The sequence below is a fragment of the Trichosurus vulpecula genome, chromosome 1, assembly GCF_011100635.1.
Source record: "Trichosurus vulpecula isolate mTriVul1 chromosome 1, mTriVul1.pri, whole genome shotgun sequence".
In the NCBI taxonomy this organism is placed as follows: domain Eukaryota; kingdom Metazoa; phylum Chordata; class Mammalia; order Diprotodontia; family Phalangeridae; genus Trichosurus; species Trichosurus vulpecula.
The window spans coordinates 499,199,625-499,776,340 of NC_050573.1; the positions used below are offsets into that span (position 1 = coordinate 499,199,625).

At 43.8% G+C, this 576,716-nt stretch overlaps 3 protein-coding genes across 5 annotated transcripts in view; 1 reads left to right on the plus strand and 2 right to left on the minus strand.

Annotated features, from left to right (window-relative positions):
- Positions 1 to 204,032: 204,032 nt before the first annotated feature.
- On the plus strand, positions 204,033 to 374,990 carry RAI1 (retinoic acid induced 1). The gene is made up of 6 exons (XM_036741377.1): positions 204,033 to 204,124; positions 280,793 to 280,983; positions 354,399 to 360,192; positions 365,492 to 365,585; positions 372,410 to 372,459; positions 373,611 to 374,990. The coding sequence occupies exons 3-6, from the start codon at positions 354,415 to 354,417 to the stop codon at positions 373,623 to 373,625; spliced, it is 5,937 nt and encodes a 1,978-aa protein (XP_036597272.1). The 5' UTR covers positions 204,033 to 204,124; positions 280,793 to 280,983; positions 354,399 to 354,414; the 3' UTR covers positions 373,626 to 374,990.
- A 2,729-nt stretch (positions 374,991 to 377,719) lies between these two features.
- On the minus strand, positions 377,720 to 434,520 carry SREBF1 (sterol regulatory element binding transcription factor 1). Its single transcript, XM_036747992.1, is given in 21 exon segments — positions 377,720 to 379,761; positions 380,689 to 380,800; positions 382,700 to 382,885; positions 383,407 to 383,584; positions 384,109 to 384,241; positions 384,480 to 384,589; positions 385,178 to 385,286; positions 386,921 to 387,089; positions 387,357 to 387,523; positions 387,812 to 388,073; positions 391,340 to 391,521; positions 394,071 to 394,272; positions 395,764 to 395,975; positions 396,652 to 396,766; positions 397,386 to 397,604; positions 398,143 to 398,286; positions 401,602 to 401,747; positions 401,813 to 401,904; positions 402,216 to 402,272; positions 402,274 to 402,826; positions 434,126 to 434,520. Coding segments are annotated over 21 exon segments (3,669 nt in total). The 5' UTR covers positions 434,223 to 434,520; the 3' UTR covers positions 377,720 to 379,537.
- Positions 434,521 to 450,655: 16,135 nt separating this feature from the next.
- TOM1L2 (target of myb1 like 2 membrane trafficking protein) overlaps positions 450,656 to 576,716 on the minus strand; it is a 142,684-nt gene continuing 16,623 nt past the window's right edge. Inside the window, exons 2-16 of one of the 3 annotated variants that reach the window (XM_036739685.1) lie at positions 548,384 to 548,468; positions 541,439 to 541,517; positions 535,593 to 535,742; positions 517,610 to 517,744; positions 515,458 to 515,616; positions 510,481 to 510,597; positions 479,679 to 479,812; positions 476,016 to 476,064; positions 475,270 to 475,393; positions 473,787 to 473,904; positions 472,212 to 472,287; positions 470,159 to 470,224; positions 462,175 to 462,234; positions 460,619 to 460,655; positions 450,656 to 457,208 (exon numbers count right to left, since the gene is read on the minus strand). In XM_036739685.1, coding sequence (XP_036595580.1) covers positions 457,060 to 457,208; positions 460,619 to 460,655; positions 462,175 to 462,234; positions 470,159 to 470,224; positions 472,212 to 472,287; positions 473,787 to 473,904; positions 475,270 to 475,393; positions 476,016 to 476,064; positions 479,679 to 479,812; positions 510,481 to 510,597; positions 515,458 to 515,616; positions 517,610 to 517,744; positions 535,593 to 535,742; positions 541,439 to 541,517; positions 548,384 to 548,468 — 1,538 coding nt within the window. In that variant the 3' untranslated portion in view covers positions 450,656 to 457,059. The remainder of the gene's footprint in view (positions 457,209 to 460,618; positions 460,656 to 462,174; positions 462,235 to 470,158; positions 470,225 to 472,211; positions 472,288 to 473,786; positions 473,905 to 475,269; positions 475,394 to 476,015; positions 476,065 to 479,678; positions 479,813 to 510,480; positions 510,598 to 515,457; positions 515,617 to 517,609; positions 517,745 to 535,592; positions 535,743 to 541,438; positions 541,518 to 548,383; positions 548,469 to 576,716) is intronic. The other 2 variants (XM_036739690.1, XM_036739696.1) reach the window with 2 other exon arrangements.

The following is a 576,716-nucleotide window of genomic DNA, read 5'->3' on the forward strand; positions in this document are numbered from 1 at the left end:
TAGTCCATGAAGGACAGCCCTCCATGCATTTAATCTTTCTGTGTATCAAAGGGGGGAATGAGAAAGTTAATTCACTGAGGACTCCTACTGTATTCCAATCAGTATTAATCAGTTTGGTAGGATTCCATAGAGGTAGTGATTAGAAGTTCTGTGTCTCAGGTCCCAGAGCTGTGAGCTACAGATGGTAGGAAACCACTGGAATGGGGTAGGGGTGGTATACTTTAGGAAGACCCGTCTGACAGCTGAGTAAAGGAGAGACTGAAGTGGAGAGAAATGGGAGAAGAGGAGACCAGCCAGAAGGCTATTGCAATAGTCTAGGTGTGAGATGTTCACGTTGTACCCATTCATATAAATCTTCCCATCCTGGGCCATCATCAATTGTCTTAACTGTTATTTTGCCATTGGACTCCAATGACTCTGGAGGAGAGAGTGAGGCTGACAACTTTGCCCAGCTCTACCTCACTTAAGTTCAATTCACTCAAAGTCAAGATGTCACTCCCATGATGTCATTGGTCCTCTTTGAGAACAAAGGAGGAACAACAAGAGAAGCTAAGGGTCCACATCAGGGTGGTAACAGTATTAAAGGAGAAAAGGGTATGCATGAAAGAGAGATGTTATGAAGGGAGAATTGACAATACTTGGCAACAGATTGGCAATGAGAGAGAGGAAGAGTCTAGGATGTCATCTAGGCTATGAGCCTGGGTAACCAGGAGGATGATGGTACCTTTAGCAGTAATAGGAAAGTTAGGAAGGGGAAGGACTTGGGAAGAAAGATAAAGAGTTCCGTTTTACACATGTTGAGTTTAAGATGGCCAATGGGCAGTTGGAGATGGAAACGTGGAGGTCAGGAGAGAGGTTAGAGCTAAAGTAACTTACCTGTGGCCAGGTAGCCTGTAAATGGCAGAACTGGGGATTTCAAATAAGGTCTCTTTATTCTAAGCCCAGTGTTCTTTACAATATGGAGCATTGCCTTCCAGGATGTTAAAACAGGAAAGGTCTTTATAGATCTACTAGAAACTAACCCAAGGGGGAATAAATATATCAAATCAATTTCCCCTCTCACAAGAGGATGGTTCATTAAAAATAAAATATCCTCTGTCTTTAACCTCTCTCATTGAGCTCCTCTCTGCATTGTGGTCTAGGTTCCCATTCTTTCAAGGAAGTAGACCTGTCTGGGAAATCATCTCCTACATTCATCTTTTCACCTTCAACCTCTTCCCACAAATAGAAAGAGCTCTAGATCTCCGTGTGTTATTCAGTTATTTCAGTCATGTCCAACTCTTCATGACCCCATTCAGGGTTTTCTTGGCAAAGATACTAGACTGGCTTGCCATTTCCTTCCCCAGATCATTTTACAGATGAGGAAACTGAGGCAAACAGGGATAAGTGACTTGCCCAGGGTCACATAGCTAGTAAGTGTTGGAGGCCAGATTTGAACCCAGGAAGATGAGTCTTCCTGACTCCAGGCAGGACACTCTATCCACTTTACCCACAGATCCTTAGCCCAAACCAACATTATCAAATAATCTGCCAAGCAGGGCCTGAGGCACTACTGTTCCCAGGGACTGGCCTGGTCCTTCTTAACTTCCTGTGTTTTCTGCTAGAAACCAACCAACCTTAGGTAGGGAACGGCGGTGCCATTTCTGCTGTGGACTGAGGCAGGTGGGATACAAGATGGAACTGGTAATGGGGAGTGAGTAGTTTGACCAGAGGGAAATGAGTCCTTGCCTACAGGGTCAGAGACAGACAAGAAGAGCAGTGATTATCAGGTCTGGATTGAGGCCCATCCAGCACCTGTCTCAGGTCCCATACACGCCTCAAGCTGATCTTCCAAGAAGAAGCATGGTATTGTGGAAAGACCATTGTATTTGGAATGATAGTGTTTGAATCCCACTTCTGCCCACTCACCTCTGCTACTCACACTGCACATGTGGTTTTGGTCAAATCATTTCACTTCTCTGGACCTCGGTTTCCTCATCCGTAAAATGAGGAGAATCAGACTAAATGATCTCTAAGGGTCTTTCCAGTTCTGAATCCTAGGAACTCAGCTGAGAAACAAACTCCAGCAGAGGGTCATGTTAATAAAAGGCAGGGTGTGAGTGTAGGGTGGGTGGGGGGGTGATGTTTCAGGCTTAGTTTCCTTATCTTCAAAAAGAGGGTTGGACCAATGGCCTCTGAGCTTGGTCCCTTTCATCCATTATCATTATTATTAATCCAAAGAAACAGCTCCTGAGCTCAAGTGGCTGAAGCCCTTGCCCTCTCACTTTCCCATAAGAGGTTCCTCTGCTTTGGACTCAAACATGCATTCAAAAACTTGATCTCCAATGAGAGAGATTAGACTGCCTTTTCTCATACTCTTAAGCTTGTTAAATCCCTGTTTCAGCTCCCCAGAAAAGTTGCTTAAGACTAAAATTGTGGTTTAGGTGTTTAGGTCTCCCTAAAAGATGTGGGATGGGGGAGTAAAAAGGCATGGGAATACAATGTGAATCAGGCATGAGAAGGGAATTTATTTCCTCCGTGCAAAAGAAACAGGAAAAGACACAAAAGACTCATTGGACACATGATACACTTAAAGCAGCATTCAGTAAATTCATTTATAACTGTTATTCCCACTCTCATAGGAAGTTGAAGATTACTCCTCATTAGGACATAAAATAATCTGAAAAACTGGAATTGGGCACTTTACATTCCCCTTGGCTATATAGTCTTCCTCAAAGTTCATGGCTTCTGGAAAGCCAGAGCTCCGTTGGACCCATCCTCTTATTGGTGGTTACCTTCTCCAAGAGCATTAGAGTACTTCCAAGAGTGCTAGTCTCCTCCCTGGGCTATAATCAGCTCCAAACAAAAAGATCCAGAGACTCTGGACCTCCTAAACTCACAAAATCACTTCCAAGGCACTTCCAAAGTGAACAACACTTGTTCACCAAACATCTGGAAAGTACAAACACAAAATGGTCAACCCCAAACCCAGTCTCAAGCCCACCTAGGTAGGACCTATATTTTATCTGTTAAGTGCTCATGGGTTCATGGTGACTGGGATGGGGCACAGAGCAATCCACCTCTTCTCCACCTCTCCAGAAAATAGTACTGATGGGATCCAAAGCCAGAAGGAAAGAGAGTACTGTGTGGGGTCATTCTCTTTTAAATATCTCCTGAGTCATCAGCTCTTCCTACTTAGCAGCCAATAAGGGGGCTCTGAATTAGGGCCTCATCATCTCAAAGGAGATTCCCTTTCCATTCTGAGTCAGACACCCGTGGTCAGCAGGAACAAGAAATGTTAAAATTTCCCCTGTCCTGTTCAACTCCTTTTACCCTGTGGTCTAATTATATTAGCCAGGATTTATTTCTGTCCTTCACTGTGTACCAAATCTTGTGGATGTGATTAAGTTGTTAATATTCTGGAGTGAGTTCAATAGACTGTAACCTCCTCGAGGGCAGAAACCTCTTCATTCTGGTCTTTGACTTCCCAGCGTCCTGTTTATATCTTGCTTGTACATGGTAGTTTGAATGCTATTAGACTGTAAGCTCCTTGGAGGCAGGAACTGTTTTTGCCTTTCTTTGTAACCCCGGTGCTTGGTACAATGCCAGGCACAGAGCAGGTGCTTGTTCATTTGGCCTGGTTTGATTCAGTGCCTTGCACATAGACATCGCTACATATCTGAAGGTTTATTCGAGAGGTGGGGGCAGCTGTTTCTGCCCTGGAGCCAACTGCCTCTGGATTTGAATCCAGCACCTTGGAATAGGGTTCAGCCAGTATAATCCTCTGTGGTACACACAGTGAATGCCCTAAAAAGGTCAAAGAGAGAAGATCTTGGTCATCGAAGGGGAGTACAGCGAGTGAATGACAAGCAATGCTGTCTTTTCTAAGCCCAGCTTGTCAAGGAGGCAAACCATGTGGAATCCTTGCCCTGACTTGATCTTTGCCAGGGTAAGTATCCTCCGAGCTTGAAGGCATGCTGCACTACTGCCCTCTGGTGGGCAGGTATCTGAAATGTTCAGGGCAAAAGAAGAGTCCTTCATTGATGAATCCCCTGGGAGTGTGCTCCTTAGCATGACCAGAGGCCTGATCCCTTATTAATAGAGGAGCATAGAGTTGGAAAGGAATTCTAGTGCTCATCTGGTCCTAATCCCTCATTTTACCTGGGAGGAAATCCAGGTCCAAAGACTCAAGAGCTTACACATCCAAATCCAGGTGTTCCTGTTCCAAAACCAGAGCCTTTTCCACTATGCCACCCCATCTCGGATCAAGATAGCCCAGCAACTCCTCTTTCTCCTCATCGGTGAGCTAGAAATTCTTGGATCCCAATTCTGTACCCTAACACACAGACTCTTTGGCTCTGGACTAGTCCCCTAAGCTGTCAGTCTACTGGGTAACTCTTTAAAATGATCATTTATAGGTCACAGAGCAGGTTCTGATCTGAATTTGTAGGAGTTCTCTCACTGGGAGCTCCAAACAATAATGAAATCAAAAATCCAGATCAAAAACAAACATTGAAAAGCCCGATATATAGGCAGCATGAAATGAACATGGTAGAAAGAGCATTTGATAGGGAGTTAGGAGACCTGGGTTCTAGCCAGGGGTATTTTGAGGCTCAAATGGGATAATGGACATAAAGCACATTTCAAATGTTAAAGCACTATATAGATATTAGTTGTTGTTCTCCTCCTCGTCCTTCTTCTGCCTCTGCCTCTGCCTCTGCTTCTTCTTCTTCTTCTTCTTCTTCTTCTTCTTCTTCTTCTTCTTCTTCTTCTTCTTCTTCTTCTTCTTCTTCCCCTCCTTCTTCTCCTTCTTGTCCTCCTCCTTCTTCTTCTCCTTTTTCTTTTCTTTCTTTCTTTCTGTCTCTCTCTCTCTCTTTCTTCTCATCCTCCTCCTCCTCCTCCTCCTTCTTCTTCTTCTCCTACTCCTCCTCCTCCTTCTCCTTGTTATCATCATCATCATCATTATTATTCATTCTATAGTCCCCAGGCCTCCAGTCTGATGATAACTTCATTCCTTGAGCCTTCTACTGAACTCCTGCTCAACTCAAGCAGTTTTTATAGAGCAATACAGAGGTCCGTATGCTGGTAAATGTTTAACAGAGAAAATGTGTGCATACACACTTTAAAGTTCAATCCCCATAATTAACACTTTCTTAAGTCTAGACAATCAACAAAACATAGGGCAAGCTCCAAATACTAGATAGCGATTTCTAAGGTATAAATGCTCACAGCAAAAATTTAATCATCTGCTCTCCCAGAATACTCCAAGTTCTAGGCCAAACTTTGCTTCTAATTTGCTGTATGTCTTTGGGCCTTCTCCCAGCCTGTTTTCTGTACTTAAAGTGAAGTGGTTAGATACCAGTATATCACTGGATCATGGGTTTAGAATTAAATGGGGCTATAGAGGTCACCCCATCTAACCCCTTTGTTTTACAGATGAGAAAACTGAGCCCCAGTAATACCAATAGTAGTAATATCTAATATTTATTTAGCACTTTATGTTTTATTTATATTTATTTTATTTTTTCCCCAGTTACGTGTTTATATAGTGCTTTAAGGCTACATAAAACACTTTATCTATATTAACTCATTTGATCCCAACTAAAATTCTACCTTCCGCAGGAAGTCTTCCCTCACCCCTCTTAATTCCAGTGACTTTCCTCTTTTAATTATCTCCTATCTATCCTATACTGCATATAGCTTGCTTTGTATATATTTGTTTATATGTTGGCTCCCCCATTAGACTGTAAGCCCCTCGAGGGCAGGGTTTGTCTTTTGCCTCCATCCTCAGCACTTAACACAGTGCCTGGCATACAGTAGGAGCTTACTAAATGTCTGTTGATTGATTGATCCTCACAATGACCCTGTAACATAGGTGTTGCTATTATCCCCATCTTACAACTGAGGAAACCAAAGCCGAAAAAGGCAAAATGACTTGCCCAGAGTCACACTCCTATTAATTGAATGAGGCAGAATTTGAGCTTGTATCTGAAGTCCAGGACTCCACCTCCACCTACTGGTCCCTGGGTTGTGTTTGATCTTAAATTTTTAGCAACAACAAAAAAATTCATAACTAATGATTTAGCACGTATAATCTAGTAAGCCAATAACTGTCCAGTGTCTGTCCATTACAAATGACTGCAGCCAGGATGCATGAAAGCACACTTAGATCAATGAGTAAGTCTAACCGAGATGAAATCTAATTAGTGAAGGGCTAGACCTATAATTTAATTGAAGTGGGGAACTTCCAATATGGAAATTCCCTCTATTGACGCAGATCAGAAACTCCTTTGTAATTTTTCTTCTTAGAGAATTGGAGTCACTGGGAGTTTGGGATCCGCTTATGGACACGCAGCTAGCATGTGTCAGAGACAAAAGTTGATCCCGGGTCATCCTGACTCCAAGGTAGCCCGTCTTTCTAATTACGTTTATATGACTCACACAATAAAGATTTCTGGTCATGTGGCCAGACAAAAAAATGAAAGCTCCTTGACTAAGTGTTCCCCAAGGCCCTTTCCAGCTCTAACCAGCACAGAGGACATCTCTTTTCTGAGATGTTACATTTTTATTCATGTAGTCTGGCTCCCAATCCTTGCGTTAAGGGAAGGAGATTTACAGGTGCCAATCATTAAAGACCATCACCAGGGCCCAAGGGAAGAGCCCTCCCTGGGAAAGTGGCACATTGCTCAAGTCATGAGTTAATAAGAAAGTAAATTGGATGGTAAGTTTTTGGGAAAGGCCAAGTCCAACTAAGGAGTCGGGAGGCAGGATTGGAGTAAAAAGTCCACAGTCTGGGAGAGCGCACTAATGAAGGGAAGAAGTAAGTGTTAGGGAAAGGATGGCTTATCATACGCAATTCTGTTTTTTGTTTTGTTTTGTTTTTTAATGGCAGTGCCTTGTCATTAGTGGGCTCAGGGTGGCCTATACCTGATTACTTCGATTTTTAGAGCAGGAATGTCAGACCTTAATTCAACTCGTATTCTTTGCCTTCCCCAAGCAGTAGCAAATATCCTATCCTTTTCTGTCACATGGGCTTATCAAAATCTCTCCTGGATCTGTAAGGGTGTTAGAGAAAGGTCATCTCAACCCCTGGCTAGAGACGTAACCAGCAATTTTTGTACTTAGGGCAGGCGGTATGAAATATTTCCTTCCGATGCTGCTCGGTTAGCTGCCATGGTGAGGGGGTTGGCATGCAGGAGAAGATTTACTCTGGGTACTCTGGGCCTACCTGGTGACTTCCTAATTTAACAAATGATCCTTATTAACTAGACGCTAAGCTAAGTCATTTCTAAGATGGATGAAAGGACCGCCAGCACCTTCTAAATGACAACAATAATGATAGCTATAATTTATATAGCACTTTATATACGTTATCCCATTTGATTCTAGCAACCACCCTGTGAGACAGGTGTGATTATCACCCCCATTTTCCAGATGAAGAAACTGAGGCAGAGACAGGTTAAGTGACTTGCCCTGGGTCATACAACCAGTAAGGCAAGATCTGAACTTATGTTTTTTGGACTCCAAGTCTATTCCATTGCCTAAATTGTTCTGCCCTGGTAACCCCAGCCTAGTTATGGCTCTGACCCCAGGCAATACTAGGCCAGTAAAGATAATGTTTTGAAGAAAATAGTTGCAAATTATAAGATCACTCCCTCAGGAAACAGATCCTCATTTCCTGCCATTTTCATTAGCAACAGACTTCTACCCTCAGCCTCACTACTCCACCCCATGGAGTCTGGCCTAAGAGCTGCTTGTTGCCATGGTGACCAACCCTCTCATCGACTATACTTCGCTCCCTTTTCCCTATCCGTATGTGACCCACTTTCCCTGAGGAGGAGGAGGAGGAAGAGTCATAATTTTGAAGCTTGAGATACAGGAAGAGGCAGCTGGTCAGGGAAGGGACCACAGTGGGAAACTTTGGGCAGTCATGGAGTGCTGGGTGAGTTTTAGGTATTTGGGTATACTCACAGGTAAGAGATAGTTCACAAAGGAAGATGAAGAGACACCGACCTAGATCTCAATTAGTGGTTCTAATACCCTAAACAATTTTCCAGGTCCTTATGTGCTTTAATGGTCTCTTCAAGGGTAGTGTGATACTTCCACAGAGTAACTTAAACTCTCAAAGAGCCCATAACCTAGATGGGCTAGATCAGTCTCCTGTAGCCAGTGGTGTCAAATAATCAGAGAATCTGAGTGTAAGAATAGGCCCAGTGGTCATCTGGAATAAGTCAGTGGTCAGCCAGAATAAGCTTGGTGGCCACCCAGAACAGGCTCTGTAATCATCTAGAACAGACCCATGACCATCTAGAATAGGCTCTGTGGTCATCTAGACGGAGCTCGGTGGTCATCTAGAATGAGCTTGGTGGTGTCTAGAATAGGCTTGGTGGTCATCTAGAAAAGGCTCTGTGACCATCTAGAGTAGGCTCCGTGATCATCTAGAATGAGCTCAGCGGTGTCTAGAATAGGCTTGGAGGTCATCTAGAATAGCTCTGTGGTCATCTAGGTTAGCCTATACCAGAAATAGGATTCCGCTCCACAACACCTCTAACAAGTAAGGATCTAACCTCTGTTCGAAGCCCTCCGAGGATGGAAAACGCATTACCTCCTGACGTAACTTAGTCCGCTTGTGGAATTCTCAAATTATTAGGAAACTTATCCTTATTTCAAGCTAAATGGAATGCCTCTCTGTGGCTTCCATTGGATTTTTCTATTCTACTCTCTGGGACCAAGCAGGATAATATCAGTCTCTAGTAACAGTGGTAGCAGTAGCAGCAGCAGCAGTTAACATCTTTTAAGATTTGCCCAATGCTTTACAAACGTCTCATTTTAGAGGCAGCCGGGTGGCAAAGTGTGTAGAGCACTGGGCCTGGAGTCAGGACAGAACTGAGTTCAAATTTAGCCTCATGCACTTATTAGCTGTGTGACCTTTCGTCTGCCTGTAAAATGGGGGTGATGATCACACCTGTCTCGCAGGGCGGATGTGAGGATTTAATGAGATATTTGTACAAGCGCTTGGCACAGCGCACGGCACGTTGTTGTTTGTGGTTGTTCAGTCGTTTTCAGCCGTGTCCAACTCCTCGTGCCCTCCTTTGGGGTTATCTTGGCAAAGATACTGGAGCAGTTTGCCGTTTTCTTCTCCAGCCCTCTTTACAGATGAGGGAACTGAGGCAAACAGGGTGAAGTGACTTGCCCAGGGTCACGCAGTAAGTAAGTGTCTGAGGCCAGGTTAGAACGCATGAAGATGAGTCTTCCCGAGTCAAGGCCTGGCTCTCTGTTGGCTGTGTCACTTAGCTGTCTGTATGGGTGTAATAATACGTACTAAATGCTTTTCTTCCTTATCCTTATGACAAACCTGGGAGACGGGTGCTACTATTGGCCCCATTTTAGGTGTGGGGACTAGGCCTGTGACTCCGCCGGTACAGGATGGTAGATTTAGCATTAGAAAGGACATTAGAATTCAACAGCCCAATCTCCTTTTTAGGGGAAGCCGAGGTCCAGCGAGATTAAATGGCTTGTTGTAGTGTCCGAGGCAGGACTGGAGCTCCCATCCACCTGACTCCAAGCTCTGCTCTTTCTGTGCCAAGGACCTTCCTTCTGCCAGTGCTGGTCGTCACTGTCTTGACGTCTATAGCTTTTGAGAGTTGTTTAGAGCCCTGAGAGGCCGTGACTTGCTCAGGGTCACAGAGGTCGGATTTGAACTTAGGTTTTCCCAGCTCCAGTCCCCACTATCCATCTCATTTCTGTGTTAAGTGTGTTAAGTGTTATGCTGCTTTTCATAAGACAAACCTTGAAGAGGGCTATTGTGGCCCCTCTAGATTTTCTCCAACCTTTTCATCATTCACAGAATCATAGTTTCAGTATTAGGAGGAATCGTTTTACAGGTGAAGAAACTGAGGATCAGAGGATTAAATGGCCTATCTAATATGTCCGAGGTAATAAGCAGAAGAGGTGGAATTTGAAGTCCGGTCCTCTGACTTCCATCTCCAGCGTTCTTTCTGTTACCGACACGAAGTTGTATATTCCTAATACCTTCAATCTTGCATGATATTATTTTCAAGCTCCCAGATAGGAAGGACAAATGAAAGTCTAGGATAGAAGCCGGGGTTCCTGGGAGACACGTAGTACAGGGCAGAGAATCTCCTAGACAAATAGACAGACCCAGCTGAGTCGACTAAACCTCTGGGCCCCTTGTTGATGGGAAAAGCAGTTCAGGGGCTTTGGGGGGTTTTCCTCCAGCCCCTCTTGCTGACTTTCTAGCCACATTAGAACAGCAAAGCTGGGAGCTGTGTGGGGCTCAGCTGGTTTCCAGTGACCCGAGAAGAAACTAAACTACCTAGGAGCAGGCCAGGCCATTCTCTCTGCTCAGAACAACTTGTGCTCAGCTCTCTGTGAGCCAGGGCTCCGATGATAGAGGCATGCAATGCTATGTCATGGCCAGCTTCTGAGAAATGAGCAAACCTCTATCTCTCCATCAGGGTTTTTTTTTTAATCCTCTTGTTCAACCAAGGGCAGCTTGTCCCCCAGGCTGTGCTTGCACCCAGCCTTTCAGGTACACAAGTCACAGCTGTTGACCGCTGCTTGGGCTCATAGCAGGGGTCCTTAACCTTTTTGTGGGTCGTGGTCCCCCTCTGGCAGCCTGGTGAAGCCTATGGGCCCCTTCTCAGAAAAATATTTTTAAACACACAAAATGAATTACACAAGATTACAAAGAAATTAAAAAAAAAAAAACCCAAATCAACAACAACCCAAGTTCATGAGCCCCAGGTTAAGAACACCTAGTTATAGCATCATAGACTGAATAAAAAAACAAACACATGGATTGTGAGTGTATATCTATATCTGTGTATATGCATATGTATTGTGTGTGAGAAATAGTACCCTCTACACCCACCCACACATATTCTCCATATTATCTCTCTCTCTCTCTCTCTCTCTCCCCCTTCCTCCCTTCCCTCCTTCCCTCTCTCTCTCTCTTCCTCCCTCCCTCTCTCTCTCTCTCTCCCTCCCTCCCTCCCTTTCCCCTCCTCCTTCCCTCCTTCCTTCCCTCCCTCCCTCTCTCTCTCTCTCTGTCTCTCTCTCTCTCTCACACACACACACACACACACACACACACACACTATGATAGTGGTACAGGCAGCGTGTACTTGGTGGGTGTCTAAGTGATACCGGACATGCTGTCATAGCAAGAGTTCTCCTGTATCTGAGTCTCCCATGGCCATTAATTTCTCAGTTCTCCGCAAGGCTACAATAAAGCCGGCTATTACCCAGCAAGGCAGTGCAATACAGGATTTGTCCATAAGGTGGCTCTCTTCTCCAGTCACTGGGGCCAGAAGGGATCTCATTAGGGTCTCTCCAGCGCTGGCTTCTACAAATCATTTATTCCCTTCTCCCACCCGTGTGGTTGGATGGATTTAATTACCCTCACTAGCCAGATTTAAAATTCAGTATAAAGGGAAAGAAGTGGAATGTCGCACTGAAAGATGAAAGTTCTAGAAATCTCAACTGGCCCTTACCCCCCTACCTTACGTCTGGGAAATTTCCTTCTCTTTCTCAGCCAGATTCGTTCATGAGATTCCCACAAGTGGCTTTTCAGTGGCCACACAGTTTAGATAGGATGTCTAGGAAATAGCCCATGGTCCCCTTTCACCTGAGTGGTCAGTCCCCTCCACCCCAAGCTTCCTTCCACACCAGTATATGATGAGCAAGATTGAGGAAAGGGACTTTTTGTTTGTTGGACTTTTTCTTTTTTAATAAATAATGGAGAACAGCAGGGAAGTCCTGGAGTTTGGGGTCAGTCTCCTGGCCGGTTCTCTCCAGCTGCTGAGATTTCACACCAGCTGCCAGTCTTGGGTCTTCGCCTTGCCTTGTGCTGCTCTGTGTCCCAGGGTCTTGACTTCTGCCATCACAGCTCTCCCGGATCTGCCCTATCTCATCCTTCATAACCCCTATCTCAGCCTGCTGCAGCAACACGGGCAACACCTCAGAAATCAACAACTGATACAAATCGGGGTTTGATTTCTTGTTTTGTTGATTGTCTAGACTTAAGTGATGGAGGCACTATGCCTAGCATATAGTAGATGCTTAATAAATGTTTATTGACCGACCAGGTGTGGTATGTGTATATGTGGGTAGGAAGAAAGGCCTCCAGCCCTTTCCAGGAGCAACAAGGGGCATGTGGCTGCCCACAGCTGGTTGGCCCACTGGCAATGTTCCATCTTCTCTGCTCCTGAGCACATGGAATTCAGCACAACAGCAGGTGCCCCTGTCCTTCTGACAAGGGCAAAATCAGCATAAGGCAAAAAAAGAAAGGGCCAGCTCAAGCTCATAGACACAAATCTGTCCTCATCTCCTGAATTCTCCCACAGCTTCTTCATTCCTGACCCAGTAGGCACCCGGGCACTTTCAGCATCCTGCTGATTCAATTTCCTGTGGAAGCCATCAGGGTTCCTCTGGCACTCACAGAGATGAAACGTTTTGCAGACCTCTCTTTCTACACACATGTACATGCACCACACCAGATCAGTCAATAGACATTTATTAAGCACCTACTATATGCCAGGCATTGTGTCTCCATCACTTAGGTCTAGAGTCTAGAGGACAATTAACAAAACCATACATCAAGCCCTGATTTGTAGCATTTGTTGATGTCAGAAGTACAAATGTTCATGGGGCAGATAGGTTGAGCAGGGGATAGAGCACCAGGCCTGTAGTCAAGAAGACTCATCTTTCTGAGTTCAAATCTGGCTTCAGACACTTAATAGCTGTGTGACCCTGGGCAAGTCACTTAACCATGCTTGTCTCAGATCCCTATCTGTAAAATGAGCTGGAGAAGGAAATGGCAAACCACTCCATCTTTGCCCAGAAAACCCAAATGGGTCACAGAGAGTTGGATACGACTGCAAGGTGACTGAACAACAACAAACAATGTTCATGCCAAAAATTTAACAGTCGGCCCTCAAGAGCTGTTTTGAACTGGCTCCCTCCAGCACACCCCTGATTCTAGGCATAGGGAACAGGGCAGGAGATAGAAAGGCACTGAAATTGGTCAAAGGACAGAAAGGAGTCCACTTTGGTTGGAGTCTGTGGCAGAAAGGAGTAGGAGATAAGGTTGGAAAGAGAGTGGAATACCAGATTCTGAAAGCAGAACCCAACAATAACGGTTTGCAGGCTGGAGGTCAATGAGGAGGGTCCTTCAAGCCTTAGCAACCCAGAGAGTGGTCATGAGGTGGGGCTGCCTCTCACCTGGACCGTGCACCACACGTCGGTGTAGAAATTGTTGCTAACTCATTTATACACAGGCTGCTTTAAGATGAGTGTTTTGAACAGAGTAGAGCAGCTACTTCATTTTGATCTATTGAAAGTCAGCCCTCGACACAGTCGTCACCATGGTGATCTGGCTCAAAAGGAGCAGATCCATAGGTTCAGGCTTTCAGTGGGTGTGCTTGACAGAGGAGCCAATGGGGTGATGCTGCCATCTCTGAGACTGTGACCAATCTGGTTCTAAATGACAATCTCCTCTAATTATAGCAGTGGAAGCTTTGGCTGGGGCACTGTGCTCTTTTCCTCTCCACAAACAGGTCCTTCTACCCTGGACCCACACAAGCAGTGACTGGGTACAAAACAAAGGGAGGGATACTCCAAAAAAAGGAGTTAGGCTCGCTTGTCTCATAGGTTTTTTATACCTTCATTCCAAAGCCCTTAAAAAAATTAACAGGGAAGAGGAGGAAAGAGGGAACACCCATGTACAGCACCTACTGTGTGCCAGGCATCAAGCACTTTACAAATATTATGTCATCTAATCCTGAATAGGTCTTATTATTATCCCAATTTTACAGTTGTGGAAATTGAGGCAAACAGGTTAGACAGGAAAAATTTAACCTGGGGAAAATTACTTAAAGCCTAAGTATGGGCTCACGTCTAGGGTCTCCCCAAAAGGAGGAGTAGAAAGGTACTCGATGTACCTTTAGGTATATTACACATAGGACAACTATTTCTTCTACACAAAAAGAAATATTTAACACACATAAGACCCATAAGTGCACATTGTCAAACTTGAAACAGGATATAGTAATTTGCATCTGCTGTCATATTTTACTCTGTTAGGTTGAGACTCAAAATGTCAAGACTTGACGTAGTCTGCAGGACTGCTAAATGGGTGTTTTACATTTCAACCTTGGCTCTGCATTGTCCAAGCAATTCCTTCCAGACTTCAGTCATCTAGCAGGGGTGGCCAGAGGTTTGGCTCCTCTCTCTGTTAGTGGTCATCCTCTCCAATGTAGAAATTCTTTCTGTTACTAGTCAGTTCCAACCAGGAGAACCAGGATCTCCATAATTCTTTTTTAATAGCATTTTATTTTTTCCCAATTTTATGTTAAGACAGTTTTTTAGCATTCATTTTTTACAAAACTTTGAGTTCCAAATTTTTCTCCCTCCCTTTCTCCTCTCCCCTCTTCCTAAAATGGTAAGCATTTGATATAGGTTATATGTGTGTAATCATGTAAAATATATTTCCATATTAGTCACAGTTGTGAAAGAAGAAACAGACCAAAAGGAAAAAAAAACAAATAAAAAACAAAGTAAGTGAAAAAAGCGTGTTATTATGTGCATTCAGACTCCACCAGTTCTTTGGACGTGGGGAGCATTTTCCATTGGGAGTCCTTTGTAATTGTCTCAGATCATGGTGTGGCTGAAAAGAGCTAAGTCATTATAGTTGATCCTCACACAATGCTTTTGTGGTTGTTGGTTTTTTTTTGTGGGGGGGGGCAGGCAAGGCAATTGAGGTTACACAACTATACAAGGTCACACAACTAGTGTCAAGTGTCTGAGGCCAAATTTGAACTCAGGTCTTCCTGACTCCAGGGCGGTGCTCTATTCATTGTGTCACCTAGCTGCCCCAATGTTGTTGTTACTGTATACAATGTTTTCCTGGTTCTGCTCATTTCACTTTGTATCAGTTCATACAAGTCTTTCCAGGTTTTTCTGAAATCTGCCCGCTCATCGTTTCTTATTGTACAATAATATTCCATTACATTCATATACCACAACTTGTTCAACCATTCCCCAACTGATGGGCATCTCCTCAATTTCCAATATTTTGCCACCTTGAAAAGAGGTGCTATAAATATTTTTGCACATGTAGGTCTTTTCCCCCTTTTTATGATCTCTTTAGGATACAGACTTAGTAGTGGTATTGCTGGATCAAAGGGTATGCACAGTTTGGTTGCCCTTTGGGCATAGTTCCAAATTGGTTCCAAAATGGTTGGATCAGTTCGCAACTCCACCAACAGTGTATTAGTGTCCCACTCTGATCTCCATAATTCTTATGAGGTTGTCTATGAGGCTTGATATGCTCATCTTGGGATTGCTATTCAGTAAAGTATACTCAGGAAAAAACATAAACAAAAGCAACAACCAGAGGACTATTGCCCTTTTAAATATCCACTGAATCAAGTTCATTTATTACCCCCATGATAAAACTAGAGTTTTTACAAAGAGGAATATTTATTTCAGAAGAATACTCACAAGTATACAACCCATTCTCCCCACAACACAAGGGAGACATTATCACCTTTTCCCCTTGTGCCCCCTTAGTCTCTGGTGAAAGGAAGGGGATTAGCTCTTTAGCTTAGCTTGGTGCCCATATAGCCCAGTCCTAGTTCCAAGTCCAAAACTCCCCCTGAGTGTGGAGTACCAGGAGCCCTGGCTTCTCAGGGTTTCCATACTGAGATGGTTGACCACATCACCCAACCTGCCATCCTGGCTTCAGGGTTTCCATGGTTCTTCCTCCAGGTCCAGTGGGGAATCACCTCTGTCATCTGAAAGTAAGGACAAATAACACAAAGCAGAAACAAACATCCCCAGGCCCATTTCTCAGAGCTGGGGTAAAAGGGGGAGAACAGGGAAAGGGATGTCACTAGTTCATGGCTTCCATGATGGGCGCAGCAGCTAGGAGCACAGCTGAAGGGAGAAGGTGAGAGCATGGTGGTACTACTTTTGAAGACACCAACAGCCAATCAAGGAGGCTACTCCCTACCAGGTGGGATTCTCCCTTCCCTCTCCCTTCCACCATAATTTAGGCTAGTATTTTCCCTGAAAGGTGATGAAGCTGTGAAGGGACTTGATTAACAAAGAGGAATAAGGCTCAAGCTGGGCCTTCCTGGTGGAATCACTTCCTGGTTGCCCAAAAAAGGACAACCCACATGAAGTGAGGACCTTTAGATTGGCATATGTCCCCAGACCTCACAGGTGCCCACATCCTGTCCTTATGGAGTCAAGGGGGGCCCTAAGGGCTACAATAGCCTCATTGAATATCTTGTCTATGCTATGGCTAAGTAAACCTCCTTTTGTTAATTGTTAAATGACCTGTGAGGGTCTCACTTCATCCCACCTTAGAGCCTGAATCAGGCCCACCCATTAGACCTCCCCATGTGCTAGAGCTGCCTGCCACAGTTTTCCATTTCTTCTGAGGGAGGGAAGGGAAGGGCACCAGTCCTACATCCACCCATCAAAGGAGATCCTTAAAGACTCAGCAGATTAGAAGAGGAGAGTGAGACCCAGGACAGGCAATCCCTTTTAAATACTTACTGGATCAATTCCTTCCTCATCAATAGCTAATAAAGGAGCCATTTCATTATCCCAAAGGGCCCAAGTCCTTTATTTCTCAGCTATTTCCCCCCAAAGAAACCAACTGGAATGGGCAGATGAGAAACAGTTTGTGCCAATGGCTATGAAGAAAGCTGAAGCAGGTGCCATGGGGCGCTTAGAGCTTGGCCACACGATCAAGATGCCAAGGTCATCCACTGCATCTGGGGCCATCGCCAGTCATCTTCACTTTCATCTTGCCACTGGACCTCAAGTGAGGCTGGGGATTTCGCTCTACTCTGTCTCACTTAAATCCAATTCGTGTGCAGATCAAAATGCTGAGTTGCTACCCTTGATGTCATTGGTCCTCTTCCAAAGAGAAGGCTGAACAGCAGCAACAATTATAACCAGGACAGAGATTCAGCATCCCACAGGGTATGATCCAATGTACTTAAAACATTAAGGTTCCTACAAAGTTAAGAAATGGGCCTGGGGTAAATTCTATTATGACTCAGGTGAATAAAAAACTTCAGAAGTAGCAAGCAGTAGCTCAAACAAGATGAGACAATGGTAAAGATAGATATGGTTAAAAGAAATAAGCAGGGTAACAACATCGTGCTTTAAGAGACCATATATAATGAAATAATATCAATTCTAGGTATGTACTCTGAATGATTTGGCATCTAAATAACCTAAAGGAAAAGCTAATCTGACTGCAGAGAGAAATAGATGGCAGAATAATCATTTCTGGGGTCCTTAATGTGTCCCTTTTTTGACTTGGACAAATCTAACAAACCATACAAACAAGAAAGAAATGAAAAGATCTGAATTGAATTTTGGAAAAGTTAGAGATGATGGGCATATTTGGTTGATAATTGGAGAACTCTGGGGATTGCTGGGGAATGGGGATCATAAAGCATAAACGTATTCCTCAGCTTTGCACGACAGCCTTACAAAGATGACATACGGGGGTGGGGGTGGATCTCATAAATGAATGACTAAAAGCAATGATTCTTGGACTTACTTGTCTAGCTCAAAGCTCTCTGCTGACTTCCACTTTTACATTTCCAATGGCCTATTGGATATTTCTAACAGGATGCCCCCTTAGACATCTCAAACTCATCATATCCAGAACTGAACTTTTTATATCTTCCCCACCTCCCCTCTTTCTAAGTTCCCTATCAATGTCCATTTTATCTGTATGATCTCTATCTTCCAATCACTACCTCCCCAGCCCTACCCCATCAGCCATGTTTTCTAGCAGTGGAGATCGTCACTCAGAAAAAAATACCCTGCCCAGCAATTCTGAAATTCTTCAATGCAAGACAGTCCAGTAGGAGCCATCAGTCAAGCAGAAACACATACCACATACTACAGACTGACAGGGACATAGGGAGGCAGTCACTTGAAGCCAGAAGCAGCTTTGAGAAGTGGGTCCTCTGGTAGAAGAAAAAAAAATGGCTGTGGACTTGGAAGAGAGCAGGACCCGACCTTAGAAAGTCATTCTGCAAAGAGAGGCAGAACCTAAGAGCCCAGATGAACATCTTGTCCAGAGCACAGACACTCTGCCCAGGTGAAACTTACTACCTAGGGATTCATGAGGACTCCCCAAGAGAGAAAGGACCTTGAGGGTAGGCATTGCTGGAATGACAAGGAGCTTTAGCTGGTGTGTTCCCATAAGTTATGTCCACTCTCTCCACATAGTCCAAGTATGTTTGCGGGAGCATATGCCCCAGGTTTCTGGGGAGGGAAGATGTTTTGAAGTTACTGTTCTTACTATGCCATCTCAGTAAATATCTTTGCTAAGAGCTAATTGTGTCTGTTCTTAATGATAGTTTCAGGAGCTCATGAGTCAAAGTTTTAGAAGTTAACCTCTTAAATTTGGTCATTTTCCTCCTTGTGATCCAACCTATGAGTGAGAGTTCACATTAGAGAATAATCTTTTTTTTAACGAATGTTTATTGAACCTATTTAGATCAACATATTTTGTCCAATTAATACTGGCATTGCATGTGTACTCTCAAGATGAAAATACACCACATACATCTGAAATTTTCCCTTTGGAAATATCAAGCTTACATGCTTGATTCTTTGGGAATCGGCTTTCTCGCCGACAAGCGTTATAAATTAATAAATATAACCTCATGGTCTTGCTTAATTTGGGGGAGTAATCTGGATGAGGCGCTACAAATATAAAGGGATTTTTATTATATCATAAGTAATGATGGATATGATTGATGCAAAGAAATATGGAAGGACTTCTATGAACTTATGCAGAGTCAGGTTACCAGAACAACTTAGACAATGACCACAGTAATAACATGATATCTTATTCTAGTTAATTTCCCCTGGGCTCTTATTGAAGCAAGACAGTTCTAGTACTCCCCTCAACTGACTACAGCAACCGTTACAAACTTTTTCTTCTATCTTCAAGCCTTTTATGCCATTTACTCTCCCTATCATCTCTGCTAATGGCTTCAACTCATACTTCATCAAACAAAAAAGTTGAGGCTATTTACCAAGAACTCCCTTCTCCCCTCTTCTTCACCTCACAGCATTCATTCATATGTCTCCCCCCACTATGTACTTCATTCCAATCTCTGATGATGATGATGAAGGGGCCCTTCTGCTTCCCAGGGCCAACCTAGATTCCTTGTATCCATGATCCCATCCCCTCTTTTCTTCTCCAACAGATTGCGCCCACCATCATCCCTACACTCTCTAATCTTCAGTCTCTTTTTGTAATACTCGTATTTTCGTTTTATTTGCCATACGTCACTGTGATCTTATTGTCATTGAAATTAATTGCAGGATTATTTGGTCTTAACTCCACAAAGACAATAATGCTGCTGTGGAAAACCAAAGGAGGAAAAGGTGATATTTATTTACAGTTCCTTATATTGTAAACATTTAATCCATATACTGTTATTAACTTCGAACAAGTATTAAGAGATTTACATAAACAATTAAGGAAATGACGTCCTTTGTTTAAATTAATATCCAGCAATCATATATTGTGCTATTGGTTCCTTCCTTTCTGCCTACAAACAAACTCAAGACTCTCCAATCCTTAAAACCCCCCTGGAGAGTCTACCCTACCCCACAGATATTGTCTTAGATCTGCTGTTGCTGCTGTTCAGTGGTTTCAATAGTGTCTGACTCTCCATGACCCCATTTGGGGATTTCTTGGCAAAGATACCAGTTTTCCATTTCCTTCTCCAGCTCATTTTACAGATGAGGAAACTGAGGTAAATAGGGTTAAGTGACTTGCCCAGGGTGACAAGCTAGTAAGCGCCTGAGGACAGATTTGAACTCAGGAAGAAGAGTCTTCCTGATTCCAAGCCGAATGTGCTATCCATTGTACCCCCTGGCTGCCCTTATATCAGCTAAACTCCTTGAAAAACTATCTATAACCCCATTTCCATTCCCCTCTTCTCATTCTCCTCCAGAAATCTGGGTTCTGATTTCATTTTTTAAATTGAAACTGCTTCCCCTAAAGTTACCAATGATCTCTTAACTGTCAGATCTAATGGTCCCTTCTCAATCCTCATTTGTCTTCACCTGTCTTCAGAATTGACCCCCTTCTCCTCCTGAATACTCTCTCCTTCTGCATTTTCATGAATTTGATCTCTTATTTGCCCTTCTACCTATCCGATTGCTTCTTTCAGTCTTCTTCTGATAGATCTTCATCCTTGTCATGACTATTAACTGGGAGTGTGCCTCAGAGTTCTATTCTCTTTTTTCTATGTACTCTCCCACTTGGTGATCTCCTTAGCTCCTGTAGATTCAATGATCATCTCTATGGAGATCATTCCCTAGTCTATTTCTCCAGCCTTAATCTCTCTCCGGAGCTGTAATCCTGCATTACTAATTAATTGCCTTTTGGATATTTCAAACTGGATGTCCCATTGGTGTCTCAAATTTAACATAACAGAAGTTCACTATTTTTTATACAATCCTCTTTTCTATTTTTAATTGAAATAGTGGTATTTGTAGATTACTGTTATGTTAACAATAAAAAGCAACTTTTAAAGAAAAAGATAGGGGGGCGGAGCCAAGATGGCACCTGGAAAGCAGGAACTAGCATGAGCCCCCCAACAAGTCCCTCCAAAAACCTATAAAAATGGCTCTGAACCAATTCTAGAACTGCAGAACCCACAAAATAGCAGAGGGAAGCAAGGCTCCAGCCCAGGACAGCCTGGATGGTTGCTGGGTGAGGTCTTTTGTGCACAGAGCTGTGAGCAGAGTAGAGCGGAGCAGAGCCCAGCGTGGGCCACGTGGACCAACCAGACCAGGAGCCAGGTGGAGCCGGCCCTAGTGCCCTGAATCAGTGAGCTGTGGCAGTTGCCAGACTTCTCAACCCACAAACACCAAAGACAACAGAGAAGAACTGCAGAACCCACAAAAAAAGCGGAGGGAAGCAGGGCTCCAGCCCAGGACAGCCTGGATGATCTCTGGGTAAGGTCTATTCCGCATGGAGCTGGGAGCGGAGCAGAGCCCAGCGTGGGCAGCGCAGACCAACCAGACCAGGAGCCGGGTGGAGCGTGCCCTAGCACCCTAAATCAGTGAGCTGCAGCAGTTACCAGACTTTTCAACCCACAAACACCAAAGACAACAGAGAAGGTTAGTGGGAAAAGCTGCTGGGGACAGGGGGATAGAGTTCCTGGTTCAGCCACCACCCCCGGGGCAGCAGAGGTGGAGCAGCTACAGAACTACAGCTGCAGTTGCTTCTGGCCCCAGGCCCACCTGGTGGGAGGAATTAAGTGGCAGATCAGAGCAGGAGTGCAGAGCCTGCTGAAGATCTAAGTCCAGTCCGGGTTGGGGGTTCTTGGGGAAGGAGGAGTGCTGGTGTGCCAGAGCTGGCTGTAATAGCTCTGAAATCAACAGCACATCCGCTCAAGCTTGGAACATAGTACTCTTTACTCTACAAGCAGTCACACCCTGCTGAAAAACTCAAGGGTCAAGTAAGTTGGCTGGGAATATGGCCAGGCAGCGAAAACGCACCCAGATTCAGTCTCAGACTTTGGAATCTTTCTTTGGTGACAAAGAAGACCAAAACATACAGCCAGAAGAAGCCAACAAAGTCAAAGAGCCTACAACAAAAGCCTCCAAGAAAAACATGAACTGGTCTCAGGCCATGGAAGAGCTCAAAAAGGATTTGGAAAAGCAAGTTAGAGAAGTAGAGGAAAAATTGGGAAGAGAAACGAGAAGGATGTGAGAAAACCATGAAAAACAAGTCAATGACTTGCTAAAGGAGACCCAAAAAAATACTGAAAAATATACTGAAGAAAACAATACCTTAAAAAATAGACTAACTCAAATGGCAAAAGAACTCCAAAAAGCCAATGAGGAGAAGAATGCCTTGAAAGGCAGAATTAGCCAAATGGAAAAGGAGGTCCAAAAGACCACTGAAGAAAATACTACCTTAAAAATGAGATTGGAGCAAGTGGAAGCCAGTGACTTTATGAGAAATCAAGATATTATAAAGCAGAACCAAAGGAATGAAAAAGTGGAAGACAATGCGAAATATCTCATTGGAAAAACCACTGACCTGGAAAATAGATCTAGGAGAGGTAATTTAAAAATTATTGGACTACCTAAAAGCCATGATCAAAAAAAGAGCCTAGATATCATCTTTCAAGAAATTATCAAGGAGAACTGCCCTGATATTCTAGAGCCAGAGGGCAAAATAGAAATTGAAAGAATCCATCGATCGCCTCCTCAAATAGATCCCAAAAAGAAATCTCCTAGGAATATTGTCGCCAAATTCCAGAGCTCCCAGATCAAGGAGAAAATACTGCAAGCAGCAAGAAAGAAACAATTTGAGTATCATGGAAACATAATCAGAATAATCCAAGATCTAGCAGCTTCTACATGAAGAGATCGAAGGGCTTGGAATACGATATTCCGGAGGTCAATGGAGCTAGGATTAAAACCAAGAATCACCTACCCAGCAAAACTGAGTATCATGCTCCAAGGCAAAATATGGATTTTCAATAAAATAGAGGACTTTCAAGCTTTCTCAGTGAAAAGACCAGAGCTGAATAGAAAATTTGACTTTCAAACACAAGAATCAAGAGAAGCATGAAAAGGTAATCAAGAAAAAGAACAAGAAAAAGAAATTGCAAGGGACTTACTAAAGTTGAACTGTTTTGTTTACATTCCTACATGGAAAGATGATGTGTGTGATTCATGAGACCTCAGTATTAGGGTAGCTGAAGGGAATATGCATATATATGTGTATGTATATATATGTATATGTGTGTATGTATGTATATATGTATGTGTGTGTATAAATATATATATATATATATATATATATATATATATATATATAGAGAGAGAGAGAGAGAGAGAGAGAGAGAGAGAGAGAGAGGGCACAGGGTGAGTTGAAGATGAAGGGATGATATCTACAATAAAATCAAATTAAGGGATGAGAGGGGAATATATTGAGAGAGGGAGAAAGGGAGAGATAGAATGGGGTAAATTATCTCACATAAAAGTGGCAAGAAAAAGCAGTTCTGTAGGAAGAGAAGAGAAGGCAGGTGAGGGGGAATGAGTGAATCTTGCTCTCATCAGATTTGACCTGAGGAGGGAATAACATACACACTCAATAACGTACAATAACATACACAATAACATACACACTCAATCTTACCCCACAGGAAAGAAGGAGGAAGAATATAAAAAAGGGGGGATGATAGAAGGGAGGGCAGATAGGGGGAGGAGGTAATCAAAAACAAACACTTTCGAAAAGTGACAGGGTCAAGGGAGAAAATTGGATAAAGGGGGATAGGTTAGGAAGGAGCAAAATATAGTTAGTCTTTCACAACATGAGTATTGTGGAAGGGTTATACATAATGATACAAATGTGGCATATGTTGAATTGCTTGCCTTCTTAGGGAGGGTGGGTGGGAAGGGAAGAGGGGAGAGAATTTGGAACTCAAAGTTTTAAAAACAGATGTTCAAAAACAACAAAAAAAAAAGTTTTTGCATGCAACTAGAAAATGAGATACACAGGCAATGGGGCGTAGAAATTTATCTTGTCCTACAAGAAAGGAAGGGGAAAGGGGATGGGAGCAGAGTGCGGTGACAAAAGGGAGGGCTGACTGGGGAACGGGGCAATCAGAATATATGCCATCTTGGAGTGGGGGGAGGGTAGAAATGGGGAGAAAATTTGTAATTCAAACTCTTGTGAAAATCAATGCTGAAAACTAAATATATTAAATAAATTAAATTTAAAAAAAACAGAAAGAAAAAAAAAGAAAAAGATAAGTTCCTAAAAATCTAATTTTCTATGGAGTTGGGGGTGAGGAAGCCATGACTCTAAAGCCTAGAACTGTCTGAAAAGTTGCATGTTAATCTGTTCCTAAGTATTTCTATTCTATTGACTCAAAATCCTGACTAGTCTCAAGTCTAATGTTGAATCTTGGTCAGATGATTTATTTTTTTTCCTTTGCTCAAGCCAAAGTTTGTCTCTAAAATTTGTTGTTGTTCAGTAATTTTTCAGTCTTGTCCAATTTTTTGTGACTCCATTCGGGGTTTTCTTGGCAAAGATACTGGTGTGGTCTGCCATTTCCTTCTCCAGCTCATTTTACAAATGAGGAAACTGAGGCAAAGAGGGTGAAGTGACTTGTCCAGGGTCATACAGCTGGTAAGGGTCTGAAGCCAGATTTGAACTTGGGAAGATGAGTCTTCCCAACTCCAGGCCCAGTGCTCTATCCACTGGGCCACCTAGTCTATAAAAATCAGTTTTCTCTAAACTTGGGCAAGTCCCATGTGGCCATTCTCAGGGCCACAGTTTCCCCTGTAAAACTAGGATGTTGAGATAGATTCCATTTAATTCAATTCGCCAAATATTTATTAATTGCCTACTATGTGCAAAGTATACGACAAACCCAGGGGATGCAAGACCAAAGCAGGATCTTGAGTTGTGTCAGAAGTATACAGCATGTATATAGATAAGTAAATATGAGGCCATTTGAAGAGGCAGAGACAGCTGGGGGAAGGGGGAGGCTTCATGAAAGAAGCACCACATGAAATGAACCTTGAAGGAGCATAAGGACTCTGTGGCTTTGTGCCAAGGCTGGAGATAGAATGCTAAGGGTCTGAAGGAAGAACCTCTAAGAAGAACCTCATTTCCATCATGAGCTATCTATGATTTTGTGATTCCAAGATACACCAATTGGCAGTTGGATGAGTTTCTACATCCAGGACTTGTATGTTCATCTGCTTGTTTCAACTCCTGACAGAGAAATGTTGGGCCAGTGTTATCCACCTCCTGACAGAAAGGTGGGTGTGTTGTGTTCCTAGGTGTTCCAGACTTAAAAAAAAAAAGGGTATGGCAAATGTTTGCCCCAAAGATGGGCAAACACTGCCACCTGGCAGGAGGCTGAAGGTACTGCAGCGGCAGCCACTTCAGACAAAGCACCATTTAAAAACAAGAGCTGCGTCCATCCATTTTTCCCATTGTGGTTCGGGGTCTCTGTAGAGGTTATTTTTGATGTGAAGATATAAAAGAGTATAAAGAAAAGGCAGGGATCATGTGAGGATCTGATCCCCAAGCAAAGACTCCTATTCACCCATAGGGCTCCCTATGTACACTTAGTGGTAATCCTTCAAGCCTTGTGCTCATCCTCTCTGCAAGCCTAACCCAGTAATGGATAGTGGCAGTAAGTGAATAGTGCTAAAACTGCATGAACGATCCAAATAATCCAACCCAAGGAACCCAAGGAACCTTTAGTAATATTCACCATGCGCAGTACGCTAGACACTGGGGTGGGGGGCGGGGAGAGAATAAGCATTTACATAGCACATGTGCCAAGCATTTTTTTTTTTACAAACATTATCTCACTTGATCTGTACAACAACTCTGGGAGGTTAGCCCCACTTTACAGGTGAGAAAACCAAGGCAAGCAGAGGTTAAGTGATTCGCCCAGGATCACACCAGTAGTAGGTATCTGAGGTTAGATTTGAACTCAGGTCTTCCTGCCTCCAAGCCCAGTGCTCTAACTGCTGTGCCATGCACCACCTCTCCTAAGATAAAAGGGAAAACATCCCTGTTCTCTAGCAACTCACTCTATTGGGTGATGCAGCATGCAAATATATGTAAACTTTGGGAAAGGGTAGAGAAATAACAACCAGGGAAATCAGGAAAGGCTTCTCTGTGAGTATATCACCTGAACAGAGTGTTGAAGGAAGCTAGGGATGCTAAGAAGCGTAAATGAGGAGGGTGTGCACTCTAGACATGTAATACACAAAGGCACTCCTGGAAGGATGTGCACTCTAGACATGTAATACACAAAGGCACTCCTGGAAGGATGTGCACTCTAGACATGTAACACACAAAGGCACTCCTGGGAGGGTGTGCACTCTAGACATGTAATATACAAAGGCACTCCTGAGAGGGCATGCGCGCTAGACATGTAATACACAAAGGCACTCCTGGGAGGGTGTACACTCTAGAAATGTAATATACAAAGGCACTCCTGGAAGGATGTGCGCTCTAGACATGTAACACACAAAGGCACTCCTGGGAGGGTGTGCACTCTAGAAATGTAATATACAAAGGCACTCCTGGAAGGATGTGCACTCTAGACATGTAACACACAAAGGCACTCCTGGAAGGATGTGCACTCTAGACATGTAATACACAAAGGCACTTCTGAGAGGGCATGCGCTCTAGACATGTAATACACAAAGGCACTCCTGGGAGGGTGTGCACTCTAGACATGTAATACACAAAGGCACTTCTGAGAGGGCATGAGCTCTAGACATGTAATACACAAAGGCACTCCTGGGAGGGTGTGCACTCTAGACATGTAATATACAAAGGCACTCCTGGAAGGATGTGCACTCTAGACATGTAACACACAAAGGCACTCCTGGGAGGGTGTGCACTCTAGACATGTAATACACAAAGGCGCTCAGGGTGGGAGGTGGCATATTGAGCTCTGGGAATAGCAAATAAGCCATCTTCACTTGACGGTAAAGTACATGAAAGGAAATAATGTATAATAAACCTAGAAAGGTAGGCTGTAGCTAAATTGTGAAGAGCTATAAATGCCAAGCTGAGGAGCTTGTATTTTCCCTTAGAAGCAATAGGGAAGTTTCTTGAGCAGGTCAGATTTTTGCTTTAAAAAGCACCTCTGCAGAGGACAGATTGGAGAGGAGGGAAATGTGAGACAGGGAAACCAGTTAAGAGGCTCTTGCAATAGTCTAAGAGAGAAGTAATGAGGGCCTTAACTAGGGTGGTGGTCATGTGAGCAGAAAGAAGAGGAGAGACCTTGTGGAGGTAGAATAAAGATCAAACTTAGCAACTGATTGAATATGGTCGGGGGAGAGGGGGTAGGGGAAGAAGAATAAAGGTTTGAAGATAACTCCAAAGTTAAGAAACTGAGTAACTGGAAAAGTGTCTGTGCCCTCAACATAAACAGGAAAGTTTGGAGCATGGTCCCATAGAGGCACAGTCCCCTACAGAATGTTTGTCCTGGCCAAAATTGTGCCTGTGAACTTGAAGGTAGGATGAGGGTAAACTGTTTTTGTACAGGCTATTCCCAATTACTGGGATGCATTTCCTCCTCTCTTCCTCTTAGATTCCCTAGATTCTTTCTTTTATTTTCCTTTTTTTGAAAATAATTTTTTTTATTTTGAACTTGAGGTGAGAGAGACAGAAACAGAGACAATTTCCATACATACAACAGAACAGCTAGAGGATTTTATATGCGGCCATGAATCTCCATTTCATACCACTTGCTTTAAAAAAAAGCATATAATAAACTTGACATGTTATTTCAAAACTGTCCTGCTTGTCTGTTCTTCCTTCTGAACTTCCCTTCTCTTCTATGCATTTAAAAAATGTTTTAATTGCCCTCTTTTTTCACATCACTATTACTCTCTCTTTAACAATCCTCCCTACCCCCAATTAAAAATTTAGAGAAAGAAAAAAAACCTTTAACAAAAAAATAAAGTCATATAAAACAAACAAATCCACACAGTGGCCAAACTGTCCAAAAAGCTGTGACTCTTCTACATCTTGTGTCCTTCACTTCTCTGTCAGGAGGTGGGTAACATATCTAGTCTAATAGAAAAAAGTCAGTTTAGCTGGCCCATAGAATCAGGAAAGGGCAGTAATACATGAAAAAGCTAAAAATATAAGTTGGATCCAGGGTGTGAACGACTTTAAAAGCCAAACAGAGGAGTTCATACTTTCTCCTAGAGGCAATAGAAAGTCACCATAGTTTATTAGGCCAGGGTGTAGTAACCTGACTTATATTTAAGGAAAATCACTTCAGTATCCAATAATGTTTTGGAGTGAGGAAAGACTTAAAGATAATGCCTTATATTTATGGCATTACCAGTCTAGTAACCCATGAGGAAGGGGAAGAGGAAGAGGAAGAGATTATAAGAAGTCACTTCCCTTAATCCTCCTCTTTTCTCTCTCATAAGCAGGTATCTCTGTGATTACTTACAATTAGCAGGGCCTGCTTATTCAAGCCAGTCCCTGGGAGCGTCTAAATTCAAATCTGAACTGGCTCAGGATCAAATCGTAATGTTTCCTTGCTTTGCTCTCGTTTCTTTCTTCCTTTATTTCTCCTTTCTTTCATTCTCTCTTAACCAAATTAATTCGACAAATGTTTATTGAGCATGCGCTACCGGTCACGCCCTATGCTAGGTACTTAGACTGTGAGTTCCTTAAGAACAGGGACTGTTTTTTTACCTTTCTTTGTATTCCCAGGACTTAGCACATAGCCTGGCACATAACAGCCTCCTAATAAATGCTTGTTAACTGACTGATTGAATTGAATTCCCCCCCCCCCCCCCCCCACCAACCTTGCCCCTTCCTCTTCTCTCTTTATGCTTGGGTGCTTGTAGGCCTCCACTAGCCAAGCCCAGACCTGGCTTCTTAATTCCTTCACTTCAGGGTACGTGTAATTTGGCAACGTGTCCTCTCCCTGTTCCCTTTGATCCTTCTCTCTAGTTCCTGCCTTCTCTCCTTTTCCTCTTTCTTACTTCTCTCCCCATCCCACTGCTGCCACCACATATCTATCCCTAGAATACCATAGACCTAGAAAATCTCTGTTTCCATGACAAATGTGGATTGGTTGAAGGAATTGGGCATTTTGGTTTTGCCTAAGAACATATGACTCAGGGGGGTCATGATAGTCATCTTCAAATATTGGAAGATCTGTGGAGAAGAGATTAAACTTGTTTTTGTCCCCTGAAAACAGAACTAGGACCAATGAGGAGAAGTCACAAAGAGGCAAGGTGGGTCCTCCCTCCTTGGAAGTCTTCAAGCAGAGGCTGGAAGACCATTTGTCACATAGGTTTTGGTGGAGATTCCTCTAATGGCAGAGTTGGAGTAGAAGGCTACCAAGGTCCCTTCCAGCTCCCAAATCCTCTAATTCTGTGATCTCAGAGGCTAGGCAGAGACTGGTGGTGGTAAGGACATTCGGAGAGAAAAGGGAGAGAGAATGGACAATGGGGAGAAGATAAAGAGGAGGTCTCAGTTCCCTGCCTAATTGGACTTAACCCTGGCCAGGCCCTCTTCCCTTTCACATATGAAGGATCCATATGGAGAAGCTTCCAAGACCCTGGGGAACCTACGCAGTGATCCTCTTTGTCTTTATTTCCCACCTTAGAGAGGCTACCTAACTCCGTCCCACTGTGTCTCCCCAATGCCTTTCTCCCAGGTGCTTCTCTGGGATCATTTTGTCCTCCTAGGCTCTCTCCCCACCTCTTTGCCCCACCCTGACCTGTCTGCCTGCCAGGCCCTGGGATGAATCGTAGACAGAGAACAACTTCAGAGAACTTTAGCAGCCACAAGCTTTGACACAAACACCACAACAGACTCAGGTGACTAGCAGGTGATACAGAGCGCAGTACTGGGCTGCAGCATTACCATGACAACAGACAGTTTCCCTAGTCTCTGGTGGTTAATGCATTAGACCAGAAGGGAAGATTAAGGGGAGGAAGAGAACACACGGCAAATTACACATAGGATGAGGTAAAGGAAATAGATGGAAGTCAGGACTGAGCTCAGACAGTAGAGGCCCACAGAGACCCAGGAAGCCAAGTCCTGTTCATGGCTGTGGGCCCCAGAGCAGATCTTCTGATAGTGCCCTTCAAGCTAGCTCTTTGCCCTCCAGCCTTACAGAAACTGAGGGAAAGTAAAGGTTGGTCCCAGAGTCCTTTCCCAGACCTATCAAGCCCCTTGGCATGCATCTGACATCTGCAATGTGACGAGAGGCAATTTTCTGCCCCTAAAATTCTTCTTTTCACATATTAACAGAACCTAAAATTACACCATTAGAAATGTATTCCTTGAGGGTTTTTTCCAGTTTCCAAAGTCCCTTGTTGAAATGTTAGAGAAGAATCAATGACTCAGATTCTATCCCTGAATCTACGCTTTGATTGCTGTATTACCTTGAGCAAAAACTCTGTGCCTCAATTTCCTCCTCTGAAAATCTGGGATAATAATAGTTATCCTGCCTCTCTCACAGTGATGATGTGGGGATCAAAGGAGATCACGTATGCAATAAGCAGTCTTACAAACTCTAAAATATACCACAAATGCAACATAGCATTATTAATTTTTTCATATTAAAATGCAAACATCCTTAGAAAGGATCATATGTTAAGCCAGTTATCAACTAATACCCTAGGGGAGACTATAATTGACAGCCAGCTGAGAATGAGGCCCTGATGAAAGAATGGGAAACAAGAGATTCCTAGGAAATAAGTTAGGAGGAAAGGGAGAACAGCTATGAAATTTTTTTTTTTAAAGGAGAGGACACCGAAAGCAAATGTTACTGCTGCCATATTTTTGCCCAAATCTGGACTTAGATTAAGTTTTCACTATCTCCAGGTATTTCTAGAGAACTCTCAAGTATGTGAATTTCTTAATATACATCATCTCATTTAAATATCACCACAGCCCAATGAGGTAGAGATACAAAGGGATCATCCACCCTTTTCAGAAGAGGAAACCACAGTTCAGAGATTTACCCAAGGTCACATATCTTGTGTCAGAAGTGGGATTCGAACACAAGTCATCCTTACAACAAATTTAAGACTCTGACCACCACACCCTGATTCTAGTGCTTTCTCACTGTTGATTATTCTCCAATTATCTTGCATATGGCTTTTTTGGTACATAGTTATTTGCATGTTGTCTCCCCCATAGACTCTGAATTTCTTGACAGCAGGGACTATCTTTTGCTTTTATTTGTGTCCCAGACACTTAGCACTGTGCTTGTCCCATAGTAAACAATAAATATTTCTTGACCAATGTTGCAATTCAAATTTAGGTAAACGGAGGCACAAAGCTCCAAGTATGACAAATTTATTGGCAAAAAGAGAATTTGCCAATAGACAGGGTCTCAGCCTCCTTAGCCAGTTCATACTCTGAATGAGGGCTGATAGATCATTTTTAGGGACAAGAGGAGGAGGATCCAAAAACTAGATGTCAGCATCAGAGATGGGGAAAACAAAATGACTGGTCGTAAAACTTGCAGCATTATAGGAGGGGAAAACAATACAATTGGTTATAAAGTCAAAAGTATCATAGATACGGGAGACAATATGATTGTCTGGAGATTTGGAATGCAAGACTAACAACAGCCCCTCCTTCCATCTTGTTGCTATGGAAAGCTCTTTGCTGGTGACCACCTGCAGGGCTACACCAGACTTTCTTTTTTAAAAAAGTTTATTATTTTTTAATTTTTTTCCCAGACTTTCTTGAAGGACAACCAGTGTTGCAGAGATAACAGAGCAGACTCCTTGGCATTCACCTACATCCTCAAGGATAACATGTTTCCTTGAAACAAGAATAGAACAGTGATTAGCAGGAAAACTGAGCTTCTAAACTTAACCCAGAGATAATGAGTGATTTAGGCAGTTACACAAAATGTTGGAGGTAATACAAAATGAAATCAATTACAGAATAGAATCAATTTGATTTTCTCAATTTTCACTATTGACTGACATCACATAATGCATTTCGATTTACTTGTACCGGCTTAAATTGCTGTTTATCTTTCTTTGTCTATTATGTCCTATCTTCTCGGTTAGCCTTTCCTTTAAGTACTTAGATGCTATGGCATTTGGTGCACAGATAGCTCTGATATTGTTTATTATCTATGGTACTTTTAAGCATAGTATAGTTTTCCTGTTTATTTTTCTTAACTATGTGTATTTTTACTGTTGCTTTGTCTGAGATCACGACTGTTACCTCTGCTTTTTTAGATTCAAGTAGGCATAATAGCTTCTACTTCAGTCCCTCATTTTTAACTTTGTGTGAATTTTATGCTTCAAGTGTCTTTACTGCAAAACAAAAAAAAATTGTGGGATCGTGCTTTCTAATCCTTTCTGGATTCTTTTTCATTTTAAGGGTGAGCACTTTCCATTAACATTCACAATTATGGTTGCTAGGTGTGTTCTTTTTTCCTTTATCATTCTCTGTTATTGTGTTCCTTCTCTCTCTCCATACTGACTCTTTACAAAGAAAAAGAATATGGGGAAAGAAATGGAATGGGATCGACATTAATAACTTAAAAGTGGAGTATCTGATCCCATTTCTCTGTACTTCCTATTTTCACTCAGCTCAAATCTAAGTCAGTGGGCCTTACCCTTTCTTTCTCTCTTTTTAATTCCTTATTTATAATCTGACTTCTTTAATTGAAATTTATTTTGGTTGTGATTATTCCTTCCCCAACTCTATACTCTCTCTTTTTAAAAAAAAATTATTTTTATTAAAAAAAATTTTTTTAGGGGAGGGAAAGCAGGGCAATTGGGGTTAAGTGACTTGCCCAAGGTCACACAGCTAGTGTGTCAAGTGTCTGAGACCAGATTTGAACTCAGGTCCTCCTGGCTCCAGGGCCAGTGCTCTACTCACTGCACCACCTAGCTACCCCTATATTCTCTCTTAATGTGCCCTTAACGTCCTCCTGATTTTATTTGTTCCCCTGATGGTTATAAAATATTTCAATGCTAAGTTGTCTCTCCGTGATTCCTACCTTCTTTTCCCCAATTCAGAGAAGATAGATTCATGAGATACCAGCTCTCCGTATTCCAACATTCATGTTTGTATATTCTTCTTTTGACAGGCCTTAATTATGAGAGTAGAAGTTCCAATCTTGTTTCTTCCCTAGTATATTCTTTCCCCTTTCTTTTCTTTATTCTCTTCTTTTTTTCCCTTTTCTTTTGGCAAGGCAATCAGGGTTAAGTGATTTGCCCTGGGATCATATAGTAAATGTCAAGTGTCTGAGACCAGATTTGAACTCAGGTCCTCCTGACTCCAAGACCAGTTGGAGTTCAGGTATTGCTATCTTGTCTTTGTTCTGGTTCAGAGTTCTATTCTCTTGTTGGGAAATTTAGAGGGACCAGATTTTTTTCCATCCAGACTTCTGGGCTGGTATATGAAGCTGCCAAGTCCCAGAACCGAGCCCAGGCCCTCCTCACTGCCATAACATTCTTTTCTCTTGAGACCAATGGGCTAAACTGGCCTTAGTCTCTTGGAGTAGCTCCAACAGGTAGATGAAATCTTCAGCTATGCAGGCTTCAGGTCTGTCTTCCGGAGGACTGAGTGCAGACTTTCTTCTAGTCCTCCTCTGCATCCCCCGCCCCCTTGCAATCACCAGCCCTTTTCTTGCTCCTTAGTAATTTGTCCCAGAAAGCCGGTGGTAGTCTTTCTTCCCCCTCTTCCCTTCAGTCTGGTCTCCCACAGAACAGATTATAGTTCTTTTTTCCTTATTGTTTTCTCCATCTTCAGGGTCTTCTTGCTTTGGTCTAGGCAAGGCTGACTAAGGCCGGTCTGGTGGTTAAGGCTCCGGATTGAAAGAAAATGAGGACTCATAGAACTAACAGAATGAAATTTGTTTATCAATAGCATAGAAGGGATATTCAGCCAAGATACATCATTGAGTCAGTTGGGCACAGCCTCCCTGTTCCTGCATTTGCCACGGTGGTATGCTGGTCAGAAGTGCGGGTCAAGACTGAGGGAAGAGTCCTCACTCTTCTTTCCTTGGATTTTGTACTTAGTTGTTCAGGAAGCTGTGGTATGATCCCTAGGTATGGACCAATTAAGTCTCAAGAACAGGTTCAAAAAACCCTTTAAGGAATAACTAGCTTAACTTGCTTGGGGTAGATATTACTCCTGTAACACACTGTCCCATAGTGGCAAGGTCCTCAAGGTCTTGTAGAGGACCTTTCGCTACTTAAATTACTTTATCACCATTATTGGGTAACCCTGGCTCCAAGGATTTGAAAAGCCTTGACTAGACCGCCCTGGAGGAAGAAATTGGTATAGGTAAAAAAACAAACAAACAAAACAGAAAGACATCAAAACATGGTAGACCACACATACAGAATAAGTCAATCAATATATCAGTTTGTTTTGCTTAAATGTACTTCTTTGTTACAAGGGAGATTCCTCTTAGGGAGAGGCATTATTGGAAAACCACAAATATAAAAATTAAAGTGTCAATGAAACATTTTTAAAAGTTAAAAAAGAAATTTTTTTTTTAATTTTAAAAAGTTAAAAAAGCGGGGGGGTTGGTGGAGAAAGAGAGAAAGACAATCAAATCCCACATGTTAATAATTTGGTCCAGGTGGTTGTTGTTGTTCAGTTGTGTCCAACTCTTTGTGACCCCATTTGGGGTTTCCTTGGCAAAGATACTAGAGTGGTTTCTCATTTCCTTCTCCAGTTCATTTTACAGATAAGGGAAACTGAGGCAAACAGGGCTAAGTGACTTGCCCAAGATCACACAGCTAGTAAGTGTCTGAAGCCAGATTTGAATTCAGGAAGATGAGTCTTCCTGGCTCCAGGCCTGGCACTCTATCCACTATGGCACCTAGTTGCCCCTGGTCCAAGGGGTAGATGACAACAAGTCTTTTCAGTACACAGTGGGTATCTTGATGTAAAGGTGTAGGGATAAGCAGAGCAGCACCAGTAATATCAGTGCCCCGGCACACATGATAAAGTTAACAATCCTTACCTTGGGTCAGGGTCGTCAGGGGTGAGTAAGGTAGTTCAGAGGTCATTACCCTCCTGCTTACAGCGTGTCCTGGTGCAAAGGTCAATGGCAAGAACCTCTGGCTGCACAACAGATGTGCTTGTAAATCAATTTCACTTCCCAAATAAAAAATTATGCAAATTGAACAAATAACAGTTTACTCCATTTATCATCTTCAGGGCATAGTTCTTAACTATCCAGAGCACATTCACATCTGTCTCTCTGTGCTGAATTCCTACAGATCATTTACTTTCTAATGCCCCTGGTTCAGCGGGGGTCTGCTGGAGGTATACATCCTGAAGTACTCAACCCAAAGGAGGTGAGGTGTCAGGGCATCTGATCACAGGGACCTCCTTTTGTTTCCATCATCCTTCCTCAACTTCAAACACAGTATCATTCTAATCCAAATCTGCCAACTATACCAAATGTTCTAGACCAGGCTGGACTTAGCCCGCTCTGATGTTTCTGGTTCAGTATTAGAATTGAAACGAGACACTTGTAGATGATCTAATGTACTTACCAATAGCATGTAAAAGATATTCAACTATGATACAGTTATCCCTTCCGCATCTCAAGGTTTAGGGGCATGGCAATTCTGTGCAAAAATTTTTGGCCCTCCCTTTGTACTAGAGAAGAAATCTGAATTATTACAGTATTAAAAGATAAAAATGTTTATATTATACAATACTATATATAATATATATATATGTATTTTTATGTATTTCTGAGTTTCTAAACTTTTTCTGTGTCATCTGTTGGCCCTCACATGTCATCTGTGGCTTCTGCAAAACTCCCCCAAAATTCTCATTTAATTTCTTATGTAGGCCCAAGGTATACTGAAACCTCAGTGGGGAAAGTCAAGATGTTGAAGGGATAACTGTACATTGTCAATTCAGGTGGTTAAAGCTCCCCTGCCTCCAACATCTACTATGGCAGAGTGCCAATCAGAAGGATGTGTCAAGCCTGAGGGAGGAGCCACTGACTCCTCATGTATTTTTGGATTTAGACAACAAGAAAACCGTTTAAGTATTATGAGCCTTAGTCCCCCACTCCGAACCAATCATTATACCTAGGGGATAGCTTTAGTGTCTTTTAAGAAATAACTAGCCTAGACTACCTAGGGTAGGTGTAGTTTCTAAGACATCCTTGTGCTTAAGTGCCTACTGTGTGCCTAGCACTCTACTAATCAATTTATAGATATTATTTCTTCCAGGAGCCTACATTTAAATGAGAGAGACAACACATATATATAGTTATCGTTCAGTTATTATTGAGTCAGACCCTTCATGACTCCCATTGGAGTGGTTTGCCATTTCCTTCTCCAGCTCATTTTACAGATGAGGAAACTGAGGCAAACGGGGTTAAGTGATGTGTCCAGGGTCACACAGCTAATAAGTGTCTGTAAAGTCATATTTGAACTCAGACAAATATCTCCAAAATAAATGCAAAGTCACTTGGGGTGAGGGGTGAAGGCTTTAGCACAGGAGAAAGGCTCCTTCTCTGGGAGGATCAGAAAAGATCTCATGTAGGAGATGATGTGTTATGCTAAGCTTTGAAGGAAACTAGGGATTCTAAGAGGAAAAACTGGGGCAGTGAAAGATTCTCAGGAGTCTCGAGCAAAGGGGAATGATGAGATGCTATCACCCCCCCCCACTCCCAACAACAAATCTGTTTTTGAAATCGACCACTTAAAGACTTCAACATTGTACCAGAAGTCTCATACTTCAAATATTTGCGTGCACACACACACACACACACACACACACATACACACACACACACATACCATGTTCTAGAAAGGCTAAAGGGGACATGGCTCCCACTCCCAGACATCCAGTAATTTAATCCCTGGTCTTGCCTGTTCAAAGAGGCTCCATCCTGGCCTTTAAGCTACGGGCAGTGGAAAGGACACTAGGGTAGGAGTCAGGAAGCCTGCTTTAGTTCTAACTCTGCCAGAAACTAGATGCGTGACCTTAGAAAAGTCTCTTTGCTTCTCTGTACCTCATTTACTTACCTACTAATTAGGGAAAAGAATGTCTTTTCACAGGGGAGTTGCAGGGAATCAATGAGAAAATGGTTAAGAAAACACTTTGGAAACCTTACAGATATAAGGTATTTTACTCCCTAGAAATTCACACCCATTCTTGGCATCAGTGGTTTATAACCTTATCTTCCTAGGCCAAAAACCTGCCAAGAGGTAGAGGGAAGCATGGTGGGCCCTCCATCAAGCCCTTTGCTCTCAGCGGGGCCTGGCAGATTGTTGGCACCCAGCATGTGGTCATGCACATGAATAGACAGGGCGATAGCTAAACAGAATGTTTTTTCCAAGTTCTCCATAAGGCATCCATGTCTCATTAAAAATAGAGCCACAAATATGCCATTGCCAGCTGGAATTGGGACGCAAGGACTGGATGCACACCAGGCCAAAGGAAACTTAAACCCACCTGTGACTAAGCCCTGCCTCTCCCCTTCTCACTGCCTATCCACCCTCCCTCCCTCCCCTTCCTGACTCAGACATTCACAAGGGCCTAGCCACAGACAGAATTCTTAGCCTGGACTCCCAGATCCATTTTCTTCTTTTACAAAGCTTAGGAGGAGTTGAGTTGCTACAGACCCCCACATGGTGTATTTCTTTTTGGTACTTTGGAGGGATAACCTGGTGATCAGGGTCAGCCTTCCACTAGCCTTTCCTTACTCTCCCTTTACACCCAGATCCATTCACTTGGCCGAAGTTTTATCTACATGCTCTAGGCTGTTCATTCATACATTCAACAAACAGTTATTAAGCGAGTTCTCTGCTATGTGCAAGGCAGAATACTAAGAACGGTAGTCAGAAAAACAAGAGAAAAACAAGTAAGACAACACCTTGTCTCAAGGAATTTCAATTCTTTGGGGTCCAGGACAATATGTACACAGATGTCTACACAGGTTAATTAAAAGGTATTTTTTTTGGAGGTGGGGACTAATCTAAAAGGAGCCTTTGGAAGCCCCTGAAATCACACTAAACCTATCCATAAGTCAAGCCCTGAAAGGCCCAATTCTTCTACAAGACAAAAGAGATATCGAAGGGCTAGCTAAGGATTCTTTAATTTGTCAGTCAATAAACATTAAGTGCCTACTATGTGCCAGGTACTGCGTGTCTCAAAAAGCCACTTCTTTTTTGCTAGGGCAGAGATGAAACATTTTGCAACTTGGACTACAGTCACGAGACAGAGAGAGAAGTAGAGGCTAGGAGAGCCATCAAATATACCTTCAAAAGCTTTGTGGTAAGTCCTGGGGCTGTGCACTGAATAAGGCAGGTGGACAGAGCCAGCCTCCCGTTTGTGAGATGAAGAATTCTGAACGAGCTTATTGGAGAGGTGAGGGGGAGAGAACAAGCATTTATTAAGTTCTCTCTATGTATCAGGCATTGTGCTAAGTACCTTTACAAATATTATCTCATTTGACAAGTCTGAGAGGCGGGTGCTGTTATCCCCAATTTATAGTTGAGGAAACTGAGATGAAATGGGGAGAGTGCTAACTGATTGACTAGTACAGGGCCAGCTTTCAGATAAGCCATATGCGATGCTTGAGGTGTAGAACTGGGAGAAAACTCGCATCAGTCTTCAGATTTGACAGGGTTTCTGGTCAGCATAGATCCTTGGTTAAGGCTCTCTAAGCAGCCACACAGGGCAAGGTTCAAATAATGCATTCATGTTTTCTCACAAGACAGAGATTGGACCAGACCCAGAGCTGAATAGAAAGGGGCTGAGTTAGTTCCAGCACAAGATGGAGTCATTATGGTTCACTCAATTCCCACACTTCCCTCAGCTCCTATGGTTAGTTCCTCACAGATCATCTTAGTCCTGGTATCCCGCCTTGTTATTATATTCCTTGCTTCTAATAACCTCCTTGCGGTAATTTGTCCTTTATACCAAAGTAACATTCCCAATGAGGGAGTGTATTGACACCTTCATCAAAGAAAGAACTGGGGGAGGAGGGAGGGGGGAGAAGGCAGAAAGCCTTTCTCCTGACATCCTCCAACAAATCTCACACTTCCCAATGTGGGGAGTCATCTTCGGCTCTTCTTTTCACTACTTCTTCCCAGGAGACAGTAATAAAATCCTTTTTCTTTTTTGTCAGGATAGGACATCTTGGCAGGCAATAGCAGGTAGATTTTAAAATGCTATCAACTGGCATTCTATGCAGAAAGAAGCTGCTCCCACCCTCATGGTTGGCCAATATAGGATGTCTTCTTCCAGAAGCAAGACCCTGGTGTCTACCGTACAGATACCTCCACCTTAGGTGATCGGGGCATGTGCCAGAGTCCTGTTACACATTTTTTTTTCACCTACTGACTATTCTGGGCTTCCCACAATTCCAAGTGTCAAAGTTGTCTTCTCTATTGTTTAGTCATGTCTAACTCTTCATGACCCCATTTGGAGTTTTCTTGGCAGAGACACTGCAGTGGTTTGCCACTTCCTTCTTCAGCTCATCTTACAGATGAAGAAACTGAGGCAAGCAGGGTTAAGTGACTTACCCAGGAACACACAGCTACTAAGTATCTGTGGTATTAATATGATCAAAGATCTTCCCAGCCCATTCAATAGGCCTCAGGTGGAGCTAGTTAAGGGAAACTTGATTAGGAGAGGCTTGCTTGCAGGCAGGCCCACACCCATTTGCTATTAGGTGCTAAGCCCCAGGCCTACATAGGGTATATACACCCTGTGGGTAGCCATTAAGCTCAGAACAGAGAACTTCAGAGACTAGAGAGCTACAGAGACCACAGAGCTGCGAGGAGAAGAAGATGAGGAAGAGAGAACTGCAAGAGAAGATGGAGAACTGGAAGAGATGGAGAGACAGAGAGAACTGCAAGGGTGATGAGAAATGCAAGGGCTTTCAGAACTGTGGGAGGAAAGGATGCAGGCAAGCAGATAGGATTTGTGCATGAGTGTTTACAGGAAGGCCCTAGCAGAAGGGAAGGTTCCAGGATGACTTGGCTCTTTGCTGTGATACTGTGTTTTAATCTCCTTGCTATTATATTGAGGTGGACTTACTGGTTTTGGAATACAATTACTTCTATGTCAAATTGGGGTTATTGGTTTAGGGATTTGATCCTCTGGTGTCTGAATAAATGTTTTACTTCTTCTGATTTCTATACAGAGAGTCTCTTATACTTTGTGATTCCGAACTATACAGGCATATTCATGGCCACCATTGCTAGCATGAATCTTGCCATACTGATACAGTATCTGAGGCTGGATTTGAACACGGGAAGATAAATCTTTCTGACTCCAGGTCTGACACTCTACTGTGCCACCTACTTGCCCCTTGTAGCTATACTAATGACGTTTAAGTAGTGAAAGGTCCTCTTCAAGATCTTTATGAGGGGGTGGAGCCAAGATGGTGCAAAAAAATAAAAAAGCAGGACTCACCTGAGCTCTCCAATTTTCCCTCCAAACAATTTTAAAATAGTGCCTCAAAATCAATTCTGGAGTGGCAGAAACCACAAAAAGACTAGGTGGAACAATTCTCTAGCCCAAGGCAGCCTGGAAGTTTGGTGGGAAAGGTCTTTCACATGGGGGTGGGGTTGGAGTATAGTCCAGCACAGGCAACACCTCAGGCAAGCCAGGAACTGGCCTTGGGGGCAACTGAATTGGCTTCTGGTGCTCTCAGCCCACAGACAATAAGGGAGTTAGACAACTAGTCATAGGGAGATTATAGAGGTTCCTTTGCTAGCACTGGGTGCAGGTCTCTGTTGCATTGCCCATATGTGGATCCTGATCATACTCCTGGGTCTCAGTCCCAGGGTTAGGAGGAGAACTAGCACACCAGAGTTCATGGCTGCAGGGGAGAGAGGACCCTGGTCACATTTCCAGGGTGGAAAAGAGTGCTTTTGGCCACTCATAGACCGAAGCATAAGCCAGGAGAGGAGCAAACACACCTCTCCTTAGATCACACTACCTTGGAAGAACTGAAAAGTTACAGAACCCCAGAACTAGCTCTGAAAACAGCTGTACAAAAAAATCTGAAGCTTGGGACTGTGTTGCCTCCACCCTGGGAGCAGAGCCCAACTTTAACATAAAGTTAAAAGTGAAGAAAAAGCTGGAAAAGGAAACAAACAACAAGAAAAGAACCTGACCATAGAAAGTTACTATGGTGACAGGGAAGATCAAAACACACTCAGAAGAAGACAACAAAGTCAAACAACTATGTCCAAAACCTCAGAGAAAAAATGTGAATTGGTCCCAGGCTCCCCCCAACAAAAGGAATTACTTAAAAGAGCTCAAAAAGGATTTTAAAAATCACATATGAAAAGTAGAGAAAAGATTGAGAAAAGAAATGAGATAGATGCAAGAAAAATCATGAAAAAAGTCAACAGCTTGGTAAAGGAGGCACAAAAAATACTGAAGAAAATAACACCTTAAAAAACAGAATAGGCCAAATGGCAAAAGAGGAACAAAAATCAACTGAAGAGAAGAACTCTTTAAAAAGCAGAATTAGCCAAATGGAAAAAGATATACAAAAATTTACTGAAGAGACACACTCCTTCAAAAGTAGAATTGGCAAAATGGAAAAGGAGGTACAAAAGTTCACTGAAGAAAATTTCTTAAAAATTAGAATTGGGCAAGTAGAAGAGAATGACTCCATGAGACATCAAGAAACAATAAAATAAAATAAAAAATAATTAAAAATGGGAAAAATGTGAAATATCTCATTGGAAAAAGCAACTGACCTGCAAAATAGATTGAGGAAGGAGAATTTAAGAATTATTGGACTAGGGGCAGCTAAGCACTGGCCCTGGAGTCAAAAGGACATGAGTTCAAATCCAGCCTCAGACGCTTACTTGCTGTTACTTAACTCTGCATTAAAAAAAAAACGAATTATTGGACTACATGAAAGCCATGATCAAAAAAGCCTAGCCATCATCTTTCAAGAAATTATCAAGGAAAACTGTCTTGATATTATAGAAACAGAGGGTAAAATAGAAATTGAAAGAATTCACCAATCACCTCCTAAAAGAGATCCCTAAATGAAAACTCCTGGGAATATTAAAGCCAAATTCCAGAGCTCTGAGGTCAATGAGAAAATATTGCAAGAAGCCAGAAAGAAACAATTCAAGTATCATGGAGCTACAGTCAGGATAACACAAGATTCAGCAGCTTCTACATTAAAGGATTGGATAGCTTGGAATATGATATTTCAGAGGGCAAGATGCTAGGATTACAACCAAGAATCAGCTACCTAGCAATGGGGCCATCTCCAGTCATCCTGATCTATATCTTGCCACTGGACCCAGATGTCTCCAGAGGAGAGAGTGAGGCTGGTAACCTTGCACAGCCCTCCCTCACTTAAATCCAATTCACTTGCAAGTCATGGCATCATTTTCCTGATGTCACAGTCCTCTTCCAGAATGAAAGGCAAACAACAACAACCCAGCAAAACTGGGAATAATCCTTCAGGGGAAAAAATGGATATTCAATGAAATAGAGAACTTTCAAGAATTCCTGGTGAAAAGACCAAAGCTTAATAGAAAATCTGACCTCCAAATACAAAACTTAAGAGAAGGATAAAAAGCAAAGTTTCTCTGATAAAGGCCTCATTTCTCAAATTTCTCATTTCTCAGAGAACTGAGTCAAATTTATAAGAATACAAGTCATTCCCCAATTGATAAATGGTAAAAAGGAAATGAATAGGCAGTTTTCAGACAAAGTAATCAAAGCTATCTATAAACATATGAAAAAATGCTCTAAATCACTATTAACAAGACAAATGCAAATTAAAACAATTCTGAGGTTCTATTCCAAACCTATCAATTTGGCTAATATGACAGAAAAGGAAAACAACAAATGTTGAAGAGGATGTGAGAAAATTGATACACTAATACACTGTGGTAGAGTTGTGAACTGAGTTAACCATTCTGGAGAGCAATTTGGAACTATGCTCAAAGAGCTATAAAACCGTGCATATCTTTGACCCAGCAATACCACTTTTAGGTCTGTATCCCAAAGAGGTTTTTTTAAAAAAGGAAAAAAGAATATTTATAGCAGCTCTTTTAGTGGTGGCAAAGAACTGGAGATTGAGGGGATGCCCATCAATTGAGAAATGGCTGAACAAGTTGAGGTATATGATTGTGATGGAATACTATTGTGCTATAAGAAATGACAAAGCAGGATGCTCTCAGAAAAACCTGGAAAGACTTACATGAACTGATGCAAAGCAGAACCAGGAGAAGACTGTACACAATAGCAGTAATATTGTACAATGATCAACTGTAAATAACTTGGCTATTCTCAGCAATGCAATGATCCAAGACAATTCCAAAGGACTCATGATGAAAAATGCTTTCTACCTCCAGAGAAAGAACAGAAAGAGCCTGAATGCAGATTAAAGCAACTCTTTTTTTTATTCTCTTTATTTTTCTTGGGTTTTTTGTTTGTGTTTTCTTTTACAACATGTCCAACATGGAAATATATTTTGCATGACTGCACATGTATAACCTATATTAAATTGCTTGCCTTCCCAAGGAGGGGGGAAGAGAAGGAGGAAGGGAAAGAATTTGGAGCTCAAAATTTTAAAAGAAAATGAATGTTTAAAATTGTTTTTACATGTAATTGGGGAAAAACAAAATATCAAATAAAAAAAAGATCTTTAGAACTTTGACTCTAAGGAGTGGAATGTTATAGGAGCACTAGCTACTAAAGTCCTTGCAATGTAGTGTCATTTTTCCCCTAAAAAGTAAGAAAATCATCTTCAAAGCTTAATTGGCCCAGAGGACTAGGCTTTGACCTTTTGAAGTAGCTTCCTGGCCACCTAAGTACAAAAGCTCCATCAGTGCACAAGAAATCCAGGATTCCACAGAATTAATACACACTGCCAACTGGGGTGAGCCACAGTGGCAAATGTTAAGCATTCAATCGGCTACACGTGTGCCATTTCCTTTTAAATCTGAGTCTGAACCACCTGACCACCCTGAGTCAGGCCTGGCCTTGAACACCAACAATGTGTTTTTCTAGTGAGCCAAAAAACACAATTAATTCAAAGCAGAGGCATTTAATGAAATAGCATAGCAAGAAAAGTTAAAATAAAACATTTCCCAATACTCTGTGTTTGAATCCTGGCTTTTGTACTTACAACCTGTGTGATCTTGGGCAAATACTTTACCTTCCTGGGGCCTGAGTCTTCTTATTTGTAAAAATAAGGGAGCTGACCAAATGACTTTTAAGATACTGTCCAACTTTAAATTCTATGATTCCCTGGTAGAATGTACATATACATTCACACCCACAAAATATTTTGTTGGCAGTGCTGTGAAGCAACAAATACATCATTTCCCTGCAGATATAGTCGTGAATTGGTAGAGTCTTTTAGAAAAGCAATATGGGATTATGCAATAAGATTATGAAGATTTCCATACCATAGTGATCCCAAACAAAATTATTAAAAGGAGGAAAAAAACTAGCTGTACAAAAAATTTTCAGGAACTCTCTAGTTAATGCCTTTGACTCTGCTCCTTGGGTATGATTTCATTTTGCTTTCAAGCCAGATTAGGGTAAAGAAACAAAGAGAAAAGGAAGTGACCAAGGCACCATTTCATATACTATCTATAGCTAATCTCTGTCCTCCCCTAACCAAACTGCTAAACTTGTTTGTGTAGGAAAATCCAGATCCATGTTTCATGATTTGGGGGAGTTATTTTTTTTAAAAATTCATATTAATAATTCCTGGGAAAGGAAATGGCAAAACCATTCCAGTATCTTTGCCAAGAAAATCCCAGCTGAAGTAATGAAGAGTTGGACTTGACTTAAAAAAATTTGAATTGAAATTAATAATTCCATTTTTATTTTTTGCTCTGAGCCCCTAGCCATGATTTTCCTTGGCTCTGTCATTATGACCTCTCTCTCTCCCTGTCTGTCTGTAGGTCTGTCTCTCTCTCTCACACACACACTCACCCACACACAGAGAAAGCAAAACAAACTCTTGAGAAATAGAGATTGGCAAACAGATTTATCTCCCTCCTGAGAGATAAAGAGAATGGGAATGAAGTAAAGGACAGGAAAGTGAGAAATCAGCAGTTCTAATAGCAGCAGCAATCATTCATGCTGCTGAATGATCCCAGCAATTCTGAGTTTGCTCTACGTGGCTCCTGCACAGCCCAGTCACCATCTTTGCCTTGGTATCTCAGCTTTCACTACCCTTCCAGACTGCATTCTTGGTCTGTAATGCCACTTTGTATGCATGCATCTTTGTGTCTATATGGTGGGGTGCACATAGATTGTGTTTGTGCCTGTCAATATGTGTGTCCATCAATATGTCTGCATTTATTGAATATATTTGATAAACTCCCCACCATTGTAGGTCCTTAAATGGAGGCTAGATGAGTACTTGTCAGGGATACAAAAAATCAGTAGATCAGTAGTCCCCAGCTTTTTCCTATAGGAAGATGCTTTTTCATCGATGAAATGTTTCTCAGATGCCCACAAAAATGTCCATACTATTGCTATAGGGCAGCTAGGTGGCACAGTGGATAGAGCTGATGAATCCTTCTAAGTTCAAATCTGGCCTTAGACGCTTACTAGCTGGGTGACCCTGGGCAAGTCGCTTAGCCCTGTTTGCCTCAGTTTCCTCATCTGTAAAATGAGCTGGAGAAGGAAATGGTGAATCACTTTAGTCTCTTTGCCAAGAAAACCCCAAATAGGGTCATGAAGAATCAGACACAACTGAAATGATTGAACAGCACAAACTGTTGCTATCTCTTGATTGAGAAAATATGGATTCACAATGGCTCTGTATTCCTACTAATGTGGCTATTCCTTCTACTGATGCAGATTGTAACATGAGAAATTCATGATGACAAAAATCCATTAGGAATCCAGTAATTTATACTGAATTAAAAAAATCTTTTAAATGACTTTGTCTCTTCTTACTAATCCCAACAGGATCTATGTACATCTGAAAAACAGCAATACATAAATGTGTGAGGCATTATTCACTCCGTCTACAGAAGGTATGTTTGTTTATTATTAAAGTCCATTTCTTTGGCTCTCTTCTCCACAGCTTTCTTGCTAACTGACTCACTATGTGCTTACCCTTCTCTCTTCTCCCTTCCTCCAGTTCTGGAACCACAAACCATGATCAAATCAATTCTTCCATTGTTCTTGGATGAGATATGACAGTCTGTTCCCCTATGGACCTATGCACTATCCCGTCACTTTCCTGGACCAAAGTGCCTTCCTGGTCCCTGCTGTCCTGTGTGTGTTGTTTTTCCCATTAGAACATAAGTTCTTTACAGGGCATTGACTGTCTTTGCATTTTCATTTGTAACCCCCAGTGCTTAGCACATAGTAAGCACTTAACCAATGCTTTTTTCATTCATTCATGGAAATGTTCATGTTTGTCTAGTTCATAATAATGCGGTGCCTGTGTTGCTATGGAAACGAGAGAGACTCAAAGAGATGCTATCCCAGAGTTCACCAATTGGTGATTTTTTTTTTTAAATTTAGACTTCTGGGACTGTGTTTTGGGGAAAGCTTTTTTGTTTTGTTTTGTTTTTCTGAGATGGGGGGGGGACAAGGAAGCAAAGTGTCTTCTTCATTTTAGGGTCATGTAGGCAAGCCAGGGTTGAGCAGAGAGCTGGGTCTCCCTGCATGAGCTTCTCTCCTCTTATAAGACTCTGCCAGGCAACCACTACTGCTGCTGTTGCTGGGTTGACCAGAAACAGGTCTGAGAGACTGCTGAGAACTGAGAATGATCATTAGCGAGATAATTCAAGGGCCTGGAGACATTTTCCTTTTCCCCTGCCTCGAATCAGGGAAGGAAACAACTCCCATTAAATGCCCAACTCCTTAGAGTTTTGCCTCTTACTCAACACTCAGGAGAAGGAGCTAAAAGCAGGAGAAACCTATTTCTGTTCTATAGCTAGCAGCACAAGCCACTGGCTTTTTTCTCTCCAAATGAGCTGTTTCTTTCCTTCCCGGTGACCAACACCTGCTATTGTTCACTCCCTAATCTAGCTACAGATATAGAATATACATATCTAAAGAAAATTTGATGGCTATTAATCCTTGTTGTGTGATTAATACTAGGTTAGGTAGAAATTTAAGGGAAAAGCTTACATCTTGTGGGGGTGGGAGTGGGAGACAGAGACACAAAGACAGAGAGATAAAGAGATAAAAAGACCGAGACAGAGTGAGAGACAGCAAGAGAGTGAGAGAAAGAACGAGAGAGAGAGAGAGACAGAGAGAGAGAGAGGGGGAGAGAGAGAGAGAGAAAAGGATAGTAACAGAGACAGAGAGAAGCATTTCCACTTTATCTTGAAATGCAGAGAGGGAATAAAGTAGACAGTGAATCTCCTCAGAAGTCATAAATGAAATGGAGGGGCATTGAAATAGTTCTCTTAAGCCAGTGTAAGTTACTATAAGCAAGAGAATTTATAGAGAGAAAGAGATCAATAATATAAGTGTAAATTGACCCTTAGGCCAAGTAGAGATAAGCCCTTGAGCCAAAGGTAAGCCAAGACCGAGGAAGGGGGAATTTGTGTTACCATGTATACTTAATATATAGTTCTCCTTTGGAGTAATTTCTTAAATCCAATTCACTTGCAAGTCAGGGCATTGCTTCCATGATGTCAACGGTCCTCTTCAAGGACAAAGGATAAACAACAAAAAACAATACTATTGGTGCTTATATGTGGACTCTTTCCTACTAAACCTGCTACCAGGGTACCTATCCCCTGAAAAACCCCACACCAGAGGATCCTTCCCTTACTTCTGATTACATTCTTTACAATAATTTTTTAAAGAAATAAAGTTTTATCAAGAGGGCAAACAAATAGAAATCTTCTAGTGAATAATCTTCTCCCACCAAACTGCACATTACTGACCATTTAATATCTTAAACAAGTACTTTCTTCTGTCTCTGTAGGTCCCTACAACTCAAGTTGCTGTCTCTGTCCCTATGTCTGTCTGTCTCTCTTTCTCTTCATGTCTGTCTGTCTGTCTTTCTCCCTCACACACACACACACACATGTACATGCACATGCACACGCACAAATGCACATGCACTTGAGCATGCACACACCCCCCCATGGCTCCTATCAATCATCATCTCCATTATAACAGTTCTAGGCTCCTCACAGGCATCTTCAGTTTTTGCTCTCTATCATTGTCCTTTTAAAATTTTCCTCACAGAAGCATCTCCAGTTGTGACTCTGTTTCTCTTTGTGTTGTCTTTTGACCAGATGAAAGCCAAAATCTTTTGATGAGGCAAAATTTTAGCCACTGGGCAAAATCTTTTCTAGCCCAGAAGAGAAAACCTTCTGAATCTTTCCTATCTGGCAGTTTTCCTTGTGTAGTAGCTTGAGTTTTACTGTACCAGACCAGGGGCTTCCTCCTATTTGGTCTTTTCCCATGTCTGATCTCTGGTCACACAAAAAGTAGCCCAGGGATCAAGGTCCCTGTTGCTTTCCACCTTCGAAAGAGTCCATGTCATCAACTCCAGCTTCAAATATAGTAACTATTAATGTTAATGTCCTTTCTCCCTCTGACAACTGAGAGGGATGTCTTTCACTCAAGGGGATACTTTGCACCTGTTCAGGAGCCAATAAAGCAAGTCTTTTGGGAAATTACGTGGAATTATTCTAGCCTTGCAAGGCTATCAATAATCCCTTCCAGTTACCAGTTTCATCCAAAGAAGAAGGCACTTACTGTCCTTCTCTGAGTATTTATTCTCTGGGTTCTCAAAGGCTTCATCAATTCTAGCAGGTTCTTTCTAAGATGGAAAATCTTCCAGTTCAGGCTCAGTGACAGATAGTGTCCACTGAGGGCCAACCTAGCTAAATACGGAAAGACTTGCAACAGAAAGTGTGCCATTAGTGTGAAATTTGTTGCATTGCCTTAGCCTTCCTTGGATGACTGGTGGTAGGAGCAACCGAAGGGTGGAAGGATACGAGAAGTGATCCAAGCCAAGAAGCAAGGAGGTGTCCTTTAGGGCTCAAACTACATTCTCTGGAGGTCATCTTATTGTGGAGGGAATGGCAGAAGTTGGATGCTGTACTAGACTTCACAGGATACTAGGAAGCCAAAGCATGGATCAAGAAAGCACATGGCTTAGTGAAAAATGGATTTTTATTGGCCAAAAATGATGGTAGATAACTATAAAAAAGTATCAGGATTGTGTTTGATGCAGAGAAAACTATTAGCAATGTATGTCTCACACCTAAAGAAAAGAAGTCATTGTGGTTCATCCTTCATTTTTGAAGAGGACCAGTAACACATCGCAGGTGATATCTTGACTTACACGTGACTTGGATTTAAATGAGGCAGAGTTGCACAAAGTCAATAGCCTCAATATCTCTTCCCCAGTCATCGAAGTCCAGTGACAAGACAAAAATCCAGATGACCAGTGATGGCCCAGGATGCCGTGGATGACCTTGAGGTATCTGATGTCTGACCAAACTCTAAGCATTTCACAGCGCCTGTTTTAGCCACCTGGCTACACGGCTGTTAGAACAAATTGGGCCTATTCTGCCAGGAGGAAATCTTCACATGCTTGGGGGAGACATCCCCCTAACTCACTGACAGGTTTGAGGCCTTTCAGTTACCTTTGACTTGGTCTAGCTCATCTGCTGAGTCAGTTTTACCAGTGCATGGCCACTGTGCATGCTACAGCTTCTTGGAACCACAGGTGAGAGAGTTTGGTGAGAGGTGGATACCAAAGGTGGATGGGCAACCCTGAAAGGCCCTCCCAGTGGAGGTGCTAGTCCTCCCTGTATTCACAGATTTTTGTGTCTGGAATGAGATAGGAAGGATATGAGCAACATCCTAGTGGGGACAAAAAATTTCAGCCAATATGCACAGACACATCCATCTGGAAGCAAGCAAGCTTCTAGAGTTGTTAAGGTGCTGTGGGAAAAGTATTTCTCTTTATTACTTCCCTTGCAAAATCCACTCTGATGACCAAAAGAGACTTTTTTTAACGTGTGAAATCATGCAAAACACATTTTCATATTAGCCACATTGCCCCTCATAAAGAAAAAAAAGCAAATAAATTATACTTCGGTTTGCACTCAGAGTTCATCAACTCTTTCTCTGAAGGTGGATAGCATTTTTGATCAAGAGCCCTTTGGAATTATCTTGTATCATTGTATTGATTACAGTGACTTAGTCTTTTGACAGCTGATCTTCATTACAATATTGCTTATTCCTCTAAACAACGATCTCCTGGTTCTGCTTACTTCATCCTGCATCATTTTGTATTTCTCTTCCCAGGTTTTTCTGAAACCATCCTGCTTGTCATAAGGTAGAGATTTTGAAAGCAAACTATTTAAGGTTGATGTTGCAATTGGCAGGAACCAAGAAATTAGGACCTATATGTCAAGAAGAACCACGACCTTACTGTTTCAGCCACATAAATGCTGATGCCTTGAACAGAAATCTTCAGTGGAATGAAAATGCAGCATACATACCAAGAAGGAGGCCACAAGCTTTACACAATGCCTGCTGTTTGGCCAATAGACATGTTTGCCTATTGACTTGTGCTTTGGAGTCTCAGAAGATGGAGAAGATGGAGAGACTCACGAACAATAAATCTCTCAGCCAAGAGAACAGCTAGCTGTGGCTTCAGCTCAGAAAAACTCTGATAGAAACAAACGATGGCATGATGTCTGAGTTTACTGTCAAGATCTTCAGAAAGAGAGCCCAATAGATAAATGGTCAAAGCATATGAACAGGCAGTTCTCAAAAGAATAAAGGCAAGCTGTCAACTACCATGAGAAAAAATGTTCAAAATCACTAATAATGAGAGAAAGATAAGTTAAAACAACTCTGCAGTTCCACCACACACCCATCATATTGGCAAAGATGATGGAAGAGGAAAATGACAATTCTTAGAGGGACTATGGAGAGACACAATACTAATAAATTGTTGGAGCTGTGAATGAACTATACCTCCAAAGTCTTTGACCTTACAATACCACTTTTATTGTATACCCCCAAATAGTTTAAAGATAGAAAGGACTCATATATTCAAAAACATTCATAGCAACACTTTTTGTTGTATCAAAGGCTTGAAAACTAAGTTCACAATTGCTTCCAGTTTCAGTGAGATTTAAATATTAGCCTTCCAGCAGATCATGAGTCGTTATAAATTAAATTACTGAATCTTGTTAATGCTCCCTATGAGTCTTTACTGTTTAACATTTCTTTTTGTGTGTTGGAATAAATTACCTGTCTCATGCCTAATTCACATCATTAACTGGAAACTTCTTTTACTCCTGTGTTTTGGGGAAACCCTAGTATAATCACAAGGTCACTTATTGGACATGTCCATCTTGAGGTTGCTGCTTGATCACCTACTTAGGAAAGGGAACACAAAAGAAGTAGCCAAAGCCCAGGTTCAGGCTTGCCTAGGCAGGACGTGTACTCCAGATGCCACGGACTTACAGCTAAATTAAAGCCAGGGTGGAGGAAATGGGCTACCCTTCCCCACCCAACTCTCTGGACTGCTGCCAGCTTTTATATCAGATACATGAGGTTATGCTGAAATATTGTTGCTGGGTCCTTGTCTTTGCCCTAGGTTACACTAATACATCCTTGCTGGCTCCCGGTATGGGGCTGAAGTTACACTGACACACTTCTGCCAGTTTCTAGTACATACCCAACCACTTTGGGTTTCTGATCACCCTAGAGTTTCCTCATCCATATATTCTTGTCTTCTTCCTCCCAGGTACAACAGAGTGCTACAGGTTTAAAGTGTCCCCTGACTGTGATGGGTCTCTGTCAGCAAGTTTCTATCTTGTTTCCTGCCCACATGCTGGTTTATCTGACAGGGCCCCTTCCAGATTGTCTCTTTATAAAATAAATTATGGATAAATCCTAATTGGATTTCTTAAACATTCTTAAGTATGATGCTATTTTTAGGTGTTTACTGGAGTTTATGAGAGAGAGCTAGTGTGGACCTGTGACTGTTTGCTCCACCACCTTAAACAGAAGTCTCAGCTTGCTTGTTTCCTCCCTGCTACCTCCAGTTTAGACTTTTTTAAAGCCTACCATAAAATCTATTAGCCAATGAGTCTAACCCTGCTTATGAGCAGTTTGTGGGGGAGAATAAAGAAATATATCTTTCCCAGCAGAAAAAGGCATGGAAATTGGACTCGTAGTGAAACCAGAAAAAACATTAGTTTTTTGTTTGTTTCATTTTGTTTTGTTTTGTTTTTTGTCGTTAAGTATTTGCTAGTGGTTCCCAAATTGGAGGACTCTGTATGAACACATGCAATTGGCCTAAGTAACATTTCCATAGCAACCCAGCAAAGCTACCATCAACTAACCTTGCTTAACAGCTCCTCCTAGCAGTCATAAGTATCAAATAGGTTTGATTTGAGTCCTCTGGTTTGGCTATCCGTGTCAGAGTTTGTGTTAGCTCCTCACTCTCTTGAGACCCTTTCACTCTCCCTGGTGGAAGGCTTGGGTTTGAACACACACACACACACACACACACATACACACACACACACACACACACACACACACACACGAATTCTAGATTGTACTGACAGTACCATGCCTTTCTCCATCTTATTATACAGGGGTATCAGATTAACATGTTGAGGCTCTGTCAGAAGAATAACTGAGCTTTTCTTCTCAGCAGAGTTCTCTCAAGAGTTGGGTTGGGGACTTTCTAGGAGCACACCGTGAGTCCTAAACAAGTTCACAAATGTTTAACAAAAATACAAGTATGTTCTCCAGTTCAGCTCCCACAGAGCAAACACACCTTTGACTCTACTAGAAAAGATGTCTCTCTGTATTCTTTTACCTACCCCTGCCCCCACAAATTGGGGACAATAATAAAGCAGGGTCAGAGTCGCTGGCTAGTGGGTTTTGTGATAGACAAATACAATCTAGATCAAAAGTCTAACAACCAAACAGGTTTACATACCCCATCTACTTTGACTGATAGCCAGAAAGGAGACAAGCAGGTTTGCTAGGGGGTAAAAGGGTTTGCAGCCACCTGCAAAGCAAGAAGAATGGCTCCTTGGCTGTCTTTTCCACTACCCTCCAGGGGCTTCAGAGCATTGACTCTTGGCCAGTACCCAGTGGGAATACAGGGTCAATCTCTTCCTCAGGGGAGTCCAGGATCTAGACAGCATTTCTTTCTCCTGGCCTGGTTTGATACCCTGCAGCTCCTGATGGCTCTTCCTGGGGCATGTTCCTGAAATCTTCTTCTCACAAATGCCAGGTCGGGGCACTCACACCAGGCCCAGAATCACTGTAGCCCAGGGGGAATCCTAGGAGGGAAATTACCTGACCCATAGATAGTACCCAAAATCAGACTACACTTAGATAAATGACAAAATATTCATATCCTGCTCACTGGGCATTCTTTAAGCCTACCATGTCTTGCTTCATCTCAAAGTGCCAGGATATCAGACTAGTACATATTTGGGTTCTGTCAGAAGAGTGACTGCAATCCCAGAAGCAATGAAGGGAGGTCACACCATTCTGCAGAGGAATATCATCAATGAAGAAGCATCAAGACTCTATGCTATATTGTACCTTCTAGTATTGGGCACCTTGGGGAAAAGGTCTGGCCACCCAACCACAGCCGTGGCTTGGGGATACAATATACTTCAAGTATTAAGTATAGCAGAGAGAGTACTGGATTGGGCATCAAGATCCGTGGCTCGGACCAACTTGCTGTATTACTTTGGGCAAGTAACTCCCTTTTGGGGCTCTCAGTTTTATTCTCTGTAAAAGGAATTTAGTGAATTACTGAACTTTAAGGTAAGACCTAGAGCAAGGACAAAGACTCTGATAAGGGGGAAAATCTGGCCTAGGGTTTTGCACATTTTGGTGTCTTTCCTTTTTTTTTTTCTTTTTTTTTGTTGTGAAAATCCAAGTTTTAAGGTAAGAGACTGGGGCCAGCTGACCTTCTGCAGCTGTAATCTAGAAAAAGAGAAAGCTTCCTGACTGGCTAAGTGGCTCTTGTTATCAGCTGACAGTGAAATCTTTATTGAACCTATACCTCTCTTAGCTTTGCAACTTATTACCTGTGTCACCTTGGGCAAGTCACTTAACTTTCCTGGACCTTTCCCTTGTGGTAAAATGAGGAGATTGGATTAGACCAAAGGATCACGGGATCACAGGCTAGAGGTGTTTGGACCTTTTCAAGCCAAAAGGGATCTTAGGTGTCTCTTCTGGCTCAAGATCCCAGAATGCAAACTCCTTGAGGGCAAGAACCATTTCATTTTTGGCTTTGTCTCCCCAGAACCCAACACAGTGACCAGCACATAGTAGGTACTTAATAAACTTTGCTGATTGATCAATTGGTTGACCCTATGTCCTAGGTATTATAGAGAAGGGCTTCAGAACCCAAGGGATCTGCAGATATTGGTCTCATTCCTTTTGACCTGGTGGTGAAAAGAGGAATGTATGTATACACACACACACATACACAGACCCCTACAAAGACTTGCATATACAAAGATGCACATATACACAGATATGCACACACACATATACACCCTTGAATACACCATCACACAGCTAAAAGCAGTCCCCAGTCCAGTAAATAAAGATTAATCAGAGGTCTAACTGCGTCAGCAAATGTTACTTCACTTAGCTCACCCCACTGTCCAATGACGGTAGAGCCCTTCCCAAGGTCCCCCCTCCCAATACTAATAGCAATCTCTAATGAATCTGCAGCAACCTACTTTCCCTCTTAATCTTGACAGATAAGTCACTGAAAGAGAAAAGGAAGACTTCACATGGCTGGCTGTACAGCCTTTGATTTAAAAAAATATATATATATTTTAAAAAATACTTTCCATATCAACAGATATAACATACATGCAGTAAGAACTGTTAACTACCAATTCTAGCTCTAAGAGTAAGAACCATTAAAACAAGCTACAAATTTGAGATCACCAGGGTGACCTTGGGGAGACACCTTGAACTTCAGGACATAAAGAAGCAACAGGAGAGGCCAACACCGGGAACAGGGACTGGGAGAGGGTTTCTTCCTATTTTAACCAATTATCCTTGACAACTGAATACTAAGCTAAGTTGTTTCTACCTGGTGAAGGCCTTCAGTCTGTGCCTTTCAGATTTCAGCACTCTGGGGCAAAAGCCCCTTCACCCTGCCCTAGTCATGGTCCTGCGTACAGATAATTTTGCTAAATATTTATAGCCAGACTCTGTCTGAAAGAAGTATTGAACATCAGAATCGAGACAAGGTATTTGTGCACCATGGGCAAGGTTAGAACATTTTGCCCTCTTGTGTTTGAAAATTATGCCTCCTATGTTCTATTACCCACTCGAAGCTTTGTCCTTTCACTGAAAAATATGGATTAGATTTATCACAAAAGAAATACCCAAGAGCCAGGAAAAGCAGAATATTCTGGCATTAAAATTACATGTATTTATATTAAAAAGTGTACTTCTTTGTGCCTCTATTTGGAGCTGTAAGCAGCCGCTTATCTTCTATTTTGCCTACACAGAGTTCGTGCTCTGTGGAACCCCACCCCCAACCCCTTCCCCCTCCTCCTTTCTGTCCTTTGATCATTGAGTTCTCAGAGTAGCTCTGTGAGGTAGAGAGACTCTGTAGGGGCATTGTTACTCCCATTTCACAAAGGGAAGATCGAGACCAATAAGCTAAAAGTCCCCTAATGCGTCAGCAGCAGACACGGCCTGCATTCATTTCTTCTGGTACTGCAGGCTCTAACATCACTCTTGTTTCCCAGTGTTACAATACCAGATGCTCAAGGCTATGCTGGAAATTCTGACGTGCTCACAGACTGTCCTCCCACCAACCCCATTCCCAGGTTCACCTGCTCAGTCATGCACACCAGCTCTCTCTCTCTCTCTCTGTCTCTCTGTCTCTCTCTCTCTCTGTCTCTCTCTCTGTCTCTCTCTCTGTCTCTGTCTCTCTCTCTCTCTCTGTCTCTCTGTCTCTCTGTCTCTCTCTCTCTCACACACACACACACACACACACACACACACACACACACACACACGCAAACTGGTGAGAATAAGGAAACCTACATGGGAGGCAGATGAAGTATTGATCCTCTCAGCTCCTCCAATCCCAAACAGAGGGTGGCTGATTGTCTAAAGCCTCCTTCTCCACAGAGCACAGATCCCCCCCCATTTGCTCCATCTTGGCTCAAAGGAGCTTATCACCAATGACTTTCTCGACAGCAATCGATAGAAAACATTTTATCTCCTTCCCTGGCTACAGGATCCTCGGAGTGGAGCTGATTTCTGTTACTATGGTGACCTCTTCTGGGCTTTATTGAATCTCTCTCTCTCTCTCTCTCTCTCTCTCTCTCTCTCTCTCTCTCTCTCTCTCTCTCTCTCTCTCTCTCTCTCTCTCTCCCTTCCTCTCTCTCTCTCCCCCCTTCTCCCTCTTCCTCTCCTTCTCCCTCTCCCCCTTATTTCCCCCTCTTCAGTTGTGCCCAGGCATCCCTCTGCTGCTAATGGTCTCTGTCTCTCACTTTACATGTTTAAAAGAAGCAAAAGCCAAACCCTTGTGACTGCTCCTCCCCTTATTCCTGTTCATCTGATGACCTGGGTGGTAATGCGTCCTCTCTCCCACCATGACAACTGTACCTCATCTCACCTGAGACAATTTGAACCTAAGTAGAATTTATCTCCCCCTGAATCTCCAGTGCAAATTCAATCTCTCCCCAGGGAAGAGCTTTGGAAGTCACAAAGCTAGGAAGAAGAGGGGTTTTGCAGGGTCTGTAAAACTACTTTGGAATTTTCCCTGACCTTGGAGAAGAATCACTCCCAGCTTCTATCCTACCCCCTTTAAATAGAAGGAGACCAGAGACCTAAGTGGCAATTTGCAAATTAAGGCCAAAGGAAAGGCAGGCTCTAGGTCTCTGGAAGGAAGAGACATTTTCCCTCAATCCTTAGAAGTGTGGGGTTTCTACTGATTGGAACAATATTTTTTTCAGATAAAGGCTTACTGTTCCCAAAGCACCCAAATTATTTTTACATTTTTATCATTTTGGATGGGAATTCCCTTTAAAATGAATTTTAGTCTTTCACAATCTGGCTCTAACCCACCTTCCCAGCTTAAGTCTATATCACTCCCTTTCTAGGCAAAATAGCTTTCCTGCTATTCCTCACACACTATTCTCTATGTTCCTAGTGCCTGGAAGGCACCCCCTCCTCATTTGTGCCTCTCAGAAGCCCTACTTCCTTTCAAAGCCCACTTCCTACTTTAGGTGCTTCCTGATCTCCCCAGTGCCCCAGGCCCCATTACCCTTCCCCCAGAAATGTCATTACTGAGATGCAAGAGAACCAAAGGCTGTAAGTGTTCGGGCTGATTAGGAAGCTATGGGTCTTGTTTGCTGGGACATGTGAACAGGGAACATCTATCAATATTACCCAGCCTAGGACACTGGATTTGAGGTGATCAGAAGACAAAACAAGGTACTGACCTGATGCAAATCAGACATGGGTGGACCAGAGCACTTCCTGTTCCTCCTATGACCAATGAGAATAGGGGTGTCGGAGGAAAAAAGAGATTTGTCCCTTTGACTACAGCTATTCATTTGGACAACAGCCTGCATCTGGAATCTTTATTCTTATTAGCTTATTTCTATGTAACTTAGACCAGCTATTAATCTAAATGGGTATTTACCATGATTTTTTTCCCCTCAAAATCAAAGGGGTTTGAGATTTGAGAGAACAAGTTAACAGAAAGGGAAAGTGATTTTCCCTGGTAGGACTTGGGTTGGGGGCATGAAAGAGAGAGGGGGAGAGAGAGAGAGAGATTGATTGTGAAAATTTAGTAATATAGCCATGTAGTAGGGTTTGGGATTAAGCATATGAGGTGATAAGCTTTTGGAGTCTATCTCATGGAGCATGAGAGGGACCTCCCCGGCTATTTCTAGGGACCCATGCTTAGCACTGAAGGACTTGATACTTTGGACTAACAAAGGAATCCCTTGGACCCTGTGATGGCAGGAGAGGAAGGGGAACACTAAGCCAGGAAGATTTGCTCACTCAGTAGATTTTAGATGTAGAGATGATTTCCACTCTTGTTCTCTTTCTCCTGTCTTCAGAACATGTTGTGGGGAACTCTCTCTCTCAGGAATGGGTAAGGGGGTTCCTCTCTCTCCTGGTATTTATGGCAGCTGCTTGCACACAGTAACAAGAACATATGCTAGTCTAGGTGATCCTAAGTTGGGATATCAAGCCCCTGGCTACCTCTTCTTTGTGTTTCTTTCCTTGTATATCATTGATCAAACAGGGATATTTAGATGAACATTTCCAGTCTGGGAAGCAACCTATGGTAGAGGTGAAAAGAGCCAGAGACTGAAAAAAAAAGAATCTTAATAATATTTAGAAGCTAGACTCCCCCAGAGCTGAATCCAATATCTATGCATAGCCCAGAGCTCAGATATTCTTAGTGGGAGAGGGTATTCCAGCCACACAGGACAATGCTGATTTGTTGTTATGCCCAGATCATACCCTGGACTGCCGCTTTGAAATTGGAGACTTAACAAGGAGACAAGCTAATAAGTAAAAGTGTGGAGGAGGGGAGAGGTTGCACACGTATGCACTTTGTTTCAACTGTATACAGCTGGACACCTAGCTTTGCCCGGTGGTAAAGGACTTTTGGCATTACACATCCATTAAGACTACCTTTGTTGCAGGGACTTCCAGCAGTACATGTGGGAACTTGTTCTGGATTTGATGGGGTGATTCCAATCAAACCCAATTGCTTGTCCCTTTTTGGAAGCCCCACGTAGCGTCAGAGCTCATCTGAGCTGGCTAGACTGCTTATCCTATTGTGGGGTGAGTTCCAACCTCCATTTGGAATTCTCTATGATTCTATAGAGATCCAGTGGAGACACAGGATGTTCTACAGGTTGCAGAGATCCGCTGAAGATATTTTATCTCAGATGCCACCTGGATTGTCCTACGCATCATCAGAGACCCATTGGAGAAATTGATGAGTTGCCTTATGTACTGTAGTGACCTATTCAGAGGAACTTTTATCCAGGAAAGTTTGGTTTCTCACCTGAATGTTGGAGGATAATTTCCAGTTAACCCCAAGTTTCCAACAGCTGTTGGGAGAACCCCACATCCCACGGGAGTTCATTTGAGACTAGACTTTCCCTCTGAGAAGGGAAATCTTTTTCTTGTTTTTGTCATTTGCTTTATTTTCATTTTCTTTTTTTTCTTTCCAAATTGTTTTGGATTGGAACAAGACATTTCAAACACCAGTAATGTAGTAACCTATGAAAACTTTGTAAAATATAGTTTGTTTGTTGAATTTGTAGGACTTTGTATTTTGGCATAAAGACCCACCAATTAGAGTAGAGTTTTTTGGGGGGGGGTTGGGGCAGGGCAATTGGGGTTAAGTGACTTGCCCAAGGTCACACAGCTAGTACATGTGTCAAGTGTCTCAGGCTGGATGTGAACTCAGGTCCTCCTGACTCCAGAGCCGGTGCTCTACTCACTGTGCCACCTAGCTGCCCGTTAGAGTAGTTTTAGGACCCCCACAAAAGAACTGTCCATTTTGGAACTGAATGGACAGCCAGGTCTCTTTGTATGACATTCAAGAGGTCATTAAAAACGGTTCCATGTGAACTCTGTGGAGACTTGGAGGATGGGGCGGGGGAGGAGATAGACATTCAAAAGGACAACACGTGAACCTCTCTGGATCCCCAGATAATTATCCACAACTGGAACTATGGACAAATGTGCCCCAAATACCCCAGGTGATTTGATGGGGACAGCATATATTTAATAGAGGGAGTATATAACAGGGGTGATTCTATGAAGCTGGGCATGCACTCTGGCTCTATAGGGATGGACATGAGCCTTTGCTCCTTCCATGGCACATGTACCTTTGTCTTTTGCTAAAGCGCACATGAGACACACAAATTCCTGATTGGCCTCAAGGACTAGGGTTGCATCAAAGGTGACAAAGCCAAGAGCAGCTTCCCCTCTTAGGAAGCAGCCTGTAAGAGGAGCTCGAGGAGAAATGGATCTACCTCTCTTACTTCTACTCTTTGGCAATCTGTCAGTCTCTCCCTTGAAATTCCAGCCATTGGAAGAAGGGAACCCTTTCCAGCCCCCACTCCCCACCTAATGGCAATGATAACCCACAGCTCAAAATATGGCTGCGAGAACATGTGCTTACCTAGGGGAGCCTGAGATCCTGGCTGCCTTCTCCTGTCTTTCTGTTTCTTCCCTGACCACAGGTCTGTAACTAGAGATCAGCTCTCCTGAGAGATGGACATTTCTAGACTTGGCAGCTGGAGATTCATATTTCATATACGCTGTTTCTTAAAGGAGAAGATGACCCACCATTAAGATCAGCCAGAACCTGAAAGAACTATAGAATCATGACTGGCTTATTATTTTCTCCCCCATTAGAACGCAAACTTTTTGGGTGCAAGGGCTATTTGTATCTTTCATTTTATCCCTAGAGCTTAGCACAGTGCCTCCAAAATAGTAGGCAATTGATAAATGCTTGTTAACTGACTGGCTGCCAAGCACCGTGCTAGAGCCACACTTGTCCCTGTCCTGAAGGAGCTTATATTCTATTAGACAAAGGCATTCAGAGATAGTCAGTCTTGGACTTGGCCTGACTTAGCCGCCTGAAATATTTTAAATATAAACTGCATGACTGATAATATGTAGAATGCGTCTGTCCTCTAGAAATGAAGGTAGAGGAAGGGGAAGGCATGGAAAGGCTGCAGGTGATGTGAGTTCAAGTTTTTCTGTAAGACTTCTAGAAAACTAGGTCATACCTGTTATTGTTTATAATGATCATAAGAGACAGTCAAATTTTGGGAAATTCAATAAGTTCTCTTTCACCTCTAAAATCCTGGCCTGAGAGGGTGAAGGGGTCAGCCAGAGAGAACCAGGGATTATGTAGATTGGGGGCCTTCCATATCACATCTCCTGGATCTTAATCCTTATGTTGTCCTTTTGGGAGCTCCTTCCTCCAGTAGTTAAATAAGCATCCTATAGACTTTGCTTTGGGAAAAACCATGGCATAATCAAGATTCATACTCAGGAAGCTGCATTCCCCAGCACAGCAACTTGTTCCCTGAGTCTTCCCTGATCTTTTTGAACACATGGTTTATCTAGTGCTTGTGGTTCTGTCAACCTCTTTGAGGGGCTTTGAGAAGAAACAGGGAGAGAACAGGGAGTCTGGGCTCAGGGCTGAGTAAAATCCACAATTTTAGAAAGTCAGAGAGCCAAAAGATATTCTTTCTTCTCAGCCACAACCACAGACTGAAAATGCCCAAGTTTGATGGATATTCTGCCAGGCAAATAAGCAAAATGGTCTTACCCCTGGATTTATGCATCATCAGGCATCTAGGACAAGACTGTTGTTCATCTGCCTTCTTGAGTCAAGGGGCTTCTTTGGCTTTAGCAATTTCTGCCCCCCTCTCCAATCCGTCTTGCTCAGCCTAATCTTACTTCAGTGCTACTTTATCACATCACTTCAAAGCTTAAAACCTTTCAGTGGCTCCCCATTTCTAACTTCAGCAATTTTACACTCTTCAGCCTGGCATTCAAACCTCTTTACAATGTCTCATCCTGCCTCAAATACCCAAATGGATCTATGATCTCATCCATTTCAATGTCACCTTCAGTGCTGTAAATCACAAGACACCCCATGCCTGTCCATTCCACTATACTCTTGTCCATGTCCTCCTATGGGTTCATCAAAGGGGGTCCATTCAACGTGCCAGAGGCTTTCTTTGCTTTACTCCTGATATCCCAAGGCTACCAAGGGAGCGCTCCAAATATCCATCTGTTATTTCTCATTCTCATAGGACCAGCTCATCTTCTCTTTTCAGTCACACATTTGTCTCATGATAGTCAATATTCCTATTCTTCTTTGAAGTCCCTCATTAGTTACATGTCGCACCCTACCCAGGTTGTACTGGAGTAGCTCACACTGCTCAAGAAAGCCGACTATTAAATTTTCAGTGTGAGCAGGCTTGATTTATTGTCTTTTGCCTTTTTTTTGTATACCCAGAACTTAGCCTGGTTCCTGGGACGTAGCAGGTACTTAATAAATGTATATTGAATACTGAATGAATGAAAGCAATAGAGAAAATGTTAGCAATGTAGATTAAAATTAAAAGTGTGTAATTTTTCCCCCTAGAACTAGTTGTTAAATATTTATGGGCATACCATTACACCCCTCTATTCACTGTGCGTAGTTCCATTGTCCTCTATATGATACTCATATTCAATTCTCCATTGATCTGTGTGATACTCATTTTCAATCCATGTTCTAGAGCCAAAAGACCATTGATATTAAAAAGTTGGGCCTTTGTTTCTGGGAAAAATCTTGTATCATTAAAGATGCTTTGAAATTTCCTGAAGGCAATCTAGCCTGCTTTCCTACTTCCTTTCTAGTTATGGGTCCAATTCATTTTCCTGTCCATTACAGATATATTGATAGATGTGCTCTATAGGCTGTCCATTCAGTTTTGTGTTATACTCTAGGGAATAAGCATTTTTCATCCCCTTGGTTTTTCCTATATGGATGGTCAGGCCAAATGCTTTTAAGTGGTTGAGCGGCACTGAAGGGTCAATTCACAAGATATCTCAAGAATGGGAATATAGCAGAGTGAAAAAAAAACCCTCAGATTTTACTCATGCTTTTTTTTTAAGTGACCAAGGGAACATCAGCGGCTAATATCAGATACTAACTAACTTATCTGCCTACATTTTCATCTACATAATTTTTTTGAGGATAATCAATACATGTATAAAAGACATTTTCAAGGAGAGTATTAGGAGGGAATAGATGGGTTTTTGCAAGTGATATTCCACAAAGAAACACATTTTTACCACTCTACAACTGACTGAAAGATATGAAGAAGACAAGATTGCACCGTGCTAATTCTTTGCTGGTTGGAAAAAACACATTTGATTTGCTAGAGCAAAACACTGCCTTATAGACTTTCTTCCAACAAGGTTATTTCCTATCCCTATATCAAAATCATTCAAGATTCTCTAATGGATCACTTAACCCCAATTGCCCTGCCCCACCAAAAAACACTAAAAAAAAAAAAGATTCTCTGATGGATATAATAGCAGAGATGACCTTGTTCAACAATCCTCTCATCATAAATGTGGCACAGACCAGGGACATATATATATGTGTGTATATATATATATATATATATATATATATATATATATATATATATATATATATACACACACACGAAAGGTGTTCACCCATGCTACAGAAGAGAACCAGCACAGAGTCCAAGCCAAAGAGGGAATCTCTGTGGATAGTGAAGTCTGTTAGATGCCTATTGGAGGATAACTTCATGCAGGGTGCATCAAGCTCTTTGACACCGCAGAACCTCCTGGAAGAGATCTGCAACTATTCAAAAGAATTTGGCAGCCTACCTGCCTATATAACCTTATTTCCCAAAGGTAATCATGCCACAAAGTCTCAGGGCTTTTTTTTTCCTCCCTCAATGTGCCAGTGCTTTTTCTTCTACCTGTTATGCTCTTCCTCCCATTCTACCTGTCCAAATTGTATTCATTCTCAATTCTAGTCAAATGCCTTCTCTTCCAGAAAGCTTTCCTTGATCACTTCAGCCAGATATGAGTTTATCTCTGAATTCTTAAGCTCTCTTGTACTATCTTACAGCATTCAATAAATTCCACCTTGTATTGTAGTAATTGGCATACATTTGAACTCTTGTAGTCTTCTAGACTATAAGCTCCTTGAGGACAGGAACCAGGTCTCATTCATCCTTGTATCATGTCCCACAGCACCCAGCACAGGGTCTTGCATATAAGTCTTTTAATAAATATTTGTTGAATTAATGATTAGCTCAGTCTCTGTTTTGCTCCCCACACAAAGTATGCTCATTCTAACCTCCAAGAATTCACTCATGCAATTGCCCTTGTCCTGGAATGCCTTCCCTCTCTGAACCGCATCCAGCTAAAATCCCACTTCCTCTAGGAAGCTTTCTTGAACTATTCTGGCTTCCCTTGATTTCCCTGTCCTCTAAATTCCTATAGCATTTGCTATCTATGCCACATATACATAATACATACAAAAATGAACTGAAGGTCTTTTGGGGGAGGGAAGGCACTAGCAGCTGAGGGGATCTGGGAAAGAAAAATTTCACTTAGAAAGTAACATAAGGTGAGTCACAAAGGAAACTAGGGCTTCTAGTGAGAAGGAAGTACATTTCAGGCATGAGAGATAGCCAGTGATAGGAAAAGAATCTTGTTTGTGGATGGTCAGTATGGCTAGACTAGAGAGTGTGATAGGGGAGTGGCTAGGTAGCACCATAGTGCACAGAACACTGTGCCTGGAGTCAGGAAGATTCATCTTCGTGAGTTCGAATCTGGATCCAGACGCTTACTAGCTGGACAAGTCACTTAACCCTGTTTGCCTCAGTTTCTCACCTCTAAAGTGAACTGAAGAAGGAAATGGCAAATCGCTTCAGGATCTCTGCCAAGAAATGGGTTCATGAGGGGTCAGAAATGACTGAACAACAAATGGAAAGAAAAATGAAAGGGTGGAAAGGGATCAGGTTGTGAAAAGCATCACATGGCAGGTAGAGGAGTTTATGTATGTGAACCTAACGGTAATGGGGAGACATTGGAGTTTACTAAGAAGAGGACTGATATGATCAGACCTGTGGATTTTCCTTTAGCCAAATCATTTTGGCTGCTGTATGTAAGATTGATTGGAGTGGGAAAAGACTTGAGGTAGAGAGACCAAGTAGAAAGCTATTTCAAAAGTCTAGGTGAGAGGTGATGAGGAACAAAACTAGGGTGGTGGCTGTGTGATTGGACAGGAGGGGACATATTCAAGTGATGAAGATATAGAAATGATAAGACTCGGCACCTAATTGGATATGTAGGGAGAATGAGAGTAAGGGGATGAAGTTTAGAACACGGAGGTTTTGAACCTGAGTAACTTGAAGGAATGTAATATCCTTGACAGTAACAGAGAAGTTGTTAGTTGGATATGGTTTGGAGAGGGAGGGCATTCCAGGAAAGGGAGAATTGCATGAGTGAATTCTTTGATGTTAGAATGAGCACCTTTGTGTAGGGGAAAATAAAGAGACTGCATTAATCATTCATTAATCCAACAAATATTTATAAATGACTTATATGCAAGACCCTGTGCTGGGTGCTGTGGGGCATGATGCAAGGATGAATGAAACCTAGTTCCTGTCCTCAAGGAATTTATAGTCTAGACTATAAGAGTTCAGAGAAGTCTGTAAGAGTGGTGGGTTTGGGAGGAAAGGTAGTGAATTTTGTTTTGGACACAGTGAATCTGAGAGGCATATACGACAGCCAGTTTGAAATATCCAATAAACAGCCTCTGATTTGGGACCAGAGCTCAGGAAAAAAAGACTAGTGTATGGATCTGGGAGGCATCAGCATTAAGATGACAATTGAACAAAACGGTGTTCATATGGACACCAAGGGAGAAAGTATAAAGAGAAAAAAGAAGGTAAAGGACAGGGCTTTGGATTCCAGTCCCAGTTAGTGGGCATGACATGGATGAATCAGCAAAAGTCCAGCCACACCGGTGGGTAGGAGATTCCGGAGAGAGGAAGGTCATGAAAACTCAGAAGGAAGAAAGTATTAAAAAAGAGAGGGTGGTCAACAGCATTAAATGCTGCAGTGAAATCAAGAAAGATGAAGATTGAGAAGAAGCCATTAGATTTGGCAAATAAGAGATCATTGCTAACTTTGGAGAGAGCAATTTCAGTTGAATGATGAGGTCAGAATTCAGATTTCAGGAAATTTAGAGAAAAGTTATAGGAGACAAGTGGGAGTGGAGATATCAGTTGTAGCTTCAATGTTGATATTGACTTTTTCATGGATTTGGGGGGAGATTGAAGATTGGAGAGGAGGGATGATAGTGGAGAGCAATCTACAGGAGAGGACAGGAAGGATTAGAATTGAGAGTAGATGTGCAGGGATCGGCTTTGTTGAAGAGAAGGAATACCTCTAAAATGGTAGGAGATGATATTAAGGGCTTGTAAGGTGAGGAGGGAAGAAGGAACTTCCAATGAATGGTCTTAATTTTTTCAGTAAAGTAGGAGGTGAAGACCTCAACAAAGACTGTAGGAGAAGGGCTACTGTGGGAGGCTTGGAGAGAAAAGAGGAAGTTTAGAACAGCTCCTATGGAGAGTGGGATAGAAAATCAATCAGGGAGGTACAAAAGGATTGCCTTACTCCAGCAAGTGACCAGTTGAGATGAGAAAACGTACATTTGTAGTAGAGCCAGCCAGCACTGTTGGCTGGCTTCTTCCAGCTCCATTCAGCAGCACATAAGCAGGGGTATAAAAGCCAGATGGTGGGAACAATATAGGATCGAGGTCTGGCAAGGTATATGCCCCAAAAGGATGAGGGATTCAAGACGAGAGCATGGTGTAGAGATGAACCAATTCACTAAGGAGTAGAAAGGAGCAGACTGTAGCCTGAGCAGAGGAAATGGCCTGGGCCTGGAAAGAAGGGCTGGTCTTTTCTAAGACTAAAAATAGGCTTTGGAGGAGGAAGGCCTAGGAAGTAATGAAAGGAAAGGAGACTAGGATCTGATGAAGGAATTTCAGACCTCTTCATCATGGGAAGGACATAGAAGGGGGGGGAAAGGGGTACGAGACTGAGGGGGATAGAGGAGGAAAGTAGTGGGGTGAAGGGGCCACCAGATGGTGCTGTTGGGGCACGGGCAGACCACCTGGTTGTCCCCTGAGGGAAATATGAGAGTGCGTTTTCCTATAGCATCTAGTCATGATTGTAACTTTCTCTCCTCTCCTCCTTCTCCTCTCTCCCTCTCTCTCTCTCTCTCTCTCTCTCTCTCTCTCTCTCTCTCTCTCTCTCTCTCACTCTCTCTCTCTCTCCTCTCTCACCCCCTCCCTTTTCCCCCTCACTCTCCCTCCCATCTCTGTCTTCCTCCTCCCTCCCTCCCTCCTCCCTCCCTCTCTTCCCCTCCCCCATTCCTCTCTCGCCCTCTCTCTCTCTCTCTCTTCCCCTGGGTAAAGTGGTGTTTCGTTTCCACTCACCGCACCCCCAGAACAGGGGCTTTGCCGAAGGGTGACCAGGGCACAGTCCTCAACCTGTCAGTCTGACTGCGAACCCGCCCCTCTCCACCCTCGGAGTTCCTGAGCTACCCCGGGGGAGTGGATTGAGAGGTGGTCTCGGCGGCCACAGTTGTTGGTTGCTTTTTTTTTTTTCGAACGGAGGAAATCCTGCTGAAAAGAGAGAAGGAGGAGGGGTAGGAGGAGGAGGAGGAGGAAGAAGAGGAGGAGGAGGAGAGGGCGGGGGTAGGACTATTGACGTTTCTTAAATGGATGGGAGACGGACTGGCCGTTTCCATCGGAACACCCACCCCTGCCCAGCCAGGCTTTGTGCCTCCTCGGTGCATTAGGACGAGCCAGGGAGAGAAAGAGACACAGAGACACACAGAAGGAGAGGTAAGGAGCGACTCGAGCAGACGAGTAGAAAAGGGGGCCGGGGCCCGGGCTATGAGAATGCCAGCTGCTGGTGGGATGTGTGTGTGTGTGTGTGTGTGTGTGTGTGTGTGTGTGTGTGGTGGGGGGTGCGTGTGAGTGATTGTGCTTTATGTGTGCGCGCGCGGGAAGTGGGGAGCACTCGTGCGTGTGCTAGGGGCTGAGTGTGCTATGTCTGTGGTGCCCTTAGCAAGAGTGGGGTGGGTGTGTACCGTTGAAGGGGGGGGAGCGAGTGTAGTGTGGGCGTGTGTGTTGTGTGTTGTGTCGTGGGGACCGCGCAGTGGGTGTGCTGTTGTGGGAGGAGTGTGGGGTGGGTGTGTTGTGGAAGGAGGTGTGTGTGTGTGTGTGTGTATGTGTGTGTGTAAGGTGGGGAGAGGTGATTAGTGGGATGCAGTGGAGGGGGTGTGTGTGTGTGTGTGTGTGTGTGCGTGCGTGCGTGTGTGTGTTAGCTGGGGAGTAAGCGCGGTGTCTCTGCTGTAAACGTATTGCGAGGAGGGGGAGGAAAATGCGGGAGGGCTTCTGTAGGGGGAGGGAGAGATAGGTAAGCTGGTGGGAGGTGGGAGGTGGGGGCGGTTGGGCTGCAAAGCCGTGCTCAGGTTAGCAGATCACAGATTGTCGCGCACTAAAGAACCCAGGGGCTGACAAGCGCTTTTCCCCCATCTCCCATTCGACTGTAGTCTGAGAACGAGGCTGGTGGAGGAGAGGGTGGAGGGGGAGGGGGCGGGAGACTGTGGTTGGGCCGACGCGTAGTGCGCAGGCTCCAGGCTTGCAGGAAGTGTCCTCCGCACCGGCCTAAGATGCCGAGGCTCTTCACCTCCCGTCCCGCCGTCCCTTCCCCCTCCTTTCCCCTCCCCCAGCCGCCGGCCGTGGGGCTCTCCAGCCTTTGGAGCCAGGGGTCGGGGGCCCCTGGAGGGCTAGGCTGCGCGCGGCCAGGCGGGCGAGCTCAAACTCGAGTTCCGGGCGCTTCAGACGTCATGGGGCGGGAGAGGAACTGGGCTCGAGGAGCCTGTTCCCGACTCCGGCGAAGCCTGAGCCCCTGGAGCGTGCGAAGGCGCCGCCGCCGCTCCCGGGATGGGCCTGGCGGACCATGTAGACTGCCCCATCTCCTGCAAGGCCTGGCTTCGGGCTATTCCGACGGCTCGTACGAGGGAGGCCCCTTCCCCCAAACCCCGTCATGAGCCTTGGTTTGTGCTCTAGGGAAGGAAGGGAGAGCGTGGAACCAGACGTGACATGGACCTGAAATAGACATGAAATAGACTAGGCCGCGAGCTCTCGCCAGCTGGGGAATGCGGAACCCGCTGTGTGCGTGATGTTGCCCGGGGAGAGGCCCCTCCAGCTCCGAGCTGCTCCCGGGGAGGGAGGAGGACCCGGGAGGAGCGGGGCGGGGGAGGGGGTCCGGAGCGAGGTCTCAGCCGGGCTGTCTGGTCAGCGGAGCTGCCGGGTCCTGGCCCGAGCCCAGGGGCGCCGCCGAGCCAGAGCTTCAATGTAACGTCTCTAAGTGAGCCGCAGGGGGAAGGAGAGAAAGCGATGATGTTTTGAATTAATTTTTTGCATCTTTTTTGGAATCTTCAGGAAGCAGAGGCGGGTGGGGGTGGAGGAGGAGGAAGGAAAGCAGAGAGGTCTGAGCTTTCCCATTTATTTTCTACGACGTCGTTTGCATTTCTGTGGTAAAAATCAATAAAATATTCATGCAGAGCGAGGTGTTTTGTTGGATGTGGGAGATGAATAAGACTGCGCCTCCTGCCCTCAGGGCTCTTAGAGTCTCGTAATGGAGATAAGACATCTAGACCCTAAAAGATAGGGAGCTGTGATCTGGGTTAAAAGAAAAGCCTATCCAGTAATGGACAGCGGTTCAGAGTAGGAGATGTGAAGGATTTCCGGGTTAGAACGAGCGTTTCTTGGGTCTTTTTGGAAGATTCCCTCCTCAGCCCCTCACCTCCACTGCCAGGAGCCCTTATAGCCAAAAGCGTATGTCAAACACACACAGCTTCAAGGAATTCACAGTCCCTGAATACAGAAACCGACCCTTCACACCCACCCCCTCAAACAGCATCTGAAGGAAGCCTTTCCAGACTGCTCAGTAGCACCTATTTTTTTTAAGTACCTTATACAGGACCCACAAAATTCCCCTTGTCTTTTTTCTAATTCTTCTTTTCTACCAGCCTCGTGTAGAAATCTCAAACGCTACATCTGTTTGCAACACATTTTCATTGCTACTGGTGATGTCATAGGAGTATTACTTTTTAAAATAATTTGGTGTATCATTCTTTTAAAGGAGGGAAATAATTAGGGGCCTGTACCAGTTGTATTTGCTGCCTCTTTTTACTCCCCTTCCTCCTTTGTTTTCATTCAGATTTCCAAGTTTCTATGCAAATAAGTGCAGCCCCAGAGCGACCTCCTTCCCTTCTTGCTGCCTTTGGAGGGAGGATGGCTGGATGACTGTGGGTGGGCTTTTCTGTCTGGAAAGGGCGGGACAACCTTCATGAAACAGGGGGAGAAAAGGCCCATCATGCTGAACTCACTAGGCAGTTTCTGGGAATAGATGTGATTACTGTTTGACGGACATTCTGGAAATGCAGTCACCTGCAACACCCGAAGGATGTAAGAGGATGGGGCATTTAAATCCAGCATAATTTTACCTGCCACAGGAAAGGGCTGACGTAAAAATTAAAGCCAGATCAGCCTGCAGCTCCTAGGACCTAGAACATACAGGTTTCACAGGGTGGGGGAAAAGACACTGAACTGAGGATGGGGAGATGATTCTGGTAACCATGTAACCCTCAACCAAGTCACTTTTCCTCTCCTTTACTGAAGTTTTCTCCTTTGTACATGAGGGTGGGATGTCAGTGGGAGGGAGTATGCCAGATAATTTCTGGTCCAACTCTAGCATTCTATGATATTACTTCAGAAATTCAAAAGATCCATGATTGTGAAATAATTATGATGCCTGCTGATAGAGGACTTGGTTGTATTTGATGGCTCTCTTTTTTTTTCATGTCCTTTATTTTTATTCAGAATGCCAATTTTCATTGAGTACCCATTAATGTGGGTACATCCCAAACTAGTGCACATTATAACCACTTCTATGCCTCAGGGAACAGTTAGATGGGTTGTTTTTGGTGAGGAGTCTCTCTGAACTTGGGGTGGTCTTCCAACAACAGACACAGTCTGCCACCGGGCCTTTAACCAAAGCTTTTCCAACTTGAAGGAACCTGCCAGAGCTTGCAGAACCTTCTAGAACCCAGCAGCGCCACCATGCCACAAGTGAAACAAGGGAGTAGAATTTCAGTGGAGAATCCTATAGTTTACTCCCCTATGGTTCAATGTTCATTTAAAAAGTACTTACTTTTTATTATCATACTAGGCACTGGGAGAGGTACAAGAGAAGTACATAATTAAGTCCCTGCCCTGAAGGAACTTAGAATCTGGTTGGGAAGACAAGACACACAGGAAACAGAACAATTAGAGATAAATTTATCATCACCTCATAGGTCCTAGAAGTCATCTAGCTAGTCCCACTTCCCAATCCCCCCCATTTTACAGATGAAGAAGCTTAATTCTAGAGAAGTAGAGTGACCACTCACTCAAGGAATAAATGACTGATCTGTGCTTTGAACTCAGGGCCCTCAACTTTATACCAACACTCTTTCCACTGTGCGTGCTATGCTGGGGGCTAAATTAAATCGTGGGGTGGAGACCCAGTTCTACAGAAGTTTAAGGATGAGAGAGTTCATGGTCAAACTGGAAAGGATTTTCAAGGAGGAGCTGGAAAGCTCAAGGAATTGGTAGGAAAGGAGACCAAAGGACATTCTGAGTTGGCCTTCAACAAAAGAGATCTTGATCTCACTAGAAACAAGGGAAGACCTTGTAGGAATAGTAGTGGGAGATGAGGTTGGATAGGTGAGATAAGCCAGGCCTCAGATGATTATTTCTCTGGATTTAACCATAGCTAATCTGAAAGTGTGTCATTCCCTGTCTCAAGGAGCTTTTGTCTTAAAGGTTAAAATGCAAACTCCTATATTTGGCATTTAAAGCCTTTGACAATTCTGTTCCAGCCTACCTTTTCAGGCTTATTGCACGTAACTCTCCTTCACATACTACCCACTCCAGTTAAACTGTCCAGCTTGTTCTTCCATCTCCCCATGCCCTTTTACAGTCTATCCTTCATGCCAGAAACACTATCCTTCCTCACCTCCATTTCTTCATCTCCTAGCTCCCTTCAAGGCTGAGCTCAGGCCTCCCTCCTTCAAGCAGCTTTTTCTGATTCACAGTGCCTCTTATGAAACCATCTTGTTTTATTTTGTGTCTCTCCTATATTTACTTATCTCTGAACATGTTACATTTCTTTCTAACTCCCCCCTCCCCCAACCAGAAGAATGTAAGCCCTTTGAGGACAGGGGACTGTCTCACTTTTGAATTTATATCCCTAGCTCCTAGCAGATTGTAAGTGCTTAATAATGCTTGTTGACTGATTGAATATTCACGCGCGCGTGCGCGCGCGCTCACACACACACGCAAATGTTTACATGTTCTTATTGCGTATAGCCACAGCCACAAATTCTTGCCTGATGGATTTATTGGTATAAATTAGGTAACCTGGTAGATCACAAGAAACAGGGAGACATAGCGATATTTCCAGGAGGAAATCAGTACTTTACATATTTAGCTCCATTGCCTGAAGAGTCCTTAAGGTTCATCTGCATAATATTCTATGCAATAAGTAAGCAGCAGAAACCAGGGCCCCTATTGGACAGAGAAGATTGAGGACTGGAGAAGGGAAAATTAAGGTTACATTGAGTCAAGGAGAGACTCATAGTCATTCATCAGAATTTTATTGGGCATTTATGACATACAAAGTACTGTGCTACATGCTTTAGGGAATACAAAGCATAAGGCAAGTCCCTACCCTCTAGCAGCTTACAGCCTCATAGAGGTGATAAGACATATGCAAATAATTATGGTACAGTAAGAGCGGGACAAAGTTCAAAGGATAGATAATTCAACTCCTGCTTGTGGGGAAGTGGTATTCTGATGGCATTTAAGCTGGACTTTAAAGGCCAGGTAAGAATTGGACGTTTGGAAAAGTGGGAAAATGCAAGTTAGGCAAAAGGAAGCCAGAGGATCTCATGCTTATGTACCTCACCCATAGACAATTGCCTCCATGTCCCCCATCTCCCCAGTATACGTGGTGTCTAGGGGAAACCTTTACAGTTGACCTAAAAGTACCTGATTTAAAGATTCAAGGAATACTAGAGAATTCTCAAATTTGGGGGGTGGGGGGCAGGACAAGAACAAGAAGAACAAGAAAAGGAGGAGCAGTAGAAAGAAAATTTGGGAGAATGCAGTATCATAGAAACCAAGGGAAAAGAAAATTTTAAGAGGAGGGGTGGTCAGCTTGTGTCAAAAACTACAGAAAAGTCAAGGAGTGTGAGGGCTAAGGACTAGGGCATTGGATATGACAACTTGGAGAACACCAACGACCTTGAAGGGAGCAGTATCTGGAGAGCAGCGGGGCAGAGGCTTGACGTCAAGCAATTGGAGATTAAGTGGGTATTGAGGAAGGAAGGTCAGTAAGGGTAGAATACTTTTTGAAAATAGGACAGTAGTTTGAATAGATAGCAGGGTCAAGGGAAGATTCAGGACCCAGGCCTCTTGACTCCTAGGCTAGTCCATTGTCTCTTCTGGTGCCCATTAAAGCAGTAGATGAGGCTTACATACAATTTCATCACTACCTAATTTTGGCTAGTCCCCAGGTATAGGCTATCTCTAAAACAGTTCATTCTGGGGAAGAGATTTGAAAGGGGAGGGAAGAAAAGAAATTTCTGTCATTTGTAGGAGAGTCAGAAAGATCACTGAGCGCCTCCATCAGTCATTTATGCCCTCCATAGTCTGTCCCCAAACTACCTCCTCTACAGGAGCCATCCACGTTAGCTAAATTGATTTTTATCACATCTCCTAGACATACCTTGAATATTCCTAACATTGTGCTTCTGCTTAGTTTTTTCTTCTTCTAGAATGACTTTCACTCTTCTTTCTGCCCAACTGAATCCTAGCCATCCTCCAGGCCCCAAATGTAGTCTCTCTTTCATCACAAAGTCTTCCCTGACAAGCCCACAGTGATCCCCTTCAAATTCCTATAGTACTCTTCTATTTTTGACCCACTCATTTTGCATGCATCAGATACTGCCTTAGTTACTTTCTCATAAATGTTTTCTCTCTCCAAGGGGAAGATAAGGGAATAAGCATTTATATACTGCCTGCTATGTGCCAGGCACTGTGCTAAGCACTCTATAATTATCTCATTGGATCCCCACAACCACCCTGCAAAGTAAGTGCTGTTACTATCATCTCTATCTTATAATTGAGGAAACTGAGGCAAATAGAGGTTAAGTAACTTGTCCAGTGACCTATTAACTACACAGCTATACATATATATATATTCTGCATCTTACATATTATTTTGTATATATACATATATTTATATATAATATACTGCATCTCCTACCTGTCTAACTAGTCTATAAGTTTCTTGAAGACAGGGACTCTATCTTACTCAATTTAGTTAAAATGTTTAATAAACATATGCCAGGCAATCCACTTGGCACTTTGAGCAATATAAAAATGAATTCAATACAGTTCCTGCTATCAAAGAGCTTATAGTCTAGTAGGAATATTAATCAAGCAACTCTACAAATAAAATTCAAAATATTGTATGAGTCGCAAGAAATACAAAATTCTGTTTAGGTCTGTTAGAGTGAAACAGACCACATCTAGTTTGATAAGATCAGGAAAGACTTGAAGAAGAAAGGATCATTCGCATGGGCTTTGCAATCATGGGTAGAATTTGGAAGATATAGATGGGGAAAATATTCTAAATAGAAAGAAGAGCACAAGCAAAGGTCGGGAGGCAAGAAAGCAGTGAGACTGTGCTTAGGGAGAGTAATGAATACGTAAGGAAGTAGTGAGAGTTAAGGCTGGAATGATAAGCTAAGACCAGATTGCGGAGGCTTTGAATACTAGACTAATAAGTTTGAACTGTATTTGGTAGACATGCCATTAGAAGGTTTTGAACAGATGAGTGATATGATTTGTAAAAAGTAGTTGGAAATAGAGGAAGAGAAGAGTAAAAGATGACTTTGAAGTCTGAGTTTGAGTGACTGGCAAAATCGTGGTGACAGAAACAAGTCAGGAGGAGAAGCCGGTTTGGGAAGAAAAGTGAGCTTTGAAATCCTTCCCAGTCTTTAAAACCTAGCTCAAATCATCCCTCTTCTCTCTAGTTTTCATTGATCCCCCCAGGAGAAAATTATCTTTTCTTCCTCCAACCTTGTATAGCACTTTATGCCTCTTTTGTGCTTTTAGTCTATTCTATTCTATAATATTACTGTTGTATATTTGCTGTATTTGTAGCACCCCCTAATTCACATTGGCACTGGCAGTTTGGGTCCCCAGAGAGGTCACTACTAGTATTTCTAGAATTCTAGGGGTAACCCTAAGAGTGGCTATGCTAACCTGTAGCTTATAAGCCCCCACTAGTGTGTTCTGCTTAACAATCAGTCAATATATTCAATTCTTCAGCAAAGATATTTACTCAAATGCTATGACCAAAACAGAAGTTACAAAGTCTTTCCCCCCAGAGAGGAACACTCTCCCACAAATGCACATTGAGTCCATGAGTTGAGAAGTGAGTACAGACTTAAAGCATAGTGGTAGTGAGGCATGCACGTAGAAGACACATATAACCACAACAACTCACAACTATAGAACTGCAGGGTCTTGATGTGCTTTCTTTCTCTAGAGAATCTTCATAAAGTTTGCTGAGAGAGTGGTTCGAGACTCGTGCATTACCAGACACTGGGCTGATTTCTTACAGGGAATGGTGCCTTGAGTGGACAGTTTCGTTTGCTCCTGGGTTGGGTCAAATATGTTGCTTGGCTACTTTGCCAATCAATAGGTTGGCTGCTGCCAGGATGGGCCTAGTAGGTTGCTCTATTTGGGGCAGCTACTCCTGGATGGGCTGTGATAGGCAGATCATCACTCAACTGCTGAGTTCTTCTCAGGGTGCTCCATCTCTGCCGACCAGGTCAATCCACAGGACTCCCTGAGCTTGTTGTTTGATGGGCGGCTACAGTCTTTCACTGCTGGCTCTGGTAGGTGGGACTGTGTTCTTTTCAGATGGAATGCTATTATGCTCTTTCAGCTAGAGTAATGACCCTTAGCCTAGGGTTAGCAGAAGTGTCTCCTTTTTTTTGCTTCCTTAGAATCTTAGCTATGAGGTTTTTCACTTCCAGGCAGGAGAGGGAAGAGATCTAGATTCTCTTGTTCAACAGTGCCTCCTGGTTCAGAGCAAGTTCCCTCAGTAATGGACTCCATATGTGAGGTCATCAGCTTTAATTCAGCCAATAACACTTCCCATACTCCTTTAGTGTTCTTATTCAGAAGAATGGCTAGGGATGAAAGCATAAATTAATTTTGTACCCCTTTAGGTAAGCTCATTGTCTTGCTGGCCTCTTCATATTCAACTAAGCATAAAGCCTAGAAATCTTTCTAAGTTGTGGATTGTTTCTTCTTCATCTGAAAGGATTTACCCTTTAAATTTCAGCTTTTCCTTTTTGTTCCTTTTGACTCTTAATTTTGCTACAATCTAATAGGTTTTTTATTAAGTGCCAACCATGTTCAAAGCACTGTGCCAAGTACTGGGGGTAAATACAAAGACAAAATAAAAAATAACCCCTGCCCTCGAGGAGCTTATATTCTATTTGGATGAGTAAGGCTTATGTGCTTTTTATCCTTTACTTCTTCCCTCCCCTCTTTAGATTATATTCTCCATAAAGATAAGCACTGGTCCATGTCTTAATTATTATTGGGGCTCCTCTAGTGTCTTGCTTATAATAGTTGCTTGAAGGATTGAATTCTGTTTTGGACAGATTCATACTTCTTTGTATCCCCTACAACATCTAGTGCAAGGTAAGGGTTGATTAAATATTCATTGATTGATTTTGTTGATTAGTTTTGTTCCTGAGGGAAAAGTTCATCGGTGGAGAATCTCAGTTGTGTTGCATGGTGGTGGGAAACTTAATGGAGTCAAAGGGGGTGGGTTGGGTTTGCTCACTGAGAAATTGGCTTGTAAAAACCAGATTTCAAAGGGCAAAACTATGTTTGAATGAATCTCAACTCCTTGTCTTCCACCAGCCAATACACACCTATTTACTGAATCCTTATTAAATGCCACATTCTATGCTATGAGTGGAGGGGCAGGGCCAGGGGATGGGGAGAGAGATACAATAGGAGGAGACATAGCGACTGTCCTTGAGGAAAATACAACCTGACATGAGTAACACATATGAAGCAATTAGAGAACAGTACATGGCAGTATATAATTATGAGCGGAATTGTGTGACATAGATTCTAAGTGTCACCAGAGTTCAGGGAAGAGAATTCAGTGTGGGCTACGTTAAGGAAAGCTTCACAGAGAGGTGACTGTATAGAAACCCTGTGCCTGAGGTAGGACACTATGCGAAACGTTTCCCTGGCTATGTTTAAATCAACTGATTGTATTTCTGCAGGGATGGAGAAATGGCAGATATTAGTCCGACAGAAAACCATTTGGGGCAGAGGGCAGTCCTTGAGAAATCTCAGATTGGAAGATGTTCTCTGGGGAAGGAAATTCTTAATGGGGTATGGATGATGTCACACAAGACCCAAGTGACAGTGGTTTGAGTTCCCTCAGCTCCAGTTGTGAATAGATTTGGGGGTCTCTCAATTTCTGAAGTGCTACCTTAAATTCTGCATTGTACTGACGGTACCTTTCAATATGTTTTATTGTTTCAGGAAGGATGAAAGTAGCTGTTGGGCAGCTATTCCTGGGGGGGTAAGAAAGGCTTAGGTGAAGCTATAGAAGGATTCCACAAATTTATAGGAATAAGTAAGGGATTGGGTGGCAGAATCAGGATTCAGTTAAGATCTCAGCAGGCTAGACTGATAGACCAAAACTAACAGAATGAAATTAACAGGAATACATTTGAAGTCATGCACGTTGATTTTTAAAAAATCAACTACATTATGCAAGTACAGGATAGGTGAAACCTGAATTAACAGCAGTTTTAATGAAAAAGACCTCAGAATTTGAGTCAACTGCAAGCTCAGTATGAATTAACATTGGCTGGTAAGATGCTAATATGAACTTGGGCTTCATTAATGGAAACAGAGCATCTGAAACAAGAGAGGCAAGAGTCCTACTGTTTTCTATAATGGTCAGAATAGTGTGTTCTCTTTTGCCTGTACCACATTATAGAAGAGACATTGACAAACTCGAGCCCTAGTTGAGGTCCTCAATCCCTCTTGTTCAAAAAAGAGCTTCCTAATTGGTCTCCGTGCTTCCAGCCTCTTCAGTCTCCAATCTGGCATCCAAAATGGATACTGAAATGATATTCCTAAAGAACAGGTCTGGTCATTTTCACTTGTGTACTCAAGAATCATTGGTGGCTCCTATTGCCTCTGGGTTGAAATACAAATTCCTCTGTATCATTTAAAGTTCTTCACAGACTTACATGAACTGATGCAAAGTGAAATGAGCAGAACCAGGAGCACATGGCACACAGTAACAGCAATATTGTACAATGATTGACTGTGCGTGACTTAGCTCTTCTCAGCAATGCAATGATCTGAAGGACTTAGAATGAAAAATGCAGATTGAAGCATACTTTTTTTTACTTTATTATTCTTGGTTCTGTGTCTTCTTTTACAATATGGCTAATGTGGAAATGTTTTGTGTGACTACACATATATAATCTATATCCAATTGTTTGCCTTCTCTGGATGGGGAAGGGGAGGGAGAAAAGGAGAAAATTTGAAACTCAAAATTTTTAAAAAACGAATATTGAAAATCTTTTGTTTATATGTAATTGAGGAAAAATAAACAACATATGTATTTTTAAAAATTACTTGCCCATAGGTAGCAATGGTTTTAAAGAGGTGACCAAATCTTTAAAGAAAGTTAGAAAGCAGTTACTGGGCTAGCTGGGTAGCGTAGTCAGTAGAGCACCAGCCCTGAAGTCAGGAGGACCTGAGTTCAAATCCAGCCTCAGACACTTGACACACTTACTAGCTGTGTGACCTTGGGCAAGTCACTTAACCCCAATTGCCCTGCCTTCCCCCCCAAAAAAAGAAAGGTATTATTGCTATCAAAAATATAAATAACATTCTTCACAGTCTGCCTTTAACTTACCTTTCCAGACATTTCACATTACTCCCCTTCATACACTTTGTCCCAACAAAACTGTCCACTTGTTTTCTGAACTGGCCATCCTATTTCCTATTCGTTTATACATTTGCCAGGGTTCAGTTCCATAGTTGGAATGCACTGCCTGTTCATCTCCACCTCCTACAGGAAGCCTTTTCTGATCCCTCTGATTCTTCCTTCTCTCAAATTATCTTGTACTTACTTCTGTGTATCATATCATTGCCCCCTCCATCCCCTCTGCCCCCAGAATCTAAGTTCCTTGAAGGCAGGTTCTTTTTTGCTTTGTCTTTGTATCCCCAGTACCTAGTACAGTACCTGGAACACAGTAGGTGCTTAATAAATGCTTGTATATTTGAATTTCAAAAGAGGACAAGTAGGATAGTGAGAGAGCAAAGAAAGAACAAAGGATACTTAGTCTGAAGAAGGGAAGGCTTGGGAAGGGGCCCTGTAATACTGTATGTAAAGGGTATGTTTAGGGGCCATTTGACGAGGAAGTAGATATTCTGTGTAGCTCCAAAGGAATAGGACCAGGACTAATGAATGGACATTGAAGGGAGGCAATATTTTTTCCTCAAGATAAAGAACTTTCTAACAATTAGAGCTGTCCAACAGTTGAATGAGTTGCCCTTTGAAATAATGAGTTCTCCATAACTGGAAATGTTCAAGCAGAATTTAGATGAGCACATGTCAGAGATGTCATAGGAGTCATTCCAGCATGAGATGGGAAGTCTGACTAGATGATCTCTTCCATCTCAAAGATTCTATCCTTTTCTAAATGGTCACTGAATCAAGGGAGGATTCCTGCAGACAGACCGTTTTGTGACTGGGATGAGAAGAGTCTCGGCAGTTAGGAAGTGGGAGGTTGGGTTAAGTCACCAATGGCATGAAAGAATATATAGAATAAAAGGCACAAAGGTGTGGGAGTAAGGGCTTGAACTGACCCTTGCCTGACTGGGGATCCTATGAACTGGAGAGTTAGGGGACATGAGAGAGATTAAAATAATGTAGCCTTGGAAATAATGACTGCTAATGCATCCAGGATTTGCCATTTTGGAAACTCACCCTTCCTGGTCATGCATGAAAGATGGTAAAATAGAGAGAACATTCGACTTAGGAGTCCGAAGATCTGGGTTCTAGCCCTAGTGAAGTGTGTAGAAGAGAAGTCACTTCCCTGGGTCCCATTTTCCTTTTCTGTAAAATGGTCATAATATTTCCTCTAACCTCATTGGTTTTGTTGTGAGGGTCAGATGAGGTAATGAATGAACATACTTTGTAAATCCCAAGTGTTTATAATATAATCTTATCATACACATTTTATTTCTTTATTAAGTATTAATTATATATTATGTCGATATATAATCTGTAATATAAATCATTATTGCTACAGTAGAAATGATTTTACTATAGTAACTGGGATTATAATAATCATATATATGCATATATATATAATTATAGAAAGAGGCTTCCAGAGAAGAAGCAAAAAAGTATTAACTAAATTCTGTTGGTCACTCCTAGGAAACTACAAGAAGTTCCCACTGTGCTGTGTTCTAGTCCAAAGTGAAGCAGGTTGGACTGCATAGCATACTGGGCCTTGTGGTCTTTAGTCCTGCACCTTGGATTTCAAAAGGAAAGAGGAGTCCATTTGATACAGCCCCTGTGGCTGCCACAGCATTGATGAGAACGTCAAGCATGATCCTTACCCCTAGACAGGAGTCCAACTCTATTCCCTTTGGTTCTTGACCTGTGTAAATAAGCAGGAAGAAGAAAGGCAGGGCTTAGGAAGAAAGCATTTTTTTTTTCCATAAAAGGAGGGGTTGAGAGATGAATCAGTTTATTATCTCTTTGAGATGAACACAGAAAAATCTATACTGAAGGCATGAAATAGCAATAAAAATGGAATTTTTGCCAAAGCAAAATTAATTGAGTGAATCTCACTCTTGAAGCCTAAGCTCTGAGCTAAGGCTTATGAGTGCAATATGAACAGGACTAGCCCCTTCCTGGCTTTGCTCCCCCAAGGGTGATGCCTGCCCCCTATCCCCGAACACAGGCTATTTAAACAAAGACAAACAGGGGCTTTGAGGCAGTCACTTTTGTGGTGACCTCTACCCAGCGTCTTCATCTAGCTCAATTATGGAGCTCTCAGTCTCAGCTTCCCACATTTAGTGTCCACCCAAACCAAGGAGGCCCATAGCTGGAGGCAAAAGTCCTGTGACAAGAAATAGTTACTTTGGATTCCCAGGGAAAAGTAGGATTTATGAAAACTTTGTCCTTCTTCTATGTGATTTGCTATACCTCCAAAGAGTTCCATGAAGGCCTTAGGTTTCAGGGTAGTGTCTTAGAATCTCAAAGATGGAAGGGACCCCAGAGGCCATCACTCCAACCTGTACTTCTATAATATATCAGCGAGGGACCATCCTCCAGGGATGAATGTCCAACTACCTCCTAAGACAGCCCATTCCACGTTTGGTCTGCTCTTCTTCTTTGTGAGGCTTTCCTTATATTAAGCATGAAAAATGCCTTCCTGCAACTTTTACCCACTGTTTCTCGTTCTGCCTCTGGGGCAAAATAGAATAGATCTAATCCATCTTGCACCAGATAGCCCTTCAAATACCTGAAGACAGCTATTTTGTCTGTCACCCCCCCCCCCCCCCCGAGTCTTCTCTTCTCCAGGTCAAACAGCTCCAGTTCCTGCTTTCAAATCTCATACACTATAGTCGCCCGTTTATTCATCATCTTGGTCTTCCTCTTCTGGAAGAGCTCCAGCTTGTCATCTCTTTCGTAAAATGCAGCACTCAGGACTAAACCCAATACTTTAGATCTGGGCTGAGGCAGAGTGAGTACCGAAGGATTATCACTTCTCATTCTGGGCACAGTCAATGCTGCCTGGGATCACATGGAAAAGCAGGATGGTAAAGAGCATCGGTTCTCAAACATTTTGGACTCAGGGTCCCTTTACTCTCTTAAAAATTATTGAAGACCCTAAATAAAGAGATTTTATTTTTGTGGGTTACACCTGTTGATATTTACTGCATTAGAAATTTTAAAAATGAGAAGAGGGTTGACCTCATGGACCCTGGAAAAGGACCTCAGACTATACTTTAGGAATGACTGGTGTAGTGGATAGATTAGCTGGCCATAGAGTCAGGAAGATCTTGGTTCAAGTTCTGTCTTGGACACATACTGGCTGTATGACCCTACACAAATCACGTAAATTCTCTTGGTGCCCCAGGTAATTCTCTAAGACTATAAGATGCAGATCAGGTGCCAACTCTCCTTGAGAGTTCCCTATGCCTGTGAAATCAGAAATCTGCTCCCTCTAATACCACATTAGCTTTGTGACTGCCACACCATACTGTTGTCTTGTTTTTAAATTGACTTTTTCCTACGAACTAATATTTGTAACCTTAGTGTTAAGCACAGTGCCTGCCACTTTTAGTAGGCACTTAATAAATGCTTATTGACTGACTAAAATCCCCAAGTCTTTGTTTTTTATTTTATTTTCTTGCATGAACTGTTGTCTACACAAGTTTCTTCCCCATCTTGGACTTTTGCAGTTAATTTTTTTGAACCCAAGTGTAGGACTTTATTCCCATCAAATTTCATGAGGCATTGTGGTGTTGTGAAGTGGGGAAAATGGGTTTGGAGTCAGAGCACATGGGTGTGATCCCCAGCTTTCTACTTACTATATATGTATGACCTTGGGCCAGACCCTTAACCTGAGGCAAACAGGTGTCAAAGCAGATAGAGTCCAGAGTCAGGAATATCTGAGTTCAAAGCCAGACTCAGGTATTTACTGGCTGTATGTTCCTGGGCAAGTTATATAACCTCTGTGCCTCAATCTTGTCTAGAAATGAGGATGATAATAGTAGCTACCTCCCAGAGTTGTTGTGAGGACCAAATGAGGGGGGAAGGTGGGGCAATTGAGGTTAAGTGACTTGCCCAAGGTCACACAGCTAGTAAGTGTGTCAGGTGTCTGAGGTCAGTTTTGAACTTAGGTCCTCCTGACTCCAGGGCTGGTGCTCTATTCATGGTGCCACCTAGCTACCCCTCCTCCCTCCCCCCCCCCCCCCCCCGTGAGATAATATTTATAAAGCACTTAGTCCAGAGCCTGTAGGTGCTTAATAAATGCCAATTTCTTTCTTTTTTCTCTTCAGCTTTCTCATCTATAAAATGGAGGAGTTGGAGTAGATGACCTCTGAGGCTCTAAATCTGTGATCCTAAATTCCGTCTTATTAGATTCAGCCCATTGTTTGTGCCTATTGAGTTCTTTTTGGATCTAACTCTATGATTCATTCCTTCTAGCTCTGAGTCACCTGCAAATTTGATAAGCATGCCATCTAACTCTTCATTCGCATCACTGATTTAAAAAAATATTGACTAGCACAGGACCAAGGACAGATCCTTGGAGCACTTCGCTCCCTCCAGGTTGATGAGTCTGGACTTTAAACCAGTTCTGATCCACTCGACTGTACTGTCATCCAATGCACAGCTCTCCATCTTGTCTACAAGGATAGTAACATGAGAGGTTTTGTCTTTGGTAGTTTTTTGTTTGTTTCCTTGTTTGCATAGAGAAAAGGAATCCATGAGTCCTCCAGGTGGAGAATGAGGCATGGAATCCAGCACCTTGTAATTATTTTTTTTAATTATGTAAATTCTAGTTTTAGCCCAAATTGACTGATAACCAGTCTTGATCTAGCCTAGGGAAAGTTTGGTTTGTCAGTGTTTGTTGTTTACACCCTTATATCCAACCACTGAGTACTCCTTCCCTGGATGGTACCCTTGCAAAGTGGTCTTTTCCCTAGCTTCACCACCGATACTCTTCCCCTACCCCCCTCCACCCCCTTCCACCACCACTTTCAACCTTCACATGGTTAGACATGAGAGGTGAGCATGTATTTGTTACTTAGGAAAGCAGACAAGAGACTGGTAGATGCGAAAGGGTGGAAACCCTACCTCCCCTGCCCTGAAACCTTCTACTTAATGGACAGCCAGCTCATGCCAGTAGAGGAGAGGGAGGCATCCTGAGCTTTCTGAGTCCTGAGGCAGAAAGATTGAATATATAGTGAGAAGCAGGAAGCTGGGAGGTAGTATCCTGGAACAGTCCAAGGTGGGTGAGGGTAATGAATTCAGACATTTTCCTCTGCCCTCTTTGATGCCTTCCCTTTAATTTCAGGGTCCTAAATTCAAACCCATACCACATGGCCCCATTTCAATCCCTTATCTTATACCAGCAGTGACAATCAGATTGCTGGGAAGGAAAAAAACAATCTACTTGATTGACAAACAACAAAAAAAAAACCTCCACCACATTTTTGCACAAAAGGAGGGAAGGGGAGGGAGCTGGCTAGCTTGCTGTTACTGCTGGGGCTGCCTCTGCTTCATCCCCCCTTCCCTAATTCTCGACCCCCTCCCCCAGCTCTCTCCCTGGTGCTGACAGCACTTAATTCTACCAGCCAGACGCCCTGTGTTCTGACTGGCTGAGTTCAATGTCAGGCGCTCGGCAGCAAATGTCATTGACAGCCCTGTTGTCTCTGCTACGACAAGGGCTGCAGTGAGCCCCTCAAGGAGCATCAGAGACTGGTATTGAGGAATGCTTTGGGAAAATCTGTCGTCTTGAAATTGCTGCCTTCCTCATGCCTGTTTCCTCCATTCTCCCCTTTCCTCTCTGCTCCCTCCCCCTAGCCCTTCACCCCCACAGCTGGCTGACTGCATATTAGGCTGGGACAATGTAGGAACAGCAAACAGCATCGGAGAGGAAGCTGGGGCCCATCAGGTAGCAGAGAAAGACATTGGATCCGGAGGGAGCACGGCAGAGAGAGCAAACAAACAAGGCTTTGTGAGGTAACAGATTGGATTCTTAGAAGGGAAGTGAGGGATGTATGTGGGGGAGGGGAAGTCAGACAGGCTACTAGGATGAAGCTGAGGGAGCTGAGAAAAAGGATGGGAAAGGACACAGTTGAGCGCCAAGTGGACAGGCTGAGAGCCTTCAGGCCAGAGGTGCCTGGCCCCTCACACTCCCAAGAGTGGGGGAGGGGAGGGTCACTCCTAGGAGACAGACAATTGAAAACCTCCTCCTTCCCCTGACCTCACCACTCCCCAAAGAGGATGTCAGGCAGGCAACTAAGACCTTTGGCTTCTAGTTTTCCCCCTTTTCCTAACCGATCAGGCATGACCCTTCATTTCTTATGGCCTCAATTGTTTTCAGTGTGTCCTGGAACAACCAGACCACTGCCCCCAGATTAAAGAATGGCTGCGCTGCTTTGGGGTTTAGCTGAATCTCTGGGATTGATCATTTCTCAAGGCTGCAGTGTCTGGATTTGGGACTCTAAAGAGAAGGGAAACCAGGACCAGCTGAAAGGGGGAAAGTGATCTCGGTTGTGAAACTTAAGTCAGACATAAATACATATATATACACATACACATATACATATACGCATACATATACATACACATACACACATATATACAAACATATATAATATATATGTGTGTTTTATATATGTTTGTATGTTTTATATGTGTGTGCATATGTGTGCACACATCTATAAAACATATAATAGTATATACAAACATATACATAAAACACACATATAGATAATATATATAAACATGAAGAGAGGAACCAGCTGTGATGAACTTTTCAGCCTTTCTCAGGTAGTGCTCTAGCTCAGGGACCTGAACAATGAGGGAGCAGATGATCTCTTCCTGTGGGCACCTAGGCTGGGTAGGGAGAGGGAGTGAAAGAATGGGAAGAGGAGCTATTGAAGTGTCCTTAGGGAAGGAAAAGGCTTAAATTCTGGAGGCTGAACAAGGCACCAGCCTGCCAGCCTCCGGATTTCGATCAAGACACCCTCCTCCACCCATCTTAAAGCACCAGTGAAACCCACTTTGCTGCCCCCCCCAAAAGACTGCAAGTGGGTCTCTGGAAAGACATCCATGAGAAGCAGTCAGGCCTGAGAGGCAGGCAGAAGATGGAGCCACATTCACCACATCTCCTCTCTCAAAGCTGTTTTCTTGTTCCAGGAGCTGGTTTCTCATTTTCAGTGTAGAAGAGAAGGAACTAATATCCTCTCTGAACCTAACCTCCCTATGTCTTGCCCTAGCTTTTCACCTGTGGATGACATTTCATTCCCTTCCCTTCTCCAGTACTAGTTTTGATCCCCCCCAACTTTCTCTCTCCAATACTATTCTCTTTGCAAATGTAACAATAATCCATTGGACCCAGAGGATCTAGGGAACCCTTTCCCACTAAAGGCCACAAACTCTGGGCTCAATCAGACCAGGTTAAATCAAAAGGGAACCTGGATGGTAAAGAGAGGGTTTAGGTCTTTTCTTGTCTTTGGATCTTTATGCCTCTACCCTAGAGTCTTGGGGAAAATCATTTAATGCTTAGGTATGGCTCAAATCTAGGGTCTCCCCAAAACATAGCAGAAAGGTATTCAATGTACAATGTAGATTAGATATGGGCAGTGATGTGCAGGTAAATGTTTAATTGTGCTGAAAAACATTAGCTCTCCAAAAAAAAATGTAGCCATGACATACTTTTAAGTTTCATATGCATCATTAACGTTTCTCCATCACTTTCACAAAATAATAAATCAAGCCATGATTTGTAGCATTTGAACCATCAGCTACAACTGGATCCAGCATGTGACTGGGCATAGAAGTGTTTGTTTATTCCCTGTATAAAAAATACTGAAAACATGAAAAACTCAAAAGCACTCATTGAGAAAGACTTAAAACATGAAGCAGTAGCCCATAACTCTTATTATACTCTCCCAGGAAGTTGATACTTAAGTCATTAAACCCACCAAACAGCAATTTCACCTTCATCTCAGCCCTATATTATCTGGGCAGCTCCCTCAAGGTCCTTTTCTTCTGGCAAGCCAGGGAAAGCATGGCTTGGACTCTTCTCTGGTCATCTTCTCTGAAAGAAAATACCTGCTGTCAGTCAACTCTGATGGAAGAAGCCAGGAACTCCCATACTCCAGAGGCAGCCACTCTTGAAAAGTGCATATCCCATGATCACCGTTTGGTCACCTGTATTCAGAGAAAAAACCACAAAGCAGAAGAGGCAGCCAGAGAATTGAGGTCCAGTTTCAAGGATGACCTAAATAATACATCTGCTCATTGCCATGCTCAAGAAGCCTTCATAGCTACCGGAGATATAGGGTAAGGTGCCCCACCTTCCTCAGGAGAGGTCTAAGGAGAGCCTTGAATAGTCCACACACTCCACAGCCAGGACGAGAGAGTGCCAGAAGGCAGACCAACTCCTTTTGAGGTATACTGAGTGGGCTCAGTAGTCAATCCCCTTTCATTTTCTTTCTTCCCACCCCATCCCACAATCAAGGAAGCCAAAGGACTGGGGCAGCTAGGTGGTGCAGTGGAGTCAGGAGGACCTGAGTTCAAATGTGACCTCAGACACTTACTAGCTGTGTGACCCTGGGCAAGTCACTTAACCCCAACTGCTTCTGAAAAAAGAAAAGAAAGAAAAGAAGCCAAGGAACCAATAAGGGAATTGTTTCATCTTCCAAAAGGTCACGTTCTTCAGCAGTGAACCAGATGTGCCATTGGAAGTATCCAGGGAGATTCAGGTCAGCTCCATGGATGCTTCATTGGATGGCTCCCCACGCATGCTCCACACGCTAGGATTTGCTCTAGCCAGAACGGTGGAAAGTCCCCAGATTACACTCACTAGCTAAATATTTGGTATCCTCACTGAATTATTTGGGTTACTTGACACATTTATCCACATTGCCAGTTCTAGAAAGTTCTCTGGGAATCTAAGAGGCTAAAGTATCGTTCTTTTAAGTGCCTCGCCATAAAATGTTTCCATGGAGCACACATGCAACAGTCTTTAATGGTCTCCTGAATGCCACGTACAGTATCTAAGCAGAAGTCCATTCAGCATTGTGGTTCAGCTATTTTAGTCACGTCCGACTCTTTGTGACCCCATTTGTGACATTTCTTAGCAAAGATGCTAGAGTGGTTTACCATTTCCTTCTCCAGCTCATTTTACAGATGAGGAAACTGAGGCAAACAGGGTGAAGTGACTTGCCCAGGGTCACACATAGCTAGTAAGTGTCTGAGGATGGGTTTGAACTTAGGAAGATGAGTCTTCCTGCCTACAGGCCTGGTGCTCTGTGCACTGTGCCATCTAGCAGCCCCCCATTTGACATGGCTCTTAGATAATATATGAGTCAGGCCTACCATTGCTGATGGGTCTGGAGCTTAAAATCACCCAACCAAATATAAAATCATGAAAATTCAATAACCAACTAACATTTTACAAACCTTATATAGGTCACCACCTGCCTTGCTTAGTACTTATGGGGTCTACCCCAAATCAAACAACTAGAAAAAAAGTAAAATTAATATTTTTAAAAACCAACCAAACCAACCTTTCCTTCTCAGAGTGAAAGTCTGGTCCCAAATGAGCTCCCAGATCACATGGAGCTCTACCAGCATAGATTGGGAAGAACCTTTGCTTAACTAAAAGTTACCTCCTCTTCTTTTGGTGAGAAACTACACTGTCCTAAGTGGAAATTTTCTTCCACAGGTTCTCACAGCAAATAGGGCAACCCCATACATTTCTTCCAGTTGATCTCATGTCAGCACTTGGAGTAGTCCAAATGGTGGCCCCAACAAAAATCTCTGCAGGGATCCCTGAAATTCTTAGGGCATTTGATTTTTCTCCAGTGGATTCCTACCAACGTGTAGGGCAATCCACCTGGAGGCCCAAACTCACCCAAAGGTAAGACAAGTAAGCTTAGCTGAAAAATAAAGCATATTTAAGTGAGCCCTGAGCATGTATGAAGAACTTAAAAGGGATGAAGCACTTGAGAATGTTTGGAATCGGCACCTTGGGTCTTGGATGAGCTTCCTAAAGATGAACAACTGTTAGGCCTAGGACAGGCTGGAGCCCCCTCACCCATTAAGACTGTTCCACTAAAATCGTAGCTCTGGCATTGTCTGGACTGGTTCAGTCCTGGGGAGCCCAGCCTCTGAAGAGAAGAGTCAGGCTCTTTCTTGTTATCTTGGCCTCACTGTTGCAAAGAGGATGCTCTGCTCTGCACCCCATGTCTGGAGCCCTCATGCTGGATCTGAGGGGCTGATTCCAGTCAACCTCAAGTGTTTAATCACTTCCTGTGGGCCCTGTGCATGTTTAAGATTCATCTGGATTTGTTTTTTTTTTTCTTTTGTGAGCTAAGCCTGATTGTTATCGTTAGATGAGTTCAGATCTCCTTTAGGGGTGTCATAGATGTTGCAGTGGAGCCCTGAAAAGATTTTACCTGGACTTCTATCTGGATTGCCCTATGCGTTGGTTAAGAATGCACTAGGGAAATTTATGCCTCAGGTGCTGCAGAGACCCATGGGAGAAATTTTCACCCAGAATAGTTCAGTTTCTCACCTAAGAATGAGGAGGTAAACTCCCAGTTGACCCCAAAGTTCCTCATCCCTGAAGAGAGAGCTTCACATGTTTAAAGAGTTCATTTGAGACTAGCTTTTCCTTCTGAAAGAGGAAGGTCATTTTTCCTTTTCCTTTTTTCCATTTAAAAAGTTTTTGCTAGTTGTTTCCTTTATGTCAATTTTTGTTTGGGGATTGGAGCAAACCCTTATAAATAGTAGCCAGGCAATAACCTGTGATCACCTTTGTAAAATATCAGCTATTTGTTGAATTCTCATAACTTTGGGGAAGATTATAATCTTCAGACCCCACTAGCTCTAGAAGGCCTGGACCCTCGCAAAGGCTGTTAATTGTGTGATTCTCTAAGGACTGTGCCGAATGGACTGCTTGACTCTTTACATGGTATTTAAGAGGCCATGGAGTACTCTGCCACATGACTTTGTTGAGACTTTAGTGTAAGGCATTGGGGAGGTGCTGAAAAGAATAATATTTGAGACTTCTCAGATAACTTTTTAGAACTGAAGATATGGACAAATATATCAAATTCACCCAGGTGATCCTCTGGATATAGCAAATATTTAACATGGAGGAGAGTATAATGGAAGTGGAGTATCCATGGAGCGAAGCTGAGCTCTCATGGTCACTTTCAGGGACATGTGTTCAGCTCCGAAGGACTTTGAGTTTCTTTGTTCTCCATGACACCAGCAGGGGAGAGGTGGAAGCTTCAAAGAATATGGCCACTGAACCAGGAAGAGCTGCCCACTCAGTAGTCTTTAAAGGGAGAGTCGGCTTCTGTTCTTACTCTTATCTTCCTCTCCTGAATGGATAGTGTGGAATTCTCCAAGACTTCCCATGATGGGGAAGTAGAGAGGGGTGCCGAGGAGAGGGGAAGAAAAGCTTCTCTTCCTGGGAGGTATGATGGCTGCTTATGCACGTGCTGTGTAGGGGAGCTCAGGCACTGACGTTGGCTTCCTGGCTACCTGAGATTTGCATAGGGGCTAACTGAGGAGCTCAGGAGTTCCTGGGTTCCTTAGTCAGAGCTAACTTGCAGCAGTACTTTTCTGCAACTGTTTCTTAGAGAAGATGATCACGGACAGGAAAAGGAGTCTAAAAATTTACCTCCCTGGATGCACAGAAGATTTGCACCTTGGGGGCATTCTTTGCGTAGTACAGAGCTGTTCAGCAGCTCCACAGAAGTTTTCATGTTTTGATGTTTTAAATATAAACCTCCTATTATAAGAGGAATGTACCCTCATGAGTCCTTCCTGTTCCAAGCATTTCTTTTGTTGGAAAAAAAATAAATAACTGCCCTATACATGATTTACATTGTCCATTGAGTAACTTTCTGATCCCTGTTGGGGAGGACCCTACACTTGAGCCATACCTAAGCTTTTAATGATTCCCCACCACCACCCAGTGGTCCACATTGGGGGCTAGAGCTAGAACTAACAAGAAAGAGCCTACCTAATCTCTTTAGAGACCAGGCTCTCTAGAACTAAACCTGATGCACGTGAGCCAAAGCTCAGACCCTCTAGTGGGAAAAGATGTCCTCAGCTTTCTTCAACCCAGTGCCTTCTTGCTGTTACACTAACAACGTAGGGCACCATGTCAGACAAGTTCATCCAGGATACCAGCCAAGGTATCAACAGAAAAAGAACTCTAGGGAAGCCCTTAGATAAAGAAGAAACCAAGAGAAGGTTTAGTAGCCAAGCAAGAGGTTACCCAGGAAAATGAGGACCCAAACTAGGCTTGGCAGAACTGGACTCTTCCTATGCCTATGTACACCCTGTTTTTAAAAATGTATACAAAATACATATTATAAACTTTTTCCTTTTTTTATATTTAATTTATTTAATATATTTAGTTTTCAGCATTGATTTTCACAAGAGTTTGAATTACAAATTTTCTCCCCATTTCTACCCTCCCGCCCACTCCAAGATGGTGTATATTCTGGTTGCCTTGTTCCCCAGTCAGCCCTCCCACCTGTCACCCCACTGCCCTCCCATCCCCCTTTCTCTTCTTCTCTTGTAGGGCAAGATAAATTTCTATGCCCCATTGTCTGTGTATCTTATTTCCTAGTTGCATGCAAAAACTTTTTTTGTTGTTGTTTTTGAACGTCTGTTTTTAAAACTTTGAGTTCCAAATCCTCTCCCCTCTTCTCTCCCCACCCACCCTCCCTAAGAAGGCAAGCAATTCAACATAGGCCACATGCATATCATTATGTAAAACCCTTCCACAATACTCATGTTGTGAAAGATTAACTATGTTTTGCTCCTTCCTAACCTATCCCCCTTTATTGAATTTTCTCCCTTGACCCTGTCCCTTTTCAAAAGTGTTCGTTTTTGATTACCTCCTCCCCCTGTCTGCCCTCCCTTCTATCATCCCCCCTTTTTTATCTTCTTCCTCCTTCTTTCCTGTGGGGTAAGATACCCAATTGAGTGTGTATGGTATTCCCTCCTCAGGTCAAATCTGATGAGAGCAAGATTTACTCATTCCTCCTCACCTGGCCCCTCTTCCCTTCATAGAGAATCTCTTTTTCTTGCCACTTTTATGCAAGATAACTTACCCCATTCTATCTCTCCCTTTTTCTCTCTCTCAATATTTTCCTCTCTTATCCCTTAATTTGATTTTTTTTTAGATATCATCCCTTCATATTCAACTCACCCTGTGCCCTCTGTCTATATATATTTGTATATATGCATATATGTATACATACACACACACACACACACATATATATACCTACCTATATATATATACATACATAGATATACACATATGTATATATATGCATATTCCTTTCGGCTGCTATGATACTGAGGTCTCATGATTCCATACACATCATCTTTCTATGTAGGAATGTAAACAAAACAGTTCAACTTTAGTAAGTCCCTTATGATTTCTCTTTCTTGTTTTCCTTTTCATGCTTCTCTTGATTCTTGTGTTTCAGAGTCAAATTTTCTATTCAGCTCTGGTCTTTTCACTGAGAAAGCTTAAAAGTCCTCTATTTTATTGAAAATCCATATTTTGCCTTGGAGCATGATACTCAGTTTTGCTGGGTAGGTGATTCTTGGTTTTAATCCTAGCTCCAGTGACCTCTGGAATATCATATTCCAAGCCCTTCGGTCCCTTAATGTGGAAGCTGCTAGATCCTGTGTTATCCTGATTGTTTTTCCATAATACTCAAATTGTTTCTTTCTGGCGCTTGCAGTATTTTCTCCTTGACCTGGGAGCTCTGCAATTTGGCAACAACGTTTCTAGGAGTTTTCTTTTTGGGATCTTTTTGAGGAGGCGATCTGTGGATTCTTTCGATTTCTACTTTACCCTCTGGTTTTAGAATATCAGGGCACTTCTCCTTGATAATTTCTTGAAAGATGATATCTAGGCTCTTTTTTGATCATGGCTTTCAGGTAGTCCAATAATTTTTAAATTAGCTCTCCTGGATCTATTTTTCAGGTCAGTGGTTTTTCCAATGAGATATTTCACATTATCTTCCACTTTTTCATTCCTTTGGTTCTGTTTTATAATATCTTGATTTTTCATAAAGTCACTAGCTTCCACTTGCTCCAATCTTATTTTTAAGGTAGTATTTTCTTCAGTGGTCTTTTGGACCTCCTTTTCCATTTGGGTAATTCTGCCTTTCAAGACATTCTTCTCCTCATTGGCTTTTTGGAGCTCTTTTGACATTTGAGTTAGTCTATTTTTTAAGGTGTTGTTTTCTTCAGTATTTTTTTCAGTATTTTTTTGGGTCTGCTCTGGCAAGTCATTGACTTGTTTTTCATGGTTTTCTCGCGTCCTTCTCATTTCTCTTCCCAATTTTTCCTCTACTTCTTTAACTTGCTTTTCCAACTCCTTTTTGAGCTCTTCCATGGCCTGAGACCAGTTCGTATTTTTCTTGGAGGCTTTTGTTGACTTCTTCTGGCTGTATGTTTTGGTCTTCTTTGTCACCAAAGAAGGATTCCAAAGTCTGAGACTGAATCTGAATGGGTTTTCGCTGCCTGGCCATGTTCCCAGCCAACTTACTTGACCCTTGAGTTTTTCAGCGGGGAATGACTGCTTGTAGAGCAAAGAGTACTTTGTTCCAAGCTTGAGGGGATGTGCTATTGTGTTCAGAGCTATTTCTATACAGCCAGCTCTGGCACACCAGCACTCCTCCTTCCCCAGCAGGTTCTGTACTCCTGCTCTGATCAACCACTTAATTCCTCCCACCACGTGGGCCTGGGGCCGGAAGTAACTGCAGCTGTAGTTCTGTAGCTGCACCACCCCTGCTGCCCCTGGGGCGGTGGCTGAACCATGAACTCTGTCCCCCGCAGCTTTTCCCACTAACCTTCTCTGTTGCGTTTGGTGTTTGTGGGTTGAGAAGTCTGGTAACTGCCACAGCTCACTGATTCAGGGCGCTAGGGCCTGTTCTGCCTGACTCCTGTTCTGGTTGGTCCTGGCCACACTGAGCTCTGCTCCCCTCCGCGATAGACCTCATCCAGGGACCATCCGGGCTGTCCTGGGCTGGATCCCTGCTTCCCTCTGCTATTTTGTGGGTTCTGTAGTTCTAGAGTTTGTTCAGAGCCATTTCTTATAGGTTTTTGGAGGGATCTGGCAGGGAGCTCACACAAGTCCCTGCTTTCCAGCTGCCATCATATTATAAACTTAACATGAAAATTTCATTGTATTTAAAATGAGGACTGCATACAAGACCGTGGACCATCACGTTCAGTTTGTTTTTAAGTGTCTATTAAATTTTACATGATGGTATTCAAGCTACACTGCTTATTTGTGCCTGCTTCTGAAATTCCTTCTGCTCTTTTGGTGTTATTGTTTGTTTGTTTCATTGTTCTTTTGGTTTTGGGTTTGTTTTTTTTTGCTTCACTATCACTATCTTCTAACTCCCACTCTCCTCCTCTAAGAGATGCCCTACTTTATTTGATATGAATAAATATAGGCAAACAATAACAAAGAAAAATGAATACTTTGGCCATGTCTGAGAATGCGTTTCTCATTGTACACCTCTACTCCATCTTCTTTCTGCCAAGAAGTGGGAAGCATGCTTCAACATCAGTCTTCTGAAGTCATGATCTTAATAGATCAGAGACCTAAAGTAATTCTTTTTTTATTATTAATTTGATAAACATCAAGAAACATGAGCATTTCCATATTCAAAGAAGGCCAAAAAAGGATAGTAGAAGATATGAAATCATAAAACAATTTCATACAGCTTGTTTGATTTTTAAGTATATCCACACACACTCACACACACATATATTTAACATAATAGTTCAAACACTGCCCTGCTTCCCTGATTGGTCTCTAAATTCATCTGAGGTCCTAAGTCTTCCAGACTTGCTTTTCTTTACAATATGATTGACATGGTATAAATTAGTCTGCGTGCAATTGCACGTTCATTCAATCTGAGCTTTCACAGTTTCATACACCAGTTTCAGTTTCATCAGGGTCATTTATCCTTTTACTGTGCCTGTGCTCCCATTTTGTTGTTCAGCTATTTTTCAGTCATGTCCAACTTTTTATGACCCCACGTAGGACTTTTCTTGGCAAAGATATTGGGGTGGTTTGCCATTTCCTTCTCTAGCTCATTTTACAGATGAAGAAACCGAGGCAGAGTTAAGTAACTTGCCCAGGGTCACATCCTAAGTGTCTGAGGCCAGATTTGAACTCAGGTCTTCCCGACTCCAGGCCTAGCACTCTATCCAATTTCCTCTTTTGTCATTTTTGATAATTCGCTGAATGTGAAAGCCTCAGAATTGTTTTCATTTGCATGTTCCTTATTTTCAGTGATTTGGAGGATTGTTTTTGATATGGTTGTTAGTCATTGGTATTTCTTCCCTTGAAAATTATCTATACATATTACCTATTATTCCTTTGACCTCTTACCTATTGGAGAATGACTTTTGTTCTTATATATTTGTATCAATTCCCAATTTATCTCTAATATCAGACCTATATCAGAGAAATTTGCTGCAAAGAATTTTTCCTGTTAACTGTTTCCCTTATAATTCCAAGCACATTGATTTTTTTTTGTGCAAAATCTTTTCAATTTTATAGACAATCAAAATTGTCCATTTTATCTTTAATGATCCTCTGTATTTGTTGTGAAGTTAAGAATTCTCTCCCATCCATAATTGAAAGGTATTTCCTTCTCTTTTTGTCTAATTTTTTTTCCTGATATGATGTTTTATACTTAAGTCCTGTATCCATTTGTTATGTGGTTTGTGATGTTGGTGTGAACCTAATTTCTGTAAAACTATTTTCCAGTTTTCCCAGAAGCTTTGCCAAATAAGGAGTTCTTACCTCAATAGTTGGTGTCCTTCAGGGTTTTGACCACTGTGCTATTATGTTAGGTTACTTCTGAATATTGTTTATTTCATCAGTTATACTGATCAGCCTTTCCCTGTGTTTGTTTTAAACCAGTACCAAAAAGTTTTTGAAGATTATTACTTTTTAGTAGAACTTGAGATCAGATACTATCTAGGCCCCTGCCTTCCTAGTTATTTTTATTATATCTCTTGAAATTCTTGACCTTTTGTTCTTCCAGTTCTTATAGTCTTATTCATATTTCATATCATTCTTATTAATCTTATTCATATTCTTATATTGTTTATATTATTATTTTCTTAATTCTACAAAGTGACCTCTTGGTAGTTTGGCATGGCACTAAATTGATAAATTAATTTAGGCAGTATTTTTACTTGTATTATATTAACACAGCCTATGAGAATGAGCACTTAATAGCTTTCTAATTATTTGTCTTCTGCTTCTGTGAAGAGGACTTTGTTATCTGTCTTCATGTAAGTCCTAAGTGGGCCTTTATATGTGGACTCCAAAATATTTTATACATTTTATTGTTATTTTGAATGGACTTTTTTCTGTCTCTTCTTGCTGGGTTTTATTAGTAGAACGCTGATGATTTTTTGTGGATTTATTTTATATCTTTCTACTTTACCGAAATTATTGTTTCAATTAATTTTTCATTTGACTTGCTAAGGTCCTCCAAATAAATCATCATCTGAAAGTTATTTTTTAGTTTCTTTTTTGACTATGTTTTTCCTTCAGTTTTTTAAATTTTATTTTATTATAATAGCTAGCATTTCTAGAACTAATGGCTATGTAAATTTTTGTTTTACCCCTGATCTATTTGGAAAGGCCTCTAGTGTTTCTCCATTATAACGATAGCTCTTGGTTTTAGATAGGTACTGTTAATATGGTAAAGATAGGTCTTGTTTCTTCCTATGCTTTTTAGTGTTTTTAACATAAAGGGCTGTATTTTGTCAAAATCTTTTTTGGTGTTAATTGTTATCTGCTGATTTATATTATTTGTGTTACTATTTATCCATTATGTTTATAGTTTTCCTAATGTTGAGTTAATCCTGCAATCAAGATATAAGCCTAACTTGGTTATAGTTTCTCATCCTTTTAATATGTTTCTATAGCTTCTTTGCTAGTATTTCATTCAATATATTGCATCAATATGCGTTAGAGAGACTGGACTACAATTTTCTAGATGCTTTTGCCTGTCTCTAGTTTGAGTCCAAGGACCGTATTTATGTCATAGAAGGAGTTTGGTGGGATGTCTTCTTTATTTCTGCAAGTAAATTTTGTAATATGAAAGTAAATTTTCTTTGAATGTTAGATTTCCCAGTGAATTCTATCAATCTGGGCCTAGATCTTTTTCCTTTCATCTATGGTTTGTTCAATTTCTTTTTCTGAATTTGAGTTATTTAAAATCTCTGTTTCTTGTTCTGGGTATTATGTATGTATTTTATAACTATTTTCCCATTTCCTGGACTTTATTAGTTTTATTTTCAGGTAGTTGGGCAAAATGCTTTTTATCTGTTTCTCTTATTATTTCCTTTTCATTTGCTGTCAATTCTCATTTTCATGTTTTTGTTTTTTGAATTTTGATTTTCCTCTTTTTAATCTAACTTGGTAAGTTTGTCAGTTTTATTAGTTTAAAAAAAACAAATTCTTAGGGTTTTTTAAACAAATCAATTTTTTAAAAAAAATTTCCAATTGTCTCTATCTCTTCTTTGATATTTCAAAATTTCTATTTTTGTGTTTAGTTGGGATTTTTAAATTTTTTTCCTTATCTCTATTTTTTAGTTGTATATCCAATTCATTGATCTGGTCTTTCTCTTTTTGTTGATGAAAATATTTGGAGGTAGCAATTGCTGAGAGTAACTGCTTCAGCTGAACCTCCAAAGTTTTGGTATCTTGTCTCACTGTTGGCATTTTATTTGATAAGATTATCTATAGTTTCTGTGATTTGTTCTTTGACCTAGATGTTTTTTAGGATTATATTAGTTAGATTTCAAGTTTGAAATTTTTCTTTAAATTCCTCTATTACAATTTTTACTGTGTGGTGGTTAGTAAAGAATGCATTACATTTCTGCATTTTATGAGGTTTTGTGCTCTAATATATGCTTAATTCTTATAAAGGTAAAATGCAAAGCTGAAATATGTGTATACTCTTTTTGGTTCTCAGTCAGCAATCACCAGAAGTATAGCATATTTAATTTTTATAAAATTCTGTTAAGGTCTTTAACTTCTTTCTTATTTAATTTTTTTGTTAGATTTGTTTATATCTGAAAAGGGCATATTGAAATCACCATCATAGTTTTATTGTCTATTTTCTCCATGTAGTTAAACTAACTTTTCCTTTAAGCACTTAGATGCTATGCCATTTGGTACATGTATATTAAGTCGATATGATCCCATGATCTATAATGCTTTTCCTTTTTTTGTCTCTTCTAACTATGCTTGCTTTTACTATTGCCTTGGCTGGGATCACGATTGCCACCCCTGCTTCTTTGGATTCACCTGAGACATAATAAATTTTGTCCAGGCCATTATCTTAAATCATTGTGAATATATTTGAAGTGTGTTTCTTGTAATTGACATATGGTTGCAGTCTTCTTTCTAGTCCATTCTGCTGTACCATCCTCTTTTATGGGTGAGTTCATCTTCCTCACTTTCATCATTTTAGTTGTTAATGAGATTTCATATCCTATTACAGCATTTTCTCTCTTTTCCTCTACCTTCCTTTTAAAGAAAAAGGATTAAGAAAGAGAGAATAGGAGCAACACCTATAATCTATCATTTTAATGACTCCATCCTTTTTCTCTTTCCTTTTCTTTAACCATTCTAAATCCCAATTGCTAGTTCTTATATTTTCTTTCTTATCTTTTAATCCATCCTTTATGATTAACCTTCAGTATCTGAAGTTTGCTGTGCTTGGGACTTTTCATTTCCTCTCCTTCTTTACCATCCCACTATCTTTACCTTCTCTCTGCCACTAGATTTTATACTCCTCCCCTCCAAAAAACCTTCTTTGCAACAAGTTAGCATAGCCATCCACAACTGATCCATATATTGTCCGTATCCATATCTACATCTATACACATATATCCATATATACACATATATCCATATACATGTGTCTCTCTCTATACACACATATATTATATATGTGAGTATGTATATACAAATACAATGAAAGAAACAGTCTCTACTCAAATGGAGCTTGCATTCAAGGGTATAGGTCCAAATTGTTTTCCGGAATGACTGTACCAATGCACAGCTCCACCAATGAGTGAATTAGTATGCCCTTCCACATCCCCTCAAACACTTTACATTTTTGTTTTTTAACATCATTGCCAAGGTGGTGTGACAAAGAAACTCAGAGTTGTTTTAATTTGTATTTCTCTTATAATTGGTGATTGGAAACATTTTTTCATATGGTTATTGATGGGTGTTTTTCTTCTTATGAGAACTGCTTTTTCATATCCTTTGACCATTTATCTATTGGAGAATCACTCTTGTTCTTATATCTTGGATGTCAGACTTTCATCAGAGAAACTTGTTACAAAGATTTTTTTCCCCTGTTAACTATTACCCTTCTAATTTTAGATGCATCAGTCTTTTTGTGTGTGCAAAAGCTTTTTAATTTTGTTGTCAAAATTGTTCATTTTGTTTCCTGTGGTCCTCTCTATCTTTTTTTGGTCAAGAATCTTACCATACCAATAGCTATGAAAGGCATCTCTTTCCACTCTCTTCTAATTTGTTTATATTTTTTAGGTCATATATCCATTTGGAACTTATTGTGATCTATGATGTGAGATATTGGTCTAAACCTAATTTCTGCTAGACAACTTTTCAGTTTTCTGGGCAGTTTTTGTCTAATGTCTTTGCAATGATGTTCATTTGGTTTTGTATTTTGTATTCTTAATCTGTCCCACTGATCAACTCTTCTATTTTTGACCTGAACCAAACAGTTTTAATGAGGACTACTTTGTAGTACAGATTGAGATCCGGCACTTCTAAGTTCTCTTCCTTCATATTTTTTTCCTTTTGAAATTCTTGACCTTTTGTTCCTCCAGATGCATTTTATTATTATTTCTCCCAGCCCTATAAAGTAACCCTTTGGTAGTTTGACTGGTGTGGCATTGAGTAAATAAAGGTACTGTCATTTTTGTTACATTGGCATGATCCAGCCATGAGAAATTAATGTCTCTCCAATTTTTAGGTCTGTCTTTATTTCTGTAAGAACTGTTTTGTAGTTGTAGTCATATAATTACTATGAGCATCTTGGAAAGTGGACTCTTAAATAGTTTATATTTTGTAGTTATTTTGAATGTGCTTTATCTTTCTGTTTCTTCCTACTTGGCTTTTGTTAAAAAAGACTAATGTTTTGTTTGGGTTTGTGTTATATCTTGCTACTTTGTTGAAATTATTGTTTTAATTTTTAATCTCTAGGATTCTCTAAGTAGACCATTTTGTCATACATATTCTCCCAATATCTTTTTCTTGTTTTATTGCTATAGTTAGCATTTCTAGAACTATATCAAATCATAGTGGTGATAATAGGTATCCTTGTTTTACCCCTGATCTTACTGGAAAAGCCTCTCATGTTTCTGATGTATGTATGTTTATACATATATTACATATAACCATATATTCTAAATGTCTGTATGACTTAAAAAGTCTAAGCAAATAAAAAAAGAATGGATAGAGATACATTTTACAACTATGTTGTTGACCAAACAAGGGATTAAGAGGACCATAAGGAAATAAAATGGACAATTTTTATACATTATGTATATATAAATCATCTGGTTAATTCTATATGCTATAAATAATGTTCTTAGTTTTAGATAGATGCTATTTATTATAGTAAAGAAAGTTGCATTTTTTCCTAAGGTTTTAGTGGTTTTTTTTAAATATAAATCAATGTTGTATTTTGTCAAAAAGCTTTTCCTGAAACTATTCATATAATCATGTGATTTTTAGTCTGTAATTTTCTTTTTCCTGCTTTGTCTCTTCTTTGTTTAGGTACCAAGACTATCTTTGTATCTTAGGAATTTGATTGGATCCCTTCTTTTTCTATTTTTGCATACAGTTTATATAACATTGGACTTAATTGTTCTTTGAATGTTTGATGGAATTCACTTGTAAATCCATCTTATTCTTAGATTATTCAATTTCTTTTTCTGAGATTGGGCTATTTAAATTCTCTATGTCTTGTTCTGTTCATCTGAGTACCGCCCTATCCAAGAGTACAGGAGGGCTGGACCGAGGACACCATCAAAGCTAAATCTGGCCCTTGTAGGATTCCCTGATCATTTATTGATATGGTGCCCTTTTTAGGTCATTGCTGAAGAATACATAGGAAATCTAGGCTCTTCCACACCCCTTTATGCTGCCACCTTTAACCAGAACTCCTGTATGTATTTCAAAAATTCTCAAATTTCTCTGCAAGAACGCTAGAAAGTTCTCCACTCTATTAAAAGTCATCTTTTCCCTGTAGGATTATATTTAGTTTTTCAGGATAAGTTACTGTAGTTATAAGTCTATTTCTTTTGTCTTTTCTTATGTTCCAAGATTTCCTTTATAATCATTTCAGCATAGTATTGCATGGTCCTTACTATGGTTCCTTGAAGCATTTTTCCTTTGACCTGGATCTGTTGGGTAGGTCTAGGTCCTATCTCTATTGGAGTCTAGATGCTATTGCTGCAGCCTTCCCAAAGTTCTAGATGGGGTAGCTGAGTCCTGGTCTACTTCCCTACCTCATTCCATAACCCTGACCTGAGACAGGTAATATGGCTCCAGACTGGGCCCTGTCTTCATCCTCAATCCCTGGCTTCTTCTGCCTCCATCTACAGATGTGCCCGTGTGAGCACCAACCTTGCCAGGGTCTCCTCTCCTTGCACTGTCATCTACTGGGAGTGGCTTTGTTCCTGGTGTGTCCCCAAAAGGTTCAATCAGATAGCAGAGATAGAGACGCCTCTTGGAGTACTCTGTGGAGAACCTCATTCACATCCTCTGTTTTCCCACTGGTCTAATCCCCTAGGATAGGCCCAGACCAAAGTGGGTTTCAGGTTCCTGCTGCCAGAGACTGCACAGGCTTCAGGACTTTTGGAGGACCTTGGCGTGTGGGCTGCCAGAGCACATCAGCTCCTCGGACTCTTTATGTCGTCGTCCATCGGTGATACTCTGTTCTTTGCTGTGACTTACACAGTCTAGTGTCTAAGATCCTGCTCATTCCCATTGCAGTGTATTGGAGCCCACCCCCTTCAGGCCCCCCAGGCACATCCGCTGCCGGAATGCACCTCATCTTCTGGTTCAGTCCTGAAGGGGATGGAGGAGCTCATTAGTGTCTCCCTTTGGTTTCACTGAAGCTTCACCTGGAGCTCTTGTTCATCTTCACTTAACACAGTGCTTGACACATAGTAGGTACTTAATAAATGAATGTCGATTGACTGATTGGTTGGTTGATTGATTGCTTCTCAAGGGGGGCTCAGTTTACTCAGAACCTTTCGCATCACTGTGTTTGCTGGAAATCTGCTCTTATCCTTTCTTAAGTGAAGTGGGAGTGGGCATTACTACTGGGGGATCAAGGCCTGAGGGCCCTAGAAGGCCTTTTAACTATCACTGGATAAATGTCTCCGAGGAAATTTCACAAAACCCAAAATGACTTATAGGGCTTAGTTTTACCATGATGAATCACCGTCACAATCACCATCGTTCTATCTAGGTTAGGGGACTATACAAAGCCTGGGGCTACTTCCGGTCTAGCTAGGCCCCACCCCTTCACTTGCTGGGTACTCAAAACTCATCTATGCTCAGGCAGGTTCCGGTGGAATTCTACATCCTCTGAAATCCTGCTCAGCCTCTTTAAGGGTGAATTGAAGAGATGAATGGGATTAAGGACCCCAGAGAGCACCTTCCGCTTTGATCACAGCTGGTGATTTAGGGTAGAAGTGTCAGATGCCACCGGAGGGCTGCATGCTGCCCACTACACTCCAGGAAGGCAAGAACCAGATTAAAATGTAACAATAAATTAAAATAAAGTACGGATAATGTCAGTATGTGATTTTCTTAGTCAATACGTGGCCCACAAAGATACTTAAATATGGGCTAGTGGCCCCTATTTCTATTTGAGTTTGATCCCACTGGTTTAGGAAACTAGGCTCCTACTTGGGGATCCACTCAGAACTTGGTACATTGGGGAAGTCACAGATCTATTAGAGGATTTTAGAGCAGCAGTGCATGTTGAAGATCATTTGGTCCAATTCCTTCATTTCACTGATGAGGAAATTGAGACAAGAGAGTAAGTGACTCGTCCAAGGTCATACAAATTCTATTATCCAGGGCATAATCAAAGCTAAGTTTGGCCCTGCAGGCTGTCAACACTCCTTCAGGATGGAAGGCAGTCAAGGCCATGCTTCTCTCAGAGCCCTTCTCCCTCTCCTCAGCCTTGCTCCCCGCCCGCCTCAAATTCTGCGCCGCCCCCCATTTTCCTTCTTTGCCCTCCCCAGCTGGAATCACAGAGCAGAGCTGAGCTGAGGCATAAAGGTCACTGGTAGGGGTGGGGCCCAAGGTCACACACACTCGAACATTCCAGCACTATAGTGAATGGGCAAGAAAACAAAGGGCCAACCAGAGGATGGGGAGCAAGGCAGATGAACTGCCCGATTTCACTGCTGTGATCAGCAGGAGCTTTCTCTGTATTCCTCCTTTCTCCCCTCCTCAGCCAACTCCCTTCAACCCAGGAAAATGTGCCTCTGCTATTTAATTGGCAGCTGTTTGGTCAGCCAGGTCTAGGAAAGCATTCCTACCTGGCTCTGGCCCCTCTGCCCTTCAGACAGCTGCTTTTCACAGTTGGCTGCAAATTTCAGCACCACCTTCCCCCTCTCCTCCCTACCCCCAGCCCAGAAGTACACTCAGAATTTTCCTTCTCTCAGCTTCCCCTTGAGCCTACCCCACCCCTCCCCTGCTTCCCAGGTCCCAGCTGGCTGCTTTCCTCCCAAACATCTCTCGTCTTCACCAAATGCTCCCCAGGGGCCCAAGGACCGCTGACCTCACCCAGCCCTTCCAGGAAGCATCCCCTAAACGACTCTAGGGAGGGAAGGGAGATGAAGGAGAGTTCTGTACTTAACAACAGACATCAAGTTGATGAAGGGATCTTGTCTAAAGGTGTTATCTCTTTCCACCAAGGACAGAAGAAGAGAGAATAAATTATGATTATAGATAGAGGGACTTATGCTTGATATCAGAAGGAACTTCCTGACTGTATTACTCAGGAAAGGTTGCAATGCATTACTAGGGAGAGGTTTGGGAATTTCTTTAGAAATGTTCAAGAAAAAGACTTGTGATGGAAAATACTGTCCACATCCAGAGAAAGAACTATGGAGACTGAATGCAGATTGAAGCATACTATTTTCATCTTTTTTGTTTTTTCTTTCTCTTGGTTTTTCCCTTCTGTTCTGATTCTTCTTTCGTAACATGACTAATGTGGAAATATATTTAATATGATTATACATGTGTATCTTATATCTGATTGCTTGCTTTCTTGGGGAGGGGAGAGGGGAGGGAGGGAAAAATGTTTGGAACTCAAAATCTTATAAAGTGGATGTTGAAAACTTTCTTTACATGTAATTGGAAAAAATAGAACATTCTTTAAAAAAGAGAAATGTTCGAGAAAAAGTTAGAACACCATTTTAGGATGTTTTGAACTCAGCACATCCCAGCAAAAGTGGATGGAGGTATAGACAACTTCAGTTTTATTCTTGCCATATGGTTTTTGAGTATTCTCTTCTTATCCCTGGGTCAGCTAGTACCATAGAATCATAGAATTTCCGAGTTGGAAGAGACTGCAGTGACCATCTAGTAAAAATCTGTCTTTTTTAAAAATCCCCTCTACAGTATGCCAGAGAAGGATCCATAGATCTCCGATGAGGGACAACTCAGTACCCCTGAGGCAATCCATTCCACATGTGGATAGCTCTGATTGTTGGAATCAAACAGAATAAATCTAATCTTCCTACCATTTGCCAACCCTTCAAATACTTGAAAACATCTCTTTGATCCCCCTACCCTGTCTTTTCTCTAGACTAGAATCTGGGTCAGAGCTGGAAGAGACCTTAGAGATAATTTAATCTAGTGATTCTCAAAGTAAAGTCTAGGGACTCCTGGGAGTCCCTGTGATCCTTTGGGGGTGGGGGAGGGTGTTCCATGTGGCCAAAACTATTTTTATAATAATACTAAGACACTTTAATTTCTTTTCTGATCCCCCTTAATGACAGTGCCTTTCCTCTGTTGATTACCTTTCATTTATTCTATCTATAGCTCTTTCTACATGGTTGTTTGTATTTTATCTCCTTAGATTGTGAGCTCCTTGAAGGCAGGGAAAGTCTTATGCCTTTTTTGGTATCCCCAGTGATTAGCACAGTATCTGGCACATAATAGGCATTTGATAAATGTTTATTGATTACCTTACTAACCAATATGGAAATATCAATAGATATAACCACATAAACAAAAGCCCTTTGGGAGTTCCTCAATAATTTTTAAGAGTATGAATGTATACAAAAAGCGAAAAGTTTGACAACAGCTGGCTTAACTCAATCACCAAAGGAAGCAATTTTCCCAAGATTACACATGTAAGTAGTTGGTAGTAGAGCCAAGCCCTCAGCCCTTTGCCTCTTACAATTCTAGACAACTTTTGCCCAGGGTACCCTTCTTCCTGCCGCTAACTTGGGACAAACGAGCTCTAGACATAGGCCAGAGGCAGATGAGCTTCAGGGGGCCCAAGGAAACCACTGAACTGTTCTGTCTGGACAAATTTCCAGAGATGATGATCAGACTGATGTCTGCTAGAAAGGCAGCAAAGGCTTTCCTTCCATAGTCAGAAACTAATGATTGAACAGTAAGAGTGTTTTGAGCTGACCTGTCTAGTTCCAACTCCATTCCCATAATCCTTTGAAGGAGAACAGTCCCTTAAGAGCATCAGGGATATTCTTCCTCTTCATCTCAGCCTCGAAGGCTACCAAGCTTCCTCCAAAACTTAACCCTCGTAAGGCCTTTTCTCATTCCCCCAGGTTTTAGCTCTCCACCTGTATATATACATATATACCACATGAAATAATTGTATCTGCGTACACATATACACACATGTATGTGTGTGTATACATACATACACATACACATGTATATGCACACATTAAATAATACATCTTTGGGAAATAAATACTACATATGTGCACAATAAACACATGCATATATTCATGTGTCTACACACATATATGCATATACATATATATTTAGTACTTACTTCCTGGCTGTAAGACAGGCGTATGTGTTGTTTTCCCCAGTGTAAGGTCCTTGAGAGCAGAGATGGTTTCACTTCTGTCCCTGTTTCCCTAACACCTGACTTAAAGTAAATACTCGAATGTTTATTGAATAAATGAATGAATGAATGAATCCCCACTTCCAGAGGCTTTCTTTGAAAGAGATTAGCATCTGGTGCAAAGGCATTTTAACTGTTCCCCAAATCTTCCTCCAACCGGGATGGAGAGGGAGCAGAGTGGAAAAAGGAATGAAAGTGGAGTCAAAAGATCCGTGTTTGAAATCAGGTGAATTACTAAGAGCGAGTCTTTTAACCTTGATGAACTTTAATCTAAAAAAAAGACAGAATTAGTTCTCCCTTTGTATCACTTTTCCAGTGGGACACACTGTCTTCTTTAGCCTTCTGGTCACATCAGCATTACCATCCACAATTTCTGGCACCAGGAGAGGCTTCTCTAGGTTGCTCAATTCAATTAAATGAGCAATGTTGAATGCCATGTCCCATGCTAGGCTCTAGAGATACAGGGATTAAAAACAAAGAGCCCCTGCCTTCCAGGAGTTTGCATTCTTCTGGGAGGGGAAAACAACATATACTGCAAAGCAAATTCAAAATACTTAAAAGCAAATATAAACTAAACTCTGACAGGAGAGTACTGACAGCTGAAGTGTGGCAGGGATCAGGAAAGACCACAGAACCTTATCTGGCGTTGAATGAAGCTAAGAATTCATTGGGCTGAGGGGAAGGAGGGGAACATTGCTGGCTTTGGGGAAGACCCTACACGAAGGCACTGAGGTGGGAGATGACAACATGGAGTATCATGTTCAAAGAACAGTAAGCGGACTGGTTTGGCTGGAATGTCAGGTGTGTGAAGAGGAATAAATACAGTCAGTTGGTCTGGAAAGCAAGGTTTGAGCTGGCTTTAAGGGTCTGAAAGAAGGGTTTGTTTTTTAACCTAGAGGCAATAGGAAGGTGCTAGGGCTCCCTGAGAGGATTCCTGCCTCCAGGACTCCATTTCCAGTCTTAGCTGAAGTTATGTGGTTGGTTTTTTTCCTCTTCCTTTTGCTTCCTTTTCCATCAACTCATTTTCTTCACCGTCACTGCCCTCACTGTGCCCTCTCCCCCTCATCCACCCTTCTGGGATCATTTAATTTTCATGACGGTATGATTTGGTTGTAATAGATTTCAGGGATCTGGTCTCTGTATGAAAGAGACCATGTAAAGCAAAGTTGTATTGTACTGTTTGATATTTAAAAAGATATTTAGGACTTGGAGGGGAAAAAAGACAAGCCAGGTTTGGACATTTTCTTAAACCAGACATTCCTTATGAGTTCCCACCACCTCTTATAAATTCTCCTATGTGTTGAATTTGGTGCAGGAACCTAAGTAAACAGGAACCCACCCTTTCCCCATTAATAAAGCTCTATGCCTGGCTATTTGCAGATGGAGGGGGAAGCACAAGAAGGCTTCTTGTTAGAATATGCACATATACATATATTCACATATATACTGCCCTAACCCCAGTCAAGAGCTGTTGCTGCCTGCCTCAAACTGTACATTTTCTCCTCTTAATAGTTTTATTCATTTGTAAAATGTCTGACGTGTTTTTCTTTTTCTTTTTGACTTTTTTTTTTTATCCATTGCTTGGACACACCTAGGTCTGGGGCAGAGATTGATGCCCTTAATATGATTCATTCACCTGAGCTTCCTCTAACTGGCCTGATCAACCATTTGGTATTTAACTAAATGGCAGGTCAAGGTGTGTGTGTGTGTGTGTGTGTGTGTGTGTGTGTGTGTGTGTGTATGTGTGTAAGAGAGAAGCAGAGAAACAGAGAGACTTGGGTTTATAAATTACCCTTTTTCCCCCCTAATTATGGAAGTGTAGCATTCCCTCAGAGCTCTCAATTCACACTCACATTGATGGGTTGGGTCCTCAGAGGGTGGCTGTTACTCCTACAGGTTCTAGGGTTAACTGTGGATCTGTGCTTCATACATGTATTCGTATAGCCCGTGAGTGCCCACTGATGTGCTTTCCCTTAATAGTCAGCCAGTAGACATAATTGGCTCAAAGTAAAGGCATTTAACTTACTAAGATGGCATAGTAAGAACAGTAGCTACAAAATATCCCTCCACCTGCAACTTCCGAGTACACTTGACAACTGATACATACAAGATCTATGGGGAAAATGATCATAAACTTAAAAATAGAAGGATAGTGAGGTACCGTGTAGGGAGCATATCTGGCTAAGGCAAATTATAGAGTACACACATTAAGTACACTTAATATGAGCATACTGGAAAAAAAAACAAAAAAAAATATGAGCATACTGAGTATACAGAGTAATATGAGTGTGCAGAGTGAAACTATAGGTCGTTGAAATCCTATCTCTCTTCACAGAGCCCTCTCTGCAACTCTTAATTGCCATGACTCTCTCTCTTTCTTTTCAAGTAGTATTTTCTTTTTTCCAATTACATGTAGAGACAACTTTTAACATTTATTTTTCAAAAATTTTGAGTTTGAAATTTTTCTTTATCCCTCCCTCCCCACCTCCCCCTCTAAAACAATAGGCAGTTTGATATAGGTTATATATGTGCAAACCATATTTCCTTTAGTCATGATGTGAAAGAAGAAACAGACCAAAAGGAAAAAACCATGAAAAAAATAAAGTAGAAACAGTATGCTTTGATCTGCATTCAGACTCCATTACTTCTTTCTCTGGAGGTGGATAGCATTTTCCATCACGAGTCCTTTGGAACTGTCTTACTCATTTCAGTGCTGAGAAGAGCTAAGTCATTCATAATTGATTATCGCACAGTGTTGCTGTAACTGTGTATACTGTTTTCCTGGTTCTACTCACTTCACTTTGCATCAGTTCATGTAAGTCTTCAGATTTTTCTGAAACTCACCTGCTTGTCATTTCTTATAGCACTATAGTATTCCATTACATTCATATTCCACAACTTGTTCAGCCATTCCCCAATTGATGGGCATCTCCTCAATTTCCAATTCTTTGCCACAACAAAAACAGCTGCTATAAATATTTTTGTACATGTGGGTCCTTTCCCCTTTTTAGGGTCTCTTTGGGATACAGACCTAGTAGTGGTATTGCTGGATCAAAGGGTATGTACAGCTTGATTGCCCTTTGGGCATAGTTCCATATTGCTCACCAGAATGGTTGGATCAGTTCACAACTCCACGATGGCTCTCTTGAGCCCATAGTTGGCCCTCTTCTTTGCTGCCAAACAGCATCCTTCTTGAAACTTCTTCCAGCCTCCCAGTGACTGACTTCCTGCATTTGTGTCTATCTGGACTGTGTGTGTGTCTCTTCCTTCAGCTCTACTTAAAATGGACTTTTCAACTGTTGGATGGGGTATCTGCCAGGGGTACACTGAAGTCAGCTCATACAGGTTTGGGAGAGCTGATTGTTAAATTGTCAGTGTGTGTATTTATCCCTCAGAAGGCAAACATTACAAATTGGGGCTTGATTTTTTGTTTTGTTGATTATTCAGACTTAAGAAAGTAGTGGAGAGTTAATAATTCAGGTTAAACTTAAAAATAGGTTGTGTGTACATTTTTTTCAGACTACTAGTTGTCAAATGTTTACCAGCAAGAGGGTGTCTCTCTCTGGGCAAGTAGTTCTGCCACATAGACACATGGCTAATGGGAGAGGGAAAGGAGGGGGAAAAATCTCTTCCTTTTGCCCAAGAGGCGAAGAGTTGGGTTGACTGCTAGCCCCTGCCAGAACTACCCAACTCTGAGGGCTTACCTGTTTAAATTCACTAAGGGCAGGGCTTCGTTTTTGTTCAGCCAATGGCATTTCCCCTTTAGATTAATCAGAGAAAAATGAGGCAAGGCTAGGAGAAAATAGCCTCTTGGCTCTCTTCAGCTCTCAGTGGTCTGCATAACAAGATTTGGCTTTTGCCATTGATATAACTTTGAGCGGAAGACAAGAATGAGTCAACCCTCCCAACTCAAAACTCATATCCTTTTTTCACTGAAGTTATTTTTGGATCATCGGGCTTGGGCCCCTCCAGATATGTAAGGACCAAGTCACCAATTCTCTTTAGAGCTGGGAGAGAATCTGAGATTGAACTCCCTCTTTTTAGAGAGGAGGACACTGGAGCCCAGAGAGGGGAAACATGCTGCTGATAGAGCTGGAATCAAGACTCGGGTCTGATGCTCTTTCTATTAAATTCATTTCAATTCGGCGGGGATTTATTGAATGCTTACTGCGTGCAAGGGACTATGCCAGGTGCTGTGGATACAAAGACAGAAATGAAATAGCTTCCTCCCTCAAGGAGCTTACATTCTGAAGGATATCAACATATATGCCAATAAGGAAGGAAGGGAACAAGCGTTTATTAAAAGCCTACAATGTGCCAGGTGCTGTGCCGAGCTCTTTATAGATATTATCTCATTTGATTCTCACAACAACCCCGGGAGATAGGTGCTACTTTGGTTTTTACAGATGAGATAACTGAGGCGAGCAGAGGTTAAGCGATTCGTCCAAGGTTATAGAGCTATTGAGTGTCCGAGGCTCGATTTGACTCAAGCCTTACTGACTCCATGCTCAGAGCACTATCCGCAGCAAACACCCTCTCTGCCTGATGAGAGGCTAGAAGTCAGGAGGGAGGTTAGGGCTGGATGAATAGATCTGAGAATCATGTGCATAGAGAAGAAGTGACTGTCCTGATGTGACCAGAGGGTATATTTTGGTGCTATATTCAGTCTAGTAACTGGCATCAGATCCATCCCTCTCCCCAGTAACTCTTCTTTCCTTTTTACGTTCCCCGCTCCATGCTCCTCCTCCCTACCACCTTGGAATTTGGAGAGGCCTGCTGGAGCATGGAGGGTAGAGAAGGATACGGGCTGTTCTTTAGTCATTTCAATTATGTCTGACTTTTTGTGACCCCATGTGAGGTTTTCTTGGCAAAGATACTGGTTTACCATTTCCTTCTCCAGCTCATTCTACAGATGAGGAAACTGAGGCAAACAGGGTAAAGTGATTTTCCCAGCGTCACACAGCTAGTAATTATCTGAGACTGGATTTGAACTCAGAAAATGAGTCTTCCTGATTCCAAGTCCAGTGCTCTATGTCTTGCACCACCCAGCTGCCTCAGGGTAATGGGCTTGTCATAGGAATTATAGAAGTCACCAATTTCAGTGCTAAACAGAAATGAAAGATGGCAGGGGTAGAGAAATAGGGGGAGTTTGCTGTAACTCTGGGTATGTATATGGTATGTTAGGGTACGGGTTACCTCTATTTCTTAAAGTCCAGCTTACCACCCACCATATGAAATCAAGGCCTAATGGCCCTGAAACCATTAGGCCTTTATTTTTTTCTTAGTTCTATACCAGCCTTTTTTCCTACTCTTCCCCTGCCACCCCCTTTTAACAGCTAATGCATCTATCACTCCTTTCCTAATGAGCATTCCAACTGCCCCCATGGGACAGATACCTTTCTCTGCATGAGAGCTCAAAGCAGGGGAGGAGGGTTTGGCCCAGGAGAAAGCCTAGATCAGGCAAGTTGGGAGGCGAGAGGAAGAGGAGACGAAGGACTCCAGGAGAGCCGCCAGGTTTCCCCCCCCCCCCCACCCCCCAAATGCAGCCAGTCATGACAGAGGTGGAATGAGCAGAGTCTGACTTCAGATGGGCCTGTGAGATATCAGCCTTAATGCTGCAGGCTGCTGCTGGCTGGCTGGCCTGCCCTATGGGCCGTAAAGAGGACCGAAGAGGATAGAGAACAGGGATTCATTAGAAACCATAAGCACCATTTAAAAAAAAAATGCAGCAAACTTCCCCGGTTCTGTACTCCAACAACCTTCATGTCTATTTACCCATTGGCCTTGCCTTTAACAACCCTTTCTCCTATACCCGCCACACTCAAGTGACCTCTGCCCTGGTCTTCCTGTCACTGGGTGGAAGATCAGGAGACCTGGATGGCTCGATATACCCAGGTGACCCTGGGCAAGTCATGTGATGTTCTTACCTTCAAATCCCAGTCTGTAATATCAGATGAAAAGCAGCTGCCCCTTGTTCACCTTCCTCACAGGGTTATTTTAAGGACTAAGCAAAGATGATATATTTGGAAAATACTTTGAGACCTTAGGAGGAAAAACATTTTTTTTTAATATAAGGTGATGTTCTGCTTATTAATAACATCCCTGTATCCCCTGGAAAAAAGCCAGGGAATGCCCTGGGCTCTGTCTCTCCTTTTGCAATACAGATACATGCAGGTAGCCTTCTACACAAGGAAAAGTATATAGCTGCCTCCTGATATGATAGGAGAAATACTGTTATCCCTTCCACATGGCGGAGGCGGGGGCGGCGAGGTTAGGGGCATAGCACCTCTGCAGTCTGGAAAATCTGCATAAAAAGTTTTGGCCTACATACCAGAGAAGAAGTCTGAATTATTATGGTATTAAAAGATAAAATATGTTGCTATTATGCAATACTATACATATATTGTATATATTTCTGAGTATCTAAACTTTTTCTGTGTCGTCTGTTGGCCTTTGCATGTTGTCTGCAGCTTCTGCAAAACTCACAAAAAAATTCTGTTTAATTCCTTATGCCTACCCACAATATATCAAACCCAGGGTGGGGAAAGTTGCTATGTGGAAGGGATAACTGTAGTAAAAGGACATCCCTCTGCCCCAAAATATCTTCCCATTCAGCCTATCTCTGATTTTTGAAATTTTGGTGTTAACAGGTTTATTTCTTTGGGTTAGGCCATTTACTTGGTTAAAACGCAAATATTTTTGAAAGGCTGTCTATCTATCTACATAGATAGATAGATAGATAGATAGATAGATAGATAGATAGATGGATAGATATAGATATATACTGATATGTACAGTCAGTATATCAGCCTGCCGTGAGTCATTAGTTATGTTGGTATGAATTGAAATATAATAATAGCTAGGACTTTATAAACGTTGTCTCTTTTGATGCTTAGATTCTATTATTAGCTCCATTTTTACAGATGAGTCAGACAGGGGTTAAGTGACTTGTTCAGGATGACACAGCTAGGGAGTATCAGATGCTGGATTTGAACTCAGATCTTCCTGACTCCAGATCCAGTTCTGTATCCATTGTACCTCTTGGCAACCTCATCTAAACTCTTTAATTTTAGGATTAGACCTCGAAGGAAAAGAGTCATGGAGATCTTCGAGTCCCACTTTTCTATTTTATGGATAAGAAAACTGAGGCCCAGAGCTAAGATTAAAACTCATGTCTTTTAACCCACGTTAAGCGCTCCTTCCCTGTATTGAGCAGGCTTTAATAAAGGGAAAGAAGGGAGAGACGAAGGCATCCAGAGATACAGAGAGCTCCATGAACTCAGAGAACACCGGAAGGGCAGGGGAGAATGCAGAAGCACACTTCTTCTCTGTTGGGGTTTGTTCCCACCACTTTCTCTTCTCTCCCATGTCTGAGGGCGCAGCCATGAAACATGCATGGTGTGTGTGTGGGGAGAGGGATGCAATCTATCATGTGCCATGACCACAAACTGGGGCTTAGGGAAGGGGAGAATCTGTTTACCTTTAGGTCTGGTGATGGAGGGGAGTGTTTCTGACCTTAGGTCATTTTCCCCACTCAGGGCCTCAGTCTCCTCCCCTGCAAAATGGAAAGGGTTATCTGCCTAGGGAGGCTCTTTCCAGGCCTATATCTATGATCTCTGAACATGTTACTTCTCTGGGCCTCAGCTTCCTTATCTGTAAAACTAGTTGGCTGGAGTAGATGGACTGAGGGCCACTTCTCGATTTAACATTCTGTAGTTGTATGACTCCTGCTCCAGAGCACAGATGAGCCAGCAACTCGTCTCAAGGGGTATGGCTGAGACAGGGGAACCATTATCTGCAACCGGATTCAATCTACCAAATATTTATCCTTCCCCTAATCAGGGCAAGGCTCCCCGCTTGGCACCAGGGATAAAAGGCAAAAACCAAACAATCCTTGTCTTCAAGGAGTTTACATTCTACTAGATAGAATATCACAGGTATGCAGATGAGTAAACACAAGGTAATTTGAGTAGGTCGCATCTTTGGGGAATGGCTCTCAGATGAGACAGCACTTGGTGGGAGCCTTGAAAGAAGGTTTCTGGGAGGCAGTTTGATGAGGGAGGATGTTCCAGGTAAGGGACAGTATGTGCAAATGAACTGAGGCTGTAGATGTCATGATGATTTGGGAGAATGGCTAATAGTTCAGTTTGTCTAGAATGTAAAATGCATGAAGGGAAGTGACGTGAAGTAAGCCTACAGAGGTGATACGTTTAAATCTTTGTTGCATTTGTAACTGTCACTAGTGAGGATAGTTGTCAAGTGGGGCAGATCCCAAACTGTCCACAGCCTCTTCTTATGTCCTCCTATATAACTCCTTCATAGGGGCCTCCCTAGTATGCCAAAGTCCTTCCTCTAGGTTCCTTGACATCACAAGGATAACCACGAGGCAGTGCCAGGAGGCACACTGCTGTCCATTTGTCATCCCTTGCTCAGAACACAGGACCATCCCACCTTCTTTTGTAGCCATGCATCGCTGTTGCTTCCTTCTCTGTTGCTTCTGGTGCACAATTCTTGGTAACATGCTGAAGACTCCTCATGCCCACTTGGCATTTCTTCATTGCCTTTGAGTAACTTACTTTAATTCTTGTGGTATCCCATAGTTCACAACCATACAAAGTCACTGAAAAGATCTCAGTGTTCAAAGGACGGGCCTTTGTTTCAGGAGACTTGCTTAGCCAATACCAAGGGAAAGACACTAAGCGAGAATCATCTGTTTAAAGTATAGCGAGTTGGTTCATCTAAAGGAGCTCTCCTCCCTCTCAGTTGCCCAGTGTGTTCTGGTAGCCAAGTCTTAGATAGAGGCTAGAGTACCCTGTGGTTGTTTTGTAGTCTAGTGACCAAGAAGTAATGTAAACAGCCTAAGCTTTTAGACCTCTGAGCCAATCAAGTCTCAAGGAGAGTTTCATTACCTTTAAAGGAAAAACTAGCCTAACTCACATAGCAGCAGGAGGTGGAGTAAGATATTGCTCCCCCTAAATACTGGTTGCTAAGGTCAAACAATTTACCACATGACAGTCAGCCTACTGGTGATCAACATATACATATTTAGCTTGGCTGGTCCTCAGAAAGCAGACCATACTTAAAACTCTTCTTTCATGGTAGAACTTACCAGCATTTATAGAGAAACACAGTCTTTGAGAACCCAAGGTCTCCTCCATCCTCTGAACAGGCATCAGAATAGAGCTTTTGTTGTTGTTCAACCATTTTTTCAGTTGTGTCTGACTCTTCATGACCCCATTTGGGGTTTTCTTGGCAAAGATACTGGAGCGATCTGCCATTTCCTTCTCTAGTTCATTTTACAGATGAGGAAATGGAGGCAAACAGAGTTAAGTGACTTGCTCAGCTTCATACAGCTAGTAAGTGTCTAAGACCAGATTTGAACTCAGGAAGATGAGTCTTCCTGCCTCCAGGCCCAGTGCTCTATCCACTGTGCCACCTAGGTGACCCAAAAGACCTTTATGGAGGATAAGTTTAATTTTTTAAGAAGGTAGGTTGGAATCAGACTTTGTAGGCCTTGAATAATAAGCCAAGGGGGTCTCGATTCATTCGAGATACAATAGGGAGCCACTGAAGCTTTTTTTAGTGTGAGAGTGACAGGCTCCGATCTTTAGAAGATTATTTTGCCAGCTGTGGAAAGGATGGCTTGGAGTAAGGTGAGATTGGAGGGAGGTCAGTTAAGCTAATTAAGGTTAGAGGTAATAAGAAGTAGACCTAGGGTGGTGAATGGATAAAAGGAGATGGATGTGAAAAATGTACCCATGAGACTTGGCAACTAATTTGATTTGGGAAATGAAAAAGAAGGAAAAGCCAAGGATAAAATGGAAATTACTGAGCTGGGTGAATAGGAGTGTGCTGGTTTCCTCAACAGATAAAGGAGAATTTGGAGGAGAATCAGGTTCAAGAAGAAAATTGGTGAGTTTCATTTTGGACATGGTGATTTAAGATGGTAACAGTGTCTTGGGTGGAGATGTCCCATAAGCAGTTGATGCTGCAGGGCTGGAAGTGAGGAGAGAAGTTAAACCTCGATGTATAGATTTGGGAGTCAGACTCCCTGCTTCAGATCTCTCTTCACTCCAGTCTCTCTCCCACACAGCTACCAACATGAATTTCCTAAAGCAGAGGCCTATTTTACCCCCAGCTCAATAAAGTCCAGTGGATCACTGTTACCTGTAGGACAAATATAAATTCTTCTCTTTGGCATTTAAAGCTCTTCCTATCTTTCCAGTCTTCTTAGTGCATTATGTCTTTCCATGGACTCCAGACATACTGCCTTACTTGCTATTCTTCTCACATAATACTTCACCTCCCATCTCTGTGACTTCCCATGCCTGGAATTATCTCCCTCAGGTCCCCCTCTTAGAATCCTTGGCTTCCTTCAAAACTCCACTCAAGTACTATTTTGTGCAGGAGCTCTTTTTTGGTGTCCCTTTCCCCCTCCCCCAGCTTCTAGTGGCTTGCCTTCTTTGGCTACCTTCTGTCTCTGCATAATGAATGTGTACCCATTTATGTCACTGATGAAACTTGGCATGCTTCATATGGCTGAAGCCTTGAGTGGCTTTCATGTTGTGGATAGAAGTCAAGTGCCAGGACTAGAGGGAGCCAGGACAAGGGCAGGCCATGTAATCCTTCTACTGACTTCTCTTTAATTCTTGCTACTAGTTTTATCAGATTGGGCTCATGTGCATCAAAGAGTGAATGCAGGATTTCAGAAAATACAGGAAAGACTTACATGAACTGCTGCAAAGTGAAATCAGCAGAACCAGGAGAACATTGTGTACAGTAACAGAAACGTTGTGCAGTGGTCGACTATGATTGACTTAGCTCTTCTCAGCAATACAATAATCCAAGACCATTCCAAAATGCTCTCCATATCCAGAGGAAGAACTGATGGAGACTGAACGCAGACCAAAGGATAGTATTTTCATTTTTTATGTTTTTTTCTTTTAACTGTAATTGTTTTGCAAACTGTTTCTTCTTTCATAACATGACTAATATGGAAATAGGTTTTACATGATTGCACATATATAACCTATATCAAATTGCTTACCATCTTAGGGAGGGAGGAAGGTAGGAAGGGAGAGAGAAAATTTGGAACTCAAAATTTTATTAAAAATGAATGTTAAAAGTTATACTTACATTTAATTGAAAAAATAAAATACTATTTTTAAAAGGAGTGAGTACAGGTTCAAATATAATATCTTTCTCTCTGGTATTTATTCACCTTTCCATCTTGCTATGGCTAGCTTAAAACATCATGGGTGAGGGTCTTCTACTGTTTTCATCCCCCAGATCTGTCCTCTGGGTTGAGTACTGAGAAAATCCATTATTTTCATTTTAGACCAATTGTATGTCTCACTCAGATGCATATTACAAAAAAGACAATTATGGATAGTGAGAAAACATATTTATCCAAGAAAGCCATAAAACTGAACTAGGAAAAGCATGCAGACTGAGGTAGACCGTAGAATACATAAGAGTAAGCGAGCTCTTCCACTCAGGAGTGAGGAGAAAAAAATCTCAGCTCAACTAAGGAGAAAATGATCTTCCTGGAGAAATCCACTCTTGGTAGTCTCTGGGACTCAAGGGTCATGTTAGGGCATGGCTTTCCCCACATACCTTGGGTTCCAGGCACTCTTGTTAGCCATTAAAAAATATGGGCCTTCTCTTTCACCTAGACTTTCTTGTATGTGGTCCATCGTATGCGGCATCACAAGGCCTTCACAGAATCAGCCAACCCATTTAGGATGGAGGTGTTACATATACATCTTGTGTCAAGAATGTAAGATCCTTGAGGGGAGGGATCATGTTTGTTTTTTTCTTTGTATTTCCAATACTTAGCACCATGCCTAGCACATGGTAAGGACTTTATAAATGCTTGTTGACTGATGGATTACTTTACTTAAACCTGAACCTATGGGAACTGAGGAGCTCACCAAGGAAGAGACAGAGGAGAAGGGAGCTCAAGAGAGAACCTGCGGGGATAACAATGCTTAGGGCAGGGTGGCACAGAAACAATTAGTGGATGTGACTGTTAGCCACAGTAATCTTTGAAACATCCTAAAGAACAGGAGTGATGCTAGTATTTCAAAGAGGGGAAGAAAGCGAAGCCTATTGACTATTAGCCAATAAACTTGATTTTGATTCTTGGAAAAATTATAGAAGGTATTATAAAGGGATGGTTAATGAACATAAAGAAAAGGAAGCAGTGATGACAAAGAACCAGAATGGCTTTATCAAAAATAGGTCATGCCAGAGTAACATCTCTTCCTTTTTTGAACAGGACTACTAGACCAATAAAATCAGATAATTGCTATAGATATAGCTTACCTAGACAGTTTTCTTCAATTTTTTTATTCTGAATTAACACTAAAAAAGGAACATTTCTACATACAAAATAGAACAGAAAAAAGACCACATGTGAAAACAGAAATCTTTATTATGTACAACTTGTTTTTTTAAAAAAAAAATCTCTAAGAGACTCAATGTGTTATTTTCTTTTTTTAAAATAGTATTTTCCCCAATTATGTATAAAAAGATTTTTTTTACATTCTTTTAAAAAAGTTTTGTGTTCCAAATTCTATCCCTTCTTCCCTCCCCACCCCACTCTCTGAAATGGTAAGCAATCTGATAAAGGTTATACATGTACCATCATGTAAAACATTTATGTGTTAGTTATTTTGTGGAAGAAAGGAAAGAAAGAAAAAAAAGGAAGGAAGGAAGAAAGGAAGGAAGGAAGGAAAGGAAGGAAGGAAGGAAGGAAGGAGGAAGGGAAAATAGTATGTTTTGATCTGTATTTAGATGCCATCAGTTCTTTCTCTAGAGGCAGATAACATTTTTTATCATGGATACTTTGAGGTTGTCTTGGATCATTGTATTGCTGAGAATAGCTAAGTCATTCACAGTTTATCATCATACAATATTGCTGTTACTGTGTACAGTGTTCTTCTGGTTCTGCTTATTTCACTTTGCATTAGTTCATGTAAATCTTTCCAGGTTCTTCTGAAAGCATCCTGCTCATCATTTCTTATAGCACAATAGTTTTCCATCACAATCAAATGCCACAACTTGCTCAGCCATTCCCCAACTGATTAATATGCTACTTTCAAAACTATCCTATTTGTTCTTTTTTTCCTTCTGAACTTCCTGTGCCTTTTTTAATGCTTCAATGGCTCTCTTTTCTTTCTCCTTTTTCTTTTTCTTTTGTGGAGACCCTAGCATTAGCTTCCCTTTCTCCTAGAAAGGGATCTCTGGGGATCCTCTCCGCCCTCTAAATAAAGAAAAATGCTATCTTTGTAACAAATAAATACAGTAAAGCAAAATAAATCCATACGTTTTCAGTGTCCAAAAATGTGTGTCTAATTCTGCCCGTTGAGTACATCTCCTGGTGCCAAGAGGTGGGTAGAATGCTTCTTCATCAGGCAGTCCTGTGAACCATTAAAAACCATGGGTCTTTTTTCTCACCTAGTCCTTCTCAAACTTCTCTTTCATATGTGGTATCACAAGGCCTTCATGGAATCAACAGACCCATTTAGGATGGAGGTACTACATGTACATTTTGTCTCAAGAGTGTAAGCTCTCTGTATGTAAGTCCACTGGAATCATTTACCTAGATTTTGACAAAGCATTTGACAAGTAGCTCTCATGCTATTCTCATGGATAGGGTAGAGAAATATGGATAGAAAAAAACATCAGTTCAGACCTGATTGAATGGTTAGACCTAAAGAATAATCACCAAATAGCTCCAGATCTCTAGTGAAGTGTCACAGGTATCTGTTGGTGGCCCTGTGTTATCCAACAACTTGGATGAAAGAGCAGATTGTTACTTATAAGATTTGCAGATGATTCAGAGCCGGGAGGTTCAGCTGACATGTTGGATGACAGCTCCAGAAAACTTCGATAGGCTAGATATTGAGCCAGATCTAATAAGATGAAATTTAATGGGAATAAATGTAGTATTACACTTGAGTTCAAAAAATCAAATTCACCAGTACAAGATGGTTGGACCTATGGGTGCGAAAGTAATTCATCATAAAAAATCTCTGGGCACTAGGGGACCACAAGCTTAATGAGATAACAATGTGATATAATAGCCAAAGACTTCATTAAGAATTACAGAATCACACAATGTCAGAGTTTTAAGAAACCTCAGAGGCCATCTTAGAGAGTCAATCTGAACAAGAATCTTCTCTACAACAAACCCAACAAGCGATTAAGTTCAAGACCTCCTATGAAGAGTAAACCACCATCTCTCAGTGTAACCCATTCTTCTTTGGAATTGTTCTAATTATTAGGAAGGTTCTCCTTATATTGAGTTGAAATCTGCTTCTTGTAATTTCCATAGGTCAAGACATGTGGTTTGAATACTGTCCCTGGCACCTCTAGCTGTGTGATTATGAACAAGTTCCATAACCCTTCTGAACCTCAGTATTTTAATTTGCAAAATGGGAACGATAATCTCTACATAATTTATCTTGGAGTTTTTATGCAGAAAGCCCAGTGTAAACCTCCAAGTGCTATAGAATTTAGAATTATTCTCATTTTTTTTCTGTTTGTGTTATCACTTCTAAGCTAAGACTTTAAAGGGTGCTACTAAAATGCCTAAATTTTATATTGGGTACTTATGGTTATTACAACAGCTCAGAGGGGCTAGAAACCAGGAAGGAATAGGGAGCTAGAGGTGGAAAGAATTGTTTGCAGGGGAGAGAAAGAGGAAGAATCATCTGTTTTTAATGTCCATCATCTACTTGCAGATAAGGAAATTGAGATCCAGAGAGGAAATGAAGAGACAGGATTCAAACTCAGAATCTTGGAGTCTGGATGACTCACTCTCTAAGTTACCATCCTGTCCTTCCCTCAGTGAGGATATCCCATGGTCCAGAATATTTCTCTATCAGCAAAGACAAGCCCTAAGTCCAGAGTATAATAGACACGAATAGCCAGGAGTACTGTGAGGCTCAAATGAGATAATGGATATAAAACACTTTGCAAACCTTAAAACACAATATAAATGCCAGTTATCATCATTATTATTATTAGCCTACAGTCACCAGGCCTCCAGTCTGGTGATGACTTCATTCCCTGAGCCTTCTACTGTACTCTTGCTGAACCCAAGCAAGAATTATAGAGCAAAACACAGTGTGCTGGTAAATGTTTAACCACCAGGCTTTCTGGGAAATTGGGACAGTGGGAGGTGGGGGGTGGATAGAAAGGGGTTAGGTATGCACACACACTTTTAAGTTTACATCTGCATTAATAACACTTTCTTAAGTCTAGACAATGAATAAAAGACTAAGTCAAGCCTTGATTTGTAGTGATTGCTGTATAAATGCTCACGAAGAAAATTCAACAATCTGCTCTCATAAGCCTGTTAGAGCTGGCTCCAGCACACCCCTGAACATGGCTCAAAAGGCACAAAGACCTCCATCTTCACAGAGTCATAGAACATTCCTAAATTCTTCCTTCCAACTCCTCCTTCTTTATATTCCTGAACCAAGTTTGCTGTTTCTTCTCCAGTGGCCATGCACTAAACTGAATAGCAATGTCAACTACAACCAAGGCTGCAGTTATCAAATGCCCAAGTAACCTATCATTTTACTTTTTTTTCGGTCCCTTCCTAAATATCTCCATTAATAAACACTGCCTCTTCCCAACTCAGAATTGCTTTTAACAGCCCAAATTCGTTAATGTAGACAATTAGCAAGATGAGGCCAACATTAATTCCAACATGGGAGGTGACTACATCTTGGTTTATTTGGGAGCGCCCAAGTGCTCCTAGGAATTTGCTCTTAAAGTGCCTAAAATCTCCCAGGGGCCTCCCCCTCCCCACTCTTCAATAAGGGAAAATTCCTTATGGGGAGCAGCTCCTTCCTGTTTCCCTTTTGTGGTCAAGTAGGATTGATCTGTCATGAAGATACAAACCCATGTCTTGGGGTGGAGGGTGAAGATTGAAGAATTTCCCCAGGAGCATACATGCCAGCCTCTTCCTATGAGGCAAGTTCTGGCCCCTTACTAAAAGAGTTGCTACTTGGTCTCTTGCTCCCTGTGACTGAGGAGGGGGGAAGGCTGTGTTAAAGAAGATTGCTGAATGAGCCAGGAAGAATCCCTTCTGTGAGCTTTAAAGAGGGAGAAGAGACAGCTTCCCACATCTCTTCTGAAGGGGCCTTTTTGTTGCTAACATCAGCTGTCCTTTGAATTTCTAGTAAGGGCAGGAGAGGACTTCTCTCCCCTTCCTTCTTCCAGCAGCAGTTTTGGCAGTAATGTCAGTAAAAACAGGGCCTTTCCTAGGTGAGCCTGACATTGGATCTCAAGTCCCTGGGTACTTCATCTGCATCTGTTCCTGGGTGCCAAATGGCTGCAGGAAATGGTTCCTTTAACTCTGCTACTTCCTGAAGGAGGGAATAACCACCAAAGGAATCATCTTGGAACCTGAAAGCCCAAGTCACGGCCTAACTGGCCAGAAGCCCTGGACCTTGTGTTTTTGCTCAGACGATGCAGACTGAGGTGCAAGGGCGGTATTTGTCTAACAGTCCCATAAATCTCCTGGGAGTCTTTTCCTCTCAAGAGAGCATAATGGATAATGGCTTACTGTTTCATGTTTTAAGTATTTGTTAATGCATGCTTATGAGTCTTTTCTGTTTCTAAGCATTTCTTTAGTGGTGGAGAAAAGAAATAACTCTCCTGTACCTAATATTTACTACTTTGTACATCGATTAATTTTTCCTAAAAGTGATCCTTTGGGGGAGACACTAGACATAAAGTCATACCTAAGGTTTATTTATAAGTGATTCTCTCTGGTAATCTGAGGTGAAGGCATAAGGATCCATAAAGTGTGAGAAAAAAATTCTGCATCCCTTCTGCTTAAGGCCTGCTTCTCCCAAAATTGACCATGGTCCACTTAAGCCAAGATTCTGGGTCCTTTGTAAGAAAGGGCAGCGATTTCTTACCGCCACTGCCATTGCCTCGCCCCATGCTTTCAGTAGCACTGAGTAATTTTTCTAGGGGGCATCATGTCAAACCCTCTGGAAATGGTGGGGAGAGAGGAACCTGAACATGAGCCATACTTAAATTCTGCTTAAGAGATGTCACCAAGAGCCTAGGTGCTTTGTGGGACAGCAGACCAAATATTTCATTTTCACCTGGGGTTGCCCTGTCTGATCAAATACTCAAGGTCCAAGGCCCCTGGTCAGCCAAGTGATGGCTTGGGTTTTTCAGGTTCTAAGATGATCCTATCAGTGGCTATTCACTCCTCCAAGAAGTCACTTCTATTTTCAGTTAGCACTCAAGAACTCCCAGCTTCTCAAACTTATGAGGCGCTGCTGCTTATGATGTTAGAAATATCCATCTCTCAGGACTTTTATTTGTGCTGTGCTCAAGAAACACAAAGCTTAAGAAGAAGCTGGAGATTTGACGTCTAGTCTCAAATTCACTGAGACAAACATATATTCTCTCTCTGCCTGCCATGTTTATGAGCCTCCAAAACTGCTGCTGAGAAGAGGGGGGAGGATGAAATCTCCACCCCCAGCCCCCAAACCTCCACCCTTTGCCAGAAGTCCAAGGAATAGCTGGAATGAGTTACATCTCAACAAAAAATCCATCTAAAAAGAGACCAGAAGCTGCCTCTCCTCACTCCTTACAACTCTTAAAGAGGCCAAATCTTCCTGGCCAGTAATCTTTGGCACAGCCTTTTCCCTCTTACCCCCCATTACAAGGACCAAGGGACCAAGCAGGAGCCTCTGGTCACACATACGCTTTAGAGAGGAGCCAGCCCCACAGGAAGCACCCTAAACCAACTTCCCCATTATCATTCAGGGGCAGTTGGGTGGCACAGCGGTTAGAGTGCTGGGCTTGGAATCAGGAGGACTCATCTTCATGATTTCAAATCAGGCCCCAGACACTTACCAGCTGCGTGACCTCGGGCAAATCACTAAATCCTGATTGCCTCAGCTTCCTTATCTACAAAAATGAGCCGGAGAAAGAAAGGGCAAACCATTCAGTATATTTGCCACGGAGCCAGGAAGAGTCAGAGACAACCAAAACGACTCCGCAGCAACAAAAAATAGTAACAATTAAGTATTACACGACACTTTAGGATTTGCAAAGTACTCAACAAATATTATCTTATTTTATCCTTACAACAACCCTAGGAGGTAGGTGCAGTGACTATTCCCGTTTTACAGATGGGGAACCTGAAGATTAAATGTCCTGCCAGTTAGGATCTGAGCCCAGATCTGAACTCGGGGCTTCCTGACTACAGGCCCGGGGCTCTGTCCTCAGCACCACCTAGCTGCCTGGCTCTTTGGTGATGAGCTACGAGGCAGAAAAAAGAATTAGAATTTTTCTGCTTGTCTCCAGAGAACAGAAAAGATGTAGGAGTAGCGGATGGAAGTCGTAGGGAGGTATTTTGTACGCTTGACATAATAGAAAACTTCTGAAGCATTAGAGCTGTCCACACGGGGGTCCAACATGCTCAGCAACAGCCTCGCTAAAGGTCTTCCGGCAGAGGCTGTATGTCGGGTGTGTTGTGGAGGGGGCTCTTCTCGAGGCCTGGGCCCTGCTAACACGGCCTCGGCCGTCCCTTCGAATTCTGAGAGCCTGTCATTGTGCGATCTGGCCAATGATAGCGAGGAGGAACGGACAGCGAGGAGAGCACCGGGTGGGACGGAGGCCGTAAAGGCCAAGGGAGGAGAGCACGGTCATAGGAAATAGGACATAGGAAAGGTAGGCCAGTGGTGTCGGAAGCTGCACGGAGGCTGAGGAGGACGAGCACAGAGGGAACCAGCTCAGGAGTGGCTTCACTCTCTGTGCTACTGCCCATTTCAGCTGGCTGAGAAGAATGAGGAGAGGGTGGAGGGCCTTCTGCCGGCCACCTTGTTATTGCTTCGGCTCTGACCAAACAAAGCAGTTACAGAAGGTGGGGGAGGGAAAGAAGAATGCAGCTAGCCTATGGGCAAGGTGGACAAAGGATGAGAAGGGGGAGAGGATTTAGAAGTAATGATAACCATTTTATAATAATAATAATTATTATTAATTATAATTTTATAATTATTATAGTTTGCAAAGAACTTTACATGTTATCTCACATTATCCTCACGATAACTTAGTGAAGTCGGTACTATAGAAACTGAGGTTGAGAGAGGTTACGTGACCTACCCAGGGTTCCATAGCCAGTAAATATCTGAAGGCTTTGAACTCAGCTGTTCCTGACTCCGAGTCTAACGCTCTATCCCTTATAATCTCAACATAATGGAAAACTGCTAATGCATAGCAGACCTACCTATAGGGTCAAGAAGGCTTTTTTCTCTCTGGTCTTCTATGTGGAAATCCGGAATAGGCAGTGGAGAGCATAGGAGCAGGAGTCTCGAGTACTGAATTCTAATGTTAGCTCAGCTCCTAATTCATTGTGTGACCTTGGGTAACTCATTTTACCTTCTTTCCTTTTTTCAAAAATGGGGATAATAACATCTGTGTAGACTTTCTCTCAAGAGTAGTAGTATCAATAAAGTAATGGATTTGGAAGTACCTTGGAAAGTATAATCGATCACACAAATAAGGTGTTACTGTTATTTTCATCCTAAGGCTCACTCCCATTTTTCACCTTTATCACAAGTCACTGGTTTTGCAGTTGGCGCTATGCTAGACCCAGTTAACTTATCAAGTTGGATAAATACAAATACTACCCCTTCCAATGGGGGTGACGAAAGGGGGAACCATAATTCTTTTTTATACTATTTTATTTTTCCCCAATTACATGTAAAAGCAATTTTAACATTCATTTTTTTTTTAATTTTGAGTTCCGAATTCTCTCTTTCCCTTTCCCCCTCCCTAAGATACTAAGCAATTTGATATAGGTTATACGTGTGCAGTCATGCAAAACACATTTCTATATTAGTCATGTTGTAAAAGAAGACAGAGCAAAAAAAAAAACAAGCACAAAAAATAAAGTGAAAACTGGTATGCTTCAATCTGCATGCAGACTCCGTCAGCTCTCACTCCGTCAGCTCTCTCTAGGGAGGTATAGCATTTTTCATCATGAGTCCTTTGGCATTGTCTTGGATCATTGTATTGCTGAGAAGAGCTAAGTCATTCACAGTTGATCATTGTACAATATTGCTGGGGAACCATATTTCTTACATCATCTCTCTACTAAACAAATTTCAATGGCTCCCCCCTGCCTATAACAGTGGTTCTTAAAGTGTGGCCTGCAAACTCCTGGGAGTTCCCAAGACCCTTTCAAGATTAAAACTATTTTCGCAATAACACTAAGATGTTATAATTTCTAAAATGGTAAATATAGATAGATTTAACCCACATAAATAAGAGCTCTTTGTGGGGAGCTCAATAATTTTTAAGAGTGTTGAGTCTTGAGCTCAAAAAATTTGAGAACCACTGACCTGTAGGATAAAGTCTAAACTGCTTAGCTTGACATTCAAGGGATAGCCCTGACCTTCTCCATCTGGGAAAACTGCTGATGGGCAGTATTCAAGGTCCTCCACAATCTAGCTATACCCTCCCTTATATCCTGCTATACTCATACACAGCCATCTGATTATATCTCTTCACTCTTCTTGCAATCACATTTGCATCTTCAGCATGTTGGCTTACACTGTTTCTCCTTCCTCTCTTGCTTCTTTGTCATGTACTTCCTTCAAGATTCAGTTCAGGATCTACCTTCTCTATAAGGCCTGTCTTGACCACCTCATGTATTTCTCCACTTTCTGAGCTTCTGCAGCATTCATTATACAAGGTAGCATAGGCAACTGGACCCAGTATTCTTTTGTACTTCATTTATATGTTCTGACCCTGAAATTAGACTATAAGCTTCATGAGGGAAGATAATAAGTCTTATTCGTGTTTGGATTGCCAGAGTCCAGCACACAGAAGGCTTTCTGTAATCATTGACAAGGATGATTTCTACCTGAAGTTTCTTTATCCATAGTTCAAACCTGAAAGGAAAGGAGATGTGGCCCAGGTTATACTTTTTTTATATATGATTTGTTTTTACATTACAAACATCTACAGATAACTTCTACTTCATGAGAGGTCTCATACCAAAGTGAAACTAATAATTCAGTAATTTTATCTAAAACTACGTGCACTATTTGGACATATGTAGCAAACTCTACCTCTCCATTAAAAAAAAGGAACAGAAATCTATTTTTTCCTTTTCAACCTCTCCCTTATTGAGGGAAAAAATAGGAAAACAAATTTCTTGTATCAAATATTCATAGTCAGGCAAAACAAATTTCCTTAGTGGTTGTATACAAAAATATATCCTATATGTCTCATTCTGCACCCTAAGTCCAACATCTTTCTGACACGAATAGCGTGCTTCATCATCCGTCCTCTCGTGAACGGTCATAGCATCGATTATAGTTCTTGCTACTTTCAAATCTGCTTATTTTTATTTCATTTGATATTGTAATTTTTTAGTAATATTTATTTTTTATTTGATTGGATATAATTTTATTTTATTTGAAATTGTAAGGCTGATCCCTTATCTGGGAGTACAGTCTATAGCCCACCACTCAGTCCTTTATAAATAAGTCAACAAACATTTATTAAGTGCTTGCTATATGCCAGGCACTGTTGGGAATACAAGTAAAAACAAAAGTAATATATTCCCTCCCCTCACAAAGGAAGACAGCACTTAAAAGGCTGGGGAGGAGACCCTTGTGGGATCATGGTGAAGAAAGGAATAGAGAGTCAGGAACGGAGCCTAGAGGGGAATAAAGGAATGAACCTGTCTGGCCAGGACACCCTCCTTAAAATGGAGAGTCCTGGAGGAGACAAGCAATCAGAGGAAGGAACTGCAGGAGTGGAGTGATCTTTCAGGGTGAGAATCCTTTCTTTTCTTCTTGGGAGGAACAGAAGCGATCTCAGCAAAGTCCTCCCTAGTCAGTGTCATCAATCTTATGCCAAGAGACTTAATAAAAGTAATTGTAATCCATGATCCAGGATTCCCCCAAGACTCTGAGCTACAAAGACCAGATTCAGTTCTGGACACTGATTCCAAAAGGGTCATTTTCCCTCTTTGGCTCATTGCCTCTACTTGGCGTTGCTCCAAGAAAATCTCCTAAAATACTTAGGACATATAGCTCATATCTAATTTTACCTAAATGTTCCCAGCTTCCATACAAGCATTCAAGGTATTAATTGCATATTAGATAAGGGACAATCTTTATTTCACCCCACAGAATGACACAAAGGATTCACAAAAGCCCCAAAACAGATTTTTTACAAAACCATACAAACAGCCCATCAGTTCCTACTGGAAGAGAACTAAACTTGAGATTGCTATTGAGACAACCATTTGACAATCTAGTGAATCCCTCTTTCCCACAGAGTACTACATAGTCCCCTGGTGACTGTAGTGCCACCCTGTCATCTAGACTCCCCTGAAAAGTAAACATACTTTGGGGGCTGCTGAACAAATAGCCCCTCTCTAATCAGGCCTGCGATATCCACGTAACTCACAAACTTTGTTGTATAAGTAGGATTCTATACAATTCTCTTCTCTCTTCAAAGAGCACAACAAGTTAGGAAATCGCCTTCTCCTCCTAGAGATCCAGGCCCCAAATTCTGAAACTCAGATGACCGATGAAATGCTGCCCGGGAGAACTCCATTCTCTAGTTAGATTATACTGCCTAGAGAATTCAAAATCCTTCACACAGTAGTTAGAAATTCACCAACGTTTTCTATAATTTAACCTCCTGGGCTGAGTGTAAGTTGATTTGAACCTCAAGATGGGCCTATTGGGTAAACAGGATGAGTATTGTATCCCCATTTGACCAATGGGAAAACTAATACATGGAAAAACTCTATGACTTACCCAGGGTGACATAGCTAGCTTGTAGAGAATAGTAACATGATGTAGGGGGGAAAGGGGAACTGGCCTGATAGGAGTTTTAGGTTCTGGTGCAGGGTTGGAAAACCTGCAGCCTCAGGGCCACATGTGGCTCTCTAGGTCCTCAAGTGTGGCCCTTTGACTGAATCCAGACTTCACAGAACAAATCCTCTTCATAAAAAGATTCGTTCTATAAAACTTGGACTCGGTCAAAAGGCCATACCCAAGGACCTAGAAGGCCACATGTGGTCTCAGGGCCGAAGGTTCCCACCCCAGTATCTAGTCTTTGTTATGTCATTAATGTTCTGTGTTTCTTTGGCCAGTTTCTTTACCTTTCTAGTTCTCAATTTCTTTTGTGGGATTAGGATGTAACTTTGGAACCCCTTTGGAATCCAGGCTAGTATGAGGAACCCCCATGAACAATGCTGGAGTTATCATGTAGCACTGAGACTTTTTCACTCTCAAAGGGAGATTTATCCCACTTTTGTGACTAATCAACATATTTTCAGCTTTTTTGCTAATTAGGCCCACAGCCATGCTCCCACTAGCACACTCAGCAGCCTCTAGAGACACATTTTTTTTTTCAGCCTCATCTGACCCATTCAACAGGAAGGCTTCAAGATGCCCTGATAGGTTAGGGTGAGTGAATTACTTTTATTTCCCATCATGCCCCTAGTAGGTACCACGAGGATCATGCAAATTATTTTGAAGCTACTTTTAAGTCTCAAGGAGAGAGTTAGCAACATGAGGAGTTTGGGGGCAGAGCTATCAACCTGTATCCTCCATTTCTACTAACTAGACAAAATTCCTTGCCCTCCTTCAGATTTGTTTGTAATAAAAGGGAGTCAGATTTAAGCTTCTTCTAGGTTTAACTCTCTGATTCTGGTTAATGTGAGATTAGAACCAAGGTCTGACTTATATTCTAATGTTCTTTCTAGAACAGTCCCAGCCCCTCACAGAAATCAGATTCATTTCTCACCACTAAAGTAAAAATAAATATTTTCTTTATGTAATCAGTCATTTTTCAGTTACATCTACTCTTCATGACCCCATTTGGGATTTTCTTGGCAAAGATACTGGAGGGTTTGCCATTTACTTCCCAGGGGTTAAGTGACAGCTAGTAAGTGTTTGAGGGCAGATTTGAACTCAGGAAGATGAGTCTTCCTGACTGCAGGCCTGTCACTCTAGCCACTGCACCACCTGGCTGTCCCATTCTCCTTTGTCCTTCTACTGCCTCCTCACTTACCTTTCCTTCTCTCCATCACTAGTTTTAGCAAACTCCTAGCCATGGGAATGCAGCTGGAGGGCCTAGGTTGCCAGAGAATCTGTTTAGAGAGTAGTCACTGTGGGGTTTTGGCTAAAGCACTGAAAAATTTACCTGTAGTAAAATATACCAGATTGGGGAATCATGTATGCCCATGGCCAAATTCATACCATTTGGGGCCACATTGGAGCAGCATTGGACAGAGCTCCAGAGATAACCCCATGGGAAGCTGGAGCACATCTGTCTTCAAGAGTTGATAATAATGCCACCTGGTATCCATCTCTAGTGTTTCTCTCCAGAGAGCACAAAATACTTTGCAGATGGGCTCTTGCTTGTGGCACAGGGGAAGTCACACTGGCCTGGCAGTCAGGCGACCTGGGTTCTAGGCCCAACTCTGCCATTTATTTGCTGGATGACTTGGGCCAAGTCACTCCTTTCTCCTCCCTGGGTTCCTCTTCTGTAAAATGAAGGAGTTAGATTCATGAACAGCTGCTCCAGTGGTTCTCCAAGTGTGCGACTGGCATGCTAGTTCATGTGCTTTCAGTTTTACTAGGCACGTCATGAAGTTTTGGATGTTATGTTATTGCTGACAGAAGAAAATTTAGAAATGATTCTGTTAATATAAATTTTACTTATCTAGCACACACAGTATGGGAGGCATAATATTCTCAAAATAAACAAAACCTGCCTGTTACACCAACGACTCACCTCAAATTTATCAGATTTATTCAGTAGCTACTTTTATTGAAGGGAAACAACATGCAAAGTCTTCTGAATCTCCTATAAGTATTGCCAAATTAAATGTTATTGGGCCATGACTCCTTATGGCAAAGAATAGTGTACTGTGAGCAAAAGCAAATTTTGAGAACCGCTGATCTTATTTCTAAGGTCCCTTCTCATCAGGAGTGTGCTGGCAAATGTTTAACAACCAGCTCTCCAAAAGAAAATGTACCCACAACACACTTTTAGTTTAATCTGCATGATTAATATGTTCTCTATCATTTTCTTAAGTCTAGATAGTCAACAAAATAATAAACTGAACCCTGTTTTGTAGCATTTGGATTTCTAAGGTGTAAATGCTCACACTGACAATTTAACAATTGGCTGGAAAGCCTGCTAGAGCTGGCCGCTTGCAACTCTTGAAGTTCCGTGATCTCTTTCAGCCTGTGAAGGAAAGACAGGAAAGGAACAGATTTTTCATTCTTCCTGTTTTATGGATGAAGGAACTGAATGATTGTTCAGGAGAATGTAGGTTAGACTGGTTTTTTTTACAGCTGTGTTGATAGGCTCATCAGATGCAGAATTAGCAGGTTACTTAGAGGTTATCGAGTCTAATCCCTTCCTTTTACAGATGTGGTTATTGGGGTCCAGAGAGATTAAGTATTTTGTCCAAGGTCACATTGGTAGTGAATATAAGAGCCAAGGATTGAGACCCAGCTCCTCTCCTTCAAAATCCAGTGCACAATGAGGAAATGGTGGAGGGAAAGGGAACCCAAGAAGCCAGTCATTCCTCCACTTGGGGCTCTTTGTCTTGACAGTGGGGGTATAATAGAAAAAGAACTGGACTGGAGAACTAGACTAGGGTTCTAATACTGTTTTTACCACTAATTTTTCTGTGTCTGTAGCAAGTTACTATGCCTCATTTAACTCATTGGCCCAGGGCCACAGAAGGAAAATAATACCTACCCTTGGTATCTCATAGGGTTGTTATGACGTTGGAATGGGATAATAGATGTGAAAATCCTTTAAAAAGCATAAATCCCTGTAAAATCTGAGGTACTGTATTCTACTGTCATCATCCCCCCCCAAACATCTTCTAAATGTGAACTGCATCCTCATTTCCTTGGGGAGGTTGTACTTATTGGGGCCATGCCAGTACCTAGGCCCCTCATTGCCTTGGCATGTTCACAGGACTTAGGCTGGCCAGTTGACCAGGGCTGCTCTATAATTTCACTTGCCTCAGGGACTTGGTCATAACTCTAGCCTCTGGAGTGATGCTATCTTTTAAAAATTTCCATATAAGACTACATTCCACTTTTTCTGTGGGTTTGCTAAAGCAATATGCCAGTTGAAGGTGGAATCCTCCCTTTCTCACTACCACCTCCCCCCTTTTTTCTTAGTGTCATCTCAAAAACTCAGGGGCAGAAAGAGGAGAAACTGAATTCTTTAGAAGGGGCCTGGGAGAGACCATTAGCTCACCTCGATTGATAGAGCCATTGGGCTTGCCTGGAGCCCAGAAGAGACAAGGGGCTGGGTTTCTTGTTCCTCTTCCTCGCACATGTACTCAAACTCTCTGTCTTTCTGTCTCTATCTCTGTGTCTCTGTCTTTGTCTTTCTCATCTTCTCTGTCTCTAAACTCACTCTTCTCTCTCTCTCTCTCTCTCTCTCTCTCTCTCTCTCTCTCCTCTCTCTGTCTCTCTGTCTCTCTCTCCCCCTCCTCTCTTTTCTTTCCCTCTCCCCTCTTTCCTTTCCCCCTCCCCTCTCCCCCCCTTCGGGGTTCCCTGCATCAAAGCTTCTTCCAGTTCTTATGCTAATGAGGTGCATTAATGCTTAATGACTGTGAACAGGCTTGTTTAATTGCACCTCTCAGAGCAGGAGGCACACTGCCTTATAAGAGGGAACGACCTCGTAAGCAGCTGCATGCCCTCCTGGACAGTCTTAATTACATGTAAAACTGATGTGATCTAAACCACCAGCCTGCTGATTAGTTTTAGGGAGGCAGGTGGTACTTTGCAATTCAGTGCCTCGGAAAAACTCAAAGACAGGGAGCAGACAGGCTCTCTCGAAGACTACAAAGGATAGAGCCAAGCCCTGATCATCCTTGAAATTTTGTACTGGGTGGGGAATGAGGTTGGCATTGAAGATTAATTTAATTAATTTATCGCCCTTCGTTTGCAGAGCCATTATCTGCCGGAGGCCCAGTTGAATGCTGAACAGGCCCATTAATGCCGGGTGATTCTGTCCCCAAATCCTCTAGCCTCAGTGTAGGCCCCTGGCTTGAGTTTTGCGGTAGCAGTATTATCTGGGCCTGCTTGAATCCAGCTGATTGTGTGTGCTTCAAATAGGACCCTGCGCTAATTCCAGTCAGCAAAGCCATCCTTGTTGGCACTTGACCTAGATTAATGACTCTGCACCCAGTGCCTAGGCTGGAAGCTGAATTTCCTTAAGCAGTGCCAGGCCTACATTACCTTGTTACCCCAGGTCACTGCCTGCTTTGAACCTGGTAGTGATGGGAAGAGAAAGGCGCTGAATCAAGGAGCCTCCTCAATTCCTATTATTAAGGAAGGTACCCAGCTATGTAAGTACCTGTCCTGGAAAGCCATAAATGGTAAACAGAACAATGGCTCCTTCCTCTTGTTTTGTGGCCCTGTTCTCTCTCTCTCTCTCTCTCTCACTCTCTCTCTCTCTCCTCTCTCTCTCTCTCTCTCTCTCTCTCTCTCTCTCTCTGTCTCTCCGACCACCCCCCCCCCCGCCCCCGGCGGCACCACGCCCCCACTTTCTTCTCTCTCAGAAATTAGGAAAGAGGGTTGGAGGGAAATAGCTTTGTAAAATGAACTGGTTTGGGGGTTCTCCAGCCCATTCAGCCCCACCCCCCAAGTTGTCTTTTCCTCCTTTGTCCCTTCCTCACCACCTTCCCCTACCCCAACTTTGATTTTATTTGAATTGTTTTCTAGACAATAGGGAGGAAAAGGCTTACTGATGCATTGCTGACCCTAATGTGGCATGTTTGTTTTTTTAAGTTGCTTGGAATCTCAACAGATTCCTCCCAGTTCACTTGTACTGGCCTCAGCTAGTTGTCTGGAGGGGGGATTCCCTTGCTGTCTCCTGCTGCTGGATCTGGAGCCTCATTTCTCCTTCCGTCATCCAACATTTGCTGGGAATGAAGCCTCCCTTCCAGTTCTCCATTTTCCCTGACAACTCCATAGGCCCTGGGACACTGGGGTCCTGGTGAAGAAGATAGTTTGCTTCCAAAACTGCCCTGGCGCAGAGAGAACCCACTACTCCCAAAAGAGGACTGGCCCAAACTCACTATTGCCACTGTCCTGGTTCAGGGCCTCATCGCCCTGACTATTGTAATCATCTTCAAACTATTCTTCCTCTCTCTGTCCGCTCTGATTCACCTTGTGCAGTGCTCCCAAATAAATCTCCCTGCAGCATAGCTCTTATCATATCATCCCTTAATCAAAAAACTTCCCTACCTCTGTAACATAGCAGGGAGAACACAGGCCTGGAAGTCAGGAGACTTGGTTTTCAATTAAGCTATGGCGCTAACTAACTTTGGGCATGTTATTTCTCCCTCTCTAGGCCTTAGTTTGGGCAGCTAGGTGGTACAGTGGATAGAGTACAGGCTTGAAATCAGGAAGACTCACCTTCCTGAATTCAAATCTGGCCTCAGACACTTACTAGCTGTGTGACGTTGGGCAAGTCACTTAGCCCTGTTTGCCTCAGGTCCTCATCTGAGCAGGAGAAAGGAATGGCAAACCGCTCCGGTGTCTCTGCCAAGAAAGCTCCAAATGGGGTCACAGAGAGTCGGATATGACTGAACAACAAGATCCTAGTTTCCTCCTTTATAAAATAAGTATGGTCCCTGAGGCCTACTCTGGTTTTAACATTTCAGGATTCTATCATCCTGTTATTCTAAATCTCTGATTCAATTATAGTATCCAAGAGCTCCTTAACCTAATCTTTGAGACCTTCAAAATCTGACCCCCAATCTCCCTTTCCACACTCACCTCCCATTTCTTCCTTGCATAAAGGCATCCCATTCTTACCTTGGCTTAGTCTGAGTTTTCTGGTTACCCGAAGCTGACCAGTTCCCCGGTTTTGATGAGATGGATGGGACCGTTGAATCGGAGGAATACCATGTGTACAGTATCTCAGTTTCCTCGAGGCATTTGAGAAAGTTTCTGTTTGTCCCCCTTCTGGACAAGGTGGAGCGATGTGGGCTAGATGATAATATAGTCACATAGACTCACTGCTGATTAAACAACTCTCTAAAAATATGGATTAATGAATCTAGGTCATCTTGGGGGGGGGCGGTATCTCAAGAAGAGTACCTGGGGGTTTTATTCTCGGTCTTAGGCTATACTCTACTGAATACTGATCCAGTGACTTAGATGAGGACATGGAGGCATGCTAATCAAGTTTTCTAGTGGCGGTGCTGGGAGGGATAATTTGTTGGATGAGAAAATCACGACGCTGAAAGAGAAACACTGTTTGAAGCATGAGGTGTGACTAAACAAGATGAAATTTAACAGGAAGAAATGCAAAGTTCTTCACTTGGGTTCAAAAAGTCACCTACAAAATTAGCAATTCAAGTGAAAAGACCTAGGGATTTTAGTGAAATACAAACTTGGCATGGGGCAGCAATGTTAAACAACTGATTAAAAAGTTGAATTTGAGTTTCGGCTATACTAATACAATCTACAGGTACTTCTATTAGCTTTCTCTCTGGAACTAGGCATGTGACAGTCAAATTGTATCTTAAAGGCATCATGATGTAGTGGAAAGGTACTGGTCTTGAAGCCAGAAAACCTGGATTTGCTATTTATTAGTTTTGTGACCATGGGAGTGTAATGGCAAGCAGGGTGGGACTTTCTGCTGTTTTTTTGTTTTGGAGTGCTTCTCAGCTCTAGGACAATCAAGTGCCTTTGAGTCTTGCCTTTGTTTCGATCAAGAGTCTCTGATTGAATTGGGAGTCTTTGATGACCTGCTTAAGTCACAGGAAGGCCTAAGTCACATGGGTTTGAGTCGTATGGTTGTGATGCCCTCTGACCTTGAAGAAATGTATATATACTTTGAGGATAGCATTTTGCTGGGGGCTCACTCATTAGAAAAGTGTTCCTGTGGTTTCATCAGACGAGACTCTGGGTAGCTGTTAAGGAGCCTCCCAGCTTTGAAAATGCAAATGTTGGTACCTCTCTCTGGTAACTATGTATTTATAGCTTTCATCAGATAGCTAGAAACCTGTCTGTTGATTTGTGTTATTTTCTCTGTTCATATAATTTCTGCTTGTAATTTCTGTTTGTATTTGCCCAGAAGTTCAGGGTGCTGGCTTTCCCCCTTGATCTAAGTGAATGATATATGTATGTTTAATTAAAGTGAGATTGTAAACCCCATAAAGTTGCTTTCCTTAGAAAAGCAGATCAAAGAACCTGTGCTAGTAGCCCTCTTGTGTGCTTACACAGCCACAGTAGCAGCAAGTAGCATTCTTGTTACAAGAAGTCACTTAACTTTCTGAACCCCAGTTTCTTCACTTGTAAAATGGAGTTAATTATTCATGCAGTGAAGGTGACAGAGATTTCCAAAAAACTAGGCCAGACTAAGACAGACTAAGACAGACAAGTCTGTCTCAGACCAAGTATAGATGTTTGTATTTCTGCTGCAAATGAGTGACTGTTACATGGGTCAACTAACAGGGAGTTGATACAAGGAACCTGAAGGGGGAAGGTGAGGGGAGAGACTGAAGAGTATCCAAGTATAAGCTTATCTCCCTCTTAGAGAAGAAGGTGAAAGCACTAGAAGGATATTTCTCCTACTCTGGGTTGCTAGGGAGGATGAAGTTTCCTAAAGGAAACAAAAGCAAAGCTTCAATGGGGGGAGTGGGTTCTGAGGTGCAACAGGGGAGGCTTGACACTCAGAGAGGTTAAGCAACTAATCCAAGGTCCTAAGAGGTAGGGAGTAGGAGTAGAGCCATGGATTTAGGCCCTTGTCCTTTCACTCCAAATACTGTTCTATGCTGCAAAATCAGCCCAAGAACCCAGGCATCCTCCCAATCACAGAGAATGATGGAGAATGGAAGAGTGAGTGTTACACAGAGAAAAGGAATGAGAAGGGCACCTGTACAAAAGAACTTACAGATTTGAGGCTATTCCTGAAGAGGTGAGAGCTCTTTGCTCTGCTGAGGAAGAAGCTGCTTGTCTTTCTGAGAATGATATAGGAAAACCACAGAAACTATGAGATGAGAGATGACCCAGGAAGGGGCAGAGGAAGAAGAGAAAAGTAGGACTAATTGGTGATGTACCAAGGCAGCTATCTACTGGCCTGATAACCATAGAGAGGTCCATTGTCTTCCTGGGGCATGTCTCCGAGACATAATAGGGAACCTCCAAAGGTGGATGATGACTCCTTACTTTTGGTGATTCACATGGGCACAAATGGCTCTTCCAGAAGGAATCCAGAAAGTATTGCCAGTGATTACAAAGTCTTGGGCAAGAAACCAAAGACCATAAGGGCACAGGTTGTGTTTTCCCCATTTCTGCTCATTGAAGGGAAGGGATGCAGAAGAGAAAAAGTAATTTGGGAAGTGAACAGCTGGCTAGGAAGGTGGTGTCTGAGAATAGGTTTCAGAATGCTGGATCATAGCTTGAAATGGGGGGTTGACAGCTTCCTGGCCAGAGACAGGGTTTACCTAAAAAAGACTGATAAGAATGTATTTGTAAGGTATCTTGCAAATTTAATCAAAAAGGCTTTAATTTAACAAAGGATTTGGGAGGGATTGCCTCCCTCCGTCTCTCTGCCTCTCTGTCTGCTTCTGTCTCTGACTTTCTGTCTCTCTGTCTCTGCCTCTGTCCTGATCCCCCTGTCTGTCTGTCTGTCTCTCTCTATATATACACATACATACACACCCACATATATGTATGTGGGTATATATGTATACCCCCCCTAGTTAGTTACTATAGAGAGTAGCTACAAAGAAGGAAGAGGAGCAGCTAGGACACCCCTAAATTCACGGAATACAAATCCAAGAAAGGAGCTTGTAATAAAACCCATGGCTTCAGATGCCTACACATAAATGTCCTAAGTTTCAGCATCAAAAAAATAGGAGCTAGAGAACCAAATGTGACCTCATAGATTTCACTAAGACTTGGTAGGATGAAACCCATGACAGAACTATGGCCCTCAATAGGCATGCTCGATTCAGAAGAAGCAGGATAGGTAAGTGGGGGGATAAGGGGTATGGCTGTTTATTAGGAAAATCTACTCAGCTGAGGAAATCCCAGGAACCAAAGTGGGGAAGCATGACAGAGAATATTTGGGTGAAGGTCAAAGGAAGGAGAATAGAAGTGATTTTGTCATGGGAGCATACCATCTGTAAGAAACAGGAAATAGATGTGGAGTTTGGGAAACAGACCACAAATCTGGCACAGTATAATAGTGATAAGGGGTTTTGGTTATCCAGAAACATGCTGGAGCTTTCTCTTCCCAAATCAGAGCAGCTAATGACTTCTTTACTTGCCTTAGGGATAATTTTATTTTCCAAAAAGTAGAGGAACCAACAAGGGGGAAACACTATTCTGGATCTGATTTTCACAAACAGGAAGGAATTGGCTGCTGGGGTAGGAATAATGGAGACATTGAGGTGCAGTGACCAGTCCATCCTAGAGTTTATGATGAGGGAGTAGGGAAAATTCTTAGCGTAATCTAACATTCACCTTAGATTTGGGGAGAGTGGATTTCAGAGGGTTCAGAGAGAAGATAGGTAGAATCCCACAGACTAAAATGTTTCAGGTAAGTCAGCTCAGGAGGGATGAGAGATGTGAAAAAACAAAGAGAAACAATTCCTATGAAGAGCAAAACTGAGATTTATCTAGAGAGACCCATGTGGAAACACAAGGAACTCACCATTTAGATTTTTAAAAGCATATCCGGGGTGTTCCTAAAGTCTGGACATGTAGGCAATTGATAGCAATGTGGAGTTATTGCATTGAGTTCACGCGAATCATGCAAAGCGCATCAACCTTTGCATCACAAATGATGGAAATCATATTGAAGATGTTATCTGTTAATATTCCAATTAAATAAAATGTTGTGGAAAATATCATTCATTTCATTTCTTGAAAATAGCATTTTTGCCTATGTGTCCAGACTTTAGGAACACCCTGTAGAAGATAGAAGCAAGGCTAGGTAACAGAAGATGAATGTAAGAGCGCAGCATGATCCTGTAAAAATAGGCTGAGGGATGCTAAATTCAGGATAAACTAGAGTGGTGAGGGGAATGAAGAAAAACACAAGGCGCTTGGCTTTTTTTTATTTGGGGGGTTTGTTTTGGTATGACTTTGTCTTGTTTTGTTTTTGATCTATTGGGGGTGGTGGGAAGGAGGACCAAAAATTGTATAGGGCCTTTGCTTGGGATGGATGGGGTAATTATAACTGATAATGGAGAGAAGCCAGAGCTGCTCAATTATCATTTGTTTCTGTTTTTTCTGCAAAGTAAAATGGAAATTTACCATGGAAATGATGGCAAAAATTACTAACTGGAAGTTGGTGCCCAAAGCAAATAAAGAGTGAGGATGAGCACCTGACCGCCCTTGATGAATTTAAGTCACCTGGCCTAGGTGAACTACATCCTTGGCTCCTGAAAGAGCTAGCAGATGTGATTGCCCCTGCAAATGATATTTGAAAGATCAAGGAAAATAGTAAAGATACAAGATTGGAGAATGGCCAATGTTGTCCTGATTTTTACAAGAACTGGGCTCTCACTGGCTAATCTGGCCTCTCTATTATATTTGGCAAGACTTTTGATAAAGTATTTCATACTATTCTTATGAAAAAGGTGGAGAGATATGAATTAGACAATAATATGATTAGATGGATTCAAAACTGGTTGGATGGCTGAAATCAAGGAGTAGCTATTGATGGTTCAGCATCAGTGTGGCAGGAGGTCTTCAGTGGCATATGCCAGGGATCTCTACTTAGCCCTAAACTGTTTAACACTTTTGTTAATGACTTGGATAAAGGTATGGATGCTATATGTTTCCAAGCTAGAAGGAACAGCTAACACATTGGATGAAAAATTCAGAATCCAAAGGGATCTTCACAGGCTTGAACAATGAGCTGAATCTAAAATGAATATAATAGAAATAAATGTAAAGTCTTGAACTTGAGGACAAAAAAATTAACTTCACAAATATAAGATAGAGAAGGCATGGTTAGAGAGCAATTGTTCTGAAAAATATTTGGGTTTTAGTGTTCTGAGAGTCCAATATGAGTGAGCAGTGTGATGTGGCAGCCAAAAAAAATAAGAAGAAACTAATGTAAGAGTTCTTAACCTGATCCTTAAGCCCAAAGGCTTTGTGGACAGATTTCAGGTGGTCCATAAACTTGGATGAGGAAAAAAATTATATCCTTATTTTTATTAACCTCTGATGTTTAGCATTTCCCTCAATTATGAATTTTTTTTTAAATTTCTGAGAAGGGGTCAATAGGTTGACAAGGGGGTCTGTGATGCAAATACTAATACAAAGTACTATTATTATCCAGAACAGTAAAGGGTCTTGGGTCCATGTCACATGGGGATTCTTGAAGGAATACTGGACATATTTAACTTGGAGAAGAGAAGCCTCAAGAAGAACTTGATAGCTATGAAGTTGGTGGACTAAATGCTTTGCAGCAGCCTGTTCAAATTTGAGCCCACTCTCCCTAGGCAACAAAGTGGAAGAAAGTAGAGTGTGCCTTGAATAGCAGGAATTGGGATGTGCTTATACTTCTGTTCTTGCTATATCTTTTCAATTATTATTGCTTTATAAAAAGCTAAAACACCAGTTAATTAGCCAAATTGGTGGCTGTGCATTGGGACAGGGGCAGGGTGAACACACTGAAATGGGGGCTTGAGCTAGTAGCATTAGAAATGTATCCCAGCTCGTCAGGGGTAACGCTAGAACACAGAGGGATGGGTATAGATAGCCATCCTCTAAGGACCCAGCTTATCAGTGGGAATGGGAATTTTGGTCATAAGGACTCCCGAAATGTATAGTCTCACTACATAATGGTGATAATCATAATTAGCATGATGATGATTGTGATGCCATATGAGAAATGGTTGAAGGAGTTGGTAATGTTTAAAAAGAAGAGTTGAGAGGAACATAAGAGGAATCAGTGATATTTGAAAGATGGTGGAAAATGAGACAGGTCCTGCTAAACTGAAGAAAGGCAAATGCTGTCCCAATTTTCACAAAAGGAAATAGAACAGAGTCTGCACATTATAGGCCACTTAGCTTGACTTGCACATTCCTGGGAAAATTCTAGAATGGATCATTAAAGAGATAATGAACAGTCAGACTAACCTTATTTCCTTTTTTGACAAGATTATTAAACTTGTAGGTCAGAGGAATGCTATAGATATAGTTTATTTAGATTTTATCAACACATTTGACAAAATATCTCATTCTTTTAGAAAAGATGGAAAGCTGTGGAATAGATAATATTATAATTAGGTTCATTGGATCTAGTTGATTGGCTGGATTCAAGGAATAATCATTAATGTTGGCTAGAGGTCTCCAAGAAGTGCCCCAAGGACTTGTTTTTAGTCCTGTCCTGCTTAACATTTTTATAAGACTTGAATAAAAGCATAGATGGCATAGTCATCAAATTTGCAAATGACACAAAGCTGGGAAGGACAGATAATACACTGAATGACAGAATCAAGATTCAAAAAGGTCTTATCAAACCATATAAAATTTGATAGGCATAAATGTAAAGTCTGATATGGGTTCAAAAAATCAACTTCACAAGTTCAGAATAGGGGAAATGGTTGGACATCGTCATCTTGTCTGAAAAAGATCTGGGTTTCTTTTTAGTGAACTGCAAGCTCACCATCAGTCAGCAGTCTGATGTCAAAGCTAAAAAAAAGCCCCTGCGATCTTGGCCTGCGTTAAGAGAGGCATAGCTTCCAAGAATAAGAAAGTGATAGTCCCACTGTACTCTGTCAGGCCACATGTCTTGTATTATGTTCGGTTCTGAGTATCACAGTTTAAGAAGAGCACTGGTAGGCTTGGAGAGTGTCCAGAGGAGGGCAATCAGAAGGGTGAAGAGCCTTAAATGTATGCCATATGGGGATCAATCGAAAGAACTTGTGATATTTAACCATAAAAGAAGATTCAGGGGTATCATGAAAGCTGTGATCAAGTAGTCAAGGGTTGTCATGTGGAAAAAGAATGAGAATTGTTCTGTTTGGCTGTGGGAGAAAGAACTTAGAGTATTGGGTGGACGCTGAAAAGAAACCTGTTTAGACAATGGCAGGTGAGACTTCCTAACAATTAGAGTTGTACAAAAATGGAATTATCTGCCTTGAGGGTAGTGAGTTTGGCTTCAGTGGAGATCTTCAAGCAAAGGCTGAATGACCACTTGGCAGGTATTTTATAGTGGAGAATTCCTTTTGCCTGTGGGTTTGATTAGATGGCTACTGATGTCCCTTCCAATCAAAGGTTTGCTGGAGCCAACTTATCCTGGCTTCTTGAAACCTGATTGTTAAAATTTTCATTGTGAATATTTATACCTAGGAAATCGGAAAACCTTACAAATTAGGATTTAATTTATTGCTTTGTTGATTATCTAGACTTAATAAAGTGATAGAGAAAGTGCTAATGATACAGATAAAATTTAAAAGTGTGTCAAGTGAATTTTTTTTTTGGAGAGCTGGTTGTTAAATATTTGCTAACACACCATTGGCTTCAACTTTAAAATTCTGTGACTGAAACATTTGAAGGGCTATCATGTGGAATGAGATTATTTAGTCCTAGTTTGAATGGACACAGAAGTTTGATCTAAGATTGGAGAGCAGAAATTAGATGGAAGCATATTTAGACTTAAAGGAAGCACTCTCTTACAAATAGAGATACTCAAAAATTGAACTACCTGCCCTTGTAAAGTTATCAGTTAACATTCAGTAAGCATTTATTAAGTGCCTACTGTGTGCCAGGGAGTCTGCTAGGTACTGAGGATACAAAATCAGAAATGAAAAACCTGGAAAGGTTTATATGAACTGATGCTGAGGAAGTGAGCAGAACCAGGGGAACATTGTATACAGTAATAGTAACATTGTGTGCAATGGCTGACCTTGATAGACTTATCTCTTCTCAGCAATACAGTGGTCTAAGGAAATTCCAAAAGACTCATGATAGAAAATGCTATCCACATCTAGAAAAAGAATTATGGAGTCTGAATGCGGATTGAAGCGTATTATTTTCTCTTTTTTCTTTCTTGTGGTTTTTCCCTTTTGTTCTGATTCTTCTTTTGCAGCATGACTAATGTGGAAATATTTAATATTATTGTTCATGTATAGCCCATGTTAGATTGCTTGCCATCTTGGTGAGGGCGGGGGGAGGGAGAAAAAAATTTGATTCTCAAAATCTTATAAAAGTGAATGTTGAAAACTAGCTTTATACATAATTGGAAAAAATAAAATACTATTAAATGGGGGGGGTGTTTAAAAAAAATCAGAATTGAAACAGCTCCATTCCTCAAAGATTGTAAATTCTGGTATGTTGTTGGGGAGCTCAGGAAAATTGGATTGGGTTAGAAATTGAATTCAATGACCTAAGGGCTCTTCTCATACCAACATTTTATGTTTCTATACTGTTCCCATCATCTAGAATGTCCTCCATCCCACCCTGACATCTTTTCTAGCCCATAGGATCCAATTCAAACAATACCTTCTCTATGAAGCCTTTCCTGATCACCCTTGCCAAAAGTGAACTGTCCCTCCTCTTAACTCCTCCCACTCACATGTCCCTTATTAGATATATTGCTTTGCATTTTTGCTATTTGTCTAAATGCCTTGTTTCTCCAGTTCAGTGATTCACAGGTAATTATTAAGCTGTTAGGTGTGCAGCACAATTAGATTGTAATCTCCTAGCAGGCAGTGGTTACATGCTAGCTCTACTTATTCTGAATAGCAATATCTTACAGATATTAATATCTGTAGGACAGACTAATGCAATAAGTAGAAATATCTCTTGTCTTTCTTTTCTTCTCTCCCAACTTTTTCCCCATTGTGAGAGCCATAAAAGATAATGAAAACTGCTTTTAAGGAACTAAACCTCTCTTTCAGTGGTAACTATTCTAAAATCACAATTAATAGCAACATGAGCTGAACCAATTAAAGAGATGGAGGTCACAGGTGCGTCCCTGTAGGGTCTAGTGGCTGTGAAGCTACAGAAGAGGAAAACTCTCACGTATTCACATCTCGTCTCTGTGGTCAGAAGGGAGGAGCCAGGGACAGGAGTGTGGGTGATGCTGTACAATCTATTTTTAGGATGGGAGCCATTATCTAACTATGACGTATGGCAATCCATGAATCACCAGGGTTCATTGAGAATTGATGGACCTGATCTGACTACCAACACGGTTTCCTCTTCTCTCCTCATTGTCCCATGCATGTCTCTGACAAAGCATCGTGCTTGGCTGAAGAGACTGACCTTCCCCAGTTAGAGGAGTATCATGCTATTCTTCCATGAAGAGTAAAGGAGGATCTGTTTACCGGATTCTCCAAAAATTCCATCCCAAAGCACCTACTGGTAGTGTGTCCATAGTGTCAGAGTCAGAGAACCTGGGTTCAAATCCCACCTCTGCCACTGTATAACCTTGGAGACTTTCCCCTCTCTGCTACTAATAGCTAGCACTTATAGAACTGCTTTACAAATATTCTCTCTTCAGATCCTCAGAACAATCCCTACTTTACAGATGATGAAACTCAGGCAGACAGATTAAGTGACTTATCCAGGGTCATACAGGAAGTATCTGAGGCTCGATTTGAACTCAGGTCTTCCTTCCTCCACTCACTGCAGTAGTTGACGTCTAAAGTCTCTTATAGCCATAAACCTATGATTGTATGATCCCATGATCCTCCTATATGAAGGGTTCCAATGTTATTTTGGCTTTCTTACACACTGATGCCCTCCTCTAAACTCCCTCTTCCATTGGTCGGCATCACGAAGCTCTCTCGTCTGTTTAACTGCTCCTCAGAATCTTTCGCTGGTTCCCTAACTGTGAGTGGCTCCTCCAGCTCCACCCTGGGCCCTCGGCACTCTCAGTGATTTCCTCTCCTCCCATAGGTTCATTTATCACTACACTGCAGATGACTCCCATCGTTACATATAGCGTTCGGATCTTTCTCCTGAGATCCCGTCCCCATCTCCAAATGCCTCTTGGACATCTCAACCTTGACGTCTCGCCAGCACAGCAAATTTGAAATGTTCAAGGCCGAACTCATCCATGTTCCCCCTAAATCTACCTGTACCCCAAACTTTTCTGTTTCTATTCTCAGTGCCACTTTTCCTCAGTCACCCAGGCTCAAACTCAGCATCATCTCTGATTCTTCCTCTTCCTAATCCCCCATATCTAGTTAATTGCCAAGTCCTGTAAATTCTATGTCCCTTGCATCCATCTTACTGCTAAGATGTACTCCCTTTTCCTCCCCTCAAATCACTACCACCACCCTAATTTAGAGCTTCATTTCCTCTCTCCTACACCATTGGCTCCTAAGGGGCCTCTCTACTTCCAGGCTTTTCCTCTCTATGGTCAATCTTTCACATAGCTACCAAAATGGCCAAAAACTTTCAGGGGCTTCCTATTGCCCATAAAATATAGTGCAAATGCCTTGGCCCAGCACTTAAGGATATCTATAACATGGCTCCAATTCTACCTTTTTGACTTTTTTATTTAACTTTATTTCACATTACTCCTAGTTGGTAAAGTGGATAAAATGCTGAGGCTGGAGACCCAAATTCAAATTCAGCCTCAGACACTTTTGTTGTTGTTCAGTGTTTTGGTCATGTCTTTGTGACTCTATTTGGGGTTTTCTTGGCAAGGATGCTGTAGTGGTTTGCTGTTTCCTTCCCCAGCTCATTTTACAGATGAGGAAACCGAGGCAAACAGGGCTAAGAGACTTGCCCGGGGTCACACAGTTAGTGTTTGAGGCTGAATTTGAACTCGGGAAGATGATTCTTCCTGACCCCAGGACTTGTGCTCTATTGACTTTGCCACCCAACTACCCACAGATACCTTTGTAATCCTGGCAAGTCACTTAAACTCTGCCTCAGTCTCAACTGAGATCATAATAGCACCAACCTCCCAAGACTGTTGTGAGATCAAATGAGATAACATTTGTAAAGCACTTAGCAGAGTGCCTGGCACATAGTAGGCACTTAATAAATTCTTGTTTCCTTCCTTCTTCCACATGTTCCATGTTCCAGCCAAACTACACTGGTCTCCAGTCTTCTCTTGCCTCTCTGCATCTGTGTAGGCCCTCCCCTGTGTCTGCAATGTCTTTCTCCTCGTCTTCTTTCCCTTTCTTTCCCTTCCTTGGAAGATGCCACTTTCTCCATTGAAACCGATATTCCTTTTCCCAACTTAAAGTGATCTCTTCCTGCTCAAATTTTCCTAGAGATTTTGTTTGGCTCTCTTTTTTGCCTCTACTATAGTCTTCCCAGAGGTGCGCTGGTAGGTATTTCACAACCGGCTTTCCAAAAAAAACACAATACACTTTTAAGTTTAATCTTTATCATAAACATTTTAGCCTAGACAGTCAACAAAATAATCAACGAAGTCCTGATTTGTAGTTTTTGCTGATTTCCAAACTGTAAATTCTTGCACTGAAGATTTAACAATTGGCTCAGTTTGAGGTGGTGCCAACACACTTAGATGTGTTCATTATGTCCCCTTAATTTGTTCCTTGAGAGCAAAGATCCTATCATTTTTCTGTCTTTGTATCCTGAGTGCCTAGCATTGTGCCTTGAATTCAAGTTTTCCTGATTCTAGATCAAGCACTCTATCCACTGAGCCACCTAGCTGTCTCTCAATAAAAGAAATAAAATTGATATGTGGGGAAGATTTAAAACAGATATGCCCCCTAGAATTCCACTGGGGGAGTTGTAGAGGACTTCTTAAGGTAATCCAGTCTGTCCTTCTGACTCTTCCAAACCATACTTAATTATGTCAGCCAGATGAGACTTCTTTTAAAAAATTATTTCGTGATTAATCTACCAACAAGCATTTACTAAGTGTAATAGGTATGTGTGGTGGTCTATCTATACTATAGCACCTCACATGTCTCATAAACACTTATTCACTCTCTAGGCTGGCCCATTCCCTTCAACCTACCCTCAAACTGACAAATCTTGGTTTCCAGAAGAGGACTGTCACCACAGGGTATCATTTAAATCCTCTTAGGGTTCTAGAGGTCACCCTCTTGTAGTTGAATATACTCTCCCTGCTTGTCACTCTAGCTTTTGAGCCCTCACCAATGTGTTTCTATTTATACAACCAGCCACTCACATTAAGAAGACTTACTTTTAGACCTTAAATTTAACCATTAACTTACTAATAAAGCAAAAGAAAGAATAATAATATCACAGATCCTCATATATTAAAGTAAATGCATAAATAATAAATGTATTCCGATTCACTCGTTGTCACTGGGTCACAGTAGTTCATTAACATATTCAGTATCTGTTGGAGAAAATAGGCACCTACTTATAGAAACCTGTCAAGGAGGCACATGAGTGAAGAAAACACGTGTGCTCTACAACTCTGGAACTGTAAACTTCAGTGTCCTTTTTCTGTCTCAGGGACTGTCCATAAATGTTCCCTGATGAATGTACCGTCTGTGCTAAAGACATATGATTCTGTTGCTAAGCTGATTTGATCTCCACTGCGAATGACATGTTGGGTTACTTCTCTGATTGTCTGCTTCCGAGCTCTTCCTTTGCTCAACTGGACTTACTCCTCAAAAGCAACTGTAGTGTCTATCACTTCTAACTTTAAGTTTACCTGATGCAGTTCTGAAATCTGCCCTTTCACCTCTCTTCTCTTATTTTTATGGGTTCAGATTCTGGCTCCTCTCTGCAAACAACTACATTTAGCTTATGGTTAGTTATCAGTTTCTCATCTTTTGTCTTAAATCAGACAAATTACATTTATTGCAAAATCATACAACAATCCTAGTGGCCATACCCTTCCAGTATGTAACAGCTTGTCACATTCAAAACTCAGCAACAATCGCTTGTCATAGATCTCTGAGTCAGACTCAATCCCCAGCAACTGTCTCTTGGAGAAACTGTTTTTTAGAACTCTGTATGACATATCTCAACAACAAACCTTAAAGGGACAGTACATTACATAAGCACTCACTATATATGCTCAGCACTGAGAATATAAAGACAAAATTTAAATACTGTCTGCCACCAAGAGCTTACAGTATAGCCAGAGGAAACTATATGTGTGTGTGTGCGTGTGTGTGTGTGTACATATATATATATATATATACTTATACAAAATAGATACAAGATTATGGCGGGGGGGGGGGGAGCAGCTGAGGGATCAAGAAAGGCTTCATATAGAAGCTGATCCTTGAAAAGAGGCCTTGAAGGAAACTAGGCCTTCTGAGAGGTAGGGATGGGGAGAACATGCATTGTAAGCATGGGAGGCCAAAGAGGGGCAACCAATACAAAAGGAAAAAGGAAGGTGTGAGGAAGAGGAAGATGGCAGTTTGTCCAGACCATAGTGAAAGGGAGTAATGAGTGATGAGATTAGAAAAGTACGATGAGGTCGGGTTGGGAAGGGCTTTAAAAGCCACAGTGGGGACCAGAGTGTAGGGGAGTGAGCTGGTCAGACCCAGGCTTTAGGAAAATTGTTTTGGCATCGGTGTGGAGGGTGGAGAGAGTGGGAGAGACTTGAGGCAGGGAGACTGATGAAGCAGCTACTACAATATTCCAGGCGAGAGGCGACGAGAGCCTGAACGAGGTTGGTGGCCATATGAGTACAGAGAAAGAGGTGGATAGGAGAGATGTTATGACGGTAGAAATAGGGAGATTTGACGAATGATTGGATATGTAGGGTGAGTGGAACTGAGGAGTGGAAGATGAAATCAGGATTGCAAACCTGGAAACTAAAAGGATGGTAGTTTCAGTAGAGATAAGGAAGTTTGGAATAGGGGTGGGCTATGGCTAGGGGAAGCTAAGGGGTTCTTTTTGGTCATGATTAGTTTGAAATGTCTACAAGACATCCAATCTGAAATGTCTGATAGGCAGTTGTTGATGTGATGCTGGAGTTCAGGAGAGAGAATAGAAGTGGGTGACAACTAAACCCATGTGAGCTGATGAGGCATCAACAGACAGAGTAGAGAGAAAGAAGAGAGGGACCAAGATGGAGCCTTGGAGGAAATTCACAACTGGGAGGCAGATTATGGAAGATGATCCAGGAAGGAGGGAGGGAAGGAAGGAAAGGGAAATGGGAGGGAAGGAAGGAGAAAGGGAGGAGGGGGAGGAAGAAGGGGAAGGAGGGACTAAGGAAACAAGCATTTATTAGGTACCTACTATGTGCCAGACTAAAGTGCTAAGCACTTTACAGATATTTGAGTTTGGGGTGAGAGCAGGATTAGGGAAAGAATCAGCAGTTTTGAAAATCACTTTAGGAGACAAAGAAAATGGAGGAAAAATGCATAGTGTTTGACTACACTGCACTGAAAACATACAAAACTTAACAATGAAGCATCAACAGGACCACACACTTCAAAATCTTATCCTTGAACCAGAACTGGTTTTTGTACCAGCTCACTGCTAAACTGAATTGGACATCGGAAGAGGAGTGCCAGAGAGACATTTTATAGCAAGATATGCAGCCGTGCAGTCATTAGTGAGCTCCCCCCACATCAGACCTTATATAGTACTTTGTCCCTCTCGTATGCACTTATAGGGACCCTGTTAAATCCCTTTTGGGGAGGTCTCTATAATGAGCCAGAGCTAAGCTTTAAAAAATTTTCTCCAGGGCTCCGAGGTGAGGGCATAATGAACCAGAAAGCTCCAGAAGAACCTGACTTCCCCCTTTGAGGTCAAGCTTCACTAGGATTGAACTCAGTTGGCTTGAACCCAGAGATGGGGCCCCTTAGTGGGAGAGGGCACCCTGCTCCTGGCCTGTAGGGAAAAATCTTTTAAAGCTTACTTTTGACTCATGTCTAGAGTCTCCTTAAAAAGGATTAACAGAATCCTACCTAGAAAGGTACTCCATGTACAAAGTTGATGACGTTGATAAAGAGTTAACGGGGCTATTTATTTCCTCCACCATAAACGAAATACTTAAAACACTGAAGACTCATAAGCACATGTTGATAAATACTTAGAACATTAAAACAGTAACCAATAAAGCCTAGTATACTCTCCAGGGAAGTCGATATGTTAAATATTAAAACATGAAACCCTTTGTGGGATTGCTGAAAATGTACTTCACTTTCACCTCACATCCGAACTGCCTGGGCAACCCATTCAAGATATTATCTTCTGGCAAACCAGGGCATGGCCTGGCCTCATCCTTCTGGTGTGGTCATCTTCCTCTGGGGGAAGTTGTTTCAAAGGTCACCTCCTGCTCAGCAGCCAGCATCCGGACCCAGGAGTTCCTGACCTTTTAAACTCACAAAGCTTTTTGTCAGAACTAGAAATACCCATCTCAAGACTGCTATTCACCTGTGCTCAGGGAAAGAAGTACAGCCAGAGGCCCCATGTTCTGTTTCAGACTTGTCTAGGCCAGCACAAGGCTTGGCTGCATATCCCCGTTGCTGAGGGACGGTAGGTGGGGGAGGGTAAGGGGGTGAATCCTGTCCTCTCCCCTCCTTTCCTGTCTCTCTCCTCCCCCGTGGAGGTCTGAGAGTGATCTCAAAGAGTCCTGACACTCTTTATAGACAGTAAGAGAGAGAGTCATAACAGAAGTTGATTCTCCTTAAAAGGAGACTGAGTGGGCTGCTTCTGCCCTGTTCCCTTCCCCAGCTGCGCCCTGCCACAGGGACTGGCCCCCAGCAAAAAGCCTTATCACTGAGGCTAACTGAGCACATGTCTCTCCGTAAGTGTCGGAACTCAGCTCGATTCCACACATGCTCTATATGGAATGGCAACTGTTGTGTTACACATAATGCAGATGGAGTCCTGAATTTGGAATAAGGCAGACTTGGGTTTGGATACCCTCTCCAGCATCTACTAGCTATCTGTGTGACTGGACAAGTGGCTGAAACTTAGCAAGCCTCAGGCAACTCCCAAAAACTTTAACTGGCAAAACAATGCATTGTAAAGTGTTTAGCACCGTGCACACACACACATATGTGTGTTATATGTATGTGTGTGTATATATGTATGTATGTATATATGCACGCCCAGACACACAGATATATGTGATAGAGTGCCTGACCTGGAGTCAGGAAGACCAGAGTTCAAATGTGACTACTAGCTGTGTGACCCTGAGCAATTCACTTAACCCCTTTTTGCCTCGGTTTCCTCATTGGTAAAATAAGATTAATAACAGCAGCTACCTCCCAGGGTTGTTGTGAGGACCCAATGAGACTGTAAAGCACAGAGCCTTGGCACATAGTAGGTGTTATATAGAAGTTAGCTATTGTGAGTATGCATAGATACAGATAGATAGATACAGATACAGGGCAGCTGGGTGATGTAGTAGATGGAGCACAGGGCCTGGAGTCAAGAAGACCTGAGTTTAAGTTTGGCCTCAGACGTTTACTAGCTGTGTGACCCTGGGCGAGTCACTTCACCCTGTTTGCCTCAGTTTCCTCATCTGTCAAATGAGCTGGAGAAGGAAATGGCAAACCACTCCAGTATCTTTGCCAAGAAAACCCCAAATGGGGTCGCAAAGAGTTAGACACAACTGAAAAGAATGAACAACAATGTATGTAAGTATTTATGTATGTGTGTATTTATGGATATAAACATATATAATATAGATATAATATTATACACACACACACACTACAGGTCCTTGACTTGGTTATGGGGGGTGGGATGTGTATGTATCATATCTTTCTGCTAGACTAGAAGCTCCATGAAGGTTAGATTCTTCTCTTATCTGAACTTTGTATCTCCACCAGTGCCTAGAACAGTGTTCTTAAATAAACTTGATAAATATTTTTTAACTGAACTGAATCCCCCCCTGAACTTAAGGCATGCGTGCCTCCAGGGCTTGTCTCTTGGTTTTAGCCTCGAGTTTGAAACATGCAATACAACTGGCAGATATGTGATTTTTGATAAGTTTGCCAGTAGGCATCTGTTGTTTGCCAGTGGGCATACCTGGTCTATAGGCTGGGGGAAAAAAGTCCTGCTGAAAAGTATAAAGCTCCCTGTTCTCAGGGAGAATGTTCTCACCATATTTAGAGCTCCAAGGGAACCGAGATCATCTAGGCAAGTGATGTCCAAAACTTTTTTGACTGTATACCTCATCAGTAAGAAATGTTTGAACACGTACCCCCAATGTGTGTATAGTTTTTTATTTATTTACTTATTTATAAGTAATAGGTACATTCTAAAATATATTTAAGGACAGGATAAAGATGAAATATTACTTAATCCTAGTGTCAATAGGGAGATACTGGAGTTTACTGAGGAGGAGGAGGGAGGAAGAGGAGAAGGAGGAGGAGAAGATGATGATGACAATGAAGAAGAAGAAGAGGGAGGGGGAGGAAATAACTAACATTTATAATGCTTTAAGATTTGCAAAGCTCTTTTATATACGTTATCTCATTTGATCCACACAACAACCATGTGAGGTCGATCAGTCAATCAGTCAACAAGCATTTATTAAGTGCTTACTGTGTGCCAGGCACTGTATTGGGAATACAAAGATAGTCTCTGCCCTCAGGAATTTACATTCTAATGGGGGAAGACAGTGCATAAAAGGAAGCCAAAATGAGGAGGAGGAAGAGAAAAGTCTGGCTGCTGGAGTCTGATAGAGGATGTCCAGAGTGTGGCCTGGAGAGGAATGAGATCACTGGCCTGGGCACCCTCTTTAAATGGAGACTCTAGAAGGAATTATCCCATCAGGAGAGGCTGCAGAGGCAGAGGGCACTGCCAAGGGGTTGATTCCAGGGCTGGAGAGAGAGTTCCAGATGAAGAGCGGGGCATGGGAGAGAAGGTTCAGTGTGCAGCCTGAAATGGAATGAGATGTTATAATTATCTCCACTGAGGCTGATAAAGGTCCGGTGACTTGCCCAGGGTCACACTGCTAGTGAGTGTCTGAGGTGGGGTTTGAATTCGGTCTTCCCGATCCCAAGACCAGCAGTCATACAACTGGGGTTCTGTCCTTAGTAGAGACAGGAAACAGCCGATTACCATCCATGTGTGCAATGATCCTGCCCAGGCTATAATGATGGACTTTTACCAATCCCCCTTCAAGCTCTGCAGTTCTATGGCCCTTCTCTCCTGTGGCATCACTGCCCCAGAGAGTCATGTACATTCAGTTCAGTCTAGCTCAGCGTGTCTGTACTTAGCACCTGCTCTGTGCCCAGACCTGGACTTGGCTCTGGGAAGCATATGAGAAAGTATAAGACCTCTGCAATACATGGTATATAGGAATACATGAAGTCAGGAAGACCTAGGTTCAAATTCTACTTCAGATGCTTACTGGTTATATAACCATAGACAAGTTACTTATCCTTCCTAAGCCTCAGTCTCCTCGTCTGCAAAGTGGGGGTAACCCTTCTAGTGCTCGGGAGGACCAAATGAAATGATGCGTGTAGAGTGCTTTGCCATCCTTAAAGCTTATGTAAATGTCAGTTATTGGTGTCCCTCTTCTCGGTATAGTGTTTTGGAATTTACATCTTCCACAGTCATGTTTCATTTAACCTACACTCATGAAACAAAGAACACTCTAATACAGGAGATAATTAAATTCCCAAATTGACTCTAAGTCATAGAGGAGTATGGAGACGTGAGATCTTACAGTGGGTTGTAGAGGTTAGAGACTGGGCAGCTAAATGGCGCAGTGGCTAGAGTGCTGGGCTTGAAGTCAGGAAGACTCCCCAGAGGAAACTGAGGCAGGCAGAGGGTAAGTGGCTTGCCCAGGGTGACACACTATTTTAACTCAGGTCTTCCTGTCTCCAGGTACATCAGTCTATCCCCTGTGCCACCTAAGATAGGAGAAGACAGGGAAGGGAAGGGAAAGGAAGGGAAGGGAAGGGAAGGGAAGGGAAGGGAAGGGAAGGGAAGGGAAGGGAAGGGAAGGGAAGGGAAGGGAAGGGAAGGGAGGGGAAAGGAAGGAAAGGAAAAGGAAGGGAAGGGGGAACATTGTATAAAGCCATATTTTACTCTAAAGTCTATTTACTCTAAGGCCACGACAATCTTTTCTAGCTCTAAATCTGTGATCAATAAAATAAAAATTCATGGAGAAGATGGGAGTAGGCTTGGGTCTGGATTATCAGGTAGAATTTGGAAGCTTTGTTTCTACCCCTGCATTGTAAACCTTAAGGGATACAGAAGGTGCTGCTTTTGAGTCATTTGCAATCTAAACAACCCTAACACTAGCACACATGAAGCAGCTACATAATGAACCGATCTGTTCCTAGGGCTCCAAATGAGTAGTCTGACAGCATTGTAGGAATTCAAAAGAAGAAAGGATGACGGTGGGTTTGAGTGTTCGGGGAGGTGTCGTGGAGGAGATTAGATTGCCGGGTTCTGGTGAAACGTTTTAGAAACAACAGTGACGGCCGGGAGCCTAGGAGTGGATGTCTAGAAGGGCGAGGTGACTGGGAACCGCACCACACTAGGCTTCATTGAAGGAATCAGGGATGTTTCATCTGGAGAAGATGACTCAGGGAGGACAGCTGCCTTCATACATTTATGGATTCCCACGTGGAAGGAGTAGGCCGCGATTAGACGTAGCAGTTTCCTTCATGTGTAATGTTTCCCCCTTCTCCGTGCTGCTCAGCAGAATCCAATTAAGGGTAAACTGGAAGGTAGGGCCCTGGGCATAAAAACCAGAACCTGTAAGAAGCCAACTGTGAAGGGAACACACATTTATTAAGCACCTAGTACATACCAGGCATTATATACTATCTCATTTCATCCTTAACAATAACCCTGGAAGGGAAGTGCTATATGATGATGCCCATGTTACAGTTGAAGCAAGCAGAGGTTAAGTGACTATGAGTCACGTATAAGTGACTGAGTAAATGTCTGAGGCTAGGTCTGAACTCAGCCAGTCTTCCTTATCGTCCCTATGCACTGTACCACCCAGCTGCCTCTGGTGCCAGGTGCTACAAGTTATCTTGGACTCGGCTGAACTTTAACCCTTCTCCTGGTATTGGACCAGCCTGTCTTACCCCAGACCACATCAAGTACTCCTAGAATTCTGTTGTTCCTAGTATTGACTCATAATTCCGAGCCAGACATTGTCTCGTGCCTCTGGCCTCCCATTTAGCCGTTCCCCGTATCACTGGGAACTTCCAGCCCCTTCTTGAGTGGGGAATTTTCACCTAAGGTCCTTCCTTGATCTCCGGCGAGAGAAGTCTCAACCAATAACACGGAGGATTCCTAACCAAATTCATGGCAAGTTCCAGTCCAACTTGTTGTTGGTTTTAGTCACTTCGGTTGTGTCAGACCCTCTGTGACTCCATCATGGTTTGTTTGTTTGACGAAGATACTGGAGTAGTTTGCCGTATCCTTCTCCAGATCATTTTAAAGATGAGGAAATTGAGGCAGATTGGGTGAAGTGACTTGCCCAGGGTCACACAGCTAGTAAGGTTTGAGCTCAGTAAGAGGAGTGTTCCTAACTCCAGGCCTGGCGTTCCATCCATTGTGCCACCTAGCTGCCCCATCCTAATAATTAGAGCTATCTAATTATTAACTGGAATTAACTATTTCAGGAGGTATTTAGTTTCTTAGACTAGAGGTTTTCAAGCAATGTCTTGCATGAACAAGCAGTATCAGGGATATCGTACATAGGATTAACATCTCTGGTAGGAATTGGACTAAAGGGCCTCTGAGATCCTTGCCAACTCTAAGGTTATATAATTGTAGGTGGATCCTGAAGGGAAAAAGTTGGTTTTAATCATCGATCCACCCAGGGCAACTCAGGATCTAGGATTAATTATAGCTATGGTACAGCCTCAGGGTACATTTCACATGTACATGGGGGAAGGTTCTTAAGATTAACCCTCAGGAGCAGAGTAGCCAGGGGAAGGAGAAATCAGATCTGTGACACGTGAAGGCCAGAGTGAATGGAGCTATGTTCCAGGGCTCCAACATCTGGAGGGGTGTCTTCCTCATCAGTCACTGCTGTCCCTTTCATCTCCTCCATTAGCATGTAGGTACCCCCAGGCCACCATCCCCAGGGTCCCTTTTCTCCTGGGGCCCACATCTCCCTTCCACTACCACCTACAACCCCTGCTATAGAAAAGACCAGATTCTCTAGGGGAGAAGCCACGCAATTTCTCAACACAGCTACTCCCATGGCTGTACTTTGCAGCTTCCACTCCTGTCTCTGCAACCAAATTTGCTCTAGGTGGCAAGATTCCTAGTGACAACTCAGAGGAAGCCTGGACTCCAGGGTCCCATAAGTCACCTACATCTGCCTCCATGTTTTATAGGCTTGGGACACCAGTGTGCTACAAGATACTGAGAACATTTATAAAGTGGTTATTGGAGTGCCAGGTTGAGCTACATGCTATGCCAAGGCAGAGAGAGAGGCACAGTCCCTACCCACCAGGAGCTCTCAATCTGAACCCAATCACACTTAGTAACAAAACTGCTTGTGTTGTGTTATGTAAAGACCATAGTGCTGCAGAATATTGGACCTGGAAGGGTCCTTAGAAATCATCTAGCCCAAGTACCTCTTTACAGAGGAAGAAATGAAAAAATATTTAATTTGCTCAAGGGCACACAAGACCATGATGCTGCCAGGACTAGAACAGAGGCCTTCTGACTACCAATTCAAGGTCCTTCAAGTCATCATGGGACACCATACAGGCCAGACCCCTTGCCCCTCCCCTCTAATCTGGAGAACCAAATACAGATTTACCCCCTTCCTATACAGACTCCAATTTCCTCAAACATTTGACTAAAGAGTCGGTGAAGAACTTTCTTCAGTTTTGTTCTGGGGAAGAGTAGGACCAATCCTCAGCAAAACCTTGAAGTTTTGTTTTCATTCCTTCATTCCTTCACCCCATTTTTCCTGTTTTTTTGGATTTTTTTGCATTCCCTCTTTTGCCCTTCCTACTTCCCCACCAGGAAAAAAGTATCTGATAACTTCATTCCCATTGGGGAGAGGAGAGTTTCAAATTGTGTGTGTGTGTGTGTGTGTGTGTGTGTGTGTGTGTGTGTGTGTGTGTGTTTTAAAGGAGCCTAGAGAGAGAAATACTTAACCCAAAGGAATACATTGTTAGTGGTAGAATTTTAGGCTTTCTGATGCGTAGGTGACGGTGTGGGGAATCTTCCCATAATATTTCCCTTAAATCATACTATGTAGTCGGCTATATACCTTGCCCACACAACAGCATGATCCTGACATGGAGAAGGAAGAAAGAGGAGGCTCCTAGGCCAGAGGATCCCTGCCAACCTGTGCTTCATCAATGAGAAGTATCAGGGAGAATGGTAAATCTTCAGCCTCAGAAGATGAGGGAAGGAAGAGGCAACAGTAATGGGAGATGATATGGAACAGTGGGAAGCTGGAGTTGGAGGTCCAGAGCCTGAGTGCAAATCCCACCTCCTTTTTCTCCCTGGGTGATTCTGGACAAGTTTTTAAACTTGTTTTGTTTCTTCAACTCTAAAATGATGGGGTTGAATTCAATACATTTGAAGTTTCCTTTCAACTTTAAATGTATAATTTATGTCCTTCCTGCCCATAATGAAGGTAATACCAACAGGGAATAAAGAAGCTTCTACCATGACCCTTTCAAGCCTAAAATTCTATGACTCCATCATCCTTATAGATCAGCGGTGTTCAAACTCAAATAGAAAAGGGGCCTTGTATTGTCTTAGAAAGAGCGGCTAGGTGGCAAAGTAGATAGAGCCCCAGGCCTGGAGTCAGGAAGGTTCATCTTCCTGAGTTCAGACCTGGCCTCAGATACTTATTAGCTGTGTGACCCTGGGCAAGTCACTTAATCCTGTTTGCCTCAGTTTCCTCATCTGAAAAAAGTAAGCTGGAGAAGGAAATGGCAAACTACTCTAGTATCTTTGCCAAGAAAACCCCAAATGGGGTCGTGAGGAGTCAGATAGGACAGAAAGACAACTCATTGTCTTAGAAAACCATAAGTTAATATTATCTATATTCTATTCTGGTTTTATTTATTTTGTTAAATATTTCCCAATAATGTCTTAATCTGGTTCGGTCCACACTTGGGAGTGTTGGCAGCTACACGGCCAGCCTTCTGGTCTATGTTTGACACCTCTGCTCTAGCTGAGCAAATCTGCCTCCTTAGGGATGGATGCCCATAGAGGAAAGGGACAAGGATGGGGCAGGGAAGAGTTAAGCACAAGTAATATTTTACTAAGCCTCACGCTGCCCACTGTGGTGGATGAAGAGAAGGATAAGACAAGGCCCTGCCCTCAAGTAGCTTACAGTCTAGTTGAGTAGAATGGAAGTATATATTCTTGTGCAGGCCCTCATCACCGCCTACCCAGACCATTTCAGTTGGTCCCCTTGCTTCCAGTCTCTTCTGTCTCTAATCCGTTCTCCACATGGATGCCAAATTGATGTTCCTAAAACACAATCTGACCATGCCACCTCTCTAGTCAAAAATCTTTGCCAACTCCTTATTATTTCTGATATGAAATCTTCACGCTGGCATTTAATGCCTTCTACAACCTGGCTTCCACCTACCTTCCTCGTGTTATTTACTATCACTCCCCTTCACACGGTCTCCACTCCAATAAAACTGGCTTGCTCATTGTTCCTTATACACAGTATTCCATCTGCTACCTCCTTGCCTTTGCACGGGTGATCCTCCATGTCTGAAATGCCCTCTGTGCTCTGCCTTTTGGAATCCCTGGCCTTCTTCAAGGTGGAACCCAAGTATCACCTCCAACACAAGGTCTTCTGCTTAGTGGCAAGGCAAGATCTGCAACCAGAGTTTATACCTTGTACTTCACTTATCAGAGTATGTATAGGCACTCGCACGTGTGAGCGCTCGCACGCGCGCGCGCGCACACACACACACAAACACACACACACACACACATACACACACGCACACATCTTCAATAGAATTCAGGTTCCCAAAGGGCATAAAAAAATACACACTCTTTATTGAAGAGCCTAACAAATGCTTGTTGAACTGAATTGAAAAGTTCCAAGTGATTGATAAAAGTAATAATAATTAGGAGTTTTGAAAAGGGACGCCAAGGATTTGTGGCTTAACCTCTCTGAGTCTTAGATTCCCTGTCTATAAAATGAGGGGTTGGAATAGATCATCCCTAAGATCTCTTGAAAGTAGAGCGACTATGATTCTGTAAGATCACTTCCAGTTATAATGGCTCAGGAAAGCTTCGTAGAAGAGGTGACCTCTGGGCATGGCCTTGAAGGATGGCTAGCTAGGTATTAGGCAGGCACAAAGGAAGAAGGGCATTCCAGGTCAGAAAAACAGTTCAAAAAAGGGGAAGGTACTGGGAATAAGCACAGCACGTTCAGTTCAATCCAACAAGCCACAGATTTAAGAGTAGAAAGCGTCTCATCAGCCATCCACCTCAGTCCTATGTGAAAGAAATCTCCTCTATAACCTACTTAACAAGTGATGGTCTAGCTTCTGCATAGAGACCTCTGAGAAGGAAAAATGCACCACCTCGGAGACAACCTCATTCCACATTTGGACAGCTCTAATTGTTAGGAATTTTTTCCTGACATCAAGCCTAAATTGGCTCCCTTGCAATTCCCATCCATCATTCCCAGTTCTTACCTGTGGTGCCAAAGAGGAAGAGTCTTATCTCTCTTCCACATGACGTTCTTTCAGGATATACCTGAGCACAGCTATCTTATCGACTCTGAGTCTTCTCTTCTCTAGACTATTCCTTTCAAAGACTCCTCATATGTCGTGGATTCTTCACCCTTCACCATCCTGGTTGACCTCCTCCGGACACTCTTCCAGCTTGCTGATGTCCTTAAACTATGGTGCCCAGAACTGAACTTGATACCCCAGATGAGGTCAGACAAGGTTACAGTACAGTAGGCCTATTGCCTTCCTATTCCTGGAAACTCTGTTCCTCCTAATGCAGCCCAAAGGTCATACTAGCCATTTAGCACACTGTTAACACGTGTGAGTCTGAAGTCTTCTAGAACTCTCAGATGTTCTTCAGAACAACTGCTATCTATGCATGCAATCCCCATCTTGTACTGATGGTGTTGGTTTGTTTAATACCAAGTACAAGATTTTACATTTATATTTACTGGATTTCATCTTCTTAGGTTCAGCCTAAAACTCTAACCCAGGGGTGGGTAACCTGTGCCCTCGAGGCCACATATGGCCCTCTAAGTCCTCAAGTGTGGCCAACTTATTTGGATTCAGTCAAAGGGCCACACTTGAGGACCTATATGGCCTTGAGGTTGCAGGTTCCCCACCCCTGCGCTAACGCATCAAAATCTTTTTGGCTTGCAACTCTATCATCAAGGTATTAACTGTACCACTCAGCTTTGTATCATCTGCAAATCTGATGAACACACTATGTTTTTTTCCAAGTCATTGATAAAAAATGTTTGACAGACTAGGACCAAGAACAGATGCCCAGGTACTTCAGGGAGTACTTCCAGCCATTCTTTTGGTCCTGCCATCTAGCCTGTTTGTGATCTATCTGATTGTCTAATTCATATCTCCTCATCTACTCTACCAGAAAGAAAAGTATGAGATAGTTTGTAAAAAGCTTTGCTGAAACCTAAGTAAACTGTATCAACAGCATTACCTTACCTCTTAGTTTAGTAATCCTGTCAAAAAAGGAAATGGGTTAGTGTGGCATGACCGATTCTTGATGAAGCCATGCTGACCCTTTGTAATCACCACTTTTTTTCTAGAATGCCATCACCCATCTCTGGAATGGTTCTGTCTAGAATTTTCCCAGGACTTGAAGTCAAGTTCACTGGCCTATAGTTTGCATACCCTGTTCTCTTCCCCATTTTGAAAACTAGGACAGTTGCCCTTCTCCAGTCTTGTTGTACCTGTCCTGATTTCCAGGGTCTTTCAAAGGATATAAAGCTAATTAAATAAATAGCCCTGAAGGTGTTTGGATACAGTAATTTACTTGTTTTCTTGAGGGGAGGAGGATCTCAGATAGAGGTATGGTTATCCACTTTTGGTGGGGAGAAGAGAGAGGAGTAGAACATTCAGGGCTATCTTTTGACTCATTCTGTCATGAAATGAAAGTCAAAGGCACCATCAAAACCCAGGGCTGGGTTTGGAGAGTAAATGGTGCTATTTGTGCCACAACTTTCCTGTATGCACAGCCCCAACAAAAAGTAAAATCCGAACCTGAATACACACACACACACACACACACACACACACACACTAAATTAAAATTTTCAACAACCTCAGAGCACCCACTATTGCAACACCCTAGTGAAGGTATGTTTATCAGATAATGTTATGTTCACTAGCCGCACATTGGGGCAGAATAACCTAGAATACACTTAATTTCCCAAACTGTCCTTGTATAACTGGATCCTGTAGACTTTTTGTCATTCAGTTGTTTTTTTCAGTTGTGTCTGACTCTTCGTGACCCCATTTGGCGTTTTCTTGGCAAAAATACTTTGCCATTTCCTTCTCTAGCTCTTTTTATGGATGAAAAAACTGAGGCAAACTGAGTTAAGTGACTTGCCCAGGGTTGCACAGCTAGTAAGATTTGAAATCAGGAAGAAGAGTCTTCCTGATTACAAGACTGGTACTCTATCCACTGTGCCACCTAGCTCCCTTAGACTGGCGGTATCTAACTCAAATAGAAAGAGATCCCTAGGGGCTGCACATTGACTTAGAAAACCGCGGATTAAAATTATCTATGTTGTATTGCATTTTTATTTTTCCCAATTATATTTTAATCCGGTTCAGGCTATACTCTGGAGTTTTGAGGGGCACTAGTGGCCCACAGGCCTTGAGCTTGACACCTCTACTCTACAGACCAGGCAAATGGGCATTTTTGTCCCCACAAGGCATCACCCATGTTTGAAACCTTGGCGTTATCCTCAACTCCTCACTCCCAGTTACCCCATATATCCACTCAGGTGCCAAATCTTATCAATTCTACCTGCACAACATCCCTTCCCTCCATCTCCACCTCCCCATTCACACAGCTCAGTCTCTCACCACTTTTCTCCTGCATCATTGCAATGGCCTCCAGGTTGTTTTTCCTTAAGCACCTCCTGTGGCCCTTTCATCACCAGGATCAAATAGAAAGTCCTGTTTGGAATTTAAAACCCACCCCTGTATCACCTAGCCCCAGCGGGCCTCTTTCCAGCCGTATTGCACATTCCAGTCCACGCATATACCTTTCGGTCCAGCCAACCTGGCCTTCCTTCTATTTCTCGTATATCACATCCTATCTTCTACTCCCCTTCCCAGGCTTTACAACCACGGCCTGTCCCTCCGTTCCTGGGGTGTGCCCATTCCTCAGGGCCATCTCTCAGAATCTCTTGCTGTTTGTGCAGTTGTTCAGCCATGTCCAACTATTTGCGACCCTGTGGATTCTGTTGTCCAGGGGGTTATCTTGGCAAAGATACTGGAGTGGTTTGCCATTTCCTTCTATGGGGCATTAAGGCAAACAGAAGTTTAATTACTGGGGCAGCTAGGTGGTGCAGTGAGTAAAGCACCGGCCCTGGAGTCAGGAAGACTTGAGTTCAAATCCAACCTCAGACGCTTAACACAGTGACTAGCTGGTGTGACCTTGGGCAAGTCACTTAACCCCAATTGCCCTGACTTCCCCCCTCCAAAAAAAAAAAAAGAAGTTTAATTCCTCGTCTAGGGTCACACACCTAGTAAGTATTTGAGGCTAGATTTGAACTGGGGCCTTCCTGACTTCTGGCCCAGCACTATCCGCTGAGCCACCTCTCCTAGGCAAATAGATGTTACATGATGTGCCCAGGGTCACACACCTTGTAAGTATTTGAGGCTTAGCTTAGATTTGAACTCAGGTCTTCCTGACTCCAGGCTCAGAATCTCTAGTTACCTTCCAAGCTCCCTTCTATGTGACCCTTCCCTTCCTAGTTACTAGTGCTGCTCCCCTGTCTAGACTATAAGAGGAGAGGGCAGCGACTGCCTTGTTTTTGTTTTTTTTTTTCATTGTAGCCCCAGAAGCTAGGACAAGCCTGTAACATGCCTCCTCTTCCAGGCTCTCTGCCTCTCTTACTGTGTCTCCAGCTAATGACTCCTCAGTTCTATGACATCTACACGCTTCCTGTCAACTCCCTCACTCCTCTACTTGGGACTGCAAATTGGACATGGATGCTGAGGGGCAGTCTCATCCCCAGGGGGAGATCTTCCTGATTATATTCTGGGAGCTAAAGCTCCAATAACTCCCTTTGTTTTCTTTAATAATGCTAATCGGCACAGATTAATTAAACGTCATGCCGGCTTCAGCCTTTCTCCTAATGCAGGGAAGAAGTGTTCATTACTGATGATGGCAGCCCTCCCCCTCCCCCCCTTCCCAGAATCCTAGACTTGTCAGAGCTGGAAGGGGCCTTAGAGATCTTCTCATCCGACGGTCATCTCACAGGGAAGGAGGCTCAGGGCCAAGGTCATACAAAGTGGTGGTAGCCGGGAGCTGGCACTAGAATCTGACAGCTCCTCTGAGGGCAGTGATTCTATGGGGTGACGCAGGGGAGGGGGTTAGCCCCCTTTATGTCTGCTCAGAGTATTTCACCAGTGTTAGGACTAATTGAAAGACTCTGGCAACCAAGGGTCCCATCTAGCCCTTACAACCCAGCCCTCAGTGACAGCACCATGCTGGAGTTCCCACTACACTGTCTTCAAGATTTCCCCTCTTTAGGAAATAAACTCCTACGGTGTCACTATTAGCTTTGTAACTTTGGGCAAGTCACTTCTTTCCGGACCTATTTCCCCTGTTGTAAAATGAAGGGGTGGGACTAGATCACCTCCAAGATCCCTCCTGGCTCTTAAATTCTCTGATCAGAGGGAGCAGAGGCCTTCTGCAGGACACGGAACACATCTGTGTTTCCCCAGCCACCTATTTGGAACACCTGGCCATTTCATTATTTATAACCAGCCACTCCCCTCACATCTGGCCCCAACCAGATAATGTGAACAAGGTGAGGGAGGAGGAGTGCAGAACAACCCAGAACACAGTTGAGGTGGTTGTTCCTGTGAGAGAGAACGAGAGAGCAAAAGAGAGAGAGAGAGAGAGAGAGAGAGAGAGAGAGAGAGAGAGAGAGAGAGAGAGAGAGAGACTGAAGGAGGGACATTCTTTCAAAGTATGCTTTCAGGAGTGTGTTTTGAACATGGTAGCAATCCGAATATTAAATGATTTTATTCTTCAGGCCAGAGAGGCAGCATTGCCTAGTGAATGGAGCTCTGGCCTCAGAGTCAGGAATGCCTGGGTTCAAGTGTGGCCTCAGAGTGCCTTGGCTGTGTGGCTGGCCAAATCCCTTAACCGTACATAACTTCTCAGTACCCCCAGCCAACTCCCTGAGACTATACATTTCGGAACAGTCGGTGATCTGCATTGGCAGAGGGAGTTGCTTCCCATTGCACAAATTAAATCACAAAACAGTTATTCTTCCTTTAAAAAAAAGTCTTAAAGAAAGAGCCCAGTCAGTGGCAAAAGGATGGCTTATGTGTCTGTTAAGGAAAATGATGGATCTGTCCAACTCAGAAATACTCACCTGTTTAAGAATTTTCACAGCATTTTCAAATCCACTGAACTGTTTCATATTCACAGAAGGGGATGGGAGCAAATTGTATTCTTCCATCTTTACAGTGGAGGGAACTGATGGCCAAGATCACACAGTGACTCAGAGGCATAGAAAGGTCTAGATTCCAAAGGGCCCGTTGGGGGCACGGCCCGCTGCTCCGCCTGTTATCAGGCTTCCTTTCCTCTACGCAATCCGGTCTGCCCCTAAGCATGGCTTCAGAAAGTGTCCACAACAATGAAATGAGTTGTGAGGCTGGGCTTGCTAGCTAGCCAGAGCCTAGCTAAGTAACAGGGTGGGGGGTGGGGCCTGGGGGGGTGAAGGGACCTTGGCTCCATTGCTGTCCTGGACACAACCTCAGAGAATAGCTGAAGTCGCTTCTCAGGCTTAGGCTCCTCCTCCCAACTGGCAGTTAAGTAGGTGGGGGTAGGGAAAGGGAAAGGGGAGGAGGGCAGCGAGGCTTCCCTTGCATTCTCCAGGGCTTGGGTGACTGGAGGGGGGAGGCAAGACTTGATATCTATGTTATGAAACACCAAAGCCTGTCCTATCGCTTGGGGAAGGAGAAACAACACAGAAAGCAAAACAGAAACACTTCTTTTCCTGGCCAAGGATCCCCAACATCCTGATTTCCCTCCTATCACCCACGTCTCTAGAAGCAGCCCAGCCCCTTTCCTCCACTCCTTTCCCAACCCTCCTTCCCCCACTTCTCAGATTACCAACCTCCTATCTCAGCTGTAAACTGACTCTCTTTATGGCTGGTCAGACATACAGGCCCAACCAGTGTGTTCTTAATCCCAGCAGGCAAGAGCCCCCAACTCCCTCCCCCCTCCCTGAGGCTCCTGCCTGCACAGTCTCAGCTTCTGGACACACACAAGCCATTCAGAGCAGCTGGCCCCCTAGCCACAGACTGGGATTGGCCTCCTGGGAAATCCTAGGCTTCTCCCATCCCCCTCTAGGACAGTCATTTAGAGCCCCAATTCAAAAAACCAATGCAGGGCCCCAAGGACCTGACTCAGGAATTGGAACCTTGGAAGAGAAGCCCCTGGACACCCTCCTGCCCCATAGTCTCCACGGGTAAATGCTATTGAAGGAGCCTTTGTGATCGGGTTTCACGTTCAAGGCAAAGAAACTCCAGACACACCATTAGGTATCCAGACACACAAATACACACTGGAGCATACAGAGCTGCACATACACTCAGGTCAGATCTCTGCGTTCACACCCAAATTGTTGACGTGTTGGCATTGCAGCATTATTTGAGATAAAAAGGTAAATGCTGACATCCCCAAGCCTGAGGCCACAGTTTTTAGGTTTTCTCAGCCATCTCTTGCCTCTCAGGATGGGAAAGTTTGAGGCAGAGGTTTGACCTTTCGGGCCCACAAAGGGAGTACGTGACTCAGGGCCTTCTGCTGCCATGGCTACCAGGTAGAAATCTTGTACTGTCTGGATCTGAGTATGAGAGGTAGCTAAGGGGTGTCGGGGAACAGAGAGCCGTCTCTTTTCTCTGTGACATTTCAGCTGGTTGCTGTGGAAATGAGCAGGCTGTCACGTGCAGGAGATGATGACTTCCGGTGGGAGGAATGAACAGAAGGAGCTGGCAAACTCGTCAGAGCGAGGAGGTTGTTTGTATCATGCTGCTAGGCTCTGCTCCTCCAGGAGGCCCCTGACTGCACCTGACAGCTGTGATCATATCTGCTAGCAAACCCCCACCTCCACCCCTCCACCATTACATTGAGAATCTTCTCGCCTTTCTGCAAGCTAGAGAAACTGAGGCATAGAGCCAGGCAGTGGCTTCATGAGGATCACAGGGGGAGCCAGTAACTGAGCAGGCAACCTGCATCCCCATCTGCCCTGGACTCAGACATCCCAACCTCCTTAGGAGACGCAGTGTGGCTCAGAGAATCTGGAGGACAGGCTCTGCAGTGAGGAGACCTGGGTTCTCTCACATCCTTCCTCTCATGCTTATTACCTTTGTAACACTGAACAAATCTCTGGTTCTCAATTTCTTCATCTGCAAAATAAAGGAATTGGCCTAGATGACCTCTGAGATCCTTTCCAGCTCTTGAACCTATGACCTACCCACCAAACTTGGGAGCCATTGCAAATGAGAACATGCCCTATGATAAAGTAACAGCAGAACTACCGCTGTTGGCAGAGGGGGCTGCTCATTTCCACAAAGGGGCCCCTCAACTCTGGACTGATAAATGTACAGGGTTTAGCCAGGGAGCTTGGCTTCCTTTTATTTTATTTTTTTCATTTTCTCTGGCTCCTCACACCTTCACCCCAGAACATCAGGGAAAACTGCTTTAAACTCTAGGAATGACTCCTTCTAGGAGGGAATAGAAAGTGTATAGCAGTATTCAGGTATAGGACAGCTATTTTTTTCTTCACACAAAAGAAATCCTTAAAACATAGACTCATAAGTTGTTGTTCGTTCAGTCGACTCTTCATGACCCTGTGGACCATACTGTTCATGGGGTTTTCTTGGCAAAGATACTGCAGTAGTTTGCCATTTCCTCCTGCAGTAGATTAAAGCAAACAGAAGTTTAGTGACTCACCCAGGGTCACACAGCTAGCAAGTGTCTGAGGCCAGATTAATTCAGGTCTTTCCAATTCCAGGCCCAGTGCTCTATCCACTGAGCCATCCAGCTGCCTCTTAGAGTCATAAATGCACACTGACAAAGATTTAAAACATTAAACTCCCTTGACTGGCAGAGGGAAAGAGAAGGAGTGCCAAAGTGTAGAGTCATTCCTTTTAGGGTCTGGACCATTCTTCTTGGCTCAGTGGCCAAATCTTTTTGACACCAAGCCCCATCAAAGGATCAAGAAGCAGTACACAGGAACCAATGACCAGTAAGGAGATTGTTTCATCATCCCAAAGCACAACTCCTTCAGAACTGAGCACACGTGGCCAGGGGGCTCGGTGAACACTCCTTGGGGTGTTCTCTGCCTCCATTTGCAGTAAGAAAATACCAGAATAGTATGGAATTTTAAATTACTATAGCCGCAAAGGACCTTGGACATCACTCAGTCCAACCACCTGATTTTATAAAGGAGGAAGCCGAAACCCAGAGGGGGAAGGGATTTTCCTAGGGGTACGCCAGGAGTTGGTAGTAAAGTTGAGGAGAGAATCCAGGGCCCCTGCTTCCCAGTCCAGTGAATGCTCTCCATTACACCATTACACCAGTCTGCTTCCCACGGTTCCCCATGTTACTTTAGGGCTAACGTTGCAGGAAGCAAGTCTGAGACAAAATGATCCAGGTAGCCTGAAAGGGTTTTCCCTTCTTCAGTTTCCTCATCTCTCTGGGGAGGGAGGTGATGACATCCCAGGCTCAGGGGTCAGAGAAGATGGGGCCCTCGAGGGTGTGCTGGATTGCCAGGAAAGCATCTCCTCTGGGAGAGAGAGGCTAATGCATGAACCCTACGGGTTTTTCCCTGATTTATTTCTGAACCTTCCCTTCTTTCCTCTTCCTCCCTCCCTTTGCTTGGGTGACAGGGTTTGTTTAGAGTGTGACTCACAGGAATGCAGCAAAATCTTGATTGATGGTGAAAGAAGGGCCAGCAACACCCCTGAAAACAAACCCACACAGGGTTAGGCAAATGGACTCTTGGCTGCAGCTTAGAATCCTGTGGCAGAGCTGGAAGGAAATTTCGGGATTGTCTTCGCCAAACCTTTAATTTTACATATGGTAAAACTGAAGCCCAGGAGAGAAGGGATTTACCCAGGAGTGCATGGCATTTATATAGCACCTACTCTGTGCCAGGAACCGTGGTAGGCACCTTTCTCATTTGACCTTCACAACAACCCCAGGAGGTAGATGCTATCATTAGCCTCATTTTACAGTTAAGGAAACTGAGGCAAACAGAGGTGAAGTCACTCAGTTAGCAAGGATCTGAGGACAGATCTGAACTCAGGTCTTCCTGACTCCAGGCTGAGTATTCTACCCACTGTACTTCCTGGTCAGTAGCTGAGCCAAGAATAGAACTCAGGTCTCCTAACTCCAAGACCAAGGTTCCCTTTATTACAGCACCTCAGCTCAATGGTTTAGTTCTTTCGTACCTTTTTAAATTGGGATGAATCATCAGACTCTAAGTTTGGTCTGATTCCCAAACATGACACTTGTATGATACTTCACAGAGTGCCTTCACGTATATTCGTCTTATTTTATCGTCACAATCATTCTTCAAGGTAAGCAGGGCAAGTGTTTCTCTCCTGACTTTTACAAATGAAGGAACTGAGGGTGGCTAGGTGGTGTAGTAGACAGAGAATCAGGCCTGGAGTCAGGAAGAGCTGAGTTCAAATCCAGCCTTAGACCCTTACTAGCTGTGTGACCCTGGGCAGGTCACTTAACCCTGAGGGCCTCAACAAAAAAGGAAGAAAAATGAAGTCATTTGCCAAAGGCCACAAAGCCAGCGGAAGAGCTCAAACCCGTATCCTCCAGGTTTTTCTGTGTACTCCAAATCAGCTGCTTTCTCCCACTACATCACAAATCTAGTCTTGGACCTTTTTGTTGTTCAGTCTTGTTCAACTCTTCATGACCCCATTTGGGGTTTTCTTGGCAAAGGTCCTGGAGTGGTTTGCTATTTCTTTCTCCAGCTCATTTTACAGATGAGGAAACTGAGGCAAACAGGGTGAAGTGAATTGCCCAGAGTCAACCGGCTAGATGTGAATTCAGGAAGATGAGTCTTCCTAATGCCAAGTCTGGTGCTCTATCCACTCCCGCCACCTAGCTGCCCTGTCTTGGGTCTTGGGTCTTGACAAACTGGGTCAGATTCCTGAGGCACTAGATCTTCTCTGGAGGGCTTTCATCAAAGGCAGTTGTGGTATAGTGAGAAGGGTGCTAGAGTTGGAGTCAGGAGAGATCTAGGGTTCAAATCCAGGCCCTGACACTTACTGGCTAGACTGATTTCTAGCGGGTGATTTCATCTCCCTGAATCTGTTTCCTATCTGTAAAATGGGGATTGTGAAATGATGAAGAGATATGTAAAGTGCGATGATGTCTGTAAAGCATTTCATAAACCTTAGAGCACCATATTAAAATCAAGTATAATATTATTCATTTTCTTAACAAACTTCTGTGATCACTAAACCTCAACCCTGTGGGCCCTCCTGAGCCTGGCGCACCTTGGAGTCAGCTCTTTGCTGGGAGTCCACATGTAAGGTAGTAGGGGCATCGTACATGGAGTCACAGTTCTTGACTTTGAACCTAGGCCTGTGTGACCTTGTGCAAAGCTCAGCCTCTCTGGGGGAGGGGGACTAGATGGCCCTCTAAGCTCCCTTCTTGCTCTAGGTCTGTGACACCTAATGTCTCATCCCTCTTCTCCTGACGCCACCATCACCAGCTACAGGAGTGAGCTTCTGATCTCTTATTGCCCAGGCCAGACTCAGGGTAGCCTGGCTCTTCATGTCTGGGATCGAAACAAAATCTAACATCTAACAATAACCATCTAAACCATCCAACAATTAACAAAAGGAAATTTACTTCCCTATAGCATGGAAAGAATATTCAGCCAGGATACAGTATTGATTCAGTTGGATGCACCTTCCCTTCCTCTGTATTCACCATGCATATGCCCAAGTCATTAACTAGGTGGTGCAGTGGAGAAAGCACTGGGCCTGGAGTCAGGAAGATCCGAATTCAAATTTGGCACCAGACACTTATGAGCTATGTGATCTTGGGTAAAATTTTTTTTTTTTTGCAGGGGGGAAGGCAGGGCAATTGGGGTTAAGTGACTTGCCCAAGGTCACACAGCTAGTAAGTGTGTCAAGTGTCTGAGGCCGAATTTGAACTCAGGTCCTCCTGACTCCAGGGCCAGTGCTCTACTCACTGTGCCACCTAGCTGCCCCTGGGTAAATCATTTAATCTCTTTCAGTCTCAGTTTTTTCAACTGTAAAATGGGGATAATAGTGCATAGCATAATAACAAAAACTAGCATTTATAAAGTACCCACTATGTGCTTACCATATAGTGGGTCCCAGGTAGATGCTTGTTTCTCCCTTCCAGTTAGCAGCATACAGGTTGTCCACAATATCTTGGTGCAATTTTAAGCTAATAAAGCTTAAGCACTGAAACATTTCAGACACCCTTAACATCCATCCTGGAGGAAGATCTCTTGATTCCTTCTGGGCTAGTTTTTGTACTTAGTCCACAAAGAAGCTAAGTCAGTCTCAAAGATGGTTTCAACACCTTTTAGGAAAAGCTAGCCTATCTCACATGGGATAATGTTATTCCTGTGACATGTGCCATCTTCCCCTTCTACTTACTGCTGCTGCCCACTCTAGATTAAAGGAGCGCATCTTTAAAAAACTCTTTATTTATTCATTTATTTTTAGCATTCATTTTAAAAAGATTTCTAATTCCAAATTATCTCCCTTCTACTCTTCCTCCACCCATTGAGAAGGCAAGTACTATATCAATTATACATATGAAGTACTTCTATATTAGCCATGATGAAAAAAAAGCAAGAAATATAGAGAAAGTGAAAAAAAATTATGCTTGAGTCTGCACTCACAGTTCATCAGTTCTCTCTTAGGATGTAAAGAACATTATTCATCATGGGTCCTTTGGAATTGTCTTGGATCATTATCTTGATCAGAATAGCTAAGTCTTATACAGTTGAGCATCATACAATATTGCTGTTATTATGTGTACAATGTTCTCCTAGTTCTGTTCACTTGAGTTTGCATCAGTTGGTGTAAGTCTTCCCAGGTTTTTCTGAAACCAGCCTGCTTGTCATTTCACAATACTATTCCTTCACAATAATATACCTCAACTTGTTTAGCCATTCCCCAATTGATAGACATCTCCTCAATTTCCAATTCTCTGCCACCACAAAAAAGAGCTGCTATAAATATTTTTGTACATATACATCTTTCCCCCTTTTCTTTGATACAAGAGTGCACTTTTAGGGCTTATTTATAAGAGAAAGGAAATAAATAGCTTGTGAAATAATATATCAGATAAGATGTGAACCAAAGAAAACTGTCAGCCAACTATAGTAGAAAAAGGGCTGACTTTGACATCACCAGAGTTAAGTTTTGAATCTCATTCCTGCCCATCTTGCCCGTATTTTGGCAGGTCACAATTTCTCTTGGCCTCAATTTTCTCATCTATAAAAACAGTTGTACCAAATGACCTCCGAGATCCCTTCTATGGTCCTGTTATGACCAGACTAAATGTCCTTAATTTATAGTTATTCTGCCTAGCTTGAGTCTCTCCATGGGCAGCTAGTTGGCACAGTGGATAGAGTGCTGGGCCTGGAGTTAGAAAGACTTATCATCATGTGTTCAAACCTGGCCTCAGATATTTACTAGCTTTGTCAAGTCACTTAATCTTGTTTGCCTCGATTTCTTCATCTGTAAAATGAGCTGGAGAAGGAAATGGCAAATCACTCTTGTATCTTTGCCAAGAAAACCCCAAAATGGGGTCATGAAGAGTCAGATACAAGTAATCAACAACAAAAGAGTTCCTCCATACCTAGCTTGGTGCAGCAGGATTTTCCTAGGCCCAACCATCTGTCCCCCATGGCTCTAAAGATATCTTTTACCCTAAACCACCCCCAACCCAGTTTTTGGTTCCAGCCACCTTACCAACTGAATCTTGTTGGCTATAATCCCTGGCTCACTTTTAATCAGTCAGGAAGCCTCCTCACTGAAGGGTGGGGTTTTTGGTACTCCACTCATACTTTAAAATAATGACTTATCTAACTTGACAGATGCCCACCTCTTTTTTCCTCTCCTCCCCTAATCAAAAGAGTACAAGGAATTGAAACTGCAGAGGCAGTATTCCCATCACCATGAAAATCATAATTCAGGCAAATGAGCCCACAAAAGACCATCTCTTTCCTTATATAGGTCACACAAAATGTTTTTTTAAACTTCTGAGGCTTACCCTTTAACTCATATGCCTGCAGGAAAACTAAATGTGCCAGGATCACACAGTGAGAGACCATTGAGAAAAAGAACAATACATCCAACCAGGACCATCGATCCAGTCCAATCCAACAAACATTAATTGAGTGCCCACTGTGTGTAGAGCATTATGTTAGGCCCTAGTACAGATACGAAGTTTAGACTAGATATGATCTCTGCACTCACTGACTGTGTGGTCAGGCACAGGGAAACAGCACATACACAGTGAAGTCAACAAGCATTTATTAAGCAATTACTATGTACCAGGCACTGTGCTTAGTACTGGGAATACAAATACAAGAAGAAATACAGTCCCTGCCCTCAAGAAGCTTACAGTCTAACAGTAGAAGACAACACATAAAACAGAACTGAAAAGGGATGGTGGGGGGAAGGCTAGAGGTAAAGGTACCCAGCATCAAGGCATGAAAGAGAAAATCATTTGAAGAGTCTGGTGTAAAGCCTAGAGAGGGATGAATATATCTTTGCCCTAGGCCCCTTCCTTAAAATAGAGATTCTAGGAGGAACCAGGCAGTCAGAGGGAAAGGCTGCCAGGGTAGAGGGTATTTCCAATCCATGAGATCCAGGGCTAGAATAAACTTCCAGGGTGGAGACATTTCTGGGGCAGTGTAGGGCAGATCCAAAAGGAGAGTCAGCTGGGGAGAAATGCACAGGTTTACAGAGCTGGGAGGAACCTTTGAGCTCAGCCTTCCCTTTTTGCATTTGAAGAAACTGAGGCTTGGAGAGATTGACTTGTCTAAGTTCATACAGGTACTAATCAGAAGCAGAGTTAGCAGGAGAACTCTGACTCCAAATTCAGAACGCTACACCACAATACCTTCTTATTGTACACAATCAGGCAGCATAAGTTTTTTTAATGAGGGGCAAAATGTTTTAAGAGAGCTGAGGATGTTAAGGACTTTACAAAGAGAGTTGATACCAAAGATAAGGACGGAGTGAGTGTAAATAGTTGCCCTGATGAATTCAAATCATCTGGCCCAGCTGAACTACATCCTGAAAGAACTGGCAGATGTGATTGCTGAACCATTGTCAGTGATATTTGAGAGATCATAGAAAATGAGAGAGGTACCACAAAATTGGAGAAGGTCAAATGTTGTCCTGATTTTCAAAAAAGGGAAAAGAACAGAGTCTGCAAACGATACTAGGTCAGTGAGCTTGACTTTGATACCTGTGAAAATTCTAGACAGGATCATTAAAAAGATGGTTGGTGAACATCTAGAAAGGGAAGCAGTGATTACAAAGTGTCAGCATGACTTCATCAAGAACAGGTTATGCCAGACTAACCTCCTTTCCTTCTTTGACAGGATTACTAAACTAGGAGATGAGAGAATGCTGTGGATATAGTTTACCTAGGTTTTAATAAAGTATTGATAAAGTATCTCCTACTATTATGGAGAAAATGGAAAGATGTAAACTAGATGATTGGACATTTCAGTGGATGCAGAACTGGTTGTATGGATCGACTCAAGAGTGGTTGTTACTGATTCAATGTCAACATGGTGGGAGGTCTCCTGGGAGGTACCCCAGGGATCTGTGCTTGGTTCCATATTGTTCAACATTTTCATCAGTGACTTGGATGAAGGCACAGATGGCATGCTCATCAAATTTGTAGATAATACAAAGGTGGAGGAACATGTTGGGTGGTAGGGTCACAGGGGTGGGGAATCTGCAGCCTTGAGGCTACATGTGGCCTTCTAGGTCCTTGGGTGCGGCCTTTTGACTGAGTCCAAGTTTTACAGAACAAATCCTTTTATTAAAGGGATTTGTTCGGGTGAGGTTTGGATTCAGTCAAAGGGCTGTACTTGAAGACCTAGAGGACCACATGTGGCCTTGAGGCCACAGGTTCCCCACCCCTGGGTCAAGATCTAAAAAGATCATGATAGGCTAGAACATTGGGCTGAATCTAGTAAGTTGAAATTCAATAGGAATAAATGTAAAGTCTTGCATTTGGGTATAAAAAACCAACATCATCAGTACAAGATGGGGAGGCATGGTTAACAAGTTGTTCTGAAAAAAAATCTGGAAATTTTAAGGAATTGTAAGGCCCATATGAGTCAGCTGTGTAATGGACAGTCAAAAACCTAGTGTGATTTGGGGTTACCTTAAGACAGGAATAGGGAAGTATTAGCCCCCGCTGTACTCCATCCTCATCAGATTGACATCTGGAGTACTGTGTTCAGGTCTGGGTGTCATAATTTCACAAGGGTATTGTCAAGCTGGAGACCATCCAGAAGAGGGCAACCAGGATGATGAAAAGTGTTGATTCCACATCATACAAGTGTCACTTGGAAGAGCTGGGCATGTTTATCCTGTGGAATAGCTGCTGTCCAGGATCTGAAGGGCTGTCACATTGAGGAGGGATTAAATGGGGTCTGTTTGGCCCTAGAGGGCAGAACTAGGGAGTAGATGGAAGCTGCAAGGGGTCAAATTTAGTATTAATGTCAAGAAAAATTTCTAACAATTAGCGTAGAACTAAAGTGGAGTGGGTGGCCTCAGAAGTGGTGAATGCCCCCTCCTCGGAGGTATTCTATTAGAATCAGAGCAACCACTTGTGGCCACTGAGGTCCCTTCCAACTCTGAAATCCTGTGATTCTTTGTTCAAAAACTCAACACACCCACCCAGTCTGGGAGAGGCATGACTAAACAGCTCATCTGAGAAAGATCTGAGAATTTCAGTAAGACTTCAAGCTCATTATGAGTCAACAGTGTGAAATGACATCAAAACAAGCCAATATTATCCAAGAGCTCAGAGTGATGGAGGAGAATATATTCTGTCTTATCCAGACCACATTTGGAGCCCTGTGTTCAGTTCTGGGTGCTACATTTTAGGAAGGCTATGGATGTGTCAAAGAATGTCCAGAGGAGGTTGGACAGAATGATGAAGAGCCCCTAGATAGTACCATATGAAGATAAATCAAAAGAACTCGTAACTTTTAGTTTGAAAAATGGAAGATTTGAGTTGCTGAGGCATGATGCCTGTCTTCAAATCTTTGAAGGACTGTCATATAGAAAAGGAAATAATTTGCTCTGTCTGTCTACAGAGGGCAGTATTAGAAACAATGGTCTAAAATTTTAGAGGGGTATATTTCAGCTCAATGTAACGAAAAACTTCCCAACCATTAAAGTTATCTAAAAGTAGAACCCAGAAGTAGCTGATTCCCCTTCCCAGAAGGTCTTTAAGCAAAGGCTGAATGGCCATTTGTTAGGGATCCTGAAAAGGGGGTTTGTGGTCGGGTACAGTTTCAAATAACTGGTTTCTGAAGTACCTCTCAATTCAGATTCTGTGATTCATTGGCCTGAAACAATTCTACACAGGGAGAAAATAAGTCTAACATACTGGTATATCTAGTGTCTTCTTTATTTCCAGTGTTGTTGGGGGTTTTTTTGTCCTTTGTTCTCAAAGAGGACCATGATATCAGGAAGGTGATGGACTTGCAAGTGAATTGGATCTAAAAGTGAGGGAAGGCTGTACAAAGTCACCAGCCTCACTTTCTCCTGTGGAGCTGTCTAGGTCCAATGGCCAGATATAGATCAGGATGACTGGAGATGGCCCAGTTTATTTCCAGTATTGCTGTGTGGAAGGGGCAACATGGCAGCATACCGGATGGTGAGCTGGCCTTAAAGCCAGGAAGACTTGAGTTTAAGGCCCCCTTTGACCCTGGGAAGGTACTTAATCTCTCAGTGTTCTAGGCAACTCTTAAAGACTATACATTGCAGAGAAGGTGCCTACCTACATTGGTACCTACATCACAGGTACAGTCCCTATCCCTATCTCTGTGTGACAGGAAAGCAGGGCTGGAGGTTATTACTTTCATTGATTTGACAGATTTGACAGACTAAGGTCCAGTGGTGTTGGTTGACTTGTGCAAGGTCACTGAAACTTAGATATTCATCTTGTCCTCCCACACCAAACAGCATGATCCAGCAGAGATCACGGGCTCTCCTATACCCGACTGCCTCCTAAGAACGATTGTCAATTATTTTAAAACTCTTTTTGGATTATTGACACCACTGATCCCCACAGTTAGTGCACATAATAAAACATTTGTTGGCATGCCTCCGCTGACGTCCTATTTGGATGCCTCCTCACAGTATGGAGGTCACCCTGGGTTCTCAAAAGCAATTCTATTGGAGTACCAGCCCTGGCAGGACCCACCAAGCTGGAAAGGCTTCAAACAGGGGCCTCGCCACAGGCTACATATCTATCATCCAAGGACCAGCCCTAGCTGAGGTCAGAGTCTCATCACTAGGTTGGCTGCTGGGTGATGAATTTTTTGAATTCAGCAACTCTCAAAGACAGTCTACCATGTCCTAGAGGGAATGCAATATGCATCACTGAGGAGCCTAAGGGAGGGGAGTGGGGATAGCTGGTACAGAGTACCCACAGCAGTGAAGGCACAAATTAATGATGATGAAGCACTGAAGTAATGAAGAATTACAGAATAATACAGATTTTCCGAGCTAAACAGGCCCTTAGAGATCAGAGACCCTAATCCTTCGTATTTTACAGATGTGGGAACTGAGTTGCCCTCACTAACAAGCCGGGTCTCTTGTCTCTTTCTTCATTGGACTGCCCACTAGACTTTCTTCTCTTCCTTTCCCAAGAAAATAATGAACAGAACTGTCCTGGTCAGAAACCTACTGGACTTAGGAAAGACCTTAAGGGGATGGCTGCCACGAATTAGGCTTTGATAATTCCTTGAGTGCCAGACCACTGAGCAGTTCCCAGGGGGTGCTAGGCCTACTGCTGGCTGCTTCCCTGCCCCTTCAAAATGGCCCCACAGGCTACTGGATAAACATCTAACTGCCTTCTGAAGTAATCTGGCCCAGTTCCTATCTTCTTTAACTCCATCCCTCCTGATGCTTGAGAATGAAATACCTCCATTTTAAAACTTTCCTTGGGGATTCTTTCTGGGAGACCCATGGAGTAGGTCATTGAACATGGTATTAGGAATCAGAAGACCAGATTCAAGCCCTGGCTCTACCACTTACTAGATGGATGACTGTGGACTTAGTCTCTCATCTCCAAAATGGGGTTGATAAGATTTACATTACCTGCATCACAGGGCTGCTATGAATAAAGTGCTTTGTAAACTAAAAAAGGCTATATAAACACTTATTATCATGACATCTCAGAAGGGAGAAGGGAGAGAATTCAGAACCCCCAAGCCTCTCACACAGGGCCCCAAGACATTTTTTTTAATTGAAAGCTGCTACAAGGTTCTGGTGTCTGGCCAAGGGGAATAGCCTCATGTTGTGCATCGAAGTAATGGGGCAGGTTTGGGTGGAGTTTAAACTTACCTTTTGTCTCACCCAAACTAAGCAGCATCATATTTCCAAACCAGATCTGTGAGGCCATTAGCTTTTAATGGGTACCAGTGAGACATGAATCTAGCTTCTACTAATCCCTAAAAGGTTGTCTCTGTCATCAAGGCCCTTGATGGTCAGTTCTTGACCCCCGCAGGAATGAAATTATCTACCCAGGTGTGGATCATCTGAGGCATTTTTTGAATGCCAGACTGTTTTCCTGGGCACATCCCTGAGTGCCACTTCCCTGCCTCTTTCTCCCTAGTCAAACAGTATGCTTTCAGGGCATTCATACTCCTTTTAATATTAGCCTACGCAAAACAAAATTAGGGCAGAAAAAATTGGCTAGTGGATGTCAGCACCAAACAAAAAACGGCTTCAGGATTATTCAGGGTTTTTAAATGATCTGTTGCTATAGAGATGATCTGCCCTACTCCTTCCCCCCTAATTCTCAAATGAACCTGTGTCCATTGATGTGTCCAACAATAACAACCTATCCACGCCTGCCCATCCTGTGAGGCTCTTGTCCTTGTCCTTCCTTAAGTCGGCCTGGGGGTGGGGGTGGGGGTGTGATTTCTCTGAACATCAGAAGGATACCAAGGGAGCACACAGGATGTTCATCAGCTATCCATTTCCTTTTTCAATCATATATTTATTTGATAACATCTTTTATTCCAATTCTTCCTAGTTCTGTATTTTGTTATATACTGCAGCCTACTTAGACGCTTCCCTCCCCTCCCCTCCCCTCCATGTGTCTCTCTGTGTTGTGGACAGGCTCTGCAAAGGGGTAACGAGTTGGGCCTAGAATTAAACAGCTAGAAAGAGCAGGCCGAATTGCCTTTGGGAAATTGCAAAGCTCCTTTAATGACCGTCAAACTTCTCCCTGAAACAAAGGCCCATCTTTTTAATATCAATATTCCACCGGTGGTGATGTATGGCTCTAGAACGGAACACAGCAGCCTCTGAGTAATTAAAAATGAGTATCTCGCATTGGCACAATCCGCTATTTGAGATATTCGCCAGGCATGGCATCAAGCCATGCTTTTTCTTGACACGGGAAGATGGGGTAGGGGAGAGGGATGATGTTGCCTTGTCAGTGGTTTTTGTGATACGTATGCATCCTGCACTTGGTGTTTCAGGGTGAATCACCCTAAAGATGAGATTAAGAGCTGGAAGTGACCTTAGAGACCATCTGGTCCATATGCTTAATCATGATCCCTCAGAAAAGAATAGGTAAAGAATATGGGAGAAGCTATAAAAGAGGGAACCCTTTATCTCGGGCAAGAACAGTATTCATAGATTTCCTTGTTCATGAGGATTGTTGTTTAAAAAAAAAACAAACTTATCTCCCACAGATATTGGGTGTCTCCTCTCCTGTCCTCTGGGAACACCTGGTTATAATTTTGTTTATCCATCCATCCATTCATTCATTAAATACAGTCACTGAGAGTTTACTGCATGTAAGAACCTATGCTTACAGAGAAACATGGAACCAGAGGAAATGAGTCCTTGGCCTCAAGGAGATTAACATCCAAGATAATACTGTTCAGAAATATAATACAAGATAGAGTGTGACACATGCCATATTTGGAGTGGGGGAAGGGGAATCTAGACCTGGGATTTCATCCATGTTGGGAAGTTTTGATGTGTAAACACCAATCAGCAGCTCGTCATCATTCACTTGGTCTCCCATGTTTGTAACTTTGGGGTCATGCTAGACTCTTCTTTCTCCCTCACCTTTCAGATCCACTCGGTTCTCAAGTCCCATTGATACCATATGAATGGAGACTATCCTTTGTCCCTCTTTAGGTGGCTAAGATGGAGAGTTTCTACAGACCTTGTACCATAAGAATGAGTTCTCTCTGCTCCCAGTGTCCCAGTGGGGATCAGGGTAAAATTCCTAAAAGAGATGTGTCTCATGAACTGCATTTATGCCATACCTGCTCACCCTCTATGACCAGCCTGCATTAGGAACAATTCGATCTCACCTTCTGGTCCTTGTGCCTAGCCCAAACTTAGTACACTTCTAAAAGTTCCTGCCTCAGTTGGTCATCCCAAATATGCAATTCTTTGTACTGATACTTGAGGGACTCTTGGAGTTCCCTTACAGTAAAGGCTGGAGTTCCCCCAAGTCCTGGGCTGTCCTTCTGCAATACCAAGAGGGACTGCAGACAAAATGCCCAAGTCACAGCAGCTTGGAAAGAGAACCCCTTAACCAAGCATGTCAAATAGATAAAAAGCTGCCAGATACTGCTGAATAAGGGGACCCTCAGTGGAGTCAGTAGAGGCACCCCAGTTTCCATCAGAGTTTTTTTGGGAAAGACCACTAAGCAAAAGAGAATCCTTGCTCAGGTGAAGATAGATGGAAAACCCCCTCTCTAGGTCATAGCTGTGGTAGCTCCTCAGGGCAAATGTGTGATAGGAATGTATATTATGAATTCTAAGAGTTAGTACTTGTGTGGGCACTTCTGAAAACTTTTATGCCCCTATGGGTAGGGCCAAGTGGGACCCCCTGGAGTTGTTACACTGAGTAGTTAAACAGTATTTGTTCCTGGGGTATTCCTGGTGTTCCCTTTGGATGGAGATAAAGGAGGCTGGAGTACCTTGCTTTGCCAACTCCCCTTATAATAACCTTATGTGGAGAGTGAAGGTTAGAGAGCTGATTAAAGTTATTATGCCAATTACTGCAGCCATTCCTGCCCCTGTCACTGTGGTGAACCAAGTAGCCTTAGACGTAGGGTGAGTGCCAATGGTTTTTGTCTCTATTCGCTTCCAATCCAATAAAACATCTCCAATGCAATAAACATTTATTAAGCACCTACAATGTGCCAGGCACAGGATACAATTAATTTTTTTAAAAGACAGTCCATGCCCTCAATAAGCTTACGATCTAAAAAGGGAGAAAACACCAAAGGAGGCAGGGAAGGGGGCATGGGACACCATGGAGTACTCAGGTGTCTTGTTCCGGCATTTTCTTCTGTGGAGTTGAAACCAGGCAGGGTAGCAGATGCAAAATAGGGTGGCCTGAGAGTCCAGTTTCTGCCTTCTATAAAGGAAGGCCTTTGGAGGAGTTGGGTACTCCATCCTGCAGCCCTTCAAACAGAGGGGAGAAGAGGCTGAGGGAGGTGGAGACCATCAAGGCTTGAATTAGCAGCATGGTGATGAGTTTAGAAGTGATGAGCTTATCCTCAGAGAGGCATCTTATTCCGTGGAGTTGAAACAAGACAGGACAGCAGATGCAAAGTGGAGTGAGACTAATCAGGAACAGTTTGCTTCTACTTGGTAAAGAATTCAGTATGCCTATTATCTTTCTTTAAAGTTACCTAAATTCTCCCTGTTGGCAGTTTAGAGGACAGAGACCTAAAAAGGGGCCTGCTTACTCAGGGTATTGATGCCCGCCGGTATTGTGTTGACTTAATGTCGACTGGTACCAAATAAGGCCAACATGGCAGAGGCCCTGGATCAAACGGTGGCTTGTTGGAGAGACATGGAAGATCAACCCTGAGAAAATTCAGTGTGCCTTTTCAGTTAAGTTTTGGGAAATATATTGATCAGGGTGAATTCAGAGCATTCTGAATAGTTCCTAGCTAGCCACTGATACCCATTCCCCTGTACTCTAAAAAAGAACCTCAGAGGTTTGTTGGACTCTGAAGGTTCTAGAGAACTCATATTCCCTAACTGGCCATTTTGATGGCCCTCATTCACCAAATTACCTGAAAGTCTGCTTCTCTTAAGTGGGGCCAGGAACTCCGGAAGACCTTAAAGTGAGCCATCCCTTCTTCTGGGTCCTTATGATCTTCTAGATGAAGCCAAATGGATTCCTTGGCAGGCACCAAGCTGCAAACTCCACAAAGCAGCCATTCCCATTTTTGAAATATAGTTTCTGGTATATGAATGTAATGGAATACTATTGTGCTGTAAGAAATAATGAAAGGGATCAATTCAGAGAAACACAGGAAGACTTATATGAACAGATCCAGGGTGAAATGAACAGAACCAGAACAATTTATAGGATAACAATAATATTCTGAAGACAACCAATTTTCAATTTAGGAACTTTGATCATCATCATTCCAGAGGGCATGTTATGAAACAAACAGGCTACCCACCTCCTGATAAGGCGATAGACTCTGAGTACAGCCTGAGATAATAATATTTTGGGCCATACCCAATATGGGAATTTGTTTTGCTTGGTTATACATTATTTGTAACAGGGGTTTTATTTTTCTTGTTTTCTGAATTATGGGGTAGAGGGGAGAAGAGGTAGAGGGGCAAGAATGAATCTTCATTTGGAAAAGTAAAATTTAATTTAAAGAAGAAAATCAGTTGCTGACTTATTACTAGACCCTAATTGCTACTAGATGGATGGCATAGGGTCATATCATTACTCTTCAGAGTTAACTGTTTTAAGTTGGGTAATACAAGATAATCCTTCTAAGAAGATAGGTAGAACATAGGAGGTTTCTATTATTATGTGGTAATGGCATATTCAAAATGGTGCTCACTCAGGATCCTCAGGTTTTAGTATTCACGACCATGTTGTAACTTTGCCCAAGGCTGAGACCTCCAATTCTGGCTCCAGGGCTTTGCCTACAAGGACCTGACCCTCCAAAAATGCTATTTTGCCTGGTTCACTGATAGCTCCACTTGTTATCAGAAACATTTACAGTGGGACCTCGGCAGCCATTAATGCAGTGACAGAGGATACCCTGAAGGCTGGGGGGTCCTGGTAAGTCCTACCACTGGGCTGAGCTGTCATGGATGTTGTGTGAGACAGTCGTGAAGGATGAGGCAGATAAGATCTTAAGCTAAACTGATTTCTGGGTGGTAGCCATGGGTCTGATTGAATGGTCAGGGAATAGGTCTGAACAGTCAAAAGTCTTCCCGTTTTTAAGTCAAGACCAATTGAGAAATTTTACTGATGCCTCCCACCATATAGACCTGTCTGTGTTGCATGTTAGTGCCTATCAGAGATATCATATGACTTCTGCTGGACTGAATAATCATGGTGTACCCTTATAAGAACAGATTGCATACTGGGTCCATCAGCAATGCAGACATGACACCCTTGATGCTATATTTTAGTGACTGTGGGACTATATGATCTTAATCAAGGATAAGGCAGCTTACTTGTATTCAACAATGTTCCTTCTATCAGAACTGCATAATCCCACATAGTTCTCCATCTGCCTCTGTCCGGCAAATTGATTACACTGGCCCTTTTCCCCCTTCTCAGGGCAAGAGGTTTACCCTTGCTGTAATTGACATTTATTCAGGATATGGAATTACAGAGGCAGTTAAGTGTACCACCACGGCAAACATCATCAAAGCTGTTACAGAGCATCTCCTTTCTTATGCCTTTCTCCAGCCCACCGCTTCGGATCAGGGCATCCATTTTACTATGAAACAGGCCTAAGATTGGGCTCATTGTCCTCTCATTCACTGGATTTCCCATCTCATCCTCATGCAAGTAGAACTGCTGAAAATTGGAATGGGCTTTTAAAACAGCAGCTTTCTTGGAAATGGCCAGAGAATTTGTTTTGCTTTACTATATATACAAGGGTTTTGTTTTCCTTTCTTTTTCAGCTGGGAGGTGGGGATGGAGAGGTAAGAGGGAGAGAAGGTAGATTGTCATTAATTGAAAAAAAAATGTTAAAAAAAAAAAGAAGAAGAAGAAAACAGCAGCTTTGGTATCATACCCTGATTTTCTGAGTCGGACGTCCCACCTCCCAGGAGCTAGGATGAATTGACACTACTCTAGGAAAGGGGAGGATCTCTCCACTCCAGCAGTTTCTGGGATCTGGCCTCCAGGCAGACTAACCCAATAAGGATGGACTACTTTTAGATTGTCCAGGTTAATGCTTTCCCCACCCCACCCCACCCTCAGCCCTTCATTATTCCATTCTCTACAGAGAATTCCTCAGGTCTTGAGGTTTTACTTCCTCAGAAGGTGCTATGCATCTTGGGAAAATGGTTCAGGTCTCTCTTAATTTGGATGTCTCCTTTCCCCAGAAGAGTTCAGACAACTTCTTCCTGGAAAGGGCTTGGGGGCAGCAAGGGATAGGATTGTTGTTAGGTGGCTTGTTTTCCAATGACATAGGGCTGGTGGCAATCTTGAGTCTTTGGATGAAGATGATGAGGGCGATCTTCATCTAGCCCTTGCAGAAGAAGAGGTCAGACTCTAAAGAGAGGCCTCTAAGGAGCAAAGCTTTGCCACCAAGGGGTGAATTGTGGTAGGAACAGCATTTATTTTATGTAGGTTGGGATGGTTTCCTTTTAAGGAGAAAAGAAGGCCATCCTCGGGATTTGGTTGGCTTGGAGGAATATGGATATAAAAACCCCAGCCTCTGGGGAGTTTGTGTTCTTGAGGTTTGGCAGACTTTCCATTACCCCGCATGATGTCTTTCTTCCCTTTTGTTGTTGCCCTGTTGAATGTGGAGGTAGAGTAGAACAGCTTCTGTTTTTAGTAATTATAGCCTTTTAATTCTTTATTATAAGTAAAATAATTTTTATTACACTTTATGGTCCATGAGTGTTTCTTTGTGCTACAGTCCTGAGCCTAAGTCACTGCACTGGCCCAAGGTAGGCGTGGACCATAATAACAGGTCTTCCCAACTTCATTCTCTCCCCTACCTTCCAATGCGTCCTGTACATTCTGCTAGAATAATTCTTCTTTCCCATAGATCTAGTCAATCAATTTTTCTCCTCAGAAATTTTCATTGACTTTTCGTTGACTTCTAAGTAAAATTACTTTTTTTTTTTTTTACTCAACCTGTGGTAGAGCCTTCCAAGCTTGAATTGGTTTGATCAACCGCAGTCGTACACGATGTATCTTGACTCCAACATAGAGATGTCTTTTTGGTCCTCTTCAAGAATGAAAGGACAACAACCAAACCATGCTGTACCAAGTAAAATTAAAATCTCTCCCTTACCTGGCCCCCTCTACCTTTTGTACCTTTTCTAACATTGCAACTTTTCATCAATACTAATAGGCAGCCAGCCTGAACACCTCTCTGACCCACCAAACATGCTATGTACTCTCTTTATGCCTTATCACCTACATCTACTTTTTCTCCCCTTCTTTATCCATTGAATTCCTATCCATCCTTTCATACCCAACTTAAATTATCTCTAGGAAACATTGTCTGGCTTCTCTAGTCTGTAATGACCTTCTCTCTCAGACCTCTCAGCACTTCCTTTTATAATTTTCTAATTCACTTATAAAATATTGTGTATTATAGCTACATATGTTAGAATTTTATCTCATCATCATGGTATAGTGGAAAACGTGAGAGGTTTGGAGACCTGGATTGGAATCCCTACTCTGCTTTATCCCTACCTTTTTAACCTTGGACTTAATCTCTTTGGGCCTCAGTTTCCTCATATGTAAAATGAAAAAGTTTTACTAGATAACCAGTAAGGTTCCTTTCTACTCTATATTTATGGTTCTATGATCCCAGGCTGTAAACTTAATGAGGACAGTGATCATGTCTTCTCTCAACTTTGGTCAGAACTGATCCATAGCAGACTGGTACATGGTGGGCATTTAACCAGAGAAATGATGTTTCTGCTTGTATTTATCTATCTGGCATTTCGCTGAGCAGTTGTGGGATAGAGTGACAATCAGGGTCATTCAACCACTCTTATTTGTACCCACCGTATTACTGATTCATTGCCTAGATGGGCTTCCTGCTATGAACATTCTTTCTCTGTCGTACATGGGATTATAGACTGAGATCAAGAAAGTACCTTCGAGGCCATCTAGTTTAACTTCTTCGTTTCACAGATGAGAAGACTGAGACCCCGAGAGGTTAAGTGCCTTGATGAGGGTCATATATCTAGTAAATGTCTGACAATTTAATCCATAATTCTCTTCCCTCCTTCCCCTGGCAACTCTGAGCCCCCAGCCAGAGAGATAGCACTCTGGCAAAACAATGAAGGTTTAAATCTCTTTCCTGGGACACTCCCATCAATCAGCCCCTTCTAACTGTATTCTCATTAAATGTGCACACATTAGCAATGCTTGTAAAGTAAACATTTTAAGTAAAGAAAGATAAACTTAAAAAACAGATGTTTCTTGTGTCCAGAAGAGACTCCAGGGTCCCATGAGGGAACCTGAGGGAAGAAAGGAATTAAATATTACCTGCCTTAGGGTATACAAACCAGGGAGTTTTCAGGAGGCATCAATCCTGACATACCTAGTGCCTAATTACTTACCCCCACCCAGCTTTGCTCCCTGGAGTCCTGGTGCCCGTTTCCTCCTGGTGACTGCCTCCATCCTCATTTCCACTCTCCCTCTAGCTTCCTACCTCTCCTCCCTATCTTGTTGTATCTAGCCTGGCTAACTGGCATTTTTTAGGGGCCACCAGGAGTGTGGCTAATCTTTACCCAGATAATGCCGACCTCCCCTTCCAATTCAATCAGGGAAACTTGTTCACACTTCATAAAGGGAAAACAGAATATAGGCATATATTAACATTTCATTATCTGCCCCCTAGCTTTCCATGATTACATCAACTGAGTGGAGGGCTGAGGCTTCAGAAAAATCAATTGATCAGGAAATATCCTGACCAGTTTCTCCCCATTGTGTCACATAACCCCCGTCTAGCGTATAAATCCTCTTAGAGGAGATCTTTATCCTTTTTTTCAACAGAGGACCCATGACCTCACAGGGCAGCCTCTTTTCCATCTTCAAACTGCTTTTATTTCTAGCAATGGGGGTGGGTTCACATTGTGCCATCCAAACTCTGTTAACTTGTTCAACTGGTGACCAATGGCAAACATGTGTGGTACATCTGGCCTGTTTAGAAATCCAGGCTATGGCTGTTAGACAGAGGAAAACTAACTGGCCCACATGGGGACTGCACCTATGACCTTGGCCTCATTAGCGCCACTCGTGTTCTAACCACTAGGCTAACCAGCCTCAGGGCTAGGACTAGCAGAAGAGAGAGTATTCTGCAGCAGTCCTCCAAACACTGCTTTTTCCCAATTAAGGTTGTTAGTAGAAATCACCTCAAAGAAGGGGGAAGGAAGCACCAAAAATCAAAGAAGACATGAAGATTTTCAGGTGGGGGGGGCGGTTGGAAGACTATCAGCCAACCAAATCCAGAGAGTCTCCTGTCCAAAGATAGAAACCTTAACATAGCCAGGACATATCATACATCAAACTGACAGGCTGAGGTCTCTGGGACAAGCAGTAGCGCAGGAGTCTAGGTCTGAAACTATGTCAGTGTGGGTGAAGTCCAGGGTGTGTGTGTGTGTGTGTGTGTGTGTGTGTGTGCAGACATGGGTACATGACAAGCTCTGAAAAGTGTGTGATAATAATAGCTGACATTTATATAGCCTTTTAAGGTTTGCTAAATGCCTTACATACATCCCTTCATTCCAGCCTCACAACAACCCCATGAGGTAGGAACTATGGCCATTATTATCCACATTTTACAAATGAGGAAAGTAAGGCTCAGAAAAGTTTAAGCGACCTGGCTATGTTAATTAGTAACTGCCAGAGATGAGATTCTAACCCATCTCACCTGACTCCAGGTCTAGCATTCATTTCACTATGCCTTTCTTCACATACTGCCTTTCTAATGAGGATGTGGGTTTAGGTGTGTATATTGGTATTCATGGGGGCAGCTAGGTGGTCCAACAGATAGAGCGTCAAGCCTGGGGTCAGGAAGCTCTGAGTTCAAATCCTACCTCAGATACTTACTAGCTGTGTGACCCTGGGGCAAGATGCTTGACCACTCTTTGCCTTTGAGGCAGCTGGATGCTGCGGGGGATAGAGCACTAGGCCTGGAGTCAGAAAGACCTGTGTTCAATTCTGGCCTCAGACACTAACTGTGTGACCCTGGGCAAGTCACTTAACCCCTATTTGCCTCGGTTCATCATCTGTAAAATGGGAGAAGGAAACAGCAAACCACTCTAGTATCTTTGCCAAGAAAACCCCACGGACGAGTCCAAGGGGTCGTAAAGAACGGGACACAACTCAACAAGTCAACAAAACTGGTATGCATACGTATGTATGTTATCTATACATATAGCTGTAGCGTATAGGTGCATATGCATGGATGTAGACATGTGTCTGTGTGTACATGTGTTTCCTCCCAGGCCTTAGAGCGGCCTCACGTGTGTCTTTGCCTCCTGAGTAGCAGTTGCTTCCAGGCCCCTTTTGTCCTCTTCACAAAGCCATGGCATGTTTGAAATTAGGGATGTGGTTGGGGGGTGCAGCTCAGTGGAGCCACTCCCCCTGGGGGGCAGAATAGAAATTCCCTAGAGAAAGGTTCACCGCACCAAAATGGCAAACAAAGCGTTATTGTTCTGAGCCAGTTGGACAGGGTGGGTGAAACTCCCTGTCTGGAGACACAGAGAAAGATTTCCTGGCTGAAGAGAGGGAAGAAGAAGGGGGAGGGTCGTGTCAGGGAATCAGGTGGAGCCTCCCAGCCTGGTAGAAGACATGTTAGGGCACTGAGGAGGGGATGTGGGAGCATGGAGCTGGGCCACCAGGCTAATTGTTAGAGTTGTGTGATCCTACAAGTTCCTTAGATAAGGCCAGGTTTGGGGTGGCAGGTGGGGAGGGGCACGAAGGAACTCCCAGCATCCTGAGCCCCTACCCTGGGCAGGCCAGAGCATACTTTATCCAGGCTCACCACTTGCCTAGTCAGAGGATTTGCTCCTTTCCTCATGTTCAGGCCGATGCTGCAGTGATGTCACTGGCACCACCCCACCAATATTTACTCCTTGTCTGAGACAGCTGCACAGGGCTGATGGCCCAGGAAAGTTGGCACTGGGCCTGGGGCAAGGAATGGAACGGGGCCACCTGTCTAATTGCCTCTTCCCAAACAACAGAGTGACCCATGCCCAGCGCCACCATGAGTCTGAATCCCAGACATAGCCATGCCTCTGGTTCCTGGAGCTGGACCATATCCTCCAGCCAGACCCCTAGGCTGAGTACCTTCTGGAGCCCAAAGCAGCAGAGAGGGGTCCTGGGGAAGTCATTTGGTTCAGGCTTTCTGGAGACTAGGACACTGTGGGTCTGGGGGCTTGCAATGAACTAGTTGCTAGAGTTTCATTCCTGGATGAAATTTTATGTGAATCTCTTTACCCTGGAAACATGTTCTAAAGATTGTGTTTCCCAGATAGGATAGACTACCCCAAGATCCCTGATGTCCCTGAAATCTCAGTGTACCAGGAAGGTCCTAAAACTCATCAGATCATGAGACACCGTGATGCGGTGAAAAGAACCTTGGAATGAAGAGTCATTAGAATTTTGGGTTTCAATCCTAAGTCTGTTACCATAACTTATCTTGTAACTTTTGTTAAATGAACTGGTTTCTCTGATTTCTTAGCTTCTGAGGTATCCTCCTCTGTAAAACTGGGAAAGGGGATGAGGTGAAAGCACAGGAATTTGTTGATCTCTAAGAGTCTTTCCAACACAAGCATTCCATCAGTCTATGATTCTATGACTAGTTTACTGTGTGACCTTGGGCAGGTTCTCATCAATCTCTCTGAGCATATATTTTCTCAGCTATAAAATAAGTAATAGTATATGCCCTGGAGCTAAAAGCTCAAACTTCCCTTTGATCTGGAGGATTGGGTCCCCAGAATGTGATTTCACCCCAAAGAGTCTAAGGGACATTGAGGGCTAGAGGGGTATGGTTTTCTAGGATGATGACTCATGAGCCCCAACCACTGTGATTTCTCCCAGCGATTATCAGTTGATATACATTAGCCAGCAAGATGTAATTAATTTTTAGAAATAAATAATTACTAAAGTGGTAAAGTAATAGGTGGTACAAAACAACCCAGCCTACCCCAAATCAAGGGCACACTTTCCTAAAAGTACATAGAGTCCAGGGGCAGGTGGACTCAAGCTTAGCACACATACAGCAAAGGAGGGGAGTAACTCACGGAGTCTGAAGATCTTTTTGCCTTTCTTTCTCCTTCATGGCACCCTCATGAAGTTCCCTTTAGGTCTGACATAACTTCCTGCTAGCCTCTCTCATAGGGTCCTGATGCTTCTTTCATTAAATTATCTACAGTTATCCCTTCCACATCTCAGGGCTTAGGGACATCACGCACCCACAATCTGGAAAAATCCCACGTAAAAAAATGTTTGGCCCCTCCCTGCGTACCAGAGAAGTCTGAATTATTATGGTGTTAAAAGATAAAATATGTTGATAGTATGCAGTACTATGCATATGTTGATGCATTTCTGAGTTTCTAAACTCTTTTCTGTGTCATCTGCAGCTTCTTCAAAACTTCCCCAAAATTCCCATTTAATTTCTTATGTCCACCCACGATATAGTGAAACCGTGATGAGGAAAGTCACAATGTGGAAAGGATAACTGTAGTTGGGTAATGGCGTTGAGAGGCTGATAGTATTCTTAACCGTCAATTCCCTGACAAATCTATTGGTACCTCAGTTTCCCCACTGTCCTTGGGTAGTTAGAGAAAAAATAAAAGACTAATTTATTCTATGTTTCCAGGGAATATTGGGAGGCCATATTGAATTACAGTTCTCATGACAGAAAGGGTTCTCACCGAATTAGTTCCACTCACCTGTCTCATCTCCCTTTAATGAGATGGATGGTCAGGTTCAGTGAGTGGCTGGGGTTAGGGTTAAGTGTTGTGACCAAGGGTTCCAAGTCAGTCTTATATTAGGGAATAGGTAGAATATAACTGATGCACTTAAAGGTAAACCCATGAACTTGGTCTCATTAACCAACTGAACTAACCAACCCAAACTAGGTTTGTAATTCTCCTGGAGATAGATTCTCACACTCTACCCAAGCTTTACTTTGTGTCAGTGAGAAACTAACTCCTCCTCATATCTTGGATCCTGGGACTGTATCTCTGAGACACTGCCTGGGGTGTCTGGGACACAGGGAAAGGTGACAGGGAAGAAAGAGTCCAGGCAGAAGCGTTGGCAAGGCTTGCTGCAGAAGAAATCCATCCACATCTGACCAAATCACCCAGCTTTGCTCTGTCCCAGGACACTGAACCTCTCAAACCCTCCCATCTCCAGGAATATTTCACTAACAAAGAACACAGGCCAGTCCTGGGAGGAAAGAGGGGATGGTTGACGTGAGGGACGTCCCTCGTTAATGGAGACTGACAAGTGAGAGGCATGGAAAGGATCTGCTCTGGGGTCGGAAGCTTTGGTCACCATTTATTAGCTCTCTGCCCTCCTCCCGACACCCTTGCCCTGCGGTACTGTGGTACTTTCCCCTCCCCTAATCTGGATGAATGGGATCAGGACTGTGCATCATGGAGGGAAGGAAAGGTGGCAAGATAGACAGGGGCCCTGGAACTGCGCTGAGCTGCAGGAGAAGCAGCCAGCCCAGGTCCAGAGCTGATGATTGTTTCCTCAGGCAAAGCTACCTCATTCAACTGAGAGAAAAAAAACGGCAATCACATCCATTTTCCTCTCTCTTTCGCCTCATTCTCTCTTTAATCTGTCTCTTCTTTCTTCTTCCTCCTTCACTGGCCTTCTTTTTCATTCTTTCCATTTTCCCCGCATTTCTCTCATCCTCCAGATCCTTCTTTCTCCCTCAATCATTTCTTTTTTCTCTTTCATTCATTCTCTTTACCTTCCCCACCCAAGTCATTTCCTTTCTCTTTTCTCTTTTATTTATTTTCTCTTTTGCTTTAATTATTTCTTTCACTTAATTATTAATCCTAAACTTAGTATTTAACAAAAATACATATTCCTACAAACATGATGAATAAAAATGATTGTACATAAAGCCATAATATCCGAATTATAATTTGTGTGTATTTATCAAAATAGAGGCATTTTTTTGGTCTGATCTCTTTTTCTTCTGTGTATTTTTTAAAAAAGATTTTGCTGTTGCTGTTGCATAGCTGTGGGTCCTGATTAATGCGGACAATAAATTCCCCTGAAATGGTCGAACTGTTTGAATTTGCACTGCTTATTTCCGTTGGGCTGGAACCAATCACCATATTTTATGCATATGCATATGTACCATAATCATAACTTCAAATATTTCAAATCTGAATACATTCAACCACATCAGGGGATTCATCGTTCGCACTAATTAGAACTTCTCTGTCTAATGTTCAGATTCTGTTTGTTTTCTTCATTTTGCATTACTTTCCTGTGTCTTCCCTGATATCTTTATATTCCTCATATCCCTTTTGGTATAATAATACCGTTAGGTTTGTATACCACTATTTGTTCAGCCATTTCCCAATCGCTAGACACAGGGCTGTTTCAAGTTTTTTGCCATTACAGCTAAAACCATTCTGTATGTTTTTGCACAGATAGGGTTTTTTATTCCTTTTATTTACATTCTTAAGTATAGCCTTAATAGAGGGATCTCTGAGTCCACTTCAATTCAATAGACATTTATTAAGTACCTACTATATGCTAGACACTGGAGATACAAAACCAAAAGGAAAATATCCCCTGCATTCAAGGATGTTATGTTCTACTAGAGGTATGCAATATGTACATAAATATGTAGTCTATCCAAAGTAATTTTGATAGGGCGAAAGTATTAGTAACCAAAAAAGTTCTTGTGTAAGAGTAGAGGAACTGACCTCTACTCTGAAGGAGGATGCACTTGGGAGGAAAAAGTGCCCTCTGGACTTGGAGAACCACTTGGATAAAAGCACCACGGGGAGAGATGCAGTGTTGGATACAGAGAATAACTAGACGGCCATTTTAACTGTGATGGAGAATGTGTGAAGGGGCGTCATATGAAAGAAGATGAACCATAGCTGGATTGTGAAAGGCTTTCAATGTTCCTGGGGAATTACCGTATTGTCCTAGAGGCAACAGGACACCATTGAAAACTTTTGAATGAGATCATATGGTTGGTAGCTATGTAGGAACAGCTTGTAGACACAAGAGATTAAGAGGCAAAGAAACCAATAAGGAGGCTCTGACAGTAGTACAGGTGAGATGTAGTAGAATGGGGATGGATGCAAGAGCTGTTGCAGTGGCAGGATTAATAAGATTGGAGTTAAGGAAAGGGAAGAGTCAAGGGTAGCTACAAAGTTGTGAACCTGGGGGACAAAAGGTAGTGGTGTTATCAATAAAAAATAGAGAAATTTAAAGAAACAAAGCACTTGGGGAGAAAATATAATGAATTTAAAGGGCATGATCAGTTTTGTAACTTATTACATAACACCTTACTGCTCCCCAAATTCACAGCTCAACATTGTCTACCATCGTGCCTGCTTCTCTACAGAGCCACCAGCATTGAATTGTATCATTTAAAAATATAGCAGCCAATTAAATGGTTGTGAGAGGGGATCCTCAGAGTTGTTTTAATTTACATTTCTCTGGTTATTGGAGAATTTGATCATTTTTCAGGTAGGTATAGATAATTCTTAAAGGAATTTCTTGTTTATGACCTTTAACTACATATCCATCAGGTGATGAATCTCTCTTGGTTTCTCTCTCTCTCTCCTTTCTTCCCTTTCTCACTCTTCCTTTCTCATTACCTCTATTTTTGTCTCTGTTCATTCACTCTGTTTTCCCCCCTCTTCTTCCTTCTCTGTCTCTTCTTTCTTTCTCTATTCCATCCCCTGCCTCTGCCCTGACAGAAGACTCAATATTGTGCAAATGCAACCCCCAGATCCCACAGCTCCTCCCTAGCTCTCAGTTTCGGGAAGGATTTAAGCATCTTTCAAGACCGTTTAGATTCCAGTGCTGAGAAAGGAAGGTGATCGTCCCTGGAGAGTTCCAGAAATAGTAAGCTGGGGCCAAGTTTTTTATATCAGCCTGGAAATTAACAAATGCAGCCACCCCAAAGATGAAAGTACACTCACCATCTCAGGTCTGTCCCTGCCTCTGCAAATGGCCAGGCTAAAAGGTCCCAGATGGCTTCTAATGACACCTCCCACCATGCTAAAACAGTAGTAATGGTTTCAGGAAGAAAAGCATTGGGCCTAAAAGCATTCCCTTCGCCCAGCCACAGCTGTGCCAACATTTCTCAGTGCTTATTCCCGTAACCTCTGGCCACATGTGGACTGAGGACATGTGTCTCACACGAGATCCATGCCCAGTAGGGTGGTTGGTCACCACCCCCTCCTCCAAATTCTTTGCTTTTGGCTAAGTATTTAAAGCAACAACAAACAGCTATTCCCATTAGAGGTGGCTAGAGCCAGCCATAGAAGGGAGCTAGGGAGTACATGTGACTGATCTCTTGGAAAGCATGGCCTGGGCCCAGGTGGTCGTCTCTGTTCTTTGAGTTGTCTCCAGTGGTGTTGTCTTGGTTTAGACCTAACGCTGGCTACCTGTCAGACGAGAGCTTGGTGGTGAGAGCCTGGCCACTGGAGGTAGTGGGAGGCCAATCTCCTGCCATCAACTGTGGATGAATCTCAAACTGGAGGAGATTCAGCTCTAGGGGGGCAGTTTGGGATAGTGTAAAGATCTCTGGACCTGAAGTCAGGAAAGACGTGGGTTTGAATCTCTGCCTCTGGCATTTACTAACAGTGTGGCTACAAGACAAGAAAGACCCCAGGAAAGTCACTGTGCCTCAGCTCTCTCATCTTTAAAGTGAGATAATATATGTGAAGTACCTTGTAAACCCTAAATTGCTACATAAACGTAGAGAGGTTGCTCTTTGACCCCCACATACACACACTCCCTCTCCCTCCATAATATAATCACAAAGTATGTAACTATTTAAAATCTTAACCATACAGGTTGATACCTTTATGAGGTGCCCCCAACATCCTCTGAGTGAGTCTAGAAAATACCTCCAGGGGTGGGGAAACCTGTGTCCTCAAGGCCACACGTGGCCCCCTAGGTCCTCAAGAATGGCCCTTTGACTGAATCCAAACTTCACAGAACAAATCCTTTTATTAAGGGACTGTCTAGGACAGTCCTAGACTGACTGAGCAAACAAATTAGTTATGTTCCTGAGGGGTTTAAATAGCTAAGCCCTAGGGACAGAGTTTCAGTTTGGTAAAGTCCAACTTAGGAGCTTTGATATGGATACTCCTGGGCAAAGGTGGGATTTTCCTTTCCTTTCCTTTCCCCATCAGTCAAATGGTCTAGCAGCAAAACCAAAGAAACCCCATCTAGCTGACCTCCAGAGTTGCCCATGGAGACAATGAAGGAGGAGAAAGAGGAAGAGGAGGAAGAGGAGAAAGAGGAGGAGGAGAAGGAGGAGGAGGAGGAGACCTGCAAAGAATGAGGAGGAAAATTCTTCTCCTCCACCTTGCTCCACCAGCCACATAGATTGGAAGGGAAGCTATTCAATCAGAAAACACAACCTCTGGGGAGCTGAGACACACAAGAATACAAAAGAGACAATCACTCAAGGGAGGAAGCAGCTGCAAGGAGCATGGGCCTTGGCAGCAGAGAAGAGAGTCAGGCTATGTGGACTGGGAACCTAGCTGAACAACCTGCCCAGCAGAGACATGAGAACTCTACAAAAAGAGAAGGGATTTCCAGGTTCGGTTGTAACAGGAGTTGGGAGTTACCTTTAACACGTATGTGCCCTGCATTAATGACTCACTTCCATTGTACTCTAAGACTGAGCCCACTCTTCCCTCAAGCAGTGTGTGTGTGTATGTGTGTGTGTGTGTGTGTGTGTGTGTGTGCCCCCAGGTTTATGGTGGGGGGGGGAGAGAACTGTGTCTCCTAGCTAACTGTTCATGGGAAGTACACCAGTGAGGTACTTGTGAGCTATAGGGTTAGAAATCTGTACCTGTCTTGAACCTGAAATAGCAGTCACTCTCTGGGATCCAACACTTAGGTGTGAGTGCAAGTTGGGGAAGGGTGTTACATAAACATTAATATTAGAGATGCCTGAAGTTCAGGTCCAAAGAGTAGGTTCTTCCTTTCCATTTTGAATAGTCCAATGCTAGTAAAAATCTAGGAAGAACAAACAGAGCCCAATAAAGTGTGGATGGTATCATCATTATGAACAATTCAAGTTACAATCCTACTGATTGAGAAATCAAAAAAATCGGCAGACTTATCTTTAGACAAATAATACTATTTTGTCTATACTTAAATGTATTTTTATAGACCCCGCACATACATTATTTTATCTCAACCATCTCATCTTCTATGAGCAAGACAGGAGACAGAAATGTAGAAAATGGTGACATCAAGGCCTGGAGTAATATTGAATTGCCCAGACTCACACAGTTTCATGCAGGACTGAGACCAGAACAGGAGTTTCTAGCCTAGGCACCTGGGGGGGGGCATAGTAGATAGAGCACTGGGCCTAGAGTCAGAAGAACTTGAGTTCAAATCCTGCCTTGGATATTTATACTAGCTGTCTGATGCCAGAGAAGTCCTGCCTCAGTTTCTTCAACTATAAACAATAATTAATAATAGCACCTATTTCTCAAGGCCATTGTGAGGAGAAAATAAGATGGTATTTGTAAAAGCACTTAGCACAGTGCCTGGCACACAATAGGTGCTTGATAAGTGCTTTTTCTCTCCCTCCACCTTTCCTGACTCTCAGCCCAGAGTTCTTTGTAATGACACCACCTTGTAAAGGGCAAAATCAGCTAAGCCTCGTTGCTAGGAATTTAAGTGTTCATTGTGATCAATTAAATGCTTGGTTACAGAGGCGAGTCTGGAAGGGTAAGAGGGAGCAACACCTGGCTTAATGGAGAGAGCGGAAGCCTGAGATTCAGGCACAACTCTGCCGCCACTAGTCATGTGACCTCGAGTGGGTTATTTCCCATCTCTAGGCCTCAGGTTCTTCATCTGTGAAATGAGGGGCTGGACTGGATTAATCTCCTAGGTCATTTCCACTGGTAACAATCTGTGATTTTAAGATGGTAGCAGGCCCTGCTAGCTTGTGGAGCATGAGAAATGGAAAACCAGAGAGAAAAAATAACTTGCCCAAGGTTTTTGTTATCGCTGCTCAGTCGTGTCTGGCTCGTCGTGACCGCATTTGGGGTTTTCTTGGCAGAGATACTGGAGCGGTTTGCCATTTCCTTCTCTAGCTCATTTGACAGAAGAGGAAACTGAGGCAAACAGTGTTAAGTGACTTGTCCAGGGTCACACAGCTAGTAGGTGTCTGAAGCTGGATTTGAACTCTAGGCCTGGCCCTCTGTCTACTGCACAACCTAGCTGCCCAAGGTTATTCTCAAATTAATAGCAATGCTAGGACTACAACCTGGGCTTCCTAAATCCCTGTCTATGACACTAGCACGACTCTCTGCTGTGCATGTCTGAATAAGAGTCTGAGAATGGCCTCCTTAGAAGGGCAGTGATCGCATGTTAGGTGATGACTTTCTCTCTGACTGTCCAACTCTAATATACCAGGCTTAGCCGCTGGTCACTAACCTGAGAAAATCATAATAATTTAGGTTAGATTAATAGGCAAGACAGCTGACCTCTTTCAACTTAGCCACTGAATTCACCTTTGGACTGTCCCCTGTATGCCCTCTCACTCTTTCTGGCCTCAGAGCTGTCCCCTTCTCCATCCCTCATCACCCATCCCCCTCCTTCCCACATCTGGAAACTCTGCCTCTCATCACCTCCTGTTGATACAGTCTCCTTTTAGGCCCCAGTCGACAGCACATCTTTTTTCCCTAAACTCTCTCCCCTCTGCCCCTGTTTAGTTATTTAACTCCAGAAAGGTTGTGGAGATAGATTTTCCATGAAAGAGGCTTTTCAAGTAGGACTAATGCAAACAAAGGGGCAGATACCTCCCAATGCCTTTGCTCCCCAGGAGAATTCACTTCTGACCCTTTAAAGTTGGGGATCTGTCCTCCCTAGAATTCTCCTGGAATTCATCCCTGGTCATTCCTTCTGTGGGGACTAGTTAATAATATTCCAAGGGCTCCAAGCCACAAAGAGAATGGGAGATTGCCAAAGGGGGCAGGATAAAGAGGGGAAAAGCAGGGTCTTATGATCATAGAATCATTTCACCTTATCACTACCCTCTGCCTCTCTGATTGGAGGGCGGGGCCATGAATTCCAAATCTCCATTTAAGGAGAGGACTCCTAAGACATCTCATTTTTCACCTGGCTGCAGTACATTGGGACTTCTCTGTTGTTGGTTGATTGGTTGTCTTTGAGTTGTTTTAGTTGTGTCTGACTTCATGACCCCATTTGGGATTTTCTTGGCAAAGATACTGGAGTGGTTTACCATTTCCTTCTCCAGCTCATTTTACAGATGAGAAAACTGAGGCAAACAGGCTAAAGCGACTTGCCCAGCATCACCTCCTGTACATATCTGAGGCCAAATTTGAACTCAGATCTTCCTGACTCCAGACCCAGCACTCTATCCACTGCACCACCTAGCTGCCCCAGAAGTCAGCTGACACTTCTTCACCATCACCCCAGTCAGGTTCTTTTCTTGGACCTCCTTCTTTTGGGCTTCCTTTTGTGTTTGGTCTTCCCCCATTAGACTGTAAGCTCCTTTAGGGCAAGGACTGTCTTTTTTCATATTTGTATCCCCAACATTTAGCATAGTGCCTGGTACATAGTAGGCACTTAATAAATGTTTATTGACTATTAACTAGAATTTAGAACAGGAAGTCACCTTAGAGATATAGCACAACTTTCTAATTTTACAGACCAGGAAACTGAGACCCATGAGGGTTAAGTAATTTGGCCAAGATTCAAATCACAGGTCTAGGATTTCAACTCAGGTCTTCGGACTCCCTGTCCCTATCTTTCTTCCCACTTCATCCTGATAGAACTAGCTGAGAATTAAAGCAGAATTCCTGGTTTAGGTTCAAAAAAAAAGCTGAGGCCAAGATGCCAAGAATGTCCCTAGTACCGGGGAGGAAGGTAAAAGAAAGTTGTATTTTTCTAGGGCGGAGACAGGAAGCAGTAGGTGCCTGAGCTCCTGGAGACTCTACCCAGTGGCCTTGGCCTCATGAGGATGGACTCAGCTGGATCTGGAGATACCCTTCTCCCATCCTGCTACACGCCATCTTTTCTAATCTCAGCACATTCTGCGAATCATAGAATGCCCATTTGTCTTAGAAGATGCTGCTCCACCGGGCTTCATTCTATAAGTCATTACCCCTGGCTTGTCCTTTCCCTCTCCATGTTTGGAATGCACTCCATCCTAACCTCAACCTCCTTTCCTGTTGTTTTTTTGGTTTTTTGGTGGGGGGAAGGCAGGGTAATTGAGGTTAAGTGACTTGCCCAAGGTCACACAGCTGGTAAGTGTGTCAAGGGTCTGAGGCCGTATTTGAACTAAGGTCCACCTGACTCCAGGGCCGGTGCTCTACTCACTGCCTCATAACCTCAACCACTTAGTCCCTAGTTTTTTTAAGCTTGGCCCAAATGCCAGCCACTTCCTTCCTACAGGCGCTTTGTGAGCCCCTAATAGCTAGTATCAGGTAGGTGGATAGAGCGCCGAACCTGGAATCAGAAAGGCATTCGAATCCACCTTCAGCCATTTCCTAGCTGGGTAACCCTCAGATGAGTCGCTTAACTTCTGTCTCAATTACCCCATCTGTAAAATGGGGTGATAATATCATCTAACTCCCAGCTGTTATGAGGACAGTGCGATCTAATATTTACAAAGCCTATATAAATATTTGCTATCATTAGTAGTACCCCCAAACTACCTGATATTTCTTTTAAATATACTTTTATCTGTATTCAGTTATCCCTTCCCCATCAAGGGCATTATGGGAGCAGCACCCTGCCACAATCTGGAAAATCTGTGTAAAAATTTTTGGCCCTCTCTCTGTACCAGAGAAGAAGTCTGAATTATCATGTATTAAAAGATAAAATATGTTAATATTATACGATACTATACATATATTTATTCATTTCTGAGTTTCTAAACTTTTTTCTGTGTCTGCTGGCCTTCTCGTGTCACCTGTGGCTTCCACAAAACTCAAAAAAAATTCCTATTTAATTTCTTATGCCAACCTGCGATACATCTTGAAACCTCCATGGGGAAAGTCTCAATGTGGAAGGGAGTCTTCCCCTGCAGAACTTGAGATCCTTAAGGGCAGAAACTGTTTCATTTTTGTCTTTGTATAGCCAGCACCTGTCACAATGTCTGGGACACAGTAGGTGCTTAATAAGTAAATACTTGTTGATGGGGCACAAAGTAGATACTTAATAAATAATACTCACACTTAGGGCTTGCAAAACACTTTCTTTACAACAACCTTAAGAGGTATTATTTTCTTCATTTTACATGTGAGGAAACTGAGGCTAACAGATCTAAGTGACTTGCCAGTGTTCACGCAGCTGGTAGGTGTCGAAGGTAGGTAGTATTTGAACCCCGGTCTCCTGGTTCCAAGTTTGGGGCTCTTTCAATTGTAACACTGCTTCCATTGTTTACTTTTATATACACTATCCTTTGGATACAAGGCTGATGTTCCAAGTCCCTGTCATTAGGGCATGTGCTGGGATTTGTATGGAAATAGACTGCCTCTAAGCTATCCACAGACATCTTTATCTGACACCTTAATAACTGACATTTACATCATCCTCTAAAGTTTGCGAAGGGCTTGCTATATATTCCCTCATTCGATCTCACAAAAAGCCCGTGAGTTAGATTGTATTATTATCTCTCTGTTTTCCCCAGGAGTAAACTACATTTCAGAGACATTTAGTGACTTGCTCATGGCCACTTAGATTGGAGGGGGCTGAGGTAGAATTCAAACCCAGGTTGCTTCTGACTGCAAGTCCAATGCTAACTGCCTTTCTGAGGTGGTTACTTGAGGTTAGAGAGTCTATCTCTGCCTGGAGTTGGGTTCAGTGTGTGACCATGGGCGAGCATGAAGTTTACTAAGTTAACCTGGAAGCCAGAGATATAGGGACAACCGTCTTAGCTTGGAGTTCTAGTTAAGGGTTGAGGCTGTGAAGAGTCTTGCAGTGGGTAGGTTGAGCTTTTAGGAAAACATAAATTTTACCCACAGAGGGAAGAGAAGGAAACATTTCGTTCCTCCCAAAGGTTGGAATGAGGACAAAGATGGTGGAAAATCAGATCTGGGAGAAAGACAATGTGGTATGATAGAAAATTCTAGACTATGGGTCAGGAAACATGAAATCTGTTCCCCTGCCTGCCACAAACTAGCTGAATGACCTTGGAAAAGTCACTGTCCCTCTTTGCTCCTCAGTTTCTTTACCTGTCAAATGAAGGGGCTGGACTACATGATCTCTAAGCTCTCTGTCAGTTCTAGCAGTCTGTGTAAGGGTTTGGTCTATGACTGGGCTGAGGTTCACTTTGTGACTGTGTGGTAAAGAGGAGGCACACCAGAAAAGAAGGGGAGGTCTGGTAAGAGCAGAGCACTGGAGAGCAGAATGGCCCAATCTCCCAAATACAAATATGGAAACATCCTGGGTAATCTTGGTACCAATATCAAAAGTGGGAGGACCAGGCCAGAGTCCTCACAGTCCCCATGTAGGCTTGCAGCTCTTCCCTGTGTATTTGCTAACTTCACTGTTACCAACTCATTCCCTCCCGCTTCTCCCCAAATTCAAATCCTACCCATCTTTCAAATAATCATCTTGGGTCCTATCTTCTCCATGAAGTACTACCCCAATCCTTCATGAGTTCCTCTCCTCAGAACTCCCTAGTGTCTGTGTTACCCATAAGGCACTTATCACACGCTGTCTGCCTCCTTAGGTATTTGGAGACCCAGTCTTTCTCCCCAGCATCTCTCGTAGAGCTGGGCACACAAATAAATAGTTGTTGATTAAGTAACTGAAGAAGTTTGATCATTCAACGTTGCACCAAAGTCTGGAACTAAAGTTTCATTTAACTGGGAAAACAGAATCAATCCTTAGCTACACAATTAGGAAAACTGCCCTGTTGTTGTTCAGTCCTGTCCAGCTCTCCATGACTCCATTTTGATGTTTTCTTGGTAAAGATACTGGAGCGGTTTGCCCTTTCCTTCAGCTTCTTTTACAGACAAGGAACTGAGGCTCAGGGTCTCACAAGGAGGCCAGATTTGAACTCAGAAAAATGAGCCTTGCTAATTTTCAGCCCAGTGTTCTATCCACTGTACCACTTAGCTGCCCCAGGACCCACTTGAATAGGCCAGGGGGAAGAGATCCTGATTGGAATTCCCTCCTTTCAAACACAGTAGCACCATCTGATTTCTACTTAAAACAGCTGGAAAGGGAAGCCAAACTGAGATACAGTCATAGGTTAAATGGCCTTGTCCAGGTCACACAGTAGGTCTATCCGAGAGCTTGGATTGGGTGCCCCTATCTCCTTGCGAGGAGAATATCATAGCTCTAAGGGACCTTAGAGAAAATTTAGTGCAACTTTCTCAATTTACAGATAAGAATATATGTGCCCAAAAAGGGGAAATGATTTTCCCAAGGTACCACGGCAAACTATTGGGCAGGAGCTGAGATGCATATTTCTCCATGCCCATTCTTGTACCTCACTACCTCTGCCTTCATTCTCCTGAGCCTCTCATATCCTGGGGGTTGCTGGATTTGAAGGTCCCCACGGATTAAGGAGTGGAGGCCATTTATCAAATATTCTGTCTCGGTCGCTATTCCTCAGAAAAGAGGTCCCAGAGTGGAACCAGGGGTCGGGAATGTAAAATGTTATAATGCCACGAAGATACGCTGATGACCTGCTCTGTGGTCCATCCCGGGAAGGGTAGTAGGAAACTAGTGGTAGAGCCGGCCAGAGACTGGGAGCCGGGAGCCAGTGAGGCTGGGGGCGGAGGTGGGAGGGGGATGGGGAGAGAAAAGGTGGAAGAAGGAAGAGTGATTAGCCAGAGCAGAGCCACTATTGTGGAGAGAAAGAGGGGTGGGGGCGCCGGAGGCGCGCTGCTAGGAGATAAATAGAAAAGCTCCTTCTCCAGGGTTCTTATCCTTAGCCCTGGTCCACAAACAAGGGCCGGGTTTAGAGAGCGCAGAAACTACAGGGGTTGGGAGGAAAAGGCAGAGAAGGCGTACTAATTGGGTAGCTATTCCCTCCCCCCACCCCCGACAGACAGACAAACGCACACACACCACACAGACACATACACACCACACAGACACATACACACCACACAGACGCACACACACCACACAGACACACACACACACACGATGTGTAATTAACCTGGGGAATTTACAGACACAGGATGTGCCCTAGACAAGTGGGGAAAGGCCAAAAAAAAAAAAAAAGCAGGAGATTAGATATTGGTGGGAATAATTATAAGGGTGTCTGTCATCTGTAGGGAGAGAGGAGGGAGGGCAGGAGGGAGGAAAGGATGGAGGGAGAGAGGAGGGAGGGAGGGAGAGACAGAGACAGAGAGAGACACACACACAGAGACAGAGAGCAGTGATGCGATATGTTTCATCTCCCCGCCAGCTGTGCCGTACAGGGTAGGAGGATAGAGGGGTAGAAGGGCTGGGGGCCTGAAGTATGCGCGGGGAGTGGGGGGCGGGGGGGGAGCACCGTCTCAGTGGCGCCTGGTGGGAGGGTCGAGTCCGAGATAGGACCAGCCACCGCGAGGCTGGGAACAGCAGCCGGAGGGCGCTATCTTCAGCATCTCTCAAGGTGAAAGCTCTTTGAAGCTGGAGAGCTTGGGGACCCTTCAGGTTCCCCCGAGGCTCCCTTTAAAAAGTGGGGAAGTGCTACGTTATCACCCTCCCCGGTCCCCCAATACCCAGAAGCCACCGATTGCTGTCGGATCTGATTTGCCAGCCACGGTCCAAGCTAAATCCCCAAAGATACACAAACCTTGGAGTCCGGAATGCTGTATTTTTCCTGTCAGTCAGTGCTTCGGACACAGCTGGCTAAGCAGAACCGAGAAAGCTGCAGGTGTGTTATTCTCTCTCTCTCTCTCTCTCTCTCTCTCTCTCTCTCTCTCTCTCTCTCTCTCTCTCTCTCTCTCTCTCTTCCTCCCTCCTTCCCTCCCTCCCTCCCTCTTCTGCCCTTCCTACCCAACCCCGCCTCCAGCCCTCTGGCTCCTGCTAGCAATCTTCGGATCAATCTTCCGATGCCTTCACTGCTTTCAGAAATGGAGAGCTTCAGTGCGGCCCCCCACCCCTTAGGCAGTCTCCCTTAAACAGACCGCCTTTAGGACATAGGTATTATTAGGGTCTAAGAGAGGAGATGTGCATATAGGCTGTAGTGTGTGTGTGTGTGTGTGTGTGTGATTTAAAGAGAGGGGGAAAGGGAGATCACAACTCCAAGCATCCAGCATATTTCTCCCCTCCCTTGCGTCCCATTTTTCCTTTCTAGAATTAAGCCTCCCACCCACCTTCTACCCGCCCCACCACCAAAAAAAATGTCTGCAGCTTTTTTTTTTTTGACCCCTCGTGCTAGTATTTTTGCGCTCAGTGCGCCGTTTCTGCTGATTGCTATTCCTGGCAGAGATATCACACACACACACACACACACACACACACACACACACACACACACACATCACACCGACAAGCTTGCTACCTCCTCGGGGGATTTTTTTTTTAAGAAAAAATAAATTAAAAATAAAATGAACACCACCAGTCTCCTCAGCTTCTCTGAGCTTTCTACCTTATGACCTGATGTCTCCATGTCTCCATAGTGAAATCAAACCTCTCTCTCTCTCTCTCTCTCTCTCTCTCTCTCTCTCTCTCTCTCCTCTACACACACACATACACATACAGACCCTCCCCCTTCTCCTCCCCCTTTCCCACTCACCCCCCCCCTCACCCCCTCCCTAGCTCCACCACTTTCCTGACTGGTGTGTATGTAAGCCGCCTGCAGCCAAACCTCAACATCACCGCTACCCCTGGCATTAAAACGTTCAGGCTGGATGCTATAGGGCCGTTTCTAATTACCTTATATCCCCCAGTGGCCCATGAGTAATGGCTACTGAAGGAGCTGGCAACGGTTGCTGAGAAGGAAGAGCGGAGAGAGGGCGAGAGAAGGAGAGAGAGTGTGTGAGAGGAGAGAGAGAGAGAGAGAGAGAGAGAGAGAGAGAGAGAGAGAGAGAGAGAGAGAGAGAATATTGTGCCATTTCTCCCATCTTTTTCTCAAGGATCTAATCTGGCAGCTGTGTTCTGGAAGAGGAGAAGGGAAGAGAGAGAGGAGAGAATACAGACCCACCGCCGGAAATCACGGAAGAACAGAGCAGGTATCGTTACAAGCATTATCTTTGTGTCTTTTTTCCTCTCAATTCATGGAACTCGGTGGGTTTACGATTTTCTCGTTCTCATTCTCTTGCTGTAACTTGCAGCCCTCTTGTCTGGTAGATTTCAGCTTCCAGACGCTGGCTTATTTGGGGGAGGGGTGGCAGGAGTTGTGTATTTTCCTCTCTTCGGTGTTTTGGGTTTTCATAAAGCAGCTGGGTGATTACTGGTTTCCCCTGTATGAAGAGGAATTCTAGGGGATTTTCTTTTGCTTGAGGGTGTCTGGTTGCTTTTTACCACCCACCCCACCCCCTCCTCCACCTCCCCCCTTCAGTTTGTTTTAAAAAAAATGTCTTAAGAGCCTCTATCTCACTGGCCTGAATGAGTGAGGCTGACTGAAGGGGCAGGGCTGAGACTTTGGAAGAGGAGGTTTGTGATTGTGTTGGGGTCGTGGGAAGAGGTAAGGAGTATGTGGTCGCTGGGGAACCCAAGCTGGAGAAAAAGAAAAAAAAAAACACGGTGGTTTTGTAGAAGTTGAAAATCCAGTACTGACTGCGCTGGACCCTGGAGCTCCCAGGGAAGGAATGTCAGACGAGCACTGTGGGTCCTTGTTCTTATCGCCAGCCGGGGCGCTGCTATCGTGGGCGGCCGATCTGTTCTCGTCCCCTAGTCCATTCTCTCCTACCCCCGTCTCCAGCCAATATCGCCCGAACTGTAATTGCCCCGCTCAGGCTGGCACTTCTCAAACTTACCTACCCTGACTTCCCAGCTGCCGACGCCACTGGATCCCGCTTCTGGTCTTTCCTCTGGAGCTAAAGGCACCACTCTAACCACCTCCTTTCAACCATTTGAGGTCGTGCCCGCTCTCGGCTCTAGTCTTCCTCCCTCCCCCAAAGCTGTCTCTGAATCTGGACTCCCGCTAGAAAGCAGAGCTTTAAACACTCCTCAAACCCTCTCTTCCTCCCCCCCCCCGCCCCCCCGCGCCTCACCACCCCCTTCTTTCATCCCGGTGAATTTTCTCCTGCAAACCCGGGCCCCCAAGGACCAATAGCCCCCCTTCCCCCCCGCCCCGTCTCAAACATGAGCGCGCCCCCGCGCGCGCGCACACACACACACACACACACGCACACAACACAGCTCTGCTCACAGACTGAAGTGACAATGAAATCCCCAAGCTCTCATGGTCACAATTTTTTCCTGGCTCCGAATCAAAACCAGAACCTGGGGGTCATTAGGTCAATCCAGAGTCATCAACGCGTGTTTGTGTGTTTTTAGAACGTGCAAATGAATGAAATAATTGGAAACCCCTAAATCGTATGCAGTATGGAGTTTGGGAAGGGGAGGGTGTGTGTGTCTGTGTGCAGGCAGTTAGATAGTGCACTAATGCATAACTGCACAGGCAAAGCCTCGGTGACGGGCGGGGGGGCGGTGTCAGACAGTTCAAGCGGGTCTTCTCCCCACGGACTGGGGTTTAGGGGACGGAGGAGAAGATAACTTCGGCCCGTAGGGGCACTGACGTCCCTGGAACTGGAGCGGGAGGGAGGAGGGAGGTGGAGAGTGCGCCCCAGAGCTAAGGCGCAAGGAACTTCCTTAGCTGGCCAGCACCATCGCCTAGGCTTGCCAGTCCAGATAGGAAGCAGCCTGGAACCCAAATGCAGGCCGAAGCGGGTGGCCCGGGGAACCCGAACCCCCATAGGCGAGACACGCAGTCGGCTCGGTCCCAGATCCAGGGTGGGGGTGGTGTAGACGAGGGGAGGAGGTCTGAAGCTCGGAGCTGCTCAGCCTCGCCTGGCTGCGGCCTGCCCTCCGCCCGCGGTTGGTGGAGGGGGTGAGGGGCGGGGGCGAGGAAGGCTGGGAGAGAACCGGAGGCGAGCGCAGGAACCAGGGGGGCGGAGAGTCGATTTAAATTGGGCTTAATAGATTCCCAGGGCAGCTCTTTCCGATGCAAGTCAAAATGGGAGGCCAAGCTAGACTCGGCCGAGGGAACGGCGGAGTTGCATTCAAGATGCTGCGCGTTCCACTTCTCCCACCTACGGCCCGGGCCCCAGCTCGCCCGAGCCCTCCCCTAACGCGCCCCCCCTCCCTCCTTTAAGTGGCTGCTGATGGCGAATAACCCGAAGCCAGAGCCGCAGGCAGTTCCCGGGCTTCAGACGGAGGGCGAGTCGGCCGCGTGATGCGAGTGCCTAAGCGACCCACGCGCAATCACCAGGGCTCGCCTTTTTGCGTGAGGCTTTTGTGATGCGGAAACTGTGCGGGGTCTGGAAGTCTGCGCCCCTTTTCCCGCCTCCCCCGCCCCCACCGGGCAGCACACAGGTTTCAGGAGATGATCTGCTGGTGGTGGCTGGCTCTGTGTGTGTGTGTGTGTGTGTGTGTGTGTGTGTGTGTGTGTTTTGGAGGGAGGGAGGGAGAGGAACGGTTCCAACAGGAAGGATGAAAGCGTAGCCAAAAAAGCTCTTCCCCTCTAGTCTCCAGAAGAGGAGGAAGGGGCTGGCATACATTGGAATCTTTCTTATTTTCACAGACACACACACACACACACGGAGGCTAATTGGCCCCCAGAGTCAGAGTTTGGCCTGAATGGCCCCACGCACTGACATATAGTACCACCTCCCCAGAGCGTTGGAGAGGGACTCAGGGAAAATCATTGTGTCTCTGTCTTATCCAACCTCTCCCACCGACAACACACATACACACACACACACACACACACAGCACACACACACACCCCACACACACCCCTTCCAGGTAAAAAATCAAATGAAAATGAGTGTCATGGACAGCCTCAAAGAGGAAAGGAGTCACTAAAGAGCCTTGGTTTCCCCAGCGTTATAGACTGGCTTCCCCCACAAACTTTGGTCCCTGGGGTAATCTGGAAGGCTCTCCTGGCGCTCGGAGGCTGACAAACACCCATTGACTGGCTCACTCCCGGGCACTCTCCCACACACTGTTCCAAGGTTTAAGAGCCAGGGCTGAATCGGGTGGGAGGTAGAGTTCGGGGAGGCGAGGAAGGAAGAAGTAAAAGGTGGCGAATTCACAGTTTCTCCAATTAAACCCAGGGCGGGAAGACCCCCCCCCTTTTTTTTCTTGTTTTTACTGTAATTAGGAGGTGGCTATTTTGATTTGCTCTGGAAGGTACATTTGAGCACTCTGCAGACACTGAGAGTAGAGTCTTCTGCTTAGGGACTGCATTCTCCTGAAAAATGAGCTTCTCTAATAAGCTCCCTCCTCCCACCCTGCCACCCTGACTGTGACTGTGGCTCACCACCCCTTCTTAATTCATTCTCCCACCCGGATCCTCAGCTTAGTCTTCAAAATTATTAGTTGAGGAAAAGTGTCCCATTTCCATCTCCTTAGGAGCCCCTCCCAGCCAAGGAATGGGCCAGATCTGTAGGAACACCACCCCAGGGACACACTCTCAAAGTTTTGACTGGGGCTTATGGTCATGACAAGGGTGATGCGCTGGTGGTGCCTCACCCCCAAGCTGCCCTCTCCTACCAGCTTGTATCCAGCTCCCTTGGTCATGAAACATGGCCTTGAGCCGTTGAAATAATTCATTCTCATCCTTATCTGTGAAGGACAAGAGTAAAGGAGGCTTACTACATCACAGATAGGGAAACTGAGGCCCAGGGAAGTAACTTTTCCCAAGGTCACTGAGTGAGTTACTGTCTCAGGGGCCTGGAGCCCAGTCCTGCTGGCTGCCAGCCCTGGGCTTTCTCCAGACCAGAACCATCATTTTTCTACCTTAAGATTGGAAACACTGATCCCAAAGGACTCATGTCTTCCCATTCACCAGGTTCTCCTCACCAGCTCTAGAACCTCATCATCCCAGCACTGCTTTTCAGCTAAGACTGAGTTCCTCAAAGAGAAAATATATGTGTGATTGGTGTATACACATGTGTACTATTGTGTATGCTAGTGTGCGTGGATAAATGTGTGTTGTGTCATGTGTGATCGTGTATGTATGGGGGTGGGTATATGCCTGTCTGTGGGAATAATTTTTCTCTCTGTATTGTTACAAAGATATATATGTTTCTTTGTTCATGTATGAAGATGCATATGCATCTACAATTGTATGTGCATATACACTAATCCCATATATGCATAATGCTTTCACAGATATCTTATTTGATCCCATTAACACCCATTCTCAAGGGAGAGAAATTATTTTTATCCCCATTTCATAGGAAATTGAGGTTGAGACATTCCCAAGTTCATCCAGCTAGAAAGAAGTTGCCTAGCCAGAACTAGAATCCAGGTCTCCTGACTGCCAGTTCATTGCTGTTGTCAGAATACTCTGAGAATGTGTGTGTGTGTGTGTGTGTGTGTGTGTGTGTGTGTGTGTGTGTGTGCAGATGCATTGGCCGGATTTCAGCTGCCTCTGGGATCTCTCCTGTTTTCCCTGAGAGCCCAGGCCAGGCCACAGGCCTGGAGAATTGCAAAAGGAGAAGAGTAAGAAAGGGGTGGGGATACCAGTCCAGAGGGCTGTGGAGGGAGCTTCAGTTGCAAAAGGAATGGTATGCTGTCAGTGACCATGTTGCAGCAATTCCTCTGAAATTCCTCTCACCCCAGCTTGAGAACTGGGAAGGATTTCAGGCCAAATGATAGTCCTGGGCACTCATCCAACACTCATCCCACTCCTTCCTCCTGCAAACTGCAGAGGGTCTAGAGTCTCATCGCAACCTTTTCCCTATGCCAGGAAGAGGAGGAGAATATCTTCCCATTTCTCAAAGGAGAAAACTGAGAGACTGGGAGGTGGAGTGAGAGTCTGCCTTGTAAGGGAGAGAAGGTGCTAGAGCCAGGAGAGTCTTGACCAATGAGGTGCTTCTAGGGGCCTGGGTCTCTGACTATTATGCTCCTTTTTGGGGAAATCTAAACTTGCGAGCTTGCCCTCACTGAGGGATATTAGAACCAAAATAGTCAAGCCCACCAAATGGGGAATGGATCCAGTGGTTAGACCAAGGGACTTGAGACCAGAAGGGGCTAGATGGCTGCAATCCAGTGATGATTCATAGTTTACCCATTCATAACCTGGAGAGAGGCATCGATCTAAGTGGGCCATTTGGGACAAGCAGTGGCTTCTTACCTTCCTCCTCTGAGTTTAGATAGCTTCAGTCCAGGGACTCACTGAGCATGAGAGGGTAGGGCCAGTGAGGTTAATCTTCCTAAGTGATGTGGGGAGGAGAGGGGTGGTGGAACGAAGAGACTCAAAAGGAAGAAAGGAAAAGGAGTGAAAAGAAGAAAGAGAGATATAAAGGAGAGAGAGAAGAGGAGAAAGAAAAAAACAAAGGAGAAAGAGGAGAGAGAAGGTGAAAGAGAGGGGAGAGAGAAGAGAGAGGAGAGAGAGAAGGGAAGAGGAGAGAGACAAGGAGAGAGGAGAGAGACAAGGAGAGAGGAGAGAGACAAGGAGAGGAGAGAGGAGGGAAGAGAGAAGAGAGAGAGAAAGAAGAGAGAGGAGAGCAAGAAGGAGGAAGAGAGAGGAGAGAGAATGAGAGAGGAGAGAAGAGGGAGGAGAGAGAAAAAAGAGGGAGAGAGAAAGAAAGAGGGAGAGAGTGAAGAGAGGGGAGAGAGAGAAGAGGGAGGCAAGAGGAGAGAGAGAAGGAGAAAAGAGAGGAGAGAAAGGGGAGGAGAGAAGGAGAACGAGAGGACAGAGAAAGAGAGAGGAGAGAAGAGGGAGGAGAGAGAAAAAAGAGGGAGAAAGAGGGAGAGAGAAGAGAGGGGAGAGAGAGGAGAGAGAAAAGAGGGAGGAGAGAGGAAAGTGAAGGAGAGAAGAGGAGAAGAGAGAGAGGAGATAAAGAAGAGAGAGAGGAGAGAGAATGAGAGAGGAGAGAAGAGGGAGGAGAGAGAAAAAAGAGGGAGAAAGAGGGAGAGAGAGGGAGAAGAGAGAGAGAAAAGGAGAGAGAAGAGAATGAGAAAGAAGAGGGAGGAGAGAGAGAGAGAGAGAGAGAGAGAGAGAGAGAGAGAGAGAGAGAGAGGAGAGAAAGAAAGAAAGAAAGAGGAGAGGGAGGGAAAGAAGGTGGGGGGGGATAGAAAAAGGAAGCCCTCCTCTGGAACAAGCCAAGCTCTCTTATCACTGAAACCTGACCCTTCCTCCTCGCTCCCTCATCCCCAAAGCAATCATTAGAACAGGAGGCAGTGGGTGTATCTTGTGGCCCGGCTCAGTCAGGCTGGCCCTTTTACAGTAGCAGTTGCCAAAGGCCACTCCATGGAAGAAAACAAGTGAGAAGCAGCAGAAGGGCAGGAGAGAGCTAGCAGCAAGCAATCAATAGCTGGAGTGACTGCCCAAGGGGCCACTGATGACTTCTCCTAGGCTGTGGCTGGGGTTGGGGGAGGGGGAAGGGAGACACCTGATTCTCATGCATGGAGGCCCTCGCCATATTCCCTCTGGGCCAGGTATTAATGTCAGTGTCCTCTGTTCCCAGTTCTCCTGGGGAGAGGAGCAGCAGGCCAGCTTCAGGGGAGGTGGAAAGACGTTTGTTGTCTTGACTTACCATAAGAAGATAGGAACATTCTATTCCTTCCCTTCCAGCCCATCCCTTTTGCCTCTGTGTTTTTGTCTGTGTCTGTGGGTATTTTTGTATGGATGTGTGTGCCTGTTTGTGCATGTATCTGTAGACATCTGCACTTGTGTCTCTGTGTATATATATGTGTGTATACCTGCATTTACATAAGCATGTACCTATCTTTGTATGTTAGTCCATGTCTCTGTGTATAATTACATACATTTGTGAGTATGTCTCTATATGTTAGTCTGTGTTTGAGTCTGTGTGGATGTCAGTGTGTGTGAGATTCTGCATGTGAATGTGCAAGCACACTGCAAAACATCTGTGTTTTCATCTGTTTATCTTTGTGTATACATGTATCTATATACCTGTCTCTCTGTTAGTCTAAGTCTGTGTCTATATGTTTGTGTGGATGTGAGATTGTGGATGTGCATAAATGTGTGTATGCGTGTGTGTGTTAGTACCCCAAGGAAAAAGGGAAGGATCAAGAATCTGCTTTTTGTGTGGTTTTCAAAGCTGAAGATATGTGGTTGAAATCAGGGAGTCCTTGGTGGGGCCAGGGAAGGGAGAAGAGGGGAGGCAAAGGGAAATCTTAAGAGAACATCTTCTCTTTTGTCTCCAAGGAGATCAGCCTGTGAAATGATCCACATGTTAATTAAAAATTATTATATCTTGATTGAGCCATTCCTGTGCACATCCCACTTGTGAAGAGGAGAGGGAGAGAGAGGAGAGAGAAAGGGAGGGGGAGAAGAGGGAGGGAAGGAGATAGAAACACAGAGAGAAAGGAAGGGAAGGAGGGAGAGAAAAGAAAGAGAGGAGAGGGAGAGACAGTGAGAGAGAGAAAGGAAGGGGGAGAGGAAAGAGAAAGAGAAGGGGAGAGAGGATGGGGGGAGAGAGAGAGAGAGGAGAGAGAAAGGGAGGAGGAGAGAGGGAGGGAAGGAGATAGAGACAGAGAAAGGGAGGGAGGGAGGGAGAGAAAAGAAAGAGAGGAGGGAGAGACAGTGAGAGACAGAAAGGGAGGGGGGAAAGGAGAGACAGAGAGAGAAAGAGAAGGAGAGAGGAAAGGGGGAGAGAGAGAAAGGGAGGGAAGGAAAGGAGAGACAGTGAGAGAGAGAAAGGGAGGGGGGAGAGAAAAGAGAAAGAGAAGGGGAGAGAGGAAGGAGGAAGAGAGAGAGATTGGAGAATGAAAGGGGAAGAGAGAGGGGAGAGAGAGAGAGACAGAGAGAGAGAGAGAGAGAGAGAGAGAGAGAGAGAGAGAGAGAGAGAGAGAGAATGTCAGGATTGGTAGAAACTTTAAGGATTATTTAGTCAACCTTCACCACCAACACCTCCCCTCCATTTCACATAAGAGGAAAATGAGGTGGATAGTGGGTCAGTGACTTGCCCAGGGTCATATATCAAGTTAATGGCATAGCCAGGACTCAGATTTCCAGTCCAAGGCTCATCCCATCTTTCAAATGAAGGGATTTTCCAGGGAAGGCTCTGAAGGCTCCCTCACTAACTACTTGCCCACCTGGGCCAGCAGCTTTCTAGATGGTGGGTAAAGTCCTTTTTGGTAGCTTCAACATATCTAAAATAGAACTTACATTTCCCCCCAACCCACTCCTTTTTCAAACTTCCCTACTTCTGTCAAAGGCACTACTATCATTCCAGCGTTCTAGCTTCTTTACCATAGAGTCTTCCTGAACTCCTTATTCTCACCCACCCCACATAGCCAGTCAGTTGCCAGATCTTGTCAATTCTACCTCCACCATGTTCTCACATATGTTCCCCTTCTTTCCACTCACATATCCACCACCCTAGTTCAGGCCCTCATCACCTCAGATGATTCTCTTAACTCTGCCATCCATCCTCCACACTGCTGCCCAAGTGGTTTTCCTAAGGTCCAGTTCTGACCCTTACTCAATAAACTCCAGTGTCTCCCAGTTTCTTCTAAGATTAAATATAAACTCTTTGGCTTTTCTGACAAAGCCCTTCATGGCCTGGCCCCAACCCACTGCTCCAGTCTACATTACTCTCCTCACATCCCAAAGCCTAGCCATACTGTCCTTTTAACTATTTATCACACATGTTATCTCCCATCTCCATGACTTTGCACTGATTGCTTGGAATGATTTCCCTCCTTCCCTCCGCCTCTTAGAATCCCTCATTTCCTTAAAAACTCAGCTGAAGCACTGTCTTCTACAGAAGGCCTTTGCTGATTACCCCCAGCTGCTTGTCCCTTCCCCACCAAGTTCACATATTTATTTTGCCTCTATTTAGGATATACTTATATGATAGGGTACTCAGTGGTATTTCCTGGTCTGTGGGCTCCTCCTATGGAGGCATTATATATACTCTGGCACATACTAAGGGGTATGTACTCTGGTCACTTTCTCTAGGACATATGCTCTGGCCCCTTTCCAAATGGACTTTTTGCATGACATTCAGGGGACTATTAAGAACTTGGTCATGTAGACTTTGTTGAGAAACTCTGATGCAATATCTTGGTGGAGGTACCTGAAAGGACAATGCTTGAGCTTCCCTACACCCCCAAGAGCTCCCTGGAATTAGCAAAAGCAAACCAGCTGATGTGTTCAGGACAGTAAATACTTAACTGTGAGGAGAGGATAATGGAGATAGGTAGACCCCAGTGATCCCCTGGACTGGGTTTCCTCCTACCGCACAAGGAGGAGCTGTGCACATGCCTTGGTCCTTGTGTGTATAACATGTGCTCTGGCCTCTTGCTGAAGGATGTATGCCTTGTTGAGATGACACATGGGTCACATGTTGATTGGTCACAGAGGTGACACATCCTGATTGGTCACCAGTGATGGGAATTGCCTCAAAAATGATTGGCCATAGAATGAGGAGGAACTGCTCACTTGATGGATATAAGAGGAAGTAAGGAGAAATAACTTGAACTGGGATTCTTCTAGTACTCTTGGGCTTCTAGTGTGGGTAGAAGAGGAAAGGACCTCTTTCCTCCTCTTTTGCCACCTCCAGTGGCAATGGTGTCAGAAGGGGACAACGCCTGCCCCTTTCAGCCTGTAATTTCCTCAAGCACATGGCAGTGACCACATGTGCTTCCTAGATGACCCTGAGTCCTTGGCCACCTTCTATCTTCTCCTTTTTTCCCTGAGCACAGGCCAGTGACCAGAGATCCTGAGAAATCGATGTTTCCAGTCTTTACAGTAACCTTGAGTCAAGAGGTCAAGAGTTTCTGAGTCAGGTGCTGGCTATCCACCAGGAGGTGATTCCTGAAACAGCACCAGTTCTCAGACTGAAGCACCATCACCAGGAAGATGCTAACGCTGAAAGGATTAAGAAAACCCAACCCGTGCACTGACAGGCCAGATCTGGACCTTGTGAAGGGTTCAAACTGGGCAGGTCTAAAGTGAATGGGAAAAGCCTAAATATCTGTTCAGCAGTGCCATGAAGTTGTCCTTCCTCCAAAGAAAGTATAATGAACATGATGTTTTTTTCTGTATTTGTTAAGGTGTACCTTTGCGTTCTTTTTGTATTAAACATCTTCAGTAGTAAAGGAAATAAAAGTAAATTTCTAACATATTTGATACCTATTTTGTACATTGAATACTGCTTCTAAAGGGCATCAGTTACCCACTTTGGGGGAAGACATGAGTCATCCATAGCTAAGTTTTGATTTAAAGATTTCCCCTCTGAGTTCTACTCCAGGATACGAGCAACTAGCCAGAAAGAAAAATTAAGAGAAGACTAACTCACTCCCAGCCTACAAGGAGGAACTCTGTCTGGATGAGTCCAGAGCTAGAACCTCTTGGTGGGAGAATTGGGAGTAGTCTGGGCCTCTGGTAAAATCTTGGAGACTTCTCTGGAATTCTCATTTTTAGATGCCCTAGTATTATAGGGATCCTTGAGAGAACATTAATGTAGTACCCCCTTTAGGCTACCCTTCCACTTTGTACTTGAAGGCTGGGTCCCTCAGAAAACTTTTAAAACTATATAGCTCATGAGCCCCCACTGATGTATCTACCTTTACTCTAGTCAGCCAGAAGACACAATTTGGGCGAGACAAAAGTACTTACTGAAATAGCATAGCAAGAATAGAAGTAGTACAAAATATGTCCCCCCACAAATTTAGGGTAGACGTTCCTACAAATACATGTGGGATTGGTAGAAAAAGTAAACGTATAAATGTCAAAAGTTGAAAGGCACACGTGTAGACAATTCATGTGACCAAAACAAATGCAAAAAGAAGCAGTTCACACATCTGGTGCAACAGAGCTGACTTTGTTATATTTCTCCCACTGACCTTGACCCCAAAGCCTACTCTGGATGCTGCCCCACTGCTTGGCTGTAGTCACCACTGCCTCTGGCTTCTGACTTCAATGAAATCTTGACCTAGATAACGCAACATCTTTTCCCAGAAAGAGCCAGAAACCCTTCCCTAGAATTAACAGGAACCTTAGATCAGTGGCCTATCATCTCCCGAGAAGGATTCTCCAATCCAGGCACTAGACTCTTGACCTCTCTCAAGAACTTGTTCATTCTGACTACAGCTGGACACCAGGCTTGCACTCCGCTGGGTGCATCATCTCCTATGTCTGCATACGTCTGCTGCAAAATGCCGTTGCTTATAGTGGGGGGTGTGATGGAGGAGGAGGAAAAAGAAATCCCTTCCCCTGCCTTGCTACATTCAAGAGGCACAAGAATGCTGAGTTCTTCCATAGCTGTCTTCTCCACTCCCAGAGCTAACTGCTTTCTCTATTGACTGACTTCCTAGCGGAATTCTTCTTTTAAACTCTCACCAGAGCTATCTCTCCCCAGAGGAAAGTTCGTTGTCTCTGCCAAGCCTCACCTAGTTTCCTGGCCATTTCATATGTAAATGAGCCGATCACTGTCCAAATGGGCACACCCTTTATGAGGAACAAATGGGCCAGACTCTAAAAGGGACCTGTTCTTTCATCTCTTTGTCTGTTACCTGCCCCGTATAAATTCAGTCACTCAAAGTCTGACAAGCATGACTTTACCCAGGTTCTCTCTATTACCTAGCCCTCATATCCTGCAATTTTGTCAAGTGGACTAGGGGGACTCAATTAATCAGGAATCTCTGATCAACCCCCTGCTACACTGGTATTTTGTATTTTTCTTTTGTTTTCAGACTGTAATTAGACTTTTATGATGTGTTTCCTTTACAAATCAGGCCAGTCGCTTTGAGATAGTTTTTGCATGGTTGAATACTTAAGTAGTCAGTTGCCAATGAGCATCTATGAAGCACTGACTGTGTGCCAGGCACACCTTAGCATAGCTAAGTGCTAGAGATATAAAAGGAGCTCACGGTCTAATGGGGAGACAGCATGCAAACAACTATGTACAGGGTGTCCCTAAAGTCTGGACACATAGGAAATCTCATTAACATCTCATTAACCATTTTACCACAGACTCTATGTTGTTCAGCGACTTCTTTTTCTGGGGTATGCTAAAAGAGAAGGCGTCCTCAATGAAAATCACAGATGCAACCCGCTTGATTGAACGCATAAAGAGTGAATGTGCTAAAACTCACGGCAATGTGGAGCCATGGCATCGAGGTCATGTGAATCTTGCAAAGCGCATCAACCTTTGCATCACGAATGATGGGAATTATATTGAAGATGTTATTTGTTAATATTCCAATTAAATAAAATGTGGTTGGAAATTTCATTCATTTCATTTCTTGAAAATATGCATTTTTGCCTATGTGTCCAGACTTTAGAAACACCCTGTACAAATAATATATAGACAGGATAAAATAGAGATCATGTACAGAGGCAGGGTATTAAGGGGGTAGAGAAAGATTTCTTGTAGAAGCTGGGATTTTATCTAAGACTTGAAGGAATCCAGGAGACAGAGATGAAGAGAGGATTCTAGGGATGGGAACAGCCGGTGAAAATGCCCAAAGTTGGGAGATGGAGTGTCTTGTGCAAAGAACATCGAGGTGCTCATTATCACTGGATTCTGAGATGGGGATGAGTAAGAAAACTGGAAAGTTAGTAGAGAGCCAGGTTATAAAGGGCTTTAAGTACCAAACACCAATAGATTTTAAATTTCGATCCTAGAGGTGAGAGGGAGCCACTATAATGCTTTAAATGGGGGGCGGGGCAGACGGGAGTAACATGGTTAGACCTTCATTTTAGGAAAATCACTTTCACCGCTTGTTGAGAATAGGACTGGAATGGGAAGAGGTTTGTGGCTGGGAGATTGACCAACAGCCTGTTGCAATAGTTTAGGCATGAAGTGATATAACAGTAGTCCATGAAGGTGGTGACAGCATCTGAGGAGACTAGAGATGTTACCAAGAAAAAATCAGCAGAGCTTGGCAGCAGATTGGATGGGATGCGGGGGGTGGGTGGGGGGGTGAATTGAGGATGACAACTAAGTTGTGAGCCCGTGTGACTATGGGGTTGATGGTACCTTTGACAGTAATAGGAAAGTTATGAAGAGGGGAGGGTTTGAGGGGAAAGACACTTAGTTTAGTTTTGGACATATTGGGTTTAAGATGTGTATAGAACATCCAGTTCAAGGTAGGTAATAATAGGAAATAGAAGACCTGAGACAAGGCCAGAAGAGGACTAAATAAGTGGATCTGAGAATCATTAGCATAGAGATGATAACTGAATCCATGGGAGTGGATGACATCACCAGAGGAAATAGTATAGAGGGAGAAGATGAGGACCCAGAGCTGAGCCCTGGGAGATCTTATGGTTAGTAGGTGTGACCAGGATAAAGATCCAGCAAAGAAAATGGAGAAGGAGTGGTCCAACAGGTAGGAGAACCAGGATGCAGTAATATAATAGAAACCTAGAGAAAAGATAGTATCAAAGAGAAGAGGGTGATTGACAATGTCAAAGACTGCAAAATGGTGGGAGGGAGGAGGGAGAAGAGAGAGCTCTAGGTGAATGGCCTAATTTTTTTCAGTAAAATCTGAGTCAAGGTTCCCAGCTGAGAGAGTTGAGGTAGGGGAAACTATGGAAATGTTTAAGGAGAGATGAAAAGGTTTGGAAGAGCAACTGTGGTGAGTCAGTTAGGGAGGTGTAAACGGATTACCATGCCACAGTGAGGGCCTGGTGGAGATTATGTAACATAAATTCCTAGTGGATCCAGTCAGCATTGTTTCATGATTTTCTCCTGCTTTGCATGTGAGCAAAATCAGTGGATGGTGGGAGTAATTGAAAGCTGAGCCGGGGCAGGGCAAGGTCAGTGATAACATAAGGGGGCAAGGTATTGGAGAAAATAGGACAGCATAGAGATGAATTGCTTCACCAAGGGATTAAAATGGGAAAGGGAAAATGTACCCAGTGTATGGGTGATGGATGGCAAGAGAAAAAACTAAAGGGTTAAGGCATTAAAATTCACAGTGAAGATGAAGAACAGGATTTGGGGGTGCAAAACAGAGGGGGAAATGGAATGCAAGAACTGATATGGGTTGTATTACTGTGACCATTATGAGTATGGAAGTTGATATAAGGGGTCTGGATGTTACATCCCTGGAATTCTGGTGCCTAGCAATGAACCTAGAGCCACACAGAGGACTCCTTGGAGGTAAGGTTATTGAGAGTCCCCTGTGGGACATTATGTACATTCATGTTTTTTAAACTTTTGAGCAGACCTAGAATGCTCTCTCTACTGTGGCATGAATTCATACAGCTTGTCTGAGATCCTTACCAATGGTAAGTTGGTAGCATAAGGTTTGCCTGAAGGCCTAAAAACCTCAATCAGCTTCAGGTCAGCCCCTTAATCCCTTTCCGGTAGCCCCACACATCTTTTAGGCCTTTCTTAGTTTCCTTGTTTTATTTTGTTAAGCTAGTGTACTTGTTCAAGCTTGGGGTGACTTTGGACTTCCATTTGGATTGCTTTATGTGCTGCAATTCTCCATTGGAGGAAAATTTTTTTCTTGACTTCCCTTTGTGGTTTTATAGAGATCCATTGGAGAAAATATTGGATTGTCTTTGTGCCAGAGGGACCCTTAGAAGAATTTTCACCCGGGATAGTTTAATTTATCACCCTAAGGTGAGGAGGTGACGTCCAGTGAACCTCAAATGTCCAATTCCTGTTGGAAAAGCCTCACTTTGTGCTCAAGGAGCCCATTTGGCATCAGACCTTCCCTCTAAGAGAGGAAAGTTTCTCTTTTTTATTAGTTTATTCTCTTTATTATTTTTTTTTTTGCTGTTCCAATTTTCTTTGAGTTAACCCAAACCTTTACATGCCCCAGGATAGGCAATAACTTATGAGAATTTTGAAAAATATTATTTGTTTGTTGAATTTGCAAAATCTGATATTTGGGGTTAGTATAATCTCCTAACTCACTAGATATGGTAGGCCTGGACCCTCCTAAAATGCTATTAATTCTCCAATTTCCATAGAACTGTGCCACATGGATTGTGTTGAGTCTCTAGCGAAAGTTCCTGAGAGAGACATTGGAAAGGACAATACATGAGCCTTCCCAAAGTACTAGAGAGACATACGCAATTGGGAATACAGATGAATGTGCCAAAAGCACCCAAATGTATTTGTGAGGGACAGCAATATTTAATTTGTGGTAGAGTATGGGAGAACAGGGAGCAGGTTGATCAGGGGATTCCAGATTGAGTCCTGAGTGTGATCAATTAAATTACAGAGTATAAGGGGAAGATAATAGAGACAATGAGATGTAGATACAAGATTTCAGACTTTGAATGCTTCATTTGTGCCTTTGTAATAAAGTGGTAACCATAAGATGAAAGCAACTGAAGATAGGCTGAAAGGACCAGCCATACCCCTTATAACACAGATAAAAAGCAAACTGGCCACACTCTGAAAGAGCTGAGAAGAGATCGAGCTTTGGAAGAAGAACTCAGTTCTTGAGAACCTAATCTTCACCTTTTCCCTTGAATCTTTTGGAGAGTGCAGCAATGAGGAGGGAAGAGTTCTTCTCTTCTTCCTTCCCTCCTCCCATTGGCAGAGTTGTCTTATAGAAGTTTATGGCAGTATCCAGTGAAGCAAAGTACAGAAGAAAAAGAGGAGAGAAAAAGTGAGGAGAGGAAAAGAGAGGAGAGGAGAGGAAAGAAGAGGAGAGAAGGGAAGAGAAGAGAAAGATGGAAGGGAAGGGAAGAGAAGAGAAGAGAGGAGAAGAGAGGAGAGGAGAGAAAAGAAGAGGAGAGAAAGGAAGAGAAGAGGAGAGGAGAGGAGAGAAGAGAAAGATGGAAGAGAAGAGGAGAGGAGAGAAAGATGGAAGAGAAGGGAAGAGAGGAGAGGAGAGAAAAGAAGAGGAGAGAAGACAAAGATGGAAGAGAAGAGACAGATGGAAGAGCAGGGAGGAGAAGAGAGGAGAGAAGAGAAAAGAAGAGGAGAGAAAAGAAGAGGAGAGAAGGGAAGAGGAGAGGAGAGGAGAAGAGATTAAATTGCCTGTGTCTACAGCCCTGCTATTTCCCATCCCTTCATCGCTTTGGTCTGTTGTTCTGGATGAGACCAGTGGTCCCAAATTGCTCTTCTGGGAGCCCTGGGGGCCATGGTGCTGCCCACATAGCTCTCTGAGTGGTTCCAGTGTCTTTCTCAAGGAGTGGTGGTAAGACTTTGAGCACCCACTCCAGATCAGAAAAAAGCCTTCACTTTAACTGAACTACTGCCTTTAATTGTTCCAGAGAAGGAAAGGGAGAATAGCTAGACCACATGAGGCTTTCTTGGCCTAGGCCAAGCTACCATGTTGTCATTGCTGCTGCTACAAAAGCTACCTCCTTCTTGATCCATGAAGCATGCCCAGCCTGTGGCCCAGCCGATGTCTGGCCATTCATTTAATCAGTCCATGAGCACTTGTGATATGTCCAGACCTGTGCCAGGAGTCATAGGAAGCTTAAAAGGCTTATAAGGAATGGCCCTTGCCCTAGAAAAGCTTATAGTTTGGTGTTTCCTATTTATGTAGAGTAGGGTCCCTCACAGAGGGCTTATAGTTTCATTCATGTGAAAAAGTCCTCCTGAGAGAGTCAGAGAGTGTGCTGAACTTATTGTATCAGATGAGCAAACTAACAGGCAAGGGAATTAAAATCACAGGAAGCCCTTGGTTCTGGAACAAGTGAGAATAGAATTCATAGTCCTCGGGCCTCCAGTCTGCAGCATAAAACCACTGAGCTCCAGACCCCCAGGGGAAAGCCATCATCTCTTGGGCCTTCTTTGTTCCAGCTGGGTTGGGTGGGCAGGAGGTGGGGTTGGGAGTGAGAAAAGACGACAAGGGAGAGAGGATTCTATGTGATGTGTTAAGCTGCTCAGATATGCCCTTGTAGGAGCTTAAAGAAGGGGAGACCTCTCTCTTGATGTCTTTCTCCCCCAGTCTAATGTATACATACCCAACATACATGTATCACATGTATACACGTATATATACAGTATACATTGAATGAGCACTATATATATATGTGAAAGTAATACAAATACGCAAATATATCACATAACCTATGCAGGCATACACTTATGTGTGCGCCCACACAAACATACATATGCACATATAACTAAACTTGAGACCTAGTTATGTTTACTGTTAACTAGATAATGTCAGCACTGTCCAGAATACACACATAGCTACGGGCAAAGTCATCATAGAGGAAGGATCTTTCCTGAGCTTCACATTAACCCACCAAATTCTAATGAGATAATACTTAGCACAGTGCCTGGCACAAAGTGGGAGCTATATTTAGTAAGCTGTTATTATTATTCGGGGCTGAATTATTAGGCTATGAGAGCTGAGAGGGGTCTTGGTATATCCAACCCCTTATTTCGTACCGGAGGAAACTGAGACACGCAGAAATGAAGGGAAACACTCCAGGTCAGACAGCATATTATTGAGAAACCTGAGATTAGAACTCAGGTCTCGTGCTTCCCCATCCATTCATCTTTCCATTATGCTACACCACCTCATGACCTTGAACCTCAACCTCAAGTTGGGCATTGGCCCAAAAGTATGACATAAAGTCAATTGATTTTGGCATTTACCAGTCTGGACATTATATCTGTGTGTGGTTATACTTCTTACATTAAAAGATGAAACTCGTTAAAACTATTACTACGGTTGTATGTGGCTGTGGCCCTCAAGGCTGACAACTGAAGAACCCTGTTCTCTGATTCTACTCCATGGCCTCAGTATGCACTGCTGTTTATGATTCTGTCCCTTGGACATAGGGTTTTCCTGTCTGATCTGGGGTTCTGCAGAGGAAAAATAAGAAAGTCTTTCCTTCTCCTGTGCAAGGAGTTCTTAACTCTCACCTCCAAAAGACTCCAGTTAAAATGCAAATATGTTGTCTTGAAAGAAAATACTAGTGACATCATTAGCATCTGGTAACACTCTACAGGATGAATTTAATCAATTGCTAGGTCTCTACTGACCACTTGGGCCACTGTGGGCCCAAGTTCTATGCTGGGCATTGTGGCAGATACAGCAGAAGTATAAGATATAGTATTAGAACTTACACTGGATTTTAAAGAATACGTAGAAGTTGATTGGTAAAGGTCAGAAGAGAGATCATTTCTGGTGGGGGATGAACCAAAGTGTCTAGGTGACAACGAGCATGATGTATTATTTGTATTTTTACAGTATTACATGTACAATACAATTGTTATGTAACACATTGTTGACAGGAAAAAAATTATAATTTGTTATTTGTTATTGTTTTATATTGAGGGACATACTGGCTCTGTGCTTCCTAGGGACAGGGATCTTACCCATATGATAACTATAGTAGAAACCCATAGCAGTTAATGTGAAGAAGACCTAAGGTTTTAGTTGAATACAAACTCAGTGTGAGTCAGCAATTTGACATGGCAGCCCCAAAGGCTAACATGCTTGTAGGCTGCATTGATTATGAATGTCTAGTGTCCAGACAAGGGAAGTAGGGAAAGGTCTAGAGCAGGGGCGCTCCCTGAGGAAGGCAAACCTAGAGAAGGACCTTAGGCATCTGAATCAGGGATTACCACAAGAGAAGAGGAGCTGGAGAAAGAAGGATAGAGAGACACTTACTTCACAATTTTGTCCTAGAATGGTCCCGCCCACTCATTATATGATTTGGGCCAAGACGTAGGCCTGGATCACTGGGAACCAAGAGAGGTAAATGCTGTTTCAAACCTTAGTCTGTTGACATGAGTCTATTCACAGCAGTATCTATTTCAGAGGAGCCAAAGTTTCAGATCAGTGAGGTTTTACAGCACAAAAAGGGGAGTCATGAAATCTGAGCTTTAGTCTCAGCTCTGATGTTAATTCACTGTGACTCCAAACAAGTCATTTAACCTATCTAGTCCTCCACTGTAATCCACAGTGTCTCTCCCAGCTCTAATATCTTGCTATTATGAATCAATCCATCCATAAATATTTATTAAGCATCTACTATGTGCCAGATGTTGTACTAAGTGCTAGGGATGCAAAAAGAGGCAAAAGATAGTCCCTGTCCTCAAGGAGCCTACAATCTAATGGACTGCCATCTAATTACAATCTAATACCAATATATGACATAATAAAGAAATGACCTGATATTTCTATGCCCCCTCTCCTCCAAAAGTCATTATGAAAAGAATCATAGAGTTGAAAGGATCCTGGAAGATCTCACTCCTTTCCCACACATCATCTCATCATACATGTCCACCTAGCTTCCCTTAAGGCTGAGATACAGAGGGGTGACATGATGGCTGTTATGGGTTTAGGTGGTCATGGAAAGCCTCGTGGAGGAGGTGCGCCCCAAAATATGACATTTGTGAAAGAGGAATAGAAAAAAAATTTCAGGGTTTTTTTTTTGCTTGGGGGTTTTTGTTTGGCTTGGTTTTTAAAGAGAAAGTGACCATTAAGGCTCAGAGGCAGGATGGTGGCTTGATGATTATGGCAGATATTAAAGAGAAGAGCCTGACTGAAGCAGCAGGACTAGATACTGGGGAGAACAGGGAGCTCCGTCACTCTAAACAGGGAAGAACCAGATTAGGAAGGGCCTTGAAAATCAGACAGAGGAGTTTTTGGATGCTCTCTATGTATATCACATGAATATCCATCTTCTTATTAAATGTATTCTGATGCTCTCTTCTTTTGTTATATCAGTCACTTCTTGATGAGTCCCCCCCCTCCATACACCTCACTTGCAACAAATAAGTATGGTCAACTAAAACAAATCAATGTATTGTCTATGTCTGAAAACGCACATCTCCTTCCACATCTATAGCTGAACAGCTCTGCAGAGAGGCAGAAGTAGTACTTCGCCATCAATTGGTCACTGCATCAATCAGAATGCCAAAGTCTTTCCAGGTCATTTTCCTTTATGTTACTGTGGTCATAGTAGAAACTGTTCTCCCGGTTTTGCTTACTTTGCTCTGCATCAGTTCAACAATTTTGGAATGTAAACTCCTTGAAAGTAGAGATTGTTTCATTCTCTGTACTGGTCTCCCTAACATGGTGACTGGCACGTAGTCGGTGCCTAATAAATGTTTGTTGATTGATTGATTCCCAAATTTTCATGTTCATAGTTTCTTACAGGGCAATCATATTCCATTACATTCATGCATCATAATTTGTTCTTTGGTTGACGGATACCCACTTTTCTTCCAGACAGAAGCAGCTAGGTGGCTCAGTAGACAGTGCACTGGACCTGGAGTCAGGAAGACCTGAGTTCAAATGTTATTTCAGACAGTTGTAACCCTGGGCGAGTTGCTTAATTTCTGACTATCCTAGTCTCTTCAACTGTAAAATGGGATGATAATAACACCTATCTCCAGGTTTATTGTGAGGATAAAAAAGAGAGTATTTGTAAATCACTTCATAAAACTCAAAGCATTATATAAATGCTCATTGTTATTACAGTTCTTTGGTATTGCAAAAAATATTGCTATAAATATTTTTGTATATATGAGACTTTTCCTCTTTGTTCTCCTTGGTATCTATGCCTACTAGAAGTACACAGGTCAAAGGGTATATACAGTTTATTGAAGTTTTTTTATACAGTTACAAATTGTTTTCCAGAATGGTTGAACCAAATTCATACCTCCAACAACAGTACATTGGTGTGCTCTCTTTCCCGTCACCTGTCTGACGTCGTTTTGTCTTTTGTCATCTTGCCAATATAATGAGTGAAACCTCAAAGTTGTTTTTAATTTGCATTTCTCTTATTAGTATTTTTAGCCTGTTGTATTCTTTCATATGGCTGTCAATAACTTGCGTTTCTGCATTTGAGAACTGCCTGTTCATCTCCTTCCTTATTGAGGAATGACCCTTATTTGTACTTATCTCTATCAATTCTTTATCTATCTTGGATATCAGACTCTTATCCCAATTAAATAAATATGGAATCATAGACATAGAGCTGGAAGGAAACTCGTGGGCTATCTAGTACAAATCCCTACCCCCCCATATTACGGATGAGAAAACTGAGTCTCGGGGAGGCCAAATGATCTGAAATCCCCTAGGTAGAAAGTGCCAGCAGCTGCCTTTGAAGCCAGGGCTTCTGATTCTAGAGCCATACCCCTTCTACTCTACCATATTCCTCTTCTTCTAATTCTATTATAGCTGCATTGATTTTGTTTTTGCAAAAGCTTTCCAATGTTTACATTAGTCTTATTTTATATTGCTGTTCTTAAATTGAATGTCTAGCCTCTATCCTCATTCAGATTATAAACTCCCCAAATATATAAGCATGTTTCTTTCCCATTTCCCCCCTCAGGGACTAACATGGGGCTCTTTCCTTCTTGATTGACTATAAGACTATAAGAAAGCTGAGGAACCTGAGAATCAGCATCAATTCTGATGGATTTCATGTACTCAGCACAGATGAAGTGGGTTCCCAGGGCCCAAAGCACTAAAGAATTCAGCTCCAAGCCTTCCGAGTTAGAGAGAATTAAGAAATCTAGGCAGTACTGAGCCCTGGGAAGAATTATTAAAATCTCGGAGTGTGGAAGGAGGCTGTGGATTCCTTAGGGAAGCCATAATTAAAGCCCAGCAGATTACACTTCCTCCCCAAAAGCCCAGTGCAAAGATCAAGAGGCAGAGAAAGAAGCTATATGAGAGACTAGAGATCAAGTGACAGAGAGGTATGTGCAGGGAAAGGGAATGAAGAGGAAAGGTTAGAAGGTGAAGAAGAAGGGAGGACAGATCTAGGACTGGTGGTCCCTAGGGGCAAAGGAAAATTATTTGGGGACTGAGAGAACCTGGGTAAGTATTAGAAAGGAGGGGACGCAGGATGGGCTTTGCACAACAGCTGTAAGGCTGAGCAATGCTGTGGGGAGAAAAAATCTATGCTTTTAGAGTTTGGGGGGTTCTGAGTCTTACCCTTCCAAAAAAAAAAAAGGAAAAGAAAGAATGAGCAGTGTGGTGGAGTCAGGATATCTTAACCTTTGTTCCACCTCAGACTCTACGTAGCTGTGTTACACAGGGCAAATTATTTCATTTCTGGGCCTTCTTCCTTCTCTTTCCAAATAAGAAGCTTGAACTAAATGGTCCCTAGGTCCCTTCCAACTCTACTAGTCTATGTTTTTATGCATCAGAAAGCACAAGAAACTCTCAGTTATCTGTTTGTGGCTTATCCATTTGGTGAATTCCTTATGGTTTGATTTGGTTTTCTTTTTTCCATTTCAGGATGAGTTTTCCCTTTCAATTTCTGGGCCCACATACCTACCTAGTATATGCTATAATAGCAATAACTGATATTAATAAAGGTTTATATCAATGCAAGGACAAACCTAATGCCAAGAAGAAAATGGCAGAGTGTGCGTTCCCAAGCCAAGCTGAAATGATTAGTAGGGGTTTTCGGATTTTCTTACACCACCAGAATTAGCAAAGGACATTAGGAAGTGAGCTTAATTAAAATTTTACTAAGAATACTTAGAAGTCTAGGAAGTGACAGCAGCCCCAGGGGCTGACCATGTCTTGTCTTTTTATTCTGCCAAAAGAAATATTTCCATGGGTTATAAAAGTGCTGAAGGGCTGTTGGACATATGATCAGGCTGGAATGCAACCCATAGGGGTTTCCATCTTTTCTGGCGTTGTCTGGGGAAGTTTCTTTAGTAAGGGATATGAATGTGAAGGAAAACCTACAAGGTTTCAAAGAGACAGGTAACCCTGGCAGTGGCTAAAGGATGATTGGCACCAAGGCTAGGGACCTCTGATTTCAGCACTTAGTATCTGTAGAGCCTTAAAAACCTTTAAGAGCATTGAGGAAATGATAGTGTAGATACTAAGACAGGAGTTGTAGCACTCAGATTCCCTGGTTCGATCAATGGGTATTGATTTGGGCCAGGATATGAGCCTGGGGATAGTCCTTGAGCAATTTGAAGCAGTAAAGTCTGCAGAATTTGTCTTTCAGGGCCCACTTCCCCTGGCTCTCTAGAATGTAGCCCCTTATCCCTCCTGCCAAGAGAATCTTATTCTGATCGTTTCATTCACATGGAAGTCCTGAGGACTACAGAGGCCATTCACTGTGAGCTCCCTCTTCTCCCCTCTTCCTCATCTCCCATCACTCAGCTGCCTTCTGCCACTTTCTTTTCCTTCCTCCCTGTTTCACAGGAAAAGCAGCCTTACTCTTTAACAGGGCTAACCCCTCTACCTGTCAGAGCCATCCCATTCCATCCCATTTCCTCCAACATATTGCTGCCTTTGTCGTGTCCACTCTTTCACTTATTTTCAGTGCCTCTTGGTTCATTTCCTGTTGCCTGCAAGTATGCTCATGTTTTCTCTAGCCTGAAAAAACACTCACTTGATCCTTCCATCCCTGCTCTCATCCTGTAGTTCTTCTGCCCTTTGTAGCTAAATTCCTCAAAAAGGCCATCTACAATACTTGCCTCCCTTTTCTTCTCCCTTAACCCCTTACAATCTGGCTTCTGAACTTGCCATTCTACCGAAACTGCTCTCTTCAAAATTACTAATGATCTCTTTGTTGCCAAATCCAATGGCCTTTTCTCAATCCTCATTCTCCTTGACCTTTCTGACACAGCTAATCACTCTCTTCTCCTCAATACTCTTTTCTCTCTAGGTTTTAAGGAGACCTCTCTCTTGGTTTTCCTGACTGCTTCTTCCTTTTGGCTGGCCCCTCTACCAGATCGTGCCTTTTAACCATCGGTGTCCCTCAGGGTTCTGGCCTGGGCCCTCTTCTCCCTCTAAATGACTTCATTTGGTGATTTCATCAGCTCCCATGGATTGAATTACCATCTCTATGCTGATGGATCTCAAATCTGTCTTCCCTGCACCAATCTCCCTGCTGACCTCCAGTCTTGCATCTCCAATTACTTTTCAGACATCTTGAACAGGATGTCCAGCAGACACCTTAAACTCAATATGTCCTAAACAGAACTCATTATTCTTTCCCCCTCAACCATCTCCCACTCCAGACTTCACTATTACTACAGAGGGCAGTACCATCCTCCCAGCCCCTCAGGCTCACAACAAGGGAGTCATCCTGGCTTCCTCACTCACCATATCTAAGCTGTCGCCAAGGCCTGTAGATTTTACTCTTTCAACATCCCTAGAATACTCCCCCTTCTCTCCTCTGGCATTGCCACCGATCTAGTACAGGCCCTCATCACCTCATGTCTGGATTACTGCAGTAGCCTGCTGGTGGGTCTACCTAGCCCAACTCTCTCCCCACTCCAATTCATACTCCGTTCAGCCACACAAATGATTTTCCTAATGTACAGGTCCAACCATGCTACCCTCTTACTCAAAAAACTCCAGTGGCTCCCTATTGCCTCCAGGAGCAAATACAAAATGCTCTGCTCAGCACTCAAAGCCCTTAATAGCCTAGCCCTCTCCTACCTTTCCAGTTTTCTTACACCTTACTCCCCAACACTTACTCTTCAATTCATTGACACTGGCCTCCTGGCTGTTCCATGAACAAGACACTCCATCTTTCAGCTCTGGGCATTCTCTCTGGCTGTCTCCCATGCCTGGAATGCTCTCCCTCCTCCCCTCTAATGACTGACCTCCCTGGCTTCCTTTAAGTCTCAACTAAAATCCCACCTTCTACAAGAAACTTTCCCCAACCCCTCCTAATTCCAGTGCCTTCCCACCATCAATTTTCCCCCTATCTATCCTGTATATAAGCTTGCTTTGTGTATATGTTTACATGCTCTCTCCCCAACTAGATGGTAAGCTCATTGAGGGCAAGGACGGTCTTTTGTCTCTTTTTGTTTCCCTAGGACTTAGCACATAAGTACCTGGCACATAGTAGGTGCTTAATAAATGTTGATTGATTGATTGGTGAGATGAGAATTAAATTGGAAAAGAGAATTCTGAATGGGCAATGTTTAGCCAAGAGGAATGAAGTATTAGTGGTATAATATCAGACATTCACAGGGAACTAACCCATCACATTTGGGGATCTGGGGAGGGGGTGTTTTCTTTGTTGTTGTTCAGTCATTTCAGTTATGTCCAACTTTGTGACCCCATTTAGGGCTTTCTTGGCATAGATACTGGAGCAATTTGCCATTTCCTTCTCCAGCTCATTTTACAGATGAGGAGCTGAGGCAAATAGGGTGAAGTGACTTGCCCAGGGTCACCCAGCAAGTAAGTGTCTCAGGCCAAATTTGTACACAGGAAGATGGGTCTTCCTGACTTGAGACCAGGCACTCTATTCACTGTACCACCTAGCTGCCCCAAGGTGCTTTCCTAGTACCTTCAAAATTTTTTGACTTTTACTTTATTTTTTTTCAATTAACAGGCACATTATTTTCTTCCCTCTCATCTCTCCCCCATAAAAAAGGAAAAATAAAAACCAAACCCTCGTAAAAATATTCACAGTTAAGAAAAATCGCATCATTGGCCCCATCCAAAATGTATGTGTTATTCTGTATCATTAGTCCAGCACGTCTCTTCCAGGAGATACATAGCATGCTTCCTCATCCATCCTCTGGAGTCATGATTGGTCACTGCATTGATCAGAGGTCTTACATACTTTAAAGTTGTGTTGTCCTTACAATGTTGTTATATAAATTGTTCTCCTGGTTTTGCTCGCTTTACTTTGCATCAGGTCATATGAGTCTTCCCAATTTTCTCTTAAACCACCTCTTTCATCATTTTTTATTGGCTGTTCGGCCCTTCCTTAACACCTTTTTTAAAGAAATCTCATAGGCAGAAGTGGGACCATGTCTTGCAGCCACAAGTCAGCCAGTTAATCAACAGGTATTTATTAAGCATTTACTATATTCCAGCATTATGTTAAGTGCTAGGGATATCAGGGAGGCAAAAGACAGTCCCTGCTCTCAAGGACCTCACAGTCTAATGGAGGAAATGGCATGCAAATAAGACACAGACAAGATAAATTCAAGATATTCAGCAGAGGGAAGCATTCACTGGGATTGAAAAAGGCTTCTCGTAGAAGGTAAGATTTTATCTGATACTTGAAGGAAGCCAGGGAAGTCAGGAAATAGAGATGAGAGAGGAGAAAACTCCAGGTGTGGGGCAGAGCCACTGAAAATGGAGGTGGAGTGTCTTGTGCTGGGAACAACAAGGAGGCCAGGTATCACTGGATCCCACTGAAAGTGGGGGGTGAATAAAGTGTAAGAAGATTGGAAAGGTGTGAGGGGGCAGGTTATGAGGGAGTGGAGGTGATAGGGACCCACTAGAATTTATTGAATAGGGGGTGATAAAGTCAGACCTGTGTTTTAGGAAGATTTATTTCACAGCTGAGTTGGGAAAATGGAGTGGAATGGGGAGACACTTGAGGCAGGGGGACCAATGAGCAGACTATTACAAGAGCTCAGATATGAAGAAATGAGAGCCTGCATCTGGGTGGTGGTCGTGTCAGAGAATGTATACCAGAGACGTTACTAAGACAAAATCAACAGCGCTTGTCACAGATTGGATGCAGGAGTGGAGCAGGGTCAGAGTGAGGAATTGAGGATGACATCTGAGTTATGATCCTGGGTACCTGTAACGACGTTATCCCCTTGCCAGGAAATCTAGGAAGAGGGGAAGGTTGGGGGTGGGGAGGAGACAATGAGTTCAGCTTTGGACTTGTAGGATTCAAGACACCCCCAAGTTATCCAGGTTGAGATGCACAATAGGCAAATGGAGATGGGAGACTGGAGATCAGGAGAAAAATTCAGGCTAAATAAGTAAATCTGAGAATCATTATAGAGATAATCAGATCCATGAGAGTTGATTGAGATAGTATATTATATATGCTGAATAAAGTAAATATAGTAAATTTCTATTCACTTAGTGAAATAGTACAGAGGAAGAAGAAAAGAGGGCCCAGGGCAGAGTCTCCAGGACCCCCACAGGTACCCCCAGGTAGGTGTGGCCTGGATAGAGATCCGGCAGAGGAGACTAAGAAGGAACGATCAGACAGGATGGAGAAGAGAACCAGGATAGAGTAGTAAAACAGAAACAGAAAGAGAAAATAGCATCAAGGTGAAGAGGGGGATTGACAGTGTCAAAAACTACAGAGTGAGAAAAGGCCATTAGATTTGGCAATTAATTAAGCACTGGTGACTTTGGAGAGAGGAATCTCAGTTGAATGATTAAAGATGGAAGCCAAACTGCAGAGAATTAAGAAGAGAGTGTGGGAAAAGGAAATGGAGACGACGAATTACTGACAGCCTTCTCAAGGATTTTGGCTGCTAAAGGGATGAGAGCAAGTAGGAATGGATAAACCAGGTGAGGGTTTTTTAAGGAGACGTGGATATGTTAGTAGGGAAACGTCCAGTAGATGAGGCAAGGTTAAAGATGAGTGAGAGAGTGGGGATGATAGAAGGGGCAATCCGCTGAAGCGGATGAGATAGGGTGGGATCACTTGTGAGTGTAGAGGAATTCGCCTTGGTAAAGAAGAAAGTCCACCTCTTCATATGAGACACGGGTGAAGGAGGAGCTAGTTGAAGGAGACTTCTGAGTGATGTGAGATGAAGAGGGAGATGAGGGAGCCGTTGGCCTCAATTTTTTTTTTAGTAAATATAAGTCAAGGTTCTCAGCTGGGTTGGTGGGGTAGGAAAAGCCATGGGAAGTTTGAGAAGGGATTAAACATTTTTTAAAAAGTCACGATGGTGATTGAAATAATGACTCTGTTAGGGAGATGTAAAAGGATTGTCTTGCTATAGTGAAGGCCCAGATGAGATTATAAAATAAATTTGTAGTGGAGCCAGCATGGTTGCATGATTTTCTTCAGCTTCATTCAGCAGTAGGTGAGTAGGTGCAAAGGTAGAAGATGGTGGGAGTAGTCCAAAGGTGAGTCTTGTCTGAGCGAAACTGGTGATAGACTGAGAGGTCAAGGGACTTGAAAGAAGAAGACAATGTTTTGTGTTGTGTTGTGTTGTGCTGCTTTGCGTTTTCAATTAGCAATGGAGAAAAAGAAAAAGAAAAAAACAAACCCTTGTAAGAAATGTGCATAGTCAAGGAAAACAAATTCACTCATTGGCCACCTCCAAAAAGATATATCTCCTTCTTCATCTTTCTATCCAGAGATCAGTAGCATGCTTCCTTATCTATTCTATGGAGTCGTGATTAGTTACTATAGTGATCAGAATTCTCAAGTCTCTCAAAGTGGTTTTTCTCTTTGTTGTTATTGTAGAAATTGTTCTCCTGGTTCTGTTCATTCTACTCTGTACCAGTTCATACAAATCTTAGCTTTCTCTAAAACCACTCCTTTCATCACTTCTTATGGTACAATAGCATTCTATTACATTCATATACCATATGGATACCTAGTGCCTTGTTAAAGAAATAACCCTAGGTGGAAATGGGTCCTGTTCTTGCTGCTATAACCCAATCCCATCCCATCTGGGGTTTTCTTTTATTTGTGGTACCAGAAAATGGGAGGACAGAAGAGTCTGTCACCCTTATAGCTTAAGGGAATATCCAGCAGTGAATAACCAAGCTAGGATTAAGTCTGAAGACTGAAGGAGCTAAGAAGAGCCCCTTCCCTCTTTCCCCAGACTGTTTCTTTACATCATACCTGGTAGGCTGAATCTACTCTAACTAGGCCCAGAGATTACCTCACTGAGTATGCCCAATGAACCCTGAGTGATGAATGGCCTCAGCTCCCCCTGCCCTGGTGTCTGCCAAAGTCTCACTGAAGCCCTTGGTTCTTAGGTCTTATTTTAGTATTCTTACTAATGATCTGTGGAGGGAGTAAATGCCCCTGTAATGAAATATGACTGCAACGCTAACTTGAGATGGACTGTTCTATCCTCCCTGTAAGCATGGAGAAATCCTAGAAATTTATCTACGGGGCTTCCAGAAATGAATGGAAAGGAAGAATCTAATAGGATTTAGTGTGGGAAAGTACAGACATCCATCTGAAGGAAAGGATGTTGCAGTGGGAAGAGAATTATGGGATACACCAGGATTAAGCATGAGATAGTACTGATAACCCTTCGGCAAGTAGTCAAGAGACCACATCCAAACATGCTTTCCATTCTACCACATACATCCATCATGTCATGGGATTCTCATAAAAGCTGTGAGGGGTAGATATTTTTGTCTCTATTTTGTAGGTGAAGAAACTGAGGCCAGAGAGGTAAGGTGGCTTGCCAAAAGACATATGACTAGTTAGGATTATAATTGGTGCCTCCTAACTCCTAGTCTGGGTCTTCCCCTGCCCCCCACTATCCTACTGCTCTTCTGCCTATTCATCCATTCATCCATCTATCTATCTATCTATCCATCCATCCATCCATTTATCTATCCATCCATCTATCTATCTATATATCATCTATCTACCTACCTATGCATCCATCCATGCATCCATCCATCCATTTATCTATCCATCTATCTATCTATCTATCTATCTATCTATCTATCTATCTATCTATCTATCTACCTATCCATCCATCCATCCATCCATTTATCTATCTTTCCATCTATCTATCTATCTATCTATCTATCTATCTATCTATCTATCTACCTATCTACCCATCCATCCATCCATCCATTTATCTATCCATCCATCTATCCATATATCTATCTATCCCTCTATCTACATATATATGAACATATACGTGTATGTGTGTGTATATATATATACACCTATATAAATATTTTCTAAATACTATATTATATAAATGTATTTTTGTTAAATATATCCTATATATTGCTTAAATATAGTACTTTAAAAGATCTGTGATTTCATCTATGTGGGTGCTCCCTCCACCCACACAGACTTTGGTTCTGGCTTTGCTGTTAGTCCTGTGTTCTTAGACAAGTCACTTCCTTGTGGTAGGCCTCAATTTGTATAAACATGAGGGAATTTACCTAGAAGATTTCTAAGGTCCTCTGCATCTCTGGCATTCTGCAGTTGCGGGGAGTGGGGGGCGAATGGGGAATGAAACTAGGAAGAAAGAAATTATTATTTGGCATGTTTATGTTTCATCCTTTCCAAAACACTTTTATATGCATTATTTTATCTAATCCGTGGAGTGGGAAAGGCTCCATTCAACCCCATTGTCCAGCCCTCAAGCTGGTAGCTTTCTATATTATGGGAGGCCGTCTCCAGTCATCCTGATCTATATCTTGCCATTGGACACAGATATCTCAAGAGGAGAAAGTGAGGCTGGTGACTTTGCACAGCCCTCCCTCACTTAAATTCAATTCACTTGCAGGTCATGACATCTTCCTGATGTTATGGTCCTCTTCGAGAATGAAGGACAAACAACAACGTTAACTAATTATTCTTGCTAATTCACTTGGATCTGTCAGAAAGAACTGCCTCTGATCTCTAAATTTTAGCACTCAATGTTGGAAAAAAAAAAGCCCATGTAATGCTGACACCTATGACTGTCAGGATAGCATTTGCTGCTTCTGCTAACACCTCAACTGACTGAGTCTTTTGGAAAGGCGATGTGTGGGTATTAGACCTGGAGTCAGAAGACCTGATTCCCAAATCTGCTGCTCTGTGGGCACATTAGGCCTTCTCTGTGCCTCAGCCCTTTACCTATAAAATGGAGGCTTTGGACTAGGTTATCTTCAAGTTCCCTTCCCCTTCTAATATTCTAGGCTTTTATGTGATTCAGTTCAAATGTTGGCCATGTACGTTCAAGTCCATTCCTAGATGAGGAAGGTGGAGGGGAGTAAGCAAATGGATGGGATTTTAATCATTGGCCATCTCTGGCAACACAGACTTCAGCATTAACATTACTATGTAAGGACCAACCCAACTGAACCAATAGACATTATTTTTGTCCTAGGTTCATAGGACTAGACAGGAAGAGAAGAATTTTCCAATAAAGTACCTCGGCAGTTTTTGGACCTGACAGAAACTGCTGCTCAGAGACATTTGGTGGAGTGAGGAGGTACAAAAACATTTTGGCCACAGATAGATAGGGATAGGGATTAGACCTGTAATTTCATAGGTACAGGGCACTCTCAGATAAAGAAGCTCCCCTTACCAATGCAGCCTGGCACCTTCTGAACAACATATGTAGTCTTAGAGAGTTATCTAGGGTACTGAGGAGTGACTTGCCCAGAGTCACAGATCCAGAGTTGTCAGAGGGGAACTCGGAGCCAGGTTTTCCTGACTTTAAAGCCAGATCTCCATCCACTATGCCACCTGCCTCTCTTAGAGAAAGGTACATTTAAAAAATCAGCAGCAAAAGTTGGGATAAAAATATTTGACTTTGAATATACAAATTCCCCATTCACTGACTCACTTACTAGATTCAGAGAAGCCTTATACTATTCAACATAGATAAGACTAGCCTCATGTTTGGGTAGGGGGTTGTGCTTTCCAAAGCTTTTTCATTGGATTTCTAGCTGGAAATGACCTTGGATATCATCTAGTCCGATCCCTTCATTTGAAAGATAAGAAAATTTAATCTCTAGGTAGAGGTAATATGAGCTGCTCAAAGATGCTGTCAGCAGACAATGACAAGTGAGAAAGGTGAGATTCAAACTCAGGCCTCCTGACTTCAAATCTAACACGCTTTCCACACAACCACATGTATCCATCATGTCTTGAGATTCATATAAAAGTTGTGAAAAGTAAATATTTTTACCCCCATTTTATAGATGAGAAAATGGGCCCAGAGAAGTAAGGCAGTTTGCCCAAAGGTATATTTAGGATTATAACTGGTACCTCCTGACTCCTAATCTGAGTCTGAGTCTGGGTCTTTTTTTCACCCTACTTTTCTACTGTATTATATGTGTGTGTATGCACATGCATATATACATATAAATGTTTATATTAAATATACTATATTATATAAATTTATGTTAAACATATCCTGTATATTGCTTAAACAAAGTGCTTAGAAAAGATCCAGGATTTCATCCATATGCGTGCTCCCTCCACCCACACTGAGACTACAATTTATGCAGTTTTAAGAGTTCCTTGCCCCCAAATTTCAGCAACTAGTGGCCAGTATTCTACTGTGATGAGCTTCTCCAAACCTGGCTAAATAGGTCCTTGGCCTACAGACCATTGCTGACCGACCTGGAAGCACTTCCAGCTTGGTAGGCCTGCCAGACCTTGCCTTCAGGTGGCATAGCCACAGTGAGGCCTCCAAGTAGGGGTCTAGTGAAGAATGTATGGATGACATTACTGTGGAGTGTGTATGGCGTTTTTATGTGTATATACAGACTATGCACGCCTAAATGAAAGTATTTGTCTCATTTATTTTCCAAGACAGTTTTCCTTAATATGGATGTGGGAGGAATTTAAATGTTCATGTAACCTTTTGTTGATCCCAGGAGATAGAGACTTTGTAATTTGGGATTCAAAGGACAGAGAGAGTCAATATCCTCCCAGCAGAAAGGCTTGCAGTTCAGTTTGATGGGCTTAATGTGAGCTCTTTTCTGAAACCAGTAGCTTGAGCAAGGAGATGAGGAGGCCTCTCCAACAGCCCTGCCCGAGGCCTAGGGCAAGAAGAAACCTACCTACAGGGTGCCTCCTGCCCCCACCCCCAGTCCCCTACTCCTCCAGATTTCAGCCCAGCTGTTCTGCCCTGTGGTTTTATTTTCTCTCCTTTCCGTGGGAGGGGGAGCAGTGTCCTAGCACTGAGTGACTGGCCCTTCCACGTAGAGAGGGAAGGAAGAAAAGTAGTACGTTGTTGTAAGTGGCAGAGGGATCGAGATTGATGGCCAGGTGCCCAGGCTAGTGCTGGCCAGAGCCCACTGGCCTGAGATCACGCAGGGATGGAGAGGGCGGGGTGGGGAAGAGTGGGTTTTGAGAGCAACTTCCAGCCCCGAACCGGCCGCAGGGCCCCACACCTGTCATCCCACGCCCGGAGCTGAGCTAGAGCTCCCCCAGAAAAGCCTTAAAGAGAGGCCGGAGCTCTTTAAAAGGATTGAGTCTCCTATTGATCGTGGGTGACTGAGAATGGGGGATGGGCAGGTGGCGGGAAATCCAGGATAATGACAGATCACAAGCACAGAGCGGCACACATGGGGAAAGGGATTGGGGGGGAGGGGAATTCTGAGTCCCCACCAACCCAAAGACTGCAGCACAGGGCTGCAGTGGGGCGGGGATGGGGCGCGGCTGCGGGAACAGGGGCAGGGTGGGGGTGGTTGGGAAGCCAGCCCTGCATCATTCCTTACTCCCCTTTTTGTTAACCCCAGACCCTCTGGGGACGCTGCACATAGATTTGGGGGACACTGATTTAGCCAAAGAAACCAGCCCACCAGAATCCTAAAGAAAAAGCCCGATCTCCAACTGAAAAGGAGAGAAAGCTTTCTAGATTCCCGTAACCCATGGCTTCTATCAAGCCTTTACTATAAAGTCGGTAGGTGATGAAATAGAATGGGAGTCAGGAGACCCAGGGTGTTAGCTTGGTTCTGCCACTAACGGTTTGGCCTTGGGTAAGTACCTTCACCTCCTTGGGCCTTGGTTTTCCCCGTATGTAAAATAAAAGAGTGGGACTAGACTAGATCAGTAAGATTCCTTCCAGCTCTAGGATTGTATCATACTATCCTTTTTTGTTGTTGTCCAGATGTGTGGGGCTCTTCTTCACCCCATTTGGGGTTTCCTTGGCAAAGATGCTGGAGTGGTTTGCCATTTCCTTTTCCACCTCAATTTACAGATGAGGAAACTGAGGCAAACAGGGTTCAGCAACTTGCCGAGAAATGACACGGCTCAATTTGAACTCAGGAAGTTAAGGCTTCAGGCCGGACATCCGTCCAGTGCTCCACTTAGCTGCCTTATCCTACCCTTTACAAGAAAGTAAAGCCCCTGCCTCCAAAGAGTTTGCAGTCTGCTAGGGAGAAAAGACTAATTAATTACTAGAGACACAAGGCAGGACAGTATAATTCATTGCTAAATTTTGAGGGGGCAAGACTACAAATGCTTTTCAAAAAAGGTAGAGATAAAAGTTAGCAGAAGAAAGTCTTAGACTTTTAGTTAGGAGATCTAAGTTAAAGTCAATACTCCATGACTGTAGACATGTCATTCTACCTCTTCTCTCTGAATTGCATTTTATCTTCTTTAAAATGATATTTTAATTTTTTCTCCAATTACATGTTAAAACAATTTTTAACATTTGGTTTTTTTCAAAGTTTTGAGTTCCAAATTTCATCCCTCCCTTCCCTTCCCCCCACAAGCAATCCAATATAGGCTATACATGTGCAAGCATGTAAAACATTTCCATATTAATCATTTTGTACAAGAAGACTCATACAAAAAAATGGAAGAAGGAAGAGAAAGAGAAAAACAAAATGCTTCAATCTGTATTCAGACAATGTCAGTTCTTTCTCTGAAGGCAGATAGCATGCCTCATCATGAGTCCTTTGGGGTTGTCTTGGATCATTGTATTGCACAAAATAGCTAAGTCATTCACAGTTCTTCATCCTATAATATTCCTGTTACTGTGTACAATATTCTCCTGGTTCTGCTCACTCCACTTCGCATCAGTTCATGTAGGTCTTTCCAGGTTTTTCTGAAATCATCCCATTTGTTATTTCTTATAGCATAATAATATTCCATCATAATCGTATACCACAGCTTATTCAGCCATTTTCTTTATCTTTAAAAGATAATAATACCTGCAAGAAGCCATCCATCGGTCAAACACTTAATAAGAACCTTCTCTGTATCAGACACTGTGCTGGGTACTAGGTATAAGAAGACTTCATGTCCCTGCCCTCATGGCACTTACATTCTAATAGGAAACATGCATACATGTATTAATATATATATATATAATGCTTTTAAAGCATATACAAAATAACCTTGAAGGGGAAGGCATTGGCCCCTTGGTGGAGGCTATAGGGAGGGAAGTAACAGCTGGAAAGGTAGGATGAGGCCAAGTTGAAAAGAGGTATAAATGCCAAGCAATGGAGTTTACATTTTTGTTTTATTTTCAAGGTAATAGGGAGCCAATGGAGCTTACTGAATAGAAAAGGAGGGTTGATCAGACCTGTGCTTTAGGAAAATCCTTTCTGCAACTGGGTAGAGGATGAGTTGGAAATGTAGTGATACTTAGGGAGAGAAAAGATTAGGCTACTGCAGAAAGAGATGGTGGGAGCCTGATCTAAGGGAATGGCTGTGAGTGGAGAGAAGGGGAGGTATGGAAGAGATATATAGAGATAGAAATGACAAGATTTGGCAACTGATCGGATATGTAGATTGAGGGAGAGTGAAGAGTCAAGGATGGCAGTGAGGTCGTTAATTTGGGTGACTAGAAGGATAACAGGGCCCATAACAGTAATAGGGAATTTCAAAAGAGGGATGGTTTGGGGGGGGCGGTAGAGGAGGTAATGAGTTCTGTTTGGAATATGTTGAGTTTGAGATACCTACAGGACCTTCCATTCAAAATGACCAATAAGCAGTTTGTGGTTCAAGAATGGAGCTCAAGAGAGAGACTAGTGCTAGATCTGGGAGCCATTTACAAAGATTGAACCTATGATAATGGAACCTAGCTGATGAAGTCACTAGATGAGAGAATCAAGAGAAGAGAGGGTCCAGGATGCAGCCTTGGGATATGCCCACAGTTAGTGGATGTGACACCCAGGATGGTCTAGCAAAGTAACTGAGGAATGGTGAGGTATGGAGGAATAAAACCAAGAGAGGAGTGTCAGGAAGACTGACAGAAAAGAGATTTTATCTTGGAAGAGAGGATGGTTAACAGTGTTAACAGCTGAATGGTCAAGAAAGATGAGGCCTGAGAAGGAGATCATTAGATCTGTGGATTAAGAGATGGTTGGTAAACTTGGGGTGAACTCTTTCAGTTGAGTGACGAGAAGTTAGGTTGCAAAAGGCTTAGGATAGAGTTAAAGGAGAGGAAGTAGAGGCAAAGAATGTACACAGCTCATTATCAAGGAATCTAGGAAAGAAGGTAGAGAGGACTTGAGTTGGGTCCTCCCATTATGGGTAGGCCTGTGTCTAATGTATCCCTGCACATCTCTGCATTCCCTGTGCTGCTCTTAGAGAGAATTTGTGATCATTAGAGCCAACTAGGATAGGGGTCACCAACCCTGTAAGAAGCTGCCAAAACTAAATTACAGATATTATGTCCAAGGAGACATTTTCTCCCATGAGCACAACATGTACACTCTGGCTCTGGCTATCCCCCTGGATGGAATGCCCTCCTATCTCTTCTGCACATATCTAGATCTTGTCCATCCTTCAGAACCCAGTTTTCTTCTTACTGCCTTCTCTCCATCCTCACATGACCACCCCTAGCTCAATCAATCAAAAAACATTCCTTAAGTGCCTACTATGCGGCAGGCACTATAGGCACATCCAGGCCCACCTCATAGAGAGCACTCCTTCCTCTGAGCTCTGGAGATATTCTGGGCACCTAGAACACCCTGCTTCATATTATTGGTTGATGGTGATTATTTTTAATCTGTATATATATATATATATATATATATATATATATATATATAGTCTCTTCTTTTAGACTAAGAGCTCCTTGAAGACAGACTTCAACTTCAACTCCTATTTCTTTGTATTCCTAGCCCAGGGCTCTGCACATAGTAACCACCCAATAAACTTTGTCAAAGCTAATGATGATGAAGAGAAGGGAGGAGTTAGGGAGGGAGGGAAACAAATATAATCATCTATCTTCTCTAGGCAGGAAAGCAACTTGCTATTTCCAAGACTATTGGGCTACTGAGAGATACTGGAATGATATGAATGCTTTCAGGGAAATAAGATCAGGATTGTGGTACTCCAGACAGAACTTACACATAGTAGATGATTAGTAAACGTTTTAATTGGTATGCATCTATTATAGATAGTAATAATAATACCAATATCTCCCATTAATCCCACTCCTTCTGACTTCACTGTTTCTATCTGTTTCACCACAATGCACTCAGCTGTCCCATGTTTGTAACCTTAGGGTTGTCATTGAACTGACTCTACCTCACCTTCCATGTGTAATCAGTTTCTAGTGGTAGTTAACATTTATACAGTTCTTTAAGGTTTACAAGGCCCTTTACATATATATGTATATATGCATATGTATATAAATATAATTTTAAGCCTCACAACAACCTTGTGAAGATGGTACTACTTTATTCCCATTTTACAGATGAGAAAACTGAGGCTGAGAGAGGCTGAGTGACTCTCCCAGAATTGCACAGCTAATAAGTGTCTGAGGCAGGCTTTGAACTTAGGCCTTCCTGACTCCAAATCCAGTTCTCTGTCCATTATGCCAATTAGCAACCCAAGTCCTACTGATTCCAATATTTCTCTTCCTCTGTAGTCCCACAGCCATCACACTTATATGGACCTTCATTACTGTATGCACTCTTATTGCCTCCTAGCTGGTTTTCCCACCCCTACTCCCTTCTCTATCCATTCTGCCCTTCCCAACCCTTCCAAAATATTCTTCCTTATGCCGAGATTGAGTCATCTGTCCTGTGCTCCACAGTACCTCCAGAGTCAAAATCAAACTCCTCCGACTGGCATTCCAAGCCATCCACAGCCCAGCACTGCGCTCTCTTTTCAGCCCCATCTCATATTTATGGTACTCAGGTCCTATATTACAGTCATCATATGCGGTGTCTTCCTTTCAAATCACTGCATTCTCTGCCTTTCCTCATGTTGTTCCCTGTCCTTGGAATACCTTCTCTCCCCCTTCTTCACGGGTTGAATTTCTCGTCAGCCCTTAAATCCCAACTCCTCCAGAAAGTTTTCCCTGATCCATATCCCTAACCCCATCAGCAACAGCCTTCCTCCTTGGATCTCACTTAGAACATTGTTTTGCTTGTCTTTGACACCCTTATTATGTAATATTGTGTATTTTAGCTATCTGTCTTTGTCTCGTTCTCCTAAAAAAAGCTGCAACTCCATGAAGGCTTGTCTCGTATGAACTTTGGATTTTGCTCATCACCTAACACAACGGGCTGCACACAATTGATGCTTGGTAGATGTTTGTTATTAACCATATTTGTTGTACTTCTATCGTATTATGAGGTTTTCACAATACTTTCCTATCTGTGATTTTATTTGGCCTTTGAAACAACTGCAGCTTGGAATACTGGATAAAGAACAATCCGAGTCCTGCCTTAGCACATATCGGCTGCATGACCTTGGGCAAGTCACTTGACTTCTCAGTGACTCTCTAGGACCTTATATTGAGGTGCAGCTTCTGATATATATTGGTGGAGGGAAATTTTCTCCTTAGGAGACCTCTATATTAGTGACCAATCTGGTACCAAAAACAAAAACCAAACCAAAACCCCAAACCACATGGAGGGAACTAAAGCAAATGTTATCTCCATGTGACAGATGAGGAGACAGACCCAGAGAGATTAAATGACTTGCCCACAGTCACATAGCTAGTAAGGAGAAGGTCTAAGATCAGAATCCATGTTCTGACTTCTGGTTTACAGCTTTTCTATGACATTCCCCATCTTATAGCAGGGTTTTCCTTTAAAACATCCCCTGGTGGGAATAGGGAGGATAGGGTGGAGGAGATCATGAGAAAAATCTAGTTGTAGGTATTTGGCCTATGGTCAGCTTTCCGGGGTAATAGCTCCTCCCCTTGAAACTCATCCACGGGGCTTCTGAATTCAGCCCCAGGGCTTTGGTTTTTCACTGTTTTCCAAACCTCCCATCACGGAGCCTCAACTTGAGCCATGGAGCCTTCAGACCTTCCTCTATATCACTGAGTCACTGGATCCCAAGATCAGAGCTGCTCCCATTCAGATCTTCAGTCCATCTATCTTAGTGCCTGTTTCTAACATCTACTTCCTTTCTTCCTCTTCTATCCCCTGTCTCCATACACTCCAGGTCACAAGAATATATAGTCTAGAATTATGTACTCTAGGGTTTCTTTACAAGAGGAGAGGTAGGTACATTCAGAAACAACATTCCAAGATAAGGTATTTAGAAGTGTTATTAAATAAGGGTACCTGCCATAAGCTTTCTATGCTACTTTGTCTAGTCACAGGCCTAGTTTGGTCCATCATGATTCTCCCTAAGCAGGGTATATCTTGTCACATACCACCTCAACAAGAGAATGGTTTATTCAAGAGTCAGAATACTCCCAAGGTAACTTGGGGGGTTTTCCATCCCCAAATGGGTATTATGTGTTGAGTTTTGTTCTAAGGGTGCTACATGGAACTTATTTGCATATTCTACCATGCTTAGCTTCTGAGTTCGTGGCATTACTGACACATTTGAGACAGGCAGAAACATGGTGGATCTGATCCAAGACTATGCCTGCACACTGGCAGGGTCAAGAAGTTGGCGCGCTCATCATAGGACTCAAGCTTTGAGAAGGCTGATTGATTGCACTAATGGTCAACTTTTACATGCCCTTTAATATTTCTTCCTGATTTGATGCTGACCTTCTGCAGCCTGAATCTCTGCTCCTACAACTGGTCTTTCTGTGGATCCCAGATCCTTGGATTTTGGTGCTCCAAAGAAACCTGAGTGAAAACTTCTCCTAGCATTCAGATTTATTCTTGCTCTGCTCCTGATTTAGAGCCTTCTCCTTCCCCCAAGAAAGTATTACCCTTATTCTGCCCTGGGGTTTCCCAATTACCAGCACATGCCTACGAAAGAATTGTCTGACTCCCCAAAGAAATGGTTTGTGGCTGACAAGGGCCCAACCACTTGTTATATCATAAGCACCGCAGAATCATTGTAACAATCAATACATCCAGAGCTCTGAGGGATTGGCTGCCTTCTGGTTCATGTAGAGGGTGGAGTCAGGGACCAGGCCCCACCCAGCACCCCAATGTACCTGGGTAGGTAGAGGACCCTTGTTTCTGCCCACTGGGTTCCTAACCTAGTAGAAGTTAGTTGGTCAGTAATCTCTACCCCAGGAGGACTCTCCCACTGACCCCACCAAGGTAGCCCCTGTAGAATCTTCTCCAGTGGTTCAAGATATTTCCTGGGCCAACCTCTCCCTCACTGAAACAGACACCCCTCCATTGGTCAAAGAAGAGAGGTTTACATTGTCAATTCCTGCAAAGCCAAGAGAATGTGGTAGAAAACACCAGCCTCTTCTAGAACACGGATTCTTAATCTGGATCATAGATTTCAGGGGGGATCCGTGAACTTAGATGGGAAAAATACATCTTTATTTTCACTAGCCTTATGGTTTCCTTTCTAATTCTACATATTTTAATTTTATGCATTTAAAAACATTCTGAGTAGGGATCCATGGGCTTCATCAGATGGCCAGAGGGGTCCATGACACAAAAAAGGTTAATAACTCCTATTCTAGGTTGTCAATCAGGACTTGGCAAAGAATGTCCCTGCCTTGATGGGTCAATCAGTCAGTCAATAAACATTTCAATCAATTAATCAATAAACATTTATTAAATGCCTACTATATGTCAGGCACTTGTGCTAATGCTGGGGATACAAAAAGAGGAAAAAGATAATCCAAGGCATCACAGAGCTCACATTTTAATGTAGGAGGCAAGCAAAAACATATGTACAAACAAGCCATTTGCAGGATGAATAGGAAATAATTGAGAGAAAAGGCACCAGAATTAAGAGGGGTTGGGAAACACTTCCTTGTAGAAAATGGGAGTTTAGTTGGGACTTAGGGAAATCAGTGGACAGAGATGAGGAAGGAGGGCATTCCAGGTTTGAGGGACAGCCAGAGAACATACCCAGAGCTAAGAGATGGAGCATCTTGTTCATGGACCAGCAGAGAGCCAGTGTCAATGGACTGAAGAGTAGGTGCTGGGGACTAAGGTATACGAAGACTAGAAAGGTAGGAGTGGGGCCAGGTTGTGGCATTTTGAACACCACACAGAGGATTTTGCATTTGATCCTGAAGGTGACAGGGAACCACCAGAGTTTGTTGAGCAAGATGGTGACGTGGTTGGTCCTTCCATCGCTGGTGGCTGAATGGAACAAGGGTTAGAGTGTGTAAAGACTTGAGGTGAGCAGAGCCACCAAGAGGCTATTGCAACAGTCCAGGTGTGAGGTGATAAGAGCCTGCACTAGAGTGATGGCAGTGTCAGAGGAGAGAAGGAGGCAAATCCTAGAAATGCTGAAAAGTTGAAATCGACCTTGGCAACAGATTGCATATGGTATTGGGGGAGGGTGTGCTTAGATAGTGAGGAGTTGTGGACAACACCTAGGTTGCAAGCCTGAGGGACTGGGAGGATGGTGTTGTCCTCTCTAGAGTAATTGGGAAGGCTAGGGAAGGGGGAAAGATTAGGGAGAAAATGAGTTTGGTTTTGGATATGTTGAGTTTAAGACATCTGTCAGACATCCAGTTGAAGATGTCTGAAAAGCAGCTGGAGGTCAGCAGAGAGATTGGGGGCAGGAAAAATAGATTTTAGTGTTATTAGCATAGAAATGGTAATTAAATCCAAGGGAGCTGATGAGATCACCAAATGAAATGATATACAGGGAGAAGAGAAGAAGGCCCAGGCCACAATCCTGTGGGACACCTACAGTTAGAAGACATGATCTGGATGAGGATCCAGCAAAGGAGACTGAGATGAGTCACTTGGCATCTAACGCCTTAGCCTTGGTGGATCAATTTTTGTAAGACTTAACCATGCTCATCTGTAATGAATTAGCTTTTGATGGGCAGGTCTGCTGATCTACCCACACTTATTTGGCATCACATACACATTGTCTTTCACCTTCGGTTGTGGCCACAGTTGTAGTGGACCCTCCAGCAGTCTCTCAGTCTGCCAGTTAGGTTATAGGCACATAATAGGAGGGAGCTGTGGTAACTCAGGTGGGAAAATGTCCAGACCATCCCCAACACATAAATGTGGCATTTTACCCAGGAAGAGTGCCTCCACTTAGTACTCTGCTAGATGTGGGAGTCAGTTCCCATCAACACGGCCCCACTCTTTCTTCACAGGACCATTCTCAGCATCGGTACAGATAAGGAACTACATAGGGCAATAGGTGGCACAATGGATAGAGAGCCCAGATAAGGCCTGAAGTCAGGAAGACCCAAGTTCAAATCTACATTTACTACCTGTGTGACCCTGGCAAGTCACTTAACCCTGTTTGCCTCAGCTTTCTCACTAGATGAGCTGGAGACAGAAATGGCAAACCACTCCAGGATCTCTGTCAAGAAAACCCCAAGTGATATCACAATGAGTTGGACGTGATAGAAACAACTGAACAGAATCAAAGATGCAGGGACAGCACACAGTTCACTCTTCCACCAGTTATCTTTTTTTGGTTTTTTTTTAGAGGAGGGGAAAGGCAGGGCAATTAGGGTTAAGTGACTTGCCCAAGGTCACACAGCTAGTAAGTGTGTCAAGTGTCTGAGGCCGAATCTGAACTCAGGTCCTCCTGACTCCAGGGCCGGTGCTGTACTCACTGCGCCACCTAGCTGCCCCCCACACCAGCTATCTTTAATGCAATGAAACCTATCTTACTATGCAATAGGTAAATTTCATATGATCTGCCAGTCTCAGAGGCATAAAGGGCTGAGTCCATCTTAGAGAACAAGTTACAGTGAGGTCCCTTAGTCTGGTCCTCTCCTCTAACCAACCACCCAGCAGCCCAGAGTTCCTTTGGTCTTACCTCTAAAAAGTCTGTAATGATAGGATCACAAATTTAAAGATGGAAGGAAGCTTGGGGACCATCTAGTTCAACTATCTCATTTTCTAAATGGGAAACCGAAGTCCGGAGAGGTTAACTAGCCGACTAAGCATTGTGTTGCCACGGACTCTCTTCCTTTTTTTTTTTTATCTATACTGTTTCAATTGGTGATCTCATCAGCTCCCATAGGTTATCTTGTCTATGCAGATGATTCCCAGATCTAGATATTCAGCCCTAATCATCCCCCTGAACTACAGTCATGAGTCCCCAGCTGCCTCCTGGACATCTCAAATTGGATCATCTGTGGGCATCACAAGCTTGGGAGGGCTCAGAGCTATGAAATTTCCAACTTGGTCAAAAAGCTTGAAGATATTTTTAAAAAGATGTGGATGCCAAGAAGAAACCCCCTAGCCCTTAATGCCCACCCAAGTAATGTTTTCTAGAGGCTATGATCATAGCCTTCCCTATTTGAACCAAAAGCTCTTTTTCTCATCTCCGTGATTGGGGATCTTCTTTAACTTGAGATGCACTGAGCTGACTTTGAGCCAAAATATACCCTTAACACCAAAGCTACCCTAACCCCTGTATCTGCTTTGGAGATTCTGAGATCTGAATCATTGTGATTGTCTTTTTTAGTTAGTGGTCTTTCCTCCTTCCCTCTTTAATTGTGGATTTTTGTGTAAAATCTTCCAAACCCAGAATTGATCTTTCTTCCCAAATCCTATCCTCTTCCCAACTTTTCTATTACTGTCAAGGAAAAAAAAAAGAAGAAAACAAGCATTTTAAAATACCTACTATGTGGCACTTCTCATATCTCATTTAATCCTCACAATAACCCTGAGAAGGAGATGCTATTATTATCCCTGTTCTCCAGTTGAGGAAAGTGAGGCAAACAGAGATTAAGTGACCTGCCCAGGGTCACACAGCTAGTAAGTGTCTAAGGGCAGATTTTACATCAGGTCTTGCTAATTCCAGGTCCGGTATTCTATCCACTAATCGAAGGTACCACCATCCCCCCAAGTCATCCAAGCTCAAAAGCTCGATGTCACCTTAGACTGACCCCACATCTCACTCTATTGCCCAATTTTGTCATTTCTATCTGTACAACATCTCTCCTGCGTGTCCTGTTCTCTCTACTCACACATCCACAACTCTAGGGCCTGGGCCCTCATCACCTCTCCCCTGGACTATTACAATATTTCTAACTCATCTCTCTGCCTCAAGTCTTTTCTCCCAATTCCAATCCAGTGATTTTTCTAATGTATCATTCGGGCCACGTCACCCCCTGCTCAGTGAGCTCCAGTGGGTCCCTATTAGCTACAGGATCATCTCTCACCAGGCCCTGTCCTACCTTTCTAGTCTTCGTATACTTGAATCCACTCCACCTCATCTACAATCCAGCCAAAATGGCCCACTTGCAGTTCCTCAGCCATGACATGACTCTGTCTTCCATCTCTGTGCTCTGGCAATGATCATCCCTTGAGCCAGGAATGCTCTGCCTTATCACCTACACCTCCCAGTTTCCCTGTTTTCCTTCAAGGCTTAGCTCTAGTACAGCTTTCTGCAGGAGGTCTTTCTCTCTGTTCTCCTGAATGCTAGGACCTTCTCCTCACAGATTTTCTTCCATCTACTCTGTATATATTTTGTATGGACCTAGTTATTTACATGGTGCCCCCTCCCCCATTAGACTGGATCACGGTCAAAGCTGAATTTCCTTCCCCTGGCTACCCAAGAAGCCTGGTTTTTGAGTGCCAGTCTGCTCTCTCTTCTGGCCACCCAGATCCCACTGAACCAAAAACCTTTCCTCTCCTTCTGTAACTACTTTCCTCCCTCCTGTTAGATACTTTATGATCTGTTGTTTTCTTTACTGGGAACCAACTGGTCTTTCGGAGGAACTGGAGAAGTGTCTCTTGACATTTGGTTGGTGCTTTGTACTTTGCAAAGACACATTTACATCTTATTTAATTCGATTCTCCTAAGACCAGTCTGAGATAGGCTCGTTGAAATTATCTAACAATTCTAGCTGCTCCGAGTTGGAATAGGCTGCCTTGGGAGACAGATAATTCCCCATCCTTAGAGGTCTTCAGGCAGAGACTGGATGGTCAGGCACCTGCTATCGTTGTTGTAGAGGAAGGGGTTCTCGTTCAGGTAGGAATATTGGACTGGCTGGCCCCTGAGATCTCTTGCTCTGAAATTCTGTGATTCTAGGCCAGATATTATTATCATTATTTCTACTTTATAGTGGAAGCTGAGGCCCTCAGAAGTTTACTGACTTGCCCAAGGTCACAAAGGTAGTTAGGAAAAGAGACAGTGCTAGAATGGAAATGTCCTGTTTCCAAGTTCATCGAATCTTCTACTATACCTAGGGTGGGGAACCTGTGGCCTCAAAGCCACACGTGCAGCCCTTCAACAGAATCCAAACTTCGCTGAACAAATCCCCCTGTACTGTACCATGTTGCCTCTTACAGCATTTTGTTCACAGACACACATCAGCATGGGAACTCCAGAGCACCTAAGTGTGCAAGAGAGAATGCTGGTGCAGGGAAGGTGAGCCGTCCATTTATGTCAGGGATCAGGGAAGGGATAAGTAGCATCTGAAGCTCTTCCCTGGATCAGCTGGCCAGGTTTTGCTGCCTCCAGAAGACCTTAGGAGAGTTTCCCATCAGTTTCTCCCCTGCCTCAGCTTCACAAGTGGCTACTCAGCTCTATTCTTTGGCAGCTCCATGGGAAGGAGGTTCTGTAAAGTAGTCCAAAGAATACATCATCCTTCTTTTGAGGGAAAAAGTGTGTGTGTGTGTGTGTGTGTGTGTGTGTGTGTGTGCGTGCGCTCGTGTGTGGGCGCGAGCGCTGCCTCCTCATATAGAAAAGCAGCCATCCTGGCTCTCCCACTGACTTGCTGTGACCCTAGGCCAGTCATTTTATCCAAAAGCTGGGCCCCAGTTTCCTTGTCTGTAAAATGAAGAAATGCATTAGAATAAACTCTAAGATTTCTTCCAGAACAAACACAGTATGGCTCCACTATCCATTGTGAAGCTTAGTTTGGAAGCTCCTTGGGGGCAAGGGCTGTCTTTTGCCTCTTTTTTTCTCCCCGGTGCTTAACATAGTGCCTGGCACATAGTTGGCCCTTAATAAATATTTATTGATTGACTGAACCCCTTGACACCAAGGATCCTTCCTCTTGCTCATGCCCCAATGCCAGGCACCAGCAGGAGGTATTCAGTAAATGTGGTTAGTGATGAGATGAGTTACCTCTGTGTGTGTGTGTGTGTGTGTGTGTGTGTGTGTGTGTGTGTGTGTGTGTATCACAAGATCACAGATTCAGAGCTGGAAGGGAGACTTCAAAGGCCATCTTCTCTAACCCTCATATTATAAATAAGGAAAGAGGGGTGATAGGATTGGCCCCAAACTAAAGAATTTGTGACAATATGTATTTGAACCTGGGTCCTTGGAACTTCAAATCCAGCATAATTTCCTTTATTCCAATGAGTGCTATGAATCCTGCTCATAAAATCTAGGGACTTTGAACAGTTAAGACTAAAACAATGACCTACCCAAACAATAGCTAACCTAAAACAATAACCCTCACAGACTACATTTCAACCCCCACTTCTCTTTTTCAATAATAATCTACATTCGCCTTGCCTTCATCTTAGCTTTGTACTATTCTTTTTACCTCCCATTTTAGAGAGGAGAGGAGACATTATTTGCCCAGGATCTCTATGTGGTGCAGTGGATAAAGCACTGGGCCTGGGTCAGGAAGACCTGAGTTCAAAACCAGCCTCAGAAACTTATTAGCTGTATGACCCTTGGCAAGTCACTTATCCTCTACCTCAGTTTCCTTATCCATAAAATGGGGTAACAGTCGCACCTACCTCCCAGAGTTGTTATGAGAATCAAGTAAGATAACATTTGTAAAGCACTTTGCCAACTTTAAAGCAATATAGAGATGGTAGCTATTATATTAGTAATAAGTAATAAACATTAAAAGCAAGAATAATAGGTGGCAGAGCCAGGAGTCTCTCTGAGTCCAGGTACAGTTTGATTTTTGCCATGTTACGCTGCCTTTCACAACTAACAGTAAATAAAAGGCAAAAATAAGAACTAACATTTCCTAGTTCCTTCTTCATCACAGCTCTGTGATTCCAACAGTATCCCCCTCCCCCTCCCGTAACCTTCTGCTTGCCATTGCCTCTCTAGCCCACTCAGGCCAGCCTAATAGTGCTCTCTGGTTTGGCCCAGTGGAGCCCCTGGAACTCCAGCTCCTGGTCCTCAGCACCCATCAGCTTTAGCTGTCTGCTGTCTGTATCCTGATTTCCATGGATTAGAGCAGAAGCAGGCTGCAAGAGTCCAAATGTCTCAGTGGGCTTGAATGACGGGGAATAATTGAATATTAGGAAAAGCCTATTAGATAGTTGCTCGTTCTTTCCCTGACCCCAAAATCTCATTAAAAGAACATCTCGATGCAGCATCAGTAAAGAAGAGCAGGAGATGGAAATATCTAGAAATGGCCATTTCTGGATTCAACATTTCTAGAACTGGGATATATCTGAATAGTCAATGCAACCAACATTTATTAAGATGACATCTCTGTACAGTATTTGAATGCATCTTCCCTTCTAAAAGGAAGCCCTCCAAAACCTTTCTACAGCAAGAATGCAAGTTTTTCAAGGGCAGAAGCCTGGAGTCTTAGAATCATGTGGATGCCTCAGAGCATCTGTGCCTAGCAGAGTGCTGTACACAGAATAGGTAATAATAAATGATCAGCGAATGAAGTCTCTCAAGGGTGGATGAGGTGGACGAGGCAGGATTTTAATGGTTAAACTTAATTTGATTTGATTTTGTTAAAGCCAGCTGAGGCTATATGTTCCCAGTCCCTTCTCTCAGCATCATCTTTCTCTCCCATTAACCCGCTTTGCCTTGCAAAAATCGGGAATAAAAAAGCCAGGAGAGAGAGGAATTTTGGCTTCATTTCAGCCAGGAGGCTGGGGACCCTAAAAGAGCTGATAGAGGTGTCAGTAGATGGAACGGGAAGGCCAGAAGGCTGATGGCAGAAAGGGAAAGTAGGGGAACAATGGGAGACAGAGAGGGGAACCGGAGGGTGGAGGGATAGAAAGTCCTCTTTTATGGGGGCTGGGAACAGGTGTACTATTCCTTCCAGGCTCTAGCTCTCAGAGGTAACAGGATTTTAGGAATTCCAGAATCCCCAGTCCTGATGCAGCCCCTGAGAAGACAGATATCTGCCTCCCCTCCTTCCTACCATCACCCCTTTGAGCAGGATCAGCCCCCATGAAATGTTCAGACCTGTGAGGAAAAGAAGGGGGTGTGAGGGGGTGGAAGGGAATGAACAGGAACTGGGGGGAGGGGAGCACAGGAACAGGGAGTTTATCATTCAGAGGAGATGCCTCCTGCTTTCCAGCCACTGGACGAAGGATCATTTCTGCTTGGTTCTTCCATGGTGACCATCCACCCCCACCCCAACCCCCCTGCCCCCTTTCCAAAGTGTAGGGAGTGCTTGTGTATGAGGGGTGGGTGTGTTAGACCTTAGGGGAAAGCCATGACAGAAAGAGAGGAAGAAGTGTTTTTGGGTTTGAGCCAATTATAGAAAATTGCAATTTAAAGACCTAAACCAGTCACCCCTGTCAAGCTCTCCCAGTTAAGGGAAAGGGGAGCTAAGATTTAGCCAGAAGGTCCAGGGGCCAGGCATCAGACTCAAGCCTATTATGAGATGAGTGAGACAAGCCTGGGGAATTGTCTGTAAGCTTTAGGGTTAAAATAAAAATACATGAATTAAATACGAGGCCCTTGCTGCAGTGACCACTCTACCACAGCCCCCAAGGCCATCCTGAAGTGAATTCTGAGGGAAGGGCAGAGGTGGGAGTAGCGAGAGGGAGAGGAAGAGGGAGGGAGAGAGAGAGAGAGAGCCGCATGAAGCTAGCTGTATGAGTCAATAGCTGGAGTGTGGGCGTGGAGGCCAGGCCCCCAGTTCCTGCTAACAGGACTTCAGCTTTGGCCAGCGACAGAGCTAGGGAAGGGGACCAGCTACCCTGCTCGAGGGCCATCTGTTTTCCACCCCCAAAACAGCTGACTGGGTTGGGCTTGTAGCCCCGGGGTGGTTACCAAGTGTCTGAGGTCATGGCCATTGGTAGAAGGGTATGTGTGCAGTTTCATCCACCCCCACCTTTACGGTCACCGCCGCCGCCACCACCACCACCACCACCACCGCCACCACCACCACCACCACACACACACACACACACACACACACACACCCTCCCCCGCCCTGTCCCTGTCCCCAGCTTCCCCTCCCTTCCCAGCGTTCTCCATCCTCCCCCATTGGGCTCCCAACCAGGCCACGGTCTGGGTGTCCCATCCCAGCCGGTTCCCAGTTCCAGCCCCCAGCTCTAGTTTATGCTAGGCTGGCCCTCGTAGAAACCGCGGGGGCAGGCAGGGCCGGTGCATGATTGGGTAGTTCCCGCCCTTCCTGCCTCCAGGCGGTTGGAGGGAGCCTCAGGGTGTGGAGGGGCCGCGGGAAGGCGGGGATCCCTAGGGTCTGCGGGACCCGAGCTGGCCTGCAGGAACCGCCACGCAAGCTCAGCAGGGTTTCTCGAAACTTGATGGGCAGTGGGCGGGTGGCTGGGAGAGGACTGGAGGTCACAGGAGAGGACCAGAGGGAAGGGGCTAGGAGAAAGGGCGCCTGAGAGTGAGCAGCCCGAATTCCTGCGGCGGGGGGCGGCCGTAGAGGGGGAGGGGCAGAGTTAACCTCCCCCCAACCCCAGCACCTCTAGCCATTTCTTCCCGGGTGGTGGGCGGAGAGATGGCACGCGGTGTGAGGCGCTAAAAATAGGACCAGCCAACTTTTTTTTTTTTTGCCACATTTGCAGATGTTAGGTTAAAGTCAGTGGGCAAAGAGACGTCCGCCTGCTTCTCAGAGCCAGAGGGAAAGGGGGGCGGAGAGGGAGCGGGGCGTGTGGACACAGCCTTCCCAGCCAGACCTCCCTCCTTTCATCTTCTGCCAAGGCCCGGCCGCCCAGAGGCAAGGCCCAGTTCCCGGCAGGAGAAGCTGTGGGTCGGGTCTGGAATGGTGGCCGCAGAGGCAGCGGTGAGGGCAATCACCCCTGGATTAACAGCTGGGAGGAGCTGAAGGCCTCGATCACCCACCAGCTCCCTTCCTTGGTCCCCCTCCTCGGTTCACAGTAAAAAGCCATTAAGACCCCGAGCACGTGCAGTGGGACTCTGTCTAACAGCAGCGCTGCCTGACCCCTGATTTGTAGCAGGGTTGATCACCGTGGCTGGCTCCAGCATCAAGGCTCTTCTCTAGTGAGAAGGGAAGAGGCAGTTTCTCTCCTGCCTGGCGATTGAATAGGAAAGGGAGGGGGGGGGAGCCGAAATGGCAGGACAGGACAGGTCAGCTCCAGAAGGGCTGGGGAAATGAATATTGGGTGTAAATGAAAATCCAATATCTCATTTGCAGTACATTTGCTTAGCAGCCCAGGATACAGAGTATGAGGAGAGGTTCGTGAAAAGAGAACTTTGGGGGGTTTAGGGATTGATGTTGAGCCCTGTCTCCCCCGCCCCACCTCCCCCCAGTTAACAGATGCTTACCTGGAAAATACACCACCACCCCAACCTCCCTGGGCCCCCCCCCAGCCCCTAAAAAGGCTGTTCCACTGACAATTTGCTCCAGCAATTCTCCACCCAATACCTCCCCCCTGCCACACAAATAAACTGTTCCAGGCTTATTGTACTGGTCCTCTGCTTCCACTTTTCTGCATTCTCCTGGCTGGAGTGAGGCAGCTATCCCCAGGGCCTGCTATTTCCTGTCCTCTTGTCTCTGTCATCATCTCCCACCTCTGCACACAATCTCTCTGCTCCTTCTGACCATTTCCGTTGTTCATTCCAGCTTTACCCTTGCATTATGCTGGTGTCTCCCCCCACCCGCCAGTATACCCTAGGGTCCTGGCTTTGCCTGGGGCAAAGAGGTAGTGGGTAGTGACAAGTAAATACTACAGCCTAAGACCAAGGGTTCATTCACAAAAATTTCCTGTCAGCAGCAGTGAGCTTGTCACCGGCTCCCAGTGACCTAGAGACTATCTTTGGGAAGCCTCAGCCCCAGGCACTCCTGAAGCTGCACCGGCGCCACTGCCAGCCAGCCAGCCGCCTAGGCTGACCTCCTCACCTTCAGCCCAGACAGAAGGACATACAGCTCCTCAGCAAGCAGTCCCAACCCTCCCCTTTTCACATACAAGTCACATCTGACTAGAGGACATGACTCACTGATGGGGACGAGGGGGAAGAGGGGGAAGGGAGAGAGCCATTTCGATTTTTATACCCTCCACACCTAAGCCTCGTTACAGGCTAAAGTGAACACCTTTTCAAAGTGCTCCTCTCCATAAACAGACAAACTTGGAATCCAGAAATCCATAGTCATAGAAATTTAGGGCTGGGAGGGATTTTACAGCTCATCTATTTTTACAGACGAGGAAACTAAGGTATAGAGAAATGAACCAGCCTAGAAGTGTGGATTTAGAGTTGGGAGGAACCTTAGAAGCCACCTGGTCCGAGTTTTCCCTCATTTCGTTGGAAGCTGAGACCCAGGGAGGTTAAGTGATTTGCCCAAGGTCACATAAGGCAGTTAACTGGCACACTGCATAGAGCTCTGGGCCCGAGATCAGTTACTTACTCTCTGCCTCAATTTCTTCAACTGTAAAATGGTGATGATAATTGCACTGACCTCATGGGGTGGTTGTGAGGGTCAAATGAAATGTTTATAAAGTGCTTAGCACAGTGCCTGGCATGTTTGGCTCAGACTTTTCAGTTGTGTCTGACTCCCTGTGACCCCATTTGGGGTTTTCTTGGCAGAGATACTGGACTGGTTTGCCATTTCCTTCTCCAGCTCATTTGACAGATGAGGAAACTGAGGCAAACCGGGTTAAGTAACTTGCCCAGGATCACAGAGCTAGTAAATGTCTGAGGTAGGATTTGAACTCAGGTCTTCCTGACTCCAGTCTTTATCCAGGGCTCTCAATCGACTCTACACCCAGCTGCCCCCAATCTGGCACATAGTAGGTGCTTAATAAATGCTTATATGCTTTGTTCCTGCTTTCTAAATGACAGAGGCTCAAGGTCATATAGCTAGCTGATGGCAGAGCCACTCCTAGAACCCAGGCCTCCCGATTCCCAGTCCAGTAGTCTTTCTACCCTACCGGTAAATCTCCTTGGTAATTTGTGTTTGTTAGGACTCAATCAACATCTCTCCTTTGAGAACTCTGACATGGAATCATAGAATATAAGAAGGAGTTGAAAAGGATCTTAATCTAGCACCATCCTACCCCTCAACACCATTTTACAAATAAGGAAACTGATTTAGAGGGGGGTGGAACCCTCTTGTCTTAGGAAGTCTCTAACATCTGAGCTCACTCTAAAGCAGTATTACAGTATGGCTTTTATTTCTAAAATACAGCTACCTCAGGGTATTAAAAGGGTCAAAGCATTAAAAGGGTCACAGCCGTGGGAAGTGATTTTGGGGTACAGGATGCTGGGGTGGAGATAGAAAGATAGGGCGCCTCCTGGGCCTAAAAGAGTCCCGGGGCTTCTTCAGTTTTCACCTAGAATACCCCTCAACCAAAACAAGTCAGTTTCTCAAGCTCTCCAAGGCAAGAGGTTTGATTCTTCCTGGGAGCATTTTCTCTGGGAATAAAGCAACAGCAAGGCTTTTTATTGTGAGCAAGGTAAACCAAACCCAGTTTTCCCTTTTGTTGTTCAAGGAAGGAGAGAAGGGAATGGATTGTCCTTGAACAGGGAGGCTGAACAGTGGGGAGGGGAGAAAGGAGAGAGGAGAGAAGAGTGACACCTTGGAAGAGGACATTTCTGGGCTATGGACATCCCCTTCTTCTCTGGGGAGCAGGAAATTTCTGTTGTCATGGCTTTATTATTTGTGAGAGGTTATGAAAGTCACCTCTCAAATTCCATACCCAATCCCATACCTCCCAAGTACCCTCTAAATGAAGAAGGCAGCATCTGGCCATGGGGGGGAAAAAGACACATTAAAGAAAAGGAAATTAGATTATTTTAGTTACCTTAGTTACCCAGTTTACAATGGCTTCAGCTTTAGGGTCCTAGTCACCTTTGGTATATATACATCCTCCCGAGGTCTCTCGATTACCTTATTTCTAAGACAGAGACCCTTGTTCATGAATTCTACCGAAGAACAGGAGGGATCAAGGAGTTCTCAGTAGGAACAGACTCCCTAGGTGGCTTTTAATAGTTGCTTTCTGAGCAACGGCTAGGGGGTAATCTATATCTCTCCGCATATAATTGCTTCTCTTTACCTGTCTTTCTGTCTGTAATTGCTAGCATATTTGTTGCTAGGTGGAGGGTGGTGTTTTGTGGGAACAAGCTGGCTGACTTTTTTTTTCCTTTAACCCTAAACCCTCAGATTAGCTGAGGCTAAGAGCCATCTTTCACCATCTCGCCGAGGCAGGAAGAAAAGGGGATCCCTGCAGTTATTCTGAAAGTGTGAAATTATGGAGCCTGTGCTGTTGAGAGCCCCAAATTTAGCCTGCCACAAAGAAACAAAAGATTGCTCCTCAAGGCTCTAGTTTTCTGAACCTTGGGCATGTTCCCCTGGGTGGAACACTGTGGCCTTGGCCAGGCAAATGCCAGCATTGATGTTTGAGCCAATGCATCGCCTTTTTATTAGAGTAATCATTAAAGCTGGGGGAGAGTGGGAAGGGGATTGAGAGGAAGGTGGAGTAGAGGAGAAGCAGGGGAGGAGAGGAGGAGGTAGACAAGTAAATCCGTTTTATCAGACCCTGCATATCTTATGAAAGCACATTTCAGCTCTTTGGCTTTTGGAAAGCTCTTCATACCCTTTAATTTTCTAATAAAAAGGAATTACGTTTGCTGAAAAGGCAGTAACCAGATTCACTGTCATTGTCTTTTGCAGGGACCATAATTCCTGTCTTGGGTGCCTGCCTGCATGGGAGGGAACTAAATTGTGTGGTCCCAGGTGAAGCCTGTATTGGAAGCCAGAAAGGCAAGGGGACAGGTTGTAGTGGAGGAGGGAAAAGGAAATCTAGCAGAACCAACTCCAATCCTCATTAGGAGGCTGTCACTACTCCCACCCCTCATTTTCTCCCTTGCTGTAAGATCTGTAAAACACACAAACACACACACACACACACCTCTTGCTCCAAACCTTCCCAGGATCCCCTAAACCACTGTGTATTTTCAGGGAACAGATAGTTCATTTGCACCAAACATGCTATACCAGAAGTAAAGCACGGTTCAAGGGAGAAATCTCTCCATGATCTAAAATTCCCAAATCTCCTGTCTCTAAGGGCATAATCACCCTTAGGTGCATCTCCTTGTACCTGACCAGCTTGGCCCCCAAATCACCCCAGATGAGATGGGGGAGGCTTCCATGCCTCTTGGAAGGAAGCCAGGCAGCTTAATACCACTCCCTTGAAGGCTTTCTGGATGTTCAATTCTGGAACTAACTTGAAGTGAGGAGACATCCCATTTGGACTTCCAGCCATACACCATCATGAAGAAGTCTGTCTACTCTTTACCTCTCCTTTATACCCAAGAGGGGCCTGCCCACCTCTGAAGGGCAGAAGGTGACTTCCACAGAGAAACCTAGGGAGTGCCGCCCAACTGTTTCAGACTTGCAGAGGAGTGAGACATGAAGAGCACAAAGTCAAGCCTCCTTTTGTCTTTGTGAGCCAGGAAATTACAGGGTATCAGGTCACTCATCTTGCTAGAAATGTGTTCTCTGGAAATTTTCTATCTTAACAGTCTGGTGGGAAAAAAAAGCAGGTTCCTGTCTTGCTGAGCCTGAGGCAGGCAGACACGGTATCATAGTCACCCTCTGCTTACCAGTTCCTCCCAAAGCACTCTGACTTAGGGTACCTTCCTTTTATACCAGGCACCCTTCCCAAATGCAAACCCTTCTCCCACCCCTTATTTACCTGTATCCCATCATTTATTTGTGGCTCGTGGTTCTCAGTGAAGCTCCTATTTGAATGGACAGATTGCCTGTTTTTTCTCTCTAGGATATCTCCAGTGGGTTGGTTTTTATGCTGAGATTTGGGATCCAAGGAACCTTTAGATTTCTAGCCTTTAGTGGCAAATCTTGAGATTAAATGATCTCTGGTTACCCTGAGCAAGATCCTTGCTATCAAATGAAATTCCTGTGGAAAATATTTTAAAAATCAATTAAACATATATTTATTAAACACCTAATATGTGCTGGGTGATAGGGATAGAAAACAATCCTGGCCCTCAAAGAGCTCACATTCACCATACAAATGCAAGTTGGTATTTTTTTTTAAAAAACCACAGAAGGAAAAACAGGACCCATAGTTAAGATTTCTTCCTAGGCACATGATTCTGTCCTTCATTCAGCTAGGAGGAGTCCCCTGATCAGGCAGTAGCTATTAAATGGCTTTGGTCACCAAGAATGACAAGTCACCATTTTAGGTCTCTGTGCAGCACGACCTCTATGTAAAGACTTTCAGGGAAACCGGATGGGTGAGGGGGCTTGACAGATGCCCCCAGAACAGCAAAGCTCTGCTCGCCTTGCAAACTGCAGATCAGCTGCTCTCCAAAAAGAAAGACCTTGTTATAAGAGGCTTCAGAGAGAAAGAAAGAGACAAGGCTTTCTAGATGAGCCCATCTGGGAGCCAACACTGTTTTCCTGATCATGGAAACATCTGTTCGTTTCTCTCCTCTCTGAGGGGGGCCGAAGCTTTTAATAAGAGGTGAACGGTTTGGCTACCCTGGGTACACTGGGAAGGGGCTATATACATATCCCAATTTCATTGTGTCCCACCCCCACCCTGGGGATGGGTGAAGGCTGTTCAGGAAATAAGGCCAAGACATTCCCCTGTACTTTGGAGAAATGAGACCGAGAAAGAAAAAAAAAAAAGATGCCTTTCAAGAGCCTCCACAATTTGGCCCTTTCCTATCTTTTAGCTCCCTTTTCTCCATGCAACATTCCCCTATGGCCTTGAGATTGTTGTTCTCCTGATTGAAATGGCCTCTCCCTCCTCCCTCCTAGTTCTTCCTTCCTTAAAAGCCTAGCTTAAGGTCTGTTGCCTTCATTCGCCTTCAGACAATTTTAGTCCAAAACAGTTTTTCCCTCCTGTGAATTCCTAAAGCACAGTCAACAAGCATTTATTATGAGTTTACTATGTGCCGAGTACCGTGTTAAACACTGGGGATACTAAGAAAGTTAAAAACAAAAAATAAACAAAAAAAACCCTTCCCTTCAGGAGTTCATATTCTAATGGAACAGACAAACATGAAAATAACTATCTGTATTTTATACAGAGCAGATATAAGGTAATCTCAGAGGAGCAGGCCTGGGATGGGAAGAAAACCTCTTGTAGAAGGAGGTCAGATCTTGAAGGAATCCAGTGCAACTTTGAGACACAGTAAAGAGGATTCCAGACATGGGATGGCCTATGCAAAGACACAGAGGTAGAAGGCAGAACATGGTGTCCAGCAAGTAGGCCAGTGTGGCTAGATCGAAATTATCACTTACCTTTCTCTAATTGTTTTCTGTGAGCTAATTTCATTTCCCTCCATCTGTCCCCAGAGCCAAGCACACAGTAGGTATTCAATAAATGTCTACTGAATTGATATTGAGAGTTCCTTAAGGACGATGACCATGCCTTATGTTGCTCTTATGAAGCCCCACCATCACCTAGCACTTAGCTGGCCACTCAGTAGGTCCTTACTATAAAGGTGATCTACTTGATGGCTTCTGGTGAATAAAGGAAGGAGTAGTTGTAGGAAGGTGCCAAATCCAATCTTCCTCACGTGGAGGAAGGGAAGAAGTAGTTGTCTCCATTGGGCATGGCAGCTATAAGGCAGAGAAGCTGGAGCCCAACCTCACCACCTGGCTGGATTTAAGGAAAATGACAACGTTCCAGTTGACAGAGTGATGATGGTGAGGGTAGCAGATTCCATTTATATGTTTTCCCATTTCTGAAGTTTGTTCATCTACATCAGATTCAAGGCAATTTTTAATATCTTAGTAAGTACCCACTGTGTTCAAGAACTTACGCTAAGCATTGCAGATATAAAGTCAAAAGCGACAAAGTCCCCTCCCCTGTGGGAAGGAGGGGGAAAATATACCATCAATAGAACTAAGAGGAGGGTAATTAGAGTAGGGAAGAAGGACGTGAATTTTCAGGAAGCCTATATGGGATAAGATGGCATGTAAACTTACCTTGGAAGAAAAATACTCATTCTCAAAGACAGAGACAAAGAGGGAGTGAATTCCAGACCCGTTGGGCAGGAGATGAAATACAGAACTCAGAGAACAGCCATCTCGTGTTGACTAGAATTTTCATGAAAGGAAATAATGTGAAATCAGCCTGGAAAAATGAGTTAGAGACAGGTTGTGGAGGGCCTTAAATCCCAAGCTAAGGAGTTGGTATTTGATCCTATTAGCAATAGGGAACCACTGAAAGTTTTTAAGCAGAAAGATATAATAAGGTCAGAGTGATGACCAACTATGAATGACTCAGCTCTTCTCAGCAACACAATGATCCAAGACAAGTACAAAGGACTCACGAAGGAAAATGCTGTCCACATCCAGATAAAGAACTGATGGATTCTGAATGCAGATCGAAGCATATTATTTTCACTTACTTTATTCTTTTTTGTGCGTGTTTTCCTTTTGATCTGTTTCTTCTTTCACAACTGTGACTAATATGGAAATATGTTTTACATGATAGTACATGTATAACCTATATCAAATTGCCTACCATTCTCAGAAGACAGGAGGGGAGGGAGGGGGAAAGATTTGGAACTCAAAATCTTGTAAAAATGAATGCTAAAAATTGTCTTGACATGTAATTGGGAAAAATAAAATACTAGTAAAAATAAAATAAAAAAATAAGGTCATAATTGTGCCTCAAGAAGAATATTTTGTCAGTTGTTTGGAGGACAGAGAGGAGAAAATCCCTAGGTTATTACAATAGTATAGGCAAGAGGCGATGGTGTTCTAAACTAGGGTGGTAGCTGTGATGAGTAGACAGTCAGACTGGAGAAGCATGGAGGTAGAATCATCAAGATTTGCCATGGATATATGATTGGATATGTTTGACAGTGGGGAGGAAGAGAGTAGAGTTAAAGGATGACCCTGAGGTTAGGAAATCTCAACAAACAGAGAAATCTATGGGAGGGAACAGTTTGGTATGAAAGATGAGAACATTTAAGCCCATAGTGCTGTGAGAAAGAGTACTAGCTCTTGAATCTAAGGACCGGACACCGATGGGATCTTGGGTAATTCACTCGACCTCCCTAGGCCTTGGATACCTGAGATGTAAAAGAGGGGGTTGGAACTAGTTGACCATAATGCTCCCTTCCAGATAGATCTCTGATCCTTGCAACTAAAACCCAGGCTACTTGATTGCCGTTAGGGAAAAAAAAGAGAAGCACCTCTGTTCCTTATGAACTATGGCATCTTATCCTGGCAATGGCTATGGAACAGGAAGAGAAAGAAAGACAAGGGTAATCGGGGGTTTGGACAGTTGTCCCATCTAGGCAGAGCTTGATGGAGAACTGGTGGTCTCATGTCACGGGTATTTATATTTTCTTCTTCCTTGTGACTCTGAAAGACCAAGGATGGGAACAGCTTTGGTGCAAAGGATATGGTAGAACATGAACAGATTCAAGAAAATTTGCCACATGGCTGTCCACCCAAATCCTACCTGGATAAAGACTGTAACCTGGGGAGTCAGGAGCAGCTGGGACAAGGCATTTGTGAATCATAGGCAAAATTAAAAATTGTATCTCTGTCTGTTTTACTAGTGGCTTTCATTCTCTACTGTAACACTCAGGGACCTATCATAAAATCAACACCTCTGAGCCAAGGAGGATGGAGTTTTTGGAATTAAAATGATGCACATTTATAAAGAGAGGCAGCCTGGAATTTGGAAAGAGATCTAGATTCAAATCATGCCTCTGACAGATACTGACTGTGACCCAGGACAAGTCACTTAACATTTCTGTGTCCCAGGAAGCTCCCCAAGATGTTATGATGCTCGTCTGCAGTGGAGGAGAGAGTTGCCTCTTCATTCCTCCAAATTTAGAAGTATAATTTATTCTCTGAATGGACAGGTTACCCCCAGAAGTGCCACAGGAAGCTGCCTCACGTATCCCTAAAGCCAGGCACTGGAGCCAAGAGTAAGACTCTTTCTAGGCAACCTGGATTTTTTCTTTTCTTTTTTTTTTTTTTTGGAGGGGAGAAGGCAGAGCAATTTGGGTTAAGTGACTTGCCCAAGGTCACACAGCTAGTAAGTGTGTCAAGTGTCTGAGTCTGGATTTGAACTCAGGTCCTCCTGACTCCAGGGCCTTTGCCACCTAGCTGCCCCCAGACTTTTTCTCTCTTGAAATGAAATGTTATCAGGATACACAAGGACTCCCCCCTCCCAACTATGTCCCATCACCTGCAAGTGTCTGGGTCTACAGTGAGGCGAATATTGCTTGCTAGTGCTTTCTAAGAGAAAAACATTCCTATCCCTGCAGTATATATTATCACTCAGTGTCATCTAGCTTTAGCACCTCTAGGGATTGGTCTCCTACTGCTTCCCTGGGGAACCAGCTCTTCTGATGTTCCAGGCATTTAAATAGCACCCCTGTCTTTCTCTCCTCTCCCCCCTTTCCCTTTCCTACCTCCTCCAAACCAGTCTTAGGTTCTGTCCTCAACAATTCCTTGGGAGTTATCTTCCAATTGTTCTAAAATAATCATCTGGCATAACTCTTGTTCTCTCACATTTTAGCACCCAAGCCACTTCATCCTGTCTGTACCTCGATTTCTCTAACATTCTTACCCTTCAAAAGCTTGTAATGAAGATCAACCACTCCATCATCATCTAATGCCTTTTGAGCATCACTACATGATGGCTCGGTTCAGGTAGTGTTTGGTTAAGTTTGCAGGGCAGGGAGTGAAGAAGACCCCTACCCACTTCTTGCTCTGGGGGAACCTCTAACCTAGAGGAAGAAGCAAGGTACTCAGTAAACACACAGACAAAAACAAAGTTCCTTGCTAATTAAAATACATAGAGTGGTGTCCATAAGCAGTTAATAAGCAAAGGCTGTATATACCTAATGTGAGACCTAGTGAGCGAGCTGTAATGGGCCTGTTCAGTCAGAGACTTTTGGGGGGAAATTTGCTTACCATGAAGATGGGAAGAGAAAGATATTGTATTAATACATTCCAGCTCTTATTTTGCAAAGGCAATGTTGACTTAGTGGCTAGCATATGGACTTTAGAGTCAGAAAGACCTCAGTTTCAATCTCACTTCTGATATTTGATAGGTGTATGACATGGGTAAGATGTGTAACCTCTCTCAGCCTCAGTTTCCTCATTTGAAAACCATACCTGTGGTTTCTCACAGGGTTGTGAGGCTCAGAGACAATGTGTGTACAGTGCTTTGCTATCTAAGTGTCAGTTATTATTCTAGGTTGAAAGGAAAAAGGAGCTTAAGCAGTGCCCTAAAGACACACCCCCCCAACTCTCTCCCCTCACCAGTTCCCCACTCACCAGTTTGCATAGTGCACAAGTTCAGGGAATCTATTTCTTGCCCTTGAGAACTGCCCTCCAGTGGGGAGGCATCTGTTGGGGGAAAGCCTCCATCCCAAGGTTTTGTAGCTACTGCCCTCTACATTTCCTCCTGCAGCCTGCCCCTCCTCACGGCCCCCAGCCCTCAGCCCTCAGCCAGCCACAGCCCTTCCTGGCTGGTTTCCCCAGACACCTGACCTTGTGTCTAGTGGTCCTTCTGTCTGTCTGTCTGGACGACTGGAACCCATCAGGCCACTTCTTGCTACCTCCTCCTCCCTCCCAATTTTTGTTTTCATTCGAAAATAGTTTCTTCCTTTGCATGGAGTGGAAATAGCTGGGAAGAGGAGGATGAGGAGGGGGGAATGAAGGAGGAAGAGGACGGGGGAAGGGGGGGGATGGCGATCAAGGGGAAGAGGAGGAGGTTCTCCAGACTCACACACAAACAGAAATAAATATCATTTCTATTTTTCCCCTTCCTCATTTTCCTTTTCCGACTCCCCAGACGGTTTCCAGGGGGCTTAGCATTTTCAAAGCCTCGCGTAAGCGTCTCTGACAATGGGAAGTGGTGCCTTTTCGCCCGCGGCCGGCACCGTTTTAAATGAGGTCCCAGGTAGCCATGGTTACCTCTCCTCTTCGGTGGGAGATGACTTTTATTTCCTGCCTTTTGTGTTTGCACATCTCAGATACACATCCTCCTGCCCCCTAATTGGCATTCACACTTCGGGGCCGCGCGAAAGGGATCGACCAAACAAGCAGGAACGCCAGGGGCGGGCAGGCGAGCGCCCAGGACTGGACGAGCGTGGGACCCAGAGACCAAGGGGGTCAGGGTTCGGGGAGGCGGACAAAAGAGCGGGAGGAAGACGGTGTGGGTGAGAGAGGCAGGGTGGAGGAACTGAAGGGGACTCGTGCGGGGGAGAGCGAGCGAGCCCAGGGGAAGGTGGGAGGGGCGCTGAGGAGGGAGGAAGGTCATCAGATTTGCCCACGGGACATGAAAAGCCACCCGGATCGAGGCAGATTTCTCTGCGCCCCCTGGGAGGCCCCAGGAGCCCAGTCCTCTTGCTCCCCCTCCCTGTAAGAACATACCCCTCATGTTCTCCACCAACCCTCACATCAGTTCCGGGGAAAGGAAAGAGGAGCGCGGCGGGGACTGCTCCAGGGACCCAGGTACCGCGCTCCCGGGTAGGTGGGTGGGTGGGACTGCTCTGAACTGATGCCTCGGGAAGTCCCGGGAGCTGAGGGGGCCAAGAGCCAGGCGGGGCGGCGGAGCTCACCCCTCGCTCTCCCCTATGCCCCGTGGCCCCACTGCATGACCTGAGCTGGGAAGTGGGTGGGGAGGGAAACGGGTGGAACTTCTCCTCCAGCAGCCGCCCAGGCGGCGCACAAGTCGGGCACCCGGGCCAATCCAGCGCGGAACGCGGTCCCAGGCCGCCGCCGCCACCTCCGCCCAATGGCCGGGATATCTGTGTGTATCTGCGGCTCGCCCTCTCCCCCCCGATTCCTAGGCCGGCGGCGGCGGCGGCGGCAGGAGCCTGGGGCTGGAAGGGGGAGCTGAAAGCGTCGTGCGGCACACAGCATGCCACGGCTCGTTGGCTTTTGCAGGAGCCCTGGGAAGCGGGTGCGAGGATTGGAGATGCGGGGAGAGAGGAGGTGGGGAGGTGGGGAGGTGGGGAGGTAGGGAGGTGGGGAGGGGGTGGCTCGGGGCGGAGCGCGCTCTCCCTGCCCCTGATTGATGGGCAATCAAGGGTTCGTGCTGCAGGAACAGCGCGCGGGACGTGGGCAAAAAAGCTGCCGCTCTGGTGAAAGGTGGAGGGCTGCGGGGGAGGGGGAGTCTCAGAGAATGTTCCGGGAGGAAGAGGGGGAGGGGCCGCCCTCCACGCCGAGTGTACCTCACTCCTTCCAAACCCGGCCCCCCGAACAAAGGATTTCTCATTCCACTTTCTGCTGCGAGGCTTAATTGCAAAATAAATACGCGCATTTGTACGCACAAGGAGCCGGGGAGGGGGGGGGGGGGAGTGGGAAAAGGGCGGGGGCGGCCCCGTGTCAGACAGCTAGCTCTTAGAGCATTGCATCGGGGGCCTGATTGAGCCTGGCCACCCTGGGTGCCGCACCTGCCCCTCCAGCCCCAATCTGTTAGCGGCTCGGGCGTCCCCGCGTGTGCGGCACAGCGAGGGCAGAGCGGTGCCAGTCAGCCGCGCGGGAGTGACAGCTCGCTAAGCAGCTCGCAACGCTGATTGCAGTGTAACGCGGGGAAGCGGACATGTTGGCTTGGCTCTGCTCGCGGGAAAACAATTTGCAGAACTGTGCGGGGGGGATAGACGAGAGCACCCTGCCTCTGCTCGGGGGTGAGGGCTGCGGGGCGGGGAGGGGGAGGAGGACGGGTACTCACCGCGGGTGGGTTTAGACTTGCAGATGACCTTGTTTATACCTACCCAGCGGAAGCGAGCTTGCACAATGGTGGCACTTGGCTATACATGTGGACTGTATAGGGACTTGTAGGGCCCAGGGACCATTGGAAAGCTCTTCTAATTTCCAGTTTGCTGTTTGCACCCAGAGCTGGCCATCGCTCCCTCAGGTGTGCCAGGGAAAGGGTCTGACACAGTCTCTAAATTAAAAAACAAAACAAAACAGAAAAGTATTCTGATCCAGAAGGACCAGAGGATAGATACCAGCCTACGTCTTGTCTTCCTTTGCTCTTCCCTACCCCCACCCACCAAGGCAAGAGGTAGATACCTCAAATCCACAACTTGACTGCTCCCAACCCCCCCCAAAAAAAACAGAAAAACCCTACGAAGCACAAGAAAACACTCTCAGGACAGCTTGGAGCCAGAGCTGTGCTAAAGATGCCATTTCTTCCTCTCTATCCAGGTGGTTTGGAGGGGAGGGAGGATGTTTAGGAAGTGGGGTTTGCTGTCAGAAAGGCCTAGTTCCAGCTCTACTATTTGACAGAAGCCTCTAATGGCACCCTCACCCATGCCAAACACCCCCAGTCACGGTAATTAGGATGGTGAGGGAGGTAAAAGCAGATTCTGTTCTTTTCTCAGATTTCTGTTGCACCTCTTTTATGTGCTGTGTGCCCAGATCTGTGCCGGGGGTCTGTGAAGGAGACAAGAGAGGCGTGTGGAAATATTTAAATCAGTTCCTGTCCAGCCCTGCTTCTGGCAGTGACTAGCTTTGTGACTTAGGACAAGTCATCTAACCCATCTGGGACTCACTTTCCTCCCCTGTAAAATAAAGGGGACTGGAGATGATCCCTTCCCACTCCAAATCTGTGATCACTATGATCAAAATAGTTATTTAAAATGGATTTGTGGTGCAGGGGCACATGTCTAGGTTTCAGGAAATCTTGTCCGGCCTTTGCCACTCTTTGTGTGTCTTTGGGTAAGTCACCGCTACCTTTCTGGGCTTCGTTTCCCTTCCCTGTAAAAGAATGGGCTTCAGGAAAATGTTGGCTAATGTCCCTTCCAGCTTAGACATGCCGTGGCCCCATGTTTCTAGAATAATCAGGCCCTGCCCTGAAAGCTGAGAAGAGGAAAAGATAGGTACAGGAGGGAAAAAATTCAGTAACAGTATCAGGCAGTGATTGTATTTGTGTAGAATTAAAATGAATGTTCTTCACACTAAGTAACCCTAAGATCTCTGAGGAGGAGAAAGCACTCACTTCTGGTTGGGATGATTGGGAAGGCTTCATGGAAGAAGCGAGCTTTGTTCTGGGACTTACAGGATGGGTGATGGGGTTTGGGTAGGCAAAGTGGAGGGAGAGAATATTAAAGAGGGGAAGGATGTGTGCAGGAATCGTGAGGAAAGGGTGTGGAGACCCTGAGAAAAGTGGCCAAAAGTACAGACTTTAAGGAGGGGAGTAGTGTACACTGACCACATTCACTCCTCTCCTCAGGCAGCTTTACCAGCTCCCTGTACACTCCAGGATAAAATATAAATGCCTCAGTTTGACTTTTAAAACCTTTCACAATCTGCCTCCCACCTGTCTCTAGGCTGATTGTGTATTACTCCTCACAAACACTCTCTTTTCCAGTTATACTGGGCTACTTGGTGGTCCCCTGAACCACATCCCTTTGCCCACCTCAGTGCCTTTTCTCCATGCCCATAATCTTCCTCTTCACCCTTGCCTCTTGGAACTACTCGCTTCCTTCACGGCTCAGCTCTGAAGCCTTTCCTGGTTCTTTTCTTCCAGCCATTACTGTTTCTTCATTCTATTACTTTGTATTCAATTTTCACAGCTATTTTGTATTTATTTCACTGTCTGTGTTGTCCTCCACACCTCTACCCTAGTTTGCTAGAAGAAAGTGGAATACTTGAAATCAGGGATTATTTGGTGGGGGGAGGTTTTGTGGGGTTTTTGTTTTCTTTTTGTTTTGTCCTTGTGTCCACAGATCTTTAAGTAAGTGCCTGGCATCTAGTAGGAGATTAAAGAAGGCTTTGAATTGAATTGAGGTGGGAAAAATAGGTTAGTTCGAGTCTGTGGAAAGCCTTGAATGTCCACTGGAGGGGTTGATACTTTCTCTTGGAGCCAGATGTAGTTTTGGGGGGGAGGTGAATAAACCAGCCTCACCACCCCCACCACTTCCTTCCACATCCCCAAAGGACAGCACATCATTTTCTTAACATTGGTTGCCTCTTGTAGATTTTTGCAGTCATTAATGAAGTTATGAGACCTTTCGTAACTCTGTTATTAAAGCCATAAAGCATGACCTCCTCACTCCTAGCCAGTTCATGGTTGGCTACCAAGAGCTCTGTGTGCCCTAGGCTTTTAGCAGCTATTAGCTGAGCCAGAAAGAATTCTGGAGAGAATCAGGCAAAATTTCGGGTGAACAAAAAAAAACCCACCTGAGAACAAGGGTCATCAACAGACTGGGGCCATTGGATTAGGAGGCATCTTTGAGGGAAAGAGGCCAGGGGGAAAAGAATGGCGATGAGAATGAAGGGGTAGGGAAGGGAATGAGGGGCAGCAGGTTGGACAACTTCCCTGTTTTGCAAGGATGAAGGGACAAGTGAGTGGGTACTGACGGTAACACTGTAGGCTGCAGAGCAAGAAGATGGGTGGGCTGGAGTGGTCAGGGAGGTGGGGCCTGAGGGAGGCCTCAGAGGACGAGGAGAAGTTGAATTGGGTGGGGGGAAGGGTATTCTAGGCGTGTGAAGAACAGTGCGAGAAAAGACTGGGAGCAAATATGAGGATGGAAAAGTATGAGTTAGATTCTGGGGACAGTGGGAAGACCAGTTTGCCTGGACTAAAGCTTGTGCATAGAAGAGGAATAGGAAACAAGTGTGAGACACGGCTAAGAGGCTTTGTAGAGTTGAACACAGGCCTGAAAATATGCTAGGTACTTGATACAGGTATGCTGGTTAATTGGACCACCTCAGAGCATTCAAAACAGGAAGTCTCCCAGTTTAGAACCCTCTGAGGCAGCTTTCTTCTGCAAAAGCAAAGGGTTAAATTTCCTAAGGATCAGGGAGGCAGGGAGGGGAGCATGGGAGGGACTGTTGGGCCCTCCTAGTCTTACAGTTTCTGCCTTCAGCCCAGGAGGCACAGTGGAGTTGGGTCTCTTGTGGGTGTGCCCTAGTGAAGGAGGTAGGTGCTGGGCCAGCAGGAAGAGACCAGGAAAGGGAGTGCCAGAGATGGGGGAGCCTCATAGATGTTGACATATTTTTCTCTGGCTGTGACAGCACAGTGGTGCCTCCTTGTTCTCAGGCATCCAGCTACCTGAGTCCAGGGATTTGCCAGCTGTCAGCATCAGGCACAATGGAGGAAGCTGAGAAGGCAAGGACAGAGAAGGCAAGGAGGCTGTCACGGTGGCAGGAGGGTTAGGCTGGAGGGGCTTGCTTTGGAGCAAGCTGATTGGGAAAAAAATGGAGGGTATGAACATTTGGGGCACTTATGGGGACCAGAGGCTTCATCTGGAATGAAAGCAGCAGCAGGCAGGGGGTGTGGAGATGTCCATCTGGGAGCTTGCAGCATCGAACGCTGTAAGGCTGATGGTTGTTTATGAGGTGGCATTTCCAATCTGCAGAGGGCCCTGCTGCCATTCTCATTAACTTCTCGTTATTCACTAAGCCCTGGGGAGATAGGCGTATGAATCTGGGAGGGACCTTGGAGACCATCCAGTCCAGCTCCCTCATTTAGCAGATGGAGAAACTGAGGTCCAGAGGAACAAAGCGATTTAGTCCAGGTCACACAGGTAGTAAGGACTGGAAGCCTGGTGTTCTTTCTACTCTACCACATCTCCTCAGTGCTGTCCTCCCCCATTTAGAAAGTGGAATTCAGAGTGGGTCTTGGGAGCTGCCTAAGAGCCCCCGATAAGGCGAGGGCTTGAATTTCCAGCCTCTGTTCCTACGTTGACTGCCGAGCTAAAGCTACTCAGTCCCTGTACCTCTCCAGCTCCTCTCTCAAGGAAAAAAATCACTTCCTCTGTTTCTGGGGTGGCCAAGCTTGCCCTCCTCCCGACTCCTTACAACCAGAGAGTCTGCTCCTTTATATTATAGAGGAAACGGAGGCATAGGAAGGGTGGTTAACAGCCATATATGCTCTGGAGCCTGTCTTCTTGAGGCCAGCAATTAAAAGGATAATTGTTTAGCTAATAATGATAATATTCACAGCAGCACTTCTAGGGATGGTGATAGGCTGCGGGCAAGTGGGTAGAATACAGAATGAGCCATGGTCTTAGGAGCTGACCAGCCTGGTCAGTTCCCCGGATCCCACATACCACTGGGAGAGCTATTGGGTTCGATAAAGGAGCATCGATTCAATCTGGCAGCATTCGATGTGTGCTCAGACGCAGGCCAGGCACTGGGCTGGGGAGAATGCTGCACAGGAAGAGGAGACATAGCCCTGCCCCTCAAGAGGCTTCTAGTCTGGTTTGGGGAGATAAAACACACACAACAACAACCATGTGATGCGAATAATTAAAAGGAAGCTGCCCGTGTCTATAGAAAGAACTGACAGCTGGGTGGCAGAAGAACTGAGATCTTGCCCAGGGTCCTGCTACTAACTAGCTGTGTGGTGATAGCGGTCCTCATAATGTCTCTGGGCCTTTTGTACTGGATGATCTCTAAGGTCCCATATGGCTCTGCCATTCTTCTAAGGTGATTTCGAAATGTGAGATTGGTAAAGCCAAAAGGTACTATGGGAATTCAGAGAAGGGAGAGGTCATTGTGGGCTGGTCTGGTCTAGGAGGGCTTCTCGGAGAATTTGGGGCTTGAGTCGGGCCCTGAAGGACCCAGAGGCCTTTTAGGGGGTGGGAGACAGTAGGAGTAAAGGTAAAGAAGAGAGGAATGAAGGCAGTATTGCAAGGGTAGCTTGACTAGAATGGCGTAGGTGGCTATTAGAGAGAGCGGGGAGGGAGATAAGGCTGGATGGGTCAGGTGGGGCAATTGATAGACAATCTTGCAAACTAGGTAGAAACTTTTAGCCTTAATCCATTAGGTCTGGGGTTAGCGACCTTTTTAGAATGATAGGACCAGGGTTTCCAGTAGTGGAAGAAGTGCTGGACCTTCTTGGAGTTGAGAGGCCTGTATCCAAAGCCTGCTTCTGATATTTATGAGCTTTATAACGACGGGCTTTACTTCCCCAAGTCTCATCTATAAAATGGGGATAAAAATATTTCAAGCACCCACCTCACAGAGTTATTGTAAGGAACAAATAATGTATGAAGAACATGTTGTAAACCTTTAAGCTCCACACGTGTCAGTTATTATTATTATCATTATATTGGATTTTTTTCCTTTGGCAAAAGAAAAGTCAGAGAAGAGGCTTGAATGGGGACCAGCCATTCATTCATGGTGGTATAGTAACCGGCTCGTGTGCCATCTTTAGCAGACCTTCTTTGGCCAGCCCTTGTGGTGAGCAATGGGGAACCACCACAGGTTCTCCCAAGGCTCAGTCTAGGGAATGTCCTGGCAGTGGGTGAAGGCAGAGCAAGAAAAGACATATAGTCTTCTTAAGAGTTCGGTCCAGGTTGGAACCGGAATCTAAGATGCCTGAAGTTTGAGTGACCTGGTGTGAGACCAGTGGTATGGTATTCAGAAGATGATAAGCTTCCCTCCTGAGAAACTACCTAGGCCCCAGAACTCTGGGGTAGAGGAGGGGGCACAACAAGGTTAACTTTTCCGTGTGGCTTTCTGTAATTGCATATGTTTTTAATGCTGGAAAATTCTGGTCTCCATAGCAGAGAAGTATTTATTTTGGGCTAAATCAACTCCTATGAGATACAGTGAAGGCCTAAAGTCTCAGGTGGACACAGAGGAACAGGCCTTCATCTGGGACTTGCAATGCCTTGTCTCAGGGCTCTGCTTGGGAACAAGCAAAGGAATCATTCATAAGGCACTTACTGGGGTCCTTTTGTAATACTGGAGAAAGGGTGGGGTCAACCTCCTGGGTGATCCTGCCAAAAGCCAGGGAGAGAAATCAGAGAGGGGAGCCCTGCTGGCATCACCTGAAGCAGTTAAGACATCAGAAGAAGTTCCCTGAGCCCATCAGTTTTGGGGTGATGCCTCTTCAATACGGTCCATCTCACTCTTGTCACTTTCTCTGCCTCATGTCCTCAGGCAGAAGGACACGCCAGAATCCCTCCCTACATTCTGGGCCTTCTCTTCCCTAATGTGTGCTCAGTCCCAGGCCATGTGCTTGGGGGAAGGAAGGTGGTAAACAGGAAGAGACATAGTCCCTGCTGTCAGGAAGCTTATGATCTATTCCAGGAGGGAAAGAATGGTGTAGTGCAGCGATTCTCAAACTTTTTCAGTTTTAGGACTGTTATTGAGGACTCTCAAAGAACTTATGAGTTACATCTATTGATATTTTCTGAATTAGAAATTAAAACATCTGTGTTATAATATGAAAACTGTTTTAACCTCAGACCCAAGGGTTCCCTGACCACACTTTGAGAATCGGTAATAGAGAGTTGGCCATAGAGTCAGGAAAATCTTACTTCCAGACCTAGACAACTCTTGGCTGTGTTACCCGGGGCAAGTCCCGGGTGCCAAATCACCTACCTTTTTTACCTTTCCACATCTTTGGTCCCAAGATGAAGACTTTATAGTCCCTCCTGACATTCAGGGCCTTTCCCTCTTCTTTCTTCACTATGCAGATTTGCTCAACCCACCCCACTCCCCCACACACACTGTCTGAGGCAGATTTTTGTCAACTAATCCCCTCTAAGGTGTTAATGACTCATAATGACTTAAGATAGGGTCCCTGCATTTTAATAGGGATGTTTAACTTTAACTCAGAGGAGTGCCTCTCTAACTGTGGAATTTGATGGTCCTTGGCCCAAGGCAGGCCAGTGATTGCCGGATTTTTGAGCTGCAAAAGCTGAAAGGCTCCTTCCAATCATATTTCACAGTAGGCACTATCTCTCCTTAGACTTTCCCCAGTCCGTGAGGCTCATGTTTGGAGGCTTGTGCCTTCAAGGTGAAACCAGTTACCACCATATTTATTTTATTTTTGTATCTGTGTTTATTTCCATATTAGCAATGTTGCTAGGGGAAAAAAAAGTAAGCGAAAAAATTATGTTTCAATCTGAACTCAAACTCCGTCAGTTCTCTCTCTGCAGAAGGATAATATTTTCATCATAAGTCCTTTGGAATTGTCTTGAATCATTGTATTGCTGAGAATAGCTAAGTCATTCTCAGCTGATCATTGTACAATATGGCTCTTACTATATATGGTGTTCTCCTGGTTCTGCCCACTTCACTTTGCATCAGTTCATATAAGTCTTCTCAGTTTTTCTTCCGAACCCATCGTCGTCATTTCTTATAGCACAATAATGGTCCATTTTAATCATATATCACAATATTTTCAGCTGTTCCTCAGTTGATTTACCATTATATTTAGATCAGGCCCAATGAACTTGAAGACTAGTCAACCAGAAACTACCCCATCCAGGACCAAAGGGAATCCCAGGGACCTGTTGCCCAGAATCTTCCCCTCTTCTCCTTGACATCCCTCCCCTCCAACCCCTGCCCCCATCACCACCAGATCTCTACAGACATAAGTGGCTAGATATATGTCTACAGCCACCTTTTATAAGAGTTCTTTCCTGAATATCCCTCCAAAAAAAGCATTTTGTGTTTATTTTGTATGTATTTTTGTGGCTCAGTGGATAGAGAGCTGTTCTCACAATCAGGAAATAATAGTAGTAGCTAGCATTTTATTTATATAGTACTTTAAGGTTTGCAAAGCACTTTAAAAATGTCTTATTTTGTCCTCAAGCCAACCCTGGGAGGTAGGTGCTATCATCAATCCCATTTTTACGGATGAAGAAACTGAGGCAGATGAAAATTAAGTGGCTTGCCCTGGGTAAGAGCTAGTGTCTCAGGAAGGATTATGAACTGGAGTCTTTCTTCCTCCAGGTCTACTGGACCACTTGGCTGCCTAAATCAGCCTGGGTCCAAGTCCTGACTCTAACACATACAGGCTCTATGACCCTAGGCAAGGCACTTACCATCCTCTTAGTGCTGAAAGCAATTCCAAAACTCTAAAGTTCCGGCCTGTATTGGTAGAGGGATGTTCCTCATTCAAGAATTCTCTGTGGCACTAAAATTGCAGGTGCAGGAGTCCGTATCCTTATCCTTTCTTTTGTATTTACTTATTACTTATCCGTGTAAGTGGTCTTTCCACCCAATAGAATGTGACCTCCTCGAGGGCAGGAAGTGTTTCATTTTTATACTGGCACCCTCATTACCTAGTGCAGTACCTAGCACAAAGTAGATGGTTATGAAATGCTTGTTGTATGAAGGAAGGAAGGAATGCAGCCTCCCTTGAGGTTGGAGAGAGAGAGAGAGAGAGAAAAGAAGATGGCCCTGGAAGGATGGCCCCAAGATCTTGCACTTGCCTTTGTTTCCCACTAGTTCTGAATTTGGGGTGCAGTCATCATTGTGAACTGAACATTATTGATCCCACCTCCCTTATGTTTCTCAGATCTGTCCCCCTTCTGTCCAGTCTTCTGGCATTTACCCCCTTCCACCTTACTGCTGTAATAACTGCCTCACTGCTCTCCTGGTCTCTAAACCATCCTTCACACCGCTGCCAGATTAATCTTCCTTATTGAAAAGAGTTGACAATATCACCTTCCTTCTGCTGTACCCCTCCCCAAAAATACCTTTCCAGACTTTTTCAAAGCAATTCCTTCCCTTCCAGCTACTAGATACAATCCAGACTCCTTGGTCTTGCATTTAAGACCCATCACAGCCAGGTGGTTTAGCAGATAGAGCCCTAGACTTGGAGTCAGGAAGAGCTGAGTTCAAATGCTACTTCAGACTCTTACTAGTTGAGCAATCCTGAACAAATCACTTCATTTCTCTCAGCCTCAGTTTCTTCAAATGTAAAATGAGGAAAATAATAGGCTCCACCTCACAGGGTTGTTGTGAAGACCAAGGGAGAGGTAAAACCCTTTGCAAATTACAAATGTTAGCTGTTACTGCAGTCTAGTTCTTTCTTACCTTGCCAGCCGTTATGTCACATTTCTATTCATGGGTACTAAGCAGGTCAGAAGCCATCCCCTAAGCCTACCTAATGCTTTACTGACTCTTCCTGCAAAGCCTTCCCCCAGCATGTCTACCTGTCAAAACCTTGCTCATTCTTTAAGGCTCAGCTCAGATACCTTCCCTGGTCTATACTTTGCCCCCTGAACATGACCTGGGCTTTCCTGCCTTCACTCAAGTTTCCTATGCCTGTGATACCCTCCCTGTCTTCACCGCTATATTCCTACTTATCATTTAAAGGCCATCTCAAATGCCATTTCCTCCAAGAAGCCTTCCCCAATTCACTCTCCCCCTGCCCCCTCCCTACTTCACAGAGTACTTTGTTCTGTTCCTTTGGAATATCCTTGCCATGTAAAGTACTGGTACTGTGTATTATCATTCTCTGTTTGTATCATATTAGACTGTAAGCTCTGTGCCTCTTTATACCATAGGCATTAAATAAATGTTTCTCAATTTGAATTGTCAAACTGAATCTCCTGCTTTATCCAAATAGTGTTTGCTGCTTACTTCTTTTGGGCAGGGCTGGGTATTGCAGGGTTTTGTATCTAGTGCTTGTTTTCTTATCTCTGCCCCACAGTGCCAAGCCCAGAGTTCTTCATAGGCCCAGTAGGTAGTAGGTGTTTAGCAAATGTTTGTTGAATGAATGAATGAACAAATGAATGGGTGCCCATAGCCTGCTTGGCACAGAACAGACCAAATACAGTCACCATCCTAAGAGAGCAGATGTCTAACTATCATTGACCTGCAGTCCTGGTTAATCAATACCCTAGGGCATCTGGAGTTATCTCCAGGGCTGTTGGGAAACACCAAAAGCAAACCCTTATAAACCAAATTCATTTCAAAGGCTCACAAATGAGAGTTAGAAGGGGTCTTAGCAGCCATCTAGTCCAGCCTGCTAGTTTTATAGATGAGGAAAATGAATCCAAGACCACCGATTTCAGTTCAAGCAAGGGGGGAAGAAGAGAGGTGTTCGCTTGGGTGCCAGAGTATTACCCTGCCCAGCTGTACAGAAATGAAAGAATAGGTGTCGGGAGCAGTAACAAGGAAGCTTAGGCCCAGAGGCCCAGGTTTCTGCTGTCACCTACCACATAGACTGTTCTGGATGGGCTTTTTATATGTGGCCAGGGAGAGCTGGCATTAAGTATAGTGTAGTTAGTGGCCACCTACGTGATAATGAAAGGCCCCTAACCAAAGATAGCTACTGCACCAGTCTGACATAGTTCCTGAAATTCTGCCATTAGAGATGCTTCTTTGGGTTAGGGCATCGAAGGCCCCTGTTAAAATAGAAATGTTTGCTAGCATGCCTTTTATCATGGTTGGCTCTTTACTTGAATTAGAACCACAAAATTTCAGATCTGTTAGAGACTTTAGAAATATCTAGCTTAACCCTTTCATTTTATAAAGGGAACTCTGAGGCTCATCCAGGAAAAGGAGAATTTACCCCAATGGCATATTAGTGGCAGAGATGTAACTATAGAATCTAGGGTTCCTAACCCCCATTCTGCCTTTCTTAGCTCATCAAATTAGCCCTAGCCAGAGTGTAGCATCTTTGAAAAGATGGAACTCAGGATGGAGAGATTTTTTTTATGTTTTGTTTTTGCAGAAAAAGTGGGTAGAGAAGATGTGGAGAAGGGGCCATTACACCTGCTCTCAGGTGGACCTCCGTAAAATCCCTGGACCTGAGGGCACAGAGCACCTGGATGTGCATGGGGGGTGGGGGTGGGACAAGTGTACAGGAAAACTTGTGGGATGCTGAAAGGAAGCTGACAACATGCCAAGGCTCCCTACTCCTGCCCCATGATTTGTCTGCAGGCTAAAATGCATTAGGATGATTAAAAGTGGTTCTGCTGTGTGAGGCAAGACTAGGACAGATCCCTAGCAAAAACTGCAGAATACCAGGAAAATAACACCCCTTTGACTCGCCTCCCCTGAGGTACCTGGTGGCCCAGTGGATAGAGCACTGGACTTAGAGTTGGAAAGACCTGAGTTTAAATCCAGCCCCAGATACTTACTAGCTGTGTGACCCTGGGCAAGCCAGTTAACCTCTGCCTCAGTTTCCTCCACTGTTAAATGTGGATTAATTGAGGTTTAAATGAAATAAGATTTGTCAAAAAGCACTTAGCACAGTGCCTGTCACGTAGTTGGTGCTATATAAGTGCTTATTCCTTTTCTATCATTAATCCTTCCTCTCCCCATATGGGTGCCATGTTGCCATGGAAGCTACAGATTACATTTGGAAGGAACCTTAGAAGTCATCTTGTCCATCTCCATGATTTTATAGATGAATTTACCCTGGCCTCATCCAGGGGTGGGGAACCTTCAGCCTTGAGGCCACGTGTGACCTTCTAGGTCCTCAAGTTCGGCCCTTCGACTGAATCCAAACTTCACAGAACAGGTCTTTTATTAAGGGGATCTGTTCTGTGAAGTTTGGATTCAGTCAAGGGCCGAACTTGAGGACCTAGAGGGCCGCACATGGCCTTGAGGCTGCAGGTTTCCCACCCCTGGCCTAGTCAGTAGTAGGTGGAAGACCAAGAGATTTGAACCTAGGTATTCTACTTCCAAATTCAGTGTAATACTTGTATATTTTGTAAAGAAGGGGGAATGGCACCAGACTTTGTCCCCATACATTTAGGCACGCCCTTGCTTGTGTCCTTACTTTGGTCTCCTTCAGGGGGAAGGGACTGAAAATCCCCCAGCACTTCCTGTTAGAGATCCTGCCCTGATTAAATTTCTTGAATGTCCTTTCTTTCAGCTCAAATGCCGCCTCCTCCATAATACCTTCCTTGATCTATGATTCCTATTGTTTTCCTCAAATAGATGTGATATCTCCCTCCTTTGAATGCCCTCAGACCTAGCTTTGCATTAGATCTCTGGCAGTTATAGCATACTACCTTATATTTTATTGACTGATTAGATTATAAACTCCTTAAGAGTAGTCCAGTGTCTTCGTATCTCTCATAGCGCCCAGGTTGGTACTCTGGCATAGGCATGAATGAATGAATGAATTTAGTGCAACATCTGTATTGAGGGTCTCTGTGTCCTTAACATATATTTATTGAACTGCTACTTTGTGCCAAGCACTGTGCTAGCCACGTTTACAGCTAAGAAAATAAAGAATTTGTACAAAATATATACAAAGTGATCTCATTTCAGGGCACTAAAAACTGGGGAAGTGAGGAAAGACCTTTTGAAGAAGGTTTCACTTGAGCCTTGAAGGCAGACACAGGGTTCCAGGAGAAGGAGATAAGGAGGAAGAGTATTCCAAGCATGAGCATGAAAAGGGGAACTGGGAGATCGAATGTCAAGTATGGGGAGCAGTAAGTCAGCCAGTGTGTCTGCAGAGTAGAGCTCACCAGGACGAATAATGGGCAAGTAAACTTGGAAAGACAATCTGGAGCCAGATTGTGAAGGGTCTTAAATACCCGAGGAATTGGAATTTTATCCTGATGGCCATGGGGACTATTGTAGCTTGAGCAAGGGAGAAACGGAGTCGGACTTTCATCCTAGAACTATCCGTTTGGTTGCTTTGGGGAGTGTGGTTTGGAAAGGGGAGAGAGAAGGGAGTGTAGGGGAGACCAATTAGGAAAGGATTGCAGTAGTCTAGGCAAGAGATGATTAGGGCCTGAACTGGAGTGGTTGTGATCCAAGCAGGGAGAAGTGGACAGATGTGGGATATTGAGGAGGTATAATAGACACGAATTGGCGAGTGATTGGACTTGGAGGGTGAGTGAGAAGGAACAGTGAAGGATGACTCCTATACTGTGAATCTCTGGGACTGGAAGAATAGTGGGGCCCTCAACCAAAATCAGGGAAAGTTGAAGGAGCTTTGGGCTTAGAGACAGTCCTTGATCTTAGAGGGATTCATCCTGGTTGGAGAGACAAGACTGAAAGACATGAAACAATTTCAGAACAATGCAGGACAGGTCTGTCTAATCAGAAGAGGAAAAGATCTCTGTGAGTTAGAGAGCATTGGGAAGACTGCACACAAGACGGGGGACTGAAGCCAGACCTTGAATGATGGGAAAGATTTGGATTTGTAGCATAGATTGAAGGGAAGGGCATTGGGGAGGGAGCAAGGGTGTGGAGGTGGGAATAAGTAGGGCACAATAATAACAGCTTACCTTTATGTCAGGCTGGAAGGTTTACAAAGTGTTTACACATTATCTAAACATGTGAGATAGGTACCTTTATTCTTTCTGTTTTACAGATGAGAAATTGGGGTTCAGGAAAGTTGAGTGACTTGTCAGGGATCACACTGCTATTGAGCTTCTAAACTGGGGTTCCCACTTAGATGTTCCCAGCTACAAGTCCACCACTCTCCAGCACATCATCTCTGCTGTGCCAGGAGGACACTAAAGAGATGGGCTTGGCTGGAGCAGAGAGGGGGAGATCAGGGTGTCTGGCTAGTCCTCTCGGGTTCCATAACCCAGGTTATTTAATCCTCGGGCTCTCTGCAGACTCCCCTGTTCTAAATATGTCCTCTCTATCCCCATCCTCCATTTTGCTCAGCCCTTCCCTCCTCCTATGACTCTAATGTGGCATCCTTCCACCTCTGCTTTCACCTTCTCAGGCCCATGGGAGGTGCATGGGATGCTGGGGTACAGCTGCTGGAGCTCATTTTGAGGGAGAGATGAATGAGGGTACTTCCTTCACACAGTCTTCCCCTAGCATCCCAATTCTCTCCCCATTGACCATGCTATTTTTTCCATGGGTTCCCCCTTCCAGAAACAAGCAAAACCCAATCACTGTCTTCCTCATTCCTGTAACCCTCTCTGTCCCTCCCCCGGTGGTTCTTGTTGACACATGCATCTCAGTTTTGACGGTGACTCAGTAGAAAACGATCTCCTTGAGGGCAGGTACTACCACAGTGCCTGGCACTTAGTAGGTACTTAATAAATGCTTACTGAAATGAATTAGCTGTCACGTGTTCCCTGTCCTGGCTGGATAATCTCCCCTTTGCCTTCCCAGCTGGAAAGTTGGAGGATGGGCACTAGCATAGCGGGTGTTGGGAGGCCTATTGACCCAGCGATCTGCCCTTCATTCCGTCCCTCCCCAGTGGTGACCCTCTCCCTAATAAAGGAGCAGGGGTGGGCAGCAGGGAGGGAGGAGGGGAAGAGATAAGCACAGAGGGTAGTTGAAATATTAATGCATTCTCCCCCTCTCCTCCTTTCCTCCTCCTCCTTCCTCCCCCCTTCCCCTCCCCTCCCCTCCCCTCCCCCACCTTTTTTCCCCCTCTCTCCCTCCCTGTGGGAAAGGCCTTTGCAGATATAAGCAAACCTTGATTAAAAGCTGCCTGACAGCCCACGGCAGCAGCAAGCAGCAGGCAAGGAAGCTCTTCAAGTCCAAAGGGAGTCGCAGTGGCGGCTCCCGCCACGGCCAGGCTCTCAGATGTCCCTGATCCTTTAATCAATCACAGCCGAGGAGGGGAAGAGCAAACGCCCATCTGAGGCGAGGAGGTATGTTCCTGCATTCATTGCTACTGCCCTGGGAGCTGTGGAGGCCCTAATGACACGTTATCAGGGTGGGAGAGGGGGAGCAGGGGGAGGGAGGGGGAATGGCAGTATTCGGGAGTTCTCAACAGAGGGTGGTGGCGGGGGGTGGGGGGGTAAGGGGGGTGCCTCTGGCCATCATTTCCCCACCTCTCCCAGCTGAGACGCTCTCTATGGCTCACAGCACCACGTGATGAGGAAGCCCGAATGCAGGGTTTCTGCTTGTTATCTACCTTCCTACCATATCAGAAGCACCACCAGGAATATTTTTCCCTGGGACAAAAACAGTTTGGTGGGGCATAGCTCGGCCCAGGGGACAGCCATCCTCTCCTGGTTTCTGCCAGCCTGGTGCCCTGCTCCCTAGCCGACTTCCGGGGCCTGCCATTCCCCCTCTAATCCCGGGGGGGGGGGGGGGAGACGGGGAACCAGCAGAAGAGCACAGGGGTCAAGGCTCAGGGCCTGCAGGTCTCTGGACCACCAATGAGAGAATGCATTCCTCACCCCTACATCAGTTCCTGGCTATGTGCATGTATCATGCATACATGTACCTCAGTAGCATACATGTACCATACATGCAAGAATATAGACCCACATGCATAGTTGTACACATGCATGCATGCATTCAAAGGCCAGCTCTCCAAAAGCCTTGCACTAACAATCAGTTCCTGTCTCAGGATCCCTTCTGTTTACTTTCACTGAAAGGGTATGTTTGGTTCTTCACTTCCAATCACTGAGTGTGCATTGAGTGCCAACTTTGTGCAACTGGGTTAGACTCTGCTGTGGGGGATGAGGAGCAGCCCAAGACCCAGCCCTTTTCTGTCTGGATTGTGTGGTGTGGCTGGAGAGGAAAGGAAGGCTTCATGGAGGAGGTGGGCCTCTCTAAGTTGTTCCATGAAGTAAGGGTAGGACTTAAGGCCCTGGGAGCAATAGAGCCAGTCACTCCGTCAGTCGGTATTTAATTGCTTACTGTGTTCAAGGTGCTGGAGACACAAAGTAAACAGTCGAACTGTTCCTTCAAGTAGCTCATATTCAAGTGGAAGAGACAGTGTGTATACATAAAAGTATATACATAATTCGTTAAAAATAAATACAAGGTGGTTATGGGACAGAGGGACTAACATGAGAGAAGATCAGAAAAGGTTTCTAGGGAAGAGTCTAGAAGGAAGCACTTGAGCTGAGTCTTAAAGGAAATTGGGGAAAAATAAAAAATAAATTAATAAAAGAAAGGAAATCAGAGATTCTAAGAGGTGGAGATCAGCAGGCAGTATATTCTAGGGATGGGGTGCAATGGTATGGAGGTGGGAGCTCTAGTGTCTTGTGTTGGAATACCAACTTGTCTAGTTTGGCTGGATCACAAAGTCCAAGGAGAGAAATGTATTAGAAGACTGGAAAGGTAGGAAGGGGTCAGGTTGTAAGGAACATTAAATACCAGAGTTTATATTCCAGCCTCAAGACAAGGGGAGCATCTGCAGTTTGTTGACACGATCAGGCCTGCATTTTAGAGAGGTTTCCACTCTGGCAGCTGTAGGGAAGTGAGATGGAGTGAAGAGAGGCTTGTGGTAGGGAGGCCAGACAGGAGACTACTTCCATAGTCTATGAGAGACCTGGATGAGGACCGGAACCAAGGTGGAGTGTTAGCAGAGAAGAGGGGACATATTAGAGTGATGTTGTCAAGAAAGAAGCATCAAGATTTGGCAAATGATTGAATATGTGGGGTGTGTGGGAATGTGTGTGAGCATCAAGGATGGTATTGGGGTGTCCAGTATAGATGATGGTGCTCCTGATGATAACAGGGAAATTTGGAAGAAGGGTGAGTTTGGGGGAAAAGATAATGAGTTCTGTTTTGTACATGCTGAGTTTGAGGACATCCAGTCTGAAATATCTACTCAGCTGTTGTGATATGATACTGGAGCTCAGGAGAGCGTCTAGGGCTGGATATTCAGGGTGTTTGAAATGCTATTAAAGCTTATTATTAAGCTGTTAAGGCTTAATATAGCACTAAGATTTGGGGAACATTCTGTGATAGGTCTGGAAGTCATCTGCCTAGGAATGGTGATTAAACCTATTGGAGCTAGTTAGGTCACCGAATGAGACTATATAAAGAAAAAAAAGGAGGGCCCAAGACAAAACTGTGGGGTACCTCTACAGTTGGGTGGTGGTGGTTGTTGTCTGTCCTTCGTTCTGGAAAAGGACCATGACCTCAGGCCATGCTGTGACATGCAAGTGAATTGGGTTTAAGTGAGGGAGGACTGTGCTAAGTCACCAGCCCCACTTTCTTCTCTGGAGCCATCTGGGTCCAGTGGTAAGATGTAGACCAGGAAGACTGGAAGACAGTTTGATAGCATCACATGGATGGTGAATTACCAAGGGAAACTGAAAAGGAATAGTCAGGTAGGAGGAGAGCAGAAGAGAGCAAGCAATGTCATGAACACTTAAAGGAGAAAAAAGTATCCAGGAGGAGAGAGTGATCAACAGCATCAAAAGTTACAGAGAAAGGTCAAGGAGATTAAGGATGGAGAAGAGGCCATTGGATTTGGGAGTTAAAAAATTATTTGTGATTTTGGAGAAAACAGCATTAGCTGAATGATGAAAGCTAGAGAGCAGAGAGTTTCTGAGACTAAGAGGAAAGCCAGTAGAGGTGCCCAAAGTAGGTGGCTTTTTTAGAATTTGGCAGAGAAAAGGAGAGACATGAGATGAGAGTAGGGATCTAACGAGAGTTTTTTTTTTAATGTGGGGAGAGTTGGGCATTTTTGTAGGCAGTAGAGAAGGAACCAGTAGGCAGGGAAGGGACTGAAGATTAGAGGGAAAGTCGATGATGGTAGTAGGGTCAATCTTCTGGAGAAGGTAGGGTAAGATGGGATCAAGGGTACAAGTGGAAGTGTTAATTTTGATAGGGAGTAAAACATGAAATGGTGGAGGATATTGTCAAGGGGATAAGATGGGGAGGAGAAATTGTCAGATAAGGAGAAGAAGAGGAGAGCCTCAATTTTACTGAGAAGGCATGGGGCTCATCTAAGAGTAAGAGTGTTGTTGGATGCTTCAGGAAAGAAAAGGAGGTTCGGACCAGTTTCTGGGGAGGATGGGATAGAAAATTAATTAGCGGGGAGCAAAAGGGCCCATGTGAGACTAGAGAGCATATATTTGTGTGGAACCAGTCGGCATTGTTAGGAGATCTCTTCAAGCTCTGTTCAGCAGCATGTGAGTAGGGACAATGGAGGAAGACGGTGATAGTGTTGAGGTTTGTCAAGGAATGAAGGAAATAAAATCAGAGAGTAAAGAAATTGGGAGCAGAGAGAAGATGGTCTAGAATTGAACTGGTTCCCTAAGGAGTGGAGATAGAGAAGAGAGGAGAATGTAGCCAAAGCCCTGGTGATGGCCTGGCAAAGTACTGAGTGGGTGGAGAGATTGAAGGTGTCAAAGGGTTATGGGAAGTCAGAATGAGCTTCAATAAATCAAGGAAGGCCTCATGCAGGAGGGGAGACTTGAGCCAAGCTCAGAAGATTGGCTGAGAGGAAAAGGGAGGATATTCCAGGGAGGGCTTCACGAACCAAGATCCAGAGCAACCTCCCTTTCCTGCCCTACTCTCATCCCTGCTGTCAAAGGACCCATCCTTTGGATGATTGCCCCTTTCCATCTGAGATATGGTGATATTTCAGTAATAGAAAGAAGTATGGGATGATGTTCCTTCTAGCTCAGGGATTCTTAACCTTTTTTTGTGTTATGACCCCTTTGTTTGATGGACCCTTTCTCAGAATAAATGTTTTTAATTACATAAAATTAAAATACATAAGATTAGTTGAAATGGTTATCAAAATATTTTTTTAAAACAAATTCACACTCCCCAGGTTAAGAACCTGGCTGATTGGGTATGGGAAAGGTCTTGAATGAAGGTTAGGCAGCCCTAGTTTGAAAGTACCAACAGTTCTTGACTTTTCTGAGTTCAGGTCCAGAAAAGAGTTCAGTTTGCAACATCAGAATTTTCTGGCTTTCTTGGTTTCCCCATAGTGGAAACCTTTCTAGCTGGGTTGAGTGTGTCCTTGTCTCTTCCATATCACCCCAGTTTCTCCCTGAACAGGAAGGTATAGGGACTTCTCTGACCCTCCAAAGGATTCATTCAATTCACTGATCATTTATTTGAATTTTTTCCCCAATTACATGTTAAAGCATTCTATCCCTCACTGAGACTGTAAACAATCTGATGTAGCTTATACACATACAATTAAATACAGCACAATATATTGATCATTTATTAAGCACCTACTCTGTGCACAGCTTTGTTAGACACTTAGGGAGGCATAAAGAAAATTAAGATATGATCTCTCCCCAAATGGAGTTGATGACAGTCTAAGATGCCTGCAGCTGGCAGTGAATAAGAGTGTTGGTATGGCCTAGAACCCTCTGTTCATTGACCCCCGTTCTCCAAGGACAGAGATCTTTCCAGAGATCAGTCCTATTCCCAGCCTCAGAGATCCCTGGCAGTCCCAAAACTAGTGGAGTTGAGAGTTCACAGGAGGGAATCCCCCAGCCAGCTGTCAAGTTGGCAGATGGGGATGAGGCAAAGGTCACCTTACCTCCCTTTCTCCCCAGTAGGGCCCCACCACAAGCCAGTTTCCTCCCTGTTTATTGCACATCCTCCCCTCCCTCGTCCTCCCACCTCCATCTTCTTCCTCAGACTGATACGTCTTACCTGCTCCTCTCCACATATCCTCCCTCTGCCTGCCCTTCTGGGATGAGGTCATCTGTGAAACTGGCTCTGAACATTGCAGCCCCTCGGCCCTCTTCCTCTGCTCTGAACTGCTACAGAGAGATCATGTGGCATAGAGGAGAGAAGAGTGGAACTGGAGTCAGGAGACCGCACTGGAATCTCAGCTCCTTGAGCTTCAGTTTTCTCTTCTCTAAGATGAGGATAATAATTCCTGCTCTGTGTACTTTATAGGGTTGTTGTGATTAAAGCCTCTATAAACCTTCAAATGCTGTAGAAATGTGAATTTTTATTTTGCCCCACATTTTGATCTCTGATTATATCCAATCTAACACCAATTTTATAATGGCTTTTATTGTCCCCTAATTGTTTTCTGTATGATCCGTGTCTTCCCAATTAGACTGTGGACCAATTGAGGGCAGGGGCTCCATTTCCCCAGTGCCCCTCCCCCAAATGCCTAGACATCATAGGACAGGGGTGGGGAAACTGCAGCCTTGACGTCACACGTGGCCCTCTAGGTCCTCAAATGCTGCCCTTTGACTGAATCCAAACTTCACAGAATTTGTTTGGATTCGATCAAAGGGCCACACTTGAGGACCTAGAGGGCCATGTGTGACCTCGAGGCCGAAGGTTCCCCACCCTGTCCTAAGGCATTTCTTTTTTTTTAATTTCTTTTTTATTTTTAGTTTACAACACTCAGTTCCACAAGTTTTTGAGTTCCAAATTTTCTCTCCCTCGCTCTCCTCCCTCCTCCCCCCAAGATGGCCATGCAAGCCGATACAGGTTCCACATATACCTAGGACATTTCTGTATAAAAATATTTGCTTTACAGCTAGCAAAACATTTTATATACATTATTTTATTTGAGCCTCCTAAGAACCCCATGACTTAGGCATTGCAGCTACTATTTTCCTTACTGTACAGATGAGGAAACAGACTCAAACAAGTTAAAAAACTTGTTTAAGGTAACATGGTAGTAAGTAGAGGAGCTGGGATTTTGAAAACAGTTCTCTGGCCCAGATTCTGTCCACTGGTCTACACAACCCACCTAATATGTTTTGGGTTGTTTTGTTGTTGTTGCTTTTTATAAACATTAAGGTGGATTATTTTATTTGCCACATTGCCTCACAAGTCTAAAGCAGGTTACAGGAATTCTTTCCTTTATTCAGCCAGAAAATGCCATTTGTTTCATTGCTAAACAATCTCTCACACCAGCAAATGCTTTTACATGCTTCTCAAAGCCTTTCACATTCACTAACTCAAAAGATCCTTGTAAATAGTCATCAAGTCAAACTTTATGATCCTTAAGTTACAGAGGAGGACACTGAGTCTCAGAAAGAGAAGGTGATTTATCCAAGTCCTCCTTGCTGTGGTAGAGTTATAGTTCATGAAGCCTTGCCTCGTCTAGAGCTCTTTTCATCCCAAAAGCCATAGAAAGTAACATAGAATCAAAGGGAAGGAGCTCCGCAACCATCTCTTCCAACCCATACTCACAAGGAATTCTCACTAAAACATCCGTAATTGGTGGTCCTCCAGCCTCAGTGTGAAGAGAGGTAACCCACCACCTCTTGAATCTCCTCTGTCACTTTGGGTTGGCTTTAATCATTTTCCCCCCGAGATCAAGTCTAAGTGTGCCTCTTTACCACTTCCACCCATTGCTCTTGGTGCTTCTCTTTGAGGAGAAACAGAGCAAGTGTAATCCCTGTTCTTTATGCTGGCCTTTTAAGCATTCTTTTCCAGGCTCATCACTCCCAGTTCCTTCAGCTAATCCCTATGTGACATGAACTTAAGGCCCATATCATCTTGCTTGAGGACAACCAAGCTGGATGTTCTCCAGCTTATCCTTAAACTGTGGCACACCATATTCCACGGACTGTCTGACGGAACTAAATATAGGACTGTCACTTCCCTACATGTAGAAGCTGGGCCACTCTTAATGCAGCCCAAGATCATGTTGGCTTTTTTGTCTGCCACATGACACTGCTCGCTCATGTTAAGCTTGCGGCCCACTAAGACCTACAGATCTTTTTTCGGACAAATTTTAACCAATCCTACCCCGTCCTGTTTTTGTGAGGTTTTCATTTTTTGAACCCATGTCAGACTTGACATTTATCACTATTGAATTGCACCGTATTAGATCCAGGCTCCAGCCGATAAAGATCTTTGGCGATCTTTACTCTGTCGTATAGTGTGATAGCTATCCCTCTAAGTTCTCTGTCATCTGTAAACTTGATGAGCTTGCTATCTGTGCCATCATACAAGTCATTGGGGGAAAAATGTTAAATAGCCAAGCACAGATCCCTAGGGGACTCACTGGAGAGACCTGCCAAATCAATGTTGAGCCATTAATGACTACCCTCTAAGTCTGGCTGTTCAGCCAGTTCTAAATCCATCTAATTGTATTATCATCTAATCCACATCCCTACATCTTTTCCACAATATGAAATACTTTCTCTAAAGCTTTGCTAAAATCTAGGTAAACTGTGTCTATAGCAATGTCCTGATATATTAGTTTAGTCAGCCTGTCAAAAAAGGACAGAAGGTTAGACAGGCTTGAACTGGTCTTCATGGAGATATGCTGACTTTTTATAATGACCACTTCCTTTTGTAGATGTTCATCGGCCATTTTAAAATTATCTGACCTAGAACTTTACCAGGGATTGAATTCAAGCTTATTAATGTATACCGCTCATAGACTCAGTTCTCTTCCCTTTTTGGAAAATTGGGACATTTGCCCTTTCCTGGGCTAGCAGTGCCTCTCCCTTTTTTCTGTTATCCTTCAAGCATCCCTGATCATGGCTTGTAATTCCATCAATCAGGCAATGAGCAGTATTAAGCACCTACTATGTGCAAATCATTGGAGATGCAAAGACAAATGAAATAGTCCTTGACCTTAAGGAGTTTATAGTCTATGGAGCAGATAACATGTACACATATCAGAATACATAGTATACATACAAGAGACATAAGTTATTTTGTTAGGGCAGGTATTAGCAGCCATGGAGCTCACGAGAGGCATTATGTAGGACATGGCATTTGAGATGATTTTGAAGGAAACTAGGAATTCTAAGAGGTAGAGGTAAAGAAAGTGTATATTCCAGGCATGGGGGACAGCCTTTGAAAAGGCATGATGATCAAAGATGAAATGTCATATACAGGGAATATCAAGTAGGGCCAGTTTGTCTGGGTGGGGCGGGGAGGGGGGAGGTAGAATACATGAGCAGGGATAATGTGCATTTAGCCTGGAAAGAGAAGCTGGAGCCAGATTATGAAGGCAGAGAACTCTGTATTTCATCCTAGGGGTATTAGGGAGCCACTGGGTTGTTTTGGTTTTTTTGAACTAGGGAATGGCAAGGTCAGACTTACACACTCAGTCTGTCACTGCCCAACTCTGTGGTTGGGGGTTGGATTAGAGAGGACAGAGACTAGAGCATGGAAACCAATTTGAAGGCTTTTGCAAAGGTCCAGGATTGGGGTACTAGAGGTGTTAGGACAATGGCTAAATGAGTGAAGCTAAGTCACTTGATATAGGAGGTGTTGTGGAGATAAGACTTGGCAACTAGTTGGCCATGTCTGGAGAGGTAGAGTGAGGGAGAGTGGTGAATTGAAGATGACTCTGAGGTTATTACCAGGGTGACTGGAAGAATGAGAATGCAATGCCCTTAACAGGAAGAGGAAAGTTTAGAAGAAAGGTGGCTTTGGAAGATAAAGATGAGTTCTGTTCTGTACATGTTGAATTTGGGCTACCTACAGGACATCCAGTTTGTAACAGCAAGTAGATGTTTGGTAACTCAGGACTGGAGCTCAGGAGAAAAATGAGAGCTGGGTATATAAATATGGGAATCCCCTGCACAGAGATTATAATTTAAACCGCGGGAGCCGATAAGTTCTAGCGGGTTCTTCGGTATCCAAGAGTGTAGCTCATTTCTGCCAGATGACTCGAATTCACCAACAGCAACCAGATGTACTCTTCCTTATTTCTCTGGGGTTACCAACTCCCAGTTAGCTATTTTGTTCTGTCATTTCCAGTACAAAGGTCATTCTCCTTGGCAGAGAAAACAAGCAAAATCAGATTCGATCAACTCTGTTTTCTTTCTGTTGACAGTTATCATCATCTGTTCCACCTCTAAATCTGGAGTCAGGAAGACCTGAGTTCAAATCTAGCCTCAGACACTCACTAGCTGTGTGACACTGGGCAAATCACTTAATCTCAGCCTGCCTCAGTTTTCTTAGCTGTAAAATGACAACAATAATAATGGCTCCCACCTTGCAGGGTTGTTATAAGGCTCAAAGGAGAGTATTTGTCACGCTCTTAGCACAGTGCCAGGCACATAGTAGGCACTATATAAATGCATACTCCTTTCCCTTTCTTTCCTTTCCTGCTGTAGTCCTATCCCTTCTCTGAACTTCCTCTTTTCCTCAAAAGAGCAAAAAAGACAACCAACCAAACTACCCCGTTTCGGTTGTCTTTAGCTATCCTCGCCAGCCTCAGCTCATTTAGAACTTTAGCACTTGGCACTATTTTTACGGGACAGTGACACCATCTTATGCTTTTGTGACATTATTTATTCTTGCTTCTATCTTGTGTATGTCTTTTTCTTTTAACTAAGTTGATCACCGAGTTCCCTGTGCATCCACATAGGCCTCTTCAAACAATTCTTGGTTTTCCTCCTCACTGGAATTGTTTCCTTCTGTGTCTTCAAAATCCTTCTGGAGAGTTCGTCTTCCCTCCTGCACTTATTTGGTAGAATTTTTTGTCCATGAGATTCTGCCTATTCTTCCTCTAAGTCCTTTGAAATTTGCTTTCCAAAAATCTAGGTTAAGAGCCTGCTATATGCCAGGCACCTTGCTAGGCACCAGGGATCCAAAAGCCAACTGAAGATAGCACTGGTTCTCCGGGAGCTCACAATCTAATGAGGATAATGACGCAGCAAACTGCTGCATGCAAATAAGACATGTACGGGATAAACTGGGGTAATCAACAGAAGGAAGATGCTATGAGAACATTGGATCAGGAGAGGCTTCTTAAGAAAAGTGGAATCAGGGCTTCCTCCTTTTTATCATAAAGTCTAGGAGGGAGTGGTCACTTTCCCCCAAGATTCCCAACCTCCACACCCCAGCAGCCAGTTCCTCCTCTCTATTCGTAGAAATCAGAGCCAATGTAAAATTTCCCCTTGTTGTTTTCTCCCTCTTTTGAAGGATGAAATTATCATTAAGACAAGTCAAAAACTTATTAGCTGCTCTGCTTTTGGCTGAGAGAGAGCTCCAGCAGATGGCTGGATAATTGAAGTTCCATATCACTACTATAGCATGCCTCCTCTGTGCTGGGCTCATGGTCTGCTTTCCAAATTCCTCTGCGTCTTCTTTCTGCCCAGGTGCTTTGTAGTATATGTCACTGATGACATCCCTTCTGTTTTTTCTCCCTCCTTTGATGTTCACCCGAAAGCTTCCGTATTCAGGTTCTAGAATTCATCAGCTCAGTACAACTTCTTAATTTACAATGTTACTCCTAATGCCGTTCTCCCACACTCACACCCATCTTGTTTCTTTTGAATAAGCTTTACCTATCTGAAACCATATTCTAATCATGGGTTTTATCCCACCACATCTCAGTAGCACCAATGAGAGAAGGCTTTCCATCCGTGTGTTAGAACCCCTAATACTTATGGTAGTTTGGGTCATTTAAGAACCAGAGCCCTAGAGAGTATGACTTGACTAAGATCACACGAGTGGAAGGCTGTCTGTTGTAGAAGGAACATTAGACCTGATGTCGGGGAAACCATGAGTTTGAATCTTGACTCCAGCACTTACTGATTGTATCATTAGGCAAATCATTTCTGCTCCTATGAGTCTATTTCCTCCTCTATAAAGTGGGGTTAATGCCTATAGTACCTCACAGGGCTATTGTGAGGACAAAATGTGATCGTGTTTGTAAAGCAAACCTTATAGCACTATCTACAAGGGTTTGGTATTACTAGTGGAAGAGTGGATGAGTCTCCCGGCCCCAGGAATCCTCATTTCCTGCCTGGTGCTCTTTTCACTACAACATGAGAGATACCTACTTTGGTTTCTCTTTAAGCTATGGTCTCAGACAGACTGCCTTCTAGGGGATGGGGAGAGGAGAGGAAGAAAGAGCTTTGACTGTGGCCACAAAGGTTGAGGGGCTCTATGCAGCTTGAGGACAGACAGAAAAACGTCAGACAGAAAAAGGCAGGAAGTTGGTAGGAAGTAGTGTCTCTCACTGGTTCAATGAGTCAATTAGAGCCCTGGCCTATGATCTTGGGCTCCCTCCTCATGTGGGACCATTAGTTTTGTTCTGACTTCTAGACCCAGGCTTTAATCCTAACCACAGACTGTACCCCTAACTCCAGCCAGATGCCTTTCAAAGGTACCCATTGAGCACAAGGGACACTAATGGAGAGATTATGGGTGGCTCAGTGCAGTACATTCTGACTGCTAAGAATGCAAGTCCTGGTGAGTGGAGGTCAAGAACGCAATCTTCTTATGTGAATTATGGAGCATATGGCACAATTCCTGAAGTGAAATGAAGTATCTGACCATGTAGGACAGAGGCTCATAATGTGAGCTCCAGAAACCTCCAACAGGTCCGTGGATGGATCTTGGAATTTTTAATATTTTGATAACTGTAATATTCAATAGGATTGGTTTCCTTTGTAATGCTACGTATTCATTTTGTGAATTTAAAAGCATTCGGTTGGAATGGGTGGCAGGGTAGAAATGGGGAGAAAATTTGTAACTCAAAATCTTGTGGAAATCAATGTTGAAAACTAAAATATTAAATAAAAATGATAAAAATAAAAAAAAACATTCAGAGAAGGGAAGTCCATAGGCTTCACCAGACTGCCAAAGGGGTCCAAGCTACCAAAAAAGAGTTAAGAACCTTTGATTAATGAAGAGGGGAAGGATAGAGACACAGGAATAGGTCACAGAATTTTTTCGGAAGCTAAGGGCTTGTCATTGGTAGAAGGAACAGCAATTTCCTAGGAATAAACCTTGCTGCAGGCAGCATTTCTACCCCTTTCCCTTTCCCCATCCCCTCCATCTGTCACCTGGAGTCCTTCTCTGTGGCCTAGCTTCACCCACCAGTGATGGCCTCTTGATTGCTCCAGCTCGGCCTCTCCCTATTAGGAACCTCAGGAGGGGCAGCAGCAGCAGCAGTGGGCAGGAGGATAAAAGGAGCATTGGTGACCTGGTTATAGTTCAGCATTTGGTACCAAAAACATCTTTCTCTAGATGCTGAGATAGAACCACTCAGCTCTGTGATTGCCTTTTATCAGCTGATAGCCAGCCCTTTTCTTTCTCCACCTGTCCTGTCCCCTACCTAGAGCAGGTGCCAGGATGCACCTGGCGGACCCTCAGGAATACTTGTGTGTGCCCCTCTCCCGCCCCCAAAACATACATGTATAAGCTATCTCCATAGTGGAGCCATATGCCTGGGGCCCTGAGGACAGAGAAATGTGTTCTACAGGAAAGAACGTTTGGGGGACCTGGATTGAAATTCAGCTTTGCCATTTACTACTTGGACAAGTCACTTAGACTCTGTAGGACTCAGTTTCTTTCTCTGTAAATAAAAAGGATTTGTCTAGACCAAGGATTCTTAATCTGTGGCCACTGGATCTCTCTCAAGGCACCTGTGAATAGATTTCAAGGGAGTCCATGAACTTGAATGTGAATATGTATGTATGTGTGTGTACATATACATATACATATGTATATGATTTTCACCAACTTCTAACTGAAATTTAATATTTCTTTTAATTATTTGAAAAGATTATTCTGAGAAGGGATCCATAGGTTTCACCAGATTGCTGAAGGGGTCCACGACACAAAAAAGCTTAAGAACCCCTTGTCTAAATAACTTGCAAAGTAGCTTTTCAGCCCCAAATCCACCCCCTAAGTGTGCTTGCTCTCCAGCTCAGAAAGGTTTTCTGAATAACCGAAGCCATCACGGCCTGATAGGCAGCCCTATGGAGCTGTGATTTCCTCGGTGTTGGTAGCTTCCTCCACCACTAGAAATGTCAGCCAGGTTATGGCCTCATAGAGAAATCCAAGGAAATTGCTTAGGGCCTATAGAGGTTAAGTGACTTATACAGGATCACACAGTGAGTGTGTGGGATTTGAACCCAGGCTTCCTGTCTCTGTAGAGACACTCTGCAGCCGTACCCTCGAAAGTATCTCGAAGGGGAAGCAAGTTCGATGGAATCTGATGGCAATAGCCCCTGCCCATCACCTCTACCTGCAGCCCAGAAAGGGCCTGAAAGGCCCTAACAAGGAAACTGCATCCTGGAGGTACAGAGGAGGCAGGTATAGTGGCCAAGATCCACATCCTAATTTGTTGGTTCATTAAACAACTATTTATTGGCCACTATTATGTGCAAGGCTCTGTGTTCTAGGGGGATGGAGAGAAAGGAGGGAAGGGAGGAAGGAAAGAGAGAGAAAGTAGGAAAGAAAGGAAGAGAGCGAGAGAATTAAGGAAAGTAAAAAAGACCTGCCCTCAAGGAGGTTACAGTCTAGTAAAGGAAAATGACATCATAATATGTAGCTCTTATGCAGCCCTTTACAGTTTTCAAAACATTGTCCTAACAACTCTGTAGGGAGGGCTGTGTAAGCATTAGAGACAGTTGTGGTGGGGTGGACTAGGCTGGACTGGAGTCAGACACTAACTTGTCACTGTCCCACTATGGGCCTCAGTTTCCCCATCTGTAAAATGAGAGAGTGGAACTAGCCAATCTCTGAGGTCCCTTCTAAGCATAATGATCCAGAGGCTACATTTGATTATCAAACACTGAGATGAGGTATCATTTGAGCTGCATGTCAGAATAAGGAATTGAAGCCAGCTCTTCAGAAATCCAACAGCCTTCCTGGTTTATCATAGTGACTTTCCAGAGAGGAAGCAAATAACCTAATACAAGACTAAAGAAGCGTCACAGCAGCATAGCAGATGGGGAGGGTCAGCTTTGGTGACAGGAAGACCTAGATCCAAACACCCTCTTGAACCCCTACGGACTTTGTGACTAAGAACAAGTTGGAACCTCTTAGCACTCTGGGCTCTCTCTAAGACGGAGGAGTGGCTAATCTGTGTTATAGAGGGAGTTCCCACACCAGGAGGTCCTTACACCAATGAAATCATTGGTCTAGACCTCTTTTCTCTTCCTCCCCAAAAAGGCAATGGGCGGTGATAAGAAAAGACAGTTCTGGAGAAAGAGAGATCATTTCTGGCTGTAGGGATCAGAGGAAGGTGCATGGAAGGGGAGGTGCTTGAGCTGGGCCAACATCAGAGGCTCTGAGTTGAAGTTCCAGTCTTGCCCCTTCCCCACGCTAGGCCTCATTTTCCTTACCTCTTATCTCCTTGGCACATACTTACTCTTGTGTTTATATCTCCAGCACATAGGACATTGCCTAGCTCACTGGAGGCAATTAATAGATATTTGTTGCTTTGAATTGAGTTGACCAAGTTGGACTAGATGATATCAAAGGCCCTTTGAGCTCTGAATTCTAGAGGCAATGATCCTACTCAGGGTCCTCCTGTTATGTACCTCCTGTCTTTGGAGTAAGATAAACTTGTCCTTATGGTTGTTGCCAGTATTTCACAGCTTAAAGGAACCAGGGAAAGCAACATGGTTCCCAGGTAGGGTTTGACCACAAACAGAAAGAAACAAGGAAAATGTGGGTCTGACCATCTCTGTCCTGAGGCATTTGGGAGCTTGAACACCAATTTCTTATGTGCCCCAAAGCGATCAGAACTGGACCTGTGATATCAATAACACAAGGAACTGTTAGATGAAGAACACCCTCTGTATTAGTGGACTTTGATGTTTTCTCTGCAGCTTCTCTTCTAGAGCTTCCCAGGACAGTGAAGGGTTAAGTAACTTGCTGAGGGTCGCATAGCTAGTGTGTGTCAGAGGTGGGACTTCAGCTCAGATCATCTTGGCTCAGAGGCCAGCTCTCTGTCCGCTACATCACACTGACTTTCATCGATCTCATAGCTAGTACAAAAGTCTTGTGTATCATGGTGGTTATGTTGGGAACAGCAGAGAACAGGAGGGGAGAGGAGAGAAAAGGAGAGGTATTGAACTTTGACATGTGGGCAAGAATCAGAGAAGGTGAAAGGTGAGATTCTGAGGTTTAGATATTGGACTCTGAAAAGATAGGGTGATGACTGTGCCATCAGTCTGGACAAAGAGAAGGTAGGCCACCCAGCTGAGGGAAAAGAGGGTGGCACAGCCCCCATTGCCTCAGGCATCAAGCCACTCCAGCCACAAAGGGTGGAAGATGAAAGATGGAGTGGGGAAGGTGCCAACATCTTTAATTGAAATCAAGAGGTTGGTGGGATAGAGCAGTAATCAGGTTGGTCAGGGCAGATAGTTTGTGGTAGGCATCCTGCTCCCACTTCCTATAAGGGCTGAAGCCCATTAGGCAGGGCTCTGGGTGCCACATTCTTCTCATTAAGGCAATGTAGCTTGTCTGTCAGAGATGCTTTATGGGGAGACAGTGCTATGCCCCAAATGGTCTGTGTATGCAAATCCTAATATCGTATGCATTGCGTACTACCCTCCGTGATTGAGATGTCACAGGCCTTATTTTTGACTGGGGGCACAGGGGAGTTAAGAATATTGCAATTAAGTAACAGTAACGAGGGCCTGCCATCTCATTTGGGTCCCCCTGGAATGCTCTGTGTGTGTTCATAAGGTGGGATATCATAGACCAGGAAGGATGAAATGGCAACCTCTCACCCCTTCTAACCTCAAGCCCCAGAATCCAGAGAAGGGCAAGCAAGACTCCAAAAAGCTGGGCTCTTTGGGAAGGCAGAGAAAGAGTTATGACCAATTGACTTCTATTGAGAGACAGCATGATAGAATGGAAAGTCTCTAAGAAATATTTAGAGTCAGGAGAATCCAGTGCTTAGCGCAGTGCCTGGCACCTAGCAGACTCTTAATAAATGTTTATTGACTGATAGATCTGAATTAGAATTCTGTTTCCTGTATTTATTAACAGTGGCTACATTTAGTCTCTGAGCCTCAGCTTCCACATTTATAAAAGATCAAAGATCTAGAAGTCCAGAAATCCAACCCCTTCATTTCTTCATATGGATGAGGGAACTGAGGCCTAGATAAGCTTAGGAACTTGTTGAAGTTACAAGTTACAGTTATTAAATAGCAGGACTCAAATCCTCATGCCCAGAACCACTGACTCTGAATCCAATCCTTCCATTGAATCATACCTGTAATACCTACAGGGTGGTCAGAAAGGTCAGATGACACAATATGGAGTGCTTTACAAACCTTAAAGTGTTATTATTGTTATCGTCCAGTCATTTTTAATCTTGTCCAATTCTTTGTGACCCCATTTGGGGTTTTCTTGGTAAAGATGCTGGAGCAGTTTGCCATTTCCTTCTCCAGCTCATTTTCCAGATAAGGAAACTGAGGCAAACAAGGTGAAGTGACTTGCCCAGGGTCACACAGCTAGTAAATGTCTGAAGTCAGATTTGAACTTAGGAAGACAAGTCTTCCTGACTCCACACCCTGTGCTCCATTCACTGTGCTACCTACCTGCCCAAAATACTATATAAACTATTATTAAATATTATTATTTTTATTATTTAAATTATGCTGGTTACAAGACCTTGATGTCGTAGGGAAAGTTACTTGCCATCCACAGCTTTGTTGATTCATCTCCCCGTGCCTCAGTTTCCTTATTTATTTATTTCCTTTATTTATTTATTCCCTTTGAGAATGATGAAATCTGGCCCGTCTAGCCAGGCTATAGTGAGACACAAATGAGCCACCAAATGGGAAAATGCTTTGAAAAGCTACAAAGTTACTTCACATGTGCGGTTAGTTATCATTATTATTAAATGGAACAAAGCCAGTTGCTTATCTGAGGCTAAGGCATCATGGAGAGAGAGAGCTGTCTCGGGGGCCCAGGGAGCACGTGTTCCCTTTGAGATCCCAGACTTTGGGAGAAGCTGACTGAGGTTACCTCCCTGGGCTATCCTCATCTTTACTTGCTTTGAACCCCTGCTTGTGTTTACAGTCCGTGCTCCTCATTTGGGATTTCTTATATCCTCTCTGTCATGTATTGTGTACAAATGTTTATTTTGTTTCCTAAACTACACTTTGAATTCTTCCAGGACAGAAACTGTGTCTTACGTGTCTCTGTGTCCCCTAGAATCAGTCAACTAGCGTTTATTACAATGGGACGGGCACTGTGCTTAGAGGACCTTGTACACAGTAAGCACGCAATATTTAATGCTTACAATATAATATAGAATAATAAAAAATTTCTCCTTTTATACACTCTACAATCTGGCCAAAGAGGGCTTGTTGCTGTTCCTCCTATAACATCCCATCTCTGGTCTCATTACGCCTGCATAGGTCTGGCCTCCAATCCTGGAATGCACTCTCTCCTCACCTTTGCCTTGTAGAATTCCTAGTTTCCTTCAAAACTCAGCTCAAATACTGCTTCGTATAGGAAGCCTTTCCTGGTATCTACAGATGCTTGTGTCCAACCTCCAAAACGAACTTGGTTTTTATTTTGTGTATGTATTTTGCATGCATTGATACCTATGAGTGTTGTTTCCTCCTATAAATCCCAACGCCTTGAACTCAGGGACTGTCTTCATGTTATATCTTTGTATCCCCAGTGCCTAGCAAATAGTAGACACTTAATACCTGCTTATGACACTTTAAGGGTTTACAAAGAAACCTTGTAAAGCATTATTCTCCCCATTTTACAGATGAGAAAAGTAAGTGTCAGAATCAAGATTCTAACCCTGGTTAGATTCTGACTGCAAGTGCTGCTCTTTTCACTACACTGAGTTTTGTTGGTCGATTGATTAATTACTCAGTTTATGTTCCTCCCTCCCAGAGCCTCCTTCTCTGTTAGAGAATTCCTGCTAAGGTGCTAATGGCTGCTAATGGCCTAGTGTTCCTCCCTACACCCCCAGCAGCCCAGGTAACTTTTGTGCACTTTAAGCCTTCGTTGCCTTAACACAAAGGATTGACTAATGGTGGAAATTTCAGGCACTGTGGTGGACTGGTGAGGGAAATATTGGGATGTATGTGTGTGTGTGGGCTGGAGATAGGACATTCAACACCTCTTCAAAATAATCTTTGTTGCTATCATCTCTATTTAGGGTTGGTCTGGCTTAGTTAACGTTCCCACAAAATGTTACGATATTAGCAGCAGTACTGGACTGGCATTGGAGGGATGACTGCCAAGGTGTTGGGGGATGTTGGTCATGGTGCTGGGGGGGGGGAGGTGGAGTGATGGCCATTGTGTAGGTTTTTTGGAAAGGGGTGGGCATGGCCACAGGGTTAAGTTGGAGATGGCTGTGATGTTGGGTGTTCTGCCATATTGGGGGGTAAGAGTTGTGGTGTTCAAGGAGTGGCCAGTGTCATTATATCTCTGCATGGGCAGTGGTTATGGAGTAATACAGACAATGCCCAGTATGTTAGAGAGGCTATGATTTCAGTATGGGATTAGAGATGGCTGTGGTGTTTGGAGTAGGGAGCAGTGATAGCTGATGTTGGAGGGGATGTTATAACTGGGTAGTGACCACAGGATTAAAGGGCAGTGGTTTAAATTTTAGTTCGTTGAGAGGTGGCACTGTTAGGAAGTAGCAACTGATTTTTGGAAGTGGATGATGGTCATTTTAAAGGCTCCGATGACCAAGGTGTTAGAGAGGTACACAGAATTAGGTCTGTGGTATTGGTGGAGCTTAATAAATTGATTTTTAGTAACTGGAAACTTTGTCTCTGGGAATTTTTACTCACTGCAGTGGAGAAGACAAAGGGAATTATGCTTTTGGTTCCTTTTTTCCAGCCATTTTAACAGAATGCTTGGATTATTCCAATGGCGGAACTGGTCTTTATGACTTTTGGGGAATTTGGGGTAGAAAGCCTATAAAATAAATCCCATGTTAGGATCTTATCAGAACTAGTAAGGAGGCAGAAACCAAAGTAAACATAACTACTTTTCAATCACTTTTGACCCTATGTTCTCCATGGAGGCACCAGTAGATTTTTTTTTCCATGTTATTAACAACCACTACTTGTAGGAACTCCAAAGGGAAGTCCGAATTCATATTTTATTTCTGTACGAGCACTTCTAATCAGCGTAACACAGCTGCCCTGCCCCCATTCCCCAGGTACCTCGATCAATTCTATTTCAGGATACTACTTGAAATAACGCTTGCACAGGCTACAGGCAAATTGCACAGGCAATCCTTTTACTCCTCCTTAATTGATTCCCTATCCCACTCCCCACAGAAGATATTCCAAACGTTTCTTCTCTCCTCAAGCCTCCCACACTTTCCCCTCCTCCCTCTTCTTAGCTAAGGACCTCTTATTTACTGAGAAAATTGAGGCCATTTACCATGAGTTCCCTTTTCTCCCCTCCTCTTCATCTCAAAGCCCCTTGACATCATCCTTCACTCTCTCTTCTTTCCTCTAGATTCTGATAATGAGGAGGTCCTTCTCCTTGCCAAGGCCAGCCTCTCTATATGTCCCCTTGAGCCAGCCCCCTTCCATCTTCTCTAGCAGACTGTCCCCTCAATCATCCCCAGCCTCTCTCATCTCAGTCTCTCTTAACCAGTTCTTCCACAACTGCTTTCAATGCCCAAATCTCCCTCATCTTAAAAAAAAAGGAAACTTTAAGCTCTTCTGTTCCTTCAGGCTATCAACATATATCTCTCACCCATTTTCAACCAAACTCTTGGGAAATGATGTCTCCACTCACTGTCTCCACTTCCTCTCCTCTCACTCACAACTCTTTTCGATCTAGCTACAATCTCAACACTCAAACTGATCTCACCGAAATTATTAAAGCTCTCTTAACTGCCAGATGTGACTTTCCTTAGTCCTCATCCATCTTGATCTCTCTGTTGCCTTTGATACTCTCAACCCTCCTCCTGGATACTCTCTTCTCTATTATCCAAGTGAGATCATACAAAATGTTTAGCACAGTGCCTGGCACATAACTGTTGTTGTGTTTGTCCTTCGTTCTCGAAGAGGACCATGACATCAGGGAAATGATGCCATGACTTGCAGCGAGGGAGGGCTGTGCACAGTTACCAGCCTCACTTTCTCCTTCAGAGCCATCTGGGTCCAGTGGCCTGATATTCGCCAGGATGACTGGAGATGGCCTAGCACATAACAGGTGCTTAATAAATGCTTGTTCCTTTTCCCCCTTCCCTTCTCTCTGGGTTTTCATGACACTCCTGTCTCCTGGTTCTCCGTTCCTTCCCAGGTTCCTTTGTTGGTCCATCCCCCGCATCGTGTCCTCTAACTGTGGGAGTATCCCAAGGCTTTATCCTGAATAGCCCTCTCTTTTTTCTCTCTACTTTCTCAACCTCATCAGCTCCCCACAGTTTACTTATCTCTGGGAAGGTGACTCAGATCTAGATAGACTAGCCCCAGTCTCTCTCGCCTGAGCTTCTATCTCACATCACCGGCTGCCTATTGGACATTTCAGACTGGATGTCCCGGAGATAGTTGAAACTCAGAATGTTTAAAACAAACGTCAATGTCTTTCCCTCCAAAACCCATCCTTCTTCCCAATTTCTATCTGTTTCTGTCAAGGCACCACCATTCTTCCATTCTCCCAGATTTGGAACCTCAGTGTTATCCATGACTCTTCCCTGTCCCTCACCCCAAATATCCCCCAGGTCTGGAATGCCTTCTGCCTCGTGACCTACGGATAAAATCTCTCACCTCCTTCAAGAAGCAGCCCAAGCGTCACCTTCACACCTTCTCATCCAAGTCCTTCCTGGCCCCTCCCCCACAACCTCATCATCTTCCTTTCCTAACTTCCTTACATTCAGCTTCCTTGCCTTTACTTTATGTTTATTCTGTAGAGAGTTGTATGTGCACATGCTGGCTCCTTCTCCCCAAGTCAGCTCCATGAGAGCAGAGACGGTTTCATTTTTTTGGTCCCTTGATCCCCAGTGCCTAGCACGGTGCCTGATACCTGGTGAGCACTTAATAAATTCTGTTGATTGACCGAAAAGAAAACCAAAAACAATCGTGGAAATAGTGATACCCTGCCCCACTCTTCTCTTCAACAGTGTAGCATCTTCATTGGGCAGATGAGATGGTCAGTGACTCAGTTTACCCATCTGTAAAATGAGGAAGACTAGATGACATCTAAGATTCCTTCCAAAGCTGGCGTGCCTGTGTGACTGAATTCAGAATAGACTCTCCCCTAGTGCCCCCAGGCCCTTGTTTATTGCTCTAGTTTCCATCTCTCATTTTCTTCCTTCCTTTCCCCCCAATCCCCCCTACCACTGCCCCTCCCCCCATTCCTTCCTAGAGACATTATAAATCAAACAGCTTAAAATTTAAAGTGTCAGAAATTCTAAAACCTTCATCTATTATTAACTGTGACAGTAAATCCCACCTCAGAGTGTTTTACATAGCAACTGTTACCAAGACACTCGGCATCTTAAGCTGATGTTCCAACAACTTGAAATCACAGCCTTGTATCTCAGCAGTGAAGGATGATGACTAGGCGGATGTGGCCTCGATCACGCTGGCATTATCAGAACATTTTCAGTTGATTGTTTTCCAATGCCTTGAACTAATCAAAGCTTGGGTAAATGGCCCCCACATGAGCTCCTAGCCTCCCTTCTTTGAATTATCTATAGGAAAGATGTCAGGACAAGGGCTGATCTCAGCAGGAGTTGAAGGCCCCATCCCACCTACTCAGGCCACCCGGCCTTGGCAGAGGAAACAGTGATGCTCTAAGATGAAAGAGCGTTGGGGTACCAAGGCCACGTTGCCAAGGCTTTCTGGAGGCTCATAACAGATGTCATCATCCTCCCTCTGCCTCCTGCTCTGCCTGCAAGCCTTACCATAGGATGGCAGAGGACAGCGAGTCACCTGCGTGGAGCCTAGTTGAATCAGGGATGGAATCTAGGAAGCCCTGAAAATAGGCTTTCCTGTTTCCTTCCTGTTACTTTCCATTTCACTCCATTCACGTAGGGGCCTGGAGAGCGACGTCATCACTGTCATCGTCATAGCAACAACAAAGGATGTCTGTGTAATACTTTAAGGTTTGCAGAGCCCTTTGCATTCATTACTTTTATTGGGTCCCCCGAAAACAAGCCTATAAGGTAGGAACTAGTTTGGGCAGCTGGGTGGCACAATGGATAGAGCCCGGGATCTGGAGTCAGGAAGACTGCTCTGTCTGAGGTCAAAGCAGGCTAGCTGTGTGACCCTGGGCGAGTCACTTCACCCTGCTTGCCTCCGTTTCCTCATCTGTAAAATGAGCTGCAGAAGGAAATGGCAAAACCGCTCCAGCATCTCTGCCAAGAAAACCCCAAATGGGGTCACGAGGAGTCAGACGTGACTGAACAATTGAGGCAACTGAGGCTCAGAGCAGGTTAATGACTCATCCGGGTTTATAGAGCTCGTAAGTGGGTAAGGTTGGAATGCTTCTGATTTCTTTCCAGTCCAGAACTCTGTCCAGTAGTCTGGCATCCAACCATGTCACCCACGGACCAGGAGCAGCTCGAGTCAAAGGCTTCCTGGGATCTTCAGCAGAAAAAATCTGGGGGGTGTGTGTGTGTGTGTGTGTATGTATTTGCATATGAGTGTGCATGTAAATATATGTATATGTATGTATATGGGGTGTGTATATCTGTATATGTGTGTGTATATATGTGTCTGTGAGTGTGTAAATATATATATGTATGTATATGGGGGTGTGTATATCTGTATATATGTGTATATGGGGGTGTGTGTGTGTGTAGAAGATGACATCTGAGCTGCATCTTAAAGAAAGACAGGGACTGTATGAAGACCAGGTTGACCCCCACAACAACCCTGTGAGATAGACACTTCAGATAACAGACCCATTTCACAGATAAGGAAACTGAGGTTCAGAGTGCATAAGTGACTTGCCCATGATCACCCGGTGACCCAGGCCTCCCCTAACTCCCAGCTTAACACCTTACAATGTGTCTCACTGTGCCGGGTGGCATACTAGCAGACTTGTATCTATTAGTAATTACAGTTGAAGCTGGATGTAAACCATTATATGATCCTGTCTGTGTGGCCACACACATAGGGATTTCTGATCATTGTGTACCCTTGGCTAAAAACTCGTTTGTCCTTGCCTACAGGGTGCTCTCCTCACCCTGTGCCCCCCATGGGAGCTCAGGAAAGGATACTGAGCCGGGAAGACCTGTTATGTCTGTGGTACTCCCTTCAGTTCAACAACTCTTTCTTGAACATCTAGTATGTGCTTCTGCCTCATGTTAAGCCCTGGGAGAGAGATAGAAGTGTGCAGAATGTGGCCTCTGACCTCAAGGAGGCAGTGTGGTCCAGGGGGAAGAGCCATAGACCTGGGTTCAAATCCCAACTCTGTGACAGGGTAAAGTGCATGAGACTCTCCATCTCTATTTTTAGATGGGAAAAGTCTTCCTTGTATTACTACCATCCTAAAGTTATTATGAGGAAAGTACTGTGTAAAGGACTTTACAGCTTGGGGAGTCTAGAAGACCTGGGTTTGAATCCTACTTCAGACACTACTTGTGTGACTTTAAGCAAGTCACTTAACCTCTTCTGGCTCAGTTTCTTCATCTGTAAATTGTACAAAAAATAATCCCTACCTCCCTGGGCTATTGTGAGAATAAAATGAAATAAAATGTAAAGTGCTTTGTAAAACTTTGAATGGCTATATGCTAATTGTTAGTATGATTAGCTATTAGCTAGGTGGCGTTGTGGAGAGAGGTCAGAAAGACCTGAGTTAAAATCTAGCCTCAGATCCTTAGTAGCTGTGTTACCCTGGGCGAGTCACTTAACGTCTGTGTGCCTCAGTTTCCCCATCTGTCAAAGAGGATAATGATAGCTCCTAGCTACCTTTTCCCTGGGTTGTTTTGAGGATCAGGGGAGATAGTATTTGTAAAGGGCTTTGCAAAACCGTAAAGCACCATGTAAATGCTCAGTATTACCCGTTACTAGCTATTAGTTTGGGCATCTAGGTGGTACAATGGATGGTGCCTGGAGTCAGGAAGACTCTTCTGCCTGAGTTCAAATCCGGCCTCAGACACTAGCTGTGTGACCCTGGACAAGTCACTTAACCCTGTTGGTCTCAGTTTCCTCATTTGGAAAATGAGTTGCAGAAGGAAATGGCAAACCACTCTAGTATCTTTGCCAAGAAAACCTCAAATGGGGTCACAAAGAGTTGGAAGTGACCAAACAGCAACAAAAGCTATTGCAAAGTGCTCGTCTGGCCGGGGAGAGAAGATCTACACACGTAAAATAATTGTAGGACGTGGTGTAATGCCAGACCACATCTGGGGTGCTGTTCTCAGCTCTGGGTACCCCTGGGTTGCCAGCAAGCTGCAGTATGTTCAGAGAAAAGTGATGAGGGACTGGAAAGGGGGAGACGTAGAGGGGATATAACCACTGTTATCAAACATCTGAAGGGCCTTAATGCAGAGGAGGGGCAGCCTTGTCCTGTTGGGCCTCAAAGAACAGAACCAGAGCCCCTGAGTGGCCTAAAATTCGAGAAAGCACCCTGGACCTGGAATCAGGAAACCCAAGTTAACATCCTTTCTCCAATATTCACCGTGATAGTGAGTAAATCATTGACTCTGAGTCTCAGTATCCCCCCTTCATGCAATGGCCAGAATAAGCATTACCTGGCTGACCGAGAGGGTTATTTTGGGGAAAGCATTTGATAAACCTTAAAGCTATATGTAAATGTGAGCTATTATTAATGAGTTAGAGGGAGGCAGATTTCACATCAACAGATGGAGGAGTTTTCTAACAATTAAAACTACACAACAGTAAAACTGTTTTGCATCAAAAGGTAGTGAACTCCCCATCACGGGACATGTTCAAGCAGAGCTGGATGACTATCCATCAGGGATGCCCATAGAAGGGAAATCTGTAAAATCTTCTTTGGATTCATTCCTGCAGTGGGAGGGAAGTTGGATCAAATGATCTTAAAAGCCTCTTCTCACTGTGAGGTGCAATGATTCTGTCATACAACGGCAGAATTTTTGTGGCGTGGAGGAGAATACAGGTTTTGGAGTCAGAAGACCTAGGTCTGAATCCCAGATCAATTTATCCACCAGAAGCATGTGGTTACTGTTCTGGTACTGAGAATACAGAAAGAACAATGAGATGGTCTCTGCCCTCAAGGAGTTTATATTCTGAAGGAATATATGATGATAGTCCAGCTTGTCGGCATCTCAGGGGCACCCAGAGCTGAGAACAGCACCCCAGATGTGCTGGTGGTCTGGCATTACACCAGGCCCTACAATTATTTCGTGTGCGTAGAACTTCTCTCCCCAGCCAGACTAGTGCTCTGCAGTAAAAGCTAGAAGCTAATAATACTAGCAGTGAGCATTTACATAGTGCATTAAGGTTTCACAAAGTGTCATACAAACACCATCTCATTTGATCCTCAAAACAACACTGGGAGGAGGTGGAGTCTGATGGGGGGTGGTGGAAATAACATGGACATATGTAAATACATCCAAAAGAAATGCAGTGTAATTTATCTGTGTGTGGAGAGACGGGAGGGAGACACAAGCATCTGGAGAAATCAAGAAAGGCTTCATGTAGAAGGTAGATTTTGAAGGAAACAGACTCTAAGGAGATGGGAGTGAGAGGGGAATGCCCTCCAGGCGTCAGGACCAAAGGCATGGAGAAAGAACGTGGAGTGTCAGCTGCAAGAAGGTCAGTTTGTCTGGACTGCAGGGTACACAAAGAGAGGCAGTAAATGTGTGTAGGTGTGTGTGGGTGTGGGTGTGCACGAGCGTGTGAGCACTAAGGGGTGATGGGCCACTATTCCACCTTACACTTGTCTTGGCCTCTGGCATAGAGCACTGACTCCAGAGTCAGAAAGATTCGGATCCAGCCTCAGACACTTACTAGCTGTGTCATGCTGGGCAACTCACTTAACTTCTGTTAGCCTCAGTTTCTTCATATGTGAAATGATGAAATAACATTTGTAAAGTGCTTTGTAAACCATAAAGTGCCTGGAGGGCTAGCTGGTATCATCATCATCATTATCATTATTCTCTAATTGGCTTCCCAGAAGGTGATTGCTACTGCAGGTTCTAGAAATAATCCTATGGGTCTGCACTCCTAACACTAAAGCTCCCACCAGTGTGCTTCTCATTATCAGTCAGCCAGTAGACTCAGCTCTTAACAAGGTATTTAATTCTGTCACCTTGTTAAATACCAGTTGGTACAAAACACTACCCCCCAAAAAGTGGGGCACACTTTTTTACAGATAGACCCTGGCTAGTGTCTCTGCTTCAGGTCTAACTTTCTGTTCTAATCCATGGGAAGAGTGGGCTTGAACTTAAGAGTCCAGTGATAATGAGTCACGCAGATGGGATACATGTGGGGTACCTCTCGTGGTGCTGCCTGCCCTCGGAGTCCTTTTTCTCCTTGTACAATCCTTGCATCTCACCCCTTAGGTGCAGTATCTCTCTTGGATGAGCCACTCAGCTGAGCTCCCAGACTCTTCTCCTTTCTCGAGTCCATATCTGGTTCTTCTCTCTGCTGCCTTTGCCACTGAGTCACTCTCTCTCCTCTATGTCTGGCCTTGGCTGTGTCAATCCTGACTGGATTCATTGTCCATTACTGGTCCAATAGCTCTGATGGCCTGACTGATGGAGGGGGAAGGGAGGAGAAGAGAGATCCACCCATCACATCCCACCCCGGGGGTATCCCCCCAAAGCCCACTAGAGCCTGGACAGTGAATGAATTATTTCTTTTATATATAGACCCAAGAGGCATGATTGTCTTAACCAGTCACAAGGTTCTTCCTGCTGAGTGTCAGATTTCTGCATCCAATGACCCAGCCGCTCAAGTTGATTAAAGAACTTACTCCTCCATTGTTATGAGGTTGTAGGAAAACTCCTCAACACCTCCTTTTTACTTCGTGATTACATTGTAGGCCTTCTGTCAACTGAGGCGGGACAGAGAGCTCCCTCCCTTATATGTAATAAGCCTGGAGAGGTAGGTTGGAGCCAAGCTGTAAAGGGCTTTAAATGGCAAACAGAATCGTTTGTATTTGATCAAGGTAATAGGGAGCCATTGAAATACATTGAGCACAGGAAGAGGTCAGAGCTGTGCTTTAGGAAAAATCTGTTTGGTGCCTGCGTGGAGGCTGAATTGGTCCTGGGAGAGACTTGAGCTGGGAAGACCAGTTAGAAGACTATTACCTACATGTACAAAAATATTTATAGCGGCTCTTTTTGTGGTGGCAAAGAGTTGGAAATTGAGGGGATGCCCATCAACTGGGGAATAGCTGAACAAGCTGTGGTATATGAATGTAATGGAATACTATTGTGCTATAAGAAATGATGAGCAGGCAGACTTTAGAAAAACCTGGAAAGATTTATTTGAACTGATACAATTCATGCAGAGTGGAGTGAGCAGAACCAGGAGAATGTTGTATACAGTTATAGCCACATTGTATAATGACTGACTTTGATAGACTTGGCTCTTCTCAGCAATGCAAGGATCTGAGACAATTCCAAAAGACTCATGATGGAAAATGCTATCCACATCCAGAGAATTACAGAGTCTGAATACAGATCGAAGTATACTCTTTGCTCTCTCTCTCTCTCTCTCTCTCTCTCTCTCTCTCTCTCTCTCTCTCTTTTGTTTCTTCTTTCTCGTGGTTCATTCCATTGGTTATAGTTCTTCTTTACAACATGACTAATGTGAAAATATGTTTAATATGAATGTATATGTAGAGCCTATATCAGATTGCATGCCATCTTGGGGAGGGAGGAGGGGAGGGGGGAAATTTAAAATTCAAAAGCTTGTGGAACTGAATGTCGTAAACTAAAAAATAATTTTTTTTATAAAAAGAAGACTATTCCAATAAGCCAGGTAAGAGGTGATGAGGACCTGTACCGGGATGGTGGTCCTGGGAATGAAAAGAATGAACTGGACAGGGCCAGAAAGATGTTGTGAAGGAAGGTATTAGCAGCAAGATGGGCAATGAAATGGATTCAAAGAGGCTAGGGGTGTTGTAGCAGATAGAGCTCTGGCCTTCGACACTTACTAGCTGTGTGACCCTCCTGTTCATTCCACTTTTCTTATCTGTCCGATGTTTATTGTGAGGATCAAACGAGACGATGTTTGTAAAGTGCTTTGCAAATCTTAAAGTGCGATATATACATATACGCTAGTTGTTTTTGTCCTTTGTTGTTGTGTGTGGGAGGAGGAGGAAGGGGAGAGGACCCTGTTTTCCAGCCTCAGTGCCTGGAAGGATGATGGTGTCCTTGACAGAGACAGGGATTTTGGAAAGAGAGGTGGATTTGAGAAGAAAAGATAACGAGCTGTTTTGTATACGTTGAATTTGAAATATCTGCCAGCACCTCCGATTTGAAATGTCTGCTACTTTCTATATTTGGGGCCTGGGGCAAGGTACTCCCCCTCTCTGGGCCTCTCTGGGCCTCCTTTTCCTCACCTGTAAAATAAGGGATTGGACAAGATGGCATCCAATAACCATCCCTCCTCCTCCTCCTCCTCCTCCTCCTCTTAATCCTGTGATCCATGATAAAGGGTTAAATTACATAGAATCTAGTGTCAGAATGTAGGGGAGAGCTGATCTGTGTTCTTTGGGCATTCAGGAGTGGGAGATCAGCATGCACTGATGTCATTGGGGATTAGATGAAGTGGAATAGGGGAGGAATTTACAGAGCAGAAAAAATGGCCTGCTCCATCCTGGAGCTGCTTTAGGAATGACCTCAGCGGTGGGTGTAAGGGTTACCCAGGCCATGCCTTCCCAGATATCATGGAGTCAGATGCAACCTGTGATCCAGGGAGTGGGAAGGAGTTTGGTGATGGGGAGTCAGGGGCCCTAGGTTCAGATGCCAGTGTGACCTTGATGCTTCATTTTTCTGGGCCTCAATCGTGCAATCTGTAAAGTGGAGGGATTAGACTGGAAGAGGTCCCTTCCAGGTATAAATCTATGAACTGCTAGACCTAGAGAAGAATGGCCTCTTAGGCCAGTCTGGGGGATCAGTAGTCCCTGTCACCCCAAACTTGTCCCAAAGAATCACTGGTCGTCCAGGTCTGACTACTGGGTACCCTAGCCATTTTTCTCCCTGCCACACAAAGTGGTCCTGTGAACCATTTGGTGCTTCCTGCAACATGGTGACAGAGTTCATGAAACTCTTTGGAGTAACAATAGGAGACTATCTTACCCTGTCCAGCCTGTAATACTCTAGATATCTCCTGTGCCCTAGATTATACATATCTCCACTACAGGTGGGAGATGAGGGAACCTGGGGCAGCTAGAGGATAGAATGCCAGCTTGGAGTCAGGAAGATCTGAGTTCAAATCTGGCCTCATACATCTACCAGCTAAGTGACCCTAAGCAAGTCGAATAACCTTGTTTGCCTCAGTTTTTTCATCTGTAAAGTGGGAATGATAATAGTAGCCCCTGCCTCCTCCCAGGGTTGTTGTGAGGATCAAATAAGTTAATAATTATCAGACACTTAGTAAGCACTATATAAATGTTAGCTCTTATTATAAGCTGTTGGCTAGTACAGCCACCGGAAGGGCATCTGCCACTTACCTAGCAAGCTTCCAGCCTGGGAGGCTTCCAGAGGATTCAAGGTAGGCCCTTCAGGGTTGACTGAAACTCACAGAATTGTCTCTGGGGTACACTACAACCCATCTGCCTCTACCTCCTTTAGCTCCCTGGGCATGCCTGAAGGGTGTATCCCATGGTTACAGTTCCAGAAGCCCAGTTCACTAACCAGTTTCTTCACCTTTACAGAGGTAGAGAGGAATAAGGGAAGGTCTGCCGGCTGGCATCACCGACCTTTAATTTCATAAGAAATTTCTTGCATCATGTTCACCTCCAGCATTTCTTTTGATCTTTATGGCCTCCCCTGAGTTGGTTAGGGGTCACACTATTCCCTTTTCTGATTTGGCCGGTGAGGAATCTAAACCCAGAGGGTTGATGACTTGCCCTCAGTTTGTACCACTCTCCCACCTTTCCTGGTTGGTCCTGCTGAGCTGAACTCAAGAGAATTGGGAGTAGGACCAGGCAAAAGAAAGCCCACCAGAGACCACAGACTGAGGTGGGGAGGTGGGATGAAAGAAGACAGCTCTTCCCCTTCTTCCTTAGGTTGAACTCATTTTTCACAAGGAATTTATAAGGTGAAATATCCATGCTCCCTACCCAACAGCAGAAGAAATAAAACCTCCAGGCCTCAGTTTTCTCTCTAACTGACCCCAGGATTCCACAGTTGGTTGGGGCTCAGGGAGTCGTTATTCATAGGATACTGGGAAGCTCCCGTTCCCCACCCCAGCTATCTCCCTCTTCCCTCCTCCGCCTTTCCCACTTTCTTCCTCCTTATCTGCACTTCTTAAACTGTCTAGGGATCACCTGGCTAGACAGATAGGAGGTGAGCACATCTCATGTGCCTAGACACGATGTGGGGAGACATAAGGCTAAACCACTCTGTCTGACATTCGGAACGGTTCATCTCTGGGAGTGGGGGATGAACCCTTGGCCTCATTTGGCTCAGCCTTTTGGAGAGTTCTCCCTGCCTATCCTACTGTTCTTTCATATTCAGATCTTAAATGCCAATTCTCCCACTCCCCAAAGAATGAGGATCTCAACCATAGTAGTGCCCCTCCTCTCCTCCCATGGTTCCTCTTAATTCATGTCCCTCCTCCCCTACTCTGGTGGAAGCTGTAATCTTTTCGCTCTAGAGAAGCTCAGGAGATTTAGAGTAAATTGATCAGGAACGATATCAGACAGCAAAGCAGCTGTGTGTGGTGGAAATAGAATGGACCTAAGAGTCCAGAGAGGCTCAGATTCTGCTCCGAGGCTGGCTGTGTAACCCTGGACGTGTGCCGTCACTTCTGTAGGCAGCTGACTCCTCAGCCGGACAACTAGGGAGTTGGCTGAGATGATCTCTTAAGGTCCCTTCCTGGTTCTGATATCCTGTATGTTGGCAGCAGAGGGGGATGGACTGGGTCAGTCCAAGGCCTTCCAGACATCTTGGACTCAAAGCTGGCCACAACTGCCCCAGGGACTATAAATGCTCTATCTTCCTGAGGCAGACTTACTCCTTAATCATTCCCTTTGGAAGTTCCCTGCTCCAAATTGTCCTCCCTCCCCCACCTCCCCTTTTCCCCTGCTAGAAGACAAGGAACAGCCAAGGTATTACTGGGAGGGAAAGCTTAGGCTCTCAGCCAGGGAAGATTGACATAGTCAGATGCCTTTCTGAAAATCTGCTTTTAGATTTCATATACAGCAGTATTTATCTTTAGGATTCCAAGGTAGAATGTATAATACTAAAATCATTTATCATACAACATCAAACAGATATTTTATTTTTTCCATTGAGATTCTGGCTCCGTGTCCTGTTTAAAAAAAAAAAAGAAAGAAAGATTACTCTTGTGGTAACATTTCTCCTGAGCTCCCAGCTGAAGCTCTCAGCTTTCCCTCCTTGTCTTTACTCTGCGGATCAGGGGCAGGGTCCTTGAGTAAGGGGGAAAACATAGAGGTGGAATAGACATGGGGAGAGGGACAGGGAGACCATGCCACTTAAGCAAAGATAGATGTAGGTTGGTGCTTTTTTCAATCCATTAAAAAATAAAAGACATTTGCAAAAGGGCCAGCACAGGCCTTGATGAAATCATAGTATTTTAGAGCTGGACAGAAACCTATTGATCTTATAAAGAAACTGAATTGCTGCTCTCCTTCCCTCCTCTCCCCCCACCTTCGGTGGCAAAGGGGAGGGGGAGCTCCCTTAGGAGCTGGCGTCTCAGATTCCTAGGACTTTCACAGGGATCCTAGGTCCAAGTATGGGTGTTGGGGTTTGGGGTGGGGAGGTAGAGGGAAGTCTGCCACCTGGTTCCCACCCTTAAGCAATGAGGATCTTCACTGAATTAGCCCTTTGCCTCTGACTGATTAAGCCCTGCTACAGACTCATAGGCTATTGGAGCTGAAAGGGTTCTTATCAGCCATCCAGGCCAACCCCTTCAGTTTCCAGATGAAGGAAACTGAGACCCAGAAAAGATGGAGTCCCTTAAAGTTGCTTTTGGTCTTCTGACTGAGGTCTCCTATGCTTTGGATTTTTCTGTGCTATCTCCTTTTCTATAGCTGTGAATTGAAGTTTCTTCAGTGGCCTTCTGTCTGCCTCTTCTTTCTAGATCCTTCTCCCTAGTTTGCCCCACCGCCATCCTAAAGGACCCCAGGGCCCCGGGTTAATCGTGATCCCTACAGTTGTGAGGAAGATTCTAATAAATAAATTAATCCTTGGTGCTGAGTGAGATATTAGGGACTGAATTACGGCTCTTGATTCCCAAAGGGAAGTTTGCATTTATTTAAAAGAAGAGCCTGGGGAGGGCAGTGCTTCCCTCAGAGAAATTAATTGCTAATGATGGAATTTTAGACATGAGTAGTGGTGAGGGTGAAATACTGGGGGGCGGGGCAGAAACCTTGCTGTTGCCCCTTAAATCATACTGTGTTGGTAGCCACCAATGTGTTCACAAGACCTCACATCTGGAATGTGTTTATTGTTCAGGGCTGGAGGAAAAGCTGCCAGAAATCCTCCTTTTGGCCCCCTCGGAGGAAGATGCTGATAGCTCCACTATTCTCTTTTTATCATTAAAAGCTTATCTCAACCTGCACCACAGTGATAGGAGCCCTGAGTATCTCCTTTCATTCCCTTTCTCTCTTTATCCCACCCTCTCTATCCCTTGACCCTCCCCCGCTTCCATCAGGGGCTCCTTGGACCCAAGGTGAAAGAGGGCCCTAGTAGCTAACTAAGACCCTTGGGCAGGCAGGACTGACATTCGGATGAGGGTAGACGTGGGGACCCTATTCAGAGAATCACTTCATTGTCACATAAAACAGGAGATAGGGGCTCTAGAGGGGGTTTCATGTTAATTTTTTTTTTTTTTTTGCCTAACAGGAAAAAGAAAAATGAGGCTTTGATATGCTGCTACATCTCAGCTGGTGCTGGCCAATGTCATTCCTGAGAGCGTCACAGCATTGCGCTTCATTACTGAGCTGTCTGCCTCTCTCAGGGAAATGACTTAGAGGTCTGTCTTGGCAGCGGTACGGCTGAGCCCAGCTTGGGCAGACCAGAGCTGTCTGCTGGCAGACACCACCACTCAGGGAGATAGGCAGAAGCCTGGGGGAGGGGAGGGATGGAGAGAGGGAAAGAGAGACTCTCCTTTATTTTCATAGGAAAATCAGAAGCTGAAACACCAAGACAAGGCAGAAAGCATACATTTGTCCAGAATTCAGACAATCTAGATGCTCCAATAAGCAGTGTTTTTCTTGAGGTGGTGTTTTGTTTTTGTAATCCAAGAGACCTTATAGGATATTCTGCAGCGCCTTCTGCATCCTCCATGAAAGATACAATCATGGTGAACTCAATTTTAGTGTGAAATGTATTTTTCTGTATTAGAATTCTTTGAGAATGGGTAATCTTTTCTCTATTAGCCAGAATATCAAATTAACCAGCACATCTACATTCCTTATTTCTCATCTGTTCTGGATAATTGGGAGTTTCATATAATTCCAATTTTACGAATCCTTAGCATGACCATGGGGGGAGGGGGGAGGTACAGCAGGAGGAGGAGAAGATGGCAGCTCCCCACACAGGGACAATTCAGAATGGTTCACCAGGCTAGAAGGGCAGGCTAGTCAGCATTGAGCTTTCTGAGGCTTCCAGGGTCAGGGATGAGGTGGAGGAGGTCTCTGTTCTTGTTCCCCTCACAATGAAGCAATTGTTCCCACGAGCAGTTGTGGCTAAGAAATTGGGAGGGGGGAGAAGGGGAGGCAGGCAGGGTAGGGGGTGAGGAAGAAAGGAGCGAACATTAGGGTATTATGAGGACACCATAGCTCTCCTTTGACAGTGAGCTCCAAAGAGGATAACCGGTAGGTCAGGCTGGATAGCTCTGTGGTCCCTTACAGCGCTAGGATTCTAGTCTCGAAGTCTTTTAACAGCCCTGGCCTGTCAGGCACTTGGAGGGCCCTGGCTGGAGGGTGATGAAATCTGTACAGGAGATGGGCAGAAGTGGGAAGTGCCTTGATGTCAAAGGGGGGAAGAGGAGGGGAGAAGACAAGGAGAATAAAGCCGTTGGAGTGCAGCAGGGCCCATTTTGGAAGAAAGCAGGAAGGCTCGGGTTGAAATTGATTGAAATAAAGCAAGAGAGAGAGAACACCAAGGGGAAATGGAAAGTGTTCAGAGATAAGTGGATTTATGCCCAAAGGGTTATGGTATAACATCAGGCAATAAATATCCTCAGGGGTGGTCAGTTCTCCCTCTGATACTTGAGGGTGGATGTGCACAGTCCTAATAACGCGATTAAGAATTGTGGGCCTGAATGCGCCACACGACAATGGGGAAATAAACCTCATGAGAGTTTGGAGGGGAGAGAAAGAGGGGGTGGGGGTGGGGAGAAAGAGGCAGAGAGAGGGAAGCGGCGGGGGGGGGGGGGGGGAGACAGAGAGAGACAGAGACACAGAGAGAAAAACAGAAACAGAGAGAGAGAGAGAGAGAGAAAGAAACAGAGAGGGAGAGAGAGAGAGACAGAGAGAGAGATTTGGAGAGAGAGAAAGAGACAGAGAAGGAGAGAGAGAGAGAGAGAAATAGAGAGCGGGCAGAGAGAGAGAGAAAGAAACAGAGAGAGAGACAGAGAGAGGGACAGAGACAGAGAGAGAGACAAGAGAGAAACAGAGAGGGAGAGAGAGGGGGGCGGTGGGGAGGAGAAAGCTAGAAGGAAGGAATTAAAAACACTCAAAAGGAAAAAAGAAAAAACCCAGTGTGCACCCGGCAGGCAGGCAGGGCAAGAAAGCAATCAAGTGTCAGGCATGTGTGCGATCACCAGGTACCAGGGAGACTCGGCAAGATTACAGGAGGAAATTAAAGGGGTAAAAATAATGATAAGGCGAGCAGAAGTGTCAGTGTGAGGGAGCAAGCAGCCAGCACTGAAGCTCAAGATAAATAGTACAATGTTTTGCCGTTGCATAAAGAACATGGGGGGGGGGGGTCTGCAGTAGAGACAGGGCTGGGGAGGGGTGTCCGGGACATGAAAGGGGGCGGGGTGGGGGGAACAGGCTGACAAAGGAAGGCAGACATGGGGGGGGGGGTGGAATGGAAGGGATTGAATTCTTGGCCTCCCTGTTCACAAAAGAGAAGTAGAAGATGGATGTCAGCAAGAGAGAGACAGATTTCCCAGGGGATGGAGGGAGAAATATCAAAGGAGAATACAACTCACACTCTGATAGGTGATCCAGAATCAAGGGCCTGGTCCTGGAAAAACGTGTTGTCCAGTGCTGTCCTTGAATTCCTCAGGAGAAAGAGGGGAGTGGGGGGGGGGGGCGCGTAGCAGTAAGCTATGTTCTGAGGGCATCAGCTTCAACCAGGTAAACAGGAATAATTTAATTATTATACAATGGAAGAAAAGGAGAGTGGAAGGAAGGCTTTCTTCAGAGGTTCCTTTCCCAAGCCCAGGAAATGGAGATTTTTTTTTCCCCACAGCCCCAGAGGCATTAGATATCTGTTTGCTGGTAAGGGTTATGCCCCAAGGGGACTGGAATGGGTGAGAGGATTTGCTGGAGACAAATCCTTCCCAAAGCACAGCTTTGATCCTTGCTCTCCCTTGTCCTGCTCACAAGCCCTTAATGCCACCTTTGTGCCTCTCCTGTCAGATCTGGAATTGTGTCTTCTGCAGTATGGAGGGAAAGACCCCAGTTTGAATTCTCTCCCTGCCACGAACTGGCCGTCTGTGTAACCTTCAGGTCACATCCCCTCCCCCCCACCCCCATTCCCCCAGGCCTGTGCCTGTCCTTTATGTCTATAAAGGGAGAGTGTGGGATTAGATACCCAGGCCTTAAGTACCTTCCACCCCAAAGCTTCTGTTATCCTTAGCCCTTTATTCAGCATCCACCCAGCCTCCACTTCCAGCTCTTCCACTAGAAACCCTGCTCTCCACGGAAATGGGCCAACAGGCCATCCCCCCAACTATACCCCTCACTGACTGGCCTCCTTGACATGGTTCATGCCATTCCCTACACCTGGAAGGCCATCACACTGCTCTGTCTCTGCCTCTTCAAATCCTCCCCATTTTTCATGGTCCATCTCAAAAGATACTTTCATTTTTGAAACCTCGGTGACCGAGCCTTCCAGTTGGTTGTGCTCTTTCCATCCCCAGACCCCCTCACCTCCCCCAGCCAGTTGTTTGTACCAGGCAGGGAACCCCGCCCCTCCCCCCCCCCCCCCCCCCCCCCGCCGCTTTAACTCGCATTTGTAACTGTCACCAGGCCTTACAGAATAAATCAAATCTCTTGAAATCAAGGTGCTGAATCCAGAAGTTTCCATAGAGTCACAACATCTGATATCAAGTGATAGAACTGAAAGGGGACTTTGAGATCATCTAACTGAACTCCCCTCGTTTTACAAAGAGGAAACTGAGGGCCAGAATGAGGATGTGATTGACCCAGGGTCACCCACAAGTCAGTGTTCTCTGCCTGGCGAGTGAAGAGGAGAAATCCTGGGGGAGTGACCAAGGGTAGCAACAAATGGGGTGTTCTGAGGATCCGAGGACAGCCCCCATCTTCCCCAGGGGCTGGGGCCTGAATGAGCCAGCCCTCAGCACATTCTGAAATAGACTTATTTTGTCTTAAGAAGTAACATCACGGAGTAATAGATAGTGTGTTGGACCTGTAGTTTGGAAAACCAGCGTTCAGATCCCACCATAGACACTCACCGACCGCGTGGCGCCGGAGCAGTAACCTCTCTTAGCCTGGGATACTAAGAGTACCCATCTTGAAGAGCCAGTGTATGTAAATTATTATGGTTATGTGACTATCATTCAGCCTCCCCCAACCCCATCTGTCCTTTGGCTCTCTCTGCCTCATCCCCATTATGTTCCCAGGGTCCTTAACGCCGACTCCTTTGTCCCAAGTAAAGAAAACCAAACCTTCATACACCCTCAGGGCTACTCTTCTCCTGGTACCTTTTGTGCATAAGATCATAGATTTACAGATGGAAGGGACCCTGAAGACCATCTAAACCAAATCCTTAATTTTTTATAGATGATGAAACGGATGCCCAAAGAGTGATGGAGGGACAGGTAGTAAGTGACAGAACTGGGATTTGAACTTGCATCCTTATGACTCCAAGGTCAGCACTATCCCATGATGCCAAAATCCTCTTATCCTTTATCTAATCTCCTGCTCCTGAGTGATAGTATCTAACACTTATGTAGTGCCTTAGAAACACCAGTTCCTCTGCTCTGCACAACAGCCCTGGAAGGTAGGTGCTTTTACTACACCCATTTTTCGTATGAGGAACTGAGGCAGACAGGGATTACGTGATTTGCTCAGGGTCACACAGCTAGGGAGTATCTGAGATTAAATTTGAACTCAGGTCTTCCTCAGGTCCAGTACTTTATTGGAAAGGAACACCATGGGATCATAGGGCTTAAGGCCATAGATTTAGAAAGCGAAGGGACCCTAAGAGACTACGAGAGAAACTTTCCCAATCCCCTCATTTTACACATGAGGAAACTGAGTCCCAGAGAGGTTGACTGGCCCAGTGTCACATAAATAGTAGTAGCAGAAGTAGCATTTGAACTCGGGTCCTGTAATGCTGCTTCCACTGTACTCGTCTTCGTTGTGTGACTTGGGGCAAATGACTTCTTTTCTGTAGGACTCATGTATCCCCATGTAAATGAGGTTGAGCTCTGAGATCTCTCCCAGTTCAAACACTCTATGATTAATCTATTATCTACCCCTCCTAGGAAATGTTTAAATGCCTTAAAACCCAGGGGGTGCAGAATAATTTCGGCTCTCCCCTGCCCCCAACAGGCAGTGGGGAGATGCTGTGGAGCAGCCGAAGGAAGCCCCAGAGGCAGTCTTTGAATTATTCCATGTGGAGTGTCAACTCCTCCGCCTGTTCAGAAGGCCAGCCCTAAGGGAAAGGATTAAGAAACCAGTGGGAATGCCATTGTCGTCAGTGAAGACACTGGAGCGGAGCTCCCTACGGGAATGTCCATAGGGCACTAGAGGTAACAGTGAAGGCAAAGGCCCAGTGGACCAGAGGACAGGGCAGATTGGACGGTGTCTGCCCCTCTCTGGAGGAGAGCACTAACAGAGAAGGAGGGAAAGTGTCTAGGGCTGAACAGGTTGATCTCCAAGCTGAGAGATGGAGAAAGGCTGAGAGCCTGCCTCCACAGAGGCAAGAAGCTACTTGCAAGGTCCATGGGGCCTAGAGGACATGAAAGGAAAGGTGGAGGAAGGGGAGGAGAGTCTCAGAGCCTTTGGCACAGAGTTTAATGGCCCTGGGGGGGGGAAAGCGTAAAACCAGAGAATTATGGGGAGACATAAACAGAGCTGTCACTTATTAGCTAGAGGGAAATATCTTGGCTCCAAGGAAGAAATGCTAGGGGCTGCCCTGGGAATGCTGCTTCGGCATAAAGAAGACAGAAGTTATCAGAGGGATGGAGAGAATCCACGACCCTAATGCCACCACCTGCAAGTGAGCTCTGCTTTTCTCCTCGCTTCCTAGGCAACAACACATCTGTCTCCCCTGCCAGAGCGTCCCCTCCTTCTACTTAACCCCTCCCTTTACTGGGGACCTCTTGGGCCCTAAACATGCCTATGTGGGACCTTTTTGAGCAGTAACAGGGAAGGGAAAGTCTGATGGCTGGGTGCCTTCACTTGCCTTCCAATGGGTGTGAAAATAAGTGAAAAGGTTGCCAAAGAAAGGTAGGGGAAGGTCTGAGCTGGGCCTGGGGTAAGACAAACGAGAAAGAGCAGCCTGAGGAATGAGGAAAAAGGCAACCATGGCACATATACACAATTGGTGAGAGATAGTAGGTCCTGGAATCTCAATTTCAGTAGGTACTACCAGTGCCATTAACCCAGCACTAATGGTTTTAAAGTTTCCCCCTTAAACCATCCCTGCTGTCAAAACTTCCTCTGCAGAAAACCATTGGGTTTGTTCTGCATTAAGAGAACAGTCCTTCTAGGAAGGGGGTCTGGGGTGGAAGGGACTCAGTGCTCAAGGGTCCCCAAAGGACTGAAGAATTCCTGGGGTGCCCCTGCTGTTAGGGAGGGGAAAGTTAAGGGGAGCAGAAATGAAGAGGCTTTCCCACAGGGGCTGAGCCACAGGAGGTGGGAATTCGATTGGGGCAATGGGTCTAAGCTTCTCCCTCCAGTGAAGACTCATTTAGCTGTGGAATGAATACAGAGGTAGTAGCTGATAACATTGCCCTGCCATTTTGTTTTCTGCTTTCCCTGTTTCTGACATTCCCACACTTCTCCCATGCCCGCTTTGTTTCATTCGAAGGCAGCTGAAGGACTTGGAGCTTTGTCTGCTGGTATTCTAAAACCAACCCTCATAATAAAAACCATGTCCCTCTCTAGATGTCTGGTGTGTGGAGGTGGGGGGGGGGGAAGTTCCCTATGTGGATTTCCTTCCTCGCCAAATCCCCTTCCTACTCCCTCTCCTCCTGCTATTGTGCTGGAGGCCTGCAGTCCTGCCAGAAACCAGACCGCAGGGTGGAGAGGTCACTGTGAGGAAGGCCAACACAGGCTTCAGATATCACTCTGTTTCCCAAAAGAAAAAAAAAGCTGTTGAATACATCTGGGGCACAGGCTGAGGTGAAACTCAGGCCAGCACCACCATGTGTGGGAAAGCTCTAGGAGTTTGAGTCTGCGTGGAAAGCTGGGGGATAATGGAAATAAGTGGATGCCCCATGAAACCCCCCTACATACATACACACACACACACACACACACACACACACACACACCAGTTTGGGGAGACCTACACCTACTGGTCCTGACTCCTGGACTCTGATGTGAACTTTAATCAGGGAGTCACTATCATCTGATGGAGGGTCACCAAGGCTATAGTCACAAGACCTAGGATCTGGGTCCTTGTTACGATTTTTCCACCAGATAGCTGGGTGACCTAAGGCAGGGTCCCTCTTTGACCTTCAGTTTCTTCATCATTTGCTCAAAGGGAATATAGGTAATTATCCTGTTTAACTGACTTGGAAACTTTGAAGATAAAAATGAGAAAATAGGTGTGAAAATGTTGTTTTTGTTTGGGGGGAGCAAATTTTATATGAGAGAGGAAAAGGGAGAGGAGGGGAAGGGGGGAAGGAGAGAGGGAAGGAGAGACAGAGAGAGAGAGAGGGGCAGAGAGAGACAGAGAGAGAATGAATATTCTTTCCTTGGGGGCAGGGAAGCAACAAAGTCAGAGTTTGCCAAGGTATTTAAGTATAGTATAACCTTTCTTCTCTCTGGTCATCAGCCTTAGGATTTGCTCTTCTCTCCCCAGTGTGGCTCCTTTAACTACACCTAGGAGGGTAGCAAACAGGCCCAAGAGATCTTTCTCAGCCTTGAAAGCCTTCCCCCTCCAACCACAAATCCCTTCTCCTCCTGTCCACAGCCCTCCCCTCAATACGTGTTAGGTCCAAGCAAAAGAAAGCAGCTGAAAAAGCAGGAATTCCTAAGTAGATCCCAAACTAATCTCTTTTTATTTCTCAAAAAGTTGATTTGCTTTTATTCTTCTCCCATATCCCCTCCAGTTTACTTCATTTAAAAAAAAGAAAAAGCTTCAGATCCAACTAAAACAGACTTTCCTTTAGAGGGTGAGCTTGGGACTTTCCCTACCTCAGCCCTCTCTCAATTACGCCTTGTTCATACAGTTTCAGTAAAAAACCCCTTGACCAATGTAAGAGACAGGAGCGTTTCAAGGTCACATACCTGAATGTTTGTGGAGCAAAAGGGGCCAGCCCACAGGATGAGTCTTGCCAACTATGTTCCCAGCCTGAAATGCTAAAAGCAGGCCTGCAGCCAGCCAGGAAATGTAGGCATTCAAGTTGGTTTACATTAATTTATCTCCATGACGTGTGTATCTCCACATATACAGCACAGTATGGTGACCCAGGCTTTGATGGGCTACTTGGTAATCAGGACCACAACGTGTGTGGAGGCCGCTGTTGCTATGAGAGCCCTGACTTCGGCATTTCCTGCTTTTCCTGTCTCCACACTGGCAACATTCGTCCAGAGCTTGAGTATGTTCTAGTCCCTTTAAAATATTCAAGATCCAACAGGATTATAGTCACACTGATGTTGGTGTTTCCCCCAATAATTAATCAATGAGCGCTTATTAAACAATTATAAAATGCCAGGTACAAATTCAATAAATGAAACAAACCTCACCCGAAAAAAGCTTCCATTCTAATAACAACATAGAGACTATGCACAGTCCATGCCTGCCTATGCCTGCCCATTCTGTGAGACTCCTGCTCATTTCCTCCCATTTGCCCTAAGAGATCCATTCAGTGTGCATGAGGCCTTCTTCACCTTTTCTGGACATCAGGAAGACACCAGCTGGAGAACTTTCCCTGGGTTAACTAAATGACCAGACTGTCTTCTTTTTCACTCAAAAGTTGCAGCCTGTGCACACATACCATTCCTTCCTATTATTTTCTGGGTCAGTGTCAACTTCCCCTTTTCAGAGATTATAGCATTCCCTGACTCAAAAGCCTTACAGCAATCATCTGAAAAAGATGGGCCTTTGTTTCAGGCTGAAGCTCAGAGTCATTAAAAAAAAAAAACAAAAGCTTTGCAGTTTCTCCAAGACAAATTGGCATAGTGAACAGAGTAGTGAATTTAGAGTCAAGAAGATGAGTTCAAATCCATCCTCGGACACTTATTAGCTGTATGGCCTTGGACAAATTGCTTAACCTGTTTGTCTCCATTTCCTCATCTGTAAAATGGAAGTAATGATAGCACCTATCTCTCAAGGTTGTTGTGAGGATAAAATTAGAAATATTCATAAAGTAAAGTGTTTTGTAAACCTCAGTGCTATATAAATGCTAGCTATTACTTAAAAGAGGCAGCTAGGTGGTACAGATGATTAAATGAGATAATTATAAAGTGTTTAGCACAGTGCCTGGCACAATAGTAGGTGCTTAAAAAATCCCTTCCCTTCCCTAGTTCGTCATCCACTTGAATTGTCTGTCAATTATATACTTACATTTATATGCGTATATGTACACACTGACGAATGAGCTTTATAGGTTATCCAACAAAAGATATTTTCCATTCTCTCTTTTTTTTAATGTGGATAGTTTGGACAAACTCTTCTGAGGGATTATGAATCTCATTTAAGAGATTTTGCAAGATGTAATCAGCAAACATGATGTCATCTGTGAACTGGGGAGGGGGGAAGTATCTCCATCTACATGTGTGTACAGAGATAAGGAGTGGATCTGTGATTTCACTGGGTAGGGAACTCTCAAATGAGGAAACACCCTTCACTAATGCAGGTCAGCACCTTCTCTGCAACTTATAGTCATAGAGAGTAACCTAGAGCACTGAGAAATTAAACGACTTGCCCAGGGTCACACAGCCAGGAGTTGTCAGAGGCAGCACTTGAACCTATGTCTTCCTGGCTTTGAGGTTTGCTATGCTGCTTCGGGTATTTGGATAAACAAATACAAAGTAATTTCAAAAAACAGAGTGTAATAACAACTAGAGGGATCAGGAAGACCCTCATGTAATAAGTAGTTGGCCCCCAAGCTGTGCTCGAAGGAAGCAAGCTAGGGACTCTACAAAGAAAAGGTACAGAAGGAATGCCTTCCAGACGTGGGGCACAGCCTGGGCAAAGGTACTAAGGCAGGAGATGGAATGTCATTTATGAAGAATAGCTCGTAGGCCAGTTGGATTGAAGTAGTATACAAAAGGAAGTAACACAATCCAAGATTGTAAGGACAGGTGGGAGTGCTGTGGTGGAAGACTCTCCATGCCAAGCTGAAGATTTTGTGTTATCCCAAGGACACGATGTTGCTGCTGTGAAAAGCAGCCTGCTCTCCCACTATCGATCCATGACTCCAGAGGCCTTTCCAGGCCTCAGTTTCCTTATCTGGAGATATATATGATGTCTAAATTCCTTTCCAACAGCTAGAATAAATATAGCCTTAAAATGTTCATAAAGCACTTTACAAATATCATCTCATTTGATCCTCTCCGGGACCGTAGCAATTAGGTGCTGTTATGATCCCTTTTACAGAGGAGGAAACTGAAGCTGACAGAAGTTAAGTGACATGCCGGAGTAACACAGCTAGTAATAGAGCCTGATCTCTTAGTCTGAGGCTGGATTTGAACTCGGTTCTTCCTGATTTCAAGTCCAGCATTCTACCTCCATGCCACCTAGCCACTACCTTTAATTTTTAACTCTAAATTCTATTTTTAAACCATGTCTTTCATATGTCTCAAGAGTTAGGACTGTCTTCAGATGCCAAGAATTCACTTCATAATTGTATCCTGACTGTTTTTTGCCTAGGATGGTGTCCATGGTAGCTTCCAGGTTGACCTCATGTATGAGCAAGGCAATACTCACAATATAGACAATAATTGCCAATATGCCTGTGTGGTTCCATATCACAAAGAAACTCTCCATAAGGAAGGTAAAAGAAGTAAACCATTTATTCAGACACCAGAGGACCAGATCCCATAACCAATAAGTCCACTTTATCATAACAACAAAGAACTTAAAATACAACAACACAGCATGGATTCTCGCCATCCCATAACCTTCCACCCCCCTGCTGGGGCCTTCCCACAGATACACTCACAGCCACCACATGTCTGCTCTTTCCCTCAGCTCTAACTGCTCTCAGCATTTCCTGTGACACACTTTGCTTTTCCTCAGCAAGCTCCTCCCACCACATGTGACTTAGACTTCCTGTGATGTAAGATCACATGGCCTATTAATGGGTGGGAAAGATCTTCAAATCCAGATTGTCGTTACACCTCATCAGGTAGCACAGTACCTGGGACACAGTAGGTGCTTAATAAGTGCTCATTGATTAATTAACTAGGAACCAGGAAGTTTGGGCTTAAAATCAGGAGGTTTTTGATTCAAGTCTCTTACTCCATCACTCAACAGTTGTGACCTGAGCAGGTTACTTTTTCCTTATTTGTAAAATGATATATGTAAAAATTACAATAAAGTTGACAATTACAAAACATCTCACATACCACATTACATCGGCATCTTACAACAATCTTGAAATAGAAGCACTACAGGCATTATTATGCTCATGGGGTGGGGCATTGTTGGAACAAGCATTTATTAAGTACTTCCTATTTACCGGGCACTGTTCTAAGCACTGTACAAATTCTATCTATGTCTATGTTAGCTGTCAATTATCATTCTGATGATTGTCCTTCACATTCGTATAGTTCTTCCACATTAACTCATTTGATTCTCTAGACCATCCTGAGTTAGGCAATGAAAGTATTTTTTTTTAATTCCCCATTTTATGGGTGAGAAAACTGAGGCTTGTAGAGATTCAATAACTTGCCCAAAGTCATACAGCTAGTAAATGGTGGTGGCAGGGATCCTGCTCCCTGGTCAGTGTCACTGTGCTGCTAACACCAAAGGAATTGAACAGATTTTCTGAGAAAAAATAGAGAATGGTTCCCAAGGCTGACTAACTGTTATAACTGAGATTCTTGGGAACAGTAGGACGGGCCAGCTGGGAGATGACTGAGGCCAGGAGATGAGGATGGAACAGGCAATGGAGGAGGTCCAGTCAGATGCAGTGGTCAGAGTTTCATATAGTGTGCAATAGGGTGAGGCCCAGGTTGGGGAAGAGAGAAAGGCCCTCTCTTCACGGAGCTGGGCCCGAGCATTGGGAACTCATGTTCAGTTCCAGGACTCCAGGCCCAAGGGAGATCGAAGGGGAGAGAAGGGTCGTAATCATGGGGTGTAGACTGGGACAAGGAACCACGTCGGAGACTGACCTAGAGGGACAAGACAGCGTCTTAATTACAGAACCAGGTATGGCTGAAAGTCTAACTTAAGCTTCCTGTTCTCTCTGGAATGGCCAGGTTTGGTTTCAGAGTCCGGGGTAGTACTGAACCTGCAAGTAGGGGGTGAAATGACCTAAGTGATAAGTTTAGAGGGATATAGAAGCAAGATACATCTGTAGGGCAGCAAGGTGGCACGGTGGAGAGTGCCAGACCTGGAGTCAGGAAGACTCATCTCCCTGAGTTCAAATACAGACTCAGTTGCTAGCTGTGTGACCCTGGGCAAGTCACATAACCCTGTTTGTCTCAGTTTCCTCATCTATAAAATGAACTAGAGAAGGAAATGGCAAACCACTCCAGTATCTCTGCCAAGAAAACCCCAAATGGGGTCACCAAGAGTTGGACATGACTGAAAGAACTGACAACAACATAGGGAGCAGGAAGCCAATCAGATTGTTTGTTGCTCTCTTAAATCTCTGGACCTACATAGAATGTTTATACAAATTATTGAGCACTTTTATGTGCCTGAGAGCTGGCCAATATAGTGAATACAGGGCTAGGCTAAAGTCAAGAAGACTCTTCTGACCTTTACTAGCTCATGTGACTGTAGACAAGTCACATGATCTCTGAACCTAAAGCCGTTCTCCCAGACATCATTCTTCCGTATGTGGAGTTTACAATCTAATATCAGGGCTGTAGGTGGAACCTATTTTCCTACCTACCCACCCCCCAACCCCACCACACCCCTATACATACTGAACCAGTCTCCCAGATCATGCGTTAAAAGTTAGTCCCTTATAGTTTATTCTGTTGTGCTTTTGACTTTGTTTCAAAATTCACTTTTCTGCCCAGGGCAGGAAAAAAAGAGGCTCATAATTCTTTGTGCAGTCATGCCTCAGATACAGTATGGTCTTTTCCATAGACTTCCCCAAACGAGTCATCTTTTGGGTCAGACCAAGTCAGATGACTTTGCTTCGGAAAAAGCACTTTCTCCTCTCAAATGATGATGCAATTGAAAACTAGTTGGGGGGCCAGAATGTTCTGGAAGAAAGTCTGGTAGCATGAACTTCAACACAGTTCAAGGTAAAACTTAAGGGGTGAGAGAGAAGGGAATATCCCTTTAGCTCTTGGCTGGGGAAACCAACCCGTAGCACACAAATCATTCTGAACCAGAAAACAGTCAGCCACTATAGAAAATGAATGTCGTTTAAAATGGGAGTGAAGTATGCGTGTGTTGTTTTTAGAGTAAGCAAGATTCCCATGCCTCCTTTTCCATGTAAAGACAAACTTCATGGCTGTTTCAGAGAAAGGAAAAATTGAACAGTTGGTCTTCATAGCAAAGAACCAACAAACCAAGTGTAAATATTTTCTCTTTCTACCAAAACATGAACAGATCACCCTGACCTGACCTTGCAGAGAGGAATGGTCATCTTCCCCCAAAGGGTCACCATCAGTTTGGGATCTGTGCCCCTCCTGAGGGTGTTTTTAGGGAACTGATAAGGATTCACTTCCCCTCCAAAGGGCCATTCAAGCCTCATGTGGAGCAAAGGCTTGCTTAGTGGTGGTAAAGCTAGAGAAGAAAGACAAGTTAGTAGTTGGGATGGTTGTTTGAATCTCCTTCCTCAATGGAAAAGAAAACAAAACTAAATCAGGCTATCCAGATCCTAAATTTGTTGTATAATTCTCCTTGTAAATGAGTTTATTACCCTTACCGTCGTTTATAATTCTGTTTTTTCTCTCCCTCCTCCAAGAAAAAATTCCTAAAGATTTCTAAATACTGATTATTAATTACTGATCGTTTTGTAACTTCAGGCATGTCATTTTGGGTCTCAGGTTCTACCTTGTCAGGAGTAGATTGGACTTTGTTCAGTTGTTTCAGTAATATTGGATTCTCCATGATCCCATCTGGGGTTTTGAGGAAACTAAGTGAGTTTGAAGAAACTGAGGCAAATAGGTTTAAGTGACTTGTCCAGAATCACACAGGTAGTAAGTTTCTGAGGCCAGATTTGAATTCAAAAAGATGAGTCTTCCTGACCTGAGACCTAGCACTTTATCCACTGTGCCACCTAGCTGCCCCTGAGATTGTCCTAGAGGATCTATAAAGATTCCCCCAGCTCTGACGTTCTAGGATTCCATGCTTTAATGAGTCCTTAAGATACTATGTAAGATGCTAGAAAGAATGAAGACATATAAGGCACAGTCTAAAGGCATATGGAGTAGTAGATAGAGTCTAGGGCTGGGAATCAGATGTGCTTCTGACATTTATTAGCTATGCGAGCCTGGAAAGCCTCTCTTTGCTTCACACGACTCCCTAAGACTTCTTTACTAAGGCACTGATAATTCTCTGCCCTCCAGGAGCTTACAGTCTAGGGAAGAGAAAATAGGATTTACACAAATGAAAAACTAGCTGCCAAACAAAGAAAAATATGTGAAATGCTGAATGAACCAGTGTAAAAAATTCTAATCTGGGCCTTGGGCCTAAATAATGAGCTTCTGGACCACAAGCTCCTCTTCTAGGAAGCTTCATCTTTGTCCTTGGGGCTTTTACCTTTCATTATCCCTTTTTTTTCCACCTTTCACTTTTGACTATTCCTTTCTTCTGCCTTTTAAAAACACCCTCTCATTCTATTCATGTTCTTTATTTTTGCATCACCTTAATTTCCAAATAAATTCTCCCTTCTCTACTCCACCTGTGATCCCTTGTAACAAAGATTTTCAAAGGCAGCTCAGCAAAACCAAACAATACATCAACTGTGTCTGATAGCATATGTAATATTCCACATTGAATTCCATGCATATATGCATAGTCCCCCATATCTTCAAAGAAGGGAAGGGGGTACATTTTATTTTTTGATAGCCCAGAAAAGCATTTTTTATAAGTTAATTTATTTGTTTTTAGTTTTCACCATTCACTTCTATACATTTTAAATTTTCTCACCCTCCCTCCTCTTTCCCCTCCCCAAGATGGCCTGCAGTCTGATATAGGCTTTACATATACATTCCTATTAAACATATTTTCACATTACTCATGTTGTATAGAAGAATTGTAACGAATGGGAGGAACCATGAGAAAGAAAAAAACAAAACAAAAAAAAAGAAAATAGTCTGCATATTCAGACTCCATAGTTCTTTCTCTGGATATTGATGCATTTTCTTTTTTTAAAAACTTTATTTTTATTCAGAATTTTTAAAACACTAAATGAAATGAACATTTCCACATACGTTATATGTGAAATTGTAAATCTTAATTATGTAGAATTTGCTTTCTTTTAAAAGCATATAATAAATATAGCATTTGGCTTTCAAAGCTATCCTGCTTGTCTGTAATTCCTTCTGACCTACCTTCTGTTTTCTTTTCTCTTTGGAAGTAGGTCCCTATCCTTAACCATATTTTCCCTCTCACCTTCTCACATCCCAATTGAAAAAACAAAACAAAACACAAATATCTTGTAAAAAATAATTATAGTCAGGCAAAACAAATTCCCATGTGGGGCATATCCAAAAACGTAGATTTCATTTGGGCAATTGGGGTTAAGTGACTTGCCCAAGGTCACACAGCTAGTGTGTCAAGTGTCTGAGGTCCGATTTGAACGCAGGTCCTCCTGACTCTAGGGCCGGTACCCTGCTCCCTGTGCCACCTAGCTGCCCCTTATTCTTCATCTTGAATCCTTTACCTCACTGCCAGGAAATGGGTAGTATGCATTGTCATCTGTCTTCTATAGTTAATGGTTTGTCATTTCATTGATTAGAGTTTGTTACCTGTTTCAAAAGTTGGGGTTTTTTTACGATATTATTATCATTGTAAAATTTGTTGTCCTTGTTCTGCTCGCTTCATTCTAGATCAGTTCATATATGTTTCACAAGTTTCTCCAGAAACATCCTTTTCATCATTTCTTAAGTCACAATGATACTCCATCACACGGATATACCATAATTTGTCCAGCCATTCTCCAGCTGATGGGCACACTGCTGGTTTCTAGTTTTTTGCTACTATAAAAAGAGCTGCTATAAATATTTTTTTACCTATGGGGCTTTTTCCTTTCTTTGATCTATTTAGGGTATAGGCCTAGTGGTGGTAATGCTGGGTCATCAAAGGGTATTCACCATTTAATGACTTTTGAGGCATAGCTCCAAATTGCTTTTCAGAATGGCTGGAAAGATTCATAGCTCCACCGATAGTGGGTCATGATTCCCTCCAGCCCCTCCAACAATTGTCATCTCACCTTTTTGTCATCTTTGCCAATGTGATGTAGGGGATGGAAAGGTGCATTTTTCTGAACTTTTCCAGGGTCAATGTTGGTTAATATAATTACACAGAGTTCAGTTTAGTGGGGGGTTTTCTTGTTGTTTTTCTTTCTGTTTACACTGTTGTAGTCATAGTGTATATTGGTGTCTTTTTTTCTAGTTCTTCATATTTCACTTTACATCAATTCATATATGTCTTCCCCTGCTTCTCTGGATTCTCCATATTCATTGTTTGCCAAAGCAAAATAACACTACATCCATAAATCACAATTTTTTTAGCCATCCCCCAATACATGGATGTCTATTTTGTTTCTACTTCTTTGGTATCACAGAAAGTGCTACTGTGAACATTTCAGTGTAGATGGAACCTTTCTGTATTTGACCTACTTAGGGATGTATATTCCTATAGCTAGTATCTCTGGATCAAAGGGTATGGACATTTTAGTAACTTTTTGGGGCATAATTCCAAATTATTTTCCAGAATGACTAGACTAATTCACAGCTCAACAGTGTGCCTATCTTTTCAAAGCACTTCCAACTTTGACTCTTTCTGTATTTTGTCATCATTGTCCATTTGCTGGCTGTAAGGAGAAACCTCAGAGTTGTTTTGATTTGTGTTTCTCTTGTTAGTAGTGATTTGGAACAGTCATTCACATGATTGTAAATAATTTGCAGTTCTTTTCAGATCACATTCCTTGAACACACCTTTGAGAGAATGTCTCTAACATTTGTGCTAATTTCCTATACATTTGAAATAATAAATTCTTATCAAAGATAATTGATGCAAAGATTTTTTTCCCACCCAACAGTTTTCATTCTTATTTTAGCTGCATTGATTTTGTTTTCACAAAAACTTTTCAATTTCATGTAATAAAAATTAGCTATTTTATCTTTGATGATTGACTCTATTCCATGTGGGTTCTCCCTTTAGATACGGTTTATAAACCTTTCATTCTTTTCTAAATTTGCCTGATTCCTGAACTCCTGTTTGAGGCAACATAGCTCCTGGACCTCCCTGGCCCCTGAACTGGTTCGGCTCTGAGTTCAGAGAATTATAGCACCCAAACTTTAATTACCTGACCCCCTTCTGATTGCCACCACATCCGGGTGCCTAGTTGTAGCTAAGAACAATTATAATACTGGCTGTCATTTATGTAGTGACTAGTATGTTCCAGGCAAGTGCTTTACAAATATTATTTCACACCCCCAGAAAGTAGATGCTATTATCATCCCCATTTTGCAGTTGAGGAAGCTGAGGCAGATGGAGGTTAAGTGATTTGCCCAAGGTCACACAGCTACTGAGGGTCTGAGGTGTGGATTTGAACTGTAGTCTTCCAGACTAGGCCCAGTGTTCCATCTGCTGGGACACCTTGCTGCCTAGTTGCAGGCACCCACTTCCCTCTTTTTCTTGTGTAGTCTGCCTCCACAAACTCCAGACTTAGAGGAGCCTTTTCTAGGGCTTATATTTACAAATAAATGAGAATTATCCAAAAATAATATAATGAACTTAGGTTATTTGATCTGTGATTAAAATAAATGTCCCATGCGAGGTGGTCCTAAATTCATGGCCTAAAGCTCCCTGGGCCCATTGTGTTGCTTACCAGGCCATCTATCTTCGTTCTGACCTCCAGGTGAAAATCATCTCTTTATTCCCAGAGCACCCCACCCCCACATTAATTCAGCCACTAGGTCTTTGAGTTCATTGCTATACCTTTCCAATCCCATTTTCATCAAAGCAGGAGACCTTTGGTAGGTTCCAACCATATTACTACACAATCACTTCATAACTTCTCTTTCCCTACCCCACTCCTTTCTAGTGAAAGGAAAACAGGTAGTACACACCACCTGTAGAGACATGGTTCCTAGAACCAAAAAAATGGGAATATATCTTAATTTTGTTGTTGTTGCTTTTAAGAGGAAAGTAATGTGTTTCAGCTTTCTTTAGGATTTGTGGTTTTTCAGTTTAGTTAATCAGAGTTCTAAAATTTTTCAAACTTGTCATTATATAAGTCATCTTTCTAATTCTGCTCACTTCACTCTGCATCAGTTTATAAAAGTCTTCCCATTTTGCTCTGAAATTGTCCATTTCATCACTTCTTACGGTACAATATTACATTGTATTTATAGCCCACAATTTGTTTGGCTTTCCCAATAGGACAGCTCCTTAGTTGAAACATTGTTGTATTTCCACCAGTTTGCAGGTCACACCACCCTCCCCAGATTCACAAAAATAAATTATTTCCTTACATATAGCACAGATAATAAGTACCATTAGAGCTTAGTTACAGGAAGAGTTCACTTCCAGCTTCAGTGCTCAAGAAAGCTCCATGGAGGAAGTGGTGCTTGAGCTGGTTCTTGAATGATGGATAAAATTTTGATAGGCAGAAAGGAGAACATTCTGTAAACTCAGACTCAGAATATTATAACTACAAGAGATCTTAGAGATCATCTAATCCAGAATTTCTTAACATTTTTGTGCCATGGACTTCTTTAGCATTCTGGTGAAACCTATAGGTCCTTTCCCAGAATAGTGTTTTTAAATATATAAAATAAAATGCAGAGGAAACCAGTTATATTGAAATATAGTTACAAAATTATTTTAAAAAAACAAATTTATGAACCCCAAGTTAAGAATCCCCATCTGGTCATTTTAGAAATGTGGAAACTGAGGCCCAGAGATTGAGGTGGGAGTTAGCTCATTTGTAAAAAGAAGAAGTTGAACCAAATGATCTCTAAAGTTGCTTTCAGTTCCAAAACCTGTGATGTCATGATCCTGTCCATGGCCTGAGAAATTACATAGGGATGAGTGAGGACAAGACATGTTTGGTTTAGCTGTGGCCTAGGGTTTGTATAGGGAACACCCCAGACTAGGGGTAGGCAAAGTGGATGGCCATGTAGTCAATATGTAGGGGGATTGAAAAATATCACTTTTTATAAATGTACATATTTTAAAGACAGAAAATTCTGTTCACTATGGTACCTACTTATTTTGTGATAAGTCCGGTTATGTATTACAAGGAAGACTCCAAGCCTCTCGCGTACAGTAACTTATCATGGTAGAGATGGAACAATGAAGGAAAACAGACCTTTTGGGGAATTCTCTTCATCTTTCAGTGGTGGTGGGGCTAGATGAATGTTTTATCCAGGCTTTCAGTGGAAGGTGAGTCTAGAAAGGTATACTTGGACCAGTAACGAAAGGAAAACCATGAGGACAGATGTGGGCTCTCTGAGAAAAACAGAGGACTTTCTGGTGAAATGGATCTCCCTTTTCTTGGCAGAGAGGTGGTGGACCCTAGCTGTGAAATGAGGCCTACGTTGTCATATATGGCCAAAGTGTTGGTTTGTTTTGCTTAGCTGTAATTCTTGGTTGGGGGAGGGGGGAGGAGGCATGCTTCATTATTGGAAAAGGCAAGTAATAAAAGAATGCAAAAGCATCAGTAAAACCTTTAAAAAAAAAAGGCTGGGGCCAACTTGTGGAGGGCCTTGTATAACATCAAGCTGAGATCCATCCTTAGATGTGTGTGCAATACAATATATGGTGGATGGGGTGCAGGGAGGGAGCTGTGAGGTTTTCATTTGGAAGGAGAGTGTAAGGGAAGGATTTTTCACTGAAAGGCACAGGGGAGATAACAAAGCAGCCTTCTCCTTGAGACTCTAAGAAGCCAATCAGATCTGGAACAAAGGAGCAAGTGTTATCAGATGGTTAGGGAAGGAGGCCTCCGAGTTAGGCTTACTCTTCTTTCCTCCCTCCCTTCCACCCTCCACCCCCTCCTGCCCTCCCTGTGTCTGAGTGGCTCAATCTGGAGGAGTAATACCATTTACCCCGGTAGGTTCTCACCGTCCAACATAGGTAAAATGCTTTGAGGTGTCTCCAGCAAAAGGTCAGCCCATTCTTATACATAAGCCGAGTAGGCAGTTACTTTATATGGTGGAATTTGAGCGGTCAAAAGTCCTAGGCTCCCACCCCCTCCCCACAGTTCCATATTGCCTGAAATCCTAACACCATAGGTTCATTTATTTTTTGTTTCAGTATTGTCTCCCCTTACTCTTGCAAATGCAAATACCTCTAAGAGGGAATGGAGCAGGAAAAACAATGATAATAAATAATTCATATCTTTATAAACCTTTATAGCTTACGGTGTTTTCCTCACAACAACCCTGTAGGGAAAAAAGGTGCAAATATTGTCCCCATTTTACAGAGAAGAAAACTGAGGCCAAGAGCAGCGGAGTTTTTCCCGCAAGATCACAAAGCTGTAAGCTTCAATGCTGGGACTTGAATCCAGGTCTTCTGCCAGCTAAGATTCAGTCAGTGATTTTATGGACTAATAATGGGATGCTGGATCAGGTTCATTTCCCCAACAGGAAGGTGGAGGTAGAATGAGAGAAGAGGAGATAGGATCCAAAGGGGAGAGCAGAGAGCCCAGAAAGGGGAAGTATAGTGTGGAGAACACAAATGTATAGAGCGTCAGGGCCTTAGACTTCATCCGCTTCAGTCCTTAGGTGGTCCTCTGCAGAGTCAGGACTAGAATCCAAGTCTCCTGACTCGAAGTCCGGAGGTTCCTCTCAATTTGTACCTCTTTGGAGTCACCTAGCTCTGAGGACTGTCTCTGGCAAAGAGTGCTAGAGAAATGAAAGTCCTGAGTCCTCATGTGAGAAATACTCAGTAATTGAAATTCTTAGGACAGGGTAGGCTCCATATGTTCCAGCAGTATCATCCCAGAGGGATAGATAAGAACACAAGCTAAGATGTTCATTTTCTCTCTCTCTCTGTCTCTCTCTCTCTCTCTCTCTCTCTCTCTGTCTCTCTGTCTCTCTCTCTCCCTCTCTCCCCCCCTTTCTCTCTCTCCTCTCCCCCTCCTCTCTCCTTCTCCCTCTTCTCTCTCTCCTCTCCCTCCTCTCTTCCCCCCTCTCTGTCCCCTCTCCTCTCTCTTTTTCTCTCCCTCTTTTCCCTCCTCTCCCCCTTTCTGCCCCCCCAGAATGTGCAGTGCCTCCCAGTCTTTTCCCATCAGTCTGTACCCCATTCCCACCTCCAAATCAAGGCTGAATAGTCAGTGGCTTTTTTCCTGGTCACTGTTCCCAGCTATTCAAGGCCTCAGGGGTTTCTTGAGACAAGCAGACAAACAGGTGCTGCTGTATAGAATCCTATCAGCACACTAATCTGCAGTGTAGAAAACAGCTCTCCCAATCTGTATTCTTCATGCATCCTTGTGTGCCAGGGGCAGCTCTAAGCACCCTGAGTGCCAAGCTTCTCACCTCTCTCTGCTGCAATCCTTGAGCCCGAGTGAGATGAATGAGGGACAGAATCATCAGCTTTTCATTCCACATGGCCTTTGGTAAACCCAGGACAAGAGCTCCAGATGGACTAGGGTGTCTGGAAGAGGATGGTAAGGATGGAGAGTCTTTCCTCCTCTGAGCCCTGGGAGGGGCAGAATGTGAGACTTGGGCAGTACTTTAGGAAGCTTGGAATCCAGAGTGGGATCTGTCCCCTCCAGTTTTCTCAGTAATCCCTTCAGCTTGGGAGAATTGTTAAGCTTTGGAGCTGGGCCTAGGCCAGAAAGTTCAGGCTTGCTCCTCATTCCATAAGGTGGGAGGGTAGGGGGAGGGAGGGTAGAGTATGAGGAACAAAGATGAAGGGGGGTTGGGGAGACCCAGGTATTCCTCAGATCCCCCCCATCTCTTAGACTAGCCTGCAGTTTTTTAGATCTGGGGGAAGGGTGGCTGTTTTCATTAGTACAGCTTTGCAGCTAAGCCTCTCTCGATTTTCTCCCCCACCACGATGGCATTAGTCACACCCAGTAATGAGAGTATGGCTATCATATCATCCCAAGACGTCAGTGTTTGGATTGGGGTGGTTTGTTAGCGCGGCCTGTTTTAATTGGTGTTGGTATTGGTGTCGGTGGTGATGTTTTTGTTTTGGTGAATGGAGGAGAAGGCAGAATAGGAGAGACAGGGTAGAAATGAACCCCCAGAAGCTTAGCTGCCCCAGGCCCCTAGCATCATCCTCCTTCTGCTTGGCTAGAATAGCAGCTGGTTTCCAGGAAGGTTCTGGGCTTTCCTCCCCGCCCCCCTCCTTTTCACCAGGCTAGGTTGGTATGTCACAGGACGTGTGTGAGTCAAGTGACTTTCTTCTTGCAGCAGAGCTAAGCATCCAGGGGTACAGACCACCTTCTGCCTGGCTTTGGGTAGAGCAGAAGTGGGGCGGGGGAGGGGAGTGAAGGAGCAGAAAGAGGGAAATGGGGGTGGGGGGAAGGGGCTGGAGAACGAAGATCAGGGGAGGAGAGATAAAGAAGGGCGAGCTGGAGGAAAGGGGAGAGACAAGCAGCGGAGGGGGGTGAAGGGTGATGTTAGGAGATGGAGTTGTGGGAGGATCAGGAGGAAACCCAGGGGAGGAGAGGGGCTCCCAGGCAGATTCCAGGAGGCACCTGGTTTCTCGTTGGCAGCTTGGGAAGCGAGGACCTTTGTCCTTTTGACCCATGACCTCCCTGAGGGCTAAACTTTGTGTGTGTCGGGGGCCGGCAGGGAGGGGGAGCTTGAGAAGAATCAGGAATTCAAAAGGACGACGAGGGGGCTGGGGCGGGAGAGCGCGGGGATGGTGAAGCACGCAGGCCGTTCCTCCAGCGGCTCGGCCGGGACCCCCAAGCCACAATCTCTGCTTTGCTCCTGCAAAGGACGGCTGAGAGAGGAGAAAGCTCCGCCGCGTCTGCGAGATCCTCTTCGAGGGGGGCGGGGGAGCCGAGAAGAAAGCGGATCTTGTCTCCCGTTCCCCGCCCCCCTGCTCCTCTCCTCAGACCACACGGTTTCAATATTTTGCAGAAAGAAACGTTTGTTCATAATCGCTTCTTCCCAGCCAGTGATTTATCTGTGAGATTCCCGAGCCTGGGAGGAGGGAGGAGGGAGGAGGGGTGCCGCACAAAAGCCCCGGGAGCTGTGGAGCGAGGTGAGGAGCGCCGTGTCCTCAAATCTAGAGCAGGCGATCGAGCAAACCACAGGAAAATAGAGAAGGGGGGCAGGTTAAAAATAACATTCTCTGGCTGGGAAGTTCTCGTAGCGTTCACTGTCAGAGGAGGGAGCGCTGGGGGAGGCTGGCAGAGCGGGATTTCCCTTCGTCTCTCCTCCTTTGTATAAATCACAACATTATGTATGGAATATGGATTGCATATGTGATCTGGATCTGTGGATGTACGTGTATTTATACATGTATATGCATATGCACACCTTGGCTTGCCTTTCGCCCTACCTGAATGCGGAAGGGTTCCCGGGGGCCCTCCCGCCCCAGCCCCAGCCCCAGCCCCAGCCCCAGCCCTAGCCCCGGCGGAGTGCCTAGTGTATCTGGCAGCCGCCACCGCCGCCCGCCCACTCCTGCGCCTGCCCCCCGGCCCCCACGGCTGCGAGGGAAGAGATCCATTATTTACGATCTTTAATAGGCTGGGGGCAAGCACAGCGGAGGGAGGAAGGGCTCAGCGGGAACCGAGGCATTAGCAATTCGGGGTGGGAGGGGGGTGGGGGGTGGGATCCACAGCTAGTGTCGGGGGGAGGGGAGGGGAGGGGGAGGGCTCGGGAGGCGGAGCCGGTCTGGAGGCGGGGAAGGAGGCTTCGGGGAGGCGGAGGCGGAGAAGCCGCCGCGGTGTTCTCAGCCAGCGGCTACCGACGCGCTGGAGGCACCGAGCGCGGGGTCCCGCTCCTTCCAAGTGCGCGCAATATACGGACTCGGGGGCTTTAATCGGGAGGGATCTCACAGGCTCTCGGATATGGTACCTCCTTTTCGTTGGGAGTGGGAGAAAGCAGGAGGTGGGAATGGGGAAAATGGTACCCCAAGCTGGAGGGGGAGAAGGGAGTGGTGGATTCGCTTATTCGATTATTACTATTCATCTCCAACCATTATCTTCATCCTCATCAATGACATTGTCCTGGGGACTGGCACGGGCTGCGTGGAAGCGGTGGTACCTCGGCTCTCTACACACTTGGGGCTGGGAATCCGGCCGAGGGGACTAAGAGCTGAGGGGAAGGGGTGGCAACCAGCCGCTTGGAGGTCCCCGCCCCGTCCCCACCCCTCTTCTTCCCATCCGCGGCACAGCCCCAGCCTCATTTATCATCATCTGTGGTCAAGTGAAGTGTGCAAGGAACAGCTGCCTCACTCGGCTGACTTCCGAGGGAGAGTACAGCAGGGAATCAGAGAGATGAATGATGAGGGCTGGGGGAGCGGCTGTCTCTCTGCCTCCTCCTCCTCCTTTCCCCACGCGGGGGTGGGGGCAGAGGGGGAGGGAAGGGGGAAGAGCTTTAAACCCAGCCCTCTGGGGTCCCCCCGATGAGGTGGGGAGGGGAGCGCCCGGGGCTGCCTCGGCTGCTTCTTGGCGATCGCAGCTCCGGAATCCTCTCTCCCCGAGTCTCTAATTAGCAGCGATCTGAGGGCACGCAGCCTCACGAGTAAAGGAAGAAAGGAGGGGGGAAGAGGGCCTTTGGGGAAGCGTGTCACCACCACCCCTCTCCGCGGCTTCCTCCCCCCGGGCGGCCTGGCTGGCTGGCTGCGGAACCGGTGAGGTCGGGGTGACCTTGCTCGGGTCATCGGGCTGGGCTGCGGGAGGAGAAACGGCTCTTTTGTTGCATTCCGTGCTCCTCCACACCACCCAGACCGGGATTGGTTCATAGGAAAGAAAATAAGCCGGGGGTTGAGGAGGAGAGAGGACGAGGGAAGTATAAATAAAAAGGTGAAATTTTGTCTGCCCTCAAGAGGTAACGTCACCGCGCCTCAGTTTCCTCATTTGTAGATGAGGATTGAACTGTATGATCTCTAAGGTCCCTTTCAGCTCTTCTGAATGTATGATCCTACCAGTCTGGCTGATTTGCTCTCAGAAATTCCAGGCTCTTCCCTTTGCTTTTGTCTAACACGGATAAAACATCTGTTGCAGGGGAGCAATGTTTCTGCAAACAGCATCTCCTTCCCACATTATCCACTCTCCCCTCTCTCCCCCTCAACAGAAGTCCCCCGACTCCCCCTCGCCCCAGTTTGGCAAGAGCCAGGACTGGGAAACTCATGGTGCTGTTTTAACCCTCTAAATGCTGGAATGGCAGACCTGTCACAGTCCCTTTCTTCTCCACTCCCTACCCACTACCACCTCCTGTCAGAGAGCATCTAGGCCACTGTTACTGAGAATCTAGGCAGCTATCAGTCCATCTCTAACCAGGGCTCTTTGGGGACTCCTAATTGACCAACCCCCATGCAGGAACTGGTGGGGGCTATTTGTCCCTATGTGCCCACAGGTTAAAGAAAGGGTTAATCGCTCCGTCGCAACCCTAATTGTCAGAACTGGGGTTCAGCTTTAATTACCATAAGCAGAGGGTGAATTTGCAATTAACGAAGTCATACTGCCAACTGAAAAACCTTCCCATTTTTAACATTTAGCAAAATATTCCACCAGCTGACTTGGACTAGGCAATTCTCTCTCTCTCTCTCTCTCTTTCTCTCTCTCTCTCTCTCTCTCTCTCTCTCTCTCTCTCTCTCTCTCTCTCTCTCTCTCTCTCTCTCTCTCCCTCTCCTGCTTCCCCTCCCTCTGCCTCTTTTCCCCTCTCTCCCTCTCTCTCTCTCACCCCCCTTAATAATAAAATTATACCAAGCAGTTTGCGGTGTGGCTCTGGGCCAGAAAACATTTCTTTAAACTCTGCTGGCTCACAATTAGGCAGCATGCGGGTTTGACACACTGGCGGGACTGACAGGCTGCTTCCTTCCCCTGGGGTTGTGGGGGAGGAGGAGGAGGAGGATTGTGGAGCTCTCTTCCCCCAATAGCTCCAGTCCCCAGATTCAGAAGCATTGGGAGGCATAAACCTCTTGCTTTCCCCACTGCCAAAGGACACAGGTCCCCCTTGGGAAATCAGAACCTGGATAAAGACTAGGTGTCCAAGTAGAAGAAAGGAACAGGTGGGGAAGGTGTGACCCCATCCCAGACTATAAATATGGTTCTTCAGAAAAGGATATCCATCCAAGAGGGAGGCCTTGCCTGTGAATTGGATCCTTATTTTGTTCATTGGTTTCTCTGACTGGTAACTCACAAGTCCTCGAAATGGAAACCTCTGCTCCAGTATAGGCAAATAGCCTGTAGGTACCATACAGTCCCTTGTTTTCCCTCCAGTGAGGAATGAGCAGTACTTCTTAGACTTCAGAGTCTATCCAGGAGGGAAGTTACCATTTGGTGGTCTTCAGGAGGCAGTACCGGGAGAGGCCTGGAGCAGCCCTGGCCTGGAGTACAGAGACGGATGATGAGACACAGCCAGTTCTCATATACTAGCAAAGCATATATTAGAGTTGAGTTTGCAGTAACTTCTGTATTTGATGCTGAAAGGAGAGTGGTCATCTGGGGTCTGGGTGAAAGGATGAAGAAATAAAACCATGGCAAAGGACTGAGAGAGGATTATGGATATTGGCAGGAAAGGAGGGAAGCAGTGTGTGATAACTGGGAAGGAAGAGTGTGAGAGAAGCCTCAGGACATTGGCATAATTATTATTGAAACGGTTGCAATTTGGGGGCCCCAGGAGAGGTCCCCTCCATGTATCATGGGTTCCATGGTAAAGATATCTCTGAGTAGAGTCAGTTGCAGGGCCCTTCTGCGGAGCATTGTCTGAGAGCCTGGAATATAAACTTAAGCCTCTGCCAAGGGAACATCCATCTTGGCCCATGGGTGACTTCTAGATGACCCCAAAGGAGACATTCGTGAAAAGGTCATATCTGTCTCAGGAAGCACAAAATGCCTATTAGCCTGAAAATTATGTTCACCATCATCCCTAGATGCTGAAACATTTATTTTGATTTTCATAAGTCAGACTTTTTTTTTTCTTCTCCTTCACCTAAATTACAAAATCAACATTCGCTTGCCCAAATTATCTTACAAGTGACTTTCTTCCCCTGTCCAAGGCTGACCCAATCTGGTGTGTGATCAGAAAAGGCACCACCCTTAATGAGGAAAAAAAAACCGACTTCTTCCTCAGGTTTGCCTCTTCTAGTCCTTTTGATTCTTCCTTTCAGAATTTTCCCTGATGTTCTTCCCTTTTTTTCTGTTCCCATGACTAACACCCTAGTCCGGGCTCTCATCGCCTCATGCCTAAAGTATAGCGGCAGCTCCGTCAGTCGTCTGCCTGCCTTTTATCTTTCCCTACACCCCCACCTCTCAACAGAGCTGGTTGATAACTTGGTTTCTTGGAAGGGACCTGCTTGGTATGATGCTGAAAGGATAAAGTCCAAAATCCTGAGCCAGGAGCTCCAAGACCTCTACAGTCTGGTACCATCCTTCCTATCGAATCTCATATCAAACAACTCCCCAGCCAGAAGCTTCTCTCCAGTCAGACTGTTCTCTTCCCTGTTTGCTGTGTATAGCTCGTCTCTGCACTTTGGGTTTTGCTGTCTCGCCTTCTTGGAACGTCCTCTAACCATCCGAATCTTACCCATCCATCGAGGCCCAGCTCACATCTTACCTTCTCCAGCCGTTTCAGCCTTTCCCAGCCTTGCAACCCCCACTGAGCTCTTCCTCATTTGGATCCCTGTGGCCCTTGCTCTATTACTGGTCTGTTTTGTGTGCCCGTTTTATTTCCCCAACCACACCGTAGGTTGCTGTGGTGCAGGGACCATACTACTCCTTTCCTCCTCAGCATTTAGTACCCTGTACAATGGAAGCACTGAAGGATGGAAAGAAGGAACGAAGAAGGAGAGAGAAGGAAGGGACAGAGGGAGGGAAGGATCCCATAAGACTGTGGCTAGTAGCCCCTGATAATCTAGACCGACAGGAGGTGTAGTGGATAGAGCCCTGGGCCTGGAGTCAGGAAGACCCGAATTCAAATCCGGCCTCAGATACTTAATGCTAGATTTATGACCCTGGGCAAGTTGCTTAACCTATGGTTACCTCAATTTCGTCATTTTTAACATAGGGATAATAACAACACCAATCTCCCAGAATCCTCGTGAGGATCAAATGAGATAATGATTGTCATGTTCTTAGCACAGTGCCTGGCACGTGGTAGGTGCTAAATAAACGTTAGCTGCTGTTATCATTATTATTAATTATTATTATACCATGGCCTGGCCCTGAGAGTTTTACTTCAAATTCATTGAGAGACTGTTAACAGAAGGTGGAAGTAAATCTTCTGAATCCCAGAAAGACAGAGATATTGAAGAAAATTTTCTCTAGGAGTGCTTACCTCTAGCATTCTTTGGATGTCCATCAGTTTGAGGGACTCCCTCCTGTTTTCCCCCATCTGTTCGTGTCTGGATCTTTGGAACCCACTGAACGGGCTTTTTCTCAGAATGTAATGGAAGAGGATTTAATTTAACCATATGTGGAGGTTTTACCTAGGCTGCTATTTAATTGAGGCCAAGATGGATCCTTTCAGATTGTGTTGTTTCTGGTTGGGAAAACAGTATTTGGAGCGGTCACTGTCTTAGCATTGTCCAGTCAGCCGACCTCCTTATGGTCTAGCCAACAACCAGCATCCCTCACCAGGATCATCCCTGGTGATCTCCTCCCTCCCCTGCCGCAACCCCAGCCCTGAGGGATTGACTACTTCACTTCTGTCTGAACTCCAGTTGGGTAAAATAAGCCAGGACTAGGAAAGAACTCCTTCTAGGATTCCAAGGTTATTTCTCAACTTTTGCATGAGAACAGGGGAAAATAGGAAAAGTATCTGAAAATGGCCATACTTGGATTTCTGTTTTTAATGGTCACCACTGCCTTTTCAAGCTTGGAATTAATGGGAATGGGAAGGAAGAAGGAAAGTTTAAAAATTCTCTTTCTCTCTCTCCCCCCTACCCCCTCTTTCTCCCCTCCCCTCTGGTCCCCTGCCCTCTCCTCTCTTCTCCCCTCCCTTTTCATCTCCTCTTCCCTCCTCTGATCTCCTCTCTTCCCTCCTCTCTTCCCCTCTCCTCTCTTCCCTTCTCCTTTCCTCTCTACCCTTTTCTTCTCTCCTCCCCTCTATACTTCTCTCCTTCCCTCCTCCTGTCTCCTCTCTTCTCTTCTCTCTTCCCCTCTCCTCTCCTCTCTTCTCCTCCCCTCTGTTCTTTCCTCTCTTCTCCCCTCCCTTTTCACCTCTGCTTCCCTCCTCCCCTCTCCTCTCTTCCCTTCTCCTCTCTTCTTTCCTCTCCTCCCTTCTTCTCTCCTCTTCTCTCTCTCCTCCCGTTCTGTCCCTGCCATTGTTTCAGTCTGGCTGACTGCAGCCTCACTAAGACAGCAACAGCATATCGATTTCCATTATGACAGCTATCTCCGAGGCTAGAAACTTCTCTAGGCCATTTTTTTTAAACTGAAAGCTCTGATCCTGGAGAACACAGCGGCCCAAGGAGAATTCAAGCCGGCATCCCCAAACCCCTGGATTCGGCTTGCCCCTAGGATCCAGCCCCCCCGCCACTCCCTGTCTCTGAAAACAGCATGTTAGCCTTGCTTCTGCAGACAGCTTCACTTGAATCTGCTACAGCATTCCTGGGGAAACAAGCCTTCACTTGGGCTCCTGGGTTAGAGCATCTGTTAAGTTACGTCAGCCAGCAAGGCCGCAGGCAGAGGCCAAGAGCTAGGAGGGGTAGAGGTAAGGGGAACGGAGCCGCGTCAAAGCCTGCATGCACCTGCTGTGAGGAGGCCGACCCATCTAGGCTCAGTCCTACTGCTGAAAAAAAAAGCACACATTGAAATCTGTAAGCCTACTAGCTACATCAATGTCTCCCAGACCTTTCGGGAGAGATGGGAAATAAGGCGTGTACACCAAGGACTATCAGAGCAATCCTTTCTTTCCTGAGCACCCTATGGTTTATCTCTCTGCATCTCAGCAATTTCCCTTCCTTTCCTTTCTTTCTTTCCTTTTTTGGGGGCGGGGGAATGCTTTGGGTTGGGTAGTGAATAAAATGAATTTTAAAAAAATGATTGTTCAAAAAAAAAAATGATTGTTCATGAGATTCTGATTAGCACGGAGATGCTTATAGGCACTGTGAACGTGTTCTTTCCCTCCCTCGCTAACACTGCAGCAGACTAATCTTTAATCCTAACATGCGTCTTACCTTTGCCCCCATCCTCCTCCCCCAGCCTCCCTCCTGCCCAGACCTCACAGAACTTGGACAGTGTTTTCTTCCCCACCCCCACCGTGTTTCCAGTTGGGTTGGTGTGTATGGCTCTGCCTTCAGCCGGGTGCTGCATCCCCAGCAGACTCTGTCTGACTATCTGAGCAGGGACTAGCCATATTGACTTGAGTGGCTAAGTGGAACAGGTAGGCCTAGAACCCTGCTTTCTTTGTTTTGTTTTGTTTTGAATAAATTTATTATGTAATTTATTTTTAACATTCTTTTAAGAAAATTTTGAGTTCCGAATTCTCTTCCTTCCTTCAGCCCTTCCCCCATCCATTGAGAAGGCAAGCAATCTGATATCAATTATACATGTGAAATCATGCAAAACATATGTGAAGGTTTCTTTGGTTGTCATGATGGGGCTTTTGTAGGTCTGTCTTGGTCTCTGGCTGAAAGGGGGGGAGGGTGGCGTTGCGCCTACCTTCCTGGGTTGTTGTGAGGCTCAAATGAGATAATATTTATAAAGCACTTAGAGCGGTGTCTAGCACATAGAAGAGACTTAATAAATGCTTATTTCCTCCTTCATTGAGGAGATGGGAAGCAACTTGATCTGCTAGAGGGGCACATCTGGGAGACTCGAGGGAAATAGCCTCATTCTCCAGGCAGCTAAGTGGCACATAGAGGGCTTGACTTGGAGTCCGGAAGACCTGAGTTCATATCCAGCCTCAGACTCTTCTAGCAGTGTGTTATCACTTCTGTCTGCCTTGGTTTCCTCCTCTGTAAAGTAGGGGATGGTACGAGATTGTGAGCTCCTTGAGGGCAGGGACTATCTTTTGTGTCTATAGCCTAGAACACTGCCTGGCACATAGGAGATGCTTAACAAATGTTTATTGAATGAAAAATATTAGCACTTCCTCCCAGGGTTGTTGTGAGAATATAGTAAAATAGTATTTATAATGCATGTTGTACATTTTAAAGCATTATATTATATGCTAACTGTTACTATAAGGCTGCTTCTCAAGATTCTGCCCCTTCCCCAAAATATAAATAAATTAAAAAGCCCGATCATCCTAGCTACTTAGTACTGAAGTAACCTGGCCAAATACTTCATACCACTCCCAGGGAGGGAAGTGTCAAGCTCCTCCCTCTCCCCCCCCCACCCCACACCTATACAGTCTCCTTGCTAGGTCACTGACATTTAGAAAGGATGTGTAATCCTTCCCTGTTTGTCATGCTGGTCTTGCCTGTATGCCATGTGCACCAAACTGGGCTCCTAGCCCCCACCCGGCCCTCCATCCAGCCCTCCATCTAGTCTAGACTGGCAGCTGCACCCTTCTGCAGGGTTCGGCTTGGTCTGTACAGAATGGAGCACGGTGGAGACCTCTTTGTGACTGTTTGAGGTAGGGAGGGACAGGGATAAAAAGGTGAGAATTCAGGGAACGCAGGTTTCTGCACTAGGGATTTTTTTTGGAGTAGGATGATGGGAAAATAGTTGGTTCATTTTTCTTGCTCCTCTCAGATACAGCAAGGTCAGTCTCTCCTCCAGGGTATCTTAGATAGGGTCACCCCTTTAGTATTTCTGACTCCAGAAGGCTTCACTGAAGTATGTCTGTACAAGCTAAGGACCTGACCACAGAGCTGAGAAGATCAGTGTCTCTTTCTTCTGCCCTCCACAAACCATTTCCTTCAACTAGGCCTCAGAATAGGAATAAGAAATTCCCAACACACAATCATAGGCTTCTGGGATTTATACTAGAAGGGACAAATAAAGGTCCTTTATTTTATAAATGAAGAACTTGTGTCCCAGAGAGGTTAACTTGTCTAAGATCACACAGGAATCGGGAAACTGCAGAGATGGCGATCCAACCAGGGTCTCTAACAAAAAATTCAGTGATCTTCTCCACTAGAATTTGTGGCCTCCCTAGGCCTTACCAAACCAATTACCTCTTTTAGTGCTCAACTTAAAAAGGGGGAGAGGGGAGGGTTTGTCTCCTGACAGAGAAATGGTAGATTTAAGACACAGAATGAGACTGGTATATTTTGGACATGGCCAATGCTAGAATTGGTTTTGCTTGATTATGCTTATATGTTACAAAGGTTATGTTTTTCTTTTCAAATAAGGGGAAGGGAGGTAAGGGGGGAAAGATATTTATTGAAAAAATTAATTTTTTAAAGGGGGGAATGGAGAAGCGTGACCTGGAGGGAAGGGTACCATATTCTGGGCCCCAAGTGGACATAGGGACCCCAGCTCATAATCTCTGCCATTATCATTTATTGGCCTAGCCCATTCAAATTTAAATGAGACCCCACATGGCAACAATTAAATGTGACTAATGGTTTATCATTTTAATTGAGGTTTTAATCATTTATTTATTATTCATTTGCCAGTAACATTAGGGGGAGCCCCCATAATAGCTTCATCCCTCCTGCCTTGCCCACTCTATTCTCTAGGCCCCAAGGCCCTCTCCTTTTCCTTGCCCTAGGGTGTCAGGAACAGACACCTTGGTCCCCTCTGGGCCCGGAGCCCTTCTCCCTCCTCGTATGTTCTGAGAGAACCCCTGCCCCTTCCTCAGGTCTAGGGTAGGTTGACCTTTTTCTCCTTTCTTCCCCCACTAAAGGAAGAAATGGTCATAAAACACTTCAGTAAGTGGGTGCGAATGCTTTCACGCTTCAGATTAGTCTGAGAGGCAGCAAAAAATCCTTTCCACCACCTCCCACCCTTAGAAGCCCTCTGCACCCCTAAACCCAGCTCTGAAATGGCCCCTTTTAAGGAGGAGACCCCCTTCATGGGCCCTTCCTTTGCCATACAGAAAGCTTCACCACATTCCTGCCACCCTTTCACACTGTATTGTTTGCTTCCCGCCCCCCTCCTCATTTCTACTCGGCAGCTGCCTTCCCCTCTGGCCCACTTGGGGAGGCCCCAGCCCCTCACGGGCCATTATCCTCAACCCTAAACTGTGGGAAGAAGGGCGAGTAGAGGGAAACCTAAGCATTTGACAAGCCACGTCCCTGGCTATGCTTCCCTTCTTCCTGGCGCTGGACAGATAAGGGGTCGTTGCCGTGGTAACAGCAAGCCAGGCCAAGGCCTTCCTCTCTCCTTACCTCCCTCCTCCCTCCCTCTTTTCCTCCCTGCCTTGCACATCACTGAGGAGCAGCTGATCTCTCTGCCCAGGAGGCTTGTCAGGAGGTTGGTGGGGGGAGGACATAGGAGAAGGATTGGGGGAAGGGGGAAGAAAATAAAAGAGGAGTGTTATGGCAGATATTCCTCATGGGCCGAGAAGATCTGAGGCCCTTGGGGACTGTGAAGATTGTTTCTCTCCTTTTCTCTTTTCCTTCTATTGGGCTTGCACAACTTTTCCTGAAAGCATTTGGAAGCCCTCAGGGCTTCACTAGACTCACTCCCCCTCTTCAGTATTGCCCTCCACCCTACCTAAGCAAATGGGAAGATAAGAGGGGTCAGGAGAGAAGATGGGATGTCTGACTGCCCAAAGATGGAGGAGGGGCTAACTGGGAAATTTTGTTCGGCTGGGCTGGGCTGGCAGCATGTGTGTAGTCATTCCCAGATTCAGAGTTCCTACCGGACACTCCCAATGCCTGCCGGAAGGCTCCTACAGTGGGTGACTCCCAGCTCCCCAGCTCCAAATAAACCCATGAGAACTGACTTTTTCTCAGCAGAGGCCTCTTGCTAAGGAGCCAAGCAGGCCAGCTGAAATGCTTTCCCTCCAACAGGAATCCAGTCTTGACTTGTGATGGGTGGGTGGAGGAGGTGAGAGAAATCTCCGGGACCAAAAGAGGCAGTGGAGGGTGGAGAGGTGAGGGGTGCTGGGACAGGGCTGGGATGGATGACGAAGGCAAACTGAGTACCCAGGAATACTAGTTGGAGATCACCACCTACGTATAAAGCATGAAACTGGCTTCACAAAATTTAAAGGGAAAGCAAAGAATCTGTCAGTATCATCTGTAATCATTTCGAAAGGCGCTTGGTTCCTTGCCTTCTGTGCCTTTGGTTTTGCTAGAGAATTTCCCTGGAACTGGTCTTATTCTTTACCCTCCCAGGCAGTGGATAAGCAGGGAAAGAAAGAGAGAAAGAGAGAGAAAGTCCAGTTTCTTTCTGGAATCTTCCCCTGGGCTATTTCACAAACCAAAGGTGCTTGAGGCAGAATGTCGCTCTAGCCTCTGCATCACCCAGTTATAGATTTGCCAGTCCTCAGATACTGATGTCATGGCCAGCAGTAGCCTGAGACTCCTGTCCCTTTCATTGAACAACAACCATCAATGGAGATTTTTACCTGAGACTTTGCCTGCGGCAGCCAAAACCAACTGGAAAATTTTATCTTTCCTATCTCCTAAACTTCTTGTCCACCAAATGTGAAACTCTATAGGGGGTAAACCCCTTCCTTTGGTCCCTCCCAAATCTACATCAGAAAGATAGAACAGCTCCTTTTTAGGGTTGAGTGCCAACATTCACAATATGGGAAGGTAGGAATCATGTGGGTGAGGTGGGATTGAAACCGCCTCATGAAACAGAGGACTTCTTTGCCATGGATGTGGACTGACATGGAAACCACCCCACAGCTCTGAGGACTCAGACAACAGCTCCTGGCACTCAATGGGGAAGAAAACGGAGGTCATTGGCCACTTGCAGGTTGGGGTGGGGGTAATGGGAGGAATGAAAGCACTTTCAAAGGGGATTTTTATGAGAAGGTAGCTGCCAGCATTAGGGTAATCATCCTTTTCCCCTTTCCCTAGAGCTCACAAGTGATCAGCACCCAGCTGCTCTAGGCCCACCCTACAACACACACTGTGTCTCTGTGTTGGACACACATTCATATGTCCTCTATTCTCTTCAATTTTATATTAACCATATATTATATAGGAGGAGGGCAGGGAAAGGGGCCATTCTGAGGAGGGGAGGTGAAAGCTGATGCCCCTGTCTCTGACACACCCTATGGCTTCCTGTGTCAAAGGAGGGAAAATTGAACAGGGCTGAAATAAGACGCTAACACCCCGAGCTCTACCCCCTCATTCCTCAGCCCAAGAACCATGATTTTTCCACAGGGTGTCCTCTTTCTGGCCTTGTTCTCCTTTCAACAATTCCCCTCCACCCCCCTTTCATCCCTTCCCAGCTTCCTCCCTTTTCTTCTTTCCCTCCCTCATTGTCCGTTCCCAGCAACGAGGCTCTCTTGAAAAGTAATCATAATAATAAGTAATAACAACAGAGCCGATAAGCAGGCTCGAGACAGCCCTTAAAGGGGCAGGGTAGCATTTTCCCAAGCTCAAGCCCACTTCCTCAGCAAGCTTTGAAGGACCATTTTTCTCTTTCTTGTTCCCAGAATCTGTTCTTTGATTTTGTCCCTTTGTTCCTTGATTTCTTTTTTCCCCCCTCCCTCCCTTTCCTTCTCCCTCTCTCCTTCCCCCCTCCCCCTTCCCCTTCTCTCTCTCTCTCTCTCCCCCTCTCTCCCCCTCTTCCCCCCCCATCCCTCTCTGTCTCTCTCCTCTCTTCCCTCTCTTTGGGGGCAGACAGAAGTCATGAGGGTGGTTGGGGGAGTATTTTGCCTGCTTTCTCCCTCCATCAAGGGACCAAGCACCGGGCTTACCATATTTTAATTGAACTGTCTTTTCTCAGAGATATATGCTTTAACCGCATCCAGCTGCTTGTGTGTATTGGGAAATCTGACTATAATACGGGAGCTAAATTAAAAGAAGCCAGCATTGCAGTAACTACGGTGATTGGATGGGGGAGGGGAAAGGTTTGGAGGGGGAGAGATGATCAATATGGCCACCCCTTCCCCACCCTTAAAAAAAAATGTTTCTGGTAATGTATTTTGGAGAATGTGAAAAAAAAAAGCTGTGGAAATGTTAATGATAACCACAGGACACTCAGCAGGAAATGAGGGCAATCTGGGACTAATAAAAACCGAAATGTAATTTGCGCAGATATACGAGGCAGAGGAAAAGGTGCAGGCAGTTTCATTTGGAACAGCCCAGAGTTTCACACATTCTAGGCTCATAAAATATGCTGGGTACAGCAGAATGAGAGCAGCCCAACCTTCTTCCCAAGTCGAGCTAGGGTGGCTGTGTTCAGTGGCAGACACTGCCACCCCGCCTGGGGAAAACTCACCACCTTTGTCCCCTAGAGCCGGAGATCTACCAGACTAAAAAGGCCCCCTTACGGCCCTGAGCACAGGGACACAAATCAAGTAGAGGGGGTATCAGTGGGATATGTGAACAGAGAATGGTACCTCCATCTCTGGCAAGGCTGAGAGCGTTCTGGGTCCAGCTGCCCCCATATGCTAGTGCCTTCCCCTCAGATTTCCTTCTATTCATCTGAATATTTCTTTAAAAAAAATTTTGTTGGGGCAGCTAGGTGGTGCAGGGAGTAGAGTACCAGCCCTGGAGTCAGAAGGACCTGAGTTCAAATTCAGCCTTAGACACTTGACACACTTACCAGCTGTGTGACCTTGGGCAAGTCACTTAACCCCAATTGCCCTGCCTTCCCCCTTCAAAAAATTTTTTTGTTGTATTACATTGGTATATTTTACTTTTACGTGGCCTGTTTCCCACTGTATCACAAACCCCACTCCCCTTTCAGAGAGGCATCTCTTATAATAAAGACTTTAAAAAGAAGGGGGAAAAGTTCAACAAAACTAGCCAAAGACAGTGTGGCTCAGTGGAAACCCTCTTGACTCTGGATTCAGAGGATTTGTGTTTAAATCCTGCCTGTATTTACTTGGACAAGTCACTTACCTTTCCAGGGCCTTGGTTTCCCTATCTATAAAACAAAGGGGTTGGACTAAATGGCTCCTGAGCTTCCTTCCAACTGGAGACCTGTGAGTCTCTATCGGAAAAGTCTGAGGTTCCCCAACTCCTCAGAGAAGGGCCAGACTCTTCCCATAATTCTTTAGGATGAAGCTTGGTCATTAGGATTTCAAAGCACTCAGCTTTAGTTGTTTTGCTGTTATTGCTCTTCCCAATGTTACTGCATATACTGGTTTTCCTGGCTCTCCTTAATTTTACCTCACATCAGTTCATATAAGTCTTCCCATGCTTCTCTGTATTTATCATATTCATCATTTCTTGCCAGCACAGTAATATTTCATCACATTAATGTACCACGATTTGTTGAGCCATTTCACAGACTGTGTATTTACTTTATTTCCACTTCTCAGCTACCACCAAAAAAAAAATGCTGGTATAAATATATTGATGATATGGAGCCTTCTTTTTTGTCATCCGTCTCCTTAGGGAATAAACTTAGTAATGAGATCTTTGGGTCAAAGGGTCCCTCCCTCTGTTTTCGTAATTTGACGTTGCTCTCCAGAATGATCAGACCAATCTATAGGTTTCATATATGCGCCTATCAAAGTACATGTTGTTTCCCCTATTAGGGTGTAAGCTCCTTGAGGGCAGGGCCTGTTTATGCCTTTTCTTGTATCTTTAGCACCTGGCACATAGTAAATGCTTAATAAATATTTCATGATTGATTAATTGGGTGGCGTTTCAAGCTGTCCTGGTAGGACTGGGCCTGGAAGCTAAATTAGGCTGCAGTACTCTGTTGGTTCCGGTGTTTGAGAATGTGTCTGCTTTTTTCCCCTGAAAATCAAGAATTTTTTGAAAAGAACAGCATTTTTAATTTTCTTTCTTTCTTTTAAAGAAAATCAAACTAGAAACTTTTTTCCCTTTGGGGGAGATGTTAGAGAGAACTCAAACTCTGCTTCATGTGTGGTAAAGAGACAGTCAGACAAAGATCAAAATCCTATTCTGCGTAACTTTGGTTTGACACTTCTCTATGGACACCTTGTGTAATATTTTATATGAGCCGCCTAGGGATGGAACTGAAGTGGGGAGTTAAGGCGAAAGGCTCTTCTTCTCCTTGTTAGAGTAATATTTTGTGATAAATTCAGTGAGGGGAAAAAGAGAGAAGGGGAAGGGACTTCCCATGGTTGAATATTAACATCCAGCTCCCAGACGATAGATGATTTGAACGTGTGTGGGTTTGTGGTAAAATAAGGGAGACAGGCTAGTTGGAGAGATTGTCCTTGCAGTCACAGAAACTTCTGGGAGCTCCAGGTGGCTCACACTTTATCCTCCTCCCTCCCTTTCTCCCCACCCATGCCTCAGCTTCACAGAGCGTGATGTCTTTTCATCAGTGAAGAAGGAACAAGCTATTCCCTCAAGCTCCAGTAGAGTCCTGGCTTCAGGGCTTCAGTTTACCTAGAGAGAACATATGGATTCTTTCAAGCTTGTTCCTGGAGTGGCCCGGAGAGCAATCCGTTCTCTCTTGCTTGCTATTCAGGCTAACCTAGCTACCTCCCACACCCTCTGCTTTTCCTTTCTCCATGTTAGTCACTGCAGTGGGATATGCTCTGGAAATGTATGGGTGACTGAGCTGTACAATGGGTTTGTAAAGGCGAGTGATTCCATGGAGAAGAGTGTCCGTTTGAAGAGCAGGGAAACTCTGCCCTTCTCAGGGCTTCTCTCTAAATCTTTCAACACTGCCTTAGTGCTTCCATGAAGAGTTCTAGGAAAAAGCTTCCCTCTTTTCTAGGTTTGAGTATGAGAAAGAGGAGAGTGTCTTCCTTAGGACTGGTTTAGGTGAATCTAGGCTGAGAGAATTCTTCCTGCCCACTGGCTGGTGAAGTTGTCCAGGCAAGGAACGTAGCTCCGTGGGAGAGGTTGTTTCACAGGGGGAGGGCAGAATGCCAAAGGGAGGAGACAGAACCTTGATTCAATTTCTCCAGAGCCAAAATGCATTCCTGTCATCCATGAGGAAACATATGCTAAAAACATGTCTACGGCCGGTTGTAACCCTTCTTTCCTCTCCCACATTCCCACCCCAGCCAGCCACCCCTAGCCTACACTGACTAACCACTTCATTTGGGTATGGATAAGAGAATCATAGGTTTAGAGATGAAAGGGACCTTTTAGAGGCCATCTAGTCCAATCTCCTGGTTTTGCAGGAGGAAAACAACAACCAGATAAGTTAAGTAACTTGCCAAAAGTCTCATAAGTAGTAAGTGGCAGACCTGGGATTTGAACAGAGATTCTCTGACTCCAGACCCAGAATTCTTTCTATGTACCAAGGATACCTCCCAGGTTATGCTATTTAAAAAAAATGTTTTGGTCTCTATCTTAGAGCATCTGATTTGAGTGGCAGTACATTTTTCAAGAAAAGGCACATCTGGTCAACCTTAATGTAAAGGCATTCATTCCCTATCCTGGGACTTCATCTTATTTAAGGGTCTTATTCCAAGGGTAAAGGAACTTGCCATTGGCCAGGCCCCCCAGGACTAGCCTGTAAGTCAGATAGGTCTGCAGTATATTACCATGACTTTGACCTGTCCCTAGACTCACATTGAAGAGAAATTAGAAAGCCCAGCTTAAGATAGGTAAAGGGCGCATCTGTGTGTGCCCCACAGCCAGCAATTCAGAGAGCTTGAAGGGGAGGTTTATGCCTCACTGCTTTAGAACATGCTGAGGACATGCCTGCAGCATTTGTCCTACTGGATCAAGAGAATTCTTCAGCGTCCAGTGTTAATGCTCTTTTATCCTTCATTAGTATTCACTCCCTCACTCGTGGGCACATAATCTGTTTATCTACCTATCATATCTAAAACATGAGGCAGGTGCGGCTGTCCCATCCCTAACACAATTGGGAATAGGGAAAAGGGACATTTCATGCCTACTGTGGCTCACTGATGCTCTAATAGACGTCTGCTTTAAGGAACAGACAGATTCCAGATGGTATCGCATAGACAGAGGAGGTTATTGGTGTGTGTGTGTGTGTGTGTGTGTGTGTGTGTGCTCAAGCGAGTGCTCAGTAGGGGGAGGAGATGCATTAGCAGGGAGTCAAGATGACTTTTCACCTGCCAGTTGAATGAGCTGGTCTCAGTGCCCAGCATGGCTAGGTCAAACTGGAAATTTCAAATGCTGCTACTAGATTACAGGATCCAGAAATCCCAAGGGAAAGCAGGAACGGGAATCACGCTACTATGAGATTTTGATCTGTGAAAGGAAAAAACAGGGAGGGATGCTGGGGAGGGGCACAGGGCAAGGAGTGTTGGGGGACAATGAGGAGGGGGGGCAGATGCCAAAAGGGCACGGAGGCAGGGAAAAAGCAGGAGTGTGAGCTATTGAGCGACCTCATGATATAAGTCAGCCAGTTCAGACACCTGCATTGGTTGCCTGGTCCTTGGCAAAGCTGAGCTGCAGGAAGGGATGTTCCGGCTGGAGTTAGAAGCTCGACATTACTGACACAGAGAATGCCAATATGTGTACAACTGGTGAGGAGCCAGAGGGAAAGGGGAAAGAATATTTCAGAAAGTGGAGGAGGGGGATAAAAAGGATGGGAAATAGGTGGGGACCCAGCCTGCTTGCCGCTTGTGCTCTGCTAGCAAAGGGCTTTTATCGTGAGAACGGCAGCAGCTAACGCAGACACGCCAAATGCTGGCCCGGCTTTCAGAGGTAAAAGAATACGGTCCATTTGAATCCTCTGTCTCTCGTCTCTCCCTTTCTCTCTGCCCCTCTCCCTCTCCCCCTTCCCCCCATCCCCCGCCATCTTTCTCTCCCTTTTTCTTTTCACAGATAACCAGCCTGAGCCATGCAGTCTTTTCGAGAAAGGTGTGGTTTCCATGACAAGCAGCAGAACTATCAGCAGACTTCACAAGATTCATCACGCCTGGAGAATTACAGGCACCAGAGCCAGGCAGGGCTGAGCTGCGAGAGGCAGAGGCTGCTGGCCAAGGACTACTACAGTCAGCAGCCCTACCCGGCCTATGACAGCACCGCCTCGGCGGCCGCCGAGAAGTACCAGCGAGGTAATAAGGCCGTTCCCGGGCAGCAGCCGCTCCAGGGGAGGCCCGCCTTTCCCGGTTACAACGTCCAGGAGAACAGCCCCTACCCGGCTCGGTACTCGGGAGAGGAGAGCCTGCAGACTCAGTGGGGAGCCCGGCAGCAGGCCCTGGCAGGCGGGGTAGCCAAGTATGAAGAGAACTTGATGAAAAAGACGGCCGTGCCCTCCGGCAGCCGTCAGTACCAGGAGCAGAGCTCTCAGCTGCCCTTCCGGACTCACTCCCTGCACCTCCAGCAGCAGCAGCAGCAGCAGCAGCAGCTCCAGCAGCAGCAACTCCAGCAGCAGCAGCAGCAGCAGCAGAACCCCCTGACGTACCCCAAGCTCCAAAGGCAGAAGATCCAAAACGACATGGCCCCTATGTCCTTTCCCCAGGGCTCTCACTTCCCCCAGCACTCCCAGTCCTTCCCTACCTCCTCCACCTACTCTTCTGCTGTCCAGGGCGGGAGTCAGGGGGCCCACTCCTTTAAGAGTTGCACTGCCCCGACCAGCCAGCCCCATGAGAGGTCCCTGGCTAGCAATGCCAGCCTGACTCCGGGGCAGAGGGTACAGAGCCTGCACAGCTACCAGTCAGGCAGGATCAGCTACGACCAGCAGCCACAGCAGCCACAGCCGCAGCAGCAGCAGCAGCAGGCTCTCCAGGGACGACACCATGCCCAAGAAACGCTGCATTATCAGAACATGGCTAAATACCAACATTACAATCAGCAAGGCCAGAGCTACTGCCAGCCGGACACCCCGGTGAGGACCCCTGAGCAGTACTACCAGACCTTCAGTCCTAGTTCCAGCCATTCCCCGGCTCGGTCCATGGGCCGCTCTCCGTCTTATAGCTCGACTCCGTCCCCACTGATGCCCAACCTGGAGAACTTCCAGTACAGCCAGCAGACACTCAGCACGGGAGCCTTCCCTGCCAGCATCACAGATCACAGCCACTTCATGCCTCTTCTGAACCCTTCCCCGACAGACGGGACAAGCTCGGTGGACGCACAGGCAGTGAACTGCAAGAATTTACAGAAGGAGAAAATCCCCGAGAACCTGCTCTCAGACCTCAGCTTGCAGAGCCTGACCGCTCTGACCTCGCAAGTGGAGAATATTTCCAATACTGTGCAGCAACTGCTGATGTCCAAATCTACCGTTCCCCAGAAGAAGGGCATTAAGAACCTCGTTCCCAGGACCCCGGAGCAGCTCAAAGGTCAGCACTGCAGTCCAGAGAGTGGCAGCTACTCTGCGGAACCTGTGGGCACCCCTCTGTCGGAGCCTCTTAGCAGCACCCCACAGTCCATTCATGCGGAAGCCCAAGAGGCAGACTACCTGAGTGGTTCAGAAGATCACCTGGAAAGGACCTTCCTGTATTGTAACCAGACCCGGAATAGCCCTGCCAGGGTCAACAGCAACTCCAAGGCCAAGCCTGAGTCAGTCTCTACCTGCTCGGTTACCTCCCCCGATGATATGTCCACCAAGTCTGATGACTCCTTCCAGAGCCTCCATAGCAGCCTGCCCCTTGACACCTTTACCAAGTTTGTGGCCAGCGACAGAGAATGTCCCCGTCTGCTGCTCAGTGCCCTGTCCCAGGAAGAGCTGGCTTCAGAGATCATCGTGTTACAGGAGGCCATCAGTGAAAAGGCTGATAAAGGCTGGAGTGAGTCTCCTGTGCTGACTAAGGACCCCGGCAAGTCCTCCTTCTCTCTAGAGAACCACAACACCTGCCTAGACGCTGTGGGCAAGAACACCTGGTCCCACCCAGCTGAGACAGAAACCCTCCCTGATCCGCTGCACATCAGCAAAGGCAGCGACACTAAGGACTTTAGTGAGGAGCTGTTTGAGGATCCCCCTGTGGGGTTCACCATGCCTGAAACCAAGAAGTTACCCTGTTCTCTTCCATATGGTCCCAAACCGAATCTCCCAGATGCTCCATCTAACCCTGGGACGACTGCTTTTGGCTGCTTTCCTGATACGACCGCTGACTCGGTGGGTTCTGGTGATAATGCAAACCCCTTTGCTTGGCCAGAGGAGAACTTGGGGGATGCCTGTCCCAGGTGGGGTCTGCACCCCACAGAGCTTCCTAAGGGACTGGGTCGAGGGAAGCCTCCTGAGGGGACCAGCAAAGAGAAAACAAATGATACTGTTTGTATGGGCTTCCCAGAGGGAGAGCCGGCAAGCGAGAAGGAAGAGGCAAGAGATTTCAAACAGGAGGAAGTCAGAGAAGTGAAGGAGGAGGACATCCTGGGGTGCCAGGAGGCCAGCAAAGCTGACCGGTGGCTGGAGGACAGTAGGCACTGCTGCCCGGCTGGTGACTTCAGTGATATCTCCTTGCTGCCTTCCTCGGAGAGGAAAGACCTGGAGGCCGAAGAGTATTCATCCCTCTGTGAGCTCCTGGCCAGCCCTGAGCCAAGGCCTGGGCTGCAGGATCCATCACCCCCAAAGACCCCACTGATCTGCACCAAGGAGGAGCCTGATGAGGCTCTCAGCCCAAAGGCCAACTGGGTTTCTCCCTGCCGCCTCTCAGGAGAGTCTGTGATCCTGCTGGGCCCAGCTGTGGGTACAGAGTCCAAGGTGAAAAGCTGGTTTGAGTCCTCCCTGTCTCACATGAAGCCAGAGGAAGGGGCAGCTGAGAATGAGAGCGCGCCTCCGGAGAATGTAACCCCCAGTGCCCCTCTGCCTGGGAAGCTGAACAAGCCAGCATTGCCTGAAAACACTTTGGCCAAGAAGGGACCGATGCCTCGAGGGAAGAGCCTGAGGAGCCGGCGAGTACAGAGAGGGCTGCCAGAGGCAGAGGAATCTGGCTGCAAAGCCCCAGATCTACCCAAGGACCTTTCACTGCCAGAGCCCTGCACAGGGCAGCCCCAGGGGCACACCGAAGGGGCCGGCACCCCTGGCCAGCTGGGTCCTGCTGGGAGGGTCGTGGCTGAAGGGCTGCCCAGGATGTGTACCCGCTCCTTCACCGCCCTCAATGAGCCCCGAACCCCTGGCTCCCACCCACCAAGCCTAACCGGGGCATCCTCCCAACCTGAGAAGCTGGGGACCAAACAGAGAGCCAGTTTCAAGTCTGGGAAGAGAGCGGGAAAGCTGTCCCCTAAGGTGGCTTCTAGCCCCAGTGACCCTGCAGCTTTGCCAGTGCCCAGCCTAGCCCAAGAGAACAGCTCCATGGGGCCCAAGATGAAAGAAACTGAGTCCCCAGATACCCCAGCAAAGGACCAGAGGTCCATGATCCTCCGGTCTCGGACCAAAGCCCAGGAGCTCTTTCACCCCAAGCGGAGGAGGCCTACAGAAGGGAGGCTGCCAAACTGCAAAACTGCCAAGAAACTCATTTCAAATAACCACCTACCACCTAGCTTCAAGATGCCTGGCAGTGCCCAGAAAGAGGGGAAAGCAAACCGGAGGGTGAAACTCCCCAAACCTGCATCTAGCGTGGGGGGTAAGCTGCCCGAGCGCCAGCTGCACTCTCTGAAGAGGAAGTCCACCTTCATGTCCCCAATTCCAGCAAAGAAGAGGAATCTGATTCTCCGAAGTGGAGGCAGCCCCGGGAACATCAAGGAGGAAAAGGCCGAGGCTTCCCCCAGCCTCTTCAAGAGGATCTCCAGCCCCAAAAAAGCCAAGTCCACCAAGGGCACCTGTGAGCCCGCCCTGAAAGCCCCTCCTCCGGAGACCCCCAATGTCTGCATCAAAATCACTTCTCGAGCTGCCTTCCAGGGAGCCATGAAGACCAAGGTCCTGCCTCCCCGAAAGGGCAGAGGCCTGAAGCTGGAAGCCATCGTGCAGAAGATCACCTCTCCCAGCCTGAAGAAGTTTGCATGCAAAACAGCCACGGCGGCGGCAGCGGCAGCAGCGGCGGCTGCAGCAGCGGCAGCAGCGGCCGCAGCGGTGGTGGCTCCGACCCACAGTAATCCTCTGAGCCCTTCCCTCCCCGAGAAGGAGAGGGCCCTAAAGAAGTCCGGTGCCAGCCCGGCCGGGGGAGAAGCAAGACCCTTAAACCCGGGCATGGCTCAAAAGCCTCCCTCGGCCCCCGGAGCCGAGCAATTATGCAGAAATTCCACCAACAGATCCTTAAAAGGAAAACTAATGAACAGTAAGAAACTGTCCTCTGACTGTTTCAAGGGTGAGGCCTGTTCATCTCCGGAGACACCGCAGCAGCAAGAGGAGCAGCAGCAGCAGCACAGCGGCCCCGGCAGCAGTGTGGATGCTGCGAAAAGTCTCGGCCTGGTGACCAAGAAGAGGAGCCGGAAGGGGAAGGCAGCAGCCCTGGGCCTGGCCAAGCTCCCCCTGGAGAAGCGAGCCCATCTGGCACCAGGCCTGCTCCTGGCCTCCAGAGAGAGGGCGACCGTGGGGGGCGCCCTGGATGACAGTGGGGAGGACGGGGAAGGGGGCGGAGGGAAGAAAGCCACCTTGGAGGACAAAGGCCTAACCTCGGAGCCCTCCGAGGGCAGGGCCTCCCAGCCACAGACCAGAGCCCAGAAGCAGCCCGCCGGCCAGGCCAGCTACAACGGCGGCTACTCCAAACGGCAGCGCAAACGGCTTACTCGAGGCAAGGCCAAGAACGTGGCTTCCCAGTGCAAGGGCCGGGCCAAAAGGCGAAGGCAGCAGCAGCATGCTCCCCCCTTGGACCCTGCTGAACCCGAGATCCGACTCAAGTATATTTCCTGCAAAAGGCTTCGGACTGATAGCAGAGCCCCACCCTTCTCCCCCTATGTGAGGGTGGAGAAGAAGGATGAGTTCACTACCACCTGTACTGTGGTCAACTCCCCTGGGGAAGAGCCCAAGCCCCGGAAGGAGAAGCCTTCCTCCTCTTCCTCTTCCTCCTCTTCTTCTTCCTCCTCCTCCTCTTCCTCCTCCTCCTCCTCTTCCTCTGCTGCCTCTCCTACCACCTCCTCTTCTGCCCTAGCCACCCTACCAGGGGGGGCCTCCCTGCAGGCCCGGGCTGTGCTGCCCCTCTCATCCACAATGCACCTGGGGCCTGTGGTTTCCAAAACCCTGAGTGCAGCCTGCCTGGTCTGCTGTCTCTGCCAAAACCCTGCCAACTACAAAGACCTAGGGGACCTCTGTGGGCCCTACTACCCCGAGGACTGCCTGCCCAAAAAGAAGTCCAGACTCAAGGAGAAAGTTAGGGCAGAGGGGCCGGGGGAGGAGGCAGCCCCCCCCCTGGAAAGAACACTCAGAGGCCTGGAGAGCCACTGCTCGGCTGCCACCGGCCCAGGGAAGCCACCCAGGCTGGATGTCGCTGCTGACTCGACTAAGCAGAGTGCTCTGAGGTCAAGCTCCCGGGGCCTTTACAGGAAGCTCCAGAGCTGCTACTGCTGCGATGAGCAGAGGACGGAAGACGAGGAAGCCTCCTCTATGGCCGCCACTTCAGCCGACAAGCCGAGGAAGCACGAATGCAGCAAGAGCGAGGCCCCGCCGCCGCCGCCAGAGCTGAATGGAGACACGCAGGAGCACTGGGTGCATGAAGGTTGTGCCATATGGACTGCTGGCGTTTACCTGGTGGCCGGGAAGCTGTTTGGCCTGCAGGAGGCGATGAAGACAGCCGCAGATGTGGTAAGACTACCTCCCTGGGAAGGAGCATGGAGGGAGCTGTGGGGACTGGGCGCTGGGAGCTTAGGGCCTGAGCCAACTGAGCGAGCGCTTCCCCTGGTTCAGGGCCTCCCCTTCCCTATATAGTGTAAGCACGGAGATGAAGGGAAGAAGCATTTATTAAGCACCTACTGCCTGCCAGGCACTGGCCGGGCACCTCCCTAGTACTCAGAAGGATGCCTTGGGGGAGGCTTGATATACCACTAGAAAACTGTGAAACTCCTGTTCTCCTGACCCACCCTAACACCCAATGTTAACCGGCTCTTTAACATGGGTTGGGCAATGAGGGAATTATGTCTTCTAAGGAGAGGGAAGAAAGTGAAGAGGAGTTGCCCTTGCATCTGAAGGGAGCCAGCCCTTAAGAGTAGTGGAGGTGTGAGGGCAGGTCCAGGCCCACCAGATTCAGGACCTATCACTCCCAGCATCTCCAGAGAGTCTTAGGATCTCCTACCCGGACTGTGACATTGGCCTTAGAAAGAGAATTCCCTAAGCAGTTCTTTTACTGGGGGAAGCCTGCTCCCCGTTCCCATCCCATCACTGTGCACTTCAGGCTATGCCTGAAGGTATAGCCTTGTTTCAGGAGCCTGGGACTGAGTCATTCCCAGACCATGGGCTCTTGCTCTGTCTTTGACTCAACCTGTATTGGGCGTTTCCTTGTCCCAGTTCACTTAGAAGACCATTAGAACTAGAGGGAAGGTTTTACCTCATCCAGCCCAATTTCCTCATTTTACAGAGGAAGAAACTGAGTTTCCCAGTGGGGAAGTAGCTTGCCCAACGTCACACGGCTCATTAAATCCCCGTTGCCGTATGCTCTCCCAGTTTTCTTTCTTCTTGCAACATGCCATCCTTCTTCCTGCTCTGGTTTCCCTCACTATAAAATAAAAACAACCAGATTGCACTTCCTAATCCCCCACCCCACCTTGCCCCAGCCCAGCATCAAAGAGCTTTGAGAAAATCTTCCCTATCTGAAATGATAGGAATCAAACACCGAGTATGGAAAAATCTACGTAGACCGCAGTGACATCCGAGGACCCTTCTTGTCCATAGCGATCCAGACAATGGAGATATTGATATAGCAGGAAGGGGTCATATAGATGAGGTAATACTCTTATATTGTAATAGCCCTTAAAGGGCCAGTCAAAATCAATGCTGTCATGGCACCAAAGGGAAAATATGAGTCACCTTGGTTTGTTGCAACACGTACTGCTCTGTATAGCTAAGACCCTCTCAGGATTAGCATCCTACCAAGGAGCCATGAGAATGTTGGACCAGCTGCTCAGCTGAAGGACGGGCACTAGTATATTTGTGGAAGAGGCTGACGTGACTGTCTCCATTATATTTTGGTCTGTAGGTGGCATGGGCATGTCTGTGAGTTAGCAGAAGGGAGGAACTTGGTTTTCAGGCCAAATAGAGTTAAGAAACATTCCCTGCCTTATTCATGATGAGAGAAAGAAAGAGGTGATTGGGTTCTTATGTAGCCAACCCAGTCCTTCCCTTCTCTTGTCAACTATTCAATTTAGGAAAAAATTTTTGTCAGATGCCTGCCATGTGCCTTTCTATTCCAGGAGCTATAAGAGATATAAAATTGAACGAGGCTCAGCCTTTTCTCTTCATGGAGTTTGCAGTCTAATAGGAAAGGAAGCATGGGCTGAGGCATGGTGGTGGGCAAACCAAAGGCACATTCAAGGGATAGTCCCCTAACTCATTCGCTTCTCATGTTCCTCACCTCTTTTGTTTGTTCATTTCTGCTTCTGCGTTTCTTGCCCACTATCTCCTTCGGGTTTGATCCTGCCTTTGTTTCTTCTCTCTGTGGAAATTAAGATGTGGGGACTTTCCCATCTCCCCATAGTTCCAAAGCTGGGCTGCTTTCCTACCCAGTGTTAGACGCTGCCCCCGTTCTGTTGCCCCAGCTCAGCTGGGGAATCAAAAACGGGTGCAAACAAGCACTTTTCCTTCCTGTTTTCTGGCTTGCCCTCATCCCCTGAAAGAAAGATCTGGTACCTCCTCTGAGATGGGGGAGTTGCACGGGGAGGAGGGAGCGAGTGCGTCAAGAACAGCATCTCGGCAGGAGCGGTTTCGTGTTAAGATGCCAAGAGGATGCTTACCTGAGAACCAACTCTCCCCCCACTGAACCAGTGTCATCACTCCAGGTGGCGTGGGCAGGATCTAAAGAGCCTGCCGAGCAACAAAGACTGGTTCAGTCTCAGCTGGGTTCCCCGGGTGATGCCCTGGGGAAAGAGCTGACAGAGCAACGGGCAGGTGACGGTTGGCAGAATTTACCCCAGTTCCAGTTTTTCCCCAGCATCTCTTTTTATTTCATTAGTTACCTTTCCCAAGGAACCACTTCTGATGACTATCCTGAACCCACTGCCTTTCCCCCTTCGCCTCTTTGGAAAGGAGGAGATGGGAACAAGTCTATCCCACACTAAAGGACTCAATTCTGCCCTTACTTTTTCACGTCCTGGGACATGCGCAAGGATAGTGACACACCACCGGCCTTTCAGAAATTCCTGAAAGATTGGTTCCCAGAAAACTTCCCTGACTCTTTGGACGGGTGGGCATCTGCTTCACAGCCTGGGGATCACTTTATCTTTTCTGAGGAAGATGTCACAAAATAGGGCATTGTCATCTCTTCCCGGAGCCTTGTAGAGCTCAGATGAACAATAGGCTGTTACCACCTAAGAGTGATCTTGGTTAAGGCCCACGCCCCCAGGAGAGCATCTCCTCCTGTGGCCCAGCACTCATCAATTCAGGTGCACAGCCAAACCTTGTTACAAGTTGGGGCAGTTGTGAGGTTCATTCTACAGGTAGTAATAGAATTGCAGATATTAGAACCAGAAGAAATCTTGGAGAATATCTCAAGTTCATAGATTTTGAGCTGGAAAGACCCTTAGAAATCTAGTCTAGCCCTTCTCTTCCATTTTAAAAATGAAGAGACAAGCCCAGAGGCATTAAGTGAGTGATCTGAGGTCACATAGGTAGTTAAGTGGCAAGGCAGGATTTGAACTCACTCCGGATCTGGTGCTCATTCCACCCCCTCACTGGACACATGAAGTAAAGTGGCTTGGCCAGAGTCACAGAGTGAATTAGTGGCTGAGCTAGGGTTAGGACCCACATCCCTTGCTCCTCAATCTACCACTTTCCCCACCTTTCACTGTCTTGAGTTGAATTCCATCTAAAATGCAGCTTCACATAGATACTCCTTGCAGAAGTGTAAAACTCTGAGACAGCCCCACCCAGCCCCGAGGTCTTTTAGGCTGTTGGGCTCTGTCCGATGAGGGTATAGTTCTTGGTGGAGTCATCCTTCTTCCCTCCAGCCCCTTTTGGTCTTTAGGCAGTGAGGTCCTTTCATGATTGGGCCCTAGGTTTACCCGAATTGGTTTCTGGTCCAAACTGCTGTCCCAGCAGTCAGTACACCCTCACTTCAGTAGGGTCAGTTGGTGCCCCACTGGCACCACCCCATCATACATACATACATATACATATATACATATGTGTGTATATATATATGTTTTCCATCTGCCCTCACCAGCTAGTACTTCTCAGTAAGGCCCTGTCCACTGTACTTTGCAATTGTGAATCCTGGATATCTATTCTATACTTGTTCCTTTCTATGTCATTTTCCCTCCCCACAAACACACTCACTTGGATAGAGTATACCTTATTCTATTACATTATCTTCATTCAGGGGTTCCCCCCCCACAATATACATTTGAATGTTAAAGGCATAAAGGCAACTTTCAATTTACCGTGGGCAGCCCTCATACACATCATATTTGCAGTGTTGACACAGACACTTTGTCTTCAGGATCGGCCCTTAATTCAGAATCACTTTTTAGAGAGGGGGCATTTTGCTGCTGCATATGGGAAGAGTGGCTTTAGACCCTTGGGAATGATGGGTTCTGGCCTGACCTCTTGAATATGGGTCTGGCCAGCTTGGGGAAATCAGCCCACTCAGATTTGGGGCCATTATCATGAAAGAGGAGATAGAATCCACTGCCAGCCAAGAGCTCCATCTAGGCAACAAAACTGATTGTGGCTGCTCTCTAGCTAATTCCCAATTAGATAGCCTGTTCCTTCCCGATGACGCAGGCTGTGTTCCAGACAGTGTTGGGAGATGGGAGAAGGCACACTGAGGGAAGAGAGAGAGAGATTAATGCCCCAGAGACATACGTCAGGTGGACAGCCATCCAGATGTATGAGTAAGCAGCCCCACGATAGAGAGATGCTTCCCTGGCAATTAGCCCTCTCTCTCCTGGGAAGGAATAGGATGAGAGAATGGGGGTAAATGACCTTTGTCCTTCCTCTGGACACCCACAAGAGCTCTCTGTCTCTTGACAACTAAGGCTCCTTCAGGGAGGTACTCTTATTCCAGCAGTAAACATCTGAGGCTTGCTGTGGTTTGTTCTGAGGGGCTCTGGGCCTGACTCATTTTCAGGATAAGAGGGGAGGTCTAGCTTCTCCATATAGTCCTGAAGGATAGGTTAGATTCAAGATGAATTGGTGCCTTCCTAGGAATCTTCCAGGACAATTTTGAAAAATCCATAGAGGCCAGAGAAGAGTGTCTCTCACCTAGGAGTGAGGCATGGAGAAACAACAAAACAAACCAAAAACCTCGGCCCTGGTGACTTGGGCCAAACACGTGGCCTTAGGGAGTGGCCACAAGAGAGTACCATGTGCTCCCCAAGGACAGCTGCCTGGTGGCTAGCTGCAAGGGACCTTGTAGCGATGGAACTTTTGAGGGGTGAGAGGGAGCAAGGACCTGAGCAGCTCAGAAACCTTATCCTGAGGCTTAGTCTGCTGAACATTGAGTAATTTGGAAAGGGTTATCTCCCAGAGCTATCCAGGCTTGCTTATTAAAACTATAATGGGCATTTATATGCTGCTTTAAAGCTTGCGCAGTATTTTATCTCATCTCATTTGAACCTCACAACCACCCTGTGGGGGAGCTGGCTGCCTACAAGCACTCTTGTTCCCCTTTATCGATGAGGAAATTGAGGCTCAGAGAAGTTAAGAGACTTGTCCATGGCCATACTTCTGGGTAAGTGTCAGAGGAAGGATTTGAATGCAGGTTTCACTCTGTTCATTTTAGGGAAAGAAAATATTCCAGGAAAACTAATGGTTGTTCCAGGAGGAAAGTCTCTTTGCTTGACCCAAACTACAGCCAGGTGACTGACCCATCAGGAAATTTGGGTTTCTGAGTGCCACTAAATTCCTTATCTTCTTTCCTCTCTACTGCTTCCTCTCTTTTATGGATGTAAAGAGATGTTCCAGCTGCCAGCAAGTAGGTGCCACCCTTGGCTGCTGCCACAAAGGATGCCCCCAAACCTACCACTACGCATGTGCCAGTGACACAGGTAAGGGACCATGGGGCCAGGACTTCTTGTTGCCCCCCTTCCTACCACTCTGGGAACCATGGAAGGGTGTGCGTGCATGTGTCCGTGCATGTGTGTGTGTGCACATATGCACACATGTGTTTGCATGTGGGCGTGTGTGTGTGTGTGTGTGTGTGTGTGTGTGTGTGTGTGTGTGTGTAGAGGGAGGAGAGGGAGAAGGGTAAATGGGCACCATTTCAGGTGGCTTCTTGGGCTACCCTGACCTCTTCAGCCCTATAATAGCACATTGGCTTTCCTCTCCTTCCAGACATTCACTGTTCAGGGAACCATTAACAGATTTAGTCCCCACTTTGACTCCTTGGTTTCCCCTGCCTCCTTCCCTAGCATTGTTCAGTTTTAATGTCCAAGACCTTGCTCCTACCCACAAACAGCTTTTAGTGCTTGTCCTTTCCCTTAAGCCTCTTGCCTTCAATCAAAGAACTTCTAAGGGACCTCAGAGCCCATCTGGTTGAACCCAAACAGAAGCCTAATCCTTGTCATTCTTCAGCCCAGTCCCACAACCTCCTCTCCAGTTGATGGTTGGGTTTAGAAGCCACTCCCCAACCCTAGGGTGGAGCCTCAGCAAAATCGTGGAGTAGATGAAATTAATCTTCACCCTCTTCCCTCCTTTCAGCATCCGTCAGTGCTCCCATCATATCCAGAATGATCATTCTTGGTCATCTGGCAAAAAGTAGATCTGATAAACGCATCACTCCTCCCCCAGGAATTTTCACCTTAAAAGGACTAGGCCTGGCAAGAGAAGAGGGCTTCACCCAAAGGAGCGCTAATGGTAGAATTTTGGCATCAGATATTTTTATCTGCCCTGCCTAAGTTTGTAAGTTTGCCCCCTTTCCACCGTATGAACCATATAAACCACAGTAAAAGCAACCAGAAATCAAATGCAGAACTCCAATTTCAGGCTGCCACAGTCCAGCCAGCAGTGGGGCACCTGTCTTCTTTATTACCACATAAAATAAAAAGGCAGAGTGGTTGGTCGTCAGTCAAGGAGGGAGAGCCAAGAGAGAAGCAAGTTAAATCTCTTTGTGACACAGCAGTGTAGCTCTAGATAGCCTGGTTACATGGGCAGCTTTGTTGTGTTGCGTTCCCTTGTGTTTTGTGTCTCTGAGAAAAGTCTTATTCTGTGGCTGTAAGCTACTGAAGTTCTTAGACTGAGAACACACCAAACAACCGGAGAGTTCTGACTGTGTCGGAGGGTCAGTGACTGCTACATCCTGGACAACATCCTGTCTGGAATTACCTGAGTCATGAGCTACTGAATCTTGGCAGTCTGTAGCCTAGGAATCCTTACGCAGTGGTCAGTATGCAGCCCCCATCCTCAGGGCTCTCCCCTCCCTCCCCGGTGCAGCCTGCCAGATGAGGAATTCAGCTGTCGACAAGGAAATAGGTTGACACACTTCCAACTCCATTCCTTCTCAGGTGCGGGATCTTCAGAGAGTAGCAAGAAATTGCTTTCCTATTATAGGAGGTTGGGGGCTCTAGTCAGCAGAGACTCTTTAACTTCAGGTTCTTACTAAGGGATTATGGGAGGGATTTGATGCAAGTGGCTTCAGATGTGGCCACGAAGAAGAAGGTCCAGTACCCCCAGAAGTCCACGTAATAAGTAAAGCCAGATTGCCACTCAATATTCTCAGCCAGCTGTCAGCTTCCTTAGGTTTCTTTCTTACATGCACACCCTTATGGAAGGGCACGGCTGGTTTGGGGTTATGTGAGTTAACAAGGGAGCTCAAGTCAGTTCAACATTTATTAAGTATCTAACATGCCTATCTGGACGGACCTGCATTGTTCCAGTGTGGTCACTGGCTGTGAGGGAGCCTTCCCACTGATGGCCTGTCAGGGCAGCCGCAGATGGCTTTCTTCTAGAGAGCCCACGATGGCAGCTCATGGGTGGCTCTTCTGTCTGGCATTGGCCTCTGGATACTGTCAGTGATACACTCAGTTGGGGAGGTTTTGGCCATCTTCAGGAAAAGAGCATCTTCTCTTTCTTCCTACTTTGTCCTGGACTGGCTTCCAGCCCACAGACTCCCCTCGGTGATCCTGGCTTTGAGTGTTGACGTTTTGCTGGCACGTTCCCTGGATGTTAGTGCTTATTGAGTGAATTGGGTTGCTGAGCCTGGGGTTGTCTTTGGGGGTGTGTGCAAGAGGATATCCTTTGGAGATTGAGGGGTCTGAGCTAGAAAATCATCACACGCCCACTGTACCCCACCCTGCGAACTTTCGAAGTACAAAGTAAAACGAATTTCCATTGATCATCAGGGACAGGCTTGAGAGGTCACAAAAGTGAACCCTGAAATGGGGGTGTATAGGAGAGGGTATGAGACAATCCCTAAGCATTGCCTTGGTAGTGGGAGTGTCTCTATAAGCCTCAGGGAGCATTTTAGTAACAAATGGGGGATTCTTCCCTAAATCACTACCCAGAAGCTCTGGTCTCCCTAGCGCCATCATCACCTTCCTTCCCCCTAAGGATGGCCTTGTCTGAGTCTAGGTGACGTGAGACAAAACTGCCAAAACAGACTCCATGACTGATACTCCAAATACAGGGTTATATCAATACCTAATTAAATTTAATTTGATTCATTTGAAGAAAGTTGTACTCACATCCCATAGTTGCCCCCCTCTAGACTCAAAAGTGTGGAATACTTTCCTTAGTCCCAGAGCTTCTGGGAATCACAGCCTAAAGAACTTACTCCCTCTTTCTCTGGGGGAGCAACCTTGGCCAACCATCATCTAGAAAACAGTTCTCAAAAGGTCAAATGAGTTGAAGGTGTCTCTTTTTTTTCTCTTTCTTTTTTCAAATTAAAATTTTTAATTAAAAAAACCCCTTATTTCCCTCCCAATCAACACCCCTTCCCCCTTCCTTTCCCAATTGCTCTTGAGAATGAAAGAAAAACAGAACACTTGTTACAAACATGTACAGTCCAAGCAAAACAAATTCCTGCGATGTCAATGTCCCAAAAAACACCCCCAGCCTCAATCTCCGATATTCCAAGTTCCTTCATTCCCTTTCTCTCTGGAGGTCAGTAGTATGTTTCATCATGAGTCCTCTGCAGTAATGGTTGGTCATTGAATAGATCAGGGTTCCTAAGTCTTTTGGAGTTGTTTGTCTTTACAGTATTGTCCTTGTACAAATTGCTCTGGTTCTGCGTACTTTGCTCTGCATCAGTTCATATAAGTCTTCCCAGGTTTCTCTGAAACAAAGATTTTTTTTTTAGCTGTTATGTATATATGCCCAACTCCTGTGGGAAGTGCTTTGTGCCTGTGGGTGCCTTCCCAGTCCTAGTCAAGTCTTTGATGGAGGGTTTTTAAAAGGTTTAAAGGAGGGAATTCCAAAGGGTTTAGCAGGATTCTGGTATCCTGATGGCTAGTGAACCAATGACTGATTACCTCTATGAAATCGAGCCTGCCAAAAACCTTTTTCTTTGACAAAATGTGCAACCGCCACCCCCTACCACCACCTTGCCTCGAATGAATAAAATTAACCAGGGGTTCATGGAACAGAAGAAATTGAGGGGAAGAGCAAAAAGGGCCTGACTCACAAAGATTTCACTGTCACTCATGAATCTAGAAAACAGTTTGGCCTAGCCCTGATTTGTTGGGAGGAGATGGTCTATTTATATGATGTTTTGTAGCATGCAACGTATTCCTCACAATATTCCTGTGTGAAGTCGGTAGTACAAATATTTTACAGATGAAGACCTGGGAGTCTGAGAGCCCAAGTGGCTTGCCTGAGTTCACACCTGGGGTGGGGGGTGAGGGGGAAATGGGTGAGGAAGTAGGTACATGAGGTGGTGGGTCCTGAGGCAATAGCTCAGACTAGAGGGAGTAGAAGAGAAAGTGCCCCAGAATAATACTTTTGGCACCCTAAAACGCTCCTGCCTTGAGGCCAGCTCCTCATCCCCCTTCCTTAGTTATGGCTCTGGTTATGTTCCTGTGCTTGGGATTCCGTTCTTCCACACTTGCTCTCCCTGTCCTGTTTCCCGTTGGCTCTCTTGGGCTTGTCTTCAGAACAAGGTTTCTCAACCTTTGTTGTGTCATGCACTCTGGCCGTCTGATGATACCTATGGACCCCTTCTCAGAAGACTGTTGTTAAATGCATAAAATAAATTGAATAATATTGAAATACAAAAATACTTTTTAAAAACAAGTTTCTCTAGCTGAAGGTTAGGAACCCCCTATTTTAGGGCACTAAAGTGATGAGGGTTTAGTCAAACCCTTTTGATTGGGTATCACTGAAGGCTGAAGTCTTCTGTCTGACCATATCATACTCTCTATATCTGTGTAAATGTGAGTACCTGTGTTTGTGAGTTTGTGTGTGTGTGCGTACCAGACAGAGAGACTGAGAGACACAGAGAGTCGGTCCTGTAAGCTTTCGAAGTCCGTCCTAACGCTGTTTCTCGCCTTCCATGATGGTGGAGGAAGGGTTTTTGGTTTTTTGCAGAACTCAAAGCCAACCACAGTACAGTACAAATGGTATCCTGCTTAAGGCTGCAGGGAAAGAAGTAAAAATAAAACTAATTATAACAATAAGACCACAAGTGACTTCGATTCTTACTACCAATGGCAGGCCAGCTTTCAATGTGCTGCCTTGCCTTTGACGCTCTGGGACCCAAGAATATCATAAAGAGTACCATAGAATGGTTGGTGTCAGAAGTGGGGTAATGGGATTTTTCCTTCCTTTTAAAAAAGTCAGGAAATTAAAGGCAGGTTCTTTTGGGGGACAGCATAAAGTGGCAGATTTATCCTGGTAAACATTTCCTCTCTACTGGAAGTATTTCACTGTGGTACTAGCTGAGCAATGAAATAGGAGACCTGAGGAATGCTTAATGTGGTGGGACTGGTATAGGGAGCAGTTCGGCCTCAGTGTTTCTCCTTGCCCTGGGTATATTCATGAGTGAGTGTGTGTGTGTGTGTGTTTGGCTTTTCTGGCCTTTATACTTGGGTAGCCTTCACCCCAGAGTACATTTGGTCAGGGCAGAGGAGAAATTCCAGAAAGCCACTTTTCAGTGACCAGCAAAGCTTGGAAGAGGAAAGTAGAAGCTACTGATGGGAAAGGAGTAAGTAGGTGGTGCCTACTCGGTGCCTTCAACAAGGATGAAGCCTTCTTATGGAGAAAAGGGTAGTATCTCCCCGGTTGAAGTCCTTCCTCAGTCTGCCTTATGCTAAGAAGTACAAAAAAGTAACCTCTCCCTTAGGGGAATAAGAAAAAACCCTAGTGCTGAGGTTCTGAACCTGAATTTGGATTTCAGATGGTCCATTAAATTGCTTTTAAAAATATTTTATAGCTCTTTCAATGTGATTGCCTTCCCCTATGATTTCATATATTTTTTTTTCATTTAAAAACATTCTTCTGAGAAGGGGTCCATAATGCTTCCCCAGACTGCTGAAGGGGTCCATGACACACAACTTACACTAATGCCACTTTATCAGGGACTGGTGCATGCACAGAGTGTGTCAGTGATGCAGGGAAGAGAAGAAAGGAGGATTGTCCAGTGCTCCATTCTCTTCTCCCTTCTATTCTCTTCGGTGTTTCTCCTTGTCTCATCCCAGAGGGAGCTGGCAACTTCAGCAACCTCCTCCCCACCCCTCTAGCCTGTGTTCCCATCCAGTGAACCTCCAGAGTGAATGCTATTTGTAACCTCCCCTCCGAGCAGAGAGGCCTGGAATAGTGCAGAGCTCTTATCCAAGCAGCAGAGAGCCTGTGGCAGGCAGACCTCCCCTGGTTCAAGTCAGGGAAAAAGTCAGTTGAGGCAGGTATGAATCTGGAGGAGGCAGAGGGTGGGTGGGCGCCGGTATAAGCCACTGGGGTTTTTCCAAAATCCATTTCCCATTGGGGGTTCCTTCCTCCCCCAGACAGTGAGTCAGTCCCAGCGTGGTCCTTTCCTGGATCCAAATCTACACACAAGTCAAAAGACCCCATCTGGCCTGAAGCATGCTGGGCAGGCCTGGCCCAGGGGAGGTTAAGCTATGAGCGGTTGGGCCCCACGGCAGGTCCAACTGCCGTACAGCTAGATTCTTGCCCGATTCATGCTTGGCTGACTATAAGTGCTGGGTGTCTTTTGTGAGCTTGGAATTCATGTACAGACTGTAAACAGATGGCCCGCTGGGCTTCCCAGTGGTTAGTGCTCTTCACTGATGCAAGAGAGACTTAATGCTTCCACTCTCCAGATCCCACTTCTGTTGTCTGGGGGAAAAAGAAAAAAGAAAACGCAGCCGTAACTTCCTCTTCCAGGATCCACTGGCAGTGGAGGCTGGGATATAGGGATGGAGAGGAGAGAGATGAGCTCCTTCTCATCCAGCTGGAACATAAGACTGAAATACTCTAATGATTTAAAATCCACATACACTCATGCACTTACACACGCACGCACGCACGCACGCACACACGCACATACATCAAATGATGAGGAATAGGAGGAAATCCAGGGGTAGAAACTGGAAATAGTATCCAGGGAAACCCTGACTGCCTTGCCATGGTGAAGTCATTTGCAATCCCGGTTTACCAGTTTGCTCTCTGATGGGGTGGGAAGGTTCTGCACTACCAAGCTCCCCTTCCATTTCTGCCACTAGGGAGGCCTCCCTGCCGCAAGCATTGGAGGAACCTCTAGCACTCCTGACGGTGTTTGGGAGCTTCCCTTCTGCCCAGTCTCCCCCAGCAGCAGTATGCTCGTGGCATACTGACAACGTGGAAGGCTCGGAGAGACACCCTGTGCTCTCCCCTCTACCTCTCCCTCCACCCCCACCCCCTCTCTATCCCTGTTCTTACAATAGACACTTCTCTTTGCTCTTAGGTTGCACTCTAGTCGAAGAGAACTTTTCTTTGAAATGTCCTAAACATAAGGTATGTGAAATGGCTTCCTCCTTTTGATTCCCACCGCCTTGGAGATCAGGGAACAAAGCGCCCCCAGTTTTGTCAGTGGACTTGTCCTCCTGCTCCCTCTCGTACATACTCTAAATTATTTCACCCCTCCCTCCCCAGGGCCCTCCTGCTGATGACAGATGGGCCTCCTTTGGAGCATCCCTTCCCAGGCGGAACCCTGCCATGTGGGTGGGTGAGGACGAGGGTATACTGCTCCCCTAGGCTAGAGATCGGGGACTTCCCTAGGGTTTCACTGGCTGGGACCAGAGCTGGTTCCCAGGAAGCCCAACTGGTCCCAGATGACCTCAGATTTACCTTCCTGCTTCAGAAATACATCCTGACCTCCCTATTTGTGCTCTTCCTCAGGGGCCTTCACCCCTGGCAACTTATCCCATATGCTTATTACCCTTTAGAAGAAGGAAAGGAAGGAAAAAATCCTGCTTGAATTTCCTGTTCACTCCCGGGTCCTCGAATCCTCCAGCAGTACTTGTGCAGCAGGGGAGGGGGGTGCCCCAGCCCATCACAAGTCAGCTTTGTCTCCCAGCTCAGGCCTGGCCAGTTCCAAATGTTGACCTCATCCTGGGGATCTGTTAATTTAACCAGTGCTCAGAGATGTCTCTGCCTGTGTCGTCTCCCCAGTGCAGCCACCAACAACGTGCACGTTCTGTTATTCGTAATTGATCAGAGAGATCAGGGCAGGCTGACGTGATGATCATGAGTATTTCCTTATAAATCAGGCGAATCTAAGGGGAGGGAGTCAGAAGAGAAAGGGCTGGAGAGCAAGGGCTGGGGTGGGGGGCGGGGGGCAGCAGGAGGTGAATGGGTCCCCTTAGCAGGAGGAAGACAGGGTGATTGCTGTGTGTAACTGTCTGCAGGAGGTCAGACAGGAGTGGGGAGGGGAGATGGAATATAGGGAGCACTTCATCAAGAAATAGGATGGGGAGGGTGGGAGACCCCAGAAGGCTAGGAGAATTTAAGGGAGCTCTCGGATGGGGGAGGGGCTGGCTGCCCCTGGGGAGAGATCTCTCCATCAGGCCAAATTGTTGGGTCAGGGTGGTAGTCTCCATTGGGGAGCCCCTCTGTGGTGCTCTTGCTGATGCTGGTTGTGACCCTGTGTGGGGCTTTTCTTCCAGAGGCAGCTGTTGTAATCCACCCTCCTGGGGCTTACCTCCTCCATCTGGACAGGAGATGGTGCCAAGCCTTGGGCCCAACTCTCACCTGGAGCTGTGACCAGGACCACCCAGATCGGCAAGGAAAAGAGGAACAGGACCCTTCCTCCCCCTTGATCTGCTGAGGCCCTCTCTTTCTGAATGTTCTCATCTGCTTATGGCTAGAGTCCCGTCCAACTCTTGGGTCTTCTCCCCACAAAGAACCACTCCTCAGAGCTGACCCAGGCTTGCTGACCAATAGGATCCAGGCCCTGAATTTGTGGATTCGGGATCCATCCAACAAGACAGTCCCTAGGCTGTGTCTCTGCCTTGGTAGGGAAGTATTCTTAGGCCTCTCTTACCAGGTAACAGTGTAGGTTGTACAGGGACAGGGTCTAGGAGTGAAGCCGTGAGGATACTTTGTGTCAAACTTAGATCCTTTCCCCAACTCTCTCTTGCCCGCTCCTGACCCTCCCAGCATCTGATGGGTATGGCCTGATGCTTGTATGCCTAAGAGGCCAGGTCTGACTTTGCCCATGCTCCCTGCCCTACTGCCCTGCAGCCCCTGCCGAGTATGGGTCCCACCGGCCCTCAGTGGAGAAATAGCCTGGACTCTTCTTTCCTGGTAAGCCGCATCCACATTAGTCCTATAGAAGTAAAGACCATTGCCAGCCGAGGGGGCGGCCAGAGGGACGGTGCAAAATTTGGAGCTGGTGGCCTAAAGGGACTGTCTGCTTTTCGCTCCGTCACCTCATCCACCTGGCAGATGAAGAGGAGGGGAAGTAAAACGAGGCTGGTGTGAGCTGGACTAGCACACATGGCATTTCTAAATCCCAGAGGTTGGGGGGGGGCGGTCTCCCATCAATTCTGTCCACATGGTACTTTCCCTTTCCTGCCCACCACATCCTTTTTGGGTAACAGTAGAATGGATCTGGTCGGCCCAAGTGTCTGCTACTATTTGGAGGAAGGTGTGTTAGTGTAAGCAGGGTTGGAAGAAGGCGACTTTTTGCATGGCCAGTGCAAACCCTGGTTATGTTAGTTTAGTTGAAAAAATGTAAAGTCCTTGGAAATGCCCCAGGGGCAGAGCCCTATTCCAGGTACGTGTGCCTGGCAGCAGGTGGAATGAGGAGCCATGGGAAGGATGTGTGGCAGGTGAGAGTCCCCTAGTCTTCAGCTCGAAGGGATGGGGGACCTTTAGCTGGAGATGCAGCCTCTGGAACAGCTTGTCCTAGCAGGCCGGTTTGTAGGTCTCTACAGAGCCTGGCTTGAAGGAGGATCCCAGCACTCCCAGGTCTTCAGCTAGGGAAGAGAACCCATTTTTAAGTCAGCCTTCCCTAGTGAGACTTAATCAGAGACCCTGCTCACTCCCTGACTGGGCAAGTCACTCTTTGACTCAGTTTCCCCATCTGTAAAGTGATGGGGTTGGACTAAGTGATTTTCCTAAGGTCCCTCCTAGCTCAATCCCCTGTGATTCCTTGGCTCTCCACCCTCCCCACAGAATCCGTCCCTCCTCTGCCTCCTTCCAGTGGCATCAGCCGATGGATCGAGGATGGCCGTTGGTGACTCCAGGGTCAGGAGACGTGCCCAGGCCCAGGCAGAGCCTGCGTAGCTGCTTATTCCGTGTTGACTGTCCTAGTGACCCCTCCCTGAGGTGCCTGTTCCCTGTTTTAGCTCCCTTGATGCCGAGCTATCTGGTTTTCTTGGATTCCCCGTCTCCTGCTCATTTGACGCAGCGATCAGCCTTGCTCCTGTGTGTTGTACCCCTTCCCCTGGTAGAACCAACCCCGGGTCCAGCCCCACCCCAGACCCCAAAGGATGGTGGGAAGCATCTGCAGAGAGAAGCCAGGCCATTTGGAATAGCTTGATCAGAACAAGGTTGGGGGTGGGGTGGGGTTTCTGTGTATATATATACACGTGTATATATATATATGTACACACACACTAGTGATAATGCAACACACATTTATATATAGCTGTTCACCTCCATAGTGCTATATACGCATGTGTGTGTTTGGCTAGACAATATATATCTGGAGTCTGTGTGTGATGGGGACTCACTCTCAGGAGAGCCAGCGGGACGGCAGACAGCTATGAACCACGCAGCCGAAAAACAGATATATCATGTGTATAAAATATATATGTACTGTTCTATATATATATGTTATATATAATGTATATATGTTTGAAACGTGCTCGCTTCTGTTTCACCACATTGGTTCCACCGCAAGCAGCAACCTCAGTCCTTAGGTCTCCTGTCCAACGCCCCCCCCCCCCAGGAGCTGGGCAAAGGGGAAGCTGGCATAGTGTAATGGAGACCCCCAGAACAGCCCAGTCAGGAAGCCCAGACAAGCAAGTCCCTGCCTATTGCGTCTGTCTGTCTGTCTGTCTGTCCGTGGTCCTCTGCTCCGTTTCTCGCCTCCGCTTAGCTAGGCCAGGCCCCTGCCGGCCCGGCTCACCTCGGACTCCGGAGACGGCCTTCCAGGGCCACTGGGGGGCGCCTCACTTAGCTCCCAGCTGTCTTAGTGGCATCATGTACATATGACTGTAAAATGGTAAACCGTGTGTATTATATATTGCCTCATTATATAGTGTATATATATGTATACATATACATATATATAATATATATGAAGACTGTAAATGTTAAGACTAGTGTTCTTATTAGCATATTGCTTCACACTGAAGATTGTGTGTTAACGAGCTGTTTCTAAAAGATGTTTATTTTCCTTAAGAGTAAAAAAAAGAAAAAAAACAGGTCATTGCATTAAAAAAAAACCGTCAATAAAGATACAACGATTGTTTTGGAAGTCTTCGGGCATGGAGTTGTGGCCGCTAACCTCTCTCCTCCCTTCTTCCCGATGGAAAGGTGGCGGAAGGAAGGGCTGGGGGAGGGGCACGGAGGCTAGAATTTCTAGTGCATAAGGGCCAGGGACCAGGAATACCGGCGGTGGCAGTGTGTTGGGCCTCAAGCCGTTGGCAGGGGGTAGGGGAGAGAAGCAGCAGGAGCCGAGTTCTCCCACATTGCCTTTTCTTCCCCATTTCTAGAAGGCATCCACGGTAGAACTAATGGGGGCACGTTGCCCCAACGTGATAGTGTCCCGCTGTGATCCCGAGTCCCTTCTGGCTTCTGTAACCACTGACCCTGGGTACACGTGGAGCCCATCCCAGGAGGCATGGAGTCAGAGTTCATAGATTCTAGCCTCACCCAGGGCCACAAGAGGGTAGAAGCGAATCAAGATCTAGGACTTGAAGTGGAGAGAGGTCCTCTCCCCACCTCCCCAGAAGTCCCGTGTAGCTGGCAGGGTTTGGAGGCCCCATCCCCTAAAACCTATCCATCCAAGTGCAAGAAAGCTTGCCGGCACGCTAGTGTGGGGTCCAGTGCTAAGGCAGGAGAGAAATCTCCCACCCTGCCCCTACCACCCAGTACTGATCGACTGACCGCAGGAAGCTCTTCTGACAATACCCAGCCCGCTAGCAAGGTTTTCTTGTTTCTTTCCCACAGTGAAGTTCTCTTGCTGCCTAACCAGAGAAGAAACTGGGAGGATTTAGGGGCAAAAGTCTAGCTTTCCAGGCCCATGCTGGTCTAGCCTTTGTAGAGGACAGGATGTATCCCACATGCTGGGCTTGGGGTCTTAGGGAAGGGGACGTGAAGCTGCAGGGACCCTTGCCAATTTCTCCATTTCCCCACTCACCCAGGCCTCGGGCTTGTTCTCTGCCCTCCTCTGTTCTCCCCCCTGGCTGCCCTACAAAGATATCCCAAGGACCACCCCTCTACAGAGGACACCGAAGTTCAGCACAGTCTCCTGGGGTGCATCCATCTTCCTTGGAGTCTGGGGAAGGCTGAATGGATGCAGGAGTCTTCTCTGACTCACATTAATCCACTTACACTTAGTCCCAAAAGGACAGAGCTGGAAAGGACCATCGAGATGGCCTAGCCCAGCCCCTTCACCATACGGACGAGGAAGCTTGAGGCCCACAGAGAGACTTGTCCAAGATTACCATAACCAGTGAGTCATGGAACCCAGGCCTTCCGACTGCCATCCTCGGACCCTTTCCACTACAGGGCATAGTCTTATTCAAAAACTGGACCCAAATTATAAATAATTTCTCCTTTTAATTTTCTGTACAAAACTCTTCTCACACTATGAAAATAAAAGTTTGCGAAGGAAAAAAGTAGTACAGCTGTCTCCCAAGACTTTTGGGAGGCTAGTGCAGTGGCGAGGAGGGGTAGTGACAATATATACATATGTACAGGGTCAGCCACACGGCCCCGGACCTGCTTCCTCCTCTTCCAGTAGTGTGACCCTCAGGGGCCACTGATTAGAGCCCATAGTGGCCTGAGAGCAGGGACCCACCTCCCCTCCTAAGAAGGCCAGAGAACTTTGGGAGTAAAGGCCTCCTGCGGCCCACAGGGCAACAACCCCAACCCCTGGTTGCAAGGGGAACAGGGAGAAACTCCTTTTGCAGTAGAGAGCCTGAGGGATGGGGAGAATGGAGTGGGGGCCTGGGGGATGGTGCAGGGAGGAAGGGAGTCAGGCTGAGAGGGCCGGGGCAGAGCCCCCCAGCCCCATCATTATTTTGGCATGTGAGGCCACCCAGAGTATGCGGGAGAGGGCAAGCAGACCTATGAACAGCAGAAGCTCTTCTCCTGTATGGAGGGCCTTTCCTTCAAGCCTCCCTCTGCTCCAGAGGGTAAGGACATCTGCTTCAGGACAACTAATTTCCCCTCCCCCAAAGCAGTCAATTCAGAACAGGAAAGAATACACTATTTGGTTCCATCAAGATTAGGAAGCCCTTGGCGTGGCACCGGGGATTCATCAACATAGGAAGCTTCCAGAGGCCATGGAGAACTGCCTAGGGCACTGAGCCACTATCTATCAGAGGTGGGACTTGAACCCAAGTCTTCCTGGCTTTGAGACCAGTGCCCTATAGGCTTTGAACGGAGGGCTCAATGTGGATGGGCCCTGCCTGAGCGGGTAGCCACATAAGCCCTTGCAATCTCCCAAGGGACCACCAGAGGTCAGCAGCATCTCACCCAGCAATCTTGCTGCCTACCGTGACAGGATGGAGGGGAGGCAAGAGTCCTTTGGGAAAACTACCACCACTTCCTCTCCTTCCCCAGCCTTTCACCTGGGGCCCCTCCAGTCACCTGCACCCCCTCCTTACTCCCTATCTGAGGGTTGATTACCAAGGAAAAGGCAAAGTTCTCATTAGCCTTGGCCCATTAAACACAATAAATGACAGGCATCAAATTACCCAGTGATTAGTTGGGGGAGGGTGGGAGGGCAGGGAGGGAAGGGTATTGCCACCACCTCTTCCATCAGGGTGGGGTGGATCACCCAAACAAAATTCACACACTCTGCCTGCCCTCCCCACCCCACCCCACCCCGGGACCTCCATCAGGATGTGTCCAGGACCTGTTTTCTTTGATAGGATCATAGAATTGGAAAGGTCATCTAGTCCAGCCCTTCCATTTTACAGATGAGAAAATTGGGGCTCAGAGGTCAGAGCTGGGGCTTGAACCTTGATCCTGTCTCTAAATCCAGCTTTTCCCCCCCATTACACTCCATGGCTTCTCAAGGTTAGAGGTGGGGAAAAGGGGGTTTTGAATGAAAAAGGGTCTAGGGTCATGCTGGCTCCTCTTGGTAGGAGGCCAGTGGATGTGGGGAGGCTTCCAGGTCTGTGACAGAGGAAGAGAAAGAGGCCACATGGCCACCTCCGTCCATATCCTGTATCTCTGGAGCCCTAGTTACAGGGGGCCCTGGTGACGCTGCCATGACAACAAAGTTCAAAGGTCCTAGGCCCTGGCTAGGACCCAAGCAAGCATAGAGATTCTAGGGTGGTCCTGGATGGGGACTGGGTGGTCTGGGACAGTCATCCGGCTGGGGTTCTGGAGAGGCTGAGAGGCCCAGTTACCCCGAGGTGACAGTGGTCCCACTGCCCAGCCTGATAATCATCTGTTGGCAGTCGTGCAGCATCCTCTTGTCTCCCAGCTTCTCCAGGGTTCGGGCAGCCTCTGCCAGCATCCCCACTCGCTGGCCCGGTGCCGACAGGAAGGTGGGGGGCAGATAGCAGCAGGCGAGCAGTAGGGCCTCTGCGTGTTCCCTCTGTGTGGGCCGAGTCTCCAGCTCAGCTGCTATAGAGAAAGGAGGAGGGACCATGGTGAGGCTGGGGCTCGGCTCGGGACTAGGGATCTGGGATAAAGGTGTGCACCTGAGGGGATAGGTCACATCCAAACACAAGGGATGCATGCCCTGTCACACACAACACACACACACACACACCCTATTTTCTCCATATTTGACAGTGTCCATGTGAGTGATACAGTGTCACATATTGTATGCAAAGAAAGTACAGGACCTGAACACCGACAAAATATAATATTCCCAGGGGCAGCTAGGGCCTGGAGTCAGGAAGACCTGAGTTCAAATCTGGCCTCAGACACTTCCCAGCTGTGTGACTCTGGGCAAGTCCCTTCACCCTGTTTGCCTCAGTTTCCTCAACTGTCAAATGAGCTGGAGAAGGAAATGGCAAAATCTCTCCAGTATCTCTGCCAAGAAAACCCCAAATGGGGTCCCATAGTCAGACACAACTGAAAACAACCGACCAACAACAAAACCTAATATTCCCACTATATCACCCTGGTCTCACTAATGGCAACTTTTACCAGAGGAGTGTTCAGGGATGTTGAGGTGAGATTCCCAAGTGAGGACCTGGGTATGGGAAAATGCCTACTGTGTGTCAGGCATTGTGCCAAGTTCTTTATAAATATTATCTCATTTGACCCTCACAACAATCTTGGGAAATAGCTGCTTTTATGATCATTTTACACATGAGGAAACTGAGGCAGACAGAAGTTACGTGACTTGCCTGGGTTACATGGCCAGTAAATGTCCGTGGCTGGATTTGAATTCAGGTCTCCTGACTCCAGGCCCAGCGCTCTATCCACCGGGCCATCTAGCCACCTTTTCTAGAAGAGTACAGCTCATTCCCTGGGGTAAGGAGGGGCCTTGGGCCTCGATTCTTGGCCTAGTTTTCTACCCAATCCTGCTCCCATACTCACGTCCTTTGTTGCTCGGGGCTGCCCTTCTCCTCAGGCTTCGGTCCAGGAGTTGGTGGGTCCGAGTGGGGCTGGCTCCAGCCATCAGCCGGGCAGTAGCTTCATGTAAGAAGACCTAAAAAAAAAAGCAGGAATTGGGGGTTTTCAAAGGGGGTCCCTGTGCCCATACCCACAGCCCCGTCATGAGTTCTCGTATACTCCCATCAATAGCCAGTGAGGCACCAGCCAAGGAGGGACAGTCTCCACCAAAGCCATGTATCAGGCCAATGAGCTGCTTCCTAATCCTTCCCCACCTTCAAAGCTGGCCTTGACACCACCCGCTCTTCCCCAGAGCCTTTCTCGGTCACTCAGTGCTCGTGGACCCGCTTGGAAAGGTGGCACCCAGTACTCACTGAAAGCACTCCTCCGGCGTCCCCAGTAAATTCCCTGATTCTATGAGCTCTCCTCTCCTTCCCTGTAGTACCCAGGGCTGCGGAGCCAATAGCTGCTCTGGCCATGGAGATAACTGACTTCCCCCACCCCTCACTCCATCAAAGAACCAACTCCAGCCCTGCCTCCTCCATGAAGGCCTCTTCCAGCATGCCAGTGAGATCCCTGCGCTCTCACTGACCTCCTCCTCCTTCAGAGGCAGCTAGGGGGTGCAGAAAGAGTGCTGGGCTTGAAACCAGGAAGACCCGCAGTTCCAATCCAGCCTCAGACACCAGCTGCGTGACCCTGGGCAAATCACTTTACCTGTCTGCCTCAGTTCCCACAACTGTAAAACGGGGATCATAATAGCACCCACCTCCTAGGTCACTGTGAGGATCAAGAGATAATCTGTGAAGTGTTTAGCACAGAGCCTCGTATACTGTATGTGCGTCATAAATGCTTGTTTCCTTCTTCCCTCTTGGGATCCTCCTGACCACCCTGGCCCCTCCCTGCTCTGACCCTCTTGGGATACGCTTGCCCACATTGACCTCTTCCTCCTCTGACCTTCTTGGGGTACTCCTGCCCATGCTGACCTCTTCCTCCTCTGACCCTCTTGGGATACTCCTGCCCATGCTGACCTCTCCCTCCTCTGACCCTCTTGGGATCCTCCTGCCCATGCTGACCTCTTCCTCCTCTGACCCTCTTGGGATCCTGCCCACGCTGACCTCTCCCTCCTCTGACCCTCTTGGGATACTCCTGCCCATGCTGACCTCTCCCTCCTCTGGCCCTCTTGGGATACTCCTGCCCATGCTGGCCTCTCCCTCCTCTGACCCTCTTGGGATCCTCCTGCCCATGCTGACCTCTCCCTCCTCTGACCCTCTTGGGATCCTGCCCACGCTGACCTCTCCCTCCTCTGACCCTCTTGGGATACTCCTGCCCACACTGACCTCTCCCTCCTCTGACCCTCTTGGGATACTCCTGCCCATGATGACCTCTCCCTCCTCTGGCCCTCTTGAGATACTCCTGCCTCTTGGGATCCTCCTGCCCATGCTGGCCTCTTCCTCCTCTGACCCTCTTGGGATCCTCCTGCCCATGCTGACCTCTCCCTCCTCTGACCCTCTTGGGATACTCCTGCCCACACTAACCTCTCCCTCCTTTGACCCACTTGGGATAGTCCTGCCCACGCTGACCTCTCCCTCCTTTGACCCACTTGGGATAGTCCTGCCCATGCTGACCTCTCCCTCCTCTGACCTCCCCCCACACTTAATGCCTATGGTGTGATACATCATTGAATCACAGGCTGCTTGTATAACCGGCTCTCATGTGTGAGTGCTAGGTTTCCATTCTAGATTGTGAATTCCTTTAAGGCAAGGACCATGACTTCTTTCCTCTGTCTGACACAGTGCTTGGGTGTACCAGGTAAACAGGTGTCATGGACTGATTAGACAGAACTGATACTGGTTGGATACTGGAGATCCTGGTTCCCCCATTTTCAGTTAGCTGTGGACAAATTGCCAAATACCCTGAGGACGAAATGGGAAGAATCACTGGTCCTTGGAAGCCTGCCACAGAGTTAAGCTGGATGGCTGGGGCTGGGGCAACTCACCCTTCTCATGGCAGGCCGGAAGGACTGCGCCAAACGCCGAAGACTGCTGAGGTCCTGCTGGAAGCCTCTAAGTTCCAGGGCCGAGGCCTGGTAGCCACAGCTGGGGGGCTGGGCAGCGCCCACCTGCTGCTGCCACAGGCTGGTGCGTGTCACCAGGAGCAGATCACACAGGAGGAGCTGGATGGCCTGTGTGGCAGACGGGGGTCCAGGTGAGTGGGCCAGGGTTGCTTCCCTTTCTGTGTCCCTCTCCCCTTTCTCCCGTACCCCAGGGCCTGGTGCCCACGGTGCCAGGGGCCAGGCTCTATGCTGCATTGCTGGGGCACTGCACCAGACAGATAGATGCAATGCAGCACAGGGGCAGCCTCCACTCATCTCCGGGCTGCCAACAACCCTGTGCCCTTCAGGCCTTGGAGAGAGCTCCAGCTAGACCTGGCCGCTGACCAGCTTGTTCCTGGGTCAGACCCAGAAGCCAATGCCTACCCCAGACCTAGTAGCTGGGGGCTTCTCTTCCCTGATTCCCATCCTCTGGCAAAGTCAAGAACCAGAGAACACCAGAGCTGGCAGGGACCATCCACTCCATGACCCTCATTCAAGAGCAGGAGCAGGTCTGGACCTCAGGTGTCCTGATTTCCAGTCCAGTGCTCCTTCCCCTATCTCACCCTTGTCTCATCGCCCCCCCAGCAGAGAGGAGGATGGGGTGCCTTTACCTTATCAATAGAAGCACCGGCAGTGGCTGCAGAGGGCCCCGTGGTCAGGCTATCCCGTAGGTAGCTGCTGGCCTTCTCGCATTGGCTCAGGCTGGCCTGACCAAGCTCCTGCTTCTGCTTTCCCAGAAGCATCCTGGCTGCCTTGAAGGAGTGCAGGGCTGCCCGAGGCAGGGGCTTCCTGTGTGTGGATGAAGGGCCTCCAAGATCACTCACAGCCCAAGCCTCCCCAACCTGCTGGGCTGGGCCCTTCCAATGACTCCCTTAATACCACTAGCTGGAGCTCCCTCCCACTTCAAAGCTAGGGGTGCTTCTTGGAGCAGAATCCCTTAAGGGGACAACGGGCCTAGATAGGGAGTGCACTAAAGCCTGGGCAAGGGGAACCTTCCTGGAGGGGAAATTGAAGCCGTGCCCTGAGACCTCGGCCTTGAACCTCTTGTCAGGACGCCATTCATGCCTTAGGCCCCTGAGTATTTATTCAGGTGCCCTGGGGAGATTATATCACCCTGGGCTCTGAGCACCCTGCTTCACCGTCTGGCTTGGGAAAATTGTCCCATCCCTGAGTCCCAGAAATTTTGTCCAAAGGGTCTGGCTTCATATGGAAGGTGAAATCTTCACTACACTCTCATGTGTAGCATGTACTGGAAACCCCTGCCCCAGGGACAAGCCATCTTAGGGGAAGGGGCTGGGCCCCAGGACACTCACTCGGAAGCCTGTAGGACTTTGGGCATATACTCCACCATAGGGTAGAGAGCCTCTGCCCCCTCATCATCCCGCTGGAGCCAGTGAATTACCACTGTAATGAGGGACGCCCACCACTTGGCCACAAGGTCAGTACCTATGGGAGGGAAGAGGAGAGAGACTGTTCTCCACTGTCCTTGGGGTCTCCCTCTCCTTTTCTCAGCTGAGGATGGAGTGTGAAAGGGACCACGCTTGTGCCGTTCTTGTGAGGAGACAGAAGATGACTTTCTCTAGGTGCAGGTAACTTGTCCTAACCAACCACAGGAAACATGGCTCCCAAAGACCCGCGCACCCATTCTCCACCCCAGCCATAAAGAGGGGAGCAGAGGGCTTACCGGTGGTCGTGGCCATGCTGGAACTGATGGAGAAGTTGAGGGCAGGGGCCCCGGCGGCATCTGAGCAGCCGTTTAGCAGCTGCAGGTACTCGAGGGCATCAGAGAACTCTCTATAGAGCAGAGGGGGGACGCATGAAGGAGTGCAGCTTGGGGGTAGGGAGCATGTATACCCAGCTGGGAAACAGCAAGAGACCTCCCCGGAGCCCAGAGCCAGCTCTGTGCTAACTCACTGTGGGATGTGGGGCAAGGTTCCTCCCCCGCCTTGGCTTTAGCTCCCTCACCTGTGGGTGGGGAAACAACCACCCTGGCCCTGTCTGCCTCCCAGAGGTGATTCAAATGAGACATGAAGTGTTTGAAAAGTAGGAAACACGCATGTAATTATTTCTGTTACAGCTTTGGTAATGCTCAAAGCACTCCGCACAGTAGAGACTCAGTGAAGTTATGCCAGGCTGAGAAGGGACCAAGCTGAGTTCTCAGGATTAATGGACCGTTAACTGGCTCTGCCTGGGATAGGGGGATGGTGGACAGAAAGATGGGGGAGCTGGCTGGGGCTGGAGGAAGAGGACACTAGAATAGGGAAGCTGGAGGAGAATCGGGAGCCTGAAGCGATGCAGGGTGGGGCTCGAGCCATTAGGGGACCCTTGGGAGCCAGATGGGTGAAAGGCTCGAGGTGGGGTCCGCTTGGGTCATCCTCTCACCTGTCCCCGTCAGCCGAAGCCAGGGTCTGTTCAGGCTTGGCCACACAGCCCAAGGCTTTCTCCAACAGATGCTCCCGAAACAGCTGTGTCACCTGGGCCAGGGGATCCACTGTTCCAGAGAGAGAGAGAGAGGGAGAGAGAGGCATGAGCCACCTCCCACCCCAGACAGGCATCAGAGCTTAGAAGAACCACCCCCAGGACAAGGTGAGGATTGGGGGAGCCCGAGATCCTCTTTAGGCAACTCTGCTGCTCCAGGGCGGAGGACAGTGGGGGTAGGGAGGAAAATGTATGCCTACAGAGGACAGGTAGAAGGAACTATATCAGGGTATTGTTTCAGTTACCCACCCCCATCCTTTGGACTCTGGAATGACAGCTGGGTGGAAAGGCCAAGGTTTTAGAAACTTGAGAAAGTTAAGAGAAAGAGGGGAAGAAATTGAGGGATAAGGAAGAATAAGGTGGGGAGGGGGGAGATGGGGAGAATCATTAAAGAGAGAAATGCAAATTAAGGAAACTGAGGGGGGGCGATCTACCTCAGAATGCAAATCTAAAATTAAATTTGAATTAAACAAATTAAAGCAACTTGGACTTCTATCTCTCATTCATCAGACTGGCAAAGATGACAAAAGAGAAAAGATGCTGGAGGGGCTTTGGAAAGACAGGCACACTGACACACTGTTGGTGGAGTTGTGAACTGGTCCAACCATTGTGAAAACAACTTGTAACTATACCACAAAAAGGCACTAAACTGTGGGTACCCTCTGACCTGATGGTGCCCCTGGTAGGCACATACCCCAAGGAGGTCGCAGACAGAAGGGAAAGACTTCATGTATAAAAACACTTATCGTAGCCCACTTTGTTGTAGCAAAAAGCTAAAAACAAAATGGTGCTCATCAGTTGGGAATGTGCTATGTGGGTGTAATAGAATATTATTGTTTATAAGAAAAGACAAATGTGACAGATTCAGAGAAACTTGTCTAGGGAGGAAGAAGTTGTATGAACAGATAGAGACTAAAATGAGCAGAACCAGGAGGACATTTTACAAGATAGCCACAATAAGGTAAAAAAAAAAAGTCAGAATACCATGAACTCAGGTTTGTGGATATGGGTAGGTTCCAGGTCTCTGATGGAGGAAGAAAAGGGAACGAGGTCACCTTGCCCACATCCATCCCTGTATACATCCATGCCCACCTCCCTGGCAGAGGGAGGATGAGAAGACCACCTCCATTTTCAGTATGGCCAGTGTGTTGACTGGTTTTGCTTAACCATAATTGTCACAAGGGAAAGTTGGGGTGGGGAGGGAGGGAGAAGTTAGCAGATAACGAGAGGGATACGAAAAAAGCATCATAAATATTATTTAAAAAAAAAAACATGAAAAAAGACATTTGAAAGGGGAACCAGACAAATGGTAATTTTGTTTAACTTGCCTCTCTTTGTATCCCCAATGCCTGGGACACGGTAGGTGCTTAATACATGTTTATTGATCAACTGTTGTGTTAAAATGTGTACATAACAGAGGTCCAGTTTCTCAGACATCCTATTTCTTGTATTTTGCATGGACATTGCAAACTTTAAAGCTCTCTGTAAATGCTGGCTGTTTTTATTATATATTACTGAAATGTCTGTGTCTGCTGATTGTTAAGTTAATAGAAAAAAAGGAGGGGAAAGATGAAGGGAAGAGGGAAAGAGAGGAAGTAGGGGAGAAGAAAGAAGGGGGAGATGGAGGAAGAGGAGAGGAGGAGTTACCTGGGTTCCCTGTGGAGCTGTAGAGACTCTCCCTGGGGGTGCTCCTCACTGTCCAGTCCCCGTCCACGAAGAAGCGGTGTCCCACAGGATGGCAAAGCCACTGCATGGCAGGGGGCATGGTGCCGCTCTGGGCTAGGCACACCTGGCGGGCACTACTCAGGAAGAAGCGCTATGGGCAAGGAGGAGACAGCAGTTGGTTGGATCACTGAACTGGGCCCCACTACCGATGGGGCCCACTTCTGGCCCCTTCTGATTGGTGAAGGAGCAGCTGAAAAAAAAGGTTTGTAAAAGCCTGGCCCACAGTAGAGAGATAATACAGCTAAGGAAGGCAAGGCTCACAGATGGAGCCCTAACCCACTTCCCCAGGCCAGGCTGGGGGTGGGGGTGGGGGAAGGGAACAGGAACCAGCCTCCGCTGCCTGGCACTGCCCCCTTACCGTCAGGAAATGGAGGGCCCGAGGAAAGCTCGTCTTGACCCGGAGCGCCACGGCCACATAGATCTCAGCTAAGGTTGCCACGGAGATGGAAGTGCCTGCACACTCAGCCAAGTTGAGGGCACTCAATGCCAGGTTGATGGCAGCAAAGTGGCCGCTGGTGTACTTCCCTGTTGGACCAGAGGGCAGGGGGAATCAGATGGACAGAGGCCAGGTGTAACCGGTGCTCCCCTCCCCACCCCTGCATCTGAGGGGATCCTGGTGCCTGAGGTCAGATGGGATGGGTCAAGGTGAGAAGGGCTGGGCAAGGAGAGCTGGGGTGGTGCTGGGCTCCAAGGTCAGAGCTTTCACAGCGGGAATCAGCCACTTCGTTCTAACTCCAATACTCCAGGACAGGGGGTTCTCTGCCTGGGGTAGGGGCTTGACCAGGCACACACAGGATGGAAGGGCCGGCCCACCTGTCATATGCAGCTGGTGTAACTTATGGTAGACAAGGGCTGCATCTCTGGAGCTAGCTCTGACATCCGCCTGCAGCTCCCGATCGCGCAGGAGGCCCCCGGCCCGGTCAGCCAGCCAACGTCCCACCCAGAGCCGCTGAAGGAAGTGGCGGATGAGATTCCAGAGGAGGCTGCAGGCCAGGTCCAAATGGGAGGTGGGCAGAGGCCGGCCTAGGGCTCGGAGGGCCAGCCACAGGTTCTGTGAGGCCTGGGCGAAGTCCCCCTGAGAAGGAAGGAGAAAAGGGGTCAGTGCTCAGAGGTCAAAGACGACCTTGGCCACAGCTGGGCCTCGTGCTCTGGACAGGCTGGGCTTGCTTCTTAGCCTAGGATTAATACTCCCCCAAAGCACACCAGCTACAGGAGCCCGCTATCTGTCTCCATTTCCTTTTCCCCCACAATCTGCAGCAGTCAATCCACCAATGGCAGCTAGGAGGAACAAAGGAGAGAGGGCAGGTCTTGGAGTCAGGAAGACCCGAGTTCAAATTCTGCCTGAGACAGTTATGTGACCCAGGACTGATTTAACCTCATCTGCACCCATCTCAAGGGTGTTGTGAGGAGCAAATGAAACACAAAGGAGAGATGACGAGGTATAGCATGCAAAGAGCTGTGTAAATGCTGGCTATTCTTTTATCGTTTACTATTTTACTTTGCATATGATTATTGTTCGTCATTATAATTATTACATAATAATATATTATATTAATATAAATTATATTAATTGAAGGAAGACCTATATATGTGCCAAGTACTGGACTAGGTGTTAGAGATATGAAGAAAAAACTGCCTTCAAGGACCCCCTATTCTAAATATTCAAGAGAAGTAAAAATACGTTACGATCTAAATATAAACAAAGGATTTGGTTGAGGAGCTCATGTTAGGGAAAGAGAGGACAGGGCAATCAGGAAAGACCTCTTGACAGAGGTGGCATTTGAGCTGAGTCTTAAGGGAAGCTAGATGTAGGAAGGGGGCAGAGTTAAAATGGGGATGGCATTCTAGGCATGGGATACAGCATATGCAAAGGCTTAGAAGCTGGAGATGAAAGTGTTTTGTGTTAGAAACAGTAAGTAGGGCAGCTTAGCTGGGTCAGTGAGCGAATGTAGGGCAGTAACACATAACCAGACTTAGTTTGGTCCGTGCTTCAGAAATGTTTGCCAGCCCTGCAGACTGCCTAGGAATTCAACCTAGGAGGCCATTACAATAGTCCAGGCAAGAGGTGCTGAGGGCCTGGAATATGGGGTGGGGGGGTGCAAGAGAAATGGAGAGAGGGGAAAGATATTCAGATGGAACAACTGACAAGATTTGGCAACCAATTAGCAATGGGGAGTTTGAGAATGTGAAGAATTGAGGATGTCCTAGGTTATGAACTAAGGGCCTGGAATATTGGGAGCCATTTAGGAGGAGGGGTGAATGTAGATATTGACAAGCTGAGATGAGATGGCTGTGGGACATCCAGGTGAAGCTGGCCAGCAGGTCACTGGAAAAAACAGATTAGAACTCAAGGCAGAGATCCTAGAACCACAGATCTAGATCTGGAAGAGACGTTAGCTTTGGCTAGGGTCACACAGCTAGTGTCTCAAACAGCATTTGATTTAGGGTCTTTGATGACTCCAAACCCAACATTCCATTCACGTGCCGCCTAGCTGTCTAGATGAGAATGGCTTATGTAGATGTGATAGTCACTTTCATAGAGATGGCAGCTGAATCTGGGGGAGATTAGAGAAGAGAGAGGCAAGACAAAGAGAAAGAGAGAAGACAGAGCACTCAGGATAGCGTTCGGGGGCATACCCATACTTGGGGAAGAAACACGGAGGATATAACTCTGGGTTTCCCCCAAGTCTCAGCCCTGAACTCGATTCTCTTCTTCATCTGTACCAGAGATCAGCAGACTATGGCCAAATCTGGCCCTCTGCCTGTTTTTGTACTTAGCCCCCAAGCTAAGAGTGGTTTTTGCATTTTTAAACACAATTTTAAAAGTATGGATTGTATAGCATCTCACTGGCTAATCTTATCGGCTTCCATGAGTTCAATGATCATCTCTGCGCTTAGGATTTCCCATTTCTGGCCCTAGCTTCTGTCCTGAACTCCCAGGTCCTATGTCACCAGCTGCCTTTTGGACATCTCAAACTGGATGTTAGCTTCTCCAGGCAACTTGAAGTCAACATGTCCAAAGTAGAATTCATTATCTTTCCTCCCAGATCCTCTCTCTTCCCAACTTTCCTATTACTGTTGAGGGCACCACCACCCTCCCAGTCACCAAGGCTCGCAACCTCAACGTCATCTTCAACTTTTCAACGCCATCTATCCCATCCCTTCTCAAGCCTTGACAACATCCCTCATATCCAGCTCCCTCCTCTCCGTTCACATAGCCACCCCTCTAGTAAAGGACCTTACCACTTCCCACCTGAATTTATTAAGTGGTCTCCTTCCTTCATGCCTCTTCCCACTTCAAATCCTCCTCCACCCAGCTGCCAGAGTAATCTTCCTAAAGCTCAAGTCTGATCATTCTGACTCCTACTTATTAAACTACAATGGTTTCCAATTACCCCTATACTCTTTTTGGTATTTAAAGCCCTCTGTCTACCTTTCCAGGCTTTCTAGAATTTATTTATTTCCATCCATACATTCTACAGTGTAGCGACACCAGCTTTACTGGTTGTTCCTTACACAGGATATCTCATCTCAAGTTTCACCTTCTGCGTGAGGCCTTTCCCAGGCAGCCCCCACCACCTCCCTTCATCCCTTGGTCTACATGGAACCCTTCCACATCTCGACTTTCCCTACATCACAGGCCAGCATGAGAAATTAAACGGGAAATTAGGGGGAGTTTTGCAGAAGCTGCAGACAACACAGAAGTTTAGAAATTCATAAATGAATAAAATATATGTATAGTATTATCTAATATCAACCCAAATTTTACAATAAGGTACTATAAATACCCCATGAAAGAATACAATTCAGACTTCTTTCCAGATCACAGGGGGGCACCACAGCCCTAAACCCTGCAGTGTGGGAGGGATAACTGTATATCTAGTGTGCACCTAGCTGTTTGCATGTGGTATCCCCCATTAGGATGAGAGCTGGCTGCCCAGAGCCAGGCCCATGGTTGGTTTGTTTTATTCCTTTGAACCTCCAGTGCTTAGCACAGTTTCTGACTCATAGTAAGTGCTTGCTGATTGACAGAACGATGAGGAGCCTGAGAAGGATAGGTCCAATAGGTAGGGAAAGGATGATGTCAGGAAAACCGAGGCACCACGTTCAGATGCTCAGAGGTCAAGGAGCAAGAAGACTTATGAAAGACCACGGGAAAAAGACAGTTTAAGGATCTGGAGGATCATTCTCTCACCCCCACCCCCACCTGGAGGTCGGGGGTTGGCAGAATGTCAGCTAAGGTTAACTTTCATCTCCAGTCATTCTCCAGCCTCCCAGGCTAATGCTTCCCTCCCCACTGAAGCCTCTCCTTCCCCACCTCCCCCAGACCCACCCTCTTACCCGGGCCAGATCCAAATCAGCCTGCTTGCGGTGTCTCCAAAACAAGACCGAGGGTCCCGAGTGGGGCCTGGTGATGGGCTCGCCATAGATGAAGAGGCGGATGAAGACCGCCAGGACCACCAACAGATTGAGCATCCAGAAAAACAAAGTGGGCAGCAGCCACTGAGACCAGCTGGGACTACCTGGTGAGGGGAGAAGATTGGACAAGGTTGGGGGCCAAACCTGCAGGTACCCAGAACTTCATGGTTCTCCTCTCCCCTGCCCTTCCCTGCCCCCATAAAACTGCCCTCAGTAGAGAATCTGTTATCAGTTGTTTCCACCTTGGTGTGAACTTAAAACGTCACAGCCCTGCTCTCAGAGAGACGGGCATTTTGATCTTCATCCCTGAGTGTGGAGTGAAAAGGTCTATCTCTGTTAAGTGAATTTGGAGGATGGGAAAGACCTTTCCAGCTCCCTGACATCATACGACTCCACCTAGGTGAGGCTGGCCCTGCGTTTGGGGCTTCTTATATGCTCCCTTCTGGGGGTGGGGTGGCTAGGTCATGGTTCTACAGGATGGACTCCTCCCCCAACAAGTCCCCTGAAGCCAAAGAGGATGTGAGGTAGGTGAGTCCATAAGACTGATCCCCCTTCCCACAAAAACCTGCTCCACTTTCTGACTTCAATATTTCTCTCCTTGTGACACAATCACTCACTGAGTCTCTCATGTTTGAAACCTTAGGCTGTGTCTCTGGCCTGCCTCTATCTGCTCACCTCTTCCTTAGCAAATACAACTCACTACTTGCTGGATCCTGTCAGGGCTATATCCAAAAGAGTTTTCAATCATCCCCTCTTCTCTGTTCCCACCGTCCCCATCCTATTACAGGCCTTGTGTCCAGAACGCTGCAATGGTCTCCCATTTCCTGCCTCTACTCCACTCCAAACCATCCCCTCTCTGTTCAAAACCCTTTAGTGGATTCCCACTACCTAACGAGTCCATTTGTTTGGCATTCAAGGCTCTCCTCATGTTGGCGTCACCTAACCTTGAACTCAGATGATAAGCTACCACTAACTACCTCTGTGGCTTTGGGTAACCTACCCTTAGCCTCTTTGGTCCTCAGTTTCCTTGTCTGTAAAATGAAGAGATCGAACTAGATGATGTCTAAATCCCTTTCAAGCTCTGAATCTATGATCCTGAGACTTATACTATTCTTCTCCTTGTACCTTATGCTCCAAATTGTACCACTCATTGTCCCCACCACACATACACACACACACACCCTGCATTTTCTCACCATCCCATGTCTAGAATGGCACTTTGCCCCACAACCTACAGGATTCTTACCCACCCTTTTAAAACACAACTCAACTGATGCTGAGATGAGAAGATTTAAAACCAGAGAACCTAGATTCAAGTCTCAGTTCTGCTAATGACTACCCGTGGGACCCTGGGCAAAATCCTTAACCCCTCTCTCTAGGACTTCATAAAATCAAGCGATTGGGCTGTGTGTTCTGACCAGCTCTAAGTCTGTGATCCTAAAATGCCCCTCCTCCATGAAGCCTGCCCTGCTCTTCTCAGTCAGTAATGGCTTTCTCCTCCTAGATACTGTTTAGCTAAGTGAGTGGGAAGGACAGTAGGCATGGTTAGACTGGTAATCAGGAACCCCTGGGTTCTGATCACACCTCAGACATTTACTAGCTATATGACCCTGGGAAAGTCATTAAATCTCTTTCAACCTTGTTTCCTCATCTGTGAAACTGGGATGACAATGGCTCACACCTCCTAAGGTTATGCACTTTATAAATCTTAAAGAGCTATATTAAGTGCTGGTGGCCAGCCATTCTTACAGTCTGTATTGTTTTATTTACTTACAGGTGCTACTTAGGTCTGTACTTGGCACACCCTTACTAGAATATAAGCTCCATGAGAGTAGGAACAGCACCTTTTTTTTTTAACAGAGGAATATTCCCTTTATTTAAATGCTTCAGGCCATGAGGTATAAAAAAAAGAAACACAACTTTGTGAGCTTTGAAAATGATACAGATGTGTGGAGAAGGCCAGCTTTGGGTTACATTCTGCAGAACGGCCCAGTCTGGAAGTAGTGACACGTGGCCTTGCCTGTTTTCCAAGCCAAGAGGGGCCATTTTGTCTAGCCCATGTAACACACAGAAGTTCAGTCTCTGCCATAACTTTCCGCATTGGAGAGAGTTGCCACAAAATGGTGAAACCCACACAAAACTGAAATGTTTACAGTACACAAAGTAAAACACACAACATATACTCTAGTGGTTACCAAAACTAACTAGAAGACAATGAAAATGAATACAAAGTTAAACCCCACTATAAAGTATCTTATTATTTCACAATTAGCTTTCTAGTGTAGGTCCCATATAAATACAGTATATTATTTATCTTTCTCATCATAATAAGAAAACCTTGACCTAGAAGTTCATCCCATACTTCAATCAGCACCTTTTAAAAAACTCTTTTTCTACCCACTGGTGTCTGCGCATAGTAGGAGGTCAATAAATATTTGTCAGATTGAATTAAATCTACCCTGCTCCCCAGCTGTCCTGAAAAACAGGTCTAAGCTTCTGAAAACTGACATAGCTTTGGCTGGCACCTGCACTACCAAGGGAGACCCATCACAGCCTCTCCGGAGACCAGGCCAGGGTGGTTTTCAGGCCCCTCCTGATCCCCCACCTAGGTGACCTGTAGACAGAGTCTATTTGCATGTTCAGCAATCCTCACCTTTGCCCTCTGTGCCTAGCATGCTGCGTCCAGGCACATGGTAGAGGTTGGCGGTGTCAGCCTGGCTCTGGCCACTGTTCCTGCCCAGAAGGGAGGCCAACGGGTTGAAGGAAAGGCAGAGGAAGACAAAGGCACACAGGGCCAATCGTGATCGGTCCAGCATGCCCAGGCTGCTGGGGGAGGGGAGCTGTTCCTTTTTCACCTGGAACAACAAGGAAATCCCTGATGAAGCCCCAGCTTCTCTCTGCTATACAATGTTCAGGAATGCATGCTGGGGGTTAGGGAGGAGAAGTTACGGAAATTCCAGGTCTACCATTTACTGCCCATGTAACCTACACCAAATGAGTTCTCTGGAATCTCTAGATTTCAGGTTCCTCCTCACTGTAAAATGATGGAGTTAGCCTGAAAGACTTAAGAATTCTGATTAATGCAATGACCAACCTTGATCCCAGAGGCCTTGTGATGAAATATGTTGCCCACCTCTAGACAAAAACAATGAATTAAATATGCAAAAGAAAACACATATTTTTGGACATGGCCAATGTGGGAATTTATTTTGCTTAACCATGAACATTTGTAACAAGGGGTTTTTTTTTTCCTGTTTTCCCCCCATGGGAAGGAGGGAGGAAGAAAAAAAAATAGGATTTTAATGGGATAACAGGATTTTCCTTAAATTTTTTTTTTGGGGTTTTTTTTTTTGTTTTTTTTTTTTTTTTTGAGGGGAGAAGGCAGGGCAATTGGGGTCAAGTGACTTGCCCAAGGTCACACAGCTAGTAAGTGTGTCAAGTGTCTGAGGCCAGATTTGAACTCAGGTCATCCTGACTCCAGGGCTGGTGCTCCACTCACTGCGCCACCTAGCCGCCCCTTCCTTAAATTTTTTAATTAAATTTTAAAAATAAGTTGAAGGTGTTGGACTCAACCTCTAACCCTTCCCAATATTTCTTTTGGGAAGGAATATTTTTTTATTTTTCTTAACATGGTTCTAAATTAATGGCTAGGAGACAAGGCACAGTGATGGAAGCAAGACACAGGGGCTGAGGAATCAGCCCTTAATGACCTCCTGGTCAGGTCATATACCTCAGGCCCAGGAGTGGGACTTACTTGGGCCTAGGGGGAGTTGCGTAAAAGAAAGAAGGCCTTCAGACAAGCTGAAGAGATCAATAGGAACCCTAGATTCTCATGTCAGCTCAGTTACTAACTACCCCCTTGTGACCTTTGGAAAAAAAAAAAAAACAGAACATTTCCAGGGATGGGGAACCTGTGGCCTCAAGGCCACATACGGCCCTCTAGGTCCCCAAGCGTGGCCTTATGACTGAATCCGGAAAAAGGATTTGTTTGGATTAATTCAATGGGCTGCACTTGGGAACCTAGAGGGCCACATGTGGCCTCGAGGCCGCAGGTTCCCTACCTCCGGTAGACTTTTTATTAGAGATTGCAAGGACCTTAAAGACCATCCATTCCCACATACTCATTCTACAGAGAACACTCAAGCTTCATCAGGAAGTAATCTGTCCCGGACCTGACCTCCTACGAAGCATACCTTGGTGCCCCTGTCAGAGACCATGCAGCAATTTTGACATCTTTAGGTGAGATAGTAGAAGAAAGACTCCATGGGGGAGGTGATGGAGTTGGACAAGGAAGAAGTTCCCCAAGTAACCCCCAAGTGCCATGTTCTCCCACCCCAATCAGGCACCTTGGGGTCTTCAAAGATCGGGCTGTCGGGCTCTGAGTCACTGCTGTTGCCACTGCCACCACTACCCAAGGACAGGGGGCTGCTGCGGGAGGGGGAGCCAGCATCGGAGGGTGGCGGGGTCAGCGCATCCACCATCTCTGGCTTGATGATCTCCATTGGTACGTCCATGCTTCCACCACTGCACGATGATGATACCAGGTCTTTCAGGGATTCTGGGATTTAGTGCGGGGTAGAAAGAGAAGGCATAGATCAGTGTTAGGGAAGGGTCCATAGTTCATACTTGAACAGAAGAGCCCCAGGCCAGCCCCCCTTCACTCTCTATCATGCTTCAGCTGACTTCTTACCCTGGAAATATCCCTCTGGCCCAATGATCCCCCTCCTCCTATTGGTGAGCTCCTTCTAGAAGCTCCATTTTGAGGCAGGGCCCGGGACAGTCATCCTTCCTTCCTCTCTCATGCCCCTTCCCTACTCACCCCCACCCTTACTCCCTTGCTTTTCAGCTCCTTTTTGTATTGTCTTTCCCCATTAGAATGTTAAGTTCCTTCAAGGCAGGAACTGTCTTTTTTCTTTTTGCTTGTATTTGTATCCCGAGCACTTGGCATGGTGCTTGGTATGTATTAAGGGCTTGACTTGACTCAATCAGGGGATCTCCCCCTCACCCAACTGATGGAGAGGAGCCTCTTGTAGACAGAAGCAATGGCAAGGCTGCTGGATGCCTTGGGCCCTGGACTCCTTCTTCCTTCTCCTTGGCTGACAATGCAGTATTTGTAAGGAAGGGAGAAGTGAAGATTGCCTAGTTGAGACCATGAGCCGACCTGGCTTCCTCTCCACCCTTGACATTGCCCCCAACTGAAGACTGGGCACAGGGAGCCCTTAGCAAAAACTCACTGTTCTTCTGCATGGCCATCCTGAGAGTCAAGTTCTCTTGCTTCAGCTTCTGATTGGTCTGCTGCAGGAATCGGATGTAGTCAATGGCCTTCCTCAGGATGGCTGACTTGTTCAGCTGGAATGGAGTGATTGAGGCCCTTGTCATTCCGAGACCTGGTCACTCTTACCCCCGCCCCAACCCCATCCCCCATCCTTCACCAGTGTGGGCTAACAGATTTCTGGAGCTGGCTCTGGATGGTAAACCCCAGATCTGTCCCTCAGGTGAAGGAAGGATGACAGGGAGATACTGAAATTGTATATTTAGCTCAGGGGTTGCTAAGCTAGGGCCCACAAACTTGGGTTTTTTTTTCTTTTAAATCCTTTGATAACTGCACTTCAGTATAACTTGTTTCCTTTGTACTCCTATATACTCTATGCACTTAAAAATATTACTCTAGGAAGCATTCCGTAGACTTCACCAGACCACTAGAGGAGCCCAGAACACAAAAAAAAAGATTAAGAACCCTTTGGGATACTTAAGTCAGAAAGACTGTTCTAGAGTCTTCTCTTTGGGGATCGGACCAGATGGCCTCTGATGTTATTTCTAGCTCTATGTCTATCACACTTCCGCCATCCTGGCTCTTGCCTGCTCTCTTCCATCTCCCCTGGATTTCTGGGAGTATCCCCCTTTCCACCTGTCTCCCCCTCTGATTTCTGCCTGCTTTATTCCCCTCCTATGCTTCTCTGTCCCATACCTTGGCCTCAGTCCCCACCACCAGGTCTTTGAGTTCCACAATCTTGTCATTAATAGAGGATCGATAACGCTTCTCAATAGCATTGTGAGCTGTTCTCTTCTCCCCTTTGCTCTGGGAGCTGGGGGTCTTGCCTGTAGCAGCAAGACGATTGATGGGCAGCTTGTCGGCATCTACCACCAGGGGCACGGTGGCCAAAATGGTGCCTCCACTCACCAGGGTCTGTTCAGGGGAGGAGACATGTGATTAACTCAAAGCCAGGGTGATGTGTGTTATGGGGAGAGGAACAGAGAGTCTTAGAGCTGGGGAAGAGGAGAAAGAAGGGAAGCTTCACAGAAAAGTGACTAAAGAAGGCCAAGTGGAGTGGGAAGAAGGTAATCCTAGAGGCCAGATGGTTCACGGGGAGAGGTAACCCAAGGTTTAAGGGTTGTTCCCACCCAGGGTTTAGATAAGACAGACAGACACACAAACATATTCACATAGGTACCCACTGTATTAGTCCTCTATCTATCCATCTTTCTATCTACACAGATTCACATAGGTACCCACTGTGTTAGAAATATCTACCTATCTACCTATCCATTCATCTATCTATACAGACACATATTCACATAGGTACCCAGTGCATTAGAAATAAGTGGGAGTTCCACAGTTTGGAAGGATATGACCTCACACCTTCCCCCAATGACTCCCCATGACACCCCATCCAACATCTCATCTCCTCCTGCCCTCACAAGTCCACCAATCCTGTCCAGCATACCGGGACCTGCAGGGGGGCCGACTGCACTGCTGTGGTGGTGGCCAAAGTATTGATTCCTGAGGTCTTCACTCCTGTGCCCACATCAGTCTTCACAGCTGTCAGGACCAGTGAATCAGCCTTGATGAAGTGAGGCTGGAGCAGGACCTTGGCAGTAGGGAGGGGAGATGTGTCAGTGTCCCCCAAGTCATTCTGAAGCTTCTCCCCTCCTTTCCCAGCCTTATTTTCTAAATTATCTGTTTTGCCTTTCTTTGATTCCCTAGCCCTTACCATAGTGCTTAGCATACCATAAGTGCTTAATAAATGCTTGTTGTTCAACACTGCTAAAACAAACTATTTTGAAAGACTTAAAAATTCTGATCAGTGCAAAGGCCAATCACAATTCCAGAAGATGCATGATGAAACATGCCACCCACCTCCTGCCAGAGAGGCAACGGATGTAGGGAACAGAATGAGCCTTTTTTTGGACACAGCCAATACAGGAACTTGTTTGGCTGGATCAAAGATTTTGTGTTTGTTTTTCTACTTTTAAATGGTGGGGAGGTAGAGGGGGAGAAAACAGATTTTTGTTCATTGAAAAAAATTTCATTTAATTTTTAAAAGTACTTGTTGCTGTTAACCATCTAACCTAAATGAGCTAGGATACTCCCATGAACCAGGGCCATCTCACTGAAATAGGCATTCTCCTGTTCCAAGAAGGTTTAAAGAAGCTCCATGGATCCTGAAAAGTTCCCTTTTTTCCCAAGTGCCAAGCAAAAGTGTTAGACGCATCCATGGAAAGGCCTCAGCTAGGGGCCTCTGAGATGTCTTCTCCCCCAACAGCCCTTCTTGCTCAGGCTTCACACATCTGGCTTCTCTGTCACAGTGAATATTTATACAAGGTAGCACTGAAAGGAACTGATCTATTCCATACCCCTAGAAAGCAGCTAAGGGGCACAGTGAATACAGTGCTAGGCCTAGAGTCGGGAAGACAGCCTCAGTCACTTACTAGCTGTGTGTCCCCGGGCAAGGCCCTTAAACTTTGGTCTCGCTCAGTTTCCTTAGCTGTAGAATGGGGATCATAAATGCACCTACCTCCCAGGGTTGTTGTTGGGATTAAATGAGATAACAATTGTAAATCTCTTAGTACAGTGCCTGGTTCCCTTCCCCTCCCTGTCAACCACCACACTAAGTCCCACATCACTGGGGAGAAAGCTCACTGGAGTTTCCTGGGTACTTTAAAAAAAGGGAAGGAGACATGAAATAAAGACTCGCCATAGGTAATCCTCTTTTGTGTTTTGCTGTGTATATAGAAATGCTCATTGGGGTTGTTTTTTGGTTTGATTTGGTTTGGTTTGGTTTAAGTTCAGAAGTTTACAAAGAGAAAAGAAAAAACCTCCCTGGGAGTGACGTGGCTAAAGGGTAGCAATCTGCTCCTGACATCTTTCCTAGCTAGCCAGAGAAATGATGCTGTTCACCTCTCAAAGAGAAGCGCCCTCCTGTATCCTAGGCTGTGCTGTCTGAGGGCAAAGGCCTTGTCTTGTAAGTATCTCTCTCTCCCACAACAACAAGAATGCTGGGCTTCATCATTCCCTCTGTGGGCTGGGGAAGCTGAATGGATGTCTGCTCAGTGATTGGGATCTCTGCCTAACAGGGAAGCACTAGAGAGGGCTCAAGAAAGGGGATTCAATGAAAACACAATACAGTGGATGGGATAGTCATTTATATGGGGTCAGACTAAAACATCAAGGCCTCCCCAGTTTGAAACAGGACTATCTACAGATGGTTTCTACTAATGGGGTGCTGGAAATAATTAGTAAGCACAAGACGGCTGACAGGTAGGATGGCCAGGGGGTGTTTTCTCTCCTCGGAGTCCTTAGCTGTGGTGAAGAGATTATTAGCACTCTGAGGGAGTGAAGGGCAGGGATGACTCATTCAGACCTGGATCCAGGAGGGAGGAGACCAAACAGAGGGGGAGGGTGCCATCCATCCCTTTCCCACTCTCCACCAATGTCATCAGCTGCCTGTGCTTTGTCAATCAACATCAGCCCAACAAGTGACATCATTGGTTGTTTTATACCTTTCCTGCCTGGCCTGAGGTTGATGGATGGCTAAGGCAGCCTACTGGGAATGTGGGCACCCTGGAGGAGAACTGTGAATTCTGGATCAAAAGAAAGTCCCAGGCAGGAGTCCGAAGATAAATCAGCAATACAAGCCTGCTGCTTAGGGGAAAAGGGCCTCATGACAGAGGACACTCCCAAATCCGGAGCCTATTTATCAATTCCCTAAACACACCGTAAATATCTAGGACAGACTAACTCAAGCCTGGGGCCCAAGGATCCTCAACTGAGGCAATACTCCCCGAACACCCAGTGGGGTTATGGCTTTGGTTTAGAAGGACCCTTGATGAGAGTGATCTTAGCACTAGTCTATAAAATACTAGAAGGGGATATAAAGGCACGGTCTCCATAAAAATAATAATAATATGAATCCCAGGACACTGAAGAGGCTCCTCCCTTTGAAATTCAAAAAAAGGAATTTGCAGACAAATAAATTGAATGTAATTTCATTTTCCTGCTTTGTAAAATTAGTGGGGTTGAATGAAGCATTCTCCAAGGTCCATTCCAACTTTAAGAGTCTAAGGATTTTTGGAAACCAATGACAGCTTAGGGAAGTAATAATGGAAAGGCTAGCCGTGAGCTCTGTGCTTCCATTGGAAGATTCCCAGATGGGCAGACCATACATACGTGGGACTCATTTAGCCATTCATATTTTTACCTATGTATTAATAATGGTAGATGTTCCTATAGCCCTTTAAGCTTTCAAAGCTCTTTATACGCTGTCATATGAGCCTCAACAATCCAAGTAGGGACCACTGTTACACTCATTTCACAATGAGGAGACTGAAGCTCAGAGATGGTAAGTGAGTTGCCAAAGGTCACATAGATAATAAACATCCGAGGCAAAGTTCAAACCATCCAGTCTTCCTAACTCCGCATCCAAAACCATCTACTATGTGCCTGGTACATAGTAGGTACTTAAGAAATGCTTACTTACTATGTCAACTAGCCTCTATTTATGTGGCCTTTAGAGAGTCTCTGGGTTAATTCTAAATAGCAGCTGACGGCCAAAGCCTTTCCCAGTCTAGGATTCCTTGAGGGGTGGGGAGGGCCAGGGTGGAGAGGGAGGGGCCAAGGAAAGGAGCAGGGCAGCTTCACAGCAGAGGAGGAGGAGGAGGAGGTAGAAGACCAGAAGTGTACATTTTACCAGAGCAGAAGAGTCAGTTTCTCCTAGTTTTCCTGACACAGGACTACAGGGACCCTTTCTTATTCCTCAAATAAACTGTTTCCAAGCCCAATGCTTTATCTCTGGTTCAGATCTTCCCGGATCCCAGCTTCAAGGAAAGGTCTTTCCCCCAAGGGCAGAATAAGGCCTGCTTCTCCCCAGTCTGTCTATGCTTGCAAAACAGGAGGCTCAACTTACTGGGACCTGCTGGATCTGGGAGGAGACAACCTGGGCAGGTGCCGTCAGCAACGGCTGTGGGCAGATATTCTGAACCTGGGCTTGGATGGTGACGGGCAATGACCCCTGAGGAGACAGGGGCTGCTGGACATTACCAGGAGGAACAGCTGAAAGGAGGAGACAGAGGAGACCATAAACATCATAGGCATTAGGACCATAAGTTACCCCCCACCTCTTTTCAGGTACCCCTCCCCCCAGATCTCATTCTGTGCCAGGAGAAGACCTGATGACTTCATTCTCACTGAGGTATTATCCCTTCCCAGGCTGCATTACAATTGGAAGACAGGAAAGGTCAATGCTTAGTCTGAAGGAGTGAAGAGCTAATTGGTGAAATTTAGACACTGGTGAGGAGGGAGCCTTCCGGGGGTAACTCAGACCACTACCGTGGGCAAGTACGTTGTAACCACGTACTCCTCTGCCTCCTTTCCAATTGATCTCCCTTTTTCCTCGTTGCCTTCCGTCAAACCCCACCCCCAAATAAATCCCCATAATCTGTAACCCCCATATTCACTCCCAACTGGTGAGATAAACAGACCACGCACACCACCTGCAAATCCTCCCAGCCCCCTACTTACCGCTGGAAACTGCTCTGGCCTTGGTAATCTAGTAGAGATGGAGAGGTAACTGAGGAGGGAAGTAGTAACAAAACTCTGGGGCACCATGACTCCCGGTGGCTGTAGCTCCTGTGGCTGTGGCTGTGGCTGTGGTTGTGGTGGCTGTGGTTGTGGTGGCTGTGCCTGCTGTGGCTGCAGCTGGGGCTGAGGCTGAGGCTGGGGTTGAGACTGCAGCTGGGGCTGGGACGGGGGAGGTGGCTGTGGTGCCATCGGGGGTGGCAGCACAGGCTGGGATAGCAGCTGAGGGGGGGAAGGCTGCAGGATGGAAAGCTGCATGGGCTCCTCCTTGATGCCCGGCGAGGCCTGGCCCAGGTCAGGTCCTGCTATCAGCTGCGGGGGCTGGAAGCTGCTCATCGCAGGAGGAGCAGGAGGGGGCGGCTGGTACATCTTAACGTGGGTGGGCACCTTGGTGCTCCCCAAGAAGTTGTCGAGAGTGGAGCCGAGAGAGCTGGGGGTTGGGGACAGGCCCCCAGAAGAGGCAACATCCTGGAAGGTGGGTGCAGCCCCACCATAACTAGAGTCAAAGAGACTGGGAAAGTCGCTGTCCTGGTTGTTGATCAGCTGAAGCATATCTGGAAGCAAAGAGAAGGACAGAGATGAGTCAAGGACAGTGCCAGTTTCCACCCTTCCACCTCCCTCTCCGCTCAGAAACATTGTACTAGAATAAATGAGAAAAAAAAATAACTAATAGGACCTAATCATCTCCCACCATAAAAACAGTTCCCATACTTTCCATGAAAAGGTATTCTCATGGAACACACACATGTACACATACCAACGTAAGTGTGCAAACATAGAAATACAACTCATCCATACCGCCACATATCTCTAGCCAGAATGTCTCTTTATAGCTCCAGACACACATCTGGATTTGTTCATTGGACATCTCTACCTGGATACCCACTGGGCACCTCAAACTCAACATGAAGGCAACCCAATTTATCCTCTCCTCGGAAAAAACTTCTTTTCCTGACTTCCCAGTTTCTGTTGATGGCCCCTGCTCATCCTGCGGACGCTCACCGGGGCCAAAACTTCAGCATCACCGTTGACCCCCTCCTTCCTCAGCACCCTGCACATACAACCAGTCCTTCTGGCCTGCTTTGAGAACCAAACCTTTCCTTTTTTGTCTCTTCTACCTCCACCCCTTAGTCTTGACTGACTTTTTGAGCGAAGGATAGAGCACCGGACCTAGAGTTAGGAAGACCCGAGTTCTAATCCTGCCTCAGACTACCTGTGTGACCTTGGGCAAGTCACTTAACCTGTCTCCCTCAGTTTCTTCATCTGTAAAAAACGAGGATAAAATGTGATAACATTTGTAAAGTGCTTTGCAAAACTTCAATCGCTGTGTGAATGCTGGCTATTATAATTCTAAGTTTCCTCTTTTAACAAGCATTTATTTTTTAATAATATTCCCCCCAATTACACACAACATTCATTTTTTAAAATTTTGAGTTCCAAATTATTTCCCTCCTTCCCTCCACCCCAAGACAGTAATACAGGTTATATATGTGCAATCAGGCAAAACGTATTTCCATATTAGTCATCAACAAGCATTTATCAAAAGAAATTATGATATAGGTGACATAGTGGCTAAAGAGAAAGCTTTGAAACCAGACAGACCTGGGTTTGAGTCCTGGCTCGGACATATGCTGGCAGGTGTGACCCTGGGTGAAGTCAGCCATCAGCATGTTAGCTCATTCTCTAAGTCACAGAAGAGGTGCCAAACTACATTAGCCAGGGGAATTCACTGAGCCATTGAAATCACAGGTCCTACCCCTGTAGACACCTGGGCCAAGCTATTCTTCCAAAAGCATCAGTCCTTTGAGCATAGGGACATACCGTTCTCCTTATGTGTCCCAAAGCCTTTAGTGACTCTCTATTACCTACATGAATCAAGTCCAAACTCTTGCACCATTCAAAGTGCTTCAGGATTCAGTCTCAAACTTCTCACTTACCATTCCTTGCTCATAGCCCGAACTGTAAATCAGCTGGACCAGATCCCAAACACACCCCATATTTTCACATCTTTCTGATTTTTGGTCATGCTCTTCTCCCACTCAAGACATTCTCCTCCCTCACCTATCTTAATTCTTATCTCTCAAGGCCCCTCTCCTGAGATAATTTGGATCCAGAGGCAAAAAGGGACTTTAGAAATCATTTAGCCCAAACTCTTAATTTTACAGTGAAGGAGCTTGAGAAAGGGAATAAACTTTCAAAAGATCAAATACTTCAAATGCCTTATGAAGCCTTCCTCGAGGCCTGCAGCCAGAAGGGATTTCCCCTTCCTCTGAACACACATTGCACTTTGACATTTCATCTTAAGTTAGAAGCTGAGTTAGAAGTTTTCTTATCCACCAACTAGACTCTACTATTCCTGTGGGCAGGGAAAACGTCATACGAGTGTGTGTTCCAAAAGTCTTCATGACATTTTAAGCTATTGGGACACCCTGTACTTAGTTCTATCCCCCTATCACACAAGACATTTGATTAATGGATATTAATTCATCATAAGGTATTAGTGGATAGTTGATGACTGAATTAGCCACATGAACACACACATCCAATTCAGATCACCTGAACGTATTTATTTAGGCCATCAAACATCCGGGTCAGTTTTGTTCTGGCCTTCCAGGACCCAGCTCCCATGGCAGCCTGGCCTAAAATCTATTCTGCAACTTAGCTAGCAATGAATGTTTCATTAAGTGCCCCTCCCCTTGGCCTCAACAGGTCCCTAGAGCAGGGGCCCAAGGGGTCATCAATGGAGTGAGACTCCCAAGGTGGAAAGGGAAGAAGTGGAAAGGATGAACCAAATTTTAGGAACACTTAGGCTTCAAAAAGCCCACTTTTCAGGCAGTGACCTTAAGTGAGAAGAAAAGAGCCCAGAACTGGCCCTGAGCCAACAGCTCTGAGCATTACCAACAGGAGAAGCTGCATTTACAGTGGATACTGGTCAGCCTTGGCAGGAAAGAAAATGAGAGAGAAACACAAAATAGAGAAAAGAGAGGTAGATGGGGGAAAGAGAAGAGAGATGGAAAGAGCAAAGGAAAAGAGGGACAGAGAGAGTGAGATGGAAGGGAAAGAGGAAGGTGAGACAGAGAAAGTGATGGTTTATGGGAAACACGCAGAGCAGGAAGAAACAATATAAAGGATTTAGCTGAATCTCTCCTTTGGAAATAGGTGAAGCAATTTGCCCAAGCTCACAAATGGAGTTTGTGACAGAGCTAGAGACAGGCCTCAAGTCTCTAGACTTTCGATTACAAATTAAGATAGAGAAGGAGGACAAAAGAGAGAGGAAGAGGGATGGAGGGAAGGAGAGAGAAAAGAGAGGGAGAAGGAAAGGGAGAGGGAGGCAGACAAAGGAGAAAAGGAGAGCAATGAGATAGGAAAGAAGCAGGAAGGAACAGGAGAGAGACAGAGGGTAAGAGAGAAAATTAGAAACAGAAATAATAGAGATGCAGAGAGAGAAAGATAGAGAAATAAAGGCGGAGACAGAGACAAAGAGAGACCGGGAGGGGGAAAGAGAGACTTGGGAGGGGGAGAGAGAAAAAGAGGCAGAGACAGAGAAAAGGGGAGAGGGGTGAGAGAAGAAACATAAATGGATTTATAGATATGTGAGAAGCCACTACATAACCATCAAAAGCTTCTTGGTTGCCTAGACCTAAACACAATTTGAGAAAGTCTGAAAGGGACCTAGGAAATTACCCAGTCCCAATCAACCCATTTTACAGATGAGTTAAGAGAGGCCCATAGAGGTGAACTGACTTGACTAAAATCACAAAGCTGAGGGGCAACAGTGGGAGTAAAAGCTAAGTCTTCTAATTCTCCTTCAAGGTTTTTGTTTTCCTTTCCCTTCCATTGCCTCCCTTGGAAGGTGTTAAATGGGTTCCCTTCTCCCTCAGGGTAAAAAAAAAAAGGGGGGGGGTGCTATCCCAATTGGCAGAACCTAGGAAAAGTCTGATATTTTCTCTCCCATCCCAAGGGTTCTGGTAACAACTACAACTCCGGTCCTCACCAATCTTGGTTATTCATTCCCCTCTCTACCCAAAGGCCTGCTTGGCCCATCACTTCCAAGGTTCCACAACCTCCAGCCCTTCCTTTATTTAAAGCAAGACTGAAATCTCACCTCCTGCAAAGCCAAAGCCTAATCTCATGGAAAGCCTTCTTTCTCTCCTTCAGCCACAAGTACACTGCTGCATCACACAGGGATTCATTTTAAGTCAAGTTTGTTTACATCCCTGAGAAACAGTCTTTCATGGTGGACGGGGAGCTGGACTCAGGGTCAGGAAGGCCTGAGTGTAAGTTCCACATCTGGCACAGCTGGGTCTGTGTCCCAGGACAAACTAACTAAACTCTCGATGACCAAGACAACCCTTAAATGGCAGAGTACAATGAAGGCTTACAGTTTCTTCATCAGGATTTCCCTAGTGCCTGTATGTCTGTCTCTCTCCCCCACCTCCCCTCCAAAGCAGCTAGTTAGCACAACAGACAGAATGCTGGGCCTGAGGCCAAGAAGATACGGGTTCAAATCCTGCCTCATTTATTAGCTATGGGCTGCTGACCAAGTCACTTAATGGCTGTCTGACTCAGTTTCCTTCTCTGTAAAATGGGGGATCATAATAGCACCTATCTCCCAGGGATGTTATGAGAATCAAATGACATACTATTTGCACAGTGAATGCTTGTTCCCTTCCAAGCTCTAAAATCCTCCAGGACTACCTCAAATCATATCTATCTCTGCAACTATCCTTTTTGGTTGGAAGGTAAGGATAGCGTTCCCCATTCTAGAAATGGGATCTTCTGTTCCTCCCTACCTAGTATAGATTCATGCGCACATTTACTCTTAGAATCACAGAATAAGAGGTTAACTTTACAGAAGGGGAAACTGAGGCAGAGAGATAAGGTGGCCTGTCCAAGACTCCAGTTACTTAGTGTCAGAGCAAGAGTGAGGAACCAGATCCAGTGAGTTAGTTCCTGCTGGCTCCCTTAATGAGCTAAAGCAGTCAACCCAGCTGGGTTACTGGGAATGCCCTTTGGCAGTGCAGCTTACACCTGGCTTTAAAAATGCTTGCTTAGGGAGCAGTTAGGTGGTGCAGTGGATAGAGCACCAGCCCTGGAGTCAGGAGAACCTGAGTACAAATCTGGCCTCAGTAACCTACTAGCTGTGTGACCCTGGGCAAGTCACTTAACTCCAATTGTCTTCAAAAGAAAAGGAAAAAAAAAATGCTTGCTTAGTATATAACATACTCCCTGGATTTCAATCTGTGTTCACTCCTGTCCCCTAAAAGGCCCAGCTCAAAACTCATCTCTTAGGCAGCCAGGTGCAGACAGAGGCCATTGGACTCTCATGGTTCTGTGACTTTGCTTCCATGCGGCTTCAACATTTAAGGGTTCTGACCTTGCCCCTGAGTCTTTAAATGCATATGCATTAAAATTTACATGCCTCCTTGGGGCAGACACAGCTTCTACCTGGGAAAGTACACATCCTCTAATTCTTGGGTGTCCTTCCCTAGTTATAGCAGACGCAAAGCCCTCTTAAGGACAAGGGGTCTGCAGCTAGGATGCAAGTCATTCAAGCCCTGCTGGTGCGTTACACAGGGAATAAACATCACAACCCTGTTTCTGATGTGGTGGAGTAGTAAAACTGAAAGTCTTCGAATCCCAGCTCAGTGATTTCCTTGCTGTATGATCTTAAGCATGCACAGCGCTTAACCTCTCTGATCCTTACCTGCCTCATCTATAAAAGGGGGCGGGGGAGGGATTGTACCTTCCCTACCAACTTCCAATTGCTTCAAGAAGAATATGATGTTATAAAAGCACCTTTAGTTTCCAAAGCCTGCACAGAGTAAGGCATTATTTTTATTATTTAAAAGGCTTGGGGGCGGTAGGGGGAAGAGGGAGACAGCTTGCATGGAAGAAAGGGCATCTGAGATTTAGAAAGCTCCATCAGCCCAAAAGCAGATGCAGAAGTATTTGCCCCCTGTTCTCCAAGAGTGGGCCTTCCTCAACCTCTCGTTCCTCAACTAACGCATGCACCCTCACCAGATGAAGCTTTCAGCCCAGGTCAACGGCAGTTTCTTTTGGGAACAGAGCCCAGTAGCACCAAAAGGAAACAGTACGGAGAATGTTAAGTCAGGCAGAGAAGGGCCAACGCTGGTATAGCTTTCATGATGGCAAATTGGCTGCCACGTCTAAAAGCCCAACTGGTGACCAACCGACCAGCTATGCTGGTCTTCTAGTTGCAGCCTCAACTGGAAGCCTTTCCAGCTTGAGTTAAATTCTAAACAGATAACACTTTACTAGCTACATTGTATCATCCTTTCCAATGCATTTCTCACAAACAGCTTCGTGAAGAGAAGTGGGCCAGAGATTGGTATTGTCATTTTAAAAAGGAAACTGCGACACCCATGAGTGACTTGCTCCAGAACACAGAATCAATGGGTGGCAGAATTAGAATCCAGGTCTCCTGGCTCTCAGCTCAAGGGGGTATAATGTAAGCTAACACAAGGGAGCTCTTAAGAGTTCTTCTGAGGGGCAATTACAGCTCAGGGACTGGGAAAGACCTAAATCTCCTTTATTCCTTCTCCTAACGCGTTATTTGCTCTCTTTGTCTCCCCTAGCTGCTTCATCAATCCAAGACCCAACTGCTTGCTTGCCCCTTCACTTTTCCTTTCTCCCTGTGTATGACTGGCATGAAGGAAAGGACATCTCTCCCAGCTGGCCGGGAGTACTTCTTTATTTGTGCAACAGGGAGCCTCTGGCAAAACTCTTATCTACTCTGAGTCTGAGCCCAGGCTTCTGCCAGCTGGGCCAAGGCTATAGCTTAATTCTCCACTGAGAATCCTCTTACTAGGCAAAAAGTACTTGCGTGTACCCAGAACACAAACCCAGTTCCTCCCTGTAACCTATCCTGATTCCCCATAGTTCACCCCATACCACCACCTCAGGTCAATCTGAAACCCCATTGCCTTGTATACAGACACCTAAGGAAGGCTATTGAATATAATATTTATTTATTTGAGGCTAGGAAAGATTTTTTTTTTATCCTAGTCAGGCCCAGATGGAGTCAGGGAAAGGGTTGGTTTAAAAGTCCTGCAGCCTGGAAATGCTTATTGGCACCCTTGCCTCACCAGTTCTGGAGGGCAATGGTCTCTCTAGGCATTTCCTGGTATTTAATGAAATTGTAGGGAGCAAACCCTAAGGTTTCACCAAAACCATGCCTCCCCCCATGACGGATGAAAGGTTCTGTCTTCTTCCCCTCGCCTCCTGGACCTCATCTGCAAAACTAGAGGAAATAATACTACAAGCTCCCCAACTCCCAAAACACATGGAGGTGGACGTGCCCTTGGGAAAACCAAGCCCTGCCGCCTCATCTCCCCCACAGTGAACCTCGGGACTGAATAAAGCATTCCTTAGGACAGCCCTCGCACCTGGTGGGTGCTCACTCCTAGCCAAAGGGATCCGAAAGCAGTGGTCCCGTGTGACCCCCACGGGGGAGGGATAACCAAAAAGACCCACCTGCAGAGAGGCAGAGAGCTGAAGCACGGGAGTGATAAAGGTAATGGGCCGGGGTGCAGAGGGAAAATGGGGACTGCATCTGCAAAGCAAACCGCATCCAGGGAATCCCATCTCTCCGGGACTCCGGGCGACCCTGACATGAGACCCCCATCACCAAGCACCGCCCTTCGCAGAGGGACCAAACCGATTACTATCCCCAAATAACTGCTCCCTGGGGAGAGGAGAAAGGAATGGGGGAGGGGCTACTTATCCCCAGCTTTATTTTACTGGGAGAGGGGGAGAGAAGAAAATGACGGGGGGGTGAAGGTGCATGCTCCATCACCCCCTCCTTCCCCGCCCCAGCTTGCAAAGACGGAGTCCTGAGAAAATGCGGATGCCACAGGGCACGGGGTCCCCTGCTCCCGGGATGTAGAGCCCGGACCCTTGCAAGCCGAGGGGAGCTAGTGGAGGGAGAGAGGAGAGGTAGGGAGAGGAGAGAGATACCTTCGAAAGTGCAGTCCATCACGGCGCCCCCCCACCCCAGCGCGCACACCGCGCGCCTCCCGCCTGCCCGCGTGCCCCGGGTCCCTCGCGGGGTCCCCCGCTCCGGCCGAGCGCGCGCGCACACACACACCCCCTAAAAGATGAGACACAAAGTAGAGCTGTCATCGGGCTCGGGTTTTTTTAAGGCACTTTTTTTCCCCCTCTTTCTCCTCCTCCAGCCTGTCCCCTCCCGTGGCCCCGCCCCTTAGCCCCGCCCCGGCCCGTGGCCCCGCCCCTCACCTCCTCTCCCTTCCCCCCTCGCTCCGTCCGGGAGGAAGTGAACCCTGGAATTGTGAATCACGACTGGAACATGAGGTGATTCTCCTCCGCCAATCAGCGGCCGCGCCGCCCGCCGGGCTACCCGCCCCGCCCCCGCCCCGCCCCGCCCCGCGGCCACGAAGCTCCGCCAGCTACTTCCTCGGCAAAGGTGAATGGGCCGGGGTTACTCGCGGACGTTCAGCCTTCGCCCTCCGCCCAGGCGGGAGGGGGCGGGCCCGGGTTACTCTCGGTCACTGGAGGGACGGAGCCCCGCGCTCCCACGTGCTGCATGCCTTATTAGCCGCTTACAGTATGCCCAGCGCGGTGCAATAGTAACCACATACGAGTATCGTTGGCGTAAGGAAAGCTCTTCTCAGTCTGCAGGGAGCTCTGCATACATAATGGGGGACAGGGATCCCCGTTTTGCAGATGAGCAAGCTGAGTCTCAACGAGCTTAAGCGAATGGCCTAGGGTCTGCCAGCACATGGAGGAGGGGGGTCGGTTGTTAAACTCCTCATCTTCCAAACTTCAAGTCCAGCCCTCTGTCCATCCACCACGGTCTGGAGACGGAAGGGACCTGATTGGTCACCCAGTTCAACCCCTTTCATGTTAAAGATTGAGGAAAACTGAGGTCTGGGAAGTAGAGCCCCTCACACCCATCACCCGTCCCAGGGAGCGGTACAGCGATTAGGCGATAAAGACTCATTTACTGGGGGCGGAAGGGGAGAGAATAAACCTCTCTGTGGTGCCTACTACCTAATACGTGCTAAGCTCATTGATCTAAATTTGGTTCTGAAGACCTAATAAGGCCTTAGAGCCAGAAGGGAGTTTATAGCTCATTTTACAGGTGAAGAAACTGAGGCCAAGGGAGCTGACATCACACAGGTGTGAACTGCAGAGCTCAGCTCCCAGGCATCTTCTCTGGCTGTATCCCGGGCTTGGACCCGTCCCCCTCCTCTGCTCTGACTATACACCTGCCTTCCCTGGCTTCCCAACTGAAATCCTACCTTCTACTACCCGAAACCTTCTCCAACCCCTCTTAATTCCAGTGCCTTCCCTCTGCTAACTATCTCCTACTGAGACTTACTTTTTAATATTTACTAACTATATTTATCTAGTATGTAGCTTGCTTAGTATATCTGCCTGTTGTTTCCTCCATTAGACCCTAAGCTCCTTGAGGACAGAGACGGTTTGCCTCATTTTGTATGCCCAGCGCTTGACAGAGTGCCTGACAAATAGTAGGCACTTAATAAATGTTGATTGATTATATCCAGGTACTCAGAAGGGGGTGCTTACTCATTCCAATTTCCCATACCAGCTAAGGTAATAGTAAAGCAGGGACTTATACTGAGCTTTAAAGAGCTTTATATACTATTATCTAAATCATAGTGTCCTGTTTAGAGAAGGCACATAATAAAATATCGTTGAATTGGAGGGGCACCAGAGAATAGTGCGAGGAATGCTGATCTGAGTTCAAATCCCATCTCGGCCACTAGTATCTGCCAACAAGCCCCTTAGCCTCTATCCAGTCTGTCTGAGCTTTCCCTACTGGTCAAATTAGGAAAACACAACCCATGGTGCCTACCTTTTAAAACTGCCTCTAGGAATTCAGATGAGAAACTTTGCAAACCTTAACAAGGTTACTTTGGCACTTATTATCCTCACTACCAGCTAGGTTAAAAAAAAAAAAGTTCTGTGGTAGTCTCTCCCATTTTCCAACTACGTAAACTAAGGCACCAAGAGAAGGTAAAGAAAGTGGAGACAAAGTTGGCTTCCTTTAAAGACCTATCTTGACTTAAGGATTCAAACTCTTACTTATCTGATGGCATTGCCCATTTCACCCAGGAAAACTAAAATGGGAAAGGCAGTGAGCCAATCGTGAAGCAATCGTAAGGGAAAACAGATGAACACAGATTGAGGGCTACACTGATACCCGCTTAATGTCAAAAGACCTTATGGCCCCTAGCATGCTGGGTAGATGATCACTGGAGGACATCCACGTACTTTCAAGAATTGCAGAGGATTAAAAAGATGGATGAGTTGCGATTTCTCCCCCAACACCTTCATCAGCTAGCTCCTCTTTATCCTTTAGGATAAAATAAAAATTCTTCAGCCTAGCATTTAAATCCCTCCAACAGAACTTGTTCAGTCTTAGTTAACATTATTCCCCTCCATAGCCTATGTTCCAGCCACAGTAGAACGTTAGCTGTTCCCTAGAAGGAAACAGATAAGGACAGTTTTAAAAGTAAGGAGTAGAATTTATTATATACGCTTAAAAAGCAAGTGGAGTGAAATAAAAATTCTGTTTCATATAGAATCATCTTTTTTTGTGTTATGCTAAGTTGTGTGGAAATGTTCCTTTCTTGGTTTTGAAATTCAGAATTTAAAAAATAAATAAACGCTTAAGGTTCGCTAAGCTTTTAACTATCTCCTGCCTCTGGGAAAGCCCTCATCCATCCTTGGGGATATATTTCTTCCCATCTCTGCTTTTCATGTAGGTAGGAAACAAGCATTTATTAAGTATTTACTATGTGCCAGGCACCTTGCTAGATTCTCACAAGTAGGTGCTTTTTGTGATTCCCATTTCACAGCTGAGAAAACTGAGGCAGGCAGTCCCACAGGTAGTGTCTGAGACCACATGTGAACTCAGATCTTCCTGCCTCTAGGCCCAATGCTCTAACCACTGCATATCTAGCTGCCTTCAGAATCCTTCTAGTCCTTTCAAGACTGGTCCTCTTCAAGAATGAAGGACAAACAACAGTCCTTCAAGGTTCAGCTCCGGGTACTACTTCTTCCTCCAAGAACACCCTGATTCCTCCCTGCCCCCTCCAGTTGCTGATTCTCTCTCTTTCCAGAAGTTACCTTTTAATCTAAGTACACGCTGTCTATAATATATGTATCTATGTACATCTCTCCACCAGTACGGCAGGATGTTATCTCCTTAAGGGCAGGGCCTGTACGTTTTTGCATAAGCCCTATCACATATATTTATTGCGCTGAACTGTACAATTGTAAGGGATTCCCACATCTATGATAACTAAACTATGAAATTAAGGTTAAGGGCTCCCAGCGAATGTGTCTCCTGGGGTTGTCTACATTTCAGAAGAGGGTCAGCCAGGAGACAGCAAATGTTTAAACTGAAGGAACGAACTTCTAATAATGTTAGAATTTCAGTTATCAGAAAGCAGGCTGCGGGGCGGGAGCCAGAAATATTTTTGGAGCTGGCCATTTCTCAGTGCCAGTTCCCTACCCCACCCACCCACTCTCTTGCACCTCATTCTTTGAGGAAATAGTCTACCAGGGGCAAGAACTACTACCACAGGCAAGAACACAGGACTGGAAGTCAGGAATCTTTGCTCTTCCTAGTTGTGTGAGACTTTGGACAAGTCACAGTCCTCAATGCATTTCAATCTAAGCAATATTTATTAAGGCCTTCTATGTGCTGGGTGCTGGAGACACAGACTTTGATATCCAGGAACTTTCATTTGGACAGCTAGGTGGCACAGTGGATAGATTGTTGACATGACCCTGGGTAAGTCACTTCTTCCTCAACCCCTCCCTCCCCAAGCCTCCATTTCCCCATCGATAAAATGGGGATAATTAAAAGCACCTATCACACGGGGTTGGTATGAGGATACCCTTTGTAAACTTTTTAAGTCACTATATAAATGCTGGCTATTTTACCTTCCCCTGAGGGGACAGCATCATGCAGCTGATAAGTAAAAAATACCAAGTTTGGGACTGGGGGTGGGATGGGACCCGAGGAATTAGAGGAGGCTTTCTGTAAGAGGTGGCTGGCTCCTTATCTGAGCCTCGGATTTCAAGAGGTAGAAGTGAGAAGGGAAAATATTCCTGGAATGGGGAGAGAAGGAAGGGCAACCTTCTCAAAGGCTTGAAAGCACTAATTCTGGAAGTTAGGAGCTGGCATATCGAGTGGTAGAGAAACAAACAGACTAGTCTGGCTGGAATGTAAAAAGTTCTTAGGAGGGGGAGTGATGTGTAATCAAGCTAGAAAGAAAGGTTGGGGCCAGCTTGTGAAGGACTTCAAATCCCAAACAAAGAGGTTACTGATTTATCTGGACATCAAAAGGAAGGCTGCTCAAGCAGGGGAGTGACAGAGTTAGGAAGACTTGGTTTCTTTTTCTGTAAAATGAAAGGACTGATATAGATGAGGGGTTTTTGGAGAAGGGGGTTGACCAGGAAGCCTAGAGACATGGTGGTGCAGTGGATAGAGAGAGCACTAGACTTGGGGTCAGGAAGATCCAAGTTCAAATCTAGCTTCAGAGACTTAATAGCTGTGTAAAGCTGGGCAAGTGTTGGTCTATCTTGGTTTCCTCATCTTTAAAATGGCACCTCACAACAATCACATGAGATATTTATAAAGTACTTAGCAGTGTCTGGCACATAGTAGGCACTTAATAAATGCTTGTTCCTTTCCCTGGGGATCCATAGACCCTCAAATGCTCCATGAAATTAATAGATTTCACGGGGTCCTTTAACTTGAACTGGGTACAAATTACGTTTTTATTTTCACTAACCTCTGACAGCTAGCATTTCCTTCACTTATTTAACAACATTATTCTAAAAGAGGGTCCATTGATTTCACCAAGTGCCATCACCCTGCCCCACCAAAAAGGCTTAAGAAACTCTGGTCTAGATTATCTCTGAGGTTTATTCCAATTCCAACATTATGTGATTGGGTGACTGTCACCCTGATACTAAGGAAAGGAATTTAATTCCCTGATCAGCCCAGAGATGAGACCTCAGGCTGGGGAGATGGGACAATCTCAACTTCATCCAGGAAAGAGTAACAGATTTATTTCTAGCAAGGTACAGTAGGAAAAGTTCTGGATTTGAGTCAGGGAACCTGGGTTCCCTGTCTCTCTCATTACTATCCACATGACCCTGGGTGAGTCACAAAGTCTGTAAAATGAAAGGGCTGGACTAGGTGACCTCAGGTCCCCAGCAGGGCTAAATCTATAATCCTATTTTCCTTTAATTAACACCATTTCAACTACACCCCTTTAATCCAATACCAGAAAAACCACATAGATAAGACACCCTTCAGACCCAGCACAGGGAGAACTGCCCAGAAGTCCAAGGGAGAGAAAACTTCTTGTTTCTCCTGGAATCTGTTTTGCCATCTCCTGTCAACCTTCTATTTGGAAAATGGGGAAGGGTCCCTTTCTGTGGACAGCCCTGGTGTTACCCCTGGTTACTCCTGCACTAAAGTAGCAAGTTTGTCTTTACCATTCCCCTATCACTTTCTATCCACCCCCTCAAGCACCAGTGACTTCAGGAGCCCCTCTCCCAACCCAAACCCTCTACAGAGGAAGAAATGACTGCAAACAATAATTAAGAGGCAGTGTGGAATACTGGGGTCGGAGACCTACCCCTGACAGACACATGCTAGATGTATGACCCTGAGGAAGTCATTTAACTTCTCAATGCCCCCAGGTCCTACTTTAAAAATAAATTTAAGAAAATCACTGATCTTCATTGGGAGAGGGAGTCCACAGCAGGAGTTCTGTATATTAATAAAATAAGTCTGGATACCCCCCCTCCGAAATTAACAATATCTCATCTTTTTCATAATTACAGATGACTTGATCTTTTCACCTCACCTAAAACAGAAGCAATCTTGAGTTAAAGGTAGAGATTTCTAATGGTGAAATATCTAGCATCAGCAAAACTAAAAGGATTCTGGGAGAATCAGGGAAGCCATCCCAAGGCCTCTGAAATCACACAGCCACCCATTCTCAAGGTATAATAGGGGCTTGAAGCAAAAACTTTCACTTGTATTTTCCAGATTCTGGAGGTACCACACCCCAAGCCCCCCCCCCCCCGCCCCCCCCCCCCCCCCGCCCCAATGTGGAAGGGATAACTTTTTCTTCCAGTAACACTACTCTGTTTTAAAGGATTATCTGCTGGGTTTTTTTTTTTTTCAAAACAACCATGCAGTTTTATAGTGACACCATAACCTAAGAACTGTGAAGATGAATTTTCCTGCCCCAATTTCTTGTTTTTTTTTCTTTTTGTTTTTCTAATTTTCATTTTCTCTGGTTGAAAGTTCACTTTTCTTTCTCTTGAATGGTTTCAATTTTATATTTGATCCTTACTGCCACTTCATTCAAACTATTGCTGGTAATGAGTACCATGTTTCTAAAATATTTCTTTTCTTACAAAACCTTGCTTCCTGACGCCTCCTCTTTGGTCCTTACAAACTAAGAAATCTAACAGTTTTTGGATGGACACCAGTCTTTTGATGCATCAGAAAGCATTTCCTGAAGGGTTTAAAGTTCATCATACTGAGTATCATTTATTCATTGCCCAGGATCACGAAAAATTTAAGCCTTCTACTGATTTGGTTTCTGGATGTGGCAATGTGGCTTTCATCTTGTTTATATAATTGTTTAATTCAGTTCAACACACAATTATTAAGCTAGGCAGCTAGGTGGCACAGTTGATAGAGTGCCGGGCCTGTAATCAGAAAGACATAAGGGCGAAGTCACCAGCTCTGGCACCGGAGATACAAAGACAAAAATGAAACAGTCCTTCCCAAAAGCACCTACATTATAGCCTACAAGTGGCTATAATGTGTATAAATAAGTAAATATACAAAGTTATAGAAAGTGATTTCAAGAGGGAGAGAGAATAACAGATTGAATCAATCAAGGAAGGGCTCCTATAGGAGACAGCATCTGAGCAGGGCTTTGATTGATGCTGGCAGGAGAAGAGGGAATATATTCCATACATGGGGGACCAGTTGCCAAAAGACATGAGTTTTATTTCTATTTCTAAAATGTCCAGTATCTTTCCAAGTCTTACTTCCATAAGATTGTTAAATTTCAGGCCTAGAAGGGAATCTTAGAGGTTATATTGGCACCCTAGGGAAGGGGCTTAGAAGCTTGGCTTGGCTGAATTCACCTTGTCCCTAAGGTCCTTGATCTTGACGAGTGACATCTTCTGCCCACCGCCCACCCCCCACCTCCCACTTTTCTGAGTCTTAGACGTTTTTTATTGGCAAAATCATTTCCTCCTATTCTAGAGGGTGCCCTTCCCCCCCTTATTAAAACAAAAACCTTAAAAATATCCCTCAGAAAGTAACACTCCATGTTTTCCATTTGAGAAACGCTACCCTCTTTCTTCGTTCCAGAAGATAGTGAAAAAAGGTTTCGAGACAACATAGGATCCAGGTGGCAGAAACCAGGCACAGCATCCTTTGAGTGAGTCTCCAGCCATCAGTGCTATCATCTGTCAAAAAGGCACAGTCATCTCTGGCCTGCTTTCCATGCAGGGGTGTTGTGGCTATCTAATAAAATAAGAAGGAATGCACAGCCCTCCCCCACCCCCAACATCACAACACTCACCCATCTGTTAAAGGACTAACACTTACATGGCCCTTTAGAGTTACGAAACATTTTAAATATTTTCTTTTTGTAACTTCACAACACACCTGGGAGAAAGGTAGTTAAGGAAGTATTACAGTCACCAAGGAAACTGAGGTAAGGGACTTCAGCTCCCAGTCTAAGGGCTCTCTGCCCCTCTAACTACATAGATGGTAGATGCAAAAATGCTTGGAAAAGAACAAGTGTGATACAAATGTGAGAAAATCGTTAAAGTCATAGCTGATATTTACTTTGGCATTGACAGAGTGTTCACAACAACCTTCTGGGTGCAGAACAGTCGGTTTTCTGATGTTTTTGTTCCCATTTTTCAGTTGAGGAAACTGAGGTTCAGAGAAGCTAATTCACTAACCCAAAGTCACACAGCTATAGACCCAGGATTTGAACCCGTCATCAACTCCAACTCTAGCACTTTTCCAGTCTTTTCCCTGGCCCAGCAAGGGTAATTTCAACATATCCAACCTTCTTCCAAACTTGGTTTACATATTTCTCCAACCCCAAATATAACTAACCTTTTGAATAGTGGGAGTGGGAATGGAGGGGGGAGAATATTATATCGTCCTTCCTTTAGTTCCTTCTATTCTATATGTTGACCCCCTCGATATTTATAGTTATGCATTGCCTCTGGATGTGGAGGCATATGAATTGTTACTGTACCTCCGACAACATTCCATCCATCTGCCCATCTGTCAACAAGGAGCCAGAGCTGAGCTGCCAGGTGTATTTCCTTAAATCCAATTCACGAGCAAGTCAAGACATCGCCCTCAAGACAAGACAAGACATGGCTCTTTCTGCTTCTATGCTTCTATTACACTATACAGATAATATGAAGTGAGGCAGGTCATTAGGGGTCTATGAAATAGATCCATTATTCTGGTCATTATTTATGGACACTTCATTGTTCGCTTGTTGGTCATTTTGAATCATTCTTCCAGGAATGAGGGTATGTTTGCATTGATCCATCTACACTCTCTCACCCATTGTGATCAATAGTATCTGTGACATACTCATTGGACGCATATAGTGGAACTCGGGGAGTTTGAATCCAGTGCCTCAGCCTCAGCATCAGACTCTAAGCATGGGCACTCACTGACCTCATTCCCAATGTGGTTCTCATCTTGTTTATAGATTAATCATTTATCATGGGAATTCTGACCACGTTGGTACAGTGGAGTTGACATGTTGGCTGCACATAACAAAATTATAGACAGGCCATTTTTAATGGCATGTGGTGATGTTGCCAGCATTGGAACTCGCTCCCTACCATTTGCTAGTTGCCAATAGCCAACCTATTGGGAGAGCTCCTCGATGTCCTGCCATGATGATACTCAATAGTCTCCATGTACCAAGATGGCAAAAGGAAGGGAGTCAAAACTTTGGCGTGCTAAGCCATGGTACCAAACTTTCTTCCAGCTATGGGTGAAGAGTGGCACAGTGTTTCTGTCATTTACTATCTTTGTGGCCTTGGACAAGTCACTGAACCTCTCTGAGTCTCAATTTCCCTATCTGCAAAATGAGACCTTTAAGGTCTTTTCGACATAATGGAAACATTACCATTGTGGAAATCAAGAGCCTTGGGTTCTAAGCCTAGTTTGACCACTATGTGACCTCTCTGTTATAAGCTTCAGTTTCCTTCTGCATACAGTAAAGAGGAGAGGGTAGTCTAAATGACCTCTAAGTTGCCTTGCAGCTAAGTGGCACAATGGATTGAGTGCAGGGCCTGGAGTCAGGGAGATTGAGTTCAAATCCAGCCTCAGACGTTTCCTGGGCAAGTTAACCTCTGCCTGCCTCAGTCTCCCCAACTATAAAGGAGGCTCTAAAAGCACTTACCTCCCAGGGTGGCTGTGAGGACCAAATGAGATATTTTAAAACATTTAACGCAGTGCCTGGCACAAAGTAGGCACTTACGAAATGCCTGTTCCCTTCCTGTTACAATTCACAGATCCTATGATTCTAAGCTCACAAACTTGGACAACAACCAATAAGCCCTCACCACCTAACAAAGTTATGCCTTATCCTTAAAAAAATGAATCCCCCTCCCTCTGCTGCTACGAATGAATGGTTGTTAGGCTTCCTTTTTTGCTACTCAGTCAGCTGTACAGTCGGAGGCTTTCTGTCCCTTCTGCCTAGGTCCGACTGGCAGACCTGGTCACTGAATTCTGGCAAACACGCCGCCGTCTGTTTGCAGCCATGCAAAGGGGCTCAAATATGCGGTCATTCCCCTTTCTTTAAGCGAGACAGACAAACACAGTCACTGACTGGCATGTAGGAATTTGCCCTCTCTTCGTTATTCATCTCTGGGGGAAAGCCAAGCTAGCTGTCCCAGAGGTGACGCAATAGAAAGAACCCAGGGAAGCAGGAAGGTGACAGACATTTTCAGATGGGGGTCTTTTTTTTGCTTGACTATAATTATTCATTATTATGGAGGTTTTTATTGGGTCATGAAATATTAATTAGGAAATGATAGTGATGTAAAAAAAGAGTAGAAGCAAAACTTTTTTTTTTTAAAGAAGAAACAGGGTCCTAGTTTTGACCCTTCCTAGTGTGACTGTGACTAAGGCTCTTAATTTCTCTCAGCCTTTTTCGGAATCTGTAAAATGGAGATGGTTCAGGGTTGTTGTGAAGAAAGGAAAAAATTTTTAAAGCATTGTCTAAATGTGAGTTATTATTCTACCTTAAGCCACCCACCCCTATTCTGAAATAGGTCTCAGAATCACTAGACTTGTGCCAGTAAAGATAGAAATGTTCTCTGAAGACCCCACCCCATGAAGGGAAACCTTTAAGCTGACCATCACTACCACAGGCCTGACGTTCTGAGCTTTGCTGGTTGTTCACTTTTCCTGTCCTCTTTATCTGCCCTTCTACATGGTCTCTTTTCCTTCTATCAGCTGTAGTTTATGAGCCAGTATGGTATAACTTACAGGCAGCCAGGACCAGTGGCCAAAATGCCAACTACAGATCCAGCAGACTAGATCCTAGCTTTTCAAGTGACTTACTGTGTAATTCTGGGTAAAATACTTCTCTCTAGGCCTTAGCATTCTCTGTAAAATGAAAGAATGGGACTAGATAGTTCTCTGAAGTCCCACCTTTCTGGGTCGTTCTGCAGTTCTAAGTATGTGCTAAAAAGAAGCTTTCTCCCGAGTGGGATGCTAAAGGTTGGATCTGCTTTACTTCCTTGTGTCTTTTTGCTAGGTTGTTACTCCAACCTCCTTCCTCCCTCTGACTCCCAGCTCTGCTGTAGCTGGCAGAGCTATCCTCCCGTGTGAGCTAAGTTATTTCAGGGGCAAGGATTACTATGTGGGTAGAAAGGGAAGACCAGAAAAGCGAATGGAAGACTCCCAGTTGAAATGGTTATATGAAAACTTCTAGGCAAACACAGCTTCTCTGAGAAACACCTATTAGCAATGAAGAAGAGGGCCATGTCAAAAAAACAAACAAAGAAAAATAGCCCTGAACCACACACACACACACACACACACACACACACACACACACACCCTATCTTCTAAAGAATAACACACACACCCCATCTCCTAAAGAATAGCACAGGGAGCTAAGACCTAAAGCAAGGGCCAGTCTAGGTGCTGAGGCCTCCCACTTGGTGACAGCATGGAAACCAGGCCAAGGCCAGCACATCAAGGAGACTGGAGATAGAGCAGCCAGAAGGCAGTGACATCCAGGAGTTGAAGCTGGAAGTTTGTACCTCTGGGCAGGTGATAGCACAAGGAAACAAGCAACGCTCAGCATACCTGGAGGAAGCCTAGGCTGAAAGCAGCATGGTCAAAGTCAAGCCATGCCAGGACCAAGAATTACAGCCATAAACCTCTACTAAGCAAATCCTATCTTCTACAAGGTTTTCCTGATCCCCTTAATTCTAGTGCTTTCCATTTTTCCAGTGCTTTTCCATTTCCATGATTATTTTCAATTTATATTATCTGTAGTTTTACCCCAATTAGACTGTGAGCTCCTCAAGAGTGGACAGTGCTTTTTGAAGCCTTTCTTTGTATCCCCCAAGCATACTGCTTGGCATACAGTAGGTGCTAAATGTTTGTTGACTGAAATGAACAGGTCCAGAAGAACCATGGTTGGGAACCAGAAACACAGAAATTGCAAAATTGAGTATAATTCTATATGGGAAAAGATATGGATTTTCAGTAGAAAAAGCATTCCTGTTGAGAAAATAACAGCTGGGTGGGATCTTGGAAACAAACACAGGAGACAAGGGAGCCTAGAAAAAGTAACTATTTGAGTGACCTGAAGGGAGCTAAATGATGAGAGCTTACATACTAGTAGAGGGGAAAGAGACCACTGTTCCTCCAAAATCCCACTGTTTTCAAGAATCAAAGAGATAGCAAAGAAAGACAAGGTTAGGGCCTTGGTAGAGTTGTATGCTGTTTTGTTTGACTTAAGAGTAAGGAAAAAGGAGGGAAAAGGTATATGCTAGCGAAGAAATGATGAAGAAGGAATTTACTATTTCTCCTGAGGTATGTCAGAAGACTATATAGGCATCAATGCAGGGGCCAGAGACATTTCATGAACATCATCACTCTTATCTGAACCAGGAGAAGGAAGAATGAGGACGCACCTATGTATAAATTCATATCAATTTATTAGAGAATTCTATAAAACAGTTACAGAACAATTGGCTAAAATACTATATGAATTGTTGGAAAAAATGAGGGAAGATCACATCCTACCAATTTTTTTTATGAAATAAATATGATCTTGAAACCAAAAATGGGAAAAATAAAGCAGAGAAAGAAAACTATAATCTAAAATCTCTAATGAATACTGATGAAAAAATATTTAATAAAAACATTAGGAAAGTGGTTACAAAACAGTCAAAAGGGGGAAATTATTATTTTATCATAAAAGATGAAATAAACAATTTTGATCACATAAACTTGAAAGGCTTTTGCATAAGCAAAAATAAATGCAGTTAGAATCAGAAGGGAAACAATTAATTTGGAAATCACATTCAGAGAAAATTTCTCCGGTGAGAGTCTAATATCCAAGATTGCTAGGGAGCAAAGGGGAAAAACAAAAACAGAGGAAAGAGATAAAAACTGAAAAATAAGGGAAATTCCATCTCAAAGGGACCAAAACTTGGGTTTTGTTCTTTTCTTTCTGATCCCTCCTTCACTGGGCTCCAGATCCCCCAGGCCCTGAGAAACCACCTTTTCTCCACCTTGAAATTGGTGCTGTTCGGTCATTTCAGCCCTATCTCACTCTTCATAAGCCCCTTTTTGGGTTTTCTTGGCAGAGATACTGGAGGGGTTTGCCATTTCCTTTTCCAGAGCATTTTATAAATGAGGAAACTGAGGCAAACAGGGTTAATTGATTTGCCCAAGGTCCTGGTAAGTGTCTGAGGTCACACTTGAACTCAGGTCTTCCTGACTCCAGGCCTGGCACTATCCAATGCACCACCTACTTGCCCCTGTTTTGAAATTATTTTGTCATATTTTTAAAATTTATGCATACATAAGAAGAAACATGCCATAATACATGGAGAACAGACCTTCAATCCAGGAAGAACTCAGTTCAAGTTCTCAGCTTTGATAAGTACTGTCTATGTGACCTTGGGCAAGTCACTTAACCTCTATGACTAAATTGCAAAGAATGCGCTGACGTGCATTGGTACAGGGATGGATATTCCTCACCTGAGAGTTCCCTAGACCAGTGGAATCAGAGATCCAGTTCCTATCCCTACTTGTATACATGCTATATTCTCTGGGTAAAATGGAAGCTTTTTTCAGGGCAGGAACGGTTTTGTTCTGCTAGTCTTGGTATTCCCCAACACTTAGCATTCTACCTTATACATAGCAGGTGTGTAAATTTGTGGAACTGAACTGAAATTCAGCTCTTATCTCTCAACACACAGGAGGATCCAAGCCTATGAGGTGGAATCCAATATCATGATTCTGCCTGAAGAAGAAGACAGTGACTGTGGTCTGCAACCTTCTCAGTCTCCCTCCCCCCTATACACTCTTATTATATGATTGTCATTCAGTTGTTTTCAGTCATATCTGACCACTTGTGATCCCATTTGGGGTTTTCTAGGCAAAGATACTAGAATGGTTTGCCATGTCCTTCTCCACCTCATTTTACAGAGAAAGAAACTGAGGCAAACAGGGTGAAGCAACTTGCCCAGGGTCACCTAGCTAGTGAGTGTCTGAGACTGCATTTGAACTCAGAAAAGACTCATCTTCCTGGCTCCAGGCCTGCCGCTCTATTTACTGCGCCACCCAGCTGCCCCAGTTATAGAAAATACTAAAAATGTTCCAGCTGTTATGTCAGCAGATGAAGTCCTGATCCACCTCAAAAGTCTCCAATTCAACTAGCACTTATTAAGCACCTACTGTATATCAGGGACCTATTCTATCTGCTAAGGATACAAAAATAAAAAAAAGTCCTGGTCCTTAAGGAACTTACATTTCATTGGACACAGGCCTTGAAAAGTTAAACTTCAAAAAATAAATAAACAAACAAATAAATAAATAAACAAAAAAGAAAAGTTAAACTTTAATACAAAGCAATAACATGTCAGAAAGTAAGTCCATAATCAGGCAAGACTTCCCATATTAAAGCATTGCTTTTGGGGTTGGTAGGTCCAAGGCTATAGTCTGTTTTCCTCAATCCATCCCAAGGCCTAGGGAAGGAACGGGGGAAAATTAATTGGAGATTACCTTTCTGCTTTGAGTTCTATTTCCACTTCTCAGGGGTAGGTTTTTCCTTAGCCATCTATACTTTGTCACCCTTCTAGACACGACCTACATTTGTTGGTGCTGGGTTTTTCAACTTTTATGGATGCCTTTTGTCCTTATATCACAGGCTTTCCCCACCCCAGCCTGAACTCTCCCTGGTAACAAAGTAAAACATCAAGTACAGAGACCATGACTGAGAATGTATAGAACATTCAGCATAGTCCCTGTTTCTCTGCCACAAGGAAAGAAGTGTGCTTCATTGTCTCATCTCTGAACCCTCCATCGACTGTTCCATTTCTTAGACTTCTACTTCAGCTTCCATGCACATTGGGGAGCCTTGGGTCTGCTCATTTCATTCTACATCAGTTCTTACAAATCTTCCCATGTTTCTCGGATTTGCTCAGTTTTTCCTGACATTTCCAAGTCTATGGGTACTGACGTTGTTTCCATTTCTTTGTTATCAGAGACTGTTGCTGATACCAGACCTTTGTTTGTGTCTTTGACTTCCCAAGGGTATATAGTCAATGGTGGGATTGATAAGCTGAAGGATATGGACACTTTAGTCACTTTTCTTGGGAAATTCCATACTGAAATCTGTAATAATTGAATCACTTCAGAGCTCTCACAGTGCATCAGTGTACTCATTTTTTATGGTCCTTCCAACATTGACTTTTCCCATATTTTATCTCTATCAACTCGCATGGAGTTAGACAAGGCTTCAGACTTGTTTAAATTACTTTTTATCTTACTATTTCATCAATCAGAACATGTTTTCATACACTCATTTATAGTTGCAAATCTTTTGAAAACTGTTCACAGCCTTTGGTTAGTTTTCTTTTGGGGAATGGCTCTCTTGGTATGTCAATTCCCTGTATATACTGGACAGCAGACTTTTACTAGTGATATTTTATGCAAGTATTTTCCCTATCGTACTGGTTTTTTTGGTTATGCCTTCATTGATTTTATTCATACATTTATTAACTGTATGGAGCCAAAATTTTATCTTCTATGATTATGATTCATATCATTCATGATCTCATCTATCCTTTGTTCAGGTAAAAGATCACTGCCAGACCTGCTCATTATCTCATCATATCACAGTTGTGAAAAATGCCCTATCTTGCTTTCATTCTTTTTTTTTTTTGTAGCTTAACCTTTTATATTCAGGTTGTGCAATCATTTTAAGCTTATTATGGTATATGATGTAAGATATTGGTCTGAACCTAATTTCTGATAAACTACTTTCCATTTTCCCCCAGCAGTTCTTGTTAAAAAGGAAGTTTATATTCTTGGATTTATTGAACACTAGATTACCATTTTCAACTGATTCTTTTTGTTGCTTCTCTAGTTTGTTCCCCTGATCTGCTTTTGGGTTTAGCAACAAATAATCTAATTTAATTTTATTATTTTTATTTTCAGTTCCAAATTCTCTCCCTCTCTCTACCTCCTCTCCCACCCATTGGGAAGGAAAGAAATATAATTCATGCAAAACACATTTCCACATTAGCTATGTTGGAGAAAAAAAAAGCAATAAAAACAAAGACAGAGCTTTGATATACATTCAGAGTTCACCAGTTCTCTCTCTGGAGGTGGATTGTATTTTTTTACAAGGGTCTTTTGGAACTGTCATAGCACCAAAATATTTTAGTGACTAGTTTGTGGTGCATGGCCTGCTTTTGTGAGAAGGTCAAAGGCTATAAGGACAGACGGAGTGTATAACTTAGACTTCAACAGGATTGTTTTCTGACTAAATAACAATTGAATACAGTACAATAGAATTAAATGGTAAAATCATCTCAGCTTCAACCACATAATGAGCAAGGGAGAAACCCAGTTTGCACAATTGTGGAGAGGGTTTCCAAGGGTTTCCTCATTGCCCCTTCATGTGGCCATGCAGTTACTTCAGGATTACAACGTGGAAGCATTCTGACCCTCCATGAATGACCCAATTGACTTGGGAGCAAAGGTAAGAGAGATCATGAAAGTCACTTCTGAACACCAGAAAGGGTCAAGAGAAGCTAAAGGGAGGGGCAAGAGATAACTCCCCAGACTGGCAAGCCTGAGACTACATAAAGATCCTTTGACCTGGAAAAAACTCTCCATAGTCAGATGGCCCTTTAGCCTGGTGGGATGGCAAGGCTTCTGAAGCATGGCACCCAAGTCACTCACCCTGAGGTTAGATTTCTTTCCAAGTGCTGCTGATTCTCCCTCTCACCTCAGATCAACCTATGGAGTTGTTTGCCCACAGTGGGTTCCAGCCAAACCAAACAATTGAAAACAAAACAAAATCTGTCAATAGGTAAAGGTAACTCTTGGGCAAGAGGTTACTGCCAGACCTTCTCTCTGCCTCATCACACTCACTACCCACTCAGGCATGAATGGGACAATTCTCTGTTCTTGCGGTTGCCGAGCTGTGTGTCTCAAACTCATATTAGAAGTAGTTCAAGGTCACCCCTGCCTCTCTCTAGCTCAAATCCCACAAGATCTGCAATAATCTCTATTCTAAAATTTCTATTGTAATTACCCCTCATTTTCTGTAAACCCAGTTGAAAATCTAGATATGTTTACAAGAATATAAATCAGGGAATGATAATCTCATAGGGCAAGTAGGTGGCACAGTAGACAGAGTGCCAGGCCTGGAATTAGGGAGATTCATCTTCCTGAGTTCAAATCTGGTCTCAGACACTTACTAGCTGGGTGACCCTGGGCAAGTCAGTTCACCCTGTTTACCTCAGTTTCCTCATCTGTGAAATGGCAAACCACTCCAGTGTCTCTGCCAAGAAAACTGCAAATGGGGTCATGAAGAGTTGGACATGACTCAAAATGACTGAATAACAACAAAAATCTCAAATTATTCTTCTTGTTGATGGATTCATAGAATCATAGATGTTAGATCTAGAGGAACTTCTAGATCATCCAATCTACCCCTCTCACTGCAAAGATGAGGACACAGACCCAAAGAAGGATAGTGACTTACTTAAGGTCATCCCTTCAAGGGATCATTCAACAAGCATATATGTGAGAGTAACAACATGTACATACATAAATGTGCAAAGAATAAAATTAATTGTTCAGTTGTTTTTGGTTGTGTCCAACTCTTTGTGACCCCATCTGGGATTTTCTTGGCAAAAATACTGGAGAGGTTTGCCATTTCCTTCTCTAGTTCCTCTTATAGATGAGGAAAATGAGGCAAACAAGGTTAAGTGACTTGTCCAGAGTCACACAGCAAGTGTCTGAGGCCAGACGTGAACTTAGGAAGATGAGTCTTCCTGACTGCAGGCCTGGCACTCCATCCACTGTGCCACACCCCGCTCCCCCACCCAAAAAAAAGAATAAAATATAAGATAATTAAAGGAAGGCAAGACTTCACTTAGAAGGTGGTGCCTGAGGTGTATCTTGAAGAAAGAGAGGAATCCCAACAAGGAGGGGGTAGAGAGAGAGGCCATTTCAAGAATAGAGTGGAAAGGCTCAGGAGATGGGAGCACCATGTGAGCAAGAGAAAGAAGACCAGTTTGGCAGGACCACAGAGTGTAGGGAGGGGAGTAATGTAGAACAAGGCTATAAAGACAAGTTGGAGCCAGGCTATAAAGGGCTTTTAAAAGCCAAAAGGAGGAGTCCACATTATATCCTCCAGGCAACAAGGAGCCCCTGGAGTTTACTGAGTAGAGGAACGACAAAGTTCAGACCTGTGCTTAAGGACAGCTGTGTGGGAAAAGGGGAGAGACTTAACTTTAATAATAGCTAGCATTTCTATAGCACTTCAATTTTAATCATTTTAATAATAGCTAGCATTTACATAGCACTTCAAAGTTTGCAAAATACTTTACCAATATTAATTTATTTAATCCACACCAGAACCTTGGAAGGAAGGTGCTATTGTTATCCCTATTTTAAGGGAGGCAAGAGAGTTTAAGTGACTTGTCCAGGGTCACACAGTTAGTAAGTGTCTGAAACCAAATCTGAACTCAGGTCTTCCTGACTCCCGGTCCAGGTCCTCTGTCCAGGAGACCCAATTAGGGAGTCATTGCAATAGCTCAGGAAATCAGGGGTATACTGATAAATGTTACACATGAGATATTTTAGTTTGATCTGCTTATTAATATTTTCTCCATCACTTTTTTCACTCTAGACAGTCATCGAAACAATCAATCATGCCCTGATTTATAGCATTTACTTATATTTATTATATTCATATGCATATTGTTTATTATGCTTAAATTTATTGCATTTATAGAATTTACTTGTATTTTTGTTATATTTCCATGCATACTGTTTATTATGTTTATAGACTTTACTTATGTGTATATCATTTATTATATTTATATATTGTTTATTACATTTATAGCATTTACTTATTTATTTATAGTATTCCAAGTGTAAATGCTCACACTGAAAATTTACCAGTCAGCTCTCACCAGCCATCAGAGTTGGCTCTCGCACAGTACTAGATGGGGGCCTGAAATAAGATATTGGCTGCATGACTAAAGAGAAGTGGATACATCCAGGGAGATGCATTGTAGAGGTAGAAAAGTCAAGATCCAGCAGCCAATGGAATATGTGGGGTGAATGAGATGGAGACATTGAGGATAATACTGAAGTTGTGAACCTGGGGGATTAGAAGAATGGGGGTACCCTTCGACAGAAACAAGGAATTTGGGGAAGGAAGATAATGAGTTCAGTTTGGAACAGGCTGAATTGAACATGTCTCCAGAATATCCAAAGGGAAATGTCCCATAGGTGACTAGGACTGATATAGAGACTGGACATCTCTATAGTGGGAGTGGGAGTGGGAATCAACGGTATGGGGATAATGAAACCCATGGGACCTGAGGTCACTGAGAGACCTTGGTATAGAGAACCTCTAGAACTCAAGGCTCTTTACTTCTTTTCTTTCTTCTTTCTCCCCTTTTCACTTTTTTTCTTTTCTCCTCACTTTCTTTCATCAAACTATCTTGCCCAAGATTCTTTCAAATACCAAGTGTCCTCTGTACATTTAAGAAAGTCTAATTTATAAAAATTCCATTTATATCTTATCTAGTGAATGAAATAAGAATGCAGCCACCACCACCCATCCAGCTCTAGGAGGTTATTTCCAAGTCACACCCACCTCTCCTCCAAAACCAAGGTTCTAAAGGGCTTATCCATTCTCCAGCTTTCCCTTTGTCTCCACCTCATACCTCCATACCTCAACCCCTTGGCAATCTGGCTTCATTCCCACCATTCCACAGAAGCTACTCCCTCTAAGGTCATTTAACATCCTCCTAATTGATAAATCCAAAGGCATTTTTCCCTCCTGATCAATCCTTGACCTCAGTAGATCACTCCCTCCTTTTCAATATCCTCTCTCCCACCTGGTTCCCCTGGTTCTTCCCAAACAAACCTCCCTAGCCATTTTGCCTGCCCATGCAGTCCTCAGTCCTCAATCCTTCCTTCTGTCTCTAGGCTCTCTCCCTAGATGCTTTCATCCACTCCACGGTTCCAACTTTAAACTCTATGCAGATGCCTCTCACATCAATCAATAGAGTAAGCAAGCAATACAAATGTACTATCCACTCGCAGTGTCGCTGACCTTCTAGCACTATTACCTGGGGCCTCAACATGTCCCTGAGTGAACTCATCCTTCTCCCATCAGCTCCTCCCCCAACTGTTCTAATTCTGTGGATGACATCACCTTCCTGCCACCTGGAGTCATAACTTCGCAGTCATATTGGACTCTCCTCTTTCCCTCACTCTTCCTACTCTCTCTTTTGGGGTAGCAGGAAAAGCACCATATTTGGAGTCAAGAATCCTGGGTTCAAATCCTGGCTCTGCTAACTTAGTAAATTGTGACCTTGGGCGAGTCATGAGACCTCTGGACCTCTATTTCTTCCTTCATAAAATATGGCGCTTAGCCAGTTGATGGCTCAGATCTCTAAGATCCAGTTGCCAAGTCTGGTCCATTCAGCCTTCTAGAAACTTCTTTCACCATCTGTCTCCCACCTCTCCAATATCACAACCACCACCTCAGCCCAAGCTGTCACCTGATCTAGATTATTGTTAGAGCCTTTCAATTACTACTGTTTTCAGTCTATCCCCTCTCCAAACTATCCTAAATGATATCATATTCTTGGGGTACTTAGATGGTGCATAGATAGATAGAGGGCCAGGAATCAGGAAGACCTATCTATCTGAGTTCAAATCCAGTCTCAGACACTTACTGGCTGGGTGAACCTGGACAAGTCACTTAATCTCAGACTGTCTCAAATTTTCTCAATGGTAAAAAATAATACCTAACCCCCAGGGTTGTAGTGATGAGATACTATTTGTAAAGCACTTACTTAGCACAATGCTAGGCCCTTAATAAGTGCAGGTTTCCTTCCTTCTTGACCTGCATGGATGGGAGTTTTTCTGCAACCCCCAAACTGTCTACTTAAATTCCTCCCTTCCTTTGAAGTTCAACTCAACTCTTCCATGTAATCTTTGATGACTCCCCCCAAGTGAAAATGAGCTCTTGACTTCGAGGGCTTCAATCAGTCCAGCAATCTGCAAGACTTTATTTAGCTGTTACAATGTGTCAGGCACTGTGCTTAGGCTCTTTACAAATATTATCCAGAGATAGAAAGAAAAGGCGAAAACAGTCTTTGTCCTCAAGGAGGTTACATTTGAAAGGGGGAAACGATGTGTACATAAATATGGAGGGAAAAGATACATAGAGCAGATGAAGGGTTAGAGGGAACAGCACTAGAGGCTGGGGTGAAGTCGGAGAGAAATCTTAATGGAAGCCAGGAATGCTAAGAGGTGAGAGTGAGGAGGGAGGGCATTCCAGGTGTGGAGGTCAGACAGAGTAAAAGCACCGAGGTGGTAGATGCAGTATCAAGGCTGAGGAAGCTGGAAAATGCAGTTTGTGGAGGAGAGTAACATGTGAAAAAAAAAAAAAGAGCTTTAAATGAAAACGTTTTTATTTGATCCTTGGGGTGACAGGGAACCACTGGAATTTAAGGAATAGAGTAGTGACGTGGTCAGACCTAGGCTCATCAGTTTGGCAGCTGTGTGGAGCATAGACCGGAATGGGGAAAGTTACTGAGATTGTAACTTTGGATATTATTTGAATAACCAACGAGCAGCCTGCTTGTTCCACTGGCATCCCTGCAATGTCAAGAAGGTCTCTAGCATGATGGGTGAACGTACCAAGGAGTTTCCAGAGGACTAGAAGCAGCTACGTGGTGCAACAGACAGAACTCTGAGCCTGGAATCAGGAAGAACTGAGTTCAAATTCAGCCACAGACACTTTCTAGCTGTGTGACCTTGGGCAAGTCTTTCACCTGTTTGTCTCACTTTCTCCATCTGTAAAAGCCCCTCCCAGGATCCAATGAGGCTGTGAGGATCCAATGAGATATTAGCAAAAAGTGCTGAGCACAGTGCCAGGCATGCGGTAGGTGCTATATATTGTTTTATTATTAGTTATTGGTATTAGAATGGGCAGGCAGAGATGTCAGTACGGCTGTTTATCTGAACGCCAAGAGAATGGGGATCTCCCTAATCTAATTAAGAGGCCACTAGGTGGTACAGTGGATGGGTGGCTGGATCCAAGCCAGAAAGGCCTGAATTCAAATCCAGCCTCAAACCCTTATCATCTGGGTAACCATGAGCAAGCCACTAAACCTCTTTGCCTCAGTCTCCTCATTTGTAAAATGATGATAATAGTACCTATCCCCCTGGATTACCTGAAGGATAAAATGAGATAACATTTGTAAACAGCTTTGCAAACCTTAAAGCCTATATAAATGCCAGCTACCATCACTGTTCAGTTGTGTCCTGGAATAGTTTGCCAGGCAAAGATCCTGGAGTAGTTTGCCTTCTCCTGCTCATCTTCCAGATTGAGGAAACTGAGGCAAACAGGGTTATGTGACTTGCCCAGGGTCACACAGTTAATAAGTGTCTGGGTCCACATTTGAACTCAGGTCTTCCCGATTCCAGGCTTCCACCTAGGAGCTAGCTATTAATGTTCATCTAAACTTTCTCTCTCTCTCCATCCCTTCCCTGCACACCCCACTACCACCAGTAGAATGCTCTGTAGACAACATTATCCAACAGGCAGTAGGCCTTCCATAAAAAATTTATTGTTGAATGAATGAATCTTCTGGAAAAGAAAGCTATCTCTCACTAATATACCCTAGTCTACGCCATTCCCACTTCACTAATCAGTGCCTCAGTCCGTCAACTTCTTATGAAAGAAAAATAATCTGGCCCTGAGAGGGAAAAGGTACAGTTTTCTGTTGGTAAATGTTCTGGGGAACAAATATCCCACGTTCACAGCAAGGTTTCTCTGTAGACGAGGCTGGCAGAAGGACGGACCTCCTACTGCCCACAGAAAATTGTCCACCTTGTAAAACAAGCATTTTGACATCGACTTAGAGCCCTGCACTTGCAGTTAGGAGACCTGAGTTTGAGAATCCCACTAGCTACACTCACTACTGTGACCGTATTCACGGCCTAGTGACCACTCTTCATATGGGCACAATACCTGGACTCGCGATCAAATAAGGTTTAAGTTATGTGCTTTGCAAAGCTTAAAAGGGCTACATGAATGTATAATTCAAGGCCAATTCCTTCTCCCAGCCACAGGCTTATCATAAGTTCCACGTGGATGGGCCAGGGTGCCAGGGTTAGCTATTGCTAAGAAAGCCCCAATTTGGATTCTGGGATGTTTCCTGGGCGGTTTCCTAAGGGCAGAGTTGTTGGGCTCGGTGGATAGTCTTAAGCCCACACCCTTCCAGTCCCGTCTGCTTCCCTCTTCTTCCCCTCCACACCCCCCGCCCCTTCCCCCTTCCCCCTTCCTCCACCGCCTCCCCTCCCGGCGGCAGGGTGCTAGCAGAGCTCAGTGAACTCTGGCGGGCCGAGGGAATGACCGAGAGTAACCTCTCTTGCTGACGCTGACGTCACGAGCTCCAGGGCCCTCGAGGGGGCGGGGCTTGGGGCCGCACAATTTAGTAGCCCCTTGCTCTCCAGCCGCCCGAAGAGGCGTGAACGCTCTTCGGGGGAGGGATGAGACACCCCTTTCCCGCTCCCCTACCCCGGTCTGGACAGCTACTCGGGAAGGGGTAGGCGGGGGGCAAAGGGGGAGAGTCTGAGTCTCTAAGTGTGCCCCCAGACGGCGAGTCCCCAACTGTGCGCGCATGCCAGGGACTCGGTGCCCGCGGAGATGCACGGATACACGCAAACACGCTCTACAGCCACACACGGGGTCCCAAGCCAGAGACTCGCACAAGCACGAATACACACACTCCCTCGACGCCAGGAGCAGCCAAGACGGGCTGAGGATCCTGGAGTGCTGCCTCTAGTCCTGGAGATCAAAGGAGGCGCAGACAGCCCCGTCCCCCTCCTCGCCACTCTCCCGGCCACGCATCCTCTCCCGGCCGGGCTCCCACGCGCCCAGGTCCACGGAGAGGACCCCTGGCAATCCCATTCCTCCCTCTCCGGGACTCACCTTCGATGTCACTGAGCAGAGCCGAGTCGATGTCACTGGACTCGCCCAGGGCCAGGGAAGGATCCAAGGCCGTCTCATCGAAGGAAAGGTCGTTCATGTTGGCGGCTGGAGGGAGCCCGCGGCTCCGCTGCCGCCGCCTCCGGCCCGCCGGACCCCGGGACACCTCCTCCGGGCTGGGTGGCGTTGCTTTTCGCACACCGCGCCTCTCCCTGCGCCTTCCCTTAGCTCTGCTCCATGGACCGTGCTCTTCCCGGAGGAGAAACCGTGCACACCCCGAACTCTGTCCGGGCCCGCAGGCGGCCGGCGGCCTCGCCCAGTTCCTGAAACAAAGTTAGTGCCAGGGTCGCCACCCGCCCGCCCCCGGCACCATGCCCGCTTAAAGTTGGTCGCTTAACTGCCCCGTGGAGGGGGAAGGGAGGGAGAGGGCTCGGGGCGGGGCATCGGCGCCGGGTGTCTCCACCCCACCCCATCCTGCCCCCCACCCCCACCCCCCCCGCCCTTCAGTTTGAGTGACAGCCCCATCCCGAACTCTGAGCCTCTGGGGACGCTCCGAAGCGGAGGAAGCAGTAGAGGAACTGGGCTACCTAAGGCCTGGGCAGCGCCAGTCCGCTGGTGGGGACCACGTGGAGCTGGGAGGCTGGACCTGGAGGGGAACGTGCTGATGGCATTTGTTGCGTTGGGTGAGGGGCTCTCTGGGTTGCCACCAGGTATAGGGCGCACCGAGCTTTGCCAAGTGCTCTGCGACTCAACGGGATCCAGGGCCGAAGTCAGCCCGAGGATTTGAGGGGGCCCTGCACGCGCGGGGCAGCTCGCCTAGCTGGCACCCTCCTTAGACCCCTCCCCCTCAGTGAAGCACAGGCGCACAGACCCCAGTTCCCGAATTTATGGAGATCCCAGGCTGACTGTGGCCGGCCTGTGTTTACAGCTTCTTGGACGCTTAGTTCCCTCCTCCCTCACCCTCCTCAGACGTGAAGATTCTCATCTGAATCCTGGACCATATGAGCCACCCTTCCCCACGCCAGTCCAGGTGGGGCAGGTCACCTGGAGCCTAAGCTGATGCTATCTAGACTGGCAGATAAATCCCTGCCCCACCTTCAGTGCCAGTTCCTACCTTTAACTAGAGCTCTAATCCAGCGGTTGTCAAAGTGTGGTCTGAGGACAACTGGGGGTCCCCAGGTCAAAGCCATTTTCATAATCATACTAAGAAGTCATCTGTCCATTAAAATATACCTGCCTTTTCCAACTACTTATCCGTGTGAGGCCGGATTTTCTTCATATATGAAGAATATGTGCCTCATTCATGCCAAGGCACATATTAGAATCCAGCTGTCTTCTATTTAAACCAGAAGTTAAAGAGATATGCAAAAATATGTAAAATAATGCCAGTCTTCTCACGGAGTTTTTTTTTTGTTGTTGTTTGGGAAAATATAGTTATTTTTCATAAAACAAATGTTATTTATGTTAACATGTAATGGGCCTATTATTAATTTTAATTGAGAAACATTTAAATTTTCTCAGCTTTAATTCCTAGTGCCCCAACTATCAAAAGATATAACTCACATAAACAAAACTTCTGTGGAGTCCTCAGTAATTTTAAGAATGTCAAAAAAGACCAAAAAAAGAACAGCTGCTCTAATCCAGCCTCCTCATGAGTAAACTGAGACCCAGGGAGGAAAGTGACCACAGATGGGGAGGGCAGGTGGGAGACTAGGTTCTGATCTTAGTGGTGCTGGAATTGGAATCCCAGGGCCTGGGCTTGAAATCGAACTCTGCTACCTGAGTGAGGTTAGGCAAGTCACTTCCCTCTGGGTCTCAGGTGCTTCATCTGCAAAACTAAGGAGGGGGCTGGCTTTGGTGGTTCATGCCTGTAGTCCATACTACTGGGAAGGTTGAGGCTGGACAATCACTTGAGTTTGGGAGTTCTGAGCGGCAATAGGGTACCTAAAGCCTGTTATTGGGGTGTTCGTATTAGTAAGTCTGGCAAATATGGTCAAATCAGAGGAAGGGTGAGTGGCATCAGGCTGCCAACAGAAGGTTCGGCCAAGGTTCTGGGCAGGTCAGAAGCCTGGGTGAGAAACAGGGAGATATAGTCTCAAAAAAGAAAAAAAATAAGAAATTGGTGAAATCTTTATCTCAGCCATAAAAATCTCTTCAATCTCTAAGCTGCTGTTTCTATAGCTGTTGCCCATGCCTAGAACCCTCTCCCTTGTCCATTCTACCTACTGACCTCCCTGGCTTTCTTTAAGTCCCAGTTAAAACCCCATCTTTTACTGGAAGCCTTCTCCAATTCCTTTTCATTCTAGTGCCTTCTTTCTGTTAATTATTTCCTATTTATCCTGGATAAAGCTTGTTTTGTAGATATGTTTGCACATTGCCTCCCCTATCAGATTCTTTGAGGTCAGAGATTATCTTTGCTTCTTTTTGTATCCCCATAGATTAGCACAGTTTCTGGCACATAGTGGGCACTTAATAAACGTTTAATGATTGGAGTTGATTCCCTCTATGATACAGTTTATCATTTGATTTTTATAAAATTTTGATACAAATTGCCTTTGTGCTCCTCTCCACATTTTTATTGTTCTATTCCTACAGTAAGATCTCATTTTAATGCCTCATCCTGGTGTGTCAGTGATTCTGGGTTCTAGGTGCCACAGAAGAACAAACAAGTTCTAGTAGCTGCTATCAAATTAGGCCTTGGTGATGGGGGAATCCATAGACTTTGTGTCTGCCTCCGAAAGACCAGCCTAGCTAAATTTAGAGGGGGTCCACACCAGAAGGTTGGCCACCAAGTGAAGGATTTTTTTCCTTATGCATCCAATGAAAGGTGTAGAGAGATTACAACATCTACCTCTGGTTCAATAAGACATCATGGATCTTTTCAAGTATTAATAAAGTATCATTTTACTGGGTATATGTCTTCTAAACTAATCTGTAAGTTTCTTGAAGGCAGGGATTTTATGTTCTATTCCATTTTTATCACCAAATAGAACACAGTCCAGGATGTACTGAATAGTTACTCAATAAATACTTTGTTGGTGTTTGGATTGTGGTAAATGGAATCAAACTCTGGCTTCCCTTCTTTCAGGATCCAGAATTGGGTTGATAATCAGTAGTTACTGGGCCTCAAGTCCTGAAGCATTAGTCTGGATGGCTTCAACCCTATAGGAAAAAAAATCATCAGTGATTTAATTGAAAAGCTTGAGCTCTGGAGATGGGTGAGCTCTTCTCACTCACTTCACTCCCAGTCGGGGGAAAGGGTAGATCCAGAGAAGTTGAAAGGCGTAACAGATAATCTGGTTTTCATCAGACAAGCAGTTAGACGTACATATTTCGTTTTTCATCCCTGTTGGGCCAAAGGATGGAGGTATACATCACTGGTGGCCCATGCTCCCATCTGGTTCACAGATTCCTATACAGTAATACATACATTTATTGTTTCAAAGCACCTTCATCCACCATCTATATCCCTTGTCCTCACTGCAACCTTCTGAGAGAGATAGGGAGTATTATTTCCATTTATTTGACATGGCAAGGGTCTCAGGAAGTCAGTATAGAAGGTAGGTCTACTGACACTCACACTTCATTATCCTGTTTAAAAATTAATCTTTTTTAAAATTTTTTTTATTTTTTATCTGATTTTTTCTCAGTTAGATGTAAACAAAAATTTTCAACATTTGGGTTTCTTTTTAGATTTTGAGTTTCAAATTCTCTCCCTCCCTCCTTGTGAAGGCAAGCAATCTGATATAGATTATGTATGTGTGGTCATGCAAAACATTTCCATATTAGCCATGTTGCAAAAGAAAACACAGGCCAAAAAGACAAGAATACCAAAGAAAGCAAAAAAAAAAAGCATACTTCAGTCTGCATTCATACGCCATCAGTTCCATCGTGGGAGGTGGGTAGTATTTTACATCATAAGCCCTTCAGAATTGTTTTGGATCCTTGTATTGCAGAGAATAGCTGTTATTCACAGTTGGGGAATGGCTGAACAAGTTGTGGTATAAGATTGTGACGGAGTTCAGTTGTCTCATCTGTGTCCAACTCTTCATGACCCCATATGGGGCTTTTTTTAACAAAGATATCAGAGCGGTTTGCCGTTTCCTTCTCCAACTTTACAGAAACTGGGGTAAACAACATTAAATGAACTTGCCCACAGTCACCCAGCTAGTAAGTATCTGAGGTCACATTTGAATTCGAGTCTTCCCGACTCCAGGCCCACCATTCTATCCACTTTGCCACCTCACTGTCCTTGTGATGGAACACTATTGTGCTGTAAGAAATATGAAAGGCAGCTAGGTGGCCCAGTGGATACAGCACTAGCCCTGGAGTCAGGAAGACCAGAGTTCAAATCTAGCCTGAGACACTTGACACTCACTGGGTGTGTGACCCTGGGAAAGTCACTTAACCCTGATTGCCTTGCAAAAAAAGAAAACAAAATGGTGAGCAAGATGCTTTCAGAAAACTTGGGAAAATTTACATGAACTGATGCAAAGTAAAATGAGCAGAACCTGTGCTTATTCTTAAAGACAAATTGCCTCTCTCAAACTTATTGAAAAAATAGGCTACATAGCCTCTTAGAGAAAGGAACATGGAACACATGTTTGAACACATGTAATCACATGCTTATTTGTTACAAGAATTGTGTTTTCTTTTTTTATTTTTGAGAGGGGGGATTTAGGTAGGGGGAAAGGGATCTAGTAATAGTATTCCTAAAAAGAAAAGAAATGAAAGAGGATCATTGAAACATTTTTTAAATGTGGAAATTCAGAAGGAAACACAGATAAGCAGGACAGCTTTGAAAATAACATGCTGGATTTTATATATATATATATATATATATGTATATATATATATATATATACACACACACACATATATACACATACATACATATTAAAAAGAGCAGGCTGTATGTAATAGATTTATGTTTTTACAGGTATTCTTTTCCTGTTCTACTTTGTATATGAAAATGTTCTTTTCTTTTAGCGTTCATTACAGAAAAAAATTAAGGCAGATAATATATAGTCACTGTTTTACCTCCCAAAAGACAGCTCGATGCCCAGAATGCTGGTTCTTATCCTTAAGTTTGCTGTTAGCGTGCATTCCTTTAGTTCTGAGATGTTGTCAATCTTAGAACCAGATTCCTAATAGATTCTAACTTGGCTGCCAATTCAAAAGGGCTATGACTGTAGTCCCATCTGACCAGCTATAGCAAAATACTGCCTCCCTCAAAATCAGAGTGCAACACCATACGGGTATGGCAGTGGTGATAACAAAATACATTTATAACATTAAACCAGTCGTTTCATCCAGACGGGCAAGTGATGCTTAGTGTTTCGTTGGGAAGAAAACTTGAATTTTGAGTAGAACCTTAGTACTGAAAAGAATCTTAGCTAGCTAACATCCAGTCCACCGGCTTGTTAGTGACCACAGGAGGTTCAGAAAAGTGAAACAACTAAAACAACAACCAGGGTTTGCCAATTGAGATAGAAGGCCCATCTTCAGGGTGCTATATGCTTAGAAAAGAGGTTAGAGAACTTCTTTGTGGAATCCTGGAGATACTAGTCAAGTCAGAGTTCCGATAACTATGAAAAGAGCTGTTTCTCAGATATATGGATTCAGTGAGGACCAACCCTGACAGATTTCGCTCTTCTCAGCAACACAAGGTACAAAGACAACTCCAAAGGACTCACAGTGGAGAATGCTATCTACATCCAGAGAAAGAACTATGAAGTTTGAATGCAGATTGAGGCACACTTCATGCTCGCTCGCCTTTTTTTCTTCTCTTTTGTTTTTGTTTTTTTTTTCTTTTGGTTCTGTTTCTTCTTTCTCATGATTCATTCCATTGGTCATAATTCTTCTCCACAACTTCAGGAGTGTATAAATTAATTCAATGCGAAGTTATACGTGGTAGTTATATGAGATTCCATGCCGTCTTGGGGAGGGAGGGGGGAGAGAGGGGAGAAAATCTGGAACTCAAAATTATGTAGAATTGTGTGTTGTAAAATAAAAATTTAAAAAAAAATTTAAAAAAAAGAAAAGAGCTGTTTCTAACTGAGGTCAAGGCAATGATCTTGAAAGGCCCACTTTGGTATTGAATCCCCAGTGCCTAGCACAGGACTTGGCATGTAGTAGGCTCTTAATAAATGCTTACTGATTGAACTATGGACCCTGCTGCTCCAGAGATGTGAGGATCTGAGATGATCCTGGGAGAGACAGTAGGGTGGACAGGCAAGAAAGGACAATTGACCTCAGTGGCTGGGGCTGAATGAAGGAAAGATCTTCTCATTGTAAAGGGAGTGACAACAGGAAGAATTTAGAAGAGATTTAATGCTTTAAATCTGTGCCAAGCTTATCGAATAATATGATTGTAATTTTGAAGTTCCGCATATGAACTATCTTCCTCAGGGCTCTCCTTCTATAGGAAGTATTATACTTCAAAATATGGGCAGTTAGTTGGCCAGTGGATAGAGCACTGGCCTGAAGTCCCAAGTTCAAATCTGGCCTCTGACACTTATCAGCTGGGTGACCCTGGGCAAATCACTTAACCCTGTTTGCCTCAGTTTCCTCATTCTGTAAAATGAGCTGGAAAAGGAAATAGCAAACCACTTCAGTAGCTCTGCCAAGAAAACCCCAAATGGGGTCACAAAGAGTCAGAAACAATTGAAATGACTGAACAACACAGTGTTATACTTTAAAAAAGCTGATGACTGGATGTGCGGTGTTGTGGGTGACAGGATGAGCAAGGAGTATCTTTGGAGAAGAAAAAGGTAGGAAGATTAAAATCTCAGAAGTATCCCCCTGTATAACTCTCCCTAGAAATAGCCATGGAGTTGGGAAGTATGGTGGGTTTGGTAGTTCTGTTTGAAGACCACCCGTTTTGTTAGGCCAAGAGACACCTTATACACAGGTGTTATTTGAGGAGTGCTGGGAAGGACCTCTTCACCAACCAAATATCTGCCCCCCACCCCCCATGATGCCATGGGTTTTCTTTGAGTAGGTATACACCAATAGGCAGATACCCTTTGAAGGAGGAGCCAGACTGAGCCTGTAGTACATCAGACCTTTTTCAGATAGAAATAATGTTGGGATGCTGGGCACCAGGGTGGGGCATGAGAAGGTGTGTGTGGTCTTCATTCTCCCTATCTCTCATTCCCTCCCCAATTGAGAGGGAGGAACAGCAACAGAAGACAAAGTTCCTCCATTTAAACTTTTCAAAGGTCATCCTTGTTCTCTGGCTTTTTGGGTCTTTTAGCAGCTTTCTCACCTCCCTGGGATGGCAATGGAAAGTACTCTGATTTGCAGAGATTTTGAAGTTCTTTAGAGATAGATCCCAGCCCAGATCAGGGCTGATGCAATTTCCTACTTCCCGTCCTCTGATTGAATATTTGTAAGGTCGAAGGCCTTAAGAGCCCCACCCCACCCCACCATGTCCCCTAAAATCTGGGAAACATCCAAAGTACAAGGGTCTAGGGCTGGTTAACTGGCAGTCCAAACAGAAGAGTGGAGAGGAGAGGAGAAGGGAGGAGAGAAGAGGGGAGGAGAAGAGAGGAGAAAGGATGAAGGGAGGAGAAGAGGCCCTAGCATCTGGGAGTGGGGAATGGAGACTCACAGAAGTAAGAAGTTCCCAACCTTTCTTAGCTGTGGGCAACCAAGGACATATTTGGCTTTCCACGGACACTGCCATATAACCCTGCTTCCACGCAGGACCTATTCCCTCCAAGCCTAGAGTGAGCAAGAAGAGGTGAGTGCAAACCAGGGACCAGTAGAGGGGCCCCATAACATAAAAGATATTCGAGCTAGAGGTTGAGAACCACTAGGTTGCTATTTGACCTTGGTCTCTAGGCTTGTTTCCATATCTGTAAAATGGGGATTTTGGGAATTAATTTGAGATAAGAATGCTTTGGAAATGAGGAGGGCTTTCAATAAACAAGCACTTATGCCTACCTTGCATGATGTTGTGTTATGGATACTGGGGATCTTAGTTTAGGGATTCTAACTCAGGCAGACAGCATGTCCATATATAAGTATACATACAGAATATATCAATTTACTAAACATTAAGCTCCTATTGCATGCCAGGAACCGTGCTAAACGGTGAGGGCACAAAATGAGGCAACAGAACAGTCCCTGCCCTCAAGGAGCTAACAATCTAAGGGGGAAGCAGCAAACCATCAGAGCAAGCTATAGACGGGATAAATAAGAAATAATTAAAAGAGGGAGATCCCTGGAAAGGAAGAGGGTTTGGGGAAGGCTTCCTACAGAAGATGGGAATTTAGTTGTAATGAATTCAAGGAAGTTTCGGGGAGATCGGGGAGCAGGAAAGGTTTCCTATAGAAGGGGGCGCCTCTGTAGATCACTGCAGTAAGATAGGGATTGCAAGATCAGGGGTGAACAGAGGATGCAATTAATTCCCGCCATGGGGGAGGGGAAGAAACTGAGTATAAGGAACAGCCGGTAAGTCATCTATCCGGCGAGATAGTTTTCTACAGTAATTATAGAGTCGCACGTACCGAGGCTGGGGGAGGGGGCAGGAGATAGGGGTTTCAAGGAAGCCTCCCACACCTAAGGCCAGCAAAAGCCTTCCCGCACGTCCAGAGCCAGGCTCAGCCGAACCACGTGTGCCCGGGGCGGGGCTACGGCCGGACCAGCCAATGGGCTGGCGCGAGGCTAGAGCCTTTTTTTTTCCTGGCAAAGTTTGGTTCCCGAGCGCCGGAGGAGGGGGTAGGGGGAGGATCCCCGCCCGTAGAACCAGGGCGGAGCAGCCAATAGGCATGCGGGGCCGGAGTGGAGTGATTCGGCATCACGGCTCCCGGCGCGGCGGTGACCTCATGTAATCCTCCCGGGAAGCCTGCCACTGGGTCACATGCCCCCCGCGCCCTAGAGGGGGCAGGCTGGAGGCCGCGGCGGGCTGTCGTCCCGGACCTGCGCGTGGCCCAGCTGCGGGCGCGCGGTGCACCTGGCGTGGGGTGGGCCGGCTCCGCCCCCCGGGGATGCATCTCCAGCCTCGCCAGCTTCTCTCCGACCTTTCCCCCCAGAATCCCAATAATATCAACCATTCTAGCTTGCATTTGTATACTGCGCCAACGTCCCGAATCTTGCGCATGACTCATTTGATACGGGTGGTCTTATATCCCCATTTTGCAGGAAACTGAGGCAGACGGTTCGGTAACTTGCGCAGCATCCCTTAGCTAAATAAATGTCTGGGGCAGGATTTGAACTCGAGTATTGTAACCTCTAAGCCTTGTATTCTATCCACCTCTCCACCTAGCTGCCCACCACAGAATCTGAGAATGTTACAAGAGCTGGAGCAACCAGTCCAGGATCATCGTGTCACCTGACTCAGATGAGCTGTGACTTGGAGACTGGGGAAAAAAAAATCTGCCAAAGTACTGTCTGCAATACTTAACAGGTTGGGGAACAGGGGCCCTCCAGGAATGGAGAAAGATGTGTCCTGATTTTCAAAAAGAAGGAAGAAATCAGTCTAAAATATTTAGGGGCAATGAGCTTGACAAATTCCTGGGGAAATTCTAGAATAAGTCATTCTAGAAATAGTCAAAGGAAGAATACATAGAACAGGCAGTCGTGAATGCAAAGCGCCAGCTTGCTATGGCTATTCATTTCTTTCTCTGATGGGGCTGCTAAAACTGGCAGACCAGGGGAATACTGTAGACATAATAAGTTCTTTAGATTTAAGTAAATAATTTTCTAAAGTATACTATTATTAGACATGACATGTCCAAAATGGAACTCATATTTTCACAAAGACTCACCCAAACTTCGATGTTCCTCTAGACGGTACCATTCACTCAGATTCAAATTCTTAATGTCATCCTTATGTCCTCAGCATCGCCCCCAATATCCAAAGTTTGTTATCTATCTCCACAACACCTCCAGTGATATGTCCTCTTCACTCTACTCACACGGTTACCACCTTAGTTTAGGCCCTCGTCACCAAATTTCTCTCCAATGATAGTTCATCCAAGTAAGGGGCAGTCATGGCACTGGTTGGCACAGGGATGGCAAATTTTAGGCTGTTTAGTCTCTCTGCTCCCAACAGCCTATGGACTGTTGCAGTAGTCTTCTAATTAGTCCCAAAGTCTCTTCTCTATTACAGTCCATCTTCTACACGTTTACCAAAGAGAGTCTGACCGTTATCACCTCCGTTACTCCAGTGGTTCCCTATTACCTCTATGATCCAATATCAATTCCTGCTTGGCATTTCAAACTCTTCACAACTTAGTTCCTTTCTGTCTTTCCAGTCTTCTTACACATTCTTTCTCTTTGTGTACTCTACCATCCAGCCATATTGACCTTCTTGTAAGTGCCTAATACCTGATGCTCCCACTCCTGTCTCATTCTTTTTGCACTGGCTATCATCGCTCCTGCCTGGAATGCTCTCCCCTTACAATCTGTTGTTTCCTTCAAGATTCAACTCAAATGTTGCCTTCTGCAGAAGTCTTTTCCCAGTCCGTCCAGCTGTTGATGCCTCCCTCTTTAAGGTTATTCCATCAAATCTTTTTTTTAATTTAATTTTATTTTTTTAATTAATTTTTTTTAATTTTTAGTTTACAACACACGGTTCTACATAATTTTGAGATCCAGATTTTCTCCCCTCCCTCCCCCTTCCCTCCCCAAGATGGCATGGAATCTCATATAACTACCGTGTATAACTTCGCATTGAATTAATTCATACACTAGTCAAGTTGTGGAGAAGAATTATGACCAATGGACCATCAAATCTTATATATTGTACATACCTACTTACCTATAGGTGGTCTTCCCCATTAAAATGTAACCTTTGGGAGGGCAGGGACTGTTTTTCTTTGTATCTTCAGTACGTATCACATTTCTGGCACATAGTAAACATGCAATAAATGCTCTTTGATTCATTGACAGAAGGACGCTGAATTAGATGAATTTGGAACTGGCTGAATGAATGGACTCAAAGAATAATCATTAAAGGTCCAAAGTCAGCTTGGCAGGAGGATCCACTGGACCTGTACTTGGACCTGTCCCTGTTTAACAATGACTTGGATGACATGCTCATCAAATTCACCAATAACACCAAGGCGGAAGAGAGAGCTGACACACTGGCCAACAGAGTCAGGATTCAAAGGCTGGACATTGGGCTGAATCAACTAAGATGGAATTCACTAGGATGAATGTAAAGCCATATACCAGTTCAAAAATTCAGCTTCAAAAGTACAGGCTGCCATTGGCATGGCCAGATAACAGTTTTTCTGAAAAAGATCTAAGGGCTATACTGGACCACAAGCTCAATGGGCCAAAAGTGGGATATGGCAGCCAAAAAGTTAGTTCAGTAGCTTCCAGGAATAAGATGATGATAGTCTCTTTGTACTCACCCTGGTCAAGACCACAATGGAAATAGTATTTGGTCCTGGGCACCATGGTTGGTAAGTTGAAACAAGTCCAGAGGAGGGTAATCAGGATGGTGAACAGCCCTAAGTCCCTATCATATGAAAATCAATGGAAGGAACAGACTGAGTTTAGCCTGAGTTAGACCCTAACTACCTAGTTATTTGAAGGGTTGCCACTTCGAGAGATTAATTTGTTTTATTTGGCCTCAGAAAGCAGAGCTAAGAGCTTGGGGCGGGGGGGAAGTTGCAAAAAGGCATTTAGATTGAACATCAGAAGATTCTTCCAAAAAATTAGAGCTGTTCAGAAGGGGAGAGGTTTCCTTCTGGAACCTCTCATTGGAGATCTTCAAATAGTAGCTGTTAGATATGTCCCAGCCAGGCTTCCTTTTGCATATGGGTTGGTCTCTTCCAACACAAAAATTCTGTGATTCCGTGGAGACCCAAAGAGACTTGGTGATTTGCCTTAGGGTTATGTGGTGTGAGTCAAAAGTTAGAGCTGGAATCAGGGAACAGTCCAGGGTTCATTCCTATTATCCCACTGTCTGGGAAATGAACTCAAGTTCTTTTTCCAGCTGGAGGGTCTGGAGTCTCTTCTACAGTCATGCATCAACAAATGTAACGTAGAGGCAAAAGAAAATATGCCTCCTTCCTTTAGCAATGATGAGTTTCCATGAGGTCATGTCTGTCAAGTGCTTTGAGCTTCTTGAGAACAATGAAGGAGGGAGTGAAGGTGGACCAGTGCTACTCTGGAATCTGCCAACAAGGTAAGAGTTCCTCAGGGCCTCCAGGACAGCAAGCTGAGCTCTCTCCTCCTTCAAAGGTCTGGGTTTCGTTTACTTTACCAACCTCCTTCATTTTCTCTCATTCTTTCCTTCCTTTAGAATATACATTGGCATGCACTGATCTTCACTCCAGGTCAGGGCTTCTAGAAGTTGCTCAGGCTTTAAAAGTCCTGATAAAGTTTGAAGATATGGTTATGTGCCCCAATCTTTCAAAGCCTGCAGGGGGGGAGGGGGATCCTGAAGACATGGTTCCTGACCTCAACAAGTTTTCAATCTGGGACTAAGGCTGGGGAATCTTGAGCCTCACAAGTTTTACACGACAAATCCTTTTATTAAGGGGCTTTGTTCCGTGAAGTTTGGATTCAGTCAGAGGGCCACACTTGAGGACCTAGAGGGCCACATGTGGCCTCAAGGCTGCAGGTTCCCACCCCTGAATTCTAGGCCATTCCAATGTCTTTCATAATGTAGATTTCACTAAGGAGGTTTTACTGTACAATGTCACAGGATTCAATGCAATTAATATACATTATTGTGAATAAGACTGTTCAGGTCCAACACAGTTTGGGTGGCTCAGGTTTGGGACCGGAAGGAAATGAAACACACCTTGACCGTCATTTAACAAAAGAAGGTTGACTTGACAACAGCATGGAAGAGATATTCATCAAGGATACAGCATTGATTCAGTTGGGCATATTTTCCCCTCCTCATTCGCCACTGTGGTACCTCTGGGTCAGAAAAATGTCTCAAGGCTGAGGAGTTCTCTTAGACCCCTTGAGACCAGTTAAATCTCAAGGACTGCTTCATTGACTATTAGAGGAAAAACTAGTCTAGCCTGTACAGGAGCAAATGTTGCTTCTGCCACAAATCTTATAGAAGATATCTTCTGTGACACTTATGTTCATTTCAGGCAAATATCTACCTCTCCCTTTACCGCTATCCTTGGTGTCAAGAGTTTGCAGATGGTTGAATAGTCACTTTTATGGTGACCTCCGTCATTGGAACCTTGCATGACTAATGTATGCAGGAAGCTTCCTAAGGCTGCACAAGTGTAATAAAAATGAATATTGAACAGCTTCATGCCTCATTTTCCCCCAACTGAAAAGGGGTTTGACCCAGACTGTGGGCCAAGGCCCTTGAATTATTGCAAAGGGTCTTCGAATCCATATGCGCACCAAACACTGTCATTTCGATTTTTATTTAGCTCCAACAAAATATGCAACATGACAATGAATGAGCAAACATACTTTCTATAGGCTGTCTCACCCACACATATGTAGATGCTATTGTGATTAATAAAATGAAAATTCAGCGCATCACTGAATTCATAATTTTTTTTTTGTCATTGTGTCTTTTCTCAACCAACAGCTACTGAAAAGTACAATTGCTACCATGTGGCTTGGTCCATGAAACTTTTTGATGTTCCAAAGGGGTCCTTTATACTGGAAATGGTTGGGAACCACTGCCCTGATAATCTCTTAAGGTTTCTAACATTCTGTTATCTTGTTCCCACTCTGACTCTACCTCATGTCAGATCATCAGAAATATGGACCTTCAACAAAATTCAGAGAATTGAAATTAACATGACCATATTTCCCTACTTCTCACAAGTCTTTAGGACCCTATATAGTTGGCAACTGTAATTACTTTCTTTGCAGAGTATATACTCTTGAAGGTATAGCCAAGTCCCAGAAGTAGTTTAAGAATCAGGTTCCCCTGGGAACATCATCTTACTCATCTTTCAGGGGCCCCATCTAATCATAGTCACAGGTTTAGATCTGAGAGAGACCTCAATCAGGGGTGGGGAACCTTTGACCTTAAGGCCACATGTGGCCCTCTGGGTCCTCAAGTGTGGCTCTTTGACCGAATCTCTAACTTCACAGAACAAAGCCCCTTGATAGAAGGATTTGTTCTGTAAAACCTGGACTCAAAGGGTCACACCCGAGGACCTAGAAGGCCACATGTGGCTTCGAGGCCGCAGGTTCCCCACCCCTGGGCCAACTCTCTCATTTTATAGATGAGGAACCCGAGGTAGACTTGACTGTCCACCTCTCTCAGTTCAAGGTCACAGAGGCAATTAAGCCAGCCGAGCTGAGATTCAAATCGAGCTTCTCTGACTCCCGATCTTGTGCTCTCTTGACTATACTGGGCCAGCCATTCTTGAATGAAGTTCTTCTCTGCCTGTTCCAGCCCACGAGGATGTTTTCCTCTTCTAAGCTGCCATTATAATCAGCGTCACAGAGTAGCACTCAGTTGTTCTCTTAACGTTGGTCCTATTGCTTGATTACACTGAGTTCTTTGATGGCTGGAGCCATGTTTTATATTTCTCTATCTCCCCTCTGCACTGAGTACCCAAGTCCGACTTAGCTGGCTGATCAGCCTAAGCTAGAGCTTGAAAAAACATTTTAAACCTTTCTTTATTGTGAATTTAAAAACCCAATAAAAGGGGCATTTCCACATTTACCACATAATAGAGGACAATTATACATGAAACTCAAGATATCTGTATCTACTGTGCACATCTTCCCTTTACTTTAAATGTATAAAAGAAATACATAATAAATTCAATATATAGCTTTCAAAGCTCTCCTACTTGTCTGCGACTCTTAGCTTAAGACTTCGCCTTTCTACTTGCCATACAGGGGCCAGTGGCCTAATTTCCACTGGAGATAAAGTTCTGAAAGGGTCATGTTGATTCCGAACAGCTTCCTCATGCTCTCCCACCCTCCACTGCCACAGCTGAGCCCGGGTCCTTACAGAGATCCAATATCCTAGAATTGGAAAGAAGCACGATAGAACCTCTAGGGAGTTACTTGGAGAGGGGATGTGTCATGTGACCCAATAACTGAGATTGTAGAAGGTAGCCTGGCAGCACTATATTCTCATGGGTTATTACCGATGGCAATAGCTAAAACCTTCTGCTATGGAGCTATCTTCATGTTTCTTCTTCTTTCAGTTGCCAAGAGGGACAGAACCCGAGTGGGGAAGGAATTTTGTACAGGACAGGGTTCCTGCATACCAGAGAAGGTAGTATACAAGGGAAATGAGGTCAAACACATAGAACCAGAACCTTGTCCTGCTACTATCAGGAGGCCAGGTCAGGCAAGGGCCACAGCCCTGGGCTGGTGACCAGGGCACAGGTTTTCCCTTAGCACCATCCCCTGCTGGCTATGGGATATGAGTTGTCTCTGTAACCCTATATTCTTTGGACTCTTCCCCTTAGAGACCTAGACTGACTCTTACACAACCAAGGTGGTAGCACTAGTTCTGCCGATAACTAGACATGGGACCTTGAAACTCTGAGGCCTCCATGGCCTCATCTGTAAAATAGTGAGAGGGCTGAGCTCTGTAAGTTCTAAAAGTCCTTTCTTACTTTAATAATTCTGATGCTAACCCTGTGCTTTGCACACAGTTGTTGGTTAATAAATGTCGAGTTGAAGTGAAGGCTTCAGAGGTTCTAGTCCCCAACTCCACTTGTGGTTGAATGCATCAAAACCCACAAAACCTGTTCAGACGGTCTCATGCCGCTCATCTTTTAGAAAACAGAAGGCCTCACATAACTCCTGTTGCTCCTTCCTCAGGGGTTCAACTCCCTCCTCTTGCAGATCCTAAATAGCTCCAGTTTTTGAGAGTGGCTCAGTTACATGGATGAATATTAGCCTTGGCACAGACTAGGCACAAAGGCATGACGTTTTTCTTGGATGCAATGGAGTGCTGGTTGTTTAGGGGATTACTTATGGAGGTGCTTTGTAGCACATATTAAACGCTAGGTTAGGGATTGGAAAAATTTCCTTTCAAAGGTTGAGCTCTTGGAAGGAGTCTTCAGGAGCAACTAAGGAACCAAACAAGAAGACTGACCTCTCAGGCTCTTCAACAGAATTCAGAATTTTAGAGCTGAAAAAGCACCTTGGAAACCTTTCTTCAACTCTTGTTCAACTTTCATATTTCAGTAGAGAAGTAAAATGATTTGCCTAAGAGCATACACTGCTTGCCCCGGGGAGCTGTTAAAAAACTTGATGGCTTAACAAGCAGCCAGTTCAAATCCGACACTAGCATGAGGATTTCCTGCGAGCCCAGGAGCCTCATGCTGGAGCACAAAGAGGATGTTTCACTCCTGACTTAATTTAGTTAACAAAGGTTGACCAAACATCTACAGTGTGCAAGGCTCTCTGTGCGAGGGAATGAGATGAAAGGTTGCAGATGCTAGGCCCAGGGGAAACCGGGAAGATCACAATTTGTTTATCGGGAGCCTGAAAGCTCTAGTGAGGGCTACTTTTAAAAAAGAAAAGAGAGGATGAGGACTGGGGAATGGGGTACACTGGTCAGGCTCCTCCCACACACAGCCACATCCTGCTCCGTACACTACAAAGTTTGGTTGTTGTTTTTATTGGAATATTTCACATGCAAAAACCCAAACTCAGGAGATGGTAGCTGGAATGAGATCAAATGGTAGCATTTTAATACAATGGTATCACCATTAGCCATACACAAGTTACACCCAACATCATCTATTTATGGGAACACACAGCAGCAACGTGAAAACTGGCTGTGTTGTGCAATCTGACAGTGAACTTGACCCATTCTTCTTTTGAACAGATATATTCCCCATGTCAAACCCCCATCCCTTAAACCCTCCCAAATTACCCACTAGCTTCAGGAAATAAATATTCTGAGCCCTCCCCCCAATATTCATCTGGAAAGCCTACAGTTTTAATATACAGAGAAAACCCGCTATTATATGGGGTTACATGAGAAGTAGTGTTGTTAACAACAGCTCAGTGTACTTTGACAGATAAGAAGAGAGTTGTTGCTCCTAAGACTGAAGGGCCAAGGAAGGGAGGAAGGAGGGGAAGGAAGAGGAGGAGGAGGAGGAGGAGGAACTCATGAGGCCCAGGCTGTAATCAGAAAATACAAAAAGAATAAGGAATTTTGGGGGGGGGGTGGAGAGGGGGGTGCTGCAATGAACCAGGTGAGATCAGAATGAAGTTTTATGGAGAACACATATGAAGAAGAAAATATTTGCTATTGCTTTGTGTAGATGGGGAGGTGAAAACACATCCCCTTAAACATGGCAGGAGTGTGATGGTGGGGGAAAGGGTCATCTAGGTCAATACCACCCACACCGGAGAGGGAGTTACTATGAATAAAAGTAGGCATGGTACTAATCGAAGTGCAAGAGAAGCCAGGCATCCCAAGGACAGGTTCTTGGAGGAAGGCCCTGGGTTTGATACGGTCCTTACTGAATCACCTATTATTGGCCCAAGGATTTTCTTCAGCAGTCAAAGGGTTACCTGAATGCTCTTGGGGGAGGGGAGAGGAGGAGGGAAAAAAGCACTTGTTGGCTGAATCAGTGTTTCCAGGAAAAATAATGTCCTATGCTTTATTTAGAGCGCTTATCACAGAACTCAAGCTGAACCAGTTTTCCCTCTCCCTAGAAGAACAAAATGACAGAGGCTGCCCAAGAGGCATGCCTCCATTCCCACTTCCTGAGGCCCAGGACTTGGGTGCTTAACCCTACTTACAGAATTGGGAAGGGGACAAGGAAAAGAATGACCTGGACTCTAGTGTTTTGGCAAATGATCACCTCCGCTTAAGAAGGCTCTAAATCATAGTGAGGGTGGCCCAGAGACTGCGGTGGGGTTTTCCATATTGGGGAAAATACCTCAGGCTTGTCCAGTGGGAGGGAAACAATCAACCACTTTGATCCCTAGGTTTTAACGGTGGGCCTTCAGAGAGACCTAACTCGCCTAGTGAGTGGCAGTGGGACTTGGCAAGTCTGGGGAATGGGCTAAGAGAGAGGACGCTGAGTGATGGACAAGGAGGTCCCCCAACCCAGGACGATGGCATACTTCCTTCACTGGAAGAAATATTTTGTGCCTCTTCGCAAAGGCACCACTCCTACTTTCTCTCACTTCCCTGAGCCAGTTGGTTGGTTAAATATCCTCACATACCTCATACAGGGCACTGCTCTTGAGTGCTGGCCAAAGATGCACAGATGCTTCATGCAAAACCTCACGATATGCCCTTTTCTACCAGCATCCCCCCCGAAGTTAGGCGAATGATTAATTTTTACATCTCAGTACACAATGAGCATGGAAAAGGTTAAACACAGCTCAAAGAAAATATTTTGACAAAATAAATATTTTAACCTATAATCAGGTATAATTAGTACTTACAAGGAATTCCAACAATAATTTAGTGTAATTAAGTACATACTATATCTGTGATTTCTAACATTTTCAGAGATACTTCCTACGTTCATGATTTTTTTCCCCCTCCTTTGCAATTCATCCTCGGGACTACTTGCTTTGCTGACCCACATCTGTGAGCGACAATGCCTGTTCTCCGAGAGGGGGAGCTTGTCATAGCCAAGGGAAGAGCCTATCACCAAGAGACAGGTGCTGGTACTTCTATGGCTTCTGACTTGACACTGAAGAAAAAGAGCTTCTTGGTTCCTTTGAGCAATTCCTGGCTGATATGTCAGATCCTGATACAGGACATACTCTCTCAGTATGATTGGCATACATAAAAATCATGGGCAAGAGCTAAACTGAGGCCATTTCTGACTGCAGCGCCACCAGAGATGCAACTGACCCTGGATCCCTAGGATGCACTGCAGAACTGGACAGCGGTCTTTTTTTGAGTTAGGCGTGACTTATAGTTTTCTGCTGCACTGCCCATTGGGCTAACCTGGACCAGGGCTGTGACTAGCTCTGTTGCTGAATTCTTCTCTGGGTACATGGCCACCTTTCCTCAGTAGGGCCTTACTCCTCTTCACTGAGATCAATGACCAGGAAACCCTTGTGCACCATCCATCATCAGCTGAAGCATCTCCAAGCTGCTACTCCTACCTTGCTGAGATAGGTAAACATAAGAATTTGAGGTAACAAGTACAGATAATGGTTCGGAAGCAAACATATATTTGTAGTATAGGCTACTGGGAGCAACTTCTCCTTCTGTAAGAAAGAAGCTAAAACCAGACTAAAGAATAGGGAAGGGGCCTGATCATTCTCTCCTACTCCAAACACAGACAAAAAAAATGGATCAGTAATATTTCAAGACTCTCTTTTATGAAGTGGGAGGAGGAAAAAGCCTAGAGTGGAGCATGGCTCCACAGCCAGGTAGAGGCTAGAGAGGGTGAGAAGTTTATGGGACTGGCATCCCCCCCAAGCATCATCTTTTCCAAACACCGCAGTGTGGCTAAGGCGATATCACACAGGTCAGCACTAACAGAAGCTTCTGACAAGTGGGCGCAGGGACTCATTGCTGGATAGCTTCCTCAGGGTCTGACTAACCTCCTTAACAAACCTACATAAAGACATGGGATCCCCAGGTGGCCTGAAGATGCACGTGGCTCACATCTGAAACGTAAGAGGTTTCAAACAATGAAAGAGCCATTCACGGCCCCACAGTTTGGGGAAAAGTTTAACTTTGTCTTGGATGGGTCCGTGTACTTACAGTTATGCCAGAGAGATGCCTTCCCTTGGGCACAAGGAAAATTAGTTGATGCCAGAAGCTGGATTTCCAAAAGATATCATAACCTGCCTGCCAAGATGGATTCCTTGAAAAGAACTCTAAGAACTCATAGGCTGGGAAAATTACAGTCCTGTCACACAGGGGGAAGGTAGAGGAATAATATGATTGGAAAGAAAAGATATTAAGGCGTCTTGCCCAGTGATGTTTGCACGTTTGGCAAAGATAAGCCAGTTCTGGTCCCTATAAGAGGGGAGCTATTGCAACTCAATTTTAGAGCTCAAGTCAATGAGAGAAGGGGGTGAGAAGCAAAGAAACAGTGACTGAGCCCCTTTGGCATAAACCTGGTCTGTCTTTAGCATCCCCCCACGCCCCCTCCCCTCCCAGGGCTCTAAGTGTCATGAGGACACCGGATGTGAGGACATTGCAGGACACTGGCTGGAAAAACCAAATGAAAGGAAAAAAATGGGAAAAAGAGGAAAGAAGGCAAGAATGTGGGAGGAAACATGAGAAGGCAGGAAGAAGGTCTAAAATGGGGATGAAGTCAGGAAAAAGGAGGGACAGACAACAGAGAGGATCTTAGGAGGAGGAACTAAAAAGAATGGCCCAAGGAAAAGATTAGCAGCAGCTTAAAGCTGTCTGGGTAAGTTCCATAAGGAAGATGTCTGATCTGGTTTTGATTAGCTGAAGTTGAACTGGTTCTGACAGCTAGTCAGCAGGCCCAAGTTGCTCGTTCCCCAAGTTCAACGTTTAGGCACACTCATAGACTCTCAAAAGCCTGAAGGGACTCAGGCCACAGATATCTGGGGTCCAACTAGCGTCTCTGGTTCTTCACTGTGAGAACCAGCCAGGGCTAAAGCTGGCTTCTGGCTCAGCCACAAGAATGGTATTTAGCCTCACCCCGAACCTGAGCTGCCAGGTCATGTCTCTGCAACATCTAGTCCCTGATTCCAATACATCCTTTCTTTCCTGAAGGAAGAAAATTAATTAGCTCTGCTCTCTGCCAGCCAAAGCCTATGTTCCCTAGCTGAAACTCCTTTGACGTTGTACATGCCACTGCCCTGGGCCACAGAGAAGTCTAGGCTGGCCATGACAGGCACAATAATGGAAGGTGAATTTAGCTTGTAAACATCAGGCTGCATTCTGGGCCAAGATGAATATCTGCCCTCAGATGTTCACGAGGAACTCTGCCGACTTCAGGAATCTCCATTCCAGGGAGCAGCATCTGACTCAACGGGTCTAAATGAAGCAAACTCGGACTAACTCATGTCAAGTAGCTGCATACCAGCTGGTGAAAGTCAGTTCTCTGAGAACTGGCAAGGGGTAAGCTATTGAGAGCCAAGAGTAGGCAGTGCCTGGAAGAAAGAAGTCAAAGCACAACTCTCTTGGCTACGGCCACATTTTCCCCTCCAGTGACTGTGCAGTAGCAAGGTTAACATCCATCTGGCAGCTCTGGACAGGCAGGCAAGGGAAAAAGGTAGGACCTAAATGAGAACTCCTCAAACATCCAGTTTCAGATAAGCCCTGATGGACGGATGGATGAGGGCCCTGGCAAAGCGGCTGCTGCCTCCCTGGATGGCTGGACACCCACCCTCAGGCAGCCCATTAGTCATCTTTGCAGATCATCCTGAAGACCTAGGCCTTTTGCAGGAAGTCAAAGTGTGGAAGTGGACCACAGGCACTGAGAACACTCCCCCTAAAGAAGGGCCTAGGGGGCGGAAGGTTGACTTCAAGTTTGTCCAATGGGGGAGACTCAACCTTATGACTGTGGTGTCAGGGCAGGGCCCAAAGTAGTGCAGAGATGCCTTAGTGTCACAGCTGTCCAGGGCTCAAACAAGCCAGCAGAGTAGGACTCAGACAGCCATTCCTTCGCATGGGGAGGCTTGTAGGCAGCAGAGTGTAACTATTCCAGAGTTGCACGTGCAATACAGTAACAAACATCAAATACTTTCTCCAGGGCTCAGGGAGCAAGTGTTCCTAGTGCAAAATCCTTTTAAAGCATAAGAGCCAAGGAGGTGGGAGGGCCAAAGAGTGATATCCTCAACTTCTCCTTCCTGTGAGGTCATTTAACATTAGTGTTAATCCTACATGAGAGAGTCAAACTGCTGCGTGACCAATGTCTGGACGATTTAATACCGATTTTCACTGATGCACTCAACTCCTGGTCTCCTTCTTTCCCTTTAACTTTTCTTCCATTAACTAGATTTACTGGAAGTCACACAGAAACTGCATTCCACTAAAGGGTGTACCCTCTGCAATGCCTAATTTCTTCAGGATGGCAATGCCACCCTTTGCCAAAGATTTCAAGCCCTGTCTAGCTAAGTAGGTAAAGCCGAATCTACTAAGGAACAACTGGCATGGGCTTACAGCAAAGGGCCTTCTATGTGAATACATGGAAAGAGAAGCCCAAAAGGACCTACAACACAACAGACTGACAGGAAAAGTTTGCTGGAACATTGAGAAATAATGCAAAACTTTTTAAAGTGCTAGAAACCCCAAATACCCCTTAACCACATTGAGTTAACGCGTGCTGATGAGCAGCCAAAGGAGGGAAGTCATCAGACCACCATCTAGTCTCCTGAAGCCAACCTGGGAAAACTCACAGTGAAAGGAACAGACCAAAGAATGGAAAACCTCATAAGACTTGACATACCTCCTGAACACCCCAGCTAGACTCTCCATTCCAGAACCTGGTATACAGAGAAGTAAAAGAGGTGGAAGGCGGAATTCTAGAGCAGGAGTATAGGCCTGGACCTATAATCGGGAACACCAAGAGCAAGATGCTCCTCTACTTGAATCCATTTGGGCCCAATGATCCTCCATTGTCTCCTGCTAAATATTTGGCTACAAGGCAAGGGAAAAAGGAAACCACCTTGACGAGTCATCTCAAGGCTGGGCGGCGCTTCCTGCCATACCTGGTTTCCAACATGAGAAAAGTGAGCTCATGCAAGTACATTTTTTGGGGGGATGGACCAGGTGGGTAAGGTGGGTGGGAGCAGGGAAAGGGAGAGGTGAGTTTCAGTAGCAGCAGCCAATTTCACACAGCCGAGAAAGGAAAAGGTGGTTAAAGCTAGTATTGAAGGGTGGGAGACATAGAGGAAATAAAAGAGGGCTTCAAATGAGAGACAGGTGAAGTTTCCTTTTTAGTGAGTGAGAGCGGAATGACTGACTAGGGAGTGGGTAAGGGTGATAGATACAGGAGGGGTGATGAGGAGCCAGTGTTCTCCACAATGGAGTAGAGTATGGGGTGACCAGACAGTAGCGTTCTTCTGCACAGCACAAAGGAGACCAAGAAAATGCATCACAGGGCGAAGAGGGCGTCTTCAGAACGCTCGGGTTTTTTTCTTCCAGATGTGTTTATGGGTAATGTTGGTGCCTCCACAGGCGGGGATGGTAGATTAGGGACCATTTCAGCAGCTTTGGCTCTTTCTTCGAGAAATTTGTCAAATTCTGCAACACAAAGCCATTTTGAGAGCTAGAATTACCAGGGAAGCCCAGGATAAATGAACAAACATCAACTTTTCCCACAAGAAACTTAACTTCAACTGGTTTCCACAGCACCATCTATTTCTGGTTCCACAAAACCATCACAGAGGTGGTGTGGCACAGGGGATAGAGTACTGCATTTGGGAGTCAGGACCTGAGCTCAAATCCTGTCTCGGACACTTAATAATTGAGTGACCCCAGGCAAATCAATTCACCTGTATTAATCTTAGTTTCCAAGTCTGTAAAAGGGACACACCTCTAACATTCTTTCCAGCTCTAGTCTAGGATCCTGTGAATTGACTTGTGACTGAAGAATTAGAGAATTTTTTGTTTTTTTTTTAGAAAATTCATTGACTAGTTTTTCACACCCTGGCTTGATCTTAACTCTTCACATTTATTTCCCATGACTCCAGCAGCCTGGGCCCATACACCCTGCTCCTCCCCCACCTCCCCACACACACACAAACCCTTCTTAAAGTTCTGACCACACAGTCCCTGAAACCCATCCATCCGATGTTCTTATCTCTTCTCTGCACTTATTCTTATCCCCACTCATCCTTCAGCATGCCTATTTTATGAAGCCTTCTTTCCTGACTAGCTCACACTAATCTCTTTTTCTGAACCCCTTCAGAACTTAGCTTGCCACACAATTGGCACTCCTCTCTGTGTGTATGTGTATACACCCATATATAGGTATTCTTCATACATATATTCCCTCAGTATTGTACACTTTAGAATTTCATTATACAATAACTTGTATTTCACATGCATTAATCTTATGTTCTTAACACATCAGCGAACTCCTTGGGCAAAGGAGTTGTAAAAATATATGTATTACAGATTGTATAATATATGTATAAATATATGTATATTGTATATGTATATAATATTGTATAAATATATGTATTACAGATTCATTTTTTAAATACACATACATGCAAAATATATGTATTTTGTATTCCCCCATAGAGCCTAATATTGGGCTAGGAACAAAGCAGTTGCTTAACGAATGAAAGCTGGTTGATTGCTTCTCTTTTGGTGGGTGGTATCTTAGTAAGGATCTGGCCTAAGAACCGGAGATGTTTTGGAAAAATTAGGTGAGTTACAAACGACCATAAAGCATTGAATGAGGTTCTCTGAACAAACTGGGAAACTATTGGAGGCTACTTGGCTGCATCTACTGGGAGAAGCGACATAATGGTAGTAACACTAAAGTATAAATATCTGAAGACCAGGCCCCTTCTGAGAGGACATTCTGATGAGAGAGAGGAGAGAGAAGGAGAGGTTATGAGAGGCCTGAAGGGAGGAAATACAGATGATGGACTAAAGCATTGGAGGCACTGAAGCCCAACGTTAGTGATAGAGAGAAGGAAATGGAGTTCCAGAGAGGGGTTACACGGCTTACACAGTGAAGCAGTGAAGCCTAGACTAGAACCCAGGTCTCCTGCCTCTCAGTGCACAGCTTCTTCTATGCGTATCAAGCTCAGAAGGGCTACAATGGGTTGAGGGCATAATGGTTAAGGGAGGCAGAGGGGCAGACAGACCTCGGTTAGTGTAGAACTCTTGCTGGAGGCTCTCTTTACAAAAATAGACAAGAATGAAAGGCTACTCAGGGTTGTTCAGAGAGTTGAGAAAAAGCTGTGACTGGGAAAACAAGAATCATAGAAAACTACTTCCTAGCAAATCAGCTATCAAAAAAAATTCCTTTTAGGCTTGTTATTTGATTTGGTGGGGGAAAAACAGCATAGCCAGGGTAGGATTTCTACACTGGACTATACAGTTAGAGTACAAAGACAATACAACTTGGTGGGACTTGTTCCTTAATACTTTCTCTAGGTGTGGTGTACATAATGCCACAAAATGGATAGGGCTCATAAAATGTGCCCTGCTATGTCTCAAACATGTAACTGTAACCGGAGCCTTTTGGTTCAGTTACTGGGTCACTATGATATTAAATTCAAAGGGGGGAAGGGTTGTTAAGCTTTTGGGATTTTTTTTTGTTTGTTTTTAAACAGCTCAATTTACAGAGCTCCCACTAGGTAAAGTAAAGGGAAGATTAAACACTAAAGAATCTATTCTGCTTTATGTCTCTTGGGCTCCTAAAAGTTGATACTTTTTTTTTTACAGCCAAAGAAAAACCAAATTTATTAAAGATTCACCATACTGAGTAGAGTCTGAAGAAATCTCACCATTTGTGAAGTTTGTCTGACAAGCAGGCCAGATTCACCTAAGCTAGACTGAATCTGAGAACCTTCATGGAGGCAAGACGGACCTTATATACAGAAAGGTTGTGAGAGGGATCTAGGTGGTCAAGTAGTCTGGGGTGACGGGAGGAGGGGTTAGACGGAGGATCTTGCTGGGATTGGGGTGACTGGCTAAAAGGTCATACTTGATGTGGTCCAGACCTGAGTCAGGAGCCCTGGGCTTCAGGCCCAGGTCCAATATCACTAGCTCTTTGACATTGGGCAAACCACTTCCCCCCTCTGGACTTCAGTGAACCAAAGGCTGGACTACTAGAGGGTTTCCAAGGCTCTCAAGCTATCCCTGAGCTGGCATGGGAGCTCCAAGTGTTGGCTATGACTTCACGTACAGTTTTCCCTCTGCTGTCAAAGGTCTCCTTCCACTTGGTTTGGGGAGAGTGGACAAGGGTAAGAGTCTCATGTTACCAGAACTTCCTCTCACCTCTACGGCAAAGTGAAGCTGGTCTCAATGGAACATTTAGTTTCTTTTTTGGAAAAACAGTTAACTGGGAGCTTTTTCAATATTTCATTGTAGTTTTTTTTTCTTGAGGAGCGGAGGAGGAAGAGAAGACAACACTTTTAAACACCTGATTTAACTTTAACTAAAGAGAGCAATCCAAATTCAGGGAAGGGATAAAGAGCAAGAAGTTGTGGAAGGAGATGAAAATCAGAATAGTGAATAAAGGGCTCAATTTCCTAACAGTTTTAATTAAAAATAATGTTGCCTATTCCTATTATTCCTGTAAGTACTCAGTCTCTAAGGCTTCACCAAAGTGTTCTTCCCAGATAGTTGGAGCAATTCAGTCATCACCCTTCAATGCCCTTCTCTGACCTGGCTTTGGAGAGAACACTTCCAGTGCCACAGTGGCTGTGACTCTGGTTGGTTCTAGGCAAGAATAGGCTGGTGGGGGGAGGAGGAACTGGCAGACTCACAAACTGTCTGGTCCTAGTAGTTGATTTTTTATACACGTCTCCCCAGTTAGACCGTGAACTCTTTGAGGAGAGAAACCATGTCTTATATTCTTTCCTTATGGTCCCCATAATGCCTCAAATGGACCTGAGTCAATGTTCACTAACGATGTTGATAAAAAGAATCTTTGTCTGCAAAGGTCATTTTGTGCACTGCATGCTTACCTTCACTTGTGACTCCTTCCTCAGGCTCATCACCTTTCTGTGATGGGAACAAAGAAAAGGTAGCATTAGTGTCTCTAGCTGTGTCCTGGCCCTTCATTTTCCACTGACCTCCCTGGTCCATGGAAGCACAGCATGGCTGGCACATTTACAACCAGTACAGTTTTAGGGCCTTTAGATTCTCAAGAGCTGGGTAGAAGGGGGAAAGGTAGGCAGCTCTATTTTCTACAAAATAAGTACCATCCTGCCCAATGGTATGAATCTCATGTCCTCCCCATTAGGGTTCTGTGGCGTTTCTCTCAGGTCATAAGGGGGCAGAACCAATAAGCATATGCTACCAATGATGGATACTGAATGTTCTAACTGCACTTAATTCCCATTCCTTCTTTTAGCTGCTTTGCTTCTAAAGAAAAGAAGAGCTGCTGGAGAGGAAGAAATACATCCTTCCTGAAGGCTGTGTTTCCCAGCCTTTTTGAAATTGTGAAATACTACTGCTGTTGGCTGGACCTTACCATGCTACTATCCCCTCCAATACTTACTACATTTTTTAATTAGAAGTTTTAATTAAAGTTAATTAGAATTATTTCATTTTGAGAATTTCATTACACTCACGGATATAATTGGACCCACCCTAGAGTGTTATAAAACCAGGATAGAAATCACCAGCTTAGAGGCAATTAATAAACTCCCATGGACTTTATTCTCATACCATATATCTCCCTTGCCATAGAAAAGTATAATGTGAAGGGTTTTAGGAAAGGTAAGAGGGAAGCAAAAAGCACCCCAGATTAGTAAGGAAGCTACATTTTTTACTTTCATGAAAAAGAAATGATGGGCTGTATTAGACTTTAAGTTATTGATCTACTTCACAATGAATTGCTTTAGAAAGTCTCATTCTCTCTGAAGATGGCACAGGTAGCAGAACTTGAGATGAGGAGATGAGGTCTGGTTCTGGTTCTGTCATGGATCCATTTGACATTAGTAGAAGGAAGTTAAAGGTGGCTAAATAGTTGTGCCTTCTGACATCTGGCCCATGGACAGTTGATGCAGATAGTGCTACGGCAGAACTGTTTGTTAGAGGACAGTCCAGATATTGGAATAATTCTCCATGAAACAAGAACACCATCAGGTCTTCCTCATCATCTCACCTATGATGTAATTTCTAATAGAAGAAAGGGTGGTTTTTTGGCTACATTCTTAATAACTATAGCTTTCATCCTGATAGAAACACTCCTCCTGGAGGAAACTTCTATTATAAATCAAAGAGACACATGGGGGAAAATGTCTGATGGAGGCTTAAAAACCCCCCTGACAAGTAAACAGGAGTGGGAAGAGGGGAGAATGAGTTTTCAATCATATATGAGACTTGGAATATGCTACAGACTAATTGGAACTTCAGGTATAAGCACCCTGCTAAGTTGGAAGGGCCAGACAAACCATGTGGACCAATTGCTATGGAAGCCAAACTTTTTAACTGGTTTCTTTAGTATATAAAATGCATAATTCCCGTTCTTGGAGAAAGAAAGTTAAGAAAAAAAATATAAAAGTCAAAATCTCACCAGGTCCGTACTGAGCCACACCTCAATGTCATCCATGACAGAGGACTGCGCAACAGGGATCTATGGAATGCAGCAAAGAGGGCCACCGAGCCAGGCAAAACCCACAAACAGCCAGGGCAAAAAGAAAAAAAAATACCGGGTACAAAATTAAATAATCAAAAACCACCCACCTCCCCAACCAAACTCAAAATACACCGAGCAAAACATGACCAACATGGCACACAAATTTAAACGTAAGAATGCACTGAAAAGGCAACCAAATATGTAAGAGCAACATGTGAGGTAAATCATAAATAGGCAGGGACTGGCGGGGGAGAAATCATAAAAAGTAGAGCGAACCACATGGGACACTAAGAGGGAAGGGAAAAAACGGCAGTACACGTTCTTAAAATGGATAACTTTTTGACTCCTGATTTTAGTCACTGAAAAGAATCACCTCCACTCAATGTTGCAAAGGCACAATCTGAGGCACTAATCTTGGAATTTTGTTTAATTCAGGATTGCAACCAACTAACCAACCAACCAGTCTGTAAATGTATACCAACTGCATTGGTTGTCACCAGCCACCATCGATATGGAGACAGAAGTTCCCATCTCTGAGATGACCTGAGACTCCTGTCAGGTCTCGTCTGGCAACAGAGTTGTTAGTGATGGTGAAGAACAGCGGTACCACAGCCAAGGATGGAAATGAAAGGCTTTAAAATATCCATTAATGAGGATTGTTTCCGGCCCTTCGTTTGCCCAGCCAAAGGCATTTTGAAACTTTCTGTTGATGGGAAGGGCACTTAGGAGGGATGGATGGAATAGATGGGGTGGCACCAAGGGGATGAGGAGAGGAAGGGGGTCTGAGGACAAGAAACAGTGGCCCTGCCCTGGGCTCTAGAATACCTCTTGGAAAGTGAGTCTCACATTTCCCTGCAAGTTGAAGCATGGAAACCAGATGAGGTGTCTAGAAGAAGGGAGAACCTCTGAGCTTCAGGTTGACTTTTCTTTGTACTCATTTGGAGGGGCTAATAAGCAGGGCAGCTCTTAATACGATAACATCTTTTGAGCTCCTGGTCTAGTTTTGAATTTAAATCTGTTGCTCTGAACTTAAGGAAAGACTTTACATGATGGGTAACTTAGGGATAATTGGCCAGAGTTGGGGAGCTTGCCATAACTAAGAAAACTGAGATCTATCTCATTAGGGTGTGGTATGTTTCAATACGTAGGCCTGTCATGCTAAATATCTCTCGGGGTGGTCAGTTTAAAGAATGTCTTCAGTTAAAAATATTTAAGTTGCTGTCAAAAGTGATGTAAAGCCAAGGAAGTTCTAACACTAAGAAGCCACATTAATAAAGTGCTGGCTAAAAGCCTGGAGGAATTAGTTAATTGCCTTTAATTGATCCTGTTATGTTCTGGTATCAAAGATAATCTACCTTATATACCAAATTGCATCTCTGGTGTCTGGATGCTCACTGCCTGGGGTTCTATTTTAAATTCACTGTTTTCTAGGAAAATTCCAATTTTGACTTATTTCCATCTCAATGTCAAAGTTTTGATAAAGGATAAAGTTAAAACAATGAAATGAGTTGTTGCTTCAGTGTTTATTAAATGCTAACATTCTGACCTTAAAATTAAAGAAAGAAAAACTCATGTATCAACCCTATTTTAACAACCATGTGTCCCCTGGTTGAAACCACCTGTTAAATGACGATTTGACACAATGGGGGGTCAGAATTTTGAGGGGTCTATTAGTTCTAAAAAGAAAAAAAAATCTATAAATCTATGATTCTCTCACCCCTGAATAACGAGAAATCAACAGTAAGATAATCATATTTCCCTGAAAGCTGATATATGGCATCCAAATGAGGTGTCTGACAAAAATTAAGTAGGATCTCTGGACCCTTAAGAAGCTAACCAAAAAAAAAAAAAAGAAGAAGTTAACCAGATCTACCTTTCTATTTAGTTCTTACTAGCTATGTGTGACCTTGGTGAGGCCATTTCACCTCTGAACCCCAGTTTCTTCATCTATAAAATGGAAGAGTTTGGGCTAGATGACCTTCTGAGTCTCTTCTATCTCTAAAAGTCTATTCTAATAACCAGAAACTACACAACTGCACCCCAAACCACTTTTTGTTAAGGTCAAAAATATGCCAACCATCAAAGATCAAATTTGTAAATTTTGTCTGTTTTTATTTTCAACCTAATGACTTATTTAACTGCTGGAGAACTTAAGCAGAATGAACGGTCAAACCTCTCTCTCCCATCAAAAATCTGAAAACAAACAAAAAACAAACAGATCAAAAAACCTCTCAACAGTGTTCCTGGGAACAAAAGCAAGAAAAGCAAAAGCATAATTTAATCACTTCTCCAGGCACAAACACCATATGATGTGCTAAGAGCCCTTAATCTGAGCAACAATCATTAGGTTAAAAGTAATGTTGACATAATCAAAGTATGCTAATTTCTAGATGGCTGACAAACGTGTGTCTTTCTTTCACATATATATGCACATATGTAAGTGGTGCCAATTTTTAAAGTTTCTAAATTTTAAAATGAGAACGTTCAGCCTCTGGGAGTTTATGAAATGCTAATATTCAAGAATTATTGCTTAAAAGTAGAGTCTTCTCAAATGGGAAAAGAGAGACAGTGATAACTTAGGAATTAATGTATATCTACCTCACATTTTTGTACCTTTTTCATACCTAGCTGGACAGTACAGTGGAAGAAGCCCAGAACCTGGAGGTAAAAGACCTAGATTTGAGTCACTCTTCTGTCACTTGTTAGCTCTGTGGCCCTGGCCAAATCAGGCAAATCTGTGTATTTTAGTGTATCTCTATATAGCTGTATCTATATAGTGGGAATGATAATATTTGCATGCCCTCCCTCAACTCGCAGGGTTGTTTCAGAGAAGGATACCTCGTAAGCCATCAAGAATTATAGAAACAAGAACCATTGTTATTGTCTTACAACAGTAAGTCTCCTCCAATAGAAAACAAGTGTTTGTTAGGATATGTAGCTTTTTCAGATGTTATTTCCACAGCTCAGATGTGTATTCACATGTTCCTGACTTCTGTGAATTCCTCTCCAACACTCTTTTGGTTGTTCAGTCATTTTTCAGTTGTGTCTGATTCTCCATGACCCCATTTGGAGTTTTCTTGGCAAAGACGCTGAACTGGTTTGCCATTTCCTTTTCTGGCTCATTTTACAGATGAGGAAACTGAGGCAAAAGGTTAAGTGATTTGTCCAGGGTCACACAGCTAGTAAGTGTCTGAGGCCAGATTTAAACTCAGGAAGATTAGTCTTCCTGACTCCAGGCCCAGCAGCCTATTCACTGTACTGCCTAGCTGCCTCATAGCTGCTTCTAATACCTCCCCCTCTGCCCCATCCCCAATTAGTTACCAGAGGAAAGGAATTATATCTTTTTATCTTTGAGTGAGTCTGGGATAGCAGCTATTATGGCATAAGAACAAATGAGTTTAATACTGAATCTCCTCAGGATGGTAAACTTCTGGAAACTCCAAAAGTTAAGAGCATGGGGAAGATTTTTCTCTCTTTTTGATTCTACCAACTAAGTAATGCTCAAATCATGTAGCAGAGTCCAAATGATTAAGTGTTTTTAAACTGAAATCTGAAATAAGGTCAAAGAAAAACAGCACAATGTGATGATGAGAGTCCTCAATGTTCACTTTTACTAGAAAATGAGGGCCTTAGCCCAGATGATCTTGAAGGTTCCTAAGAGTTCTAAATCCTTTAATCCAATGGAATCTATGATTGGGCCCCAGGGGAGCTGGATCCTAGTTCTTAGTTGTTTGAACTTAAATAAGTCATTACCAGACTTTTAGATGAGGGGGTTGGACTAGGGGAGCTCTAAGATCTCTTCCAGCTCTAACATTTTAGGATTCTATAATTAAAAGGCAAATCACGCAACTCTGCACTGCTTTGGTTTTCTAATTTGGGAAAGAAATTGCTGGAATGAAGTAGTTAATGTATGAAAGGTCATTCACTCATTCATTCAACAAGCATTTTTAAAGGGCCTACAGTAATACAATAATACTTGCTGGGTGTGCAAAGACAAAAATCAGATAGCCCCTGCCCTTAAGAAACTTTCCCCTTCTCATGGAGGAGGACCCCAGAGCAGAAATTTCTATGGAGTGTATTTGTTGACAGACATAAGGCAGAAGTTTGGTTTTGCACAGATTAGCCATTTGAACCTCCATATCCTAATAAACAATTTCCTCTAATGCTATATGTCTTCTAATTTCATCTTCTAATTTCATTGGTCAGACACAAAACTGAACAGGAGGCTGTTTTAAAAAGGGAAAGCAGTTTTTCTCTCCTTGTGAGTAGTTCTAGAAACATAACTCAAAGAAAACTGAGGACAAGGAACGGAAGCAGTTCTAGTCTCCAGGGACTAACAGGCCAGGGAAACACTGCACGGCACAAGTGGAAGGGACTGCAGGGGTCATCATAATAATGATGATGATAACGACTGACATTTACACAGTGTTTTAAGGTCTGTAAAGCATTTTACACACACTATCTCATTTATGCCTCGTAACCACCCCATGAGATAAGTGCTACAAGTATTATTAAACCCGTTTTATAGGTGAGGAAACCGGGCCCAGAGAGGCCAAGCTACTTGCCCACAGTAACACAGTCTTTCTGACTCCAACTCTACTACTCTACACCACGATTCTACAAGTCTAATCCACTCTGAACCAGGACAGGAATCCCTCTTTAACTGCTCTGATAAGTGGTCATCTAATTTCAAGTTGAAGACCTCTAGGGAAGAACTTGCTACATAAGAAGCACCCCCTACCTGGGGGCAGCTAGGATTTTAAGTTTCTCCTTACTTGGAGTGAGAAATGGACTCTCTTCATTTTCCTCTCATTGCTGCTAATTCTACCTTCTGGGGCCAAGCATTTTGAGGGTTTCTTTTCTAAAGTGAATGCTCTGATGTCTTAAGCAACTTCAATAATAACCATCTACTAGATGGTAGTAGAAAGGGCAGCATACTTAGAGTCCCTTGAGACTGGTTCCAGTCTTAATTCTGCCTGTTTGCACTCTCCATGTGGACGTGCAACACTTCTCTGGGCCTCAGTTTCCTCATTTGTACAATATGGGAGTTGGATTAGATGATTTCTAATGTCCTTTCTAACGCTATTCTAGGCTTCTGAGATCTTGTGCTCCGACTCAAGCTAAATGCTGCCAGTACTAGAATGGGTTAGGAAAAGTCAAGACTGCACTCACTTTACTTTAGGCCACATCCAGAGGACCCCTTCACTAAAGTCTTACTCTGATTGCCTCACTGAGGTGATCTTGTGTTCTCAAAGGCTACATCAACGGAACAGTAATTCCAGCAAGTTCTACCAAGGTGGAAAGACTGAGTACAGGTCCAGCGCTGATCTGGATATATACTGCTGGAGGATGGGCGAAGACAGATTTGGAGAGGCTCATCTGATTATGTTGTGTGCAAGATGATGAGGTTTTTTTAGTCATGGCAGTTCTTGAAAAACATCCATTAAATTATAGAGAGGTTTTGATTGGGCACCAATCAAAGGAGTACTCACATTAACAAAATCACAGACTTTTGATATGTGCACAAAGGTTTAGATTCTACTTTTTATCCATGTGTTTGGCTGGTCCAATGACAAGGACAATAAAAACAAACCAAAGAAACTAGACAGATCAGTATCTTTGAAGGCCTGACTCAAATTCCACTTCTTCTGTGAAGCTTTGCTGACCACTCTGACCTGAAGAACTCTCTTCCTTTGGACTCCAATAGCACTTATTTGTCTGTACCGTTCCTTTCATGATTAATCATGCCTAGCCTGGTAACATCTCTTCTATTGTTGGTCTTGAGCTGCTATTTAAATCTCAAATTGCTTTTTAACTTTCTTTCAAGCTTATGTCTTATCTGCCCAACTAGATGGTAGGTTCAATTATAGGGAGCTGTATCTCATAGCTCCATCTCCTCCAAAGTACCTTTCACAACAAGGCTGAGTATTCAATAAATCTTTTTTTCTTTCCAGTTGGATAAAGACAAAGGGCTAAAATGGGAAGGGGAGAGAAGCAAATTGCAAAGGAAAAGTTACATGGGAACTAGTGAGCGGGAATAAACCTACCATTTATCAACTTCTGAGATCAAAGGATTTCATTTAATTCTGCAATTTATATACCTCTGGTGCCATTTTAAAAGAGATAGTAAAATTCTTCCCTAACCCTCAGCACCAACTCATAGTTAGGGGTGTAAGAGTTCTTCCTCCTGTTCTCACTCAATAGTACAAAAAGTTACCAAATAAAGAACTTGCACTATGGAGGTTTAGAAAGACTGGGGTTTTCCATTCTACTGTAAATAGTGGCAAAGCATTTAATACATACTGTTAAAAACATAACAAAAACTACAGTCAGGCAGAAGAGACACCAGGTTAAAAGTAACTGTTAGTTTGGTTTTGTCTTAAGGGGTGTGGGGTGATTAGAGAACTCTATCTACTGCATTTATACAGCAAGGAAGCAGCCTGTGTCCATGGAGGCAGATGTTGGCTCCAGTTCACTCAGCCAGCAGGGCTGTCTAGAGGAAGGCTGCAGTATCCTTTTTTACAGGATTGATGACCACAAGGCAAGATAGTAAGGATAAAGGTGGGGAAAGGGAGTGGATTCTTCCAATTTAGCCACAGGAGAGCTGTATGAAATCACAAAGAAATCATGGAATTAGGAAATTCCTGACCTTTTCCTCTAAGTTTTACTACAGAGAGAGAAAGAGAGAGAGAGAGAGAGAGAGAGAGAGAGAGAGAAAGAAATAGGTAGAAGAAGAACTGGTCCAACTTAGAATGGATTAAATGAGTATGTAGATTGTTTCAAAACACTTGGGGTTCCCTGGTTCCACCCCCCAAAAATTTCTCTCACGTGGCTTAGTGAGCTTATACTGGGGGTCTCCAAGGACAATTAGAAAAAAAAATACTAGCCATGTAAGGATTCCTAAATGTGCCTACTCTTAGACCATTGCTGGGTATTTTCACTATTCCTAAAGCCTCTACTCACCCACTAAGCCTAGTTCAGAGGTTCCAGTGGACTGACTGGAGTAGGAGCTAATCTTTTCAAAATTCAAGAGGGATAAAACCCTCAAAGGTAAAAAAAAATCATTCTAATTTAAACCCAGTTTATCTCCAATGGTGGCATGTCTGTTTGACATTTCCCATCTAGAGCTAGTGCTCTTTTTGTGTTCTCACAGGTACTGTTTTTACCTCTTCTTCCTCCTCCCCCGCCAGGACTTTCAGCCCCCCGAATTGAGGGACCATGCTTTCCTAGTTTTTCAATATCTCTTTAAGCTCCCCCATTTCCACACCCAAATTTGCCTAAGACAGTGTTTTCTATGTAGCAGGAATTCAATAAGTATTGATGACTAGATGTAAAATGGCTACCCAAAAGTCAAATATAATGGAAGCCATGGGTAGAAAGCAAAGAATTTATGTTTTATAAGTCAATATCTATTTAGTCCTAAGGACCAAGGGCACTTTAAAGAAAGAGAGCTCATCTCAATTCCAGGTTTTCAAAATGCAGGTGCAACATGAATGTTCTTTGCTGACTGGCTCACTTCAAGCTAGCTCCTTTAAAAGTATCACCTCCCAGAACTAAATCACCAGTAAAACTTGTGTTTATCCTGGAAAAGCAGATACTGCATATGGCTATCAAGACAGTAAAAGGAAGAAAGGGATTCATTGCCCATCCCCAGCTTATTTTAAAAATCATTAAAGACAACATAAACAGCAGCAGAAAAGCACTTCCGGTGTTTTCCTGGGCTGGAAGTCTAGTTTAAGAAGATTGTAACAGAAGTAGAAATTTGGCTCTCAAAGGCAGCCTTGTACTGTCTGATTCACAGAGTTCAGTAGACCGGGGAAGGTAAACAGAAGATGATTATTACAGAGGCAGGGATGGGGGAGGTGGGTGGGGAGGGGGGCACGGACAATAGGAGGTTTTGCTTTTGCTGGTGATATCTCACCATTCCTTGTGTAATTAGCCACTTGTCTATAGGCTCCATGTCGGAGTTCCCACCTTTACCTCTCCTCTGGGCGGAGAAAAGAAATGTCCCAGAAAGAAAGAAATCACAGCAATACTCATGACCAAAAAGTTAAAAGTGTATCAGCAGCGAAAGAAAAGTTACTGTTCATATTCACTTATTTATTCAATTTAAAAAAACCATGAAAACCCACAATGTTTCCCTTAGCCCCTCTGTAAAAGAGAAAAAAGGTTTAGTGACCAAGATGAAACTCTCAATATTAAAGCACCATCATAAATACTGAGCTGGAATGATATATTTCCTAAATAGTTAACCTGTTTTTATATAATCTCCAAATCTCTTGACACATGCCAGACCTTGGCTTCTTCCAATTGAGCAATACAGACATTAAGCAATTAAAAACCTCATCATTTGATAAGACGCTAGTCATTAGGACCTTTGAAAACAGTGGGGTGATCCAAGCCGCTGACCTAAACAGGCGGAAGTTCATCGCATCTACCAAATCTACTAGGACTGGAATACTTTGACCAGTCACCTTATGTAGGCTCAAAGTCTTCTGTCTGAACTGATAAACGCTGGGTACCAGTGTGAATGACAGAAAGCACTTGTTCCTAGCACTGCTGTTATTAGCCAGGATATTAGTTCAGCTTGGGGCAGGGTGACCACCATAAGAAAAGAAAGCATTTATTCCTGGCCGATAAAGTGGTGATTCAAAAGCTGGGTGGGTTCTTTTACTCTGAGTATTAGTTTTCCCACACTAGCTCAATTTAAAAATAGCTGGATATTCCTGGGTTTCTATATTTCATTTAGCAAAAAGAAAAAAAAGGGACTGTGACACTGAAAATGCTTTGGGTCAGCCGACCTGACCAGGGCTGCGGCAGTCCACTAATCTTACAGGGAAAGCAAAGCCCAGAGTTGTTATGAAACAGGCGCAGGCCCTACAGGCAGATGCTGGACTAGCTCTTCAATGTCCCCTAGTGGCTGATAACGAGAGGAACATGCGCCAATTCACCAAATGTCCCACCGGTGGGTTCTATGTCGTTGGTGTTATTGGTTTTGTTTTCGGAATGTTACCGTGTGGTACGCCTGGCAATTCACTTAGACAAAATTCAGGGTTAAAAAAGGTGATCTGCTATCATAAGCAAGGAGGCTAGTGGCCTTTTTAAATTCTTCTTTGAAAATCGATGGATCTACACTACACTAGGCTGGCTTAGTATAGACTGGACCTGTGGGAAGGTCTCCTACCAACCTGTACTGCACCCCCACCTCACCCCAACACACACACACCCTGCAGCACCTCAGCGCTATCAGGAGTGGGGGGCAGGGGATGCTAAATAGGTAGAAAAGCCCTAACTTTTCTTTTCTAGTTATCTGAAATAGTCTAAAAACTTACAGTTCTAGCTTGCAATACAAAGAATTACAAAATCTTCCTCACCTCTCCTCATTTTTCTCAATGTTATCTGATCCCTTGTAAGAAGTCACATGGGGGTGGTGGGAGTGATACTGACAAACAAGGACCTTCCCAAATTCTCTTAGAAATTTAATTTCCTGAGAATTACTCCCTTCATTTCTGTACACTGTCATGACTATCCACTTATCCAAGTCTTCTTCCTTTTTTGTTTCAAGCACTCAAAAACCTTAAATGTGTCAAGATGGCTACCTTGAACAAGCTCACTGCCTCTTCATAATCGTGCTAACAGTGCCAATGACACGTTACATAAAGAAATCCTTTCCTCGTGAGCACTTCTATTTCTAAATAGCCTCTGTCACTGGATTTTTCTCTCCCTGAAGGGCAAAGTATCAGAAGAGTCCAAGCTGGAGGCCAAACGCTAAGAGGGAAGTGCAGCTGTGCCCCCTCAATGGGGCTACAGCTCTTTCCTGGGGTCCAGTGAAGGGCCTATCGCTAGGATCCTGTTCATTGCCAAGATGAGTCTCCCTTTATCTAGCCGGATTGACTCAATGATTCTTTTCTTCTAGGGAACTCTGTTTTCAAATGTCTTCTTTCCACATAGGGGAAACAGGTTTAAAAACCTACCACTCCAGCGCTCTGTTTTCGAACATCTAATGCAGAGGCCAGTCCTCCCACCGCTTGTGGATCCTCATAAGTGACTCTGGAAACAAAGCACAACAAGCAACTTTAGTTCAAACTACTGATGATGGAGGACTCTGTGATCAGCTTTCTATTCTGGACGACTTGGAATGCAGTCCCCTTCTTGAATACACAAGAAAATCTACCCGCTGGCTCTGGATCATGCTGCCTCACTGATGTTTGACAGGAATCAGGAGAGTTAGGTTCTAACTGGCTTGAGTCTTAATTTCCTGTGAGACTTTTTTTTTCCTCATCTGAAAAATATCATACCCTGATCTCACCGGGATGCTTCAGAGGCTCAATAAACGAATGTCTGAATTCAGGGCTATGAAATATACTTGAGACCGGGTTTGTGTGGAAAGTCAAAGTAATGCTAATTATTATGAGAGATAAAGAAACCACATTTGCAGGTATAAGAAAAAAGGCTTATGAATAATGGGGCTCTAGAACCATTATGTCTATGAATATGAAGGACAGTCTCTCCTCCCCTCCCTCCTATGCCGGTTTTTCTTTTCTCTGTTACACAAACACTTTGTTCCAGTGAGGATGCCAAAAGGAGAGAAATGGACTACTATTCTGTCTTTAGAACTCTGGAATGTGTCCCTAGCCAACATTTATGTGGTGCTTTAAGGATTCCAAAGTGCTTTACATGCATTATCTTATTTGGTCTCCATAATAACTCTGTGAGGTAGATGCATATTACAAATGAGGAAACTGAGGCTGAGGAGGGTCAAGTGACTTGCCCAGAGTCACATAGGTGTTATCTAAGGCAGGATTTGAACTCGGGTCTTTCTCAGTGCTCTATGCAATGAGCTACCTGGTTGCTCAGGTTTGTTTCTGGTCAAAGGGGACAAAGAAGGTTGCCAGAAATAAGACCCAGGGCTCCTTAATGAGCAAAGGGCAGTGGTGTCCCGGAATGGAAGACAGAGATGGCACGAAGAAGTGTTTCTACTTGGAACACTTTATGACAAAACCACATTTGCAGGTATAAGAAAAAAGGCTTATGAATAATGGGACAAAAAGCCAAAAAGTATGAAAGTATCCAGGGAAGTGCTTGCTGTAGAAGCAACATCACAGCTTTCAGATCTCACACCCAGTTCTGCTGGTGTCTGGGGGGGACTTTCTTCACCAAAGTTTACATAGCTGTATGTAAAACTTTATTTTTTGGCAGTTTCAATTTATATGGTAATCCACTCTGCTCCAAGGGCAGGGCATGGGGTTTGCTTCATTTTGAACAGTGATTTAGGGGGTAGAAGAAAAAAAATAAAGAGAAGTCCCTGTTTGTAACAGATAGGAGAAAACACACTGCTACCAAACAAACCATTCCCCCACTGAAGGGAAAGGGAATTCCATTCAACATCCTCATCAGATGCCAAATCTTCAGCCCCACATTTTAAAGCTCTGGGTAGTAGTGCTGGTCCTCATGAATGGAAGCTCCTTTATGTTGGCTTTTACCCAAGACTGAGTCAGTTACTCTTGCTCCCAATTTCTTTAGAGTGCTACTAAAAAGCCCCCACTTACGTCTTACGCTGTTCAGCCAAGGAGTTTCCTCTCGTCTGGGCAAACATATCAAAGTCATCTTGGGGGTTACAGTGCTGGAGAGAGCTGAGGGTTCCACTGACACTATCTGTCCCCAAGTCTAAAGAGGACAATAATGAAATGTTGGTCACAGACACACCTCTTTCCTCCAAGACAGGTGACTATTTTATATATTACAGATTCAAGTACTTCCTATTTTCGAAAATGCTCCGTGAGCAGGGAACAAGCTACAGGTATGGAGATACGGGGTTTGGATGAAGATAAATGTATTTTAACCCCCAGTCTGTGAGTGAGTGGGAAAGAGTCCATTTACAGAAGCAAGGGGAGAGAAAGACCAGCAAAAAGGATCACAAGATCACAGATTTAGAGCTGGAAGAGATCTTATAACTAATCTAGTCCACACTCTTCATTTTACAGATCAGGGTACCGAGGATTTGTCCAGTGTCAAACAGGTCATGTGACAAAGGTGAAAAAGAGAATGGGGCAATAAAAGATATCATATGCTATTAATCACATAACTATGGAAGTGTGCTCAGATTTGTCCTGGTTGGATTTTACAGAGCAGGCATGGATATTTTCTGCCTGGTTTCAATCTAACAGGTGGAACTTGGGAGCCAGCTCCCAGCCAGGATGACTCTGGGGGTGTAGCAGGTAACGATGAAAAGTCTCCCTCTCAGCTGCAGGAGTGGTGGAATAGGAATTGAGCGTACGGACAAAAGGTGTGACCTGCCAACCTCTCAGTCTCTTTTCCTTGATGGCTTCATGTGCTGACGGCTATTTTCAGCTTTGGGGTGGGGGAAAGGCAGCTGCCCTATTCCTCATCCAGCCCTCATGTGTCCATGAACACATGAAGCCCCATTTTCTTTCATGTTAGCCACTTCTTTTGCCTCTACAGCCAATGAGGAGACTTTTTGTCATGTTATAGTAGCAACCTATGAATTATGATGGCTGGAAACTGGTTCCCAAAGTTCCCCATGTTGGATTGCTGGAACTAGGCAGGACATATCTACACAAGATTTATATTACTTCCCAGGAAGGGCAAATCTGAGCATGCTCCTTTTGTTACAGTTAAAACTTACCATTATACGCACAACAGTAGCAACCACTTTCATACAGTCTTATGATAAATGAATCACAGGATTTAGTGAGTTACTTAAATTTTCGGGTAGCTGCAATATAATTAAACTTATAAAGATGATTCTCTGACACAAAAACAGTAGAAAGTTTGGAAAGTTGCTATGGAACTGGAGAGGAACAAATGGACAGGTCATAAATACTGTCTAAAACAAACTCTACCATGGATTCAGAAAAATAATTATTCCCACATTCTTCTAACTGGAAAGAAGAGGTGGGTAGATATTTAGAACTCTACCCAACATAAATTCAGCAGAGAATACGGCCTCTAATGGGGGATGATGGGACTAAGGAAATTCACAGAGAGAAAGACATTAAACACAATACTTACCCAGGCCTGCCAGTTGTGAGGATAGAGAAGACGGTGGGGCTGTGTTACCCACCATTGGACTCACTACAGCTGGAGAGCCAGGACCAAGATCTATTAAATTATCTTCAGTTACTTCATTCAGGACCTGTCAGGATATCAGAAAGGCAGTGAGCCTCCTGCTCCATATTTCTTGCTACATAGCTAAAGGACAAACTGGAATAAAAGCTGGTAACCTGCAGCATGCATGTCATCTTCCAATTTTCAACAGTCTTCTGATTTTTAATGGCTTCCAGGCTGGTAGCTATCATTACCATCCCCTCACTATCCCCCCTGAGAATCAACATAGACAGCTTAGAGTAGTCAGCGCACACCAGAAATTCTCTATTCCTAATCACACAAGAACAAAAAGGGTACACCACCAGTGAAAGGCTGCCAACTCCTGAACTAGGGCAGGAGCTAGGTGGGTGTAAAAAGAAGTGAGAGGCATTCTATCAATGAGACGTTGTCAGCATAATGGGATCATACCCTCAAATTCGGAACAGCCTGTCTTTGCCTTCTCTGCTACCCCTCCCCACCTCATAGCACCTTTCTTCTTGCAAATGATTTCTTCCCGCTTGCAATTCATTAAATAAATCTCCAACTATGGTTCTCCCCAGTTAAGTGCAAACAACAGAGACCAAGGGATGGTAGAAGGAGGATGTCACCAAGGTATGATGAGAGGTAGAACCAGGCCTCTCCCAAATGCAGGATTCTGAAATGATACTTACTCCGTTACTGGTATTTTGAGCAGAACGCCCTGACCTGTACCGTTCGAACCTGGTCGGGGTGAGGGGAGAAAGAAAAGAACAAATGAGAAGAGAGATCGAACTCAACAAACTGCTCAGCTGTTTAGGTCTAAGGGAAATCTTAGTTGTCTGGGAGACAGGAGGGATCCTGGTATTACCTGCAGAGGGCAGGAGCCCCCAGTCTCTTTAGGCAGCTCATTAGGAACACAAATACACACAGGCCTCCCCAGAGTTGGGGGAGGGAAGCAGGAAGGAGGCATCCAGAGCAAACAGATGCAGATTCTCTGACTTTCATCTCACACCATCAAGGCAGGGTATTTTTGGGTGTATATGTATCAGAGGGTGGTGTGTAAAATTAGCTCATTATGAGCAATACCCACCATTTCACAGACACTATCAGATTACAGACACACCAGCCTTGGCAGCCTCCATTACCTCCCTCTGTGACCTGAGGGTACCTCAGCATCCTATCTACAAAATGAAGGTAATAATCTTGGGCCCTCTCACTATTTCACAGGAGTCTTGTCAAGAATAATTGCTTAATGCCTATAATGTGTACAGCTCCGCCCCTTTCCCCCCAAGTTCAGGGAGAAAGGTATTGGATAAAGACAGGGGCCTTTAACTATTTGGCTGGTGGTAAGTGGGTCACTTTCTCCACCTCTCTGAGGAAACAGGACCAGAAAGATGAGATAGAGACCTCTGGGACTTCTGCCTCCTGAAACGATCCATGAAAGCCAGGGAGCAGCTACTGGGTCATCCTAAAGGAAGCTGTCATTCCTGACCAGTTGCCTGGTATTGTTTGGGCTCTGGCTGGCTATAGAATCATACCTGTCCTGATCCACAACCAAACCATTCTCAAACCAAGTTGTTCATAAGACATAACTTGTGTGTGAGTGTGTGTGTGCGTGTGTGTGCGTGTGTGTGTGTGTGTGTGTGCGCGCGAGAAAGAGAGAGAGAGAGAGAGAGAGAGAGAGAGAGAGAGAGAGAGAGAATATCTATAGTTGAACAGAAAACAAAGAGGAAATGTAGTAGCTAAAAGCTCTGCACCAGACTTTTCTGTGTCATTCCGCCTATTTTTCCTTTTCTTCCAGCTCTCTGGGGCTTGCTTCTGGGGAGAAAGAAGCCTCCGTGGGTTATTTTAAAGTTGGTCTGTTATTAGCTTGTTGCAACTTCCTTCCTACACTTATCAATGTCAGAAAACTCATGTTGTGCTTTCAATCTTGATTTTTACAGGAAAGAATGGAAATGTCAAGGTCTGGATAATTTCTTCCACTGGGTATCTATTCTTATATACTTTTAGCAAGAAAAAAAGAAATATTTTAAAAGTAAAATCTAATTCTTTTAATGCAATGTGACCTCAATCTCTGATGGAATCACAAAATGCAATATGACAACGAGGCAGATTTTAAACTGATGCTCCAGTATTAATACCTTCTCCTGTCATGTGCTACAGAAGGGGACTGAATAGGTTAGAATGCACACGTCAATAATAAAGAAAAGGAAACCACTTGGTATCTTGTCAAAGAGAATGCCATCTCAAGCATTTCCATCTAGATTCAGAATTCCTGGTACCTAGAATTTGTTCTTGCTGCTTCAAGCCAACAAGAAGAACTTACTAAGTACATGGTAGGTTCTACCACTGATGGCCTTCAAACACTAAGTGTGGTGATTTCTTTATCTGTAAACGGCATGAAAAGCACACTCCAAGCTCTGCCACTCCCTACTGATACACTGGAATGCTGGGAACAGACTTATAAAAACAACAGCTAGCAAAATTCACTGAGCTTCTTGGAGGAATTATCACCATCAATTACTGCTTACTGAACATCTACCGGGCTTGCAGTACGTTGCTGCTGCTGCTGCTAATAATAGTAAGCAATAATACTGATAACGCCACCAAGGTAGCTGGTTATAAAGTACTGAAACGTGGGATGATGAGAAGAACGCTACGTTGGAGAGAGGGGTCCTGGGCCTGGCTCGCAGATTTAGAGCTGGAAGATCTTTCAGAGGGCAGCCAGTCCGATCCATTAGGCCTGGAGAAGTTTAATGACTTGCTTTAAGTCACACAGGCGGGTGTAGCTAGGTAGCACAGTGGAGAGAGTGCCAGGCCTGGAGGCAGGAAGACTCATCTAGCTGTATGCGAGTCACTTAACTCTGCCTCAGTTTCCTCCTCGGTAAAATGAGCTGGAGAAGGAAATGGCAAATCGCTCTAGCATTTTTGCCAAGAAAACTCCTGATGGGGTCATGAAGAGTTGGACACAACTGAAAAATGACTCAACCACCACGGGTCACAAAGGCAGTAAGTGACAGCAGTAAGATTGGAATCCAAGACCTTCAGCACCAAATCCAGGACCCACTCCACTGTATCACGATGCCTCTCATTCTACATACACACTTGTTAACATCCACCGGATGGCTACAGGACCTTGAGCATATTATTTAACTTCTCAGCATCTTAATGACTTCACCTGAAAAATGAATGGGTTGAACTAAAGCAGGGTTCTTAATGGTTTTTTTTGAGCCACGGTTCCCTCCGGCAGTCTGGGGAAGCCTATGGACCGATTCTCAGAATAAAGTACAAAGGATTACAAAGGAAACCAAAGGTTAGTGAAAATGAAGGTGGAATTTTTTCCCCAAGTTCACAGATCCCTTAAACTCTATCCACATTCATTGGACCCCAGAACTAGATGACAGCTATCTTCTCTTCTGGTTTTAAATTTTTAGGATTCTAAGAGGGTACAGGCAAGTCAGAGAGGTTAAGACAACAGTACTTGACATTGTGTCTTCTATCTGAACCTATATTTGTGAATTATAAAGTTGTTTTTGGTTTTTTACTCTTTCCAAGTGAAGCCTTTAAGCAAGAAAAGGGACATTCCTAATTTGTTGCTAGTATTCAGCGATGCTAGGTAGACATAAAGCAGAGAATGATAAAATGGCCTATGTACTTTCTTTTCTTTTTAAGAAAACAATTGTTTTCTAAATGTATTTTGTTTTTTACATCATAACTATTTCCTGATATCCTCCTACCCCAACTGAATTCTTCCTTATAACAAAGAAAGAGTTAAGCAAAAGCAACCAACAAAACGACTGCCTCTGATGAGGCTTAGGTTCTTTTTTCTTGCCTTTTCTTTTCCCTTCCCTTCCTTTCCCTTATTGCTTTCTTTTCCAAAGGCAGACTTTTATTACTCTCAATGGCTCAGTGTCCAGACATTCTAGACAAACTAGCATTTAAAAGCCAATCTTTTTTCTCAGCAGTGATTTTTTTATCCCTCTCAAGCTTTTAAAAGGTTCAATACCTAAGAGAGGGACTTAGAAATTATAAAAACCCTGTGTCCTACCCAACTCCCTAAACCCGGGGCGGGGGGGGGGGCAGAGGGAGAAATGAGAGCCAGGTGGAAAGGGAAGAAGAGGGAGAAAAATCAACAGAAACCTAATGGCATGTATAAAGGGCAAATACTAATTCTGCATATCAATTTCCTATGGCTCAATTCCCAGGAGAATAAGATGCATTTCACCTGTCATCTGGTGACAAATTAGCATCTCTAATGAGTATTTTCCATTTCTAATCTCTCTCCCCCTTTGTTTATGAGAAAATCCCTAAGATATTATGCCAACAATCTTTTCAGAGGGAAAAAAAGTTCCCACCTCTCATATCTGAGGAAGACGTTATTTAAGTCATCGTTCACATGCAGCAATTCCTCGGTGACCTCTTCATTAGAAACCCTGGAGATGAGTTCCACGATTCTCTGCTGCATAGCTCTACAGGTCCGGTTCAGTTCCTAAGGAATATGGGTAATACCTAGTAGTTACCATTATAGCATTTAGATAAAACATTTTTATAGCAACCTATCTACTTTACGGGTAGATTTCTGACACTTAAAAAATTCATTAGCCTGCCAAAAAATATTATTAATGTGTTTTCACTTATCAATCTTTTAGATACAAGGCATTTCTGAAGACATTTTAAAAGTGTATACATTTTAAGCAAAAAATTTCATTGCACATACACTATATCCTGGATTTATGCAGTTGTCTTCAATTTTCGTGTATGTCACAAAAATGAAAACTGATGATTAATTAGGTTGAGATTGTGCAAAATGATGGTTTTTATTAAGGGACCAATATTAAGGCAGCTAGGTGGTACAGTGGGTAGAGTGCCAGGCCTGGAGTCAGGAAGACTCATCTTCCTGAGTTCAAATCCGGCCTCAGACATGTACTAGCTGTATGACCCTGGGCAAGTCACTTAACCCTGTTTGCCTTAGTTTCCTCATCTGTAAAATAAGCTGGAGAAAGAAATGGCAAACCACTCCTGTATCTCTGCCAAAGAAAACCACAAAGAATTGGACACAACAGAAGCGACTGAACAACAATACAAACAGTGAGTTGTAAAATGGTAAGAAGTAGAGATTATCAGTGACAGAGATAATCCCTGACTCCTTCTCAAACACATACTCATAACAGTGGATATGGTGGAATGTTCTAAGAGGCTTCTAGTCACACGTCAGGAAGAGGCCTACTTCCCAACGACCTTGACTTCACCCCAAAACCATCCTCTTCCTTTAACCAGAACCTTTTACTAGTATTTCTTTCCCTATGCAGAATGATCCCTACCCTGTTCTTCCTTTTCACTGTCACCCCATTGTCTCTACCCCTTAATTCCTTCCCAGGCTATCGCCTCTACTGGCTATGCTCTCCTTCCTCTCCTCTCTGGACCCCCTGAGAAAACCAAATTGACTCTACTATGCTCTGCTCTTGCATCCCTTACTCCTTGCTAGGGTTAACAGTGATCTCTTTTTTTAAAAAAGAAACCATCAATACCTTTGGCTTTTATATTGCCCAAGTTTGCCCCTGTATCATTTCTCCTCCTCCCTCACCATCCGGAAGTCTTCCCCTTAGAACCATTTTTTTTAAAAGAAAAAGAACAAGATAAAAAAATAGCAAAACTGATGCATTAATTTAAAAAAAACCTGACAATTTATGTAATGTTTCATACCCATAGATACTACTCTTCCCTTCCCCCTCAACCTTGGCCTCTGGCAAAGGTGTTTTCTTAGGGACCAAGCTTGTTCTTTGTAATTCTGCAACATTAATTTTCAATTCTTCTGTTGTTGTTCTTTCTACTAATATTGTTGTAATATATGTATATATATACATACATGTGTGTGTACATACACACATAATGGCTCTGCTTACTTCATTTTGATTAATTTCAGTTCATGTCTTTCTATGTTTCTCATGATATTCATTTCTTATAGCACAGTAATATTCTGTTACATTCACGTATGACAGGTTTTTTTTTAAGCCATTATTCACTCAATGGTCACTTACTTTATTTCTGGTTCTTTGCTATCACAAAAAGTACTGCTATATTTTGGTGTATATGGTGCCTTTCTTTTTATCCCCTCCTTGGGATATAACAATGATATCTTAATTACCAAATCCAATAGCTTTTTCTTTCCTTATTCTTTTTTTTTTTTTTTTGGTTGAGGGAGGAAGGCAGGGCAATTGGGGTTAAGTGACTTGCTCAAGGTCACATAGCTAGTAAGTGTGTTAAGTGTCTGAGGCAGGATTTGAACTCAGGTCCTCCTGACTCCAAGGACGGTACTCTACTTACTGTGTCACCTAGCTGCCCCTTAGCCTTTTCTTTCTTAATTTTTTTTTATTCTGAACTTAACAAAAAAACAAATAAAAGCAGTATTTCTATATACATAGAACAGAAAAGGAGGATTGTATATGAAATTGCAGATCTTTGTTATATATAGCTTGTTTTTCTTTTTAAAGCACATAATAAATTAAATATGTAGCTTTCAAAGCCATCCCATTTATCTGTGATTCTTTCTGGCCTTTTTCTTACTCTCTTCTCAGTATTTTTAAAAAAGATGTTTCTAATGACTCTCTTTCCTTTTTTTTCCTCTTTTTTTCCTTTTTGGCTATTCTATCCCTCCTCATATTCTGCCCCTGAGGGAGAGAAAAAACAAAAACAAAACCTTTATAACAAATATGTATAGTAAAACAAAACAAATTCCCTCATTGGCTCTGTCCAAAAATTGTACAACTTATTCTTTATTTTCAGTATATTATCTCTCTGTCAAGAGGTAGGTAGGTAGCATGCTTTATCACCAGTTTTCTGGAATTATAACTGTCTACTGCATAGATTATAATTCTTTTTTAAGACTTTAGAATTTTTAATAATACAATTCTAATCCTTTCAAGACTGTTTACCTTTTTTTTTAAAAATTATGTACTTTTTTCAGTCAACAAAAATCTGTCTTCTCTCCTTCCCACCCTAACTTCTCCCTACTCCTAATTGAGAATGAAAAAAAAGTAAAACCACTGTCACAAACACTGAAGCAAAACAGATTTTTGTACTGGCCACGGGCAAGAAGTATTTACAGATTGGCAATTGGTGTTTGGTGATCACACTGATCAAAGCTCCTAATTCTTCCAAAGCTGTTAACTCTGCCTCAGTTCACCTAAGTCATCCTTAGTTTTTCCCTTTATCTGCTCTGGGCAGCTGGGGGTGCAGTGGATAGAGTGCTGGGCCTGGAGTCAGGAAGCTTTTGTTGTGGTTGCTATCCAGTTGTTTCAGTTGTGTCTGACTCTGTGACCCCATTTGAGGTTTTCTTGGTAGAGATACTGGAGCGGTTTGCCATTTCCTTCTCCAGCTCATTTTACAGATGAGGAAACTGAGACAAACAGGGTAAAGGGACTCGTCCAAGGTCACACAGCTAGGAAGTGTCCTGAATTCAGGTCTTGCCGACCCCAGGCCTGGCACCACTTACCTGCCCCTGAGTTCAGACCTGGCCTGAGAGACCTCCTAGCTGTGTGATCCTGGGCAAGTGGCTTCCCAGCTCTCTGCCTCAGTTTCCTCAACCATGAAATGGGAATTATAACGGCACCTACCTTCCAGGGCTGTTGTGAGGATCACACGAGATACCTGTAAAGCACAGTGCCTGACACGTAAGTGCTATTATAAACGTTAGCTATTATTTATTGGTATTATTGTTTCTTAGAGCACAATCTTACCTCATCATAGTCACTGCTATAACTTGTTCAACTTCATCTCAACTGATGGGCCCATCCTCAGACTCCCATTCCTTGTTACCTCAAAAGGAGTTGCACATTCTTAAAAGTTCGTTTTGCTTAGAAACAATCCCTCCTTGAGTATCTAGCTTCCTTCTAACTCTCTCTTCTCCCTTTTACCTATTTCCTTGAGTACCCAACTGTGGGTCTCTATTCCCCCCTCCTCTGACCCGCTGAGATGGGAGCGAGGTTGAAGCATTGGTCACTGCTCCTCATCCTCTCTTCCTTATCTGCATAGTCTATACCCCAATAACGGGAGGTAATTTTTTCTTAACTTTCCTTCTCTTTCCCCCCTCATATATTCCTCTTCCCTTCTCTTTCCATCCTTCTCTTCAGATCATCAATACATAAAAAAATCAGTCCTGGGTCTTCTATGACCCCTGATAATGACAGCGTTCAGAGGGGACACATCATCTCTCCCATATTAGACTGTAAGCAATTCGACCATGTTCATTTGTGTTTACCGTTTTATGTTTCTTTTAACTTCTGTGTTTGAACTTCAAAGTTTCTACACAGCTCTATTCTTTTCATCAGGAATGCTTGGAAGTCCTCTATTTCATTAAAGGTCCATTTTATCCCCAAGCAGTAACATACTTAGTTTGGCTGAGTAAATTATTCTTGGCTGAAAGCTTATATTCTTTGCCTTCTGGAATATTATATTCTAAGCCCTATGCTCCTTTGTAATGGAAACTGCTAACTTGTGTGTAATTCTGACTGCAACTTCTTGATCCTTGGATTCTTTCTTTTTGGCTGCTAGTTCTATTTTTTTTTCTTTGACCTGGAAGCTCTGGATTTTGGCTATGATGTTCCTGGGAGTTTCCATTTGGTGATTTCTTTCAGGAGGTTACAATTGATTCTTTCTTCTCTACTTTGCCCTCTGGTTCTAAGAAAATCTTGGCAGTTTTCTCTTAAGATATCCTGAAATACAACGTCTAGACTCTTTTTGATCTTGGCATTCGAATAGTCCAATGATTCTTAAAATTTTTTTCTTTTATTTGTTTTCAAGGTCAGTTGTTTTTGCTGTGACATAGCTTACATTTTCTTCTATGCTTTCAGTCTTTTGATTTTCTTTTAATACTACTTTTTGTCTCACAGAGTCACTGGCTTCTGTTTGGTTCAATCTAATTTTCAGGGAATTTGTTGCTTGGGCAAGGTTTCGTACATCTTGAGACAAGTTGTTAGCCCCTTTCTGAATCTTTGTTGCAGCTCCTGCTTCTTTTCCATAGCCTTTGCCTTATGCTCTTCTAGGAATTTTAGTTGAATTTGTGCCCAAGTTGTGTTTTTCTTTGAAGCTTTGTTTAAAGATATTTCGGAGTCATTCCCTTCTGGTTTGTGTCTTGAACATCCCTTGACATCATAATAGATTTTTTATGGTGGAGTTCTTTTTTTCTTTTACCGTTCTTCCAGTCTAGTTTGATTTCAAACTTGATGTTAGGACTGGGCTCTGTGTACTTAGGGAGGAAAGGTCTGGTCTGGTCCTGCTGTTGCTGGTGTATCTGAGTGTTGTCATTCCATTTTTGCAGGCACAGCTTAAGCTGGAGAGCTGCATGCTTTTAGTCCTCCTAAAGTGGTATGATCCAGAGCAACATCTGACTGCTGCCCCTCTGGTCTGGGGTCTGCAAGTTTCTGACCTTGGTTTGGTCTGGGCACTAGAACTCTGCTGACTGATTCAGCCACTATCAGACAGGTGGGAAAGTCTGCTAATCCAGTCACAAGACGGTAGGCTTCTCTGTGGCCTGGGATTTCTGTTCTGGTTATTCCTCCATAGGCTTCAGATTGTGCTATAAAGTGGAGCTGAGACTCCACCCTGCTCCTGCTCTCTCAGCCATACAACTGCTCGCTTCAGAACTCAAGCTTCTCCTCACCCTAATTCATTCTCTGCAGCTATCAAGGTGATTTTTCTAAGGCATGAGTCTGACCATGTACATACCCCCTGTTCATGAGTTCTGGTGACTCTCTGCTACCTGTAGAATGAAGCAAATCCCTCTCTTTGGCATTTAAAGCTCTTCATAACCTGGCTTTTAGATACTTTTCTAGTCCCCCACATGCATCTGGTGACCCAACAGTACTGGCCTACTTGCAGTTCTTCACAAATGACCCTCCATCTCTCACCTCCACACCTTGACTCTGAGAGGCCCCTAGCCTGAAACATTCTACCCCTTTACTTTCACATCCTGGATTCCCTGGCTTCCTTCAAGACCCAGTTCAGGGTCTACCCTCTACAGACTTTCCCCAGTCTCCTCAGAGGCTAGTGTCATCCCCTCTTAGATCACCATCTATTGTGTGTGTGTGTGTGTGTGTGTGTGTGTGTGTGTGTATGTACTTTTGTACACCTAGTTATTTACATGTTTTTTTTCATTTAAATTTATGCTTCTTGAGGACACAGCCTGGTTTTGCCTTTTTTTGTATCCCCAGGTGCATAGCAAGGGTTTAATAAATGTTTGTTGCCTGACTGCCCTGCCCATTAAGAACTTTTATTTATTTTTAACATCAGATTACTTCCTCAACATAATTCTCCTCCCAATATTGAACCCTTCTTTTTATTAAAGAAAAATTTGAACAAAAGTCCCCCACTTGACAAAGGGATCACATCTGACTGTCAGTCAAATAGTTTATACACCACTTCATAATGTAGTCCTACAGCCACTCTACTGAAAGGAAAAACTGTGTTTTCTTATTTTTTTCTCTGAGACCAAAACTAGACCTCTTGATTTTGCTATCACTTCTTCAATTGTCACTCAAGGGTTTGGGGGAGCCTTATTTTTTATATCCCCAGTGCTTGGTGTTTGCATTGAGTGCAGAGCTGCTTTAGAAGATATTTGAATTTAATATTTGATGCTTTGCCAATTGTTTCCACATCTACCATTTCATCTCACAACGACCAAGGCAGACACCAGAGCCAGAATTTTTGAGAAGTGACACAGTCAGATCAAGAGATAAGAAAGACTGTCCCAACAGTGGTATGAAGGATAAACCGGGGGCAGGAAAGAGTGAAGGTGGTAAGACCTTTTGGGAAGCTATTGTAAAAGTTGAGAGATGGGAGTGAATGAGATTGCCAAAGGGGAAAACGTAGAGATAGATCAGAAGAAGACTGGGATACTTCTGGGAAACACACATATTCATTGGTAGGGAAGGAGATGAAGCAGTAAAGGATAGAGCAAAAGAGCAATTAGAGAGGTAAAAGTAGAACCACAAGAGTATAATATCTGAAGCTGAGTGAGGAGAAAACAGAACAGGGTGGATCAATAGTGTCAAAGGGCTAGGTGGATGAGGCCTGAAAAAAAGGCCACTGGATCTAGCAATTAAGAGATTACTGGTGAATTTAGAGAGGGCAATTTCACTATGTTAGTGGTGATGGAGGTCAGATTGCTAGGCTTTGAGGAGAGATTAAGGAAATAAAAATGACAGAAGGAGTCTGGGAGAGGGAGAGAGAAGGGAAGGGAGGAAAGAGAGGAGGGAAGGAGGGAGGGAGAGACAGAGAGAAAGGATTCACTAAATAAGCTAGAGTAACAAGAGTTCACATTTATATGATGCTTTAGGACTTTACATACCTTGATCCTCATAACAACTCTATGAGATAGATACTATTATTACCTCCCCTTTAAAGATGGAAAAACTGAGGGCTGAACTCAGAGCAATGGGTAGAAGTTATGAAGAAGCCAATTTAGACTTGACTTCAGAAAGTTTCCTAACAATTAGAGTTTTCCTGAATGCAGAATAAGCTGCCTCAAGAGGTGGCAGGCTCTTCTTTCTTGGAGGTTTTTAAACACAGGCTGGACAACCACTTTGTCAGTTATGTTATTGTGGGGATTCTTTTCATACTATTCAGGTGCCTTGCAACTCTTTTAAAATTTTTTTTCAAATATTTTTTCCAATTACATATAAACATTTTTAACATTTATTTTTTAAAATTGTTTTTTAAATTCTATGAGTGGGTGGGAGGAGAGAGAGAATGACTGCTAAGTAACATCCCCAAAAGGAGGGAATTGGATGAGGGCTCAAGTCATGGGATTAGCCTTGAGGAGGAATAGGACTATGTACTTTTTTTTGATGACTAGAAGGAAAGAAGAGGGAGCAGGTGCTGGTTGCTAAACAGTTTCAAGGAAAGAAGGAGGGTTGAGGGAGATCATGTGGGGTGGCCTCAGTCTTCTCAGGGGAGGATGAGGCTAGGTCATTTCTTTTGAGTATGTGTGTGTATGTGTTGGGGGGAAGGTTGGAGGGGTGGTCTAGGGATAGTGGTGGAAAGAGAGAAAAAAAGATTTAGAATGGTTACTTTGGGAAATCTGGTAATGAGTCACTATGGTAGAAGAGAAGCACTGTCTAGCAGTAGGTGGTGTAATTGATAGAGCACTGGGCCTGGAGTCAGGAAGACCCAAGTTCAAATTGGGTCTCAGACATTTCCTAGCTGTGTGATTCTGGGCAAGTCATGTAATTTCTGTTTGCCTTAATCCACTAGAGAAGTAAATGGCAAACCACTCCAGTATCTTTGCAAAACAAACAAACCCACATTCACCATGGTTTATGGAGTCATGAAGAGTCAGACAGAACTGAACAACAACTATAGCACTGAGGGCCCCGCTGAGCTCATGCACCACAAATGTGTAGAATAAGACATCAGCTTGATTTGTTTTCTCTACCCGTTATTAGCAGTCACGGAAGAAGAGAAATCGAATGAAGCAGATTATTTGGGGTTGAAGATTTGAAAGTGGGGAACGAGAGAAAATCTGTGGGCCAGCGAGATTCTAAGGTATGACCATTAGAGTTGTAGTGTGGGGAGGTGTTCAAGGTTAGGTATGGAGACAAGTGATGCCAGAGTCAGGGGAAAGTGATTGAGAGCAAAGATCAAGAGCCTAAAGATTCAGTCTTTAGACTGGAAGGGACTTCCAAGGTTTTCTAGTCTGCTCCCTCATTTCAAACCTGATGAAACTGAAGCCAAGGGAAGTTAAATGACTTGCCCAAGTAAACAGCAGAGGGGGATTAGAACTCAGGTCCTCTGACTCCAGAACCCACGCACATTTCACTATACTAGGCTTACTCCTCTCCAATGATGACTTGAGGTGTGGGAGGCCCTCAGATATTTTTTTTGGAGGGGGGAAGGCAGGGCAATTGGGGTTAAGTGACTTGCCCAAGGTCACACAGCTAGTAAGTGTGTCAAGTGTCTAAGGCTGGATTTGAACTCAGGTCCTCCTGACTCCAGGGCTGGTGTTCTACTCACTGTGCCACCTAGCTGCCCCTCAGATACTTTTTTTTAACAGCTGGGGGCAACCACTATCCTGTGGCTATCTCTACCCATCTGGATTGTGTATGAGAGATTAGAGAACTCTCCAACTATAATGTAGGGACGGATCTAAGAGAATACAATGGTACTACTTTTAGACTCTCACTGCTAGATTTTTCTCTTTGCTAACCTGTCCTCAAAATTTCATCCTCTTTTCACTATCAAGGCTGTAGCTATCAGTTTTGGCTCCTGGGAAAAGTAAGAGTGAGGACTAAAATCACAGGACACAAAGCCCTGAGAGGGCACAGGTCCCAGGACAGACCTCATACCAGAGAAAGGGACCCCAGTCATAATCAAGTTGGGGAGGTTGCTGCTAGAGGAGGAAGCAGAGCCTGGCAAGGCCGGAAAGAAGCTCATATGGGGTGCAAAAAGGCCTCAGGATGCTATGTCAGCTGATGTATACCAGCTTTCACCTTCACTGTGTCATGAGTGAACTTCGTCCAAATGATTCACAGTCTAGTGAATCAAGGGGAGGGAAAATCTGTTTCCAAGAGAGTTTGGTACAGGGGCTCCTAACCTGGGATTCATAAGAACTCCTGGCTTGGGGAGAGACTACCCCTGGCTCTTACCAATCCCCAGGAAATACAGAAGGTGAGGGGGAGAGGAGGAGGCAGGGACTGTCTCCTAGACTTCAGAGGAGGCGAGTATATTACTGTGGTTGAGCACCTGTGGAGGTCAGCAGACTGACCACCAGAAACTGTGGAGAGTGGTGGCTATAAGGGCTTAGCAAGGGAGCAGAGGCAGCTGGCCACAGACTGGGGTAGAAGAGGTCTTGGAGGAAGGAAAATGGTATGGAGCTTAGGCAGGACTGCCAGTGGAGAAAAACAGATTCCTGGCTCCTAAGCCCTTTGGATAAAAGTTCTGGTCCTTCCATCCTAGTTAAGCTCTGTTTACTATTTACTCTTCTTTCATGGGCTTGCCATTTGTGTTAATGATAACAGTAATAGTTCATATTTATATAATTTTGTAAGATTTATAAAGTACTTTGCTCACAACAATCCTAAGAGGTAGGTAATGTCAGTATTATTTCATTTTACAAATGAGGAAAGTAAGGTACAGAAAGGTGAAATAATTTTCCCAGGGTCATCATTTAAACCAGGCCTCCAAACCATTGTTCTTTCCAATACACTCCACCAAATTCCAGTCACTCCACCAAAACAACTCGGATCAGTGTGGCTTTGCATCAGTGATTTAGCTGAGCCCCACAACATGCCCTGTCATTCTAGCATTCTTTAGTGACTTTCAATCTTTTAACTCTTACACAAATGTAGCCACCTCCCCTGCAACAAAGGATAAACAAGCATCTGGACGCAACATGAGCAGCACTTAATCATGCTCATGCAGTATTCAATTGCTGTCTCTCTGGCCCTTTTTTGACTTTCCTTACTGATCATTATTATGTCTTAGTTAATGTTCAAAAATAAGCAAAAGTCCAATATTATCCTGACAATCTGGCTAAATTTCCAATATTCAACAAAAAATGAAATGCAATAAAACTCGACTAACCCTCTTTATGTGTGAGCAATTTAATTTACCAAGCCGATCAGGAAAGAGAGAAAAACGAAAATCAAAATGTGGCCGTGACTCAACTGGAAGAATCCCAGCACATTAAATACTAGTCAGCCCCTCCAGGTAATACTGGATATCAACTCTCTGTTGACCAATGCCTGCAACACATGTGTCACACACGGGCAAGATCTAGTTATTAAAAAACCCAATCCTTTGTAAAGGATCATCCCACATGAGGTTGTCCTCTCTCCCACTATTTCAAAGTAATATCATTAATACTTTATAACCCAACCCCATGCCACAAAACCCCTGCTGGTGTTCCACTGGCTTCCCTGCAATGTCACTGCTAGGTTGAAAAAATTAATGATCTTGGGTCAGATATGCCTGTACAGCAAAAAGCTTCCCAAGCTCCACACCTTGTTTATTCTTGGATATATTTTATAATTTACATAATTATATTTCAGTACAACAAAAGGATCTAGAAAGCTTATTGGGATTTGTTTTAATGGGGCTCGCCTCCCCATGTTCTCTCCCTAACCTCTCTCCCTCCCAACATGTACACATATATATAGAAACTGGAATGCATATAAATCTGTAGTTCATTTGGTCCCTAAATGCATTACTGTAAATCTAATCTGACCACTCCCCAAGCCAAAGTCCCTCGAAGTCATTATGAATTCTGCTCCTCCCCCTGATATTTGCAATCAGGAAATCTCGCTGTCCAAACAGTGGTTTAATGGCTGCCAGTCTGCCAGAAAATGCTGCCAGTTTGCACACGGAAGAAGAAAGGATCCACTGTTTTGGAGTCACACTTGAGGTCACAGATAGCAGGGCCTAAGTACCGATTTCACCTTCACTTGGGTATTGCAGCACATTTAGCACATCTAAATTCCCAAGCAGTATTCATGAGGAGAGGGCTGGGGACTGCCTCAGGGCGCCACCTGCTGGACTTCAGCACTATTTCAAAGGGTACTTCAGAGCGGCTTCAGTCAGTCCACCAATCTACGTGGAAGCTGATGGAATTATAGCTCAGGGCGTAGGTCAGGGAGCTGTATATTTGTTTTACTTGAACCCAGTCCACTAGCAGATGGGAATGCTACAGCCACAGCTCTCTGAAAATTCAGTGTGTCAGCAGCCCTGCTGAGGGTGTGTGTGCGGGGGGTGGGTAGGGGAGTGTTCTAAAAAAATTATCCAAAATTCAAACTTTATTTGCTGAAAAGACATAGGAATTCTTTCTCCTGTCCATTTCTCCTCCATATGATAATGCTCTTAGAAGATTTCATTTTATTTAATGCTATTTTAAAAATTTATTTTATACTACATAAAATTTGTCTCTCCAGAAGATGGCTCTTTCAGTTTACTAGTGATCCTGAGATTTTCTGAAACGGACAGAATAGGAGAGGTTTTGAGGGCTGTAAGGGACCTCAGAGATTACCTAGTCCAACCCCTTCATTTTATAGATGAAGAATGTGAAGCACAGAAGAGGGAAAGGAGCTGCCCATGGGATCTCAGTCAGTCATAATGGCATGTGGGCACACTGTAAAAAGGGCAATGGCCAAACACCTCTTCATTGATGCATTCTGCTTATACTTTTAGTCTCTGTATCAACTGAAGCTCAGGCACTCATCAAATTACTATTGTGTGGTTTATGGTTGTCTTTTCTGTATTAGGGCACATATTTCAGCTATGTTATGAATTAAATAGGTTTTAGTAGCTAATCTAGAAACCTAAAGTATTATTTACGAAATAACACTTTTCATGGAAACAGGAAGTTTTCAGTTACAAATAAAGTTACAAGACTTACAAATGAACTTTTTAAACACAAGTCACTTGTAAATTGGGAAATGCTTCTGCTTCCTGCCTTTCTAGTTTTCTTATACGTTTCTCTTCCCTCCTCATCTATCGCTCTGGTCTCCCTGACTTCCTTCAAGTCCTAGCTAAAATCTATCTGCAAAAAGGCTTTCCTGATTCATCTTGATGCTTTCCCTCTGTGATTATCTCCAAATTATTCTGCATATATCTTGTTTGTACAGAGTTGTTGTTTCACCCACCAGACTGTGAGCTCTCTGAGAGAAGGGACTATCCTTTGCCTTTCTTTCTATCCCCAACACGTGGCACAGTGCCTGGCACATGGAAGGCACTGAATAGGTGCTTACTGACTGATTTTGCTCCAAAGGTAAGTTTCTAAATATTAAATGATGCCCATGTGGAGACAACAATTGTTCCAGGTTATAATAAGGCTCAGATCCTTGGAGATGAAAGAAAATGGGCCTAAAAAAATAAGTGCTGCGAATAAAAGAATTGTTACGAGGGTCAAGATGGAAGTTGGGGCATGCTGGTGGTATTTTTTCTCACGGCATCCCAGAAGCACACCTAGTTCCTTCTTCAGTTGCCTCCTTGAATGCTATCTGAGCCCAACTCTAATTAACCATATGCTAAGGTGACTTTTTAACCTCAGGCAAGTCACTTCACTTTTCTGAGTTTCAGTATCATCAACTGTAAGATGAAGGGATATGGATCAGATACAAGATATGGACTAGGGAGGTTTAGAAACAGTGAATGACTAGATCCAAAGAAAAATGATGTCATCTTGGAAGGAGATCCTTAAATGAAGTGCCCCATGATCTGTCCTTGACTATACAGTGCTCAAAATTTTAATCAATAACTTGGATGAAGGCACAGAAGACATATTTATCATGTTGCAGATAATAACATGAAGCTGGAAGTCATAGTTAATACAAGTGAGAACCCCCAAAAGATGTCAACAATTAAATATAACAAGGATAAACATAAGGTCCTGTATTTGCATTCTAAAGATCAAATGCAATGGCACGCTAGAGGGGAGAAAGTGATTTATATGAGAAGAATCTGGGGTTTTGGTGGAAAAAAAGTTCAATATGAATGAAAGTTAATATAAGATGGCTACATTAAGGGAGGTACAGTGGCCAAAACAAAGAAGATGATAGTCTCATTTTACTCTACTATGATTACATTACTTTTGGAAGCCAAGGCTGCATCTTGGAACTATACATTCTTAGAAAGTATATTAGCAGATTTTGTTTTGACTCAAAGGTGTTTAGCAACCAATACTCAAGCCCTACTTCAAAGTAAATTCTCTCCAAAAAGTTCAGTAAAGCTAACAGCACGTGGAGGAAGGTAGGTGGCACAGGGGGACAGAGAGCTAGCCTGGGAGTCAGGAGTTCCTGAGTTTAAATCCAGCCTCAGACACTTACTAGCTATGTGACCCTGGGTAAGTTGCCTCACCCTTTTCTCCCTCAGTTTCCTCATCTGTAAAATCAGCTGGAGAAGGAAATGGGAAACCCCTCCGGTATTTTTGCCAAGAAAAGCCCAAATTGGGTCATGGAGAGTCAGACACAATGGAAAGGACTTAACAACAGTAACAATAGCACATAACGGACTGAAAGCATGGCCCTTTCCATCTGTGTAGTCTATTTTCTTTTAAAATTATTTTCATTTATTTCATTAAATATTTCTAATTACATGTAAAAAATTTTAACATTTAAAAATTTTTGAGTTCCAAATTCTCTCCCTCTTTCCTGCCCCCCCTTGAGAAAGAAAACAAATTTATACCAATTATACATGTGAAATCATGCAAAACGTTTCCATATTAGCCATGTTGCAAAAGAAAACACACACAAAATAAAATAATAAAAATAAAGAAGGCAGAAAAAAAACTGTGCTTCATTTTGCATTTAGAGTTCAACTGTTCTCTCTCTGGAGGTGGATAATATTTTTCATCATGGGTCCTTTGGAATTGTCTTGGATCACTGTCTTGATCAGAGTAGCTAAGGTTTTCACAAGTGATCATCTTTACAATATTGCTATTAATGTATACAATATTCTCCTATGTCTGTTCACTTTGCATCAGTTCATATCTTCCCAGGTTTTTCTGAAACCATCTAGCTCATCATTTCTTATAGAAAAATAGTATTCAATCACAATCATATACTACAACTTGTTTGGCCATTCCCCGAGTGATGGGCATCCCCTTGATTTCCAATTCCTTGCCACCACAAAAAGAGCTGGTATATTTTTTGTACAGATACGTTCTTTTCCCTATTCCTCAATCTCTTTGGGATACAGACCTAGTAGTGCTCTCCAGAATGTTTGGATCAATTCACAATTCCACCAGCAATGAATTAGTGTCCCAGTTACATCCCCTCTAACATTTCTCATTTTCCTTTTTTTTATTTTAAAATTTCATTTTAAACTTAAATACTAAAATTTAAATATACAATAAGAAAAAGAAACATATTATAAACTTAAATACTAAAACTTAAATACAAAATAAGAAAAGGAAAAAAAAGCATTGCCATTTGTACAGCACAATGTGAGAGGATTCAAAATATATAGCAACAAATTTCCATTTCAAGAAAGCCTATATAATAAATACTATACATTATGTTCAGAGCTGTCCATCTTTTCTTTGCTTCCTTGTGAGTTTTCTTTTGTTCTCTGCTGTGCACTTTTTACTTTGTTCTTTTTTCCCCTTCTTCTCTCCCCTGCCCCTCTCAGGGCTATGCACTTAATTGTAGGAGTGACTTAGAGCAATTCTTCATGATTTTCATTGATAGCTTTGATTTCTTCTTCTGAAAACTGCCTATTCCTATCTTTGACCATTCATCCACTGGGGAATGGCTCATTTTTTTTTTACAAATTTGACCCAGTTCCTTGTATATTTGAGAAATGAGACTTTTATCAGAGACTTACTATAAAATTTTTCTCCCCAATTTCCTGTTTTCTTTCTACTTTTGGCTGCATTAGTTTTGTTTGTGCAAAAGCCTATTAATTTCATGTAATCAAAATTATATATTTTATTTCCTGTAATCCTCTCGATTTCTTGTTTGGTCATGAAATCTTCCCTTATCCAGAGATCTCACAGGTATATTTTTCCATGCTTTCCTAATTTAAGATATCACCCTTTTTGTCTGAATAACATCCATTTTGACCTTATCTTGGTAAACAGTGTGAGTTTTCAGTCCATGACTAGTTTCTGCCAAACTGCTTTCCAGTTTTCCCAGAAATTTTTGTCATATAGTGAGTTCTTACCCCAAAGCTTAGACCTTTGGGTTTATCAGACACTAGATTACTATGGTCATTTCCTACTGTGTATTGTATACCTGATCTATTCCAGTAGTCCACCACTCTATTTCTTAGCCAGTACCAGATTGTTTTGATGATTAGCATTTTGTAATATAGCTTGAAACTGGGAACTCCTAGGCCACCTTCTTTAACCTTTTTTTTTTCATTGATTCCCTTGATATTCTTGAAGTTTTGTATTTCCAGATGCATTTTGCTATACTTTTTTCTAGCTCTATAAAATAACTCTTTGGTAGTTTGATTGGCAAGGCATTGAGTAAGTAAATTAACTTAGGCAGAATTGTCACTTTATTATATTGGCTAGGCCTCCCCATGCGTGATTAATAATATTCCAGTTGTTCAGATCTGTCTTTATTTGTGTGAAAAAGTGTTTTGTAACTGTATTTCTATAATCCCTGGTTTTGTCTTGGCAGATAAGACTCCCAAGTATTGTATATTGTCTGCAGTTATTTTAAATGGAGATTCCTTTTTATCTTTTGCTGCTGTTTTTTTTTGGTATTATATAGAAATGCTGATAATTTATGGGGTTTTTTATATCTTACTAACAGGGTAGGGGCCCTGGAACACCCCTCTCCCAACTCTCCTTGAACTTTCCCCAACGGCCAAGTCTCTGGTGTTTGCCTGAGGATCAGCTCATCCCAGCAATGCTTTCAAGTGGCCTTTCACTGTAACCCCACACCCAATCTCCAATTCTCTTTCACTTCTAACCTAGCCCAACCAGCCTGTTACCTCCAGAATGCCCCCAGCCACTTCCCACCCTGGATTCCACCTAGACCCGCTCCTTGACCCCTGTATACAGGTGTCCATCTCAAGGTTTGGGTTGAATTCTTTAGAGGCAGGAGCTGCGTCATTTGCCCTTGAATTTTGGGGTTCCCAGCACCCCTAGACCACAACACTACAACTTTGCTGAAGTCGTTACATTTATTTCAAATAGTTTTTTTTTCAGTTCATACTCTAGGTTTTTCTAAGTATGCCATCATATCATCTGCAAAGAGTGACAATTTTATTTCCTCATTGCCAATTTTTATTCCTTCAATTTTTTTTCCTGTGTTATTGATATAGCTAGCAGTTCTAGTGAGGTGGTTGGTGGCTCAGTGGATAGAGCTCTTTGCCTGGAGTTGGGAAGACCTGAATTAAAATCCAGCTTCATATATTTCTTAGCTGTGTGACCCTGGGCAAATCACTTAACCTCTGATGCCTGATAAAAGTATCTATTGGAGAAGGAAATGGCAAACCACTCTTTTTTGATTTTGAAAATCCTTTTTGAGCTCTTCCAGAAATTCTTGTTGTGCTTGTGTTCAATTCACTTTTTTTTCTAAAGGCTTTGCTTGTAGCTGGTTTTGACTTCACTGTCTTCTAAGTTTCTACTTTGATCTTTCCTGTCACAATAGTACCTTTTTATGGTCAGGTTCTTTTTTGTTGCTGTTGTTTGCTCACCTCCTCTCCCCTGCTCATTTCTTGATTTGGAACTTTATGTCAATGTTGGGCTCTGTTTCCAGTGTTGGTGGTGAAGGGGCACTGTCTCAAGCTTCAGGCTTTTTTGAACTGCTATTTTCAGAGGTAATTTGGGGGTGGAATGCCTGGGTGGAAGTTTTTGGGGCTTCCAAGGTGGTGTGATCTGGGGGAAGGGGTGGCAACTGCTCTTCTGGTCTGTTTTCTGGTCCTTATCCAGGAAAGGCCTCTGATCCCTTGGGATTGTGACTGATACTGCCCTTCAGGACTTACACTCCCTCTGGACTGTAAGTGCTCCTCCCTGCTCTTGAAGTATGACCTAGAAGTGGGCATAGACAATGGAGTTGCTAAAGAGTTGCCCCTCATGGCTTCGACTACCTCTTGACTGAAAGTGTTCCTCCCTGCCTTTGAGCTATGACCCAGAAGTGGGTATAGGCAATGGAGTTGCCAAACAGTGTCTGAACCTGTGTCCGGTGCTAGCACAGGGGTCCTCTGTAGAGTCTTTCTGACCAGCTGCCAGGTCCCCTTACTGTCTCAGGCTTGGGAGCTTCAAAAGCTGCTGCTGCTTGTCGCCACCACTGGTGTTTCATCCACATGGGCCAGCCTCTACTCCTCTGTCACAGATCTCTCTTCCCAAACTCCTAAGTTGTTTTGGGCTGGAAGAATGTCTCACTCTGACTTTTTGTTGGCTCTATCATTCCAGATTTCTATTTGAGGCATTATTTTACAGTTGTTTGGAGGATGTTGGGAGGGCTCAATTGAGAGCTTTTTTTGCCATCTTGGTTCCAACCCCCAGAAGTCTCCTGTGCAGTCTATTGATTAAGAAAGAATCACAGGATGACCAGATCATAGAACTAGAGTTGAAAGTGATCTCTGAGGCTATCTAGTCTAATCCACTTCATTTGACAGATAAGGAAACTGAAGCCCAAGGAGCCCCAATAACTTGCCCAAAGTTACACAAGAAGTGCCGAAGGAATGACACGAACTCAGGTGCCCAATGTGCCCTTTAACTGTGATAGTATTGTTCTAACACTGACAATGGTACTGACCCAAATTTTATTGTCTTTCTTAGCGCTGATTTGTTAATAGTTGTGTGTGTTGTTCTGTCAATTTTGCTTTATTTCTGAATCACTTCATATAAACCTTGACATGTTTTAACTTTTTCAGACTTGTCATTAACTATGACATATGATTCTATTATATAAACATATCATAGTTATCCAGCCATTTCCCAATCACTGGGAGCAAATTTTGTATCCAGATCTTTATCATCACAAATTATGGTGCTATGAATATTTTTGCACATAATAACCTTCCTGGAGTTCTTTGTCCCACTAGTGGAATTACACTGATAAATTGATACATGTTCAGAGACAGGTGATTGGGATAATGAGGGAGCCAGAGACCATGCCAAAAATGAAGCTCAGGTAAAGGAACCAGGGTTGTTATATTTAAAGAAGAAAAGACTGGGGCAGCAGTAGGGTACAGTGAGAATACAGCTGTCTGTCGGAGATGTCCACAGAGATCATGAGGTTGATGCATGTGTTGCCAGAGCTAGCTCAGCAAATAGGAGGCTCCAAAAGAAAGTGTGGGAGAGAAGAGTTATTAGGCCGCATACCAAACTGAAGGTTTACAGAACCATTGTGCTGACCTCATTCTTGTATGCCTGTGAAACCTGGACAGACAACCAGCACTATGCCAGAAAACTGAACCACTTTCATCTGAATTGTCTTAAGAAGATTCTGAAGATTACTTGGCAAGATAAGGTACTGGACAATGAGGTCCTCTTTCAAGTTGAACTGCCAAGCAAGCAAACTCTACTGCACAGTGCAATTCTGATGGGCTGGCCACATAGCCTGAATGCCAAATGTGTATTTACCTAGAAGATTATTTTATGGAGAACTTGCACGAGGCAAGCAATCACATGGAGGTCAGAAGACATGATACAAGGACACTCTCAAGGTCTCTCTGAAGAATTTTAGTACTGATTGTGAGACATGGGAGATGCTGGCACCGGATCACCCACCCAACATGGCATGCCCACATCAAAGAAGGCACAGTGCTCTAGGAACAAAGCAGAATTGCAGTAGCACAAATGAAACATCAGATGCACAACTCTAGAGACATCTCCATCCCAAATGTTCAAACAGACTCTTTATGCCTGACCTGTGGTAGAGCCTTCCAACCTCATATTGGACTGATCAGACACAGTCAAACGCACCGTACCTTGACCCCAACATCGTGATGTTATTGGTACTCTTCAAGTATGAATGATGAACAACGTTTTGAAGAGTTGTCACATGAAGAAGGATTGACACGGCTTTCTTGGCTTGAGAGTCAGACCTATTACTACCAGATAGATGTTGCAGAGAGGCAACTCTTTTAGGCCCAGTATAAAGAGAAACTTCCTAAGAGTTAGAGTTGTCCCATGGTGGAAAGGGCTGCCTTCAGAGGTAATGGATTTCCTTTCAAGCAAGGGCTAAATGTTTGTCCAGGCTTGGGTTAAGCTAGGTGGTCTCAGAAGTACCTTTTTTTAAAAATTCAATTTTACTTTATTTTTAGTTCCTTAATTCTCTTCCCTTTCTCCTCTTCCCTTCCCCCATCCATTGAGAAGGCAAGAAAAACAAAATCCATTACAAATATGTAAAGTCATGCAAAACAAATGCCCATAGCCACGTCCAAAAAAAAAAAAAAGAAAGAAAAGAAAGTATAATTTACTCTTAGTCTATCAGCTTTCTATCTGGAAGTGGACAGCATGTTTTTATCACAAGTCCTTAGGAACTGTGGTTAGTCACTGTATTGATCAGAATTCCCAAGTCTTTCAAAGCTGATTATCTTTACAATATTGTCATAATTGCATGAAATGTTCTCCTTGTTCTATTCACTTCACTTTGCAACAACTCATACAAGTTTTCCCAGGTTTTTCTGAAACTACCCCCCTTCATCCTTTTTTTATAGCACTATAGTATTCCATCACATTCATATACATAACTTGTTCAGCTATTCCCCAACTGATGGGCATCCCTTGGTTCCCAATTCTTTGGCACCACAAAAAGTTGCAATAAATGTTTCTGCACATATGGGTCCTTTTCCTTTTCCTTTGAATCTTTTTGGGATATAGACCTAGGAGTAGTATCTCTGGATAAAATGGTATGTATGCATGGTTTAATGTCTTTCGGGCATAGTTTCTTATTTCTTTCTGGAATGGTTGGACCGGTTAGCACCTTCAATATTTGTCATTTTCATTTTTGTCAACTTAGCCAATCTGATAGGTGTGAGGTAGTAACAAAGGTGCCTTTTAACTCTGAGCTTATACATTTTCTACCCATTTCAACCACTGCATCTTCTACCTACTGACATATGCAAAAAGAAGTATGTTAGATAGCTCCTGCTTCACATCCCCGCCCCCAACCCTTCACAATTAAAGAATTGCAGAATACCCTAAAAGGAATCTTTATACCCAAAAAGTGGTCACCCAGTCTCTGTTTGAAGACCTCCAAAAGGAGGAGGAACTTCCCACCTCTTGAGGCAGCCTACTCCATTTCTGGACAGCTCTAATTATTAGGAAGTCTTTCCAGACATAACTCTTAAATTTACCTCTTTTATATCTTCTGCTCATGATCTTGGTTTGGTCCACAGGGTTCAAGCAGAACAAATCAAATTCTTCTGGCACCTGACAACTTACCAAATATGTGAAGGCAGCTATTTTGTCTCCCTCACATCTTTCCTTCTCTGCTCCAGCTTAAATATCTCCAGTTCTTTCAACTAGTCTTCATATGACATGGACTTGCACCATCTTGGTCAACATTTCTGGCTGTTTCCCAGCTTATCATTGTTTTTATTAAACTGTGGTGCTGTGGGGATAACTGTGATTAAAGATCTTTCCTGCCTATTCATCTTTTTAATAGGCCTCAGGAAGAGCTAGTTAAGGGAAGCTTGATTAGGGGAGGCTTGTTTGCAGGAAGTCCCATACCCTTTTTCTAAGTAGGTGATAAGCCCCAGGCCCACACCCTTTTGCTGATCAGGTATGCAGCCCTCAGGTCCTAAATAGGGTATATATACCCTGAGGGTAGCCATTAAGCTCAGAGTAGAGAGACTGCAGTGAAGAGGACAGAACTGTGAGAGATAGAGAACTGGAAGAGACAGAGAGAGAACTGCAAGGGCTTTCAGAACTGCAAGCTCTCAGAATTGCAGGAGAAGAGGATGCAGGCAAGCAGTCATTAAGGATTCATGAGTGAGTGTTTACTAGAAGGCCCTAGCAGAGAGGAAGGTTACAGGATGGCTTGGCTCCTTCCTGCGATATTGTGTTTTAATTTCCTTGTTGTTACATTGAAGTGGACTTATAGGTTTTGGGATACGATTATTGCTATGTTGAATTGGAATTATTGGCTCTGGGATTTGATCCTCTGGTGTCTGAATAAATGTTTTACTTCTTCTGTCTTCTACATAGAAAGTCTCTTATATTTTGTGATTCCGAAATATACAGGCATATTCATGGTCACCATTGATATCGTGAATCTTGCCTTACTGATACAGGTGTACAGAACTGAACACAATACTCCTGCTGCAGTGTGACCAGGGCAGGGTAAAAGGGACTACTGTCTCTTTATTGTTGAAGGCTACACTTTTCTCATGAAGCTTAAGATTACATTAGCTCTTGTGGATCACACTGTTGTCTCATTCACATTGAGCTTGCAGTGCACTAAAACTCCCAGATTTTTTCCAGACAAACTTTTCCAGACTAACCATGTCTCCTCTATCTTGAACGTGGGTCTGAAAAATCACATTTAAGACTTTAAATTGATTCCTATTAAACTTCATCTTATCAGATTCAGCCCAGTGCCCCAGGCTGTCAAAATTCTTTGGAAGCCTGACTTTGTCATCCAGACCATTCACTGTTGCTCCTAGCTTTGTGTCATCTGCAGTTGTGGATGGTTTCATTCTTAAAACACAGTCCAGATATTAATTTTAACTGCTATCCCTAATGACAGAACTAAAGATACTTGGTCTGGTTTAATAACATACTGAGATCTCTCCACATTGTATTCTCTCCTCATATCACCCTTGCAAATGATTTTCTCCAGTAAAATACTATAAGGTAGTTGAATGCTAAACATGTATTGTTCATACAACAAAAGATACGTCAACCATACCATTGTTTTAGGATAAAGCCCAAGAATTAAAAGGGTTAGAGCTAAGAGGTACTTGCTTGGTTACTCTGCATTAACCACAGCACAAAAGCAGACTTCTACCCCAAATCACGGCACACTAACTCTATAAAGGACATTGAATAATCTAACTCTTCCCCTCATAGACAATGCCAGATTGACAAAAACTTCTCCTGTATTTTTAAGGTCTCCATTAAAGGAGATTCTATAGCAGCCTTTGGTCAGCCATTCCAGACTCCAACAATTCTCTCATGTATTTCTTTTCTTAGATTCATAAGGTAAATTCCTCAGGAGTCAGCTTTAATTCATTTCTTCTTCAGTTTTCTGCAAAATGGGGATACCTGCGGTACCTACATTATGCGGTTGCCATGAGGCTCAAATGAGATAATATATACAAAGCACTTTCCAAACTCTAAAGTTCTATATAAATGTCAGCAATGAATGAAGGGCAACAGCTAGTCATAATAATACTGCATATAGTTTAAGTTCTCAAAAATTTCCCCAAAGTTTTCTCTTTTATGAGCTGATTTATCCCAAGTCCTTTATCCTTTTTCATGAACTATTTTGACATTCTTTTAATCAACTTTGTGGCCAGCTTCTGAATCCTAAGTCCTAAAAAGATATACAACATGATATTGGAAATTTTCCTTTAGATGTAGCTAAGCTAAGGAGAAAAAAAACTTTTGTTGAAAAGACTTTAGGACAATGCAACTAAGAAATGTAAAATCATAGATTTCTTTTGAAAAATGTCTTCAGTCATTTTATTTCTGATAAAATTAGAATCAGAAAAAGGGGGCAAGCCATCCACTACTTAATGGCAAACTAAATATAAAATAGGAACCTGGATGAAAGTATTCTTTATAATAATACAAGAATCCTATGACGTTGTAGGTAGAAGAGACCTTAGAGATCATTTACATTACATCAAAATTCCAATCATATTAAACATATTTCCACATTAGTCATATTGTAAAGAAGAATTAGAACCAAAGGGGAAATCTATGAAAATGAAAAAACCAAAAGAGAGAGAGAGAGAGAAAATAATATGCTTTGATCTGCACTCAGACTCCATAGTTCTCTCTGGATGTAGATAGCATTTTCCATCATGAGTCTTTTGGAATTGTCTTAGATCACTGCATTGCTGAGAAGAGCTAAGTCTATCAAAGTTGGTTATCACACATGTTGCTGTTACTGTGTACAATGTGTTCCTGGTCCTGCTCATTTCACTCAGCATCAGTTCATGCAAGTCTTTCCAGGTTTTTCTGAAGTCCTCTGCTCATCACTTCTTATAGCACAATAGTATTCCATTATTCATATACCATCAGCCATTCCCCAACTGATGGGCATCCCCTCAATTTCCAATTTTTGGCCACCACAAAAAGAGCTGATAATATATTTTTGTACATATGGGTCTTTCCTCATTTTTATGATCTCTTTGGGATACGGACCTAGAAATGGTATTGCAGGGTCAAAGGGTATACACAGTTTTATAGCCCCTTTATAGCATAGTTCCAAAATGCTCTCCAGAACGGCTAGATCAACTCACAACTCCACCAACAATGCACTGGTGTTCCAATTTTCCCACATCTTCTCCAACTTTTATCATTTTCCTGTTTTGTCATGTTAGCCTGTGTGATAGGTGTGATGTGGTACCTCAGAGTTGTTTTAATTTGCATTTCTCTAATCAACAGTGATTTAGAGCATTTTTTTTTCATATAACTATAGATGGCTTTAATTTCTTCATCTGAAACCTGCCTGTTCATATCCTTTGAGCACTTATCAATTGGGGAACGACTTGTATTCTTATAAATTTGTTTCAGTTCTCTATATATTTTGGAAATGAGGCCTTTATCAGAGACACTGGCTGCAAAAATTGTTTCCCAGCTTTCTGCTTCCCTTCTAATATTGGCTGCATTGGCTTGGTTTGTGCAAAAACTTTTTAATTTAATGTAATCAAAATTATCCATTTTGCATTTCATAATGTTCTCTCTCTTGTTTGGTCATAAATTCTTCCCTTCTCCATAGATATGACAGGTAAACCATTCCTTGCTCTCCTGATTTATCGTGTTACCCTTTATGTCTAAATTGTGTACCCATTTTTGCTTCTTCTTGGTATATGGTGTAAAATGTTGGTCTATGTCTAGTTTCTGCCATAACCATTTTCCAGTTTTCCCAGCAGTTTTTATGAAATAGTAAGTTTTTATCCCAGAGGCTGGAGTCTTTGGGTTTATCAAAAAGTAGATTACTATAGTCATTGAATGCTGTGTCTTGTGTACCTAACCTATTCCATTGATCCGCCACTCTATTTCTTAGCCAGTACCAAGTAGTGTTGATGACTGTCAATTAATCTTTGTTTATTTGCATTCTTAAGAATAACCATCAGATCATCTGCAAAAACTCATAGTTTTGTTTCCTCTTTGTCATGCTTATTCCCTCAATCTCTTTTTCTTGTCTTATTGCTAAAGTTAGTATATCTAGCACTATATCAAATTAGTGGTAACAATAGACATCCTTTCTTTACCCGTGGATCTTATCATAAAGGCTTCTATTCTTTCTCCATTACATTAACAATGGCTCTAGTTTTAAAATAGATATTACCATATTAAGGGAATATCTATTTATTCCTATGCTTTCTAGTGTTTTTAATAGAAGTAGGTGTTGGATTCTGTCAAAAGCTTTTTCATCATCTACTGATGTAATGATGTTTTTTTAAAATGTTTTTATTACTAAAACAGTCTATTATCTGTTTATAGTTTTCTATATATTGATCCAACTTGCATTACTGGTATAAATCCAACCTGGTGTATCATCTTTTTTTTAAAAAACAATGTCATAGCCTCTTTGCTAATATTTTATTTAATATTTTTGTGTCAACATTCATTAGGTAGATTGGTTTATAATTTTCTTTCTTTGTTTCATCTCTCTCTGGTTTAGGTATCAATATCACATTAATATCTTAGCAAGAGCTTGGAAGTATCCCTTCTCCTATTTTTACAAACAGTTTACATAATAATGGAATTGGTTTTTGAATGTTTGATAGAATTCATCTGTAAATTCATCTGGTCCTGGGGATTTTTTTCTTTATGAATTGCTCAATCAGTTTTTCCCTCCTGATACTGGGTTATTTAAATAGTCTACTTCTTCTTTTGGTAATCTGAGTATTTCTTATTTTTCTAAGTATTCATTTATTTCCTCTAAGTTATCAGTTTTATTAGCACACAATTGTGCAATATGGTTTCAGATAATTTATTTCCTCTTCAATTGTTGTAAATTCTTTTTATTTGATTTTTCTTTTTCTCTTTTTTAATCAGACTAAGTAAGTGTTTATCCAGTTTATTAGTTTTTTTTAAAAAGCTCTTGATTTTGGTTATTAATTTTTTGCTTTCATTTTTGTTAATCTTTTCTTTGAGTTTCAGAATTTCCAATTTGGTGCTTAATTAGATTTTTTGATGTGTTGCTTTTCTATTTTTTTTTAAAGTTGCATGCCCAATTCATTGATTTGTTCTGTCTCTCTTCTTGATCAAAGTGTTTGGAGATAATTTTGGTTTTTCGTCTTAATGTTGTTATATCTTCGATGAAATTCTCTATTGTTTCTATGATTTGTTCTTTGACCTACCAGTTCTTTAGAATTAAGTTAGTTTCAAATTAATTTTTAATCCTTTCTTTAAAGGCCCTTTATTGAATATACATTTTTGTATTGTAGTTAGCAAAGAATGTGTTTAATATTTCTGCTTTGGGGATTTATGAGATTTTTATGCCCAATACAGGATTAATTTTTGCAAATATGTGTATTTAAAAATGTATTATTATTTTTTCTTTCCTTTTCCTCCCATTGCTTTCACTACCCAATATATCCCATCCAAGTCATCCGCTTTAATAACAGAAAAGATAATCAAACAAAACATATTGACACTTAGGCCATGTCTGAAAATATGTCCCATTCTGCTCTTCCAGTCCATCACTTCTTTAGCAAGACATCCACCATCACTTTGGTTTTTGATTTTCCATTACTACAGACAGTCTCTAGTCCTCTTGCCTTAGGCCTAAAAGCATTAATGTGTAAATTCAGCAAGCTCCTTGAGGGAAGGGACTATTTACTTTTTGTCTTTGTAGTCTCAGTGCCTAGGAATGTGCCTTGAACATATTACACACTTATTAAATGCTTACTGAATTTAATTCTATATCCCATCCTGTCACAAAAAGCAGATCTCCTCCCTCCTAGCTATTCCTTAACCAAAGGAAAGGAAGGAGTATTCTTTTAGGCATCTGATGAGTTTATTCATATGGTAGATTCCCATGTTGGAAATTCTCATTTTCAAATGTTATTAATTTTTTAAAAAGCATAAAAAGCTAATTTTTAAAGCATAAATAGCCTAAGAAATTGTTCATTATTTAGTCCTGGGATTCTCTTTTCCATAGGGCAAATACAATGCTGTCTCATAAGTTGTAACTGCTGAGAATGCTTTGAGACCCTGACAAAACCAAAGAAAGGAATACAAAGAAAGGGAAAAGACTCTCTCTCCTCTCAAAGAGCACACAGCCTAATATGGGAGGCAACATGCAAACAACTATGTACAAACAAACTTTTTGTTGTTTAGTCGATTAGCAGTGTGTCTACATACAGAAGAAACTGGAAATAACTAAGGGAAAGGCATTAGAATTAAAGCGATTGGGAAAAGCTTCCTGTAGAAGGTGGGATTTTGGCTGGGACTTAAAGGAAGATAAAGGAAATCAGGAGGCAGAGGGAAGAGGGAGAAAATTCTAGGCACAGGAGAGAGTAAGTGAAAATGCCCAGAGTCGAGAGGTGAATTTCTTCTTCAAAGAACAGCAAGAGGCAGATGTTACAAGGTCAAAGAGTATGTTGCGGAGTGTAAGGTGTAAGAAGATTAGAAAGGCAGGAGGGCAGGTTATGAAAGGCTTTGAATGCCAAACAGAGGATTTTATATTTGATTATGGAGATAACAGGGAGCCACTGGAGTTTACTGAGCGGGGTAGGAGAGAGAGTGACATGGTTTAGGAAGTTTCAGGATGATAACTTTGACGGCTAAGTGGAAGATGGACTGAACTGGGGAGAGACTTGTGTTAGGGTGACCAAGCAGTAGGCTATTGCAATGGTCCAGGCATGAGGTGATGAGGGCCTTCAACAGGATGGTGGTAGTGTCAGAGGAGTAAAGGGAGTATAAGAGAGGCGTCAGGAAGGCAAAATCAACAGGCCTTGGCAACAGATTGTATATGAGGAGGGCAGGGGGTGAGTTAGGGGGTTGAGGATCTAGGTTGTGAGCCTGGGGGACTGGGAGGAAGGTGGTACTATCAACAGTAATACAGAAGTTAGAAAGAGAAGAGGAAGTAAAAGAATGAATTTGGCTCGGGACATGTTCAGTTTGAGATGTCCCATAGTGGCAGTTAGCAGGTCTGATATTGGAGGTCAGCAGAGAGCTTAGGGCTAGACAAACAGATCTGAGAATCATCTGCCCAGGGGGATAGCTGAATCTATGGAAGCTGATGAGATCACCAACGGAAATTGTGAAGGAGAAAAAACAGAAGGTTCGGGATGGAGCAGTCAGGGGATTGCTGTTAATCTTTGAAAGAACAGTTTCAAATAGAGCAAGGCTGAAGGCTAGACTGCCAGGGGTGGAGAAGCAACTGAGCAGCAAAGAAATGTAGGCACCAAGTAAAGACCACTCTATGAGTCTGGCTGTGCAAGGTAAAACAAAAATGAGGATTAAGGCAAGGTGGAACATATAGTACATACAATATATAGTAGTAACAGTGATAATTGGGGAGCTAGGCAGCACAATGGATAATGTTCCAGGCCCGGAATCAGGAAGGCCTGAGTTCAAATCTGACCACAGACACTAAGTAGCTGCATGACCCTGGGCAAGTCATTTAACCCTGTTTGCCTCATCTTTAAAATGAGCCGGAGAAAGAAATGGCAAACCATTCTAGCATCTCTGCCACGAAAATCTCAAACGGGGTCATGAAGAGTCCGACATGACTGAATGACTAAACAACTACAAAAATAGTGATAATGATAAAGCAGGACCTATCTTTGTGCTCCTTGATTCAACTGGGTAAATTACCTTTCTCAATTCAGTCAGTTCCAATGTTGACATCTCAGATTATCTCTCTTCTGGTTTATCCGTCCTCTTTCTTCAGCAATTTATACCCAAATCAGGAATGTCTTTGTTGGCATGAACATTTGGGCTAGTGACAAATGTGTTTATTTTCACTGCCTGGGCCAACATTCTGAGCTCTGGATAAATTCCACCTGGAGAAATCTAGCTGTGCTAGCAGCTTGAGGAAGGGGATCCACAGGGCTTGATTTTGATCCTACTCTTTCAAACCAGATTATGACATGTTCATGACTGGAAGGCCAGCTATACTCTTCTGTTCAGCTTAGATTTGGCTGTGAAGGGAGACTTAGAAATTTGTTTATATTTTACTTGGAGGAAGGGCAGGAAGAATGTCAGGAACAACTGAAGAGCGAGGACACAAATCAGCCACACAGAAGAGTCACATCTGTTTCACACAGAACTGCCTAACTTTTGCATTTCCTCTGCTGAAAGGATAACCACCCACTGTTACTCAGAATAGCTCCTTTTCTGTCTGATTTATATGGAATCTACCAGGCCTGGTAAAACCAGAGCTGGAACAGAATGTTAAAATAAAAAACATCACGGGAAGCAATCTTTTTTTGAAAACCATAAACCAATGCAAGGAGATTATATCCTGTTGGGCTTGGTCAGTGGACTTGTTTAAAATACGTATACATGTGCGTGTGTGTGCACACGTACACCCTTGTTGTATAGGTCCACTAAAATCATAAGGAAACATCATTCAGCTCAGGCTAGGCTGCCAGTAACTGTGCCATTCACTGAGAAATCTCCCTTTGTCAATAAGAATGCCAGGATTGAAAAAACACAAATTGTTGTGAGAAGTGTACTTGATTTCTGAACTGACCTCACATCCTAGTACATTTTAATAGAAATGTCTGAAGAAACCTGACTTGCTAAGTGGGGATGACAGAAGATAACCACCTTGTGCAGAAGACAGAATGTCACTGAAGGAATGCAACAGGGATGGCCTCTGGGACACAGACTGCCTGATTTTCTACTATGAAGCAAGCCTGGTCTCCCTGCAGGGGCCAACTGAGGAAGGGCCAGGGTCAGGGGAGGCCTCTCTGATGACAAGAGCCATTGTCTCTTCCCTGGATATTCTGGGAGAAGGCTGAAATGTGGTGGTGACCTTTACACAAGGGAGCTCCAATGAAAAGGCTGAGCTCTTCTTGGGAAGGGCTCTCTATCAGGTGAGAGCCTTTGGCATGGCAATGGTCACTTGGCCAGAAGTGCCCTAAGTGAAGAACTGACGCTGTGATAAATTAGACCTCTGTGTGTTTGGCAAAAGAAGCAGCAGCAGCAGTCAGGGTGCGAGACACTCACACTATTTCATAGGCTGTTTTATCCTTCCTTCTTTCTCACTGCCACTTGTTTAAACTGACTATCCACCAACTAAAATCACTTCTTTTTACAAAAGTTTGCAAAGCACTTTACAAGTATTGTCCCATCTTATCCTCACAACAACCCTGACAGGTAGGTGTTACTATTATCCTCATTTTACAGATGAGGAAACTGAGGCAAAATGAGGTCAAGTGACTTGCCCAAGGTCACAGCTAGAAAGTATCTGAGAGTGGATCTAAATTCAGGTCTTCCCGAGTCCATGTCCAGTACTCTAGTCACTGTGCCACCGAGGTGCCTTGATTCTCTTGTGTATTCTTAATACATTGTTAACAAGATCCTATCCTCGGTGTGAACAAGGAAATGGACTAAGGTTAGGCCTTTTTCCAACAAATTTTGGAGCCTCCTAACTCAGTGGATCCAAATCTGACCCTGGCTATTCTAGAATAATGAGGCATAACAAATAACATGAAAGTTCCCAATCGGTAGATTTCCAAGGAGGTGGCCTCTAGCATGGGGAGCTCTTTCCAGCACAGATCCCTCTTTACAGTTTCTGGAGATCCCTAACATAGCAGAGAGTGCAGTACTGGTCAATTCAGGGTCACTGTGGTTAGTCGCCATCCCTAGTCATCTCAAAGTCTTCAGAAAAAATTAGAAGCCTGGACCCATGATGAAAAATGCTATCTATCTCCAGAAAGAACTGATGAACTCAATGCAGATTGAAGCACACTTTTAAAAAATTTCTGTATATTTTTAAATTTGGTTTGTGTTTTCTTTTGCAACATGGCTAATATGGGAATATGTTTTGCATGATGAAATCAAGTTGCTTGCCTTCTCAATGAGAGGACAGGAGCGGGGGGAAGGGAGGGAGAGAATTTAGAACTCAAAATTTTAAAAAATGATTGTTAAAAATTGTTTACATGTAATTGAGAAATATTTAATGAAATAAATAAAAACAATTAAAAATAAAAAAAATGAGAAGCCCTCTTCACAAAGAGACCACAGCAGATCCTACCATCAGTATCATTATCCCCTTTCTTAAAGGTTTAATCTTTCCCTGGGATACCAACTCTGCATATAAGTGAGATTATAGGGATTAGATCTAGCACTATTTGAGAAAATCAGAAACCATGGAGTCAAATTAAATCAAATTCAAGCCCATTTAAAAGCATTCACTAAACCTCCAGTTGCTATCCTCCAGATTGTAGCAAGAAAAGAAATATTTAATAGTCTGTCAGAAGATACCTTTTTAGTAAGCAGTCCAATTGAATTTTCAGCTCAATTCAATCCTTATTAAGTGCTTACTATATACAAGGCTCTATATACATACAGATGTCTATGCCAGAATTTGGGTATATCTCATTGAGGAATGAGTCTCTTACCTGTAGCAGCTCAAGGTCGGAGGAGTCTTCTTGCCCAGGAACCATCTCTGTTAACATCTCAGACATGACTTTTGTGTTTCCTCGGACAACATCAAGTTCACTCCGCAGCCTGGCAATCTGTTATAAGCCAAAGGCAAGGGTAAGGAAGAAAAATAAATTAGCACTTCTCTAAAAATAATTGTTTTTCTCAATAACTTTCAAAAATATTACATTTGTTTCTGAATATTTCCCTTCCCTTCTCACCTACCAGTGAGACTTCACCTGGAATAAAAATTAAAAAAGAAATAGAAAAAAAAGAACTCAACAAAACTAGCCAACACATCAACTGTATCTGACAGTATATGCGAAATTCCATACTCAAAGTCTCCAACCTCTGCAATGGAGAGGATGTTTTTCTCAACAATTCTCAGGGCAAAGCTTGGTCACTCTAAGTATTTAGGTTTGTTTTACTATTCTTTCCACTGACACTGTTGTAGTCGTTGTAAACTGTGTGAGAAGAGGCTCTTTTGCTCTATTTTTTTTACTCCTATGCTAGAATGCACGTTTGCAAGAAGAGGTGGCATCTTTGGCAGTTTAGTGAGACACAAAGGTGTCACTAATGAGGCAGGACTACTTCAGAAAAGACTTCTCAAACAGCATTTAAAATGTCTATTTGCATGTAGTACTGTGGTAGGGACACAGATTACAAACTCCTAGGAGGCAAGAACCAAGAGCACATTTATTTAGTAAGGTGATGGTGATCAGCCCTTTTAGCACTCTTCCAAGGGAGGAAAGGAATGGGGGCAGAGGGGAGAGGGAGGGAGAAGAGGAAGAGAAAGACAGATAAAGAAAGCAAGGAAAAGGGAGAAGATAGGGAAGGAGAGGAAGAGGACTTGGGAGAGGGAAGGGAAGAGAAAAAAGAAAGAGGGAGAGAGAGGGGAAAAGGGAGAGAGAAAAGGAGAGAGAGAGAGTAAGAGAGGAAGGAGAGGGAGAGAGAGGAAAGGAGACAAAGAGAAAGAAGTTAGGATAGCAGTAACCTGCTTGCCCTGGAAACTACCTGGTAGAGAGAAATTCTTGGAATCTGCTCAGCCAGCTATGTGGAAGTGATCGAAACCTGCTCATAGAAACCTGAGAACTGAAATAAATATCTTAACTTTTCCTGTTGCCAAAGCCAATATTTCTGCATACTTTTTCTCCTCTTTGTTTTCTGTCACAATTCAATGTCTAAGTCCTCTAATGATCCTGGCAACTCTCCACTTACCCCTCTCCAAAATCTTTCTGACACATGTGAAGGCCACAAATGGCTTCCATAATTCCACGATTTGTATCATACAGGAGCTTGTTTAGGTATTCATTACATAGGAAAAATGATTACTAATGACAGAGGAAAAATGCTGAAGGGCATTTCCCTGCCACAAACTACTTGGGGGGGGAAAGCCAAATAATTCATAATATGAATGGTGATAGTCAATAGAAAATCTAGAACCTAAGTTATACAAGGAAAACAAAGACTTCTCTCCACCTCATATCAGTCGACTGATGGGCTACATCACATAATAAATTAGTATGGGCCACCACAATAAGCTAGGCTACCATTAGTTCCCAAAGTGATGCCTACTGATAAGGTATCCTTAAGCAAAAAATCAGTAGGAATTCCAGGGATACAGAAGAGGCAAGAAATTACTAAAATACCAGAAGGTCAAAAAACATGTTAGATGGTATGGTATATCTGGAGGACAAGGTGTAAACTAGTATGACTCGAGTGCAGATAGCATAGAAATTAATAATATGAAATAAAGTGGGAAAAGAAGCATGTTGTTAGATTTTGGGGTGCCTTGAAAGCCAGGAAAAGGAAGCTAAGTTGTACTTGGTATGCAACAGGGAGCCAATAAAGATTTTAAAATAGAACAGATCCATGCAAGTGAAATATTATTCTGGCAGTAGTATCAAGACAGAACAGAGGGAGCGGAGACAGGAAGACCCATTAGGGAGTCAAATGGTAATGATGACCCAGACAAGAGTGGTTACAGTGGGAGGAAAAAGGAGGAGAGACACATTAATAACATTTTATTGAGGTGCAATCATGGAGACTTGGTAACTAATTGTATATGAGAGGGTGATTAAAAAAAATAACTTCAAGGGTACAAACACTGGAGCAACCTAGGTACTAGCAACAGAGATGGTGAGCAAGTTCAGAAGAAAGCCACGGTTTTAGACATGCTGACTCTGAAGAATTGGTAGAGTATCCAGATGGTGACATCCCAAAGGCATGGAGTTCGTGGGGATATGGGTCCAGAGCTCAAAAGAAAATCAGAGGTTGGAGATACAGACATGGGAGTCATCCTCATAGGTCTGTATAGAAAGGCTATAGCCGAAGCAGTGGCAGCGAGACAGACTGCAGGGAAAAGGCATCCTGAGAGAAGACTGACAAGGGCAGGCCCTATGGAAAGAAATGCCCACAATGAGGAGTCAGGAAGTTCTTTGAAGGGCCAGTGAAGGAGTGGTTGGAGAAGAAAGAGGAGAGCTAACAGTGGGTGGTATCTCTGAAGCCTAAAGAGAACATGGTGAAAGAAGTGAACAAGTGTATTAAAAGCTGCAGAGGTCAAGGAAGAAAAAATTTGAAAAAAAGGACACTGGATTTGGCAGTTAAAAGGTCATTAATGACTTGTGAAAAAATCATTCTGGTAGAGTGGTGGGAACAGAAGACAGATTGGTTAGAAGCAGAGGAACAGATAAAGATAACTTTTCCCAAGGAGCTTGGCTGTGAAAGGGATGAAATGGATGAGACAGGGCCTAAACTGCCTAGAAGGGTTAAGGAGGAGCTTTTATAGGAATGAGGAGACAAAAACAGGCTTGTAGGCAGAGTAAACCAGTGACAAGGGAGAGAGTAAATATGAATAAGAGAGAGGAGATGACTCTTGGAGGAAAGCTCTGGAGGAGCTAGAAGGGAATGAGACAAATGAAATCAGTAGAAGAATTAGCCTGTGTGATCAGAGGGAAGGAAAAAAAATAGATGCTGCTGTTGAGACGGTCTGAGGAATAAGGAAGGAAGCTGAAGGAACTCGAAATGGACAGGTTCTTAATGCAGTAAAGTAGGAAGACAGGGCAATGGGTACAAATGTGGAAATAGGAAAGAAAGGAGAAAAGAGAAGGAACAGCAATGCTGAAGGGAAAAAGAAAGATGGCCAATAAAGGCAGAGAAGAGAACCTGGCGGGCAGCCTCCGGGAAACAGCTAAGGTTGGGCCACGGAAAGTCTGTAGTGGGTGAAGTAAACTCAATTTGGTTTGATTTATCCATTAATACTCGGTAGCCCTGGAATAGACACAAAGAAACCTGATGGTGCACGGTACTGGGATGAAGATTTAAAGGCTGTGAATGGCTGAAGTTAAAAAAGGCAAGGGATTCTAGTACACTAGAATTGTGAAATATTAAGTAATAATAACCAAATTTATATAACACCTTAAAGCTTTCAAAATATTTTAAAAATATTATTTCATTTGAACTTCAAAACAAACCTGTGAGATAGATACTACAGACATTATATCCACTTTTCAGATAAGAAAACCAATACTCAGAGAAGTTAAGCCATTTCTTCATGGCCAACTAAATGTCCAAGGTGGGCTTAGAAAACACAAGCCTTCCTAACTCTAAGACCTGCACTCCCTCTTAGCGTATTGCATCATGCTACCAAAGCTGGGAATAAAAACAATTGTTGGTGAGAAGTTAGAAGACATGGGATGTGTTAAAGGAGCAGGTCTGGTCTGTTGGACTTTTTGCATTAAGCTTCCCCTGATCACCCAAGCCCACACTGATCTCCTCCTTCTCTGAGCTTATTCTAGTATTGCTACTTAATGTATATTGCCCTATTTTGCATGTCTGTCTGTTTGTTATCTCCCCAAGTAGTTCGTTGAGGGCAGGGACCACCTGTTACGTGTTATTGTATCTGCCTCTACTGCCACATCATGAACATAGTAGCAACTGCTTAGTATCTGCTACATAAAATTTTAGTTCTGGAAGAAATCTTGAGGGATAATCTATTTTCTTCCAGTACCTTAATCAGAACTATATTGAAACCACATTCAAAGAGAATTCTATTTTATTTTTTAAGATTTCTAGGGAGTTTCCAAAGTCTCCATCTGTAAGTCCTTTCAAAGGATAGCAATAATTCATAATTTTAACTGAAAAGTGATAGAGATAAATACAAAATTTTACACATAGGTTCAGAAAATAAAGTTCATGCAATGTTAGAAACTTGGCTAGACAAGAGTCAATTTGAAAAAGATCTGAGGGTGGACTGCAAAACTCAGTATATCAACAGTGTGGTATGGCTGTCAAAAGAAGCTAATGCAATGTTAGCCTACGTTTTTTTTTCTGCCTCTTGTTTTAAGGAGAAATAGGTAAGTCACAAGATAATAAACTGACCTCAAGGATGTTGTTATTAAAACAACTTCTAAGCTATGTTCTTGGATCATTCCACATTCAATCTAAGTTTTTACAACTAAATCTACAGTCCTATACAATAAGAATTGATTTTCAGAATGATAATTGTTAGTCCCTACAAGATCCTTAAACCAAGATTAAATAATAATCATTATTTTTAGTAAGACAGGAAAGCTTTGAATACATTTGAGAAAAGATTTCTTCTAAGAAGGGTTGAAACCAAAATGGGCTTCAAATTAACCCTGTTAACTACTTACACAATGAGAAAACTTCTTTCTCTAAGATTCTAGTTTTTGGAATTTCCTGTATAAGTTCATAAGACGAAGATAAAGGTTTGAAAGGACATTTAAAAAAACATAAAAGTTTAGATAGGGTCATCATTTTTTATTCTACTTCAATTCTCAAATATTTAGCCATTGTAAATCTCCCACTTTTTTTAAAAGGCATCCTCCTAAATTTTTCTGACAAACCCTGGTTTAGGTCATTATCAGGTTGGATTGTTCAAAAAATATGGCAAAGTAAGCTACCTTGCTAATAGACTCCAAGTTAAAAGATACCTGTTCTGAGTTGGCGGTGATTGGCCCAGTCACATTCAAAGATGGGGCTTGAGGAGCTGTGTATGGCGTAGGAGAAGGTGCAGAAGATGATGTGGAGCTCATTCTTTGCTGCGATTGAGACCTATGCATAGTCGCTGCTGGATCCACTTCAGGGATGCTCTGCCACACCAATAACAAAACCCTCCATGCATTTAAATTGTTTAGATGAATACACCTGAACTATCCCACCCTGAATGACCTCCCAGATGTCTGGTAATCCAACCACCATGGCTGTAGCTTCAATGTGACTGCTGACTTTGTAGTCCCGAATGTTGTGAGAAGAAATAAAATAATAGTTCTGAAGACACTTTAAGCTCTTCAAGGGCATTACAACTGTGATTATAATGAATATCTAGCATTTTAGATAGGAGGCTGATGATACTAACTATTATCAATCATAGACTTTAAAAATATTTGTTATTATCTTTTGTTTTTATATTATCTTGAATTGCCAAAGTATCTCTCCTCTGCCCTGTCCCAGAGGGTTTTCCCTTATAAGCATGATTTTTTTTTAAAATGCTCATCAAAACTAACACATCAAAAAAAAAAGCCAGAACATTATATGCACTGTTCTATACCCATAGTCCCTCAACTTTGCAAAGAATGGGGGAAGGCACATCTCTTCCTCCTCATCTCTTCTTGGTCAAGATTCTTTCAGAGCATTTAGTTTCATTAATCATGGATTCTTATACTTACTATATTTTGGCCTTTACAAGTAGAATAACACAAATAGTAATTATATAATTACAGAATATTCTTTATAACCACTGGCACAATAACACTGCTTTGTGTCTTTATTAGAAGAATAAAGCAATTATGCTTAAACCACAAAGCACAGAAAGTAGTTTGTATAATACAAATAAATCATAATAAGTACAATGTTTTGAAAAGCACAACTCCCTTTGAGCATCTCAAGTCACTTCTTGTACATTAAGACCCCCATTCTTACAACAAAAATTGATATTGCAGTTTGAGACTAGCAGAGAGCTTTCTTAATAACAATTCCATGAGGTAACACTAAAAGTATTATCCTTATTTTATAGATGAGGAAGCTGGGATTCTAAGAAGTGAAATTACTTGTCCATGAACAATGTAGCTAATTAGGATGTGAGGCTGCACTTGAACCCAAGTCCTCTGATTTCTGACCCAGCACGCCATCAACTCTTTCATACTGCTGCTACCAGCACAGTATTTCACAGATGGAAGTCAAAGGGCTGGTGTAATATGGGCAGGTACAAAACAAAGATCTCATTCCACTCCATGCAATCACATCTTATAGGTCCAGTAGGCCACACCAGACTGGGGGTTAGGACATAAGTTCTAGTCTCAAGATCCACATTTGATGTGTTCTCAAACAAATCCCTTAATCTTTAGTCTCTTCTCTTTCTGTAAAACAGGGAGAATACATGATGCTCCCAACCTCAAATTTCTTTGATAAAATAAATAAAGAAATCTATGTGCTTTCAGCTTCTACAAGCACGGCATCATGATCCTGATTGCTAGCTTTATAAAAACTTTCTGTGGGAGACCTCTAAGTTTTAATTTCCTTGAACTATGTGTTTTAAAGTTGTGGCTCCCAAAGCTGATTGGAATGAATGGTTTGCCTTGATTCACTTTGAATATTGTTGCTCAAAAAAAAAGCATGACTCACTTGATTTGCAGCGGTGGGAAAAAATGTAGCTCTCTGCCACTCTGCTAAATCATCAGTAACCTCTACCCCTTTGAAGGTGACTCTCAGAGGGAGAGATAACTGAATCTCTACAACAGACTCTAATCAGGTTTCTCAAAGGTAGATACTAATGAGGCTTGTGTGATGAGTCTAAGTAAGCAACCACCTTCACCAGAATTTGACATTAAATTGATCCATCAATTGGATCTTTCTAGGCTTGGTATTAGAATCTTCTGAAAGTGAGGGAGATTCTTCAAGTTTTTAAATCACCAACCAGCTGCCTCATTCTATACATTCCCTATTGTTCTTAAAAAATAAATGCCCTACAAACTTTGAAAAAGTGTGTTCTGAAGTTTAATAATTAAGAAGGAATAGCAGAAGGTTGGTGGAAGGTTATCCAATTCTTTACTGGGTCTTCCTGGAAAATGCTGTGCTGTTGCTTACCCGCTGTGGCGTGTGTATTGGAGACAGGGCGTCTAAGTCTGCCATGGGAAATTCAATCCCTTTTCTTTTCAGTTCTTCATAAATATGCACCACTCCAGTGAGATCAGGACTACTCCGAAACGCATCAGCCCAAGCCTAAGAAAAATGAAACAAGAAGTCTTTCATGACAGTTAACTTAAAAAGTTCTGTCAAAGTTAAAAATCTACAGACCCAGAAGAAGACCCAAACTATTAACAACCACATGGAAAGACTGCTCAGGATCATTAAGAGAATGCAAATTAAAAGAATTCAGAAGTTTCACCTTACATCCAGAGAACTGGTAAAACCCAAAACAGACAGGAATAATAGTCAATGTTGGGGGGCATGGAAAAACAGGACCATTGTGGCACTGTGAATTAGCTAACCATTCTGAAATGCAATTTGGAACTAGGCTAAAAAAGTGACTAAAATATTCATAATCTTTGACCCAGAGAATCCACTGCTAGGCGTATATTACTTCAAGGTAGTTAAAGATAAATAGAAAGGTCCAATCTATACCAACATTCTATTTGAAGCAATTTCTTTGGAAGCAAAAAAAGAAACAATGTATGTGCTCACTGATCGGGAAACAGCTAAACAAATTGTAGTACAAAAATACGATGGACTATTTACTATCAGAGGTTATAAATATGAATATAAAGAAGTCTGAGAAATGGGAAAATCGGCAAAGTGAAGCAAGCAGACCCAAGAAAACAATATATGCAGTGACTACAAGAATGTAAGTGGAAGAGGGGAATAAAAGCAAAACCAAATGCTGCAGAATTCTAATGATCAAGCTAGGTCCAGGAGGAGAGTTGAGAAAAATGCCCTGACTGCCCTTTATCTCAGAGATGGAGGACTATTGGTGTAAACCACTTAATGCACATGTTGTCAAGTGAGGCTGATGCACTAGCTGGTTTTTATTAAGTTTGGTTTTTTCTTTCTTTTTTTTCTTCTTTATTACATGGGAAGCCTTGTGGGGTAGGTAGGGACATATTCAGAACTGAAACTATTAGCTCCCTGCTATGTCTAGGACCAAACACAAACTCCTCTGTTTGGTATGTAAAGCCCATCACAGACAGGCTCCACCTTACTTTTTCAAACTTATTAGATGTCATTTCCATCTACGATCTACTCAAATTGGCCTGCTTGTTGTTGTTCTCACACATTTCTATTTTCAGCCTCCATATCTTTGTACAAGCTATCTCTCATGCCTCTAATGCATCGTGCCCTCTTCACTTGTCTTTAACAATCCCTGGTTTCCTTCAAACTGTCACCTTTTACATGAAGCTTTTCCTAATCATTTCAGTTGCTAGTGTAGTTACCTTGTATTTATTATATATATATATGTGTGTGTGTGTGTGTGTGCGTGTGTCTCTGTGTGTCTGTGTGTGTATCTATATATATATATATATATATAGATAGATAGATAGATAGATGTAGATATTGATATATGCATATGTTGTCTCCTTTGATAGCCTATAAGCTCCCAGAGGGCAAGTATTATTTCTGTTTTTGGTTTTGTATATTCCCAATGACTAGTACAGTGCCAAGCACATCATATGCATCTAATAAATGTTTGCTGATAGGCTGATGTAAAAACAAAAGGCGTAACTTTTTTTAGGGAAAAGTTTATGGACTCCCCAGTTCTCCTTTTTAGGTAAACAAGCTACAATTTTGGAATGCAGAGATAACTAGCAAAATTTAAATCTGTTCCTCTCCTGCTAGCCCTGCTAAAAACTAAGCTAGTGAGCTGAGTTTTCAATAGCATTAGTGGGGACAAAACATAAAACTTAGTATTTCTGTGGAGCAGATATAGAGAAGTAACACATAAATACTGTTGAGGACATTTCCCAAATAATAATGCACTAGGATGTATAGTTGAAAGAACAGGAAGAGAATGCCTTGTTATAAAGTCAGTGTATCGGGGACAGTGAGTACTACACAGCTTCTTACACTCTTCTTCCATTTGATATTCTCACATATGGTATTTAAAATGTCATAAAAGGCAGCTGGTAAACTGAGTAAAATGGAAAGAGAAATAGGTTTATGGTATATAACATACATAAAACTAAAGTTAGGTTTCATGTTAAGGTTTCACGTTAAGGTTTCACCTCTAGATTACGAACGTTAACACAAAAAGGAATCTTAGAGATCATTTAGTCCACGTTCCTTATTTGATAAATAAAGGAATTAAGGCCCGGAGAGATGAAAGGACATATAGCTAATTTGTGGCAGGGCTGGGACTGAAGACCAGGTTTCTTGACTCCCCACTTTAGGGCTTTTCATGTAAACAGACATCTAGAAAAGTATCCCAAGTCTGTCATTAGAAATAAGTGCTTGATGAAAATAAAAAAAGAAGCACTCTTTTTACCGAGTAATACTATAAGGAAAAAAAGAAAATAGAAATATCTCCTCACTTTTAAACCCCCTTATATTTTCTACTGATCTTAAAACCTAGTTTTACTCTTCAGGATTTGCAGCACATTTCATGACAAAGTTAGCTAGATGGCTTACAAAGGACCAATACAGGAACAGAAAAATCTCTTTGTATATTATTCCATGTAAGCTACATACCCAGAGGAGGCTATACCAGCTTTCCCAGAAAATGTTTGCATTTGTAAACTCTGCTGCTGCCAGACTCATTTCACTGCCTCCCTAGATCAGGTACTGAATTTCAACCAATCCTACTGCACCAGCAGAAACCCTATCTCCAAACACTGGACCCATTAGGAATAAAAAGGTCAGTTTCCAAAAGCCTCTTTAATTACAATAGAAACATCTCATTTACTGCAAAAAAAAATACCTATTCATATGCATTTACTTGATCCACTTATTTAATATGTATAACCAGAAGTTTAAAGTCTACTCACCTAAGCAGCTACTGGGTTTATTTCTGGTCTTTGAGCAATTATTTAGTTGTGTAGTTGGCAGCTAAGTTAGAATGTGACCTTAGACGCTTACTACATGTGCGACCTTGGACAAACCTGTCTGCTTCACTTCTCTCAACTGTAAAATGGGAAATAATCACCGCCTCTTCCTTCCAGGTTGTTGTGAGGATGAAGTAAGATAACATTTGTAAAGCACTTAGCACAGTGCCTGGCACGCCACAAGCACTGTGGAATGCTAGCTAGGATTGTAGGTCTTTACTGAGGGTTGAAGGAAGATCTTCCCTTGTTCACCATGAAGGCTGCTTGAATATATTTTTAGAGAAGTAGTGGCTAGAATACCCTAATTTCACAAGGTGGGGCCAACCTACCTTCTTTTACCTAACTACTGAATCAATCGATCAATCAATTATATGCCAGGCACTATGCTAAGTGCAACACAGCGAGAATAGAGAAACAAGCCATGCCCTCAAGAAGTTTACATTCTAACAGGGCAGACCACATAAACACATATCCAACTAAGCATATCTTATTCCCTCTAGGATAAAAAGTCTTTAAGGACCAGTCAGCTCCATCCTGTCATCCTATCTAGAGATAGGTATGGGAAGAGAGGTGTTAGCAGATTCTCTAGAATTATTTCAAACCCTGCCCCTAACCTCTACCCCTCCCCTGCCGCAGTCATTTTGAAATGGACACAAAATATTGCACAGGACCTCTTCCAACCTCCTCTTCTCCTTTCCAGTAAAGGTCAAAGCTGTAGTTAGATCAGACATGGGAGCAATGAGGATGGGGGGTGGGGCACAAGAGAATAATTTTAGTTCTTCTTTTCTTCACACCTCAAGCTCTCAGTTAGATACTAATTCAGTTTGCCAGGTACACACTCCTCTGGCAACTTGAATGCTGTGGACTATCTGATCACAGCAGGGCCTATCAGTTCAAAGAACTACAAAGCTTTTCTTCTTCCCTAACTGACTGGCAGAAAGAAGGCTGAAGTGGAAAGCTGTGGTAGTACAGGGGTAAGATTAAAGTTGGGATAGGGTACAGAAATACATGAGTGGAAGAAATCCGGAAATTATATTTATGCAGCATCTCCTTGGGACAACGTCAAGATCAATTTTTCAAAGGTTCCGAACATCCATGACTTTCCTCTCCTCCCTCCTTCCTTTCGGAGGCCCTGGTTTCCTTCAACATTCAGCTCAAGTATCTTCTGCAGGAGGCCGTTCCTGGTCCCCTCGGTTTTTAGTCCGCTGCCAAGTATTCAAAGTAAAATAATGTAGTGCTCAAATCTTTCCATCTCTTCCCCTACAACATTTCTTCAATCTATCCCTTTCACAATACTGACACAGCAACTATTTTCATTCAGGCCCTCATTCGCCTCTTTCCTGGACTAACTGCAATGGCCTAATTGGTCTCCTAGCCACATGTCTGTCTCCACTTGAATCCATTCTCTGCACAGCTCCCAAAATGATTTTTCTTAAGTGTCGCTATGACCAAATCATTCCCTACCTTTTCAGCCTCATTATACATTACTCTCCTTCCCAAACTCTACAGTATAGGCAAATTATCCTTGCGATTCTTCACACACAGCACTACATCTCCCTCTGTGACTTTGTACTGGTCATCCCTCAATGCCTGGAATGCACTCCCCTCAGTGACACCTTGGGAAAATCTCTTATTTCAAGACTCAGCTCAAGAACTACCTTTTACAGAAAGCCTTTTATAACCCTTTCAGTTTCCAGCGCCCTCCCTCCCTAAACTATTGGTATTTATTCTATCTATCTACCTATCTATCTATCCACTCCTGTTGTCTCCCCTGTTTTTGTATCACAAGAATGCAACAGAGCTCCTGGTATAGACTTGGTGTTTAATAAGTGCTTGCTGAATGACTCTTACATTTGAAGAAACCAGGTCATATTTCAGCATTCTAAGTACAAACCCTAGGAAATGGCAGAGATGGCTTTGGCAGCCAGCCCTCCCTAATGACTATGTTACTTAGGACAGTGAAAGTCATTGTGGTATGAACCAAGTAGCAACGGAGGGCCATTTCATTCTGTTTATGTTAGGCCACTGGAAGCCTCAGTAAATTCCTCTAGGTTCTTACACACAATGTTCCCTTTTCCTTCCTGTAAGTAGTAACAGAGAAAGGAAAGAGCCGGAAGACAAAGTGTCTAATAAGAAAAAAAAAGTAAATGTATTCAATCATTACACAAATCCTTCTATCCACCAAACTATTCTAGGCACTGGGAAACAAGTAAAAATTGCTCTTAAAGAGTTTCCATTCAACTGGAGAGGCCATGATATTAGAGAGGAGGGTAAGTGTATGTGCATATGTTGGTGGGAAGATGTACTTTAGCATATCTTCTTTATGGAGCTGGAACTAATAGTCTAGACTGGATGGAACAATGACTGAGAATGTGAATAATGTGAAAAAAGGCTGAAAAGATAGGAGCAAACCTGTAGAGGACCCGGCCTGCCAGGCTGAGTTTATATTTTATCCAAAGGCAATACTGACTATTTCTGAATCGGGGAATGACATGGACCACCTATGCATTAGGAAGATTATTTTGGTAGATGTGTGAAGGTTGGAAAGAGTAAAGACAGAAGTTGGGAAACCAGTTAGAAGACTACTAAAAATAGTCTAGGCAAGAGGTAAGGAGGACCTAAGGTAGGTCATGTGAGTAGAGACATTTAACCTGTGGAGGTTAAATGAACAAGACTTGGCAACTAACTGTATAAGAGAATGAGGTAGAAGAAAAGTTTAAGATGGCTTTTGAGGTTTCATACTTGGGTGACTAGTGAGATGGAAGTGTCAAACAACAGTGAAAAATAGGAAAGTTGGAACAATGGGCAGATTTGGGGGGGTGAGATAAGTTCAGTCTCATGGGACATTCATGTGGAAATACACAACAGGACTGGAGATTAGGGGAGAGTCAGGCTACATAATATAGATATGAGAATAACTGGCATAAAGGTCAAAAGTGAAACCACGAGTAGGTTGGAGGAGCCAAGATGTCAGAATAACAGGAAGAGGAATAGCAAGTTGCCACCACCTCCCTGAAGAAAGATTCCCCATTTCTTCAGGAAATCCAAGAAAAGGTCAGTGAGTCATTTTTCCAGTCAAAGTCAGCATAGGGAGAAAGATAAAGAGGTCTGTGGACAGTGGGGATAGGATCTGGCCAAGAGCACACATAGGAAGCATTCCAGCACAGGGAGGGGTTATGTACCAGGGTAAGAAGAGGCCCTGGTTCCATCGCAGAAGGGTCTAAACTTCTGTAGGATGCAGCAACAGGTGTCAACTGGCAGCTCTGTCATTCACTACCCAGAAGTCACAGATCCAGAGCAGAAATGAGGACGGACCTGTGTCTTGGGGTCATGAGTTCTAGACTGAGCACCAAACAAAGAGCAAGTTCAGAAGCAAGCAGCTGTTGTGTGGCTTGGACCCCAAAACTGAAGTGGGGGTGGGGTTGGGGGTGTGTGTCTCAGTTCCAGCTTCCAAGCCATTCCAAAACCTGCAGATGAATAACCAGGGAAGGAATCCCTTACCAAAGGGAAGCTTACAGTTCTGTTACTTTGAAACAGCAGAGTTTTCCAAGAGGCTAATAACGGCTAAGTCCAAAAGCAGATGACTAAAACTTCCGAATGGGCAAGCTCATGAGCATGTCACTTAGATTCAAAAGGAGGTGAGTAATTTGCTCAGACCAAAGGGGCAGCATCAGACTTTGCTCTGGATCAGACCACTGTGGTAGCACTGAAAGCTTGTAGGTCCCCTAGCCTGAGCTGGTCTTGAGAGCACAGAAATAACATGACACTCAACACTCCAGAAAAGCAGCAGCAGGACCAGTGGAAACTTTTCCTCCACAAATGAGCAGAACTCATCTCTAACATAAGGCTCCATGTCAGGAAGTAGGTTGGAAGAACGAGCAAATAAAAATAAGCCCACCACAGAAAGCTATTATTGGGACAGGGACTCTTCAAGGCACAAAACCAGAAAAGACTACAAAACATCTATAAGCAAAGCTTCAAAGAAAAACACAGCTTGGGCACAAATTTGCTAGATTCCTGGAAGAGATAAAGCAAGAGTTTTAAGGTATTTTGGTAAATGAAATGAAAGCACTAGAAGGAAAAAATGGAAAAAAAAAATTAAGAGCTATGGAAGAAGGAACTGGAAAGGGGATTAGCAGGTTGGAAAAAGAAGTATAAAACCTTGCCCAAGCAACAACCTTCTTGAAAATTAGGGTGGACCAAATAGAAGTCAACGGCTTCATGAGATAACAAGAAATACTTTAAAAAGATCGAAAAAAATAGAAGAAAATCTAAGATATCTCATATCATAAACTGAGCTGGAAAAATGATCAAGGAGAGAAAATTTAAGAAGCACTGGACTACCTAAAAGCCATGACTGCTAAAAGAGCCTAGACATTACATTTCAGGAAATCTAAGAAGAAAACTACCCAGATTTCTCAAGGCCAGAACAGAAATTGAAAGAATCCACTAGTCACCTCCTGAAAGAAACCCTCAAATGAAAACTCCAAGAACATTATAACCAAATGTTCTTGGGCTTTCAGGTCAAAAAAACATACTGCAAGCAGCCAGAAAGAAAGAATTCAAGTACTGAGGAATCAGTCAGGATTACATACAATTTAGTGGTTACCACTATAAAGGAATACAAATTTGGAATATAATATCTTTCCAAAAGGCAAAGGATATAGATGGGCTTACAGTCAAGAAACTTACTCAGCGAAACTGAATATAATTCTTTTTGCTGACCAGTCATTTTCCAGTTGTGCCTGACTGTTTGTGACCCCTCTGGAGTTTTCTTGGAGATACTGGAGTGGTTCGGCATTTCCTTCTCCAGCTCATTTTACAGATGAGGAAGCTGAGGCAAACAGGGTTAAGTGACTTGCCTGGGGTCATACAACCAGTAAGTGTCTGACACCATATTTGAACTCAGGAAGATGAATCTTCCTGATTCCAGGCCTGGCTCAGTGTCACCTAGCTGCCTGAGTATAATTCTACAGGGTTGAGTAACTAGGCCTTTAATAAAACAGAGGACTTCCAGTTCTTCCTGATGAAAAAGCCAGAGATGCATCAAAACTCTGAAGTTTAAACACAGGAGTTAAGAAAAACATAAAAAGGTAAACACAAATGAACAAGCCTAAGGGATTAAGCAAGGATAAACTACTTATATCCTAATGTGGGGAAGTTATACATGTGTCCCTTCTGAACTCTATCATCATCAGAGGTCAGAGAGGAAATCTAATTATATAACAGGCCTAGGAGTGATTTTATTATGTCTTGATAATAGTGAAAGAAGAATGGAAAAGGAGGGGAAGAGAGAAACACTGGGGGTAGAGGTGGAGATGGAAGGTTAGGGAAATTATCTCACATAAGCTCATATATGTAAGTACAAGTCTACAAAAACAGGGAGTAAGGGGGTGGGTAGTAGTTGACAGCTGAACTCTCATTTGTACTGGTCAAAGGAGAGGAGAAGAATACACATGCATAGAGTGCAGTAATACATTTCACTCACCAGAAAAACAGAAGGGAATGGGCAAATTAGAGGGAGAGTAGTTAAGGGAAGGACTTGTCCCTAGGAAAACAAGTTGTAACTGAAGATGCACAAAAATATTTGCATCTCTTCTTGTGGTGGCAAAGAATTAGAAAGGGGTGTCCATCATCTAGGGGATGGCTCGACAAGTTTTGGCACATAAACGTAATGGAATACTATCGGGCTATGAGTAATGTTGAAGGGGACGGATGCAGAGAAACCCGAGAAGACTTTTATGAACTGATGCAGACGGAAGTGAGCAGAACAAGAAGAACAATTTACACAACGACAACAATACTGTAAAGACAAACAACTTTGAAAGATTCAGGAACTCTGACCATAGTAATGACTAATCACTATTCCAGAGGAAAAATGATGAAACATGCTACCTACCTCTTGATAGAAGAGTAAAGGACTCAGAATGCAAAATGAGACTTTTTTTTTGACATGGTCAATATGGAAATTTGTTTTTCTTGACTATTCATGTTTGAAAATGGAGGTTTTTTTCCTTACTTTCTCAGTGGAAAAGCAGTAGAAGGAAAAGAAGGTAGATTTTCGCTAAATTTTTTTTAAAGTTCATTCAAAAAAAACGAATGCATGGGATCAAATGAAATTGCCAAAGAAAAGAGTATAGCAGGAGAATCTAAGATGGTTTGAGATAATTCAAACAGTTGGGGAACACACCTGTTGTTAAAGGGGAGGAAGAGGATGATTAACCAGTTAAGGAAACTGATAAAGACCAGTCAGACAGGAAGAAGAATTAATAGAGAGAAATATCTTGGAATCAGCAGAAGAATATTTGACACAAGTGTCAAATGCCATAGAAAGCTCAAGGAAGATGAAGAATGAGAAAAGACCATTGTATTATTAATAAATGGTCAAAGGACATGAATAGGCAGTTTTCAGAGGAAGAAATCCAAGTTATCAACAATCATATGAAAAATGTTTTAAATCACTAATAATTAGAGGATGCAAATTAAAACAACACTGACGTACCACTTCATATTCATCAGACTGCCAAAGCTGACAGAAAATGAAAATAAGTGCTGGAGGGACTGTGGGAAAACAGGTTCTTTAATGCACTGCAGATGGAGCTGTGGATTGGTCCTACCGTTCCAGAAAGCAATTTGGAACTATGCCCAAAAAGCCATTAAACTGTGCAAACCCTTTGCCCCAGTGATACTGCTACTCCGTCTACACCCCAAAGAGATCAAAGAAAGAGGAAAGGACTCATATGGACAAAAAAGTATTTATAGCAGCTCTTTCTGTAGTGGCAAAAAACTGGACATTGAGAGGATAGTCATCAGTTGGGGAACGGCTGGACAAATGTGAATGTGATGGAATACTACTGTGGTATAAGGATGGATAATGGGGGCAGTTTCAGGAAAACCTGTAAGAATTGATGTAAAGTGAAGTGAGCAGAACCAGGAAAATGATAACAACAATATCATAAACATAATCAGCTTGGAAAGACTTAGGAACTCTGATTATCACAATTCCAAGACTTGTGATAAAACATGATCTCCTCTTCCACACAGGGAACTGATGGACTCAAGAGTGCAGACCGAAGCATATTTTCTTTTCCTTCTTTTTTTCTTTCAGACATGACTAATGCAGAAATTTGTGCTGTGTGACTATACATATTTATAATGGATTTTGTTTTTCTTGCCTTCTCAGTGGGTGGGGGAAGGGGAGGAGGAAAGGAGATAATTCAGAACTAAAAATCAAATAAAAATGAATTTTTAAAAGACCATTGTATTTAATGGTGTTCACTGGCAATCTTTCAGAGAGCAGTTTCAGGAAAGAAGGGGCACTGGAAGCCATATTGCAAAAGGCTGAGAAGTGAATGAGTGGTAATGAAGTAAAGGCAGTGAATACATAAGACTCTTTCTAGATGTTTAACAGTGAAAGGGACGAGAGATATAGGACAACAGTCTGAGGTGATAGAAGTCTCAAGGGAAAATTTCGAAAGATAAAAGAGACTTGAACTTGTAAGCAATAGGAGCCGGAAGATGGAGAGAGACAGACACAGGGATAGAAAGACAGTAAGACAGAGACAGAGACAGGAGAAGACAGGCTCGGAGGCAAACACAGAGACAGAAAAAGACACAGAAAGATAAACAGAAACACAAAGAAAGAGAGTGTCTTGGATTAGACCCAGTGATCCACTGCAATGAGGACTTGGAGCTGAAGAACCATTCACATGATTAATTAAGGATACTGGAGAAACAACTAGAAAAGAGACACGATAGGAGGGTGCAGTTTTCTGTCTTCTTTGTTCCCTAGATACCCTCATGATCTTTGTGTGGAAGCAGCCCATATGGAGCTCAGATTCCACCAGGTAAGGGAAGCCACCCTGGTATATCCTGTAGAGTTTTAATGCTCTGGTGTAAGGTACTCTTTCTCATCAGTTTAGCACAGTGCCTGGCACACAGTAGGACATAATTAATTAGTGATTACTGCTGATATCTTCATTTATCCGCCTTCCTGGTTCTGCTTTGCCGTCTACAAGCCTTGCTTAATTCTGGTGGGTACGGAGTGGTGCCCACTACAATCCACCCCAACTCCTGCTGACTGGTACCAGTGAGAGACATATGACAACTTCGATGGTCCCTGACTGAACAGAAATGGCAACCTCTGTACAGGACACAGGCTAGTAAGGCACTGAAAGCATGAACATCATGAGGTAGGGCATGCTCATTCTGAACAATCCCAGCATGGAGTCAGTTTGAAGACTTCCATGTCTCACTGCTATACCCTGCCTCACTGTTCTGTCTGGAAACATTGTGACAAAAGCAGTCTATCATCCTCTTTCTGACTTGTGGCTTCCCCAAATCCACAGAGACACATTAGGAGTCCCGAGGCTGGAAGGCCTGTCAGCTCTTCTAGGGTATGCACACATACTCAGCAGTCAATCTGGTTCACTCTGAGACATCTTCTTAGCTTGCTGGCATCCTGATAGCTGAAGGCTCTGACTGGGGTGGTAAGGCCCTGGAGGGTAAGTGTGGCAGGCCCTTGCATCATTACAGCTGGAGCCACAGGATGCTGTCCCCTCATTCTCATCCAAGGGTTTGGCATGACTAACAGCTACACATGCATCACTGGGCTGGCGATGCATGATTACTTGAGTAATCTAGGTTTATTCCCTCATCCACTACTAATTTTTAGGAATCTGATTCTGAGATGGAAGAGTCTAAACATTATCATGGATAGGTCAACTTTAAAGCTGAATGATATTTTATGAGTTTCACCCAGGGCAATAATATCTGGCTTCAGGGCTGCCACGTTTAATTCAGCAGCCTCCATTGTGAAAGTCTGCAGAATGAAAAAGTATTGTTATAAGGTGTAATTCCCATTACGAATCCCTCTTCCACACTCTCAGTTGGGACACCATCACTAAGCAACTGGTGAGATGGAAGCAATCCAGTGGAGGCTATGTTTCAGCTGCTTAGGACTGTAGTAACTGAGTCTTGTAGGTGTTCAGTCCAGCAGGTCAATCCTAGAAATGAGATGCGAAGCTGGTACTTCAGCATCTCATTCCAATTTTAGATGAGGCTGGCACCTTGGGATGATGGGGGAAAGTGAAATTTCTAAGTGATGTGGTACGACTATGACCAGTCTTGTATTTCCTCAGCTAGGAAGCAGATGCGTTGGCTGGAGGCAATGATCTCAGAGCACCCAAATGGAAGTTTGACCATTTTAGTTAAGAATCTGCTGATGGTAGCTACTGTTGCACTCAGTAAGGGCACAGCAGTTCTGCATCCTAGGAAGGGATCCACTGCTGTAAGAGTGTATTTCCTTCCCCGGTGGGAAGGAGATGGGCAGAACACAGTCTATTTGCCAGGACCAAGTGATCTGCCTTTTCAAGGAAATGTGTCCTACATCTGTAACGTGAGCCGCAACTTCTACTAAAACCTGGCTGTATGCCCATGGTACTCTTTGTGGCCCAAGAGGCAGGGATGAGTCAGGTAAGGGTGTCAATAGCTGCATTCCATTGAGCTGAGGTTTATTGCCAGCCCTTTGGGCTCTCATATGCCTAATGTAGATAGTGAGCTGGTTTATCATCTACAAGTCTCAGCTCCACAGTAGGGATTCACACCCATCATCTACATAGCAGTGAAAGCCAATGTTACAATGTTAATGCTTTCTAGGTCTCATGTAACTACATTGTGGAAATATGCAGGGGAGTTCAAATAACTGCTATAATATACTGTATCCCTTCCCGGGTAAAAAGGAACTGACCTTAACTGACCTTAACTGTTTAACAATAAAGTATTAAGAAGAAGAATGTCTTCTTCAAATTGGTCACTCCATACCGTCCCCTGGCTGCCCATGATATTCCCTCCACCCTTTGTGTGATGTCTGGAAAGTCCACAGAGATAGGTTGTGTTATTTACAAAGTAACAAACTGTTCACTGGCCTTTGAGTTCACTGATCTTCCACACTAGCCCCACAGGGCTGTGAAGCAGAGAGGTGACATAGATCAGAATACCAGCCTCTTATATTTCTGAGATTTGGGCAGATATTTCTCTCATCCCCTAGTATTCTATTATTGTTTAGTACTGGTGACCTGGGATTGCTGGGGCAGCTCCAAAAGTTTTTGTTTTGTCCAGCCCACTAGTACAATCCATATGGGTGCCCCAATGAGTCACAATGGCAGTTACCCAGGGCTTAAGTATGTTTATGCCTATAATACATTTGGGCTGTGAAACAATGACCACTAACATGGTATCACAGGATGCTGTTCTACCCTGATCTAAGTGTTGACCCTTAAAAATCAATGGGCTTTCCTTCCCCCCGCCCCAACTTATGTTTTTCCTGGTGTTTAGTGACTTGGGAGCCCATATCAAGTTGGACCCAGAACACCAGTTCTCCTCCCTCATCCCAACTTACCACCACCTTGTACGTATAACCTTTTGATCCCAAGTGGCCCTAGGACCACCCCTCTTTTAAGAATTCATGCTTGACAGCCTAGAGATCTAAGTGTGGGGGTCTAGGGGGTATAGTCTTTCTTTGGCATTCCATGCTTGAGAAATCAGATCCAAAGTTCCCTTCAGAAGAAACTCTTTCCCCTCCTTTCCTGATGATCCTTCTTGTATACAATGTGCCACTCCTCAATGCCACCTCTCCAGAGCACCCATACTACTAGTGCTGCATTTTCCTGGGCCCCAAACCTAGGCTGGGTGGACACATCCAGTAAAGCACTCATCTAGTTAGAAATCTAGTTAATCCTTGCATCTCCAGCAAAATGGGTCACCAAGCCAAAGGTGTATCAGTTATTAAATCTCTCAGTAGTAACTGAGAAGTCAATAGAATGTTAGGATTGAGTGGCAGACAGCCCATATAGCTAATTATAATTAATCCTTCCTTTAGATCTGATGAGAAATCCCATTTTGTGGGCCACTGTAACTTTTAATTCTACCGTCCTCTATCTACTGAAACAGGGAAGTGGTTCCTACTGGATTCCAGATGCTGATTACTGCAAACTGACTTGCATTATGTGAACTACAGGGTCATCAGATAGGACTCACGTTTTCTTAAACTCACGTTTCTCTAGAACGGGAGGTCTTATCCTGGGTCCATGGACCCCAAAGTACTCCATGAAGAAGTTTAAAGAGGCCCAGGACTTTGGTTGGGAAAAAATTACATTTTTATTTTCACTAACCTTTAAATGAAGTTTAGCATTTCCTTCAGTTATGAACATAGGAAACCACAGTAACGTTTCACCAAAGTGCCCAAAGGGTTCATGACAAAAAAGTCTCCTTAGAGCCTCTGCTCTAGAAGAACATATGTCACCCCACCACCACCACCCCCATCATGTATTCTCAATAGCCAGGCAGGGACACTACTTATATTTTGCATGGAACTGATTCAGCAGTGTACTGAAAAGCTTCTGGTACTTGTATTGGGTTCTGTCCCTGCACCTGGGTCATCCAGTTACTATGACTGTCCAAGCCTGTGCTTGGAGTTTCCAAAATATTTATCGGATCCTCCTCTCTATTCCCCCCTTCAAGACCAAGATGTCAATGGGAAGCATTCTGCTGGCTACACTAAGAGTTCTGAGAGGAGCCCAGGAAAAGAGACAAACATCCAAAGACACAGGCAGGAACTGTAACTGTGTCAAATGCGGAGGATACAAAAAAAATTCCTGTCCTCAAGAAGCTTCCATTTTAATGGATACATTAGATAGAACATATAATGGCGTTACAAATAACCTGTATATTTATAGGGATAAACAAGATACATACAAAGTAAATACAAGGTAAGCTTAGAGAAGAAGGCACTAGTAGGTGAAGGGACTGGGAAAGGCCTCCTCAAAGCAGTGCTTGAGTTGAGTCCAAAAGAAAGAGGCAGAGGATAAGAAGAGAGCATTTAAGGCATGGGGGACAGTCAGCACAAAGACATGGACACTGGAAACAGAACAAAACTGTGTGTAATGACCAGTAAACTGGCTAAATCACAGAGTGTATGGAGGAGAGTAATGTGTAAAAGAAGGTGCCAGGATGTGAATAGTTTTAACTGCCAAACAGAGGAGTTTACATTTGATCCTAGAGCTAATAGGAGCCTCTGGAATTTACTGAGTACAGAGGTGACACAATCAGACCAGGAAAACTATTTTGGCAGTTGTATGGAGGATGGGTTGGAGCTGGAAGAGACTTGGGGCAGGTAGGCTAGAATTTAAGGCTAGGAGTGATAAGGACATGAACTAGAGTGATAGCTGTATGAGTAGAAAGAAAGGGATGAATTAAGGAATTAGAACCCAAGTCTCCCGATTCCCAGGGCAGCGTTCATTCCATTATCCCATACTGCCTCATAGCATGATTTCAAGTTTTCTCGAGCCAATTTTTTGTTGTGGTTGTTGGGTCATTTCGGTAATGTCCAACTCTTGAGTCTTCATGACCCATTTGGGGTTTTCTTGGCAAAGATAGTGAAGGGATTTGCCATTTCCTTCTCGAGCTCATTTTACAGATGAGGAAACTGAGACAAACAGGATGAGATGACTTGCCCAGGATGACACCGGTAGGAAGTGTCTGAGGCCAGATTTGAACTCAGGAAGATGAGTCTTCCTGACTCTAGGCCCAGCACTCTATCCACTATACTACCTAGGTGCTCTAGGGCTTTGAGCGAACATGATAGATAGATAGATAGACAGACAGATAGATAGATAGATATGGATATCTATCTATCTATATCTATAGACATCTATAGATACAGAGATATAGATATAGATATATACTGAAGTCCCCCAATATGAGGGGAGGAGTTGGGGTAGAAAGGGAGACTCTGAGCCAACCACTGAACTCATTCAGAAATGTTCTGGGGTTTGGTAGATTAGAAGGATACAGATAAATGTGGATAGTGGAGAGGCTGTTGAATGATGGCAGAAGTGCCAATGGGCAGCATAGAGACAGACAGATAGAGACAAGCAGCAAAGAGACATAGGGAGGGTAAGCTCCTGGAAAATGTAGGAAAGGATAGGATCAAGGGAACAAATAGAGAGGTTAGATCTCTCGCACTCAAACTGATGTAGGCAGCACACTCTTACCACAAGCCCAATGTCAGTTTGCTAGATGTAGGTTATAACTCACTACAGCCCAGGGAGGTTCATTAACAAGTGAACAAACAGCTCTCAAAAGAAGAATGGCAAACAATTAAAAATTATAGGAAAGGGTGGTTCAAGTAACTAATAGTAAGAGAAATGAAAGTCAAATCAACTATGAGGTTCCATTCTACAGGCAGAAATTTGGCAAAGGTAAAAAATAGTCAGTTGGAATAATCAGTGTTGGAGGGGTTGTGGAAAGACAGGCATACTAATGTACTTTTGGTGAAGCAGGAGATTGCACCTAGCACTCTGGAAGGCAATCTGGAAGAAAATAACTAATATGTCCTTACCCTTTGACCCAGAAATCCCACTGTCTCACATATAAGCCAAGTGGGTCAGTGACAGAAAGAGCCCAGGATTTATCAAAATAACTATAGTAAGATTCTTTATAGTAGCAAAGAACTGGAAAACAGATGCCTGTGACTTGTGAATAGCTAAACAAGTTGTAATATATTAATATTTAGAATATTATTGTGCTTTAAGAAATGGTGAACAGGATAATTACAGAAAAGTATGGGAAGACATATCAAACTACGCAAAGCAGAACCAGGAAAACAGTATATAGAATAACACTATGTGCAATATAAATTGAAAAAACAAGTATAATAAAACAACTGAAATGGATGTTACAAAATTATAATAACCGAGTTTAGCCTCATACAAGACACAAGGTACCTAACCCTTGCTCGTTCCTCACAGAGGTGGAAGAACATGAATGTGGAATGAGGTACATGTCAGACATTTTTGTTTTGGCTGATCTTGCTATATTGCTCCCTCCTTTTTTTTTATTCTTTGTATAGGAATCAATCTTCGGAAGGGGAGGAGAGGGATATGCTGGGAAATATAGATGATATAAAAACCAAAGAGAATACTTTAAAAAAAGAAAACAATAGTGTTTTATGGTTTTAGGCATGTTGCAGATAATAAATCCTATGTTGGATCAGACCCTATGTATGGGTCCTATGTACAGATCAGTGACCCATACAACCTCCCTCAATTCTGCCTGAGAGAAGCCTTTCCTCCTAGACTCAGCTCAAATACTACCTTCTAGAAGCCTTTCCCAATTTCCCCAAATACAAGTGCTGTACCCCCTTAATTACTTGCTTGTTGACTGACTGATTTTCTCAAAGTCACAGGGTGTGTGAGTAGCAAAGCTGGATTTAGAATCCAAGTCTTTTGTGTCTTGGTCCAGTGTGATCTGGTACAAATCTCATAATTTGTATTTATAATTTGTTCTCATAATACTCATAATTCCTACCCTCGTGACAAAAAGAATACATAACATTACAAAAGCAAGGTTAACAAGCCTAGGAAAAACCTACTGCTGCTCTATGGTCTGATTTCAGAGATAGCTATGTTTGGGGCTGAATATGGTCTGAACTGCACGGCCATTTTCATAGTAAGGGCTTAGGGCTGGGTTCTCCACTTTTCTTTTTTTGAGGAAGAGATATTTTTAATTTTCCTTAAGCCTTGGGACCAACAGGGTGACAAAAGTAGGAGTATTGTTTTTAGAGGACACAATTCCTTGAACAGGGCAGGAGAGGAGAAACTCCTCCTCCCTGAAATCTATTACTTCATGAGAATCCTGATAAAACACAGAGACTGAGTTGCTACATAGACATAGATAAATGGGGCTTGAGGAGGGCTCTGGTGGCAACAACTAGCTTAGTATTTTACTAGTTAAGGCTTTGAACTTATGACTACATCTTCATCTACTGGTTCAGAACCCATTTAGAATTTAATAGAATTAATCAGTATGCAAAAAATATAATTTTGTAAGAAATATTTAAAAAACCCCTAGAAACCTGAAGGTATTTTGTTTCCACAGATAATGGAAAAATATGACAAGCAGTTCATAACTGGTCCCACTTCACCTTGCTCATCGAGAGGCGAACAAACTTAAAATAGAAACTGAGCACAGCCTACCTGAATCAAAGCCAGTACTTTGTCCTGGACGATAGTAGGAGGATTGTTCTTAGGGGAGATGATTTTCACAAGGACACCATCTATGAAATCACGGTTTGCCACAAGGATGTGAAATCGATGGCCACAGTTCTTGACACAAGTCTCCAGCACCTAATTTAGAAAAGAAAAGAGGCCACCACTGTGGAAGCAAATACCTGTGACACATTTTTTGCTTCACTAAGTCCTGTGACCGCACAAATCAGGAAATTAGTTGGTAATTTAAATACCAGTTTTACATGACAGGGAGCTAGTATAAGATCAAAATGACTGACTTCCCTTTGAAAAATGAGCATTTTAATTCTTTTCTCTGGGCTTTGCCAATAAGACACCAGCTTTGTCACAAGGAAAGGATTCTGTGACATCCTGCATTAACTCTTGTAGGTGAGATAGCATACACATACAAGGGCAACAGGAGCTAAGACTTCTTTTCTTAATTTTTAAAACTTTTTAACATTAATTTTTTAAAATTTTTAGTTCCAAATTCTCTCCTTCCCTCTAGGCCTCCCACCCACTAGTAAGGCAAACAATATTGTACTCATTATACATGTGGTGTCATGCAAAACATATTTCTGTATTTGCCATGTTGGGGAAAAAAAAGCAAGAAAAGTAGAGTGAAAAACAATATGCTTCAATCTACACTCTGAGTTAATCAGTTCTCTCTCTGGAGGTGCATTTTTCATCTTGAGTCCTTTGCAATTGTCTTAGATCATTGTATTGATCAGAGTAGCTAAGTCTTTCACAGGTAACTACTGTTACAATATTGCTGTTACTGTGTACAATGTTCTCCTGGTTCTGCTCACCTTACTTTGCAACAGTTCATATAAATCTTCCCAGGTTTTTCTGAAACCATTCCCCTTGTTTCTAGAAACTAAAACTATAAATATATACTATTTGCCTTAGACAAACTATATTTTTTAGAAAGAGTTGACAGCCAGCATTAAGGTGTGAGATATTCCCAACATTGTCTATTCCTTTTTTTTCTAGGTAAATGGAACTTGAAGTTTAAACTAAGCATTGATACTAGTGCGCATTTAGGGTTAGTAGGTCCTAACATGGTACAGTTGCAAAAGGCTCTCAAGTTTGTCTATACTCTTCACTTGGGAAGGGAGGAAAAACTAGGTCCCTTGAAGTATTCTCATCTATACACTAAGAGGGTTTCTCCATTTTGGAAAGTAGGTAAAGTTAGAGGGACCTTATATAACTTAATTACTATACTTTATCCTTTTTTTTTTTTACTTTAAAATCATTTTATTGATACCTTTTGTTTTTATATCACAGAGATTTCAACCCTTCCCCACTCTAGACTGAACCTTCCCTTATGACAAAGAAAAACAATAAAGCAAATACACCCAAAATATTGACCACGTTTGATAATATATACAATATTCTATGCTGGTGGTCCCTTTCCTCTTTGACATGTTGGACTGGGCAGAGTACTTGAGAAGGGAAATATATTTTTATTTTCTGTTCTCTGGAGATTGGCTTTTTAAAATTTACTTTGAATTGGACTTCCTTTGAAGTAAGTTTTTATTTATACTGCTGTAGTCATTGCATAAATTATTCTCTTGGTTTGGCTTTTTTTCCCTTCTGCTTCAATTCAGAGCAACACAGGAAGATTTATGTTAATTCCTCATATACATCATTTTTTACTGTACAATATTCTATTACATTTCTATGCTGTAGGGTTTTTTTTTTGCCTTAAAACAGTTTACTTTTAACTTAATAGCCTAATGCCTTATGTAAATATATCAATAAAACAACCCAATAAATTGCCCATACTGCTCTATGTGACAGGGTCTTGATGTAGAACAGTAATGTTTTAAGTAAGAATGCTGCTAATACTAATTTCAGATATAAAAAGTACCCCTCATTTCTCTGGCTTATCCTAACTCAGGTGCTTCATGATTTCCATGGCTATTATTCATGGCATGTGTACATTATTTAGAATCAGGTTTCCTTTTAATACAGCACAGCCTTAAATTCTACAAATCTACTCTGCTAGCTCCTCCCTTACAACCTGAAAAATTTGGCTTGTGGACTCTGCTGTGGAAGATTCTGATGGTTTCACTGCCTTAGACCTCTTATTTTCAAAGGGTTACTGAAAGAGGCTGGAAGCCATTTGCCTTTCCTAGTCAGTTAATTTGTGTAACTGAAAATGACTGAAAACCAATCAATACCTCCAGTTTTAAGGTGGGCATATTTCCACAATTTTTTTTCAGTTATTTCTGACTGTAATGGCAAGTAAAGTGGGACTTTTTGTTGTCTTTTGTTTTGGAGTGCTTCTCAGCACTAAGGCAATCAAATACTTTTGAGTCTTGTCTTTGTTTCAATCAAGAGTCTTTGATTGAATCGGGAGTCTTTGATGACCTGCTTAGGTCACAGGGGTTTAAGTCATACAGTTGTGATGCTCTCTGACCCTGAAGAAGTGTATACATATACTCTGAGGTTAGCATTTTGCTTGGGGCTCACTCATTGGAAGAGTGTTGTGTGGAGACTCTGGGTAGCTTTGAAAACCCAGATGTAGGTGCCTCTCTCTCTGGTAACTATGTATGTATAGCTTTGGGCAGACAGAAGCCTGTCTGTTGATTTGTATTATTTGCTCTGTTTATATTTTCTCTGTAATTTCTGTTTGTATTTGCTCTGAAGCTCAGGGTGCTGACTTTTTCCCCTGAACTAAGTAAATGATATATGTATGTTGGATTAATGTGAAATCGTAAACCCCTTAAAGTCGTTTTCCTTAGAAAAGGAGATCAAAGGATGCTCCACTAGCAGCCCTCCTGTGTGCTGGTGTGGTTGGTCTTGTTGTTGGCCTTACACAGCCACAGTAGCGGCAAGTAGCATTCCTGTTACACTGACAAATTTCTCACACTTGGAGACCTCACACTTAGGTGCAGAGGAAGAGAAAGGGTGACTAGGTTGCAAGGAACACAATCACTTTGTTTTCTAGGCCAGAAAGTTTCAAAGTCAATTTATCAAAGTTTGTTTGGATCACAGACACTAGCTCAGTTCCCAAAAGTCCAAGCTAATTCAATTTGAAATTGAATGGTGAGTGCTATAGGGTAAACCAGATCTGCTGCTATCCCTGAGAGAGATTAAGAGAAAGATTTTCCTTGTATTTGTACATCCAGTGCTTAGCACAGCACCTGTCACATAAAAAACCTTAATAAAAAAACTTCTATCTATCTATCTATCTATCTATCTATCTGTCTGTCTGTCTGTCTATCTAGGAAACCTCTCTGAGTTGGCAAACACTAGAAGAATAAGATCCCATCTGATTTCACACCTACACTGATGTCCTCACAATAGATCCTATCTATCTATCTATCTATCTATCTATCTATCTATCTATCTATCTATCTGTCTGTGTGTCTGTCTGTCTATCTATCTATCTGTCTGTCTGTCTGTCTGTCTGTGTATCTATCTAGGAAACCTCTATGAGTTGGCAGACACTAGAAGAACAAGATCCGGTCTGACTTCACATCTACTCTAATGTCCTCACAATCGGCCCCAAGCCAGACATTTGCCCCAAGTCTTATTAGGTTAGAGTGGTCTTGTTTAAGTGCAACAAGAACAAACAACGTATAGCAATATTTGACTGGAAGACACTTAATATGGCAACCATAATCATTTGTAATATATCTAAGAACCATAAAGTAAGAAAAAAATATCAAGCCAAAATAGAGACCCCCAAATTCATACACTTTTCTCAAAAGATGACCTTCTATGTCTTCTCTCATCACTTATTTATTCTTAAATTTGACATAATTTTAACAAATTTTGTTTTTTCTGGCTTCCCAGATCTCAGCTGATTCAAATGTTGGAAGGCATGGCTACCATCAAACATACTGACAATAGTAATAACTGACACTAAGGAAAAAGACAGAAAAACCATACAAAGTAGACATAAGCATTTGAGAAACAACAGTTTGAAGCCACTTAGCGGAGAAGCAAATGGTGCTGCACACATGAATAGAAGGGCATCATTATACTGAAGTACAGCATAGTAATTTTTCTCTTGTATGGAATAGCTTATTTCCTGATGACTTCAGATAAATAGAACGTTACTGTAATGGAATGATTCAGACTGGGCTCATTTGTCTCAGTGAATGTCACACATGCTCTGGCTGAAATGTAAAAGGAAGGATTTTCTACTCTCAACTTCTTATCCAACATCATTGAAATATCGATCTACTTATAACAGAAATACATGAAGGTCTAGTTTTTCACTTCAGGCCAAAGGAAAGTTTCTCTGACTATAAAGGTAACACTTTAAAACAGAATAGGATAAATGACCCACTATCTCAAACCTGTATGCTGATTTATCTTAGTTTATTACATGAATTGACTGTGACCTAGATTTCTATATATGTCTGAAGGCTGGTGGTTCTTTCAAATAGTTATAGCATCTCACAGACATAAAATTTCCAGGTCTCTCATTTAAATAACTACTGCTTTAAGGGAAAGCAAAATTCAATCTATTGCTTCCTAAAAGTACCTACAAGGAAGGTAAGGTTAGGCAAGAAATGCTTTGAATTATATATACTATGCTTTATGTTTGTAAAAAGTTTTTTTCAAAGAAATTTTCACATCTGCTATCTCATTTCATCCTGCACAGCAAATAGGGCAGGTATTATCACTTCTATTTTAGAAAGAAGATGTGAAGGCCTATAGTAGGTTTGTGATTTGCCTGGGGTCACAGAGCTAGCTGGCAGCTGAGTACCAACCAGATTCTACCACCAGAACACAGGTTTTCAGATTCTCAGCTTTGTGCTCTTCTCATGAAACCACGTCTCCATTTCTTAGCTAAACTACACTTTACAAACAAGTATTAACCTCATATTTCAGAGAAGGAAACTAAACTATGGAGAACTTCAAAAGCATGTCATAAATCACAGAGTAAGAATTCAAATGCAAGAAATCTTGACTTCATGGAATATGAGGGACAGATATATCATGCACACAAGACCATAGTCTTGGGGGCAGAAGGTATTGATTTCTGTAGATTTATTTTGTATTCTGCCACATCACTATTGTCTCAGGTAGTTTCTTTGTTGATTCCCTAGAATTTTCTAAGTAAGCTATCATGTCACTAGTAAATTGGGATAATTTTGTTCCCTCTTTGTTTCTTAATTCTTTACTTTCTTTCTCCTTCCTTATTACTGTCAGTAGCATATTGGTTTCTATTGTGTCCTCATTGCATATAATGCTAACTTAGATTTTTAAATATTTTTTATCATATTTTTAAAAAAGATCCTTCTATGGCTATACTTTGTACAGTTTTTAGAATAAATGAGTATTGCACTTTGTCAAAGGCTTTTTTCTGCATCCACTGTTACAATTATGCGAGCTAGATTTTTTTTATTTTTAATGTAATTATGTTAATTACTTTTCTAATGCTGAATCATCCTTATGTCCTGGTATAAATCCAAATTTGTTCAATGTTCTTTAAAAGTTTGATAGAATTTGCTTAAAAATCCATCAGGATCAGGGTTTTTTCCCCTTCTGTAGTTCCTTTATAGCTACTTCAATTTCTATTTCTTATGCATTCTCAGTTTGCATACGGTATTGAATAGCCAGACAGACAGAGAGAGAAATGACTTGGATGTGAAACAAAGGAAATAAGATGGTTCTTTGTTTAAAAACAGTAATTTATATATATTTCTATTATGAATTTAATCACCAACAAATACAAGTGTCTTGATATACAAAGAAGAACAACAAAAAAAGAAAATGGTTTATGAAACTGTGAAATTCTGTCCCTTTCTTTTACAAGATGATTTCATGGAACTTTGGAGAATGATACTCACTGTTAATGCCAACATCACTTCTCTGTAGTTTCTGTTTCCATTGAGCCTCTTCTTCAGGGCCCGTATGGCATCCTTGGGACTAAAACAAAATATATGTATAAACCCCCTGAAGATTCCACAGGTGAAATTAGAAAATACGAAATCATTCACTATGCTCCCAAGGTACATGCGATACTGTTGTACAAAAAGCTTTCCTATTTGCTATCCAATATTATTCTCTGAAGAGGGACAGAGCTGGTTTCTGACATCTAACCCAGAGACACTTATGTAGACACACATGGACTAAGAAAAACAAACACTGAAAAACTGTGGAGACGACAACAGGTGTTATAGGACCTGAAAAGGGCAAATAATAAAAGGGAAGAGGGCAAGATCTACAGACTCTAAGTCATTGAGCCTCACTTGAACTTCTGGAAATATTCTAAAATATATTTTCTTTAAAAGAATGGCTTACGAACACTGAAAAGGGAAATGGTGATCACCAAGAGCCAATATGGCTTCCTCAAGAACAGGTCATGCCAGAGTGGCCCCACTTCCTTTTCTGACAGGGTAACAAGGCTGGTAGATCAAGGAAATGTCACAGACACAATACAGCTAGGTTTCAGCAAAGCATGTGACAAAGTCTCTCATGTATCTTTTTGAACAGGTTAGAGAGAAATAGGTTAGGCATGGCTAAACAGATAATATGAAGCTCACCTTAAAAGGTCTCATTGTTTTAGTAGGTTGCAAGCTCAATGAGGCGGCTGTGTAATGTAGCAGCCAAAAAAGCTAATGGGATCTAAGGCTGCAGGGACAGCAAGAGTGTCTAGGACTAGAAGGATGAGAATAACGCTGTACTCTGCCTTTGTCAGGCTACATCTGCAGTAATACACTTAGTCCCAGCCACTGCATTTTTAGGACACCAATGAGCTTGGGAGCGTGGCAAGAGGGTGGACAGGGTGGCAAAAGGCATTCAGATCATGCTGTATGTGGTAGGAGAAACAAGGAATTTAGAAGATCAAGGCTGGCTGGAAGACTGAAGAAGTTTAAGCAACAACTCGATAGGTCGCCGGAACAAATGGCTCAGGAGAACATGGTCCAGAGGGGCTGATGCAGAGCTCTTCCTGGTCAGAATTACATTGGTTTGGGGAGCTCACAAAACCTACTTTTGTATATCTAGGTGAATTAATTAGAGGCCATGGATGGAGAGTTTTGCACACCTGGCTCCATAAAGATAGATTCTCTCTGCAATTAGTTTTCCACTGGGGGTTAACAAGGGAAGGAATGAAGTCCTTTGAAAGGATGGGTTTGGTAAACTAGATCTATGCCACTCCACCATAACTCCTCACCCACCGTCTATGACCAGCTAATGTCAACTGGTGAAATCTGAACAGGAAACTGGGACAGCCCAAAGTAGCTATCTGGAAAAATATGGCTGTCAGTACCAACAAGTGCTCTGAGGATGACAGAAGGGAGCAGGGAGTGTGGGAAGAAGTTGAGGGAAGCCTCTCCTAAAAGGAGCTTTAGGTGTGGTTCCTGAAATATGGGATTGATAGAGACACCTGATCACCAGCCTGTGGAGGACCTAGTAAAACTATGTCATGACATCAAGGATCAGGGCAGTAAGGAGCCAACCCACTTTGTAGTCCAGAGCCACTCAAATCTCTGTGTCTAGACTTGAGGGACTTTGGGGATGAATCTTCCTAGGGCCAACACAGGGGCTCCTCTGAGGCTCTGGTCATCTTAGCTAGAGAATTTCAAGGGGATAGAAAGCAATATGCGTAAGTCATAATAGCTTGGAAAGGGGGAAGTCACCAAATGTATAAGAGGAGGCAGGTTACTATCATACCAGGGGGCTCTCATTGGATCCATGGGTACATATCAGTTTACCCTTGGAGTTTCAGGGGGTATACATTCAAGAAAGGGAAAAAGCATTCTTACTCAGGTGGAGGTAGGGGGTGGCTGAAAGATATTTCTTCTACAGTGAGGAGATGAAGAAGATGAGAGTACTTATGCCAGTTCTCCTTAAAACAATCTTGTGTGGACAGTGGGGAAAGTAGATGGCACTTGGTGGTTGAACAAAGTTGTTATGCTGACTGAACAAACTACTGACACTTGCTTGTCTATAGTCCAATAATTTATTGGACAGTTTGGGTTTCGAAGAAGCTATGCTTTCCTCCTGGTTATCCTGATGGCCTCAAATAACCAAATCATTCACAGGTGGGCCTCTTTTGAGTGGAGGCCCAGAACAGGCTACAGCCCTGGAAGATCTAGAGAGGACCAGCCAGCACTCTCATCTCCTGGGTTTTCTGATTCTGTGGGACCCAAGTTTTTGTATGTCTCAGTCCATAAGTATCAAGTTGAGTCAAGTTTTTGACAGGTACACAGGGGGTGGCTAGGTCAAACGACTGTTGGGTTTCTGGAGCCGCAAGTTCCAACCAGTCACCACACAACTTCAGAAAGGTGGTTGTCTTGAGGGACAGAGTAGATGAGATTGTTATATACATTGATTCCTGGGTAAAGGCCATGAGTCTGGCTAAGTCATCTGAGACCTGGAAAAACCCAGACTACACAATCAAAGTCCTCTGATCCCTTTGGGGTCAGGACCAATGGAGAAACTTTAATGAGACCGCCCTTCACATTCGGTTATTTGTGGGGAGGACATCAGTGCCCATGAGTGACATCATATGCCCTCTGCTAAACTGAACAACTAGGATGACAACATTGAGAGAAGAGTAGAAGTGAAGGAGTGGGTCCATCACTAATATGGACATGAGGGCCATGTTGTGATGGGTCCCTTAACTAAAGACAAAACAGCTATTTCTGCATAAAGTCACCCATTGTGCAAATCAGAAATATGAGTAAGGCATGGTCCCCGTGGTTCCTGACCTGCCTCCAATTGGGAAACTGATTATATTGGCTATCAAGAGGTTTGTCTCTAACAGCAATTGGTACTTTTTGGGATATCATTGCAGTGTTAGTAAATTTTGCTACCTCAGCAACCACCATCAAAACCCTTCCAGAACAAATTCTTCTTTGTGAGCACCTCGACACTAATATCTCTGATTAAGGCATCCAATTCACTATGAAGGAGGACCAAGACTAACCTGCCACCATCACATCTGATGGTTCTTCTACCCCTCATACCATCCTTAGGCTGACACTGTTGAACTATAGAATAGATGCCTGAAACAACAGGTGCCTGAAATAACTCTTTCAGCATTGGATGTCCCACCTGCATGAAGCCACCCTAGGAAGAGGGAGGGCTCTAGTGGTTTCTCGATCCATTCTCCTGGAAGATTTACCTGATGAGGCCAGATTGCTTTTAGATACTCTTGACTGACCCTCTTCAGTCCTCTATCCAATTCACTGCAGAGTTGCCTGGGCCTTAAGGTCTCTGCCTCCTGAAGGGACTCCATACATCCTGGGGAAATGGCACAGGGTCCTCTCATTTGGTGGTCTCCTTTTCCTTGAACTGATCTGTACAGCTCTCTCCCAGAAAGGGTTTGAGGAACCATAGGATGTCATTGTTGGGGTATACCTTGCTTTCTAGTGACATAGTTACCTCCGCATAACTATTATGAGTATGAATTTATTTGGAAGACTGAAGATCCCTTAAATGGCTTGATATCAACTCTAAGTTGCTGGGTGAAGGTAAAGGGGAATCCTTGCCTAGTCCCTGAAGAAGCAGGAGTGCCCCCTGAGCAAAGGCTCCTAAAGGAGCAAATATCTGGTGTCATCCCCCTGAGGGGACTCCCAGGTATGGGAAGGTTCTGGCTGGTAGTTTATGGAGTAAGTGGTGGTACAGTGTGAGTCTTGGTATCAACTCAGGTATCAGCTATCACCTGGGACAGGCAGAGGCTTACAACCTCTTAGCTACCTTACTACAGACAACCATAGTCTGTAGCTGTGCTGGAAGTGCAATCATCTGTGCAGTGGTCATGATGTTCCTAGCTGAGCTCCTGTTCCCTCTCATAATTTTACATACAGAGATATACTGTGAACTTGAACTTCCCCCCAATATCATCAACCACATGGAAAACTCAGAACTCAGTCTTTCCCAAGGGAAGAGGCAATGCTTGCTATTTCTGGCCTTCATATTTAGGCACACTGGTACTGCTTTCCTTTAGGGAAATGACACATTGCTCACTTCTGCTTTTCTTTTATGGGCACTAAACTGCTCCTCCAGGATGGCCGATCCAAGGGTTCTCATGTCCTCAAGGTCAGGATGGTCCATTGATGTCTCTATGGTCATTTAAGTGGTAGAAGGATCATTCCAAGAGGTGGGATATGGTAGAAACAGCAATTACTTAGGACCCTGCCATACAGGCTGGGTTAATTTTCCCCTAAAATGGAAGGAAGCTGTCCTGAAAATTTAACTGGACTACAACACTAGGGCTTGAGTTGTTAACAAGGCTTCCCAATCACCTACGGCATATAAAGGCTAGCTAGGACCATGAGGTTCTCCCAAGATGTGACAGATGTTCAGCTCTCCTGTTAATCAATGCACCCTTCTGATAAGATGATATTTCCATTTGGAGACAAAGGATAAGTATGCTTTCCATGCTATTGTGAAATACACTTCTTTTTTGTTCAATGCTGGACAGTCTACAAGTACCTTGTTTCATTCCAATTCTGAGCCTGAACCACTAGACTCATCTAAGTCAAGCCTGGCTCAGAACACCACATGAGGATCATTTGAAGGAACTGAGAAGAGATTTAGCAAGGAGGAAACATGATAGCTATCTTCCAAGTGTATGAAAGGTCATCACGTGGAAAAGGGGTTTGATTTGTCCTGCCCTTGAGGACAGAGCCAGACGCAATGGATAGAAGTGGCAGAGAGGAAAAATTGATGGCTGACATACTGAAACAATGCTTCCTAATAACAAGAGCCATCCAAAAGTGGAAAAGGCTGTCTAGGGAGGCAGGGGATACTCTGCACTGGACAGAGGTCATCAGGAAAAGGCTGGATACAATCAGGCACATGGTTATTCAAGTAGGGACTGAATTGTACGGCTTCTCAGGCCCGTTCTAAAGTGAGATTCTATGCTTTACTTCTAACACCCCAATTCTGATTTATATGGCTGTAACAGGACTTCCTAGTCATTCTGTATCCAAACTTGTTATTCTCTTCCTATACACCTGTGAAGCAAAGAAACTAAAAAAGATCCGTTGGCTATGATTATTTACCGTGTGGAAGTACTACTAAGCTCAAAATTCTCTCACTTCTAAGTGAAAGCATAGATGTACTGTTTTAAAATTTAACTGACTATTCATCTTTAAGATGTAAAAACTAAAAAGGTAGAGAAACCTGTATGAGTGTGGGAGCAATTTGTCTAAAATTATGTCTAAAAATAGCCAATGTATTTACCTTAAATACAAAATACTTCATTGCTAAAAAATGCTAATCATCATCTGAGCCTTCGGCAAGTCGTAGTCTTTTAGCTGGTGGAGGGACTTGCCTCGATGTTGACAGCTGAAGCTGATGGCTGCTGACTGAGCAGAGTAGTGGTTGCTGAAGGTTGGGGTGGCTGTGGCAATTTCTTAAAATAAGACAACAATGAAGTTTAACTTATCAGTTCTCCCAGGGAGAAAAACTTTAGTAATAGATGATCGTAAGGAAATTTGTGGGAAATAGTAAATTTTCAAGAAGGGATCAATACTTTAGTTAGCAGAGGCAGTAGCAGGAAATGAGAAGTCAGGAAGAAGCAGCACAGTAAAGGTTAAGACAGGGAATTGAAAAAAGGAACAGGAGGATATGATATCAGAAACAGAGACCTGAAGAAAAACAAAATGCAACAGGAATGGGTCAAGAAAAAGAAACAAAAATGATTAAAGAGATGAGGGTAGCAGTAGCTGCTACATGAGGAGAAATTAGAAAGTCAGGATGCTTTAGACCGGGAAGAGAATGGCTAGAAAGGAACATGACCTAAAGTTATAAAATCATGAAGGATCAACATGGACTTCACAATATTCTAATATTACAGAACTATTTCTATCACTTGATCCTTTCAAATACTAAAAAAAGGAAAAAAGGAAAACTCCTTTCACCAAAGAGTAGGCTTATGGTGCTCATTAGCTAAGGGTTTCTCACTAAAGCATGGATTGGCCTAGATGGCACATATAAGACAGTGAACTTAATGAATAAATGTTGTGTGCGTGTTCACTGCTCCACTGATCTGCTCTTCCCATTCCCATCTCTCTCCCTCTCTTTTGGTCTCCTTATTCCTTGAGAGACAACAATACTGAAATTAGGCCAATTAATAACCCTACAATGGCCTCTAAGTATTCAAGTGAAAGGAAGAGTCGGCTGATAAGTTAAACTTCATTGTCGTCTTATTTTAAGAAATTGCCACAGCCACCCCAACCTTCAGCAACCACTACTCTGCTCAGTCAGCAGCCATCAGCTTCAGCTGTCAACATCGAGGCAAGTCCCTCCACCAGCTAAAAGACTACGACTTGCCGAAGGCTCAGATGATGATTAGCATTTTTTAGCAATGAAGTATTTTGTATTTAAGGTAAATACATTGGCTATTTCTAGACATCATACTATGGCACACTTAATAGATTACAGTATAGTATAAACATAACTTTTATATGCACTGGGAAACCAAAAAAAATTAGTGTGACTCACTTAATTGTGATATTACTGTACAATATCTCTGAGGCATACCTGTATATCACAACAAAAAAATCCTTAAGCAATCAGGCAATAAGCATTTATTAAGGGTTTGCTTACTATGTATCAGTCACTGTGCTAAGTGCCGGGGATACAAAGAAAAAGCAGAAATAGTTCCTGCCCTCAAGGAGCTAACAATCTAATGAGGGAGAACACAAATACATAAAATCAGTACCCACAAAATAGAGTAGATGGAAGGAATGTAAGACCTTCCCAGCGTGGTACATACTACGTGTTGGGAGACACTTAATAAATGCTTTCTAATGATCACAAATACTTGTACATACCCTTCTTCTGTCTCATTGATGATATCACAGATCTCCATATTCAATGTCCAGTCCTCACTCTGTAGGGATCCATCTGTAGCCTTTTCTGTAAAAGGAGAGAAAAAAAGCTTTTAGATTTCCCCTGGAATAAAGGAAGCATGGGCAGGAAAAGTGAAGAGCTGTAACAATCACAGTAACTTGTAAGGTACATTAATTTCTCAAATATTTTCTCATGTTTTCAAAATAATTTCTAAAGTGTACTTCACCCTCTACGGTAGGTCATTATGGGTAGGCAGGCATCATAACTGCTCTATAAACTAAGGACTCAGGCTCTGAGACTCTTTAAAGTCCCCAGTAAGTGGCAGAGCCAGGACTAGACTTCAGGCCTTGTGACCCCTTGCTAATGCCCTTCCCATATGTCACACGAGCCCAGGCTTAACTGCCTACCTTTTTCCCACTTGGCTCGGTTCCAAATGATTTCTGGTAATTAATAAAAATCAAATTAATGTCAAGCATGGCATAGAACTGGGAGACATATGCTTGCCAAAGGTACTTGCTCCCCTTTTGGAGGCCATCTGACACGAAGACTAAATCAGCGAGGGATTTCCTATAGAAGGTGAGATCCTCCAGATGCTTCTTGTTTCTTTACGACATTGTCACTGTACCAACAGCGTGAAGCCCCAAACACTGCTGAGCTTCCTAATCCAAAATCACTAGAGACATTGGCTTGATTACCCACACAGGAAAACCTCCATTGTCCATGCTATGAAATGTAGTTGGACGAACAGCCCATGGAGACGGTCCATCAGTACATACTCTGGGATGGCCACTGGACATGAACAATCATCCAGGCTCACGGATGAACATGAGTGGAGAAGCAGGCCGAATGACCTCTGGGAAAAGGAGCAGCACTGTGAATGGCCCCAACCTGCTTCCTACTACAAAATCCTAACTTTTAACAACAACATTCTTCTTGGGATGCTGTTCAGCTACAAGTCACGGATTGCCAGTCTCTGAAGAACCAAAGTGAAAGGTCAGTCAAAGAACAACATAGAGGGGCCTGGTGAGCAGACTGTGACATATTACCAAGGAAGAATTGCACAGAAGTAGCAGCAGCATGGATAATACGGGATGCCATGTATGTGTATGTTTGTATGTGAGATACATATCATATGGATATAGATGTACATGGGAAAAATGACAGGTCAGTCACACAGCAAGAGCAAAGGATGGACAAACAGCTCACACAATCCATTGGTAATCTATGTAATATCAAGAGCTCTACAGGAAGGCCATGAGCACTTTGACTGGGCCCCCTGCGAAGGATTTGCTGGGGGAAACCAGGGGCAAAAATCAGACAGGAAAGAAAGGTATAACTACCAACATGCCCTGGTTTCCCCCTTCCTTAAAAAGCCTTTCACTTGGGGGCAGCTAGGTGGCACAGTGAGTAGAGCACCGGCCCTGGAGTCAGGAGGACCTGAGTTCAAATGTGGCCTCAGACACAACACACTTACTAGCTGTGTGACCTTGGGCAAGTCACTTAACCCCAATTGCCCTGCCAACAACAAAAAAAGCCTTTCACTTGAACCTCCATCGTCTCAAATTATAGTCCCCCCTCTTCTCCACCCTTTCAGTCAAATTCCAAGAACAAGCTGTCTATATCTTGCTTCTACTTCCTCTCTTCTCATTCACTTCTCTGTAGCTCCCTCAAAAGTTATTTACTATCTCTTAATTGCAAAATAAGGCCTTTGCTCACTCCTCATGCTTCCTTCTTGACCTCTACAGAATATAACATTGTTAACCAGCCTTTTCTTCTGGATCTTCTCTTTAGGTTTTTCTGACATGGCTCTTAATTCTTTTTCTAGTTGCTTCTTCCAAGCCTCCTCTGCTAGATTATCATCCACATCCAACCCACTAGCTTTTGATGTACCCTTTTTCTCCTTCTACAATCTCTCTATCTGAGGTCTCATCAGTTTCCAGGGATTCAATCGTTATCGTTATGCAGATGACTCCAAGATTTCTATCTCTAGTATTTTCCTGAGCTCCTACATCACCAACTGCCTACTGGACTTTCCCAAGTGTATATCCCATAGACATCTCAAACTCAACATATTCAAAACAGAATGGATTATCTTTCTCCCTGCAGTGCTCCACTCTTCCTAACTTTCCATTTTCTGCCAAGAGTATCTCTATCTTTTCATCCAGGTTCACAATCTCTTAGTCATTCTTGGCTTTTCACTATTCCCCACTCCTCATATCTAGTCAGTTGCAGAGTTTTGCAGATTCTGCTTCTAGAACATCTCCCCATCCATCCATCCATCTATCTCTTTTCCCTTCACATGGCACTCACTCTAGTTCAGGCTCTCACCACTTCTCACTGGGGCTACTGCAACAGCCTCCTAATTAGTTACTTTGTATTCAGTCTGTAATGTGTCCTCCACATCTCCAGCACTTCTTAAACTGTGGGTCATGACCCCATACAGAGTCACATAACTGAATGTAGGAGTCATGGAAAGTTTGGCAACAGTAAAAGGTTTCTGAATATGCAATGACCAAAAAGTAATTCAAAATCAAACATGTAATGAACCCGAGGTGTTTCTGGCAGCACTTACCAGTGTTACATTGCGTGACTTCATTGCAGCCTTGGTTCTTAACACAGCATTGATGATTATAAAAACCAAAATACTGATCAACTCTAAAAAATGTTGAAGATGCTCTATGTCCTGCAGAATCAAATATTCCAGCAAGACTGGACTAAGCAAAAATAAACAAGCACTGAAAGGAATATACGTATATGTGTGTATGTATATGTATATATATGTGTGTGTGTGTATGTATATATGTAGGTGTATATATATATATGTACATATATATGTGTATATATATATTTTGAGAGAGAGAGAGAGAGAGAGAGAGAGGGCACAGGGTGAGTTGAATATGAAAGGATGATATCTAAAAAAATAAAATCAAATTAAGGGATGACAGAGGAATATATTGAGAGAGGGAGAAAGGGAGAGATAGAATGGGGTAAATTATCTCGCATAAAAGTGGTGAGAAAAAAGCGGTTCTGTAGGAAGGGAAGAGGGGGCAGGTGAGGGGAAATGAGTAAATCTTGCTCTCATCGGATTTGACCTGAGGAGGGAATAACATACACACTCAATTGAGTATCTTACCCCACAGGAAAGAAGGAGGAAGGCAATAAAAAAGGGGGGATGATAGAAGGGAGGGCAGATGGGGGAGGAGGTAATCAAAAACAAACACTTTCAAAAAGGGACAGGGTCAAGGGAGAAAATTCAATAAAGGGGGATAGGTTAGGAAGGAGCAAAACATAGTCTTCACAATGTGAGTACTGTGCAAGGCTTTTACATAATGATATGCATGTAGCCTATGCTGATTTGCTTGCCTTCTTAGGAAGGGGTGGGGGAGGGAAGAGGGGAGAGAATTTGGAACTCAAAGTTTTAAAAACAGACGTTCAAAAACAACAACAAAAAAAAGTTTTTGCATGCAACTAGGAAATAAGGTACACAGGCATAGAAATTTATCTTGCCTTACAAGAGAAGGAGGGAAAAGGGGATGGGAGGGGAGTGGGGTGACAGAATGGAGGGCTGACTGGGGAACGGGGCAACCAGAATATACGCCATCTTGGAGTGGGCGGGAGGGTAGAAATGGGGAGAAAATTCGTAATTCAAACTCTTGTGAAAATCAATGCTGAAAACTAAATATATTAAATAAATTAAATAAAAAAAGAATAAAAAAAAACAAGCACTCCCATCTCATCACTATACAAATTTACTTTCGTCTGTAATAAATGATAAAATTACATGTACACCAAAGAATTGTTTTAAAATAAATTTCTTTATGATTTGTTATCAGGCGTTTGATTTGTATACCTATTTTATATACCTATAGGTATATATACCCAGGATCACGTAAAAATTCCTTGGGCAAAAAGGGTTGTGAGTGGAGAAAGTTTAAGAAGCCCTACTCTACACTGATTCGAAGTGACATTATTATTAAAGCACAGGTCTAACCATGTCACTTCCCTATGGCTCAAGAAATTCCAAGGGTTTTCTACTCCTCCTAGGATAAAATACAAACTCTGGCATTTCAAGCCATTCACAAGCTGGCTCCAGCCTACTTTTTCTAGGGTTATTACATATTATTCCCTTTCATATACTCTAAAATCAGGTCATACTAACTTAGAACCGCTTCTTTTATATAACACTCTGTGCCTGGCGCCTTTGCACAGGGTGTCTGTGCCCTGGGCCCGGAATGTTCTCTCTCCTTGATTCCGCAAGGTCTGGAAGAATCCCTTGCTTTCTCCAAAGCTCAGCTCCTCCAGGAGGCCTATCCCAGCTCCCCAACTGCTGGTGCTTTCCCCACAGAAATTGCTTAGTATGTATTTTGTATTTACTTAAGTTTGTGCACATGTTGCTTCTCCCAACAGAATATAAATGCCTTGAGGGGGAGGGAATGATTCCCAGTTTTTAGGTATCTCACATGTCACAATACATGGCTTAGGAGATAGTAGGAACTTAATTAAATAGCTATTCACCGATTGATGGATGAGTTGCAATCTCTGTCTCTGAAAGTACTTCTATCAATGAAATCATAGTTCCATAAAACTAATGAAGTATAAAAATCAATAAGAACAAAGATTTATAACTGAGGATAACCAAAAGAATATAATACAAGATTATGAACTCTAAGGTCTTTAGGAATATGGGAGATCCCAGCCCACCTTTCTTAAGATTCCAAATGCTGAAAGGTAAAGAAAGAAGGGAAAATAGATCTCTCAGTAGCAGTCCAGGTAACTGCTATCCAAAAGTTGAGAAAAGGTAATCCAAAGAAGAAGAGTTCAAGGGAGAAGGGGAATAATTAACATAAGAGCTAGAAGAGACCTTAAATATGAAGAAGAGTACAAGGTACTGGGGGATGGGGGAAGGCGGAATAATCAGTGTTACAGCTAAAGGAGCCTCTAAACCTAGTCCCAACTCTTCAAAAGATGAGGTAAGCGAGAGGTTAAAGCACTGAGTCCAAAGTCACACAGTTCAAGTCAGAGTCAGGATTGAAAGATAAGCAATTTGTGCTTCCAAAAGATAGCATCCAAGGGTCTGGAAATTGTACCATCAAGGGAGCAGCTGAAGGGACAAAGGAATGTTGATCCTGAAGGAGAGATTAGCAAGGAGTATGAAAGCTGTGTTCAAATATTTAAAAGGCTATCTATCACACGGAAGAAAGAACTGTCCTTTGATGTTCTACAAGACAAAACTAGAAGCAATGGGTAGAAATGACATGGATTTAGACTTCATTTAGCTTAATGGAAGAACTTTCTAACTATTAGACTGTTGAGTGGTAAACAACATAATGAACAAGCCTCCCTGGAAGCATTCTGCTAAAGGGTAAGTGACCATATATCAGGGACATTGTAACAAGGATTCCTGCAATACGTTGAAGCTTGCATTAGATGATCTCTGAGATCCCTCCCAACATTCTAAGATTCTCTGATGATAGAACCCTGGGATCCTGGGCTCTTTTGACTACAACATGTTACTCCTTTAGATGTCTTGACTACAGGGATTAATTTTTTTTATCTGTATCACCAACACCTAGCACAGTGCCTTAAATATAACAGGTACTTAATGTTTGTTGAACCTAGCTGAATTAAAGTATTTAAATGAAATTATATTCATTCTTAGAAGGGGCCTGCCACAACATGGCTGTGGATAGAACTTTTGACTCCTGTATAAACTGGATTGTAATGAGGCAGAGTTGCACAAAGTCGTCAGCCTCATTCTTCCTGAGTCACTGAAGTCCAGTGGCCAGACAAAAGTCAAAATGACTGGCAATGACCCAAGATGCAGTGGATGACCTAGGCATCTTCAGTGTCTGACCAAGCTCTCAGTGCTTCACAACATCTGCTTCTGCCACCTTCACGTCCCACTGAAACAAAATGTTCACATCCATCTATTCCACCAAGGAAGTCTTCACATGCTTGCGGTAGACATCCCCCTAACTCACCAAAAGATTTGACACCTGTCAGTTACCCTCAAACTGCTTTAGCCCATCTAATGATTTTACCGGCATGTGGCCACTGCACATGCTACAGCTTCTTGGAGCCACAGGTGAGAGGTGGGTGACAGGTGGACACCAAAGGTGGCTGAGCAGCTCTGAAAAGGGCTCAGCAAGCCCTCACACCAGAGGTGCTAGTACTCCCTAAACATCCCATATACCAATAGTTATTAATTGTCCATCTCCTTAGGTGGGGAAAATTATCTTCCTTATCTGTAAGGCTTCCAAATCAGGTAAGAAGTAGTGACAAGTGCCAAGGTACAGCTTGTACCTTCTCCTGTATACCAAGGAGATGTAACCCAGAGTCTTATGGAGGTAAGAAAGCACATGACTATCTGTATGCTAAGAGGACCACAAGGGACATCAGCTTGAGAGGATTAAAGGAGGAAATATTAAATCAATGAAACCTCATTTCCAAGTTCAGTTAGCAGCAGAATCCATTAACCTTATATTTATCCTTTCTTTTCCTCTAATGATACAGAGTTGGGGAGAATGGAAGTCACAGTCACTACAGCATCCTTGGAGTCATTATATGTAAGTCTCTATTTTTAGGGTTTAAAAATCATGTGTTTATTAAGATTATAAAGAAAAGTTTGTTTTTAACTCTCTTACGAACTTGCTACAAATGTTATACAAGTGACACTGAAGACAGCTTGTTTTGCTGAAACATGAGTAAACTTAAGATTGGTAAAGGAGACAAGTCAGTTGCTACTTTCCTATGTACTTAGAAGAATTCCAGTTAATGGGAAGAAATTGAAGTTGATTACTTGCAGAACTCATGTTGCTCACCACTAGGACATTTTCTCACTCACATTCTCCTCTGGCTACCCACCAGCTCATCATGGTCATGCCCCAATCTGAGCAGAGCAAAACTGAGATTCATCTATTCTATCACACAGTGAAAATCAAAAATAAATGCCTATGCAGTGGCAGAGCTGTAATTCTCTAAAGGGCTAAATGGCATTCATTGTGTATCAGCTAGTCCTCAATAAAGATAAAAACGAAGAGATCTTCCCTGAAAATTTTTTTTCTGTTCTCTTGGATGATATGCCAACTAAACAGTGTAAAGGGATTTCAAGCAGCTCTAAGCTTCAGCATCAAGAGGTAGCCTTCGGAGAAACACACAAAATTAATGGAGCTAAAATACTATGTGGTTAGACTCAAAAGGAACACTGAAGATTATCTCATTCAGTCATTTCATTTGAGGATAAAGAAACTGAGGCCCACAGAGGTTAAATGCCTTGGGATTCAGGATGGCTTCTGTGGATGTCCAGAAAAAGGAAATCAACACCAGATTGGGGAAGAAGAAAAAGAGCTCACCGGGACACTCTGGATAAACTGAAAATGGAGACTCTCAGACAACATGCAAAGCGCACCTGAGATTTCTATGTACTACATGTGTAGCTCAATTTACATTAGTCAAGAGATGGAAGAATTTATTCTCACAAATCAGCACAGTTCACATAGTGGACAAAAAAAATAGCTTTTTAGTCAGAAAGACTGGGATTAAGTCCTTCATCTAATTCTTACTGGCCACGTGACCCTGGGAAAGTCACTTGGCACTTCCATGTAATGCTATTGCAGATTGCAGAACAGTTGTTGATACGCTTTAGCAGACAGATTTCCTCACCAGGAGATAATAGGCAGTACTGGAATTTGAGTGTGTTGGGGAACATGGTTAGATCTGCATTTTAGGAAAATCACTTTGTCATCTGTGTGGAAGATGGATCAAGGTGGGGAGTGATTTAGGCCAAGAACACCAAAGAAAAGGCTATTACAACAGCCCGGGAGTGAGGTGACTGATGAGAGCCAAGGTGGTAGGTGTGAGTAGAGGAGAAGACATAAAATGAAGATGCTATGAAGGGAGAAACAGCAAGACTTGACAAGAGATAGAATGGGGGGGAGGGTAAATGTGAGTAAGGCATCAAAGGATCACATCAAGGTTGGTGACTTAGAGGATGGTGGTGCCCCTCACAGGGCACTTCATAAAAAGTCCTTCCTAACTCCCCCACCCCCAACATCTTTCTAGTCTTCTTATATCTTGTAACCTCCCACATCCTCTGCAATTCAGTGACACCGGCCTCCATGCTTTCATCTAACAAGAAACTCCATCTCAAGACTCTTGGTGTTTTCACGGGTTGTCTTCCAGTGTAGTACATGGGAAGAGGAGTGGATTTGTACTTTGAGGACTGAGGCTCAAATCCCAGCTCTGCCACTTAGTGTCCTCAAAGATAAAAATGGGGGGGGGGACGGTAAGATGAGATGACCTACCCCTGAGGTACTTTCTGGCTTTAAATCTATGATCCAATGAGTTCTAACTCAGAAATTCTGTTTTTTTCTAATCACAAATCACAGTGGATCAAGGAGCTTCCTTCCACACCTACTTCTCTCTTGGAAATGGTCTCTGGACATGTAGGAGCTCCAGGGAAATGTCACCTCCTGGAAGCAGCCCCACAGATTTTAATACTGTGCTCAACCAAGGCTTTGAGTAAGTAAAAATTAGCTTCTCACAAAAAAGTTTGGGACACCTATCCAGTCCAACCTCCTCATTTTACAAATGAGGGTGTTCCTCATTAACAAATATGCAAACGAGTTCTGTTGAATGGAATCAAGTCATATTATTAAATGGATCAACTTTTTCGTTTTCTTTTTAATCTGACTTTCTTCAGATGCAGAGAAATAGGCAGAATTGCCAACCACTTCCCATGAAGTGAGAGCTCTGCTCTAAAGGGCAGCTCTGTGTGAGACAATTCCACACCCAAGCCTAATTAGGGCACCACATCCTCCTGATGCCCAAACAAAGGAGTACTTCAGGACTGCTGAACAACAGAGAAAATAGGAGCTTGTTAGCCATATAATCCTAGGGTTGCTGATCCCACTTCTTTTCTAAGAGGAATTCCCTTGAGGGGGATCCACAATTTTAAATGCATTTGGGGGACTGTTCTAGAAATTAGATCCACTCCATTCTCTGTGTTTAATGAAATATTTTATATGCGTATGTGTGTGAGAGAGATCAATAGCATCAGAGAGGGGAGAGTGATTTTAGGATGTACTGAAGATTCACAAGTGAGGTTAGCTTTTAGTATGAACTAATTATAAAATTAACTGATGGTACAAACTATGATCCCAGGTGGTTATACTAAGAACTGAAATTGAAACTGGGCTGACTAGAGCATAGTAAGTCTACACTGAGAACAAAAGGCCATTTGGATACTCTGTGTTGGTATATATTACCACATTTGAAAAGAGTGAATACACTTAATGACCATTTGAAGGCTCAGGATGTGAGCAGTATGTGCTACCGAACACCTGCAATATTCGCCTTCTTCACAAAGAGGCTACTTTCTTACCAATTCCCTCTTCTCTAAAAAAGGGCTCTCTATTCACCTTGCTTACTTGTTGAATACATACCACCACTATTCAAGAACGCCATATTGCCCTACCCTTCCTGAAAGCAGTCCATTATTACTTTCGGGGGAGATAGAGTATACTGGCAAATCCCCTTTGGTATTTTAGTGTTGGAAAGAACCTTTCCTGTGGCTCTACTGGATTAAATAAGAAGAGGCCATAGGAAACTTTAATACCAATGTCCCCTCAGAAAAGCTAAGGGTATGACTGCTTCTACTTTGGCTTTCTAGATTCAAAACACAACATTTCTCAATAAAGTCCCAAAGCAGATGTCACAAAAGATGCACAACCACTAGGCTGGCAGGATGAGACAGGAGGAAGCCTCATTCCCTAGGTGCTAGCGCTAGTACTAAGAACACTATAGATCTGTCACTCCCAAAATGACATCATAGGAGAATAATCATCAGTATGTAGGGAAGGCCGAAAGAAAAAAAAAATTCTCTCAGCTTCACAGTACTGTTTTTAAACTTCAGATAATCTGTTTTAAAAAAAAATATTCTCTACAGCTCATGCTCATTAAAACTAATGTACTTTGACCAACTACTACAGATAGCTGTGCCCCAGAACTGGGTCCGAGGAAAAGCTCGCCTTTCCGCTTGCAATACTTAAAGGCATTTAAAGGGAGAAGTCAAAAGCAGGCCACTGGAGCAAGACTAGAATATTTAAGAGTTTCTCATTCCTTAGGGGCTCAACTGATTGGAGTTTTAGAAGTAAAAGTAGCATCTCTGCGCTGGGAAAGTCCTGAATGTAACATTGGGAAGTTTGATTCCTGGACATTAACATTCATTCTTGCATCAGAAACAGCAAAGTTGAAGCTAGGCCAAACACAAGAAATATTTTTTGAAGGTAAGAAAAAATCTTTTATACTTAGAAAAGATCCTGATACAAATATGCCACTAAGTTTGAAATATATATATATATATGCATATATATGTATGTGTATATATATATATGCATATATATATATATTTATAATGACCAAACTATCTAGTCATCTGTGGATTATCCACAGCCCTCTGTCTCTCCCCTTCCAGTTGACCTCCAGGCTTATGACTGTTTGGCAAAACCAGAAATGGCACAGGACCTTGAAGAAGGCAGAGGTATGTGTAAAATTATGTCTGATTTGCATTCTGAATTATCTATGACACTATTACCTTCTAGCAACACAAATATTCAAGAACTGTCTACACATTGGAAATCACATCAAAAGCAAAGACAGACAATAGAGATAACACTGAAAAGACCTTTGCGGATGTATTTAAATCTAGAGGGACCAACATGGATGTATAATAAATGAATGAGAAAGCATTCATAAGTCCTTAGATATGGGCCAGGCACTGTACAATACAGAATACACTGTAAATACAAAAGCCAGATAGTCTGGGGACCTTACATTCTAATAGGGGAGATAACACATGTATGGGGTGTGATAGCCAGGAAAGAATGTTTTGGTCTAAGAAGTCACAGGGATGGTGAATATAGGACAGATGTCTGACCCACAATTTCCAGAAACAATGTTAATACTGATTTAATTCCTGTTCCCAGAGCAACAGGTAGAAAGCTGGGGAGGAGGGTGAGGGGTGCAAAGGGATCAGTGCAAGATAGATATAGTGGGCTCTTGCCAACCAGGACAGTATGACCTACGGGGAGAGTTCCAGCAGCAGCATCAATATACTTCAGAAGACGATTTCAGCTATACTGGAATAATATTCAGAGCTGAACTGGACTGGTAAACACAGATACTGACATCAGTGGACCTGTGCAATGCATAACTTATTAACAATGTGACTTTAAAGGGAGTCTATTTTAAATAGGTCACCTTGCAAAATACTTTTCAAAGGCTGCCAAGTGAAACATGCAAATAAGATGGAATACACTTAGGGAACAGGAACCTTCCTATTCCCTCAAAGTTTACTTGAAGAATCAAAAAAAAAATCTGTAACGTGCAAACATTTAAAATTACTGCAACATGACTTTTCATCCTTAGACTGTATGGAGACAAAGAGAAGGCAGACAGTTCTGATGTTCTAATGTATGCAAAACAGAGTCAAAATAGTACCACCAAATTTTTCTACAATGAAGACTATGGAAAATTGTGTTTAGGCACATTGAAGTAGAAGTGACTAAGCCAGTAAAAAATGTCCATCAGAGAGGCTACACCTGTTGTCCTTAGGGCACAGGCTGGTGAGACAAGATTCCCAGATCTGAGGCCCTGGCCTCCCACTCACTATATAAATACCATGGACAGTTGTTTTCAAATATGTCAGTTGTTGAAATTGGCTAGCATGTTTATGCGTGACATTTTCAACTATAGGCTGACTTGAAGACCTTGTTAAAAATAGATTAGTGCCAACAATTGTTGGTCCTATTGAGGTGAATCACAGGAAAGACTCTTAAACTCTACATTAAAAAACTCAATTGTGATGGTAAAAAATTATAAGTCAGAGAAAAACAATATGTGTACCTCTAATTCTTTATTTTGAAAACAAGTTTTTCTGTTTCTTACATCACCATAGTGTCTCATGTGTCCCTTCCCCTTCCCTTCCCAGAGGGCCATATGAAAACCAGTATCTTTTTAGTAGAAATATTCTTCCTTATTCAAAACTTCTAATCAAACACTTGAGCTTGTGGAAAAGGGAAAGCAAAGCAAAATCAATTTCCTATTGTGGAAGCATACCTTCCTTATTTTATTTCAAGTGAAAATATTAAGAAATAATATTTTCTTGGAAATAAATTGGAAATAATTTCCTTAGAAAAAGATTATCTTTTAGAGATAATTTTTCTCCATCCTAAAATCCTTCCCAGATTTTTCCAAAGTTTTAAGAAGATGTGTTAAAGGCCTGGAAGAAGGATTGAGGGTGAAAACAAATTTAACTCAACTCTAGCTTCTAACCTGGCCTTCCAGATCCTCTACCGCCATAGCCTTTGACTCACCGAAAGGGAGTTCCCTGTTCTGTAATTTAGAAAGGACTGAGGGAGGGTGTCACTCTGAGTAGGGCAAACAAATCCTCGAGGGGAATGACAAAGGAAGGAACTGAATTGTGACTATTATTCTGGAACATTAATCCAAACCTGTATTTGAACGTATTACCATCTTTTGCTTGTTCAAGATTCCTATGTTACCTCAAATTGTCTTGAGGGAGAGAGACAGGTCTAAGGCATGAAGGCCCTAGGCCAGTTTGGACATCTAAGCTAGAAACATGTGAATATAGAATAATTTTAATTAATAAAAATTGTTTCTGGCAGATCTGTGCCCCAAGCTCAGATTATGGTATTGATATGTTTCTGGCAGCTCTACAATCTAGCTCCCCCCTATTCTAACTAAGACAAAATTTCATTTTGTTTTAAAGGCTTGTACTAGGCTTGTTATTAGCATTCCTTATGTAAAAATCTAAATATAATCCTCAAGTAAGGAAATTAGCCTCCCACTTTCCTCTGTCCGCTTGAAAAGGATGTACAGCATGGCTACTCTCCACCATTTTAGTGCTGTTATGGTGAAGCGTAAAATAAAAGAGGTCTGCAAGTGCTGATCATATTCAACTAAACTCTGGTGAGCAGCTTTAAATGGGAGCTTTTTGAAGGACTTTCCAGGCCCCTGGCATGGCAAGCTGCTCTTTACCTCTCCATCTCCCAATTTCTCCCAATGCAGGATCATTTTGTTTCATCCTTTCTGCTTGGTGTTCTTCACAAGTGAGAACAATTTCAAGCAGGAAATGGTTTGATACTGCTATTGAATAAGAAAAATACAGAGGGTCACACATTAGAGGGTCTTACTAAACTTAATTTCTTTGCTTTTGTGCTTTCACTATAACTATTTGGGGCAGGGGAGGGGAGATGGTAGATGTTTCCAATCTGTAATAGATTAGACTTGCCGATTCCCAGCGAGTGACTCTCCCCCCACCAATGAGTATCTACAACTGTATTGCAATTTAGTCTCAGTGTTGCTTGGGGTGCTGTCAGGTTAGGTGACTTGCCAGTCACAGCCTGGAAGTGTCTGAGAAGGGATCTGAATACACATCTTTCTGATAAGCTCTCTCTCCTCTACACTGAGCTGCTGCCCATTATTAAACATGCTCACCAAAAGCAACTGCTTCGAATTTTTCTTTTATAACAGTTATCCCAGGGTAGCACAGCTGTAAGTGACATTACACAGATATCTGAAGAAGGTGCTTTGTATGGAATTGTACAGCATAGAACATAATTTCTATTACCTATTAAAAAACAATTTTTCTGAATATATTGTGCCATTGAAATGGCAGTTTCTTAAAAGATATGAAACTTTCATTCACTTTATTTATGACAATATTTTTACACCCAAATAGGAGGGATTTTTTTCCCAGATGTTGTTTGCAAACTGTCCCAGAAGAGATCCTCCCAAAATATTATCAGAAGCAGCAACCTCACTGAAATCAGCTGTGAGATACTGACACTGGTCTCTCTTTCAAAAAGTTATTTGCCTCTAATTGTGCTGCCTATGTGGTTTCAGAATAAATTTTTCAGAAAAGATGGAGAATTACTACCATTACAAACTTTGCTGTACTGTCCTAACAAGAAGGGACTACATTTGGGTTCTTCTGGGTTCTAGAAAGAAAAGCACCAATATTTTGAAAATCCTGAAAATAGACAAGAATGTGCATCAAATTTGGAGTTAGTAGGGACATAGGTCCCCAATAATCAAAGGCCCTGGGAAACTACACCCTTTTGCCAGTTCATAGTATGGCCTAACAATCCTTCAAGTCACTAGGCATTTTATCAAAAAATTGTAAAGTACAAAAAAACTTTCGATACTGCCTACCGGATTAAAAAAAACCCCAAATTCTTGGGCCTCATCTTCAAGGCCATCTATAATATGCCCCCACCTACTTTATCCTTCTCTTTCCCTGTTCTCCTCCTCCATCTATCTTTGCTCTAGCCCAAACCCCTCATTCTCTACCTAATTCCTATCCATTCTTCAAAGCCTAGATCAAATGCCACTTCCTTAAGCTTTCTGATTCCCTTTGGCTTAATGTGACGTTTTCTTCTTTATACTCCCACAGTATTTTGTACTGCGGTTTTAGAACTTTAACATTCTATTTTACGTTATGGTTATCTATCATTATGTCTTATCTTTCTTACTAGATTCTCCATGAAAGCAAGGACTTTACTCAGCCTCACTGTGGTATATATCTATTTACAGAGAGGATGAATATAAAAGATATCACTTGCCCATGATGTCACAACAAAGTAGTGGCAGTTAAACAGTCCAAATGAGGAAAACAATAACAAAACAACAAAAATCTTGGCCCTAGAGAAGAGATGAAGAAATGTATCTTTTGTTGGTGAGGCTAAGGATTATGGGGGTGGAATGTTATGTATGCTGTCAGACCAGTCAACATGTTGGCTTTGCCTAGCTGTTTTTGTTGTTGTTGTTGTTGTAAGAGAAGACTAAACAACCAGGAAGAAGTGGATAAACTCAGAAATGACTGTGATATAAAATCAGAAGGCAGCAATAAAACTTTTTGAAAAGTGGAAATAGCATATTGTAACCAGAATCCAAGTTTCCTGACTAGTAGCCCAAGTTATATTTTGATACCACAATGAGAACTGCCCCCTTTTAAAGATCTCAAGTCTATTCAGTCCAAAGTTGATGAAGACAAATATCAATTTTTCTAATTAGCAGAATAATCCTTATCACACGGTTCTACATAGTCATGCAAGTCATATTATTACAATCTATGACTTGAGATATGAATGTTTAAGCATTATGAACGCATAACAGTAAATGGTCATGTTTCAGTTCACTATACTTTATATCTATCAGTACTTGACAGTTAATTCATTATGTGAATAGAACATGAATGCTATAAATTTTGCCAATTCTAAGAGCTATGTATTGCTGAAGAGGTAATTTACAAAGTACCATGAAACCACTAAAAAACAACAAAAACCCACACAAAACTCCAAATAGATGTTTCAAAGTTGTCAGCACGGAAGACCACCCAGCTGATTCCAAAGAAGTTGCCATTTCTGATATTTTGGGAGGATCTCTTTTGGGTCAATTTACAAAGCCACAAACAAATTCACTGGGTTTTGATCTGAGCCATAATCTCCTAGCTGGAGCACTCAGTTTGTCAGGGGAGTAGTGTTGATATCTCCAGGGTCTAATCCCTGTCCTCCTATGCTACAGCCTAGCCATCTCCCCCTTTCCTGGTGAATTGCTTGGTACCCTCTTCTGGTGCTAAAAGCCAGGGCAGTACTACTCAGCTCAGGATCTCTCACTTATCTTCAGAGAAGGAGACAAAAAGCAAAAGGGATGTCACTAGGCCAGTTCATGTGCTTTAGCTACCATGAAGCTGTTGCCATTTCTTCCAGGGTAGGGAAGGTCACTGGGAAGGAGGTGGGGAGAGGGAAAGCGAGAGGGCAGAGGGAGAGATAAGGAGAGAGAGAGAGAAGGGGAGAGGAGAAAAAGACAGGAGAGGGGAAAAGAGAGGAGGGGAGGGAAGGGAAGGAGAAAGAAGAGGAGGGGAAAAGAAGACAAGAAGAGAAGAAGAAAGAGATACAGAGAAGGGGCGGGGCAGAGAGGCTCTAATTACTGATTAAATAATCTTCCTAGAGCAATGGGAGATGCGTCACTATAAGTGACCTCAGCCAGAAGCAATACCTCAAATACCAGAAGCACAGAGACCATTAGGGGCTTGCCTTCCTTTGCAATACCGTACTCCACTTTAACAAAGCCATTATGATCTGATAATGGCAACTACTATCAAATGTAGTCGGTCAGGCCCGACTTGGGCAAGTGTCATAACAGATTAGAGACATTCATAGAAGGCTAATAAAAGGAGGAATACTTAGCTAGACTCACAGAAGGATACTGAGAGCAGAGAAAGGATACTCAGTGAGGATACAAGATTGATTCCATGTCATAAAGTTTCCCTGTGCTGATGCTGGTTATACTGATCGGCCAGTTAGAAGCCTGAAGGAGAAGCCTGGCATGGCTTTATTTGGGATTCAGGAAACCAGGGAGCTATTACAAAACTTTACTCTCCTAAGGACAATTTCAGTACTTTTTTTTGGAGGGGGGAAGGCAGGGCAATTAGGGTTAAGTGAATTTCCAAAGGTCACACAGCAAGTGTGTCTGAGGCCACATTTGAACTCAGGTCCTCCTGACTTCAGGCTGGTGCTCCACTCATGGTGCCACCTAGTTGCACCCCCAATTTTATTACTTTTAAAGGAAAAACTACCCTACTCTGTGAAAGGCAGGGCCTTAGATACCGTTCTCACTCTAATAGTGCAAATGCTGGGTATTGTACATTTATTGGGTTGTCAATTTTTTTTATATTCTCCTTTATTCTTTATATCATTTTAAGATTTTTTTTTATTATCATGAATTTTCCAAGGCATCCTTAAACCAAAGCAGCTGGTGGCAATGGATAGAGAGAGCACTGGGCCTGAAATCAGGAAGACCTGAGTTCAAATCCAGTCTCAGTTACTAGCTGTGACTCCTGGGTAAGTCATTTAGCCTCTTTTTGCCTCAGATTCCTCCACTATAAAGTGGGGATAACAACAGTACCTATTTCACAGGGTTGTTGTAAAGCTCAAATGAGAAAACATTTGTAAAAAGTGCTTAATGCAGTGCCTGGCACACAGTAGGCATTATATAAATGCTTATTCCCTTCCCATCATGAAGATTTTCCCATATAAAAAAGAACAGAAAAAGAGGAGTCCATATGAAACCGTTCCAACACTTTCCTGCTTATCTGTGTCTCCTTCTGAATTTCTTGCATTTTATCAGTAATCTTGCATCTTCATTCTGCATTTCTTACATTTCAAAATCGATTCAGTGACACTCTTTCCTTCCTTTTTTTTGTATCACTACCATCCCCTCTTCATAAGTATTCTCTAGCAAAAAAAAAATAAAGTAAAAACCCTCCCTTGTAACAAATAAATACGGTCAAAGAAAATAAATCACATTAGCCTTGTCAAAAATGTATGTCTCATTTTGCACCTCTAGTCTATAACTGTTCTGCTAAAAGATGCTAAATGTGAGATTCATCATCAGTCTTCGGGAGTGATTACAAATCTCTTCCACAATGCTAGCAATATTCTGGGGCTTCACTCAAGCAACCCAGAAGACCCTACCATGGTAAAGGAATCTCTCCTCAACTTTGACTTTGTTCTGGAACTCATCCATCATGATGAAAAAACAGCTTTGGCAAGCAAAATCCATCTCTGTTGTATGCTTCACCTGATATTTATTATCAAAGGATTGTTCAATAGGGTTATTTGTGTCATATCTTAAAAGGAATTCTGAAAGATCCTGATGTACGGATGGAAGCTATCTAGCTGTAAGAAAGTCTGTAAGGTGGTGTTTTATCCTACCTAATTAAAAATAATCAACAGAAAGCATAATGCAATCTTATAGTCTCTTTATTTTTCAGTTAATTTTGAGATTGTGACATAATCTTTGCTTCTTTTAAGACACAGCTCAAGCACCACCTTCAACATAAAGTCTTTCCTGATCTCTCCAATTACTAGTGCCTTCCCTATTTATTTATATTTATTCTGGTATATGTACTTGTTTCCATCTCTATCGTCTTTTCCATTAGAATGAAGACTCCTTACAAGTTAAGGATCATTTTGTTAATTGTATTTATATTCCCTGTGCCTAGCTCAGTGCCAGTCACACAGTAAGCACTTGATAAATACTTTTAAATTGACTGACTGATACGGCCCATTGTTGAATATTGCTTAACAGTGCCTGCTAATGACATCATCAAGGATACGCTTAAAAAGATTTGGTAGAGATGGGAGAGTAGGTATGTAGGTCAGTGGTTAGAAGGTCTTCTTTTTCAGTACTGCTTAATATTTCTACCTTTCTGGAATTATTTATGAATTTTCATAGCTATGTGCAAAACTTTAAAATATGCATATTCCTTTCTATTCCCATTTAATAATTCCTAGAAATGAATAATTATCTAAATTTTCTAAAATGTAATTCAGGTCCTTACTTTCTTTTTTATCTTTCTGTTATATCTGTCTAGCTCTAAAGGAAGCACACCAGGTCCCAAACTATTATAGCTTTTCTTTATATTATCTTTGTAATTCAATTAACTTTTTCTTTAAGTACCTAGATAATTTGGTGCATCTATATTACATATTTATATTATTTCATAACTGATGGTACCTTTAAAGCAGATTATAGTTTCCCTGCTATCTCTCTTAACAAAGTCTATTTTTACTATTTGCTTGTCTGAGATCATGATTACTATCCCAGCTTTTTAAAATTTGCCTAAGAGACAAGAAATTCTGCTTCAATCTCTCATTTTAATTCTATGAAAATATGTATTTCCTATAAACAACATATTATTGAATTCTACTTATTAATCCAGTCTATATTCTGTTTTATCAGTGAATCTATCTCATTTATTTTAAATATTATGACTTTTTATTGTGTCTTTACCTTCATCTTAATTCTTTCCTGCTTTGTTCTCTCCTTTCCCCCTGCTCCCTTCCCCCACTTTTTTTTTTACAAAGAAGGAAGTGAAGAACGAATGTAATCACTAGTAATCTGTAACTGAAGTAGTAGCTTTTACACTTTCTCTGTTTTTAATCCTCTACCTCTCTAAAACTGAAATTTGTTTTGCTTGTGAATATTCCTTCTCTGACTTTACCATTCTTCTTAAACCTTCTTCTCCCTGTCCCTGTCACTAATCTGTTTCTCTGTTGAATTTAATGTATTTCTACACTTTAAGTTTTACTAATACTGTATTTAAAATAGAGATTGTCACCAGCATCCTCACTCAGTCTATATACCAGATGATTACACGTCACATATAGTAGGAGATGTAACCTGAGTAAAGAGTGAGAATTCTACAACTTAAAGGACTGCCAGTGATTCCTTACTCATTTGTTTAACTTTCATTCTAAATATGCCCAGGTAGGTGGATTTGTTTATATTATTTCATTTAACTAAACTATCTCTCACAAAATGAACAAGTGCTTAAAAAAGGGTCCTACACTGAAGATCTAACATACAAACTTTGGCTAGGCCCAAGGGTATTATATTCTCTCCCTTTTGTTTGGACCCATACACTTACTCTGTGACTAGGTTCAGTTCTGGGGGAGCTTAGACTCTCATGAGGGGGCTTAAATTCATTTTCTCATACTCTGTGGCTCTTTATTGCTCCGGGCAGAAGCTCCAGAGAAAATTATTTAAAGTTTATATTTAGGGTCTCCTCAAAGAAGAGAGTACTGGAAAGGAACTCACTGTATAATATGAATCTGGTAAAGGGCAGGTATTTATTTCCTTTCCACAAGAGAAATGCTATGCTTTCAGTCTTGCTCCAGTCTTGCCCTAGCTAGTACGTAGAGTTTTCAGGAAGCAATAACAAATTAAATTAAACTAGTAGAAAGGCTGAGGTCAAAAGACGTCAAAAATAAATGGATGAAAAGAAGTAAAACGAAAGGTATTACTGTTATTAAAAAAAAGGAATGCTAAGCACCAAGAATTCTTTCAAGTGTACATCAGGATAAAACAGGATACAGTAACACAACTTCTGTTATCTTCCCCTAGGAGGCTGAGACAAGCACAAGAACATGGTATTTCATATTTTACCTTGACTTTGCTCTACTGAAACAACCCCCTCTATACCTTCTGGAAAGCTGGGCCAAGTGGGAAAGCTCCTCCCTTTGTTAGCAGTCATGCTCTCTGATTTAGAAATTCCCTTTGATGCCACTCTACAATGATCATGGGACCCTCAAACTTAAAAGGTTGTCTCCAACATCTGATGGTCACCTGTGCTTGGGAAATAAAACAGAACAGGCAATTAGGGGTTTAAAGACCCCAAGCTCAGGCTCACTTAAGCCCACATAGGTGCCTATAGTTACCATTTTTTTCATTCGTAGGAGGAGAGGGTGCCCATCCTCTCCCTTTTAACCCACTAGGAATATACTAAAATAGTCCAGACACAACATATGGACAGGAAAAAAAAGGAGATCCCCTCCCTTTTAAAGAGACATTTAGACTTCCTATTCAGTGGCCAATGAGGGAACTACTTTGTTATATTAAGCATGAGTTACACAAGTACCTGGAATCCCCAGAAGTTTCTAAGGACAAACTGATGCACACTGTCCCTAGGATAGCCCTATAAGCCCATTCCCACACAATACTCCAACTTCTGCTACAAAGATATTACTTTTAAGTACAAGTGAATGACATGAAAATGTTTGAAAATTGACACCTATTTCAAGTCTGAGCTCTTCATCAACCACATTATCAGATAAAAACAATGACAATCTAATCAAATCTAATAAGAAATGAGCCCCCAAAGTTAAAAATATAAAGACTTTTAAAATATGGATTTCCACTATCATTAATGAGGAACATATCATACCTTGAAATACTACCTAATGATAGTCTAAAGCCATCATGAGCAAAACATTTAAAAACTAAGTTTTTGTTGCTTTGATGTGTGTCATCTATGAAAGCATTCACATCCACAAAACTAAAAGACTTGAAAATACAATTTTCCAACCTACTTAAAAATCTCCCAAACAATAAGTTTCATTAAGTTTTGAAATCATTTGTTGAAAATAACTTTCCAATTAGTTTTTAAAAATAACTGACATTAGGGAAGATGGAAATTTCAAGCCAAATTCTAACAAAAATCTTTTCATAATTAAGGGATGAGGTTAAAATGAAATATTATGACTTACTAAGCACAACTAAAAATTAACTATATCTTGGTAAAGTATCCTTTCCAGCTATGATAGCCATTAAAACCAAGTAAAAAAAATAAAATGAACTTAGAGAAAAAGTCCTTTATATTGCTGTATCACAAAATGTTAAACCACAATTGTAAAGAATAATGAAGCATATTCAATCACACTGTTCTTACTAAAAATATTATAATTATAATTTTAGTGAGCACAAAAGATCTTTGTACCTTTAAATACAACTTTCAAAGTAGTTTATTTAATCTATAAATGTATATTTTTGTGTATATTCTATAATGTGTATATATTATTATAAAACTACACATGTATATAATTTATGAATAAATGTATATGCTATGAGTATGTGCTAAAAAAAACCTTTTTAATATAATCCTACTATAGAAATCTCTAGGGGCAGCTAGGTGGCACAGTGAGTAGAGCACCAGCCCTGGGGTCAGGAGGATCTGAGTTCAAATTTGGCCTCACACACTTGACACACTTACTAGCTGTGTGACCTTGGGCAAGTCACTTAACCCCAATTGCCCTGCCTTCCCCCCTCAAAAAAAATCTCTAGTGGCATTTCCTTTTAGAAATGATTATGGTATGGCACAATCAAAGCATTTTTAATGCCTCTGGACTAAAAGGTCCGGGGAATATTTCAAGAAGGAGGTAGGTACTAAGTTGGACCTTGAAGGCTAAGTCTGATAGAGGGATTTGTGGCAAAGGAGCAGGCATGAAGGTGAAGAATGGACATGGTGTGTTTGAAGAATCATATATTTCTCAATATCACTTGATCAGAAGGCTACTGACTGTGTATGGGTCAGCCAACCTCTTGGTATCTCCCTTCATTATATCTATGAAATATGAATAATAATACCTCCCTCATAAGTCTGTGGAAGGCTAATTTGGTAGATAAAATCTGCTGTAAAATTCTTAGGTCAAAAGCTCTAGGCAAATGTGAAATGATAATGGCAGATTGATTCTTCTATAACCTCTGTGGGTACAAATTTAAAGAATATTTATGATCAGTGAGATCAGACTTCTTACAGGCAAAGAAAGGTCACAAGATGAACTAAAGAAGACCATCTGTTCTTGGTTGAATTAAAGAGATTCAAATACTCAGGTTTACTCTCCCCAGTGGAAAATGGCAATTGCTTCTCTTGCTAAAATCCAAGAGCCGATGCAACAACTTTTATTTAACTTTGGGGATAAAATATTCCCTACAAGGAAGGTGAAACCCTAAACACAAACATTTGGGTTAATGAAGACCGAAGGAAACCTTCTTAGCAGGGTGACAGGACACAACAAACAGTACAAAGCTTTCCCAGGAATGGATTTTTCTTCCCATCTCATGTTAATTTTGAAATGACATCTTAACGCAAGCAGAATAAATGCTCCCAGAGATGTCTGTATGAATGGAAATGGGCAAGTTTTATCATTGGATTAGTGCTACAGGATCTCACCTCTTCGTACATTTTTCATAGGCTGCTGCATCAGCAATTCCCAATACCTTGCTTCTGACATTACAACAGATGCTCTCCACTACCAATAGGAACACCTTTCATTGTCTGTTGCCAGTAGAAATTTATGAGTGCCCATTAATTAGAGACGGGGCACAAAAATAGCTCAGCTGACCTTTTCAAATACCAAAGGGTTGATTTAAAACAGAACCTGGTTAAAAGGTAATGGAGAAGTCTTTAGCTTTTATTTTAAAGACTATTTTATATAGCCATTAGCCATGAAACAAATTGACTCTAGGAACAGAAAGGATAAAAATTGGAAAAAAGCAGCTTAAAATGAAGCAAATTATCCAGCACAGTTTATGCATGTGTGTACTGTGCACATGCACACACACACACACACACACATACACACACACACACAATTTGTTGCCTGATTATCTATTTAGCACACACCTTAAAAAAAAGTTTTGTCATAGAAACATTATAGTGAATGGATAGAAAATAACATCAAAATAAAACTTACTAGTCTCTGATGGTACATTTTTACATCAAAATAAACAACAAGTTTATTTGAACGAACTTGTTCCATGATTCATTAACATATTAATTCTTTCATAAAACAAAAATCTATTTATTAGGAAATATACCCACTCTTAAAAAACCAATATTAAATGGTACTAATTATTCAATGTCCAAGTTTTCCACAATTACAATCCTTTAATTCTCAGTCACTCACTCATATTTTCCCAAGAACTGCACAAAAAAACCATGGGAATAGTGGGGAGTAGCCAGTGGAGAGAAGATCAGATTAATCTTATAACATTTAACACTTTATGTTGTTATTACATATTACATTATACAAATACAATTTTTGCTGAAAGAGGAAATGCTGAATTTTGATAGTTGTCAGACTTGGAGGTTATAGTATCTTGCTACACAAGCACCAAAGTGTTCTAGGTCTAATTTAGGATAGAGAGATTGTATCTGTGTACCTCCCAGATGAGGAAACTTCCTCTACAATGGCCAGAGGTACCTTCTTTACAACCAGAGGGATGCCCTAGGGCACTAAGAAGTTAAAGGCTCAGGACCATACAGCCACAATATGTGAAAAGTCAGAATCTGAACCCAGTTCTTTTTGGCTCCAGGGCCAGCTCCATATCCACTGCATTATGTATGTACCTTTACCAGGACAGAACTGCTTTGTAATATTTAAAGAAAACTACAGGCCCACAAAGAGATATTCACACAAATTCTAATTTGTTCTGAAGAACAGTAAAGAATGTTGAATTTTAAGAATCCTACTTACAGAAGGGTGGCTTTAAGGATGGTAGACTGGTGAAATCAAATTGCAAACTAGTCATGTTTTATACTTATTTTGAAAAGATCAACATGTACTTTCCCAAAAAAGATATCTGGTACCTAGTAACAGTACAAATCCTAGATAGATATCATTAAATTTGATTAGTCAGTCCCCGAATTGGGTATTTATTTAATTCATGAAGATAACCAAAAAACCCACAAAACTAGTTCTGCCACCACCTTTCTAATTCATCTCTCTATCAGGATTGCTTTTCTGAGGAAGGGGAGGGGGAAAAAACCAAAAAAAAAAATAAGTAAAAAAAAATATTAAATTCCTATGTGTGAGGTACTCCAAAAAAAAAAAAAAAGACCCTGAACAGAGGACCTTTACTTTTATAGTAAAATACATAGCTAGTTCCTACCCTATCACAGATTTGGGCAAAAAAAGACCCATTAAAGGCATACGGTTCAATCTCTTCATTTCACATATGAGGAAACTGAGGTTACTACGTCAGCAGGCAAGGTCCCCAGGTCTATCGCCTAGGTCTATCTGCCACGCTTACGGAGAGTGGGAGTTTTAGGTTTTGTGACTGGTTTGTCAGTAGGTTTATGCTGGATATAAGAGAGATGAGGACAAAAACATAGGGCAGAGTGTTAAATCTGGAAATATTATCAACAACCAGCATTTACTGAAGGACTTCCATATTCAGGGCCCATTGTTAAGTAGAGAGACAGAGCCTCAAAAGAACTTTTAGCCGAAGTAGCAGGACATATACACAAAAGATAAGTAACAATGTAATAGAGTTTATCTGAAGAGCCAAATGAACAGTATAGACAATTTATGTTTCAAGAAGTAACTAGAGCAGTAAGAGGGTTGGCAGGAGTAAAGAGGTGTCAGGCACATTCCAGAAAAAGGTGCAACGTGAGAGAGAGTCTTGATCAAATAAGATAATATTTGTAAGGCACTTAGCAGAGTGCCTGGCACATAGTAGGTACTTAATAAATACTTGTTCTCTCCCTCCATCCTCCTTGGAGGAAAAGCAGGAATGTGAAAAAACAAACAAATGTAAAAACCACTGGGGTTTCCAAAGGGGAAGCTAGGTAAAGGTAGAAGACAGAAACCATTTGCATGCAGGGCCTGACAACAGAAACCAAAGAGAAATGGGTGACAGAAGCATGTGGCTGACACACAAGGTTTTCAGGGAATCCAAGATTTGGCTCTCCTTCCCTTGAAATATTTGGGTGGTTTAGGAACAGTTGCAAGGGGCAGGTAGCTGAACTAGATGACCTAACCCTGAATACTCTGACAGGTGGTTTGGTCAGGCAAATGGCCTCAAGGGAAAGCATGAGCATGCGGATCAGATTAGGTAAGAACAAGTGACTACACAGTTCTGTTCCAAATTAAGGAGAGTTCTCTGAAAGACAGCAGAACTCGATTTATCTTCCTGTGCAGCAAAGGAAGGTGTCCTTTAGAGACATTTAGAAATCTGCAAGTCTTATATGTCATTTGTTAAACGAAAGGAGAATTGGACTTAAATGGCATATTAAAGGTTGCTGTCCACATCACGAAGTCATCATAAGACATGAGTGTGTAACACAGCAGTGGACTTGCTTTTTACATTTGATTCTCCCTCAAAATGGAAGGCAAGGACATCGGTATTCAACATTCAATTTTAAAGGACACAAAAGAAAAAAACTTCATGGTAAAATGAATTCTTTAACAAAAATTAATTTGAATTGCTTATGGATACCCATACCTCAGCAACATAAATGATTAGTTTGACCGTGCTATTCCGATTTCATAGCCAATAGAATTTTGGAGAGAAAGAGACAGGGAACGAATGATTGGTCCAGCCAATAAGCTTGAATTCTCTTCATCTCCTTTGTTGACACTGTTTAAAAATCCAAAGTTAATTTGTTGGAGGGGGGTAGCTGAAATCCTATTAGCAGTCTTTGAAAGTCACTGTGTTTAAGATTTGGGGGCTATTAGGTTTATATATACAAAAGCAAAGGACCAAAGGTATGGATCTGGCCTTCTTTGGATGTGGGATTCTGAGAAGCAGTACTTGAAATTTCTCATCTCCAAATCACAGGGTCCACTCCAGGATCCATGGAATATTACTAATCCTTTTGGGGATTTTATATTCTTCTAATTCGTATGCCCAAATAGTAATCTTTTTACTCATTTATACTTTTTTTCTGAAAACAGAAACGAACTGAGAGGCGATTTGCCCAAGGTCACAAAGCCATGGTATTGTTAGGCGGCCAATGAGAAGACTCAAGTTTACAGACAAAAACATATAAAATACCTTGCTCATAGTGAGCATTCAATAAACATTACTGTTGTTACAAAGGGCCTAAAACTGAAAATGAAAGTATTTTACAATGGGTGTGTGTGTGTGATCTAGATTTACTTCTACTCTGAGTCAATCCTCCACTCAGATGTCAAACTGATCATCCTAAAGCACAGGTCTGATTGTACTGCCACCACTCCCATAGCCTTCCTATCCCCTCCCCCCACCAATCAACTCCTATGGCTCCCTATTATCTGTAGGATCAAATATAAAAACCTCTGACTTTTAAAGCCCTTCATAACTTGGCCCCTTCCTACTTTTCCAGTCCTATTATACCTTACTTTCCCCCCATACTACGTGATCCAGTGACACTGGCCCCTTGAGACAATTTCACTGGCTTTCCCCCCGAGATTATCTCCAATCTATTCTGTATAGATCTTTTTTGAACAAAGTTATTTACATGCTGTCTCCCCCATTAGACTGTGAGTTCCTTGAAAGTAGGAACAGGTTTTTGCTTTTACCTGGCATACAGCAGGGGCTTAATAAATGCTAATTCTAGTTTGCTCACATAACAAACTTCAACAGTAAGCAAGATGATGCTGTGTCAGAGGATTTAATGTCAACTTTTTCTACTAGGTAGAAATAATTTGGTTTCCCCTGTTCCACAGCTTTATACAAACCTATTAAATGGGGCTACCATTTCATAACATTAATGAGCAACAAAATTACCAAGTACTTTGCCAATATGCTATATGTGCTTAAATCGATGCTCCATCCTTGCTCACCTATAAATCATAAATATGTTATGAGTAGCACTTAATTTGATGTGAATGTTTAACACACCCTAAATTATACAAAGTCTTATTACACCCTAAAGGAACTAATGAAACTGTAATTGTCCATTTACATGGTTTCTGAAGTTAGTTTATATAGTTATGAAGCTCTTTGGTGGATACTCTAATAAAGGACCAAATATCAACATTTATTTAGTGCTTACTGTGTACAGGGCACCATGTGAGGTACTAGGAATAATACCAATTGGCTACCATGTGAAGACCTCCTAATCTCTAACAGGGTTAAAGGCAGAACATAGTTATTCATTCATCTATCCATCCACTCATTCGTTCATGCATTTATCCAATCAACAAATACTTATTCAATGCCTACCATGTGAAGACCCCTGTGCAAGGTTGTGGAGGTGGTAGGGGAAGCAAAAACTAACAAGACCCTGTCCTCATAGAACTTATAGACTAGCAAACCATAAACATTTAAACAAAAATACAAAGCAGCATAGGCTAAGTATCAAATGGGGGTACCAAATGGTGAGTACTACATGACTTCCAAGGAAGGAATGATAATTGAATATGGTGGCACAGTTAAGAAAGGCTTCATGGATGAGTGGAACTTGACTTGGACCTTGAATTAAGGCTAGGACTTAGACAAGCAGTGAGGAGGAAGAAGAGCATTTCAAATAGGGCAAACAGCATAAGCAAAAACATAGAAAATAGAATTCAAATGGCATTTTAGGGCAATGGAGATCAATTTGGTAGGACTCTGAGGCTTCATGGAGGGGAAAAATGTTAAAGTTGAAGAGACAGACTGCCAATTGACGAGGGTACCGAGTGTCAGAAGAAAAAGAGTTTAAACTTTATCTGGTAATCACTGGAGAGCCATTTGCATTTTGTGTATGCAAAGAAGTATGATAGGTAGAACAACGTAATAAAGTAAATTCAATAAATATTTATTAAGAGGCTACTATGTGCCAGGCATTGTGCCAAGCACTGGGGATCCAAAAGAGGCAAAAGACAATTCCTACCATCAAGGAGCTTACAATCTAATAATTAGTGTGTGTGTGTGTGTGTGTGTGTGTGTGTGTGTGTGTATCTAGATAAACAGGAAATAATTAACAGAAGGAAAGCACTGGAATTGAAAGGTGTTAGGGAAAGGTTCCTATAGAAGGTAGGATTTTAGTTAAAGGAAGACAGGGAGGTCAGTAGTCAGAGTGGAAGAGGGAGAGCATTCCAGACATGGGGGACAGCCAGAGAGAATGCCTAAAACACTGGACTATAAGTCAGGAGACCAGTTAGTCCTGGTTCTGACACTTTTATAATCATGGGCAAGTCC

Excerpts from the sequence above, each read along its gene's own strand:
- RAI1 (XM_036741377.1), top strand. The coding sequence starts at position 354,415 with ATGCAGTCTTTTCGAGAAAGGTGTGGTTTCCATGACAAGCAGCAGAAC. Across the intron at positions 360,193-365,491 it reads TGAAGACAGCCGCAGATGTG|AGATGTTCCAGCTGCCAGCA; the intron begins GTAAGACTACCT and ends ATGGATGTAAAG. Across the intron at positions 365,586-372,409 it reads CGCATGTGCCAGTGACACAG|GTTGCACTCTAGTCGAAGAG; the intron begins GTAAGGGACCAT and ends CTTTGCTCTTAG.